General features: G+C 40.2%; 1 protein-coding gene and 1 long non-coding RNA gene across 5 annotated transcripts; both read right to left on the reverse strand.

Moving 5' to 3' along the window:
• Positions 1-58,176: 58,176 nt before the first annotated feature.
• LOC311629727 lies at positions 58,177-187,534 on the reverse strand. The gene is made up of 3 exons (XR_014796249.1): positions 187,358-187,534; positions 91,146-91,199; positions 58,177-58,235 (listed from the first exon to the last, which is right to left on the reverse strand). It is a non-coding gene; the product is annotated as an uncharacterized lncRNA (long non-coding RNA).
• Positions 187,535-232,427: 44,893 nt separating this feature from the next.
• On the reverse strand, positions 232,428-487,196 carry MLLT3 (MLLT3 super elongation complex subunit). Of its 4 annotated transcripts, none has more exons than XM_084898097.1 (11): positions 486,856-487,196; positions 485,115-485,295; positions 338,711-338,793; positions 332,656-332,799; positions 300,146-300,853; positions 252,347-252,422; positions 250,233-250,362; positions 247,110-247,209; positions 240,978-241,049; positions 239,352-239,423; positions 232,428-232,696 (listed from the first exon to the last, which is right to left on the reverse strand). In XM_084898097.1, exons 1-11 carry the CDS (start codon positions 486,865-486,867, stop codon positions 232,565-232,567), a joined length of 1,710 nt encoding a protein of 569 aa, XP_084754223.1. In that variant the 5' UTR covers positions 486,868-487,196; the 3' UTR covers positions 232,428-232,564. The 4 variants fall into 4 exon arrangements, with proteins under 4 accessions (XP_084754223.1, XP_084754224.1, XP_084754225.1 ...); XM_084898098.1 differs by lacking the exon at positions 486,856-487,196 and adding an exon at positions 486,336-486,532; XM_084898099.1 differs by lacking the exons at positions 338,711-338,793; positions 486,856-487,196 and having other exon boundaries at positions 485,115-485,276.
• Between the last annotated feature and the right edge of the window lie 391 nt (positions 487,197-487,587).

A 487,587-nucleotide genomic window follows, 5' to 3' on the forward strand; every position in this document is an offset into this window, starting at 1 on the left:
ACCAATTTTTGATAAAAACTCTCAGCAAAGTGGGAACAGGGGGATCATACCTCAACATAATAAAGACAATATATTATAAACCTACAGCCGTCATATTCAATAGGTAAAAACCTAAAACTATTTTCCCTAAGAACAAGAACAAGACAGGGATATCCACTTTCACCACTCTTATTTAAAACTGGAGGCCCAGTGCATGAATATGGGCCAGGATGGCTGCGGGGAGGGGCCAAGGGCAGTTGGCTGGCCCTGCCCCCTGGTTGAATTCCTGGTGGAACCCCCAGGTTGAGGGGACTCCTGGTTGAGGGGACAATTTGCATATTAGCCTTTTATTATATAGGATAGTACTGGATGTGCTAGCTACAGAGATCAAACAAGAAGAAAACATAAAAGGTATCCAAATAGAAAAGTAGAAAGTAAAACTCTCATTATTCACAGACGACACAGAAAACCCTAAAGACTCCACCAAAAAACTATTAGATTTAATAAATGAATTCAGCAATGTAGCAGGATACAAAATTAAAACCAACAAATTGATAGCATTTTTATACACCAATAATGAATTATCAGAAAGAGAAACTAAATAAACAATCCCTTTTATCATTGCAACAAAAATTTAAAATATTTAGGAATAAACTTAATCAAGGAGGTAAAAGACTTGTACTCAGAAAAGTACAGAATGTTGAAAAAAGACATAGAGGAAGGTATAAACAAGTGATTATGGATTGGTAGAATTAATATCATTAAAATGTCCATACTAGCCATGGCAACCTATAGATTCAATGCAATCCCTATTAAAATACCAACAGCATATTTCACAGGTCCAGAACAAAGACTCCAAAAAATTATATGGAACCAAAAAAGACCCCGAATAGCCATAGCAACCTTGAGAAAGAAGAACAAAATGGGAGATGTCACAAAATCAGATATCAAGTTATACTACAAAGCAACTGTAATCACATCAGCCTAGTACTGGCACAAGAACAGACACATAGATCAATGGAACAGAATAGAGACCCCCAGAAATTGGCCCAAGCTAATGTGCTCAATTAATATTTGACAAAGGAGGCAAGAGTATACAGTGGAGTCAGGAGAGTCTTTTCAATAAATGGTGTTGGGAAAATTGGACTGCAGCATGCAAAAAAATAGTCCACCAACTTATACCACACACAAGAATAAACTTAAATGGATAAAGGATTTAAATATAATACATGAAACCATAAAAACCCTGGAAGAAAACATGGCAGCAAAATCTCAGACATCTGTCAAAGCAATGTGTTCATGGATACATCTCTTAGGGCAAAGGAAACTAAGGAGAAAATAAACAAATGGAACTATGTCAAAATAAAAAGTTTCTGCACAACAAAAAAAAAAAAAAAAAAAAAAAAGAAAAAAGAAAAAGAAAAGGGAGTTCTCTGTATGAGAGAACATATTTGCCAATGATATATCTGATAAAAGTTTAACATTCAAAATATATAAGGAACTCATACAACTAACAAAATGAAGACATACAATACAATTAAAAAACGGGCAAAAGACTTAATTAGACACTCCTCCAAAGTGGACATACAAATGGCCAAGAGGCATATGAAAAAATGCTCAAAGTCACTGATCATCAGAGAAATGCAAATTAAAACATCCATGGGATATCACCTCACACCTGTCAGAATGGCTACCTTCAGCAAAGCAACAAATGACAAGTGCTGGAAAAGATATGAAGAAAAGGGAGCCCTAGTAGCTCACTGCTGGTGGGAATGCAGACTGGTGCAACCATTATGGAAAACAGTATGGAGTTTCCTCAAAAAATCAAATATGAACTGCCATTTGACCCAGTGATCCCACTCCTAGGAATATAATCTTAAGAAACACCAATCAGAAAGACTGTCTGCATCCTTATGTTCATAGAAGGTCACTTTACAATAGCTAAGATTTGGAAACAGCCCACTTGCCCATCAGCAGATGAGTGATAAAAAAAAAAAAAAGTGGTACATTTATATCATGGAATACTATGCAACATTAAAAAATGACCTTTTACCCTTTGAGACAGCATGGAGGGACCTGGAGAGCATTATGCTAAGCGAAATAAGTCAGTCAGAGAAAGACAGTATCACATGATATCACTCATATGTGGAATCTAATGGACAAAATAAACTGTCGAACAGAATAGATCCAGAGACATAGAAGCATGGAACAGACTGAGGGATCTCAGAGGGAAGGCTGGGGAGTGTGGGTGTGTGTGAGGAGATCAAATAACTTTTATGCATGTATGAATAACCCATTGACACAGATGATAAGGGGGGGAAGGCCTTGGGAGGGTAGGTAGAGGTGGGCTAGAAGGAGTTAATGGAGGAGGAAAGGGGACATATGTAATACTCGCAACACTAACGATTTAAAAACAAAACCAAAACAGATTTTAACTTACAGTCTAGATTTTCCTGCATGCCACCAGTACCAGTTTGCAATTAATAAGACAGTGATCATAAAACACCTCTCACAGTGCCTAGCACATAGTAAGCACTCCGTAAACTGGAGCTATTATTAGTATTTTATCACATTTTAAAAATCTCTGGAACCATTTGCAGATTCTCTTTAAAAGACAAAATAAACAGCCTCAGAATTACTTCTTTGCATGCCTCAATTAATGGCATCATTAAAAATAAGTGGGCTTTAGGCCGATGCAGGGATAGAAGAGCCTGCCGTCGATTGCTTGCAGATGAGAGGATGTAAATAGACTCATGTTTAGTGTGCCAGAATCAACCTTGGGGTGCAGGAAAATCAAGAGGAGACCCTTGATCCCACACTTTGAGTATCCCCCTACCACTGCAACAAGCAACAGCAAGGCAGTCACTTAAAAGAATCAGAGAGGAGCAAATTCCTGCCAGCTGGTATTAAATCCCAGCCCATCCCATTCCAAAGCCAAGTATTAGAAGGCCTTGGAGTCAGGTGGACTTGGGTACAATCTTCATTTCCACCTCTTGCAACATACAAGATGGAGGAACCAGTCTGTACTTCAGGCATCTCCTCTGTTAAGGGTGGTAATGGGTTAGCACAGTGGTGGGCAAACTGCGGCCCGCGAAACTCCTGCGGCTCTTTGGCCTCTTGAGTGTGGCTCTTCCACAAAATACTGTGGCCTGGGCAAGTCTGTTTTGAAGAAGTGGCGTTGGAGGAAGTTTAAGTTAAAAAAAAAATTGGCTCTCAAAAGAAATTTTAATTCGTTGTACTGTTGATATTTGGCTCTGTTGACTAATGAGTTTGCCGACCACTGGGTTAGCATTAATTGTCCAGCAGGCACTCAGCAGCATCAGAGGAACTCAATACTTTCAACCTTCCTTCCTCTCCCTTTCCTGTGAGTTGTTTTAAATTGTTAAAGGTTATTTTGTGCTCAAACATCTCGATTTCCATCTGCCTAAATCTGGGGGCCGGATGGTGCTTAAAGTCTTATTTGTCCTGCAATCCTCGCCCCTGATTAACTCCCCTGAACTCTAAATGGCTCTCCCATACCCTCCCCTCTGCTGTCCTTCACAGAAATAGCTCAAGTTCCCACCCTCACCCAACAGGGTCCATGGGGCTTACTAGAAAGTTTCCCAAAGGGCAATAAAAAGTTTATGTCAAGCTCAGGCCCACCTGCAGCATCTTCAGTACACATCCTCCTGTCCATCCTCCTCCTTTGATTCCGGGCTTTGTAAATCTTTTACCACATGTTGTCAAAAGCCTGGCAGATCTCCAAATCCTTCCCCGATAACACTCATTCTCTTTAAACAACCTGGCAGCACTTCTAAGTGAGAAAAAGCCCTAAAATAAAATGCACAGTGTTTAGTCTCTAAGGTCATTTCCTGGCTTTGTCCTGCAGTTTCTGTTTCCTCCAACTAATCACCAAGCGACAGTCCTGGATTTATTGTGGGGGCTACTTGAAAGTTTGGGTGAGCCTCTCAGCCAGACTACACATGCCCTCCATCACTCTCTCTCTCCAGGAGTTTCCCACTCACTGTGATTTAGTGTGGGGACTCTAGGTGCAAATGTAGCAGGAGCCAGCTCTTTGTCACCAAATCTCTTCAGGAGGCAAAGGGGCCAAACCAGCATGACCTGCACAGCTGAGCACCGTGGTCACTGTGGAGCCCGTGGGTCACTGCCTGGTCAGGGGGCAGCGCCTCTATGTCTCAAGCAGTCAATGGCAGGGGGAGCTGTGTATCCACCTTGGTGAACTCATCATTCATCTCCAACTTTATAATGATACTTTTACTAAGTAATTGAAAGGACAAGGCGAATTGCTGTACTTCATTTGCTATTCACACCAATCCTATGAGATTAGTACTTTTGTTATACAACTAGACGCCCAATGCACGAAATTCATGCAAGGAGCTCGGCCCTCGCAGTCATGGTGGCTTGCCTTGGTCCTCACAGCCCTGGCTTTGTCCAGAAGGTTGTCGTGCAGAGAGAGATCCAGAAGGACGTCAAGAAGGTCATTTGGCTTTCCAGTCTAATTAGCATATTACACTTTTATTATTATAGGTTTTTAGAGTTGTCCCAGCTCAGCCCTGCAAGCCAAGCCCGTGTAATTACAGAGTCCACACTCTTTTAAAAATATAGATAGTTTTATTGATTTCAGAGAGGAAGGGAGTGGGATAGAGAGGTAGAAACATCAATGATGAAAGAGAATTATTCATCTACTGCCTACTGCACACCCCCTATTGGGGATCAAGCCCATAACCCAGGCATGTGCTCTTGGCCAGAATCGAACCTGGGACTCTTCAGTCCACAGGCCAATGCTCTCTCCACTGAGCCAAACCTGCTAGGGATCCACACTCTTAACCCCATTCTTTGTTGAGCTGGGCTATCCTTAACCCATAGTGTTGATCCTACAGAGTTGAATCGTTCCTGATCACAAGGAAAATAATCATCAAATTTACTGAGCACTTATAAAATCTCAGGTAGTATTTAGAAACCTACATATATTATTGCATTTAACCCTCACAATAATCCTAGGAGTGATTACTCTTATAAGCTCCATTTTACAAATGTGGAAATGTGATTCCATCTAGAAGGGAATTTGAACCCAGACAATATGACCTTTATTTCTGATGTTGGCTAAAATTGCTAGGACGTACGTGTGTGTGTGTGTGTGTGTGTGTGTGTGTGTGTGTGTGTGTGTATGTGTGTAGTAGGGGAGTGGGCTGAAACAAGCAAACAGTGTGACAAATATAACAGGTGGCAAACACCATGTTAAAAGTTATACAAAGGGTGTTTTTGATGCATAAAAAATAGGCCTATTGTTTAGTTTGTTCTGGCTACTAGAACAAAATACTGTAGACTGGGTGGGTTATAAACAACAGAAATTTATTTCTCACAGTTCTGGATGCCAGGAAATTCAGGATCAAGGTGCTGGCAGATTCCATGTCTGGTGAGGGTCCACCTCCTGGTTCATTAGCTGCCTCCTTGATGTGTCTCCCATGGTGGAAGGGGTATCTTTTCTAAGGACATCAATCCCAGTCAAGAGGGTACCATCCTCATGATCTACTCACTTCTCAAAGGCTCCACCTCCAACTACTATCACATTGGAAGTTAGGTTTCAACATATCAAGTTGAAAAAGACAAACATTCAACCTATAGAACCTATATTAACCTGGAGGATTTTTGAATTGGCATCACAGAGTAGGTGATGTTGGAGGTGAACTTGGAAGGAGGAGAAAATTCAGCACCTTAGAATGTGCAATGGGGCTCTCTGGAGAGCACATTCCAGGCCAAGGGAAGAGCATGTGCAAAGGCATAAGGCACCTTGGGCAGGATTAAGATGAAGCACAGGTGCAGGGTGGCTGGAGGGAGGAGCATGGCACAAAGTGGCTTTAGAGTGGATCAGAGGCCAGATGAGAAAGGCCTTTTCATTCTGAAACTTATCAGGAGCTTTGAAGGGTTTGTAGGAGAGGAGTCAGGTGGTCACATGTATGTCTCAGAAAAATCATGATCTAAGGAGTAGACCCAAGAGGAAGCCGTATCTGAGGTCTGGGGAGAGGAGCAAGGAAGCAGCTGCTGCAGGGACAGCTTAGCAGTGGGAGGAGGACCTGAGCTTCCCTACACAGTCACACAGAAATGCCTTGGGCCAGCACAATAGCTTCCCTTAGACGGACTTCAAAGGCCATGTGATGAGTGGGGAGGGACCAACAGGCTGCACCCACATTGTAAGCCAGTCCTCTGGCCACTCATTGCATTTCCTATGCTCCTGTGAGATCTGAGGGCCTTACACAATGTCCTGGACAAGCCTTATTCTTTCTAGCTCCATACCTTTGCTTAGGCTGACTTCTTTGCTTATCATTGCTCATAGAGCTGTCAGTATGTGCAGGCACTGTTGTCAGAGCTCTGCAAACATCAACTCATCTAATTCTTAGAAGGTAGGTATGAGGTAGGTGTGATCATAATCACAACTGTATATAGTCAACCAAGCACTAGCAGAGGAATAGGCAGGAGAGGAGGAAGACAGGCAGCAGCAGACATATGACCTCTTAGAATGTGATGGAGTGTAGCTAAGTGACAAGTTCACCCAGTGGAAACCTACTCCCTCCTATATCCTCACTAGCACTTCTTGCCAAAGGAAACCCCTTCTGTGAGGAAAACATTTGTTAGACTGCTCCATTATTCCTCAGCCCCTACAGAAACATTATGGCTGCTGTTTTCATGCCACTGAAATGGGATGCAAAGAGCTGCCACAAGACTGCTCATAGAGCAGACTCAGTTAACGTGAGCTCTGTTCCCAGGTTCCCAGAGACACAACACCAGTTTGCAGGCCAGCCTAAAGCTGAGAAAGATTCAAGCACTTGCAGATAGATAACCTAGGACTCAGTCACAAGCAGCCTCTGCTGCTCTAGTATAACAATAAGCCTTGACAGACATTTTCTTAATGAAAAAGAAAAGGCTTTGATTTGCAGTGTGTCCAATTTCCATGGTGTAAATTCTCCCACAGTGACTGCAAGCTGGGAAAGTGATGTCAAAGAATAAAGTTGGAAACAGCATCATAAAATTGTCTCTTTTGAGCCATACAACTTGCTCCCTCGGACTCTGCCTATGTGTTCAGTTTGATGGGCTCCTGCCTGGCTCCAAGGACCTAATCGATACCTTGAACAGCCTTCTGCCAATTAACCACCTTGTCAGGTTCTTTAGTGTGTGTTACCCTGGATTGAATGAATTCTTTGAATGGATGTTGAGGCTGGAGCTGCTCTTGTCTCTTTCACATGGGTCATACTTCAATTTCAATTCCCTACCATAATTCTCCTTATTACAATGATTTCAAATCTTTTCAATGTTTAATTAAGAGAGGAGAACTTTCTTGTATATTTGGCCCAGAGCAATTAAGCCACCAGCAACGTTAACAGGGAAAGGTAGGGTGATCATTTAATTAGACATTAAATAATTAATTATTAATTATTGAATTGAGTTAGTATTCATTAATTAGTTTATAAAGTGCAATAATTACATCTTTTGTGTTCTAATCCAGAGCTGTGTTTTATAATTATCTACTAAGTCAATTATGTAGCCATTAGCAGTTTGCCCAAGGGTCAGGTTACTATTGTTTTTTTGTTCTCTGCAGACCGCCAATGACAAATACCGTAACTGAGTTCTTTCACAGAAATGGCATCCTGTTTACAGTAAAATGTTAAACAACGTGGGTCACTGAGTCAAGTAACTCAGTGCAGTTAATGGAGACAAGGGAACAGAGCATTCTGCTTGTGCTATAGAAGAAATTATGTCAATAGGGATACTTTCCTGCTGTAATGAGGTGGCGCTGGGAGCTGGTCCTGCTAGGGACCAGGAAGGGTCCAGCCAGGGGGCTGTGGGGTGAAGTGGGGTAAGGATAGGTGTCAGGATGGGGCAATACACACAATGTGAAGACTGCTTCTATTTCAAGCTTCCTTAGCCATTTTTCATTCCCAGTAGTAGATAAAAAACTGAAAAAAAAAAAAAACGACAAGACACAATTCCAGTTTTTTTTTCTTCTTTCAGAGCTGGTGTTCTTTGCCTTTCCAGGGTCAAGAACCCTTTTGAGAATTCAATGAAACATATTCTCTCAATAAAGGTAGAGAGGGCACTTGCACCAAAGATTGAATATAATTTCAGAGATCATAGACCCCAGTAGTCCATTTGTGAACCCCAATTTAATGATTCTCAAGCTTTAGTGTAAATGGGGGTTGTTTGAGGACCCATATTAAAATGCAAACTTCCAAGCCCCACATCCAGAGATCTGGATTTCCTGGATTTTGAAATCTGCATTTTAAATAAGCACTTAAGGAAATTTTGATGTGTCTGAGAAACATGACCAGTGGTTCTGCATGTTAAAACCCCCTCCTAGTGTTTCAAAAAGACCTTGAGCAGAATGTTAATAGTTAAAAAAAATAACAACAGAGCATCCAACTCAGACAGACCTGGCTCCAAAGCCAAACTTCTCCACTTAATTGCTGAGCATGTCATTTAATGTTCTTGGGCCCAATTTTTTCATCTATGAAGTGGTTATAATATCCAACTTAGCAGCAATAAATGAGAAAATGAATTGGAAAATGCTGCCATAATAAATGTTTGTGATCTCCCTCAAGCTGGATACTTGATCGAAAGCGTTTATAACGATGGAAAGAATTCTCATTTCAGAGCCTGTGAAAAACTGCATAGTTGCTGAAGACACACATGACTTTTAGTGTGTGTTGGCAGCATCTGCTGTCCGAGTAAATCATTCTCGCCTTGATACAGTAAATTATAACTATGCAGGCCAAGGAGAAATGGCATTAAGTTGGAAAAATTAGGAAACATCTTAGCACGGTAGATATTTTGCTAAACCAGACTGGAATAGTGAGAATACATTGACCAAAGGACAAAGTTACTGACATGGGAGTGCTTTTGTCAAAGATATAAATACCTCAGAAGCAATTTCAACTCTATGCCTGCAGTTTTCTATGTTTGGTTAACAACATGGTCCTTCCTTACAATTTTTTTCTTTACTATGGGAATATTGGTGAGGTTTCATAACAGAACTTGATGTAAAAGCATAAGATTTGCTCTACATGAGTTTTATTTGTGAACTACATCTCAGATGAAATCAAAGATGCCTGTATTAATCTTGGGACCACTCTTTATTTAAGGCCTTGCATTACATTTGTCTTCATCCCATTCAAAATGTTTATAAGTTGACACAACTGCTGGGAAAATGTGCTTATACCTAGGCACTTTGGCCCTTTAAGATTTAAGAACTTAGTAGATAGTGTTTAAAATGGAACTAGCATTGATCCTACAATTGTCTGTGAATGCTCAATAGGAAAAAAAAATCTCCATGTTAAGGGAACTTTATGGTGGAAATGGGTATTTAAAATTTATACTACATTTCCTCTAAGGACTATTGTACATCATGATATTTTCCAGGTGTTCTCAAATAATTCATTTTTTTTCTAGAATTTAGTTAAAATATACTCTATGAGGGGGCACGTAGCAACATGGATTTAGTGGAATACTGATGACCAGGGCTTGAATCCTCGGTCCAACTTTTCCTGACTTTGTGAAAATCATTTAAGATCTCAGAATGTTCACAATGCTAGCTATGTAAAACTTAACTCAATGTCTGGAATGACATAATTTCTGGAAAACTTTATTAAGTTAAATCTTGATGATTAAATAAGACAGTACTTGTAAAGCACCTGGAGTGCTCATTGTACCAATATTATTCATTTTGAAGTGTTGAAAATTTAATTATGATATGTAGGTTTGCTATGAATATGCTAGAGCCTATAAAAGAAGACTTGAAATGAAAAATGAAACTGCAGGAAAAACTTCTATCAAGGTATTAAAAGGGAAACCTGTCCACTTTCCAAAGGTTTAAAGCTTGATGATGGTAGGGTGTTCATCTCACCCAATTTCATGTAAAAAACATCTGCCTTTCCTTTTCCTGGAAAGGGAGTTATTAATTGCAGGACAGTTATTCCTGATCCCAAATGGCTAGGCTATATTTGGCTAGGCTATATTTGAGCTCAGATAGGATAGAGAGGGAGAAGAAAAGGGAAGGAAAGGGGAGAAATAAAATGACTTATAAAGTAATTAGAAAAGTGTCAGAGAGAAAAAGGGGCACACATCTACACAATGGAATACTATGCTACAGTAAAAAAGAAGGAATTCTTACCATTTGCAAAAGCATGGATGGAACTGGAGAGCATTATGCTAAGTGAAATAAGCCTGTTAGAGAAAGACAAATATCACATATCTCACTCATTTATGGAATATAATGAGCAACAAACTGATGAACAAAAACAGATCCAGAGACAGAGAAGCATTGATCAGACTGTCAAACTTCAGAGGGAAGGTAGGGGAGGGTGGGGGTAAAGGGAAGAGAATAGCCAAAGGACTTGTATGCATGCACATAAGCCTAACCAATGGACATAGACAACAGGGAGGTGAGAGCATGAGTGAGGGGGTTGGGAGGTAATGGGGGGATATGGACACATATGTAATACCTCAATCAATAGAGAAATTTTTTTAAAAAAAAGAACAGAAAAAGGGAAAGGATGTGGGGCCAGCAAGAGGTTGGTGAGAGCTGAGTCTCTCTGAGGTGCACAAATTGTGAAAAGCAAGAGAAATAGATGAAAACAGCTGTGCACACCATATCCCAAGTGGAAAGAACATTTTGGTTAAGCTCTGGGCAAGGACGAGTAAGGCACCAGTCCCGTACAGACCATATCCAAATCAAGTGCTCATGATTGGGGCAAGGTCTAACACAATAGTTCTCAACTGTGATGACTTTACCCCCGTCTCCAGGTGATATTTGACAATATGTGGAGACATTTTTATTATGATGATTTCATGACTGTGGGAGCAGGGAAAAGAAGGGTACGGGATGGGGTGTGTTCCTGGCCTCTAGTGGGTAGAGGCCAAGGTTGCTGCTAAACACCCCACAATAAGCCCAGCCTTTCACAACAAAGAACATCAAGAAAAAATGTCAGCAGTGGCAAGCTTAGAAGTCCTGACCAATGCAACCTCAAAATATTACTTTTGGCTTATTAATATATGTAATATCACCCAATTAAAAGACGAGGTCTCAAAATATGGAGCAAATATGACAATTCTCCATTGTCTGGTAATGTAAAGGTTGGATCCTGCAGGGTTACAGCCCTTGGGTCTCATCTTAACTCCAAAGTATGGTAAACTATTTAAAATCAAGTCTCCCCAAAGCATTCTTGTATGATTAGGGGCACTGGCTCTGGACTAGGCTTTCCAGCACTTGAATACCAGCTCTGCCTTTTACTAGCTGTCCAAATTTGGACAAGTCTCTTAAACTCTAAGACTCAACTTCGTCAGTTACATGGATTTAATGAGAAGACAGCCCTTAGGAGGTCATGAGAAAAGAACAAGCTAATCAAAGTTCTTGGCCCTATATCTAGTAGAATATAAGTGCACCTGCAATATGAGCTATGACCCTTTTCATTATAAAAGTGTCCTTGTGTCCAATACCCTGGTAAGGACTTTGTCTGTTCCTTGGTTGCTTCTAAGGCTAGAACTATGCAGGGTTGGAGGTGGAAGGCCAAGCCTGGCAGCTTGACTCTGAATGCAGAGCCCAAGGCAGTGGCCCCATGAAAAAAACAGCCCAACAATGCATGTTTCAGAAATGCTGAGTGTGGGGCACTTTCACAGTAGAATCAGTAAAGATACCAGAAAAAAAGGGCTTTTCTCCAACATAAAACCAGGAATTAAACTAAAACCACCAGTCTCCTCATTTGCATTGAAAAACTACGAATTTCACAAATAATAAGCTAAAATGAATTGTTAGATTATAGGCCTGATATTATAGGGCACGGATAACAGGAGCAAAAACCACATGGAAGCAGAGAATAATTTGTGCTGCTGAGGAGGTAGGAAAGATAAGCCAAGAAAGGTGCTAGAATGAAAGAATCAAACTGAATTTTAAAAAGTTATATAAAAATTTTTTAAAAGCAGACTCAGAATGTGTTTTTTTTAAGTACAAAAAAATGAGTGGGTCTTAAATGGAAATGGAAATTCAACATAATATAAAATGTCACAGAAATAATGGACTAAAAGAGAACAGATGTTAAAACTTAAATTAAAAAGGTGTGGGCTAGGGAGAAAATGAAAGCAAGAGGAAACTAGAGACAGAATGAGGAAAGGAAGCAGCGTGGTGTGGTGGGAAGATGCTGAACCAGAGGCTGGACCCCTGAGTCCTAGGTCTGGTGGGTGTCCCTCTGTGACCTTGACAAAATCCCTGAATTTCCTTGGCCTTTGATTCAAATGAAGGGGGACTAGATGGGTTCTGCTATGTCTAGAGATACCCTGTGCCTGTCCTGGTTAATTTCAGGAGTGTTGGTGAGATCCAGTAGGAGCTATAATCTGGAATTGGGCTAGAGTGGGGCAACTAGGGAAGGGTTGCATGAAAGGGTAGAAAAGGAAGTCCAATCTGGGGTGGAATCAGGAATATCGAGGGTGCAAGAACAACGAGGGGCACTAGGATGCAGAAGGTGCAATAACAAAGATGTTCCTACAGGTAATCCAACTTTAGAGCAGGTGAAACAGACAATTAGGGGGTTGACATTGTGGTAATTGGCAGCAAGACCCCAGTTCCTGGGTTTGGAGGCACATTTTCACTACCTAGAGGTGGGTTACTGGATCTCTGTGCTGGCAAAAACTGAGGTACTGGGTTCAGGGGAAGAAAACGGTGACCTAGCTAAAGAATGAGATAGGTACTAAGTCATAGAAATGACTATCCAACACCAGGATATGGGCAGGGCTAGAACTATAGGGAAGAAATAGCAAGGAACATGGGTGACTTACATGGGGATGTTGACAAAGTTCTGCCAAGCTGTAATATTCATCCATCCTTCACTCAGTATAGGGCAAACATAAAATATTGTGCTGACTTGCAGTCAAGTCTCATATCCTCCATGTTTCCAGCTTTGTGACATTGGGGCTAGTGATTTTACATTTCTCTCTATTTACTAGAGGCCTGGTGCACGAAATTTGTGCATGGGGGTGTGTGTCCCTCAGCCCAGCCTGCACCCTCTCAATCTGGGACATCCCTCTCATAATCCAGGACTGCTGGCTCCAATTGCTCCCCTGCCAGTCTGATTGTCCCTAACTTCCTTCCCCTGCAGGCCTGGTTACCCCAACTTCCCTCCTGTTCCAGCCAGGTCACACCTAACTGCCTTCCCCTGCAGGCTTGATGGCCCCCAACTGCCCTCCCTTGCAGGCCTGGTCCCTCCCAACTGCCCCCTCCTGCTGGCCATCTTGTGCCAGCCATCTTGTGTCCACATTGGGGCAGCCATCTTTGACCACATGAGGGCAGCCATCTTGTGTTGGAGTGATGGTCAATTTGCATATTACTCTTTTATTAGATAGGATTTATATTTTAAAAATATACTTTTATTGATTTCAGAAAGGAAGGGAAAAGGAGAAATATAGATAGATATATCAATGATGACAGGGAATCATTGTTTGATTGTTTCTTGCATGCCCCCTACAGAGAATGGAGCCAGCAACCCGGGCATGTACCCTGAACAGGAATCCAATCATGACCTCTTGGTTCATAGGTGGACACTCAACCCTGGAGCCACACTGCCAGGATTATTGAACATTTGTAACACTCAATTGTATAATATGTTGAAAGTATCTCATAAAGTTGTTTTGAAATCTCTAAATATGTGCTTGGCACAATCCCTAACACAAAGTATGTGCTTAATAAATGTAAGCTATCATCATTCATTCAGTCCAGATTTACTCAACACTTACCAGCTCATGAGTCTAAGTCAAGAGAGATGGAACAATTTTGTAGTTTTTACTTTAGAGAAATATTGATGCTATATACAATAAAAACAGGTAAATGTGAGAAGTTTTAGTGATATTTTGCTCTTGAGGAATGTGAAAAGCAGCCAGAGGAACACATGCTAATGCATACAGTACAGAATGATTCCAGGTTTAGGGTGGGAACGAGGGTGGGTTATGATGAAATAATGAGTCAAATGTTGGCTGTGCTGTTGCCAGGAGCTCAGAGCTGACAGCAAGACAATGAGAGGGCCTTGCCGGCTCCATCCCAACGTGCGTCATCCAGTTCCTTTGAACTCCCACCAAATGACGGAGGCAAAACATGCTTAAAGGACAGGAATCTGAGTTCTGTTTGGGTCAGCTTCCCCGAGTCCCACTTTCATGCTTGTTCTTTGTGGTTGCAGGAAAATATACAAAGTCCAGAGGTTCTAAGTGGTTCCAGAACTATCAAGGGATTGTCCAGTGTTCCCCGTGGCATCTACTCATCATTGAAGATGCAGGTCAAGTCAAACATCAGGACTCCTCACTATCATCCCTCCTGGCAAGCTGAGCTAGGAAAGAGAGAGGAGGACTTTATTTGAAGCCACCCGAGGTGCTTTTCGCATGCACTTGGTTGTTTCATTCTCAAAACACACCTGAGAGTTAAGTCTTTTGGCCACCGGTGGCAGGTGAAGTGTACAGGTGTAATCATTTTCTCTCGGTCAGACAGCCTATAAGATTGGGAGACAGGACTTGAGCACTAGCTTAACTGCCACGGGGGTGCTTTCATTCTCTCCCACAAAAGACATTTCTAAATTTTTAGGACACTTACATTTTTAGAAGAAACAACATCTAAAGGTGTGTGCATGTGAGCATGAGGTGTGTGTGTGTGTGTGTGTGTGTGTGTGTGTGTGTGTGTGTGAGAGAGAGAGAGAGAGATTTCTTTCATGTATACAGCAGCCCCTCCCCACTCTGTTTTACTCCAGTGCAATCTATGCACATGCGAAATAATTACTTCTTCCTGTAGGAAGTGTCAGTCCTCCAAGCAAAGAAGAAAAGACTACAGCATATGTTACCGACACATGTTTTTGCTAGTCTTGTCTCTGTTCCGCCTGCTGTGGCAATCAGCTTTTGCAAATACTGTCACTTACCAAATACAAAAAGCATGTGAATGCCCAGCCAATGGCCTGGGCTAAACACAACCAGGCTTTCTGACTTGGAACATCCACCCAGAACAGAGGCTTTGTTTCAAAAGAACAAAACCAGCCTTGTATCATCAAAACCGTTGGTGGGGAGAGAGGGGGCAGTGAGGGCAGGGGGAAGACATGGACCCAACCCAACACACTGCTTCAGGGTCAGCCTCATGCATATGAAGGAAAATGGATAGTATTTGATAGTGGGTCTGCTCAATCCAGCCAAGCCAACGATGGGTGGGGTTCAAAAACACTGCTGGAAACCTTGGTATCTGGCCAAGTGGCTAAGTAGCCAGTTGGGGGTCTGAGACGCACATGCACAGAAGGGCTTTGAGCTCTGCCTCTTGGCAAGATGCCCACCCATCAAGTTCTTCCAGGGCGAGTGCTGGCAATGGGCACTTCTAATCCCAGAAGCGCTTGACAGGTAGGCTGGCTGCCGAGAGCCCCCCCCCCCCCCCCCATTCCTCCTCAGATGCCAGACTCAGTACTTTGGCCACAGCAGCTCTGAGCATGATGCTGAGACAAAGGAGGGGTGTCTGGCACTTATTGTGAGGAGCCTGTTGTTTTGTGGTGGGGCATTTGTTTGTGCTTCCTGGCTTGGCGAGTGTGGCCCCAAGGGGTGCCCTGTCCCTGGTGGGCAGATGGTGACAGGAATTGGCTGGGGTCAAGAGGGCACAGCTCTGGGCATCTCCAACTAGTGCTCCACTAGTCCAGCATGATGATCTTCAGGGCAGCCTCTGAGCATATTTATACAGTGAACAAGGAAGAGATGGTGTAAATCTGTGGTGTCAGTGAAAGGAAAAGCTCGAGCTAATTTATGGATATGGACCCAGGAGACATCAGAACTAAGCTTGCCCCCTGCAGAGCTCTGGGAAATTGAGAAGGCATCAGAGATTCCATTTGTATAACGGACATTTGAATCTTCTGAATGCAACACTGGGGGCACTTTTGGAGCCAACTCTTAAGTTCTACAACCCCTAGAACTAAGGTCCCTGAAGAAAGAGAAGAACCAAAATTTCCTAACCCTTGGGGGCTGAGTTCTGGGTGGAGGTCTCCCTTCTTCCAGGTAGGAGGGAAATGTTGCAGACTTCCTTCTGGATCCAAGGACTCATTGAAGAGGTCTTTCAACACCCCTTACTTCAGTAATGGGCAATGTGTTAAGGACTGAATGTTTGCGTCCTCTCCTCCTCCCCATTCATACACTGAAACCTTAATCCCAAGGGGGATGGTATTAGGAGGTAGGGCCTTTGGGAGGTAAATAGGTCATGAGGGTGGAACCCCAATGAATGGTATTACTGCCCTTATAATAAGCGGTCAAGAGAGCTATCTAGCTCCCCTTCCACATGTGAGGATACAGTGAGAAGTGAGCAGGCTGCAATAAAAAAAGAGGGCCGTCCCCAGAACCCTGCCATGCTGGCCCCTGAACTTGGACTTCCAGCCTCCAGAACTTTGAGAAAGAAGTGTTTGTTATTGAAGCCACCCAGTCCATGGTGTCCTTTGTTATTTTCAGCCCAAAGTGACTAAGGCAATATGCCAAGCTTTCCCAGAAAGGTCTTTAGGGCCTAATGGGCTAAAGCCACAGAAGGGAAGCCTACCATCTCTGGCCCTGGCAGGAGCAGGACTTGTGAGAGCAGGATCCTGAGCAGCTACAGAGCTGTGGAGGGCAAGGAGCCTTGGGCTCACTTAACACTTCGAGGCAGGGTATGCTCCGGCATGCGGAGCCATCTCTTCCCCAAGCCAAATTCTGTTTGCTGGGTCCCAAGAGGCCAGTTGGTCTAGGAGAAGAAGTCTGGCCTTAAATTTTCACTGATTCTTGAGAAAGTTTTCTCCCATAAAAAAAAGATCATGAGAAAACTGATTTGGAACTACAAAGCTATACTCCAAAGAAACCCAAATTATTATTTTTTTTACTACACAATTAGAATTCTCCTGATGGTTCTGCTTTATTTGTTTGTGTACTTGCCCTCATGCCACCACACATACATCTACTAGTAACTCAGTAGGCTTTCATAATGTTCAGTGAAGCAAAAATTATCCCAACAACTCCTACTCCTATCTGGTTGTTGTTAGGACAACTTGCACACGGTGGACACACGCCTTCTACAGGCTTCATCACAGGGTGCTGCAATTTACCTGATGCATGGCTCTTTAGCTCAGACTGGGTGTTTTGAGGGCAGGAACCATCTTTTCCATCACTGTCTGTCCAGCTTCTAGCACAAAGCCTGGTATAGAGCACATGCTCAGTGCATTTTTGTTGATTAGATAAAAGTTACTGATTTAGTTGCTTTAACATGTCTATGGGTGGATCATTTACCTTATATCATTTATCTTATATTTGGCAAGAGTTTGTTAAGAACCTAGAATGTGCTAAACACTGTGCCAGGCACTGGGTATATAACGATCAAAGGGAGCTCACAGCCCAGTGGCGGAGACAGGTACACACTGAGTTCATTCAGAAACATGATTGCAAAGCAGGACAGGTTTCTCGGAAAGCGTGTAGCAAAGTGAGGTGGGAGGTTTCCTCCAGGAAGTGACACTTACCCGGGGATCCTAAGGAAGGGTGAGGACTGACATGGTTAAGGAAGACATAAAAAGGAACAATTACATGCCACCCCTACGTGCCACCCATTGTTCCGTTTGCTTTACATAATCCTCATTTCATTCTCACAGGACCCTGGGATGAAACGACTATCATTAGGCCTAATTACACAGGTGAGAAAATCAAGGTGCAAGAGGTAAAAAACTCGCCTGAGGTCACAGAGTCAGTGAGTCATGGAGTTTAAAGCTGGTAGGCTGGCCCTGGGGGCATGCTTCCCACAGGTGGAGAGAACAGCTTGTGCCAAGGGCCTGTGCCCTAGCGGGCAACATGGAACAGGTCCACTCACCTCCAGGCTAGACAGGCTCCCAGTAGCTATCATATCAAGTCTTTTCCAATATTGACAACATCCTCTCCTGAGAATAATTCTGGCATGGGCAACGGCCTCCACCTTGTTCTATCTGAAAGGCACCATTCACGGTGCTAACCAACACGGGTTTTCAGAGCCAAGGCGGTGAGGATGAATGGCCAAGAATGAAAGAGTAAAGACAAGTGCCCGCTGTGTGGAGTGGCCAGGAAGTATCTCAAAAGGAGGCTTGTTTGCATCCATCTCCATATGTCTAATCGCTTCTGGAGAAAAGAGAGGAAAGAACAGGAAAGGAAAGGGCTGACCCAGCAGGTTTCTCTGTTCCATCTGGTGCCTGTGAGCCACAGAGTAAGGAAGTACTTAGGCGGACAAAGCAGGACCTTCAGCCAGGATGGCAGCACCAAGGGCTTTTTCATGGGCACTTAAAATGGGCTGTCAACAGGCATGCAAATGGAGCCCGTCTTTGTCTGGAGCCATATGTCCTCTGGGCAGGAACATCATTTTTTCTGCTGGGAATGCTGCTCAGGATTTGCGTGGTTACAGCTGAGCAAGTCCTGGGTGGTAATTGAGGGGGGCAGTCAAGGAAAAAGAGAACACCCGAAGAGTTACAAGGGAACCTCCACAATCTTTAGAAAGAGAGAAAGGATTTGCAAGCTGAGAAGCAGCCTATGTCACCCCTGGTGAGAGAGGGGAAAGCTACTTTGCAGTAATCTCCACTCTACTTCCGTTCCCAGAGTCTCGTCTGCTATTTGACCTCACTTATTGCCTTACAATTTCTTCAAGTTTTCTCTCTTCTGAAAACAGGGTGTCTTCACAGTAAATCTCCAGGGTGTGATCCTGTCTATCTCCCTTCCGATAAAATTCGGAACTCTTTTTATTTCTTTAATTTCTCATTTCAATGTCCACACGCAACAAGCAGGGAGGTCACTTAGGAAGCCTGTACTTCTTATGGGATTGCAGTCCCTCACCACAGTTCTGTAAGTTTAGTTCTTAGCATTCAAATTCTGGAGAGGCCATGGTTAGTGAGAACCTGTCAAGCCAAAATCCAAAATAGCATCTGCCCAACCTGGGATGAGGACAGGTGGGGCTGATATCAAGGCCCCAGGGCCCAGGAAGCATGGCCCAGCACTGAGCACAGCCTCTGGAGTCAACTTGTCTGATTTCAATGCCTGGTTCTGCAGCTTTGCAGCTCTGCACACAGTTCATAGTCTCACTAAACTAGTTTATAATAATAAGTAGTAAAGGGAGGGTAATAGGACCTATTGCATAGGATTCAATGAAATAACACCTATAAAGCTCTTAGCATTGTACCTGGCAAAAGTAAAAGTTGGGTTAAATGTTAGCTATTATGCTTATTAAGATAAGGGGATTAAAGGCAGTAACTGAAACCAAGGTTTAAGTAGATAGGTTAGTTAGTAGGTAGATAATAATCAGTACTAATATAAAAATAAGGTAGATAGGTTGGTTAGGAGTTAGGTTAAAGTGGAGAATATAGGAAGAGAACATAGGTAGGAGCAGAATCATGTGGCACAAATGCTTAGCCTAACTTGATTACTTAGAGCAGGGAAAACCCATGATCTGGATATAAGACCCCAGATTATTAACAAAAACAACATGCCAGGAAGAATGATAAGTGATTTCAGTAATTCATTCAAGTATAATCTCCATCATACTGTTATATACTTGGAATGCCTAGCATAGTGCTTGGCACATAATAGAAGCTCACTAAGTATTTGTTGATTTTGAAACATTTGGCAGCATTCTTAGATTATCCCTTTTGAATTCGTGTAATTTGCTTGGCAATTCAAACACAGAAGCAATATTACAGGCATTTGCTTTTTAACCACCTGAAGCACCAGAGGACATATAAAATATACTATAATAAGATCTTTCTATATTGGTGAGAAGGCTTTTAGACATTAGCCCGGATTTAAAAAAAAAAAAAAAGGCAACACAGGCCAGTAATATGTCAAAGAGGGTATTATTTAGAGAGACCGCTTCAAGTTTTACAGTAACACAGGGCTAGACTGAAAAATGTTCTTTTTGGCAAATGAATAGCAGAATAATTAAAGGAGTCAACATTCAAAACAGGGAAGTGAAAATGTGAAATGGGCACTGAGACAAATAAAACCTGAGTGCAGCTTCGCCTGGGTAGGGAAATGCCAGTTAACAGCGCTATCCCTAAAAGAAAAAAAATGGACTGTGATTCCTCTCAGTACATTTGTCTTTAAACGGGATCTCAGTACTTCTACTGTCAGAGAATTTTATAAGGGGCAAAACAAGGTCTAACAATCCTCCCAGAATAATTTTTTTAAGTTTGGCCTTTCCCCCACCTCAGGCCTATTTTAACTATTTAATAATCTTTCATCGGCAACCCCAGGTGCCCAGTTGGAATTGATCTTCTATCCCAGTTAAATGACAGCTGTCATTGAAAAGCAAGGGCTTCCCTGGGATTATCGAGCAGTAGAAACAGTATTAGGATGAACATCAAATTCTATTTTCTTTCAGAGAATGAGGGGATAGTTCAAGCAGAAAAGGGACTGTTTTCTATTTATAATAGTTATTGTTCCAGAACCATCATATCAACCAATCAAGAACTGTATGTTTGAGCCTATGAAACTGTTCATCAATTCATGGTGTCATCCTTCACTAAATGGGGATGTTAGTAGCTTTCATTTTTTGGCAGTGCATAGGAAGTCACAGTTAAAAGTGGGTGACTCTACTTTAACTTACTCCTAAATATAATCTCTCTCTCTCTCTCTCAACACACACACACACACACACACACACACACACACACATACACACACACACACACACACCCTCTCACATGGTTTTGATCCTGGCACAATCAGGAAAACTGAAGCCACAGTATTTATAAGTACTGCGTGCTAACCAATTGCGCCACTGGAGCTCCCACAGTGAGTATTTATACAAGAGGGTGACAGGTTATAAATATGAAGGAATACTTGAGAAGTCACTTGGGTGACATGGAGACATCCAGAGATTAGCAATATGAGGAAGTTGCTGCCATTCTAAACTGGAGGAATTAAAGGAGGCTTACCAGAGACCAGAGGAGAAATCACCAAGTGGAGCTAGAAATGTACTGCATCTGTTCAGAGGCCATCTGAGCAATGGCATAGACGCCACCAGGGAAGATGGTTCCAGATGCAAAGACAGAGGGGAAAGCACTCCATCTTCTTCCTTCCTTCTGCCCACAATCTCATTGGTCTAACCTAGCAAGAAACCAGCTGACAGGGGATGCTGGGAAAGGCAGCTTTCCGTTATTAGTCACCATACAGGACAAAGCAAAGCAGGAAAGGGGCATGGGACATACCTGGTATCAACAAGCCAAGAACTGACATAAGCATATGTGTGCACATTCACACACACACACTCACACAAACACACACACACACACACACACACACACACACACACACCTTGGTTCCCATATCAGAATTCTCCCTTTTTAAATTTGAAGCTAATTGAATCAATGTAAAATAAATAAGGCCAGCCATTTACAAAGTCATTTAACTTTTCAGGTCTACTTGACTCTATGAATCCAGGGTTTTGTCTTTCACTATGATCAGGAATCAGCTTAGAAAAAAGAAAGGGGAGAATAGAAATCTAATGCTTACCATGTGTTAGAATCAGTGTTTGATGCTTTTCAAACATTATCTCACTTTACACCAACCCCATTAGTTTATTATGGAGTTGAAGATTATAATGCTACATCAACTTTATTGCATAAGTGAAGAAACTCAAGGAAGTGACTACATTGTTCAGGAAAATACAAGTAAATATTAGAGCCCATTATATATAGGTGGGTCTGACTTAAAATTTTCACTGACAACATACACCTTGAGATGCAACTGATACAAAGCTGAAACCTATTCACTTGCTTTGTATTCTGCTACTTATTGTCATGTTAAAGTGATTGAAAAGAGAAAAAGAAAACTTGAATAAAATAATAAAAGGATATATGACTTTTAAGTTAACAGAAAAATGAAAAATTTTTTTAATAATCAAAATAAGAGAAGAAAAGGTAAAGCAAATAAGTAAGATAATAAATATTAGAAGGCACAAAGTGAGATTATAGATTTAATCCCTAATCACATTAACTGTAAATGGACTAATATACCTACTAAAAGATAAAGATTATCAAAGTAGCTAAAAACACAAAACTCAGCAATATGCTGTTTATTAATAACACAGAGAAAAGATTGAAATAGTTTAAATCTGAAAGGATAGAAAAGGGTATACCATGCAAATACTAATCAAAATAATAATAATAATATTAAGCACAAGGCATTATTAAGAATAAAGAGACTACTTCATAATGATAACATTTTAATCAGTATTAGAGATCAGTCTAATTTTTTGTATACTTACCATAAACCTTCAGAATTACGTAGATGAAAGTTGACAGAAGTAAAAGAAGAAATGGACAATAATAGAAACCCTAGGACATTTATCCATCTGAATAATTGATAGGACAGACAACAAATGAGTATGGACAGGAAGATGTGAACAACATGATTCCAAAATGGAACAATATGATTAACAAACATGACATAATGGACATAGAAAGAACAGTATTGCCAACAACTGTAACACACCCATCACAGTAAAGCACACGTGAAAGCTTTACTAAAAGTTCCTCTATACTAAACCATAAATAAGACAAAGGCACTCTGATCTCTGTTACTGTGGTTTTCTGTCTTCTTTTTCTTTTTTCTCTCTCTTCTTTTTAAGAATTTTACATAACCTCCAACCAATTTTCTTGTCTGGGTCTTTGTATTGCATTTTGGAGAATTTCTGAACTGTCTGGTAATCTTTGGCATTCTGTTAAAATATGTGAGAGTGAAACACTGGAGAGCTGGTTTTAAGCTCTGAGTATGGGAGGCAGGGGACTCATCACTCACTAGGCGACCCCCCATGCTTTTTTATTTCTGGGATGATTTGGTTTCACTGAGAAGAATCCTTTAATCCCCGTTTTCTCATATGTAAACTCAGGATGTCAACTGTTCCTAGCTCACAGGGTTATGGTAAGGATTAATGAGATAATCCATATCAAGTGTTTAAAATAGTTCCTGACACATTGCAGCATTCAGTATATGCTACTATTAGCTACTATTATGTGAAGTTTTCAACTACTTTCATGGTTTCAATATTGTTGATTCACTATGTGGATGGTACCTGAAGTTATATACCAATCACCTCTTTAACATCTCCACATGGATGGATGTATCTTAGCCAACTCTTCTCTGTCTGCTCTTCTCTGTCTCAGTAAAGAATCACAGAGTTAATTATCACTGTCTCATCAGACTACCATGACAAAATATCAGACTGGTTGGCTTACACAAACAGAGGGTGACAGTCTAAGACCAGGGTGTCAGCATGGTTGGGTTCTGGTGAGAATCCTTTTCCTGGCTTGCAGATGGTCACTTTCTCATCACACTGTGTCCTCATACAGCAGAGAGAGAGTGAAGTCCAGTCTCTTCCTCTTCTTATAAGGGCACTAATTCCATCATAAAGGTCTCACCCTTATGCACTCACCTAAACCTAATTACATCTCAAAGGCTCTCCCTACAAATCCCATTCCATTGGGGAACAGGGCTTCAATATATAAATTTTTTGGAGGGTGAAGAAATAAGAACATTAAGGCCCTTATAACCAACAACTTTTGCAATGGCTCAAATCAGAATCTGAACTCGTCCTTGAATGTCCTCCTGTGTTTATTGCTTATCTCCCCAATTACGTGGAAGCTATTAGGTTATTTGAAGTATGGAAAGTTTGTCTGCACTGACTGTATCAGAACCAGTGTGTAAAATAGAGGCACTGACCTAAATAATGGCAGTTTACGACACTGCAGTTGTGAAGCTTTAGTCATTAGAGGCTGGAGATGTTTCTAACTTCTTTTGTCCCCATGTTTTCTGTTTTGTTGTTTGTTTTTCTTTGCTTTAATACACTTCCAAATAGTATCAGATGGAGCCTCACTCTCCTCCGTTTGGATTTTGCTCCTTTTCTTCTATTAACTCTCCCCTGTAACATTTGCTGCTGAGAACTCTACTTTGTTCCCACTTGTCCCGCCATGACTGCCACTTCCTGGACTCCCGGACATCGTAAAATATCCTTGGATTCTTCATGGCAGACTGTTGAATTTGGAAATGTAGACCCTCTTTCAGATATTTTTGGCTTTCTCTTTCAGGCAGCACTGTTAGGCCTTTGGGGCTTCCTACTGTTTATTCTTGCAGACTTCCTGGAGCGTCAAAAATGGCTTAAAATGATTACTATGCTGTGCATGGGCATACATGACATTCAATCTCCCTACACTGAGCTGAATTTCAATGAGATTTGTGTAAATGAATCAGAAACACATGGATTTCATCCTCCCTAACTACCTCTACTTTTTTTTTCTTCTTTTTTTTTAAGTAGGAACTCAGCATTTGAGTTTCACTGGATAGGAAATATTTGAAACTAAATGAAATATTTCAAATTAGAGTGAGGCTTTCCTATGCCTGCTAACCATTTTGTCTCTTATATCATTCTAGTTAGCGATGATGCATTTGCTACTATCTGCTCAGCTTCACTGTCCTCCTCTTGCCTTTAGATTTTCCCTTCTTTCTGTAAGACCCTACTAACCTCCCTATCTCCCCCCACCCCTCTGTCCTACAAATAGCTACCTGTTAGCCAGTGCTCTGCCCTCCCTCTGATCACACCCCAGAGAGGCAACAGAGGTATTAATAACCAAGGAACCCCAACACCTTGTGAAAGTGACACAATAGAGGAACACAAACTTAAGAGAATAGCTTTCGGGGGCATTCTGTATCCTACTACCTTTAGTTAGCTGTACTTTTCACTCTCTTCACAAAGGCACTCTCCCTTTTACTTCATTTCCTTGCCCTGGTCTCCATTTCTACTCTCTTTTCTCCCACCTGAGTTCTCAACAGCCAGCCTTGTGGGCTCTTCCTGGTTCCCCATAGTGAAAGTGCTTTATCTCCATCTGCTACTGTATATGCATGAGGGTTGCTGCTTTCCTCTCCCAGACCCTGGCCCATTGTCCTGGGTGGAATCCTCACAGTTGGAGCCTTTTGCTATTCTTAGGTGGCCTCAGTTCCATGAGGGCTCCAGAGAGCAGAGCCAGGTCCTGGTGGGGCATAGCTGAGTGATTACATTGAGATCTCCGATTGCACAGCACAGAATATGTGGCCATGAGAAGACAGGACTGATGAAATTGTATCACCGTGAGGAAGCTAAACGAAGTGCTGGATTACACAGATTCCCACAACAGATACAGTCCATAGGCAAGACAGCAACCCTGATTAATATTGCCTCCTTTCCTGACCATCATTGCATTGACTTAGTCCTCTATGTAATTTTTCTTGTACTACCTCAATGAATTCATGTCATTTTTGCTCACCCTCAGCACATTTGAAGCATTCTGCTAAAAAGTGATATTATCAATTATGAATATATATCAAGCTAGATATGAGATATTTGGGGGCTAGGACTGTTGCAGATCTGAATATGCTGATAAGTTCAGGTGCTCATCAAACTCCTTTCCATTCACCTACACATTTTCTACCTGAATCAAGCCCTTTATCATCCCATAATGAACCCTTTAAACGTCTATAGATCAAGTGTTCTATGGGAGAGTAAAAGAGAAAATGCTACTTCTGCTAAATTTCCACGATGTGATTCTCAAATAAAAATTAGGTAAAACTAAAGGAAAAAATATAGCATGAGAGGGGTAAGTTATATTTTATTGTATTTTTAACATTTTAGCTATAAATAATTAATATAGTGCTCAGCTATTTGGAGGCACTATTCTAAGCATCTTACAAACATTAATATGTGTGATTTTCATAACAACCCTTCAATGGGGTTCTGCTATCATCCATGATTTAGAAATGAGAAACCTGAGATAGGGCAAGATTAAGAGATTTGCACATAGTAACACATTTTAAGGGTTAGAAGCCAGGATTTGAACCTAGACATACCAACTACAAAATTTATGTTCTTACCACTCCACTATATACTACTATGCTATCTTGGAGAGAGCAGATATGTGAAGTATTTAAATGTTTGGAAACTGAGATGTAGTGTCCAAATTCTAAAATGAATTAGACACAATCTAGAAGGTATCTACCTCAAAACAGTCAGATGTAAAATGGGAATAGTATCCATCAAAAAGGAAATTGTGAGATTTAAATTATTTAAATATTTAGCAAGAATCCTGGCATTTGATATAGTGTCTATTTCTCTCTTCCCCCCTCCCCCCAAGAAACAAAAGGCAAACTGTACTGTATATATGCATTAATGGATGGATGAATAGCTGTCTGGCTGACTGGATAATTATATAAGCAAATAAATAAGCATTTCTTTCAGATTCAAGTGGAGGAAGGAAAATACTCAACTATCAATGAGATGAGTGTCAAGGTCACATTGTTTTACAAGAATGGGGATGGAAAATATCTGCAAAATACTATCTGCCACACAATGTGCTAGTCCCAATTTTATGAGCAGACGAACAGATGCTGGGATTAGTCACTTAAAGGTCTCCTAGTATCTGTTTATCCTTTTCTTATCAAATTAATTATGTAATAAGTAATGTGTAATTTTTTGGCTCATAGGTATCCAAAAGTTTTTTAATTTGGGACCATCCCCATTGAATATATCTAAGTGGAAATCAGCTCTTTACCCTCCACTATTAAATCTGCTGCCAATCAAAGCAAGGGCACATGATATGATTTCAGGCAATTCAAGCTTTCTTGTTTTTTTTTAAAGCTTGCTTGGGTGGCATTAAAACCTAGGGACAGAAGTGGCCATATGACTTCGTTCCTGCATGGAATGCCAGTATGCGACATGTGTCCTTGAGTAACCCTAATGAAAAAAGAAAGTATATTTTTTCTCTTTTTTCAAATAAAATGGAAACAACAAATCTTTCTCTATTATAGCATTCCATCCTTTGTAAGTCCTCTTAAATTATTTGGAGAGAGTCATTTCCCTAAGTTCTTTTTGGTGGTATTGGGAAAAATTCTCTCTCTCTAGAGCACTGATTTTCATTTATAACCTACAATGGATATTAAAGACATCATTTTAAAATAATAAGTAACTATTTGTTCACCCAACTGAACAAAACATACAAGTGTATGTATACCTATGTGTATGTATTGAACATATTTTTACAAGAAGATTCATATTTTTAGTGGATATATAAATTGCTCATGCCATTTAAAAAAATATTTTACTGATTTTTTACAGAGAGGAAGGGAGAAGGATAGAGAGTTAGAAACATCGATCAGCTGACTCCTGCACAACCCCCACTGGGGATGTGACTGCAACTAAAGTATATGCCCTTGACCGGAATTGAACCTGGGACCTTTCAGTAGGCAGGCTGACACTCTATCCACTGAGCCAAACCAGTTTCAGTGTTCATGCCATTTTTAATACTACCATTTAAAAAAAGACTAAATTTGAGAATGTGACAGTTTTTATCACTTATAAATTACTAGAGGCTCAGTGCACAAAATTCATGCACTCGGGGGGCATGGGGAAGGATATCCTTCAGACTGGCCTGCACCCTCTTGTAGTCCAGGAGCCCTCAGGGGATGTCTGACTGATGGGGAATGGGCCTAAGCCAGCAGTCAGACATCCTTAGTGCAGTCATGGAGGCAGAAGAGGCTCCCAACACTGCCGCTGTGCTAGTCAGCCATGAGCCTGGCTCAGGCCTTCTTGCTAAGTGGTGTTTTCCCTGTGGGGGGAGCACACTAGCAACCAGGGGGCAGCTCTTGAATTGAGCATCTGCCCCCTGGTGGTCAGTGCATGTCATAGTGATCAGTCATTCCACCATTCAGTCAATTTACATATTGGCCTTTTTATTATATAGGACTAGAGGCCTGGTGCATGAAATTTGTGCATGGGGGTGTGTGTCCCTCAGCCCAGTCTACACCCTCTCCAATCTGGGACCCCTTGAGGGATGTCCAACTGCCCAGTAAGATCGAGCTTAAATGGGCAGTCAGACATCCTTCTCACAATTCAGGACTGCTGGCTTTCAACTGTTCGCCTGCCTGCCTTCCTGATTGCCCCTAATCACTTCTGCCTGCCAGCCTGATCACCCCTAACCACTCCCTTGCCAGCCTGTTTGCCCCTAACTGCCCTCTCCTACAGGTCTGGTTACCCCTAACTGCCCTACCCTACAGGCCTGGTCACCCCTAACTGCCCTCTGTTGTAGGCCTGGTTCCCCCCCAACTACCCTCCCCTGCAGGCCTGGGTCCTCCCCAACTGCCCTTCCCTGCAGGCTTGGTCACCCCCAACTTGCATCATCTGTCGGCATGCTCACGCCTAACTGCCCTCTCCTGCAGGCTTGATTGCCCCCAACAGCCCTCCTTTGCAGGCCTGGTCCCTCACAACTGCCTTCCCCTAGTGACCACCTTGTGGCGGCCATATTGTGTCCACATGGGAACAGCCATCTTGTGTGTTGGAGTGATGGTCAATTTGCATATTACTCTTTTATTAGATAGGAGGATAGAGGCCTGGTGCATGGGTGGGGGCCAGCTGGTTTGCCCTGAAGGGTGTCCTGGATCAGGGTGGGGGTTCCCTTGGGGCATGTGGTGGCCTGGGCAAGGAGCCTGTGGTGGTTTGCAGGCCAGCCATCCCCCTGGCGATCCAAGTGGAGGCTCTGGTATATGGGATTTATTTATCTTCTACAATTGAAACTTTGTAGCCTGGAGTGGAGCCAAGACTCCTGCTTGCTCAGTGGCCACAGCCATTTTTGTTGGGATTCATTTATCTTCTATAACTGAAACTTTGTAGCCTTAAGTGGAGGCCTTGGTCCACCAGGTTGTGCAGAAAACTTAGCTTCTTCCATCACCGGGGAAACCCAAGCCTCCTGTTCGCTCCATGGCCACAGCCATATTGGTTGGGTTAATTTGCATACTTGCTCCTGATTGGCTGGTGGTCATGGCTTGTGAGTATAGCAGAGTGATGGGTAATTTGCATATTATTCTTTTATTAGATAGTATTATAATTATCTATAAATATTAGTGACCATATTCCTGGCCTTTGGTGTACCTGACAAAGTATTTTGTTTTACTGGCATGAACATAGCACATATGACTTATCAGTAAAGGAGTTTATTTCTTCAGTACCTCTCTTTTGTAGTAGGGGTAGACTTGTCAGATCCACACAGTCTTGGTAACCAGACACCAGTGATTTGTGAGATGGCTGGTCAGAGTTGGTGCTGTGGGAAAACAGTAGAGGGAAATCACATTTGCTCACAAGGAGATAAATGGAAATAAATGTTTGCATCTGTCCCATTGGCCCCATAATCTGGATATATGAAACCAATCATATGCTTGGATAGAGCACTTGTTCCCACAAAATACATTCTTGATTATGACAACTCAATTATGTATAACTTCGTTATTACTACTTAAGATGAGTTTGTTTTTCATTTGAAAGAAATGTTAATCCATTTATTAGTTTAGTTCATAATGCTTTTCAAAGCACGGTCTTATAACTCTCAAAACCGTCTGAGGTAAATATTATTATCCTTTTCTACAGATGAGAAAACTGACGCTCAAAGAGATTATTTGACTTCCCTCAGGGTTACATTGGTTGCAAGTATCAGAACCAGGATATGAAACCATATCATTTGACTGTACTCCAGTAGGTTATCAAAAAATATTTCTGTGTTATTTTCTATCAGACTTTTCAGTTATCCTTTAAAAGTCCTCATTTAGTGAACAAAAATGTTAGACTAAAATATAACAAGGGAGCTCTCAACATTGACCATTAAATTTACTGGTCAGAAACATCTTGGCTTACAGCTAGAGATTTCCAAATGATGGAAAGAGGGCAGTTAACATGTTGTGATGTTCTGTTTTTCAGCCATAACTTTTCTTCTAGGTTTATAGTTATGGTTTGGCTTTAGAGTACAAAGCAGTAAAACTTAATTGAATAGAAGTCAGATCAAGGTCTTTTCAAGTTGGATATAATGTGAGTAACAGAAATACAGATGAATCAACATTTTAAAAAAATTCAGTTACAAAGACCCCAAAGGAAAACATAACTCCTAATTTATAAAATCTCCTAACCATGAAACATATTTTGTGTGATATACAAGGAATAGGCACAGCTTATTATTTCTGGAAAGAAAACTATACCATAAAATTCCTATCTAGAGGCTCAACGTGTACTTCTGATAAAAACCCATGCCCTTAAAAAATAAAAATAAAAAACAGAAATATTTGCAGTTGACTCAGATCACCTCTATCTTAGAGCAAAGTAAAAACAATTCCCCCAATGTAAAACCAAGTCACATGAAGTATATTTAATTCAATAAATACATTAAGTAAAATTTTCCAGCCTAAGTTCCTCTGCCCTATAAGTTAAAGCTCCATTTTATTCTGGTGGAATAATATCCATCATTCTGACAAATTTGAAATTCTTCAAAATGCAACTTTGATGTGATGTTTTGCCCCATGCTATTGAAGTTGCATACTCTTCTCCCTATCAGTGGTGTCTTACTCTAGAGGTTGGGAGGGTGCTAACTGTAGGTAAGTAGTTAAACCAATACCATAGAGTTACAGTAATAATGGCCTTCCAAATAGATTCACTTCCTAATCCCCAGAATTTGTAAATATGTTCCCCTAAAAGGAAAAGAGGTTGCAGATGTGATTAAGTTAAGAATTCTGAGATGGGAAGATTATCATGGATTATTCAAGTGGACCCAATGTACTGTAAACCAACTAGATCTAACAAATATGTATGGAACACTTTATCCAAAAACAACAAAATGCACATTTTTCTCACATGCACATGGAATATCTTCCAGTATAGACCAGCAAGCCACAAAACAGGTTTCCACAAAATTTAAAAGATAGAAATCATACAAAATATCTTTTAAAACCACAATGGAATGAAACTAGAAAGCAAAAATGTAAGGAAAGCTGGAAATTTCACAAATATGTGAAAATTAAACAATACACGACTAAATAAGCAATGGATCAAAAAAGAAATCAAAAGGAAATTTAGAAATACTTTCAGAAGAATGAAAATGAAAACACAAATTATGGGATGCAGCAAAAGCAGTGCTCTGAGGGAAATTTATAGTTATAAAATGCTTACAATAAAAAGGAAGATTTCTCTCAAATCAATAAGCTAACTTTACACTTCAAAGAACTAGAAACAAAATAAACCCAAAGCTAGTAGAATGAAGGGACTCATAAAGCTCAGAGCAGAGATAAATGAAATAGAGAATAGGGAAAAATTTTTAAGGAAATAAAGAATAAAATACAAAGTTGGTTCTTTAAAAAGATAAACAAATTTTTAGCGAGACTGACTAGGGTAAAAAGGAGAAGATACAAATAACTAAAATCAGAAATAAAAGTGGGAGCATTATTATCTACTTACAGAAATAAAAGGGATTATAAGAGAATACTATCAATAATTGTAAGCCAACACATTTCACAATATAGATAAAATGGACAAATTCTAAAAACACAAATTACCAATGAAACAACTGAAAATCTAAACAGAATTATATTAACAAGTAGAGAGATTAAAACAGTAATCAAAAGGCATTCAACAAAAAAAGAGTTCAGGACCAGATGGCATTGCTGGTGAATTCTATAAACATTTAAAGAAGTAACCTTAATTCTTTTCAAAATCTTCCAAAAAATAAAAGCAGTGGGAATAATTCCTAACTCATTCTAAGAGGCCAGATTATGTTACCAAAGCTAGAAAAGAAACTATAAACCAATATTTCTTATAACCATATATATAAAAATCTTTAAAGTATTAGCAAACCAAATTCAGCAACATATAAAAGGAATTATAGTCTATGGCCAAGTGAAATTTATCCTAAGAATGCAAAGTTGGCTTAATATATGAAATAATTACTATAATATATCATAAATAATAAAGGACAAAACCCACACAGTGCTCCAATAGATGCAGAAAAAAACATTTCACAAAATTCAACACCCATTAATGATTAAATCTTCCAGCAAACCAGAACTATAAGGAAATTTTTTCAACTTGATAAATGACATCTATGAAAAATCTTCAGACTAAAATCTGTGTACCAAAGCAATTAAAGGCAACTAGATTTGAAAGGAAGAAATAAACTCTATATTTGCAGGTAATATATATGACCCTATATGTAGAATTCATAAGGAATAAACACACATGTGCACACATAATACTAGAACAACTGTAAGCAAGGTCTCAGATCAAATACAATATACAAAACTCATATTTCTACACACAATTCTTTAAAAACGTAAATTGAAGAAAATAATTATATTCACAAAGAAAGAAACAGGAATGCTATATTTAGCTGTAAATTTAGCAAAAGTTCAATATTGGTACAATAAAAGCAAAAATATTGCTGAAAGTAATAACATATTAATAAGTGAAGATAAATTATATGTACCTTAGAAGATTTAAGAATCTTTTGTAAAAATTGACAAGATATTACTAAAATTTATATGTATACAAAAAGACCTAGGAGAGTCAAATCAATTTTGAAAACCCCCCACAAAGTGTAATTACTATAGAGCTATAGTATCAATGATATTTGTATAAAAATGGCCCTATGGATCAATGAAATAGAATTGAGTCCAGTAATAAACCCTGGCAGTTATGGTCAATTGATTTTAACAAAGGCATCAGGACAACTCAATGAGAAAAAGATACTCTTTTCAACCAACAGTTGTACTAGCACTGTATACTAAAATTAACTCAAATGGATCATAGATATCAATGTAAGAGCTAAAGGTATAAAACATCTAATAGAAAACACAAGAGAAAATCTTCATGAACTCAATGCTTAATAATACGTCAAAGACAAATCTAATTATAAAATGAGCAAAGTGTCGTACGAATGGCTAACAAATATATTAAAAACTGTTCCCTATTAATAGTCATTGGAGAAAGTAAAACCACTTTAAATTACCATTCGATAAGCACTACAATGGCTCTAATTAAAAAGGCAGACATTATCAAATGTTCATGAGCATGTGATGAAACTGGAAAGTGGATCCTCATAAATTGTTGGTGGAAACACACACCTGCTTTGCAAAAACAGTTTGGCAGTTTCTTAAAAAGTTACATAAACTTACCAAAGGCTCAGAAATCTCATTCTTAAGAATCTACCCAAACAATGAAAACATATGCACAAAGACCTGAACATAAATGTTCATAGAATCACTACCATAATAGCCCCTAACTGGAACCAATGCAAATGTCTGTGAACCTGATGAATGGATAAGTAAAATGTGGTATAGCCGTAGAAGGGGATATTATTCAACAATCAAAATAAATTAAAGAATGCTACATACTAAAGTATGATGAACCTCAAAAACATTAGGGTAGATCAAAGAAGCCAGATCCACACGGATACATACTATGTGATTCAATTTATATGAAATGTACAAAAACACCTATTTATAGAGACAGAAAATAAATCAATAATTGTTGGGGCCAGGGTGTGTGAGTAGGGATTGACTACAAATAGGCTTGTGGAAAGTTTGGAGGGGTGATGGAAAATTTCTAAAATCAGATCATGCTGATGACTGCACAACTTTATACATTTGTTTAAAAATCACTGAATTGTACACTAATTTATGGTGTATCCCAGTAAAGATTTTAGGTTGTTAGAGGGGGGGAAATTAGCCAAGAAAAAATAATTAGGCTTAAGCTGTTTTTAAATATTTTATTTTATTTTATTGATTTTTTAGAGAGGAAGGGAGAGAGAGAGCTAGAAACGTCGATGAGAAAGAAACACGGACCAGCTGCCTCCTGCACATCCCCACCGGGAATGTGCCCGCAACCAACGTACATGCCCCTGACCGGAATTGAACCTGGGACCCTTCAGTCCGCAGACCGACGCTCTACCACTGAGCCAAACCGGTTTCGGCTTAAGCTGTTTTTAAACACATGGCCTGCTTGTTTCCTTTTATTGTAGCTCTTAATTATACTCATTTCAAATCAGCTGCCTTATTCTCCGACTTACATTCCCCACTGGAAATGTAAACAGAAGCATAATTGATTAACTTGGTAACTATTCAGCATCAGGTGGAGTGTATCTGTCTTGCCCAACTGACATCTCAAGCACCTGGCACTGAAACCAGAAGCAGAAATCAGGAAGCGCCAGGGGACCAGAGAGAACAAAGGCATGATTCCGGGAGGTGTGCTTCCAGGAACTCTCTCAAATGCACTGGCCCCTGTGAGAACCCCCTGTGGTGATTATAATGTATCTGCCCAACAGCCTTGGCCAGAGAAGGGGTACCGGCCTAGAGGAGAAAATAAAGAGAGAGGACAGGAGGAAGTGAGGAGAGCGAACAAATAACCTTGTTACCAGCCATTTCTTTTTATTCTCAAATGGCATCCAACAGATGAGGTGCTAGACAGATGTGAGGGCCATTTGTATTATCAGATAAACTGAAACACTCAGTTTATGGCCCTCAACAACGAATCCTAGAGACTTACCATCACATTTCATAGCTTTGGGGAAAACCAGAAGAGGAAGAGGGTGGGCAGGGGTTCAAAGAGGAAATGCCTCTGTCACACCAGGTTGCAGCGCTTCCTCTCTGCACAGCCCCCTGCCCAGAGTGGGGTCTGAGGCTGCCTTCCCCCTGCAGTCTCCCCATCAAAGGGTCTCATTCATGAATCATAGATAGCATCAACAGTGTGACAGGCTGCGACAGGCTCTCATCTCATCCATATTTTTCCCTGTCAAAGGCAGAGAATAAAATAAGATGCCAGCTCCACGTGTGCGCATATGGATGTGTATGTGGTTGGGCAGAGAGGAAGGAAGGGGAAAATAGGAGGTGACCCTCAGAGGAAGATAATGCCTCTAAGGGCCCACAGGACAAGCACTTTTAGGCACCTGTCTTTCATTTAGTCCTTCCAGCCACTTTTTGAGATGGATATTATCATATCTATCTTACAGATAAGAAATAGAGGCTCAAAAATCTCTCCTACTTATCAAGTAGGTAACATTACTCATTATGTACATTACAGACAGGTAAGAACTTAAGATGCAAAATCTGGAGTGACCAGTGTTACGTATTTAGTGAAAGGCAGAGCTGGGATTTTATTTTTATTTATTTTTAAAAATAATTTTATTGATTTTTTTACAGAGAGGAAGGTAGAGGGATAGAGAGTTAAAAACATCGATGAGAGAGAGACATCGATCAGCTGCCTCCTGCACAACCCCTACTGGGGATGTGCCCGCAACCAAGGTACATGCCCTTGACCAGAATCAAACCTGGGACTTTTCAGTCCGCAGGTGGACACTCTATCCACTGAGCCAAACCGGTTTCGACCAGAGCTGGGATTTTAATTCAGGTCCATGCTCTTTCTATTATACCACACTGCCCATTCAGGTTTACACAGTTTAAAAAAATGTTCAGCCTTTCAATTTAGGGCGCTCTGATTTCTTGTTTCTGGAAGATAATAAGCCTTCCTGGGAATTCTTTTCTCCCCCAGGGCTAGAAGAATAGAAAAACACCAGCTCGCCCTTGGAGCTTCAGGAACAATCACAACTCTAAAGGCCGGAGTCACTGCTGGGAGGATATTACTAACAAATGGCTTAAGGAAAACCGTCGGAGGGTTTGCAGCCACCCACACCATTTGTGAAGTCTTAGGGAAGAAACCTGACCCGGAAAATGGTTGGCAAGAAACACGGGCCAGCATCAGAAATATAAGAGGAGGATCATTGCCTTTAGGCAACTTGTGTTGTCCTGGACAGTAAACGCGTTCCGATTGATTCAACAAGAAATAACCCCCAGACAAGGCTGTTTTTAAAAAGACATGTTCTAGGACTGTGAGTTTCATTTCCTTTGCCTTTAGATCTTTCGCCTCTCATTCTGAGCAGCAGATGCTGCCGGAGAAGGAAGACCACCTGCCTGCCAGGGCATCGCTGCAACAAATAGCTCTGAGGCAGAGCAAAGAAAGATCACAGGATGAAAAGGAAAGAATCAGAAAGGGGGAAACGGGGAAATTAAGAAGTTGGCTTACTGCACACTTCTGCATTATTCAATGGCTAAGAAGCTGACAGATTTCTTTTGACACTTGACTGTCTCACTGTGTCTATATCCATATTCCACTTTTTAAGGGCCTACTTGAAGAGAATTCTGTCCATCTGCACAGCCCAGTTTTGTGACATGTTTATCTTTATTCACACAGTGGAGGCATAAAAATTTTAAAGAACATGGGTATTAATTAAATAGTGGTTTAGCCTACGGAAGTTGCTCAGCTTTAAAAAGACTCCCAGGGGTGAATCCTCTTTGTAAAAACAAAAAAAAAAAAAAAAAAAAAAAAAACTGTCTTGGAAATTAAAATTGCCCATAACTCATTCACTCCTTCCCCCCAATAAAATGACTTAGAAAGTATTTTTGAGTTCCAAAGTTTCTAAAAATGTCATAAACTCTCACTTGATGCAACAGGTGTGGCTTGAGTCACTTGAAATTATGATCTCAAAGGCTAATTGTTTGGAGAGAGCTGGTCCCCTACATGCCAAGAAAAATAAGACATTACGGAAATTATTCATATAATTCCAACCAAGTCAACACACTCACCTGAAACCCACCAGTAATAAAATAACAGGAAAACGTCTACAGTTTGGAAGTCTCAGGAAATATTTAGAAAGCTGTATTTTCCATATATTGAGGGTTTTCCTTTTATTAAATGCCCAAATTTTGTTATTTTAAATTTTCACCGGTTTTAAGATCTTTCTCAAATATACATTGCGTTGCCTTCTTAAACAGTATTTATTTAGTTATAGTTTATTCTATTAATACTTTCAAAAATATATTCAAAATATAAATTGAACTCTTTTTGATCCCAGGACCTCCATATCAAACACCAGTGACAGTATGAGGCTATAATATGGAAATACCCTTGGGAAGAAAAGCATACTTGATCCTCTTACGCTGTGGTGCTCACATGTTCTCCTGTGGTGTTTTCATTCCAATGTGTATTTTTCAGAGTTGTTCTGTCTCTTCCCTGGCTGCCAAGCAATCACTTATACACGCATACACGCGCACGCGCGCGCGCGCGCGCGCGCACACACACACACACACACACACACACACACACACAAAATTGATTTCAGAGTGAAAGAGAAAGGGAGAGAGAGCTAGAAACAATAATGATGAGAGAGGATCATTGATCAGCTACCTTCTGCACGCCTCATACTGGGGATCGAGCCTACAACCTGGGCATGTGCCCTGACTAGGAAACGAACTGTGACCTCCTGGTTCATAGGTCAGTGCTCAACCACTGAGCCATGCCAGCAGGGCAAAGCAATCACTTTCTGTTCATATTACAGGGCTATCTCCCTGAGAGTCCCCTTCCTCTTGCAGAGTAATACTTCTAACATTCCACAAGCTTGGCGACCAAATGACCCATTAGGATAAAAATGTACTAAGCCTGGGCTCAAGAGAGAATCTGTTGGCAGTAATATATAAGCACATTAGAGCTCTTCTAAAGTGTAGCCCAGGGACCAGAAAAGCACAGACAACAAAAACAGTTTGCAATAGCATTCTCTAAGAGCAGGGATGTCAGATGAATTTCAGGGTGCAGTATTTGGGACAGACTTATACTAGAAAATTATTTGTTCTTTATCTGAATTCAAATCAAACAGGACATTCACCTCCCAGAGGTGCTGCTCACCTGCTTCAGCCTAGTCCAACCACCAGGCTCTTGACTGTAATGGTTAAATACAATTAACCCCACCCACATGCCTTTTATAGAATTCTTTAACTCTAGATATTATGGCAACAAACATATTCATTGAGAAATGACTAAAATCAGACTCTCTATAGAGAACCATATGCTTTTTAAATATAGTTCATATGTACAAAACCAGGTTAATAAATAATAAAGATCATCCACCAGTCCTCAGCTTCTTTTTGTGATGTAACACTGCATCCCGCATGACTGAAGGAGGTTCTCTGGGGTAGGCTGGATCTTTGTTCTTAGATGTTGTTGATATTTTTATGACCGTGTTGTCTGTGCTTGGGTATTCTAAGAATTTGAAGCTAGTTGAAAAGTATTTTTAGTCTCTGCTAATTTATTCTATAAACACATCTTCAAGTATTGGTTTTCCTGGGATAGTTAACCTCCTGGAAACTACTCTGCAACATGACCATTAAAATTCACATTTTTAACTTGGACAGTTTGTTTTGGCCTTATTCCGAGACACTGCCAAGTTATAGGAGTTAATAGTCTAAACCCTTTGGCAAGAAGATTCTTGCACTGGCACACACTTCCTATGTAATAACATTGATAGCTCTTCCCTCCTCCGCTGCTACACACACAGTTCAGTCACAGTCACTAAACATCTGAGATACATGAATGATATAACACTGATGTTGGTGGCACATATGCCATTTTAAACTTCACTTTCATTATTGAATGTATTCCAGGTAAAATAGTTGGCTCAATAATTGAGATCTGGCTAAGATGTTTTAGCACTGGAGCAGACCAAATAAATTAGAATAATTCTCCACTTCAAAATTAAAAAAAAAACAGATGAGTTCATCACTTCTGTGGTATTTCTAAAGTGTAGAATCCAACTTCAAACATAAGGAAATAGACAAACCCAAATTGAGGGATATTCTACAGAATAATTGTTCTATACTCTAAAAATATCAAGATCAAGAAAGATAAAATCTTAAGAACTCTTTCAGACTAAAGACTTGGGAAACATGACAATAAATGCACTCTGTATGTGTAACCCTCCATTAACCTGCTCAAATAATATATATATATAGGGAATTTCATTGGGATAATTAATGAAATTTGAATGTAGATGGCAGATTAAATAATAATATTGTATCAAGTTAGACTTTGCTTGCTTTGACAACTAAACTATGGTTATTTAAGAAAATGACCACATTAAGAAATATATAGTTCAGTGTTTAGGGACAGATGGCATGATATGTAAGGAGAGAGAGAATGATAAAGCAAATTGGAGCAAAAATTAAACAACTGGTGAATCTAGATAAAGGGTATACAAGAGTTTTTTATTGTAGAGAGCAGGTATGGTGTTTGGACAGGTTCAAGCCTTAGACTAATGAGAGGGCACAGTCCTCTCATGGTCAAGGGTAAGTCCCAGCACAATTATAGCCAACAGCTTTAGTTGTAAGCTTGAACACGTGGCCCCACATGCCTAAGTGATATAGGCTGCAAGTAAACAAAACTTGATCAGGTGCATGTAGTTGAGTAGGATTGAAACCCATGAGAATGTTGTAAACATCTTGATCACACCCTTACTTTGCCCGTGGCATCTGCTGTAAAATAAAGACACGGCTTGTGGGCGCTGTCTCTATCCCCCAGAGAAGCAGCATCCCATCGAAACCCAGCTTTCCTTCTCCTGTCTCTCTTTTCTAAGACTTTCAGCCGCCCCCACTCAGGTTCACCCTTGGCCGTGCTGGTGCGGCACACTTTATACTATGCTTGAAACTTTCTTATAAGTTTAATGTTCTAACAAAATAACACAAAAAGCAAGGTACCTAACATTTATCTTACTAATAACTTAAGGGCTCTTTTAAAATGTGGAAAATAATACTGTATGCAGTTGTATTACCACAGTGAAATGTCACCTGTCCATTAAAAAAAGACATAGACTTAATGTTTCTGACATGTCCATGAAGTAAAGTCTCCATCTTAACTAGAGGCTCAACAGAAGAATCTGTTAGGAATAATACACAAGCACCTTAAACAAATCCCTTAACAAAGGAATAGGAAGAAATATCTAGGGTAGCAAAATGGGAGAAATATGATAGAGGAAAATGCATGATGACCAATTCTGTCGGCTGGTACTATAGTCCAAGTTGCTTAGAATTTGTTATTCAGAATCTAAAAAACTTAATAGATGTTGGTAAACAGTACATTAAATAACACATTGGTTTTCTTCATAATGAATGATAAACCCCAATCAAATTATAGAGATCCCTAGTTTTCTTGAAGAGTTCTTATATCTAAGTATCTTTAAAAAGGACCTGTTTGTGGACCTTCCAGTTTCCAACTCAAATAAGGATCTTGAAAGTCACCACTTCATTCTAACTAGTAAAATAATGAACAGACGAGGAAATCAGCAAGTCTTCTTGGATCCTCTACCAGTGGTAGGCAAACTCATTAGTCAACAGAGCCAAATATCAACAGTACAACGACTGAAATTTCTTTTGAGAGCCAAATTTTTTAAACTTCTTCTAACACCACCTCTTCAAAATAGACTCGCCCAGGCTGTGGTATTTTGTGGAAAAGCCACACATGGCTTGCGAGCCGCAGTTTGCCGACCACGTTTCTAGACTCTAGAGGAGACAAGGACAGACCACTGTGCCCATGACTGGGGAGACAGACAGGTGAACACAGGGAGTCACAATTTACCTGGAGTAGACTCGTGAGTGGAAATGTCTGACTGGAAACCACTGGAGCAGAACTGCTGCAGGAACAGTTCAGGGGTAGAAACATCTAAATTGTCATTGACAAATCCTGAGAGTTAGTGTGCACAGCGCAGAGAGTTAAAAGCTCGGAGAGGAGCCCTCGCCGGTTTGGCTCAGTGGATAGAGTGTCGGTCTGCGAACTGAAGGGCCCCAGGTTTGTTTGATTTTGATCGGGCGCATGTGACCGGATTGCAGGCTCCATCTCTGGTGAGGGATGGGCAGGAGGCAGCCAAACTGATTCTCTCTCATCATTGATGTTTTGATATCTCTCTTCCCCTCTCCCTTCCTCTCTGAAATAAAAACAAACAAACAAACAAACAAACAAACAAACAAACAAATAAATAAGCAAACAAACAACCCAACTCCAAGAGGAGCCAATAATTGTCCCCCCACTTTCTTTGGTTTTGTAAGATTTATCTCCAGGAGTTCAAAAAATATTCGTTGTGAAAACCAAAATCATCTATACCTACACTGTTTACTTTAACATAACTTTATTATGTCACCATGTTAATCAATATTACTCGGTTATTCCAGGAAAATCTTGCACAGGACAATAAAAGTTATAAGTAACTATTTTTTTATTTTATAATTTCTACAACAGACAGCATGAAGCGGCTGAAAACGGTTTACTCTCTATGGTAATTTGAGCACTTAGCTCTACAGCTTTGCCTTGTTGTGCTCACCAAGGCTAAACTGTTATATCACTATTGTCTCTCAAGCCTAACCAAGCTCCCACACTGAAAGACTGGCCTTAAACCAGACTCCACAACTCCATAAGTGTCCTGATTTTGCCCTCTGCCTTGGAGGGTGCACTACAATTCTGACAAGATAGCGGTTGGCAATTTCACGAGTGTTTGCTCTATAACTGCTACGTTTGGCATGGTGAGAATAAACTCTGCTTTGTCTCATGAACAGGTTGTTTTGAGGATATTTTCAGGGAGCCATCATCACACATTTGATTGAGTTTGTAAATGAACCAAAGAAACCACAGGCAGCATATTCAGTTAGAGAGTCGGTGTGCTTTGGCACTACACAGCATTCCTGCTAGCTGCTTGAGCATCCAGTACTTTGCAAAGAATAACGGAGGCAAATATTTTCACAGACATCAATTTATAAAAGCCTGGTACTTAAAGCTTTTGCTTTCTGCAAGATCATTAGGAAAGTCTAAAAATAGATCCTCAGGACAAGGCATTAATGATGCTCAGCAGTTTTCAAAGGAGTTACAAATAGACCTTCCAAACAAGACTGCTTAGCCCATACTTTATGCTTTCTAAGAAAAGGTGTACATTCAGGGTGTCTGAGAAAATAGGTTTCATGGCCAATAAGCTTTCCAATGCCTCAAGAATACTGATCTGGAGAAACTGGAGTTCTGTTCATTGGAAGAAGCATAGAAGGTCCAGAGTTTCTAACAACTGCCATGACTGTTACCATCAACGACACCTCATCCTCATCTCACTGTGATCTCAGGACAAAACAACAGTGCTGCGGCTGAGCCTTTTGGGGATCTTAGGGCGGAATGGATGTAGTTTGCTCTTGGGAGTGATGTAAAACTTTGGGGACCAGAAGATGGACCAGGAGCTTATTCTGTTTTATTGATTAGAAATCTAGGTCAGAGAACAACAAATTGAGTTACCTAGAACTATGAAACAAGCAAGTCATTGGAGGCCTGGGATCAAAATCCAGCTTTCAACAATTCTTATTTAAAGCTCTGCCCACTGAACCCGTATTTGCTCCTCAGAAAACATACAATGAGCTCAGTATTAGAATTCAAATTGATATGCTGTTGATGTCAACAATTTCCAGCAGGAACCTATAATATAACACAAGTTTTCACAAATGCTGGTGTTTCCCCTCATACCCCTAGGGAAGCTTTAATCTTCCAATACTATCAACTAAGCACTAATACTGTGCTCTCTTTGCCTTGTGTGTGTGTTTGAAAACTGACATGGCTTCATTGCTCAATGCATAATACTATTTATAAGGTTCATGCCCTTACCATTTAATCATGAAGTCCAACAATTTCTTATTCATTTCATTTAGAACCATTCATTGGTTGTGTTGGCAATCATTTTTTAGCTACAATTGGCAGTCCTGATTAAGTCATGCCTCGTGAAAATAAGAGAAAGAAAAAAGGAAGGAAGGAAAACCTTTATTTTTGGTCATTTCATTCAGAGCTTTTTCTGCTGACAGCCATAGGTCATTATAGACCAAGTTTTTATTCAATATTCTGACCCTCTAATGCCAGTAGGAAATTCATAGGATAAGAGTTTTATCTAACATTTCTTATTATAAATAATGCTCCCCCTTCTCTTTTGCCTAGTCCTGGAAATCAGAATTTCTACCATGATGGACAAAACTCTAGGATAGAAGCTAGACTTTTTGCTCCAGGTTTCCCTCTTACAAGTTATGCAATTTTGGCAAGTTATTCCAGGCCTTGGTTTTGCATCTAAGAAGTAACAGATGATTTGTGAGCTCCATGCAGCTCGAACATTCTATAATTCTCTATGGAATGAAATCCAAATGAAATTCGGTATCTTTTTCATGAAATATTATTTTGTGTCACTACTTTGGTCTTACTACTTTTAACGCTTTTTAATAGCTTGGAAACAACTCTCATGAACTATCACAGCAAAGTGGAAATGAAATTTGGAACAGAAAATAATGATAAAACTGCCATCTAATGAGTACTTAGTATGTGCTTCGCTCCCTGCTAAGTGCTTACACCTTTTATTTAATCCCCGGGACGATGCTCTGATAGGATGAGTACCTCCATTTTTCAGATGAGCACTTGGAGGCTTAGAATGAGAAGATGATTCCCCAAGGTCACATAATCAACTTAGCAGCAAAGCTCAAACAGTAGGTACTACCAACAATTTCAATCACTACTGGCCTATATTTTTGCTATTCTTCAGATGCTATTGAGTAGGGGGGTTGGGAGAGAAAACTTCTATGCCTGGCTTATGACCTAAACCTCAACTAAAATTCCAAGTAATGTAATTTCTCTCATCTAAGGGAAAATACCCTCCCCATGGTTGTAGCTTTGCTCTCTCAATCCTGATATGGAGTGTTGGGTTAATCCCAGCCTTCCCTCATCACCTTCATGACCTGAAAAATATTTTGAATTTCCAACTCTTGGCTTGATGACTTAAGTGAATTTCATGCTGCTCCATTAATCGTATGCCAGATGCATTTGGCTGTAGCACATTGTACCTTAGGCCTCTGTTTTAATTGACTCATATTTTACTTTGTGATTGTCTGACATTGATTGACAACATTCCAGGAAATAAAGACACAAACTGGACACCCTCGACCAGAGTGCCTGCTGGAGCAGGCTGCTGTACTTATTTGGGGTCACTCACCTCCTTTTAACCCCAATTTTGTGCCCACTGACTTCTCAGCGGCATGGCTGATCCAGGCCCTGAAACCTCTCTTTTTGTCCACAGGAAAGTCATATGGAAAGTCATGTTGGAGGGACCCACATGACCTTCTTATCCCAGTGAATTTGCTATCCGGGTGCCGAGCTCTGTGACTGACACCCAAACATCAGATCTGCTGTTCTGCAAACCCACCGTTCTCATCTGATCCTTGCCAGGAGCTGCAGCCTGCCATCCCAGCAGCTCGGGCTCCGGGCTCCGCCCTGCAGTGGTTCTCTCTCTGCAGGGCAGCTCCAGGGCACCAGCACCAGCTGGCTGCCTGTCAGCAGCGTAAGAAGCAAACGCCCCTGTGCTTCCAGTGGCCTTCAGCGTTTCTTGACATTTTGCTATGATCTGGAAGATGCTCTGAATTCCCCACCTCTATGCCTCATGGTGGGGCAGGGAGAGGGGGCTGCAGGCTGTCTCTTGGGTTGAAATTTTAATTCTTTCTAAAAACAAATTAAAAAATGTATGTTAGGCAGATTAGAACACAGTAAAAAGAAAAAAAAAAAATAACACCCCTTCCCCTCCCCCCCAAAAAAACAAAATTAAGAGCTGAGAGCATTCCATTATTTTCCTTCCCCAAAAGCCATCTACGGAAATATTTACCAAAGGGTGCCTCTCCCCTGCTTTGTTGTATGTCTCCATGGAGAAGCATGAGGGGGCCTGCGCCTCTCCTTGGCCTGATCCCCTGACCCCAGTGCGCTGCCGAGCTGCCAGGGGTGTAGCTGGTGCGGGTGTGGGGGTATCTGGCGTGTCCTCTACATCCCACGTGGGCAGCACGTGCTTAGACCATGCATTTGAGCTTCTCAAACCTTTGTCTCACGGTTCCAGCGGCCTTAGGGGTATTTCCTCTTCTGGATTTCATCTGCCCGCCCCTTCTGTGGAACTGCATGTTCCAGGAGCACACGGAGTCAAATGAACCCAGTGCCTGTCCAAACCGCTTATCCCGATGCACTCCGCAGCCGGGCCCCTGCTTTCTGGGACCCCGGGGAAGGCCGCCTGGTCTCCCATGTCCCCTGCCCAGCAGCTCTGCAGCGGCTCAGCCCTGACCCAGCCTCACTGGGAGGCCATGGCACACACCGCCCTTGTCCTTCTCATCCCACAGCCCAGGTCTGGGCTGGGACCCGAAAAGGGGGAAACCAGTGAGAAGTGAAGCAGACAGAGTACCCCAAACTGGATGGGGTCACAGATGGAAGCGGAGAGCATTTTTGCTCGCAGCGATGTGACCTGATCGCCGCTGTGTGAGAGATGCATTAGCCTCCGAATTGCCACTCGCTCGCGCCTGCCAGTATCTGGAAATCATTTAAAGTGCCATTTAGTAGCATTTAGATTCTTTTATGATAACGCAGTGCCCATGGAAAGGATTATTAAGCTCCTATTTGCAGTGGCCTGGGGAAAAAAAAATAATAAAATTTATCTCTTCGAAAGATGACTCCCCCAATTGCCCCTTCGGCAACGACTCCTTTAGGAGCCGCTCTGCCTCTGCTGGAGCCTCAGACAAACTGGCTCCTGCAGGCTCTGCTGTGGGTTCCTCCTTTAGCATCTCAGGCCCTCATTACCCGCCAATTGATGCGCAGGATCCTGGAGCCCATCTCCCTCGCTTCGGTGTCCCCGTTACATCGTTTGCTCTGAGCCAAAGTAATTTCCCTTCCCTCCCCTTCCCTATTCCTATTGCTCCTTTGATAATGGGTCCCCAGAGCAATATTGCAAATAATAAGCCAATGGCCAGAGCTCGTTTGCTTGCCTCCAAAAATAATACCTCATTAAGCAGCAGATCTGCGCTTTTCACTGTGGCATGGGGACGTTTTATTAAAAAAGCACCTGTGTTCCTGGCTCACAGAAGCCCATGGTTCACACGAGGAAGATAAAGGTGCGAAGTTAAACTCGGTGAGCACCGGGGTGATGAAACAGGTCAGCGGTGTGCTGGAGCTGACGTGGCCTGGGAGAGCCAGTGCTATTCATCTCCTCCCAACTCCAAGTTCACTGCCTGGATGCCAGGGTGGTAGCCTGCAATTGGCCATGGAAATTGAGAAATGCCACAAATCAGAATTTCCCCTCTCCCTCTCTTGCCTCTCTCTCCGCCTTCTCTGTTTTGAATTTGTTTGTTTGTTTGTTGTACAGAGCTGATTATTAAACATTTGCCACACCCCACCACCTCCTTGGACTCTCCAGACACAGCCGGGTAAAAACCAAGCCTTATTCCTGGCTGGAGGCTGACCATGGAAGGGAGTCGGCCTGCTTCCCGGGGAGCGCCAGCCCTGGCACCAGGCTCATTATTTCTCTGCAACTTATTCAACCCAAGGCCTACGACTTCAGCGTCTCCCATGTATCCTGGGATCATCGCTAAGAAATTCCTGCAGTGAAAGGGCCAGGAGCCTCAGGATACTTGGTTTTGAAAGGGGGAGAACAATCTTCTGTTCAATGGGTTAGTTATGCTAAAGATGGAGGGTTGGGTGCAGAGCTCAGGGTTTTGAGAGCTGGAGGAGAATGGGGAAGGAAGGCTGCTATTATTTTAGCTATTGTTTTCCTAAAACACTGAAAGCAGGACATGTGCCTACACCTGTTCTTAATTCCCACGCTTTAATTACCATTGGACCAAAATGCCATTATTGAAACTCATCATTATGTTCTAATGGAAGAGAAAAGATCTTGGTGGGGGGTTAGAGACATCGAGGAATGAGAGTTCATGAGAATGGAGTTTCCAAATAAAAATTTCCTCAGTTTGCTAGTATTTCTAGGCGTAGCCGAGACAAATAGTTTTATTCAACGGATATTTTAATTATACAAGCACATTGTTAAAAAAAAAAGATACTTAAGTAGTACAAAGGATACAAAGCGAAAAGTAAAGTTCTTTCCTTACCCACATAGCTCCCCATCGCGCTGTTTGTGGTTAATTATTGGCACAATTTTACTGTGCACCTTCCCAATTTAAAATCATATATTTGAATGCTAAGTACACTGTGTGTTCCTTATTATTGTACATGTTCATTTCACAAAAGTTAAAATTTCTCCCCAAATATGCTTTTACTCAAACAAACATCAAATAATGCTCATTCCTATTAAAAACATGGCTAGTTTGCCGCATTAATGACAAAAACCTGGGGTTTTACTGCTTTCCCTTTGGAACTGTTTTTCAACCTAACCTGAATACAGCAAAGAGAATGCTTGGGAGGTGAGAATTCAAGGCTGATTTAGCTTCCACTGGCAGGATTTCTGCCTAGAAAGACATGATGCCAGAAGAATACCCATGCCCGCCTCTCATGTCCTCCTATGTCACAGCTGGCTGGACTCAGAAAACCAAACACCACACTGCCCCTCCCCCTCAGGGTAAGGGACTCTTTGGTAGAGTCACATACATCAAATCTCACCAAAGCTCTGTATGGCTCCCCCCACCCACCCCCTTCACCTCCCCTCCAGCAATATCAGTGGCCTGGATTTCCTGGTTAGTGTCCTCAAATACTCCCCTGTCTCACTGATTGGACCACAGGCCCATATTGCCAGGGCATCTGTTTCAGGGCCTCTCACCTGGGTCTCCCAGGGCCCTGAAACTTGAGATTCATCACAATTCCCAAGGGGTCCAGCCGCCAGCCTGAACCACTCACTGCCTGGAACTTGCCTGTTTCTGACTTCTGGCTGAAGAGGAAAGGGTGGAATCCTGATCTTGTAGAGGGCCTTCTCTGCATTCACTTGCCACCACTAAGGAGAAGTGGGTGTACCCAAGTCCCTTGCTAAACGCTTTCCTGGGGCTGGGAGACCTCCCATCACAGACCTTGTTTCCATTGTTATAGCTCAGTCTTGTCTCAGCAGGAAGCACTGTTTTCTGGTTTTTAGTCTCTGCTCCTCTTTCACCCCCCCTCCTTTTTTGTGTGCCTCTCAGCCTCCTTGTGCCACACAGCTCCTAAAGCCTAAACAGTCCTAACCTATTTCAGAGGAGTATTATTTTAATCTTTTCACTCATGCCCATAATCAGCTTAACCCTAGAACCATATCATGGAACAGCTGGGAAGACACTGGCAGGGGTTGTGGTTGCTGTACGCATATGCCACATTTGCAGAATATGGCATATGCATACAGTTGATTTATAGCCTTACTCTTCCCCCCACCATTCTCCCAGTATTTGCTCTTCCCTAGAATGATGTTTCAAGGGAATGGCCACCTTCCTGAATAAAATACACCTCCAAGGGTGGCCATGCAGATTAAATTCCCCACGTGGAAAAAGGTAGCTGGACCACAGATGTCTGGCTCTTGTATGGATTTTGTGTTGATTTTTCACTGCTTTGCCTCCTCCATGTAATGCTAGTCTAAGTATCTGAACTTAGAGAGAGATCCTCTTTCATTCTGCTCCCAAATGTTGACATTCATTCACTTAATATATGTTTACTGAGCACCTACTACATGCCAGATATTGTTCTAAATGCTAGCGACCTCAAAAAATATTCCTGATCTTCAGCTTCCATATAGTACAACTAAAACAGGAATAGAATGTTTACATAAGGATGGATGTTAATAACTGGGACATAAATAAAGAGAACCCAAGAAATTGAAATTATCTGGCTTACAGGATACACTTGATCTCTGGGGCTCATATGTCAGGCCACATGTGAAATCTCGGCCTTAATATTCACTTCACCACTCAGGAAACCAGTCACATAAATCTCTTATCCTCAAAGCATGGATGCCACTGCTCAAGTCTCTAGATGGTATTTCCTCTTCCTACAGCTTGAAGTCTGTCTTGTTCTGCAGGAGGTAAAGTAGATATAAAATCCGCAAGCATTATTTGGATGCTATGTAGCCTGCCTTTCTTTGTTTTCTGCTTGATCTAAGAAAGATTTTTTAAAAAATATGTTATTTTACCACTTGTACTATTGTCCTTTCAACTTCTACTTGTATTACAATGCTTGTTTATATTTTATTTTACTGTGTAACATTTTTGATGCATAAAGGTCTAGGGAAGCAGTTCCTTCTTTGTAGAATGAAACCATGGCCATTGTCAATAACTGTTTTCTGTTTAATGAGTTCTGATGTCAAGTGCACTTGGATAATTTGATTTTTACTTCCTTTATATTTTTAGTTTTGGGGGTTTTTTTTGTTTTGTTTTGTTTTGTTTTTTAAATTATGCATCTTTTTCTTTTTACCTCAAGTTACTTTTTGTAGGTCTATCTCTTTAAAATAGTTTACAAATGAATTTTGGTTTTTGGTCTGCAAGAAATACAAACTTTGTCTCTCAAAATGTCGATTGCTCCATTATAGTCTCACGTTTACTATGACAGAGGCAACCTGATTTTTTAAAATTCCTTTGTAGAATAAAATACCTATTTTACTTGTCTAGATGCTTACAGAGCAGGAGTTTTAAAAGTGTGTTCTGGCTGAGACCAGTTTGGCTCAGTGGTAGAGTGTCAGTCTGCGGACTGAAAGGTCCCAGGTTCGATTCCGGTCAAGGGCATGTACCTTGGTTGCGCGCACATCCCCAGTAGGGGTTGTGCAAAGGCAGCTGATCGATAAATGTTTCTAACTCTCTATTCCTCTCTCTTCCTCTCTGTAAATAAATCATTAAAATATATTAAAAAAATAAAAAATAAAAGTGTGTTCTGTAGACCTAAAGGTCTCAGGACCCTCAGGGAGTCCATGAAGTGAAAACTATTTTATCGTATTATTAAGATATTATTTTCTTTTATAGTGTTAACATTTGCATTAACAGCACAAAAGCAATGATGCCTTAGGAAGAAGCAAGGTAACTGGCACTGACTTGCTCTAGGCATTGTATATCCTATTTGGTAATAAGAGGAGGCACATGTAAGGCACTTTGCCACACACCTACATACAATGACTCTCTTGAAGAAAACCACTTGGGCAATTGTTTGAGTTGTAAACTGAACTAGTCCATTGTCATGGAACACTTTTTTTTTGTCTGAAAAAGTAAGTAATAGACAAACTATGCTAAATCAAATATAGATATTTCTTAAAAATTTTCTTAAAATTGGACTGAGACCACCACCTCAAGGGAAAGAACTGACTAGATTTGTTGTCACTGGTGATATTCAAGCTTCCGGGTGAAATTATAGGTTTGGAAATCTTTTAACCACTATGTGAACTTGCTAGCTTTCCAATATTTAGACTTTTCTTTCAAAAGTATATAATGAAATGTATCCACATTTGGGTGGTCTGAATAACTCAGGAAAACAATATATTTCCAAATTACCAATTTATTATGATATTTAGGTAAAGATCCATTCAAAGTTTCAGATTGACTAATGGACTTAACTGTAACTAAGCATGAAAAGTTATATAATATGTTTTTGGTCCTCACAGTATAATTAACCTTTAAAATCTACACTTTTATAATTTTATATTATCTCATTATTTTTTTCTGTCACCATTTATCCCCCATGTACCTTTAAAAGTAACTACAATTATCCACAAAAGGTGTTAAAATACTCTCCTTTTCAACTACATCTCTGTATAATACTAGATATTTTTCACATATTTCAACCAAAATAACATATTAAAACAAATTGAATGCAGAAATAAATATTACTCCTTCTGCCTTCTAGTAAGACAGACACTGATGGATTTGTAAAAATGTAAAAACAATGTTAGTTTTTCCACATTTTTTGTTTCGGGAAATATTGAATTTTCTACCCAAAAATATGCTGTTTATGTTAATATGTAATGGTTTTAATATTTTAATGAATACATAAATATTTTCTTTAAATTCTCTATTTTAATTTCTAATGTGGTAAACATAGATAGATACAATCTATATAAACCAAGATATTTAGAGTTCTTTTTAAAGTAATTGTTAAGAGTGTAAAGGCCTTGTGATACCAAGAAGTTTATAGAGTATACAACCTTATAACAAAAGTATTTCCAGCAGGTGACCGTAAGTGAATCTTTATTGACTTTGCCCGGGTAAGCCACCTTAATCCATTTTCATATATATAGCATCGGTTATTGATTATTATCTATTTACTCTGCTTTAGAAACACCAATTATCCACATGTTAACTCTTCATTCTCTTTGTCAATCATCTCTCTCATCAGTTTTGTTTACTTTTTATTTAGTGATATCCTTGTGGCATTCTATTTCTGTTTTATAGAGGCAGTGTCTTCTTCTATATTGTTCATTCCAAATGGTTTCCTGATAGTTTCTTCTGGTTTGACAGGAAAATGTTATTTTAGAAATGTACCTTTCCTCTAAGTCTTTTTTTATTAGGGACTATTATTTCTTTGGTGTTAGCTGGATTTTCTTTTTTCCTCTTCTTTTTAAATGTTTCTTTGCTAATCTTTTAATTAGAAAATTCTTTTCAAATTTGTTTATTTTGTTGCAAGATGACATTGGCCCTGCTCACTGCCTCTAGTGTAGCAATCCCTTCTCTTTCCAAAGCTACATCTGGAAGATAGACTGACGTGCACTGAGTTCATTAGGGCTTTCATCTAGTTCAAATCTACTTTACCACGGTGATATCTTCTCTTTCCTCCACAACTTGATTCTTGTATCTGTGAACCAATATGATACATGAGAAACTATAATTCTTGGCTTACCATCATGCTCACTTGCTTTTTTTCCAGATCATAATCTTAACCTTTATCTCTGATATGTATAATCTGATAATTGGGAACTAAAAAGATTAACAGAGTGCTCAAGTTACCTCATAATCCATCATACCTTGAGGTGAATTCTAGGAAACTTGTTTTCAATACACTCAACCTGACTTATATTTATAGTCAGCAAAGATTCACTGCCAAATATTGGCAGTGGGTTGTCGACTAAATTTAGTTTTCAGTATTGATATGATTTTCTTCTTTTTTTCCTGTATCTTTGCAAATACTTTGTTTGGATGTTGGGAGACAATATAATGGAGACTAATAGACAATTGCCATTTTGAGTTCATTAGTGATATTAAACCAATTTCTAAGTTATTAGAATTTTGTGAACCCTATGGAATAGCCATATACATGCTTTCTTCTACTAAGAATACAGATTAAACTTCTTAGAGGATAAATGAGACATCTAATTCCTCTTTAAGGTGGTTGAGGCAGTCCCATGTAAATGTCAACGAAGTAGACAATTGGCAAGGTTGGGTCCAGGCTTTCACGATCTTGAAGGAACAGTCTAAAGCAGATAGCCCTGGGATATAAGTATTATTGTTCGAGGATAAACTCAAAGTTCAAGGCAAAGAAGGCTACTTTAGTCCAAGAAATATGGCTAATGACACTCATGGTTATTCACTAATATTCAGTAAGTAAACATTATACTATTATTGCTCAAGCCAAGGAAAAGCAGAAATCAAGCAGGAAGAAGGAATAAAGTGAATGGGGAAGGTCAAGAACTTCTGTGAAAATAAGACTATGATAGCCAAAACCCTTTCTTCTCAGGTGCTGGATTTCCTAATTTTAAAGAAACAGGATGAAAAGAGATATTGAGAAATATTTCAATGGCATAATACACTTCTCATGTATCTCTCCTTTCATCTCCTACTAAAGCTAAATGGGCTTGGAACAAACCCAATTTGTTCAACGAAGTTACTGGCCTTATGTTCTAAATCTAAGGAACACAGCGTTAGGTTCTACCAAAAGGCCTCTGGTTAGCTTCCCAGAGATACTGGCTCTTTGTGCCTAAAGTGGGAAGAAACCTGGAGGCACATTATATCCCTTGAATAAACATGTCAGGTTATAAGTCTGTCTGCAAGTGAGTTTTAGAGAATTTATGTTCCACTTGTGACTGTCTCTTAGCAAAAGGCAGGATGAAGGGGAAGATGCGGTTCAATCCAAGTCAAGCTCCCTTGGAGAACTCTCTCATTGCTTCTTTACTTACTCAAGGAGTAGCTCTGACTGGGCATTCTCAGAGGTGCTCCTAGCTTACTCTCTGGGTTTCCCTGCCCCGGATTTTGGACGATGCTTTCCATTTCAAGCATCGATTTCGGACATGAGCAATTTCATGAAGAGAAAGCCAAAAAGGAAGAAAAGCTCTAAAACACATCATTATGCAGATGGTAATGCATTCACTGCTTCCACTGCCAACAGAGAAAGAAATAATGGTAGATGTAGCAGCAGACAGACAAATTTAGGGTAGAGACCAGAGGAAACTAGCCATTACTAATCAAAGGATGAAAATAATGTATTGTAGGTTTCCCAAGGGAGAGTGTGTAGCTGCCCCAGTAGGTTTCTGAAAGAAATGGTTAACAGTGATATTTCTTGAAATATCCAGAGATAGGAGAAAGTACTCGTTCACCGTCCCCTACCACCAATGATTATAAATCATATAACTGTAATAATTCATTCACCTGGAAAAGGACACTTTCCTTTATTCCATCTCCCTTAAGCAATGAAATCATTACCCTTTCCAAGTTGAAATCTGCTCAAGGGTTGCTTTTTTTGTCCTGATTTTGCTGTTCATTTATCAAGCTGATGAAAATGTGTATACCCCTTAAGGCCTTTTAATTGTAATGAAACCCTAGAAATATTCCATTGAACAAATAAACAAACAAAAGAAAGAAAGGAAAAGTAGGTTTTAGCAGGATGGAATAAAGACAAACTGTTTTGTACTTGTGTTAGAGACCGGGTCCCAAAAGCTTTCCGATACTTTTCAGAATCTCTCCAGGGTCAGACCAAACATCAACCCTACATCAAACAATCAGAGGTTGGAGCCACCATCTTTTCTGTCTCCAAAGTAGATGGACAAGGTACTAGGATTCTATGATTTGTTCTATTTTATTTTCATGTAGAAAAGAGCTGTGATATATAAGGCCTTGATAATGGAGAAATGTTAACAGGATTTTTTTCCTCAAGTCCTCTCCTACCCATATCTGTCCAAATCCCAACTCTCCTGACAACTGCATAAGTCTCCTTCAGTAACCAATTACCTCTGAGCATGCCATGAAGACAGTTTGTGCTGTGCTGACTAATTGCCTTACTGTCTCAGGCAAAATTTTCCCGATGTTTCAGATTTGATTAAATACCCTTGCTACACACTCCATACCCAGTTGCTTTATTATTATTTTTTTTTTTCAAATCTTTGGTCATAAAAGCAGAGATTTGTGCAAGGTCTATTTCTCACTAGATTCAAAATTCATGAAGGTGGGAACCTTGTCCAAGTTCACTCTCTATTTCCAACATAATAACTAAAATATAGCAGGTATTCAACAAATACTTTAAGTTAGTTTATTCATTCATTAATGCATTTTAAATATACCGATGCAACTATTAATACTCAAAAAGGTTAATAATACTTCTTTTTTATTACTACATATTCAAGTTTTCAGTCTTAATGTTTTATTTAACAATTAGTATTTATCTAAAATTCCTTCTGCCCTAATCATTTTCTCTCTTCAGGGATGGTTTCTGTTTTTGATTTGTTGTTTCTTCTCTTTTTCATTCCCTTCCACTCATACTCATCCTCCTTGTGCTTTAGAAAGAAGCAACACTCTCATATACATACTCTTCCTGGAGATACTGTGGTCTCTCAAGAACCTAACTACTCAACAGGAATAGGTCTATAGAGGCGACACATTTGTGGGGTGCGGAAAACTGAGATTTCTTGGAGCCATGATCTCATTTCTGGAACTTTGAGAAAGTCCTGCATATACTTCACTTCATTCATATGCTGACAATTCCATTAGCAGGTGGGATGTTGAATTTCACAACCAGAACTCTGGCTTTGAATGTAAGTTCTTATTAGAGAAATTGAACTTCCATCCAAAAGTGTTTTAGAACTATAAAGCTGGGGCCCCTGCCAGCCCTACTGAAACCGAATCTTAATTTTAACAGGATCCTCAGATGACTTGCGTGTACATTAAAGTTTAAAAAGTGCTGGTTTAACACTTCAGTGGATATAATCAATCTGGCATCAGAATTCTAATGTCTTATTAAGAGACTATTTATTATCTGCTCCTCAGCATCCACTGAGGGATACTTCTCCATCTCTTCTATCATTATTTAAACCAAAAAGAGAATACAATTTCTAAAATGAATATGTCCTTACTTGGCAAATCTAACAACTTATGTAAAAAGTTATTGATTTTCATCTTAAAATAATTTTACATTAAAGTCAGTAGAGCATTTGGAAGGGGAAACAGAGAATAACAGTGTTTACTGAAATAATTATGAATAATAACTAGGTTCGCCTATGCCAAACAACATTAAAATAAGAAAGCACTAGGGTTATCTGGTCGAAAATCTTTATTGTATTACATATGACAATTGGTAATTGGAGCCTCATCTGTCAGCACTAAGCTATTCATATTGATTTTTCTACTTCTGCAAATCGGAAGTTTAGGATACAGAATGAAGAAATTATTGTAACCAACATCTCTCTGGGTTGAAAAAAGAGAATATTTTGTCAAGCTAAGAAAGCAATCCTCGATAATTTTGACACTTGGTTAGACCAAAAGCAAGGCAGAATCTAAGGGAAGCTTTAAGCCCTGGGAACCTGCCAGTCTGTTTAAACACTTCACACATCATCCGAGGAAAATCAGACACAGCATGTACGCAGAAAGCCTTAAAGACTTCCTTCCAGGTCAAAGAAACTTATGGGAATGCAGTGTAAGTTATTCAACCTTCTTACCGTATGAGATTACCTCACTTTACACCAGGTGTTCTTGAAAATCATTGGAAACTTTCTTATATTTAAAGGAGAAATGCTTGATTTATAACTCGGGTTTAAACCTATAATGAGGCATTCCACCCTGAGTGATCTCATGTACCCAAAGCAATAATAAGCCCAGGGTGTCAGTGGATGGGAAGCGCTGCCTTGATGGACATTCTGCAGAGTATGTGTCAGCCCTTTTCCTCCCTGCTCAGAGCTGCTGGGAAGTGTGGTCTCCGGGGCTCTGGAGAGAACTTGGCTGAGGGTGAACCATCTCATTACACTTAGTGAGGCACAGTTCCCACCCACCTCCACCTGCCACATCTTTCTTCTCTCTAGTTAATAGGGTGCAAGAAAAAGTTAGGCCTTCAACCTCCAGATGTCAAGCAACAGTCATGGGGTGAGAGACACCTGGTTAGAACCACAAAGTCACAGATAAAACAGGTAGCTCTGGATTCAAATCATGGCTCTATTATATTAGCTGCTTGGCCTATAGGGGCTTAATCACAAGGAACACCAGCCTATAATTATTGGAATCTAGAGTTTATCAGAGGTTAGCAAACTCATTAGTCCACAGAGGGGCAAACTGAGGCTCGCAAGCTGCATGTGGCTCGCAAGCTGCAATTTGCCGACCACTGGCCTTTGGCATGTCTGATAAAAACCCCAAGATCTGCTCAATCCTCAGTTTTGGGGACACAGAGCCTTCTCTTACAATTGAATAGCTCCCTGTCTTATTGCTGATGCCTCAGTATTCCAGTCACTTATAGCTCTTTGCCAGGTTTGGTCAAGAAAGCTTCTCTAGCCCAGTGGTTGGCAAACGCATTAGTCAACAGAGCCAAATATCAATAGTACAATGATTGAAATTTCTTTGGAGAGCCAAATTTTTTAAACCTAAACTTCTTCTAATGCCACCTCTTCAAAATAGACTCTTCTAGGCCGTGGTATTTTGTGGAAGAGCCACACTCAAGGGGCCAAAGAGCCACATGTGACTCGAGAGCCACAGTTTGCCGACCACTGCTCTAGCCCTTTCTCCCCCATAGTTCTAGGGAGCAAGGCAGAATAGCATTGTGGTATAGAACAGACTCTGGCTTTGCAACTTAATAGCTGAGGAAAGTGACTTAAACTCTCAGTGTCACAGTTTCCTCAATAGGGACCTAATTATTACAATTTTAAAGGGTTGTTGTGAAGCTTAAATGATTAATATATAAAAAGCTCCTGGAATAGTGCTTGTCAAATAAAAGGCTATTTATATTTACGATTATTATGTTCATTAAAAATAGGTTCCCTAGTAAATATCTCAATTTATATTATAGTAGGATTTCACTTTGTAGGTTCTTTATTGAAATCCCTAATTTTAAAAAGTTTGATTAACATTTTTACTTGATAATTATTATATATTGATTGTAAAAATTAGAAAAATATAGCACTTACCATTTTTATGTATTTGCTTTCAATTCTTATTTTCCCTGAACATGTTTTTGGTCCATTATATTAAAGACTATATATATGTTCCTTTGGATCACACATATTAAAATATATATACTTCCATATATGTGGCATACATATGCATTTATATATTATATATTTATTATTTATATTAACAGAATAGACATTATATATTGTACATACTTATGTGATATTATGACATGTATTTATAATATAACTTGAATATTGAATATGACATTAAATTATATATAAAGTGTATATTTATATTACAGTATATATAATAAATATCTCTTTACAAATTGAAATTATAAGAATAAATATACATATGCCCTTTTCAATAAATATAATATATCCCTGTGATAGTAAATATTCTTTGAAAATGTGGTTTTTCATGGTAGCACATTATGTGGACACCACCATATATATCATATGAATACCACATGGCACACATCCCATTATTTCTATTTTTGTCATGCTTTTTGCTTATTTCCAATTACTTTTCAGAAACAACAAAGTTTTGATGAGTGTTCTTGTACAGAAATTTTTACACACTGACTGCCACTTTAAGCCAGGATGGAAAAACAGAGATCAGATTTACATTCCCACATCAAAAGGCTAAAACAATAAGAGAAAATATGAAACAGTGATTTCAGATAGTGAAACAGGCAGCATAGCACAGTGATCCCTGAGAGGGGAAACAAATAAGAGAAGTCCCAAGGTTGTCCCCTGGAAAGAGGCAACAGACCATATCCCAGGAGGGGAGAACCCAGGCAGAGGTCAGAGGCTTATCCTGGTAGTAGAGATGGCTTTGGGACTTCAAGAACTCTAAGGTGGTGCCAACGAAGGGAGAACTGCCCTATTAGATGGGCTCTCAGAATATTGAGGAGGTCTGCACAGGAACTCCATCCCACTCCTTCCTGCACTAGTGTGTGAGGAAACTCTGAGGACAAAGTAACAGATGGAATGCCCATGCAGCCACACAGGGCCAGGAAGAGTCCATGTTCCCAATAAGCACCCCCACTGGAAAAACTTCATATAACCTGGGGTATCCAGAGGAGTGCTCAGAGGCAATCTCCTCAGTTGTGGGCCAAAATTAGTCATACATGCCTACTCTGGCTCCACCTAATAATGCCTCAAAGCAAAGATCACAAAAGACAAAATGTTTACCTGCATCACCTGGTAGTATTTGCTCCTTGGGAAAATCAGGGAGAAGTCCCAGAGAAATGCAGTGCATCATCACCAAAGGTCCATTCGGTACCTAAGGAGAGATGCTTGGAAGAAGACAAGCCCACTCTATAAGAGAGGAAGGGATATTCTGGTCCATTAATGTTCATTAATTATTCATTCATTCAAGTGTATAATGAGCACCTACCATGTACCAGGAGCCTCCTTGGATTTTAGCATCCATTTGTACAGTCACCTCCTGATTCACAATCCATCCATAGAGCTGGTGCTCAGCCACTGTTTGGGGAAACAGAAGAAGATGGCCAATTTCATTGCACATTCTGGCCGGCCTCTCTGGAATATGCCTGTATGATCAAAAGAAAGACAGCATCTGAAGAACACATCAAATCTAGTTTCCTAAGATATGATCAAACTGCCCTCCCTCAGAAGGCTCGAGTTGATTTGTGCTAAGCCAACTAAAGGTTCTGCTGGTCAAGACCACCCTGTCATGACACTCACTGACACTCTATGTCTGAGGCAGGGGGGAAAAAAGAGAGTTCTACTTTTTTTCCTGTTCTTGGATCACACACTCAACATGCCTGTGACATGTTGCATTTCTCCCATTTTCTTCATTCCAAAATTGGCTATTAGATGGTTTCAAATTGAGACAATTTTAAAGCAATCATTGCATCAAAGTAGAATCTAATTGGGGGAAAGTTATTTCTGGCAAAATCCTAAGCCAGGGGATTTTCTATCTCAGAAAATTATATACTGAATCTGCCAACGCAGAATGGAAAGCTTAGCAGCATTAAGCACAACTCTGCCATTGTTCATTTCTGTAGCCTGGATTTGGTGAAGAGCCACTTAGGACAAGGCAGAGCTCACTAGGATTTATTCTGCAGTTGTCTCAAAACCAAAGAATGAGATGTGTGCCATTTGAAGGACACCTAGTGATGGCGAGTTCATTTTCCCACTTTAGGAACTCAGCTCATGCCATGCCTTTGTTCAAACCGCTCCACCTTGGAATGCATGCCATTCTCGTATCTCTACATCAACCCACAATGTTCTTGAAACTCACCTTATCCAAAAGCTGTCTGCTCCAGCCCTTAAGGATTTCCCCTTTCTACATACCGGCTGGTCTTAGAACCCTTAAGCATTTAATGAGGTGTGATTCCAAAAAGAGCATTCATTGTTTTCTGAGTGTTTTAATGGAGAGTGCCACATCCATCATAGCAATTAATTCAACTCAAGGGCCATCTCCTCCCTGTGTAGCAGTCTCCAATGGGCTCTCATCAGATCCTGGGCTTACTTCTTTCTCAGCGGCTACTTCACAGGCATGTGCTCTGGTCTTTTCAATGCTCATCTCTCTCAACCACTAAATAAGAGTTCATAAAGGCCTGAGGTCATGGCTAACATGCATTAACATTTCCAAAACGTAGTACAAAGTGAAAACTCAATGGATACCTATGGAATGAGTAGAAGTGAGAGAGTGAATAAATGCACCCATAAACAAATGAATGCATTCCAGAAGTTCAGTAACTACTTGATCAATTCATTGACTCTGGGACACGAGAGCAGAAGGACTGTTTTTCTCTGTGCTGGATGAAAGCTGAAGATAATAAGTAACTTGTTCATAAGTTGTAATAAAGGGAAAAATGAGAAACAAAAGCAACCACTGTCATGTTGAGCCCTGTTAATACCCTAAATATAAGACCAGTTATGCAAGCATACCAGTCTCCGTCTTTTGAACAATAGAACACAGACTTTTTCTATTCTCATTCCCCAGGAATCTCATCTCCACCACTTTAGAAGGAAACTAGGTATCTCAATCTCATTTCACCTGTAGGTTTAGGCTAGAAATATATCTTGGCAGAGACTGTTAGCCTCACCTACAACCTACCATAATGCAGAGCCAAAGATAACACCTCCTTTCTTAGCAGCTAGGTGTTGTCAAATAACTAGGTTCCAGCCAGTGGGGTATGAGTTGAAGTGAGGCATACGACTCTGGACAATCTTTTTAAAAGTAGAAGTATGATCTCCCTTTTCCTTCTATACTTTTCCCAGAGGCTGTAACAAAAAGAAGGGCAGAATACCAGCATGGAAAGAGGCTCCATCCCTGATATTAGGCTATACGAGAGCCCTAACATGAAAGATGGATCATTTGTTATTTCAGGTCTCTTGTAACAGTGACCTATATCTTAACTAGTATTTGTTCTTTAGGTGACAAAAAGTGTCTCAGAGAGTACTGGAGAACAGATGAAGAAAGCAGACCCTTTTAAAGTGCTTACAATGCAACAGGTGCTATGCTGATGACAATCCCAGAAAATACTTACTATATTTCTCATTTTAGAAATGAGGACACTGCCCAGCCAGCGTGGTCCAGTGGTTGAGCATCAACCTATGAACCAGGAAGTCACGGTTTGATTCTTGGTCAGGGCACATGACCAGAGATTGAGGCCTCGATCCCCAATAGGGGGCATGTAGGGGGTGTGTAGGAGGCAGTGGATCGATGATTCTCTCTCATCATTGATGTTTCTATCTCTCTCCCCCTCTCCTTCATCTCTGCAATCAATAAAAATGTATTTTAAAAAAAGAAATGAGGACACTGGTATTTAGCAAAGTCAAGTAACTCACATAAGATCACATAGCTAGTAAATCAAAATCTCTATTGAACATCATGCATAAATTGCCTCATTTAATTCCCTCAACAACTTTTTGAAATAGATGCTGCTATTGTACTGATTTTGCAGAAGATGAAAGGGGGCTGAGATTTATTATAATTTTTTTCTAAAGTCATAAAACTAGTAAGAGACAGTGTTACTGTTTAAACTGTAGACTGATGAACTCTGAAGCTACAAATCCCATCCCCCTTTTTAATTATGAGTACATCTTTAGATTAAATTATTTTTCAGTTACATAAGGAATGTCCAGTGCCCAGTCTTTGCCTTAGGCTAAAGAGCATGTCTTCATTCTTAACCCAAGGATCTAACATGTATTTGGTGGCTCACATGTGGCTGATTTGACCCCATTATAGAGCTTCTGAGTTAAGAGAGGAAAAAACACACAGCCCAATTTAAAAATGGGCAAAGGACCTGAATAGACACTTATCTAAAGAGGACATACAGAAGGCCAGTAGACATAAAGAGATGCTTACTGTCACTAATTATCAGAGAAATGCAAATTAAAACTGTAATGAGCTATCACTTCAACCTATCAGAATGGCTATCATCCATAAATCAACAAACAAGTGTTAATAAGGACATGGAGAAGAGAAAACCCCAGTGCACTATTGTTGAAAATGCAGATTGGTGCAGCCATTGTGGAAAACAGTAGGGAGTATCCTCAAATAATTAAAAATGAAAATGCCTTTTGACCCAGTGATTCCTCTTCTGGGAATATATCTGAAGAACCCTAAAACACTAATTCAAAAAACCATGTGAACCCCTATACTCATTGAAGCTTTATTTACAATAGACAAGATTTGGAAGCAGCCCAATTGTCTATCAGTAAGTTGGTGGATAAAAACATCTGTGGTACATTTACACAATTTTATACTACTCGGCCATAAAAAAGAAGGAAATCTTACCTTTTGTGACAGCATGGATGGACCTGGAGAATATTATGCTAAGTGAAATAAGCCAGTCAGAGAAAGACAAATGCCATATGATTTCACTTAAATGTGGAATCTAATGAACAAAATAAATTAACAAAATAGAAACAGACACATAGATAGAGGAAAAAATACTGCCAGTTGTCAGAGAGGAGGGGGCATTGAGGGTTAGGTGAAAAGGATGAAAGATTAAGAAAAAACAATAACTCATAGACATAGACAACAAAAGGTTGATTACCAGAATGAAAGCAGGGTGAGGGAGGAAGAAGAGGGAGAAATAAATGGTGAAGAAAGGAAACTTGACTGTGGGTGGTGAACACACAATATAATATACAGATGATGTATTACAGAATTTTATACCTGAAACCTATATAATTTCATTAACCAATGTAGCCCAAATAAATTCAATTAAAATATTATCAACTCAAACTACAGAAAAAAGAGAACACTATAAAAATGCAAAGTTGGATCAACATTCAAAAATCAATAGTAAATAATTTTCCATATTGGTAAAAATCATATCAATAGCTTCATTAAAAATACTTGACAAAATTAATACCTTCATAATAAACATTTTTAGCAAACGAAGAAAAGAAGGAAACTTCCACAATGTGACAAATGGCAACTATGAAAAACGTATATCTAACATCATACTGAATAGTGTAAAAGCTTTCCCCAAAGATTGAGAATAAGACACAGATATCTGTTCTCACCTTTTCTTTGTACTGGAGTTTGTATTCTGTGCAATAAAGAAAAACAGCCCTTGACAGTTTTGCTCAATGGTTAAAGCATCAGCCCTCAGACCAGAGTAGAGAGTTCGAGATTCCTGGCTTCGGTTGGGGCATGAGCAGAGGGCAACCAATTGATGTGTGTGTCTCTCTCTCCCCTTCCTTGCCTTCCCTTTAACCCTCTCTTAAAAAGAATCATTGGGTGAGGATTAAAGAAGAAAAAAAAAAAAAAAAAGAAGAAAAAAGTCATGAAGATTACAAAGGAAGAAGTAAAACTGTCTATGCAGAGACAACATGATGCTTACCTAGAAAACCCTAAGGAATTATTTTTATTTCCTATTTCTTCTTTAACAATGACTACAAACTTAATGGCTTAAAATTACATAAATTGATTTGTACAGGTTCTGTAGGTTATAAATCCCCTATGAGTCTCACTGGGCTGAAGTGTTGGGGGGAGGGGGAGAGACTGTGTTTCTGGAGGCAACAGGGGAGAAGCTGCCTAGTGGACTGCACCACCTGCTAGAGCCCACCCACATCTCTTATCACCTGCTTCCCACGTCTTCAAAGCCAGCAATATTGCACCTCTCTGACCATTCTTCACATACAAATACTTTTTCTCAGTCTGTGCCTCAACTTTCAGTTTTTATTAGTGGTATCCTTTAAAAATAGAAGATTCGAATATTGATTAGGTCAATTTAATCATGTTTTTCATTTATGGTTAGTGCTTTTCCATGTCCTATTTAGCATCTTTGCTTAATCCAAGGCTTCATAGCTTCTAGAGGTTTTATAGTTTTAACTTTTATTTTAATCTTTGATCACTTTCAGATACATTTCAAATTACAAATTTTGCATGGTGTGTGAAAGGAGTCAAGTTGGTTATCCGATTGATCCAGATCGTTTGTAGAAAAGATGACCCTTTTCCCATTGAATTACTTTGGTATATTTATTTGTTGTTGTTGTTGCTAATCATCACCCTGAGGACATTTTTTCATTGATTTTTAGAGAAAGTGGAAGGGAGGGGAGAGACAGAGAGGGAGAAAAATGGATGTGAGAGAGACATATTGATTGGTGCCTCCCACATGCACTCTGACCAGGGCCAGGGATCAAATCTGCAACTGAGGTACAGACCCTTGTCCAGAATAGAACCCGGGACCCTTTGGTCCACAGGCTGACACTCTATCCACTGAGTCAAACCGGCCAGGGGCATTGGTACATTTCTTGTAAATCAATTGGTTGCATCTGTGTACATTTATTTTCAGACTCTATTCTATTTCCTTCATCTATTTGCCTATGACCAATATCATATTGTCTTAATTACTAAAGTTACAGAATAATTTTCAAATTAGTTAGTGTGGCTCCTTCAACTATGTTCTTTATCAATCTTTTCTCACAATGTTTGGCTATTCTAAGGTGCTTTTCGCTTTCTATACATTTTAGAATCACCTTGATACTTTCTACACACAAATCTGTTGGGATTTTAGCTGGAATTTCATTAATAGGTCAGTTTGGAAATAATTGACATGTTAGTAATATACAGTCTTCTAATTCATAAACACTGTATAGCTCTCATTTATTTATGCCTTTATTTTTTTTCAAGAAACATTATGTAGTATTCAGTGGAGAGGTCTTCTACCTTTTTGTTAGATTTACTTGATGATGTTATATATTGAGTTTTATAATTATAATGATACTATTGTGATATTCTGGTTATTGTATTTAACCTGAAAGGAGGAAAAGGGAGACTAGGCAACACAGGCATGTCATTTATACAGGAAGCTGTAATTTAACACTCTCCAAGTCTGATCCCTGCTGATTGGTGGGGAAAGAGACTAGACTAAGGCAGTTTATTTATTTATTTAAAAAAATATATTTTATTGATTTTTTATAGAGAGGAAGAGAGAGGATAGAGAGTTAGAAACATCGATGAGAGAGAATCATCAATCAGCTGCATCTTGCACACTCCCTACTGGGGATGTGCCCGCAACCAAGAATGGAACCTGGGACCTTTCAGTCCACAGGCTGATGCTCTATCCCCTGAGCCAAACAGGTTTCGGCAAGACTAAGGCAGTTTAGATGCATGCCCAATAAGGTCTGAACTATGTGGGAAGGTGCCTACTTGTCAGTCACACCTGGGAGTGAGTCAATGGCCAGAAGAGGCATGGCCACTGCAAGGGCACAAAACCTAAATATTTAAACTCCTGGACAAAGCAGCCTCTCTCTTTCTTGCACATTGGGCTCCTGTCACCCTGTGCTGGGGGTGTGCTTCTCTGCATTCGCCCACATGGACCATGGCTGAATGGATTTGAACTAGCCTGATGCTCTGCAGAACCCAGCTCCACCATGGAAAGGACGCTTCGGACACTGGCCCTGCTTCTGGCTTTGCTAAATCCACAGCTTCTCCTTTCCCAGGGCTGGGTTAAAAGTCAAGGGACTTTGAAAACTGAAGAATGTAACTCCATTCAAAGAAAGTCTTTTTTCTACACCTTGTAGGGGCTTCTGAACATGCTTATCTCAGTGGTACCCCAAGAACCACACTCCTTTGAGTGATGGAGCCATGTGGCCCACTGATTCCTCCAGCAACAATTGTCCACAGGTCAGCAAGCTTTTAAAATAGAGGCCAAAAAAGTTAAGTGTAGCTTGTGTTCAGCATGTGCTTTAACAAAGAAAGCAAAGTCATTTAATATCCCATCAGTCAATAGAGGTTGGCTGAGTATCTACAACATGCAAAAGTCTAGTTGCCTCAGGAATGCAAAGTTGATCACATACTAATCCTCTCTGGAGTTTTTGGGAGACATTATATCAGGGATTACCAGAAGTGTCCCCTTCTTCCAGCAAGTTCTTAACTCAGTGGTTCCCAACTCTGATTATACATTAGAAAGAGCTATGATATTTTATGAAAATACAGATATCCAGACTCTACCCAAAGCTATTCATAAGCCGAAATTCAAAACTTCCCTCTAAAGAAGTCATTCCAAAGTATTATTGTCAACACGTTCCTTTTGGCCCTGGTGGTGTTATTTTTTCCTTCTTAAAAAAAGACATCCAAGCCCTTTTTTTACTGTATCACTTTCATCCTTATACACCTAGAACTTTATACATAGCGCACATTAAACATAACCTCAAAGAATGGGTGGGTAATTGCCTGCTAACAAAAACAAGAGGAAAAAGGAAATCTGCTAAGACAGCATTCCCAGCAGTCTCCCGGGAGAGTGTTCACTGGGCTGAAGGCATTTCAACGAGGTGAGCTGGGGGACAAGGAAGGCTCTTAGCAGGACTGGCTATGCAATTTGGGGGCCAATACAAAATGAAAATGCAGGTGCCTTGTTCAAAAAGTACGAAGTCAAAGCAAAAAAGCACTATTTAAGCACGAGGCCCTGTGGGCTGGCACGGGTTACTTTTCCATGAAGCTGAGGACCAGAGTGCTCTCTTTACAGTCAGCACTTCTACACATTTGCTGGTAATCAGGCCCGCAGGAAAGCAGTTGATAGCATTTTCATCCCAATGGTTATATTAACACACACACACACACACACACACACACACACACACACACACACCAACATTAATTCTTTAGTTCCTAATTTTTTATTTATCTCCTCTTGACTCCTAGAGAAATCATTTGAAATGTAGTCATCCTTTCTGCTGCTCTTGTTTTGGGAAAGTATACGTATTTTTGATGTTGCAAGTTTTCTTTATTGGGCAATCCCATAAAACTTGAAAACCTGAGATGAGGACTTGAAGTTCATTCAGCTCCACTAAATGCCATTTTCTGCAGCTTTCAGCTTTTGTCTTAAATAGAAGCAACATTTTCTGAGTAACCATTACATGTGTTTTATTGATTCTCTCTTAACAAAACTGTAAGGGAAATATTTTTTCTCTGTTTCAACTGATGAATCTAAAGCTCAGAGAGGTCAAAACTTGTACAAGTAAGAGGTACAGAGAAGTAATTAAGATCATGGACTCAAAATCAGTCAGATCTAAGTTCAAATCTTATGTTTTACTTACTAGTATATACATACATAAGAGTTTGGAAAAACTACTACATGCCTGTGAATTATATTTTCTGTAATTGTACAATAGAGAGAATACCATCAACCTCATAGGATTGCCATGTGGATTGAGATAAGTAAAGTTCCAAGTTCAAGATAAACACTCAATAAATGGTGGTTATTACTATTAAAGTCACATCTGATAAGTAGTAATGTTCAGATTTTTTTTCCTCCCTCTCTGAAGATAACATTGGTAAATTTTTCATTCTCTTATTTTAGATAATACATGGATTTAAGACAAAGTAATAATCATCAATTACCTTCAGGCTGAGCTTGGAGGCTAAGAAAATAAATTATTACATGCAAATATTGGAGAAGATACAAAATACAGTGCAACTAGCCTATTGAAAATACCTTACTGGATTGTTAAAAGCGTTGGCTTTCTTCCCTATTCCTGATTATTAGGCTTAAAATACCAAGAGTATCTTTAACTCAGTGAAGAGTGTGCAGAGTTGTCTTATAGATGCACTTAAAGAAGTTAACAGCTCATTTAAGTTAATAGCTAACTTTACAATGCTTTCTGTTCACCCCTGACACAATGGTGGATGCCTGGCACATGTTATCTCCTAATATAACATTCCTCTCTATATATCTTCACTTCTCAGGGGGTAGTGAGATCAGAGCCTCAATCCTGTTATTCTTTCTACTATAACTCCGTGTTTGGCAAATACCTCTGTATATATATAGTAGGCCAGGAGATATGGTGGTTGACTATAATAGGGTAAGGGAGAAATTATTTGGACGAGAGTATTTTCAAAACAAAATCTGTGACTCTCTACTGAAAACCCGTAGAGAAAAAAGGCAGGCATGTTATTTTTTTAAATACCATTTATCAGGGTTTTATAAATTATAAAAACACTGCTTATTGCAAAAACTTTGGGTAATACAGAAAAAAAACAGAAAATTGTAGAAGAATAAAATCATCCAAGTTTCTACCCTCAGTTACATTCTAATGCCTTTTCTTTAGGTGCCTTCTTGTTACCAAGTCTCTCCATGTATCCCTCTGTCCCTTCTTTCCTCCTTGCTTTCTCCTATATCTAGTGCCTTCATGCCATGTTTTATTCATTCACCCACCCACATATCCCTCATGTTGTAGCCCAGTATTAAAATCTGACCCTATCCATCAGACTTCTCATAACCCTCTCACTCTCTATGGAGGTTTTAAATGACCAAGGTTCCATTTCCTTGGGCTTCAGTCCTCTATGCAAATTAACCTGGTAAAGCATCTGTTTATGGTTGTAACTATACTCCACAGAGCTTATTATTTTCAGAAGAGATATCAGAGGGTTAGAATTTCAGGTAGTTGAATGAAAGAGCCATTTAGTGCAGGTAAGACCATCAAATGTATTAAACAAATATTTACTGAGCACAACTGGAAGGAGCATCACAGTAAAAAAAGAAAAGAACAATCTAGGCACTTTAACACCCCCATTGACATAAACAGATATTTCAAACAAAAAATCAACAAGAAAACAGCAGCCTTAAATGTAGCATTAAACCAGATGATTCTGCCAAAATCTGTTTGGCTCAGTGGATAGAGCGTCGGCCTGTGGACTGAAAGGTCCCAAGTTCGATTCCGGTCAAGGGCATATTCCTTGGTTGTGGGCACATCCCCAGGAGGGGGTGTGCAAGAGGCAGCTGATCTATGTTTCTCTCTCATCAATGTTTCTATCTCTCTATCCTGCTCTTTCCTCTCTGTAAAAAATCAAGAAAAAAAATATATTTTTAAAACCAGATGGATCTAATTAATGTTTTTAGAGGATTTCATTCTAAAGCTGCAAAATATACATAATTTTCAAGTGGACATGAACATTTCCCTCCCAGGATATACCACATTTTAGGCCACAAAAGAACTCTCAATAAATTTAAGAAGATTGAAACCATATCAAACAAGCATCTTCTCTGACATAATTGTATGAAACTAGAAATCAACTACAAGGAAAAAACTGAAAAACACACAAATACATGAAAGTTAAATAACGTGTTAATAAACAATGAATTGGTTAACAATGTGATCAATTAGAAAATAACCAAAGAACCTGAATAGACACATCTCCAAAGAGAACATACAAGGCCAATAGACATATGAAGAGATGCTCATCACTTACCATCAGAGAAATGCAAATTAAAACCACAGTGACTTAACTATTATCTCACACCTGTCGGTATGGCTATCAGTAATAAATCAAACAACAACAAATGTCAGGGAGGATGTGGAGGAAAGGGAATCCTTGTGCAATGCTGGTGGAAATGCAAACTGGTGCATCCACTATGGAAAATATTATGAAAGGTTCCTAGAAATATAAAAACTGGAATCTACTATATGCCCCGGCAATTCCACTTCTGGGTATTTATAAAAAAAAAAAAAAAAAATCTAAAACAGTGATTCTGAAAGATGTATGCACCCCATGTTCATTGCAGCATTATTTACAACAGGCAACAAATGGAAACAACCTAAGTACCCATCAATAGACAACTGGGTCAAGAAGATGTGGTACATATATACAATGGAATACTATTCAGCCATAAAAGTGAATAAAATTTTACCCTTTACCACAGCATGGATGGACAGGGAGGGTATTATGTTAAGTGAAATAAGTCAGACAGAGAAAGACAAATGCCATATGACTTCACATATAAAGGATCTAAAGAACAAAGTAAATGAGCAAACAAAGAGAAACAGACTCATAGATATGGCAAACAGACTGAGAACTGCCAGAGGAGGTTTTGGGGAACTGGATGAAAAAGACAAATGGATTAAGAAGTACAAATTGGTAGTTACAAACTAGTCATGGGGATATAAAAGTACTACATAGGGAGTATAGTCAATAATATTGTAATTACTATGTATTATGCCAGATGGGTACTTGAAATAGAGGTATTGTGTAAAGTATATGATTATCTAATCATAATGCTGTATATCTGAAACTAATACAAAATAATACTGAATGTGACTGTAATTGAAAAACAAACTTTTAAAAAATCTAGATTTAAGTCCAACTACTCATTAGCAAGCCACCAATTTAATCTCTCTGAGCCTCAGTGAAGTGGTAAGGCCAACTTCATAAGTTTTTCATGAAGCTTTAATAAATAAGAAGCGTGAAATGCTTGGTCCATAAGAGTTTCTTTAAAGACTAATGCAAAGTGATATAAAATTTTTCAAAAAATGAATTAGACATGGTTCATGTCCTCAGAAAGTTTACTATTAGGAGAATAGATAAGACACATAAAAACAACCATAATACTGAATTTTAAAAACTCATTAAGATCCATGTACATATATCCATTTTACAGTTGAGGAGACTGAAGCCTCAGAGGAAGGGAAGTGATTTGACCAGGGTCACACAGTAGAAAATTGCAAAGCCAGCATTTGAACCCAAATGTGAAGTGCACTGTACAACATAGGCACTTGCCTTGTTAAACCTGCTTATATGACTAACCCTTGATATCAGCAAATATCCTCTTGCTAAAGCAAAACTGCGATTCCATTTTGAAATTTTGCCTAAAATTTAGATCATGACTTAATACAGGAAGAGTTTGGGGATTGGGTCAGAATATCTGGGACCTCAAATTTAAATTTTTGACCCATCCCTCCATTCAAATGAGGCCATCCATATAGTCACAGAGATACATTGTGAACATTTTAATCACATAACTTAAAACAAGTCCCATTACTAGTTCTCAAGGTTGCTTACACAGGCTGTACTGGTGGGATTTTTAAAATAAGTATTATAATTATCATGTCAAAATCATATTGCATTAAAGGGTTAAAAATGTTAATTTGTTTAATTTAAATAGTTAAAACACCCCACAATTTTTGTAACCCCATTTTTTCATTTTATTATTTTATTCTGAAAGCCTCAAAAAATGCGAAAGGCAACACTTCCCTCCACCAATTCTGTGGTGTTCATTGAGGCCCAAGCAAGCAGGGAATCCCATCATCCACGTAGGCAGGGCCTTATCGTTCATATATAGCCCACATGCTTTCTCAACAGCAATTTCCAGACCCAGAGAATTTCCACCAGAGCAGGGCTGCTGCAACTACCACGTGGCCAGGCAGTGGGTTGAGTATCCAGGGCCTTTGGGTCTGATACTGGTGGCCACGCAGGCCAATAGAGGCATTCAACAGAAATTTCTTCTTACATCATGTGAAGGTCTGACCAGTCTCACTTGATCATCAGGCAGGCCTTCCGTGATTTATTGACTTAAAACTTCCTCTTTTTAAAAAGATGGTGGGACTCCCAGTTTCTGGTCTGGCATGTGAGGAGCTTGAAAATCACAACTCATCCTAACAACAAGAAAATGCTGAAGAAATGGAAAAGGAATGACTCTTCCAAGATTCGAAAAGACGTTAGGACACAAGCTAGACTGATGCCCCCGAAACTGGGGAGACAGACAGGCAGATACTGAGAATCTCTGCTTCAGAGCAGGCATCCCTGTGGGAACCAGTGCTGGAGTAGGGAAACCAGATGATACTTGATGAATTGCTGGAGGCTCAGCCTGGACAAGTCTGAGAGCCAAAACTCTCGGGGTGCCAAGTCACTGTGTGGGAAGTGGGGATTACACTCATTTTGTGTGAGATTTACCTCCAGAAGCTCATCCAGGCTCTCAGATCAGAGAAAAAGCTCCTCTTGCTTCCCACAGCAGTTGGGAGAAGTAACCAGAGCATTCTGTTCTTCCTCATGAGGCCTGCCTTCAGGAGAAACTTCCAGGGCCTAACCTGCAGGGGTTTTATCAGAACCTAACGACCTAGGCCTCAACTCCATTAGGCTCTGACCTTTCAAAGGGAGGAAAGAATTTACCCAACTCAAGCCCAGTCTAGCCATTTGTCCCACCTAAGAGGGGACGGAGAAGCACTTGTGGATTTCACAGTCCAGAGGCACAGACTCACTAAAAGACTGAGGCCAAATCATAGGACTATGGAGTGCTTCCCTCCAACCACAGCTCATCAAGCATTCCTAAACATCTATTTACAGCAATTCCTTTTACCCAGTATATGGTTTCCTGCCATCAAGAAAAAGTTACGAGGCATACTAAAAGGCAGAAAACAACATTTGAAAAGACAGAGCAATCATCAGAACCAGACTCAGATATGGCAAGAATTTGGGTTTATCAGACTGGGAAATCAAAATGCCTATGATTAATATGCAAATGGCTCTAATGAACCAAGTAGTCATCACTACTCACTAGGTCAGTGGTCGGCAAATTCATTAGTCAACAGAGCCAAATATCAACAGTACAACGATTGAAATTTCTTTTGAGAGCCACATTTTTTAAACTTAAACTTCTTCTAATGCCACTTCTTCAAATTAAACTCACCCAGGGCATGGTATTTTGTAGAAGAGCCACACTCAAAGGGCCAAAGAGCCACATGTGGCTCGCAAGCCACAGTTTGCTAACTAGGCAATACCAAAATCCTTCCTGAAGTAATTCAACCCCTTTACACTCCTGTGGACATTGTATGAGGTTCTACATTTTTGACAACTCTTAGTATTGCATGAATCTTTGATTTTTGGCAAGATGCTGGGTAAGAAAACACATTTGTATGATTTCAATTAGTAATATGTTGAGTAGGTTCAGCATCTCTTTAGATGTTTATGGAAATAGTTGCAGTTCTTCTTCTATGAAAGTCAGATAATACATTTCACCCTTTTCACTACTAGGTTGTTCATCTTATTGGCTTGTAGAAGTTCTTTTCTAGATGCTAAAGTTTTCTCAGTTAATTGCCCCCAATCTTCCCATTTCCACTGCATTATCCACACAGTCCATCAAGGTTAACTTTCTGTAGAAACTTTCACCATGCATATCTATCTAATTGTCTCAAAATTCTTTTGAGAATTCAACGAATAAAAATTTTAAAACACATAATTGATACGATTAAGCATACTTTTTCTTTCATCCTCACCCCAAAGTTAGGAAAGTACTGGAAAAGGGTGAATCTTTAAGGATCAAAAGTTTTCAACAGTATCTTAGAAGAGGAATTTTGCCCATTCACTGTTCATTCTTGATCTCTTTGGTTTGACAGCACAATTAAACACATATGTATTTTATGTTCATGAATGTCCTCAATTCCCCTAATTATCCCAGCTCTGAATTGTAGGCAGAGGTTTTGGGGGGAGGGCAGGAGAATGTGGAGCCAGAGGCAGGGAACTTTATTGATGTTGCCTCTGTCTATAGGGTGTATCATATTTTAGGAGGAAAAAATACATTCTGAACTGGTTTCAGTTACTTACATTACAGAGGAACCATCCATGCTGAGAACAGCTTTCAAGGATTTATTTGCCAATCGACATAAATTAAAACCAGACCAAATTTCATTCTTTTTCTCTCTCTTTTTTCCCCCCTGTAGAATTTCCTTGCCTTCTCCCAATTCTCTCTACCTTACCCCAACCCCTTTCTTCTTAATGTCTCTAAAATTAACTTTGCTTTGTACACGTTTTCTGCTTTCCTGGGAAATATTTTCCCATTGCTCTAGCTCCCATTCTGCCTGAGGGAACATTTTCTCCTTCATTCCTTCCCTTTAATCCTCTCAATTATCTAGGCCCCTGTCTAAATCCCTAATAAATATTTAGAAAGAGAGAGAGGGTTTAGTCTTGTTGAGTGGTTTTGATTTTTTCTTTTCTTTGAAACCAGGAAACTTCAGTTTAAGTCTAACATCTTCTTTTAAAGAAACATCCTTTTTATATGAAGGCGGGCATTTACAATTTGGGGGTCATTTTAACAACAACTGAGGACTCTCTAAAATCGTAAAAACTTCTAAGCCCAAAAGCATGTTCAGCTCTGGGGAGGCAGTCTGCACAGATAGAAAAAAATAAAGAACATTTCCTTACTAAGATCGGGGCTCAAACCCCAGTCCCATCTCTTCCCAGGGTCAGGGCTTCCCTCTGAGCCTCAGCTTACTTCTCTGTGCAGGTATGTTACAGAGATTTTCAAGAAGCTAATGTAAGAAAACACTGCTCATTGTTCCAGTTAGAGTTCTAACTTAAGATGAAGGACATTTATTAGGAAGGTGATGGGAGCTAAGAGACGAACCGATTAGGAATCACCCATCCCCAGGGCCACTAGCCACGTGGGCTTGAAGGATGAAGCAGCAGCAACCACGGTAACACCAGGCAGAGGCATGGGAATGAATACACTGAAACCATTTTTAATCCCATGGCAGCTCCTTAACCAAAAGAGAAATGCACACCATATTAACACCCGAATCTTTCTCCCAGTCAAATAGTTAATTGCCCAAAAAGATGAGAATTTATTTAGGAAGGGGAAGAGGATACTAGATGGCCAAAAATCAACCAGTGCCCACTACACCGGTGCTTAGTGCTAATTTCAATCTTTAATCTTTTGATTTTGCTTAAAGTCCCTAAAATATAATCCCTACGCTGAGGTTCAGGGAGAAATACCTACTTCATATGAAATGTAACAGCCACTCAACTAGGACAGCCTGGTTTTTCTCTGTTTGCCCTAATCTTACCATCCTCTAAGGTTCAATGAAAACATCACCTCCTCCATGAAACTTTCTTCCTCTATCCCAAACTGAAGGGCTTTCCTCTTGCAAAACAGCCCACACTCACTCCAATACTGGACATATGCATGTTCCATTCTAGCTATTAGTGTGTGTGTGTGTGTGTGTGTGTGTGTGTGTGTGTGAGAGAGAGAGAGAGAGGGGGAGAGAGAGAGAGAGAGAGAGAGAGAGAGAGATCTTATACAACAATACTTGGCCTTAATATGTGATGCATGTTGAAATTTTAAATATTTATAGTTTTATTTTTCAATGTTGATTGATGCTAAATTAATTTTGCAATTCACTGATGAGTTGTGACAGTTTTTGAAAACATTGCCTCCTAGGCACTTGGAGGACCCAGACTGAAGACCTGGCTCTAACACTCAAATGTGTGGGCTTATAAACAAATTATTTTACTTCTCTGAGACTCAGATTCAGTGAAATAAAAATCATAGCAAACCATTTCCTCTACCTAAAGTGACTGCAAAATGATATATAAAAAGTATATAACACAGTACCAGGAATATAGTAATGCCAGTAATTTTAATATTAAATATTTAATAAGTACTTTAATGGTGAATATAATTGAAATGAAAGAATAAAGACTGTGAAATAGGAAGAAAAAGAGAGAAGTAAACCCAAAATGGTAATTTCATATAATTCTTCAAATGCACATGATCTTTTTATAAGACTCAGGTGGCTATCATTACTATTGGAAAAACCCTAGGACAGGAAAGTCAAATCCATAAATTATATAAAGTGTCTTATGTTAGCCAGATTAGCTGAGTAGTTTTTTTTTTCCTTGGGCCTGCAATTAATAAAAACATAAAGTGACCTGGGGTTTGAATTTGTCGATCAGGTTATAAGTCCCATCTCTGACCCTTCATCATGCTTACCATTCTCCCTATCCATACGGCGGGTCCTGTTTCTCTTCCTATTCTTCATTTCCACTGTTGCTATTATAATCCACATAGTTTCTCAAACTAAAAACTTGGCCTCACTCCTCGACAGCCCAGCTCCACCCCTAACAAGCAATCCCACCAATTCTACCTTCAAAATACCCTTGGAACCCATCATTTTCTCTGAATACACACTGACATTGCCTTGGTACAGGGCTTTCCTCAGCCTTCCCTTGGACTATAACATTTCTCCCAAAGGTCGTCCTGCCTGCCTCACCAACCCCAATCCACTTTCTACAGTGCTCCCTGAATATTCTTTCTAAAACACAGATTGATTTTCCTGTAACTGTTTGTGTCTCCCCACTTCTGCCACCAAACTGGGCTTATCAATGACCCATGATTCCCCATAGCCTGCAAGGTAATCTCCAAATTTCTTAGTGTAGTTTGATACTCCCTACAAATGAACTCTAGCCTGTTACCATCCTCCCCTCTTGCTATCCATGCACCCTCAGACTCTTGCCACCACTTGTCATTCAGTGGGTGAATCACACTCTCAAACGTCCATGCCCTGTGCATGCCTAGAATTCTCCTATTCCCCTTTTCTACATGGAAAACTCCTACTCATCACTCAAGTCTCAGCATGTCTATTTATTCAGCAAACATTTGAAAGGCACATAATGCTCAAAAATCCTTCTCAGCAATGGGGGTACAAAGATGAAGAGAGAGAGAGTTCTCACCCTCCAGGAGCTCTATCTAGTGGAAGAACTGTGAAGCCTGGGCAGAATTAATTACTCTCTTCTCCAGGCTGTCTATATATTTTGCACTCAGTATTTAGTGAGGTCTTCAGCACATTATAGCGTTGCTTATGCCCATGTATCTATGTTTTCCTCAGAAAGTAATTGCCTCAGAAAGAAAGAGTAGCTCTTAGATTCTTGCAATCCCAAAATGCATTCCAGGGCCTGAAACTCTATAAATAATGTCTGCTATAGGATTAAATACATAAACCATGGAAAGTGAATCCATGTGATCTCCGATTGATTTATGCAGAACCCATATCAGCAAGGTCCAGGTGAGCTGTTTAAGTCTTCATGGTGAAAGAAAGGGTGGGAAAGGCAGATGATTCGTGTGTTTTAGAGATGATTACATATTACAGCTCACATATTTTTCCTCCCCTTTGTCTGTTATTCAGTTCTTAGGATCGTGGAGGGAGTGATGGGAAGAGATGACATCTTCAAATGTGGCCAGATAAGAAAGAGACTCAGGCCTTGAGAGAAATATTAACCTAATATGCATTATTAAACCATAGGAACTATCTAGAATTTCCATTACTGTATCACTAATAATAATGTTAATATCATCTTAGAGGAGATTTTTTAGAGAGAGAAAGGGAGAGGGAGAGAGAGAGATTGATTTATGCATTCATTGGTTGCTTCTTGTATGTGCCCTGACTGGAGATATCCGAACTAGACTCTAGTTCACTGAGCTACCTGGCCAGAGCTCAACAGGAGATTTTGATCTTAAATTACAGTAAGTACAATTAATTTCACTGTTGGGCTACATTCCTCTAATATGTTAAAACCAGATTAACCAGAACAACATTCAAAGGATAGCCTAAATTTTCAAAGGTCTCTTTCTACAGCATCTCAAAATGTGTTAATAGTGTCTCCTTTTTTTTTTTGTTTGTTTGTTTAATCCTCACCTGAGGATTTTTTCCATTGGTTTTTATTTTTATTTTTATTTTTATTTTTAGAGAAAGTAGAATGGAATGAGGGAGGGGGAGAGAGAGAGACACACATCAATGTGAGAGAGACACATTGATTGGTTGCCTCCTGCACCTGCAACAACCAGAGTGGGGTTTGACCTTTATAACCAGGTACATGGGAATCAAACTTGTGACCCTTTGGTATGTAGGCAGAAGCTTTAACTACTGAGGGACACCGGCCAGACAATAGTGTCTTCTTTTAAAAATGTTAGATTTTCCATGGAATTGAGAATCCTGAAATAAATCTATACATCAATAGTCAATTGATTTTCAACAAAGGTGTAAAAACTACTCAATGGGGAAAGAATAGTCTCTTCAACAAATCATACTGAAAAAATGGGTATTCATATGCAAGAATGAAGCTTAATCCTTACCTCACACCACATAAAAAAATTATCCCAAAATGGACTAATGACACAAGTGGACCAAACTCTTTGAAAGAAAGCACAGGGATAAATCTTCTTGACTTTAGTGGCAAAAGATTCTTAGTTATGACACCAAGAGCAAAAATAGATAAAATAAATTTCATCAAAATTAAAAACTTTTGCATCAAAGTACACTATCAAGAAAATGAAGACACTCCACACAAGGAAGGACATATTTATGAATCATCTATCTGATAAAGATCTAGTATCTAAAATATAAAGAACATTAACAATTCAACAACAAAAAGGCAAACAACCAATTTTAAAAATAGGCAAATGAGCCCTGATTGGTATGGCTCAGTTGGTTGAGCATCATTCCAGCACCATAAGGTTGCTGGCTCGATTCCCATTTGGGCCATATGCCTGTGTCTTGGTAGGGGATGTGCAGGAGACAGCCAATCAATGTTTCTTTCTCTGTCTCCTTTCCTCTCTCTTTAAAAATCATTTTTTAAAATGGACAAGTGACTTGAGCAGACATTTCTTCAAAGAGGAATGAAAATACAAGTGGCTAAAAAACACATGAAGATGCTCAACACCATTGGTCTTTAGGGAAATGCAAACCGAACTAGAATGAGATGCCATTTCACTGCCACAAGGATGGCTATAATTTGGTAAAAACCCCAAGAAAACAAAAGAGTTGTAAAATAATGAGACGTTGGGCTGCTCATACACTGCTGGTGGAAATGTAGAATGGTCTAGTTGCTGTGAAAAACATTTGGCTTCTGGATAGTGTACTAGGGTTCTCTACAGAAACAGAATTAATAGAATATATATATAGAATTAATAGAATATTTATGAATAAATATGAATATATATGGATAACTTTATTATAAGGAATTGACTCACACAATTATGAAAGCTGAGAAGTCCCATGATCTGCTGCTGTCTGCTATAGCCCCTCTCTCTCCACAATATGAATAGTTATAATTGTGTCTCAGGAATACTTTATTGATTTCTTTTTAAAAAATATATATATTTTATTGATTTTTTACAGAGAGGAAGAGAGAGGGATAGAGAGTTAGAAACATCGATGAGAGAGAACCATCGATTAGCTGCCTCTTGCACACCCCCTACTGGGGATGTACCTGCAACCAAGGTACATGCCCTTGACCGGAATCGAACCTGGGATCTTTCAGTCTGCAGGCCAATGCTCTATCCACTGAGCCAAACCAGTTTTGGCTGATTTCTTAAATAATTACAAAACTCCTGCTATGTGGAAAACTCTATATTAGACACTGGAAAATCTACTCTCAAAGAACTTAAATCACAGAAAAGAGACGGACAGAAAATAAATAGGTAATTTCACAAGTGCCCAGGGTTATGAGGAAAGTAAGCCAGAGTGACCTGGTGGAGCCTGAGAGGAAGCGAAGGGAAGCTCCTTGAGCTGAGACGCTGCATCAGGAAGGAGCCGCTGGAAGAGTCTTCCAGGGAAAGGGAACAGCGTGTGCAACAGCCTAAGCCAGGAAAGGCTTTGGCTTGTTCAGAAAAGGCCCAAGTGACTGCAGACAGGAGGTGGGAAATGCAGGCATGAATCAATCCTGTAAGATCTGTAGGCTCATTGGGAAGCCATCAGAGGGTTTTAGGCAAAGGAAGCTGTCATCTGATTGGTGCTTCACAAAGACCATGCAGGCTGCTGTGTGGCGCATGCTTTGTGGGACGCAGAGTGGAGGTAGGGAGGTCAGATAGGAAACCCTTGCATTGGATTCCTCGGGAGAGGCAGTGGTGGCTCCGAGCTGTGTGGGAGCAGCAGAGGTGGAAAAGCACCCACAACTCTCCACCCCATCCCCTGCGTGCCATTTTGGAAGCTCCTGCCTTTTGGACATCATGTGCTAAACCCACCGTCAGCACCTGGCCCCAGCAGGGCTGTCCTGCCAGCCCCTTGTCATGCCGGTCCCGTTCTGATGTCCTTGCAGGGCCAGAGGGACAAAGCACATGAACAACAGGAAAATGCAAGGAAGAACAATAGCTGACATTTCTTCTATTTTCCAGAGTATGGGCTCTGTTACAAGCTTCCTTTTTATGAAGGGAGATCCTGCCGTTCAAAGCGGGGCTTGCTATAAAGGAGGCACTCTGTGGCCTGCACACATTGTGGGAGCAGGGCCTCTTGGCTTGGCCATTCTTCCCTGCAGGGGGATTCCTGAAGGTCACAGCCTAGCTTTGAGGGCAGTTTATTTATCCGGGTCTCCTCTACACCCCTCCCCTCGCCCCCCCCCCCCCCCCCCCCCCCCCCCCCCCCCCCCCCCCGCCCAGCTCATCCTTGAGGACTAGCTTGGAGTTCCAGAGGCAGAGAAAGTGGACTCGGAATCCAAAGTCAACAAATAATCTGAATGGAGGGAAAATGACACCTGTCAAGAACCGCCTTGGAAAACCAAACTCCTTTACACTCCGGATTCCTTAGGAAAGGCCTGATGTCTTAACGGAAAAACGCCGCTCACGGGATTCCCTGTTTAAAGCAAAATGCAGTTTGGTTAACAAGAAGCCAGAGGTCTAAAAAGCAAGACTCGGGAGTTTCCATGTGATGAGAGAGAGCTGGGAGCTACTGGAGGCTTTTGATTATTCTTATGACATTGGGTGTGACCAATTGCTGACTGGGGGGCTGAAAGCTGGAGAGCTACACTGGACTACAGCGAAAGCTCCGAGCTTGGCAGCTAGAGCCTGGGCCAGGGGCTCTCTGAAGCCCTTACATTGATAAGCAGGTCTCCAGACAGCATGTGTGTGGGCTCCGGTGTAGAAGCAGTCATGGAAGCGGACTGATCACACAGGTTTAGTGTCGCAATAGAATTTACTGCCAGGTTAATCTGCCATCCATCACTAAAGGAGTGCATAATTATGACTTTGGGGTAATTAGGCATAAATGGTAAATAGTTTATGTAATTAAGTGTAATTGGTGTTACTTTTATATAACTGAACACAGTTTAGCTTTTCTTTTCTCACTTTAAGCTTTCCGGTATCCACACTGCTATTAGTGTGGCTGAACTTCCCTGATCCTAACGCTGAATTATCACCACCACGAGGAAGAGCCAAACCAATTAGTGTAGGAACGTTCACAGCCTCTCCTTTCTGCCTGGTCCTAAGCTGGTAGATCACCCCAGTCTTCCAAGGAGGGTCCTCCTTGGGTAGCACAGTTATTTGGGGCTTTACCATGCAGAAGAAGAAAGAGGGAAAGAAAAGCTGGGGCATGGACTAGGGCTGAGAATTAGAGGGAAGTTTGCAGAGGGAACTGTGTGAGGGAGTCAGACAATAGACAAAAGAGGGATTCTTTTAGAAGGGTTTCTGTGATCTAGTATTGCATCAGGAAATGAAAGGAAAACCCTCAAGTTATTTTGAAGTTTCTTTTGATTGCTGGACATAATTAGACATTTTTTTTTTTACCATTATGCAGTTCTGGGACCAGCCCACATGGATTGTAGGTTATAAGTGTTTTAAACATTATCATTATCAAGCACCAATGCAAATATTTTTTAAAGGTCTCAAATCTCACTCCATAATAGTTTGAATTCCATTTTTCTGTAATTCTCATTCTCTATATCAGGCCTAAGGACCCTGGTGAACTATCCAATTCTACTCTGCCTGTCTTCATCAACCCAGGGTTCTCTCCGCACACATGTGAAAGCTCTGTGTATGTAAAAGACAATCTGCAGCTACTTGGGTCATTACCACAGCTACAGCCATAAGTATCAAAACCTAGGTTTTCTCGTTTCTTTACATTCAATTTGTAAACTGCATCATTCTATTTATAAAACTAGCATTTCTATCTCAAAAGAAAAAAAATATAACTTTTACTTTGTACTCTGCATGATTACAAATTTAACAGATTAAATCCCACTAAAGGGTACAACCGATTTACAAATTATTAAAATATCTCACCCATTTGGGGATGGTTTTTGATGTGTCCACTTGGCTGGACTACAGTCCTCAGTTAACTAACCAAACGTCAACCCAGGTGCTGCCGAGAGGGAGTTGTCAGAGGTTACTAGCCCCTTTGTTCAGCTAACCTTAAGGGAGATTTTCCTGGGTGAGCCTGGCTTAATCAGTTGAAAGATCTTAAAAGCAGGGCTGAGATTTTCCCCCTAGGGAAGAAAAGAAATTGCTCCTGTGGACAAAGCTTTCGCACATATATATGGAGTGTCAGCCTCCTTGTGATTTTCCCTTCAACAGCCTGCCTTACAAACTTCAGAGTTGCTTAGCCAACCTCCACAATTTCATAAGCCAATTTCCTTGTGATAAATCACCAATCACGTGCACACACACACACACACACACACACACACACAAACACATCTACTGGATCTGCTGCTCAGATTGAACTCTGACTCATACACTTTTCAAATTTGGTATAGCTGGTTCCCCTGCAAACTCAAATACCTGGGAGGGCAGACTACAAACCCTACAAGATAAACTTCTGTAGATTTTCTAAATGAAGTTGTAAATGTTTAAAAATCAGTTTTCTTAAATATGCAATACTGTTTAGAAAACTAATCATATTTTTTTCAAGTTAAAAACTACAATTCTAGTAATAATTAAAATCAAAAGCTAATATACCAGTTTCTCTAAGCTGTCAACTTTTCTTCGAGTTTCAAATGCCTAAAATAACAACAAAATATATTCTGACAATTATTTTAATTTTTCTCCCAAGCCAATATAATAATTATCGATTGAAGTTACTTCATTATGTCTATAACACCACTAAGTTATAACATCATTTCCCAACTCTCTAAAGGTCAGACAAGAAAAACTGAACTTGAGTCAGGGTAAGTAACTTGGTAACTTAGGCAAATATTATAGTACAGACCACTGAGCAGACACCTCAGCCAGCCGGAAATACATTTAAGAGATTTAATTTTTACAAGTGTGTCAGAGAAAGTTTTCAAGACAAATACTTATGAGGAGTATGTGAAGTTCAGTTTAATCTAATAAGGTAAATTCTACTTTAATCTTCCCTGTGTGGACAGAGGGGAAACCTGGAGGTGTCTGAAGAGAAAGGGATAGCAACGAAAGAAAACAGATACAGAAAAAAGAGGCCAGACCTTAGGGAATGGACCCAAGGATGGACAGATGCTTATCACAGCTTTCAAGAAAACGATGGCATAGACTTGAGTTGTGGGAACGGAAAGCATGAAGGACATTCAAGAAAACTTCCCGTAGGAAAACTGGCAACGCTTGGCGAGGCCGCAGGAAACTTTTAGTCTAATTGGAGGAGCAATGCTTCAGAAAAACAAATTGATTCTGTACTACCTATAACTTAACTTACAAAGAATTATATAGGATGAAAAAAAAATTAAAGCAAAACTTCTCTAGGAGAATTTTCCTTAAAAAAAAAAACAAACACAAAAAACGAAGAGTGAAAAGATAAGCAGAAAAAGAAATAGACTTCTAAGGATAAGCAAGAGAGGATGAGAGGCTGGGGGTCGTGGAGGCCAGGGAACCACAGGCTGATGGCCCCCTGGTCCTTCCTGGAGCGTGACGTCATTGGAACTCCCAGGAAGGAAACAGGTAGAGGCCTCGGGTTAAACATTGCAGTCACATTTCGCATATCGTTCAGAAAATGGGGATTTAGACATTGATAGAGATGAGAACAGCTGAGATGCAAGAAAATAAGGGAAGGAAGACAATTTTCAAGTGTTATTATATTCCCTTTGAACGTTTCAAAGGAAGCCCCGCACTACATCCTGATGCCTTTTACTTGCCGGATTGTGTGTCTAACTGCACCAACATGCTGAGTCTGGGCCATGAGGCAGCCTGGAATTAATTCAAATCACATATTTTGGGAAGTGACTCACTAAATTCTTAGAAGCAGAAATGGAGAAGAATACTTTTAGTTGCTTGCAAAAGTAGATATCAGGTGCTTTTCCAACAGAGCAATCTGCTCTACGAAGGCCATCATCTCCTTCCTTATGTCCAGGGACAAGAAATCTATCTGCCCTTTGTAGGTTGTATACATCTTAGGCACCACATTATGTTGGTTTCAAAGAAAATTTCTAATGCCGGTGGCAGTGTCCATCTATTCAACAACTCGTTCAGCAGATGTCTGTGAAGAGGCGGCCCCGTGCTCAGCACTGAGCTAGGCTGGGTTCAGGGAGGTATGACACAAACTCTTCCTTTGAGAAATTTGCAGCCTGGTGGGCAAGCCTGTGAAATGATTCGCCCGATCCTTTTGGAAATTAATTTGATAACAACTATTAAAAAGCATATAAATTTCACTCAACCCAGTAAATCTATTCTCAGAAGTTTAACCAAATGAGATATTTATTTTATTTTCAATTAATTTCAACTTAATTTATAATTTTAGTTTGTAACTGCTTTAGTCATCCTGATGTCAGCTCAAACCCTATTTCTACCACTTACTAGGCTGTTAGTCAGCTCCCTCTGGGCCGCTCTATCTGCTGTAATATGAACATAGGGGTTCTAACACAGGGGTCATTGTAGGTATTAACAGATAACATCAGTAGGATTTATCACTGTGCCTGGGACACTGGGACATGGAAGAGGCTTAATAAAGGATTATGTCTCCCCTTAAGTGATAACTATAGAGGAGGAGTTACAACCACTTAGAAGTCTGTAAACATGCAAACAAGACTGAAAAAAATAAGTGCTTAAATTAATTTTGCTAAGGTGATATGATTATTGGATTGTTTTATATTTTTAAATTTCCTATAATTTTTTGTGTGGCTGAAACTTTGAGCTACAGATTCAGAATTATATTAATATATTTCATTGCATTGGGAGCTGCAATTGTTTTTCTTTTTCCAAAGGCAAGGCACATCCTATATAATAAAGAGGTAATATGCAAATTGACTGCACAAAGATGGTGGCACCCATAGCCATAAGATGGTGGTGCCCAGTCCCCTCAGCCCCACCAGAGTCCCACAGTCCTTTCAGCTTAGCCCCCCAGCTGCCCAGGGCAGGCCTGATATGCAGGCAGGCCTCGGATGGTGGCTGCTCAGCCGTCCAGGGCCACCCGAGTTTCAGGTAAACAGGGCTATCTGAGGCTTGCACTGATGGCAGTGGCAGCAACAGAGATGTGATAGGAGTGCTGCTTTTCCCTGATCTCCGGGTCGCCTTCTGCCCCTGAGGGCTGCCGGAGTGTGAGAGTGGGCAGGCTGGGCTGAAGGCCACCGCCCCCCCTCCAGTGCATAGATTTTCATGCACTCGGCCTCTAGTTTTTAGATATAATAAGGAAAGAGCAACACTTCCTGGTTTCCATGCATAATTGGGGTTGGGTATTCAGCACCACTCCATTAGCCACTCATTTATTAGCAGCTCAATAAACATTCATTGAAGATCTACTAAGGGCTAGATACTGGGCTGGTGATTGAGCATTCAGAATGAAATGATGCGGTTCTTGTCCCCAGGGGATCTTGTATTTGCTGACAAATAAATCTATGATTACAGAGCACGTAAATCCTATCGTGGAGTTATGGCTAGTGCTACTGTGGGGACCTGGAGGAGAGGTATCTGGTCAGTAGAGAAGGCTTCCTGAAGGAAGAAGTGCCGAAACTTCGTCGTGAAGGATGATAATAGCAGCTGGATAAAAAAGCAGAGGAGTCATACTAAGCAGAAAGAAAGGCAATGCAAAGACAAAGAGACCCCACGGTAATTGTGGACAGCCAGAAACAATCGTTCTGCACTTAACATGTACATTATGTTCTCTGGATTGTTCTTCACGTGAATTTAAACCAATTTTCTCACAAGAGAAGAAAGGAAGCCTTATGCCTGGAAGAGCCCAACGTATTCACCACTCTGCTCCTTGATTGTGGCCTCTCTCCAAAGAGTACAGAGCAATGGCAGTGATTCAGAAGGGCAGGGAGACAGAGTGTCACCTGAGGCATTCATTTTCTTGGCCATGTTAGTCTGGCAGAAGATAAACTTCATTGGAGGAGCCAACAGCACTGAACCTTTATTCAAAGTGCGGCTGCACATCTTTTCCCTTAGCCTTTCCACCTCCTCTCAGGGACTTTCCAGTTGCATTAAAGGCAAGACATGGCGATGGGCAAATTGAGGATGACTGGTGAAGAGTATCTTATCAGTTTTCTGATAACTGAAATAATGCACTCTGGCCCATAGATGTTATAATAAATGGACTCAGATCTCACGCAGGGTTTGTTTCTGAGGCTTACTTAGATATGAGGCAACTCATATGGTCAAAAATAATCTGGAACATCCATAAGCCATCCACAAAGAATAACATGAGTATTATGTGTTGACAACTCTGTTCATATTGTATGTGTGTAAGTGTGCAAAGCTGCAATAATTAAAGTCTATAATAAATGACGCATATGCAAAATAAAATTTAAGTCATTTTCATGTTAATTACTTAAAAGAGCATTTGCATAGTTGAAAAAAAATCTTAAACATGTGATGGGTCTCCACTTTGTAAATTCCTATTCAATCTTTAGTGCCAGTCTAGGATCCTATGATTTTTACAGGCCTAAGGAATCATTCCAGTGGAGAGATCACTGGACTTGGAATCAGAAGACCTGGGTCAAGTCCTGCCATTCTCGCTTGCTGATTAAAGAGAACCCAAGGATTTATAAATCTCAGGGGGCACCTTTGGTGTCCAAACCTTTATAATTTTGTGCAACATGCCAGGAGAGTCTTATCTATATTTGTCTTTTGGTGTGTAAGTACCATGTACTGAATTTGGGAGGAAAGATCTCTTGGCACCCCAGCCAGAAACCTACCACTTCTATCCCTTTTCTACACTGAATGGAAACCAATCAGGGACCTTTCTATTTCCCTGGGGACCTTCATTCATTCTCGTATTCACTGCTCAATAAATGCTTAGACTGTTTTTAGAGCCATTTTTAAATTGCAACACAATTTTAAAACAGAGTTAAATACGTTTCCCCATAGCTTCGTATATGAAAAGAAAGATAGCCACAGGAATCATAATATATACAGTAAATTGATCACAGACTTTTTTCCCCCCCAGAAAATGAGTCTCATTCAGCATTGACAATGATTGAGTTTCAAAATTAGGACAGAGTGAACAGCCAAGTTGTGAGCTCATTTGCCAAAAGTAGTACCATGAGGAAGGGAAAAGAGGGAGACTGAACCAGACACGGGCCCTGAGAATCCACATTGCTCCACCAGCTACAGCCCAGAGAGTTCCTGGAAGTTAAATGTGTGATCATGACTGTCTCAGGTCCACTCATCTGTGTACTCCCTCAAAATTTAGGAAAAGCAATGAACTTTTTTTTAAATCTTAATCTCTATACTATCTCATGGAGACAGCCCTATTTATGTAATGACTAAATTTCATTTTTGAAATATGGTTGATAAACTAAGCTCCTCTTGGGATTTCTAAGGTATCATGGAACTGTTTTCCAAAGAATTCAGGCTCAATAAAACTGCCGAGTGTGCTTTGTCTTTTGATTTCTTTTTTTCAAATATGGGAAATTTAGTCCATATGTTGCTCATTCATAAAAATCTGTACAATGATGTTCAAGATTTTTTAAGAGCCACTTGTTTTCCCAGGAGGTACTAGGGCTTATCAATTCCTTTTCTATTTTAAAATCAAATCTTCAAACAGGCAGCTTTCTTTTCCTTATGGAATCTGGATTCTGAAATTAGGTAGGGTTGGAAAACAGATTCCAAACATTTTGCCTTTTTTTTGTTGTTGTTTTGTTTTGGTAAGAAAATATGCATTTGGTAAATCACAGAGGTGGAAGTCAATCCTAGAAGAAACCCATAGGAAGCAGGTGATGGAGGTAAAGGAAGGGCTCCTGGAGCTTGGGGGTGAGGAAGCTAATGATAACGTGCCCGGGGGGGACTGGGGTGGAGGAAAGGTGGAAAGTTTCCTATTCTTTTGTTTGTAGACTATTTGTTCTGAGATTAATTTCAGTGGCTACTCCATGGCAGCTATGTGTGTAAGGTAAAGTCTCTTTGAGGGGGAAAAGGACACATTTTCCAGGAACAAGTTACACACCCATCACAGGAATTAATGGAAAGATCCCAAAGCTCTTTCCTTGTGTATGTGCTATCGTATATTTTCTCAGGGAAATAAAGCTCCATTGAGAACATTTCTTTTCCAATGTTCTCATGATTCAACTCACCCCATGCAGACATGAGGGACATGTCTGTCTCGGCAAGAAGAATTCTTCGCAATAAATGTGTTCAAGTTCTAGCCTCAGAGAAGTCACTTAGCTCCCCTAGGCGAAGGCCTCACCAATGATGTAAATTCAGCCTTTTCCCCCTGCCCCCTCCTTTTTGTAAACCTTTATCTTAAAAAAAAAACAATAAAATAAAACCTGCCTCAAGAACAGCAAAGAAATCTGTTCTTACCCCCTCTTCTCCCTGCCTGACCGTCACCCTCCACTCTTGTTGTTCTGAAACCAACTATGTAAATGAATCCACATGTATATTGCTAATTGCTCTGAACGCTGAGGACTCAGAGACTGCAAATATGTCTTTGTTTTTCTTGTCATTTCAGGGTACAGCTAGTCTTTTAGCTAACTGCCTTGGGTATAAAAACTGCTACTCAAGAGGCCTGGGGGAATGCCCTCTGCCATTGGGATTAGAGGTAGGGCCTTGGAGGCAGACTATGAAAATCCCAGCACACCTCTTGCTAGCTGTGTGACTGCAGGCAAGTCACATCAATCCCCGTGTGCCTCAGTTTCCTCATCTGTAAATGAGGATGACAATGACATTTACCTAAAAAGATCATTGTGAGCATTGAATACAATTCAGGTGTTAGGACCTGGCATAATGCCAAGCATTCACAAAACATTAGCTCTTCCAGGATCTTTCCCGTCCAAATGGCCCCTTCACTCAGAGAGGAGATACCCATCAGAGAATTCCCAAACATGTGTTTCAAGAGATGCACACTCTGTGTGCTTCCACCTGCCGTGGATTGCACAGGCACCAATGGGGCTCTTGCTAGATCACAGGTTCCGGGTTGAGCACTGATATATTATTTTGTCCCCATAAAAATACAGACCCAAAGCTCCCTTTCATCAGACGGTAACAAAGAAAAACCACATGTTCTCCTCTGCCTCCACCCAGCTCCTGTCTGAATCAGCTGAGGCTGCAGAACCAGACTGTCCCAGAGGGTTCTCACACACCAGAGAACCATGAAATTACAAAGCACAGATTGTCCCGGAGAATAAGGCTGGAAAATATCAGCACTTCGTGTTAACAGTATCCACCCAGCTGACCGGGCTCCTGACCCCTTTTGTGTGGAACGAGCTCACGCTGCTGAGTGAGACGAATGAGACGGAGCGATGCGTTCCCTGCCAGGTGTCCGGGGACTGAGGCGTGCTGCTCATCAGTAGTAAATGGTAGCTATGTGTGTAAATCCCAGCACATTGAAAAGAGAATCCAACCCCAAGGAGCCATAAATCACCTGCATTGATTCTAAAACTGACTGGGATGGGGGCTGGAGGGTGGTTTGTTCAGACTTTAATTTGATCCGCCAGTCATTTGACAGCCTTTATTTGCTGTTAAATGGCTGCATGTCCAGCTACTGGGGCTGACTCAGGTGTTCCTGGCTTTTCGTCTCCCTCAGCCCCACATCTGTAGGCAAAGAGAGTGACAGACTTTCCTTTCAAAGCCTGCCTCTGCCTGTTTTGAAAAGCACTCATCAGGAGTGAAACATGCTGATTGGGTGACATGGTAGATTGTGATGCCTGCTGCAGTTGTGAGTTCACAGCTGGGCACAGCTGGATACAGCTGGATGTGGGTGAGGTTTGGCATCTCCCAAGGGTGACCTTTTCATTCCCCTATGAAGACCAAGGAACATGGAAAATACAGACCAGTGTATTTACAGCTATTGGGTACCCGCGGGCAGGCAAAAGAGAAAAATATGAGCCCCTCTTTCTGGCACTCAGTTAACCAGCCCTTTAAACCCTGACTTTTTGCTCTGCACCTCCTTGCATGTCTTCTAATATGAGCTGCTCATTGTCCCAAGCTTAGATGAGCCATCCCATAGTACTCCATCTCCAAGGGCATGGTGTTTGTCTTCTCCATCTGCAGCCTTCCCCTTCTCCCATTACCCCATCCTAAGGCAACTCCTTTCCTGCTTTTTCACCCACTCCTGCCTCAGCAGTCCATTGCTTCTGGCTACACCTTCCCTCCTGGGTTAGCTTGGGATTTGATGTCAACTATAATAAAGCAACTTCTGCTCATTCATCCCCCCCCCTTTTTTTTAAATTTATTAAATTGACTAGAGGCCCCTTGCACTGATTCATGCACCAGTGGGGTTCCTTAGCCTGGCCTGATGGGATTAGGCTGAAACTGACTCTCTGACATCCCCCGAGGAGTCCTGATCGGCTAGACCCCAGCAACAAACTAATCACCAGTCGGAGTGTCTGCTCCCTGGTGGTCAGTGCGAATCATACTGACTGTCGAACGACCGAACAGTCAGACACTTAGCATATTAGGCTTTTATTATATAGGATTGAGGTGGCATTAGTCAACATGAACATATAGCTTTCATATGAGGGTTTCTATGTTACAAGATCTGTATATTGCACCATGTGCCCACCACCCAAAGTCCAATCTTCTCCTGTCACCTTATATCAGGATCCCTTTCTCCCCCCTGCCCTCTGGCAACTTCCACACTGAGGTTTGTGTTCATAAGTTTCTGTTTAATATCCCACATTTGAGTGAAATCATATGGTTCTTAGCTTTTTTTACTTATTTCACTTGGATTAACGTTCTATTTTATTTCTAGCTACATAATTGTTCTGTTTTATTACTAGTTATTGTTGTTAATCATTTACTGTGCCTAATTTAGAAATTAAACTTTATCATAGGTATGTTTGTATAGGAAAAACATAATAGGGTTTGGTACTATCCATGGTTCCAGGCACCTAGTGAGGATCTTAGAAACATATGCCCCACTGTAATGGAGGACGACTATATTCTCAATTATTGTTATAATTGAGAATGAATACAGCATGTGATGGACCTAGCTCCATACATGTACTAGACTGCATTATGAAATCAGGTGCATTTCTTTCTTTCCTCTGCTCTTCCCCACCTATGCTCTCTACTTTATTCCCTTCACCTTTGCCAAAGACTTGATCCCACAACTGTCCTCCCTCCCTCCATGGGCCTCTCATGGTTCCCCCTTGACATGCCCTATCTTTCCTATCTTGAATAAAACCCTCTAAAAAGCTATAACTATCTTGGCTAGATCTCATGTTTTCACTTCCAAAATGATCGTTAAAAGTATTCTGCTACCTCCTGACTCTATTGTCACATCCAGCAATCTCCTTAATGAACTATAATCTAGTTTATATCCTGACATTCTATTTGAAAAAGACGTTTCTCTTGAGTCTCACCAATGGCCTGCTATACTACCAGTGAACTACCCTTCCTAAATCATTACTTAACTACTTGAATCATGAAACTTCCCTTTCTAGAAATGTCAGTGCCTTAGGGTAAAGTTCTGACTCTCCACTTTAGCATTCCCTTTCCATGATCCAAATTTTTCTACACTGAACATTGCCATAAAGCCAGTAGGACATGATCTCACTCATCTAGGGGAAATGGTGAACAACATAGACTGATGAACAAGAACAGACCCAGAGATAAGGAGCCATGGGTCAGACTTTTGGACCCCAAAGGGAGGGTGGGGATAAAAGGGAGAGATCAACAAAAGGACTTATATGCATACATATAAGCCTAACCAATAGGGGCGTGGGGGCATGAGTGGGGGTGGGTTGAGGGATTGGAATGGGGGATTGAGAAAAAATATGTGATACCTTAATTAATAAAGAATTTTTTTAAAAAAAGACAAAATTAAGTAATTTCATGATCAAATAAGCATAGAAAACTTTGTCTACTATCCCCTTCTATGGGGAGTACTACAGGAAAGAAAAGGTATGCCATAAATATTTGCCTATTGCTTAGTAATATCCATGAAATACTTTTTTATTACCATTTGACTTTTTACTGTACAAATCTTATCGCAAGTTGTCTTTAAGGTCCTATAGGCTTTGTGCTATCTATTTGTTTGTATCCTTCCAAGAACCTGTTCCAGGACCTTGACATAGTATATGCTCAATTTAATCAGGACTGCTAAAGTTGCTTTCCATAGCCAGCATAAAAGCATGTATTTTTCTTGCTTAAAAATGTAATTCATTCCACATTTGTCTAAAATAAATAGGAAAGCAATGAAATATATAATCTCTATAGCATGAATTTTGTTTTACCTTCTCAATGCCTCATTTTTCCTTATCCTCTGTGACTTGAAGAAGGAAAGGGGAATAGGCTTTTTTTCACTTACTAGAGCCAGGAGCCAGCACCTTCAAGTACATGCTCACACGTGGACTTCACAACCCTGTAAAACAGACAAGAGTGTGTACATTTTTACTGATAATAAACTGAACTTCAGTCACCCATCAAGTAAGTGGCATTATCTCTATTCAAATGCAGGTGTGCCGATTCAAAAAATCTTTGCTCTTAGGACAAAATGAAAGCCTTTACAAAAAGTGAGATGAGCCCTACCAGTTTGGCTCAGTGGATAGAGTGATAGAGTGTTGGTCTGTGGACTGATGGGTCCTGGGTTCGATTCTGGTCAAGGGCACATGCCTGGGTTACAGGCTCAAACCCCAATGGGGAGTGTGGAGCAGGCAGCCAATCAATTATTCTCTCTCGTCGTTGATGTTTCAATCTCTCTCTCCCTCTCCCTTCCTCTCTGACATCAATAAAAATATATTTTTAAATAAAGGTGAGATGAGAAGTGACACACAAATGTAGGTGTTGAAAATGGAGGGAGTCCAAGAAAAGACAACCATTGTCCAGTGGCCTGAGTGTAAAGTCTTTATTTTATTAAATCTTCATTGGAGACATATTTCTAATTATTTTTAGATAGAGAGAGTAAGGGAAAGGTAGAGGGAGAAGAAGAGAGAGAGGAGGAGGAAAGAGAGAGAGAGAGAGAGAGAGAGAGAGAGAGAGAGAGAGAGAGAGAGAGAGAGATTGAGAGAAAGAGAAAGAGAGAGAGAGAGAGGCATGTGCCCTGACTGGGAATCAAATCCACAACCTTTTAGTGGTCAGGACGATGCTCCACCCACTGAGCCACCTAGCTAGGGTGATAAAAATCTTTACTAAAAGCATTATGAGGAACTGGGACTATGGCTACCAGCTGCCAAGTCCCAGTCCTAAACCATGGAGAAAGAAGAAAAAAAAAAAAAGACTGAACAGAGAAAGAAACAAAGAAACAATAATGTGCCCAGATTGCCTGAACTGCTGCAAAGTTATTTGCCTTGGGGATAAACAGACTGAATTATAAACTGTCTTTGTTTTTGTTCTTCCTTGCCTTAGTGCTGATCACCTGATATTAAGAAATTTTAACTAGACTATACCAGGCAGGTTGTCTACTGCAGAAGATGACCAGAGAAGAAACTGTAAGCTTCCACTAGACACTGTCTTTTTAAAAATTTAATTTTTTTGTTGTTTAAAGTATTACAAATAGTAGTACATATATCTTCTTTTTTTTTCAATTGGCCTTCCCCCAGCATCCCCTACTCCCCAGCACATGTTTCCACCATGTGTGTTTCCCACTTCCTAACAATTTAACACAGGAGTATTCATTGAATGACAATTAAATGAACGAATGAGTGATTGAATGAAAATAGGTTTATGTCAGAGAACTTTAAGTTCCCTGTCACCCTTTCGCTAGTTACTGCAGCCTCAATAACTGAGAAACAAGGCATGTAGGAATAAAATTATTTCAGAATTTGCATTCTGAAAGTAAGAAATGTGTCAGCATTGCTTGTGGGTGGCTTAGTACATCAGTCATCAAAATGTCAATATTTCCACACATATGACTATAATATTTTGACGGCGCATTATCATAACACCTTGTATTCACTCGACACTGCTGTGCATTCCTGACCTCAAAAGCAAATCAAACTCGACATATCTTGATCTATGTCGAGTGCCAGTTCCACGGGCGGAAACAGGCCTTCCCTCGTCTATAAGGCACTGATAACGCTCCTGATGGGTTACATCAGGGGTCCTCAAACTTTTTAAAGTGGGGGCCAGATCACGGTCCCTCAGAGAGCTGGAGGGCCGGACCATATGAACTACTAATTCCTACTGTAACACCTCGGCTGTGCTCACTGCCCAAAAAACCTGGCGGGCCGGATCAGACTCCTCTGCGGGCCGCATGTGGCCCGCGGGCCGTAGTTTGAAGACCCCTGGGTTACATGGTCCATAGAAACAGGGCCGTGAGGGGGACATGGCTTCGTGGCAGCACTTCCCGAGACTAGAGAATGAGGTCAGAAATAAAATAAGAAACGCTTTGTTCTTGGTGCTGTTTGCAGAGGATTCTTAGACCCCTTGTGGAAACCCAATTCTGCAAGGTGCTTTTCTCCGAAATTACTGGCAGGTAGGAGATTTTCAGCTAGCACATGTCAAAGCCTCTGCCAGGAATGTAAACTGTACAATAATTTTTTTTATGTCTTTAGACACCTAGAACAGAAACCTTAAACACCCGAGTGTCAGAAGAAGACAGATAACCCAATAAATTTGCTAGCGCAGAGACAGGGAAAACAAACACGGCCTTCTGTTATACGGATGCCTGTGCGCTCTCTCTGACCACCGGCCTGAAACCTAAGCCTGCCACACATCTTTCCTGTCGGCCTGTTTATTTAGACTCCCCTGAAGCTCTCGGCACCCATTTTTAATTTTCCGTTTGCTTCTTGTCAGCTTTTTGAAAAGCATGGCGAGATTCGCTGTTTAACAAAACACATACACATCAGGGAAGGGCGAGATGGATGGTGGGAGGCGGTGGGTGCAGCAGTCTCCCGGCGAGTGTGAGAGGGACCACACTCCTGGTCCCGTTTGTTTGTGACATGGTTCAAGGATGACCCACCGAGGCTAGTCAATCATGCATGCTTGGGTTTCACTTGCTGATTATCCTCAGAGGAAGGGTTTTGCCTGATCCGGTGGGGTGTTTTTACCTTCGTTCATGAAACACCTCTGTAAATGCTGCTCCGTAGTATTGGTAAGAAAGGGAGCCTTCAGCGGCAGTTTGTCTCATCTGGTAGTTTTCTATTGCTGGTTGGAGGGCGTGAGGAGGGGGGCAAAGGATGATTTGTCCTTCTAAAGAAAGAGCTGAATTCAAAGACCATCACCAGGTAGCATTATTTTTCTTCAGTGGGGCTGATAATCCACCAAGTAGCAACTATTTATCAAGTAACAGTCACATGCAAAGTGCTATGCCTGGATTTATGGGTAGAGGGAACATATTTTTTGAACCAAAAATTGGAATTTAGGTCCCATGTGAAAGGACTGTGGCAGCTTCCCACTCCAGAGGCGGCCAGGGAGATGGAGTGTGTGTGCCTCCGGTACTGGAATTACAGTCATTCCGATGACAGGGGAACAGTGTTACAATTTAGAGGTGGGCTGCTTGCCTGCAAAAGGAAAGCTTAAGGTCTCTGTAGTTTGGGTGAATATAAAATTTTCCGATCTCTTCCCTGTCTCCAGAATCCCACCCTTATGCAACTGGAAGTAATTTCTCAGGAGCCCATATCAATTTATACTTCTTTTATAGCATTTATCAAGTTCTGTAGTGAATGGTAATTGATTCTAGAACATAGTGATTTCCTTAACATTGTAATGTTTTCAGGGGCTGTTGAACAAGAGAAGAAGAAATAGGTCCTTAGGGAAAAAAAATAAAACCACAAAGTAAATTGCACCCATGATCTCACTGTGTGTTTGTGTGTGTGCATGCATGCATGTGTGTGTGTGTGTGTGTGTGTGCGTGCGCATATGAGATCCTGCTATAACTATGGATATACAACTTGTTTTTATTATATCTTGCCAAGCCAGTACATATTGTCCTATGCATTTTTCTAATGGTTGCATAATATGCCTATAAATAAAGATACCATCTTGTATTTAATCAATCCCACAAGGGATAAACAAGTAAGTCATTGTCATATTGGTTTTTGTATTAAAAACAAGGCTGCAGTTAACATCCTTGTATGTATATTTTTACTGATTTGTATTACATTATTTTCTGAAAGATCAATTCCTAGAAATATGATGCTGATAACTGGAACTTGCCTTCAATTATTAATTTACAAAAGAAAGGATATGAAGTTGGGGGGAAGGGATCATTGGCAACAGAAGTACAGAGAGTCTGGGAGACAAACATTGGTGGGGCCCATCCAAATGTAACTGAGAGGAAGGGAAGTCTGGCACTCAGACACCTGGTATCTGGTTCAATTGGCAAGTTGTCTCTTTCAGGGGAGACTTGCCTCCAGCTCTCCTGGGTGATAATTTTAATTTTAGGTAATAATTGAATGAATTTAATGGTATCTGATTCCTATAACTCATTCATATTCTATGCTCTAAGGAACACTCTGAATACAATACAATTTCTCCAAAGGTATAAATTGAAAGTTGAGGATGGGAAACATATAGGTAGTAAGCTCTCTGCTGGTCTGAGTTTTGGGTTTGTATAAATCCACTCCTAAGACTTGGATCCTCCCAACATGCTCACAAATAGTCCTGAATCTACAGAATTACTTTTATTATTACTTCAGTCTGTCATTAACAGGATCCATACCTTGCCCCCATTAGGTATCTTCATTTCCAAGTTTGGAGAGATGGCAAGCTTCTAGTAGGCAAGAGCACTCTTGATTTGAGTTTGTCATCCCCACAGCTAGAGGATGATGACAGAGTGGGCAACTGTTACTAAGTGAATTTCTCAATGTCCTTTACACTGAGATCCCCCTGGTTCAGGCTTGCATCCCCAACATCAGTACTGCTCACAATTGACTCCACTATCTTTAGTCTCACTTTCCTTGAAAGGACACTAAAATATCGTCATCTTACTTGTAAAGTACAATCCCCTAAGGACGGGTGTTTAAGACCCAAGATCTGGGTCCATCATAAACATTGCAGTCCTGTTTCTCTCTATACCTTTCATTTCAGTCCCCAGGCCTCTACTCATCTTATTCTCTTCACCTGAAAGACCCTTCCATTCTCATTGCCCTCTCCTTGAGAATCTAGAATGTATTTGCAAGATAGAAGGTATAAATGTCTCACTAGGAGCTGAGGCTTTCCTAGTAAAGCAAAGTTGATGAGACTGGGAGACTTGGGCAGGGATGGGGAGAGTCTTAGACTCACCAGTCATGAGGGCCTATTCCCCCCTCCCAGCCCTGGCTTTTCTTTTGAGCTATGGCATTCACTAAATAATAACTTTTAAAGAAAATTATTCTTCTAAATGGTTATTGTTACTTTATATTGCCTTTTCCTTTTTAATCTTTATTGTTGAGAGTATTACAGATGTCCTCCGTCTTCCCCCAATGCCCTCCTCCTACTCTGCCCCAGGCTTTCACCACCTATCGTATGTATCCATGGTCAATGCATACACACATATAAGTTCTTTGGTTAATCTCTTCCCACACACCCCTTTCCCTCTGAAATTCATCAGTCTGTTCAATATTTCCATGCTTCTGGTTCTATTTTATTTGTCAGTTTATTTTATTTTTCCCCCATTAGAGTTCACATAGAATTAAGATCATGTGATATTTGTCTTTCTCTGACTGGCTTATTTTGCTTAGCATAATAATCTCCAGGTCCCTTACTGCTGTCTCAAATGGTAAGAGAGCCTTCCTTTCTACAGCTGCATAGGATACCATTGTGTGAATGTACTAGAGCTTTTTCATACTCATCTACTGAGGGCACTTGGGCTGTTTCCAGATATTAGCTACTAGTAGCCCTGTGCACAAATCCGTGCACCAGTAGCTCTCTGCAGGGCCCGGCTACTCTGTGTCTGCTACCCAGAGCCTCTCTGTGGCCCAGAGGCCCATCCTCGGTTGGGTGCAGAACGCTTGCCTTGTTGTCCAGGCAGCTAAGCAAGCATTCCACCAGGCCACTCACGCTGCCTGCTTTCAGCAGCCACCCTCCCTCCCCTAGGACTGGGGGACTCCTATGGGGCTGAGAGGACTGGTCGCTACCATCTTGTGGCTATGGGCGCTGCCATCTTTGTGATGGAGTGATGGTTAATTTGCAAATTATCCTTTTATTAGATAGGGTTGTAAATAACACTGCCACACACATAGGAATGCATACATTCTTTCTGATTGGTGTTTTGGGATTCTTAGGATATGTTCCTAGAAGTGGGGTCACTAGGTCAAATGGAAGTTCCATTTTTAATTTTTTGAGGAAACACCATACTGTAAGCCACAGTAACTGCATCAGTCTGCCTTCCTACCAGCAGTATACTAGGGTTCCTTTCCTTTTTTTCCACATCCTTGCCAGCACTTGTTGTTTGTGGATTTATTGATGGTAGCCAGTTGGGCAGGTACAAGGTGATACCTCACTGTCATTTTAATTTGCATCTCTCTGATAATTAGTGACATTGAACATCTTTCTCATATGTCTGTTGGCCCTTTGTATGTCCTCTTTGGAGGAGTCTTTTTGTCTTGTCCTTTTCCCATTTTTTAATTGGATTGTCTTCTTGGTGTTGAGTTGTATGAGTTCTTTATATATTTTAGAAAGTAAGCCCTTATCAGATGTATCATTGGCAAATATGTTATCCCATACAGTGGGATCCCTTTTCATTTCCATGCTGGTTTCTTTTGTTGTGCAGAAGTTGTTTAGTTTGATATAGTCTCATTTGTTTATTTTCCCCATTGTTTCTCTTACGCTAGGTGATGTATTGGTGAAAATTCTTTCTATGCAAGATGTCTGAGATTTTGCTGCCTATGTTTTCTTCTAGGATTTTTATGGTTTCAAATTTACATGTAAGTCTTTTGTCCATTTTGAGTTAATTCTTATGTATGCTGTTGGCATTATATCTCAACCTTTCTTGGGTGACATAGATGGAAAAGAAGTGCTGTGAACCTCAGAAATTAAATATGTATTTGTTGGATTGATATAATTCTGTCTCTTAATACTGAACAAAAAGAGAATTATTTGTTGAGGAAAAAAATAACTATTTCTTTCTAAAATTGACCAACATGATGTTTATATTCTTTTTGAACTTGGTTACTTACCACCACCACCAAGAAATCATTTATAAAGTTGTTTTAGAAAGTATTTGGCCAAATTCTCCATATGAATATTCATTATAAATTGAACTTTTTTTCTTGAAAAAAACAAACCCGTAAAAATTATAAAACATTGATGTTAAATGTTATTCTAACATAAGGTAATTCAAGATTTTAAGCACAGTTCTCAGAATTTTTTTTTTTACTTTATTATGATCTAGGGAACATGTATTGATAATTCCTTCCAAGTTACAAGAATAAATCTTTTACTAAAAGTTTCCTCGACTTCCTGTTTACCTTGCTGATAAAGAACAGAGAGAGACTTAACTATGAATCCACTTCCAATAAAGTATAGACGCATGTTCAGATAGCTTTGCTGCTAATCAGTGCTACCCCAAGAAAGATTATAAAAAGATCCAGAACACCTCTCTCCTTGGAATCAGATGTCCAGTTCTCTGGATACCCGGCCTGTAGCTTGGGATGTCTAGGTCTGCTAGACATATGAAAAAGGTAAAAATTTCATAAAGGACTGAAAACTATGTGGTGACATGTGAATATCATGTAATAAAGTTCTGAGACATTATAATGACTTGGCTGATTTTTAGGACTCATGATGTCTGGAAATACCTTATTTTAAAATAAATAAAAATGGGGTCAAAGGTAGAAATAAGAGGTAGTTCCAAACTTGGCAAGTGTCCAGTACAGGTATGCAATAAATATGTAATTAAAAGATTCAAGCCTTAATCTGAGTTAAGGATTTCTTTCTAAAAACAAACAAACAAACAAAAACAAACAAACACCAACTCTATCTACAAACTTTAAAGGATGGCCTATAGCCATCCTTTAAAGTTTGTAGTAGTGTTGGGGAGACAGCATCACAAAAGAGCATAATTAACCATGAACTAGATCTGATCTCCACCCAGTGATGACTTCCTAAGGCAAGTCACTCATCTTTCTGAGCTTAATTTTCTTATAGGTGAAATGTGGGTAATAACACTTGCTCTCCCTATCTCAGAGGAGGACTGAGAAAATGTATGTGAGAATACTCAACAGGGTTCCTCTCACAATATCATTTTCTATTTTAGCTCCAAATCATTTCCTGTGTTCTATATAGTCAGAGAACTAAATGGGCAGGGTAATGCTATGTCCTAGATTTTCCTACATGACCTAGATTTCAACAGTTCTGCCCCCCCGTCCTCAAGAGTACACTTATCACATCCTGTGTCCTTACTTGGATTGGAAATCACATCAACTTAGTTTTTAATGAGCTACATAAATATATGTCATGTAATTAGAAGTCTGTTGGCATTATATCAATATTTTGCACACAAACAATATTTTAATAATAATAATAATATCCTCCTGAAAGACAGCATACTCAATAGGTAGAGTCTTATAAGAAAACTGACCAAGTACAAAAGAAAGAGAATGCAACATGGAACTAACTCAGGAGAGAAGAGGGAAAAGAGCTTCCAGAGACATCTGTTTCTAAGCCAGAGAACATCTTATCTTTGGAAACTAGATAAAACCATTCCCCTTTACCCTTTACTATGGCACAGAGCCATAAGAGAGGTGCATGTGAATTATGACTAGTTTAGAAGAAAATGCCTTTCAGAGGAAGTCTTGGGCAGCCGTGGAAGCTGGATTAGGAAGGAGTTAATTTAAGTGCACAAATAAATGGAATCTATATACATAGGTATTAGGAATGTCATTTTTGACATTTAAGAAGAATAGATTTTGACCTCAGTTGGAATATGTATGTGATACGTCTCCCATCTCATTCCTGACATTGCTAACTGGTGCATTATTACTTAGTCACTACAGGAAGAGAAATGGCATTCTGTCACGGGATCAACATGTTAGTTACTTTAGAAATCCCCAGTTTTAGCACAAGGACTGTGTTGACAACGGATGGAGCATATACTCTGAAAACCTCACACAGCGCAGCTGGTAAATCACCCAGAAAGCCACTTCTATTTAAATGCTAATGAAACCTCTGGAATGAAGTCAGAAGCACTTTTAAAAATCACAGTTGAAAGTGCACAGACTTCCAAGAGGAACAAGCTAGGAAAGTTGAGGCAAACTTCAGGAGTTTTCCTCTATTTGGGGAGCCAATCTTTCCTTCCTTCCTTTCCTTTTTAAAAATTTATTTTTAACAGGAGGCAAGGAGGACAGGTTTGTATACAGGTTCACTCTAAAACATTGAGTAGGTTTATCTAACAAATCCTTAAGAAGGTGAAAGGTCCTGGTGCGGAACTCATCTGGTTTGGCTTTCAACTTCAACAGCAACATCAGATTCAGGTGAGCTCCCGATACTTGGCTTTCCTCTCTAATCACAGTCCAAGTTGGCTGTTGGGTCTCAACTCTCCTCCTGCTTCTCTCCATGGCACAGCTATAATAACCACAGTAACTGTGGACATCGACCATGAGATTTCAAACTTCTTTTGTCTGTAATCCAATGAGTTGAGTCTGAAACATCTGACAAATCATTGTTTCCCAGGTAGCCATATTGAAATGACCATGCTTTTCCTCAGGTCCACGCCAGCGATTGGCGAACATTTTCTGTTAAAAGGCCAGAGAGTAAAAGTTTCTGTTGCAACTCCTCAACTTTGCCACTGTAGCATAAAAGCAGTCATAGAGAATACATGAATAAGTATGGCTGTGTTCCAATAAAACTTTATTTATACACATACATTTGACTTTCATAAAATTTTCATGTTATACAATACTATTTTTCTTGCACATTTTGCAATTATTTAAAAATGTTGAAACGATACAAAAACAGACAATAGGAACATTTGGCCTATGAACCCAAGTTTGCTGACCACTGTCTTAGAAGCTCAGAGGGAAGAGAGTGCCACGGGACACTTTGAGGAGTCACTGTAGGAGGTTAGCTATGGGAGCAGGCCCATCCTTAAGGGTTAAAGGTCACTCAGATATGCCAGTTACTAGACACTCAGGTATGCTGTCGAGCAGCCTATCCCCTGGTCTGTACCTGGGCTCACGGTAGCATTGTCCTTTCCAACACTCTGTACTCAGTATAGCTTACTTTGGCTAAGGAGATCTGAGTAGAAATAATGTGTCTTTTCCAGGTTAAAAAAATAATGAGAAAATACATGATATACTGTATTTTCTTCTCAAGATTAGAGCAACTATGAATGAAAAAGAATCAACTATTGACCTACAGTGCGAGTAGCTGGAGCAAGAAACACGATTCTATTGTATTAAGCAACTGAGATTTTGAGGCAGTTTGTTATCACAGTGTAGCCCACCCTGTACTAGATGCAATTGGCTTGTTACATAGTATGACCCAGGGATGCCTGTGGTTCCTTAAAATAAAACATTTATACCCACCCAAGGAGACAGCCACCTTGCCAACTGAAAATCAGTTCCCAAACATATGAGGGGTTTATTGTCCTTGAGTCTCTGGACTGTAGAGAAAACGATAAAATGCCATCGATAATGTATTTAATTATTCCATTCAATGCAGATGGAAGTGCTATAAGATAGTCTCATATTCCACTGGTGGAAAAATAACCCGCTGAAACCTTTCTAGAAACTATTCTCCTATGTCCATTAAGATCTCTTACAATTTTCAAACTCTTTACTACAAATCCTACTACTAGTAGGAATCAATCCTTAACAAATTAAGAATCCAAGCAAGTATTTATGAATAATGATATACATTCTTGGTAAAATAATTTTTAAAAGCCTAGACATAATGATATCCAGCTTTATGGGAAATGCCAAAGAGTAGGGAATGAATGCCATATATCGATATTTTCATTATATGGCATTCATTAAATGCCATATAATGAAAATATTCCACAACCATTTAAAAATAAGTTTGTGAAAAATTTTAATGACAAAAATAGATTATATAATATTTATGCTACAATTAGTATAATCTAATCATTTTTATGTACATAGCATATGATTTATGTAGAGAGACAAAGACTGGAGATAGGGGGAAAGAGAGAGAAAAGCTGGCATAAAACACACTACAATGTGGTAAGATTACAAATTATTATTATTCTATTCCATTGACATTTTTATATTTCCCAATTTTTCTACAAGGAGTGTGTATTACTTTTATAATCAAAAAAGCAATAAAATGTATTTTTAAAATAGTCCCAAGCCAGCCAGCTTTAGACTCCCCTTCAGAGCACACCACGTCCTGTTCCTCTTTCCACAAACTATAAAATGCCCAAGTACCTCTTTACTGCAGAAGCCCCCCCCTTCCTAAAACTTTTACTTAGGACCTAAATTAAGTTGTCAGTGTAAAACCAGCCACCACCAACACAACACCCCCCCCCACACACACACACACACACATCATGACTTGGAATGAGCTATACCTTTTTCCTGATGCTGGCCTATATTAATTGGAACCTTATTCCTGTTTAAATTAATTTATTATCCTAATTCTTGTAAATGACTTTCTTTAGGATTTCAAAGACCTTTAAGACCTACTTTCCAGCTTACCCGCGGCCCCCCACCATAATGCTAGCTGCTATAACAACAAATCTCAGTTGCTTACAGAATAATTCACCATCTAATTAGGTAGTAGTTGGTGGGCAGTCTTCTGTCTGATGATTTTATGGGACCACTCTCTGCCGGGGCTTCCTCAGAGGACTTTGCTGGATCCTTTACATTTAGGTAGCCAAACAAGCGAAGAGAGAAACACAAGGGAAAAGGACATGCAATCACTCTACCTTCATTTCATTTCCCGGAAGACAGTAACATAACCACAGGGAACCTCAGGGAGGCTGGGAAACGCAGTCTTTCTGAATGTTCAAGAAGAGGAAATGGGGTTGGGGAGCATCTAGCATATCTCTGCCATGCTAACTACAGGTGACTGGGAGGAGCTTTTAGCTCTCAGTACTATGTATTCTGGTTCCCCTTAATCCCTTTGCTAAAAGAACTTCCCACTCAACTGCCTTTCTCCTTCCAGGTCCCTCAGCTGGCTTCCAATTTACCTCCCAGGAACTTTCTAAATGCTTCAGCCAGAATGAAGTTGTCCCTTTCTCCATGGTTCTATCACATGAATCTCTATTATAATCCTTATTCTCATAGTCTGGATTGTATTAGAGGAAATTTTTCTTCATCAGAGCGAAGGAAAGAACCTGGTGTCATCTTCATGACCTGCCACGTGTCCAACATGATGTGTTCACATAGTAGGCACTCACCAAATGTTACTTCCCTGCCTTTCAATCAACATTTGTGAGACCTAACTGAACCAAAATACACTGTTCCAGTGTTTCACATGAATATGGATGGTTTAAGCTCTCCCTCTTAGCAGGTATCATACGAAGAACAATTATAGTGAGCTCCAGAAGAACAATTCAAAAAGCATATGGGCTTTCAAACTTCTTTGGGGATTGATTTAAGGATCAAAGGATCCAGCATACGATTTCTTATTCATCTGATAATCCTGTCATATTTTATACAGGTTAGAACTCTGTGTGGATTTTCCTTTTCCTGGAAAATCTGAGTTCTTCAGTAAATTAGCTTTTTATCCCAGTGGGTATACAAACAGACTATGTAGTAAATGTGCTTCAGCTTTGCTGAGTTCTCAGGCAAATGGAAAGAAAAGCAAAGAAATAAAGTAAAAGTGAGAGGTGTGAACTTACCCCATCCATCTTAATGGAGTGCTAACCTTCCTGCCTCAAGGTGACTGTTTGAATTCTAGAACTATTAAACAATGAGCCGAAATCCAAACACTGTCCAGGAGTGAAAACTTGAGAAAGGACAGCTGTGTCCAGTGTTGACTAAGATTTGGGCTTAAGAAAGCAAACACACACCAAATAAAACTGATCTTGGCTGTCCTGTGTCAATCTCTAGCTCTAGGATCTCCTCTTTGCTCTGCTCTGAAAGGGTCACCCTGTTTATAAGGTGAATGAGGTGCAGAGAGTGGCCTTGCTTTTAGAGGTGACACCTGAGTCAGGGAATGTTAAGTCAGAGACATTACCTTTCCTAAAGGAGTGTCTGAAAACTCTTAGAATTTGGACTCTCAGAGACTGGTGTTCATCTTTTGGAGTGATTTCTCTGGAATCTGAAACAAAGTCCTACCCATTTAAATAAGGGCTCACCCTACTGGTATAGCTCAGTGGTTGAGCATCAGCCTATGAACCAGGAGGTCAGAGTTCCATTCCCCATCGGGCATATGCCCGGGTTGCAGGCTGGGTCCCCAGAATGGGGGCATGCAGGAAGCAGCTGATAAATGATTTTCTCTTGTCATTGATGTTTCTCTCTCTCTCTCTCTCCCTCTCCCTTCCTCTCTGAAATCAATACAAATATACTAAATAATAAAAAATAAATAACGGCTCAACAAATGCATATGATTGCATGGAGGGAAAAGGCACAAAGTGGTCGACAACTGACCAAAAGAGCTTCACAGGAGCCCAGGAAGAGCAAGCAAGAGCACTCATTTCCCAAGAGCTCTTCTTGGTGGCCTCCTCCTCGATAAAATAGAAGGCTGGGAACCAAAGGACCAACTGCCTGCTGGTGGAAGCGCAAGAGACTGAGGAAGGCCTGCTTTGGAATCCAATCAGACATGGGCCTCATTTCCAGCTTCAGGATTCAGCAGCTGTCTTACTTTTGGCAAATTCCTCAATTTCCCTGACCTAGGTACCTCATTTCAAAAGTGTAAATAATAGCATTGCTTCCTAATTATGTTATTTCGAGGACTAACGGACATCGCGAATACAATAAGCATTCAAAGTTGTAATTGTTCTTCCGTGATGAATAGGAGCTCAGGAGGAGTCTGACAGGCGCCCTTCCTAACTGACACAGGCCTTCAGTCTCTCCTGTTAGCTCAGTACCACCCGCAATGGCCGCAAACAGACAGAACACTCCACTGAAATCCATGCAAAGAAAAACACATTAGGAAATAAAAAATGCCAAAAGGTTAGCAACATTGTTTTAGAGTGCAGGGACTTGGATGATTTTTGTTTCTCTTTGCCTGCGTTTTCTAAATTTTCTACATAAGTGTGTATTGCTTTTACTAGTAGATTATTTCAATGTATACTTTTGACAGGAAAAAAAGAATGAACAGGCAATAAATACAGAGTGGTCGATAGACTAGTTATTAAGAAGCTCTTTGCAGGTTGCTATATATGAATCATGCAGCACAGACCCCAGATTTCATGGGAGAGTTCTAAAAGTGGATATTCTGTTCCATGTGTTACTATATATATATATATATATATATATATATATATATATATATCAAAGGCTATATCAGGTTAGAGAAAGTACACATAATCTTAACTATCTGGGAACTTAGATCCTTAGAAAGTACCATGTGTATATTAAAATATTAACAAAATCAAACTTTGTAATGCCTGAGCAGAGAATAAGCACATATTGTAAGACAGTAAGTGGGGAAGTCACATTGGGTATAGTTAGCATGGTATGTTTAGGGTCCCAGGAAGTCCTCTGGATCCTGTGAAATAGTTCATGTTGATTGGTGGAAGAGATGGCACAAAAGCGTAGAGGATCTGAGCGAGGTTTAGATGCAAATTAAAATTGGCTAAAGGCTTTTCATTAGGGATGGGAGAAATGCAGTAGAGAAGGGGTGTTGAGAGCAGGATTCTGGAATTAAAATCTTTATAAACTCACATACCCTGGGTTACAAAATAAAGAATTGGGACTACAGATGTCAACCAGGCATCAAAATTACCCATGGTACAGCTATAATCATGTGTTTGTTTTTTGCCAGTTCAACAATTTGTAATGTGAAAAATTGGATACCCTACTAAATTAAAATGAGTTTGGCTGCATATACTAGTAGTAGAATGTGTAACTGAAGTGACTTGAATAATAAAAGCCCATAGCTGGGTGGTCCCTAGTGGACTCAGCGACTCAACAACATCAAGATTCAGATGCTCCCAGATGTGTTTCTCTGCCATTCTCTGTGCTGGGGCGCCTTGCATGGCTGCAGCCATCCCCAGCATCATATTCTCATACAACCTCCAAGGTAGCAGGAAAGAATTGTGGGGGGATGGGGCAAGGAAAGCCAGAGTGGCATGGAAATTTCCCCCAAGTGTCTCTCTCTCTTGTAATCAGGGAGAAAGATATTTCCAATAAGGTCACCAACAAAGTCCCCTTTATGTTCAATGGCCACAATTGTTTCCAAAGGCCGCCCCCAACAAAGAAGGTAAGAAAGCACGGGTCTGCATTTTCAATTCCTAACATGGGCTGTTGTCTCTACCCACATCAAAACAAGACAAGACAAAACACAACAACAACAACAACAACAACAAAAAGGGGTAGAAATTAACTGTTGTGTAGAGAATCAATAATGGGCAATAAATTATTATTTTTTCAAATACATTAAAATGCCTTTCTTCAGTTATTTAGCTCACAAATTCTTTATTCCTACATAAAACTTGCTATTTCACCAAGTGATTCCATTGTATTAATTATTTTAGCAGGTATTGCTTAAAATAACAGTACTTGTACCACTTCTTATACCCACCCACTGAAAACACACACACACACACACACACACACTCACACACACACACACACACACACACACACAGCAAACGAAGCACTCCTAATACTGGCCTCTTTTTTTATTTTTTCTCTTTACATACCCAACATTGTTTGTATCTTGGTTGAAACTCCAGAACAAGATCATCTTAAAATTACAAAATATAGCATTTGCATCTCATCTTTTGGATTTTTGTGAACTTTTCTTTAAAAAAAAAATTTCTGGTGTAACTAAATGAATTGTAACGACAAAAAGCAGAAGCCAAGAATATGTGGTTTCTGCAAATGTTTAACTTTTTTTCTGTAAAGTTTGGAGGAAATGTTTTTATAAACATGTTTGAAATCAAACAGTAAAGGGTGAGCATGGCATGTCCTTAGGCATGGGAAGAAAATTAAGCAAAATAGAAGTTACACAGAAGTGCAGTGCATCATTGGAGCAGCTTCTATGAACTAATTCAGATGCACCAACATTGTAATTTAAGAAACCAAAAGGGACATATATTCATCATAGTTTCATTTTTGAACATATGAAAATTGTTTCTGAGTAGTATTTGAAATCAAAAGCTAGCTGCTTTGGATAAGTTAGAATAATTAAAAGTAAAACTAAAGATAGGTGACAAATTCTTATCTCTTTTGTTGTGCTTTCCAATAAAAAAAAAAAAAACCTAAATGCAGCACAAAATAAGGAGAGCAATTTCAAGTTGTCGTGCACTATAATAATTGTTTTGTAATTAAAGCACTTCATCTTTTATAAGAGCTCATTACCTGTATAGTGCATTCATCTGCACAAATATTCCTGAATTCCCTCAAGTAATTAGTATTATAAAATATTGCTGGATGGCATTCTCCTTCATAATTACTCCCGAGATTTCATAAAATACAAGAACTCTTACCACAATGTTATGTTCAGAAGTGTAAGTAACAGAAAATATTGGATAATATTCATGTCAAACATTGTTTGGGCAAAATTCATATAGACCTTACATATTCCTAGATGACCTAATTAGGCAAACCAAATTTATCTCACAAACCTTGATGTCACATTCCCTCTCCAGAAAAGGCCAAAGGAAGCATTTGATTTTGTGTTTGACCTCATACAGATTCCCAGGATTTCATATCATACAGTGACTTGATGAAATGAACCAGGAGAGTTCCCATCAGCTCCCTTCCAGTGAAGTCCTCATCACTCTAATCCACAAGAGCCAGTTCCACCTCCCTGCTGGGTCTTCATTGTGACAGCTTTATTACTTGTCTTCATGGAAACCATGAACCATATGAGATCTTTTATTCATCAGTTCTCCACCCAAGGCACACATGTTGCTGAATTCAGTTCTTTCCAGTAATTCATAAGCAAGGAAACTTCCTTTGTTAGACAATGACATCAGAGCTTTCTTTTCCTTTCCTGTTCATACTGAATCTTACACATGCCCTTTCACCTATCTAATGTTCCATCAATGTCTAGAGTTTTCTTTGAATTCTAATCTTGCATCTTGGCACTGTTCTCTTAGCAGTAAGTATAAGAAAGGGATTTCTACTAAAAGGTAACTATTGCCACAGTATTGTAAGATCTCCATTAACATTTTCCAAGTCAGTAACAGAAAGATTCAAGACCAAGGTGAAGAAAGGAAATGTTTCTATTCACCAGATTCAAACTTGTGATTGATTTTTCAATTAAGAGTGGTCATCATGAGAAATTATTGGTACTAAGACTAAGATGTCTACTAAAGCTATTATCACTTCTATCCAGAACAAGAGATAATAAATTTACTTTTAGAAACATTCATTATAATTTTCTTATATCACTTTACTTATTAAGCATCTACTAAATACTCACAACTTTGGTAAATAACGAGGAAAGACAGAAGAAATAAAAAATAACAAAACTTTATTAAACTGAAAAATACTTCCTATTAAGGATATTTATCACCACTTGCAGGTTCAATCCCCAGGCAGGGCACATAAAAGAAACAACTAATGAATACATAAGTAAGTAGAATAGCAATGTTTTTCTCTCTTCCTTCCTTCCACTCTCTTTTAAATCAATTAAAATATTTTAATCACAGAGAAAGAACCAACAGCCTGTGGATCAATCAGAGAACATTCTAACTATAATTGTAATATAACAAGAGTGGTCAATAAAAGTTTTGAGGAGCAGTAAAAAATCTCTTTCAAAGCATAGTCATTAAAGTAACTTCCTGTAATCTCTCCCACTAGAAATAAACACTAGAAGAGTCTGGAATCAGCAATGTCTTGGGAACACAGTATACTACCTTGCAGATGAGAAGCATCTGCCATAAATACTCTTGAACATGCATAATTTTATTTCCAGGAATTTATCCAGGGATATAAATGAGGTAATTTGTAGACATTGATAATCATGGGACTTAGATCTACTGTTAGTATAAATATCTACCTCCATGTCTACTCTTCCCTTTCTAGTTTTAGAAAGTAACTAGTATGGATCTATAATGTATTGAAATCCAAAGATGCTGAATGAAAAAAGCAAGTTGTGAAATCTAATAATATAAGCCTTGAAATTCTGGAGAAATATACACCAAACTTTCAATAGTTATCTAAAGAGGAAAATGAGTGGGGAGAATTGAAAAATGGGGAAAATTAGGGAGAACTGCCTTACTATTATTGCTTGGCAAGTGTTTTAATACTAGCAATATTTATTAGCATTTAGCATGCATTAGACATTCTTCTAAGTATACTTTTGATGCATTAACTCATGTCATCTACACCTAAACCTCAGGGGGAAGGGATTATCATTATTCCATTTTATCAATTAGGGAAACCAAGGCCAAAAGAAGTTAAACAATTTCCTCAGGTCTTTCATACCCAGTAGAACAGCTCCACTATGCTCTACCTTCAAGCATACAATATGAGACAGAAGTAAAATTATAACTTGTGAAAGGAACCTGGCATTCCCTTTAAAGAAATATCACTATCTGGGCCATATACTTCTTTAAATATACTTTTTTTTTTATTGATTTCAGAAAGGAAGGAAGAGGGAGAGAGAGATAGAAATATCAATGATGTGATACCATTGATTGGCTGGCTCCTGCACACCCCACACTGGGGATCAAGCTCTCATCACAGGCATGTACTCAACTGGGAATTGAACCACCACCTCCTGGTTCATAGATCAATGCTCAACCCCTGAACGACACTGGCTGGTGCAGAGCGTAGCCTTTCTGCCAAGAACCACCTCCTTTAATTTGGGAGCTGCTACTGTATTTCTTGACCCCCATCATTCTTGGCTGAGCCTAGGATAGGATGAAAGCTGTCCAATCAGAATTGTCCTTCCAGACATCTTTAGCTAGACATAGAGGGACATGGCAGCTCCTATCAGGTGATGGGAGCCATGGGCTGTGAGGCTCAGAAGTGCCACAGCAGCCATGTTTCCCATGCTGTGGAGGGTGCATGTGTGTGAGAAACACATCAAGAAGCAGACATAGTGAAGAGGGATAGCTGGGCAGGGAACACCTAAGTCCCTAGATGTGGGTCTCCCTGAGGCCCAGCTGCAAACCTAACCCCCCACAGCTTGCAAGCCTAACCCCCCACTGACTCACTGGATTCCCTCCATTATCCTTCCAGTCCATTTGTGTTTCTTGCTTCTGCTATTTTGACCTGTGTTTTAAATGGTTTTGCCATTTGCTAAGTGCATGTAACAAGAGCAACAAATTCATACTAAATCAATGGGAAAGAGAACTATTTTGATATTTATCTTAGGGGCCCAGAATTTCAACTTTTGATCCTGATCAGATTTTATACAGTATGCTCAGAAAACAAAGAAAAATGAAATGTGTATTCACTTTAAAGAAGTAAATATACCATTAAAAATGAGTCACTGAGTTGTATAAACTTCTATATTAAACTATTAGCATGATTACTTTGACCATATGTCTCCATAGCAAATATTAGATTAACCGGTATTACTTTTTCTATTTTTGTGAAGTGCTTTACTCTTTTCATTTACTCTCATTCTTCAAACTATAGACCAGTGGTTAAATATATGTGCAAATTTAAGTTTTACATTTTCAGATAAACTTTTAAAAATATAAAACACCTTATCTGATCATATTTCCTGGTTTCTGATTTTTTTAAATGCTCACCAAAAGCTGTGCTAGCATCGTATTTACTTGGCCTATTTTCCTGCTCACCATCTTTAGAAGGAAATATTCATTTCCTTTCTCTAAATGATCTCTCCCTGAGGAGTCACTTGGTCTTCTCTGCAGCAAGAGAACAATACCTACTCTAAAGATTCAGATCAGGGTAGTAAAGAGGTACAAATGACCCTCTTTCCTGAGGAGCGGGCGTTCAGGAAGATATGTCAACACTGGGTATATGATCTGATCCGGTCTTGAGAGGAAGTGTGTGGGTTGTTTAGCACCTACAGAATAAGACGTAAAGTTGGGGAACCAAATTCTAACTGCAGTAGCTCCAAGTCCTAAATTAATCATTTTATCTTCAGGTGGATAATTACTTAACATATATTCTGAAATATAAAGAAAAATATGCAAGACAAGAAAGCTAGCATTTATTGAGTGCCAATTATACCATATATAGTATACTATATATTATTTCAATAAATGTTCACAATAACTCTGAATAAGAAATAAGCATCCCTCCTTTGAGGGAAGCTGACTCACAGAGATATTATATAAATTGCCAAAGGAGACATACTCAGTAGGTTTACCTAACAAATCCTTAAGACATTGCTGATTCCAGAATCCATACTTTCCCCCTATTCCAAATTATCATTATGCAAGCCAGTATTCTCTTTCATCTATTTTAAGTAATTAGCCAATCATTTATAGCATCCAGTATTAATTGTAGAGTCTGGATTGAAAGATTCTGTTTATTTCTCTAAGATAAAGCTTGATTATTTTCATCCTTATTGGTAAAAAGGTTGATGATCTAAACCAGTGTTTCCCAAACTTCTCTCATGATGAGAATCACCTGGTGGAGTTGTTAAAACACAGATTCCTGAATCCCAACTAAGAAGTGCTAAACTAGAATTTTTGGGAACATATAGGTAAAATTGTATACTTAACTAGTACTCTAAGACAGATGTTATATACAGAGCACTAAGTTAGGTATGCAATTTTACCTATATGTTCTCAAAAATTCTAGTTTAGCACTTCTTAGTAGGGATTCAGGAATCTGTGTTTTAACAACTCCACCAGGTGATTCTCATCATGAGAGAAGGTTGGGAAACACTGATCTAAACTATTCATGATGAGTCCAGATCCACAAACAAAATCACATTAAGCCCATCTTGTCAAGACAAAATGTTTCCTAAAAGCCAATAAGGGTCCATTGTAAAGGTCCCCTAGTCCAATGGTAGGCAAACTCAGTCAACAGAGCCAAATATCAACAGTACAATGATTGAAATTTCTTTTGAGAGCCGAATTTTTTAAACTTAAACTTCTTCTAATGCCACTTCTTCAAAATAGACTCGCCCAGGCTGTGGTATTTTGTGGAAGAGCCACACTCAAGGGGCCAAAGAGCCGCATGTGGCTTGAGAGTCGCTGTTTGCACATCAGCTGTAACCATCCTTGGCACCTCCTATCCTTGGGTGCTAGACTGGGGTCTGCCTCTCCAGCGTAGCCCGCAGAGGGCTTTATTATTATTATTACCAGCTGAGAGCCAAGGTTGAAGGGCACATTGTCACGACAGTTTGCTCCCGCACATGTTAACCTATTCTGAAAGCTAGTGACATCTGATTTTAGCTCTTTGCTGCCTTCTGTTCCTCTGACTTTGACAGATTTTAATGAGACAAAAGCTATGGGCTTACTTAATCCATCTTCCATACCTTAACTGCTCCACCTCCCAAACTCACTTTTTTTTTTTTGCTGCTGTTCTTTGCAAAATGGCAAGCAACATGAAAAAGTGCTGATGAAGGGGTATAGACTTATTCCCAGAGGGGAAACTTAGCAGAGCTTTCCCAGCCTCACTGAATTGACCCCTGCCTCTGACTTTTCAGTACTGTTGACCAGGCCTGCTCCTGACAGTCAGGGACATGGACATCAAAGCACTCATAAGAGAGAATCCGCTGATGCTTCCATAACTCTTTTATGTAATATAAATACAAGGAGGTTGCTGGGTATGGTTCAGGTTCTCTAGCACTTTGATAAACTTAGGGTAGTTGGTAGGTGTATTCTCAATCCAAATACTTCAAAGACTACTCAAAATAGGGGCCAAATATTGAGGATCAACCATATCAGCTACTTTATATATATCTTAATTATCCTCAAAGTTGGACTAGTAATACAATACTCTGACACTTACAGGTTGGACAGACTTGCATCCAAGATTTTACCTGTAGTATTTGAAGGAGTTTCCTTCACAATTTCAAAAATTCTACATGGCAAACCTTCAAACTAGGTCAGTGGTCGGCAAACTCATTAGTCAACAGAGCCAAATATCAACAGTACGACGATTGAAATTTCTTTTGAGAGCCAAATTTTTTAAACTTAAACTTCTTCTAAGGCCACTTCTTTAAAATAGACTTGCCCAGGCCATGGTATTTTGTAGAAGAGCCACACTTAAGGGGCTAAAGAGCTGCATGTGGCTTGAGAGCCGCAGTTTGCAGACCATGGAACTAGGTGATGAGAGTCATCATGACCACCTCCATTTCTTCACCTTCTGCCAGGTTTCTAATATTTCCATTCAGAAACTCAAGGTTTGGGGGCAGAGGGGAGAAAGAGGAGACCATAGAAATCTTGAGTAGGTGGGAAAAGGCTCTCGGGCACAGGGGGTTTGTGACTTGCTCACAGATTGTCCCATGTGGCAGGGCAGTGGAATATACAACAGGTGGTGCTTGATCAGAGAACACAAGAGCCTGGGAAGCTCACTGTGCCCCAGTAAGAGAACAAAGGGGGTGCATGGCCTGGTTACAGACATGAGACCCAGAATACGATGCCATCACAACTGAAGGATTTTCAAATGTCAGCAGATGCTGCTCTGTGCCCAGAGGCCAGGTTACTCCATTTCATCACACACAGAGACTGGACAAGGACACCGAGGTCAGAGGGCCCTCCTCCTGTGGCCATGATGTTATTTCTGAAAGCTTCCCTCTGTGCACAGATGTCTTCTGGAAAAGGAGAAGAAGGAGAGTGAAGGGGAATAAGTCCTGAAATACTGCGCTTTACCTCAAAGTGAATGGATTAAGACTTAGATAATAACATTTATATTGATAGAAAAAATCATAATAAAATGGGATGGAATAGAATGTGAGCTCTAGGACTTAAGAGTAAAGCTGAATTCAAATATAGAAAAGGGAGAAAGCTACATTTTGGTACATCTGAGTTGCAGAGTGTGCTAATATTACCTGGTATACATGTTGTTCACGTTTTTATGTATTACTTAAAATTATTGAACTGGACAAAGAAGAGAGCTTGGCACACACATTTCTGAATAATTCATTTGAAGATGACATCAATTGATAAATCAATATTAATTGATTACATCGGTCAGCCAGTCACAATGCAATATATTTGCAGTTATCCATTATGCCCCAAACTTTCCATGAGGATGTCAATAAAGATTTGGCCATTGCTGGCTCAAATCGAGATGCACAATATCTATAGAGAGTATGATGTATGATATAAGAAACAAGTAGAGGCCTTGGAGTTAGAGAATCTTTTTAAATTCCACAATATGCTAGGTGAGGAAGAATATATAAATTATTTAACTTTTCCAAGAATCTGTAAAATGAGGGTCAAATTTATAAATTATTCCTGACTGAAAGACAAGATATGAAGATATATGAACCAATTGAGGTCACAAATTAATCATGACATAGATTTTTTTCTATTAATATATGGATCAGATTTACTTAAAGCTTATTATTTTAATAAGAAATTATTGGCTTAAAGTATGTCTTTGTAATAAACCTATATTGGCTCATGGCAATTTTCATATATTTTTCCAAGTACTTATAAATCATCTACATTTTAAATTTACCCCCCCAAAATTGCCAAAGACACTTTCAGAAGTCCTTTGGTCTTTCATACCCAGCAGACTGAATAAAAGGATTTTTTTTTTGGGGGGGGGGGGTACAGAGAAGGACTCCTTGGCATCTCTCCAGTTCTCCATGATGCCATGGAAATAATTAGCCCTGTTAATGCTCACATTTAAAGTTGTATTAAGTTTCCTGAGAGATTAATAGTAAGAGCCTTAAAGACTAGGACATAATTGTCATCATTTTCACTCTCAACTAACCTGTTTTCCTTTTCCTACATCCAGTGAAACACAAACCTCTCAACCATATTGGGTGGCTCCCCTCCAGTCTGAAGAAATCTTCCTGAATAGAGAAGAGACAGGCGAGAATTTAAGAGCATGGCTTTCTCTTCCCTTTCTTGTGACACACCATGATGTGCCACTGACTGAGCTCCTCCTCCCCACTTCTCTTCCTTGCCCTGAGCCAGCCTCAGACCAGGTCAGGCACTAGTCCTCCGAATACTGACACTCTTGGGAGCCATGCTTTTCCTTGGCAGCTGCCTTTGTCATGAGCCCCTCTACCACCTTCAGTACACGCTCATGTGAAATAGAAAGAGCCCTTCCCAGAAAATTGCTGGCATTTGAGAGAGCTCCAGATACCAAACCAGAGTCTGAGCTTGTGAGGGACACTGACTGACCAGGAGACCAGCAGGCCAGGAGGCAAACTACAGTGGTGCCAATTGGCAAGGCCAGTGCAGACCAAAGTGCTTCCAGCAGCACCCAGTCCCCCTGCCATGGTGTGCACATAAAGAAGGTTGGTATAAAATAAATAAATTCATTTTAGTATGTAAGTATAAAGGGAGAGAGGGGATAACTTGATTTGTTTAAGCCACAAGCTTCTGTTCTTTCTACTTGTTGGAATGTTCTGAGATTTCCTTAAGAGGCAAAAATTACTTTTAACATTGTTTTATAAAAAAAAATATATTTAATAGGCCCTAGCTGGTTTGGCTCAGTGGATAGAGCATCAGCCTTTGTCCTGAAAGGTCTTGGGTTCAATTCTGGCCAAGGGCACATGCTCAGGTTGCAGGTTCAATCCCCAGTATGGGGCATGCAGGAGGCAGCCAATCGATGATTCTCTCTCATCATTGATGTTTCTATCTCTACCTCTCCCTTTTTCTCTGAAATCAATAAAAAATATATTTTAAAAAATTAATAAGTCTAGCTGGTGTGGCTCAGTGGTTGAGCATTGACCTATGAACCAAAAGGTCACAGTTCAATTCCAGATCCAAGCACATGCCCTGGTTGAAGATTCAATTCACAGTAAGGGGTGTATAGGAGACAGCTGGTCAATTACTCTCTCATCATTGATGTTTCTCTCTCTCTCCCTCCCCCTTCCTCTCTGAAATTAATAACAACATATTTTAAAAAATACTTTAATAGTTCAGTGTTGTCTATATGATAGTGATAAGACAAAAGGCTTAAAAAAAACAAAACCTACTTTTTCTAAGTAAGTTTTAGAAACTTGCTTATAAAAATACACTTCCTGAGGAGCAGACAATATTGGACTGAAACCTAAGACCTAGATCCATTTTAGTGACTCCTTTATTTTTGTTGGGAAATTTTATTTGCAATTGAGCATGTATTGAATTCAAAAGGAATCAGCCCTAAGGTAGGTGGGGAGTGGAGAGGCTAATATAATACCTGATTCCTGACCTCAAGTGGCATTTAGCACAGCTGAGAAAAAGATTAACAGTAATATAAACAAGTGCTCCACTTTGTATTATGAATCACAAACATAAGAAAGAAGTTCAGAGACTAGGAAGATAAGTATGTCCCAAACCAGTCATGTTGTTCATTAGCATATTTAAGGTTCTGAGAAGTCTAATGTAAAGGGAGCTCTTTAACTTTGAAAAACAATAACTTCCTAAATATATTGACAATAGAAGTCTTTTTTTCAGGGAATACCTTTAATTTCTTGTAGAATTGTCCCCAACCTAGAGCTGATGTTATCAGAAACAGATTCATGCAGGAGGCGCACTTTGCGCCTTGAAGATGGGTAACTTTGGGATGAGCAGAGCATGGAGGTGGCTTCAGAGAATGGAAAGATTCAAGACATCATACTGAGGATCGAGATTGGTCAGGAGAGCTAGACACAGGCTAGAGGGAGGAGGGAAAGAGTCAAGTGGCCCCAAGTGTAAGGATTAGAAGGCTATAGAGCAAGCATGTCAAACTCGGCTTCATGCAGCCCATAACCGAATATTTTTGCAGCCCAGCCAATATAACGGTATGTAAGAAACGTTTTAATAAAAATTTTGTAACTTAATTTTTACAATATCCTGCTATACATCATTATTAGTTACGAACTACAATGTTTGCTAATGACTGATTACTATAATCGTGTTGCATTCATTTTCCTTATGCACCTTACACGCAGGTATAGCATTTCTCTCCACTTAATACTACTAGCAGCGAATATTTTGGCAGTCGATTGCCACATCATTACTCTTGTATTGACTTGTTTGCTGTGTGCAACCGGAAGTATTTTGCTTTCAGAGAACAAGGAAAATAGGTTTATTTGCGTTATGCTTATTACTTTGTACAGTTATTCAGTGTCTGGTAAGTTAATGTTCAAGAAGAAATATTAATTCTTATTCAAATGTTCTATCATTTTATGTTAACGATCACTCATTTATTTCAGCCCTTTGTATTCACCATGTCTCTATCAAAATAAACCTACATTTCTATGAAAATTGAAGCTTTTGTGTTTTTTTCATCCCACATAAACTTAAACCCTGTTTTATTTGCCCCATGTTAGACTTTGAGTTTGATATACTTATCGTAGAACAATGGCTTTCAAAATGTGAGTGTAGGACCATCTGTATCGAACTTTCCTGAGGTGTTTGTTAAAAAGTCCTCAATTCCAATGTCAATTCCACTGAAGACAGTCCGTGAAAATTGGCAATTTTAAAATTTGCAGTTTAAAACAGGTGATTCTTAAGTGCTCTAATATTTATAGAGACTGGAAACCAGTTAGGCATGGGAGAAAAATAAATTTCATGGGAAACTGAGGTTTGACTGACAGAACAGAAATCCCTACACTCAGGCATTTCTTCATCTGGTGTACATTGACCACCTGCTGCATGCCAGGCCCTGGATACACCTTTTTGTTTTGATTGGAACAACACCTGTCCCTGACCTGGAGGGCTCACATCCAATGGTTAATTAAGACACGTCTTTTTTATAGGCTATGACTGCTTGACCAGTGTTTGAAATTTGGCTTTGACTTATTCCTGAGACCCACCTCCAATAGTGTCCTATTCAGGTAAGTGGGTTTCAGCCCCAGCCCATTGATCTTTGTCTTTATCGTTTGCCGACTCCTCCCTGGACACCAGCATCATCTCTGTACTGCCTCTGAATGCTAACCATTCTAACTGGAGGATTCTTACTGGGCTCTTGCTGGCTGAATAACTGACCTCCTGATACTGGCTCACTTCTCACCATCTCCCCGACTAGAGTAACATGGATGGCCACTCCCAGATTCCCAATCACATGCCTGGACCACCTCACTACTTTTTCCTATTGAATCCATCCTTTGCCAACTATCTACTTGAACAACAAAAAGCCCATGGATCCCCTGAACTACAACCTGTTGATCCTGGTGGGGGGTTTTAAAAATAATTTACTGATTTTTAGAGAGAGAGGAAGGGAGAGGAAAGGGAGAGAGAGAGAGAGAGAGAAACACTGATGTGAGAGCACAATATGAATCAGCTGCCTCCTGCATGCCATCTACCAGGAACCAACCCAGCAATCTTTGTTGGATGGGACAACGCCCAACCAATTCAGTCACACTAGGCTAGGTGATCCTGGTGGTTTTGTAGAATTGGCTATGGGGTCAGGCAGTCCTGAATTCAAATCCTAGTTGCTACCATTTCCAGCCACATAACCTTAGAAAGTTTAGTTATTTCTCTGAGTTGTAGTTTTCTCATTTGGAAAAAAGAAAAAAGAAAAAAAAAAGGAATAACAATGCCAGTCTCACCAGATCATAAAAGATTAAATGTGGTCGTATATTTTAAACTCCTAGCAGAAAGCCTGGCACATAGGTAATAAATCAGTGAGAGGCATTTTACCCATCGTGAGGAATCTTTGCCCTTTAAGTTGTAATTTTCTTTCAGCACCTCCATCCAGGTCTGTTTCTACACCTCCATGCTGATCTTTGGGCAGACGCAGGGGTGGGGCATGGGGTTGAGTTTTGAACACGGCCCCACAATTTTTTTTTAATTAAATTATTATCTGTGTACATATTTTACCATTGCCCCCCTCCCTCCTCCCATACCCCCCCTCCCCAGAGTTTTGTGTCCATTGATTGTACTTACATGCAGTTATACAAGTCCTTCGGTTGATCTCTTATCTCCCCCAGATCTCCCTCCCCTCCCCGCTGTAATTTAACAGTCTGCTTGTTGCTTTACTGTCTCTATTTCTATCTTTTGGTTCATCAGTTTATAATGTTCTTTATTATCCATAAATGAGTGAGGTCATGTGGTGAATGACAGAAAACTTTCCCACAAATTTTAAAAGGTGACGGGCTGACTACACCATTTAGGCTGAGATAAAAAGACATGAGGGAAAGCAGGGTAAAAGGAAGAGCTTGGGACAGTGTCCTCACCAAGCAGGAAAACAGATCCTATTCCCCACCACCCCATGCCATCCATGCACCGAGGCTTATTTCCAATGTGTCAGACCTGGTTCAGCCCTGCCACCATGTAATGCAACTGAACTTGGCTGACCTCAGCTATGGCATTGCCCTGCTATGCCTCTGGGTTCTAAGTAAGGTTTGTTTTTAAAGACAAAGTTTCCTGTCACTTATTTAATTGCCCTATTATGTGCCAACCAAAACAAGGTGGACATTTCCCACAGTGGGTAGTAACAGATAATTCTCTGCCTCCATTTTCTCCTTTCCCTTAGCTTAAAAAACGTCTTCCCTTTGCTTACTTGATGAAGTCCAAACTTGTTAGCTTGGGTGCAAGGCTACAGACTCATGTTGCTACCTCAGTAGCCCTATCGTTGAGCTCTTTGCTGCTGTCATTTGGTGACGCTTGCAGTTCTAGAACTCTCTCATCTTTTCCCTTTGTACTTACTATTCCCTTTCTCCCAGTTCTTTGCCTGAAAAACTTCCATCAAACTTGTCATTTGCTCTAATCATACCTCCACTCCCCCAGCCTTGGGTAGACACACTCCTTTGTGCTCACAGTTGTGGATTTGCCAGTCAAGAGCTTATCAGACCATATCATAGTTAATCACTGATTTAGGGCCAGTCTCCCCTACCTTGCTACCTGAAGCGTGAGAAGTACAGAATGTCCAGGCCCATCTCAGACATCACAGACTCAGAATTGCCATTTTGACAAGATCCCCAGGTAATGTCTATGCTCAGGAAAGTGTTACAAGGTCTCCCTAATGGGTAGGCTTGTGGGGAGTCTCAGGCGGTAGCACTGTCATCTCTGAATCCCCATAAAATTCTGTGGTACCTAGTACATCCCATGCCTGTACCTGAACCCCACCTGGCCTCTCAGATTGGTATAGCATCTCTGCCAAGAGAGAGAGAGTTAGTGTCAGAAGCTATTTTCAAGAAAGGCCTAGTACCATGGTAGACAAACGGCAGCTCACAAGCCACATGCGGTTGTTTGGCCCCTTGAGTGTGGCTCTTCCACAAAATACCACGGCCTGGGTGAGTCTATGTTGAAGAAGTGGCATTAGAAGAAATTTAAGTATAAAAAATTTGGCTCTCAAAAAAAAAAACTTAAATCGTTGTACTGTTGATATTTGGCTCTGTTGACTAATGAGTTTGCCGACCACTGGCCTAGTAGAACTCCAGTCACTAACAATGTTATGTGAAGCCCACGTGACAGCCCAGAACCGGAGTGAGGATCACTTGCCACATCTCCCCTGTGGGAATCCAGTGATGCTGGATCATGGATCTCCTAGGAGCCTTGGAGGTCCACATTCCAGGTTCAGGCCTCACAGTTCTCATCTCAGTGCCATGGTGAAGGTTCCTCAGGTAAAGCTTTTTGAGTATCAGCAGACCTTCACCAGGGAATCTGTCCCGAGCACTTGCAATGGAGTGGCGATACTTTTAGGAACTCCAAATAACACATTAGGAATAACTGCATGTGTCAGTGGTCCTGCATAAGCAAATGGGATCAAGATAGTGGAGTAGACGGAATAATGGCCCCCCCACATATGTCTATATCCTAATTCCCCGAGTCTGTGACTCTTACATTCCATGGCAAAAGGGATTGGCAACTGTCACTAAATTAAGGATCCTGAGATAGGAGATTACCTTGCATTATCCAGGTAGGTTTGATGGGATCACGAAGATTCTTACAAGAGAAATGCTGAGGGAATTAGAGTTGGAGGAGTAAGAGATACAACAACAGAAGCAGTAGCTGGACTGATGTAAGATGAGCCATGAGCTGAGGAATGAGGAATGATTAGAAAAAGTAAGGAAACATATTCCCTTAGAGTACAGGGGTCTTCAAACTACGGCCCATGGGCCACATGTGGCCCGCAGAGGAGTCTGATCCGGCCCTCCAGGTTTTTTGGGCAGTGAGCGCAGCCGAGGTGTTACAGTAGGAATTAGTAGTTCATATAGTCCGGCCCTCCAGCTCTCTGAGGGACCTTGATCTGGCCCCCACTTTAAAAAGTTTGAGGACCCCTGCGGGCTTAGACCTTCCTGAAGAAACCAGACCTGGGGCACCTTGAATTTAGCCAATGGGACCTGTGGCAGACTCCTGTCCTACAAAACTGTGAGAAAATAAATGCACGTTGTTTTAAGCATCCGCACTTTGTGGTAATTTGTTACAGCAGCATCGGGAAAATGAGTATAAGAAGGAAATCTTAGTTATTCATATTAATGTGAATTCCCCAGTTTACACAAGCTGGGGTATGTGGTAAAGTCCAAGTTACTCAAGCTGGACTCCCACAATCCCTGGCTGCCAGAAAGTGGTTTTATTTCTAGCTGACTGGCTCTGGGGATGCTCTAGAAGGAACCATACTCCCTTGTGTAGGGGTGAGGGGATGGAGCAAGGGCGTGGTCCCGTCTCAGTTTTAAAAGACTCAGCATTCTTCAAGCAGATGTGCTACTCCACACAGTACTGCTCTCCCAGGGGCATCTTCCTCGCCTAAAACCTCCAGTAGTTCTTGAGAGCCAAAGCTGCCAGAGAACAACAATGAACTTGTCATCCTGGGTTGATGAAGTGGCTGCGAGCAGCTCTGGAGGCTTGGTGGGGAAAGCCAGCCATCACAACCATGTAGAGAAAGTCCCCGGAGCCATCAATGCAGAAAAACAGTAGCTCCTATTAATAAATCAATCCCTTCCCAGAAGAACTTTAGATTTTTTTTTTTCATTACTGTTGGTTTATGGGGAAACCTTCAAGGGAAAAAAGGCGTGGGGGGAGGCATGTCAGATCTGTCTAGAGACCATGAAATTCACCTGACATTATAATTTTTATGAACCGTTTGAGCTCTCCCCCTTGGAGAGGTGTCATTGAAAGGGGGGCTCTCGGCCACTTTGAGTTTCACAGGGCAGCAGCCTCCCTCTGGAGAGCCAACAATGATCTAGATGCCAGAGAATCCCAAATGCTGGACTGTCTCTCTGGTGTCCACAGCTAAAGCTACTCTCTCAAGATTTCTGCAAATCGCATTACTTTAGCTGTGGGTAACTGATCTTGAGCCCCTTGAAAGAGGTTTCTCTGGAGTTTTCAGCCTTAGGAACCAGAGGCAGTGACTGTCAATGCTGCCTCTGAGAGGGAAGGCCCTTCTTACATCCTCGCAGCATTCTCAGTCCCAGGGCAACTGAGAAGGGAGAGATGGGCAGCCACAGAGAGGGGGAATGACAACTTAATTCCCAGCTCACCAGGAAACTGTGGCAGGGGATCATTAAATTCTTCTCCCTGGGAGAGTGTGCCAGGTTCATAGCGGTGTGAGCCCACAATACCCCTGCATGAGGCCTCGTGAAGGAGGCAACATGAGCTTGTTGCTTATTGGCATCTCGGTTTCTCCATCTCGGGAGGTGGTAACTCACTGACTGTGCTTAGGAGGGACAGCAGTCAGGTCAGTCTTCAGGGAAACTGCCAAATAGACTAGGCTTGCTTCTGGCTGCTCAGATAACCCTTTGAGGGCCTCTTCCATCTCTCTCTCTCTCTCTCTCTCTCTCTCTGTGTGTGTGTGTGTGTGTGAGAGAGAGAGAGAGAGAGAGAGAGAGAGAAAGAGAGAAAGAGAGAGAGAGAGGGAGAGAGGGAGAGAGAAAGAGATGATTCCTGGACCCATTTTGTAGATGAGAAAAGTGAGGCTCAGAACAGGTTAAGTAACCTACCCAGCATCACATAACTAATAAGCTATGAGAAAAGCAAGAAGTTGAATCTAGTCTGTCTGATTCCAAGCCTGTGCCTTTTCTGTAATAGTTATGATCTAGAAATCTGGAATTAAAAAACAAAGCAAAACAAAAAACCTAGGTTCAAATCTTGGCTTCACTAGTTAGTAATTGCGTGATTTTGGCTAAATTATTTAATTCTTACTGCTTTTATTTTTTAAGAGGGATGATAAAAATATCTATTCTACAGGATTCATGAGAATTAAATAAGATAACGTGTAAACATTGCTTAGTACAGTACTGGGTACATTATAAGTTCTCAAAAACTACTAACTATACCTGGTAATTTTCTGTTCTCAAGGAACTTACTCTCTGATAGTAATTCCCTCACCAACATATTTAGCCTTTTCTAAAATTTTAATATTTATGAGTTGACTTTTTCAGGTTATTTTTCTAATTGAGAAAATCTCAGATTGAGTGACCTTGAGTTACTCAAGCTCATAAAATTGGCCTAATGAGGCTGTAGGCACCATGTTTTGTAGAAAACTCTTTCTTGTGACAGATTAGACCTTTGGATCTCTTATTCCCGCTCTTAATTTATAAAATATCACTGATGATCTCCTTCCTAAATATATGGTTTTTATAATTACTCTTTTAGCATGAATAAAAATATCTCAAAGAGTTTTTGTGAAAACACAATCTCAAGACCTTGACTCACTTTTTCCTATAAGATCTTGCATTCGTAAATGGTGCCTGTCCTTGCCAGCGTGGCTTATGGGGACATAGAAGAGGTACGTTATAAAAGGTGAGTGGCTAAGACCCAAAGAGAGGTACCATTTCAGGGCATATTGGTAGTATCTGGGGAAACTGAAAGAACAGATGTGCTGTGATTAGGAGTACATTCTTCAGTTCGAATTTCAGCGAAATTCTCACACAGGTCCAACAAGGGTCACTCACAAGAGTGTTCATGGCAGCCCCCTTGAGACAATAGCAAGTTGGGGAGAAACTGGCATCCATTAAGAGGGAAACAGATGAATAAATGTGGTGGAGAACGCCCCCTAAGAAATAGAGTGCAACAAGTAAAAGGAATACATTTGATTTAAATTCAGCCATGTGGATAGATCATAAATATCTAGGGTGGAAAAGAAAGAGTAAGAAGCACAAAATCATTTGTGTAATTTAAAGGCATCTACGTGCAAAAAAATTGGCTTATTTTAAAAGAATACACACATATCTATTGATACTGTTCAAACATCTTAGAGAGGCCTGGCACTGACAGTGAAGATAATGTCTATGCACAGAGTGGTTATGGTAAACTTTGCTTTCCACAGCGGGAGTCCAACCGAACCAAACAAAAGAAGAGAAAGATGCACATCCCTTGCAATTAGCTCACAGAGAAAAGCATGAGTTATCCTACTTTGAAAAGATCACAGTTTCATGGAAGTCATGGCATTCTAGCTGCTGGAGAGCAGAATGTAGGTGGGAAAGGCCTTTGGAAGCAGAGGTAGCTGTGTAAGCAAAGACATTGAAAGAAGAAGGCAGAAGTCAACTCCGAAAGGTACCCAATGTACACGTAAGAGAGGGGGTGCACTGGAATGACAAAGAAGGTCGATAAGATGTAAGAAAGCCGGGGAAGGAAGGCCTTCAAGGCCATACTAAAGATGGTGCTCTGAAGACAATGGGAAACCAATGATTTTTTAAAAAATATATGTTTTTATTGATTTTAGAGAGGAAGGGATAAATAGAAATATCAATGATGAGAGAGAATCACAATCAGCTGCCTCCCTCCAGGGATGGAGCCTGCATCTGGAGCATGTGCCCTGACTAGGAATTAAACCATGACCTCCTGGTTCATAGGTCAACACTTACCCACTGAGCATGCTGGCTGGGCAGCCAGTGGATGTTTTTAATTGGGGAAGAGATATGTATTTAAGAAAGACATTTTGAGAGCCAAGTTAAAGTAGATGGGGATAGAGGAGACTAATATCAGAAAGACCCATCTTTGTGTAAAGCAGGAATCTCTTATACCACAATCACGTGGACTTTTGTTGGGAATGCAGAGTCCTAGAATCTACTCCAATTCACTGCCTCAGACAGTATCTAGGTAGAAGCAGAATGGATTCTACATTTTTCAATTAGCCTGTGTGACCCATTGCTCATTGGGGATTGAGAACTATGTCATTTCAACCATGGCTGAATATTAGAATGAGTTGGAGAGATTTTTAAACTCCTGATACCCAGACTGCTAATCAGACCAATTCAATTCAAATCCCTGGGGGTGGGGTCTGGGCATCAGTATTGTTTAAAGCACTACAAGGAATTCAAACACTCAGCCAACACTGAGAGCCACTGCATTTCACCCAGACTTCCTAAGAAAATACAGGGGCCAGGAAGGCTTCCCCTCATCCCACCTTCATTTCATCTCCAGCTAATTTGATTCTCTGCTTAATTGGATCAAAGCCTCAGGCTCTAAATCACTTATATTAAAAACATAAATTACCCAACCTTTTATTTCAAGACCCCCTAGGCACACAGTAGAGTACTTTTCCATCCCTGGTCCTGAGCAATTGACATTTGATTATCAAAAAGGACTAAAGTTGGAATTAAATAAAAGCAGCAAGATCCCTGCTCTGGTTTGGTCCCCTGAAAAGCAACAGTGACAGGTGGTAGAACATGCCACATACGTTGCACACTAAACACACCTTGAAATCATATACATTCAAAACTCAATCATATACAGATATTGGATGCACATATCCATTAAGGTGACAAGAATAGGTTTAAAAGGTAGAAAACAATAAACTAGATATGTAAGCTCGAGCAGCACTAAGACACATGAGCTGTGACTTGAAATCCTATTATTCATTAGAGGCCCGGTGTATGAAAATTCATGCATTCAGGTGGTCCCTCAGCCCAGCCTGCGCCCTCTTGCAGTCCAGGACCCCTCGGGGACGTCCCTGTACTGGTTTAAACTAGTAGTCAGACATCCCTCTGGCAGCCAGGAGCCCTCAGGGGATGTCCTAAGCTGCAGTCAGACATCTTAACGCTGCCATGGTGGCAGGAGAGGCTCCCACCACTGCTAAATTTCCCGTTTATATACTCTGGACTCTGTTCTTCTGGCTGAGCAGCGCTCCCCCTGTGGAAGCACAATGACCGCCAGAGAGCAGCTCCTACATTGAGCGTCTGCCCCTGGTGGTCAGTGCACCTCACAGCGACCAGTCATCAGGTCTCTGCTATTAGGGTCAATTTGCATATTACCATTTATTATATAGGATTAGTCAGTGAACAGACTTATGTAAAATAGTGCCTGGCTAGAGTTTCCTGGTATATCCCCCTCAGCTGCCTACTAACATATCTATGGAAACACAGAAACACAAGAAAACTTGAAAACTCACACCACCCAAACCAAAAACTGGAGTGGACGTCTTTTACAATAGCTTAATGAACTTCTGTATTACCTGTACAAGATCTTCCCGGAAATAGAACTTCCGGACCAAAGCAGACGAGCATTTCTAAGGCCTTGATATACGTACACAGCATTGCCACATTGCTTTCCAAAGGACTAGTTGGATCAATATCTATCCCCACAACAGGAGAAAGGGCCCTTCTCACATTTGTTGTATCCAGACATGTTCGGGCCATTTCTAACATGAAGGCTTCTACAATCAGCTTAATTGTGTTGATTGGAGTCATTAGCCATATCAGTTGACACCATAATAACCTTTGTCAATCAGGGCCTAGTTTGACCATAGAACAAACACGGGCCGAATTGGTTCAAAGACCAATATCCCCTTTAAGGTCAAGGCAGCGGTTGCTCATGAGTATAACACTGGAAAATGAAACGGTACCTGCCACACAGGCCCTGACCTCACCGCCCCCCTCTGCAAATCTTCACTGGATGGAGACCAGAGGGCTAGCTCCCAAAAGACCAATTTGCCGAAGACTCCCCTGCCACTTGGCCACGTCAACAAGAGCGAAAGGGGCTTACAAAACACTCCACTTTCAAAGGCAGCTGCCTCCAGATGCGCTCGCCCCAGGTACAGGCTCCACACCAGATTTGGTCCCCCGGGAGCAGACGGGTGGGAGCGCTCCGAGCGCACAGCTGCAGATGATGAGGTCATCAGCTCAATTTGGGGAATGGATGAGTTCACAGGGGAAAGGAAGGGAAAAAAAACATGTCACTTTTCTTTTTTCTCGTTTGAAGTCACTAAGCTTCAGGGTTCGGGAGGGAATTGTTGCTCTGACTTTATTCTCTGGGAGGCGGGTGGCTGGCTGCCAGAGGCAGCTGCACATGGGGTCATTTACATTGCACGCAGCCTCTGGTTTTAGAGGGAAGCTCTTCCTTTTCTCAGATCATCTGCCTCTTTAGAGTCAGGGCCACTGCCTCACACAGATTGTATTCGCCCTTTAATCTTTCCCCCACCCCGCCCTCTCCCTGACTTACTTGGGGCAGTTTAACAAGCTTCCCAGACAGGTCCAGCGGGCTCATCCCAATAGATGTGAAAGCCAGCTGGCGGACAAAGGAGGAATTATTTCAAACGCTCATGGCTGAGTGCAGGAGAGAAACACTGTGTGGGACACATGGATCCTCTTCTCTCTCTCCCCCTTTCTCCCTCTCTCCCCCTTTCCTCCTCTCCCTCTCTCCCTCTCCCTCACCTTAGATGCTAATACCTTATAGCCCGGACCTTGGCTGATCTGACCTGAAACACAGTTCAGATTGCTGAACTTTCCACAGGCTCTGGCAAACCTGACAGGGCCCCGAGGGAGCCGTTTCCCAGAAGGAGGAGTAAATTCGCTTTTGTGTGTGGGCACATTCTTGAAGTTTCACCAAGGTGATGCCGGGCTAAAAGGGACGGGGGTCTGGCTCTCCGATGTGGGGGAAGTTGCTTTCCACTAAATGAGGCACCTTTGTTCCTTTTGGGTGATGCAAGGGAGAGAAAGCGAGGAGGAGCATGACGGAAAGTAGCCTAGGCCTGGGACAGGGACGCGTGGCCCATTTTTCAGCGGGGGGAAAGCTCTTTTCTAGCCAGATGATTGCTTATTAGCCGACAAGAATGTGGCAGGTGTCATTTTATTTTTTATCTCTCCAGTTAGAGATTATTTCAGCCATTATTTTAGAAATGACACCAAATGGAGAGTAAGTGGCCCATTTCAACTTCATCTTTAACGCTCAGCCTGAATAGAGGCTGTGCCCTATGAACCAATAAAGAGAACAGTCCGAGAGGCATAGCAGTCATGGGATGGGCACCAAATGTGCTTCCGATCCTCAGAGAATCTAGCAATCAATGAAGCAGTGAGCAGCTTAATAATATCAGATGAACTTTGCTTGTTATCAGGGCATTTGGAAGGACCAGGCTCTTATTATTAGTGTTTCTATGAAGCAACTTAAAGGATGTTTTTAATTATTAATCATTTAGAGTGAGAGCACTACTAATACCTGAAGACCAAATAACCAGAATTCTCAATATTTTCTCCAGCAACTTCCTTGCAGAATAAAGAAGAAAAAAAAAAAAAAAGAAAAAGTAGCATCGGACATTTATTTTTTAATAATATGCATTAAGGGCTACCAGAAACTCCCAAGAATCCCAATATCTGGTCTCACAATGATGGATACTAAGATGCTTCAAGTAAGAAAAAAAGTACCTTTATTTACCGACTATTTGTATTACACACCTGTTACTACTTCCACACTCCTATTTTCTTAAATCTTTATAATAACTTCACAGTATATTTATACGATTATCGTAATATTAAAGTAATATATAATAATAATTACAGAAATCTAATTTTAAATTACATTTCACAGACTAGTCTCTAGCACCACACATTTCTAAGCTTGTTTCTCCTCCTCCACTTCCCACATATTTTCGGTGCCAAGCACCAAGGGACATTTTCATGCGCCCTGCCTCTTTGTGTCCTGTTTGGAGGCAGGTCAGTGGGCTGTAGGTATGTACCTGCAAACCATTTCCATACCAAGATGACCAGAAGTAAGTCACCATCCATGGAATTGACTTTGATCCTGTTAACTCTATCTCACTAAACCCAAACCCCAAATATTTCCAACTCAGCTGCCTTGGATCACTCCAACCCCATGCCACAGGGGGGGAATACAATAGAAGGATGTTGAAATGGAGACAGCAGGCTACGCATCTGGCTTAAAATATCTTATCTTTGCAAGTTTTATAACAAAAACATAAGCCTTGCTAAGGCTCCCTCTCAGGGCCTCAGAAGGAGCCCAGAAGCTTAAGCTCTATTGGCTTCATGGTAAATTGGCCTCTGCCTAGGGATCCTGCCATTGTCCAAGCATTTGGCATTGACTTCAGAGCGTACTTCATGCGTGACTGAATAGTCTCACTGGTAGCATTAAGGGTTAATTGGACTTTTGGAAACAACCAAAGTCTCTGGGACTCAAGTGCTGTGGTTCAGGTAATTGTTCAGGCTGTGGAGTCGTGTTTTGAAGTCCGAGTGTGGGGGTTCTCTCCTGCAGCTCATTAACTGTGTCCGAGGACAATTCTCTGAAATGAGTGTTTTCCCTGCAAACCACAATACACAGCCCAGGATTTCCCCAAGAACATTCATCGGAGAAATGACAGGTCCCCGTTTGCATCTTTGAAGACCTAATGTCCACATGGGCCCCGGGCCCAGGGTCTGGCGACTTCAAGTGCACAGATTGGAACCAGGACTGGAGAGGCCCTTGCCTGTGCCCTGCTCTCATGCTCTGTCTTTGCCCAAACTTTATCCCATTGCTTCAGTTCCACTGCCTTTGTCATCTTTGGCCTCACTGAGTACAGAGAAAGAGAGGCTTCAACCAGCTTGCCAGAGAGGTAAATCCGTTTAAACTTCACCACAGATGGCCTCATGTCTCTGTGCCAGATTTTCATCAACAACTGGTGTAGCTAGTGACATGGCAAAGGACCACCGCTAAGCCTGGCTCCTGTCCACTTCTCTAATGGAGATCGAGACGGGGATGGAGAAGACGGAAACCTCCTGGCAGTTTGGGCTGAAAGAAAGGGGAAGTAAGGAATTGCGGGAGAAAAGAGAGCTAATATGTTATCAACTGGGAGGAGGATCTTAACAGAAAAGAATGGAACTTGTGAGTATTGTTTGCTTTAATTACATATTTAATATCTGCCTCATTCCACAAAGAACTGACAACCCCTTTTAGTTCCAATTTAGGGCTATCTCAAGCCAAACATTCTCATTTCCTATGTAGTCTGCCGCATACTCTCCCACTATTCTCAATTTCTTTTCTTTAAAAACATAGCAATTACAGTGAGCATGCATTTGCCATTTCTATAAGGCCACACCTCAGCGGTTCACTGAGGTGTGGCCTTATAGAAAGAGAGAGAGAGAGAGAGAGAGAGAGAGAGAGAGAGAGAGAGAGAGAGAGAGAGAGAACCACAAAAAAAAAAAAAAAAAGGAAAAAGGAAAAAGATGATTTGGCCTGTAATCTTTGGGAAGTTGCCAGAATTCTTTCCTAGCAAACCAATTTTGATCCATGGTGTGTGTGTGTGTGTGTCTGTGTGTGCATGTGCATGTGTGTAAGCCTATGTGCATGCACCACACATCTTTAAGCCTGGCTGAACACAGAACACTCAGATCTCCACAAATTGCTGAACTCTATGAGGCAGAAGAAGGGCTTCTAGCCACGGTCATGGTCCAAACGATTATCAAAGAATTGCTCTCCTGAACAGGTTTTGTGCTAAATGTGCCAGAGGAAGAAAGGAAGGGCCGATGGCTGCTTGTTTGGCATGTCTTTGTAGTCTGGGACTTTTCTTCCCCCGAGTGGTTGTTGTTGTTAACCGGGGTTGTGTGAAACCCCTTCTGTGCAGAAACTAGAGCTTCCGCTTTGAAGCCGCAGCGTCTTTGTTCTTCACCTAAGTTGGTGCCATTTTCGACAGGGGTACTTGTATTGAAGTCTGGTCAATGCCCACCGACCAGAATTCCGTGAGGCTGTTTTCCAGGTGGGAAAACACAGGGATGGTGGGGACGGAGGGAACAGTGTGGGTTTGGGGCAGAGGAGATATGGGGTGGGGGGCATTGTCTGCATATAAAAACACAGAACAAGATGCTGTAAAAGTTGGCTTGGATTGGTGAGTCAGAGTTCACAGTTCCCTCTGGGATTTGAATGCTCCAAAAAAGTGTTTGAAGGAAAGAAGAGGAGAGAAAAGCAAGTGAGATATCTTGCTAGATTGCAAATAATAATAATAATAATAATAATAATTTTAAATAAATAAATAAAATAGAAGAAGAGAAGAAAAGAAAGGGAAGGGAGAAATTTACAAAATATAATTATAATAGAACACCTTGATAACTGGCATTGAGACCAGAAATGCTCTTAGTAGATGCTCAAGCAATAATTGTCAAGGTTTCCTCAAAACACCTATTTCAGTTTCACTTTTGAAAATTATATTTACAAGTTCAATACAGAAAACACCTCAGATGTGTGAAATACTAAATTTCTAACGCACTGGAGTAAAGTAGATTTCCATCTCACCCAGAGCTTAGTTTCCCAGTTGGCAAATATCGCTTATTAGCAAAATTGGCTCCAACATCCTTAAGTCTCCCATTAATTACCCAATCTCTGAATAATCATTGTTATGCACCCTACACTTGGAGAACCACTGACCTAGAGGGAGGAATGAAAGAAGAAAGGCTGGGTTGACATGCCATTTTCTCCTAACAGCACTATTGAGTCCAGCTGTGAATGGGACCAGGGCGAGCTCTCCAGAGTGCTGGGCAAGAGGCCTTCCTTCATCCCTCTCAGCATGGACCCCCTAGTACCTCAATAATGCATATTATGATTTTGTTAATGTAACAATTAATCTAGGTAGTGTAGTTCCTTCTGATGGCAGGGAGTTACCCCTAAAGTTGACACGTGAATTTGCTCCTAATTCAACTCTACCGTATATCAAAGCATTTACTTGTTGGCACAGCCATACTGTTAATTAGCAAGCAAACTAAGGCAAGAAACTTCAGCTCTCCGCACTTGCCTCTATCTGTGTACTGATGGCTTCTAAATCACCTCGAGCACTAACAGGTCCTGCTGCTGCAATTAAAAACCTCACCTGTAGGCTGATAGCTTCACACTGTGCTTTAACTGTGTGCTATCCTTTAGGTCCGTGGCAGGGTCATTCAGGTAGGAAGAGATCACCCGCATATGGACAGCCAACTTGGCTCCATTCTGAGGCCAGAAGCTGCCCTGCCACTCTCATTAGACACCTACAATCCTGGGTTTGGGGCCCCATAAGGCTCAGGTAACAACAGGCAAATACATGATCACTAACTGGAAAGAATATACATCCCACCTCAGACTCTGGGGCAATGGTGCTTCATCATTCACGTTTGTTGAGATGGCCTGTGGAATGTACATGTTAGTAGAACCACATGTGGTACCCCTTAAATCCATATTCTTTGACTATTTATTCAACATGTATTTAGTGGGGATGAGCAGAAACCTTTTCTAGTAAGAAAAAAAAATTGTGTTCAGGAACAGATTCACTTTATTAAGTTACTCAAGTTACTCTCCTTGGCTGACTTAGACCCAATACACAAAAGAAAATTTAACAATATATATTGAGCCGAAAACTGGTTTGACTCAGTGGATAGAGCGTCAGCCTGCGGACTGAAAGGTCCCAGGTTCTATTCCTGTCAAGGGCATGTACCTTGGTTGCGGGCGCATCCCCAGTAGGGGGTGTGCAAGAGGCAGCTGATTGATAATTCTCTCTCATGGATGTTTCTAGCTCTCTATCTCTCTCTCTTCCTCTCTGTAAAAAATCAATAAAATAGACTTTTTTTTAATGAAAAAAAAATATATATATATATTGAAAAGCAAGTTTGCAGTTTAAAGATAAAGAACTTAAAATGTTTTAAACATAGGTGCAGGAAGCTCTTAAAAGCCAAAAATTATTGCTTACTCCTTTTGACTAGAAATAAAGAAGCCAAGAGGCACCTCACAAGGTAAGCCACTGAGCTGCATCGGCTGGAGACACACGCAGGGGCTGAGAGACAGCACAGCCCTAGGTAGTTCCTGGGGACCTCCTGCTGGGTGAAAAGTCAGTAAATGAATTCACAGCTCTGCCACTTTCCAACAATGCACTCACTTGTTGAGTTAACGATTTAGCTGGAAACAAAAAGACTAACCTGTTATCTCTTTTGCAGAATTGTAGTTAATTTACCTTTGAAGGGAAGCATCTATAGTCAGGGATGGCTATTTTGCTTCTATTTGTCCAATATCAGTATCAACAAGTCATTAAAGAAGATTATCTTTTATGTGGTTGCTTGGTGACAAATATGAGTGACACTAAACTATTCAGCGTTCAGTACCTTTAAAAAAAATCTATTGGAACGTCCGTGTTGACACTGTGCTGACGCACCAAACCGCTGGCATCTTGGCACAGATCATGGCGACAGTACCAGACTGAGTAGTTATTGTATTCTTCACTACCACACAGTTAGAGGAAAATCAAACACTTGTTTTACTTAAGGTCATCCTGAAGAAGCAATAAAAAGCATTACTTTTATTAAACTTGACCCTTCGGTACACATGTTTAAACTCTCTGTGACAAAGTGGTAGGTACACACAGTACTTCTGTGTATTGAAGTTCAGATCTTGGCTTACTTCTATGCGTGTCTTGATAAAAAGCATTAGTGTGATTGAATTACAAGCTAAAGTATTCACTATTTTCATGGAATGCCATTGTTACTTGAAAGAATGACTTACATAAAAACTATGACTATTTAGACTTCCATATTTGGCCGACATTTTCTAGAAGGTGCATTAAGTGAGCCTGTCCCTTTAAAGAAACAGATGGCACCCTTTGCTGCCAGTGATGAAAGTTGAACTTTCAAACAAAACTTAGAATTTTGGTAAACTTGTCAGCATGAGCTTTACAGCTTCTTAGTAGTTATACTCTTCTGATGAGGTCAGTCATGATATTAATAAATTTTACTTATGTTTACTTATGATACTTTATTGTTACACTATAGCATATTTATATTATTATTTCATGTTTTATAATGAAATATAATTATGGTTCATTCAGTGAACCAGTATTTTTCAAATGACTACTACCTGTTGTTATAAAATCATGCCCAGTTAAAAAATTCATTCAAAATGCAAGGGAGACTAATAAATATTTATGTGACAGATAGAAAAAGTTTATTAATTAATTTCAGATTTCACATTGCAACTACATTTTAAGAAACTGCCACTTGTCAAGTTTTGGTATAGTGCCAAAGAAGAATATCCATGATTATCTAAAAAGGATATTGAAATAATTCCACCCTTATCCAAGCACATAACTGTAGAGGCTGGATTTTCTTTAACCAAACAACAGATTGCAACAGATTGAATGCAGAAAACAGATATGAGAATTCCACATCTATGAAGCCAGGCATAGAGACTTGCAAAACTGTAAAACATTGGCAGTCTTTTCACTAAATTTTTGTGTGAAAAAGAAAAATAATGATGATATAGTTATTTTCATGAAAATGTGTTATTTATGTTAACATTTAATTTGTTTTTAATTTTAATTAATAAATCTTTTTTAAATTTTCTATTTTAATTTATATATACAGGTTTACAATTGTCCTTATGGAAAATAATATAATAAATAATAACACATGAATAAACTCTGTGTTTTGCATCCTCACAATTATAAACCAACTTTTGGCCCACCCTGTATATAAATAATACTCTCATTTATATATACATGTCCCCCAAAATGTATACACACTTTAACAAAGGATAGCTCAATTTTGAAAATGAAATATATTTTAATAAACATTGCCATTATAATTATTCAAAGTGTGTGTATACATTTTTAGGACACCTGTATATATATGTTACATATCTAATAAAAAGTGTGTGTATACATTTTTAGGACACACACACACACACACACACACACACACATATATATATATATATATATATATATATATATATATGTTACAAATTCTTATAAACAAGAATTTTTTTAGGATATTCAATAATATTCAGGAGAATAAAGGAAACATAAGACCAAAATGTTTGAGAAATGCTGACACTGATACACTTAACTCACTGCGTAAACAAGAATAAAATACTATACTGAGCTCCTTAAGGGTAAACACTGTACCTTTTTTGAATCTGTAACTATCCTCAAGTGCTTAATTTTTAGTAGATACTGAGTAAACAAATCAATGAAGGGATTAATGATTCAATTATTCAACTTCAGTATTTCAATTTTTTTTCTGCATTCTCCTTGGTCTCAGCACCAAGAAAAATACTAGTGATTGCAATGTCCAAGTTGTAGAGAAAAACATAAAGGAAAGAAGATACATTATTATGTATGTCTGCTAAGATCAGCCACGACTTACCCCTCTAGCCTCACCTCTACCATTCCCTAACTAATGCTTCATGTTTCAGCAGCATCAAGCAACTACTATATCACACTCTTTATCATTGTCCCTAGCACCAGAATACGCCCCCCTCTCTCTCACACACATACACACACACACACACACACACACACTTCGCAATTCTAACTCTGAACTTTAAAGATTCACAGAGGGCTAAGGAATGAGACATTTTGTTATTCTCTGAACTCCCATAATATGCTGTGCATATCTTTCTCATTGTCTTTAATTATTTATTTGTGTCTGTCTTCCTTTCTAGATCTTCAGCTCACAATTTTTATCCTCAGTACTATACATAGATACATACAGTCTGACATTTAATGGGTGCCTAATAAATATTAACTAGACTGAACTGAAATGCTTCCTATTCATGACTTTAAAGCTTACATATTGTATAAGTCATGCAAGTCCCATTCAATTTCACTCACTTTAAAAAAAAATTGAAGCAAAACTATGTGCCCATATGTCTGTGATCCCAGGAGAAGTACATTCCTTCCACAAATATTAAGAACACCTTCTATGTGGCAAAAAGACACTCGTGAGAGCCATTAATGGAAGTGTGTGCTCTCAGTAAACTCTGAGTCTTGTGAAGAAGATAGGCATTAAACCAATGTCACACAAATAAGTATGGAATTACAAAGGATGAGCAGGGTCAGGAAGTAAAAATAGTGAAAAGATACCATCTTAGGTTGGGGAGGGGAAAGGGGTCCGCAAAGGTGTTTCTGAGGCAGTGACTCCGTGTGCCTGTGGGCAGCTGTGTGGAGGGGGCTTTAACCGGAGGAGGAGTGCTGAGAAAAGCCCTGCAGCTGTGAGAAGGGTGGTAATTGGGCTGGGATAGAAGGCTTGACCAGAAAGTAGGCATTTGCCCATTTTGCCAGTAGAGAAGGCGAAGGCTGGGGGAAAGGGAGAGGGACTAACAAGGCACAGCACAGAAGATGGAAGAAGCCTAGTGCTAAGTTTGGATTCTTCGTTTTCCTCTTGTGTGATGCAGAAATGTAATTCTGGGTGGTCTGTATTCCCCTCACACAAGCCCTCACAAGATAAATGGAGCTGTTTCCTCAAGTAACTACTGCTAAGAGAAAAGTTTTCTTCACATGTATTTCTCCATCAGCACTTCCCTCAGAGGGAACCTAAAAACTTGATTTATCATAAATGTTTCACCCAGAATACGCATATAGTAATACCAATGAGGCATATTTAAATGCACTCCTCCAGGAACTTTCTGGCAGTGATCATAAACCATAAATAAAGAAAAATAGCCCAGCGATGGTTGTTTCCTGAAGGAGTAGCTAGACCCCCTATGCAGGCTACCGCTTGGACGCAGTCACGCCGCCATGCATTAGAAACACCTATCCTGGAGCTGAGACCGGCTCCTACTGAAGGGCTGACACTCATGTAGGAAGAATAATAGCAAAGCTCCAGGATGTCTTTGTTAGAGATGGGGTTGGGGCGGGAGAATTCGGGGCTGGCCAATCAGCAACGTGAGTCCAGCTGGGTAATTAAGGGTCACTGCCTAAGTTCCAACCTCTACTCAACCATCTACTAGCTCTGTGACTTGGTTAAGTTGTTTGGCCTGTTATTTGTACGTTTCTCTGTAAAATAAAGTAATAGCTATTGTATAAACTGCTGTGCGCCTTAGATGAGCTAATGTAAGCCTCCATGTTCAGCAAAACATTCATTGCATGCAGCTCCATTATCATGATCGTCCACAACCAATCAACCAATCAAGAGTGTTTCCAAGCCTCGGCCTGCCAGACCTCAAGACCAGCTTAACTGCCTGTTTTACTCCCACCTATGGCCATTCATTTGACATCTTAGGGACCCAGTTTCTGTGATGAGTCACCCTGTTTCTAGTTTTCTTGCAGATAGCACTCATTTTTTTGAAATCCTAGCCCACCAGTCATGTAAGAAAATTACCTTCTTCCCACTTCCTTATTGTTCAGAACCCTTGTATCCTGTAATACTCGAAGAAATCCCTCTCTATTAACACCTCAAACACGGTTCTAAGAGAGCCCTCTCTTCACAGAATTTCCCAGCTGCTTCCGTTCCTGCTCTGAAAGGACACTGCAGTTTTGGGAATAGCAGTTTCCCGTCCTGTCACTCACCAACAACCCTGTGGAGACCCCAAAGCCTCCATCCTCCCCCCCTCCAGCCCTGAGCACTCTCTCAAGTCCTCCCTTCACACCTTGAAACCACGCCTGCTACATCCCCCTAAGACTGGCAAAGACTGGTATTTTCCCGACCACAAGCCCCCTGAAAGTCAGGTGTGTCCGTGAGAGAAAAGTGACCCTTTCTTACCCAACCCACAGTGGGACAAGGATCAGCGGAAACCACATTAAGATTGGGCTTGATAAGAAATAAGAAAGACTTTCAAAAGTCTACATTTGATTCAAGCATGCCTGAAGTGTGAAATAACTAAAATAACACCCTTGACCTTTGCAAAGACCATCTCAATATCTCAAATGAAAAAAAGGTACTTAGAACCTTAACACACTTTTTAAAATCTGCAGACAGCTTAATTTGAGGGGCCTTGTGAGCAATGCGTCATCAGAGGTTTCTAGCAAGTGTTATTTCTTCCTGAATTCCAAGAACCCAGTGCTCTGAAGCTTACATTCACATAGGAAGACAAAAAGGCACCACAGCATGAAAAAAAGAAAGTACCGGAAGTGGTTTGCTTTGAGGGGCAGGGTTAACACCCCACACACACAGGCAGACCGAAGCTGGTAAGATGGCAGAGAGGCAGGTGGCCTCCTGAGGTTAGGGCTCACTACCATCACATGCAAAAATGCAAGGCAAGTGCTGGGAACTAGAAAAGTCGTGTGTGACAGTAAACAAGTGGCTCTTAAAAAATATGCCAGGTGATAGAAAGCAGTGACAAAAGACAAATATTCGCTATGTGGCAATAAAGATAGGAAGAAAATATGGACAAAATCTCCCTGCAGAGGGTGCTTGTGCCCCTGAAGGTTGATGCAAAGGGCATATACTAGTAAGTAACTGGAGGGGAGAACATCTGAATAAGGCTATCACCGCCCTAACATTGCTGTTGCTGGATTCTTTAATTTTCTCCTAGTCAAAACAGTCAGCACAAACCCTTTGCATCTAGAGTGTGTTCTAGAGCAGGCAGAATTTTTGGTTTTATGAAGAGAAGCTTGATTTTGGTATTAGAAAGAAAAGGGGGGGAAATCCGTGTCTTATGGCCATTAAACATAGACCTGCTTCTAAGACATCCCTCAAAAACAGCTGCTGGGGCTAAAGGCAAGAAAAACAGTGGACAGTTTTAACAAGCATTTGCTATCCTGATTGGTACTGCCAATTGCTTTTTATGTCTTCTAAAAATAATGGTTATAATAATAATACACATTAATTGCAAAATTAAGAGACTCAGCATGAGTATTGAAACCAGTTGGACATGGATGTCCATCTAAATAATTGCACTAAGATGTGGATTACCGGAAGGAAAGGGGGATCAGGGAAGGTAGGCAAGAGTGATGAAAGAAGACTTGACTTGTGGTGGTGAACACACAATACACTATATAGAAGATGTATTATAGAATTGTGCACCAGAAACATATATAATTTTATTAACCAGTGTCTCCACAAAAAATTCTAGAAATTTTTTTAAAAAATAAAATAAAAGCATTTCTATAATCCTAATCAGTGGATTTAGGTGTAAATTCTTGGGCTACATGTAGGTCATTTACAGCTGCAAGTAAGTCTGGCAAAAAGAGTTGCAGTGGGAGGCAACAAAGCTCTATGAGCTGATGTAATAAAGCAATATGAGTGGATGGAAAAAAAACTATGCATTGAAGAAATTCAAATTTAAACCTAAAAGTTAATTAATTGAGTAAATAAATAAATAATTGTACTAAATATGTTTGCAAAAGCAAGTGCCTCCATAATTATTCTTACAAGATTAGACATAAATATAAAAATTAATTCTTATAGTAATAATTAAATAAAATAAGCTAGTGCTACCCCCCCCCCCAAATTATATTTTCAAACATTGGGAAATAAGTAGGGAAGAAAGCATGAAGTTAAATTAAATATTAAATAAATATTAAATTCTTTATTTTAAATAAGGGGTTTCAAAAGATTCATGTTTGTTTTTGATGTTTATTATTTAAAAAGATACTGATCAAAGAACAATTTTTAACTTAAATATAAAATTAAAATAGAAAATAAATTTTCTAGAGCACTGTAGGAGATAAAAGTATATTACAGTCTATATGGGGAGAGAAACTGTAAATGACAAAGGAGCCTAGAGAGGATAATTAAAATATGTTAGAAGTAAAATCAAAGTAGTTATGTCAATAAATGGGTTGACTTCCCCAATTAAAATGCAAATATTTCAAAATAAATTTTCAAAATTCAATGATAGTTTATTAAAAGTGATAAATATAAATAAATAAAAAGATATAAAAATATTAAACATATCCCCCCCCCAAAAAAAATAGAGATGTCACAATACTGATATAAGAAAATTCAAGGCAAAAAGCATGAGACAAAAGTATAATTTCATGTTGATAAGTGGTTGAATTTATATCAAAGATAAAAATTAACACGTTTCTTATACCAAAAACTCATTATATGCAAATGTACAAAGGGAAAATGTTTGAAATATCAGGAGAAAGTGGCAAAAATATAATAGAATTGGTAAATGAAAAAAACCCTTTCTGTTTTAGATAGATCAATAATGTCAAAGACTCTGTGTTTATATAAAATGTGTATAAATAGATATATTTATAAATATTTATAAAAATGTTTATAAAGAGAATATATAAATGTATAGAGAGGACATAGATGTTTACAGAGAAACAGAAATTTTGTCAATCTCATGGACCATAATGCAAAAAAAACAACAATAAAAAACACACACAAAAAAAATACCCCAACCAACTTTAGTAGTTAGCTTCTTAAGAAACCTCATATTATTGGGAACTCTGTTATAAAAACAATTATTTCAATGGAAACACAATAACAAGTTACTTTCCTATAGAAAGTTTAATAATAATTTTAAATAGAAAAAAATGTGTAGGTATAACAATCAGATACACTGAGCTAATCTAGCCTCTGATTATGACATATGCCTAGGAAAGCCTTTTCCTGTATCTTCCCACACTGTCATTAGTCCAGGACTTTTTACACACACTTCCCAACCTTAGCACCTTTATCAGACCACTTTTCCTTTTTCTGTTACTATTTCCATCAGTAAGCTGATGACTTCAGCTGTCACCCTTGTATCACCCTTGCTTTTGTCTGCCAGCACCTCCTCTGAGTCTTTTCTGGTAACAGATCTGCCCTTGAGGTAGCGAGCCCATGACCCAGGCTGAGTCCCCAAGGCTGCCTCGGCCCACCCAACTCCAGCCACAGTGCCTGGCCCGAGGAAGGAGCACTAATCCAACTGGGTGGTCCTTCTCCCTGGACAGAAAGCATGCTGGTTCTTCATGCATGTTCCAGTCTTCCTGTTCAGCCATTACTTCAAGTCTCAATATTTTCCCAGTTAATCTTTTTTGTTGCTGTTGTTCAAGTTAGCCTGTAACCATTTCTGTTAATTACAGGGGAGGGTCCATTGATAGAACCACCTTTCAATGTTAAATCATAAAGCCATTCAAACAAAACAAGACTTCTTTTTTCTTTATTTTATTTTCTATTCCGTGTTAGTTTCTCATATTTAAAAAAAATGTATTTTTATTGATTTCAGAAAGGAAGGGAAAAAGAGAGAGATGGAACATCAATGATGAGAGAGAATCATTGATTGGCTGCCTCCTTCACACCCCTTACTGGGAATCAAGCCCACAACCTGGGTATGTGCCCTTAGCGGGAATCAAACCTAGGACCCTGCAGTCAGCAGGCTGACACTCAATCCACTGAGCCAAACTGCTAGGGATAGTTCCTCACGTTAATGATGTCTTGGGCATCAGTCTTCTGCAAAATGTTTCCCCTAAATAATGAATCATATTGTATCCAGTTCACCTCAGGAAAATGCTTGCTTCAAGGGAAATGTGAGCACTAGAACAGGCTGACCTGTCATAGATTAAACTTAATTTTGGTTTCTTTCTGTCCTCTCTCCCAAAGAGGAAACAGAGGAGCACCCTTAGCCTTCCTTGGAGAACAAATTTCTTCTAAGGCAAGAAGTGGTGGTGGGAATAGTATGTAAGATACTTGTGTTATACAAATCTCAGCATCAGGCATTAAATCTCTACTGTCTTTATTAGAGAAGGAAGAATTATCAAGTGTTTCTGTTAAAGCGTCAAAAAAAAAAAAAAAACCAAAAAAAAAACAACCTATTCCTTTTATATTTTATGTTGCACACAGACCATGATAATATTTGAATACACATTGTGGTAAACAGAGGTTGGTCAACCTCTTTGAAGTTGATTATGGAGTTCTCAGAAGGGAGTCCTGGTAGGAATCCTGGGTTCTAACCCTTTTTTTGACTCCTCTGGGGCAGTGGTGGCATCCAATGCCTCTTTTGTGGTAGGTTCACTAGACAGAGATCCCTCTGTTTTTTATAGTAGCATGATTGAACAGAAAACTGGCTCAACTTTTTAACAAAGGTTTCTCACAGGTTTGTACACATTTCATATTTCACTTGTAATCATGCTTCTGAGAAAAATAAATGAATATCTTGGTATGACTTATTTGAGAATAATCTATAATAATAAAAGCATAATATGCAAATTGACCAAGCGGCCGAACAGCAGAATGACTGTCCAGATGACCATACTATGACTGGTCATCCTGAGGATCTCACCAGGTTGAAATCCAGGTGTCAGTCAGAGCTGAGGTATCATCAGAGGCTCAATGGGGATTGATCTGCTTCTAAGCTCACAGGTTTTGACATTCATCTACTCGCAGTTATAGGACTAAGGCCCCCATCTTGCTGGGTTGTTCTCAACTCTGAGAAGATGCTCAATGTTCCTTGTCATGTGCTCTTGCCAAGGGTGCTCATATATAACATAATAGCCTACTTCTTCAAAGCCAACAATGAAGTGACATTTTCCTTTCTATTTTCTAGTTTTATTGAGATATAATTGATATATAATATATGCTGATTTAATATGTTGTGATATATTTGATATATTGCAGTAATCCAATATATCAAATACTTAACTCCCATTCCAACTCAAGCTTCAACATTATGGGTAGCCTTCATGGTGAAAACATCTATGATCTAATCTCTTAGCAACTCTGAAGCATTTAATATTATTATCTATAATCATACATTAGGTCCCAGAATTTTTTCATGTTGGAAGTGAAAGAAGAGACATTTTCTTTGCCAAAATAAAAATGTATAAGCTTGAGGGCCTATTAGGTTTCCTCTATCCTGCTATCAAAAGCTGGATAACCGACCATGTTGTTCCTTTTCTCTGAAAGCCAGGAAACTCAGAGCCAAATCTCTGGCTTGATCAGAGCACAGTGTTGGCTAGACCTACATGAAGGAATTTCACACTCCAAGGCACCTCCTTACAAAGAAACTGTCACTACCAAAAAACAGACCTCTGGTATCCTCCAGGCCAGGGTCTGCTTCTGGCTTTTTCATCATCTAATCTTTGAGTTATTGTTCAGTTAACTGTTTCTCCTTAGGGCTCTAAAAACCTTAGCCATGCTTCTGTAACTCTGACTTCTTGCCACCATAGATATGCTGTTTCTTCTAACACATTTATCCTGATTTGAAAAGCAGTGCTGGGGTCTATTTTTTTTATATTCATTTCATTAGTAAGCTAATACATCTTTTGTGGCAGGCAACTATAAAATTTCAATAAATAAAACTCAATATTTTAATTCTAGATACCAATAGGAGGCCAAGTAAAAACCAAGAAACAAAGTAATTTGGTAACTTTCTAAATATATCCCTCCTATCAAATCATTGCCTTCTCATTTAAAAGATTTCTTAATGTCAACTGGCCATTGAGATAAAGCAAGGCTCAACTTATCAATTGAGAATTCTCACTTTTTGAGATAAGTTAGTCCAAAGCCAGTCTCTTCCTTACTGCTGATGGGAAGATAGTCACCACTGAGCTCTTTAGCTTTTTATCCAAAATCACTAAATAGCATTATGGTGATATATAGGTCCCTCCAGAACAGGATAAAGAAGGGAAAGCATGGGGAGATAGAAAGCCAGAGCTCTTATTATGTAAATGCGTGGTGAAAAGTGGCAACAACTCTTAACCATTGACAGTTTTAGTGGAGCCAAAGTAACCCAGGATCATTTGGGACTCAAGAAAAATGATTTTGTGTATGGCAGGATCCTAATGATGATGTGCTAGTCACTTAATCCACTTTAACAAAATAAAAAGGTTAGGGAATTGAGGGAGAAAAAGAGTTCTTGACTGATATTACCTCTGGTGTTGTATATGTGTGGATTAGGGAGATAGCGAGAGAAGAAAATTTAGAGACACCTGTGTTTTCATCCAATGGGATCTGGTGGGCCCCATATATTACCATAATTGGTAGGTTTCTGGAGACATTAACATGCATGGCAGAGGGTATGGAGAAGACTGCATACACTTGCTGGTGACATGAACTGAGTCTCCTATTAGCAGGTGGATGCCTACAACATGGGATGGGTCTCCATTTAGCTATAGGACGCACACTGGAAACCTGCAGTGAAGAGGCCTGCTACCCATGTCTGTGTTGCAGCTGGACACTGACTTTAAGAGAAAAAAAAGAAGGAGGCTTTTTGAGTCAGTCACCTCGGGCTGGAAAAAAACAACACTGTTTTGTTCTTCTTGAACCTCTTTGGCACTACTCCCCCGAGGTTAGGCCAGTCTTAGATATTTTAATAAAACTTTCTGGGATGATTGAATTTGAGCATTTCGGCCAACACAAGGGCTGTGCCAAGCTCCTCACAGCTGGCAAGTTGTGCCTATGTTGAGCAATTCTTAATAGTGACTTCATTGGTGGATTATTACATTTTAGGTAAGTCAACGGTAGCTCTTCATCAAGAAGGTCAATGACCTTTGGCACAAGATAACTGCCAAGAACACTTGTATTTCCTGTTCCTGTATCTGTGTGGCCTTTGGCTACTGGCACATTTGGCAGGGCATGTGATGGGATATTGAGTTCACAAGGCTTAAAAGTTATATTACATGTGCTCCTGGGTCCAGCTGTGCCATGTGATGTTTGGCAACTAGTAACTTCATGATTTCTCTCAATCTTAACTATAAAATGGGACGTGTTGTAATAAAGAGGAATTAAGAACTCTTTATGCATCCAGCACTATACTAGATCCTGATAGGGTGAGGAGGGCAGGAGACTGTGGTGAAAGAATTATGGCTCAGTTCCTGCTTTTCAAGTGGTTTGTCCTACCTACCTCAGAGAGGTGAAAATATCAAATTATGAGGTTTATATGCTTTGAAAAAAGTGGCTCAGTGCTAGATAAATGCAGGTTATTATTACTTTTCCTAAAGAATACATGCTGGTTCCTATAGTTAAAAACAATTTGTTTTCCTGGTGACAAGCTGCTTCTATGTATTTCTCACTGATTTCCATTCCAATAAAACTCTTGGTTCTTTAAGTCTGTGACAGCATCCCATAACATCACCACCTGGGAGAAATGGGGCTCCTTCTTTCCCTTCTTGTCATGAATTCTTACCTTCTGTCTTCCTCTACAAGGGCTTGGTGGGAAAGTAATCCCTTTGTTTCACCACCATCTTTAATGCAACCCCCTCCATGCTGACTCCAAACAGCTCATGTTCACTAAAATTGAGCTTTCCCCTTATTCTCACATATTCAATCAGAGCTCCATATGGAGAAGCAGGAGATCCCAGATGGCCTGACCACTTCCTGGATCATAAAGCTTCTCAGTATATAAAATAGAAATCTCTTTGATGATCCATGTATTTGTCGGGACTTGTTACACAACACATGTTGCAGGAAAGTCTCCCGTGAATTCCAGCACCTCAATCATAAGCTCAGAAAGACAGTTGGCTGGTTTGTTTGTTTATTTAGCTTTCACTTGGGCAGGTGGTTGCAAAATTTCCTATTTCTCTTTCTTCTGCCTGTCTCACCATCTCCTCACTTAGAATGCAATCATGATGCCCTCATTTTAAAATTCACATCAATGCTAAGAGCCAGGATGGAATGCTGACTCTGAAACAGTCTCGTGTTCTTTATGTGGGATCTATTTCTCAACATTTATTTTAGTTTTCATCTCTCTTCGACCACAAATTTTAGCCCAAAAGATATGCCCAAGACTAGATAAATCTAAGATAAATTTTCCTTTAAATGTATATATTTATTTCACAAATGTGAAATGAATTATGTGTGTGATACTGTTCTGGGTACTCAGCATATAATTAACAAACAGACAAAAATCTTTATTCTTCTAAGCATCTTTATTCTTATCTAACCAGAACTTACATATTAGTGAGAAAGAGAAACAGTGGAAATATTAATAGAGGAAAAAGAAAGTTATTTATATGTGATGTTGACTGTGATAAGCACCATGGAGGAAAATGAAAGAAAGGACAAAGATGGGGATGCAATTTTAAAATTTAAATGCTAAGAATAGACTACAGAGGACAACGGAAAAGAAGAAAGATATGGTAGCTTATAGGGTAGTGACAATGAGATAAAATCAATTGGACTGGGCAATGAACAGTGAGGGTGGTGAAAAGTGATCACTTTGGGGTTTATTTTTAAAGAGGATTGTTAATGGATTGAATCTGAATGAAAGAAAGAATAGAGAGTTAACCCAAGAGAAGTTAACTTGGCATAGAAGGTGAAGGACTTGTTTTGAATGATGAAGGCAGAAGAAGTATTAGATGTTTGAAAAAAGAGGAGAAGGTATGAAAATAGTAACTTAGGAAAGAGCAGAATGAAGAGAAAAGAAGACCTAAAACTATAATAAATTGTTTTCTATAATTGAAAGAAGACACAAATCCTTGGGTTACAAGTGCATCCCCGAGTCTTGAACTGAATATGTAAAAATACATCCACATGTAGATGCATCATGATGAACCTGTAGAACATCAAGGAAAACAAGAAGACTTTCAAAGCTCTCAGCAGCCTTTTTCTTAGACAAAAAATAACAGAATGTCTTCAGGGTTGCCAGGAAATACCTGTCAATCTACAATGTATGACCAATCTTTCAACTGTATAACTTTTCACCACAAACAGACTTAGAGCCTTTGCTACCTTCAGACCCTCACAAAGGGGACTATTAAGTGATTTACTTCAATAAGAAGAAGAATAAACTGGAAGAAGAAAATAAAATAGAAAATACATTTTCATTAAATTTTAAAAGCTAGTCTTAAAATTTCTATAAAATAAAAAAGGACAAACAAATCTCAGAAATTTTTGAAGAACAAAGTGAGTAGTTTGGCCCTATCAAATATCATGATTTGTCAGAAAACTACACAATTAATACACAATACAATATACAAATGATGTATTATAGAATTGTATACCTGAAACCTATATAACTTTATTACCCAATGTCACCCCAATAAATTCAATATAAAAAAGAATAAAAGGGAGAGAAAAGGGAGTAAATAAAGCTCTTGAAATGTGCAGGAGGAGATAATACATCAATGTAGGTTGTTCTGTTGTGGTGGAAACAGAAACCATGTACATGTCAACCAATAGGAGCACACATAAAGTGTGCATGGGAAAAATAAATCCTATGTTCATAATCACCATTGGAGAGGTGGAGGGGATAAAAGGGAAGGGGAGCAGGAATTTTCACTTATATCTGAAATATTGAAGAAATATGGAAACTTGGCTTTATTAAACCTGGGAGGTGAGGCTATACACTGGATGTTTCTGATACTTTCTAAACTTACCTGTGTATTTGGAATATTTCATGGGGAAAGCAAGCAGGAGATGAGGGCCTTACTTCCTCACTCACACTGTCCCAATCACCACTACCCCTTCCCCACACACACTCCCATGGATATATATACAAGAGGGAGCAATTTGCTTCCTCCTCTCTGATAATTAAGAGTATGATATTGGTACAAGCGAATAGACAAAGAGATTAATAGGACAGAATAGAAAGACCTAAAAGTAGACATGTGTAAGTAAGAAAAGTTCACACATGATGAATACAATAGAAACTGGCACATTATAAATCCCAGGGATGAGTTATTCAATAAATAGCTATTTGTGTAGAAAATAAAACAAACATATATCCCTAATCTACAACCCACCCAAAATTAATAAATACCTAAATATAAAAACATTTTTAAATTGTTTAGAAAAAAAAAACAGAGTAAAATATCTTTATGTCTCCAAACTAGAGAAGATTTTAATAATGACTATACAAAAAAGCCTAAAAGCTAAAGGAAAATATAGTTCAATTTGACTTTTTAAAAATATAAAACTCTGCACATCAAAAGAAAACAGTCAGGTGGGTACTAGGCTTATTTCATAAGTTATGCTGTACTCCTAAAACAAATATAATATTGCATGTCCATAGTAATTGAAAATGTTTTAATTTTAAAGAAATATTAAAAATTAAAAAGACATTACAATGTCAAGTCATACACAGGGAGAAGGTATTTGCACAATATGTATATTGATATGTTGATATCCTAGAAATCAACAATAACAAAGAATAAATATAAATTGTCAAGTTACAAAAGGGAAACCTTATTGAACTATAAATATGAGTTGCTCAATTTCAGAAGTAATCAGAGGAATTCAATTTACAACAGCAATGATATATCCATTTCACAGCCATAACTTTGGTAAAAATTAAAGTCTGAAAATAATGTCAAGTATCTAACTGGAGGTGATAAAAACTAGAACCCTCATACTATTGGCAGGGAAAAATTGATGCTTTATAGAGCCGTGTAGTACCATCTACTAATTACTCCAATGTTTTTAAAACAGTGTTTTTAAAACTTTAGGTTGTGATCCATAAAAAGAGATAAAATCAATTGGACTAGGCAATGAACAGAAGGGGGGCAGGGCAAAGAGAGGAGAGGGAAGTGACAATACACTTAGATCTTTGTTCACCTAAGAATTCTGTGTGTGTGTGTGTGTGTGTGTGTGTGTGTGTGTAAATTAGAGATATAATTTTTTTTACTTTGTACATACATAGCCAATTATTCTAGCACCACTTATTGAATCATCCACTTTATCCTCACTAATTCACTAAACTAATGAAATCGATTTGGTGGGCAATGAACGAAAGGAAGGGCCAGGGGAATGGAGGGAAGAGGAGGGACACAGTGAGGGAGTTGGGGTGGGGGGGGAGAAAATATATCTGAATGTATCACTTGTTGGAAGGTGTAGTCAACGCTAGTGATGCCCTGCCCAGATCCCCTTTGTGGAGCTGGTGTGCTCACCCCAATTGCTGTATTAGTTGCGAACTGTCACAGCTGCACTCTTCCAGAGAGCTCTCACTGGCTGATCAGAGCCATTTCAACTGGAAGTGCTTGGCAGGTTGCACTCTCCTTACCACAGGCCACAACCTCTACCTCAGGTGGCGAGCCACCAATGGCTGACAAATAAAAGGTGTAAAAGCCAAGTTCTTTTTTTTAATGGCAGCATAGTATTCCATTGTGTAGATGTACCATAGTTTATTGATCCAATCATCTGCTGATGGGTACCTGGGCTGTTTCCAAATCCTAGCTATTGTAAATTGTGCTGCTATGAACATACCTGGATGGAACTGGAGAACATTGTGCTGAGTGAAATAAGCCAGTCAATGAAAGAGAAACACCACATGACCTCACTCACTTATGGATAATAAAGAACATTATAAACCGATGAACCAAAAGATAGATATAGAGACAGTAAAGCAACAAGCAGACTGTCAAATTACAGCAGGAAGGGTAGGGAGAGGTGGGGGAGATAAGAAATCAACTGAAGGACTTGTATGCATGCATATAAGGATAATCAATGGACATAAAACTCTGGGAGGGAGGGAATGTATGGGAGTGGGGAGGGGTAATGGTAACATATATACACATATAATAATTTAATAAAAAATTAAAAATAAATAAATAAACACAGAAGGTATTAAAAAAAAAAAAAGCCAAGTCCTTTGCCCTAGTGGGAAACCCTGTGGTGCCCTCCACAGCCCAGAATTCCCTAAGGGGCCAGGCTGAGACCAGCGTTCTCCAGAAAGCACACTTTGCTTAGTCGCTTCCCCTCACACTCCCCTCACTTGCTAGCAGGCCTTCTCTCGCACAAGCAGTTCTCACTGGGTCTCTCCTGCTGGGGAATCTGACCTAAGACAGAAGGGTGGGCTGTTTGTTTGTGTGTGTATTGTGGGTTATAATGTAAAATATGTTTTTTAAAGTTTGAATGTTTCTGCTCTAGGGAGACTCTTGAAAATGTGCAGGAGGCGATACATACATCAGTGTAGGTTGTTCTGTTGTGTTGGAAACAGAAACCATGTACATGTCAACCAATAGGAGCACACATAAAGTGTGCATGGGAAAAACAAATCCCATGTTCATAATCACCATTGGAGAGGTGGAGGGGATAAAAGGGAAGGGGAGTAGGCAGGAGTTTTCACTTATATCTGAAATATTGAAGAAATATGGAAACTTGGCTTTATTAAACCTAGGAGGTGAGGGTATACACTGGATGTTTCTGATACTTTCTATGCTTACTTGTTTATTTGAAATATTTCATAGGGAAAGAAAGCAAGAGAGGAGGGCCCTCCATCCTCACTCAAACTGTCCCACTGCCCTCCTCTCTCTCCTCCACCCGCCCCTGACACACAAACACACACACACACACACACACACACACACACACACACTCCCATGGATACGTATACAAGAGGGAGTGATTTGTTTCCTCCTCTCTGATAATAAAACAGGATGTAAGGTATGTTCCCCTCCTTTGGTCTTTATTCTGAGGACACTCATAGGAGAACTATGTTAGGTATGTGATGCTCGACGATAAAGAAGTTGTATTGGTTTTATGGGCCGCGTGTGCTCTTCATTGCCATGGTGCTGAGGGTAACGTGTGATTGCACTTGTTCTCGTTGACCGTCTCAAATCCTTTATGATGTGAACAAAATAATACATACACACACAGGAAGGGGAAGGGGGGAAAGGGGTGGATGGGAGAGAACAAAAGGAAAGTAAGACCATTTTAAAAGAACCCGGAAACCCCACCGTTTGTCAGTGTGGCAATGGCCATTCCTTCCCGTTCCAGTCAGAGGAAGCCTGGGTGGCTGTTACATTTTGACTGCAGGTTGTTTTCTTCCTTTCTGTTTGCTTTTTGAATGTGTAAGGACATTCAGAAAAAGTTGACTGTGTCCTTCCACACCCATTGCAGCTTCCTATGCCACAGTTCCACTGAAAATAGAGGCTGCCCATTTTTCTGTCAAAGATACTGCATGTTTTCCTCCAACTCATTTGGAATAAAGTGAAGCATATGGGGAATTTGCAGGAGATCAAGTCCATCAGCCAGGCATCAATCTGTAATGATTTGTGGCTGTGTACATATAAAGAGACCATAGTTGTCCGCTAACTGCATACATATGGCATCGGGGAACATAAACTCCCAGCCTTTGCCTTTTAAAACCACATGCTACCCAGGGAGGTAAGATCGTGGTTCACAACATGTGGGTTGTGATCCGGAGTAGTCTGCCAACATGTGGCAGGTGGGTGTCGAGAGATGAATTGTGTGCCTACTGCAATTTCCTTTCTTTGGGGCTCCCTTGGGGAGGAGGGTGTGCACACGCTCTCTGTGGGCTATGATATATACCTGACATGAGCTGAAGCAATACTGATAAAGATCTGGAACAACACACACACATATTCCTGTCTCCTCATCTAGGGGGCACATTCTTCCATCTGTCTTTATTTTAAACACATTACAGACACATGTTTATATATTGCATGGGCCTATGCAACTTTATAATCTCTATCAACCATGTGTGTGTGTCTTACAGCCCCTATGGGGAAACCTGACCATTTGCAAGTAGGTACATCTAGCCAGTGAGGTGGGCTCTGACTAATGTCAAGGAAATGATTTAGGACTTGAGTATCTGTTCTGATTTGAGTTAACAGAATGCATGGGAGTGGCAGGGGACCTGATAGTAAGGACCTAATTAAATAGCTGCCTTCCTTGCCCTTATATCAAAGCAAAATTTCCAAATCTTTTTAAATAGAGTAATGGCATTAATCATTCTACAAATCCAAAACCAGTGGTAACTGCATTTTGGCATTATTAAGAATCCCCTTTTTATTCTGAATGGCCTTGAAATGTTGCCTCTCTGCAAGTGGTCAGATTTTCATATATGCTATGACTCACAGAGTCCATTCTTTTAAAATATATATACGCTATGCTAATTTTGCTGCTGAGTTCAATCACATATTTTAAGTATACTTGCCCAGTGAAAATCTTTGGTTTGTGCTTGGTTTCTCTGTTGTGTGATGGTGTATAACCTCCCTTTCCTTCAGGCTTGGGAAGCTGTACCAACCTGGCAAAGTGGTCCATACCTATTCGCATCATCTTCCAGGAATTTTAATACCCAGTCAGCCACAAGAATAGTGAATGACAGCTTACCCATTTGAGCGGAAGGCCTCCTAGAGAACTAAAAGCATTCTCTGATGCAAGCTTACGCATTTCTAACAGAAAGCCCCAGCAGAGTGAATTAAAGGTGACTGGCGCTATGCAGCAGCTGTGGTTCTGTAACACACTGTAACAAACACAACGTCCCCTGCACTCTTCCACACACAGCTAGCAGTGTGGCCTTGGTGCATTCCAGAACAGTCTCGGCAGCCAGCTCTGTTCAATAACTACCTGAGCTCAGGCCCAAAGACTTGGTCTCTCAAAGTTGTGCCTAAAGTTCTACCCAACAGCCTCACACACATCTCCTACCAACTAACAATAATGTTCAGGGGCTGTGTGGTATGAGGTACATATATTTCTTCAGCAAAGGAAATATGGTTGCAGAGATTTCATTCCATCACCCTGACAATACCCTGTTCCAGTTTAGTTTCTTGGAGTTCAAGTCTGGACCCTTTTTCTTCCAGAATAGGAGCTTTACTTCCCTTTGCAAAATCAGAAGGCCCGATATGGTCCTTTGTCCATAAAACAGGCTGCCATTTCCTCTTGGTGGAATGAATTCCCCTCCATCTTCACCTCATGTAGCACAAGGCATGTTAGAAGTTTTGAAATCCCACAGTCCTTCACTTGCATATTCTCAGTTTACTAAACTTTCAAATATTATAAACAAAGCTTTCTTATCATATGATTTGAGAACAAATGGAATCTGGACCTACTTGGATGTATTGTAATATCTCCATAAGCAGAAGAGATTCTACACAGAGTTTTCCAAGGATCAGACCTTGGGGCTCATGGTCAAAGTTGTCATGTTTCCTCTCCTCTTCCCACGTAAGACACAGCTTTTGCCCAGGTCTTGCGGTCAGGCCCAGAGCACTGGCTCCAGCCCTGTCAGCCTTCTACAGTAAACTCCTGAATCCCCAGAGCAGAAGAGTTGATGGTGGAGCATGAATCCCCAAGTAAGGAAGTAGGCACCCAAAATTAAAAATAAAATTTAAAAAAGTCAATGGGAAACCAATCTGAGTCTAAAGAGCAGGGAGGTTAGAGTAACTCGAAGTGGAATGGAGACTGAAGTGCTAGTGCATGACGGGTTTCTCAGAAGCTCTCTCTATTGCCCTGAGAGGGAAGGAAGGGAGAACCCACATTCTCCCAGATTCAGGATAAAACAGGTGGAGCCCAGAAGAAAAGCAAAGACTATGATGACCATAAGGTGGGTACAATTCAGCCTGTCACCCAGGCCCTAACATGTTGTATCCCCCATGTCATGCGACTCCTGAAGCATGTAGAAGTGAGAAGAGCCCCAGCAGAGAAAGGAGAGATGAGGGTGATGCTGAGGCTGCTGGAGGAGGGGCACCTGACAACGGTAAAGGGATGGTGAAGCCCTGTGGTGACTACAGCAGGTGGGTTCTTCCAGAAGCTTTAAAAGCCACCAACCAGGACCAGCCACCCCTGACAACAGGGACATCTGTGGAGTTATGGAGGAAAATGCCTGCTTTAGGTCAAAGAAGGGGATTTAGCAAAGCTATAAAAGCTGGGGGCAGGTGAGAGGGGGTGATTTGTGATACAGTTGCATTATTATTCTCTTGTTCTCTTATAACCACAGGAGTGCTTATCCCTGGGGGAATGCATACTATCTATTTTCTATTTCCATTTGTTTCTCTGATTTCATCACAGTTCAGCACATATAGTCAATGCGGAGCCCATTAAATCTTGGGAAGCTGTGGAGCACAGTGATTGACTATGGGATTCTAAAGTCCGATGGTCAAAGTTCAAATCCAGACTCTACCTGTATGACCTTGATCAAATGCCTTGACTTCTTTGTGCCTTGATTTTCTTATTTACGTAATGAAGGCATAGTACTCCTGCCTACTTTAGATTTTTGAGGGACAGTGAGTAGGCTAATATACACAAAGAATTAGAACAATGACTGATCCATGCTAGGCACTCAATAGACAGTATGTACAGCTTTTATTTATTGCAATTAGAGACTTTGAGCAAAAAAAAAAGGGCCTCAGATAAGATTATTTAATTTACACAATTAATTGTCAATGTTCCAGGCATTGGGCAGGGGCCTGAGTATACAAAAAATAATAACATTACCCAGCCCATGACTTTGTCATCATCTCCTTGTAGCATCTTACTATCCTGGGTTCCTTATCAATGTCCCTTTTAGACTTTTATTTTTGCATCAAAGCATTTATCACAGTGTGCAAAATTATTTTTTTGTGATTAAAAAAACTAATATTTATCTCTTGCACCTGTCTCTAGGCTCTTCAAGCACAGGGACTGATTTCTTTATCTTGTTGTATCCCATTGCCCTACCCAACATCTCATACTAGATGCTCAATGAATATTTGTTGAGTGAATGAATGCCTGAACCAAGAGAAATAACTAGGTATCACTTTCTAAAAGCTCTCATTAAAATTCAGCACAGCAAGAGAGACAGGTGGTGAATGTTAAATAAACATCTTACCACCAGTAGTCAAGATGTGCTTTCCTAAAATAAGCCACATGCTTCCCTGTGCTGAATAAATCATTTCTCCAAGAAGAACATGGAATTTGTAATACAGTAGGTTCTTGAATAACATCATTTGTTCAAAGTCACCATGAGGAAAAAAAAAATACGAATTCCACTGTCTGTGTGGACTTGGCATGTTCTGCCCATCTCTGCAGGGGGACTCGGGTTTCCTCCCACACCCCAAATATGTGACTTTATATTGTTTCTAAATTGTCAGATCTAAACTGTCCCATTGTGAATGTGTGTGTGTGAGAGTGTGTGTGTGTGTGTGAATGAGTGTGTATGAGTGTGTGTGTGAGTGTATGTATGTGTGTGAGTGTGTGTGTGTATGTGAGAGTGTGTGTGTGTGTGTGTGTGTGTGTATGTGTGTGCGAGTGTGTATGTGAGTGTGTGTGCCTTGCAATGGAAGGGCATTCTGTCCAGGGCGGGTTTCCACCTGTGACCCTGAGCTGCTAGGACAGGCTCCAGCCACCCTCAACCCTGAACTGGAATTAACGGGTTGGAAATGATTATCTCACTTGTTTTTATTAATCTTTATTCAATGAATGTATAGCTCACATTTATTTCAATGATTAATATTAGCAGTGTTTTGGCTCTTTATTTAAAAGTTTGGTGATGTTTTTGTTACCAGAGATATGCCATAGGAATCTCTCAATTAGCCTATGATAAAAATCAATTTCCTTATGCCTTGTTTTACTTTAAGTCTCATCCATAGGTTGATTTCTCATCTGAAACAGGAAAAAATAGCAAGCAGTAGCCTCCCCTCAATTTTTTTTAATTTTTATTGATTTTTTTACAGAGAGAAAGGGAGAGGGATAGAGAGAAACACTAATGAGAGAGACACATTGATCAGCTGCCTCCTGCACACCCCCTACTTGGGATGTGCCCGCAACCAAAGTACATGCCCTTGACCAGAATCGAACCTGGGACCCTTCAGTCTGAAGGCAGATGCTCTATCCACTGAACCAAAAGGGTTAGGGCCTCTCCTCAATTTTACTAGTAAATATTTAAGATAGGGTACCTAGATACTATTTGAGTGCATATATAGAGGGAAATTTACCTGAAATAAATGTTTTCATGACACAAATTACTGTTAAATGATTTCCAAAACTCTTTCTGCCAGTGTTGGTTTTAAAGGGATCATCCTGAAAGTGAAAAGGAAGCACTCCATTTACAGAGGTGAAAGGCTGTGACTCAAGATTTTTCAAAGATAAATTTTCCTTTATATCCGACCAGAGGCCCGATGGACGAAATCCATGTAAGAGTAGGCCTTTCTTCCCGCAGCTGCCGGTACCAGCTTCCCTCCAGCACCCGGGACCCCGGCTTCATCCAGAATGATGTACAGAATAATGTCCAGTCTAATTAGCATATTACCCTTTTATTATTATAGATTCTCTGATAAAGGGCTGTCCATTTCTCTTGTCCATATTTCCTGTCACGTTTCAGACATACTGAGCAGATCAGATCTAAATAAACCAAGCCTCAGCTTTAAGGACCGACACATGCTGAATTTACAATCACGGACTCAGAGAACCCTGAAGTAACAAAAGACACCGGCATCCTGCATAACAGAAAGGCTTCTGCTTCACAAAATCAGGCCCCCCCAACTGTGGACAGAGAGCTGTTCCCACCCGCAGTGGGCAGAACCGTTTGACAGTGGCCGGCAGCAGAAAGCGTGTCGGGGCACTGCTACCAGCCAGCGGGGCGCTTGTGCTATCTGAAAGGTATGTGCCTGCGCTTTCTTAATCATGGCTGCCTACTTGTTTGGTCTTGCAGATACTCAGGTATGGTTACAGGTAAACGTGACCCAAGTCAAAGAAAAGCAGAGGCGGTGGGGACAGACAAGCAGAGTGAACCAGCAGAAGCAAGGTGTGTCTTGTCCTGTCAAGCCAAGCCAGAGACTGAATGGCAAATGCCCGAGACTCAGAGGAGCCCTCCGAGCTGGGGGCTCAGGGCAAGAGAAAAATTCCCAGGTTACGCCTTTGCCAGATTTCTGCTTTTGTGAAACTTAGTTTTTGCAAAGAGGACTTTTCAGAAAGTATCCCATTCATTGGTTGAGCAAAAAGTATAATCTCATATATACAACTGGAGGCCCGATGCACAAAATTCCTGCAAGGGTAGGCCTTCCTTCCCCCGGCTGCTAGCTTTGCAGCCTGGCTTTGTAGCCATGGCCCCACCCCCACCCCACCCACGCACTCCCGACACCTTGGCCTGGCTCTGCCCACCACCACACCCCCACTCTAGTTCCACAGAGCCGCCCAATCAATCGCTCCGCAGAGGATGGCCTGGGATCTTCCTCTGTGGGGTGATGATGGGGCGATGGCGCCCCCTCCTCCTTGCTCCTCCCCAACAATCACATCACACCCGCCTTGACTGGCCTGGCACCAGTGCGTGTCATAGTGTGGTCGTCCGGATGGTCGTTCTTCTGTTCACCATTTGCATATTACGTTTTTATTATTATAGATAAGCATCATGTGCAATAATAATAATGGCCACCACTTAACGAGCGCTTTCCAGGTGTCAGGCAGATTGTGTAATTCACTGTTAAAAGAGAAACTGGGGCTCAAAAACGTCAAGTACAATAGCTTACCTGTGATTGCATAGCCAGGAGAAGGCAGGGCGGGTGTTGGAGATGACACCAGAGTCCATGTTTTCTGGGTCACAACACATCACCTTTCTCTTGGAGCAGTTCCTGAGGATTGCTGGCAGGTGATTAGGAGTTGATTTGATGGGGGAAAGGAGCGGAGGGAGGATTTGGAAGGCGCTGTGAACTCTGACTAGAGGAGGCTGGGGAAGCGCTGAGCACATTGTTGTGCCACGTGTTGGGAATGATGTGCGTTTCTCTCCATCGTTTGCTATCTGAGAGAAAGCAGAGCATTCACCTGGCACCGGAAAGGAGTCGGGTTTTTGTTGTATAGTTCTTGATCTTAGCAGTCTCAATAACATTCGGGGCAATAATTCAGACTTCTGTTCTGATGAATGGTTTAGCCCTCTCTTGGTGGGCTGGGTCCTTCTCACCCTCCAGGCAGAGTAAATCTCACTGTTTTCATGTTACAGAGTAATTTTGAGTTGCAGACCTAGAGTTAGAAGGTTCTTAAAGGACACACCCCTGGGTTCCCTCATCCAAAATGCTCCAAAGAGCTTAAAGGTGACATCCCTGCTCCATGGCGCAGGGGCCATCTCATATTGGCTTCTCAGAAGACCAAGAGCCCCAGGCCGGACAGGTGTGGGTAGTCCCACTGACCTGGACAAAAGGAGAATGCCCAGGGCTTCTGCCTATTCAGACTCAAATGCACTTATGGGGCTTGACACCTGCCATGTACTTTGATACTTTCATGTGTTATTTCATTTCGCCCTCCCACACACCCCTGGGCATTGGGACATGTTTCACATGTTATGAGGAAAAAAGTGACCTCAGAGAAGTGAAGCATCTCAATCATGGTCAGGTACCTTATTACATAGTAAAGCCCAAAACTTTGACCTTTGCCCTGGCAGGAATGGCTTAGTTGGTGGAGCATTGTCCCATGTACCAAAAAGCTGCTAGTTCAGTTATCGGTCAGGACACATGTAGGGTTGTAGGTTTAATCCTGGTCGGGGGGGTGTTCAACCAATTGATGTTTCTCTCTCACATCAATCTTTCTCTCTTTCTCTCTCTCTCCTTTACCTCTCTCTCTAAAATCAATAAGAACATACATTTTTAAAAAATGTTTGCCCTCACATCCAGAAGATTTTTTTCTCCATTTCATAGACTGAGAAACCCATTAAGCCATCTGCTTCAACATTTAAATTTATTTGGGACTGGCAATTCTGAGTAATCTCCTTTTAGCACCTACAACCTCATCCCAGATCAAGTTGGAGGCGAGGAAAATAAAAGGGGTCATGTTCTGTGAACAAAACTGACTATAGAAATCACAAATGAAAAGTTAGCTAATTGGGAAATAAAGCAGCCGATGCTGTAAGTGGGATCTGGGAAGCAGACATCCCTAAGGGGCACAGGTGAAGGGCATCTGTCAGATCCCCTTCTCTCCCTCCTGGGGCTCCTTCTATCCCTGAAAAGGGCCTTGCTTGCCTGCCTTTGGACACCCATGTATACATGTTTGAGCTCTGTGCACATCCTACTCAAACAACTACCAGCAAGAAGCCCACCAGCTTCTGGAAGTGGGGTGGGGCCAGGATTGCCAGAAGACACATAGGATTTCCTGTTCCATTTGAATTTCAGATAAATGATGAGTAATTTTTTTTACATTAAGTAGGGTCTACGTTTTCATGCAACCCTGAACAATTGTTTGCTGTTTATCTTCAATTCAAATTGAAGTGAGCATGCTGTGTTTTCATTTGCTACATTTTTCAACCCAGCTGGAGTCATCTGGTCAGAGAGTTCCAGGGCCTGAGTATTCTGAGTGCAGTGTGGACACTGAGAAGAGTCATTTGATGTGAACCCCAAGAATGAATGTACAGTATATGCAGAGATGGAATTCCCATGGTCAACCAAAGGCCCAAATCTTATATTAAAAAAAAAAAATAAGAGTCTACTAGCCATTTGCTGGCAGGGGCCTCTCAAGTATTCAATATACAGACAACAACTTTAGCCTGAACTCTAAGGTTTCTGCTTTATACCCTCCTTGGTTACACAATCTGAATCAACCGCTGCAGGGAATTGCTGCAGCTTTTCAACCGATGGATTGAGACTTGCCCCATCCCATCAGAACCCTCATTTTCACCTATACCAATTAATTAGAACTGCCCTATAATGACCAATCAGAATTGCATGATTCAGATAAATGAGAACTATATTAATTTGTAAACCTCATTTGCAAAAAAAAGTATCAATTGGGAACCTGGGCAGGAACTTAGTAAATGGCAGCCTTTCCAGTGAAGTAACTTGCACTTTCACTGGGGCTGCCATTCTCTGTTTTAGAAGCTGTTTCACCAAAATGAAGTCTCTCCTTTTCTAAAGTCGCTCCTTTTCGGCACTTCTTTGGGAATTTTGGGTTACCATAGTCTAAACTGTAAAAGGGCAGGTAGGGGAACAGAGCCTCCTGATCACTTTAAAGCTCTGAGCCCAGGGCAGGGACCCCTCTTGCCCAGAGATTTGGAAGGGGGGACACGTGAGTAACAGAGCTTAAACTTGGGAACAAAGAGACCTGGGCTCCACCATAGGCCTTGGGCAAAGTCCCTTATTTCTCTCAGCCTTGGTTATCTGAACTATGTCTAAATTGGAGACTTATATGGACTAACATTTGCAAGAAAACTAGCCCCATGCTCAGCACTCAATAGGACTAAAAACAGCAGCAGCCTTCATTATGACCTTTAAAGAAAGAGAGATCTATGGTAGGAAAATGCTTTAAATTTTTCTGCCTTCTGTTTTCTGTTGAGTTAATCTACCTCAGCTGAGCTGGGAAAAGATGTTGATATGTTTCCATTGCCCACATCCGGGTTAGAAAAGGGTCATTCTGTTCATTGGTAGCTGCAGCGAAGCTTCAGGAGAGAGCCTGGGGCTAAATATTCCAGGAGAAGTGGGGACTTGGTACCTTCTGGCCAAGGAATCCCTCCTCTCTCTCTCCCCTTTTCTCCCGCACTGTTCTTCATGCCCATCTCTGGGGCCTGGTGTGTAGGTGGGGCCCTGTCCTCTCTAAGGAAGTAGGAAAGGAGAAGGGAAGGAGGGGGCTGAGGGGGGGTAAGCAGAGCCACCAGCTCCTCTGGCCTGAGGTGCAATGAGGTAGTTACTCTCCTCCTTCACAAGCTTGTTCTTCCTTCTTGGGAGGAGCCTTCCCTGGAGGAGAGTTTAATCCCTGTTATTGTAACTGGTGGCTGCCTGGGTGCACACAAAGGCAGCCCAGACAAGCTCGCCCCAAGCAGAGTGCTGAGTGTTGGCGGAAAGATGTAAATGAACTTGGAACCTCATGAAAGCTAAGACTCCTCTGGGTTTGTTTCATTCCTAACCACAGCCCTGTGGAATCCGGCTCGGATGGGTGTCTTTCTGCTTAAAAGTCGGGAGTGAAAGGTAGGGGGTGAGGGCGAACTGGCTCGGGATCAAGCTGAGCAGCTTCCTATTGAACTCCGGTGATTTAATGGGAGTGGAAATGTTTTTAACTCTTTAGTCGGACATTCAGGCTCCTGGCTCGCACAGATCACAGCGGGATTTGAATTGAATAGGGTCTACCGAGTTGGTAGAGGGCTTGGACTATCCCTAGGGCCAGGGTGGTTCTGCACTGAGGAGCAAACAGACGGGAGGGGGATCCCAGAAAGAGGGGTGAGTGTATTGGGGTTTTCTTCCCTCACCAGACCTGACTCCAGTTTGCAACATCTGACAAGGGAAAGAACCTCCACCTAAAGAATCCAACAAAAACATCCTGATGCTAATTAAAAACGGTTTTTTTCTGAAGCAGAAGTAAACATGGCTCCATGAGTGGCTTTGTCATTTGCCAAAACCTTATTTCTTGGTTGCCTTCCTCTCTAGTTAATTAGTCTTTCACTGTGGATCTGCTGTCATCCTAGGCAATGTATGCAAATCACATCTTTAATGCCAGCCTGTTCCCCAGCCTTTGAAAGACGGGAGGGAGGTGGTTATAACAAATCTACAAGTCAGTGCAGAATGAAAAGTTTCATTTCCGGTGCTGAAGGTGCCAAAGACCTTTCTTCAATAACCAGCAGGGTTTTATTCCTCAGCTGGTGGAATTCAAATTAGCGAAAGCTCCGCAGTTTCTTACAGCCCTCCTTGGTTACAGGGAAAGGACACTGCTCCCACCCACCACTCCCCTCCCCCCATTGAGGGTCTCACTCCCCTTTCATTGCCTGAACTTGCACTTACCTTCTTTTTTACTTTCCCTTTGCCCAATTTTCAAAAACACAAAACAAAACAAAACAAAAAACCTATATTTTCCGGCATATAAGACGACGTTTGAAACGAAAATCTGGGGCAAAAGACCAAAATTGCACAAAAATTACCTGCAGATCTTAACGGCAAAGTAAGTCTTTTCTTTGAAGTGGGGGGTAGTCTTATACAGCGAATATAGGCCTAAACCTATGTTTTAACTGTAAAATTAGGGGGTCGTCTTATACCCCAGAAAATATGGTAAATTAGCACCTTCATTCCTTCATGGTTGGTGCCTACTGCGTTTCAAGTGAGAATGCATTAAAATATCTTTCATGAGATCATCCCAATCAGAAAAGCACATGGGCAGAATGCCAACATACTGGCTCCATTTTTATGATTATATTTATGAAATATTCCATACATACACTGAGATGCATAGCATACTAAACAGTACATGATACTGTTTTGAATGCATGCATACATGACTAGTAAATATATATTTAGGCATGTTAAGAAATGATAAACATCACCTTCATTAACTGAAAAGACCATTGACCCAGGGTAATTGTACTAGCCAGGTTCCAAGCATGCTTACACACACACATGAACACGCATATTTTTTCTTAATTTTGTATGTATATGAACCAAGTATTCTGGAGTTTTATTACAAGTCTAGAGAATGTCTTAGAAGACTTTTTCTTTTTCTTTTTTAAAATATTTTTATTGATTTCAGACAGGAAGGAAGCGGTAGAGAGAGAAAGAAACATCAATGATGAGAGAGAATCATTGACTGGCTGCCTCCTGCATGCTCCTTACCTTTAAATGAAAAGGAAGGCAGCGCACAGGAGGGTTTGTTGAGGGTGGGGTGGTTAATGATGTCACTTTGGGGGGTTGACTGGCTTCCAGCAGCCCCCCTCCTGGGTTCACATGGGGCAGCTCAGAGCTGGCTCCAGGCCAGTGTGACAATCAAAGCCTGAGAGGTTTCTTCTTTCAGAGTATTTCTCAGGTTTACTCACTGAGGGGCCGGAGGAGGGACCATGAGGAAGAGGAGTGGGAAGAAGCAGACCAGGCTGGATTGCTAAACTGAAGCAGGACATCCTGCTGCTGCCCACGCTGAGGCTTCCTTTCGCCCAGGGAGTCTGGGCCGCCTTGGACCCATGCCTGCCAGAGGCTCAAACCTCCGAGGAGCGCCCCGGCTCTCACAGTCCAGCAAAGGTGGTTTAGAAGAACAATAAACTGGGGAGAAATATATAAGATTTTATTTTCTTTTTAGAAAGAAAAATAAACTACCAGGTGAAAACATGTGCTTTCAAACAGCGATGGGCCAGACAGCAAAATGAGCCCAAGTAAGCTGCCAAGGGGACAATTAAGGGAAGTGGGAGCAAGGGAAGAATCTGATGAGTTCAGCCTTGGGAACAGCAGAAAGGAGGGAGCAGCATCAGAAAGGGAGCCTGTGAGGCAGAGTGATGGATAAAGGAGATCAGATGGCCCGCAGCCCCAGGCCAGCCAGAGTGCCCTGCGCACTGCCCTCCCCAAAGTGCCCGCACAGCCCTCAGCTCCTGCCACGCTTACACCCCGCCCTCAGCGGTGCCACAGGGAGGGCACCCCCGCTGACCATCTTCGGCATTCTGCTCGGGCTCCAAATGAAAAATGATTCTGCCTTCAAAGCCAAATGGAAGCTGGGTAGAAGCATGTGCTTTCTTCTTAGGTTCAAAAGAGACATTAATATCCCCACAGTCTCTCTGTGCATTCGTACCATTTTCCTCCAAGTGAAAAGGAGAAATTATGAGGGAGGCATCCTGTAAAAGCAGGTGTTGCAGAATTACATTATTGCTTCCTACAGAAGCAAGCCTTTTCGTATTTTCTTTGAGCAGAGAGTGTGCCTTGCTTCGAAATCATTTCACACAGCACAACTTTACCTCTCTTATTAAAACATCTGTGTGTTGGTGGGGTGTCAGCAGGATTATTTGTGCCCATTTTGCTTTAAAACATTTGTTTATTTGCTAGGCAAATGTCTGAAATGATGTACATAAACCGGGGCAGGCGTTAGCACTGGGCGCAGTGATTACAGGGGACTTTCACATCCTAAGTTCCTGAGCAGATATAGAAATATATTTTGTCATAAGAATATGTTAATAGAAAAAATAATCTATTGAACTACATTCATATATTGGGCCCCCAGCCCAACACAAAAAATGAATAAGGATCCATGGTCTGTGGTTCCTGCCCTCCCACCATGGGGAAGGCAGAGGGGGGAGTAAACCAATAACTGTTTTATCACAAAGTGAGGGGCGCTATAATCCAGTTAGGGGAGGGGGTTCTGTGAGGTGTATATGCAGAGACAATGATTTCTGTAGGCTTCTCACTGGATCAAGGAAGACTGCACCTAGATGGTATTAGTGACACAAGAACAGTAAGGGAGCCCCAGAGAGAGGTCATAAAGGCAAGAGGATGAAGTCTGATATTCCCCAGAGCAGTAGAGTCCAGTGTGGCTGGAGTATGGAGACTGGAAGAGGCAAGGAATGGCCAAAGGTGAGCAAGGCATGTGGGTTTGGGGCCAGAAAGCAGTTCACCCGAGACTGGGCTTGCTGTGGGAAGGAAGGTGGACTCACAGACAATGGGGAGGGAAATAACCAGTTTAGGAAGAATACCCTGGTCTGCAGAGGTTGTGGTGAAAGAGAAAGGGGATCAAGATTTGCAGTAAGAACCACTTGGACTATGACAGTGTTAGGGTGGATGAAAACAGGGGGTGATGGAGGCAGGTGAGCTCTGGGGAAAGGAAGGGAGGTGAGCTTGACAACAAAGTTTGTTGTAAAGTTCCTAACCAGGTATTTGCTAAAACTGGAAATAATAGCTGCCATTGACTGTGAGGTGTGTGCCAGACCCGTGTCAGTCATTCCTAATGAACCCTCACCACAACCCTACAAGGAAGACACTATTATTAGACCCATTTTTACAGATAAGGAAAATGAGGCAAAGGGAAGTTTATATTCTCAGAGGTAAATGTTCTAAGGTCACAGATTAGTAAATGAGGAAGCCGTAATTCAAGAGGAGGCTGTCCAGTCTCCCTCGCAGAGAGAGATAGGATATTTTAGGGAAAGAAATGAGGTGATTTGTGTATGTAAATTTTGAAGTTGCTGCAGGCTATCAAAACAGATGTCCACTAAATAATTGGAGAAATAGACCTGGCATTTACTTAACAAATATTTTGTGATCGTTTATTGCTTATCTGACCCTGTGTCAGGCTGGAGTTAGGACATCAGCAAAATATTTACTGAGCACCCAAAGGCAAAGTATTTGTGTATCACATTTTAGTAAAGCTAATAATTTTCCTCACCTAGTTGAACACATACTCTTTAAAATAACTTGGAGATAGGTCCTTGTATAAAACAAACCACCCATTAAGTACCCATCTTTGCAATTTTGGAATCACATTGGCTTTTCTTAAAACAAAACACCCCATCAAAGAGTAAAAACTCAGTCAGGAAGAAAGAGCTCATTTGAATTTTATGACCCTCTCAGCATGTGGTGGGCTTGGGAAATAATAAAATAAATATATCTTAGTCATTTGTGTTCATGGAATTAAACAGGAAGATGGGAGTAATGAACGGTTACCTACAGGTAAACAGAATGCAGACCAGCCTCAGGAAGAGAGGGAAGAAATTCACTCACCACCAAGAACTCTGGGAGGATGGGGACATGAGCCCGGTTTGGGCCCACCTGTCTCTGAGCCTCAGTTAGACTGTGTGCACTTCCTGTCCCACTGTTCACAGACAGACCTGGTGGCCACACCCCGCTCCAGCTGCCCCCCAACACAGCTGCTGAGAGAAATCTGCTCCAGCTCCCCTTTGAAAAGGAGAGCAGCCCTGGGTCCCCATCTGTCTCCAGAGAGCATGGCTTTCTTGTTTTGTTTTTGTTTTGTTTTTTGTTGTGTGTGTGTGTGTGTGTGTGTGTGTGTGTGTGTGTGTTTGTGCCAAAAGGCCATTCTGCAGTGCGCTGCATTATCATCAAGTGAGATTCCTTTCCCAGGAAAGCAACATTTGAGACAATTTATACCTTGAACTTAAATCGCTCCTTCTGCCAAGTACCTCAGCTGACTTTATTATCTCATTAAATCTTCACAGTGTTCAATATTAAAAATATTTTTCATCAGTGGCATAAAAATCAAGGCATTTTTGTGACTATGTACCCCAGGTGAGAGCAGTTACCGACGTGTTCGCCCACCGGAGAATCAACAGATCGTTTCTTTTCAAGCCAGATGCACAGAGCGGTCCTTCTCCCTTCGGCAGCTGCAGGCCCTCACCACAAGCTCCAAGCACATCCAGTCTTACCTCCCCCACCCACCTCCAAGCTTCTCACCATCCACTGGTTCCCAGATTCACAGCCTTTTCAGGTGACTGTCCCAAAAAGCCACGGGTCACATAGCATGCAAGTCAAGAGCATGGGCTTGGAGCCAAACTCATTTCCTGCATGAACGTGGGAATGTATTCCAACCTCTGTAAGCCTCAGTCTCCTAATGTGTAAAATGGGATGACAATAGTGCCTCCCAATATGCTCATGAGAATTGAGTTTTTACACACACCATGCTTGGATGAGGCTGGCACATTGTAAGCCCTCAATAAATATGGCTTGATTAGACCCACCTGTCTGTCCACATGTGTGTAAAGCAAAGAGCACAAAAGAGGACGTCAGAAAATCTGGAGGCTTTCAGACCAACTGGGTGTGTGTTCTTGACAAACTCAACCTCTCTGAGACTCAGCTGCTGATTCCTAACATGGGATGGAATGTTCTATGCAACTGCTTTTGGGGAAGTGGCAGCCACCAGGACCAGAGTGAATGCAATGGACCCCTAGGGGCATGCCCACCAGTCTACAATGTGCATCTTATAGGCCAGCAACATTTTGTCTTGCATAACAGATGTTAGAGAAAAATCCCCATGCACCTCCCACCCTCTCCTACAAAAAAAAAAGAAAGAAAGAAAGAAAGAAAGAAAGAAAGAAAGAAAGAGCATTTCATGGCCTCTGTCTCATAAACAGAATTCTGAGAATTTACTTTCTATCTTATCAGAAATAAAATGACTACCACAGCAATCTGAGGTACAACTGCATTGCTGGCACTTTTTTCCTTAAGCACTGACATGACAAAGCTCCTGTAGGGCCTCCAAAGCTGTGTGGCTTTGGGCAAACTGATTGACCTCTCTGAACCTTGGTTGTTGTTTGTTATCAAGGGATAAAAACCTGGATAATAAAGTAACCTATTGGTCTCAAACATCCAATGAAATAGCACCTATCAGCACTCAGAATAGCGTCAGGCACATGGTGAGTGCTCAGTAAATGTTAAATGTGATCCTAATCTCTCAGTTCTGCTATTTTACAGCCATGAACTATGGACAGTTTCCTCATCTGCAATCGGGGTTCAAAGTAAATATCATATGGGCTAATTTTAAAGATTAAATGAGATAATTCATCCAAAATGTCTTCACTAGTAGTAAGCACTGAGAAAACACCTGCAGTTTTCATAATGACTGTGGTGATTAGGATGCCTAATGGGAAGTGAGGAAGGGGTGGTCACGGCATCTGAGCTGACTCCCCACACTGACTTCTCAGAATCAGGAAATAGGCCTTCCACAGACATCCATAATTTATAGAGGTTCTTCCCCCAGTTCCACAGTCCAATAAAATGAAATGTGTATGACAGGACTTCCTTAGCAACTCAGAAACTAAAACAAAGTTACACCTACAACTTGTCTTGGATAGAGGTCCACTTCCAAATTTTGCCAAATAATGAGCACCCTGCCGTAAGGATTTTGAATCAAATCAATACAAAGAACAATAGTCACACTTGTTGTGGGTGTCCCAGCCCTTGTGTGCACAGCGCCATACTTTATTCCCATAGCGGGCCTGAGATGGAGGGAGAGAAAGGGTCACTGATCCCCTCTTTCAGGCGAAGGAACTAGGAACTTGAATGATCACTCGTCCTGCCCTGTAAGATAGAAGTGGAATCAGATCTAGGTCTCAGGTAGCCTGGCCACTATTTCTTCCACATTTTCCAAAAGCAACTCTCTACCTCATTTAAGGAATTCTTCAGTCTTCTCTGCAAAATGCTTAGTGGTTGACTCCAGGTGACAATGCTCTTCTGTTGCTCATGGCAACACCAATCTGTGGCTCTTTTCTGATGAGCCCTAGAATCGTTACCAACAGCCCTTTCAGGAGCCAATCGCACTTGATCAGATCCGGCAAGTAAGGGAACTAGCCCTGACAGGATGAAAAGTCCATTCCCTCCAACAGGGACCGGGCTGGTCATGGAACTAAGTAAACAGGAGGGTCTCCTTAGCCCACGGAGAAAGAGAAGACAGTGAAAAAGGAAAGGCCCTTTTTTACCATGGCGAGGACAGCCAAGAACAGGAGCACAGCTAACCTGTGAAAGAATCTTGAAGGCTGCATTTGATCTTTCAGAACTTCCTCTCTGCTACTCCTTCTCAAACCTCTTATGCAGAATGGTATTTCCTCCCAACAGCGTTTCCCAGATTTGCCCCACCCTTTTGGGGCATCTTTTCTAGAAGGACACACATTTAGTAAAGTCTAGTGTGAATTTCCTCCTCCTCTCCAATCTTTTCTAATAAGTAAAATCATGCTACAGTGACCACCAAGGAGAAATTGACCAAATTTCTTAGCTATGGCTTTTCCAATTTGGGAGGCCATTATTTATATTTTCTTCATTAAATATTTCCATCTTTGCCAAGGCTACTGTCATTAACAATCATCACATTTATAATGGGAAAAATGGGAGATATTTTTCATAAAGAGAAAATAATAATAAAAGTAAGTGTCAAGATTTACATAGGATTTTGGTCACATTACAAGGTCTATCTGTTCAGATACCTTTGGCTGCTGCAATTTTAAAAACCTCCTCAAATTGACTCAAAAAGGAAATGTATGATATTTGTGAAAGGTTAGCATGGTGGTACCTGAGCAGCTAAACAGCATCTCAGATGCTGATTAAAGAAAGCTGAATTTATTTAAGGGAACAGGTGGGGAATAGGATATCCCAAGGGAAGGGCTGCACAGCACGGAGCCAAGGGGACACTGGGTCGATGATGGCAGCACCCAAGAGCTGGGGTTTTATCTTACAGGCAGTCACTGGTGGAAAGCTCTGGTCCTTGGTGGATGGGGGCTGAGCTGGTGGGTTTGGGATGCAGATGGAATGCAGGTGTGCAAATAGGTGCCTTTAGGACAGTCTTAAGTTCTTATATGGTCTGACTCCTGATGTCCAACAAGTGTTTCCTGTGGTGGGTACTTACAAGTGGCCGTTAAGGATTGCCCTAAAGTCCTAACATTTCCCTCCTCTTTATCTGTTAGTAATTACTCTTAGGGAATAAAAAACCACCCAGCTGGCAGCTTAGTATGTCCATTACTATAAGGGAGGGTGAAATTATCAGGACAATTCATACTGTGGTTATTAGATACTGAAAGACAATAACTAGAACATCCAATAAAAGTCAGACATTCATCACAGGAAGCTACTGTCGCAACCTTTAGAGGAAACATCCCTGCATCCTTTTCCTGGACAGTGGGTCCCAACACATAAAGGTCCCTGTATGTGACTTCCTTCCCAAAATTCATAGAATGAGTATATGATTCTGTACATAAGCAATAGGTGTCCCAACTCCTACTAGACAAGATATAAAGGTTCCTTCTGAAAGGCAAAGGTCAGAGGTGTTAAGAACATTTTTTGCTAAATACACCCAAATATGTTTAGCTCTCCCGGATGGAATTAGTTCTCCTTCAGCCAGACCACCAGTAGGCCAAAAGTGCGATTATAACAAATGCTGCCTTTGAAAGACAACCTTGAGGTGTTCCTTGGGCTTGGTCACCCATTCTTGCCCTTCTGATTCCCTCTTCACGCTGGTGTGATGGATCCAGGGCTTCATGCCAGCCAGCTTCAGAGCTGTTGGAGAGGTGAGCAGCAGTCCTAGGGTCCCGCTCATGTTGACCAGTGATTCAGTTTTCCCTGTTTTGAGTGGGATTCTGTCTCCTGCTAAGAAGGGATGTAGCAGGCCTGTGACAGAAAAATCCCTAGCACATGCCAAATCATTTATTCCAGTCAGTGTTTGATTAAGATGCTACATGTAATTCTTAATTAACATCATGATCTACATATGCATCTGTTCCTATAGCAGCCTGAAATGGTTGCCCATATATTGTTTTGTAGGGACTCAAACCAATCCACTTTGGGGAGCTACTCTAATCCTGAGCTGAGCAATTGGCAACACCCGTCCCAATTGGCAACACCCATCCCTGACAGTTTGGTTATATTCTTCATTAGGGTTTGGTTCAATTTTGAGTAACTTGGGAGGGAAAAGCTGGTCCTGAGGCCACAGTGATACTTGCCTGCTTTTCTGGGCCTGGCCATGAAATACAACTGAGGCCTAGATATTATCTTTAGGGAGGAAAGGGTCAGAGAGTCTAAACCGCCTGACCAGCGATGTGAAAGATTCAAGGTCCAAACCATCTGACCAGTGATATGCTAGAGGAGAGAAGGTTAATCTGGGGGAGGGCCATGTTTCCCCAGTTTTGCCTATTGCTGGGCATCTGGAGCTTTCTGCCCTAGTGAGTTTCTGTACCTGGCCCATCTTCCTTGCTCTGCGGTTCTGTCTAACAATCTGGCTCCAAGAATGGGTGATTCCACAGCTCATGACTCTCAATGGTTTTAGATTCTTTCTGTCTTCTCTCTGCAACTCATGATGTATTAGCTATACTACAAGGCAGCGGCTTCCTTCATGGACTGCCATTCCAAATATCATAGCCATGCACCACACAGACCAGAGGTAGAAAGGGATTCTCCTTCCTCTGTCTCCAAATTGAGAGCAAGGACATCTGGTCCAGAGCCCCCAGCAGACTCCATCACATGCTTCTGTTGCCAGAACTTGAATCACTGCTGATTCAAAGACCAGAAAATGGCAAAGAGAAACTGCTGTGAATAGTGTGGGCACATTGTTTGATAGGAAACAGGTATTGGGGAGCCAGTAACAAGAACTACAAGACACTGTGTTCACATGGTAAATAAAGGTAGACCGATGTGAACAGTGGTAAGATCAGTATAAAGGAAGAGTTCAAAGTCCACAAAAAAAGGCACTATTCAATTGAAATGGTATGTCTGGAAAGGCACATAGATTGTAATCCTAATGTTACTTGACATGTATACAGCAATCTATAGTTTGTATTGCACTTCCCCACAGCTTCTTCATTGGTGTCTCACATCTTCAGGGATAGTGCTGCAACGGTTATTTCATGTGACACAGAAGGAGGCAGTTGAGCATTTCGCCTGGTGTCTAATGACTAGCCAGAGATGGAGGGGGTCAGGATGCCAGGCCTTTGACACCTAGTTCACAGGTCTTCCTGCTGCATCAAACTACTCTCTCTAAAAACTGCCTAAAAAGGGCAGAGCACCCTGATTTTTCCCAAGTGCACACACACATGATCTCTCGTGATTCTCAGAACATCATGAGTCATCCCAAGGAGGGGCAAATAATGGAGGCTCAGGCAGGAGGACAGCAAAACAAACCTCAGGGTCAGGTGAATGAGTGGTTTTGTTGTTTTGTTTTGTTTTTACTATCAAGTGGCAGTTATTTCCTTCTTATATGCCATTAGCTACCTCTCAACAGCTAGTCCTAAGTCAGCAAGCATGTCTCCAAAAAACATGGGACCCCATTTCAAATTTCCACTCTTGACTCCATTCTCCCAGCCCTCTGTTATGCCTGACTCAGCAGCCTGTGCTTCTCTGGGATCTCCTGAAATCTCCCCTTTTATTGTTGCCTTAAAGCTCTGGGCCTTTCCTGAGACCATTAGTTAATCTTATCAGCTGATTTGGAGACTCCAGGCTCTTGGCCTTCCAGGGAAGAATAGCAATGGCATCTTAAGCAGGAGGCACCCACTTTTGTTGTCTATCGCAGAGCAGTTATCCCAGTCAGTAGTGAGCACTTCAGAGCAGGGAAGCCTTCACCCTTAGCCAGTGGGTGAGCAGGCCCACTCCTCTTGTAACTATCATAGAGGAGGGCAAAGGGCACAGTGTGACACAGTAGAAAGGGCCCTGAACTGAGGAAGACATGCCTACTGTATGACCTCCAGTCCAGCCCACTTCCCAGAGTTTTTATGGGACTTCATCAGAGTATTTGTGATTACATTTTGAGCTAACCAGATATTATTTGTTTTATTAAATAGTTGCATCTAGTTGAGTGGGTGCCTTGTAATTTTGCATTACTTGAGTAGTCATTGTTTATCTCACTTCCAAGTGTAACAGGTAGACAAAAAGGGAAAGACTAGATCCCACGGCTATTTATCGAAGGCTACATTTCCAGGGCAGGGTTCTCAACCCTGGCTCTATCTTAGGATCATCTGGAGAGGCTTATAGGCAATGCTGTTTGGACTCTATCCCAAACAATTAATTCAGAATCTAATCTCTGAGGAGCTGAGGTGCAGGCATCAGTACCTTTTAATAGCTCCTGAGGTGATTCTCTGCAGCCAGGGTTGAGAACCACTGTGCCAGGGCAATTCAGCAGGAGAGAGATTAATTGGAGTCTTTTTCCTCAATCACGCAACCACACTTGAGAGACGCAGCAACACAGTCGATTCACAAAGAGTCCAAGCATCCTCGGTGCTCTTTCTTGGCAAGTGGGTCAGCACGGGTGATGCTCCGTCATGACCCATTCTGGCATTGCAATTACTTCTCCACCTCTAGAGGTTTTACTTCAAAGGCTTTAAAAATGTGACCTGGGGCTTGAAGAGGGGACAAATGAGGAAGAAAATCATATAGAAGAGAGGGAATTTGAGATTGAAAGAGATGAAAGCAAAAGAGAGAGAGAGAGAGAGAGAGAGAGAGAGAGAGAGAGAGAGAGAGAGAGAGAGAGAGAGAAAGACAGCAGGGGGTGGGGTGCAGAGAAGCAGCAGCAGAAAATGAAAGTGCTGATAGTGGCATTCAGAATTGAGACCTGCTTTCTAACCATATGGCGGAGATATTAACTTGCCTGTAATTACTACAACATTCTCAATTGCAGAATGACTTTCATTAAACCCCGTGGATTGAGGCACTTGGAATTTGTGAATAATTTTGCTTTGAGCTCTGGCTCTATTATGCTTCTGTTAGGACTTGAGATCTTTTAGGGAGGGAGAGACTGCGCTTGTTCATCAAGCAACTATTTTGGGAATAATGCCATCGAAATCAATTTAATGAGCATTTGTTCAGCACCCATTGTGTGCCAGGCTCCGTGTTAAGAGCTGGGAAGTAGAAATAGATGAGAAGGGTTGACCCCATCGCTTGGCCACACCCATTCAATAAATATGTTCAGCAGCAACAGTATTCCAGGCACCCTGTGTGGTGCTATGGGGGTGGGATATCCTTAGAAGATTGACAGGAATACAGGCAATTAATTGTAGTAGGATCACCTGGGTACAACCTGTCAGGCATCCTTTAGGGGTAAAGGGGAGAGAATGGCAAATGCATTCATGCTTGACCCTAGGAGCCCCTGAACTAAGTCAGTAGCACTGATCACCACCTAGTGAGCCACGACAGAGGCAGAGGTGACAACTTCCAGTTTCATGATGCAGTCAGCTTCCCAGAGGCTCCTGGATAAGGGGTAGGGGGTATTACTCTCTCTCTCTTGAATGGAATGTGACCAAAAGAACTCCCCAATTCAGGGCTTAGCACATCTAATCTCAATGGCATTCTCCTCAGCCAGTCACCACTTAGACCAGAAATAACAAATGCTTTCGCTTTTCATGTCATGATTGTCTAGCTGAGAATGTTTCTGGGCTCAGGGAGGCAAAAAGTTTGGTGATCGATTACTCATGTCTACTGGGGGGGTTGCATTAAAGAGGATAGTTTCCATCCTTCCTCAGCACCACTCTTCTTTGTTCCAGTTGCTTGCTGCACAAGAAAACATTCCCCCAAAACAGTCTTTTAAACAATGGCTCAAAGCAGCAGTCCTTTATTTTCCCAATAAACTTGCAATTGGGGTAGAGTCCAGAGGATATGGCTCCTATCTGACCAACAGCATCAGCTGGGCAGCTCATCTCAGGCTGCAAGATCCACTTCTAAGATGGCTCGTTCACAGGGCTGGTAAATGGGTCCTGCCAAATGGCCAGCTGCTCAGCTGGGCTACTAACCGGAGGCCTCAGTTTCTCCCCAGGTGAGCCTCATTTGGGGCTGCTTGGGCTTCCACATAGCATGGTGGCTGGGTCCCAAGAGATGGGAAGTAGGAGCTGTTAATGTCTTCAAACCTAGTTCTTGAAACTGGCCCAACATCACTTCTGCCATAGTCTAAGGGTCAAAGTAGTCACAGAGCCAGCTCAGGTTCAAAGGAGCAAAAAGAACGTCAAAGAAGTATGGCCATCTTTCATTCACCACACTGTTGTAGTTGGTGAAGGAAGTTGAGCCCAAGCTTCCGTTGTTTTGCTAACTTTAAAATAAAGTGTGCGGGGAAAGTGAAGACCAAAGGCTTGGGGAAAGTGGTTTGGGATGCGAGACGTCTCATTGCCATCAACTCTGCTTTGCTCTGATGTGTCCTTCCCGCTAAGCCTCTGCTCTCCTGTACACGCTCAAGAGCTCCAAAGGCGACATAGTGAAGACAAAGAGTCCTGCCACGCCTTTGCCACGCATCCCAGGAGGTGGGTGTCTGGGCTTGTTCTTTATAATTTTTTATTTGTTTTATTTTCTCTCCTTTACCAATTGAGGCGTAAATTTTCTACATTATTTCTTCTGCTCAACCCCCATCTCTTGGGGTGATTGTCCCCAGGCTTTTCTTCTTCTTCACTTTTTCCACACTTACAGCTTCTGCCGTCAGCATTATAAATGCTGCGCTTTTCCAAATCCAGCTGTGCAGGAGGAGCTGGGGCTCCGATTGTCTGGAGCAATGCATTCAGGGAGGGCTCTCTGAGGACCCTGGGGATGCTTCCTCTACCTCATCCACGCAGTGGAAGCAACCTTTGGAGTTAATGACTCCAAACAAGCTTGTGGCTCTTTTTATTTTTATTTGCTTCTGCCATGTCCATTGAGCATAAAATGTCTCCCAAAGGAAGAAAGGAAGCTGAAAAGAAAAACATAATAATAAAACCCTAGCATGTGTGCACAGGCGTGTACACACACACACACACACACACACACACACACTTCCCTAAGGTGAATGAGCATACACAGCCAGTATTATTGTTCTCTTTGCCCAATAAAAAGATCCTTCTATTTGTCTTTGGTTACCAAAAGTTTAATCATTTCTGATAACCAGAGGATCCAGCACTTCTCACTAGTATCAATTAGAGGCATTCTCGGCCTGGTTTTAAAATTGGTTGTGGGTTTTCTGAGGTGTATCCTTTCAGCTTAACCCCAATGCCTAGTTCTCCCAAACCCCTTGGCCTGCCATCTACATGACCAGGCTGATTTGATCCTAATTAGAATTAGTGATAGATACATGGTAAGGTTAAAGCACTTTGTTAAGGCTTAGAGATATAGAAGCAGAGTCCAAAAATAAGAGAAACACTCACCTCACCTTTGGAAATTTTAAGCTCCTGAGATTAAAATCTACCTCTTTATAGTTGTTAGCCAAATTGAAGAGCCTGGTCTACTTTCCTCTTCTATAGCTGACTTAATCTGTACCAGTGGTTGAACTCTTCAGATATTGCCAGATGCATAATACAGCCCCTCCCTCATTTCTCTCTCTCTCTCTCTCTCTCTCTCTCTCTCTCTCTCTCTCTCTCTCTCACACACACACACACACACACACACACATACACACACTGGTGTGAGATTAGGCCCCTGACTTTAAACTAGCGACACACACACACACATACACACACTGGTGTGAGATTAGGCCCCTGACTTTAAACTAGCGATATGCCCCCAGCCTCTGGGACACCGCACATACATAAATGCCGAGAGGGAGCTGATTTTAAACCAGACCAAAAGGAATTTACATTCTAGCTCTGCCATTCCTTTAACTTGGCCAGTTTACATACATCATTGGCTTTCTTTTCTTCATCTGAAAATTGAGGGCAAAAGTACCCAATTCATCAGTGTGCTGTGACAATTAAATAAAGGAAATAACCTGGCACAGAGCAAACCCTAAGTTAATAATGGTTCTCTTCCCATGGGCCTCTTCTTTTTCAAAAATGAGTGGGACCATTGGATCTGCATCACCACGGAGAAACGATCACTGCCCACTCTGACGCTGGCCCGGGCCCTCAGATCATGGAGTCTGGGAATGAGTAATTAAGAGGAAGTCTGAGAGTCATCCAGAAAGAGCTTCAAAACCTAACTTGGAAGAGTAAGCTGCATGGTGAGGAAAAAATCAATGGTTTCCTTGCCTTAAAACACATTTGCACTATAATTTCCCTTTCCCCAACACACACACACACACACACACACACACACACACACACACACAGTGTGGTTGCACAATAATGGCCCCCCAAAGATCCAAAGATGCCCCTGTCTTAATCCCAAGAACCAGGGATTACATTATTTTACATGACAAAAGGGATTTTGCAAATGTGATTATGTTAGGGACCTTGGGATAGAAAGATTATCCTGGATTATGTGGGTGGTCTCCATGTAATCACAAGGGCTCTTAAAAGTAGAAGAGGGAGACAGAAAAGAGTCAGTGTAAATGTGACCATGAAAGACTAAATAGTGAGAGAGCTGGATGTGGCTGGCTTTACAGCTGGAGGGAGGGGGCTGAGAGCCAAGGAAGTGGGCCACCTCTGAGCACTGGAAAAGGCAAGGAAACAGATTCGCTGCTAGCGCCTGCAGAACAAATCACAGTCCTGCCAGCACTGGATGTTAGCCCAGTGACACCCATTTTAGATTTCTGACCCCTGGAACTGTAAAATAATAAATCTGTGTTATTTTAAGCCACTGAATTTGTGATAATTAGTTATAGCAGCAACAGAAGACTAAAACATGCAGATACTCTATTTTGGCAAAATAACCACTCTAGCCCCAGAGAAAATTATTTTTAATGCCATACCATAGGAGGATTAAAATTTCCTTAACCAAAATACAATGAGTGGCCAGATTATTATGACTTCTAAACACATAATAATCTGGCCACTCAGGGTATATTCCTATATAATAAAAGGCTAATATGCAAATTGTCCCCTCCACCAGGAGTTTGACCGCAGGCAGGCTGGCCAATCACCCATATCCCCTTTCCCTGACCAGGCTGGCTGGACCTCACCCATGCACAAATTCATGCACTGGGCCTCTAATACACACACACACACACACACACACACACACACACACACAAAGTGACCAGATTATTATGCATTTAGAGATCATCATAATCAGGCTACTCGGTGTATTTTAAATAGCAGTTTGATTTTAATATGTTCACAAGTACATGGGTGTTGAAGAAAAGCTTCTGGAAGCTCATCGAAAGATGAATGAATCATAGATCTACTTACTATTTGGGATGTTAGACACATTATCTGAAACTTAACCCTTTGAAGTAATTAAATAATCCCAAAGATCCCCAGTCAGTCAAAAGAAAGCTTTCTCATTGAGAGAGTTAAAGAGGAATTAACATTGTAAGATTGAGGGTCATAAGCATGAGGGACATAATTTTGTCCCACTAGAGAGCTTGGCTTCTTAGCTAAATACAATAAGATACCAATTCTCAATTTTCTTTGTAGAAACCTAGCAGATATAGGTCAGGATTAAGATACTGGCATAATTGTATTCTTTTTCAGGTGACATTTACTATTTTCTATTGGTAAGGTAAAGCCTGGTTATGATGGAAAATATAAAAAACACCAAATCACTTTTCCAAATCATCCCAACCAAAAGACAGCATTTTTCACATGACAATTCCACAGGAGGAGGAGAAATAACCCGGTAGTCTCAGTATTCTCTGACAAAGCTTGCTCAGAATCATACTGGTAAGGACATAAAACCACCTTCCCTAGAGGGAAGGGTCCTATTGGAGTCAGATGAGCATAGCTGGAATCTTGATTTAGCATTTCTTTTCGGAGTCTTGGTGCTCAATAAAGGAAAGTGGTCATTGTTGGGCCAAAAGACATTTTTCAGGAACTTATCAACGAGGGTCTTTCAGGTTTTCTGATAGCTTTTTTAGCCACCGATGCCCGAGCCACCTGCCACTCTGCTGCCTGCAAGGAAAGGGCCTGTGTTGTGCCTCCGTGCAGCCCAGAAGCCATCATCCATACCCCAAACTGCACATGTGGCTGTTTGCCTTTTCCTTTCCATGAGCTTCCAGGGGCTTTTCTTCCACACCCATGTACTTGTGAACATATTACAATCAAACTGCTCTTTAACATACTTTGGAAAGCCCTGTCATGGGCATTCTCTCATACTGCATTTGGGCAGCACCTGGTATAAAGTGGTGACCATCAAACTGAATGTGTTTAGAATCAGCCATCTGGTGCTTCACGGCTGTCCCCTTTAGTGGACTCTCTCGGCTAGAATGCTCTCACCCATCTCCCTCCCATCCCATGTCCCTTGCCCTGCCCACCTTGGTATCCAAACTGGAGTCTGTACATTCTTCTACTGTCACAGGTCTCTTTCTACTCTGCAGGGTTGGCCTGAATTTCCCCCCTAATCTTGAGAACAGGAACCGAGGTTAGGCAAGTCATTTAATCTCTATAAGCTGTCACTCCTGTAACATAGAAAGGCTGGGATCAATGGCCATCAGGGGGCTGTGGGTTCTAAAACACATAAATCTCTGAGTTCAAGATGACACATGGAGTCACCATTGTTAGAGAATGTGTCCACTTTTTGCCACTCCAGGGGTTCCAGCCTCTAACGGGGCCTAGAGTAGACAGGCATTAGATGCCCCACCCACCCAAGTTCCCCTCACACCTTGGAACTCACATTCCCGGAGCCTGGAACAGTGTCTGCCCATGGGAGGTGATCAATAAATGAATGCATTGCACTTGGCACATTGCAGAGCAACGGTCCATTTGTGGGAGAATCTTTGCTTCTCAACTGTGAACTCCTTACGGGGAGATGCAATTTCTTTTCATTTGTGTGCCCAATATCTGTAATGGGCCTGGTTCCTGGACTTAACAAATGGGTGGGTGGCTGAGTGAATGAAGTAATGACTCTGAGCTTCTTTTTGATCCTTCCTTCTGAGTGCCAAGAGATGGGACCACCCAACCCTCTCTTGATTACCTCTGAACTCCCCATCCCTCTGGGCATGCCAGCCACTCACTCCTTTTCCTCCGCCAGGGACTCTGCCTTCTGTCCCGCCTGGGAGGCAAGCCAAGCACTCCAGCCACTTTGCTTGAAGAGAAGCAGGACATGGGGATTAGAGCTCTCACACCCTGGTTCAGGCTTTACACTGCACCACCAGAGACTTTTCGGGGAAGCTGATGGGATGGGCAGAGAGGAGCTGGGGTGAGGGGAGTTACTTAACAGACAATGACTGTAGTCCTGGATCTTTCCCTGTCACACCGAGCCTTGCATAGCCCCTAAAAGATTCAGGCCCCTTCCAGGGCCTCTTTGAAGGTCTTTAGTTCAGAACTTCTCTCATCTGCCCTTTCATCACAGTAGACAGCCTCTGACCGGAATTTGGTGTTGTGTTGTGTGGTGTATGTGTGTGTGTGTGTGTGTGTGTGTGTGTGTGTGTGTGTGTGGCAGTGGCGGGGAGGGGGGGTAGATTAGAAAAAAAGGCCCCTTAGGAGAGTGCCATTCTGGGACATCTTCTCCAACAACTAGCTATCAAAATGGCACTCGATATGGCTGCTTTGTGGCTGGTAATTTTTGTTTTCTGTTATTTAATTTATTTTTTAGGTATAATTTTGCAGCTAAACATTTCAACTTTGCTGCTTTGACAATTGCAAGTTAGCCCAAAGGGGCGCTCGGGGAGGAGAGTCATTTGTTAATTTGCTGGAGGCAGGAATTCCAAGGCTCCACGTATTGAGGCTGGTAAGGAGTCAGCCAGGGAAGGGCCCAGACATCACAAAGTCACAACCATTTTGTGGCTCTCTCTTAGTGTGACTACATTTTGACCAACCTCTGGGGTAGGTTGCATAGATCAGAAAAGAGACACATCTTTGATTGGGGGAACTGAGGACATAACTACAATATCTCAGGAATGTCTCCACTATCCCATGGTTCTGGATCCAAATCCCCCTACTTCATTCCTCAGCTCATCTCCTTCTCCCACCACTGGCTCTCTCAAACTTGCTTCTCATTTTTCTGTGCTCAGGTCTTAAAAGTCCCAAAGGTGGGAAGGACACCGTGAGAAAGGCGACAGGAGAAGGGGGCAGAGTCCTGGCTGTTTCCTCTCATCCCCAGCAGCTCTGCTTCAGCTTCCTCCTCTAGGTCAGTGCTCGGCAAACTGCGTCTCTGTTGACTAATGAGTTTGCCAACCACTGGCCTAGAATCTCAATTCCAATAATTACAGGCTGTTGTTGTTCCTTGTGATTAAGCCCCTATCCCAGTGGTCAGCAAACTCATTAGTCAAAGAGTGGCAAACTGCTCTAGGTCCCTGATATCAGCTATCCCTTAACATCAGACAAGGGCAGCCCAAAGCCCATTCTACAACCAGGAGACAATACAAACTCCTCTCAAGATATCTTCAATATCTTAGAGCCCTGACCCCACATCCCCCCAGGACTTCACCACACTATTGTCTGTGTCATGGCTTATGTATGTATGCATATAAGTACTTTGATTAATCTCTTCCACCCTTGCCTTCCCTCTGAGATTCATCAGTTCAGTTTGTCCCATGCTTCTATGTCTCTGAATCTATTTTGTCCATCAGTTTATCTTGTTCATTAGTTTCTTTTTTAAAAAATATATTTTATTGATTTTGTACAGAGAGGAAGGGAGAGAGATAGAGAGTTAGAAACATCGATGAGAGAGAGTCATCAATCAGTTGCCTCTTGCACACCCGCCACCACTGGGGATATGCCCACAACAAGGTACATGCCCCTGACTGGAATCGAACCCGGGACCCTTCAGTCCCCAAGCAGACGCTCTATCCATTGAGCCAAACCGGTTTCTGCTTGTTCATTAATTTCAACATATGAGTGAGATCATGTCTTACTTGTCTTTCTCTGACTAGCTTATTTCACTTAATATGTAGAATACTCTCCAGGTCCCTCCATACTGTCTTAAAGATTATGAGATGCTTCTTCTTCTTCTTCTTCTTCTTCTTCTTCTTCTTCTTCTTCTTCTTCTTCTTCTTCTTCTTCTTCTTTACAGCTGCATACTATTCTATTTTATAAGTGTACCACAGCATTTTTATCCACTTATCTACTGATGAGCACTTGGGCTGTTTCCAGATCTTAGCTAATGTAAATTGGGCTGCATTCTTTCTGATTGGTGATTTGAACTATCTAACTATACAACTGTTGTTTTTATCTTCTTGGTATTGACACTTTCCTCTTGATACCTCCCCAATCTTACACATGGGAAGATGTGTGGACCATATTGTTACTGAAGAATTGGGGATAATGATAAGAAGTTTCCGCACAGTACCACACACCTTGTAATTGAAAAGTATTAGTCTTTACTTTTCATGACAAAACCTGTTACTCAGCCTCTCCCCTCTCTCATTGTTATCCTTCTCTCCACCATCACATTCAGTTTTATTACTTACACAAAGCCACTAGCTGTTTCTTTGTTGCCTTCTTTTCCCAGTGACTCATTGAAGTATTTTCCTAACATAAGGTTCTTTCCCTAAGAAACTTTGATATCTGCTAGGAAGGCAAAGAACCTTCTCAGCTCAACTATATACCTATTCATTCCTCCATCCATTCATCCATTTAGCAAGTATTCATTGAGTGCCTATTAGGTATAACAAACTCTAGGGATACAAGCTGAACAACAGGACAGTCCCTGACCTCATGGGCATATATCATGGAACTCCACATAAATCTCATTTGAAAAATAAAAACGTTCCAACCCAATAAAAGCCTGAAAAACTGATGTCTTAGAATGTCTTTTAAAAAGCATTTGGAGACAACCATATTGGGCTGCTACTATTCCTGCTTATTCCTCTGAAATGGAAGGGGAGCTCGAGGAAGGAACTGGTTTCTGCTCTTTAGAATCCAGTTCCCCTTTTCTTTTTCTCCTTTTTGAAAGGATCATTTCCTCCTCTGTCCCCTTAGGCTGTGCTAGCCTCCTCCTGTCTCCTGTTTAATCCTCCTTGAAGCACATAAAGCAGCACCATCTTCTTCACTCCATCCCACCCCACCTTCAAGGCTAATATTTCCAAGGGTTGTTCCTATAGAGCCACCTCAACATTCTCTTCTCACACCTACATTCATTCCCTTACCCCATTTCGAAGATGCTGTCTGTGCTGGCTGGATGTATTGCTTTGCAGATCATTAAACTGTCCCCCATGTAATTTACAGATCCCTTCAATGATGCATGCCTGACTGTAGATGTCACCAACAGATGTCTGGGGAGTTATATCCTACCCAGAATATGCTCTCCTGCAGTTTCAAGAGTGAGACTCTGTGTCTTTATTCTCCCTCTCCTCCTGGGCTAGTGGGTTTCACCAGAGAGATGCTGCTGTTTCTTTTACGGCATTTCCTTTTTTATTTCTCCTGCCCATACCCAGCAGATCGTCTGTGAAGAGTTCCTTTACAACTGGCTGAGATGATCAGCGCGCAGAAGGCCCGTCTCACAGCACTGCCAGGTGCCACAGACAAACAGAATTAGATGTGGGTCTATGAGGGCTTTTATTCCAGAAGCATCTTAGGAAAGAAAAGCTCAAGCAAGAGACTGGCACAGATGTCGCATATAAAAGAAAACTATCTACAAACAACACACACTATCCTATAAGATCCTATAAGTTTACATTATTTACTTGAACTCCATCTTATTCTTTATTTATTTTTAAATATATTTTTTGTTGATTTCAGAGAGGAAGAGAGAAGGAGAGATAGAAACATCACTGATAAGAGACAATCATTGATCGGCTGCCTCCTGCATGCCCCACACTGGGAATCGAACCATGATCTCCTGGTTCAACCACTGAGCCCTGCCAGCCCGGCTTGTTGCTGTGTGTGTGTGTGTGTGTGTGTGTGTGTGTGTGTGTGTGTGTGTGTGTTTTAAATATTTTATTGATTTTTCTACAGAGAGGAAGAGAGAGGGACAGAGTCAGAAACATCGATGAGAGCGAATCATCGATCAGCTGCCACCTGCATATCCCCCACTAGAGATATGCCCGCAACCAAGGTACATGCCCTTGACCGGAATCGAACCCGGGACCTTTTAGTCCACAAGCCAATGCTCTATCCACTGAGCCAAACCGGTTTCGGCTTGTTGCTGTTTTTTAAAGACACTATTCTGAGCACTGAGCAGATGAGAGAGAGCAAACCAAAGTCCAAAGCTTATATTGTAGTGTGTGGGTGGGAGTGGGTAGACAATGAAAAAATACAGATGGCAGTTGTTGTGGGGGCTGCTAGACCACTAGAGTGATGGGAGGGGGTAACGCTGTGCAGGAAGAGCCGAGGGAAGGGCAAGTGTAACAAGCCTGAAGCAGGAGCACACTGGGCCTGACTGAGGGCCAGCCAGGGAGCCTGTGGCTGGAGGGGAGTGAGGAGAAAGCAGCAGATGGTGAGACTAGAGAAGAAGTGTGGGGACAAGACCTTGCACAACATTCCAGGCCATATGAGGGATTTTGGTTTTGACCATATATGAATTAAGAAGCCCTCAGAGAGTTTGATGAGAAGATGGGCTTGGTTCAACTAACATTTTAATAGGATCGCTTGGTCTGCTGGGTTAAGAAACAACTTTTGAGGTACAAGAGGAACAGAGAGCAGGCCAGGTCTCTCTCCTGAGCACAACAACACTACAGTTGTAGAGTGGGAGAGTTTATAGGCAAAGGGGACCTTGGGGAGGGTCTAGTCAAAACTGTGATGAAGCTCAGAAATGTGGAGTGCCTACTACATTTCATCACCAGGGCTGAGGGGAGAACCAGGCCTCCCATGTAGGCCTGGGTATTTTCCCTGAGCCAAAGGATGTTGGGCCATGGTGATTTCATCCTTTTATACTCTTAGGGATGAAGAGACTGCCCTTGGTGGGCTTCTGTCCCACACTACAGGATGAGCAGCCTTCAGTGTGGAAACTTAGGTCACGACACTAGACACAGCAGACTCTGCTCCTGCCCCAGCCACCAGCTGTGGAAAGAGGCAGCCAGACACAGCTATGTTTTATGCTGCACAATTATCTTTTCTCAGCCCGCACCTCGGTTAGACCAGCGAGGGCAGGATCAGGGGCAGACTCCTGACTCAAGGCACAGAATCCCAAGTCCGGCCAGGAAGCTATGCTGACACAGATGAAATAGATGATGATGGTGGCCTGTCGACTTTCCCTTCTGGAACCTGAACTGAGAAGTTTTAACAGACAGAGATTCTCAGCAGTGGGCTCTGGAGCTATCAGCAAACACAGACACAGAGTTGGGTTAAGGCTTATGGCAAGCAAGTGATGAGGGAGCAGACTCGCAGAGAATGGCAAGGAGGCTCATTATCTTTGGTGTATATCATTCTATTTGGGGAAAGTACCCCAGTTGGGCTATCTATTCTACCGCTGACATGTTTTTTGGGTCGTTGTCAATTTTTATCTATTACAAAGTATGCTGCTGTAAACACTCTATATCTTTTGGCAAGCATACATATGGATTAATCTGGGAAACACAGACCTCTCTACAGTATTAAATCTTTCAGAACATAAACATAGTACATCCCTCTATTTATTTGGGTGTTTTTAAAATTTTCTCCCAATAATATTTTGTTGAATTCTGTCACATCTTTCATTAAATTTATTCCTACATGTTTTACATTTTTTATGCTATTGTAAATGGTTCAGGGACTCTGTGAGATTTTAAGGAAATTGAAAATTTTAATAATTTGAGCTTTACTGCCTCTCTAGAAAAGGATCAGAAGATTTTGGTTTATTAAAATTGTATAAGAAGGAAAATTGTTTAAATCTTCCATTCTGTTAAAGCTGACCAAAAGGAGAATAAATAGGGCCAGGGCTGCCATTAGCCAATTAGGGTGTCGGGGACAAGTTCTAGCTTCTATTTCCAACAATATCTAAAATGCCCTACGAAGCCCTTTCCCAGAAAAGTATCCCCAAACCCCCACAACACCTTGAAGGTCCATAGTTGATGTAACAGAAATGGGTTCTTCTGATCTTCGGCCAGAGTTTAGGATATGTTCTGATTTCAAAAGTTTGAAAAGGGAGACAAAATCCAACCTTCATTTTCACTCTTATGTGTCAGGTGCATTTACATAATTACCTCTTTTAATTCTCATGACAAACCCATATGCTGCTATCATTTACTCAATTTTACAGTTGAGAAATGTGAAACACAGCGAAATTAATGCCCCAAATCACACTCCTTCACTGATAGAAATGCAAATCCAGGCCTGACAGATGCCAAAGGTATTTCCTCCCCTTTTAAAAGTAACATTAGTATCTTACTATTAAAAGTCAAGATATGTTCATTATAGAGATTTTGAAAAAATGTGGAAAAGTGTAGACAAATTATTTTTCTAAAGATACATTTTCACTGTACAAACATAACTCTATCACCTGAATAGTATTTCATCAGTTTCATCTACCATAATTTTCAAAATTTTTATTTTAGAGAGAGGACTGGGAGAGAGGGAGAGATAAGAGAGCTTGTTTATGCATTCATTGGTTGCTTCTTGTATTATGCCCTGACCGGATGATATTGAACCCACAACCTTGGAGTATGAAATGACACTCTAAGCAACTGAGATACTTGTTCAGGGCTTCCACCATGATTGTTTCACCGAACACATTTTGTGTTGGACACTTAAACTATTTCTATTTTTATATAATAAATAGGTAACTCTACAAAGAATGTTGCATCTATATCAGTACAACTTGGCACACACTTATGATTACTCCTTTCTGATAAATTCCTTGAAGCATCATCCTGGGTTAGAGGGATGGAAACCTGTTTTGGCTCTTTAACGCACAGGACCAAATCCTCCTGCCCTATCTCACGCCACGTGCTCCTGAGACAGGTTACAGTCCCCGCTCCTCTTAGCACGAGAGAGCAGTCACCAGCTATGTCTCTCTCTGCCTGTACTGGGTGCTATTATTTAGAAAAATACTTTCCAGTTGAACAGGTTAAAACTATTATTGTACTTCAAACTCCTTTCAATACTAGTGGGTTTGAGCATCTACTTCTTGGTCCCCTGTATCTCTCCCTTGGACATCAGCGTTTCTCAGACTGATCTCTGGACCACCTGCATTAGACTGCTTGGGTGCGAACTAAACGTGATAACCACTGCCCTCCTCCATCTCACTCTGCCAATTCCACACCCAGAAAGAGCAAACAAACACACAGCCAGAGCTCCATTCCTTTGCAAGTCAAATCAGCAATCATCCTCACTCAAAGCTCCTGCTTCTAGATCATTTCAAATGCGCGCTCAGAGACATTCACAGCTGCAGAGACCTGGTGAGATGTGATGGTTTGAACCTGCCCATGTGAATAAGCTTAAAGCACATTTCTGGTGGCGTCAAGTCAGTGACAGCAGAGTCAGCATCTGTGTGCACTAGGATGCTAACTAGATGGCAAAGGAGAACTTTTTTAAAAGCAAGAGCTACACTTTTTCTTTCTTAAATGTATTTTTTGTTGTTGATTTCAGAGAAATCAAGTAAGAGGGGGAGAGAGAGAGAAGCACCGGCACATAGCACACTGGGAATTGATTCTGAAACCCAGGCATGTGCCCTGATTGGGAATCCAACTGAGACTTCCTGGTTCACAGGTCTATGCTCAACCACTGAGCCACACCGGCTGGGCACATTTTTTCTTTTGAAATAAAACAAAAAGTGCTATAAGCGCTAGGAAACTAAGGATACAACTAGAGAACCAAGCAAAAGAGCCTGTGACCCAGCGCCAGCACTCCACGGCCAGATGAAAGTACAACAGGGAGCGCTCCCAGCCTTGCCTCCTTCGTGTCCCTCCACGGCCCTGGGTCCCGTCACAGAGAAACAAAAGCACAGTTTTTCTCTGAGGACAGCGTGCACACATTTCTGGGCATTTGATTTCTGTTCTCAATGCCTCACAGGCAGTGTTAGGGTAAGGTGACCAGACGTCCTGCTTTTGGCGGGACAGTCCCGATTTTTAACAATTTGTCTCGTGTCCCGCAGCGTTTTAAAAAAGTCACCGTAAACATGGAATGAACCCACAGCAGTTATGTTTAAGAACCAGCTTTTTTTTTTTTTATTACTCTTTGCCAGCCAAACAATTAAAACTTAATTCCAAAGCAGTTTTAAAAATGGTATAGTACAAGGAGCTTGCTTATTACCAGCAGGCCAAAGGGCCCAGACGAGAGCCCGGAGCTGGGAGGATGGGCAGAAGGTGGCATACCATGGTCATGCATGGAGACCTTTCCCAAAGAAACAGAAGGCAGGGCAAGCAGTTTTGTTGTTGCTAACCATTATTCCTACCTGGCACAGCATGCTTTTCCTGCTACAACCAGCCTCATCGATCCTAGGCTCGATCGATGAGGTTGGCGAACTGCGGCTCGTGAGCCACATGCGGGTCTTTGGCCCCTTGAGTGTGGCTCTTCCACAAAATACCACAACCTGGGCGAGTCTATTTTGAAGAAGTGGCATTTGAAGAAGTTTAAAAAATTTGGCTCTCCAAAGAAATTTCAGTCGTTGTACTGTTGATATTTGGCTCTGTTGACTAATGAGTTTGCCGACCAATATCCTGCGGGGGGTGTGCCTGGCTCTGTATCAGTTAGGAACAGGTGGGGATGGCACCCCAGCCACCCTGGCTTGACCAAATAAAGGGTTGTTTTTCCCTCTCACAGAGAACATGCCTTCAACAGAATTGGCACTCCGTGGACGGTCATGGAAAAATGAATGAGGAAACGGCAGGAATCGAACTCTGGTCTGTTGCCTCCCAAACCCTGCCTCCTCTTTCATCATGCTGTCCCTCTGAAGGCTTGCAGCCAGCAGAGCTGCCTTTTCTGGCCAGAAACTGTGCGCTGGCTTGGCCCGCGATGGAAATATTTAATTTTCCCCCGGGCTTCTAAGAATCTAGCCTTCCTAGAAGCACTCACAGCTTCAGAATGTGAGCCCGCAGCTCCCCGCGGGTGCCATCCCACTGCGATCATAAATCAGGGCAGCATGTCCACTGCTGGAGCACTACTGCCCCGCTGAGCTCTGCCCTCTCAGCCGGCTCCCCGGGCCTCCTGCGCCCTGCACCAGCCCGGGTGTGAACTCCGAGCTTTCCCAGCCCTGCACAGCGGCCTGGCTGCTCTCTGCTGCAAACAGGGCCCAGAAATCATCTCCTTTCTAGCCATGCTGAGCGCAGCATGCAGGGGAAGGCCGAACTCTGTCAAGCACACAATGCCTAAAACCCAAATTAATACTGCGATGGACCCAATTCTCTGACAGGCGTGTTAAATGGGATTAAAGCTGCATAGCATTCTCTGCATACCCATCTGCTGCGCGGAGTTGCCCACAGCTGTTCTGATTTCCGACGGACAGCTTCTTGTCAGTTGTTTCAAATGCATCTCATCTTGCTCTTCACCGGGCCCTCCCTGCCTCGTCCCTCATCGGGCCGGCCTTGGCCAGCGCCGTCAGCAGCCGCCGATCTCCACATGCCGCTGGCTGCCGGGCTGTGGAGGCATGTGTGGGCTCTGGCTGGTGCAAAAATGTGTGATCACAGGCAAAGCTTAGCGCTTTAGCGACTGCAATGAAATCTCTTGGATGCTAAGCTGTGGTGGCACCACCACCTGCAGGCTTACGCTGGGGGTGAGAAGAAAGAACAGGAACACATTGTTTCGGATGCTACAGAGAGCTGCCCCAGAGGGTCCCCCAGCGACCAGGGAAAGAGGTGCCATAGGAATCCATTCAGAAGGCCCTGGAAGGCCTAGCACTGTGAAGCGCAGTGGGGCCAGGTGAGGCAGAGATGGAGATGAGGCTCTGTGTGCAAGGGAGGGAGCCACAGAGGACACCGTGACCTTGAGGGCAGAGGGCATGGGGAAGGCAGAGGACAGCTGATCCCAGAAGAAGATCCAGGCCCATTCAGCATGCTCATGAGAATTTTTAAAAAGCAGCCGCTTTGGGGGAGGGGTTCTGTGCGACCAGACACACCAGCTCTGGACAGAGGATAAGTTCAAAGGCAGCATAGGATGTCACCTTCGGAAGTAGGGAGGCAAGATGAGTGAGGAAGTCCCTGCCGCTCCATGATCCAAGGAGGAGCAAGGCTGGACTAAAAGTGGAAACTACAGGGAGCGTAAGAGAAGCACCAGGTGAGAAACATAAAAACAGTGTCGAGTTGGGCCCCAGGAGCTGAATCGTCTTTCTAGCTCTGGCAGTTTGCTGGCAGTTGTTGAGGCTCTTTGGCTGTGGGTGTATATGGCCAGTCTCTGCTGTGGCCCTCACATGGTGCTGCCCCTGTGTGTCTCTGCCTTCTTGGCCAGCTTCTTCTAAGGGCACCAGCCACAGAAGAAATTACTTCTACAGGACTGGTTGCTTCACGTGACCCTGGAAAGCAACACAGGTTAACTTGACCAGCCTAGGCAAGCTGCTGCTCTGCATTCTGGGTAAAACCTGGGCTGTGACTTGAAAGCTTGCAAATGTTCCCCCACCGCCCCAGTTCTTTCAGGGCTCATGAACAAGTGCTCTGTCTTAAGGTCAATGTTGAAAGCCACAATGCTGGTATTAAGAGAAAAACCTTAATGAATATACTCCATTGAGTTCTATTAATGACACATTAGAAATCACTTTATGATTTTCTTAAAGAAAAAGCATGCAATCATTGAAAAGAGAAGCTTGTCATTATACAAGGGACACTGTTTAAATCAGTCAACATTTGCTGGACAAATATTAGTTTTCAGACACAAAGAATACAAGAAAAATAAGATGCCATCCTCAGCATCAGGGAGTGCATGTTGGTGACAGCACAACACACATGGCCACGGGGCATGGGGTTCAGTACTAGGAGGTCAACCCCCAGCTCTTCCTTGCCCCAACCGAAGACCCCATTTGGACTACTCTGTTCAGATACCCGCAAAATTCCAGTGTCACTCATTCAACACTCCAATTTTAGATGGAGGGTAATATAGAATATAAATGAAAGCAAAAAGACTTATTCATACATGTATATGTACACACACATATATATATCACATATACATATGCATAATGTATATGCATTTTTAAAAAAATAAAGTGGGAATTAAAAATTAATACCACCTAAACCACTTGGCTTGGTGGATAGAGCGTCGGTTTGTGGAATGAAGAGTCAGGTTCAATTCCGGTCAAGGGCATGTACATTGGTTGTGGGCATATCTTCATTGGGGGGTGTGCAGGAGGCAGCTGGTTGATGTTTCTCTCTCATCGATGTTTCTAGCTCTCTATCCCTCTCTGTTCCTCTCTGTAAAAAATCAATAAAATACATTTTTTTTAAAAATAATACCAATCTTACCACAACTGAATCACAGTCAGTGAGAATGTGAAACGGCCCAGGAAAGTCACATTGAGAAAACAGAGGCATTTTATCTGTACTAAGAAGGATAACTTTAAAAAGAGTCCAGTGCAACATAGGAAATATAGCCAATAATTTTTAATAACTATGTATGGTGCCAGGTAGGTATGAGAAATATCTGGGGACCACTTCATAAAGTATATGATTGTCTAACCACTTTCTATACACTTGAAACTAATACAGAATAATATTGAAAGTAAACTGTAATTGAAAAATAAAAATTTAAAAATTACCATTAAAGAAAAAAGGAATATGTTTTAGTCCATTGCCTACTTTGTGCATAAAGAACAAAGGGAAATAAGTATTTTAAAGCACATGCACGCGCCCACACACACACACACACACACACACAAATAGCTGCCCTTTGAACACACACCAGTGTCTGCATTATGTTTATGTTTTTCATCATTTTTTCATTTAATGCATGTTATTTGGCCTATGTCATTTAATCCTCACCTCAATTTTGAAAAAAAAGGTATAGTTTTCTCCATTTTACCGACGAGGAAACTAAAGCTGGACGAGCACTTGACTCACTAACGGACAGAGCAAGGATTCAAATCCGGGGCTGTCCCATTCTAAAAACAAGGAAGGTTCCAGAGGGAGCCTCAAGGTCCAGGCTGGGATTCACGAGACCATGTCAGCATCACCACAGTTCCAACATTAATTCTGGTCAAGGAGAGAAACCAGACATGGAGACCAAAGTATCTGAGTCGAGGGGCCTGGTGGAGGAGGTCACAGGGTCTGAAACGTTGGGGAGGTGAGGTAAGCTGGGCCTGGGGAAGGATCTGGCACGTGGAGTGTGAGAGAGGCCAGGGTCTCAGGCTTATTCTGATTAGTCCCTCTCCAGGCGGGTGGGCCTGCCTACCTGAGGGACAGGCACAGGGGAGGCTCAGCCCCAGGGCACTTGGCCAGGTCTCTCACTGGGCCTGGTTAGAGGGAGCTGGCTCCTCCCAAGCACATTTCCCTCTGTAGCAAGGAGAGCCACTTACCCAAGACAGAGCGGGGGGGGGGGGGGGGGGGGGGGGGGGAGCCACGCGCAGAGTCCCCCACCGTGGGATCCGGCCCGTGACAGCTCAGACACTGCACAGGTAGCTGTCTGGGCGCTTCCTTGGGGAGGGTGAGCGCAGCCCAAACAATGGACAGCAGGCTCCGTGGCCTTCCCGAGGACCGAGCCTTTTTAGGTCACGGACAGCGCTGTGTTTACATTCCCAGGGATGCAACATCCTTTGCTCACCGCCCCACGTCCCACCCCCACCTCCCACCTCCCACCTCCCTCCCTTTGGTAAAGGCTTGGACTCTCAGCAATTTGTGCAGATGTGTTGTGAATCACTGTCAGTTTAAGTACACAATATTCCCCGGCTTTAACCCCCATCTGCTGGCCTGCATACCTCCCGCTCCGCGTGCTAGTGGAGGCAAACTCCACAAAGCAGCAGCTACCGACGCTCGGCGAGATCAGGCAAGGCAACCGCAGAAGTAGGTGACTAATACCCAGGATGCGCAGTGCGTGCCAGACGTGGTCCTAGAGACTTTCCATCCTGTCCATTAGAAGGTTAAGGACACAGGCTCCAGCGGGTTGATTCCCACAAACACTAAAGTGAGCGAGGCGGCTGAGATTCAAAAGACATGTTCTTTCTGAGATGCAATGTTCCATCTCAAACCATTCTGTTCCCAATTATTTTTATTAGCAGTCGTAACAGCACGGCAGCTTGTGGACTAGGTACCACGCTAAGTGCTTTGCATGTATTCAGTTATTTAATCCTTCCACAGAGCACTGAGAAGACACAGCTGTGACTTCATCTTAGAGAGGAGAGTCCGAGGCATGGCGGTTAGCAGGCATGAGAAGGTGAGGCAAAGCCAAACCCGACATTCATTTCCTTTGCCGTTCTCCTGGTGTGACTTCACATGCTTAATAGCTCAACCAAGGCCTCCTGCTGGGGGCGGGAGCATCTGAGGTGTATAGTTCTGGAGTGCCTGAGAGAGGATTTGGAGGTTGAGATGTATATATAGTATATCCCCATCAATTTTCTCCCTAACGCCATGGTGGGCAAACTTCAGCTCATGAGCCACATGCTGCTCTTTTGGCCCCTTGAGTGTGGCTCTTCCACAAAATACCACGACCTGGGTGAGTCTATTTTGAAGAAGTGGCATTAGAAGTTTGAAAAAAAAAAATTGGCTCTCAAAAAAAAATTTCATTTGTTGTACTGTTGATATTTGGCTCTGTTGACTAATGAGTTTGCTGACCACTGGCCCAAAGAAAGTGCAGAAATAAAGGGTAGGAGAAGGGATGGAGGGAGTCTTGAGTTGAAGAGTCAAGAATGGCTGAATGGGAAAGCTTGGAGGTCTCTAAAGACTCAGAGGAGAGTGGGCCGGAGCAGGCCCATCAAAGGGACAATACAAATTAGCCCGTGTACGTGGGTAGCCCTTGGTTCCAGGTCATAAAGGACCTTCATCGACATGAATGCATATTTTATTTAGGGGACTTCCAAGGTTTCCTGCATAAGGCATCATGGCCTGTGGGGGGGGGGGGGTAGCTGGGGAACAGAAAAGGACGCTGTTCTCGAGCAGGTGGGCACACACTGCAGGTGGTCCTCCAGGGGCCGGCCATGCCAGGAAGCAGATAGATGGGCTCTGGAGGGAATGCAGTGAATGCCAGAAGGGGCCACACCAGCATTAGCCATGTCCAGCCACGTTCTCATGCTCATTATAACATGATCACTTCCTTGAGCGGGGTCCAGTATCAGATGTGGACATGTCTTCATTCAGTCATCACTTTGGCCATCATTGGCCAGAAGGGGAGGCTCCTTAGGAACTCATTGACCTGCTGATTCCTGAAGACCTGAATGGTCCCCAGGGCATTGGGGAGCAATCCTCTCTCTACTTCTCACCCCCATCAGTAGGACCAAACTCAGCTTTCCCTCTCCTTCCCTGAGCTCCTAAGTGATACTAAGTGGGATTCTAATTCTGAAGACAAGGAATTTGTCGGGGGGGGGGGGGGGGGGGGGGACTTGCTCCAAGTCACAGAAACCAGTAAGGGGCAGAGCCAGGACCCAAGATGAGACCTCTTCCTCCAGGTGCACTTCCCATGTACTCACATGCCACCTCTCAGAGAAATCAGCTAACTCTGTGCTTCTATAGTAAACCTTATTCTAAGACCTCTGACTACTTCGAATTTAGAAAAAAATACTCATCAGTTGGACCAGAATCTTCTCTATAAGCTCATATTTGTTTCTAGTACTTTCTGAGAAAGAGTACAGTATTATGATACACACACACACACACACACACACACAAACACACACACACTGAGTGGCCAGATTATTATGATCTCCGAACACATAATAATCTGGCCACTCAGTGTATATCTTATATAATAAAAGGCAAATTGTCCCTTTGACCAGTTCAACCAGTAGGCAGGCTGGCCAACCGCTCATGTCCCCTCCCCCTGGCCAGGCTGGCTGGACCCCACCCATGCATGAATTCATGTACCAGGTCTCTAATATATATATTATAGATAGAGAGAGAGGATGGATAAATAGATGATAGATAGATATATGATAAAATGGATGGACTTTAAGTTGAGTTTTGTTCTTAGCTCCTCCATCAACTTTGTGCCCTTGGAAAAGGTCATTTACATAGTTTATTTTTTGTAAAATAGCCTGGTCACAGCCTCTCCCACAAGACCACTGAGAGAAACTCTAACAAAGCCTGGTAGAATCAGAGACTCAAGATTCTCCTCCGCCTTAAAATCACCTTCGCACTGTGTCCACAGCAAGGACCAGCTCAAACATCGTTTGAAACATTCCAAGCGTCTGTTTTTGACATCCAGTTGGTCCCGGGGTTTCACAGCCCGGTACCTGCAGAGTCCCACCCAAGAACATTTCGTTCAAAACAGCTTCTTGTTACCAAAACAGCCCTGGTTTTAAATGGATTCTGTCCCCTCATAAAAATGCCCCAGCCGGCTAACGCCATGCTGCTTCAGATATTTAATTAATACATTCACAGGGGTCTGGTCCCTATTAAAGACTCTCGGGGATCATGTCTTAGGGGCAACGCTTTGTTCTAGCAGCTCTACGTGTTACAGATAAAATAAAGCGCTGGAATGTGCTTTCCATTAAAGCGGGAAAGCTTGCCTGCCCGCCGCTGGAAGCCCCTTTGTCATCGGAGTGACACATTAAGGCATAATCCAAGTACAACACACAAATACAAACAGTGTAAATCCTCCCACTTAGTCAAAAGAGCCCCAGTAAAACCACAAGAAAGGTCTGGTAATTAGCCGATGGGATTAAAACTAGATGAGCATTTCCTTTACCTCATCTCCCCACTGAAGAGGCCACAGAGGCACACTATTCCCCATGGGCACAGGAGCTGACCACAGCAGCTCTCTGCTCTGCCCCTTCCGTCATCCTCCGGGCTCCTCAGCCTCGCAGAGGAGCCTTGGTCAGAGGCCCTGCCTTCCCAGAAAGCACTGAGCCTCGTGTGCTGAAGACTGGCAGCTATTTGTTTGCATTTTGTTGTTTGGGAAGTAAATTGTTTTCCTGTTTATAAAAACAAGGCAGGCTCCATCCTGAAAACTTTGCAACTCCCCCACAAAAAATATGCCAAAGGAGAGAAAGGATGAATCGGAGCCCTACCACCTAGAGGTGACGGGGATGCACCCCACTCCTCCTGTGTGCGTAACAACCCGTTACCATTGCGTACGCTTCATTTCCTGCCTCTCCGCCAACTTCTACACCCGGAGCGTTTCCCTCCACAGCCTGTTTCTAATCACCCACTGAGGGTCCTGCTGGGGGGCTAGACCGACAGGAATATAACCGATTATTTCCCACGTGATAAAACACCTCGATTTCTGAGATTGTCTCCGTTGTAGGCAGTGCAGCGAGAGCATCTTTCTACGTCAGTCTTTGTCCGCCTTTTGGACGATCTCCTTCAAATGGACTCCCCAAGAGGGAAAAACTTCTTCAAATCCATGTATGCTTGTAAAGGATTGATATGTTTTGCTAAACTGATCTCCCAAAAGGCTGCACCAGTCTAGTCCTATATCTACATGAGAAAATCTATCTTACCACTCTCTTTTTTATTCCTAAGATGTATAGATACAGCTACTTTTTTTAAGCGGAAAAACATATTTTGAGACTGCTGCCCCTTTTCATGCTACCACCTCTCTTCTTGCCTTTCCCCCTACATGAAAAGAGTCCCGGAGGAAATGGGCCCCAGGAGTCCCCCCCCCCCCCACACACACACACACAAAGGGTGCACCCCTGCTCCACCTGAATGCACTGGAAGGGAACACTGGGGGTCTTTTGCAAAATCTAACATGGTTGAGAACAGGGATTTAAACTTTGGCCTTTGTACTGCAGCCAAAATCTTCTAAGACTTTGTTTATTTTTTTTCCACTTTTCTTTTGATAATCAACCAATTTAATGCATTCATTTAAAATCCCACAAGTCTGTTCCCAGGAGCAGAATGAAGTAATCTAGTTCCCACGTTCCAACAGCAAGATTTGGGGGCCACAAAAAATGATAGTGCCCCCCTCCCCCCTCTGCCATAGAGCCCGGGGTAGTTCAAATAACTGGAAGTTGGCTAAAACAATCAAACAAAAGGACATGCGCACCAGAGCCTTGGAGCTCTTCCAGCACTTAGCTGCCCAATCATTCCCTCCTACAAGAGTTTAAGTCTTCCCCCTACCTGACTGTAGCCATATCTTAAGGTTTAATTGAGCTCTGCTTCCCTGTTTCTCCAAAAATAAGACAGTGTCTTATATTAATTTTTTCTTCCAAAGTTGCGCTAGGTCTTATTTTCAGGGGCTGTCTTATCTTTCCATGAACTAGGTCTTATTTTCAGGGAAACACGGGTATCAGAAGAACTCATCTTCTAATTAGAGACATGGGCGGGGGGTGAGGTGGGGGTGGAGAGGGCAGCCTACTTAGCACAACCTCACAGTGTCCCAGGTTTCAGCATCCCACCTGCAGCCAGTGCGGAGACAGGGGTTGGGCATCCTCTGCTTTGGGGAGTTAGATGGGGCAAAACTTAGGAAACACTTTGCCCCTTACTGTCCCTAATGACAGTGACCACACAAGAGGTGTCTCCAAGTCTACTGAGACCCTCAGCTACGTTTCCTGACATGGCTGTGCAAGTTTCAGGGTGAATATGTTCGACTTGGGTTTTATGCTGAGTGATTGGGAATCTCTGATGAAAGAGGCTAGCTTCAGTTCCACTCTGAAGGCCCGGCTTAGACTGGGTCTCCCCACTTAAGTGACAGGCACATTAACTATTCCTTTGCTGGGTACCAGCTCCCCCCCTCAGCTGGCAGCCCACCCCACTGGGAGTGTGTCCAGCAAAGACCCATAAAGCACAGAGGGAAATAGATCATCTGGCCTGAATGTCCTCTCTTTTTTGAAAGCAAAAGAAGATATTTAGGAAGACTTAATTGTGCTAAATACATTTCAAACTTGTTTTTAAGTTTTGTAAAAATACAGAGATACAGTCCTGGATGGGTAGCTCAGTTGGTTGGAAAGTCACCCTCAACACCAAATGGTTATGGGTTCAAGTTCCAGTCAGGGCACATACCCAGGTTGTGGGTTCGATCCCGTGGAAGGGGCCAATCCATGTTTCTCTCTCACACACCTCACTATATGCTTGTTCTTATAAATTAGTGACTCCTTTAAGTTTTGAATTATCCTAGGTTTTTAGGAACACAATCCTTATAAAAATGAGATGGCCCTGAATTGTCTTTATCCTTCTATTCCACAGAGGAAGAAATTAAGTTACAGAGAGAGAAAAGAAGTCTTGGGAAAATCTCAGAAAGACTGAGCAACAGAGGAAGGGTGTGGGCCCAGGTGTGATCCCAGAGTCACTGGCCACCTGTCCCAGCTCCTTACAGCTCGCCTGCGGTGACTGACAGATCTCTGTACCTATCCAGTGTCTCCCAGGCCACACAGAGCACACCCCCACCCCATGCCATGCCCCCTCAAATACCTTCCATAACTCCACACATCCTCAGCAGGAGCTCCCTGGGGCACAGAGAAGACATGCTTTTTAAAGCAAGTGCGCTCTATCAAGCAGGAAGATGCCATTTAATAGTTTCAAAAGGGTCTGTGTAGGTGAGCACCTGTCTTTGTAAAGGCTGTATGATGATAGCAACTGGCAACTAGCATTTTTAACAAGCTTTAGGCCAAGAAGTGTTAATAATAGCTATCACTTTTGGCCTTAAGCCCTTTTTCAAATGGGAGGGGAAGGGAGAGTGATCTGAATAAGCAAACAAACATAAAATGGTTATCAATGATTTTAGTATCCAGGGTGAAGCAGGAACTGTGCTAAATGTTTTACATGAATCAGCATATTTAAGCAGAGCGGGGCACAAGTAGGTGGACAGTTGTGAGTTTATTTTTACACTATTTATTATTGTTGTATCATTTTCCAAAGGAACAACTGTAAACCCACTTTTGCCCCAGCCTGTATACCGATGAATGTGCCACGCCAGCACAGCCAAGAGAAGACGCTGGGTCTGGGTGGACACTGATAGAGACAGTGAGTGCCAGAGCCTGTAAGCTGTCTGTTTAATAGCCAGATTCCACAAGGCAAAGTAAGGGTGTGGTCACAACGTTCTCTCGGGTTTCGAAGCTACTCAATTACACACACCTGAACTCTATCGAGCCCACATCACCCAGACCTGTGGGGCCAGGTGTTCGGACCATAGGTTCAAGCTGACAACTACAGCTGTTGGCTATCATTGTGCTGGAGGTCTCTGCCCTCAAAGCTGGGACTTGCCTGGCCATGAGAGGACTATGCCCTTTCATTAGTCTGAGGCTTGAACCTGTCCAAACACTGTGGCCGCTCTCCACAGATGAGGACATTGAGACTCCGGAGTATTGAGCAAACTATCCAAGGCTACGGGTGCTGGGGCTAGTTTGCTGGCGCTGCCATAACAGAGGACACAGACTGGGTGGCTTAAACAAGACATTGATTTTCTCACAGTCCTGGTGGCCACAATCTGAGGTTAAGGACTGGTTTCCTCTGAGGCCTGTCTCCTCGCTTGTAGATGGTCCTCTTCTTCCTGTGTCTTCATATGGCCATTCCCCCTGTGTGTCTGTGTCCTCGTCTCCTCTGCTTATAAACTCCCTGATCATACTGCACTAGGGACTGTCTGTTCTAAAGACCTCCTTCTCAGTTAACTGCCATGGAAAGACCCTCCCTCCAAAGGCAGTCACTCTGAGGTGCTGGGGTGGACACAGTCACCCAACAAGTGCCTGAGCCATGGCGCTGATCCCCATCTGCGGGGCTGGGATCCGGTATTGTTTCCACTCCTCTGTGTTGTCTCAGAATTCAGAAAGTTTCTTTAACTCCTTTGGCCTATTCCCACGGAATTAAAAAAGGAACAGAAAAATAGACAATATCTATTTATAATCACTAAAGCTCTTTTAGCCCTAGCAAACAAAAAATTCTGAGGTCCGAAGCACAGCGATGGATTTGTTTCTGTGGCAGGCACGGACAGGTGATGAGCCTTTACTGGTACATAGCTGCGTTATTTCCCCCGAAGGCTCCATGAGAGAAAAGGACCTGCAGACACTCACCGGCCCGTGGTCCAGATTTAGCTGCATATTCTTGGCCGGAATCACAACTCATCTCCGTGTCCTGCCTGAGGACCCCAGGGAGGGGTTGTCAGTCAGATGGAGGGCCCACAGATGGGTGGGCCAGGCCAGATGTCTGTGCCAGGTGCCTTTGTCTCCCCGGGAGTACAGGCCTCCACCCTCAAATCCCTTCACATGTTATTATCGGAGATGGACTCACCTGCACATCCTAGTTTCTACCCTCTCTGCATTCAGCCTATGCAAGTATTTACTTACTACTTCTAAAAGTTATCATCCATGCTTTATTTACATTTACCTTTAAAGGGAAGGCTATGATTGTCTTAAGTTAAAAACTTTTTGCTTTAGATTAAAGGCAACTACAAAAAAAGTACAAAAAAAAAAACAAAACAAAATAATGTTATTAAATTCTAACTACATATAGTGGCTTGCTGCCTCTCTGTGTTTAAAATGAGAGAGAGAGAGAGAGAGAGAGAGAGAGAGAGAGAGAGAGAGAGAGAGAGAGAGAGAGAAATTAGGGAATGCAAAAGAAGTGTTTGAGGCGCGCTAGCACTGAAGTGAGATTTTCTTCCAAATTATTTGGAAGGCTGAAAGAAACTTAGAGGGATTAACCCTCCCACTGGCTGATCAATGTTCTTAGGGTCTTTGTTCCACATACAGCCAATTCCAACCACGTTTGGGAAATGCTGCTTTCTCCTTTCAAAGCACTCTCACCATAACCCTTTAATTATTAGAGTCTAATAGGAGCAGAGCAGATATTTTGAACTTCTTTTCTAAATGGAGAAAATTCCAGCAAATCCCAGGCTCTGTTTGAAACTCAGAAACCTTGAGGCAAGCCTCACACTTGGAGTTTAGAGCCGGACAATTGCACTTGGGGTCCAGGAATGCAATCCAAACCCAGGGAGGAGGGGCGGGCAGGAAACACTGACTGCGAAAGAGATGGCTTTCTGTAGTTGGCTCAGCCCCCTCATTGGTCTTGAGCCAAGTGCTACACAACTGGAAACCGAACCCAGGTTCAGACACACATGCTAGGCCCGTGTTTCCGGGACTGAGCCTCTGACCAGGCTGCAGAGGGTGCTGGGATAACATCCGCTTCTGCAGGGAACGAGAGACCCCTGGCTGCTCTCTTTGCTCAGCTGGGGCAATGGCCCTTCCTTTTCTGCCTTTATTTAGCAAATAGCTAACCCAGTTCTCAAATCAGAAAACCCTCAAACCTGGCTCTTACAAGATCCGTACTCCATCCCCCACCCTCCCCAATCACCTGGGAGCTTGTTAGAAATGCAGACTCTCAACACTCCACTCTCCACATCCCCCCCAACCCCTCAGATCAATGGGCTCAGAATTCCCACAGGGACAGGCTCCGGGGGATCTGAGCGCACATCACATTTTGAGAAACACCACTTAGAAGATTGTGGCCAGAAGATCAGCCTGGACTTCAGACCAGGGTCCCTTCAGCTCTGTGGCCCCCGAGCTCAGTGCTGGGAGCTGCCACTCTGATTGTTTGCAACTGTTGTGAGCATGGTTCTCACCCGGGATTCCCTTCTCACCCAGCTGGCGCGTCTTGAGCAAGTCACTCAGCCTCTCGGAGGCCCGTGTCTGCTCACCAGTAAAACAAGGAAGACAAAACCTTCCTCCCAGCGCTCTCCCCCACAAACTCCCTTCCAAGAATGTCCTTCTTCCCATCATACCAGCCTCCTGCTGCCTGCCCCCTCCCACCCTTGCCATTGCTGTTTTCATTTTGTCCGAAACATAATCCAGGGTAATTTGCCTATTTTAAGATCAGTTAGCTCCTTAATTCCCCTTTGTGTCACCTAACATTTCCCCAGGTTCTGAGATTTCGGGTGAGGACATTCTTGGGGATGTGTTGGGGGGATTACTCGGCCTACCACAGGCAGGCTCCTGAGCAGCCACTTAGGGAAGATTTCCTGCCGCACCTGGTGAATCCCCACTGTCATCGCCACCTTCAGCCCCCACACACCCACCCAGCCAGGTGTTTCTAGTTTTCAGGGATTTAATCCAGAAGAATCATTCTGTATACTCCATGGGCTTGATTCGGTTTTTAATAAGGTGGCCAGACGTCCCGCTTTTGGCGGGACTGTCCCACCAAAAGCGGGACGTCTGGTCACCTTATTTATTTATTTATTTAATATATTTTATTGATTTTTTACAGAAAGGAAAAGAGAGAGTAATAGAGAGTTAGAAACATCGATGAGAGAGAATCATTGATTAGCTGTCTCTTGCACACGCCCTACTGGGGATGTGCCTGCAACCAACGTACATGCCCTTGACCTGAATCAAACCTGGGACCTTTCAGTCCGCAGACCGACGCTCTACCACTGAGCCAAACCGGTTTTGGCTGCTCACCTTATTTTTTAAGGAACCCTCCCACACTGAAAGCAAGAAGTTCTGAGTCCCACCCCCATTCCCCCCAAACGTTAAGACCCAGAAAAAGTTTAAATTCCATTCTGGGTGGAGCACACACCGAAAGGTTCGGTCCCAGGAGAAACACACACCGAGGACATCTCCGCGGGAGGAAGGGAGCCATGCCACCGTCTCCACGGGAACGTGCCCTCCTGTGACAGCCAGCCCAGGCCGTCCAGCCCTTTGCGGCGCGTCAGCCTCTCACTGCCTCCGAGCGGGCTGTTTGTTTGGAAGGCTGCCGGAGAGGCTGATGAAATGCATTCAGCTAGTTGCTTTGCTAATTGCATCACATACCAGCATTACCGAGGCTGGATCTGATTTCTCTAAGTGCATCCACTCTGCGCTTTCCAGGACAGCCAGAGAGATGTTCTTGAGACTTCCAGCTTCGGGGAAAAGGCTGTAACGAAGTCCGGCCACACTGTTCTGTTGGCCCGGGGTAACATAAACACAGGGCAGGGCTCTGTGTATCTGATTCTGTCTGCTGTAAACGCTTAAGGGGCCACAGGGAACCCAATGCCCCTTCCCCTCCCGCCGGCTCTCTTTAGAGAATTCTCTGCTGACAGCACAGCTGCCCCGGCTCTTTGGAGGCTCAGGAAAAATTCACATCTCTCACCTACCTCTTTCATTTCACAAAACTTGACTGAGCGTGGGCTTTTATCAAGAGCTCTGGGTGATGTGGGGAAAAGGAAGACAGATGAGACAAGCTCAGGGCAGGCCAGTATAAGGGGCAATCACACAGCCTAATTATCTGGTGCCGCTTTAAATAAATATTCTTTAACTGTTTTTGATATTTACATAGTGGGGATGAGGAGAAAATGGTTTCATAATCATTGTATGCGGAAGGAAATTCACTCACTTTATCTCGTTGGCTAAAATAAAATGTTCAAACCACGTTGCCATTTCCCAGAGGTTTTCTTTTCTTCCCAGTTTCAAATGGTGATTTGTTTCCAAACCAGACACCTTCTTAGGCAGAGGGGCAAGTAAAGAGTTTTTAATTCAGGCAATAAAATCCTTCACGCATTGCCTACCAGCACTGTGTGGTTTCTGAATCGTGGCTCCAGCTTCAGGCCTCTGCCCCTCCGTCCACTGTGGAGACATCACATGCTCATCACAAGACCTCTCAGCAGGTGAGGTGGATCCTGGACAGAGATACCTCGTGTTTTCATCCCAGGATGCTGTCAACCACAGCAGAAGAGGGACTCGCTCCCGTTTTGTCATTCGTGTGAGGAATCATAATCCTGTACCTGGGTTAACTGGTATGAGACCTGTTTCTTTTTATTTTATTTTATTCATTCAATAAATATTAATTCTGTGCCAGGACTGTCCCAAGTACTGAGCCTGCTCCAAAGAACCCAGGCAGTGACCCTGTTCATATGGAATTTGCATTTAGTTCAGGTGTGGTGCAAACTAATACACAAATAGGGAGAGGAGATAAGAGTAAGGGTCCTGGGTCTCCTAGAACTCAGTAAACGTGCTGTCTTGTGACCACAGAATGCGGAGCTGATTTCCGTTTTTATTTGTAATTGAGCGGAGATCTGATCGGTGCAAATGAGCTGCCCATACAAAGACCTTAGAGGAAAGCAGTCCCAGCAGAGGGAACAGCAAAGGGGAAAGCCCGTGTGAGCTCCTGGCAGGAGGAGCAGAGACTGGAGGGGCTGTAGTACAGCAAGCCAGGGGTGCCTAGGAAATGAAAGGCAGGAAGTGGGGAGGGGGGACCCAGACTTTACAGGCTATATTAAGGAGATTAGATTCTGTTCTAAATGTGATGGGAAACTATAAAAGGGTTTAATGAAGGGAATGACATGATCTCATTTACCCTTTTAAGAGATCATGACAGTTACTGTGTGGAGAATGGATTATTGTGGGGAATAGAGTGGAGACAGGATGAACTTAGGGCACATGGCAGGAGTCTAAGCCAAAAATAAAGGCTGCTTGGACCATGATTACAATCGTGCATCAGGCGTGGTGAGATGTAGCCTACTGGACTTGCTGATGGTCCAGGGTAAGATGTGGGAGTGAAAAGTATCAAGGACAACATCTGCACCACTGACTGACGGAGACAACCGTCAGAGGAGGGTGCTCAGCAACAGCTTTGGAGGCACAAGGAGTCAGGAGTTCTGTGTTAGACACGATGCAGATGGTGGTGTGGCCGGGTTTGTATACATCGAGCTGGCAATTGGATGCACTGGCTCAGAGGACAGGGCAGGGCAGGAGGTGTCAATGTGAGCCCACTCCCCGTAGGCAGTGTGTAAAGCCTGGCCGAGAAGAGAGTGCAGGCAGGGATGGATCCACTATGCATCCATCCTTTGTTAGATCAGTGCTTTCCCAAGCTGCTGGGCTGGTCCACTCTTGACTACAGACTAAGCTCTGAGCAGGGAGCCTTCTCCAAGGGGGCCCCCAGCCTGAAGGAAGATGGGCAGGTGGTTACAAACAGTGTGTGATGAAAAGATGGGTTGGCATTATTGGAAAACAGAGTAGAAGATGACTAATAGCTTGGGTCATGGGAAGACCTCAGGCTAACGATGGCACTTGAAAAGGGCCCTGAAGGTTAAGGTTTGTCAAATAAAAAAGGGAAAACAACACAAATAGGCATGAAGGCAGGCCATGTCGCCTAAGTTCCATGACACAAAATACATAGACATATCCCATTTCAAGAGGCTGGGTCATGTTTCATGGAAAAACATGAAAAAACATTCCCATTAAAGCCAACAAGGCAAGGACTTGCGTGTTCACCATTACCCTTTAACACTGGGCCAGAGATAAAGGATTAGAGAAGACAAGCAACTAGAGGTTAAATTATCAGCATAGGCAGATGATATGGTCACGTGCCTATGGGAAAAAAACAATAGAACTACTAGGAAAAATGTTAAAATGAATAAAAATTTTCAAAAAGGCAGTAATAAATAAAATTAGCAATAAAAAATCAATAGCCTTAAATATAGGAACAATGATCAGTTGAAAGGTATAGTGAAAGGAAAGAGCCTATTTACAGCAGTGTAAAGAATGAAATAACTAGAAACAACCTAAAATTTGCTTTCAATTAAAATCCATTACTTTTTTTCACTAAACAAACTAATTTTAAATTGTATATAGTAAACAAGAATACCTAGAAAATTGTAAGGGGGCGGGGGAAGGAAGTCTGATTCAACCAGTTGGTATTACATAAAGCAAGAGCAATCAAAACATCATGGTACTGATTTTAAAAATAAAATCCAGAAATAAGCTCGAAAAATATATAAGAATGTATAATAGGAGGAAGGCAGCATTTTATCTCAGTAGTTGTAAAACACATAATTTAGCAAATGATACTGAGACATCTAGGTAGCCATTTAGAAAAAAAAAAAATTAAACTGGATCACTAACTTTACTCATCAGACAAAAATAAAGTCTAGTTAGGGGGAAATCACTAAAAACATGTAAGAATTAATTTATAATCTTAGAAAAGGAAATATCTAAGTATGGGGGGAGATAAATTCTAGAAACTATAAAGAATAAAGGTGATAAACTCAAATGTATGAAAATTTGGGTATAATAAGCACGCATGTGCACGGACAACAAAATTTAAAGATAATGACAACATACTGAGGAAGCCATTTGTAATACATGTAACAAAGAACTAATTTTCTAAATATATACAAACATTATAAATCAATTTAAAAAATCTAAAATCACAAGAGGAAAATGGGCAAAGGACCTGCATAGACAGAACACACACACACATACACACACACACACACACAAACACCAAATGGGTTGAAAACACTTAAAAAGGTATTTAGGAGAAAGAATATAAGCTACATTTCTCATATTTCAAATTGGCAATCAGCAAACCCTTGGAAGAATTCCTCTTGGAGAGAGTGTTAGGAAACAGCCACTCACCTGTATTTTTGCAAGTGTAATAATATTGAGGCCACCTCAGGTTAGGGCAAGTTGAAGGCATATACATACATACCCTTCATCCCTGCTATTCGACTTCTGAGAATTTATCTAATGATACACCAGGATATAGCCACAAAAACATTCTCTCAGCCCTGTTTATGTTAGCAAATAACTTAGCTGATCATCAATAAAGGCCTGGTTTAACTGGTGATGGCATTTCCTTACAATGTTTCAACCGGAACCATTCAAAGAAGATTTGCACTATCCGCCGGAATGTGGAACCACTAGCAAGATAGAGTGTGAAAAGTTTTAGTACAATGTGAAAAGTAATCTGACATTTCTGTGAAAGCAAAACAATAGGATACACACATTTATGCTTGCGCCTATAAGAGGCCAGTAACAGTGCTTGTCTTGAGGGGGAGGAACAGAAAGGCTGGGATAGAGATGAGAAAGAGACTTACTTCTCACACTTCATATTCTTATGTTTTGAATCACATGCATGTATTATTTTTTAAAAATCAATTAATTAGCAGATGAAGACAATAGTCATTTTGCCTTGTGACTTGAGGTTAGAATGTACCATGTGGGAACAGAGAGGAAACTGACTAATGAAAATAATCTTGTGGAATTATGAACATTACAAAGAATGCTCTTAATACTTAGCAGAGTGCCTGGCCCATTTTAGGTGTCCAATAAATGTTGGTTATTATTACCTACAGATTACATAACAGAATCACACATCATTCAGTGAGGTGGGAGGTTTGCCTTTGCAGATTTAACTAGAGCGAATTCTCCCGTTACTTTTTTTGTGTTGCACATCCAGATGGTGGTGACTGGTGAGAGCCAGCTGAGGTCCTGAGAGCCCCAACTGTGAGGCAAGAGCCAAAGCTTGGCCTCCAGCCACATCTCCTATCCCTGCCTCAGCTAAGGGGCATCCAACCCAGAACACACCTTTCTCCCTGGGCACATGGACCATGCAGTAAACACCCGCCCATCCCTTCAGCACTACATGATTCCCCTGACCTACAGGCTTGTGCTCCCACCCCTGGAACACAGCCGATTGGATGCGGTGGGGACACTTGACACAAGCTGAGCCAATCAGGTTTTCTTCTTTGTAACTATGGGACTTGAACTAAAAGAGAAGGAAGTCAATCTCTCTATGTGGCTGGAAGTATGTCACATATGGGAACTGCAGATCAGAAGAACAATCTGTAACAGAAAGAGGAGAGAGTGAGGCACCGAGGGCTTCCAGTTTCTGGTTCCAATCCCTTCCAGAGATGCAGTCACATTAGTGTCTGTATTTTGTGGAATGTCTCTGGGTCCTTAGACTTCATGTCCTCTGCCTTTTTTTTTTTTTTTTTTTCTTTTCCAGAGGCTGGATGAATTTGGTGTCTGGAGCTTTGCAAGGAGAACAACCAAACCAATGCAGACACTGCAAACAGTGTAAATGCCTCCCCTTAATAGGAACTGAGGACCAGGGGGCAGACCAAACAACTGTCATCAGTCAGAGAGCGGCTCTCACATCTCTCCCTAAAGATAAGACTGGTTCGCCGATTCGCTCTACCCCAGGGAGCCAGGGCACAGCGTGTCTGTTCGGTGAGCAGTGGAGTTAGGGCTGCTTAAGGGTATGCAGAGCTGGAAGGAGAGCTGGAAGGAGAGCTAGACATCTGGGCTTCCCCAAGAACCTGCCCTGGCTGTCGTATTTGTTCCCCAAGGCTGTCATAACAAAGTGCTTCACACTGGGCGACTTAAAGCAGCAGAGATTGAGTGTCCCCCAATCTCGGAGGCTGGAAGTCTGAGGCCAGTGTCTGCAGAGCCATGCTGTTTTGCAGCCTGTGAGGGGGAGCCTCCCTCGCCTCTCCCTAGTTCCGGTCGGGGGCCATCGGTGCTTGGCATGCATGGCTCCCAGCTGCACCACGACAGTCTCTGCCTCTCCTTCCCGTGGTGTCTCCCCGAGGGCCTCTGTCATCACGGGGTGTGCCACGTCAGCACGGCCAAGGGTGAACCTGAGTGGGGGCAGTGAAGGATTAAGAAAAAACAGACAAGAGAATGAAAGTTGGATCTCGGTGGGACGCTGTCCTCTCCGATGGAGAGCTAGTGACAGTGCCACAGACTACAAACCACGTCTTTATTTTATAGCCAGATGCCATGAGACAAAGTAAGGGCTTGGTCAAGATGTTTACAACATTCTCATGAGTTTTGATCCTACTCAATTACGTACATGCACCTGAACACTTTCAAGCCCATATCACTCAGGCACGTGAGACCACGTGTTCGGACCATCGGTTCAAGCTGACAACTACAGCTGTTGGCTATCATTGTGCTGGGAGGGCTCTGCCCTCCAAGCTGGGACTTGCACGTGGCCATGAGGGGACTGTGCCCTCTCATTAGTCCCAGGCTTGAACCTGTCCAAACACTGTGGCCGCTCTCCACAATGGGTGTTCCCCTGGTGTGTCTGTGTCCACAATTCCCTCTTCTTATAAAGACACCAGTCATTGGGTTAGGGCCCACCTAATCCCCTTATCTTAACTTGATTACACCCACAAAGATCCCATTTCCAAAGCAGATCACAGTCACAGGTATGGGGTGGGGCATTAGGACATCAAAATATCTTTTGGGGAACATGGTTGAACCCATAGTAGCTGTCTCCGGATGAGAACTACTGCCATTCATTGTGTTGCTTACTGTCCATTCATTGAGGGAAACAAACCCCTCTGAGAGTTAAAACAGAGGGGATTCGGTGGTGACGCAGGTTATAGAAAAGGCTGAGATGCCAAGCAGGCACCTTCGAACAGCCTAGAGATTAGCAAAAGCAGAAAGCTATGAAAAGTGGAGGGGCAGAGTGATTGCTCTCTAAGTGGAAGCCAAAGCCAAGGCAGCTCCGCCCTGAGGCAGCTAGAGCTGGGGAGGATGCGGGAGGAGGGGAGAAATAGCTGGGCCTCCTCCTGCTCCATCCTCTAAGGGACCAAGGCCTCCTCTGTCCAGGGATGTAGCTGAGCCAGAGCCTGCAGGGGAGGCTCCCTGCCACCCAGAGAGAGCAGGAAAGGAAAGTGCATGGCATGAGGACCAGCCAACTCAGGTTGGGGCTCTTGCTGGGCACCAGCCTCAGGACAACCTGGAGGCAGGGCTTACTGCCCTAACTTTTCACATGGGGGAGCTGATACTCGGAATTTCCTGTAAGTAGCTCCTTGCATCCAGATCACCAGTTCCAGCCCCATTTTTCTGGGCTTGCACACGGGGCTGTTACGGGATTGAAGTTACTTCCCCTCAGTAACTGGTTCCACACCAGTTCCTTCTCTCCTCTATCTGTACTGCCCCCAGCAGACACCCCCTTTACAAAGCAACCAACTTGAGGGGAAGCCATCCTATAAGACTCAACCACCACTGGGTCACCACTGCTATTTCCTGTCTCTCCTCCTGCCCTTGAGCATTTTCTTCTCCAACCAGCCTGCTCACTCCCTCTGCTCACTCCTCCCTCTGCTCACTCCTCCCTCTGCTCACTCCTCCCTCTGCTCACTCCCTCTGCTCACTCCTCCCTCTGCTCACTCCTCCCTCTGCTCACTCCCTCTGCTCACTCCTCCCTCTGCTCACTCCTCCCTCTGCTCACTCCCTCTGCTCACTCCTCCCTCTGCTCACTCCTCCCTCTGCTCACTCCCTCTGCTCACTCCTCCCTCTGCTCACTCCCTCTGCTCACTCCCTCTTGCTCTGCACCCAACTTCCCCTGGCGAACTCCTCTTTTATCCTTGAAATCTCATCCCAGTCATGACTTCCTGAGGAGGCCTTCTCCCTCAGACCAGCCTTCCTGTTTCCTGCCTGGGGATATACTTTCATTAGCCTCGTGCAGTTTGAGCATGGGGCAGGGGGAGCGGGGAGAGGGGGGAGCAGCAGAGGAGAGGCTGAGGGTGGGTAGCAATGGAACTATTCACTTATGGGTGATCTTCCTTTATTTTTTCATTTCTTCATTGGACCAGGTTCCAGGCTTTCTATTCCTTTGCTGTGGGGACTTTTCCAAAGGAAAATAGAAGGAGATGATGCGCTGGTCCTCATGGAAACTCTAAGGGAGGGCCGGACCTCCGGGCGGGGAGAGGGTGGCTCTTGGAGGCCATGAGGGTGGGTGGCTGCGGGCAGATGCGAAGCTTGGTGGACCCTGGACAGAAGGGCAGCCATGTGCAGTAGGTTAGTTGCCCCAAGCACATTTTCCAAAAATTCAGGCTTTTCAACAAGTTTAAGTTCTATCTTGACATGGCTTCTTTTAAAAACATAAAAAGATGTTAGAGGGGAGAGTATAAAATACGCCAAAAATTGGACAGGAGCCCTCAGCCCATGTCCTGCTGACCTCCCCCGCCCCTTGCAGGGCAGACCCTGTCTGTGTCTCAGAGTGCAGCCCGCGTGTGGCAGCACCCGGGAGCTGGGGAAGACCTGGGAGGGGTGCCCAGGGGTGCAGCTGGGAAGCTGTCACCTGGTCGTGGTCACCCCAGCTCTGGTAAAGACTTGTGGTGTGGAGAGGCCTCCTTGCCACCTAAGGCCTCAGGCAAAGCAGGGGCGCCAGCAGCAGCTACACTGGACTAGAAGCAAGAGGCCCTGTGTTTTCCGAATCCACGTGAAAGTCCTGGGCTTCCAGTGCAGACCCAGGAGTTGGAATTTCCTGCTGCCCTGGCAGGATGAGAGCTTAGAGTCCACTTCGAGTTCAAGAAAATAAACGCAAGTGTGTATTTTTACATCATGGGCTGAGGTCATGCCCACTCGATTTGTTTCATGTCTGACTTCCCTAAGTCCCCGACAGCCAAGGCTGGCTGCCTTACCTCGCGGCCCAACACGTGGAAGCGCGCCCACAACACCAGCCGAATCGGTGAAGCGGCAGTTTGGAAGTTGTCTTGGAAGAGCATTTCCCTGCTTCCTGCAGCCGTGCCCTGCATGCCCCAGCTCCTGCAGGCATCGGTCCTGGCTGCCCCCATGCCCTGCTGGCACAGGGGCAGACGCTGCCAACCGCGGGCGGTTTCTGCCCAGGCAGGCACTCCCTCTGCGGTGAGGATACCTCTGAAGCCGAGCATCTGCGGCTCTTTGCCCATCTTTTGAATTTTCAAGTGCCCCGAGCTATTGTGAGTGCATTCTGTGTTTATATTCCAAGCGGCTTGAAGCTGTGCCTTGCAAAAGTGCAAGTTGGAAAGTTAATTCATTCCTTTATGTCAAGGTAATTGCAATTTCACCCTAATCTGCTCTTGTCAAAGACATTTCCACAATGCAGGGAGTTATCTTTTACAAGAGACACTCAAGGTGATTTAATAACAACACTTGCCGTGAGTCACATTTTCCCTGTAGTCATCTACTCTCCAGTATGGGAGAATAGGGTTTCAAGTACAGCAGAGAGGAGGCATTTGGCAAGGCTCACAGCCCACTTACACACTCTCGGCCAAATGCACACCTTCAGGAAGAAAGAAAGCTCTAATGAGCACTTGTGATAACCGGGGTGCTAAATGGGTCTTTCAAAGCAATGCCGTTTTTCTTTGTTCACTTTAGGGCAACCTATATTCATTCGGTGCTTTGAAGCTTCTTAAGACACTTATGAATTTGACAACTGTGGACAAAGAGAAAATTTTATATTGAGATTAATTATTAATTTGAGCCACGCACTGATTAGGGATTTGGATATTACAGCTCACAGGCTTGTCTGCTAGCTGCTCTCACCAAGCTTAGAGTCTATCAGAGTGACAAAGGGCTCTCTATCACAGTCTGTGTCTGTGTGTCTGTGTGTGTGTGTGTGTCTACATCTGTGTGTGTGTGTGTATGTATGTGTGTCTGTGTCTATGTGTCTGTGTCTGTGTGTATGGCTGTGTTTGTGTTTGTGTGTCTGTGGCTGTGCCTGTGCCTGTGTCTGTATCTATCTCTATCTCTGTCTGCATATTAAAGGAAGTGGGAGCAGATTTTTTCCACCTCACTGCATAATGGGAAGAAGTTTGGACATGCTTCATGGTTTCTAGTTCTCATCTCACACTGGATCAGAAGGCAGAGAGAACTGGCTGAACTGTGGCTAAGCTTCAGAAGATTTTGTTGGAAGCCAGCAGTTGGTTCATTCTTGAAGACTGTTCAGCTCCAGAGGGGTGAAGTCTTCTCCCAGCAGCTAAAACACCATCAAATGTTAGCCTCAATCCAAGAGGAAATCGAGGTGTTGAAGAGAAGGCTCCGGGGAAACTGTCTTTGAAAAGCTCACCATAATGTCTCTCCCCCCAAAATATATACACAGGATACATTTTTTAATCGAGACTAGACAATTAGGACAAGAGGACAACTTTGCCAAGTGCCACTTACTCCCACCTCCAGTTGGAATTTTCTGAGCATGCCAGCACTGGCGCTACTTGCTGTAGGCAGATTCCCTACCCATACTTATAAAAACTCATACTGGCTACTCCTAATGGAGTTCTTAGCATGTCTCTTTCAACTGGATTTCTAAAACAAGGAACAATGTAATTGGCAGGTAGCAACAGGTTAACAGGATTGTCTTAACAGATACTTGTGCATTTTCAGTTCAGACTTTCTCCAGCTAAGATGTTCCATATAGAAGAAAACCGACATGTTGAGCCAAGCAAAGAGACGCTGAAACTCTGGATCCAGAGGTGTAACCCAAAATGAGCCAGGCCTGCACCTTAATTAGAATAAAAAAAAAAAAAATTGCTCCTCTCAAAAATATGTGATCTCATATTTTAAATATGGTCATTTAAAGCTTAAATTTACTTTAGAGTTTAGGCACCCTGGATTCTTTGTGAAATTAAATGGGGTAGAAGTGATTTAAATGGAGATTTTAACTGTCTGGGCTACACTTATGAAAGTTAGAGAAACAGAGAGCAGCAGTAGCTGTCTTCGTGTTGACAATCGCTTCTTCCAGCCATTGGCTCTTCTTGGCTGAACGGAATCCTTTGCCTTCACAGAGAATCTGAACTGCCAGCAGAGGACCCTCATGTCTGGGAGAGATTCCTCTGAAAACAGAGAACGTTGGGACTTGGAATCCCACCCCAGTCTTCTGTGACTCTTGAGTGTCTGAGGCTCCCTGCAAGGGGTCTGTGCAGTCACCTGAGTCACCTTTGCCCTCCAGGAGTTGGGTAACCCCCCTCCCTGATGACCTTTGTGTGAGCTAATGATCCCACCTGAAATGCATAAACACTCCTCATGTGATTTCAAGACAGAGGCAAAGGTCTAAGCTGAGGAGATCTCATAGTGTGGATTCCAGGCATGAGTGCAGCCAATGCTGAGAACTACTGGCTTAGCTTAAAACAGTTGCTTTTCTTGAGCATAATATGTGGATAAATAATGTAGCCTTTCTTCCAGATGAACAATGCACATGAGTGCTCTGACAAGGTGCTGTGTCCCCGAGGTTGGTGGCAAGACAGCTAGACGATGATGGCTCTGGAGTGGAGATCTAGTACTGCCAGGGGCAGATGTGTGGATCCCAAAGCGTATGTCATAGCCCACATGGAATGGGAAATCCAAAGCTATATCAGTACTACGAGATACAGATGTGGGACCCAAGAAGCCACGTGTGTGTGTGTGTGTGTGTGTGTGTGTGTGTGTGTGTGTGTGTGTAAATGGGGACACAGAGCTGGGATATCAGAAGGGAAGGTGGCAATGGTTTATATGTCAGAAATAAGCCAGTTCCCACATTGCACACCCAGGGGGACTCATAGAGATGGATCTTCATCTCAGGGGTGTCCCTGCCTCTGCTCATTGGATAGTTATGGTCTTCAGTGGCTGGAGTTTGGTGCTGTGTATGAAAGGCAATTTGGAGGGGGTAGTGGCCATCAGTTCAGATCAACAAGTTTGAATGTACATTTACTGGGCATTAAGTGCTGGGATTTCAAAACACTGAACATTGATGCAAAACAGTGATTATGGAGCCACTATCTAAGCCACTCTAGATAAGCCAGGATGGTCACTGAACTAGACATAGATATATATCTCCTATTGGAAAACACTGACTAGTTTTTATATATATACAGACATTATGAGGAGATTTATTCAGGGATATTGGCTAACATGGTTATGAAGACTGAGGTTTGTTGTGTTCAAGCTGGAGAACCAGGAAAGCCCATGGTTTACTTAGGTCTGAGTCCAAAGGCCTGAGACCCAGGAGCTCCAATGTCCAATGTCCAAGGACAGGAGAAGATGGAAGCCCTAGCTCAATAAGGGAGAATTTGGCCTTCTTCTGACTTTATGTTCTCTTCTGGGCCTCCGTGGATCAAGTGATGCATTGGTAACGGTAGACCTCTTTATTCAGTCTACTAATACAAATGCCAATCTCTTCCGAAAGCACTCGCACAGATGTACCCAGAAATAATGTTTTACCAGCTAACTGGGCGTCACTTAGTCCAGTCACGTGGACTCATTAAATGAAGCATCACAGTCACTGTACTTACGTCCCATAGAGAGGGACTTGAATGATCAAAGCCATGGGCTCAAAGTCTTTGCTCATGCTAATGCTTCTCTCTCATGCCCTCTCGTAGGAACTAGTTCTGCCATATTCTAGAGATTTCATGTGTTAGGTTTTCAAATGCAGGAGATGTGATACTTGGCTTCACTTGGTAAACATCTCTTTCACTGGGGCTTTCTCTCCAAATCTCCTTTCCACTCTTGTCAAATGTCTTTCTGTGAGGAAAGCAGCTTTGGATTTTCAAACAGAAACTAAGAAAGGCCTAATGTAACAGTGGATGATCACACCCACTACTCTTCAGCATCCCACTCGGATTCTCAGCAAAAGCACCCTGTTTGCTCTAACCCAACCATACTGGCCAAAGGATGATTGATGACATTTGGGGACCTTGCTCTAACAAAATTAGAGTAACCCAATCCCGTTGTTTTGCTTTTTTTTTCTACCCTGAGTAACATTTACAACTTATTATCACCTTAATAAATCATGTATCTCAGTGACTGGGCCACATAGTCTCTCCATGTCCAAGTTTAGCAACCGCCCTAGAGCTGTGGTGTTCGGTCCCAGTTGCATATTAGAATCAACTGAGATGTTTTAAAAATTGCTGGTGCCTTGTGGCTCACCACTCAAGATTCTGATTTAATTGTGCTGGGGTGGGGTGGTGGTGGTGGTATTTAAAAATATATATTTGCTAGGCTTCTTAATATTTCAGCTAATTACTGCTTATTGTTTTAGAGATAAGCATTTATAACCAACTCCCAACCTAATTATATGCAGCACCTATATTCCCACCTTGACACACTTAATAATTTGCCATCCCTAGTGTCCTAAATGGAAATTTGAAAATTTGTCAAATGGAAGCCTGGCACTTTTTAAAAATATATTTTATTGACTTTATACAGATAGGAAGGGAGAGAGATAGAAACATCGATGAGAGAGAGTCATCGATCAGCTGCCTCTTGCACACCCCCCACTGGGGATAGGTACATGCCCTTGACCGGAATCGAACCCAGGACCCTTCAGTCCGCAGGCCGACACTCTATCCACTGAGCTAAACCGGTTTCGGTGAAGCCTGGTATTTTTAATGAAACTAAAACATACCAGCTATTCTTCATGAAATTATTTTGAGAGGCTTCCAAGAATTTTCCTTAACATTGAAAGTTAATGGCTTCAAGTTCCTTCCCAAAAGGGGAAGGTGTGTCCAACTATGGGATACAGTTGTCCTTGCCATGTTCCAAATATTACCTACTATTTTTATATTTAATGGCCTTAAAATATTAACTCATATAAGCAATCTGAATTGTCTAACCCAACTCTAATGCTAGTACAGCCTTGTTCATCAGCAATGTTTTTCCACTTCAAAAATCCACTCCCAGGTTTGCCATGTTCTCATTCTCCCCATTGAACAAATAAGAAACAAGCTGTTAATTGTCTGGCCCACTTGGATCTTTTTACCATATTTCAAGGAATTTTTTTAAATGCTTATGTGGGAGAAAAAAAGGTCAGGATTGTATTCATTTCAGGCCCTTTCTAGTTTCTCAATGAACTTTGAATGTATACCATCTCTTATACTTACAGTTCATCCTGATTACGAAAGGGGCAAGAGGGAAGCCTCCATCATTCAGAAATAGCTCAAGGCTCTTTTAACCCAGAGTAAAAATACCAGGTCCTCGTTCTGAGATACTTGCCAGACTGATGTATGCCTCTTAGGTTTTCAATACCTTTTGTCTAGATCTGAACACGTTTCATTATTCATTTTCATTAGCTGGGCTTGTTTCCTCTCTCCCTCCCATGAGGCCCTTCAGGGCTGGGGCTGCATCTTTTCTTCTAAAAGTATCCAATCCGACACAGAGTAGGTACTCAAATGCGTTGCAGCAAATGAATGAACAAATGAGTGAAGAATGGATTCCCCCCCAAATGAGCTGAAAGTAGTGTAGTCAGAGGCAAGAGGGAGGGCAGGGCCAAGAGTGCCCTGAGCAGGGGCTGGCCTGCAGAGATTCATTGCTAAGGCTCCTGCTTGTGCCTCCATTTGTCCACTGTTGTTTGGCCAGTCGATATCCATAGTTGTTGAATAACATTCATTTCTACATTATTTAGTAGGTGCAATCCGTCACAGTCCCTGTGATTGTGGCCCAGTGTTTTAAACTTGCCTCTTATCTGTAAACACATTTCCTGAGCAGCTCTATCTTTTCATCTTGTCGAGGTGATCTATGGCAATATCCCACAACCTGCCTATTTTCTTTTTAATCCCCTGATGGATTATAAATAGTCCGCTCTAAACCTCCCAAAGCTTGGGGGGCACATTCCTGCCTTCGACATAACTATCCACCTCTTGTCCCACACTCAGACCCCGTCAGGAGGCCATCTTGCTCCCCCCCACCCCGGTGGGGGGGGAGGGCAGACACACAAGCCTTGTCCTCCTCTCTGCTGAAGTAACGCTATGGCAACAAGCAGCGTGTGGACTGATCGCTGACTGTACACACATCACTCACGGCCTCGCACACTTCGTAGAGGTGATTAAGGAAGAGAAATCTGGCACAATAGGGTGGCAGGGGGAGAGCCACTGAAAGAGAACATGTGACAGGGGGGAAAGGAGGCGTGAGGGGAAGCTGCAGGAGTGTGGACAGGACAGGAGACATGAAGAACGGGTGACAGATAGTGTGCCTGGCTGGCTTACTTCAACTTTCAGACACTACACATCTGCTGAAACACCCAGGTTTGTCCGACCACCGCCGAAGTAAAGGCTGTTATAGGAAGCCAAATGGCCTGGAAAGAACTTGGCTCTCTGATGCCTTGTGGATCGTTTTATTGTCCACACAGAGAAGAGGAGCCCCATTGCCCGACTTCCCAGGATTCACACAAACTCCTGCATCAAGGCACGCACGGGGTCCTGGGGCCAAGGTTTTCGAGGCCTCCCTTTCAGAGCACCTCTGGGTGTTCACTCTCAGAGGAGTGAGTTTCCCAGCCTTACTTCTCCTCTGCCTGTAAAATCCACTAACACTGCAAACCAGAGCTCTCCCCTCCCCAGCTCCCAGTGGCTCCTTTCAGGCCAGAGGTGAGCGGCGAGGTTGCCCTTCTCTGGGCTCAATTCTTTCTAAGCATTCATTTTCAATTTCCAGTTATAGCCTAATCCACTAAAAAGCACTTATTCTCAGCAAACCTCTCGAGCAAGCTCTAATTTGCTATTTCTCAGTACATACTCATTTTTACATTCTGGTTCTGTGTTGACACTAAATTAGGCAGAGTATTCATCCCTCCCGTCATCGCGGCCCTGTCTGCCTCTCTCTGCTTCAGCCTCAGGTTGGCTTTCTCATGCTTCCATGCCATTGGAATCAGCGTGGCTTTTCCGGATGTCTATGGGGTTAGAAGATGGGTGGCAGGTAATAAATCCAGTCTCTACAAAGCCGTTAGCAAAAATACACATGGGACAACCTCAGTCTTCTGTGGGTGTGCTCTGAGCAAAGGCATCCTTAAACACAACTATCATTTTGAGCCTCTAAACTCTTGACAGCTAAGTCTTCTCTACCATGAATGCCCCTGTCTACACCCTGAGGGGGCAAACCCCACTGGTATGGAGGGGACATCCTTTAGAAAAATCCCAGTTTCTTAGGCCCTAAAACCATTCATCTGGATGACACAGAACTTTGTAAGTATGTTCCCAAAGTCTTGATGCTTAGTGATCAGAGTCCTCTTTTTCCTGGAAATAATACTTATGGTTTGTTATTGTTTTAATCCTCACCTGAGTATATATTTATTGATTTTAGAGAGAGATCATCCATTAGTTGCCTCCCATACTGGCCCCAACTGGGGATCAAAATGGAAACCTTTTGGTATATGGGACGATGCTCCAACCAACTGAGTCACCTGGTCGGGGCCACATATTATTTCCCCCGTGTTACAGGCATTGTGCTGATTTTCTTGCATTAATTCACTTAATCCACCCCAAACTCCAGAAGAATAGTTAAAACAGCAGTCAGATGATGACACTTATCTGAATCAAAAGAAAGCCATGTCTTGCTACAAGCTATAGTGGGGCCCCTCTGATCTGCTCATGTTTCCTGCATAGCTTCCCCTCAGTTTCTCCTCTCCAGCTGTGTTGGTCAGAGTGCTGATCCTCCCCATGTGATGCTCCCTCCCTCCCCTGACAGTCACACCACTTGTCCCCTTAACTCTCCCTGGGCCCTTCTCATTGGGATCTTCCTCACCATGCAATATACCCAGCATCCCACCTCCACCGATCTTTCCTGCTCTGCTTACATCTTCTCCTATTCACCTTAACCCCAACCTCCTACATGCTTAGTGGCCCCCCAACTAGAATGTAGCTGCTCAGGGGCAGGGCTTCATTTTGTTCACTTCTGAATTCCCACCATCTAGAACAGTGATCCCAATAAAACATTCTTGAATAAAGAAATGAATTAAGGTATTCTTCTCACCCCCATGTTACAGTTGAGAAACTGGCTTAGGGAGGCTAATCAATTTATCTAAGGTCATAGAGCTGATAAGTGACGGAATTATATAAATAGTACTGAGGGCTCATAACACTCCTCTCCAAGCTCAAACTGCCTTTGTGGGCAACGTTTTCACTAGTCTCATCCAAAAAGGGAAGAAGAGATGGAAGATGAAGAATAAGAAGCCAGTGGGGAGGCTGGGTCTGGAACCTATTGTGTACTCTTATACTTCCTCCGAACTCACTTACTGGTAGGTTCTCTTCTCCTTGCACTTGGCATGGACCTAATTCAGTTCAGTCCTTCCTTAACTATATACCATAATTTTAAAGTAAAGTGAAGAGGAGATCACATACATTTTTCAACATTTTGAGAAACAGTTTGTTGTTCGTATTGTTGTTACCTGTAAATATTTTGAAACCATTTACTAGATGGCACTTTTGTGAAAGGGCAAGGTTATATTACATGAGACTGGCCAACCTCAAAATATTCTAGAGTCTATAAGCTCCTACAAGGCTGACACTGTGGTTTATTCTCCCAGACTAACACTGAAATTGACATTCAATAGGCATTCAATAGATGTTTAATAAATAAATAAATAAATAAATCTGGAAAAAAATGTTAGTTTAATCTAGGAGCAGATGTGGATACTGGCCACCTTGTTTGGACCAGCCAATTACATACACATCCATGCAAAGACTGGCATCATCTTGGAAATGTGGGTGAGGCTTGGGAGTCAATCACATTGGAGAGACAGTCATCATCCCAATGGAACAGTTGAAAAAACAAAACATAGAACTAGTGGAATGGAATACCCTCAACTGCAAGAGAGAAACCCGGAGGAGAGCCTGCCCTGTTAGTGCTGCACAGGAATTAACTGGGGTGGGATCTGTGATCCAAAACCAAGTCAGAGGTGGTTGCTTTCCAACCACTAAAAACTTCCCATAGGGAAAGACAAATGGCCATGATTTACAAACCAGAAAGTTGAATTGGTCAAGCATAAACAGGCAGCCTACAGAAATCCAAGCTGACTCTTTCTAACATATATCAACTCTTTCTCCTCTCCCCAGATGTGGGCCTTGGAACGCTGCCACATTTCCCTTTAGGGGAGGAGGATGCATCCCAGCCAAGGAACAAAATTCCTTCTCTTGCCTCCTTGAGTCTGCTCTAAGATCTGAGATATCAGGAAGTGCCTCCAAGAAACACTATTGCTTCTTATCCAACCACCAAGCTCCATCTGAGAGGAAGGCTGGCCCTCCAACTGAGGAATCACCCAGTGGCATGTCCAGATTCCTACTGTTGACTTGATAGGAGAGGTTACCTCTTCTTAAGTCTTGGCTGGACCTAGTGACTTGCTTCTAATGAATAGAATATGGAAAAAAAAGTCACCACCATGATTAGATTATGAAAGACCAGTGGCTTCCATCTTGCTAGCTGAGCCTATCTTGCTGCCTTTAATAAATAAGCTGCCAGTTGGAAAAGCCTATGTGGCAACAAACAAATGGTGTCTTTCAGCTAAAACCAGCAAGGAGGCTTCAATCCAACAGCCCATGAGGAATTGACTCCTCAAAGCAACTACCAAATGAACTTGGAAGCACTTGAGTACAGCCTTGTGAAAGACTCTGAGCAGAAGTCTAAGAGCTAAGCCCTGCCTATGTGCCACAGAAACTGTGAGACAATAAATATGTTGTTTTAAGTTGCTAACTATTGGGTGATTTGTTACACAGCAGTAGGTAACTGATACAAGGATAATGAGAATACTGTGAGATACATGTAACTGAGGTTCATGCTAAAAGTGTCATGAGAGCACAACAGCTTGGAGTCGGAGGGCACTTACAGTGTACACCTTGTGGAGGGGAGGAGTATGGGACCCTACTTAAGAATGTAAAGTTGTTCATGCTACTCTCATTTACTATGCTGACCATTTATCCAGTAGATAAAGCCCACATTTCTAAGTCTGACGACAATGACTACCATCACCTGGACTTAGCTAACTTCTCTAGTTTTAACCCCCTGCGTCCCCCCTATCTGCATTCTATCTTTGAGTTATACCAAACTCAATGATGTAGTTGACTGAGATGCTCTATATTTCCCCTTTGTTCTTACTGTTTCCTTTTCTTAGAATGCCTTCCTGTACAGGCTTGGTTACATGCTTTCTTGGTGCTCTGTGGTACTCCACTTAGACCCCTATGCCTTCTCCAGTGACTCTCACACCACACATATCGTGCTCTGCAATTCTTCTTGTCTAGTACCTCCTCTCATTCTAAGCTCTTTATAAGGCCTCTTCTTCAAATTGCATCCCCAGCCAAGTTGGTTGCTTTTAGTGATTGGAAAGCAACTATACCTTGGCTTTGGAGCACAGATCTCACCCCAGTGAATTCCTGCTCATTCACAGTCTGGAAAATCACTTCAGTCAACAACTAATGAAAGAATAACCATGGGATGGGCCTGCCAGGAGAATAAACAGTTATTTATTGGTTTAACTGTAATGTATAGCATGCTATTGAAATAATAGGCAGCTTACAATGAAAAGACCTGTATTTAGGAAGGTCAGTGGCACACAAAATCAAAAGCCACACAGAAGGATGGAAAAGCAGCACCTACACACTACAGGTAAATTTGTCACAACAGAAGATTATGTTTCACTCTATGTTTGCCCATAGACAAACAAGAAAAGCCCAAGAACTATTAATTTGCCTACACCTTCCACTTTAGTTCAGGTTAAAAAAAAAAAAATCTCCCTTAAAGCAAGAGAATGGCTTTCACAAGATTTGTCACATTATTTAGGTTTCAATCCTACATATCAGTTATATTCACCAATAATCAAATCAACTGAAAGGGGAGTGGATAAAAAAAATCAATATCTAATTTTTATGTCCTTCAGGAAATCAGCCTTCCTCTTCATTTGCTACCAACTGAAACTGACAGGCTGACGGAGAATTAAATCAACGTAGGAATCACTCAAGGGGTGGAATGCTCAGGGAGGAAGGTAGTGATTACACTCTTAGAGAAAATGTCTTTTTTATGCGTTGTAACCCTCAGGTGGAGATATTTGACGATCCTTTTAATTTACCTCTGAATCAGCTGCACCTTCACACAGATGACATATCTTGAAAGGAGAAAATATTAGATGAGTTAGACAACTTATCAAAAATTTGTTGCCATATAACAGGCCTATTGTCATGAGGGATTTCAATGCAAGATCAATAATGAGTCTTGGAGAAAAGGCTTTGCATCCTATGAACATTAAATGACATAAAAAATTATATTCCTGCTTAGTCGATTTACTGGAAATAACCATCATTTTTGGCCTATTGAAGAAAATACATCCAAAACCTAAAGGGAAATCTCTGCAATCAATCAAGACTGTGGAGATTCCTTACAGGGCAAATCATATTGAGTTTTCCTAAATTGGTTAGGTGTGAGGACATGATCAGTGGATTGATGATTTGATTATGTAAATATGCTGGAAAATTGCCTTTAAGGAGGGCTTGGATGATTGTTCAAAAATTCAGGCTAACAAAGCTACTATGTGCCACCACACAAGAAGGCCACATAGTTTCAGGGAAACAAATTTTGACCTTGGTTACAGGGTATAGACATGAGAAAAGAATGCATTCATTGAAAAGCAAAACTAAAACAGTAAGAATAAACTGTTATTTTCTGTACCAGAATTGCTAACAAATTTGATTATGTAAAAGAAACCTCAAAAATGTATACTTGGTATGGGATTGTGGAATCAGAACAGACAAAAGCTTTCACTGCCGACATGTTGTCTCCATCACAGAAAATTTGATTGGTGCATTCATAAGTGCTTCTCATTTATTTTATTCAGGTGGATTTGCATATGATTTTCGTCTTCCCTATGCACAGTGCTTTACAACAAACCTCCCCTTTCTTATTGATAACCTATCAGATGACCTAACAGATCAACACATCACTTTCCAGGTGGCCATCAACACCCACAAAGTCTGAATAGAAATACTCAGGGACAGAAGTATTCCATGCCACTAGCATGATACCTAGTTCAGCTTCCTTACACGTGTCCTTCAGACACCATGAACCCACTCCCAGGAATACTGGCCAAATGCCTGGACCGGCAGAGGATTCGTGGGCTAGATTGCTCTACGTAAGTCAAGGCCCAACCGTAAGCACTTCGCATCAGGATCCTCATTAGCCATCAGGGCTCCCTCAATTCCCTGGTAAGAACCCAGAGCTCATGTTAAACCTGCGTCTCTCTGGACACCGTCCCTGTCAGGAAGCCCGGGATAAAGGTGGACCCCATGAATCTGTATTGGTAATAACTTCCTAGCTACCGTGTTTCCCCGAAAATAAGACATCCTCCGAAAATAAGACCTAGCGCATGGAAAGATAAGACATCCCCTGAAAATAAGACCTAGCGCAACTTTGGGAGAAAAAATTAATATAAGACACTGTCTTATTTTTGGGGAAACAGGGTAGCATCAGGGACCCCTGAAAAACAGAACCCTAATAGCTGAAAGCTTGTTGCTAGGACAGCAGCCCCCCAAACCTGGCTGCCCATTAGAACACCTGAGGAACTTAAACAATTGGGATTGGTACCCCAGCGCTAGGCTTACTGAATCAAAATCTCTGGCAGTGGGACCAGGACTTTATTTTTCATATCCCACCCCAGCTTCACATTAGAATAATCAGGGGAGCACTTGAAAATAGCAATATCCCAGGCCCCTGCAGAAGAATTGACTCAGCACCTCTGGAAGAGCAGCTTGTAAAAGCCCCCTAGGTCAGTAGTCGGCAAACTCATTAGTCAACAGAGCCAAATATCAACAGTACAATGATTGAAATTTGAGAGCCGAAAACCGACTTCTGCACATGGGCCACGAAGTTTCCATCGCACTGTATGTGCGTGTCCGCACATGGTATTTTGTGGAAGAGCCACACTCAAGGGGTCAAAGAGCCACATGTGGCTCATGAGCCACAGTTTGCCGACCACTATCCTAGGTGATTGGGCTGAGCCCAGACCTCCAGCTGAGCACACGGGAACGACTGAGTCAGATGGTATCCAATGAAGCTGAGGTCACGGGTTTCTCATCTTTTTCAACAAACGCACACAGCAAGAAGCAACGCTGTACAGACTCTGTGGCAGACCCTGCAGGGTGGGTCCTTTGTTCAGTCGGTGCCCTAGACTGCTCCCTGTGCATGGCTTTAAGTTGAACTATTTATTCAGAGCAAACCTTTAAAATGCTCGTGTCTCGAGTCAAATTAAGAAAGTTTGCCTTCAGCAGGGGAATAAGAGGGCCGGGAGCCCAGAACCTGCCAGGGAAGGACTCCCAGATAACTTCAAAGCTCCAACTACCCGAAGACATCGCTGCTCAGGAGGGAAGAGTCTCCATCCCATCCAAATGGAAAGGAAATTCCGCAGCCACAGCTGTTGCATTTTCACAGGCTCCTTAGGGGCGTGGCTGGTACGTGGTGGGCACTCAATAAATATCTGGTGGCTGATTGAATTTCCGTCACCACAGCTAAAGCCTTAATTAACCTTTTAAGATGGCTCACTGTGAATGTTTCTCCAACTTCTGTAGACATTACCACCACAGTCATCATCAGTAAGTAGGATACCATGAACAATTGGAACCAGTAGCAAAATTGCTTTTGTTTTCAATGTGGGGCAAATAAGTTCCACTCAGATATTAAACAGACTTACATAAACTTCCAGAAGGATGGTGGGCATCTTCACAAAGAATCTCCCCACCTGTGGCAGGCACAATAATGGCCCCCGAAAGGTGGTCACATCCTAATCCCTCAAACCTGTGACTATTACCGTACAGGGCAAAGGGGCAGATAGGATTATGACTAAAGATGTTGGCATGGGGAAATTATCCTGCAGTATCTGGGTGATCCTGAGATAATTACAGAAGTCCATAAAAGATGGAAGAGAGAGGCAGAGAGAGAGAGAGATTTTTAAGAAGCTATGCTGCCAACTTTGAAGATGGAGGGAAGGGGCCATAAGCCAATGAGTGTGGGAAGTCACCCGAAGCTGGACATGGCAAGGAAAGGGATTCTCCCCTGCAGCTTCTGGAAGGAGCACAGCCCTGCTGACACTTTGATTTTAGCCCAGTGAGACTATTTCAGACTTCTGACCTCCAGAACTGGAAGACACATTTGTGTTGTTTTAAGCCACTAAGTTCGTGGTGATTTGTTATAGTGGCCTTAGGAGACTAATACATCACATAATATTTAAGGGGAAAAAGGATACAGAGAATAGTGACTAAAGGGGCATTTCTCTGCATTTCATATAGTGAAAGATCTATATGGTTAAAGCAGGGTCCTCTACAAAGTGATGTGGCCAATAACATCCCATCAAAATTATGCTGTAGCCCTGGCCTGGTAGCTCAGTTGGTGGGAGAATTATCCTGATATGCCAAGGTTGCAGGTTCGATTCCCCAATCAGGGGACCTACAAGAATAAACTCAACCAATGAATGCAAAATCAGTGGAATAACAAATCAATGTTTCTCTTTCTCTAAACAAAACAAGACAAAAACCATGGTGTGGTTTTTAAGAGTACAATGCTGAAATGAGTTACTGAAATGTTTGCTTTGTAAGATACAATGGCCATTTCTACATGATATATACATGTCTGTCTTTAAAAAAAAAATGCATACTACCATTCTAAGATTTATACGGTGAGTAGAACATCGGGCTAACCCGGGTCACAACCTGGGCTTAATCAGGTGGTATGGCCAACATTCTCAAGAGGATGGCCTCCTCCCTAAAACCCCTCACCAACATGGTCAGCCACAGATGTGTAAAGATGACAATGATGATCACACTGGATAACCACCACCCCCAGATACCATAAAGTCAAGTCTGAAAGGGCGTGCTCTTCCCCTGCCCTTCTCTGACCCAGGACAGTCACTGTAGGGTTATATAGAATTAGGAAGTGTGTAGCCATGTAAGGGGATAAACCAAGGAACTCGCAGGGGTCTTGAATCTATGACCTGAGCTTCACCAACATTCCTTCCAGCAACTGTGCTCATCCAATGAAAGTGTGTTCTGAGACCAGAGCAAGACCTGAAAACTCTGATGTTTACTTCTGGCTCCCTTTCCTTACCTTTCCATGGGCGGAAACTAGTTCAAAGGCAGCAGTTACGTAGCTGATGGCTGCCTTGCAAAGACATGCCTGTGAGGTCAGCCAGGGATCATGGCTGTTAGTGTGTTGGGCACATCACCACAGGCAGACAACTGAGGCTGAACGAGAGACTACATACTAAAAAAGTCAAGTCACTACATTTATCGAGTTCCTTACTACAGAGCAGGCACAGTGTGCTAAGTGCTCTATAAACATCTCCCTTCCACAACACCTTTAAAACAGAGGTGCATGCTAATCCCGTCTCACAGGGAAGAAAACCAGGGGCTTCCGGTTCCCCTGCTAGGAGTGGCAGAGCTGGGATTCAAAACCAGGCCTTTCTGACGGCAGTATCCATTCTGCCTTTGATACAACAGCAGAAGAAGAGACAAAGTTTGAGAGAAAGAGACAGTCGAGAATGACATCCATGTAGCAATGCATTTGTAAGCCAAGAGGTTTATTTACAGCCATTCACTCAACATTTTTTGAATGTTTGTTTTGTGCTAAGAATTGCGCCTGCGCAACTTGGAAGCACCAAAATATTAAAGGGTATCAGGTAGCAGGTCCTGGAGACAGAGGAAGGGCAGCGGAATTCCAGAGCATGCTCCAACAGCGAGAGAGCCTGCTGAGTGGGCAGCTCCAGCAGCAGGCAGAGTGGCTTCGCAGGTGACAAGGAAGAGGTAGCTTCTCCAGCAAAGGTGTCAGGTGTCCTGTGTGGGAAACCACCCAACCTCAACATGCCGTAGGCTCTGGGAGCAGGGCAGGGACCAGGGACCCAATATAAGGAGTGGGTCCTCCTTGCATATATCGTAGAAAAACTGATCGCCTATACTGGCCTATTCATTACTCAAATGATAGGCTAACATGGCACAGGGGTAGGGAAGGGAGGGAAGGTCCAGGGACATCAACCATGAAGGAACTTCAGCAACACTGAAAACGTCCTGTATACCCTCGGTCCTAGGGGCCTGCTCCTACCTGTCACCATAAAGAGCACCATCAGACTCCTTTTATGTGCACATGCCTAAGTGACAGAGAAATCTGAGGTTGTATTTCCTGTTCAGCATTCCCAATATGTGTGCCTTGGAAATGGGTGACCTCGGATCTGGTCTGCCAAAGACAACTTTGGTTTACTTATGTTGTCCTTGAATAGTTTAAATAGTGTCCCATTTCATTCTGAAAAGTGTCCTCATTTGGACAATAATGATCACCTAACCAAGAAAACTGTTTCCGGGCATACGAATAGCTATGTAGCCCTCCTCTGAACCTGTAGCATCCCAACTTATGTTGCAAACCTTGAAGAATGAAATCTACTATTTTGATCAAGGAACTTAAAAGCAAAATATCCATTATCATCTTGTGTAACTACCGTTGTGTTATACACAACTTGGAAAATATTGCATTAAGTAAAGTTAAACAAGTTTGGTTGTTGTCAGAACACATGGTCTCACAGAGATTTAACGCAGGAGCATGTCATGAATTTCCAAGAGGGTCATATACTAGGCAGTTTTCCCAAACATATTTAAACATAAAATCGTTTTTAATGAAATGTCAAAAGAGATCAGCGTTCCACAAAATGCTCCCACATTTTTGTTGGACAAACGTGGGTGTTCTAGATCCTGGGGAGTTAGCAGCGAATAAGACAGAGTCCGCGTCCTCAAGGGCTTTTACTCTGGTGAGGCAGACAGGCAATAAACCTGTAAACAGGCCAATAAAATGTGGAAAGCGGTGATCTATCCCCCAAGCAAATGACAGGCAAAATAAAACCTGCAATTCTGAGGAATATTCATGAAGCAGCAACCCATCTTTAAGACAAAAGTTGGCAATGATTCACGTCTGTCACAAGCCATCCATGGGCCTCACGTCTCCCGAGCGAGCAGGAGACATTCCCGCAACAAACCTCCCCTCCTTGAACTGGCTGGACTTCACTGAGCATCCTGGGTAGTATGCTTGTGTCTTTGGGGGGAGTCCGTCTCCCTCTGCCTTTTGTTTGTGGACTATATTCCTCATTTGTGCTTTTAGGAGGTTTTCCTGTTGTACCTAGACTATGGTGTCATTGAAAACAACATCTCTTTCAAAGAGATGTTTATAGTGCCTAGCATCCAGGGAGTAAAGGAGAACAAATGGAGAGTTATTACATCTTATGCCATACATCCCACCCCCTAGGGCTGGGATGAGGGACAAGGAGGTGATTTGGAAAAACAAAACAAAACACATGCCTGCCCATGCACGCATACACACACACACACACACACACACACACAAACACACACACACACACATACTCACGCACACAAACTCCTACCCTTTGGATTGATTCTGTGCAGAATAGAGACTCATATCTAAATGAATAAGCCACGTTAAAACTTTCCCTCCTGGAACAAAAGGAAAGCCTCTTTATGTCGCAGGGGCCTTCGATGCCGCCGCTGAGCCTGCCCCAAAGCTCCCCTCCGCGGCTCAGAGACTAAGCCATCTTGCTGCATTTAGCACTTCTCACCAGACCACCCACCCAGAGGCGGATACACAAACCACATGTGTGAGGAATGCTGTGCCGCTAGGAAATCAGTATCAGCATTTCAACCTTATTACTTGCACAGACGGCCTTTTTTAGTGAGACTCATTTGTTTTATCTTTTCAATAGCTTTGATTATTTTCTTTTAATGGCCTGGACTTATCCTTTTCGACTCTTTTGAAACCTCAGAACTCTGTGGTGGGGGGCTGCCTGTGGTGGGAAACATGATTACCAGGGGAAAATGAGCAAATAGCTGCGCCTTTACTCACCATCTCTCTCCCCACCTCCGGCGGCCACCTATTCTGGGTAGCTGGCTGAGGGCCGCGAGTGAGCACACGGTGGCCTCCAGGAGCCTCCCATTCAGCTGGTAGGTGATTTTTGTTGTTATTTAACAGCCATTGAGCCAGTCCTAATTACTGGGCTGGCTTTTAGTTTGTGCCATGTACTGCCCTTCCTAGCCCTCAAGTACCATATAGGTTCCCCTTCTTTAATGAAGGGGAAATTAAGACCAAGAGGCTGACAGCCCAGGGCAAGTTAATGGCCTCTGGGAAAGTCTGGCATGGACTCTAACGAAGGGGCCCGCATAAACAGGAAGGTGTGGGTACTGTCCCCTGGCAGAGGAAGCCGAGCCTGGAAATGCACTCAGGGTTTTTCATCTGGGTGGTATCCTGGGTGAGGAAACCAATAAAATATGCGGATAGTTGCTCCACTAGTCAGAACAAACAAGACCATTGCTTTTGGACGTGGTGTCCCTGAATTACCAAGCCCACAGGTCTGAGTGTCAGGACCCAGGGAAGCTGCCATTTTCCTTCAGGGCCCACTGCCTACCCAAGTGGGAACACAGTCCCAAGAGGCAGAGGGACCAGTGTATTGGGAGAGACTGTGGCCCACAACATCCTGAGTTCACAGGTCCCAGATGCCCATCTTGAGTTTCTACAGGCCGGAGAAGATGCAAAGAAACAAAAGAACACAAGGGGAGAGAGGCTTCAACTTCAAGCCTGGCCAGTAGCAAGCCTAACTGTCAGCCAAGCCCACCTGGGACTGAGGCGTCCACACCTAAGATCAGGTGCTAAGTGATAAGAGACAGGGCAGTCCACTCTTATCTTCTCCATGGCTGTCAGCCTGAAGATAACAGTTTCTCAAATTTGATGTCTCTTTCTTATAAAAAAAAAGAGCCTTACACCCAATTCCCTGGTTATCTCCCAAACTCAATGTATTCTATTCTCTTTGTGGAAGTATAGCTTTTCTCCTTCCTGTCTAGTGAAGGCAGCGTTTCTTGCTGCTAAAGTCAACGCAGGGCCTTTTGTCTGACTCTGTCCAGCAACAGCAGGTTGTTTTGTTTATGAACAAAACCTTCCAGATAAATAAGGGAAAAGAAAAAAATATCATGCACAAGGAACATGATTTATTCCGAGAATGGGTGCCACCACTTTTTGCCCAGCGCTGTGGCCCTTAAACAACGTACTGGTTTTAGGACACAGAACTTGGTGCTCAGACACGGGGATTCGAGCACTGGCAGTCCCTGACTGGTCTGGTCTCTGCATCCCTTCTTCCAGCATCTTTCTTGAGACAGGGTAGAGGCTCATTTTTCTGTATGCAAAGCAAAACCAAACTTTGGACAAATGTCTCTTCACAGATCACTAAGACTATACATTCTAAAGAAAATGGAGCCAGAATAGATATGAATTTAAGTAAAACACCCATTTCTGTCCATCTGTATATACATTTCACCATGGGTTTTAGCAATGGGAAATACATCTTATGAATGCCTTGGGGTTCACATAACAGAATCTACACACACATACACAGGGTATCTTTCAACATTACTACACATACATACTCTATTAAAAAAGATACTGACAGATTTATAAAATGTATTGGCCTTGCACTATTAATCACAAGAATCCATTTTTACTTAATTTATTTTTGCCCTGCATGGTAGCTCTAGCCACCGTTAGGGACCTGTCAGCATTTCCATCATAACTGTATTTTCAGAATATTGGAATAGAAGTGCCAACATACATATTTACAGTTTACAGACAGCGGTGGCTTTGTCTTCCTTTGAAATTGACTTCTTCGATGCATCTTTATAAGGAATATTCAGGGATGGCAGTGCCCACATGATAAAAAGCATCATATAAAACAAGAGGTCAAAAGATGCAGACTTCCAGCTCAAGGCTAAACTGTGGGGATTGACTCTTGTACATTCATTGCAGCTGCAGTAGACTCTAGATCACAGTCATAGTTTTAGGGCAACAGTTCACAGCAAGTTTGTAACATGCATGTGCGTCTGTGGGTGTATGCAGTACAGCACATGAATACACACAATGCTAAGGGAGGACAGTAATGAGCATACAGAAAACCACTCCAGAGCTGATCACATCCACAGGGAGAAAAGTGAACACCAGCCACCAACACAAATACTGACCATTTCCAACACTGAACATCCAACTCCGTTACCTAGGCAGAGTTAAAACATTAAAGAATAAAGTCTCTCTTAAACACGTATATGTTACCTCGTTAACAAGTATAAGGCTTGGAATGTTATGCAGGTCCGAACTGTCCTTTATGAAGGTTAGCTGAGTCTGTCGAAGGAATTTGCAGAAACATTTCTGGTGGAAGAAAACCAAATGGATTGGCTCTTTCTACAAAAAGATGTATAATTATTCTGATGAGATTTGCTCAGCAATTTTACAATGTTTAGGACACTCTTTTATAATTTTTTTTCTTCTAGTGTCCCGATACTACGTTTTCATGCTCTTCCCTACTTTGACACAATATGCAAGCACATATAGGCATACCTAGCTGTCTATATAGAGAGGTGGATTACGGTAAAGAAAAGTCACTGCAAACATTGTTGTAGCTGTCATGACGGCCATATGCCAAGACAGAAGCACCACTCTCTTACATAGTTTGCTACAAAATCAGAGGCAAAAGCTAATTTTTAGGGGAAAAGTCCTGTACATACACTTCTCCCCCACCTCAAGTTACTGGGGGGAAATTTAAAGTTTATCATATTCTGTATGGCTCAAACCACATTCACACTCACCCAATTAATTTTATTTGAAACATCTATTTATATATATGTACTATATATACACTAAAGAAAGTAAGCCCTGCCATTTTTCTTTTGTGCTTAAGAAACCAACGCCACTGTTAGGATACACGTATGCCAAAAGCATGTTTAATAGGTTTCAAAGGCACGTGTACATACATGTGGCAGCACTGAGTGGGTTACTTGAAGAGAAGTATAAGTATCTGAAAGAATTGAAAAGGGATTTATTATTTCTGCATTTATAAATCAGATGGAGCAAGAATCTAAAAAATTAACAATCTAACTCTTACATTACTGGGATTTCGTGGGAAACTCATTTTGCTGTCTCCATGAGTTGTAGATGGTGGGTAAGTTTTTCCAACTTTTGTTATCAGTTATAAACTTACATCTCGATGATGTTCACTTTATTATCTAAACTTTATATCTCAATTTTATTATTGTAATGCTGTCTCTTCTTAACTTTGTGTGTTTGGTCACTTATGTTGCCTGTTGTATTGGTTAGTAACCTAAAGAACAAAAATATATTTGCATTGCCAAATCATCGTTTTTGCCACACAATTTAGTTACAAAAATTAAAAAATGGCCCAAACTACATATGTACATTCCTGGTTAGACTACACAGATACTTTAGTTAAACCACATACATCTCTGGCCTAATTAGAATATGTGGACTAGCAGTTAGAAGCTTTAAAAAGAGTTTTAAATTTTGCAAATAATTTTTTATAAGCATTGTCCTCCCCTTTTACCTGTGAGGTTCAAAACAAAACAAAACACAACTAAAACCACTGAGTTGGTCAGTCACCTAATGTCTGAGACAACTCAAAGTTTCTCCTAAACACTGAGGAGTGGACTAGACAGCAAATGCTTTGAGGACGGCTCACGCCAAACATCAAAAATCACAGCGTTGTTGAAAATGTACACTGTGCCCAGGGAGGACGCCTCAGGGAAGTCACTGCCAAGAAGCATGGCTGTATTACTTTTTAAAAGGAAAAAAGAGTGTCTTTGGATAGAAAGAAACATTTAAAAATTCCCCTTTTAAAATGCAGAAATAACCCCATTATCCAATCTGCATTTACATGACTGTCCAAAAGAATGGGTCTGGACAGACCATTTTCTGTACAGACACTAGTTAATCTCTGGATGAAAGGACAGCATCTGGCATGGGAATAAACAAGGGAGACACTGGTCTTGAGCACATAGGGACGTCCTTAAGGCTGAGCCAGGGAGGGAACCTTTGGATCCAGAAGTATTTCTTCATTTCTTTTCTTTCCAGTTGAGTTTCTAGAAAGATGAGTTGTTTCTCACTTTGCATTTCTCCACTTATGGAGAGGATGGAATAATGACACCAAAAGTACTTTTTTTTTTTCTTTAAAAATAATTTGCTTTCTTTTGCATGCCACAGGACAGATTTCTAGTTTCAAAACAGGGTACATCAAGAACAAAAATATCCCCCCTCCCCAACCGTCTTTATTCTCACCAATACAAGAAATCCTTCTGGAAACATAAGCAAGTGACTAAACAGGTATCAAAACACTGAATCTACAAGTTCATACATAATCTGTTATGGCAGAATAACCAAGAATTTCCCCCAAAGGAAGATTTTAATTTTCCAAATACAAAAGAGTCTAAGGGGAATCACAGGAGAACAAACAAAAAGTCTCTTATTCCAGGTTTTGTGGTAAAGATGAAGAACACACTGGCAGCTGAAGAAAGCCGAAACTCTTACTAATAAATAGATCCAAATTAAGAATTTCTACAACATTTCTTTAGAAAACAGAACCAGAGTTCCTCTTTTAAAAATGATGAACCTGTGGAATGCCTGTACTTCCATATCCCTCTAATATCATGACAGTAAAACAGACACACAAAATGTTGATATGACAGCTCAACAAGGCTGGATGCAGGACGTTTACATGTACACTTTTGTTTAAAAGTCCTACAGGTTTATTGACTAAGGCTAGACAGCAAGTCATGATCCTATTTGGTGCTTTTTCTACCATGGTCCAAGATCATTGTGTGGATACAGTCAAGGACTGGGCCCCAACTTTCAGGAAAAAGACCGCAAAGAAGAAAATCAGGGTGGCTATTTGGTCCCCACCACCCCCAGTTGATCGTTTGTGTCCTGGAACTGGAAAGACAAAAGGTGAAAAATACAGACTGCAACGAGTTAAAGGAGTTGGAAAAAGTTGCTGGAAAGTGGCACGGTATACGAGTAAGGTCACTGGGCTTGGGATGGCAAGGGCGCTGCATTGAAAGAGCATCCACGGGACCAAGTACTTGTAATGTCTTGTGGTGTCATTCCCTCAACGGCTTTAGGATATCTGTATGCGATAATAAATAGATCAGTTATATAATAAGGCAGTGTGTTGAATATGCATTCGTCCTGTGGGATGAACCGCCACAGAGAGAGATACATGATACCATACACATTCTTTAAGTTTTCTTGTGTTGTGTTTGATTTGTTTGTTTTCAAGGCTATCCAGGCAAACTCTTCCCGGGCATGTCCTTGGAGAGAAGAGTGGTCCGCTGAGGCTGGTTTGCTTAACCTCTCCTTTATCAAGAGATGATGACTGGCTTTAAAGAAAAATAAAGCTGAAAGTTGTTTGATTTTTATTTTTTCCCTTTTGGTTGCATCATTCTGAGTGTTTTCTTATAAACAACAACAAAAAAATATCACAACCAAAAAAAAAAGCAAAAAAAAAAACAAGTTTTTGATGCATCCAGTTGTTGTATCCTCAGGATGTTCCAGATGTTTCCAGGTAACTCTGTAGTTTACGAACTGTGGTTTTGTCCAGCGAGCAAAGGTCAAAATCAAATGTTGTGTTTGTGATGTGAAAGTGTCCAGTTTCTTCTATAAGGTTCACAATCTAGAGGAATAAAGAAGAAAAGTTTGGGCAATAAGAAATGGACATTAAAAGGCAGAGAGAGAGAGAGGTGGAGGGGGTCAATATCTAACATTTAACAAATACAGAAAGAAGGTCCTATACTGTTAATGGCACCAAAGTGTCTCTTAGCCAATTTGTAAGCCAAAGGAATATTAACCCCTTGAAATTCTGAGAGCATATTAACAGTTTTCATCACTCATGTCCTTTAAATTGATTCATACTTTCAAGTAATCAGCAGACTAGGAATAGGAGTGGGTTGTGAGGGGGGAGAACGAATTTAAAGGCCCTCTAAAAATTAGTAACTGATTCAATGTACAGTGATTGTACTACTAGATGTATGGAAAGTCCAGCCTAGAAATAACAAAACTCCTTTTTATTAAAAAAAAAAAAAAAAAAAGTATATAGCCTTGGCCTGTGCGGCTCAGTTGTTTGGAGCATTATCCCGAACACCAAAAGGTCTAGGGTTCTATTTTTGGTCAGTGCACATACCCAGGTTGTGGGTTTGATCCTTGGTTGGGAGACAACCCATATCTATCTCTCTCTCTCTCTCTCTCTCTCTCCTCTCTCTCTCTTTCTAAAATCAATAAAAATAAAATAAAAACTATACACACATATATACAATGAACATTTTTGTTTCTGATATTACATTACTGCTGAACTTAAAAAAGATTACAAGAACCCACAAAGAAAAAAATTGAAGCCATCTACAATTCTTCTCCTGAAGATCAGGGGTATGGAGTGACTGGAAGGAGGCTTACGGAGCCTTCTGGGACTGTTTTGTTGATTGGTTTGGGTGCTGGTTATAAAACATGCACTCACTTTGTTAAAATTCACATGGCTGTACATTTTGTTATATTTCAACAAAAATGAATAAAAGTCTATATTTATTACTTATAGCCATGCTCATTGATTCACTTGAATTGGGGGGGGAGGGAGCGGTGATCAGTATTAACGGAAGAAAGAAAGGATGCCTTTGTCTCCCGTTTGGAATAGTTATACCTCATTTCTCATTGCATTGGCTCAACCTTCAGAAAGACCTATCGAGCCTCCGCCAATTGCTACACAACTCCAGACCTGGCTGTGATTGCCTTATTCAAGCTCTGAAACTATTTTTACAGATATAACTATTGGCTTAATAATAAAACAAGTTTCTCCCATTGCAAACCCATGACGTACACAGCAAACTGCCCACCGATTCCCTTCTTTACTTACAGAAGCTTGATTTCCTGGGAGTGGCGACACACCCAGCTACAACACCTGCTATCTCTCTTCCCCATTCACGTGTCCCGTCCCCCCCCCCCCCCCCCCCCCCCCACACACACACACACAGGCACTTGGCAGATACTGCTATTTAAATGTTGTTCAGAAATCACCGGGCTTTCAGGAAATTGTCAGTAAAGAGTATGGCCTCTGCCCTCTGCCTGTCGAATGAAGATGCGATCCTGGAAGTGCAGTGGCTCTGTTCCCTCAAGAGGAGGAATGCAAGATGTGAAGGATGTCTGAGCAGGATGGCAAGGAGCCCGTATCCTCAGTGGCATCTTTTAAGCCACCACATTGACCATAAATTACTTACTTCCAGGGCTGCTATTATGGGATTGAGGTGCAGAGGGAGCCTTACTTGCTTAAACCACTGGTTCTATTACATGCATCAAGAGATAATTAAAAGGGGTATTCCCAATTATGGTTAAACTACTATATTCACATAAGAATTTATCAAGCAAAATCTTATTACACTAGAAGATCAAAAAAAAAAAAAAAAACACCCATCATTTTTGCAATAGTTATAGAACTTTGGATAAGTCACACACATACACATCTATAACAAACATAGACACACACCCAGCTATGTCCACACACACCTTTCAAGGCAATCAAATACTTAGTATATATTTAACATGGATTGGTTTAAGAGTACCTTCCCGAGCAGATTATCCATTATGCTCCATTGTGTTGGTGAAAATGTGTAAACTTCCATAGAAACAAATTGCCTTTCAATGGAGGCAAATGACAATGATTCCAGAGTGTGACTCATCTCCCCACCTAGCAGGCCAGTAGGTAAGCACAAAGCATTCAGAATAGTGAGTCCTGATTTTGGAATATTTGGAATAAAGTTCTGGCTTTGCTCACTACTTAAATGGCAATGGACGGGGCATTATCACCTCTGAGCCTCAGTTTCCTCACCTGTAAAATGAGGACAATGCCAGCGGACCTACCATCACAAAGGGTTGTGCAGAGGATCAAATGAGATATGATAAGTGAAGCTTCTGTATGAAGTGTAAATTGCTACACAGACCAGGGCAGCATGATTACGACTACCATATAAATATAAACTTTTCCTTAATTATCTGGAAGTCACTACATGGCACATGAATCACCAGACCCAGTGCTTTGTTTTGCTTTTCCGATTCTTCTCATTGACTGTTAGCCATCCCATTAGCACTAAAAAAAGATGAGGCAGGGAAAATGCGAAAAGCTAAAACTCAGAGAACACATACTTAGATTTTTAAAAAATACAAGAAAACTTTGCAGGGAAAGGGAAGAAAGCAGGGAGAATGGAAAGTGAAGGAAATTAGCTGAATGACAAGCTAAAAGGAAGTCCCTTGAAAATGACAAGAACCTTAAAAAACTAATTTTAAGAAAATAGCTTTCCCCTGGCTGGTGTGGCCCAGTTGGTTGCGTATCCTTCCATGCATTCCGAGGTCCCTGGTTCAATTCCAAGTCAGGGCACATGCCCGGTTGTGGCCTTGATCCCCAGTAGGGGGCTTGCAGGAGGCAGCCAATCGATGCTTCTTTCTTCCTCTCTGTCTCCAAAATAAATTTAAAATTTTTTAAAAATAAAATAGTTCTCTGTGACTCAATATAGCTGTTTACTAATTACTTCATAAATAGAAAACAGAGAAAAATATCTTTTAGAAAAATTCACTTGATTTTAAAGCAACTAAACAATTTTGCCCACTAGAAACTCAACTTAGTAATCTCACAGGTATTGGAATATCTCAAAAGTTTCCATGGCTTCCATCACCGTCCTTCTACATCCTCCAGAACCAGCACATCCCACCCGCCTGCAGCCATAAACACACAAAGATATGAAGGGGAACTGATCACTCTCACTAAAGGAGCCCACATTTTTATGGGAGCCTAGAAGAAAAATACATCAAGGCAGATGCAGAGATGGCCTAAAAGCAGAAGGAGTGGTGGCAGTTGGAGTGTCGGAACTATTTGACAAAGGGAATGGCATTAATGATCTGGATTATTAGAGCACGTACCCACATCCTCAATTAAGTAAAGATTTCATATGCAAAATATACCTGTGGGCTCCTTTCCCGAAATCCTGATAGTTAGAACACCAGAAACACGGCATCCACCCGTGTTACTCCAATGACACGATCCACAAGCCTCACAACACCCTGGTCATCCCCGAGGGTACCCCTCTGCCTTCCCATCAGAATGCCCTGCTCTGCTGGTGCAGGTGGCCACCTTGGTGTCAGTGCCCTGCATCACACCTCAATAATAAATGTCTCTCCAAATAATGATAATAAAAAGAGAAAGAGAGACCACTGATAAGAAAGCAGGCCAAGGCACGGGGTATGCGTGGGAAGTGGATGCGTATGTAAACTGCTTAACTCATTCTTCAGATGACAGTTGTTGTGAAAACACTGGTGATGGATTATTTCCTGCCATGTCAGCCTTTAGGGGGTACCACACTGGCTGTTTTTTTTTGTTGTTGTTGTTGTTGTTGTTGTGTTTTGTTTGTTTTTTAATCAGGGAAGATCCACTTGTTAAATTGGTGACTCCTTTCCCCAAACCCTGGTTCTTCATTATAAAAAAGGTAGAGGCATTATGCTTCGTCTGATTCTATTTTTTTTTTTTTTTTAAAGCGAAGTTCTTTCTACCCAAAGCAGCCTCTTGACTGGGAAGAAGTAAACAGACTTGGCTTTACCTGACTCTGCCTTGAGTGGGGTCCTACCTTGGGCCCCTAAGAGGCAGGCCACCAGCCTCCAATCTGCGGGGGTCCTTCAGGCGATTCCCCAGGGGAGAGAGGGATCCTTTCCAGCAGAGCTTTCCCAGCGAGGGCTCTCCGCTGCCCCGCTCATTCCCATACCCCGGAAGTTATTCCTCAAAGTGCAATAGCTGTTATCTGAACTGTCTTCTAAGGAAGCCCTGGCTTTCCTCGGAGCTTTACTCCTGCCTTGTGGGACGCAAATCCAGGCTCAGAGCTGAGCTGCTGAGGAGTTTGGAAGTGCTCAGTCTCCATTCCAAATAAACGCCGAGCGCGTGGTGTAAGGAAGAACCCAATTATCGGTCAGGGCTGTCTCTGACATCTCTGGGTTTCACCCTGTCCTGGTCTTGCACCTCATGGGAAAGCGGCTTAGGGACAGAGCCCTCTTGACGCACAGCTTTCTGTTCCTTAAACCGGCTGTTGAGCACCAGCCCTGCTTGCCCTTGGACTAAGACAATGACATTAATCACCGCCTGGGGGCCAAACAGAAGTGACCGCGTGGACTCGATGCGTTTAGTAGGAAAGTCGTAGGATGAGACCTGGGCGCCTTGGACACGTCCCCCAGCGTGAGCGGCTCTCAAGGTGGAGAGCAGCGTGGTCCTCCGTGCCCTCGGTTTCACAATAGGAATTAATTAAGCAGTAAACCGTGACAGGACATGCATCACGGTATCATAATCACAAGCCTCAGCTGCACTGCAAGGCAAAAGGCCAGAGGCGGCGGGCTTCCAGGAAGCCTGGGAATGCAATTAGGGTGAAACGCTGGGCGCCCCCGAGTGCCTTTCCGCCAGGTTTAAAATTCATAGAGATCGCTCGCCCTCTCTCCGGAACACTAAAGTCACCCACTTCGAGGCAAGTCTCACACAAGCCGTCTTCCCTCAGAATTCTCTCAAAGGTCAAAGTAAAGGACAATGTGAAAGTGGGAAGGCCAACGACACCCCAAGGTGAGACTGTGCCCAACGGCCTGGCATCCTCCACGCGTGGCTGGGCTTCCTTTGTAAAGGTGGCCCAGCGCTGTCCAGCATCTGTCTCCCTCTCCCGAGAGACCCACCGTCGGGGCCTCGCTGGCACATTAATAACTTTATTGGACAACTGCCGTGCAGTGGTTCAGAGCTGGCACTTGGGAGGGGACAAGGAAATCAGTTAATAGAGTTGCCATCACCATTCAGTCAATTAGCCCCAAATAACCGGTAAATAGCAGGCTGAACAATTGTCCGCTCTACAGAAGAGAGCCGGAGAAAAATATTAGCCAAGTCTCAGGGTAAGCCATTGAACTCTTGCTCCGCTACCCACACTCACTGAAATGGAAATGCAACTTAGACCCAATTAAGAATCCTAGGATCTGTAGTCTTTTGTTCAAATCTGAAACTCTAGAAAGGTTAAAAGCTTATCAGACCAATCAGGGGACTTGGCAAGTCTGAGAGTATTTATAGATTTAAGCAAAAACGTACACAGAATATAAATGTTACCATCAGCCATTTGACGTTTTAAAAAAACACACACACCAACACGCACAGCTGGGGTAGATTAAGTACTAACTTCAAGTCATTTGAAAAGTGGTAAGAAAAAAAAAAAATTAAACAGTGAAATAATCTAAAACCCACCCTGGAATTCAGAACACCACTCTCCCTTTGGGTGTTAAAGAAAAAAATACTTTATCAACAGCCACTGTTTGTGCAAGGGACACACGTAACTGCAAGAAAACCGAAAACACATCTTCTCAACACATCAAATTGTACTAATAGAAGTTTCCTCACGCTACAAGTATCCCACAGCTGAGTTCATAACCATAGAATGTATTGTTGTACAAGATAAGAGAAATGAGGGAAATATTTATTTTCCTTAGAACAGTATTAGCAAAAGGTTATTAAATTGAATCACCAATGTTTACAACACTTGACTGAAGTCCTTATCACTGTTTTCGCATGAAACCAGAAGCCTGGCCTCACAGGTTTCTGCATCCCTCCTCTCCTCTCCGTCAGCCCACAGCACAGCATCAGCCTGCTGAGGGGTCAGTGCACGCCAGCCACAGCCCCTCTACACATGCCCTGTCCTCACTGCCCACAGCACCAGGGAGGGGAGAGCATCACTGCAAAGCTCCAAAGCAGACATCCGGGTGGCCTCCGAAGTGAGTGCCCTCCCAAAATACAGTTGACCCTTGAACAGTGCAGGGGCCAGAGGTACCCCCCGACACACAGTTGAATATCCACATATAACATGTGTCTCCCCCAAAGCTTAACCAGTCCATTAGTATCTTGCAGGAATTTGGATCCAGTAATTCCTGTGGACACCCAAATCCTCAGGTGCTCAAGTCCCTCCTATAAAATAGGGTAGAACCCTGCATCCAATCAGCCCTCCGCATATGCAGATTCCCAACTGCAGATCGAAAATGCGGTCTTTGATCTACAGCTGGAGGATCAGAAGGGCTGACTGTATATTCATGGAAAAATATCCCCATGTGAGTGAAGCGGTGCAGCTCAAACTGGGGTTGCTCAAGGGTCAACTGTACTTCTGCAGGCGGCACCGGCCCGGTTCTGAGAGCATGGGGGCCGGTCTGGCCTCCGGATGCCATTGCAATGAGCCAGGGCAAACCAGGCCTGGAGACTTCCGGAAAGGGTTGTGCCAAAAAGCAGTTCTCACCTGCTGCAAAATGTGTCTTTCCCTCAACGTCATTAACCTTCTGTGAAGCTCTACCAGCTCATCGAGGTATGCCTGCAAAAGAAGAGGACCCCCAAAGAACACGCATGTTAGGAAGCAGTTCAAAAAGGAGAGAGCAGATCAGTAAGAACAGACTGGAGGTTCCCAGTCCGCCACCGCACAGGCTGTATGGACTCCGTACTCAAGGCCTTTGCAGACCAAGTCTTTCCTTCTTGGCCAACTATTGTTTTTAAACCAGCTCTTTTAAAAGGAAGAATTCTTGCACTTGTATTCTCTCAATGAGATTCAGTGAACAGGTCCTCGGGTTACGTCAAAGATCCGTTCCTACAACGCGATGTAAACACGATTTTCCCTGTAAGTCGGAATCCACATAAGCACCTATGTCACTCACATGGAGCACATACACAGCGGTAATGAAGTGACACAGTAAGAAAAAATTAAAAGAAAGATAGCAATTCCTGGCCTTTACTTGTGGTAAATAAATAATAAAAAAAACATAAAGCACATATGTATATACGTTGAAATGATGGAAGTTTTTTTTTTTTTTTACATAAATAAATGGGAGATGGCAACATAACCATGAAATGATGTACGTCGAGTCCGACGTAACCCAAGGACTGCCTGTATTCACTGCAATGCCTCTACAGAGAGAAGGGGAACTCATTGATACGTTGCGAGTTATCAGTCCACTTTCAATTTAAAAAAAAAAACCAAACAAACACTGTTATCTTAGAAGCTTCTTAACTAAGAGAAAAAGTCTAAGTCTGAACATGGAAGGACCCATGCACATTACCATTTATGTCAGGGCAAATCCTTAAATTAACAATATAAAAAAGCCTGCCCAGTTATATCCAACACTGCTAGTGAATAGCAAGTGAAAGCATAGAAGAATGTCTATGAAAAATAGAGATCACTATCCAATGAGCATGTGGATTGTCCAGAGCTCCCTGGAAAAGCAGAGGTGACCTCTCCTTCCAGATGCTCAGATCCATCGTCTCTGTTGGCATAGCTGCATTGGGTGTTCCTACCACTGTTTGCAATGGAGGTGAAGGAAAGGTCTGGGAAGCATCAGCCAGGCCTGCTGTGACCCTGCAGAGCACGTTAGGACCCTGCCCACAATGGGAGACCAGCCCCAGCAGGTCCTGCAGTCAGATTTCAGATGTGTGATGTGCACTTGGGGAAAGCACACCGCACACTGCACGAGGCTCAGAGGTCCTCTCACCCACTACTGAGCTTTTTTCACCTTCTACCTCCGCCACAGGTCTCCTACCTCCCAGTCCAATGGGCCTGGAACCCCCAGACAATGTAGGATCAGGGCAAAAGGAAGCCCAAGGCCAACCTTAACACTGGAGATAGCAGGAAGATTTGGAAAGAAGCTACTCTCAAGGGGGAGGAGGGGCTGGGTGGGAAATAGTGTCAACAATAAAAAAATTAAGTTAAGAAAATAATTGAAATAAACTTAAAAAATAAAATTTTTAAACAGTGAACTACTCTAGGGCACTTCTGATGAAGGCAATGAGAGGCGGACCAGCAGGGAAGATCCAGGGAAACACAAAGTACCAGGACGTGCCAGAGCTGTGGCCCTCGGAGAACGCGCTGGAAACCTACCTTGTCACATTCGCCGTTCTTTATTTGCTTATCTGATTTGCTTTGCTTTATTGGACTTTTCACTTCAAGAATCTAGGGATCCAAGAGAACACTGTTAAATGTGATTTCAAGCACTTCTTAGTTAACCAGCCACCCGAACAAAGGCACTTATGGATGAAATGTCACAGGATAACATCATTTCCCAAATAGCATTTCTCCTCTATACATTTCTTTCTTCTCTTCTAATATTACTTTTTCTTGGAAAATGAATTATTTACATCTAAAATGCTGAGTCAGGGCAATAGAGGGTTGTTTTTAAGTTGACAATAAGGAAATTGATCTAAGCTTCCAAGGCCGCTGCTCTGTGACAGCACACACACATGTACAGCAGCTGAGTCCTACTGGATTATAGTTCCCTCGGGCAAGGAGTTTTTTTTTTTATTATTCATTCTGCAGCTTCAGCATGACTACCTACCAGTGCTCCATACGCTAGAGATGATAAAACAAAATTTCAAATGCCCTTTTTAGTACCTGACTTTCATATTCTAAATATTATTCATATTGCCTTGGCTGGGGGCTCGGTTGGTTGGAGTATTGTCCTAGACATCAAAAGGTTGAAGGTTCAATTCCCAGTCAGGGCATATACCAGGGTGTGGGTTCGATCCCTGGTCAGGGCATGTATGGGAGGCAGGCAACTGATAGATGTCTCTCTTCTCTTCTCTTCTCTTCTCTTCTCTTCTCTTCTCTTCTCTTCTCTTCTCTTCTCTCTCTCAAACTAAATACTCTTTGGTGAGGATTTTAAAAAAATTACTCATATTCACTAACTTGATGCAGCTTTGGAAATAAAGAAGGTCATCAGTGACACTGGCGTGTTTCCAACTTGGGATCCTCCAACTCAAGAAATAAAAAGCCAGAACTAGCTTCTGTGTTTTAAGAAACGATGTCTTTACCCACGATAAAATACCAGGTGCCTCTCCTTTCACGTGAACCAATTATAGCTTACACTATGAACAGTAGTTTTGCATAGTGTCCATAAGCTTTCCTGGAAAGCTAGGTTTCCAATTAAGAAAAACCAAAATATTATTAAATACAGTTGATTTCTTAGAATCTACAAAATTGATGATTATGAAGAAAATATTTTTAAATTGCTATTGCTTAAAATGGCTAAAACTCACTAAATTTATTGTTGAATGTTAACAAATGCATCCTATATAATAAAAGTCTAATATGCAAATTGGCCGAACGGTGGGACGACCGATCGCTATGAGGCACACTGACCACCAGGGGACAGATGTTCAACACAGGAGCTGCCCCCTGGAGGTGAGTGTACTCCCACAGGGGGAGCACTGCTCAGCCAGAAGCTGGGCTCATGGCTGGCGAGCGCAGCAGCAGGAGTCTCTCCTACCTCTACAGAAGCACTAAGGATGTCCAAACTGCCAGCTTAGGCCCATTCCCTGGGGAGTGGGCCTAAGCCGGCAGTTGGACATCCCCTGAGGTCTTCTGGACTGTGAGAGGGTGCAGGCCGGGCTGACCCCCCGCCAAGTGCACAAATCTGTGCACTGGGCATCTAGTATAAACATAAAAAGCAAAGTAATTTTTCTTTTTCATTAGGACCTCATTATTAAGTGAGTTGTTGTAATATAAAACTAATATTAAGGAAGAAAATACCAAATAAAGCATATTTAAGAAATTTCATATTTCTGTTGCTCTTTATTCTCTGCTTACTCACACACACCCCCACACACACACACATATACCACAGTTCCATTCAAAGGTCTTTCATACTCCATAACACAAAGAAAATTTTAAAATAAGTCCACTTTTAATTTGTAGTGGAAAGAGCCCTGATTGAGCTCAGAAACCTAAGTTCAGGTCCTAGTCCTTTCATTTAACATTTTGGGGCCTCAAAAAAAAGTATTCTAGGAAAGACCAAATACTTATAGAAGGGTATATATATCCTTTGAATTTAGAATAATGCATAGGTAAGAAGTGAGCCTCTCTCTAGCAGAGTATTTCCTAAGAATTACCTTCATTCGTTTTTAACATTAAGATAGGCAGATGACCAGGCTACCTTAAAATATAGTCCTGGTGGCAAATACAAGGAAATTCCTTAGTAGCAGAAGCATGGGGATCTTTTTATTTTTATTTATTTATTTTTTAAACATGGTCCACTGTAAAGGAAACCAAACACTCCACTACATTTAGATTTTCCTTCTCTCTATTGTTGTTGGAAATGAGACCTCACGGGAAAACTCCAGCTCAGAGACCTAGGAGTAAGTAGGTCAGTAGATGGCACTCCTCGCCAACTCAGATACAGGGCTGGGCAAAGCCGATTTCAGGCAAGAGAAAGAAACAGTGCCTGCCTACCTGCCCGCCTTGTGCATTTTAAAACTAAGTTTTGTTCCCATATCCCACCCTGCCCGCTCCCCCTCCATCCCCAGCTTACAGCACCCAGGGGTCAAAGGGACTGAGAAAGTCAGTATTGGCAAGGGAACTTTGCTCACTAGGCCTAGAGAGTTCTACCACCTCCTCTTCAAAGCAGAAAACACACAGGACATTGTGAGGCCCCTAGGTCCCACCCTGCACATTCCGTAAGTGCGACGGCACAGAAGGCCAAACTACATTGAAATCCTAGTTTCTTTCTTCTGAGGCTGCAGTGGCAGGAACAAAAGCTCCGGGTGTCAGCGATCCGCCTCAAGTTACAGAGCGGCTGCCCGGAGAGGCCTCCGTTAATCTTCCTCCTTTGATCTCTCCCTGCTCCAAAATAAACAGCTTTGTCAAAACCGTTCGGAGAGAGCTGAGCCGTGCTGCAGACAATTGTTTTATTTATGATCATTTCTTATCTTTGAGGAAATGACTCCAGAATATAAAAGTACAGCACCTTGTCTTCCAAGGGGCTTATTTCAAACCAGTTTGACTGGATAGACTCTTTAATTTCATTCAGCCTGCCTCGCAGGCGCGTAGGTGATTTATGATATTCTGAATATTAACTCAGGTCCCATGGATCACTTCCTTCCTTCAAGGCCCCTCTCTCCTCCTGCCCATGCGTACTCTCAGCCAAAAAGGATCTAGGATTTTGATGTTGCTTTAAATTCACATCAGGAAGGTTGAAGTAAAAAGCAAGCAAACAAACAAAACCACACACACACACACACACACACACACACACACACACACACACACAGACACCCATCTCTGGTTCGAATAGCACAGCCTTCACTAAGATTCCCTATGGTTGTACTGAGGGAAACAGCCACCCAGACTAGGAAGAGCATCATATATACACACAGGGCCGTGTCTGAAAAATAGAACTCTGGTGAGTTGCACTTCTATCCTTAATCTGAGGATACGGGTTCAGAATTAAAATTTTGGGATTATTATTTTTTTCTGTATCCCTTTGTGAGGATTGACAACTCAATTATTCAGCAGATGGATTCTCTGCTGATAGGGCATTCATGTTAATGATCTCTGGTTGCTCCTAACAATACTCGGGTTAATTACTTGCTTTGTTGACATGTGGCTGTCTCTCTGTCCACTTTTTTCTCCCCCAATAGTTAGAAAATGTTTGACTCAATTAGCATTTTCCTTCTTCCTGTGGCCCTGGGAGACTTTGAGGAAAGGTAAGGAAGCTCAGGGTTGCCTGGTAACTAACAGAAACCCGAGAGGTCATTATCAATGTGCAGAGAACAGCAAAGGGGCATGAAAGAAGAAAACTGAGTCTTCCTATTTCCGTTAGGCCTTCCCAGCACGTTTCTGTTTGTTTTATTTGATGTGAAACCTTGGTTAATCACTCCCCCACACTCAAATATAGGGCTGGAAAGACATTCCAGGTGAAATTTATAGACTTTTCAATTTTTAAGAACTGTTTACTATTTCACTTCTGAGGCCTGAGGAATTAAGGGAGACGAGTAAGAAGACTACAAGGTTTTTAGGAAGTTCTAGAACACTGATTAAAAGGGATAGCATCACACCTGGCCCACTGCAGGTGATTTGAGGGGTTAAGAAACAGTATTACATCGAGTTTTAAAAAGCTTTTCTTGCTCTCAGCTCCAAGAGATAGCTCCAAGGAGGGACGCGCTCTTGTGGTATGTGTATTTGCTAGCCCCTACTGGCAAAAAGTGAAAGCATATGGACTTTCTTATTATGCTTATAAGCCCATGGAGAAAGTGACATATAACTGAGTATTCCTGACAGATTGATGATTCACATGTGTGAAGCTACATTTGTTGAATAAACATATGCCAAGGAGCCAATGCTATGCTGTTTAATCGGATAAGGTAATTTTTACCCTCTCTAGATAAATGATTCTATTCATTTTTGTTCTTGTTTTGCTAGACAGGATGCAAAAAAAAGAAAAAAAAGAAAAAAAAAAAAAAAAAGGGCAGGAGTCTGATGAAGAATTCAGACTTTTCCCTGAAGCCAGGCTCAGCTCAAGGTTGCCCATCCAGGTAGGGTGTATGGGCAGCTATTAGATTTGAAAGGCAAGAGAGGGGTTTGTTGGGGCTGCACTTACTTAGCAAGCACAGACTTAACCCTCACGGGGAAAGATGCTGGAGGGGCCTCCTGAGGGCAGGAGAGCAACCTGAACGCTTTTCTTCGCTCCTGGCGCTGCCTCCGCTGCCATGAAGCAGCCTAAATCTACTCCTATACCACACAAGGGAGCTAGGGAAGGTTATATTGCATATAAAAATATATTTGGCGTTCAAATTCTGTTTTGTCAGCTCACGCTGAAGCACAAATTTACAAATTTACAAAAGAATTCCAAGTTTCCCAGTTAGCCAATTGGTAGGTGATGAAGGCTATACTTGTGGTGCTGGGCAGCCAAGTCAGAGGCAAAAGCTGGCTGGGCCCTGGGCATTGCTGGCACTGGAGATGGGGTAATGCGTGAACTATAGGGAGTTAGGATACAAATCAGAAGTGCTAACTCCTTGATAGTCAGTCTGTAACTGATAGTATTCCTACTTAATCACAAGGGCTTTAACATGTAGAGAAACATTATAAATGAGGAATTTTACATTTTAGGAACTCTTTGCTTATGCTTCACACAAAAGTGAAAAAGGTAAAGTCTTCAGCTAGAAAATGACATTTTTTCCTAACAAAAAAAGAAATCCAAATTCAAGGGCAAGGCCATTTAAAATGGTAGGACACCCGTGAAACAGAATAATCTCAGGAAAATGCAGCTCTTTCATTTCAAATTAATAATATTCACACGGTAACTTGAATTAAGCAATTATTGGAGAGGTCACTGAGAATATAAACAAAGAGACAAGGATAAGTTTTGGTAATGAGAGTTATCAACTCAGTGCACAATGAGGCTTTTACAATATTCATGATTTTTTGAAAATACTTTATATTAGCAAGCACCTAAAATATCCCAATCCTCATCACTTAAGAAAAGCTCTTTACCATGGCTTTCAAAAGTCCTGCCTAGACCGTATCCAAACAGCTATATTCTGAGTAAATTATCAAATTAATAAGCTTTCCTTCAGCTTGATTGTAATGAGGCTAATGGCCACTATTTACTGTGCCCTTTATTAACAATCCCCTACATGCCCAAGTGAGGGTCCTCTTCCCCTGGATAAGCACAGAGAGGCAGAGCACCTAGAGTGACAAGCTCTGCCATCAAACTGAGTGCCAGGGAGTCATGGGTTCTACCTCGTGCTCTTCACATGTATTACTTCTCATCCTCCTAATAAGCAGCATGGTACATGAACAACCCCATGTACAGATAAGAAAACCAAGGACCTGCAGTTAAAGTTAATTTCCCACCCATAAATTACTGTCAGCACAAGAACCAGGCTTTCCATTAGTCCTACGGGTCCTAGCTTCCTAATTCATTAAGTCGCTTATACTTACTGTTAAGGGGGAAAAATACACAGAAATCAAGAGCATATAGAAATCAAGAGTAAATGGGCAACATGTTTGTCACCACTCCTTTCCTTCTTGAATCTAATTAACCCATTGAATGGAACATGCTTTTCAGGACAACGGAAGTTTATAGGAACCCTAACTGCATGCTTATTTCCAAGGTTGTACATGACCAGTTATTGGAGACCAAGAGGAACTCTGTTCACAATGAAGGGGTAAAACGTTTCGTGTGCTTTGTACAACAGTCACATGTTAGCCTTGAACAGTGCAAGCCCGGCGATTTACCTGGTTGTTGTTGGTTTTTAATAAGGGCGGCGGGGGTTCGTGATGCAGGGGCGAAGAAGCAGAACTGCTTTCACTATCGCTGCCATCGCTTAAGCTAACTCTGAAAAGAAACAGAGGAGGCATAGGCATCATTAAAGACGAAGATCTGTGGAAACGGTGCAGAGAGTGAAGCAGGTAGACACTCTGTGCCTTGAAAATGTGCTTTAGTTTCTACAACCACTACCCGTACCGACGTTTATTTTGTATCCGGAACTGTGTTGTGTGTTAACCTGCTATTTTTCATGTAATGATCCCTATTTCACAGATGAGAAAGCTGAGACTAGGAGAGACCAGGTCACTCCCCTAGGGTCGCAGAAGTGAAGTGGTTCCTTTAGGACTCAATCCCAAGCAATGTAGCCCAAAGCCGGTGCCCTGCCACTAAATTGAGCAGCCTCCTTTATTTATTTATTTAGCTCCTTGCTCTAGCTCCACCCACCTACTACCGTCAAGCATGTCACCCAAGCTTGCAGAAGGTTAACTAAATTACAGAGTTTGTAAGTTACTACCTTTTAGTCCCCTTTCCCCCTGCCTCTTTGCTGCGGGTGAAAATTTTACAAATATAGCTAAAATAGACATTTCAGGAGTGGAAGCAACTGCTAAAAAGAATGTGGACAACAGCCTTGCATGGCTGACAGCTCTCAGGAGACATCTGAGGATGGGATGTGTGAAGCTTCTCATGCTAGAACCATGGCCATTCATTTCTGTTGTCTGTAGGTCTGACTACTGAAACAAGTCATTGGGAATACTCTAGAGCAGTGTATAGAATGTGGAATTATAAGTTATATGAATTACCATCTGATAACCATGTGGAATTATGCTTTAGAAAAATACAATGGTATCTTTCAACAACTAAAGGCAATGAAAGTGTCACCCACTTCCCTATTTTTTCTTTTCAGAACACAACGGAATTCTCTTCTAGCCAAAGCAGGAGGCATTTCTTTATTCTACTCTGCTGGCTGCATGCCCTCCTTCAGAAATGCCCTTCCGTGTTTGCTCCCTCTCTTCCACGATGCGGGAACCTAATGCAATGTTCTTCTCAGAAACACAAAACGCTTTAGAAATCTGGATGGTTCTCCTCTCCCTCTGAATAGGCAATCACATTCTAGCTCTGTAATAAATTCAGACAGACAAGATACAAGATAGGAAATGAAAAGGATACGGGGATGCTCTGTTAGCAAAAAAAACGAATAGGACTTGTTTTTCTTAACTAAATTACACTAATGAAGTGTTCAGTTGAAGCGCTGCTTTAAAATGCTCCTTGACTGAAGTGGAAGGCTGAGTAGTTAAACTGATTATGCAGTTGAGACTTCACAAGTGCAGGGAAGATCAAATGTTACGCTGGTGCTGCTGTGCTAAGGGCACGCGTCAGGCGGGGAGAAAAGGAGAGCGCCTCCAGCCATGTGCCTGGCATCGGGCAGCTCACAAGCATGTCCGATCTCACCCACACTGACGCTGGGGATGGGATGCCGAGCGGGTGGGCAACAGCTAATCAGAGTATCGAGATCTTCTCAATGACAATAACTTGGGTAATTGCCTAAATAGGCCAAGCATTTTTCATCAGCTAAAACTGAGAGCAGCCAGTGGTCAGGATTTTGACTGTTATAAATACACTCCTCACCTCCAAGTCTCAGTCCATTTTTAGACCTTTTTGTCCTAGCAGTTGTCCTTTGTGTCAAATTAAAGACTTTCTGAAGGGAAATGATATAAGGCCATGGCCATACGGTTCCTTGTTTTCTCTTGTTTAAAATGAACACAGCCCTAGATGGTATGGCTCAGTGAATAGAGTGTTGGCCTGCCAACTGAAGGGCTTAATTCTGGTCAAGGTCACATGCTGGGTTATGGCTTCGATCCTCAGTAGGGAGCCTGCACGAGGCAGCCAATCAATGATTCTCTTCATAGATGTTTCTATCTCTCCCTCTCTCTCCCTCTCTGAAATCAATAAAAATATATATATCCAAAAATAAAATGAATACAGACAGGTGAATTTGGGAAACAAGGTAGGGAGAGAAGTGTTGAGGGATCTGAGAGGAATACACACTGAGGAGCCTCTTCTAAAAGGACACCCAGAAATTACCATTTGGGAAACATGGTCTGTCCGGTTTGGGCTCAGATCACATTACTTTTAGCAATTTTAGAGCCTTCTATATCGCAATGAATAATGGGGAAAGATTTACTGCAATATATTAAAAATGTAATTGGATTTTAAGTTCAAGTACATTCATTTTTTTTCCTACTCAAAACACATTAAAGTAAGCATGCCTATTTGTTTTCTTCATGATAAAGAAATAAAATCCTCAAGGCAATTTCAAGCTGACTATTAATTATAAGTGACATGAATTACCATCTTATAATGTGGAATTATACCTCACAGCATTAAAGCTACTTAAGGAACCTAATTGTCAGCACACTTAAAAGGAATTTATTTTCTGGAAAACACACAGGTGATCCTCATTTTAATTAGGTCACACACATAAGTCACTGACACCAATTATGTATTTCTAACTACAAATGGCAAACACATTTCCTCAAATTCTGAGACTACCTACGGATCTATACAAACTCTTCAAATGAAAACAGAGTTTAGTTCAGCAATCAGGCCTGCCATCTTGGCATATACTTTCAAGAACAAGGACTTCTAGTCTGGCCAGTGTTGCTCAGTGGTTTAGTGTTGACCTACGAACCAGGAGGTCATGGTGCAATTCCAGGCCGGGCACATGCCCTGGTTGCCGCCTCGATCACCAGTGGAGGCATGCAGGAGGCAGCCAATCAATGATTCTCTCTCATCATTGATGTGTCCATCTCTCTCTCCCCTTCTCTTCTCCTCTGAAATACATATATATATATTTAAAAGGACATTTTCCCTATAAAATTTTTAAAGGAAAAACCTCTCCCTTCTGATAAAAGGGATAAACGGTTCCCTGTAGAGGTGAGTGCAAGCCTGCGAAAGTGCCCCAAGTTAAAACAACTGTGACCATTTACTGCCACTGTTTTGGTGTTTCACACCTTGGCTGTGGTTTCACTACTCGGTGTAGTAAAAAGGTCTGATTCTACTACAGGAAACCTGTTTCCTTTCAAGACACTCACCTGCGACTTCGGCTGCCTCCTCTATTTACAGGCCTCTCCATTTCGGAGTCATTGTCATTATCCTCTGCCTCATCTGATTCCTCCTCATTGTCATCGGAATGCAGATCTTTCATTATAGACCTTAAAGGACCTGAGTAATGATAGAGAACCCCAGGCAATCAAACATACTACTTCAAACACATTTAGCCATATTAAACACACCAGCACTGAACACTGGTTAAAAAGAACCTTCATATATATATATCTGTACAATTTACAAGACAAATTTAGTAGTTTCTGGAATGAAACCCCTGCCAAAACACGACTGTTTTCATAATAGATGCCCTACATGTTCACTAGAAAAACTCTATTTCCTATGAATGTTTTTCTATGTATTTTCCTTCCCTAAAAAAAAAAAAAAAAAAAAAAAAAAAAAAAAAAAAAAAATCCCCTTAAAAGAAACAGAAAGATCTATTAGTAAATTAAATGTTTTGTTAGGTTAATCCATGTATTGAAAAGTTGAGACTAATAAATCACCGTGGTTGTAACTTGTTCTTGGCAATGCTGCCTTTGTGTGGTAGTTTTTGATCTATTAAGGTTTAGCTGTTCCTTTTATTTCAAGGTCAATTTCAGGTCAAGCAAGCATTTCAGTCAAGTTCAGATTATAAAGTATTTCAATTCCAGGGTGTAATGTCCTATCTCTGATCTTCATATTGATCTTGGACACAAGGTCTAGTTACAACAATTTTGTGCAGCCAATTTCTAATCTAACTTTTAAAGAAATTCCTGGCAAAATACCAGCATATATTTACATAAATAAAACTATGTAATAAATCAGGTGCCTAGAAAATTCAAGAGAGCATCTAGTATTAGACTGAAGAAAAAAAAATCAAGTCATAACTCATTTTATTCTAGAATAGAACAAACCAAAAACAAAACCAAAAAAAGAAGCCCACAGAAAAACTCATTAGTGTGGCTTATTTTCACTTTACTTCCCTACATGTAAAGAACACAGGATAGATACTTTTAATCTTAACTGAAGAAATTGTAAAGAGAGGCACTTCCATTCTGGATTAGGTAAATCCTAAAGCCTAATCAAATACAAATATCTGAGCCACCACTAACTCAGTTCTAAAATAAGTCCTGATTCCACAATCTCACATTCTTCAAAGCCCACAGTTCTCTGCTTTTGTGCTACTTTTTTGGAAGTCAGTGGAACAAGAAGTCTGAATAGGCCCAGTGACCAGTGTCTTTTACTTTTTCCTGGAAGCTTAGCCTTAGCCCAAACACATACGACAATTTAATCCCTTTCAAAACACACAAGGCCATCAGGAATTCAGTGTGGTCAATGGCAAAGGCAATGTCCAATACGATGCTTAAAAACAAATGATTCCTCGATATGACTTCCCTTTTCATGTTTAAATTTTTTTAAAAAAATAACCCCATACACAAAAGTGAAAAATGTATGCAATGTTCTGTTTTAAATTTCTTTTAAAAATGTCTTAACATTTAAATTTCTGAATTTGAATAGCAAAACTTTATGAAGGGTGTCCCAAAAAATGTACACACACTTTGAATAATTGTAAAGGCAGTGTTTATTTAAATACATTTCATTTTTAAAATGTAATAGAATTTATAGACATAGTGTGTATATATTTTGGGGGACACTGTGTATGTGTGTGTATGTGTGTGTGTGTGTGTGTGTGTGTGTGTGTGTGTTACTCAACAAATTAGCACTTGCCAAAGGAAAAAGGTTTATTAATCTGTAGAAAAATAAACAAGTAAAATGAAAGATGTCCAGGAGGGAGAGTGAAAACCGCTTTCTCTATGTCAAAGCCTTCAAGTCCAGCTTCTGCTAACATTTCCACTGGGGAAACCCCCTGGAATGGGCCGTGTCTATAATCCTTTTGTGAAATGGGATTCTGATGGCAGGGACTGGAGAAAGGGGAATTTCTGGAGGCTGGCCTCATACATCAGAACAATACTCACGTGCATTCCAAGGGGAAATGAATATTACGACATAAAAGCCAAGTTATCATTCAAATAATAAAACAGTAGAAAATAGGCCATAAATCAACTCATTAAGATGTTTTATGAGAAAAGTGTCTCCTTGTTCGCCTGGGAGATGCTGATACCTTGTTGCCTCGTCTGGGACGGCGTGAAGCTGGAGCTGGAACTGGAGCTGGAACTGGCAGGACTGGGCTGTTCAGACTTCAAAGAAGAGAAAGGCATCATCAATATATTTGTGGGACACTACATAGCTAGTATTGAAAATAATATTGTTGCTCAAAAATATTGTGCTCTGCAAAAACAGCCCGACGCTGCACAAGGAAAGTGACAGCACACTGCATTGTATGTCAAATACACTAACCCAGGAGAATCAGGTGCCCTTCCATTTTGACCACATATTTTACCAGATGCAGCAACAAGAATAAAAACTCCAGCACAAAGAGATAAACACCTGGACGTTACATGACGAAAGAATCTGGCTTTGATTTCACTCCTATGTTTACTACTATCCAGATCTCTTTCTAAAAGATACCATGACTACCCTTTCCGCAATGTTTGATTGACTCATCTGGTTAAAACATAGTGGTAATGAGGCCAAGGTCATTAGTTCAATCACATTATGAGCCAGTTAATTTCACTCTGGTCCAAGGCCATGACCCAAGCCTAACCCCATTCATCCACAGTTCACAAACGGAGGCCAACGTTCACAAGCAGACCTGGCCAAGTCCCACCAATGCGTTGGGGGGGAAATGTTGCCACTACGTAAGAAAAGCAAACAGCCCTTTAATTGCACACAGCCTGTTGGTGCAGGGAAAGCACATCAAACACAAACCTCATTCTTTCCCTCTTAGAGAATTCTCCTCATCCTCTAATATCAGAACGAGGGCCACAGACTCCTTGATCCACCCAATTAACTCTGAGTTCTCCTCCTTCCCTACCCCCACTGGAAATACGGACCATTTCTGTGCTCATCAGATATGCTGCAGTATTATGCTATTTCTGATGTGTGTCATTTCTCTCCAGGAGATTGCCAGCACTTGAAAAATGAGGAGTAGGGGCTTTTGTCCTGTGCTTCTTCCTAACCCCTCATACTCAGCATACTGTACTGCATACAGCAAGCACTCTGTACCTGTGACTGAAGGCAGCATATGCCAGTGAGGATGGGAAGAGCAAATACATGTTCAGAATTATGCAGAGAAACTGATCATACCATCAACACATTTAAAGCCAAATTTAAGGCCAAATTTATTCTAGAATAACCTAATAAGGTTGATAAATTTGGTCGTGCAGGCTATTTGTATCCTATGTCTAACGTTCTCACAGTCTCAACCTCATACTCAGGTTATTTAAGAAATATTGGAGGTCTTCTCATGTACAAGAGGCATCTTTTTACTTTGCTCAATAGGTGCCCAAGTTTATCAATGCCACGTGGAAGACAAATTTAAGAGCACAATCAGAAGCCATTAAATGAGGCTGAAAACCTCAGTTCTGTTTAGATGGCAATGTCTCACCACGGATTTTCCTCATCTCCCCTCCTCCCGGCACTGGACCCCCACCCCCTCCGCTCCAAGCAACACCACGCTCACAGGCTGGGACACAAGGAAGCACTTTCAGGCATTCCTGTCGCACACTTCACATCCTCGGGCTGGATGGGAAAACAGGTGTCAGCAATCTACCACTCACTCTGCAGGAAAAGAGCCAGACAGGACCTCTAATGAGCAGCAGGCGGCCCACCAGCCCTTCACCACGGCAAGATGTGCTTGATATTTGCAGGACCGTGTTTTGCACGTTGCCGTCTGCGGCCCGCAGAGAAGCGCTGGTTTACAAGCACACAGGCCCGTGCGAGGCCTCGCCCCTCGTTTCTGTCGAGTGGCTCTTCCACTGCGAGGCATCACGGAGGGTTACACAACTGAAAGGGCGTCCAGTCAGCGTTTATGCGCAGTGGCCAGATGCAAACCTTTTCTCCCTCGGTTTGCCCTCACTCCCTTGCCTCGCCAAGCTGCTCTCTCCAGCCATGAAAAGTGTCTGCAAACTGTATTAATTTTTTGTTATAGCTCTGGAAACCATCTGGGTGCCAAGAAAGGGGTTTCCTTCGAGTGAGGGGAAAGAGCTGACTCCCCATCCTGTCTGAACAGCACACGTTGGCGCTGGACTTAAAGGAGCCGTTCTACCAGAGCTGTGTGCTAGGAGTGACACTAATGAGCATAGCAAGAGAGGGTGGTGGCCATCTCTGCAACTGCCCCACGCTAAACCTGAACCATCTGTCTCCAGCATCGTGGCCATGGCAGAACCAAACTGGCAGGCAGCCTTCTTTAGCTTCTTAACCATCCACAAGGTTAATCATTTCACAGTTGCTAACCATTAGAAAACTGACAAAGAGTAAAAAACATAATACGACGGGGGGGGGGGCGGGGGGGTGGGGAGGAAGGCTTTTTAAATTCAACCTTTTCCATTAACACTCTGCCTCATCCACAAAGCATTGGAGGAGGTTTATAGCAGAAGACGCATGCTAAACAATGAGACTGTTAAAGTAGAAAGCTTAATACCACAGAAGTAGGTAGAGAAGGATAAACTGTTGACTGGTAAACAGCAAACGTCCTAGAAGCTTTCTGAAACCAGGATAAGGACTCGTGAAATGTTGGAGCTGAGGAGCCCTGAATTGTCTTCCAGATGAATAGTGCTATCTCTGGATAAAGGAGGGATTCTCTTCCATGGGCACTGAATCATCTGCCAGACCTGTTAGCCCACCAAACCCCACCCCAGAGCTTCATTTAGAAGTCTGAGATGGGGGTGAGAACCCAGAGTTCTTACAAATTCCCAGGTGATGCTGCTGCTGCTGCTGTTTTATGGACCAACCATACTTGAGAGACTACTGATCAAGGACCTAGGGCAGTGGTCAGCAAACTCATTAGTCAACAGAGCCAAATATCGACAGTACAATGATTGAAATTTCTTTTGAGAGACAATTTTTTTAAACTTAAATTTCTCCTAACGCCACCACTTCAAAATTTACTCACCCTGGCCCTGGTATTTTGTGGAAGAGCCACACTCAAGGGGCCAAAGAGCCACATGTGGCTCACGAGCCGCAGTTTGCCGACCATGGACCTAGAGATTCATAGCCATGAATATGAATCAGATGGAGGGATTTTGTACATCAAGAGAGTCTGATTCAATAGGTTTGGTGTGGGGGTCCAGGCATGTTTATATTTTAAAAGCTTAAAAATAATATGAAAAATCCACATTGAACACCATTCATACTAGGTTAATCACACATTTTTTTCTAAAGGCAAAACAAAATGTTTTTTAGTATATCTTCAACTTAACATGGCATAAAAGAAAAAAGCACCATGAGAAAAATTGGGAACATTGATTTATCCAGAGATAGCATCCCTGCATACTCTTCAAAGCGTTTTTACAAAAAAAGCACCTTGACAGAATATAGCTAACACTCAACAAAACGTTTATAAAGCATGTACAAGCATGTCCTGGTGGATAGACTTCAAACTAGCCTGAGAGACCAGGAGAGAATTCAACAAGATGTTAACTGCTCAAAAAAGCCATTCTGCTACTAGATGAGGCTGACAGTCTTACATTTGATCAATCCAACAAAACAGAGCTGTAGCTCACTTACATCTGTATTTTATTTTGTAAAAATCAGATTTACCCTCCAAAAACACAAATTCAGGATGATTATATAAAGTAGGAAAGATTATTGGCTTTACAAAATCCTATATAATAAAAGCCTAATATACAAATTATCCCCTAGTTCAACCATTCGCTATGATGTGCACTGACCACCAGGGGGCAGTGCGGAACATATTGGGCATCAGTGACACTGTGCTGGCAGCAGGCAGCAGTGGAGGTGCTGCTGGACCCAGTGGGCCCCAACGAGAGCTGAACCATGGTGGGATGGTGGAGCTGGTAATTGGTGGTGCCAGGCCAAGGCAGGTGCCAGCGAGGCCCAATTGCCCCACTGATCACCCTGCAGATGGTGACCAGCAGTGGCATCAAGGGTGGGGCCACTGCCTGGCTCCCAGACGCTGAGGGAATCAGGTGGGGGACCCAATGACTCAGATGGACAGGGGCACATGAGGACCCAGGGACCCAGGTGCTGCCTAGGGCCCAGAGGTCAACTGGGACCTGCCCTTTCATACCAGATGATCGCTGGCCAGGCCTAGGGGCTGCACCTGTGCAAAATTTTGTACACAGGGCCTCTAGTATTCACACAAACAGGGCTACCATATTTTCTGGCGTATAAGACGACCCCCTAATTTTACAGTTAAAACATAGGTTTAGGCCTATATTCGCTGTATAAGACTACCCCCCACTTCCGAGGCAACACCAGTTCTTTTTTTAATAGACCGCCTCTCTGACTCTGGCCAATCTGAGCAGGCTTTTTACTAGAACATAGTTGTTCTAGTGTTAGAAGAAGTTTAAAAATCTTGGCTCTCAAAAGAAATTTCAATCGTTGTACTGTTGATATTTGGCTCTGTTGACTAATGAGTTTGCCGACCACTGCCCTATGAAGGTATGTGCCAAAACCGAAGTGTGGGGAATTTCAACGAGGTTCTGATTTTTCCCCTAATTTGATACATGCTTTTGGAATATCAAAATTGTCCCCACTAAAAAAAAAAAAAAAATGTTTTGTGTCTTCTTGCTGATGCCCTAAAGCAGTGGTCGGCAAATTCATTAGTCAACAGAGCCAAATATCAATAGTACAATGACTGAAATTTCTTTTGAGAGCCAATTTTTTTAAACCTCTTCTACCATCACTTCTTCAAAATAGACTCACCCAGGCCGTGGTATTTTGTGGAAGAGCCACACTCAAGGGGCCAAAGAGCCACATGTGGCTCGTAAGCCGAAGTTTGCCGACCACGGCCCTAAAGCACATGCACAGCTGACCTTCTGAGTAATCAAACACTAGGCATGAAGTTTCTGGAGTGGGTGCCCAAGTGATAAAAGTATAGGCTTAAGGATTTCAAATTCTATAGCTTGCTGGTATGTTTTTGGGAAGACTGCTCATATAGAAGTGTCACATTGGTATTATAAAATCAAACTCCTAGCCCATTGCTATTATAATAGCTAATCAACCTTTGCTTGCTACAATAGATCCAACTCCTCTGTGGCCTAAACCAAGATAAATCTTTACTACCAAAACAATGGACTTACCAAGATTTGCAATGCAATCTTCAACATTAAGTGGCTATGCAAAATCATTTTGTAATGGATTTTCTATGGAGGATTACTTTTGTCCAAGACAAGTAAGAAAAACCACATGTTTACAACTCCTAAAAGTTAAGTGCTTCAAAGAGAACACCTGTCAAGGTAGGTCACACGAGAAGGCTTGTAAAAAGCATGTTCCCAACACTGGGAGCAGACTTCCTCCTTAGGCAATCAGAAGATAAAAGTTGTTTCATCTTGTCTAATAAGCAACTATATTTATAAACACAATTCCAACTTGATCTTTAAACCAATCAAAATTAAAAAGGGGAAGGGGAGAGAATAATATACACCTTTCCTCAGGAAAAAGGGGAGACTATAGTATAATAAGTAAAACAGAAATTATTTTAGACACATTGCTCCATTTCTTTCATAAAATGTATATCTAGTTTAGGGAAAAATACAATAAAGATTATCTTTTATTTGCACAGATATCCAGAGAGACTGTGTTAAGAGTACTACTCAAAGAAGAAAAGACCAATATGGTACACTTTATTTACTTTTCTGTTCAATTTTCATGAGTGACTGAAATACTAGGTTTTGTCAGTTTAGTCTTTCCTTCATTAAAACTTATAATCGGACACTTTGTTTTTGCCTGGCATAAAAAAACACCACTGGTAATGGAGGGATAAGGACACATATGTAATACCTTAATCAATAAAGAAATTAAAAAAAAAAAAAAAAAAACTACTGATGCAGCCACTATAGATAACAGTATGAAGTTTCTTAAAAAAAATAAAAATAAAAATGGAACTTCCATTTGACCCAGGAATCCCACTTCTAGGAATTATGCCAAGAAATCAGAAACTGCAATCAGAAAGGATATATGCACTCCTGTGTTCTTAGCAGCACAATTCACCATAGTTAAGATTTGGAAACAGCCTAAGTGGCCATTAGCAGATGAGTGGATTAAAAAACTACACAATGGAATACTAAGCTGAGGTTAAAAAGAAGCAACTTTTACCATTTGCAACAGCATGGATAAAGAGCATTATGCTAGGTGAAATAAGCCAGAGAAAGATAAATATCACATGAAGTCACTCATTTGTGGAATATAATGAACAACATAAACTGATGAACAAAAACAGATCCAGAGACGTGGAAGCATCCAACAGACAGTCTAACCACAGAGGGAAGCCACGGTGGGAGGTGATGGGAGGAGAGAGACATGTAAGATATCAAACCACAGAACTTGTATGCATGTATATAAGCATAACCAATGGACACAGATAGTAGGGGGGTGAGGGCATATGCTGGGGGGTGGAAATGGCCTGGGGGAGGTCAATGGGGGGGAAAGGAGACATATGTAATACTTTAAACAATAAAGAATTTAAATTTTAAAAAAGACACTTTAAGGACTAATAGATGTTAACTAAACTTATTGTGGCAATCATTTCACAACATACACATGTATCAAATCACTGTTATAACCTTAACGAATATATGTCAATTATATCTCAATAAAAGTGAAAAAAGGCTACCTCATTTAATTTCTCTTCTATAAAAAACTTTTATAACCCAACTCAATTTTAAAATATACAATTAATTGTAAAGAAAAAGGACATATAACATACATTCTAAGCAACTGTGGGAAATGTTCTTCATATTAATACATTCTGCTTAACGATTTCCATTAATAGGTAATGTATTGTGAGAACTATGTCAATAAAAGGTTAAGGTCAAAGTTAAGCAAACAAACAAGTATTGAAAAGTTATAAAATAGCTCTTAGGTTAAATTAATCTGAAACGATTGACGCAAGAGTGAATTGTCAAAAGGCTGGAAAGAAGAGAACTTTTATTTCCATTTGGTTCTATGTTAATTGCTTCAAAATAGATATGCTAAAAGCACAAAACTTTATTATATATAAAGGTGTATGAAAAAAAAGATTGGACAGCCGAAACTGGTTTGGCTCAATGGATAGAGCATTGGCCCGCGGACTGAAAGGTCCCAGATTTGATTCCGGTCAAGGGCATGTACCTTGGTTGCAGGCACATCCACAGTAGTGGGTGTGCAAGAGGCAGCTGATCAATGATTCTCTCATCGATATTTCTAACTCTCTATCCCTCTCTCTTCCTCTTCGTGAAAAATCAATATATTTTTTTAAAGAAAAAAAGATTGGACAAACATCTGTCTACAACTATCAACTATAACCTCCTAATGTATTTTTGTGTAGCTCTATCATATCCATTATTTCATTTGTTCTACCATGAGCAAGGAAAAGTGTTATGGACTGAAGGTGTCCTTCCAAAATTCATATTTTGAAGTCTTTACCTCTGGGTGATGGTATTTGGAGTTGGGCCTTTGGAAGGTAATTAGGTTTATATGAGGTCATGCAGGTAGGGCTATCAGGAGGGGATTCGTGCCCTTACTTAGAAGAGACGCCAGAGAGCTTGCTCCCTCTCTTGCCCTTCCCATATGAAGACACAGTGAAAAGGCACCTAGCTGTAACCCAAAAAAGAGAGTCCTCACAGGGGAACCAAACCAGCCAGCACCCTGATTTAGACTTCCCAGCTTCAGCAATAAAAGAAATGAACCCTGTTGTTTATGCAACCCAGTCCATGGTGTTTTTTATAGCAGCCAAAGCTGACTAAGACAGCAGGATACACTTTTTTTCTCCCCATTCTATTGATGACGAAACTGAAGTACAAAAAGATAAAGTGATCAGTGGGTAATATTTAGGCAGATTAGAACCAAGTGTTCTATCTTTTAATCCAGTGGTTTCCCCCCCCCCCCATGACAGCTATTAACTTTGAAAAAGTGCAGTTAATTTAAAGCAGTTCTGAACACACTAACAGTTATTTACAACATAGGGAACAAAGCTTTCTATGTGACTGTGAAAGATGTACTGAATATCCCACATCCATAATGGACATCTGAGCAAACCCGTAGTAAAACAAACCTCTCATCTTTAGGTCTGAATGTGTCTGTATCAAATGCTCCTGAACATTTGTTCAACCGATACTACAGTGATCCTGGCTGCTGACCTCACTACTTTGATAGCTTTGCTTATAAAAGCAAGAAAGTTTCTCCTCTGAACTGTCCTAAGCCTCTTAACTTTATTGGCACTGATCAAGAGGACTGACAACCCCATCAGGAACACACCACAATCATCTATTTTATTTGCCTTCAAAGGCAATCTACTCTCTCTTTTCCCAGGAACAAATAACGCTTTCAATAACCTGACAACAGCTCTTTCTTTGGAAGCAAGGTGAAACTGGAATATGGACAATGGAATAGGAGATGGCAATCTTTATTTCTAGACAGTACTTTAATCTGTGACCACAGGGAAGACCCTTCCTCCTTTGGCAAACCCTCTCCATTTGTAAGTATTATGGCAAGTTGGATGAATTTGATGTTACATTACAATTCTATTTAAGCCTCTTGGGTCCTTAAATTACTAAAAGCTATTTTTATGAGCATCCTTTTCTGCTAACAGACTAAGATCTTAAGAATTACCCTTCTCTACCGTTAGCAAAACAGGAAAGGTCCTTATTTCTGTTATATTTTCAACTTACAGACAAAAATCATCCTGGATGCTGGAGATAGTTGGCTTTATATTGAGGTGCCTCTGTTTTTACAAATTCATTTGCTTTGCTATTGTTGTCATCATCATCATCATCATTATTATTATTATTATTATTATTATTATTATTAAATGTTGTCATCATTTGTACCCATCATCCCGTCTGAGAACATAAAATCCCATTAGGAAATGAAATGGCCTTTGGGAATAAGGACCTTGAAATCTTTCCCTAAGACCTTGTTCCACACTTAGGGATGGCTGTAATTTTCTGTTAGCTTCCTCTATTTTAACAGGAGAGCCTTAGTCTTTTATCTCTCATCACCAGTTGTACTTTGAAGGCTGCTACTGACTATTGTGGTCAGGACATGTGATCGGTCAAAATACCCAGTTGTTGCAAGATAGTGTATGTGGTGCCAGATGTATTCTAAAATCGCTCTCTTGTTAAGAACTTTAGGAATGAGAAATCGTCTGAAAACAGACCATTTACAGCTGTACACCTATAAGCATGTTACTGTTCCTTGAACAAAAAGACTGTGCGCGTAAAAGTTGAGCTTCACAACTGGTCATTAATGTGTATTAAAGGTGGTGTGTAGAGAAGGTGAAAAGTTACAAGTGAAAAGGTCTCTCAAGCTATAATGCTACATGAAAGAGAAATTGGGGAGGGGGGGGAGTTTCCTGCAGAATTTCTTCATAATTAACTGTTATTGAAACAGATCCATGAACATCAAAACACCTCATCAGTTAACTGTAAGGTCCTGAAATCACTGACAGAACAACTACGTATTCAGTTACTCATGAAATAACCCACCTGTGCAGACTACAGAAAGCCGGAAAGAATGGAAAAGTATTGTGTATTCTCTCTATATAGGGTGTCCCCCAAAGTATACACACTTTACAACTAATAGCTCACTTGATGTTTCTTTCTTTTCATATTTAACCTATTAAAATTAATAATTATTCTAATTATTCTAAGTATGTATACATTTTGGGGGTCACTGTATAAGGGCAGTGACCCCCAAATCCTAAAAAATATATTACTTGTGTTTATGCTCTGTTTTGGATTATAAAATTTTAAGTATTAAAGTACCTTAAATAGAACAAACTAAAGGTGTCATAAAGGTGCTAATTAATTAAAATGAACTAAAGCATAGGTACACCTAAAAAGATCATCTTGACAAAATATTTAACTGCATTTCTTTATTAACTTTAGACCTTTTTAAAAAATGACTCACTTTAAAATGGTGATAGGACATTTGATTGACACCAATAGTATCTTTGTAGGCTTACACAAATGTCAAGAAGCTTTATTAACTTTAATCATTTGACAATCTCAGAGAATTTCCCCATTAAATGTGAAGCTTAGATTTACTGTCACAGCAGGAGCAAGAGTTCTCCCTCTCCCTCTCCCTCTCCCTCTCCCTCTCCCTCTCCCTCTCTCTCTTTTTTTCCCTCTTCCTCTCCCTTTCCCTCTCCTCCCTCTCTCTCTTTCTCTCCCTCTCCCTCTCTCTTTCTCTTTTTGTTGTTAAGACCTTATTTTCCTGGTACTCTGACTTCCAAAATGACCAAAGGAAAAAAATGTTGATTTAAAACTGTCCAATCATCACCAGGTTCAAAAATGTAACATTTCTCATTATCAGTCTATAACATAAAGACTGTCAATAGCTGCAAGGATATTTCTTTATAAGCCTTCTATCTTACTAATTAGAATAACAGTCCATTTTCCAGACAACATACTTGAAGCTTTTCTTCTCGATCAGGCCATTCAAAGTTCCTTGGCTGTGGGCATACAACAGCAATGTTCAACATTTTTCATGTCGTGACACACATAAACTAATTACTAAAATTCTGTAGCACAGCAAAAATATATACCTTTTGCTGATCTGACAAAAATCGGTAAAATTTTTAAATATATATATGTATTTATTGATTTCAAGAGAGGAAGAAAGAGGGAGAGAGAGAAACAACAATTATCAACCGCCTCCTGCATGCCCCCATAGAGGGATAGAGTTTATAACCTGGGCATCTGCCTTGACTGGTTCATAAGTCGATCCTCAACCACCAAAAACACAGGGTTGGCTAGATTTAATTTTGATTCATTCACACTGGACAGCTTTTGTTGTGTTGGCTGTTGTTTTCTTTTTATTTGACAATAAGGGAAAAGAGGTCAGTGCCCCTGACTATATAGTCCGTTATTGCATATTTTAAAAATTCTTGCAGCATACCCATTGAAAATCACTGGTGTACACATGGATGTATATATGATAATCCACAGAAGTAAAAGAAAACAATAGAAACTTTATTCATACTTATTATTTTTTCCTTTTAAATTTTAAAATTGTTATATATGCTTTCTTGTTCATAATGTTAGTATAGCTATTACTACAATTTCAAAATATACGTTTATTGGAGGTATATATTTTCTAAGAGAGATAAGTTTTTATACTGACTCTATAGACAATTATCAGTTTTAGTTCTACAATTTACCTTTAGTTCTATAACATAGATTTCAAATTCAGGAGTGATATGGGCTAAGTGTGCAAGGCAGTATTACTATAATTTACTTTGAGGCTATCCAATGTTTGTATATTTATAATATTTTATGCTCAAAATTGACACAGAGATTAAAATTTTAATTTTTAAGTTAAACGGAAATGCTATAATATAGTTCCTTGTTAAATATAAGCTTATTTAAAATATTTTATAGTGTGCATAAATGTGAACATAAGAAATGCAAAATACTTTATATATATGACCTGCCCTCCCTCCCTGAAATTTGAAATCATCCTCATTGTGGGCATCCTTTGAGACTCCAATTTTATAGTGTGTGCTGAAATTATATAGTATCAAGAGAAACCAAAATTTTTTATGAACAGCTTAACATCTAAATAGGCTACACTTACATTCACTTTTATTTAAAATGTCAAGTACTAACCAAAAGTTTTAAGTCCCTTTCTTATGAAAATAAACTTAAATAGCAAAAAAAAAAAAAAAAAAAAAAAAAAAGGTGCAGCACATTTAAGAGACTGTTCTCCTGTGAAAACATTAGGAGGTAGATTTTTTTGTTTTGTTTTGTTCTCAGTGTACCCCTTTTTAAAATGTGGTATTTAAAACCAACACATTCCCTATTAGCAATATTAGATTCTTGTCAAGAATGGGATGAATGCTACTGCTTATTGGGCCTAAAAAAACCTACATCCCCATGCACACATCTTATATAAGCCTAACAGTTGCTTTTCTTCATAAATCAATCTATTGTTGTACTTCATAATGAGAAGGCAGATTTACTGCCTTTTATCGCCTTTTCTCACCATCAGAAAGATGCCTATTTGGGTAACAGAACGTTTCTCTTCTTCAAGGGTGTTTGGGATTAGGGAGGCAGGGGCGAGAACCTTTAACATCTGCCCCCTTCAAGTGAATGACACCTCCAGTTCTCACAGCCAGGGTGCTGAGAAGCAAATACTTCTAAGTTGATACAATTCTCTAACTTCAGGAAGCACAACACTTTAAATACATTGAACACGCATCTCAAAAACACACATTTGGAGGTTATACTGTAAAACTGTAGAATTTATCATTTTGAAGGCTAACACTGTCATTCAAATGCCACAAAATCATCACCACCGAACAATAGGAGTTTAGAATAAAGACCTCCAATTCCATCATCTTGAATTTTCTCTAAGCCTGAAAACAAATTTAAAGTACTGGCTGGTAAGACTTTAGTCATCTGTTATATCAATATTGAGCATTAATAACAAAATAGTTTGTAATGTAAGGTTTACATTCTTCTGTTTTTACTTAATTTATTTTTCCCTTAGGGAGAAGTATTTAAGGATTGTGAACTTTAGACTTTAACTTAAAAATAAGAGAAAGACACTTGTCAGTATCTAATTCCTAACCATATGCCTTTTAAAAATACACACACATGCTCACCCACTCACTCTAGTTAGGCTAGACATTCCTAGCAAGTAAGGAGATCTTGATGGATCTAAACAGACATTTCAGTAATCACAGTTCTACTTTTGGAAACACAGCTATCTTTAAACAGGCTTCATGATTCCTACTGGAAAATGTAATCAACCATAAATTAAAACCAAATAGACACCATCCAAAACAAAACAAATAAAGTAGAGCAGGTACTAGGTTCAAGAACTTATATTTCTGAGGAAAACTAAATTATGTCTCCTGTCCATGAATATGGAGTATGGCCTAGTGAGTGCATACTTTTTGTTATTCTGGGCTATCTTTTGTCACTTAAGCAATGCTTTCTGACAGTTTTACAGGCTGTTATCCCAAGGACTTCAGTATTTATGACCTTTATTCACTTGGGCTTTCTTGCTCTTATCCACTGGTTACTAATCACTAAATAGATTTTTTTTTTTTTAATGGGACTGAAATTAGCTCAAAGGATGTCCTTCAACAATGGCAGCTTAGGACAGCACCAGCTAAAGGTCTTCTCCTCGGCCCCTTCCTTGCTCTCCTCACTTTTCCTCCCAGACAAGTTAATGAGGGTTCAGATCCACGCTGTTCAATTAGAGCAACGGCACAGATGATTTACAGCATTCTCAGTGGATGGCTTCGAACCGTTTCAGAATTGATCCTCAGAAACCCATTCGATTTCAATATTTCAAGAGTGATTTAAAAGCCCACACTTGTTTTTAATCTTCATGGAACATGAGCGTTTTCTAGTCATAAAATCATTATATAGGAACAACTCAATTCTATACACCTTGCTCTTCACACACGTGTGTAAGTGTTTCAAATATATACATTATATTTAAAAATTTTTGGAACATTTTCTACATAGCCAAGGTTACTACACTTAAAAGACCATGTGCTGAAAAGCAAGGAGAAAACACAGACCCTTCTTTCTACTAGATCACATTTGACTTAAACACCTCCTAAGAGATTGGTTCTTATCTCATGAACAATGTGAAATGTGTGATCGATCATGCCCTCGTTACCAGCTGGCTGCCAGAAACCTGAAAGTCAAATTAGTCTGGAAAGTGGCATTTTCTCATAAACTAAAAATCTGAAGGAAAACTAGAAATACTGACATTGTTATTCTCATAAGTTTCGTGGTGAACTGGGCAAATTGCACTATTCCCTGAGTGTGTGGGCTAAGCAATGGAGGAGGAGGAAGAGGGGAAGCTAGTTCTGAAAGAGCACTAAGCTGCCACCATCATGCTAGAGACTAGAATTTTCTAACTTTGACTCTTCCCAGGATGAATGGGATTTGTTATGACCAGCTTCTGTTTTCTCTGAAATTATGCTGGAATGAAAACATTTAAAAAAGAAATGTAGTGCAAAACAAAGTTTCTTACGCCTTTAGATATTTCCATGTCTGGATAAAAACAATTATGTTCTGCCCCATGAGAAAAACAAATTTATCATTTCGTATTTACATGAAATTACTTTGTATATGTATACATAACTAACTATTTGGACATCAAGTGATTGCATTTAATTTATAGAGACCCATATGATAAATGTTCCTGGAATATAGTTCCAAGAGACTTTATTCTTGCTAATGAATGTGCATGCTGTGATATTCCAAATATAAGACTACATAACTCTCATATTTCTCTAGGGAAAAAATGATAGACCTTATTGCCCTGTGTAAAATTCACCTAATTTTGAATGAATGCTGTTATTTAAATTATCTTGGTTTATATTTGTCATATGTATTAATCTATAAGCCAAATTCTATTAAAACAGGCAATAGTATAAATATTAAATAAGTTAAAATTTAAATACATGTAAGAATTTACATACTAGTAATATTTTTTTAGAAAATAAGATAGTCTCTCAAGGAAACAACATTTCCTTGTGTAATTAAGTGATAACTAATTTTTATCACATACTCTAGTGATTAGATGACAGGGGGTGTGGGTTTTTTTTGTTTGTTTGTTTGTTTTTGGAAGTTAAATTTTACACTGTGCTATATTTGCACATGTGAATGGGAAAAGAAAAAACATTTTGGTTATATGGCTTTTCAAAATATAAGCTATATAATTATGGCAAAATGGAACAGTATGATTCAAAGATTCATTTCAGATCAGTTAGATATTTAGAAGTCTAATCCTTAGAGTTTCTTAGAAAATAAAAGGTAGTGTAAATACAAGTCATGAATAGAAAAAAAACCTCCAATTTCTTTAATATGCATTTCAATAATCCCTAGGTAGATAAAATCCATCTAAATACTTAGAAGTCAGAAGAAAAAGTTATTTTTTTCCTACTTTACATGAGTCTTGTAGGGGGGAGGGTGCACTAGGACTCATTATAAAATGAAATATTAAAAACCATACCTCCTCTTTTAAAAGATTTTTTCTAATTTTTTAATGATAGGTTAAAGCATGTTATACGAACATCAGTGATCTAACATGGATAAAGTTTTCCTGAATTCTTCTAGGTCTTTTCCTGAAACCCTCTGTGGCTTTTTTTCACTCATCTCATCACTCTCACCTTCCCACCTTTCACTACCTTATGTTAACATCCTAGAAGCCATCTTTCCTACGAGGGTCCTGTTTACGGCAAATAAACTTTACATTCTCCTGGCCTTTGAAAATCAGAAACACAGCAAGCAAAGAAGTCCTCCTCACCTTATTTAAAAGAAAACAGAGCAGCCCCTCGGGAAAACAGAAGTGCCCCAAAGTTCACGTTTGTCGGCAGGGAGTTGAGAGCTGTTAAGAAGGATCCTCTTGAAAAGAAAGAAGTCTCCTTAGGCACCCACATGTATATTTAGATTAGACTGGCAGTTTAAATGACAGCAAACACATGGTCATGACTTCCCAATTGCTCATTCATCCAATACACACACACACACACACACACACACACACACACACACACACACACACACACAGGCTAATCAGAAGCAAACACACCCCCCCAAACTGTTTCAGAAACTAGCTTCTTCCATCTGATATGACCATATGTGTGCTAAGCATACATTCTGTTACCAAGATCAGATGTCAAATACTTAGCTGTCTCTTTAGGATTCTCAGATCACATTGCTTCAGTATTCCAGGACATTTCCCTAAAGCCAGACTCATCCCTTAAATGTCAGTTGAGTCAACTCCCTGCTCCAGCCTACAGAGTTTTACAAAGCACCTAGTTAAGAAATGACCATATAAAGCCTCCAGGATCAGTTTGTTTTAAGAGTATTCTAACTCTGAGACCTGCCCATCCCATCAGGAATAGCGCACCTCTTCCATGAACAGGGTCAAGTCACCACTGAGGATCACGTTGCCCTGTGCAAATAAAGAGCGGCCGAATTAGAAGACAGAGATACCAAGCATGAATGTTAACCTATTTATTACTGGGGGCTCCAGTAACATTTTAGTAAACATAATATGTATATATTAAGATGTGTTAGTGAGATGCAGAAAGCCAAATGTTCTACGGTAGAAGGACAGGTTATAAAAAAAATATATGGCAAAAAAGATTTAAAAATATATTTTACTTTTGACATGAATTTTGTACTCAAACCTAAATATAAAATACTTTGAAAACTCAATATGAGAGTAAAGGTGGAAATAATGGAACAACAAAATTATTCGGACTCAGGTTCTGGAAATACCAGGCCTAGTTTGAATCCTGATTCTAGTTCTGTGACCTTAGCCAAGTAACATCATGTCTCCTTTCTTTACTTCTCAAGTGGGAAAATGCTGATGACACCTCAGCATACCAGCAGACAGCAGCTGCGGACCAAACCAGAGACAGGTGGACCTGCATTACCGCCATTTGTCCACCAACCAGATCTGAAATATCATGGCTGGCATGTACACATAAGGAACTATCTGGCTTTGAAATTGGGACGCAAAAGAACTGTTGGCTCAGAAAGGAACTCACTACAGACTGATACATTTGCATAACCATTATGGCTTGTTGCAGTTTAGGTTCTTACAAGGGTATTTCTTGGATCACATGATCTCACATATCTAGAGGAAATAATGAACAACAAACAGACCCAGAGAAAGAGAACCAGCGATCAGACTCTCAAACCTCAGAGGGAAAGTAAGGGGGGATGGGGGTAAGGGGAAGAGATCAACCAAAGGACTTGTGTGCATACATATGGGCCTAGCCAGTGGCCATGGACAACGGGGGGGGGGGGGGGGGGGAGACACGACATATCTAGGGAGGGGTTTGGGATGGGAATGGGGGAATAAGAACAATTATGTGAGACCATAATCAATAAAATAAAAAAAGAAATTAATACCAGTGATAACTCATATAGTTACTATGGAAATATAGATAATGTGAGTAAAGCATGTAGGACAGAGCATGGAATAAATGATAACTAAATAGCTACCATTATCATCAATAAGAAAACTGTGAAAATCTGAAGTAAGAAGAGTCAGGTCTGAGACCATTTGGCTTGTTTATCCTCTCCCTCTATGATTGTCTTCCCTAAAATAGATTTGACACTTCAAAAAATAAGGCTGATTCAAAATTTATTTTCGCTCAAACTAATCTTAAAGGAGGAAGCTGACAAAATGCCTTGTTTTAATACCAGATAGATGCATAAGACATTCTACAAAGGACTTCTTGCAAAAAGAATAAATAAAGAAAAGAATGAAAAAGTGGTAATCTAAGTATAAATCGCCTGGTCAAGTACTAATTAAAATTCACAGGAAAAAAAAGAAAGCGAAACTCACTCACTGAGACTCAGAAGCCTTTCCTCCTAAAAAAAATGTGGGCCCCAAGAGTTTCAAGAAAAAGATCCATTTAAAGAACACAGTAATACCATTATACTGTTCTTGATATTTCATCTCAATGTTACAGACATATATACTTCTGTCATATGTTAACTTGTCTTAGAAGTAAAAAAGACAAAAACCAGATGGATTCTGATGGCTTAATGGCAGAAGTATTTGTCCTGTGGTTTATGATACTTTATAAAAGTATTACAAAGGGACACGGAAGTGGGGTAAAACCTCAAACTTAATTGAAACTTCTTTATGTTGTCTGACAAATTAAGATTGTAAGTAGCCTTTATTATGTAACATCTGTGCATGTGGTATCATCAATGTCAAGTTATTTCCCTTTTTTCTTTAAAAACCACAATTACGACATGCAGTTCCTGCACTCCTTGTAAGAGGCTTTGTTGTACAGTAAGTCCTCACTTAATATGGTCAATAGGTTCTGCAACCTATGTATAATGAAACCAATGTTACTATAGGCTAATTGATATAAACAAGAGTTAAGTTCTTATAGCATCTCATCAACATTTTAACAAAATAATGTTGAACAGAAGGACCTTATTGGAGGACCTGCTATGTATCCTAAAGTGAGCAAATTTGATATACTTAAGAAAAAAAATGACTATTTCTGATGTCAATGCTACCCAAAAACTTGTTTTAATGTTTGCTTCCACCTCTCATTAAAATTTAATATAACCTAACACAATTATCATCAATCAGATGCAGGTGTTTGATAATTATGTTAGTATCAACATTACAGGCAAATTAAGATTTTTCTTCCCATGTGATGGAGCTCTGATAAATATCAATTCCTTGGGTTTACTAAATCCTGAAGATCAAAAGGCCCTGCATATGGCACTAATAAATCAAAGAGAGTCATCAAATCTCTAGTCTGTTTTCTTTGGCTAAGACTGCAAAGTTTTACTCACAGAGCCTTATTTACTCCTAAAAATTCTCTGCCAAACCAAATTTAGCTCACCAAGAGGACAGAAAGTATAGCACTCCCCAGCTGCACCCTCCTGGGGCTTTTGAAGTTCAGAGATACTATTGTGTGGTGGTCTAGAATATTTGGTCTTTTCCTCTCCATTGCTTTTTCAGATCTCATTATCAACTAAAAATTCAGCCGGAAAGTGAAAAGTAATCTCTAGATTCAGAGTGGAAAGTTACAAAATACATTTATCTCTTAGTGAAACCTATCACTCTGAAAGGTACTAAATAAAAACCTCTAAGTTATTCACAAATACACAACAGAAATATTTTTTTTTTAAATCTCACAAAAATTTTCCTCATACTACTTAAAGATTCATAAGATTTCCTGATTGATGGTGGGAATTGTATTCAGATATTTATAGTCTAAATAATAACTTTCTGGTAAAATGACCTAAACTTTGTGGGATGGCAATGTCATTTGAAAGACAAGGGCTTGGAAAAGATAATATAAGCAGATGAAAGCCCAGGAAAAAGTCCACTATCTTTCAGTTGGTTTCCCTAAAGAGGATATTCTGATGGTTTAACCATTCTGTTCTCTGGTATTTCCAATCTTGAAAGAAATGTTCAAGTGAATGCTGGGATGATGTGTTTTACTTTTTTCTTTATAAAAACCACTGGAGGCCCTGTGCATGAAAATTCATGCACTAGAGGGGGGGGGGTCCCTCAGACCAGCCTGTCCCCTCTCACAGTCCAGGAGCCCCCAGGGGCAGGAGGTGACCCATTGATCAGGGGAAGGCAATGCCCCTATCACACTGCTACTGCTGCCACTGCCGGCAGTGCAAGCCTTCGCAGGCCCTGGTTACCTGAGCCTTGGGTGGCCTGGGTGAATGGGCAGCTGACATCTGTGGCTTGCCTGCGCCTCGGGCCGGCCCTGGGCAGCTGGGGGGCTGAGAGTGGGTCCAGCCTCACAGCACCCCTGCCATCCCCCCTGCATGGGGGAGGGGGGCTGAAAGGACTGGGGGACTCCAACAGGGCTGAGGGGACTGGGCACCCCTATCTTGTGACTATGGGCAACGTCATCTTTGTAATGGTGTGATGGTCAATTTGCATATTCCTTCTTTATTAGATAGGATTCTTACTTTTCAAAAATGTTTACATAATTATATTGGAAATATATAAAAACAAAAATAACAAAATATATTTTCTTGGCTCAATTGAGACCTCCTAAAGCAGAAAGAAATACTCACCTTTTATTTCCAAAAGGCATTCAGATAGGTTTAATAATTTGCCCTAATAAGAAAAAGCTCACCTAAGAATTTTTGCTCAATAGTCAATTTCTCAACCGTGGCACTGCTGACATTTTGGGCTGGAAAATTATTTGTTGAGGGCTTTCCTGTGCATTGTAGGTTGTTCAGCAGCATTCCTGGCATTTACTCATTAGATGCTAATAGTAGCACCCCACACACATAAACATGCCCAAGTCATGACAATTACAAATGTCCAGACATTGCCAAATATCCCAGGGGGCCGAGGGAGGCGGGAGAGAGGACAGATTGAAGACCACTAATTTAGGCTACTATTTTCTTTAAAAGTCACTCATAGGAGTTTCGTATAATCAGGTACCATTAATTGGTACAACATCCATTTGAATAAACTTCTAATTCTGAGACCACCATGAAATGACATTTTGATCTGTCAAGATACATTTTGATGTTCCCTCTCTGGTATTAATGAAAAGATGGATTTTGGAGGAAACCAGAATTTCTTCCTTCTGATATATTTGTATCCAATCTCTCCCTTTAGTGATCTGGCCTGTCACTCCACTATAGTTCTGGTAGGATACCGCTGCTGCCCTTAGGTTGAAACCAAATTCCCACTTCCAGTTGGCACTGCCATTTCTGTATTCCATACAGAGAACAAGTGCAGATGCATGCCATTTGGTGAACAGGGTCCAAAAAGCACCACATGAAGACATACTTCACATAATATTATAAAAAACAAGAAGGTTGGCAGTTAGAATAAGAGTGGGGAGATGGGTTATTCAAATAACTCTCTGGTCAGTAGTCCCATGACTACTCCCTCGGAAGCCAGTAAGTTTTCTTACAAGTTGGCCTCTGCACTTGGTGCGGTTTTCTTCTTCTTAGCTATTGCTTTGCTAAAGAAGGAGCTGGTCTGGTTCCTGTCATCAAGATTTGTTTAGAAGCCCAATCACTAGAGTAATGAACCTTGCAGAAGTGGACAGAGCCTATTAATAGAAGCTTCCAGCTGCCACAGGCATCACTGGAGGTGACAGACCCCATTCCATGGATGCCCCAAAGCTCTATCTAAAAATGTGCTCTAAGGAGACGGCTAAGGGGATATATAACCTCACCAAATATTCCAGACCTCAGAGAAATCCCAGTAAGCAATGCCAACTGCTTTTTATGGCTGTTAACATTGGCCACTCTCCTCCTCAGGTAACAGCCACAACATTTTCTGGACACATATGAAATTCCAAACGGTGCTGAACTGAATCTAGATAATTATTTCATGCCAACAAGTATTGTTTTATCCTGATAGCCATTACTCTCCAACATACAAATTCTGCTTCTAATGGTCTTAATACATTAAGATGTTTCTTACATGCTCTTTATCACTGACAATTCTACTATTCTATTTTCTTTTGCTTTGTGTCTGAGTTATATAAATATAATTTGTTAGCCACCTCCCCCTACAATCCCACTAGATAAAGATGAGGTTGAGGAGATAAAGTACAATTACTTTAGACTCTCTATGTAGGAATTGGCAACCTTTTACTGTAAAGGGCCCAATGGTAAGCTTTAGACTTCATAAGCTATACAGTCTCTGTCATAGCTATGGCCCTTTAGTGTGAAAGCAGCCACAGACAATATGTAAAATGGTCATGGCTGTGCTTCAATAAAACTTTATATACAAAAGCTAGCAGAGCACTGGATTTGGTCCAAGGTCTATAGTTTGCTGATCCAACTCTATTGGTACTTGGTACAATGTCATGCTTATAATGGGTTAAGCTGAATTTCTCTCATCTAATTTACTACATTATTTCTCTCGGCCTATATTTATATGTGCAACATACTTTAATTTTTTTGCAAAAAAAAAATGCTTAATGACCTCACTCACTAGCTATGTGGTTTTCAGTTCCTTTAAGACATCTGTCCTATGGCAACTAAACAGTTTTATCCCATGAAAGAGTAATGTTCTGACCTTGTTGTCCAAGTTTCTCAGAGTTACTGTGGAAGACATAACTGTGATATATTAGCCTGAAAGCTGAGTTTCCATGCCAATTATATTTGTGAATGTGTACAAATAAAGTCTCATCAATAAAATAAATTACTCTTTATCAGATAAACAGCTAGTTCCTCTAATATAGCAACATCCTGGAAAAGGCAGTTGGAAAAAGTTATAAACTTAGAATTCCAAAGCCACTGCAAACCCCACAGGAAGGCTATCCAAAGGTCATTCATTCAGGACGAGCCAATTCATTAACTGTTTCAGAAGTTCAAGTATTAAAACAGGTAAATTTTACATAGATGTATAAACATACAATAGTATTACATTTTTTGGAAATAAGCACACATGACCATGTATATATTTAATGTACATAAGCATGACTAAAACAACAAAAATAACAAAATAGAAAACCCAATAGTAAATTAGGCAAAAGATTCAACAGACATAATAACCTACCTTGTTTTTTGTACTAAGGATACCTAAATGATAGACCAAATCAGAGAAAAATAACCCATCTCCTAGAACTTCTATCAAAATTATCTAAACTCTCTCAAGATGCTCAGAGTTAAGGAGAAACAGAAATATTACACCAAAAACAATGTCAGGGATTGAATAATGATAAAGGATCTAAAGGCAGTATTTAATCAATAACACTGCCTTTACATTATGTAAAACTAGCATTATTCACAATAGCCCAAACTGAAAGCAATCCAAATCTCCATCAACTGATGAAAAGATAAGCAAAATGTGGTATATCCACACAATGAAGTATTATTTAGCCATAAAAAGAAATGAAGTCCTGGTACATAATACAATATAAAACAGATGAGCCTTGAAAATATCATGCTAAGCGAAAAAAGCCTATCAAAAAAGACCTTGCATTTTGTGATTTTATTCATTTGAATTGTCTAGGATAGGCAAATCTGTAGAGATAGAAAGTAGCTTAGTGGATGACTGGGCTAGAGAAGATAAGGAAATTGAAAGATAATAACTATTAGTAAATAGTATGAGGTTTATTTTAAAGGCACTAAAATTGATTGTGGTTGCACAACAGTGAATATACTAAAAAACACTGAATTACACACTTTAAATGAGTGAACTATAGGTGTGTGAATTGTATTTCAATAAAGTTGTTTTTAGAAAACTATAGTGAATATATACTGACAATTGCTCATTCAATGTTTCTTCCTTTTCTTACTCCATCCATAAAGCAATTTGATTCAATACCTATATTTTTAAAGATCAAAATGTAATTAAGGCCTGTATGCTTTGGGACATTTAGACCATCAAATTATTATGGAAGTTACTAAAATGGAAATGTTATGGAAATCAATCAAGAGAATTTAATAATGAATTTGATAGTAACCTTTTCAATGAACTACAGATAAAATGTAAAACATTATCCAAATGAAATAGTAGTAGATTTGATAGAGTTACATTAAGAATCATATAAATTAGCCGAAGCTGGTTTGGCTCAGTGGTAGAGCGTCGGTCTGCGGACTGAAGGGTCCCAGGTTCGATTCCAGTCAAGGGCATGTACACTGGTTGCAGGCACATCCCCGGTAGGGGGTGTACAAGAGGCAGCTGGTCGATGTTTCTCTCTCATCGACGTTTCTAGCTCTCTGTCTCTCTCCTTTCCTCTCTTTAATATTTAATAAAATATATTTAAAAAAAAGAATCATATAAATTAGTAAAATATAATTTGCAGGTAAAAAGTGGTAGGTTTAAAGAGAACTGAAAAGGAGGACATTAATTTTTCTCCAAGGTTATAACTATAAATGGGGCTTCCAAAATAACTTAATACCTTGTTACAAAGACTAAGATCAGCAAACTGAAAAAGAAAAAGTAATAGTGGAGTAAAATGCAAGTGGAGCCAAAACCGGTTTGGCTCAGTGGATAGAGTGTTGGCCTGCGGACTGAAGGCAGCTGATCGATGTTTCTCTCTCATAGATGTTTCTAACTCTCTATCCCTCTCTTCCTCTCTGTAAAAAAAAATCAATAAAATATATTTTTTAAAAATGCAAGTAGAGATATAAGTATGCACATATCAGATCAAAATACTGATCGCCAATCATAAATCAATTCCTTTGTGTAAAACATATCAGCAAATTTTGTACATACAAAAGTGTACCTTTTATTGGCTTGTTCTTACATGTCTACTATGTGTCTGGAAATATGGTAGGACCCTGGGGAAATAGTTCTGAGCAACCTAGATATGATCCCTGACTTTACAGTTTAGCTTATGGTTTAATATTTTGCTTCAATAATTCACTTTTACAAAGAACTCTAGCAAACTTGCTGCTATTCAAATATTTAAAATCAGAGTTAGAAGTACGAATTAGCAGTTGAAGAAGTAATTTCCTTCCTATATTAGTGAGACAGATTTGATATTTCATAGACAAAAATCTAGGTGTATCGTTCAACTAATTGTTATATAAGTACACCCCCAAGTAACTACCACCAGGTCAAGATATTGATTAGTTCCCCTGATAATGACTTTGGACAATGGTTTGCTAAGCACTGATACTGAATTGCTTCCCTGATCCTAGGGAATTGGGTAGAAGATTTTGTAAGAGACAAACCAATTGATACTGGTTAATCATTTTGTAGGAAAAAAATCACATCTAGATGATTAATTGTCTTTGCATGGAAAATACTAACACATTTCTAAGAAAGAGAAAAGTAGTGGGGAAAGAAAAGGAAGTAGATATGACCAATGTAAGTGATAAACAAGAGACTGACTTTATGTGGAAAGGATTGTATAGATTCTCCCCATATTTATTTTGCAGGGAAGTGGATAGTTTTGAGAGAATTGTTACTATAAAGCATGGGACCAAGAACATCAGACTAGATCAAAGGAGCAGCATAAACTGAGCCTCAGAGGACCAAAGAGAGGCCTAAAACACATGGAATAATTGTTCCATCCCATCTATCCATCCATCCATTTATTTATTTAACATTTCATGGGAAAATATGCCAGCCTATAAAAAAGATCCTATGTTTATGCCCCTGATCCACTTTCCATATCCACCTCTTTTAAATATAATCATAAGCATTATTTCTATAAGCTACAATATTTTTCCTAAAACAAGGCAGGGTGAAAATATAAAATTCTTTATCACTATCAAATGTAGACTTCTAACTTTGAAGTTAATCAAAGGAAGATAAGTGATAGGTGTCTAACAACTAGAAATTATGCAAGTTTGTAAAAGTGAAGATTTTAGTATATATTTATTCTTTTGTTTCTCCCATTTCCAAGGCTAAATATTCATATTGCTCACTGTAACACTGTCGTTGATGGTAGTATTATAATATCTTCAGTGGACTTATTACAAAGAGTCCCCCTCATTTTGTTTTTTTGCTTTGTTAATCCTCACCTGAGGATATTTTTTCCATTAATTTTTTTAAAATTTCTTTATTAAGGTATTTCATGTGTGTCCTTATCCCCCCATTGATTTTTTTAAAGTGTAAAAGAGAGAGAGAGAGAGAGAGAGAGAGAGAGAGAGAGAGAGAGAGAGAGAGAGAATCGATCAGTATGCAAAAGACACATTGATTGGTTGCCTTCTGTACATGCCCCGACCAGGGCCAGTGACTGAACCTGCAAACAAAGTATGTGCCCTTGACTGGAAATTGAACCCGTGACCCTTCAGTGCTCAGGCCAACACTCTAACCACTTAGCCGTGCCAGCCAAGGCTCCCCCTCACTTTTAAAATGATTCAATGATATAATTAAACAGAGGTCTGTCTGAATGCTTTATGTTATTTTCTATGAAAAGGCCAATGACTGAAGATGATAAATATATGTGCCCCCTTTCTTTATACCAACATTTATACCTGAAGTAATTACTATAATTTCCTGGCAAAGGTAATACTAATTGAATGATTAAGAAAGTCATTACTGGTCCTATGTAATAATCAGTCAGGCTTTTTTCTTTTAAGTACCAATCTCTTAATAGGAACAGGTAAATATACTTTGAAACCACAGAAAATTAGAGTAACAGGTAAAAGTGAAAACTCTAACTTGAGGTATACTGAATAACTGACATTATCGATGTTTCAACATATAACAAATTGGTTTCTGATTATTTGACACTTTACTTGAAAGCATTCTATCATTGATTAACAAGAGTTATCATTCCTGCAAAGTTTCACATCTAAAAAAGATTTATAGCCATTATAATTTTCCTTGACAACAACTCTGTCAAATCATTCACTGCCATCATCCCTCTTCTTTCCAGATGAGGGAAATGACATACACAGTTTGTAGGATTCTCACCAGTACAACACAGCACAGAGCTAGCTGGATTCCCACATAGGCTTCTAGCTGGAGGCAGAGAGACCAAATACAGAAGATGTGTCCCCTAGTCCCTGCCAAAAGGGGGAGGTGGGCTGAGGAAGGTACCGCTTCCAGAATTCAATCGAGGTTCCATGTATTTCCCACATGTGGAGGGAAGGAAACAGAGTTCTTCCCAACACAAAATACAATGCCAGCCGTGTAAAACAAGAAGATGGTGGGCAGTTTTATGGAATCCAGCTATGGTTCCTCTTACCTAGACCCTGAGCCTATTGGTATCCTGGGTCCTGAGTTCCAAAATTAACAGGTCAAGGCCCTGAGATGTTGTGGGGGGAGGGAGGAAAGTGCAGGAAAATTGAATGGTGATAATTTAACTCAATACTCCTAACAGGCAAATTTGGGGTCCACAAAGAGAATGTCAGCTCCGTGTCTAGATATGTAACTCCACCATCTGAAGGAAAGAACTATTATACTCTACTGATATATGGAACCAGTTGTAAATTCTCTTTGCCACTGTGAGATAACGCCTTGGCTGGGGGTTGTCTTTACTCATTCACCAAATGCCAGACACTGGCGGTAAAAGGTACTTATAATAAATATGAAAAGTGCTTTTAAATTTCTTCCTCGTAAAAGACAAGAAAACAGGAAATAAAATGTTAGGAAAAGAGTTTGAAGAAATAAGAGAAAAACAGAGCGAAACCGGTTTGGCTCAGTGGATAAAGTGTCAGCCTGCAGACTGAAAGGTCCCAGGTTCGATTCTGGTCAAGGGCATGTACCTTGGTTGCGGGCACTTCCCCAGTAGGGAGTGTGCAAGAGGCAGCTGATCGATGATTCTCTCTCATTGATGTTTCTAACTCTCTATCCCTCCTCTCTTCCTCTCTGTAAAAAATCAAAAAAATATATTTTTAAAAAAGAGAAAAATAGAGACAAAGTCGTGGCCTATTTTGATCTTTTTTTTTTTTTTAATGGGCCTATTAAAAGAAAGAAAGAAAGAAAGAAAGAAAGAAAGAAAGAAAGAAAGAAAGAAAGAAAGAAAGAAAGAAGGAAGGAAGGAAGGAAGGAAGGAAGGAAGGAAGGAAGGAAGGAAGGAAAGAAAGAAAGAAAGAAAGAAAGAAAGAAAGAAAGAAAGAAAGAAAGAAAGAAAGAAAGACAGAAAGAAAGAAAGAAAGGAGAGAAAGAGAGAAAGAAAGAAGAAAGAAAGAAAGCTGTGTTCTAATTTTTTCCAGGGGAGGGGGATTTCAGTCCAAGGTGACCTGTGTGAGAGAAGGGCAGGTGGAATAAAGTTCCCACAAGAGTTATGAAAGGCTATAATCTCCCCAAGAGTTCACTGGTCACCACCTGTGAAGCTAATAGTTGGAGGAACCAACCCACAGGGTCTCCCAAGGCAACAGATGGATCCAATGAATGAGTCAGTCCCCTTCCCAGGATGCTGGGCATAAAACGCTTTGGAGGGAAGGTGGTCAGGCAGTGCATCCTGCCGAAACAAACCTGACATCTGTTTAATCTTCTCCCTCCGACTCCAACACCACACTGGATATTTCAAATGGATAACAATGAGAAAGCTCTTTGCTATTGTTTCAAATGCTAAATGTTATCTACTTAAGGATCTTACCTTGGCTCCATGCCCTGGCAGAAGGCAAGATTTTTCTGCTAATAAGAGCCTGGAGGCTTTACAAGACCATGGGAGTTTTCAAAAATATTCCTACATATTCATAATGGTCAAATTAATAGATGTGATGCCAGACTGAAAGTGGCATTTTATGGGTACTTTAAAGAGATACTGGGGTAACGTTTAAAGCTACTTTAAGGCATGTACCTATGAATCTAATGCAAAACCCTGCTGGCTTTTGATTTTGGCTGTGTGTACACTGTTCTGAAATGACCCAGCCAGAAAAAAAAGCTTGGCATTTTTCTCCCCTGAAAAGATATTTGGCACTCAGTAAAGAAATTTAGGTTAAACACTTTTTAACTGTACTCTGTAACAATTAAAATCTTTTCCTCTGACTTACTGACACGGTTCACAGCCACACACAATGAAAGCAAAATAAATCTCTGCGTGGTACATGAAGTGCAGTTAGATTGATTAAAAATGCTAGCCAGCTCTGTGTTTTTATAGGCTTTTGGCTGCTAAAAGCCAGCAAAAGCAGTGACAGCTGAGCAGCAGGTAAACAAAGTGTAAGCAGACCTCAATGATACTGCGGGTTCAGTTCCAAACCACTGTAATAAAGTACCACAAAAAAGGGAGTTATAATATTTTTTTTGCTGGTGGAGGTCTCGCCTTTAATTTGTGAAGAATGCAACATCTATGAAGTGCAATAAAGTGAGAGCAGTAAAGCAAGGTATATCTGTGAGGAAAGACCACTGCTCACTGCACTTCAGGACCTTCTGACCTGGTGGTTGGGACAGACATGGGCTTGTTCTCTGAGAAAGCAGAATCCTCACCTTCAAAACCCACAGTCCTAACCAAGGGATAAAATGAAGCATCCTGGCCTAGCGTCAGCTAGCACATCTGAACAAAGCAACAACCATCATGGCAACTTCACATCGAAGCAGAATTAAATGTACCAACTAGAAAAATAAAATGCTTACTATATGAATTATGTTTTCAGTATATTTTTTTAGATAAAGCCACCTCTTTAACATCTTTTGAGCAGTATTTAAAAAATTTGGGAAGTCCTTTACACATATAATCCCAACCATCTGAGTGGTGAGCATTATCAAGAAGATCCCAATTTTATTAAAAAATATGTGTGTGTGTGGCGGGGTTGGGGGGGAGGGGGAGCTGTGCTAGAAATATTCAGATTTTACTAGCATTTACAGGCTACCAACTATGTGTCAGGTACAGTTTGCTACTCATTTGAGCCACACAATTTTATTATTCACACTTCAGATATTATAAAATTAAGACACAAAGCGGGTGAATATTTGTCCCAGGTCACAAAGTCAACACAGCTATCAGACCTGGAGACTTTCCAAGGTCTCAAGATTCTTTCTGGGACACCTTTTTCACTTGGTTCATAAAAAATACATGGTCTGTGTGCCACACCAAAATATCAATACTGAAATAGGCTTTCCTCGGTCCAAGCACATTCCTGTGTCCAGAGTAGATTCATACATGAGCATTCTACTGCTCAAGAGAAATAATGGTGGGTGTGGATGCTCTCTAAGCTAACTGAACCTGCAAACTCATCCAGAAAACACTGCAAGCGGTGAGATATAAGCTGGACAGCCATTGATAAAACGAGTAATGGGGAAAAGGACAGACTATTCCCAAAGTCATTCTAACTCAGGGATCGAGGGGGGAAAGCATCAGAATCATGGGTGATGGGCAGTCAAGATTTTTGGCTAGTGAAGCATTTGTCAGGTAGAAGAATCTAGAATACACACACACACACACACACACACACACACACACACACACACCTTAAGACATTTTACTTGAAAGTTTATAAATATACATTAATCAACCAATCTTTTGATGTAGGGCGAAGGATTTTCATTTGACTGAAGTCGGAAAAGTCTTTGACATAAACCACAATGCATTATCTAGAGTCGTCATCTACAAGCAAAAACCCAGACTAGCATGGCTGTTGGGATTCAGGGTCCTCCAAGGTTCTTACAATGTTTTCCCTTGGCATTTTGCACCTCGCTGGAGAACAAATTCTCTCCAGGGACTCCCCTTCAGGTTGCAACTTAATTTGCAATTACAATTTGTATATATTATTGGTTTATATAACATGTCATTAATTAATGTAACTATAAGTGGAACTGACACACGTTTGGGAACAACTGCATTGATTCTTGGTGGCTGTACCGGTCAACCTATGGAAGCAGAAGGGCCCGGGATGAGAGCACCCACCAGTAATGGGCAACAGCGAGTATTTTTCACCAGGAAATGGAGAGCAGTTACCAGCACAGGCTGATAAGTTGCTTTTCTTTTGGCTGCAGGCTGTGGAGGGTCTCAGAAGGCTGGGCAGAAGGGCAGCTGTTCAGGACCTACCAGCGTGCAAATTCCAATCAGGGAATCCCCAGGCAGACGGGGAGGAACCCATCAACTTATAAGTTTTTTGATACTTTAATAAGGTTTTAAAGCACATGTGTTGGAGTGGTATTTTTCCGTAAGATAAGAAAAGATCGTTGTGATAACAATTTTCTGTCCAAAATGATGGCTGCTGTCTTCAGTTCATTTTTTCTCTGAATAGATCAGTCTCCAACAGAGATAAATTATACTTGGTTGTAATTTTAGTTTTATAGTGTAATCATGATTCTTTTAAAATTACTCTTAGAAATGCTAGCAGCCTCCAATGAATATAATTGAATATACATCTGAGTAAAATTAAATATATACTTGAAAACTGACTAATCTGATAATTCTTTAGGGGAACTAAATGCATTCCCCTACATCTCGTTTCTCTCAATATAAGTGAGATTGTTCAGTATAACTCTTTTTTATAATGCTTGTCCCTTGTGGTCAGAAACTTAAATCTTTTGACTATTTTTTCATTCCTTCTTTCACATATAAAATAAGCATTTTATTGCATGGTTGCAGATACTCCAATGTGAAGGCTTAATAAATACTTAACAAGCAAATTAAAGTTATTAATGTAAAACTAACCTGTTCTGATAACTATGAGGAAACCGAAGAGGGAAAATAGTTCCTTTTACACAATATGCAAGTGGTATTTTACCAGTTCCAATAATTTCCAGAGCACATATAAACATTGGAGGAAACTTAATCATATTTCATGATCACCGACAGCAAAAACAAGGTGGTCGTATAACTTTTATGTTATCATGCCTCTGCACAGTCCCTATAGGAAACAGGGAGGCAGAAATTTCTTTCACTTCAACATCCTGTTATTGAAATTTCTCTGAAAACTATTTGCTTTTTTAAAATACAGAAGCAAATGTTTGGGATTTTAGACTCTCACATCCCTCTGCTGTCTCAATAAAAGATTAATTTGTGGTCCTTGCCTCCCCTTTGTTACTTTTGTGGTTTAATACTCTACATAGTACAATAAGTTTTTTTAAAAAAAATCTTGGGTTGTTTTGTGGGAGTTTTCGATGGCTCTACACTCCTTGCCTAGCGTACATGGTCTAACATAAAAGCAAGGGCTACAAAGGCAAGCTAAGGGCAATCCGATGTGTATAGCTGGATTCCTTTGGCTGCCAATTTACTCCAAAGTTTTGCACTATGAACTTATCAGTACAAGGGTGCTTGTCCCCTGTACTGTATGCCTCTGAGAGAGCCAAAACTTGTCTTGTTCATATGGTGAACTCTCCCACTTCTTGTGCCCTGTCTACTCCAGTGAGGGGCCAGAAATCATATTTCCAGGTCATTCAGATGTATTTATAGTTGAGGCTTTTTGGGACACAGAGGCCCCACAACTATAAAAACATGCATTAGTGAAGAGGAGTCTTAAGTATAAATACATATATATAACTATAACTATATCTTTGCACTGTTTAAACATTTGTTGAACACCAACTGAGTGCCAGGCATTGTGCAAAAAGCTGATAAATCACATTGTTAAGAGACCATATCTGACGTGAAAGTACCCCACTGATCAGAAGGAAAAACTTTAATACGAGAGAATAACAACTATATTCAAAGTATACATAAACTGCTAATGGAGGGAGCACAAAGGAAGGGTGGGGTTAATTTACCTGGGGCAAATTATGTAGAAAAGCTTCAAAGAAAAGGTGATCTTTGACCAGGACATAAAAGACTGAGTGTATTTCACTAGGGCATAAAATATGATTGAATGGTCAAGAAACCAAATATTGCTAGCATTTAAGGATCAGTAACGTATAGGGAGGGTAAAGACAGAGGAAAGTGGAAAGGGAATAGAGAACCCAGAAATCGATCCAAACCACTATGCTTAATTAATAGTTGATACAGAAGGCAAGAACATACAATGGAGTCAAGACAGTCTCTTCAATAAATGATGTGGGGGAAATTGGATAGAAACATGAAAAAAAAATGAAACCATACCACCAACTTACACCATACACAAAAATAAACTCAAAATGGATAAAGGACTAAAACATAAGATGGGAAACAATAAAAATATTAGAGGAATCCACAGGCAGCAAAATCTCAGACATATGCTGAAGCAATATCTTCACCAATACAGATTCTAGGGCAATGGGAACTAAAGAGAAAATAAACAAATGGGACTACATCAAAATAAAAAGCTTCTGCACAGCAAAAGAAACCATCTACAAAACAACAAGAAAGTCCACTGCATGGGAGAACATATTTGCCAATGTTACCACCGATGAGGGTTTAATCTCCAACATTTACAGGGAACTCCTACAATTTAACAAAAGGAAGATAACTAACCAATCAAAAACTGGGCAACAGACTGAAATAGATTTTTTTCAAAATAGGACATAAGGAAGGCCAAGAGACATATGAAAACATGTTCAAAGTCACTAATCATCCAAGAGATGCAAATCAAAACAACAATGCGGTACCATCTCACACCTGTCAGAATGGATATCATCAACAAATGACAAGTGCTGGCGAGGATGCAGAGAAAAAGGAACCCTGGTGCACTGCTGGTGGGAATGCAGACTGGTGCAGCCACTGTGGAGAACAGTATGGAGTTTCCTCAGAAAACTAAAAATGGAACTCCCATTTGACCCAGTGATCTCACTTCTAGGAATATATTCCAAGAAACTAGAAACACCAATCAGAAAGGATATACGTATGCACCCCTATGTTCATAATAGCACAATTTACCATAGCTAAGATTTGGAAACTGCCTAAGTGCACATCAGTAGATAAGTGGATTAAAAAACTGTTGTACATCTACACAGTGGAATACTATGCTGTAGTAAAAAAAAAAAAAAAAAAGACAGAATTTCTACCAGTTGCAACAACATGAATAGAACTAGAGAGTATTATGCTAAGTGAAATAAGCCAGCTAGAGAAAGATAAATATCACATGATCTCACTCACTTGTGAAATATAATAAACAACATAAACTGATGAACAGAAACAGAGACAGAGAAGCATTGATCAGATCATCAAACCTCAGAGGGAAGGTAAGGGAGGGTGGTAATAAGTGGGAGAGATCAACCAAAGGACTTGTATTGATGCATATAAGCCTAACCAATGGACACAGACAACAGGGGGTGAGGGCATGAGTGGGTGGGCGGGCAATGGTGGGAATAAGGACACATATGTAATATCTTAATCAATAAAGAAAACAATAAAACAAAAAAATAAAGAAGTCATAAAACAATGCTTAAAAAATATCAGCAGCCATTGTTAAAGGATGCTAGGGAACCAAACTCATTCTGAAAACTGATAAAAAATAAATAAAATAAAAAAGCCGGGTGGTATTAAATATCATGTTTTGTTTTTCCCTTATATAAACTGTATTACTGGTTAAATAAAAAACAGAGGAGAAAAAGTTTCACTTCATAGGTGAATTCTGGCTGACAAATGAAGAAAAAGTGATGAAATAAAATACCGCCAATCTATAATCTCTAATGATTGTGTGCATAGAAGCTCTAAGCATCAGTGGGTGCTAACCTCACACGCACAAAAAAAGAAAATAACCTCACCTTACCTGCCTTTTGATGAAAGAACACAACTCTACCCATGAAATAGTCTTGCCCAAAACTTATCTAAAAACCAAAACCTAGCCCAAATCCAGCCACACCTCTAATTTACAGTAAATACACAACAAAGATACTAGCAGCAAAAACCGAAAACTGAGAAATTCTATAAAAAATCTAGATGTTTTTCTTTACACTTTTATGTGAAAGAATGAGAGACTCTATAATACACAAATTTATAAGACAGTTTTACAATTGCAAGATGTGGACCTAATTTGGATCCTTATTCAAATGAACTGCAAAAACAAAAAGAAAAATTTGATTCTATTAGAAATTTGTCTAGAAATCTGATATTAAAAATTATTAATTTGTTCAGATATGATAATAATACGTTAGTTCTATTTTTTTAAAAATCCTTTATCTTTTAGAGATTCATATTGAAATATCTATGTGTGAAAAAATATGACACCTTGGACTATTAAAAATTATAATGGGAAAAGAATAGATGGTGCTATAATTGAAACAAAATTGGCCATCTTACTAATAAAAGCCTAGTTGGCCCTCACGCCATCACAAAATGGCTGTGTGCAGAGCAGAGGCAGGGTTCCCAAGGCCCTGTGTGCCTGCTGTGAAGGTAGAACCCTGGCTCCAGCCTATCTCTTTGGGGCAATCCATCGAGAGCCCTGGATGGGTGGATGGGGCCTACCTTTTTGGGGTGATTAATCGCAGGGCTCCTGCACTGTGAGAGGGCATAGGCCAAGCTGGGGGGAACCCCCTCCCCCGAGTGCACAAATTTCGTGCACCAGGCCTCTAGTCAATTAATAATTGTTGAAACTGAGTGATGGATAAATGGGGGCTCATTACACTATTCTGCATAATTTGTGTATATTTGAAATTCTCCATAATAAAGTATTACAAAAAGAAAAAAAATGAAGGCAAAAGAGAATTTGGTGTTTAGCCTATATGCCACCTGAATATTTCCTTCCAGAATTTCTGTTTTAGACAGTTATATAGAGTAGGGCCTGGAAAAAGGAAAAGACAGGTTATAGGTGATTGTCCAGGAGAAGATTATATATTAATAAATAAGGAGGAGACTGGCAATGGCCAATGTATAGATGGTGGAAAGGAAATCAGCTGGCAAGGGAGACTGGCCAAGAGTTGTTGGGAGATAAGGGTAGAGCCAAAGAATAGAACAGAAAAGCAAACCAAAGGTATCAGCCAGGTAAAATCTAATGCTTAGAAAATGGTCTCTACATTTATAATCTGGAAGGCACTGGTGACCTTTTCCACTGGTAGCTTTAAGTATAGTTGCCAAGCCCTGGCTGAGTAGCTCAGCTGATTAGAACACCATCCCAATACTCCAAGGTTGTGGTCAGGGCACATACAAGAATCAACCAATGAATGCATAAATAAGTGGAACAACAAACTGATGTCTCTGTCTCCGACTCTCTCCCCCTTCTACTCTCCCTCCCTCTCTCTCTCTCTCTCTCTCATCAATTAAAAATAAAAATAAAAAGAATAGTTTCTAAGAGCAAAAGTGGATTGAAGAATAAGACACTTTTTTAATATCTCTCAGTAAAAGGAAAGGAAATGAAGCAACTAGAGTCTGAAGAACATCAGGGTTATAAGTCAGAGGTGGGGGTGTATGTGAGCAGCTAGCTGTTTGGCATGAAGGATGCCTTAGTATATGTGTAGTGCCAGTAAGGGGAATAAATCAGGACTCAGAGGCAGATACTGAAGATACTGGAGGGTAAGAAGGAATGGGATTTAGATTTCACCTGTTAAAAAATACCAACTTGTCCAAGTAAAGGCTTCATTTATAATAGAGATTTTTGAAGCTCTTTCTGTATTTTTATTATTATTTTAAAAATATATTTTATTGATTTTTTACAGAGAGGGATAGAGAGTTAGAAACATCGATGAGAGAGAATCATCAATCAGCTGCCTCTTGCACACCCCCCACCGGAATCGAACACAGGACCTTTCAGTCCCCAGGCTGATGCTCTAACCACTGAGCCAAACCGGTTTCGGCTGTATTTTTATTATTAAGCACTATTAAAACTTTTGATTGGTCAGATACCTAAGTGTGTCACTTTCTGTTTTGCCTAATGATTCCACAACCCCTTCCAAAATATTTCAAGCTATAATTATTCTCCTTGGTAATTTCCCAGAGAAAATCAAGGAGGACCAGGGCACAATGGTTCAAATTTTTCACCAATCAATCTCTATGATATCCACTGAGACTTCCACCCCACCCTCACTTAAGACATGCCATGAGGCTTTCAGGTGCGATTCTGCTGAGAATATGAAATGTAAGGTTTATTCACTCAACAAAGGGGTGCAGACTAAGAAGCAGGGCCAAGTCATATGTTTAATGGGCATAAGCAACTCATTAGGAGCCACTTTAAATGTTCAAGTGGAAGAGAATTTGGGAAGGGAATAAAGGACATGTGAAGGATTGTAAACTGTTCCAACTGGAAACAGTAATGACATACCCATAGGGGACCTACATCGTAGGGCCTTTTGGGGGGTCAGTGAAAGCTCTGTGATGGTGAACAAACTGTAAACCTTGCTCTCAAAATTTCCTCTGCAAAATGCAAATTGTTAAAGGAAGTTTCTGAAGTCTTTCTGTTTTAAAAATCCCATGATTTTCTCAGTCATGAAGTAAATGCTGCATTAAAGACAGTTGCTCATAGTTTCTAAACTTGGTCTTTAATCTTTAAAAGAGTATAGTTTAAGCCTTGAAGCGTTTTCTAAAAATGAAGAGAGACAACTGAATTGTCAATATGATAAGGATAAGGAGAATGGCAACATGGGAGACACCACCTCTTTCCTTCAAACCTTACTTTTGGGGAGCAAACTCTGAGACTCATTGGTTTTATTATACAAAACAAGGAGGAAGATGCATGGGTTACCTTTAAAGGGGGATGAGGGGGATAGGACTTGCAAGTTGTCCCTCTGGATGCTGCTAGACAAAGAAGGTAGGTTTGATAAGCAAGAGAAGGGAGACTCTGACCTAAGCTAGCACTTTCAAATATCCCATCATAAGATCAGCAATATATTCCATGTTCACCTCTAATTAGAGTAATCCTAGACAATAATGAGAAAGAGGGGAAAACTTGAAAATATGGTGAGTACTTTAAAATACCAAAAATGTAGCCGATCATCACTAAGTAGAATTTGTCAGATATAAACATTTTAAACTAGGGTGGACTTTCAGCAAGACTCGACTTTGACTCCCAGTTTGATATAAGGCTAGGCCAAATGAAAAATGAAATTTTAGAAACATGTGCAGGAATAAAAAAGATACTGTGGCCATGGAGTATAAATCACTAAATTCCTAGACAGCAGTTTTGCCTCTCAATCTTCATAAGAATACCTACCAACTTCAGGTCTTCACAGAATATAGTTTGTGAATTACCAAACCAAAGGCAAGTCTTTGTCTATGGCATGATTAATATTGTTAGTTGAACTAATGCTCAAGTGGCAGTTTACATCTATAATCTCATCATTAGCATTAAAATCCAGATTTTACAGTCCATGACTAGTAAGCTGAACCTGTCTAGTCTTTTGATTCCAAATCTATGCTCTTGGACTATGACTCCAGGACCACCCCTCCGAGGCCCAGGCAGATAATTTATTGGCCAGGTATAGCTGTGTACCAGGACAAGGAAGGTCCACCTTCCTTCCTTATAGCCCTCATGAATACAACCTTTAGATAATATAATACGATAGATAGAAGTTCTTACAGTAACACTGACCATGTCTTTGACCCTAGTATAAGGTCTATGACATTCCCTAATAAGATCATAAATGTTGAGCAAGTGTCATTAGATGGACTCTAAAGTACTTCAGCTTTTTAATACACTCTGCAATTCTGCTTCCCAGAAAATGGTCCTGAGCCATATGAAGCATGAGTTGATCACATTTTGGACATCATAGCCGGGACTCCTTGCACCCATAATTCATTAGCCAAGTATCCAAGCTTTAGGGGCTACATCTTATTTCTTATTCTCCTCCTTTCACTGAACTGTGATACCATTACAGAGTTGCTAATTAGATTTTTCTTGAAAAGGTGTAATCATTACCACAGTGGTTTTAATTTGTTGTGATCTCTCTCTCAAGGAGGTTTAATTAAGTGGTATGGTTCTAAAAAAGCAAGGGCTTTTGGCATTAGACAGATCTAGATTCAAATTCTGGTTCTGCCACTTCCATGTCTGTTAAGATGAAAACAAGCCAAAACCGGTTTGGCTCAGTGGTAGAGCGTCGGTCTGTGGACTGAAAGGTCCCGGGTTCGATTCCGGTCAAGGGCATGTACCTTGGTTGCAGGCACATCCCCAGTAGGGGGTGTGCAAGAGGCAGCTGGTCCATGTTTCTCTCTCATCGACGTTTCTAGCTCTCTATCTCTCTCCCTTCCTCTCTGTAAAAAATCAATAAAATATATTTTAAAAAAAAGATGATGAAAACAAAAACTATCTTACACATCATACTGATTATGTAAGAGAATATAACATGAAAGGGTCCAGAACCATCCCAGCATTGAGTTGAGTTCAGTAAGGTTTCCTTCATTCCCAAGAAAGAATTTGATAAATTAACCGAAGGACTTCATTTTTAGATCTCTCTTCATTTTCAGTAAGGACAGTATAGACTTGTCTACATTTGCCATCAGTTCTTTTGCTTCCAAGTTGTTTCCCCCAATCAAGAATCCCTACTCCTGTCCACCCAGTCTTTATCTACCCTAAGTCACACCTTCCTTTTTTCAAAGCTCAGCTTAATTTTGTACCATCTGTACTACCTAATACAGTGTTTATATATAGGAATACCTACCACATAAATATTTTCAAATGTTACTGAACATCATTAAAGTGATCAAAGAATATTGAAAATAAACACGTTTAGAAAGAAGCATTTGTAGTTGCTCAAAGTGAAATAATGGTTTATCATATGTAAAACAAATAAACAAAAAGAAAATAGAAGGACCACAAAATAAAGCAAGTTTAATTAAAAAAAAAAATACCCACAATACTATTATTCTAAACACTGAGCTTCAAACGAGGACACTCTAGTAATTATTTCACTTACTTATTTAAAGTAACATCTGAAGAATTCATACATACATTTTTTCCCCATGATAAAGACAAGAAAATTTCCTTTTCTCTGTCACCAGCTTTAAATATTTTTCCCCATGTGGGCAACCCCTCTCCCCATCCTTTATGTCTTCTAAATTCAAAGGCAAAGTCTGTTGTCACCAAACACTTTAGTAAATGCTTTCCATTTTCTCCTCCTAATAGAAGGATCTTTGACTTTATCTGGGAACATCTCACTGTGCAGTCACCTTTGGTGACCCAAAGAAGCCTCTTAGGGGTGATTTTTCTTTATGGACCTTGACACTGCCTTGAAAGTTTACAGTCATAAATTGTTACCCACTGAGAACAATTTCTCAAACTTGGTTAAATAATTACATAGACACCAAAAGAAAATCACCCTCGACCTATATCATTGTATTATCTTGTCTCCTAGGTCAAAGAAAGCACAGCCTACATTTTGAATACCCCAGAGAGATTAGAAAATAAAATTACAAAATGTAACTTAGAAGATTAAAAAACAAGGAATCTTCAAACTGGAGGACACCATTTGTTATTTGGTGGCACCTTCTGGGAAAGCTCGATATTGCAGCTCAGCTCTGTTAAACACAGATTCCCATGCAAGACCCAGTGGGGAAACTCTGGGAGCAGGGACACAGTGCTCGAGACCTAGTGGAGCAATGTGAAATCCAGACCCGGGAGGGTCTGTTTAATTTTAAGCAAGAATGTATGAGAGAAGTGAGAGACTCCTGGATGTTTCGCAGCTCTTCCCGCAATCCCGGCTGTGGATGCCAAATCCACTAATACCTCTTGAGTGAAGCCTGTAGGTAAAGCCTAAACCAATAGGTAGGTCAGAGCAATCTGAGTTACAAATGGAACAAAAACATATCAAAGGCTTTCTCAGCTGTGATGCCAATTGCAAGATGAAGTTACGGTAAAATAAAATGAGTTTCAACCCAAAACCCCTCTTGAGGGCATTCCCTACATTTAAACATGGCAACCATGGGCATGTTGCTTACCTTTTGAATGGGGATAATCATATTACCTATAAAACAGGGATTATAATATTACCTATTTTCAGAGTTGTTCTGAGGGTTAAATGAGTTATTATAAAACAAATCAAGTGCTTAGAATGGTGACGAGCTCAGGAAAAGCACTCAAGGCCAGTTTAGCTACAGCTGTAAGGTACCCTGTGGCATGGTAAAGCTTGTTGTGCAAAATCATGTTGAGTCACATCTTTCACTTTGTTTCCACAGATGACGGATGGAACGATTACATAAAGATCATGGGCTCTAGATTAAGAAACAACAATAGAGTGAATAGGCAATGCAGCGCTTGTGAAGGAGGCTCATGGAATTTATTGAGAAACAATTCAATACAAGTAACGTGAAAATACCAGGTTTGGGCAATTATTGATGGGAACCAACTGTCATGATAGGGCCCCCTGTCTATTTATTCATTACTCACAGCTACCTAAGGCTTCCAAGGAATTGTTTGATTTAAAAACAGAAACCATTTGGGCTTAGTATGATAGCCAAACAGGGAAGAGAAAAACGCTCTATTTTTTTTTAAATCTCCCTTTTAACTGTTTCAAATCTTTTTTTTTTTTTAATCAGCCAGAAATGTGGGTGAAAAAATGAACAGCTGACTGGCTTAACGACACCTCCTTCTTCTGATTACATCTAACACAAAACTCACAAAAACAGTAAGGTCAGGTGGAATTTCTCCATGCAACCAACAAAAGTAACTTTCTTCCCGTCGTTTTACTTCATGTTGCACACTGGAGGTGAACGGACCAAGGGGAGAATTGCAACTCTTCAGGTATTTTTACCTCCAGTTATAAAACACAAAGAGCTGGGGTCCAGAATGAGAGCCCCCCTTGGAGAGCCCGGCAGCCTTTTAATGAATGGCCTCTCCAGCTGCTCACTCACCATCCTCACAGACTTTACAGCTCCTGCATGTGCTGGAATTACAAGTCATTAAAAAGCCACTTTGAAAACACAATAAAGACCTTCTTCTCTGGCTGCGACAACCTCCCATCATATAAAAACCTGAGGCCAATGCTTCGACAGCAGGACATTTACTGCCCGCTCCAGACAGTTCAAGCAGGGCCAGAAACAGGGTGGAGAGGGAGGAAATGAGGCACAACAAAAGGAGGGAAGTTTCTTTTTCCTTCTCCTTCCTTTTTTTTTTTTCTTTTCAAAAGAAAACTTCTGCCAAGGTGGTTTGAAGTCTTTATCCTGTATCTGAACTATACCAGCTACCCTTGGGAAAAATGCTCCCATCGGATGAGATTTCATCTTTCTCCCTCAAGATTTTACCCACGGAAGCACTTTGGTAAGCCAAAAAAATGATCAAAAGACATGATTGAAATCTCATTCCTCATTCTTCAGACTGAAGTAGGAAACATTTTGCCAAACATAATCTGTCCATTTTCAAGGAAAGATAATTAAAACTTTTAACGTGTGCAATTTTAAATTATGATTACATTTTTTAACAAAGCAGGAAATTACTACCATAAACAAATCCAAACATAAATGGTTACTTCCATTTTCTTTTACTGTCTTTTCCCTCCTTCTCTGCTATGAATACCAAACTTCCCTGTATCACAAAACCAAACCAACTCAATAGAGAAGCATGTGAAGGAAAAAAAAAACAAACAACAACAAAAATGTAGGAAATTACAGGAGGAGTAAAAATTATTGGGGTTCTTGTTATTGTCAATTAAAGTTTAAACAGGTTAATACTAAATACAATTACAAACTTTTGGTTGATGTTGATCCACTCAGATCCCTACCCTTTTCTAGCTCCTAGTTGATGTTGTCTCTACTAACAGCAGTCACATTCCATAAATGACCAGTATGGCCACAAAAAGGTAAATTTGTAAAGCAAGAACAGCTTTATTCTAATTGGAATTATCCAGGTTCCAAAATGCAAAATATTCTTAATGTTAACATTGACATACATAACTAAAACAAGTTTTGTTTTGTTTTTAATGTTTTCTGTTTTTGCTAAATGCTCACCCACTATAAAAAAGTCTTTCAGTTTCCCTACATGCCCCACCACACACAGACCTCCCAAATTCTGTAAGGGAAAATTACGTACTAATGGACTTTCAGTGACAATATTAGATTTCTTTATAAATTGAGAAACGCTTCAGGAATTACAAAATATATTTTAACATGACTCTTTCAGTCATATTAGTAGTAATCCAAAGATAAATAATTCCTTTAGTATATCTTCTTTTGATAGTTAACAGCAATGAAAACTAAATAAACTACCAAGTACCTATTCAATGCAGTGACAGGTATGATTTTTGTCCTTTATCTCATTTAATTAGAAAACTAAAAGAAGCTTCTAAGCATTGCCTTAACTTTTAATTTAAAACTTGGAATTTTTGCAAGAAACAAGTGTTGACGAAGATCTGGACAAAAGGGAACCCTTGCGCACTGTTGTTGCAATTGTAAATTGGTGCAGCCACTATGGAAAACAGTATGATATTCTGCATAAAATTAAAAATACAACTACCAGCCCAGCCTGTGAGGCTTAGTGTTTGAACGTAGAACTATGAAACAGGAGGTCTCAGTTCAATTCCTGGACAGGGCACATGTCTAGGTTGCAGGCTCAATTCAAGTGGGGGACCTGCAGGAGACAGCCAATCAATGATTCTCTCATCATTGGTGTTTCTATCTCTCTCTCCCTCTCTCCTCTTCTTTGAAATCAATAAAAATATATTTTTAAAAATTTTAATACACTACCATACAATTTAGCAATTTCAGTTTGGAGCATTTATCTAAAGAAAATGAAAACACTCATTCCAAAGATATACATAATCCTATGTTCACTGAAGCATTATTTCCAAATAGCCATGATATGGAAGCCACCTAGGTGTCTAACAATAGATGAATTAATTATGAAGATATGATATATATATACATATATGTACATACACACACACTGTAATATTATTCAGACACAGAAAAGAATGAAATTGAAAAAAACAAATATAATCAATAAAAGCTATAGGAACTGTCAACAAGGAAATAACGTTTATGACATAAAATCCCCTCCACTGAATTTATGGCTGAAAACTGGCAGAGACCAGTTCGGTCCAACATTGTGACTAGGTAACCCTTAGCCTCATTATATGCTCATTGCATATTAAATGACACACCCCACACCACCATGATCAAAACCAGTAGGACACCAAATGGCCAATGGAACTCCTCTGAGAAATCTAAACCTTTTTCCAGGGAAAACCTAAATATCCCTCCCACTTATTGAATAACCTACACTCTACCCCACCCTTGATTAAATGAACCTCAATAAAAGAAGCAAATTCTGCTAAAGGGGGCTGCTCTGCCTGTAAAGTATCCTACTCCCTGCCTCATCACTTCATTAATAAACTGACCTTCACTTTTAACTCTATGTTGGCTTGCATTTGAATTCTTTTCCACACAAAGCCAAGAACCCACAATGGGTGGTGAACCCTTGGGTCCCCAGGCTCCCAGAATGCTTGCATCAAAAATCTTGCCATTTATAACAGCATGGATGGACTGAGAGGGTATTATGCTAAGTGAAATAAGTCAAAGAAAGTCAAAGACTGTGTCATTTCTCTTATATGTGAAATCTAACAAAACTAAACAAATAAAAAACAGACTCATAGATAAAGAGAACTGATAATTGTCAGAAGCTTGGATGGTGGGGGGTGGGCAAAAAGGTGAAGGAGATTACAAGGTATAAAGTTATATTTATAAGTCATGGGGATGTAATGTACAGCATTGGAAATTCAGTCAATAATATTGCAATAACTTTATATGGTGATAGATGGTTACTAGCATTCTCATGGTGATCACTTCATAAGGTATATAAATGTCAAATCACTGCTGTACACCTGAAACTAATATAATATTGTGTGTCAACGAGTCTTTAATTAAAAAGAGCTTTAGCTCTGACCAGGTTGGAGTGTCATCCCCACACCAAAAAGGTGGCAGGTTCCATTCTGGTCAAGGCACATGACCTGGGTTGCCCCAGTCAGACGTAGTAGGGCAGCAGCCTCTCTCTCTCCATCTATCTAAAAATCAATTAAAAAAATATACCCTCGGTAAGGATTTAAAATTTAGAGCAACATGACATCCATTCTAAGTACCCTTTCCCCTCTTAAACATATAAACCACACACTTAATAAAGGACAGGAGAATTCTGCAGTGTTATTGAATATCAAAAATATCTTTCAATTCTTTAGGTTATAAAGGTTTCCAGAAGCCAAATCATGCATAACAATGGCTAACTTACATTTTTATTTTGCATAATATTATTATTATTATTATTATTATTATTATTATTATTTAATCCTCACCCAAGGATATTTTTTTCATTGATTTTAGAGAGAGTGGAAGAGAGAGGGAAAAACAGAGAGAAACATCAGGTGTAAGAGAAACACATCGATTGGTTGCCTCTTGCGCATACCCTGACCAGGGCCCAGGTTGGGGAGGAGCCTGCAAATGAGGAATGTGCCTTTGACTGAAATCAAACTGGGGACCCTTCGGTCCACAGGCTGACCCTCCATCCACTGAGCCAAAACAGCACTCAGATTTTTAGGTTACTAAATACTTTACCCAGATTGACTATTTTCACAATAATTTTACAAAGTAAATACTATTATAATCTCAATTTCACACACAGAAAACACACATACACAAATCAAAGAAAAACCCTAAGAAATAGAGCAGATTAAATCATCTGCCCAAGATCACAGTTACAAGTAGAATTCAAAGTACTGACAGCTTGTCTGACACCACAATGCAGACTCATAAATGCTGGATTACTTGACTCCCTTTCTGCCTACCTACCTACCTAAATATTTATCTTCAAATATTTAAAATATAAAAAATCTGCAGGCATACAAACTACAGGCATACAAACTAAATCAAAATAATTGATTTAGGCTTGCCTCTTATCATTTATAAAGTATATAAAAATCTTAATCAAAAACAAAAAAAATCAGCAATCTAAGCTTCCAAATCTATCTCAATAGCACTGATTTTGATTTTTATATAAAACTTGAATCTAACTTATTTTTTAAACTTCTTAAAAAAGCTATTCCTTTTCATTGTAGCTAACTTATAGCAAGGCAAAGTGTGTGTGTGTTTTTTTGTTAAATAATCTTTTTACTCCAGCCCTTCTAAATTCTTCATACTCTTCCAATTATTTTTTTTGTCTTCCTTCTTTTTCCAATGTTCATGATTTCCACCTGCTATGTCTAAAATTATCTACCACCCCATACCTCATAAATGAATATAAATCTGGCTCACATTTAAATAATGAAGCTGGAAAGGACTTCTTAGACAAATGTTTTTATTGATTTTTAGAGACAGAGGAAGGGAGCAGGATGGAGAGATGGAACATCGATAAGAGGATCATCATCTATCTGCTGTCTCCTGCACGCCCCCTACTTGGGATTGAGCCCACAACCCGAGCATGTGCCCTGACCAGGAATTGAACAGGGGACTTCTTGGTTCCTGCGGAGCTATACCAGCTGGGCTGGAAAGGACTTTAGAGAGATGAGGTCATCTGATCACACTTACTCAGATACAGACATGCTCACCAACAGGACAATGTGAACGTTGCTCCCTGAAGTTGCGTCTACCCCAAGCCACCACCAAAGTAGTTACAGGTCAAGGGAGGTTTAGGGCTGCTAAGGGTTCTCCATTACAATTGCCTCCTGTTCGTTCCTTCCATCATCTTGCCCACAGGAAGAACACGAGGTAGTAGTAGAAAGGCCAAATAAAAGTTTATCTTTACTATTGAATAAAGGAAATTTCAGCCCTCTTTTAGTCTCCTTTGCTCACAGAATGGTCTTTTGGGCCCTGGCTTACTTGGAACCACCATTGTCAATTCTCTTCTGTTACAACACCTACATTTAGAGAATTAAAGAATAGCAGCGACAAGAGAAGCATCACTATTATCAGAAAAACTGATAAGAGAAGTACAGTTGTTTGATTTGACATCCAAATAAAACCTGAAAATCTCTGCAAGGATGTCAAATTCTTGCAGGCTTTCTCAGTAACGATATGTACCTTACAAAAACTCCTGTTATGATCACTGGATATGTGGCTCTATTATATCATGAATCATGGATTATTTTTTAAAATTTGCTACCTCCTGTAAGGAATTATAATTCTAACTCTTCATTCCAGAAGATTTTTAAAGTTACTGCTTTGAATAAATATACCAAGTTGGACATAAAGTCCATGAAAAGCATAGCCATATCTCATAGGTCATATAAAAGGGAAGGAGCAAGAGGCAAACTAAAACATGATCACACAAAATTACCTAAAGAGAAAGATAACCCATGATACTTTCATGTAGAAAGAGCATTCAATACTGCTTTATGAATGGCATTGGTCTTCTTACAAACCAGCAAACATTCAAAAAAGATGTCTTTTAAAAACTTGACCATGACCTACTATAAAAAATAACACACCCTCTGAAATAAAAAATTCAGGAACCATTATTTACCCATACTAATACAATATATTCTAACTTTTAAAAAATACTGGTGATGATATGCTAAATTGATGTCATGGCTTATCAGTGAATCACAACCCATAATTTAAAAATCCCTCTTCTAAAAGAATCGCAACATGCCAAAACAAAGTTGCTAAACTTGACCATCTTGATAGACTAATCACAACCCAACTGCATCAGTGAACATTTCAGGTTGATTTGAAATAAAAAATTAAACATACAAAAGAAGTTCCAAGTGGCATCTACCTTAAGAACAAGTTTTGATTTAAAAGGAGGGGTAAAAAGCAATGGAGGAAAAATAAATGCTTGAAATATTGGAACAAACCCATTAGTTCTCATCTCCAATTCACAAACTATAGTATTACACCTTTCCCAAGCACTGGAATGAATTACTCAATCTCCAGGATTTTTTATGTTATTCTGCTCCAGGATTTTTTATGTTATTCTGCTCCTAATAATGAACTTCTATTTAAATTTCAAGATTAGCTCCAGAGAGTAGGAGGGATGGAAGTGGTCTCTGGATGACGTGAGATGGGTATGGATGTCACGTCCTATTTCTGGCTGGTTTTCAATCCAAAACTGTGCAAACACAGGAGAGATAATCAACTACTAAGATCCCCTAAAGCTTGCCAGCATTTGAACTAATTGTGAAGTGATCCCTGGGAACAGAAAGAGAAGTAGTATTCTCAAATCGCCAGCAATTTTTAGCCAGACATTTTCCTTGTCCATTGTCTGGAAATGTTGACAAGCTAATAATGTGGAGATTATTAGGACTGACCATGACTGATAAGTAATGGTAGAAGGCCAAAATTAGAGAAAAAGGAAATGTGCGGAAGAGATGATCTCATAGTAAATAATGTTTCTAGCGGGCTCTCTAGAAACAGAATTGAATATCTTTTGAATTACTAACAGTCCTGTCTCTACAGTGTAAGATTTCTTACACTGATAGGTTAGGACAGATAACCTGAAAATCCCTTAAACTCTGGCATTTGTAATTATAAGTTTAAATCTCAACATCAGGTAACTTTGGGGGGGGGGATTCTAGAGGACCTTTTGGGCACCCACAAAAGTTAGTCCCATTTTTTCAGGGAAAAAAATTTGCAATGAAGATCACAATAAAAGTATTACTGCTACAAGAAAACTAATAAGGAAAGTACAGGTGTACCTTTAAATCATTCTGCAACATCTACAAAAACAAAACAGTGGCTATACCATGAAAATAAATGAAATATTTTGTTTTCAAAATACTGTCACCTGATTTCCCAGGCACATATATATGTTAAAATTTATCAAATTATATATGTATAGCGTATTGCTACACCGATTTTGCTAGATAAAACTGTTTAAAAATACTATCACCAGCTTTCCATTTATGTAAGCACATTATTTCATTCCACTGATAAAACAGATCAACATTATCGCTCAACCCTAATATTTTCTAAGTTTCTCTTTTAAATTTACTATCCTTTGTATTCAACTTTTATTGCCTTATTACTTTCCTAACTTGGCAATCACTGAAAAGCATCGTACCTAAGCTCTAATGACCATCTAAGTTTTTCTGCTACTATTCAAATAACCGTTCCACTACTGAATATATCTTTCCTTTAACAACTTAAAGCACAGCCTAAAAAAACCACAGATTTCCTAATGATTTCATTTCCTCCTTTCCATTAGTTAAAGAAATTGGTTTCTAGGCGCTCCCATATCGCCATGCTATGGTGCAGCTGTCATTTTCTCCCCTCATTCTTTACCTTGAATCTATTTGAAATAAAATGTGAAAGCTCAAAAGGGGAAGGAGGGAAGCGAACAAGACTACTCACATCGGATTTAGAGGACATATTCTCCTCCGCATCAGAATCATTGGGGTCCACGATATCATCAAACGGAGGCAAAGTTGACTTCTTCTTCTCTGACGTCTCACTCTCAATTTTGACTTTTCCCATCTTGACGTGAGATTTGTCTTTTATCTGTTTTTTGTCAGCTGAACAAGTGAGTATCAGCGGTGGCGCGCTAGAAAAACTTTTAAATAGAGCCTCTGAGCTACTCTTTTTCCTTTTTTTGGCTGAGAGTTCTTCGGAATCTGAAATGGGGGGCCTTTTACTAGGAGCCTTCTTATCTTGCTGTCCACTGGTGATAGTGAGTAAGTTACTGTCTGGTTTTGGCTCTTTCGACATGGGTTTGGGTTCCTTGAAGGCCATCTTAGGAACAATTTTTTCTTCTTTCAGTGGTTTGTTTTCTTTGGGTTTCTTAGAGGATTCTTTGGAAGATTTGTTATGATCCCTGGAAGGTTCTTTGAAGGCACTTTTATGTTCTCTGGAGTCCTTAGAAGGTTTTTCCTTGTGCTCCTTCATTAATTTGTGAGGCTTTGAAAAACTGGTGCTGCTGCTGCTGCTGCTGCTGCTACTGCTGCTGCTGCTACTGCTGCTGCTGCTGCTGCTACAGCTGCTGCTGCTGCTGCTGCTACTGCTGCTGCTGCTACAGCTGCTGCTGCTGCTGCTGCTGCTGGTATGAACACTCCTGTTAGGGTCCTGCAACAAGGAGAAGAAATGAAACTCAAAGCCAACATGCGACACAGAGCCAAAAGCTGCTTTCCTTGCATCCCATCTGCACAGAATGATCCCTCTTTGACTGCTCTCAAAGACATTTTAATGGAAACCAACGACAGTATAAGAGGTGGAAATAGGGAGTGTGAGAAACACGGTGAATGAGGGATACTATGGATCAAGGAATTGAACAAGGCAAGCTATTTTCTTAATCATGAGAAGCATGGCATCCTAAACATTCCAATTCAACAAATGTTTACTAAATGCTTCTTCTGAAAGATATAAAGATGGTTTAACACATGACTTTTTAAAACATTTTTTTAAATTTTTCAATTACAGTTGTACCATATTATATTAGTGTTGGGTGTACAACCCAGTGATCAGACATTTATATAACTTAACAAAGTGATCACCCTGATAAATATAAGATCCATCTGACACCATATATAGTTATCAGAATATTAGAGGCCCGGTGCACGAAGTGTGTGTACGTGTAAGGTCCCTAGGCCTGGCCCACAATCAGGGCCAACTGGGGCCTTCCAGCTGCCAGCTAGGGCTTTCCTTCATTCTGCATTGCCCCCTTGTAATAAGCACACATCATAGCAAGGGATCGAACTCAAGGTCTCGCGGTTGAACTCTCAAGGGGACACTTTGCATATTAGACTTTTATATATATATATATATATATATATATATATATATATATATATATATATATTTGACTATATTGCTTGTGCTGTACATCTACATAGCAATTTGTAACTACCAATTTATACTTCTTAATCCCTTCACCTTTTTCTCCCATCACCCAATAACCCTCCCCTCTAGCAAGCATCAAAAGGTTCTCTATATCTATGAGTCTGTTTCTATTGTGCTTGTTCATTTGTTTGTTTTCTCGATTCCACATATAAGTGAAATCACATGGCATTTGTTTTTCTCTGCCTGGCTTATTGCACTTAGCACAATACCCTCTACGTCCATCCATGTTTTTGCAGATGGCAAGATTTCCATATGCCCCACTCTTAATAATTGTGAGATATCTATGATTCATAGTTGCTAGAAAGGCCATCTATATAGTGCTATGACAACAAATCAGAAGATAGGTAATTCTGTTGGAGGTATTGGGGAAAAAATAATTCAGAAATTTATTGAGAATTACTAAATTAAGTCCTCAAAGATAAGCAGTTAACACTAAAAAGAGAAGGATGAAAAAGTACTTGAAGGAGAGCTCAAAAAATGGCAGCCAAATAGACAGATCCATCATGCACCTCCTTCCAGGGCCAGACTGGAAATACAACTAAATTGGAGAATATTCACTTGGAATTACCAACTGAGGTCCAGCTGAGGAGGAGACTTATACTAAGGAAAAACAGAAAACACTTGTCTGCACTGACATATTCCTTCCCCACTCCTCTTTTTTGCTTTGTTTTGTTTTTATTGGGGGGCGGGTCTGTTTGGTTGTTTTGTTCTTTTTCTCTTCATTTTTTTCTATCATTCCTACTCTCTAGTCTCTTTTCTAATTTTCTGTTCTCTGTACTTGCTGTAAGGGTCTTGTGTAAGTTATAGGTTTGTTTCTTATGTTTTATAATATTTTGTTGTGTTTTATTTTGTTCTATTCTGTCAGCATTCCCATAACAGTTCACATGACATGGTTGGGGACAAGCCACATAGTCAGCCAACCTGAGAGGAGATTCTAACCACAAACAGGACAATAACATTCAAGACCCAACTAGAATAGGAAAACCCAAATAACTCAAGAAGGGGGCTTTCCTCGAACACCCAGCCCAGGAGATCTAAGAAACTGCACCACTGGGTCCCATAAAATATCTACTACATAAGACCACCCCACAAACCTGGGAGGCATAGAAGTTTGATCTAATACATAAAAACAAATACAAAGGAGCAGCCATAACAGGGAGACAAAGAAACAACCCCCAAATTAAAGAAAAGCTGGAATAATCAGGAAAGGAACTAAATGAAACGGAGGCAAGCAGGTAAAGAATTTAGAGTAATGGTAATTTGTCAGGTAAAGAATTTAGAGTAATGGTAATAAGGGTTTTCAAACAATTTAGTGAGAGCTAAAAGAAACTTAATGAGAATTATAAGAAACTTAATGAGAATTATGAGGGACTTAAGAATAGCTACACTGACATGAAAATAGAGGTTGAAACAATGAATAAGGATATATTGGAAATGAGGAAGGTCATAGCTGAAATAAAGCACACTCAGAAGGATTCTACATTAGGCTAGAAGAAGCTTAGGACTGTATCAGTGAAATAGAAGACAAGGTAGGAAAAAACACCCATTCGGAACAATAAATAAGAAAATATTTAAAAGGCAGAAGGACAGATTAAGGAGATAACATGAAAATAACAGCATCCACATCATAGGAGGACTAGAAGGAGAAAAATACAAGCAAGGAATAGAGAATCTGTTTGCTGAAATAATGGTAGAAAAGTTCCCTAATCTGATGAAGGAAAATACCATTAAGTTCAGGAAACACAGAGGGTCCCAGCCAAGATGAACCCCAAAATACCCACACATTAGTTAATCATTATTAAAATGGCAAATATTAAAGACAAAGAAATAATCTTAAAGGCTGAGAGAGAGAGAGAGAGAGAGAGAGAGAGAGAGAGAGAGAGAAAGTTACCTGGAAGGGACCCAGTAGACTCAATAGAAACACTTCAGGCCAGAAGGGAGTGGCAAGAAGTATACAAAGTAATGAAAATCAAGGGAATGACTCCAAGACTACTCTATCCAACAAGGGTATCATTCAAAATCAAAGGTTAAATAAAGAGCTTTGCAGACAAAAAAAAAAAAAAAAAAATGGCTAAAAAAATTTATTACCACCAAACCAGCACTGCAAGAAATGCTAAAGGAACTGGTGTACAAAGAAGAAATAGAAAGAGAAGAACACAGGCATAAAGAGTAAGAATGGCAACAAGTAAATACCTATTAATAATAACTTTATATGTAAATGACTTAATGCTCCAATTAAAAGACAGAGTAGCAGAATGGATAAGAAAACATGACCCACAGACTGTATATGCTGTCTACAAGAAAATTGCCTCAGAACAAATGACTCACACAGAATGAAAGTGGAGGGATGGAAAAATTTTTTCCAGACAAATGGAAATGAAGAAAAAAGAAAAAAAAAGCTGAGGAGCAACACTCATATCTCACAAAATAGACTTCAAAGTAAAAGCCATTAATAAGAGACAATGAAGGCCATTTCATAATACTAAAGGGATCAATCCAATATGAGGATATGACCCTGATAAATGTATATGCACACAATATAAGAAGATCCAAATATATTTTATAACTTCTGAAGAATTTTAAGGGAGAGATAGACAGCAATACAAGCATAGTATGGAACTTTAACATTCCACTGATATCACTAGACAGATTTTCTAGACACACACAAAAAAAAAATCAACCAGGAAACAACGCTCCTAAATGACATAATAAATCAGATGGAATTGACATTTACAGAATATTTCACCCCAAAGCTACAGAATATACATTCTTCGCGAGTGCACATGGGACATTTTCAAAGATAGACCTCATATTAGAACAAAAACTAAGTCTCTACAAGTTCAAGAAGATTGAAATCTTATCAAGCATCTTCTCAGTTCACAATGGCATGAAATTAGGAATCAACTACAATAAAAACACTCAGGCCAGGGGGCATCACTCAGTGGAGGAGGTAGCCAATCAAAGACTACCTCTCATCACTGATGTTTGTCTCTTTCTTCCTGTCTTGAAATCAATAAAAAATAAATATTAAGAAAAAAAGAGAAGATTTATTAAAAAAAAAAAAAAAGACCCATTCAGAAACATTCAAATGCATGGAGTCTAAATAGCATGCTATTAAATAATGAATGGGTTACCATTCATTAAAAAAAGATTCACTCAGAAACATTCAAATGCATGGAGTCTAAAAAGCATGCTATTATATAATGAAAGTGAAGAGAGAACCCTCTGCATGGGAAAACATATTTGTCAATAGTATATCTGATAAAGGGTTAATATACAAAATATATAAAGAACTCATACAACTTAAGAAAAGGAAGACAAGCAATCTAATAAAAACTGGGCATACATACTAAATAGACACTTCTCCAAACTGGACATAGAGAAAACCAAGAGACATATGAAAAAATGCTCAAAGTCATTAATCATCCAAGAGATGTAAGTTAAAACAGCAATGAGGTATCACCCCTCACCTGTCAAAATGGCTATCATCAACAAATCAACAAATGACAAGTGTTGGTGAGGATGTGGAGAAAAGAGAACTTTAGTACACTGCTGGTGGGAATGCAGACTAGTGTAGCCACTGTGGTAAACAGTATGGAGTTTTCTCAAAAAATTAAATTCCCATTTGACCCAGTGATCCACTTCTAGGAATATATCCTAAGAAATCTGAAACACTCATCAGAAATAATATACACTCCTATGTTCATAGCAGCATAATTTAAAATAGCTAAGATTTAGAAATAGCCCAAGTGGCCATCAGCAGATGCGTGGATAAAAAAAAAAAAGCTGTGGGACTGTCAAACTATATCAGGAAGGCAAGGGAGGTTGGGGCGGGGGGCTGTAAGAGATCAACCAAAGAACTTATATGCATGCATATAAACATAACCAATGGATACAAGACATGGGGGGAGGGGGCAAGGTGAAGGTATATGGGGTGGGGGGAAGGTTAGGGGAGGCTGAGGAGAGGTCAAGGAGAAAAAAAGGAGACATATGTACTACTATTTATAATCCTTCAAACAATAAAAAAATAAAATTTTTAAATATACAGTAGGAGCAGTCATCATGCTACTGAGAAATCTTAGCATTAAATGGAGTGTTTTGTAATGTTACTAGATTTATTATCACAAGATTGTGACCTACATAATCAAAGCTAAAATATTAAACAGGATCTGGGGAAGGAGAGGTTGTTCTGATTCCAAGAATTGCTTTGACCCCGTCTGACACTGGCCTCCCATTTAATTAATTCGAGGACAGTTTCCTGTGATGCTAGCATTTGTGATGACTATTAATAAATCACAAGGACAAACTCTAGACAGAGTAGGGATATTCCTATCTGAATCCATTTTGCACATGGTCAGTTATATATTGCTTTCTCTCAAGTTTGAAGAGTGTGTGATATTAAAGTTAAAGTTGTAAATACTTTATCCCAAGGGAAATTAGTCGAGCATCTGAAAGTGTTTTCACTCTTAATGTGGTATACAAGGAGATATTAGAATAAGTTTAATCAATTTATCAGTCATTGTTAGTATCAATGTTGTTTTTATATCATGTTTTTGTTGTTTTTATATCATGTCTTCGTTGTTGTTATATCATGTTGTTATATATATATATATTATTTTCATATACAAAAAAATCTGTGGTATATTTACACAATGGAATACTACACAGTGGTAAAAAATGAACTCTTACTATTTGCAACAGCATTGATGGATTTAGAGATTATTATGCTAAGCCAAATAAGCCAGTCAGAGAAAGATATGAATTACATGATCTCACTCATATGTGGAATCAATGAACAAAATAAACTGATGAACAAAATAGATCTAGAGACAAAGAACCATGGAAAATACTGATGAATTTCAGAGGGGAGGCAGGAGTAGGGAAGGTAGGGTGGGAGTGATTAATTGGGAATTTATATGTATATATGTATAGTCCATGGACATAGACAATAGTGTGGAGAAGGCTTGGGAGGAGCAGGGTAGTGGGGGTCAATGGGAAAAAGATAACAAAAAAAAGGGGGGGAACATCTGTAATACTTTCAACAATAAAGATAGATAGATGATAGATAGATAGATAGATAGATAGATAGATAGATAAAATAAATGAAATAAATAAATAAGTACTCAGAGACCAGAGACTAGAATGAACAAAAATAATGAGGGATCAAAGCACAGGTTTTATTTGGGGAGCAACATCCAGCTTTGACAAAGAGATGGATAAATAGCCCAAGGTCACATAGGGAGGCCAGTTATTAAAATTTTATTTATAAAGAATCACAAGACCCCCTTCAAATAAAATTATTCTCAAATTGAGATAAAAAGCAATTCTGTTTTTGTTATCCAATCTTTAGCACTTAAGGAATATGTCTCCCATCTACTAACTAAAATAAATAAGTAAATAAGCAAACAAACAAACAAACAAGAAGAAGAAGAGGAAGAGGAGGAGGAGGAGGAAGGGGAAAAAGGAAGAAAGAAGGAAGGAAGGAGGAAAGAGGAAAGGAAAGGAAAAGGAAAAGGAAAGTAAACCTAAAAGAAAAAAGATTTCACTCAACAGTCATCAAAAGGATGGAAAGATTTTTACCAATTACTGTTGTGTGGTTATAAGGAAAGAGCTAATTGTCATCTATTTTGTTTTAAATGTGTTGCCAATTTTTTTTCACAAAAATACCTCAGAATATAAAACCTTTCTATCTATGCACAAAATGTAAGCCCACATTTAGAAATTTGTGAATCTCTATCATTAACAGTAAGAATAAGAAATAGAAGTAAATCCTGGATGTGCAAAAACCCAAAACAATACTAAAAGATGGGCTATTTCTTGCTTACTTCCACCTCCTAATGTAACAAAAGACAAATAAATGTCCAAATTTCAACTGGAATTTATATCTTCAGGCTTGCTTATTATGTTTCACCTCTAACTCACCCAATTAAGGTTAATCATATGTGAACCAGTCCTCTATTCCTTAAACATCTAACATGACACAAAAAGAATAAGTAGACAGAGCTTTTCAATAACATGAACAATCAACTTACTGGATCTATGTGGGAAGTGGGGGGAGCATGTATATGAGTATTAGAAAGTAATACCCAAAATGAAAAATTGTTGTTCTGTGTTAATAGGATTATGTATTTTTTATTTTTACACTTTTTTTTCTTACTTACTCGACAGCAACAAAATGACACACATCAACTATTCCATTTTTTTTTTCTCAAGTGAACATTTGGTTTTGAAATTATAAAATGGATAAAGTTACAAAGCAAAGACAAGCTTTTATGGATCAAACTAGATAATTCCTTACAAAACATTTTAATCTGAGTCTTAAAAGCAAAATTCTAAAGATAGTATTCATATTACTGAAACTACATTATTTCATAAATTCTATTACAAGACATTTCCTGGCATGTTAAGCAATACATGAATAATTAAAATGAAGTATAATGGGCAAACTAAATTAAGGAAGAACATTTTGAAATCTAATATCCTTGAGTTTTCTTTTTTGTTGTTGTTAACTGGTTTGTTGACTCACTGAATTTTGGCAATTTGCAATCAGTATTCTCATTGTGGCTCCCAAACACTCAAAGTTTGCTATTCAATACTCAACTTTATGGATATTTTTATAAACGTGACTTATAAAACACATAAATTTTAACCTACCAACATATATTCTAATGTTAAGCATTAAAAAATAGTAACATTTCAGCACCAACAAAAATAAAGGAACTTCTATATAGGGGTTCTTCCATGATTTATTTTTTTAAATCCTTTTGTAGTACAAACTGGAATTCTTAACCCAAAGTACATAGTGGTATAAGGCACAGAGTCTTGTGTCATAGAAAGTTCAAGTTCTCTACTTAATTACATACATGTGATGTTAAGTACAAAACTCCAAATTATATAAATTCTTACTCCCCGTGTTTGTCTAAGTTTTTAAGCCTACCATCGCCTTTTCACCTACCCAACAAATCTTGGTACAAATGACCCAACCAACCTTGTTCCTTCCATGTTACCAAAAAGCTTTCTATACCAGTAAACTAAGACAACTCAGAGCTAAGAAAGGAAACATATTCAATAACAACACCTCAGACAAATAAAAACTTAAAAAATAAGATGAGAGAATGGTTTCTGTTTCATGGGTTTATGTTTTCTGTGATCAATGGCAAAGTACAAATGTATGTCACCTAACTCCATATTCCTACATGTCATAAATGCAAAGACTTCTATACAAAGTTAGGAATTAAAAGTGTTACTGAAACAGAATGAAAGATTTCACTGAATTGTAGCCCATCTATCCTTTATCTATTGGGAATCAAGTGACTGGCTTTTAATTTTTTTCACTGAACTATAAATCTCAACATGAAGTGCCACTCAGCAGCAGAGACTAATTACCATTCAATGTGAAGTTTACACATGTTGTATAATTCAAATCTCTTTGCCCGAAGCTGATTAAGACAAACTGAATATCAATATTAGGGGGACCATGTGTGCATAATTCAAATCTCAAATATTTAAGGCAAATGACTGTTTAAATATAAATATACATGTATTCGTACTAACTTTACAACCGATGAATATAGGTTACAGTATTTTTTTTTTCATCTACTCAGATTCTATTGAATACTTCCTTGTTTTAGTTTTCTGGAACAGAATGGGCCTCTTTAATGTATAGTCTCTTTTAATACTACTCATCGGCAACCCCAAGCTTAAGAGAAGGTCAGAATAAGGTTTCCTGACTATATATGATTTTTAACTCCCATGTTATCACCATGTCTTCTTCCTCGTACCATTAATAACTCAACAATTATTTTCTAGCTCTTGTTTCTTCTTCTATCCTCTTAATTTTGGCCTCTATCCTACTTTAAGTGGCTTCTGAATTGTGCAAGATTTTCAGTTCATTCATATCTTATCCAGTATAATTTGCACATAGACAAATAAACTTGCCTAGAAGATGTTTATTTATCCCAAACCAACAAACTTCGCTAGAAGAGTTTATTTGCCCAAGGTACACCTTAAAAGGACACTTCCTAGAAACTGTAGTATAGTGCAAGAGGTTAAGCATAGAAAGAGGTTGGGAAAACTATGATAATCAAAAATCTGTCATTCAAAACAGAAATCTCTTCTGTACTGTCATTAAACACTTGACAAGTGGCCAAGGAGGATGAAATAGAATCCAAGGCTATGAATCAAGTACAAACATTCAGAATTCTGGAGAAAATAGTGAACTTTGAATTTCCCTTGCTTTCTCCCACTTAAATCCCAAATCCAACCCAGTCACCTCTCTTGAACAAGTCAGCTCTGGGAACCAGTGGAATTATAGTCATTTTCCAAGAGGACTGGTGCAGGATTGCTCTGCTCTGGGCTCCGAACAAGGCCCAGAGGAGTTCCGCATGTTGGTAACGGCACCAGTGTGGCAGCCATCCTGGCCGGAAAGGCACTCAGGAGACACTCCGTAGAAGGGAGATTACAGTCTATTCCTGAGGCTAGGAATATACAGGATTTTCTATATCTTAAGTAAAGCTTACAATTTTTTACGTGCCCATGGAACACTGAGAAAAATAGATCATAAAATGAACTTCAAAATACTCTTTTCAAAATGTTTGAATAGACTACACAGTTGATTATAGTCTAATAAAATTAGAAAAGTAAAGACAAAGAAATAAGTAAAAAGGAAATAATAAAAAGAGCATTTGAAATTGAAAACAAAGAGCATAGCAAAACATATGTGCAAAGGAAAATGCAACGTCTTTATTGCATTCATTTCCAAAAGGAGAAAAGGGGGACAAAAGACACACTGAGTACTCATTCTGAGAAATTAGAAATATCCACAAATAGGAAAACAGTATAATATAACATGTAATGGAGACAGTAAAAGAAACAAATTTCACCAACACATACGCTTTAAAATAAAGGCCTTAAATGTATATTTTGGGTTCAAATTCAAAGGTGAAATTTATCAAGTTAAATGGTTTTAATAAGAAAAGATAACAGTAAACATCTTAGTTGTAAATATTTTAACTAGTCATAGCTATAAATAATGTTTACCAACTATCAACTTTTAGAAATTAATCTACTCAGCTTGACTATTTGCTAAGGTACTTAAATTTCCTCGGCCTGAGAACTAGTTGCTAATGAGGATTGACAAGTAGTATTTACTCACAGAAAACAGTCAATCTCCAGTGTACACTACTACAGCACAGTAGTTGAAAGGATAAGATGGAAAACAGTGCCTGACACAGAAAAAATTCAATATATCTATTCCATAAATAAAAACAACAGAATTAAAATGACAAATATCTAATGAAAGACTCAGAAAAATATAGAATATAAGTAACAACAGAGCTGAGAATTTTCCAAAATGATAAATTCATGAATCCACGGAAAGAGTAAGTACAATATAAAATATATAATATATTAAAAAGGAATTTACTCCTAGACTGTGCTAAAAATGAAAAACTCTAAACACAAAAAGGAGTAAGAAACAAGAAAATACCTATTGAAAAAGGAATACCTAGTAAATAAGTGGTATGCTATAGCAGCTAGCTAAATAAGCTTACAAGAGTCAACTGTTAGATTTTTAAGAATTCTATGAGCCTGTTTTTAGACAATGCTATTATTAAAAGTTAAATTATAGCCCAGCTGATGTGGCTCAGTGGTTGAGCATCAACCTATGAATCAGGAGGTCACGGTTCGATTCCCAGTCAGGGCACATGCCCAGGTTGCAGGCTCAATCCTTAGTGTGCTTGCAAGGAGGCAGCCAATCAATGATTCCCTCTCATCATTGATGTTTCTATCTCTCTCTCTCTCTCCCTCTCCCTTTCTCTCTGAAATCAACTTTTAAATTTTTTAAAAGTTAAATTATATAAATGTACAAGTAGAAAAATATTAAAAGCAGAGGTAATAGATGAAACTCACCACTAATATCTGTGCTCTAGGTAATTATATTATAGAATGATGAAAATACTTCATAATTGTGTGCTACTTCATATCTCTTCCCAACTTCACAATAACTGACATAACATTAAAAATTTATTTATATCATGGAAATAAGTTAAAAATCAGGAATTTCCATCCTTTCAGAAGTAGTTGCTAAACATCTACTACCATAACCCCAAATCAGAATTCACCAAAACAACAATACTGTAAAAACACACTTCTAAACAATTTGTAGGCAAAAGAAATTATAATGGAAAATTTTTAATTCATTGTATTAAATAGAAGAAATATTACACATTAATTTATGGAAGGTAGTTAAAATGGAACTTAAGGAAAATTTGTCTTTAATGCTTACATTTGAACAAAACAACTGACAATTAGGAAGTTCTGGAAAACAATGGAATAACAAACTGGAAAGATTGTAAAGACTTTTTTAAACCTAATAAAAAATTCAAAGAAATCCTATGGAAAGAACAAATAAACAATCGGAAATAAAAAGAGAAATATGCCTGTAAGTATAACAGAGATTAAACAGATAAGAATGCTATAAATAATTTCCCAACAAATTTGGAAGTAAATTCTTAGGCAGATATAATTTATTAAAACTGACAAAAAAAATCAAGAATAATCCTTTATTAAAGCCAAGTAAGTAATTTAAAATCATCTTACTTAAAATAAAAAAGGTACATAGGGCTTTACAAGAAAGTTCTAGGAAAAAATTTCAATCTCAAAAAAACTTTTCTAAAAGATGGAAAAGAGAAAAACATTTCTCACTTTGTGTGGTAAATAATATCAAAGCAACAAAACTTATCTCCCCCCCACCCCACCAAAAAAAAACCCTAAAAGAAATAAAACTATAGACCAACGTCACTCAAGAATGTGGATGCAAAATTTCTGAATAAAACATTATCACAATTAATTCAATTATGACTGGGAGGCCTAATAGAGCAAGATCAAATTAATTTTATCCCAAACATTCAAGAGTAGTTCAGAATGACAAATATGCTTGTCAAAAATTAACACATTAAAGGAGAAGAAGACTGCTCTTTTCAAGAAATGCAAAAAAAAAAAAGTACATGGTAAAATAAAAATCTATGCATGATTTAGAAAAAACTGTTAACAACACAAGACTAGGAGATTAACTTGTGTTACTTAACTTGACAAACAGCTACTAAAATCCCATGCAAACATTTTAAATGGTGAATTACTAGAATTATTCCCTGTAAAATCAGGAAATTTTATACTTAATATTTCACTGGTGGTTATACTGACAGAATCACAGAAGGCAGGGGGGAGGGAGATAAAGATATTAAAAATAAGAAAAATATATAAAAGGTGAAAGGATTAAGAAATATAAATTGGCAGTTACAAAATAGTCACAGGGATGTAAAGTACAACATTAGGAATATAGTTAATAATATTGTAATTATTATGTATGGTGTCGAGTGGGTACTAGAGTTATTGGGAGAATCAATTCATAAGTTATGCAAATGTCTAACCATTATGCTGTACATATAATATTATATATATATATATATATATATATATATATATATATATGGTGTATGAAACTAATATAATATTGAATTTCAACTGTATTTTAAAATTGCTTTGAAGAAAGATATATGTCACTATTCATATATGTATGATTACCCACATAGAAAAACAAAAGAACCTATACAGAAAAAAATTGCTGTAATTAGTAAGTTTAGTAAGATAGAAGCAGTATCAATATACAAAGGTAAACTTCATATTACACATCAGCAATGAACAGAAAACATTTAATGTTCTATTTTTAACAGCAATAAACATATAAAACACCTAGGAATAAACAGAGCATAAAACTAGCTAGACTTTCATGAAAAGCATTAACAGCTTAACAAGTTTAAAGATAGCCTAAATGAACTAACAGGTTAGGTTCGTACATAAGAACACCCATTATCCACAGATTCAATGTAATTTCAATCAAAACCCTAATAAGAGGTTTTCAAAGCACTTAAACTAATTCTAAAATTTATAGGAAGAAGAAAGAATTAGGTAATAGAATTTGTCACGCCATATAGGAGTCACGTGATAAAACTACAGCCATTACAACACCTTGACACTGCTGCAGAGTTCAACAAACTGACCAAAGGGACAGAAATGAACCACATCTCCCCAACCGATTCATAAATATATGAAAGTCTGACCTTTGACAAGGTAAGCACTGTAGATCTCTGAGGAAAACATAGACAACTCAATAAAATACGCCTGGACTGATTTTCTATATAGGAAAAAATTTAAATTAGACTCTTACCTCATACCATACATAAAATGAATTCCAGATGTTTGAAAATATTTAAATGGTAGACAAGACTTCTCAAACGTGTTGGGGGAAAATACAGGAGATTATCTATATTGAACTAGGGATAGAGAAGAACATATTAAATGGGACTCAAAAAGAACTAGCCATAAAATGTTTGACCACATTAAAATTTAAAACTAGCCATAAAAGTTTGACCACGTTAAGAATTTCTGCTAGTGTGTGTGTGTGTGTGTGTGCGTGTGTAACATAAAGCAAGTAAAAATACTACTAAATGGACAAACTAGGAAAAGCTACCTGTGGGATAACCAACAATAGAATCATATCTCCAGAATATAAAAAGACCCCCAACAAATAAATAGAAAAATAAGCAAAACACATGAAAACAAACATTTCAAGAAGAAACAAGAAAGGCCACTGAGGTGTGTGCTCAGCCTCTTTACTACTAATCAATGAAATGAAAAATAAGATAATGATAAGATACAGTTTTATGCCTACTCAAAGGCACAGAAGACTAAATGAACTAATAGATTAGGTTCGTACATAAGAACACGCATTATCCACAGATTCAATGTAATTTCAATCAAAATCCTAATAAAAGTTTTTCAAAGCACTTAAACTAATACTAAAATTTATAGGAAGAAAAAAGAATTATGTAATAGAATTTGTCACATCATATAGGAACCACATTATAAAACTACAGCCATTGCTACATTGACTAGAAAGACAGCAATGAGATTTCTTTCCACATTGCTGATCTAGGAATCTAAAGTGTCACAGCCACTATATAAAATAATAAAAAAGCTAAATATTGGAATGCCCTATGAGCCAGCAATTCTGTTTATAGATATATACCCGAAAGCTGGATTGCTCTCAATATGGTCAGCTGTATTGTTCTAAATGTGGTCAGGGGACCAGCAACACTGGTATTATCTGAATGCTTGTTAGGAATTCAGGTTTTTGAGCTCCATCCCAGACCTCCAGAATAAGAATCTGTGCAATGGGGCCCAGATTGAGAATTCTCACTCTAAAACTGAATGGCAGGTTTGGGGTGTTTATTTTATAATCCATATATATATAATACATATAATTCTATAGATAGATAACATAATAACATTTTTATTTTTAAGAAAAATGAAAATTCCTGATGTCAGAACATTATTGTTCAGTAAGAGAAATGCACATTGTGCTTCAATGAACACATTTATTAGCTGCTTTGAACCAAGCATACACATCATCTCCTTTAATTCTTTAAGAATTCTGTGAGGTAGGTTCTTAGCAAAGAATAGGCAATCAAAAATGTGTTGAGTGATTTGAGTATTTGAATAATTTTATAATGCAAGAGAGAAAGTGTGGTTATATGCTATGTACTGTGAGTTAAATGAACTAACATAGATGAGTCACTCTGCTAATAGAAAGGAGATTATGATCTATTCTGTTTCTATATCCTTATTACTTATTATCTAAAGTATAATGAAAAAAATCACTTTTTTCCCTCTGGAAGTATTTCTGGTCACTGGTGTAGAAACGAACAAATTACAGGTGGAGTTAACTAAGATAACATTTCTATATTATCAGAATTTGCATCTGTGTTTTAGAAAAGCAGAGTTAGCTATATGCAAGACACCAGTGACCTTCAGCCTGGGAGAAAAGCAGAGCTAGAGTAATAGGAGAAATTTCCTAGGCTAAAAAAAAATTTGCAACACATTAAGTCTGCACACTCTAATAAGAACTACAGTTTTAAAAGTGCAAAGTCAGAACTTTTCCCATTGAATAGATATTAATGTAAAGAATCCCACTTGCGGAAATGGCTGCCTTACACAATTATTCCCATCCTTCACAAAGAACTATTTCTCCTCACAGGGCTCCTACTAATGTATATTTTTTCTTGTTTTTTTTTTTTATATTAGGTTCACTTTGTGTCCTCCTAGCATCCAGAATAATGATCAACTCCAAAAAGATACATTCTAAGTATTTGTCTTTGAGTGAATGTATACCCTTATTGAATGTGTGTGTGTGTGTGTGTGTGTGTGTGGGTGTGTGTGTGTGTGTATGAGCCCAGCAACTGGAACAGCAGAACAATCAGAATGACCAGCGGCTATGATGGCTATGATGTACACAGCAGCAGCCAACCAGCCTGATCCAGGCCCTGATTGCCCCCTCCCCCCACAGCTGGCCTGCCTCCCCAATCGGCTCCCAATATCCCTATTAGGGGCAGGGATGGCTTCCAACTTCCCACAGCCCCTTCCCTCCACTGGCCCTGCCCCCGATTGGCTTCCAACACCACAATGGGGGGTGGAGCTGGCCAGCCAACCGCCCATGTTCCACCAGCCCTGCTGCCCAGCCCAACAGGCCCCCACATTGGGGCAGGCTGTCTGGACCTCACCTGTACACGATTTTGTGCACTGGGCCTCTAGTTTATTTGTATAGCAGGCACTTGGAGATGCCAGATAAAGTGTTATAGTCCCCATCCACACAATGCTAATGTAACTGATTAAATCAAAACAAAATGTGCCCTCTCTCTTCCTGAACAATTTGGAACAAAAGCTCTTAGGATGGAGCCAAGCGAAGTAGGCAAATGGAGCAGAGGAGAGAGTGGTGATATGAGGAAAAGCATCCATGCTGAGGCTCAGAGCCACAAAATGTGGCTGCTCAGTGAAGAAATGGCTGCATCGAGGGTTGGGATAAGGAAAGTACAAAGAATGCAAAGACTGACCAGAGCTTGTCAAGAAACTAGATTGAAGGGTTTCCCACTGGCCAAATCAGGACAATTTAAACATGAAAATAAATAACAATAGTAAGAGATTATAATCCATTGAAAAAATATATAGCCATTATATCTATGATGACATAATAAATACAAGAATAAACTTAAGTTTGAGTAGGAATCAGATCTGTACATTTTCTCAATGCACCGCCTGATAAAATACTTATTATTTGCAAAGTGAGTTACAGCGGAGAAGCCTGGCGGACAAGTGACCAGAGTAACATCAGGGTAGTAATGAAATGGTACCATGAAAATCATGACCACGTGAATGGGTGCAATAAGAGCAGCCCAGCATCACTTCTGTAATATTCCTGCCAGAGACCCATAATCAGAATCTAGTCCTGAGGAAATATCGCACAAACCCAAATTCAGGGCCATCTACTAAATAATTGGCTTGAAATCATCAGAAATGTCAAGTTCATTAAAGCAAGGAAAGATCAAGAAACACTTCCCAGTTGGAGGAGATTAGAGAGACATGACAACCAAGTGTTACATACAATTCTAGACTGGATCCTTTTGTACACAAATAAAGGAGTTCAGTGGAACGATCTTCAAAATCTAAATAGGACAAAGGAGTAGAGCTGTGGTCATGTCCCAATGCTGATTCATGACTTTAATGGTTGTATCAGGTTATATATATGTAAGCAAATATCCTTGCTTGCAAGAAATAAACAGTAAGTATTCAAGGATGATGGAGCATCATGTTGGCAATTTCATCTCAAATGGTTTAGGTAAGAAAAACTCTTTGTACATATCACAACTTCTATACATATTTGAGATTACAAATTTTTTTTAGAAATTATAAAGTAAATAAGAGAATTTTGAAGAGACCCATGTATCAATCTATGCATAACAAACTAAAGAAAGGCATCAAAATCAAGAAGAATCTGCAGTCTGTTCAATTCACTCCACTTGCTTCTCTCTCCATGAACCATATCACATTGAGCAAACATAAACTGCACCATATTCTTTTAAGAGGAGTCTACACACCGTCCCAAAGGGAGCCAAGGCTCTCTTACACAAATTTAGATTTTTCAGCTAAATCATCACTTTCTAATGGAAGGAAAAAGAATGGTTTGCTTTCAAAAGTGCCAAACGAAGTTGCCATTCTATACCACACACAAAAACAAAACAAAACACACATAACCTGAAATCCTAGTCCATCTCCTCCCAATTAAAACCAGTTATGTTAAAAATATAGACTATAAAGTTGTAATATAAATTCAAAGTTGTATCTGCAAATAAACTAAATCTGCCCCACTGGGTCGGGTCTGTTACAGAAACAAGACAGGTTTGACCATCTGACAGATTTACACAAATAACCAGCTTTCTAAAAGAGAGAGAGAGAGAGAGAGAGAGAGAGAGAGAGAGAGAGAGAGAGAGAGAGAGAGAGAGAGAAAATACACACACACACACACACACACACACACATATATAAAATTTTATTTATTTATTTATTTATTTATTGCCATTCCTGGACTTAGAAGCCTTCAGAGGCTGCTTGGCATGAGATAGGATTGGGGCCCAATAATAAAGTTTGTTTCACCTCCTCCCCTCCCCCGTCCCCCAAGAGATCAGGATGCCTTCATGTGCTGCAGCTTTTTCTCCTAAAAGCACACCAGGGCAGCCCAGACTGCAGCTAAAAATGTCTTTGTTTTATTTTCTTTCTATTTCTTTTAGGAAACGAACCTGGGTTGTTTTAGACCTCTCAGAAGATGACAATGTATAAATTAATTAGCTTCTGAAGTTGATGAGGGTAGAGTTTGGTTAGAAAGGGGGCGGGGGAAACAAACACACAAAAGAAAGACCATATAGAAGGAAATTTTTATTTTTGTTTTACTAAACATCTAGAGCTTTCTGGGCAGGATGTGGGAGGAATACAGGCTGGTACATGAAAACTAGAAATAGGACAAGACTTAGGAAGGTCTTCTCACACTGGATTTTCAGAATCAGGAGACATCAGTTTTGTTCAGGGAATTTCAATCTATGAAGCAAAAAACAAAAGGATAAAAATCTTCTGCCAGAAGTCTTAGAAGGACTTGAAAAGCATCTTGGATTTTCTGAGCCTTCTTACCTGTCCTAGATTAAAATACTCGGAACCAGTTTTAGTCATGTATCCTGATTTGGGGGAGAGTGGGAGATTTGAAGAGAAAGAGAGAGAGGGAGAGAGAAAGAGAGGGAGAGGCAGAGGTGGGAAGGAGGGAGGGAGGGGGAGGAAGAAAGGGGGGAGAGTGAAATGAGGGAGAGAGAGAGGGTGGGGAAGAAAGAGAGGAGAGAGGGAGAGAGGGAGAGAGGGAGAGAGGGAGAGAGGGAGAGAGGGAGAGGGAGAGGGAGAGAGAGAGAGAGAGAGAGAGAGAGAGAATTAATCAAAGTAGCTTCTTCAAAGAAGAGGTGGCAAGCCAGCTTCAGTAAGCTGATTCTAATAAAATGTATTACCATCCAACTTTCCAACCCTGAGGAGAAAGCCTTTTAATATCTAAGCACTAAAAGAATCACTGCTACCCATGATTTATTTGCATTTCTACTTTCAAAACCTGGTAGATTACAAAGTTATTTGTTGGCTTTATTACAGTCTTTTGCATATGCTGTTAATGCCAAGAAAAACCACTTCTAAAGTCATGTATACCCTTGCTATTCTGATGGGGGAGGGAAATGACTACAAAAAGTATGCTGGCCTCTAATTTACAGAAAACAAAAATGCAACCAATCCCCACAGATAGGTTGATACTGGCTTAAGAAAGTTTAGGTGGTGAGGGAGTGGGTTCTTAATTATCATTTTCTCCACATAAGTTGGATTCTCAGAAGCAAGAGAAATACAGAGACCGTCAGTCTATGAAGCAAAAAAACAAAAGGATAAAGGATGCTGCCAACAACAAGCAAGCTGCTCCACTCAACCATTTGTCCAGCTGTCTTCAGGAAGGGGACTCCTGCAAGATTACCTTAGTGTTTGGTCCTAAGACAACCAGGAGAAATGACCCTGAGGGGTTGTTTTATTTCTAACTCCCTGCCCCTTTTAATTGCATTTTCAAAAGAACACTGATGTTACTCTGTGTTACTACGTTATTGCAAAAAGAATATGCAAGCCCTGACCAATTTGGCTCAGGGCATAGAGCCTGAAGGGTCCCAGGTTCGATTCCAGTCAGGGACATGCACCTTGGTTGCTGGCACATCCCCAGGGGATGGTGTGCGGGAGGCAACTGATTGATGTTTCTCTCTTATCAATATTTCTGACTCTCTCTCCATTTCCCTTCCTCTCTGTAAAAACATCAATAAAATATATTTAAAAAAAAAAAAGAATATGCAAGAACACTGAAAACCCTGACTTATGATCCCTTGCTTTACTAATCATTTCAGTATTTGATGCCTTAGTTTGCTCATCTGTAGAATGGGGTGCTTGGACTATTATTTCAAAGATTCCCTTCAGCTATAAAAGTGTATGTATATGTGTGTCTTATTTATTTTATAAATGAGGAAACAATCAATAGAGATGAATCATTTGTCCAAAGTTACACAGCTACCAAGTGCCAATGTCAGCCCGGGGGGGGGGGGGGGGGGGGGGGGCGGGTAGAGAAAGGTCTGTTTCATAACAGAGTCTGTCCTTTTAACTGCTGTGCTACATTTGTCCTCTTCACAAAAAGGAGTCAGGATAGGTATTCAGAATATCAAGCAGAGAGAAAGTTCCTACATATCTCAACAATTCACAGAGGTTTGATTACTACCTTCAAGGCTAATTAGTCAAGTGCAGCTTTATTTCTGTGCACGTATTGCTCTGCAGTGCAGAGGCACAAACTTCCCTAACCTCAATGCATTTTTCTTTTCTTTTTTTCTTTTTTAAAAAAAAGTACATCAGAATAAAGATTTTAGTATAACATTTTTAATCAAGAAGAAAAAGAACTGAAGGAAAAATTGGGAGTATGTGCACAAACCACAAAAACCCCTTAGGGCGAAGAATAAAAAAGCAGCAAGAATGGGGTCAGATAGGATGATCACAAGGTATCATGTGGATGAAGGAGAGAAAGTCAAGAAATATGACCCTGGGGGAGGAGCATAATGATCAGAAGAAACAAATGATTGTCTAACCACTACGCTGTACTACTGAAACTAATTCAAAATAATACTGAATGTAAGTTGTAATTGGGGGGGGGGGGGAGTATAAATAAATAAAAATAATTAAATAAAAAGGAAGGAAAAAGAGAGTAGAAACAACTCTAGGAAGAAAGACTATAGACGGGACATTAAAGAAATAAGACTCAACAAAATCAAGTTCCAAACCTAACTCTGGGACCTCTGTGAAGAGTCAAAGCAGATAAAGTGCATCTTTGCAGGAAGCCAATTCCAGCATTGTCACAATTCCAAGAGTTTCATCAAAAGGTTGATGGAATTTGAGGGCTCAACAAGGTTGAGTCACATATGCTATCACCAGTTGGGAATGGCTGAAGGCATTTCCCCAAACCTGAAAAGGGTGATTGTTTGCTGCCAGACAGCTCAGGGCATCTTAATCTAAATGTTATTGCCTCCTATTGGCCAAACACCTGAACAGCAGAAGGCAATTCCCGAATCTGACAATGCTTTTGTATGAAACCCTACCCTTTGAAGTGTATATCTCCACCTTGCCTTAGGACAGTGTTTCCCAAACTTTTGGCATATGTGTACCCCTTCTATAATTTTCGTAACACTGAGTACCCCTGGTACTCATGAGATCGAAGAATTAGGCGCAGCTAAGCACGGTGCAGTGCATACCCCCACCAAACTCTTCCCGTACCCCTGGGGGTATGCATACCACACTTTGGGAAACACTGCCTTAGGGCAATTTGTGTTAATAAAAAACAAGGAGTCCTGAGTTAAGGAGAACCTGGTTTCTTCAGCTAGGCTCCTCTGCCTTCCCCAATATGCCTTTCAAAATTATGTTTCATCTCTGGACTTTTACTTAAGTTACACACGGACTTTCTCCAGATTGCTGAACCCTTCTTAATGCCGGAATAAAAACCCCAGCAGATCATAAGACTGGAAATAGTTAAAGCCATTTTTATTCATGGTGACTGTTAAGATCTAGAATATTCCTGATCTGGAGTTCATTGATGCACTCTTTACCAGAACAGGCAGAGCTCAAAATTATCAGAAAGGAAAATTACATTTTAGTTTACTTAAAAAAATAGTAAGTCACCACTCATCGTGTAGTGATTTATTATTTATTCCCAATAGCAAGGGCTACATTATTCAACTGGCCTTCCAGTTTCTGTGACCTTGTCCTTCCTAAGGGTTAGTCTGGTCTCATAGTCACTGGCATTTGAAGCACAACCTCTTGCTCCCTGTGCTTAAACCAGACCTTTATAGATATCTATGGATGTCAGATAATCCTATATAATAAAGATGTAATATGCAAATGGTCGTTATGCCATGAAGCGTAATGACCGACGACATAACAACCAGATCATGGATCAGCAGGAGGGTGGGGCAGAGAGCTCCCTCTGATGTAGAAAATAACTATCTTTCCCCCTCCCTCATAGCTCCTGTGGGAGGGGGCAGGGCAGCAAGCTATGAGGGGGGTAAGGGGGAAGATGGAGCTACAGGAGGACAGGGCAGCAGGCAGAGAGCTACAGGGGGGTGGCAGCAAGGTACTGGCTACAAGCAGGAGGCTGAGAGCTACAGGAGGGGGCAGGGCAGCAAGCTATGGGGAGGGTGGGGAGGCCATGGAAGGAGGGTGGGGAAGAGGGGGGAGCTACAGGAGGGCAGCAGCAAGCTACTGGCGCCCGGATTCATACACAGGGCTACTAGTAGTGTCATAAGCCAAAAACACAAAGCAGAGTGGCATAACAAGAGGCCAGTCTAGCCCTTAGAAGGGACAAGGCTGTTTCAAACTGACACAATCTGTGAACAAATTTTCAGGAAATTTTTACTCATCATTTTTCCGGGTTACTCCTGCCTAGACTCTCTCAGACAAGATAGTTACTTTCTACATCAAAATCTCCTTTTTTTCTAAACCTATAATCAGAGCCACTATTGTACATGGTTTCCCAGAATGTACCCTGCACAAGGTGCTTGGTCAACGGGACGAGAAAAAGCTGAAACCCAGCAGTGCACTCTGGCCATGCTGTGTTCCCTGGGCTGAGCTTCACAAGGCAAGGAAAAATGAAGGCACTCATTTCTAATTTTTCCAAAGACAAAATAGACACTATATGTGTAGAGTTCTGCCAACAGAATCCAACCAAAATCTATCCCTGAGTCACTAAGAGCTTGCATTACGACTGAAACTCGTGAAGTTAACTAGATTTTTATTATACCTACACTTTTTCTCTAACTGTGGTTGAGTGGACTAGTTTGTTTTATGGATAGGGCATTCTTATTTTACTCAATATTTCCATTAATGAAGCCTTTTTATATTTAACCATTTCACACTACCCACAGGCCTCCAATCTACCCTATAAGGGGAGGGAAGGTGAGAATGACATTTGCAAAATTTATAAGATCTATAAAAACAAGTTACAAAAAGAAGAATGTAAGTTACAAAATCTACCCCACAATGATCTATATTAAAATATAAATTTTTCCAAATAATAGATCTAATAAGGCCCATACAGTCACACAAACAGGGATAAAAACTAGACCATCATATTTCTGTATTCATAACCATTAAGAAATAATCTCAAATTTTCCATTTACAGTCTTTAGGCCTTAAGCCAGTAAGTTTAATTTTGAAAAGCTGGGAGCCATAAGGTGAAAAGAATATCACCACCACCACTAACAACAAAAATAAAATAAAATAAAATACCACTTGTAACTTTCTAACTACCAAAATTTTGACATCAATACTCTGAAGTGTGAGTTTTTGAAGAACAAAAATAAAGGAACCCACAGAGTTTAAAACCCATTAATTTATGTCTAATATACTGTATTAAATGATAATATAAACATTTCATGGGATCTTATCTGTATAAACAATACAATGTAAAATATAGTGATTACATATTATTTGCTATGTACCAACATTTTACTTAATAATCTCAAGTTGGGGGAGGGGGAGATGTTATGCTTCTTTTAGATTTACACTAACCTAAAGCCCCGGGTGAATTAGTAGCAGATCCAAGAACTGAATCAATGCCTTCAGTTTTCTAATCAAACCTTCTTTTTATCACACAATGGCTACATCCCTTGTGGGGTTCATTAGATTAAATCACCTACCATTTATCCTCATTCCTCAAAAATTAAACACAAATATCTATTTCAAGAGACTCAGACATTTATTTTTAAACTGTAACCTTCAGATCCTTATCACTGGCATGTTTTCTTACAATGTGTAGAATAAAATTTCAGAAAATAAAATGGTATTCATAGTTTCCCTCTTCTTCCCTACCCACTCCCGCAAATTGTTTTTACTCAATGTTATAGAGTATGAACCCACCAAAGTATCCAATGGGGATAGTCAAAATAGATGGCTGTTCTTCTTTACATCCTAGGGTAAGGGAACAGACTCAGGTTAGACAGACTTCAGATGCAGCTTTGAAACAAGTATAGAATGAGCCCAGAAGGGGCAAGGAATCTGAACCCCTGGTTTTCCATTCTAGGAACACTGACCTGCCTCGTTTTTTTGTTTGTTTGTTTGTTTGTTTGTTTTCCTTCAGCCTTAGCTCAATTGACGCAGTAAGGGTATTTGAGCTTTGCACTGGGTGAAGAGGGTGCTCCTGTAATCCTCCTTCTTACCAAAAAGCAACTACCGGTAGGTAGCTGAGAAGGCAGGAAAACTGTCCTATAACACACACAGAGTTTGGTGCAGGTTTTCAAAAGTCTGTAACTATCCCGAGATCCCCTTATGTGACTGACTTTCAGAAGACATTAAACCATAGCATGCTGAGTGACATAAATAACCTTCTACTCCCATGACCAGGCTTTCCCTAAAAATGCATGAGGTCAATGTCACATTTGGAGTTAAAGCTCACAAAGCTGACAACCTATTTATCATGTCTATGTACATTTTACTGTCATGACTTAATTTTGGGAGAGAACCAAAGATACAGAAAGGAGAGAAAAAACAAGTATGACAGAAAATGAACCTCAACCCTGAGAAAACACCAAGTAAATGAGGCGGCCTGCTTGATCTTGAGATTATTCAAATTAATCACCTTTTATTATAAGTGCCGGTGAAAAACAGAAGCATCCTTTCATTTGTTTGAGGCAGAAGATCACAAGATGACAGCTTTCAGAAAATAATGAAAAAGCATACATGTTCCAAAACAAATATCCAAAAATTTGATGAAAGCTGTCCAGTAACAGCCACTAAAAGAATATTTTATTATTTTTGAGTCATTTTAAAAATAAACAGCCTGTAGAGATGAGGTTGCCACAAAAGCCACTTATATTTTTAGGAGCCAAAGACTTGACCAATCAGTTCCTAAGAAAATAATTTGTTACACGTTGAAGAAAGCCAGAAAACCCCGATCTTGGTTGAAGAGGCTTCCGTATCTTTTTGTAACCTCTCCAAGTGGAAGTATGTGGGAAGACTACCCATAAATTTAAGTTGAAACTGAAACACTTAGAATAGTTCCAACTTCACATACATTAAAACGTGGTCTTTGACAGGAAATTAAAATGGCTTTTAAACATATGAAAAGATGCTCATTGTTAACTCATAAATGAAAAATGAATTAAAAAATGAGATATCATTTTCACTCATCAGATTGGGGGAAATTTTTTCATAGGAACACCGTGTGGAGTAGATATTCTCTCACATTGTTGTTGCAAGCGCAGAGTAGTATAACTCCTTTGGCAGACAATTTGTAAATGTCTATCAAAATTTAAATTCCACTTCGCCTTGGAGTCGTGAATTTACTCCTAGGATTGTATCCTACGAATACAATCATCCATGTACACAAAGAACTATGTAAAAAGGTTATACGATATAGCTTCTTTGGTGGCCTGAAGGAAGACTCAACTCAGTATATGTTATTTTGTATTGTGTGTGTAGCTATTCAAAAACATTCAAGTTTTAGGGGGAGAAACTGTGATCTGTACCGTTTATAAATTAGCAGGGTTCAAAACTTCCTTGTAAAAGGAAATAGTAAACAACACTACACAAAATGCATTCCAGAACCCTGTGATAAAATGCTATGTCCAGATGGCTTGACACAGTGGTATTAGTGAAAGCTCCTTATCAGAAGATGCCTTTGGCCCTTTAATAACCAAAGCACCTTGTTGGAAGGCCACAGTGGACTTGAATTCCTCTTTACAATAAGCAGAGTTTCGAAAAAAAATTCCAATTTATTCCTTGCAAAAACATACTACATATAAATGCAACTGTCACTCTGAAAAACAGGACTGCATTATGCTGCAGACTTCACACACACTGTAAGCACACTCCCATGTCATCTCCAACAAATCGTGCCAAATGGGCGTCTGAGATGTCCTATTGAAACAGGTGGTGTCTGAACGGAATTGGATTTCTGCCTATAAAAACCCTAGTTTTAACAACTGCTGTGGTTATAGTTTTAATTTTCAGTCCTCAAAATTAACTGCTTGCCAGTGATTGAGAAATAGACTGAACAACATGTTTAGACTTTGCCTTGTTTAATTGAGGGAGGGGAAAAGAAAGAAAGAAAGTAGCGGGGAGGCACCAACACCCTATCACTATTCCATAAAGAAAAACAGAACCAAAGCAGACCCCTTGATTTTCAGGCCAAAAAATGGAGCAGCTGTAAAATAAACTCAGTTCTCCCAAGATGCTTGTCCCCTTTGTGCCATATTTTTTTTCTTTTTTTTTAAATTGATTTCAGAGAAGAAGGGAGAGAGAGATAGAAACATCAATGATGAGAATCATTAATTGGCTGCATACCCTTTCCTAGGGATCAAGCCCGCAACAGCCCTTGACCGGAATAGAACTTGGGACCCTTCAGTCCGCAGTCTGACACTCTATCCACTGAGCCAAACCCATAAGGGCCCCCATTTATACTTTTTTGTTTTTATAGAAAAACAACTTTGCTGAACATTCTACTTCTTCTAATGGCTTTAAGAAGCTTTTAATTTGTTAGTAATTTAGAATAAGAAAGACACCATAGGCTTGTATGTGTGTATGTGTGTGTGATTTTTTTTTTTTGAGAGAGAGAGAGAAAAAGAGAGAGAGAGAGAGAGAGAGGAGAGAGAGAGAGAGAGAGAGAGAGAGAGAGAGAGAGAGAGAGAGGCATCGATTTGGTGTTCCACCTATTCATGCATGCATTAGTTGATTCTTGTATGTACCCTGACCTTGGATTGAACAGTCTAAGCAACTGAGCACCATGCCCTAGTCTTTATACCTAAAATAGATCCATTGAAGTGCTGGTCACACTAACTGGTGGTAACCATGTTTTCCTGTGAATATTTCTACAGTAGCTTACACTAAAGAATGAACCCTTTTCACTGTACCTTTACTTTGTGATATAAAAGTGGTTAAAGATCGGGTGATTGTCCAAACCAGTAATCAAAGGAAAAGGAGCTAAGGAACAGGGTATCTACCACGTGCCACACACCGTGGTTATACATCCCCAACAAGGAAAAGACTGTCTCCTTCATTTCACAAATGATAAACTGAGATCTAAAAAGACCTACTCATTTCCTTCACCTAGAAATCGATTAAAAAAAAAATAGCTTTTTACTCATCTACTGACTTTAAAACTTTTCCAATTTTATCACACTCCCTGCCAACAGGAAACCCAGGGAGGTTAAGTCAGTATAAGGTTTAGTTAGATGATATACACTTATCTTTATCTTTACTTTGCCAACACCTGCCCCTCCCCCAAAGAAACTCATCCTCTTTCAGTGGAATGTAACAGTCCTCGAACTCTTCTGCAGTGTTTCAGTAGAACTGAGTTTCGGTTCCAACAAGACAGGTGGTGGGGAGGATCTATTGTGACCATCAGACCTTTCTGAACAATCCTGATATCCTGAGGAATATATTTGAAAATCACTCAAAAAGCATTCTCCGTTCATCTTTTAAAAAACAAGCAGAAACCTCTCAGTGGCATTGAGAGGTGCTCCACTTGATCCTTCCGGTTAAAATTCTGGAACAGATTGTATCCAGTCTTGCCCTCAGAAGCGTGTGGCTCCCTGTCGCCTACCCCTCCTACCAACCAAAAAATAGGATCTCAAAATAAAGGCAGTCTCCCCTCAGCAGCTCTCAGGTGGTTCTTTTCCTGACCCCTACTTCCTATCTTTTTCTTGCTTTAGACTTAAGCGGAACTCGGTCCTAAGCCAAATCTAAACCTTCCCTGGCAAGCTCCAATAAGGTCTCTCCTAGAGAGAGGCTACCTTCAGGGTTTTGTAAATGAAATCATTCTGCATTTCAATATTCTCAGAAAATAGTGCTTAACTCCAAATGTGCCCTTCCGACAGACATTTTTCTTTTCAAGCAATGATAGCCTTAATTTAGGGAGTTGTTCAATAGAAGAAAATAGGATACATTTTTTCCATGGAAGAAGTACACCAAGATTTCTCTGAAACTCTTTAGAAAAAGTTGCAACATTTTTTAAAAATTCAGTGAAAAGAAGGTAATGTTATTGACACACCCCCCCCAAAAGGTTATCATTTACCTACAGGTTTATAGATTATCAACTAGAAAAAAAAAACGAAAAAAAAACTGCAATTTTTCAAGATTCTTCTAACAAAAAGTTCTTTGGAATATTTTTTTTTTCTAAGAGCTGAACATTTTTCTAAGATGATGCCAGCTCTATAAACAACCTTCCTGATCTCTTGAAAAGCCAACATTTAATAGTGCTCTTTATTTTTGGTTTATAAGAACAAGGTGCAAGAGAAAAGGCCATAAACAAAAGAGTAAGTTTACTGTATATATGCCTCAAGCTGTACATAATAATTTCACAAAATTCATAAGGATTAATTTTTCCATTAAAGGTAGAATATATACAGATCAATGTCATAGATTCAATGGTTAGGTATAAGAAACACAGCCCACCCTCCACTTTCTCACCCCAAAACCCAGTGGGGAAAAAGGCTCTTTCTGAAGAGACACAGCCATGAAGCAAGATTTCTGATAGACACCAAAATCAAAGGCAGAAAAAGCAAAAACAAAACCTGAGAACTACACCAAACTAAAAAGCTCTGTACAGCAAAGGAAATCAACAAAATGGAAAGGCAAACTATGAAATGAGATAAAATATTTGCAAGTCAAATATCTGATTAGAGATTAATATCCAAAATATATGAAGAATTCATGTAACTCAACAACAAAAAAGTCCACAACCCAATCTGATTTTAAAATGAACAGAGGAACTGAATAGACATTTTTTTTGAAAGAAAGCATACAGATGGCCTACAGGTACGTCAACATTACTAATGATCAGAGAAAGGCAAATCAAAACCACAATAAGATATCACCTCACACCTGTTAGAATGGCTGTTATCAAAAAGACAGTGAGTGGTCCTGAGGATGTGGAGAAAAGGGAACCCTTGGATATTGTTGGTGGGGTTGTATATTGGTGCATGACACTATGGAAAACAATATGGAAACAATTTTCCTAAAAAAAAAAAAAAATTAAATAAAGCTACAATATGACCCAGCAATCCCACCTCTGGGTATATAGCCAAAGGAAATAAAAGCAGGACATCAAAGAGATATTTGCCTCAGTGTTCACTGCAGTATTGTTTACCCAAGATATGGAAATAACCTAAATATCCATCAGCAGATGAACAGATAAAGATGTGTGTGGGGGTGGTGAGTGAATATAAATAATTAAATGTTATTCAGCCATGAGAAAAAGGACATCCGGCTATTTGAGACAACATAGATATCACTTATATTTGGAATTGTGTTTTTTTTGTTGTTGTTTTTTTAAAAACTGAACTCATAGAAACAGAGACTAGATTGGTAGTTACCAAGGGTTGGAGGAAAAGAAGGGGGGTGGTGTACAGTTTTAGATAATTAAGTTCTGGGAATCTAATGTACTACATGGAGATTATAATTTATACTACTGAATTACATACTTGAACTTTGCAAAGAGAGTATATCTTAAATATTCTCACCACAAAAAAGAAATGGAAATTATGTGACATGATGGAGATGTTAGCTAATACTATGGTGGTAATGATTTTGTAATATATTAACTGTATCAAATCAACACACTATATACCTTAAACTTACACAATGTTATACATCAATTATCCTATATAATAAAGAGCTAATATGCTAATTAGACTGGATGGCAGAATGACCTTCCAGAATGACTGGGGCGGGGGCGGGAGGGGAGGAGGTGGAGGTAGGGGCACGAGACAGCTGGGGCTGTGAGGGCCTACAGTATTTTCCGGCGTATAAGACGACCCCCTAATTTTACAGTTAAAACATAGGTTTAGGCCTATATTCGCTGAATAAGACTACACCCCACTTCCGAGGCAACAACAGTTCTTTTTTTAATGTTCTGTACCCGAAGCTACAATGTGTTCTGGTAAAAAGCCTGGTCAGATTGGCCAGAATCAGAGAGGCGGTCTATTAAAAAAAGAACTGATGTTGCCTCGGAAGTGGGGGGTAGTCTTATACAGCGAATATAGGCCTAAACCTATGTTTTAACTGTAAAATTAGGGGGGTCGTCTTATACGCCAGAAAATACGGTACTCTTGCACGAATTTCATGCATTGAGCCTCTAGTACCTTAATAAATCTGAAAAATATTTCTAATAGAATCAAAAACGGTTCATAAGTCAGTGACACAATGATAGGCTTCATTAATACTAAGACAATGATAACCGTTTAAATATCTGATAAAAATAATACAAATTAGCCAAAAATCTAGGTAAGACCAAAAAAAATGTTTGTCTCACATTTCCCTAAAAGACTAAATAAAATAATAAAAATCTATGAAATTACTTCCATTTCAAATGATTTTTTAATTTAAATTTTACCATAAAATTCACTGGGATCAGTCCCTTAAAAAAATTTGCCAAATAACTGGTGTGCTTGAATATGTCACATATCAGCTTATTATGCTATAGTTGTCAAGACTAATGGGAAAAAACCCTGCAGGCTTCAAATAGCACTTAAAGAAACACAAAGAAGGAAAGTTGGAAGTCAGGGAAGATAATTCTGAGATAAAGGCTGAGTCGAGTAAAAGACAGAAATCTACTGGAGACCTTATCAGGAGGCAGTGCTACACTCCACTGCATTATCAATGACCTGTAACCTCTTCTCCAGCTCACAAGCAACCCTTGAGTACCCTGGGTCTAAGTGGTTGTTTTAAAAAGTTCTCATGTCATATTTACTTTTTCCTACGACCCTTATCAGAAGCATGATGTACTCAAGCTCCATAATTCACATGCTCCAATTACCTATCTAACTGCATACCCAAGAGGAATTATCAGAAGCATAAAATGCCACCCCATAAAAGGAAAAATGAGAACTAGGATTTAAAAATGAACCAGTTCATTTTTAAGGGCATAGACATAGATAAATAGCATCAACACTGTGCTCTTGGTAACTATAAAAAGAATATAATAGAGTTGCTATTTTTATTTTTTTTAAAGCACCATTTCCTTAATAAATATATAAGTTCTTAACTTTAGAATATGTTGTCTCCTATCCAAGTAATAACTGGGCCAACCATGCTTACCTTCTGAAGTCAGATGAGACTGGGTATGTACATGGGGGGCGGGGGTCAAAAATATAGTGACGGAAGATTTGACTATGGGTGATGGGTACACAATGCAATATATGGATGATATGTCATAGAATTACACACTAGAAACCTATACAATCTTATTAACCAATGTAACCACAATAAATTTAATTTTAAAAAAATAAAAATTAAATGGATTGTATTACCAAAGCCCATTTCTTCGTGGAGATGCATTTCCACATAAAATACTATAGGCAGTGATTCATTTCCAAAGCTACTAACATAGTATAGTGCTCACTGAATTGTGGTAAAAGTAATTGCAATGCCTCAAATGCTTATTTAATTAGTAGTTCAAGTGAAAGTATAGGAGCTTGGCAAAACAGAACTCCAAAAAATGGATGTCAGGGATTCCATATAATCCAAAATGTTCACACAAATATATTTATGGGTGATTTTCTTAAGAGAGGGTCTACAGCTTGCCTGAAGCTCTCAAAGTGGTTGTCCATAACTTCATAAAGGGAAGGAACTTCAGTGCTGTATAAAACACAGCTCTTTCAAACAAAGACCTCCGGTAGATTTTACCAGTGAAATGAGGCATCTTGAGGAGTTACGGTCTACACATGCTCACATACAATGGTAATTTCATGGTGCAAAACCATCAAAAACTTTCCAGAAAAACAAAGTGGATTAAATCCTAGAGTAAAGAACACATTTCAACATTTTATGGGATCTAAACTGCCAACATAAGATGACACAGGAAGTTCATCTGAACTAGAGGCTGATGAGCCCAATAGTACGCATTGTAAAGTAGATTTTGACCAGTCAATAAATAGTGTTTGTCTGTCAGCTGACTTAACCGCAAGCAAATATGTCATAATGTTTATATTTGTAAGAAGTCACTTTAAAAAAAGACAAATCATGCAGACAAAAATTTACCACACTTTAGTTACTATTTTCTTTAAAAGGAAAATCCATCTTTTACCTATATGTAAGTCAAGCAAATAACAGTGTGTACTTAAATAAACCAAATATGTAATACAAACAAGTATACCTTTTTGATTAATGTGATTCATGAATTTTTGAACAATAATTCCTTTTTATATAACTTTTAATGTGAATTTCAACTTTACCCAAAAGTTTCTATAAATATAACAAAAGCCAGATACTGTTCTTTTCTCAACTGAGGATAGTTTATTGGTTTGGACGTTTTGTTTCAATAAATTTGAATTGCACACATGATAAGGCTATTCTAATCAACAATGTAAATTCATAGTCATACCTACTTAAAATGTTATTGTTTGCTTACCTTTTTATCTCAAACCATGAGTCTACAGCTAAGCCATGTCACTTTTTATCTCTTTTACCTCTCTCAAAGCATGATTATACTTCTTAACAAGCTAGCTACTACAATTTCATTGGAAAGCTTTTCACAAGACAATGCCACTCACCCCTCCTGCCTTCAGCAACTTTCTTCTAAAGTCCTCTGTGGGGTTGTTGAAAGTTAACTTTTCACAGCGGAGGTGATTCACTGGTGGATGGCCTTCAAGATGCAGGAATAGGTCATAATCAAAGCGGACTTTCTTAGGTTCCTCCTAGAGATTCAAAAAATTTAAGAAAGAAAAAGAAAAAGTTAGACATAAATAGCAATTTAGAAAGCACAGATTAACTCACTGTAAGAAACAGAAAAGATGTCTAACAGCTATAATGTCAAAGAAATATGGGAGGGGAAAATTACCATGAAATTATCAACAGAGCAAAAGAGAAATATCTAATAAATCAGTTTCTTATGTTAGGGGAAAACCAAAAAGAATTAACTCATCATCTTTCCTATAAGCTTTCAAGTGGTCTGACACCACCAACACAGCCACCCACCTTGAAAAACTAAGACACCCTTGAAGCCACAACTTCCCATTCCCACTCCACCTCTCCATGCCCACCATCACCCCCCACCGTTGTCTCTCCCAAATATTTTTTGAATAAGCCCTCTACACCATATCATGTGGACCTTGAGAAAGAAGATACTTACTAAGAAGGGCTCCTGGTGGCTAACGGGGCTCAAATTTAAAAAAAAAACAAACAACCTCGTAGCCATTTCTACACAGGGGCCTCTCACACAAATTGCACTTCAAGGAGAAGCCTGCACTGAGCTGCCTGCCTCCTGCACTGAACTGCCTGCCTGCACTGTGTTTCTGCCATCTGAGCCAGCCCTTATAAAGGAGTTCCTGGAATCCTATTTCAACCAATAGGACTGAAGCTTTCCCCATCACATTGGAGATGCACAGCTATAGCCCCATCAACATCTTCCCTAACCAATCAGAGCTGTTCTATTCTGACCCATCAGGAAAGTGCCTTTTGGGTCAATTGAACTACAAGGACTTAAGAGTTCTCACTTGCATGAAGACAGATCAATCAGGGACCAACTGGGACTTCTGTCTATATAAGTCAGGTCCCTATGACTATGTGAATGTCCATTTCCTTTCCACCAAAGATTGAAGCCTGTGTTTCCCTGGCTGAGCTAAACACCGAAGACGTCTCATGGGAGCAAAGTGGAGGAGACCAGCACAGGCCAGGGTGGACTGCTACAGAAAGGAGCAGGCCAGAGCAGTGCAAAGCAGACCAGCAGGGAGCAGAGCATAGCTGTCCAAGGGGAGATGGTCCTGGCCCCCCCGCCCCCCCCCCCATGTGGGCTGCCTCACAGTCATGCTGTTTGCACAGCTGTGCTGTATCACTATTGAGCTGTTTTGCACTGAATACAGTTTCCTTCTTCACTGCACCACAAATTAGGGATATCTGTTGGTATTGAATTGGTGCCAATAAGCATCAGTTGATACTGTCAATCTCTAGTACTCATTGCCCTAACTACTACTGCAAACTCCTTTCTCTAGCAGGTCTTGGTACTTTAGGATTATTTTCAATTTGTCCTTCATTCAGACCTCAACAGTATCTACAGGGTGGGGGTAAAGTAGGTTTAAAGATGTTCATAAATTTCTATGATCAACTATAAACCTACTTTTGCCACACCTTATATATTAAACAAATCTTATCCATTTTTACTATTTGATTAAAATTTCAACAGCTTCCAATTGCCATTAGCACAAAAATTTAACCTCACATGAATGTCATATAAGGGCTTTCATAATCTGGCTGTTGGGTCCATTTTCCTGAACTAGAAGAACAAAATAGCATCATATCAAAGACAACATAATAATGAGAATTTCATGATACTGAAGTTCAATTCTTGAGCCATTACTTTAGTCAGCTAAACATTTAAACCTCTCTACAAACTGATTCTTTAGCATCCATGGGGAAATAAAGACTGCGGAAACCAATAACAGTAACTAATATAAACTTTAACATTTATTTCATTTGGACCAGTGGTGAGTTGCTTTCCAGATTAAGAAATTAAAGCACTTAGAATTTGTTATATTAATTTACATGAAAATTACTTGTACGTTACAGATATTAACCATCCCATGAAATGTTACAATTTTTTTCATTTGCCAACAGCTTTGCCATTATGTACTTTTTACAGCAACTGTTTTTTAATAATAGCTTTACTGAGAATAATTCACAAACCATAAAATTCACCCTTCTAAAGTGTACAGTTTAGTGGGATTTAATACATACATAGAGTTATGAAACTATCACCACCATCTAATTTCAGAACATTTTCCTCCAGAAATAAACTTAAAACACTTTAGTAGTCATTCTCCATTACCCCAGGCACCACTAATCTACTTCCCTTTTTATGGAGTTGTCTATTGTGGACATTTCATATAAATACATGAACATACATAAAATATACACACAATATATAATTTTTTTGTGACTGGCTTCTTGCACTTAGCATGATGTTTTTCAGAGCTCACCTATGTTGTGACGTGTAACATGTGCTTAGTTCCTCTAATGGCTAACTGATATCCAGTTGAATGGTACACCAGTTTCTTATCCAAGGACTGTTTCCACTTTTGGATGGCCATGAATGATGCTGTAGTGAGCATTTGTGTGCAAGTCTTTATGTGAACCTGTGTTTCCATTTATTTTGAGTGTACTCCCAGAAGTGAAATTTCTGGGTCACTCTCTTACTTGGTAACTCTATGTTTAGCATCTCCAGGAACTGCCTTACTGTTTTCTAGAGTGGTTGCACCATTTTAAAATCTCACCAGCAATGCGTCTGGTGTTGGTGGTGTTTTCATACATTAAAATATTCCACAGTCAAACAAAGCAATGTTTCTCTTTACCCGAGTTTGTTATACTACTAACACGTGATGAGACAAAGTGATTCAAACCCAGTTCTTTTGACTCAAAAGTCTGAGCACTTGAAATGGTCAGAATATACCTACAAATCCAATATTTCCACTTCCTCACCCAAACTTCCCCAGACCATAGTCTCCACTCATTAGCTCATGACCACTTCACTTCTACTACCAATCCGCATGAAACCTGCTCACCTCTTTCATCAGGATGCCATTCTTTCCTAAGAGCTCACACTTAGTATCATTCCTTCTCAGCCTTCCTTGCATTTCCCTTCCTTCTTCATTGACCCACACATAGCCTTCAACTTCTGGCAAAGTTCCCCAGGGAGATGACACCCATTCATAAGGAGTCGGTTCCAACAAGGTGACAGTGACCCTACCCTCATCCGTATCCCTAGTCCGGCTCTTAGGTTGGCCACGTGCATGTGTTCCACAGTCTATTCCCATCTCCTCTAGGCTGACCCGCAGCAACATCAAATCCATGCAATTCTTTTAAACTGCAGCTACATCCATCTGCTCTTTCTCCTGTACTCTATTCCTAGGCAAACAAAAATCCTAATTGCTTGCCAAGGTTAAAATACATAAAACCCATCCACTTCCCTAGTCTTCCTTCTCGCTCACTTATCACCATCAAATTCTCCCAGCTTCTATTTAGTACTCCTTCTCAGGAACTCTCAGATCTACCCCCTTTTCTCCAGTTACCATAACCAGTGCCTTCGTTTAGACCTTCACCATTCCTCACCTGATCGCTTCCCTGTTTTTGAACTTACCCTATTCTACTTCCCCCAGTGACAAGAGAGTGGTCTTTCTAATACAAAAATTAGATTACATCTTTTCATTGATATAAAAGCCATTAATGAAGTATCCTTTTCTACAGGATAAAACGCCACTTCCTTAGAATAACCACCATAGTTATATAATACCTCTCCTGCACTTATTTCCTTTGTTCTCTTACTGCACCCTCTCCTGCTGTAACTCTGCAGTTCCTCATTAATGTGCATCACCTCATTCCTTCAGCCTTTCACATACAGTGTTCCCCATGCCTCAAATGCCTTCCCTCCCAGGATACCTCCCTCCCTTGCCCACCTAATGCAAGCTCATTCTCAAGACGCAGCGAAAGCATGGAATCCTCTGAAAAGTCCGCTTAACTCTCCAAAGAAGACATCTCTTCTATAGCATTGCTTTATTGGTGTAATTATCACATTGAATTATGATCACTGTTCATTTTCCTGTTTTCCTCTAAATTGTAAAACAGTCCATACATCCTTAGAATTTGTTTTAAAGGGGTGGAGGGGGGCTTTTTCCTGCCTTATAAATTGGAGTACAAAGTCTTTTGGAAAGACATTTGTGCAATATCAATCAACATACTACATGCATATGATACCCTGACCCAGTAATTCTCTTTAGAAGTTCTATTCCCTTGACTTCATTTAATCATTCTTAACTATTTGATATAGCCTCTCCATAGATAAAATTTATGTCAGTGTAGATAGAGATTAGCAGGCACATAATATATCATACTTTAATATTTTTCTGTGACTTGCCTTTAATTCACTTAGCAATATGCCTTTTCAAGCCAGTATTTTAAAATATCTGAGTTGTATTTCTTTGTAATGATAAGTTTTTTTTACTATTATAAACAATGCTACCACGAACATTGCTGTATATATATATATATACACTTATTGAGTAAACTCTAAGGATGAATAAAATAATATCCAAGCCATGCAATATTTCAATGACTCAGTTTCCTTCCTTCAAACTAGGGATATTACTTATGTCTCAGAAGTTCTTATAAACCTACTAAATGATGCAATATATTTAATGGCTCAGAGGCTGCCAAGGACAAAGTAAGCATTCAAATACTTAACTACACAGAAATAGATTACTGTCAAACATGCTCCCAAAATATAAATTAAAAACAAAACAAATAAAACAATAATTAATGGGGGTATGGGTAGCAGGTCTGTAGGGAGGTGGTGTACCAGGAATGTAGTCCATGAGGAGATGGGTGCAAAAGAAACAAAAAATATGAAAAACAAAACTTATCCCATCATCCACACATTCCTGTTTGTCAGGATAGTTTTCTTATAGCTTAATTAAAAGTGAATTATCCCTTAATCATATTAAGAGATGTTTGCTGGGCCTTCAACCCACTGAAAAAGCCAGTGGGAGACACTGTTGCAGTGGGAAGTACTGAGCGTGAGAGAGGGGCTCATCAGTGGTTCTCCTACTCCACTGTGCATGAGAATCACCTAGAAGTTTAGCAGATATGAGACTCCTAGGACCAGGAAATTCTGCTTCAGAAGATTTAGGATACAGCCTGAGCATCTCACTTCTAGCCTGCTCTTCTTGGGTGATGCTGATGTTGCTGATACAAGGATCACACTGTATGGAGCACTGGCTTGGTTAATATGACATCCTATTAGCTTGGTCCCTTAAAAAAAAAAAAAAAAAAAAAAAAAGAGTGGAGAGGTGGGGGTGAATTATCTCACTTTTGGGCAAGTTTTAGAAACTATGATTACTTTGGAATAAATGGAGGGAACAGTGTCCTTAAACATAACATAGCATTTACTAAGTGCTTACATATATTTGAAGTGTTATTCTAAACACCCAGCTTTATGGTATCTAAAGGACTTACAGTATTTATAGGATCTAGCCAACCTTATAGGGTAGATATTCTTAAACTATCTCCATTTTATAAATTTGAAAAGTGATCTCCACAGAGATTGAGAAATTTGTCCAATATTTTATAGTCTGTCTGTTTTGCCACATTTGTTAACTGTTGGGTGCTTTTAAATCCAGCAGAATCCATAATATCTCAAGTTGATATAATTGTAGTATGCCTATCATGTGTGAGTATAGCAGCTAAAGATGACATATTATTCTTTGTAAGTCTAAAAATTCTAGAAATATGAAAATGAGGAAAGGTGTATTTCACTGAAAAAAACATAATTACTCTTTTTGATTTTAAAAACATATTAATCTTTTTCAATAGAAATTACTCTTCTCTTAAAAAGAACATTTAACAATTTCATATAATTTGACTTCATATAATTGAAATTAGCTTTTTCTAGTTACTTCCTCTGTAATTAAGGGGAACAATAGTTAAAATTCCTAGAAGACAAATGTAACTTATTTTTAAATCATCTAGAGATAGAAGGGCTTATGAATCAAAATTATTTTAAATATCATTTGGTTAATGAAGGATCTTTACTGAAAAATTAATGGGTAAGGATTTACATACCTTGTTTTTAAAATAAACCTCAATTGGCAAAATGAAACCAGCATACCCAGATTCTTCTACTTTGTAAGGTGGATCTTTGCACACTGAAACATTAAAAAGAGAAAGCAGGTGAGAGGAGAATAATAGACCAAGAGATAGTTTACTTCCTTTAAGAAAAAAAAACCAAAACATTCTACCATCTAGATCATACTCAATTTTCACAGCCTTTTGCCAGGCCCCTGTCTGCATCTCTGATCTACCCTTTATTTCTTCTCTAAAATCTATAATAATTTTTCCATGTAAAGAAAATGTGCAAATTACTTATTCAAATATGTAAATTATTTATTCAAATCTTATCACAGTCAACCATGGTCATTAATGGCTTTATTTTCCTTGTTATCACTCTGCCCTGCTTTAGGGAAACTGAGGAAAACTTCTCCTGGCCCAAAGCATGAAAGTTTGCTAGTGCAAGTACTACCGTGTTTCCCCGAAAATAAGACATCCCCTGAAAATAAGACCTAGAGCAACTTTGGGAGAAAAAATTAATATAAGACATTGTGTTATTTTCGGGGAAACAGGGTACTTATGTCAGGTCTTTGATGTGAATCACTCCACCCTTAAACTCTTTGCTTCTCTGAGACATCCTGATTTCTGTGCCTAAAAGTGGCAGGACCCCCTCCTTCCTTCAAAAATCCCAAATCCGCAGTCTCCTAATGTTACTGGTGCCCATTAAGTCACTATTTCCGACTTCCCCAAATATGAATGCTTATTGAAATACTGGTATACACACAAACACTTAAAATCTATTCACATCATACAAATAATATGAGAAACAATACGGCTTTTGTGTTTCTTATGAAGGAAGGCTCTTAGACAAGACTATTTAGGTAAGCTCTTGGGAAATGAGAGACTAAATATAGTTTCATCCCACTAAAATTTCCACCAAGTCAAAGTCAGTGACAAGCCAACTGGAATCATTCTAGTTAAGGCTGCATTTGGCAATATTACAAAAAAAAGTAAAAACGTAATGCTGAACATCAAGGCCACACACCCTGGAAGCCCAAGCTCCCTGCAACGGGGCTCTGGTCTGTCAGCCTTCTTCCTTTACTCACCCACCAAACCCCTCCTGTGTTCATCCAAATGCATCAGTTCCCCTCAAATATGCCCAGCATTTCCCAACTGTGCCCTGTCCTCCTGTTATTCCTTCCATCACACCTTGAAGCTATTCTTAGCATCCTCTGCTAGTTCCAATCCCAATTTCTTCACAAGGCCTTTCCTGACCGCAAAATACTGTCATCTCTTCTCCTTTTACCCTCCCAAAGCATTAACTGTCTGAACCACTGGTTTGATACCCAACTGAGTTCCTTATTACTATATATATTCAGGAATTTCATCTGTGATTTCCTTTCATTCCTCAGAGACCGAAATATTTACCTCAGGAACATAAAGAGGGTTACGGGCTCAGGCCTGGGTGGCCATCCAGGATCCACCTCGGACTAGCCAGGCCAAGCTTTACAAAATGACTCAAATTCTCTGAACTCCACATTTCTCTTCTGGACAGTGTAAGGATTAAATAGGATGATATGTGGAAAAGACACAGCCCAGATCCTGAACACACAGTTTTCAGTAGTGACTGAAGTGAGGCAGGAAATCTAACATGTAACATTTTTGGCTAAAAAGAGAAAGGAGGCAGCAAGTAGAAAGCCCTGGATTTGGGTTAGAAGACTCCGGTCCACAGCCCTGGACTAAGAATTTTCCAGACAACTTCCATTTCCTTTCACTTTAAAAGAGAATATAACATCTACGCATCTCTAAGCATGGCCATCAAAATGCAAGAAAACCATATATATGTAGGAAAATGTAAGGGTGAGGCATTTTTATTACAGACGACCATGATGATGTGCATGAAAAGAGGTTAGACATCCCGCAAGTACAAATGTGGTTGCAAAGAGGTTTGCTGAAGATAGGATTTTAACATTTGACTTTCTCCTTTAGTCCACCTTAGAACCAATTCTCCAAACTGACATCAAAGTTAATCAGTAATGAGGGATCTCACCTGACCTTACACGTTTCTCTAATAAAATAAGAAAAAGCACAAGAGTGACTTGGTCCCTTCACCCACTGACCACCTGCCAACCTATCATGAATATTCAAATACCCTGAGCACTGAGGATGGGAGTAATGCTACTGAATGCACTGAGCATCCGCAACCGCACCCCAGCTCGAAGGCTAGCATTATACCCCAACCTTTCCGGGCTGCAGAGCCCCTTTTTAGAACAGCAATTTCAGTGTCCAGGTTGTTGGGATTAATCATGCCAATGTCGTTTGAAGGAAGTTTATTCTGCGGGTTGCTGTACGTGCCAGAAGTTATAGCTGTTCCTCTATACACCCTTTTGTATAATTCATTTTCTCTATTCTGCATGCAAATTGCTCCTATTATAGGAAACAGCTGTTAGTGAGCATATCTCACAGTTGAAAGTCTTAGATTTTTCTACCCTCTAAAGGAAATGATGTTATGTATTAATATTCCAGAGAAGTCTGGTATTATAAGAAACTGTTTACCAACACGTACCTCAATTATTTTTTAAATGAAATACTTTCATAAATAACAATGAACAATGTCTGAGTTCTTCATTAGAAGCAAACAATATTTTATACACAAGAAACATGCCAGAAAGTCGTTAGCAATACAAAAACAAACTTGCAGTTCTGACTGAAGAAAGTCAAATTAGGGGAAATACTTTGCTTGTTTATTTGTTTGTGTATCTTATAACCAGAATCATTAATGAGACTTTCTAACCCAGTTTTTAAGAATAAACAGGAGTTAAAATTAAGAAATATTTTAGCCAGCAGGGATAGTACATTAGACATAAAGGATTATTTTTAAACTAGTAGAACCATATTTGGGATCTCCTTCTGTCACTCAACAACATTTCTTCATTAAGAATCCCTTAGCACAACGGTGAAATCATAGACAATTGGGTTTATCTGAGACACGATTATTGTTCATTGAGAATCCCTTTCCTTGGTCACTGCCCACTCTGTTACCTTTGTAAGATCTAAGCATCTAAAACCCTTCAACTCATCCTTCCTCTCAGCTGTTCAAGAATTAGGTAATCCTTAAGAGCTATGTAATAAAAGGCCAGGTTTCAGAAGTTGTTGAAGGGATACTCATCTTTGGAAAGCCATCAAATTTATTTAAAAAATAAAATGGGAAGGTTAATATTCAATCTTTAAACTGTGAAGACTGATTCAGTAGAAATCACTGAAAACTCTTCTTCCTGTCAAAATCCGCCCCAAATCGTCCAAGCTTCTCATGTTGCCCTTAGGCTGGTGGGTAACATTCATTCACCTGTAAGACTCCTCCACTAGGCAGAGCCCCTTGAGGTTAGCCACCCCATCGTATTCACATCTGTAATTCCAGGTACTAACATTGAATCAAGCAATAGGTACTAGACAAATGTTTGATGAATTGAATTTTTTCAAGATTCATGCCACCCTTCACTAATTTACCATGGCTAAATAAGTTGCTTGCCGGAAGCTGCCAAGAGTTGATATGAGCCCTGAAATTAATTGACCATTAATGTATTTAATTGTTTTAAGTTGATATGAGCCCTAATGATTCTGGTTATAAGATACACAAACAAATAAACAAGCAAAGTATTTCCTCTATTTTGACTTTCTTCAGTCAGAACTGTAAATTTGCTTTTATATTGCTAACAACTTTCTGGCATGTTTCTTGTGTATAAAATATTGTTTGCTTCTAATGAAGAACTCAGACATTGTTCATTGTTATTTATGGAAGTATTTCATTTAAAAAAAATTGAGGTATGTGTTGGTAATGATTATCTAATTCTTGAACAGCTGAGAGTTATAAACTCTCTACAATCACTATAAGCCTTAAAACATTGGTGCAGGCAACAGAAAGTGTTGCCACAGATGAGTCTTGTCTTGAAAGCTGAATACCCAATGCTAACTGGTTCTAATTCTGATGATACCAAATTTTAGGAAAGTGAGTTAACAGCTTGGGCCTGAAGATCACCAATGTCATGTTGAAACTAACATTCTATAGCCATAAATAACATGTCTCTTCTCCTCTCCTTCCACACCAGTGTACCCCAAGGCTCTAACTAGGAGACATTTTCAAAACTCTCTGTCCAAGAAACCACAGGTACCATGTAGCTATGACAACACACAACACCCCAAATGCATGCCTGAGAGGAACAGACCAAAGTTTTTGTACATAATGAGTCATTTTCCCTAAAATAGCCTTTCAAAAATAATAGGCACAATTTAGGCCCATATGGATAATATGCAGTATGATGCTAAATATTGCATTGACCATTAATGTATTTAATTGTTTTAAGTTGAGCAGGAAAAGTGCACAAAATTAAAACACATAAAACAGGGGAGGTGTCATGACTAAATTAATCTAGAATAAGTCAAATCCTTACTTACTACCTGAGATTTTTTAATATTCTTCCTTTAGGAGAAAAAAGTTTCAAAAAAAAAAATAGCTGTGCGTAATACAGAAAAATAAGTGTCTCTTAGATGAATAAATAAACTTATGCTTATATAATAATCACATGTAAAATAAATTAATTTAATTCATTAAGAGGTCCCACATAGTACAGTTTACAATAGCTAAAATTTGGAAACACCCTAAGTGGCCATCAGCAGATGAGTGGATGAGTGGAAAACTGGTACATCTACACAATGCAATGCTACGCTGCTGTTGCTATAAAAAGGAAGGAACTCCTACCATTTGCAACAGCGTGGATGGAACTGGAGAGCATTATGCTAAGTGAAATAAGTCAATCAGAGAAAGATAAATACCAGATGATCTCACTCATTTGTGGAATATAATGAACAACATAAACTGCTGAACAAAAACAGATCCAGAGACAGAGAAGCATTGATCAGAATATCAAACCTCAGAGGGAAGGCAGGGGAGGGTGGGGGAAAGGTGGAGAGATCAACTAAAGGATTTGTTTGCATGTAAGCATAACCAATGGACACAGACACTACGCGCGGGGGGTGGGAGGTTTGGGGGGATAAGGACACATATGTAATGTCTTAATCAATAAAGAAAAAAGAAAAGAGATATCCCATTTTTTAGCACTAGATAAGAAAGAGGAAAATATGAAACTCTTCTAGACCCATAAGACGCTCATTTAAGTTTTAAGCTTTACTATGGTGTGTTTGCTTAGACACTATGATTTATATCCATCTGAATACTTTTGTTAAGGCTTTGGCCCAGTTGTCCATTGATAATTATTGGTTTTACTTTTATTTGCTGTGCAGGACTCTTCAGAAAGGAAACACCAAACTCTCTTTATACATAGACTGGTTATTACCTCTGCCTTAGGACAAATGTCCCTTCCAGCTTGAGCATTTTGGACACCTTCTGTCCTGCTCTGGTGCCACCACACCAGCCCCCATGAATAGTGAAAGAGGGTGCTGCATGGTCCATGTCTCTGCCCCCAACTGTTCAATGTGAGCATTTGGAAGTCCAGTGCAAGTACCCAGCTATATGAGGACTGCCTTGTCACTGAAAATGGATGGCCAAGCCTGTACACTTGTGACATGAAAAGAACAAAAATCAACACTTGGGTTTTGTTTTTGTTTTTATGAGCACGTGCTCATAAACACTCTCTCTCTCTCTCCTCTCTCTCTCTCTCTCTCTCTCTCTCTCTCTCTCTCTCTCTCTCTCTCTCTCTCTCTCTCTATTGTTGATTCTATTTAGCCCATTTCTAAACAAAACAAACACAAAAAGGTTTTTTCCCTTGTGTCACTTCCTCATTTCCCTGGAAAAGGATTAAAGATAACATCAAGCAACTTTTGAGTCCTATTATTGTTTTTACCTTGTTGGTATGGAAAATAGCACACTAATTAATAAATAATAATATAAGAATAAACCCTATGTTTCACATTCTCACAGCTGTAAACCAACTTTAGTCCCATCCTTTACCTATGTTATTAAGCCCATCCTCAATTTAATTCTGTGCTTTCCAAGGGCTGAGGCTGTGTCTCAAGCCTCTTTTCACCACTGAACCCAGCTCCCATTTGTGAATTTGAATTAATGAAACATAACTTTAGTATGAGCTTCAAAGGAAGAGACAGAACAAGCCTGGCAGTTGAGAAGAAAGGTTTGGATGTCAAGGAAAAAGTATGAAGGCACTGGGAAGTAAAGCAGCATAATGGATTAGTCAGCATCAGCCAAGACAACAGAAAATAATGAAGAAGAAAAAAACATGTAATATGGATGAACTTTATACTTATACAGAGACCCTCCTACTACAGCTACTCAAGGAGTCCAGGTGGGTAAAAATGGATTACACATATAAAAGAGGGATTACTGACTTTGAAATGGTACAGAAAACTAGAATAGGAATAAGAGCTAAAGATTCCACATTGGTCATACTGAAAAATCTTAATGATGACACATAAAAATGACTTCATTTGTCAGTAACTTGGAATTTTTAACTAACAGACTCAGAATATCCCTAGCCTCTCTCTGCAGAGGGGAAAAAATGGGAACATATTTTTAAAATATGTGAACATTTTCACTTTTCTGAGGAGTTACATCATTAGAGTTAAGCAAAGCCCATATAGCTGAGGTTAAATCAATACATTTCATCTTGAGGGAATATAGCTGAAATATTAAATTAAGACCATCATCACAATCATTTCTTCAAGGAACATATAACAAATGAGCAAACAACATGCAGAAATTGCCCAAAACTATTATACATAATATGAGCTGTTAGGAATATTAAGTATAAATCCTCAAGCTTACATCTTTCACTAAAATTGATAACACACCAACTTACCCTAAATTCCCTCGATATAACTCAATATATAGCATTTCTTCAAGTGATCGGCCTAGTGGAAATATACTTCCAGACTAATGTTATGGGAAAGGAAAATAAAATCTATATTTTCACAGAAAGTTCCAGCTAGAGACAGATTTGGTTCTTTTCTTGAGAATTATTCAAATGGAGAAATCTTGAGATTTCTATCTCAAGGAAGATCACCATTTCTTTTTAAAAGTTAAACCTTGGGCAAAATATTTTTTTAGAATACCATATTTCAGAAAGCCCATCTGGAAAAGCACTATTAGCTACATGGAAAGGATCTTGTATTTGGGAGGGGCATCTTTATGCCTGTGTCTGTTACTACAGCAAAGAGCCACTTCACCGGGGGCAGCGAACACAAAACACAATATACAGATGATGTATTATAAAATTGTACGCCTGGAACCTTTATAATTTTATTGACCTATGTCACCCCCAATAAATTTAATTTTTAAAAAAAAGAAATTAAGAAAAGGAAAAATAAAAGCTGAGCATGGGTGACAAAAGAGTTCCTCTTTATGGCTTTTATTATTTATCAGCTATAAAAAGTCATTCAGAAACCTCACTTCCTAAAGCAATCGCCTCGTGATGTCCGGAGGTAGGAGAAGTAAATGATCCTTGGGGCAGCCCTCAAGCATGGAAGTTTTACCCCAAGTTTGACCCTTGGCCCAGCTATGACTAAGACCCATGCTGCTTTTTATTTCGAAGGAGGGAAATATCATCTTCATTTATAAATTTAACCTATCTTCTCATTCATATATTAATTCATTCCCCCCTCACCCACCTCGGGTAGTAGCCTAATTCACTCAACCCAACAGGCACTGTATAATTATGGGGCTACAAAGGCAAGATGGAGTGAGTCCCGATCTCAAGCAGATGACCGTCTAGCTGGAGATATTGTCACTAAGAGCAGATTCCATTGTAGGGACTAGAGACAGAGCAGTAAACACGGCCGACCTGGTACCTGCACTTGTTAAACTTATGTCCACTGTTGGGAGATAGGGAAGGGAAGGAGGAGAGAAGAAAGAGAACACACATGCCAGAAAATATGGAGAAAGGAAGTATTGAGTAATTAGTGCTGCAATGAGAATAAAGCAGTACTGAACAAGAACTGCCCTGGTGAACATAAAGCAGGCTGATGTGAGGAGACTGGGGAACTCCGTCTTTGTTTAAGTTAATGCTCCCTTTCTGCGGAGGTGACATTTAAGCTGAGATCTGAGAGAGAAAAGGCCAGGCAGGGGGAAAGCACTATTTATTTTGCTTACAGAGGAAGATGTGTGAACAGCCTAAAGAAAACCTGTCCTTATATTTGCCTCCAGGGCTGCTCAGCCCCTTACCTGGCTTTTCCTCTCTAATTGAGGTGAATGCCACTTCCTCCCTCCTGAACGTTTCCTCCTTATACTTCTCTTCCATCGTAAATCCACCTTTCGACACCCACATAGGTTTGGCTGTTATGATTTCACAATCTTACTTTTCAAACCATAAATTCTCCCCAATGCTACAAACTCCCAAGAAAGCAATACATCTACTTATAAAATCTTCATTACAATTCTTAATTTTGAAGGGGTGTTTGTTTTTTTTTTAAATATAATTCTTGGGAATTGTACAACCTAATTTTATTTGAATATATTTTTATTGATTTTTTTTTTCCAGAGAGGAAGGGAGAGGGAGAGAGAGATAGAAACATCAATGATGAGAAAGAATCATTGATTGGCTGCCTCCTGCATGCCCCACACTGGGGGCCAAACCCACAACCCAGGCATGTGCCCTGCGTGGGAATGGAACCATGATCTCCTGGTTCATAGGCCAATGCTCAACCACTGAGCCATGCCAGCTGGGCTGTGCAACCTAATTTTAAATGACATACTTTTATTTTTTATTTTTATGCCCATTGACATTTTAGAGCTCCTGAGCACAATACAAACAGAAGGAGGAGTGTGGACTAAGAAGCACCAACCACACACACACACAAAAAAAAAGCAGTGGCTTTAGGGGAGATTTGAGAAAAAGAAAGATCACAAGTGCAAAGCTATATGCTCAAGGGGAGGGAAAGAGAGCTGTGAGGGGAAAAATCACATGGCTCAGTAGGGAAAGGAAGAGAAGAGCGATGAACTTCAAAATATCAGAATACAGAAACTACAATTTTCTCAAACACATACTCATATTAAAGGGCTATTTTTTAACCGACATAATTTTTTTCGTTTAATAAGACCACAGTATAGAAGAGCCACTTTTAAATGTTTCTTCCATAGCTCACAATTCCATTTTTAATACTTGCCCTTTAAGCGGAGGACAATGAAATGGTTTTATACACAAGAGAGATAGCGACTGCATTAGGATGATACAAGTGCTGGTGCCTTGTAAAATAATCAAATATAATAAGTCAAAGATCAGACCCATTTCTTTTTTCTTTTTTTTCGATACATCAACTTGAGATCGCCACAACCTAACTTCATAAAAAACACCAAAAGATAATGATCCAAAGGAAGTCAAGGGTCCATTTTTTTTTTTTCTCTTCTCAAATTTGTGCTTTATTCCATTTTCAGTAGGAAAAGCAAATGCTTCCAGGGAAGTAATCAAACTGTTCTAACTTTAGAGGAACGATTAGAACAAGCTTTCTTTCCAGCAACGTTTGAACTCTGCTTTATTTTTCTGTTTAGCACTTGGCACAGAGATAGGCTATCCTGTCTCCTGATTGATTTAAGCTCCATTAGATGTTACAAATGAAGGCAGAATGAGGGTGACACTCATATGAGGGCAACTGTTTACACATAGTCGTACAGGAATGTGGTTCCTGTTTAGCCTGACAATCTCTCAATCTTCTCAAATAAACCAGAGAAAATCCTGTATCCCCACCCTTCTAAAGCATGGGTCTTCAAACTGGGTTTCAGGAAAACCTATCCCCTTGCAGTGTGTGTGAGCCATGGAGGCAGTTTGTATTGCTTTTATCAAAGCAGTAGTGTGTTTGCCCCCAAACAATGAATTAAGGTCCCTTAGCATTATGTGGGGAAATAAAGTAAGCCACCGCTCAAATAAAATCTGAAACCACTGTTCACAAGGATGTTATAAAATTTTACCTATATCATTAAAGTAAATCTACTTTTACACAGTGTAATTTTTTGCTTGCTCCTGCTAAATATAGTAATGATCTGTTTCCTCCTTGTCCTGTCCATAAAAGTGAGTTACATCTATTTCTCAGATTTGCAGCTCTTGGCATGCAGCTTCTGGTGAAATAGAGACAGAGGTCAATTTTTACAAAATACCTTCTGATTACCAAATGCAGTGCTAATTTCATGGCACTTCTCAGGAACTCTGAATTCCAGGAATTACTTGGTAGTGGGGGAAGCAGTACAAATATAAATGAAAGCAAAATCAAAGCAAATGCAAAACCTGTCATCGTCACCACTGTAGGTGGGAACTCACAAATTGGAAAGCTTAGGGAACAAAACCTGGTAGAAGCAAAGAAGGACCGTCATTAGGTTTAATTTTACTTTGTTTACAGAAAGCAGGTATGACGCTGCCCAAAGGAGAAAGTGGGGGGAGAAAGTAATGAGTGGTAATGATTCCAGAAAGAGCTTAGGAGAAGATTATGGTATAGGCTGGCATATACGAGAAACATTCTACTGATGCTACTGATGGGTAATGGAATTAGATATTTCTTTATGAAATACTAAGGAAACAGATTTTATAAGAGGAAGAAAAAAATAGGACATCAGTAAAGAATTTAAGTGCCAAGACCAGTAGTTTTATACTTATTTGGGGCTAATAGAGAATTGCTCTGGTGAAAATAAAAACAAAGGTAGCCAAACAATGCCTAGGCACATTGACTGCTGCTCCACATGAACCGAGGAGAATGGGGAGTGCAGAAATGTTGAGACAGGATATGAAGAAAGAGGAGGAAAAAGGAGGTTAAAGGTTAAGAGGTTACCATGAATTGTTACTGTACCCAAAGTATAAGCATTGAGGATTCCCCAGTATACTGCTGAAGTATAGTGTAAGAATTGGAACAGGTTTTGCTCACTTAAATCAAGGGACTTGCTGAAAACTTTCATTTAGTAACAAGCAGCATTTTGTGACAGAGGAAGCTGTGTGATGTGGGGCAGAAGAGCTAGAGGCCCAGAGCCAGAACTCTGGAGAAGACTCCCCCGCACAGTTCAGATCCCTGCCTTGGACACTCGCATATATACTCTGTTCTTTATTCTAAAATGGAGATAATGCTATTACGTACAGCATACCACTCCGTGAAGCTTTAAGAGATCATCCATGCTAAAGGCATAAATGTCTAGACAATCCCTATAAAGCTTTAAAAAGCTTTCTAGAAAGTAGAAATCATCCAGTTATCTAACAAGTAGTCAAATAAACATCACAGAATTTACTGTGTACTGTCCCAACTATCTTTTAAAAAGAACATTTTAATCCCAAATATTTACAATCCGTTCCATTAAAGATTCTTAGATTTTATTTTGGGACATACATATTTTTTCTTCTTTTTAATTTATTTATTGAATTTTAGAGAGAGACTGCTTTGTTGTTCCATTTATCCATTTACTCATTGGTTGCTTCTTGCCATGTGCCCTGACCAGGGATCAAACCCCATACTCTGGCATACGGGGAGGCTGCTCTGACTGAGCTATGAACAGGACTTGGCCTTACAGATTCCTGGCAGGGATGTGTGAAAAAATAAAATATTCTTCACTTGGAGGAATTCTTTTGCCTCAATCCATCACTAGCAGTACTACCAGCTGGTCCACACTCTCAGCCTACCTTCGGACTCATAAAGCCCAAATTAGAATATATTATGCAAAGCAAGCAAATAAAGGTTATGTATTACAAAGCAATAACACTGAAATGCTGCAATAAAACAAACAAGTGGAAAATAGAAATGTAGTCTGAATCTGAGTCCTGCGGTGCAGCAACTGAAAAATTATCAAGGAATCAAGAGACATGGCTCTGGCTCCATTTCTACCACAAAAGCACCATCTGACCTTCCGGAGTCCCTCTAACCACTCACCCCAGACCTCCTCTGTCATAGGATGAGCCAGCCTCTGTTTCAGAGGCTGCCTCAAATCTAACATTCTGTCATCCCAAACACAAATCTTACGTGCTACTGCTCACTTGAAGACAAATGCATTTTGCTTTTTATATCTTCATTTAGGCATAAAACATCTATCAGCCAAATGCCATATCTACTACACACAACCAGGAAACTGGGACAAAACAAACAAAAGCAAAACAGAAACAAAGATTCTGAATCACAGCTGAATTTTTTAAATGTTTCCTGATAAAGGCTTTTTTCTTATTAGAGAATTTCATTTTTATTAGATCAGTAAATAAATGAATACTAAAGTTCATTCATAGAGGCTGCCCCGTACAAAGAGAATTCTATAAATTAGATTTTTATTTTCTTATTTTCATTCTGATTATGAAGTCTGATTAAATCTACTGAATAAGACCCTCTATTATATGTATAAATCAAACTAGAAATTTGATTCCTCAGAAACTTGATATAATTTAGTTATAGTAGCATATCAACTCAAGTATTAAGGAATAAAACATCAGAACATACTGCCAGCACTTATGAGAAGCACCATGCTTTTTAAAAGCTAATGTAAAATATTAAGTCAACTGTTTGCACATTAGACAGAGCACATTATGTAAAAAGCCCTGAGTGTTATGATTTTACTATACATTGCACTTGTAACACTCTTGTTCTTAATCACATTGAAACATATTACATTGCTTTTTAAATAGAATGCACCCTGCCACAATGCACTCAATCTTAATAGTATTCCAGAATAGCATGCCCATGTGAAAGGTAGGCTGATGAATAGTTTTATGCCCTATTCAAGAAGATGAAACAGCTCAATAGGAAGATTAAATAAGGCTCCTGCCAGTGGCTGAATCTTAAAGTCAAAGAGAACACAACTCAAACCAAATGTTACAGGCAAAGGTCAAACAAGAGAATAATTAAGACCCTAACTTGAGGAGCTAGCTAATGCTCACTCATTCCGTGTAACTCAGAAGAAAAATTTCTCCTCTTAAAGTATGACCATAGTAACTTTCACTAAATCAGTTCCCAAAGATAAATTATAAAATTGAATGAAGGTGAGTTAATTCTCAAAATAACGTTTACAGGGATCCACTCCTATTATGAAACTATTGGGCCTTAAGTGTAAAAATTACACATTAAAATCCTATTCTTATACCATATTTAAAAATTAGTCCTAGATTTATTAAATATCAAATATTAATATAAGTATAAATTTTGCTGAGCCTTTCAGTTAATATTTTATAGAATTCTACTGTAACCCAATTCATTTCTATAAAAAGAAAAAGCTTGGAAGGAATAACCAGTAATTTATGCATCCAGAGCACCTTTTTGTCTGTTAACTTGAATTTCCAGTCATCAGTCCCACACCATTCTAATGGAGGATTTAAATAAATGGATGAACATATTTCTCTCTGTGTACACGTACCGCCTACAGAATGGAAATACAAACTCAGCTATAAGAAAATTTGAGAAGTATAAAACAGTGCTAAAGTAATAGGAAAAAGAAAATTTGTTTATCATGAGAGTAAATATTTTGGAGGCATTGTAACCCCATCTGGAGAAAGCTTGGTTTATTTAAATTTATTGTAGAATGCCCTGGCCAGGTGGCTCAGTTGGTTGGAGCATCATCCCATTCCCTAAAGGTTGTGGGCTTGATTCCCCATAGGGGCACATACCCAGGTAGTGGGTTCAATCCCTGGTCAGGGTACCCCATTACTGGAGGCAACCAATTGATGCTTCTCTCTCAAATCAATGTTTTTTCTCTCTCTTTCTCCCTTCTTCTCTCTTAAACATATCCTTGGGTAAGGATTTTTTAAAAAATTATTGGAGGACAACAGATAACATTTGTGTTTTATAAGAATATAGAGGCCCAGTGCACAAATTTGTTCACAGGTGGGGTCCCTCAGCCTGGCCGGGGATTCGAGCCGTTCAGGGACATCTCCCACCCTGATCGGGGTCATCGGGGCAGGCTGGTGTGCACAAGGGGACTGCGGGAGGTTGGCTGGCCAGGGTGAGGGGAGGGACCAGCCAGCCAGGGGGGGGCAGAAAGAGGGATTGTCAGAGGTTGGCCAGCCCCAGCAGATTGGCTCTGAGAAACAGTTGTTTTGTCACTTAGGCTTTTATATATATATATATATATATATATATATATATATATATATATATATATATATATATGGATTCTCCTCTTGTGCTATCATAGCCTATGTTGAAACCCACTATCTAATTTCGTTTCTCTTCCAAATAGTCACATTTTTTGGACAATGACACTGATATCACCTAATGAACTAACTAAAGCACATGAATTAATACACTCATGCACACACCAATTACCCAGGTAGACTACCAAGAAATCAAATAAGTTTTTTCTACTTATTAATTCCTTTTAGTTGTTAATTCTATTTTCCTGAAGAAATCCTGGTAGATAAATTCTAAATTCACCTGACTGTAATTTTGGGTCATGGAGGGTAGAAACTATACAACAGAACTTAAAATACCACAGGAAGAAGTTTTTAATATTTTATAATGATGATTTATTTATATAAACAAATGCATTTACTCTCAAATACACTCCCGCCCCCAAATAAACACATACCATACATTGCAAATAAATCATTTTTTCCTCTTTATGACAAAGAGCAGTAAAATTTCTAAAGATGGCAAATTTCAAATAATTTCTTCCTCATAGATAATAGGTATGATTTATTTAATACCTTTCACCAAGTCCCTGAAAGACTGCTGATGTCACATAAATCCATAATATAAGGAAATAAGTAGCTTGAGAGAGCCTTGCCAGCTATCCCTTTTTACAGATGGGATATGACAACTTAAGCAATTTACTGAGAGGTCAGGGAGCTAATTCCTGGCATTCAATCAATAGATGTTTATTAATGGTTTCTATGCCCAGCTCTCTGTGTTGGATACTTGAATAAAAAGCATTTTCTCCTTTTTGCTTATTGGTATCTTCTCATTATTTTACAAAACAAAAGTTATTACTTGTATACTAAAAGAAAAATGCTTAAAACAATAATGTGATCCTGAATGAATTCAAGAACACAGTAAGGTTTCTAAAATTTAAAATAGTTGTAAAGTCAAGGAGAAATGAGATATAAAGGTCTCACACCCATGTGTGCCTTCCACTCTATACCTTTGCATATATATTCAACTACTAATGAATTGTGTAATATATATGTGTGCCTTCCACTCTATACCTTTACATATATATATTCAACTACTAATGTATTGTAAAATATATATATATTATACGATACATTAGTAGTTGAGTTTTACAGAGAGCCAGATTTAGAACCAGCAATCTGTGTTCACTGCCCAGCTCTGACAAGTTACATAATTCCTTTCTACCTCAGGTTCTTCAGTCCATAAAATAACTAAAAGCATCACTGGGCAGATCCAACGTAATATAATATATCAGGTATGTTATGAGAAAATCATTTTGTAACTGCTAAATTCCTACCAAACATTAATCTTGTCACTTGACAATTTTGCCAACTGTTATGCATACTCCACTAAATGGGGTCAAAGAGAAGGTGCCATCCAGCCAAAACTTTTGACTATCCAAGAGTTGGGTGTTAAGAGATATTCAAACGCAGTCTCTGTCCTTAAGAACAGTTCCCAGTGCTCTTCCCCCTGGAAGCATGCCCCCGCCTTTGCCTTTCCCTTACCCTATCCCCTCCATGCACACACCCACCCCATTAGCTTCTTCACTCCTCAGCTCCAAGGGCCCATCTTTACCTCTATAAATACCTCTGTGATTTTATAAATAAATAAATGTTTCTTATAGATTGGGTCTTGGCTCTGAATTCTTTTCTAGCCAGAACTCAAAAAAGATGAGAGAGAGAGAGAGAGAGAGAGAGAGAGAGAGAGAGAGAGAGAGAGGGAGGGAGGGAGGGAGGGAGGGAGGGAGGGAGGGAGGGAGGGAGGGGGAGGGAGGGGGGGAGGGAGGGGGGAGGGAGGGAGGGAGGGAGGGGGGAGGGAGGGAGGGAGGGAGGGAGGGAGGGAGGGAGGGAGGGAGGGAGGAACTAAACACAGTTCCCACCACTTTATGGGTCTGGGACTCTAAAAGGATGTGGATATTATGCCCCCACCACAAATGTAGCAAAGGAAAGTGAATACACCTTAAAAAAAAATAAGGTTAGGATAACATGATTCTGCTAAGCCATTAAGATAAAATTAATAAATTTGGGCATTTAATACTTTTACTTCAACGTCACATTTTTATCAGTCTGATGCTTCTGTTCCCTCTCTTTGCTCTAGTCCTGGTTTCATTTAGATAATGTGTTGTGGCTTTCAATATATGTGTTTCTAGAAATTTGTTTTGCTAGTAAAAACCCCAATATTATTTAATTCTATTAAGGCTTTTTGTTTGCCTTAAATTTATTGAGAAAACAAGAAACAAGTATATTAATAAGCTGATTATGCACATTTTTCAAGTCACCAGTGGATTTCTTGGGGCAGGTTAATTTTCTGGAATGGTGCCCACCATCACCACTTACTACCCAATTGTTTCCAACAAGTGTGTTGCTGGTTATTTATTTACTCCTTTCACAAGCACTGCACACTTATTACACACCAGGACTAAGAATGCAAGCATGAATAACATAGGGACTTGTCTTTAAAAAAAAAAAATCATAGGTATTTTCTACCCAAGCACTTTAGATCCCAATCGAGAATTTCCGGTAAACCATTCCCCATCCCTAGATTGCAGCATTAAATGAAGTACCAAGTCTCTACTAGCAATAATTAAACATTCTGGATAAAACAAACTTCAGAATGGTTTAAACCAACCATACACATAAGCACATGAAAGTTTTTAATACAGATGTTCTTGTTTTTAACAAAAAAGGGGGGAGGGCTTTTATAAGCTATAAACTATAATACAAACTCCAAGTAAACCAAATTTAGAAATAAACTGTTCCCAAACCCTATCATTTCCTTGATCATATTAGTTCAGCAATTAAATTACAATTCAATCCTCTCCTAGTCAATCAAGAGTCAGTAACCCTCACTAACAAATTTCAATTCTTCCCCTTTTCTGCAGTTGCTAATACTATACTTAGAAAAAAAAATGTTAGGTAAGATCCCATTGGTTCCATTACACTTAGAGGACTCTAGATCACAAGATCAGCATCACCTGAGAAACTTATGAGAAAGGACAATTCTCAGTCTTCACCCAGACCTCCTGAATCAGAAACTTTAGAGTAAGCCCCTGATATCAGTAGTCCCAAGACTTCCAGAAGGTTCTAACGCCTGCCCAAGGGAGAGAGCCACCGCTCTGGCAAAGCAGAGAGGTGCTCTCTGTGAATCACTTTTTCTCACTTACTCAGTTACACAGCTGTTTTTTCCTCCACCACTGAGGGAAGTTACTTCCTTTACCCCATAAATCATACCACTTTCTAAAACATCACTATTTTTTAAATTGACTGTGTACAGTCATCCTCTAAAATTTCCTTCTCTGTCTTCTAACACTATTTAATAATCCAAAAATTGTTACAACATTCATTTTTACCAACTGTAACTTTAAAAAAAAAAAACAGAAAGAATAACCAAATGCTCCAGAGTATGTCAACTTTTGATTCTTAACGTGAAAATAACACAAGAGGTATGTCTATTTTACTGCTCATGGTCACAGAAGAAACATTCTAAACATCAGAGGCTAAACAACAGCCTATTCCTTACTAACCGGTGCTTTTCATCGGTTAGTAAGGAGTAGGACTGGGTCCAAAATTCAAGCCTAATCCACCAGATAATACACAACGTTTCCCATAAGTAATGTCAAGAGCCGAATAATCTCATAATGTCACTGCTACAAAAACAATAATCCTAAAAGGAAAAGGCAAAAGACGTCAAAAATCCTAATTGGACTAATAAACTCAAAGAGCAAAGTAGCTGCAGGCTGTTTAACAGTAACAGGCTCAAAGCCTGGCCCACGTACAACAATGAAGCACAGTACATAAATAATTATTGTGCAACTTGCAGATTACTACTGTACTTTCTAGTCATTGCACAAATAGAACTTATTATACCACGCTCTTGTTGGGTGTCTGTTCCTAGAAGGCTAGAGATGATGCCCAATAGAAGTGTCAAAAGCCTAGAGCCGTGGAATAAGGCTGACTCCCTTTACTGATGATAAAACAGCCAGCTCCTTGACATATGGGGGATTGTGACCTTGCTACAGCTGCTTCTCATTTGCAAGTGTCGGCTGAGAGTATCTTTTTCTGTCTCTAGGCTCCTGAAATTTCGATATATTATTTCTATAACCCTTTAATTGTTGGGCTGATTTGTAACGAAAGATTCTTCAGTCACCAGTTTAAAAACATACAGAAACCTTTATAGTAACCTACTGAAATAAATAGATGAGTTGAGTATATTAGAGGATGGGGTTTAGAGTAGTTGTAAGGAGTTTGCATTTGTTATCATCTAAATGCCAGCTACATTTAGAAGACTAGTCCACCCTGGAAATTAAGTTGGGGTAGAAATAAATGCCCAAATGCAGCTGTGAGTACTTTCCTTTTCAATGACTAGCTGACCCATAATCAATATTCATTATACTAAAGGTAATTACTTTCAGGGTATTGTTTATAAATAGACCTATCCTATCTTGTCAGTCTGCTCCTATTCATGAATCCCCTCATCCATATCCTACAAGCCTTAGTCTACCCCCAACAGCCTCTGCCTTCATTCAGTTGAGAACTTAAACACATCTTAGTTTCAATCCTACCCTAATTCTATTACATGCCACATATAGCCCCCCTCTCTGATCTAGCTGTTAGCTCAAAGATATAGTGCCCTACATGCAGTTAGACTAAAGAGGAGTGGGGGAAAGGCAAGAAATGTCCTATGATTATAATTTAATAACAGCTATTTTCTCCCGTAGCTTGTAACCAATTTCTGAAGGCAATATCCAGGAAATAAACATATTTAGTTGCAAGAATATGCTCTAAATATTTCTATTCAAAATCTCTTCAGGACTTTTTGCATATTTTGAAATGGTTGATTGGTGAAAAAAGACAGTGTTCTAACTCAACGAAGGGCTTTATTGTCATAAGTCAATATTCAACACTCATGGCTGAACTAGACTAAATTAATTCTCATTATTCACCAAAGGACTATGAGGCTATTATAATGGCCACTCATCAAGCCAAAGCTCTGAGGCCACTTGACATTATAAAGCAATAGCAAGAGAAAAGAACAAGAAATAATGGAAAATCTATTGTCTTAAAAGTTGATTCATGCATTTTAAAGGTCTGCATAATTTATACAACCTTAAGGCTCAAGGTGAAGTTTTTGTGGAGCTGATGGGAACACAGAAATTTTCTAAACACAGCAGAAATGCCAACCACTTGATTGTTAATTGCTATGCTTTCTACAGTGGATTTTTTTAATGTAAAAGAGAGCAGCTAAGCAGATATCCTTCAACAATTTAACTGAAGAAGGCACATCATTGCATACCCCTAAGTCTTAACAGGTTTTCACATCAAATCTCCCTTCCTTGAAGCCATCCTGAATTTTATTAACTTTATGGCATAATTTCAAAGTCTGATCTGTTGCATTAAAAATAAGGCCCAAATCAAGTAGTTTCATACAACTTGCTATTATTAGGCTACTGTATTGAAAAGAGTCATGCTTAAATTAAGGACGGGATCAGAAGTCTATCATTTTTAACTGATTAAAAATGGTGCTCGGCTAATTGGTTAAAAAAAAAAAAAAATACTGGCCCAGGTCCTTGGGTCAGGAATGAAACCCCCGATTTTTACATTTGTTTTATGGAAAAATCACATTTGACTTGCGTTATTTTGATAGACATTACCAACCTTTTCCAGGAATTCGCCATACTCTAAACATGGGGACAACTGCCCTACCAAAGTTGAGTCATCCTCCAGAATACAGATATTTTATTTTAATGGGTTGAGGATGGCATACAGTAAAGCTGTCAGTCAGGATGTTATTTCAGTTAGCAACAAAACTGTCCTACTAAAACAAATTACACATTTGATTAATGCATATTTTTCTAAATATGAAATATGAGAATGCTACCTAAAAATTTTCCCAATTATCCCAAGTCTATTTGATCTAAAAACAGAAAATGACTGTCCTAATATTAATGCTTTCATTTGGGAAGGCTTATCTGGATAAGATGCCTTATGAAAAATTAAGCTTACAAAACAGAGTGTTTGATTTGGTGCCATCATCTCTACAAGTGCATCTACTAAAGAGGCAAGTCAGTGAGTTTGTTTTCTAAACAAACTAGAGAGTCCCAAATCAGAGAAATACTGTCAAACACAGCCCCTGAGACAGCAACTTAATTTTTGTTTCTAAATATTTCCCAGAGTCAAATAAGTCATCTAGCAAAGGTTCTGAGTAGACTTCAGAATGCCTCACCTACATGTACCTAATTTATTATATTACACAAATATTAGTTACAGCAGTCACTTGTGAAATAGCACAGAATTGATATCCTTAAAACAAAGAAGTAATGGTACCTTAATTCAAAACTCGTAAGAGGAATAGATGTCATAGTAAGTGGTAGTATATAATTATACACCAAAAATTAAATAAAAAGTATACTGGAAACTTTATTAATCATATCATAACTGGTTGAAATTCCTTGGAAAAGCTCATGAAGCTCAGTCTTCTAGGCATTTAAAATAAAAAACATTTTACATTCTAAGACAATATCTTATCTGGAGGCCCCTCTGTATCCATCTATGTGTAAATGGCATCTCCATCCTAAAGACTGACATTTCACTGATTTCTTAACATTAAACATAAATTTTCAATAAGATAGTAAAAGCCATCAATTGGCTAAAATATCATGGATTCAACTCTCAATTACTGTAGAGTATTATTAAGGAATCTTCTGAAGGCAATATCCAGGAAATAAACATGTTTAGTTGTAAGAATGTGCTCTAAATATTTCTATTCAAAATCAAAAGTCTTTACTATGTGTGAATAAAGGCCAGGCTTCAAAACCTATAGTCTTTTGTTTTTCTGTTATGCTATAAACATGCTATAAATAGTTTGACAGACAGCTTCACCTTTAAGTGAACTAACTCTGACTAGAACAGGGATATGGACTTTTGTCTTCTCCCTTCCCTAGGCCCCAGTGGGATAAATGCCGGAGGGATTCCACACAAGCTTTAGATGTCTTGGACTTAGACCCTATTTGTCTTGGAACCATGGGTTCCTTTCTTATTAAATTCTTCTATTTGCCAGGAGAAAACTGGAACAAAAATGAAAAAGTCTAATGTGTTGACTTCAAGATTTGTTTCAACAGTCATGATAGGAAATTACAAGGGACTTTTTTTTTTCTTTTAAAAGCAATAAACTCAACAAGTTGCTTATGCTCTTTTTTCTTTTTCTTTTTCTTTTTTCTTTTTCAGTATTTTATGTATGTATATGTGTATATTTTTTATTTATTAATTTGTTCCTTTTTTAGCGGAAAACAGTGAGTCTCTGGTTTATAATGGCATTTGGCTAGTAAACCCTGATGCAGCCTCACTCACATTCCCCATGAAAAATCTCTTAAAGCAGATCCCCAAAAGTGAAAGAAACTTTGCCACTCAAAACTAAAACTGCCCAGCAGTGTGGCTCAGTGATCAAACATCAACGCATGAATCTAAAGGTCCCTGGATCAATTCCCCATCAGGGCACATGCCCATGATTCAAGATCAATCCTCAGTAGGGGGTGTGCAGGAGGCAGCCAATCGAAGTTTGTCTTGCATCAATGTTTCTATCTATTCTTCTCTCGTCCTCTCTCTCTAAAATCAATAAAAACATATTTTAAAAAAAAAACAAAAAAAAAAAACACTAACCATGAACCTATCACCTTTACGTGAGCACATTTTTCTGTGACCAGAAGGATGATAATAATGAACAGAAAAATAATCTCAATAACTCTCCTCCCCAACCTGCTCTGGGATTCATGAGGCCTGGATCTAGGCCCAGGTTGTGTCACCTAACTTCTCCCTCAGACTCTTGTTTCTTCTATAAAATGGGTGGAGCCAGGGTCCATTCAAATTGCATGGACACTGAGCTTAACTATCCTAATGGTATGAGTTGTTTGCACACTCACTTCCACTAAATTTCCCTAAAATGAGATGATCACAGAATATAAAAGCAACAAAGAAAATCCTAAAGAGAAAGGGATATTTTCTGTAACTGTATATTTCACAGATTACTAACCAGTAAAACATTTAAGTATTTAGGATTCCTTTCAGGGAGGGGAGATGCGGAGAAGTGCTGTCCCAGCCTTTGCCAACTTCATCCCCTATTTATAACGGCCAACAAAAGTAGTACAATCAAGCTCTGGGCCAGAGCAAGAAAAACACAGCCTCCTTCACATGGGAGATGCCCTAGGCCCGGCCCCAGAGCCAAGGGTAGCCTGGTTCCAGCACGATGAGGGATGAGGTCCTATGCAGCGGGCCCATCAAGGATCTCAGATTCTTGTAGTACTGGTGATGGTTGTGCTGGGGAGCAGCATCTTGTTCCCCCATCTCCACAGTCTCCTCTCTGATATGTGCACTTTGAAGTTAACATGATATAGATAGAGTTCTATAAGCAGCACTGCTCTCACTGAACAGGAGCACAGAAAAGAGGGGATGTCCGTTATGTGAAAAGAATTGTTCTGTCCTGATTGGTGTGACTCAGTGGATAGAGCATCGTCCTTCGGACTGAAGGGTCCTGGGTTCGATTCCAGTCAAGGGCATGTGCCTTGGTTGCAGGCACATCCCCAGGAGGTGTGCAGCAGGAGGCAGCTGATCAGTGTTTCTCTCTCTATCCTTCTCCCTTCCTCTCTATAAAAAATTATTAAGATATATATATTTTTTAAAAAGAGTTGTTCTGTTTTATCCGGCACTGTACCTCGGTGCCAAGCATAATACCTAGCACAGGACAAGTGCACAATAACCATATACTGACTGACTGCTGTGCCTCTTGTAAGTAAGCCAGAAATGTAACCCAGAGTTACGGCTGGTGAACGGCAGAGTGGGCAGTGTACCCTGCCAAGGGAGAGCGCAAACTACTGATCATGGTCTTATTAAAACCCTAGACTCTAGGTTCAAAGATGACCTCAAACATCTTCTCTTCCTCTGCAAATGATCACTGCAGCGAAACCGGGCAGACACAGCTACGGCAAGGTGAAAAGAGCACAGGACTGGGAATACGATGACCTGGTTTCAAATTAAATCCACCACTTAATAGCTATGACCTGGGGCGAGTCATTTTAACCTCTCAGCTCTCCTCATGTGTAACAAGGGAATACTCCTTACTTCACAGTCTAGTTGTATTTAGAAATGAGGCCATGGCGGTGAAGGCACCTGGAGGGAAGGAGGAGCGGAGAGGGAGGAGGAGAGAGGGAGGAGGGGCTGGCTTCGGCAGAGGTGAAGTTCCCTCTCCAGGAACTCAGAACAGAGTGCTCCTTAGAGGGCTTGGAGTAGAACAGCAGCTGTGGGGATGAACTCGAGAGACTGTGAAGAGAGAGATTGATAGGACCCAGTGACAGCTGGGATTGGCAAGCTCTCAATTAAAGAGATCCTGGTCTGCCCTCATCTGGCAGGGCCTGAATTCATTGCCTCCTGTTATTCCTAACATGAGCCCTTTCGTTACTGAGGGGGATGGATAATTCGAAGGAACTTCTTAAAACAGTTTCCTTTATAAGTTTAATGTTCTAATATGATATAATGCTGCTGGCTGTATTACTTTTTTGGGGGGGGGAGGGGGGCAGAGAATGTTGCTGACCCTTTTAGGTTTCTAATGAAAGTTTTTAACTTTGTACTTGTGCCCCAAGTCAATTACTGTGAAAGTTGCCTTGTAAGCACTAGAAGTATATCTCTAATTCATTTGCTTTTTATGTTGTTACTGCTGTTGGCCTCTCTTTACAACCAGAGCAGACTATCTTTTTTTTTTTTTTTTTTTCCTATAGCTTATTTCTTTTTACAAGATGGGTAATAGGTGATTCTCTGTCCCAACCCCAAACAAATCCAAACCTTTTTCAAATTAGTCACCAGTTCTAAGCTGAGACCTTCCTGTGGTAAAAGCGAACCTATTTGACTCAAAGCAAACAGTTCAGAGAGGAGAAAAGAATCTCTGGAGAAGTCAGAGATTATGGCATAGAGTTCTGGGTCATCACTAACTGAGTAACCACTGTATTTCAGGTTAGTCACAATTTCACTGTGACTCAGTTTCCTTAATTAGACATGGGTGGTAGTATCTGTCCTAGCTTTCTTCCTTGGGATGCTATGAATAACATTCTTCAAAAAAAAAGTAAAAGTGCTCTAGAAATAAAAGGTATACAAGTCAGCTTTTGAAATGTCACACAGATCACAATATTCATTTGTGGATATAATCATATTTGAATAAAAACCATGAAAATTCTTCAGAGAAATAATGCATCAATTTTCGTAACTTATAACAGCGCTGCTGTCAGTACATCTATATATATAAAAGTCTAATATGCAAATTGTCCCCTCAGGAGTTTGGCCTGGAGACTGGGAGTTCTATCTCTCGCTGACATGCAATGACCCCAAGGGGCAGCGCATAATGAAGGAAGGGAGGCCCTGGCTGATCAACCCTGATTGCGGCTAGGCCTAGGGACCATACCCCTGCACAAATTTGATGCACAAGGCCTCTAGGATGATATAAATAGGCTAAGTTACACACAAGTTTGATTAGAAATTACCTAAAGCACATGCTGACCCATTGCAACACAGTGCTTCCAAAGTGCCAAGTTAATAAGCTCCTGGTGTAAAATGTAAAAATATCACAGTTTATAACAAGGTATAATATTTTCCACAAATACTACAGGCCCAGTGCACAAAATCTGTGCACTGGTTGGGTCCCTAGCATCTGCCAGCTGCTGGCTAGCTACTCCCTATCTTCCCCAGACTGGCCCCACCCCTTGGTCAAACTCCTGGATAAATTCTCAGTTGAGGGGACAATTTGCATACTATGCTTTTATTATATAGGACAAGAGTTATTTTATCTATTCTCTTCCTTTGCCAGACCCATATCCTTTCTTCCAATGATGTAGTGTTTAAAAAGCATGTTTCAGGTAATGAAATAAGCAAAATGTAGATGTATAATATAAGAACTAAAATGAAATAAAATATTAGTTCATTCCTGCTGCTGTTATTAAATATGTTGGATATACCCAATGGTCTTTCTATTTCAATTCTTCCTCCTTCTTTAAAGGAAGCGGCCTAGAAACAAGCATGTGAAATAGCTCCTCCACTGGCCTCTAGGCCAAGGCCTCCACTGCTTTCATTCCTGGTTCCTTGCCCTTCATAAGCATGCTTCTGGTTCTGAAAGTTTCCTTTCATGCAAACAGATCCACTTGAGTAATTCCTAGGCTGTGTTGAGCAAAGACAAATTTCCATATGGAAACTCAACAATGATGAACTGACAACTTCAGCAGGAGCCAGCCTGCTGCTGGCCTATTTTAAAGCTATCTGTGCAAAAGGGGGTAAGAACTCCTTTTCAACCACATGTTGAAGAAACAGCCTCACTCTTCTTGGCTGGGCATTTCAAAACAATTTTGCTCTTTAAGATACAGGTATGTTTCTGTATAGCCCAATAATAACCATTTAATTCATGGAGTACTCATGTACTGACTCACTGAAGAAGTCTTCTACTCTTTTGGAAATGAAAAAGGGCTATCCACTAAAAAGTCACTTATTTTAAGATCTCAGAGTGCCTCATGTAATAATAACAGGTACATAGCAAATGCCAGATTAGTTGCTTACTGACAACCTGGTAAGTACTAGGTGCTGGAAATACAAAAACAGCTAGAGGTAAGAGACCCTGTTCCAAGGAAAACAAAAGGCAAAACTATCCCATATAATAAAAAGCTAATATGCAAATTGACCAAAAGGTGGAATGACTGGTTGCTGCCCCCTGGTGGTCAGTGCACAAGAAGCCAGGCTTATGATTGGCGAGCACAATGGCAGTGGCAGGAGCCACTCTCACCCGTGCTGCAGCATTAAAGATGTCCAATTGTTGGCCTCCCCTCCATGTAGGGAGCAGGCCTAAGCTGTCAGTAGGACATCCCCTGAGGGCTCCTGGACTGTAAGAGGGCACAGGCTGGACGGAGGAATGCCCTGCCCCGAATGCATGAATTTTGTGCACAGGGCCTCTAGTAATTATTATAACACTAGTGTCCCATTGCACGGATTCATGTACATTGAAAGGAAATTAATTAGAAGAAATATTTTAATATCACTATTCACATCATGCTAATGAAAAGAAAATAGGATTCTACCGAGTTTCCTATCTACCTACTCCAGAACTTCTGTGAGGATCAAATGAGATGAGGCACAGGAAAATGCTTCAGAAACATTTGGTTAAACTGTAAAAAGTTGCACCTGACTATAAAGTAAGTCGGGTCCCTGGACTGAAGAAACTCCAAGGATGCTAGTCGCTAGGAAGAGGAAGCCAGGCGTTGCTATGTGACGTCATTACCCACCACCCACAGCAACTGTTTCAAGGGCTGGGCTGGGCTGGGCTGGGCTGTGGGCATGGGGTCTGACAGCATTGCTACAATTTGATGGGCTGCCGCTTCAGGGTGGTAGCGGGGCCTGAGTCCCTCTTGGGGGATGCCAAGTATTGGTTTGTCAGTGCCAAACCCATGGTATTATTTGTTTTTAAATGGCCAGTGCACTTCATGGCAGCTCCTGTGTTGGGCATCTGCCTCTTGGTCGTCAGTGCACATCATAGCTATCGGTCGGACAGATGGCTACTTTACCTTTTATATACAGAGATGAGAACTGCACCGTTGGAAGTAATGGCAAGGTGTAGTGGTAGAACAAAAAAGGAAAGGGTCAGGGTGAGTTTCAAAGAAAGTATTTGAGAGATATTCCTAAAGCTAGTCCTTGAAAAATAAGTATTATTGGTAAAAACAAAACAAAAAAAAAAACACAACAACAACACACACACACACAAATTACTCATGATTCAAGAATAGGAAGTTAAGAGAGAATGAGAATGAGCAAACTATTGCCATTCATCCTACCCAAGCCAAGCTTTCCTTGATGAATTCTCTAGTAGAAGTAATTTTGGGAAAGTGGAATATTAATATGCTTTATCTAATGATGAACCTACCTATTTCAATCAGTTAACTAAGAGTTATTAAATCTTCTATTAAGATTCTTGGCCAGTTCTTGATTTAATCCCCTAATTGGGTGTCATATGAGCCAACATTTAGCTATTTTCCTCAGGAATTTGAAGGCCTTCATACCTAGAACAATTTAACTTAAGAGACACCTAAGGGATAGCCTCAAGTTCCATAATTATTTGATTTTTGTCACCCCTGATGTCACTGGGAGTTAGAAAACAAATTGTTCTTTACACACACCCCAACACTCTCCCCACCCCAAATGTAGATCCTTATTCAATAATATATGATCAGTTAAAAATCTCTTCTACTTCTTAGGCATGGAGCTCTGGAGAAAATTCAGTTATTCGCATATACTTGGAAGAGGTTATAAGCTACTTATCAAAGTCAAGACTGTATATGAAAAGCTAAAACAACATTTTTTTAAAATAAAAGAAAAAGAAAAATGTCTTCCTTAGAACTAAAACAAAAGCCTGATCACTGATTTTGGCCAAGGTCACACTCATGGTCACCCAAGTAGTGACAATTTCAGAGAATCAAGTCTTAACTTCTTCCTGTCACTACAAGGGGGGGGGGGGGGGATAATTTTCTACTCAGTCAGAGCACATAAATACAAAAGTAAATGATTACAAGGGTCCATTTCCCACATGAGGACATGATTTTTTTTAAGTGATTATGGATACTACAGAGCAAATGAAATGGGGAAAGAGCTGGCCGTCCGTTAAAATAACTGTGGCGGGCCAAATCCTCACTACATGTTATTTCAACCACAGCCTCATCTGTTTAACTTTCCTAGGATTTCACCACTAGACTCAAACTGGCAAACTGTCTTTCGAAAGAGTATTACATTCTCGGGCCAGATGGAACAAGGAGATCATTTAAAACACCTCTTTCTAATTCAAGATGACCACACCTTAAAGCCATCCCAAATAAATAAAAAAAACTTAATGGCTTCTTAAAATTATGTAGAGGAGGCATTTTTAAATGTCTAACTCAACTGGTATTCATTTATAACATTGAGTATTTGAAGAAATAGTTATTTACTTCTAACCTTGCTTCTGCTGTAACTTCTCATTTTTTATTTCATCATTTCAAGCTATATATTCTAAAATTTTAAAATACTTAATGTATTGCGCGCTCTTATCACCTCCAGATCTAGGAACCCTATTTCAATTTTCCCTATAATTTTTGGCAATATACAACTTGCTATTATTTTAGATATATTTTTCTAAGAAATGTAAATACTGATTTAGAATTAGACAAATCCCAACTATTAGTTCACTTTATTATGAAAATGAGTAACCAACTTTCTTAATTCATTCAGAGAAGACACTGTTCAATGAGGAAGATATCTGTAAACTGTGCCTTTTGAAATTTCATCTTATAATTTTTGGCATGCCACATCCATGAGCGTCTCCCAACTCTACCATCTAGAGTAGACTACTCCCCATTTCTTCTAGAGCTAAAGCCTCTAACACCCAGAGAGCTTTGTGTGTAGCTTCTTGCTAAATAAATGTCTACACAGTCTCAGCACATACTTCATCTACATCTGAAATCTCCACCCTACACATGTTGAAGAAATGTGCTCCAAACTCAGTCTTCTCTTATCCTAATCTGACCATTATTATGGGTTCCTCTAGACATCTAGACATTACCTCCCAATCCAAGAAAGTTTGCCAACAACTACACTCTGTCATCACATCATCTATTTCTGTCTTTAGTCACTCCTGAATTTAAATGGTGATTATATCATAATCCACCTATTACTGATCAGGAGGTTGAATAATAGTTTATCATAAAAACACAGAATTCTAATAAATTCTAAAGAAGAGAATGCATATTGACTAAAATAATTAGTATAAGAGGCATTAAAGGTCTGGTTTCTTTTTTTTTTTTAATCCAAAGAAGAATTTGAATGAGTATATATTTATTTCTCTGGTAATAAACACTTCTCATGATAGGGGACTCCCACACAACTGTCCTTCCCATTACATACCCTTGTTGTTGTTTTTCTTACACAAATCAGTAATTTAACACATTATCCCAGGATCTATTGGGTGACTGTTTATATCCTAAAAGTAGGTCTTCCACCCTCTGCACTCACCCTATCTCCCATTGTCTTTACTGCACTTAGAATTATTCTTGAATATTCAGATGCCAAGACTTGGAATTGACAAAAAGTAAACCTGGCCTCTTCAGGTATGAAAAAGAAAAAGAGAAATTGTGAGAAATTTCAGACCCCTAAATGTAAAATGGCAATCCCATATCCATTAACTCATATTAAGGCAATTGATCAGAAATGCTCAAAGACACACCATGAGGATACTCATCACATCACTAAAAATAATTACAATTTTTAAAGTATAAGCATGTGATTTTTTTTAATGACAGATCAACAAAATGTTAACACCATATTTCCAGTGTAAGATGCCACTAACTGTAAGCAGATTCAACACTATGCTATACTCAGAAGAAAATTCAACCATGGAAACTCTAACTTAATATGGGTCAGTAGGCAAACCCCACTTTCAGAGATGTTAAAATTTATGAAATACAGTAATGATATAATTACGGTTGGTTAATTATTTGTTGGCATGTAAACATATAATAAGAGATTTGGCTAAAGATGGTATGCACAAAGGGGCAATCTAGCAAAGCTGATCAGGAAGTGAAATCTTATCAAGTACATTTTCTCTGTGGTGACATTCTATTTTCAATTTACTCAAAATTTTGACGAAAGATGTATTATGAGAGAATTCAAATAAATACTCCGCCACACTCTCCAGGTTATTCTTTTAACCCTTTGCTCTTCTTTTCTAACACAGATGGCCATTCTACTGCTGAGCTCAGGGAATTCGCCCATTGTTTAAGAAATCTTCAATCAACAAACTCAACTGCCTTCAGTTTCTAGGACAATAAAAATGACTATCCTTTTGACCTTTATGCCCTCAGCATTATGATAGGCTACTATCCACCTGCTTGGAAGAAACCTTTTCATCTTTCAAAGTCAACCTAAAAATCACTCCTCTTCCTTCCCCTCACCATTAAGATTTTTTTGGTATCACCCCCTTAAGTCCTTCCCCTTTTCCCTAGTTATAATTTCTCTGGAATACTCAATATTCTATATATAAGGAATGTCTTATTGCACTTGAAATTTTCTTCTCCATGCCCCCTACTAGTCTGTAACCTGTAAAATCTGTAAAAAAACAAAAAAACAAAAAACAAAAACTTTTTTTTTCTTCTTTCTTTTAATTTGCTTGGCATTACCAGTGCCTACTAGGGTGCTTAACCCAAAATATTCAAAACATTTGATGAAATACTGAAAATAAATTGGGAACACAACACTACAACACAAAAATAAGAATTATATAATCACACCCACATTTTGAATGCAGTTAAATATTTTCAAAAGATAGGGAGTATGGCAATGGTCTTTGAAAATAAGTCCCCTGCTGAAAAAAATCTATAGTTATTTTTCTTAATCATATTTTTAAAGCAAGAGCATATTTAAGACTCGGTTAATGGGTCAATTTTACATATTAAATATATGTTGTATTTAAATTTATTTTGACTGGTGAAATTCTCTTAGGGAAATATAAATCATACACAATTTTAAGGCAGTTTTTAGCTAAATGGCTCACAGAAAAATATACATATGGAAACTTCAACAATTTATCTTATTTTCAAGTAAGTCATTTACTGTGATATATGTCCACTTGTTTATTTCTCATACGCTCTAAACATAAAAAGCTATAAAATATCAGCACCATAATATAGTGCAGAACACTAAGCCAAGACATTTAAAATCACATTAATCACTAGAAAGAGATGTATATTTTATTGCTAAGTGTAGAAAAGTCACTATACTTTCTGCTTTAAATTATCCCATATTTGTTACATACACACACACACACACACACACACACACACACGTATATGTGTGTGCAGAAAAGACTGAAGGTTACAAAACAAATTTAATAGCGATTTTCCCCTTGGAGTTCGATTGGAGAATAAAAAGAGCTTTTTAGAGTTTTAAAATGGTAAATATATCAGTGTCATTAATTGTAATAGGGCTGAGCAAATAGATTTCACTTGATCTAAAATTTGCACTATATGGCACTTCTTGACCAACTGTCGAAATAATGATAAAATGGATATTTGCACCCAGATGAACATATCATATTGTTTTCAGCAATAATGTAACACTTCTGTCACATGCAAGTCATGGTCAAGTCATACATTTCCTGAAATGCATTTCTGTCTGTCATCAGTTATATTCAAGTGCTGAGCTCTGCTTCTTTTGTGTTTGCCAAAATGTTATCATTGAACATTTATATGTTGTCAACAAGAATAACCAGTAATACCACTATCATTCAAACTTGTTTTGAAAATCTTAGTGAATATAATAAAGTCTTTTTAAAGCCATACATATTTACTTGTAGAAGATTACTATCTACCAGAAAAACAAAGAAAGTCTATTGAAAAAGTATTAAAACCAAAAGGATTTCCAGAAATAAGGTAATATACAAAATTATATACTTTCTTCCATGGCAACAATAACTACTTCCTAGAATAATTACTTCCGAAATATAATGGAACAAAGGGCTCCATTTATAAAAGCAACAAAAAACTTAATGAACTCAAGAAGCACAGATTACCTATAAATAAAGCCATATAACTTTACTGAGAGATATATAAAATAAAACCTGAAGAAATGAAAAGATATACTAGGCTCTTAGATTGGAAAGATGAAATACCACAAAAAGGTTAATTTCCCATAAATCAATCCATACCTTTAACAGAATTCCAATAAACATCCAGTCCCCTATAAGCCAACATGACCATAAAGTGGTCTTGACAATTACTGAGAGAAATGGGAAAAGCATATTCACTGGCAACCCTCCAAAGAAAATATATGAAAAGGATATTCCAACTCTCCTAGTAAAATATATGAAAAGATATTCCAACCCTCTGGTATCAAAAAATGCAAAAGACAAGTTTTCTAAAAGGTTGGCAAAGAATTTAAAATAAGGCCACACTTGCCCTGGCCAGATGGCTCAGTTGGTTGGAGCGTCATCCAGTGTACCAAAGGTTTGCAAGTTCAATTCCCCGATAGGCACATACCTAAGTTGTGGATTCAATCTCAGGTTGAGGTATATATGGGAGGTAACCGATCTATGTTTCTCTTTCATGTTGAGATATCTCTCTCTCTCTCTCTCTCTCTCTCTCTCTCTCTCTCTCTCTCTCTCTCTCTCTCTCTCTCTCAAAAAAAAAAAAAAATCAATGAAAACATTTCCTTGGGTGAGGATTAATTTTAAAAAATAAAATAAAAAGATAAGGTCACACTCATACAATGTAAATTGGTATCAGACACATGGAAATAAATCCTACTTATTCTTCAAGGGCCAGCTCAGGCCTCACCTTTATAAAACTGAAGTGTAGGGCAGAGCCACTCCCCCAGCACTGCCACAGCCCTGCACCCTCACTCCTTCACTGGATGTCTAAGAGCCTCCATTAGTTGGTTTATTCCACAAAGGCAAGGACACAAGTTTATCTATCTTTGTATCAGCGTTTGTTGATTAATAGAAAACTGTAATAGAGAGAAATCTGGGAGGGAAATAAGAACCCACTTAATTATCCAAGGCATTTAGCAGCATGAACAAAAAACTACCTCCAATTGTTGTGTGTCAAGATTCCAAAATAAAATTACATAACCAAACCATGAAAATACAAATTATATGTATGCTTGTCTATGTTTATCACCTAAAATGATGGCAGAAAGGGCATTAGCTAAAAAGGTTCTAAACTGGGTACATAAAAGTTACAAGGCACAACCAATTAACACTAAAATGTTCATGTCATCACTTCCTATTCCATTTGTTCTTCTGGTTTACTAGGTATAAGGAGAGAAGGGTAAAAAAGTGCTTCTCATGAAACCATTGTCTCTATTTATCTTTCATTATGACTATCCAAGGCTAGAACCTTACAACCATTTAGCAAAATCATAGGACCTTAACAACTAGAATGAAATTCTATTTATGCCCAACACATCACTCGATTGTTTACAAAATAAACGAAGGCGCTTACAGCCACTCCTGAGAAGACATGCTAACCTGTTTCCAACTCAAGCATGCTTCCCCATGCCAAACACCAGAAAGTTGTTTTATATTCCCTAGTCAGTACTACTCAGGAAACCTGCCACCGCCCCACAAAGAGAAAGAGTACCATATACCTCCATTCTAGGAAAAGTCAGTCTGTACCAATAAATCAGTTTTCAGGCAAAGAAGCTACAACCCAACTGGTATAATTTGTGAACATCTCACTCTTATCAAACTAATTTCAAAACAATCTTGTGGTATGTGAGATACATCTATGCCAAAAATCAAGACACTAGCTGTCTAAGAAAACAAAGAATTATCCCTACTGAATTCTAATAGCCATGGGCTAAACATTCACAAGTATAAAATAGCTTGTCGTCATGCTAAGCGAAATAAGCCAGTCAGAGAAAGATAAATATCACATGATCTCACTCATTTATGGACTATAATGAAAAACATAAACTGATAAACAAAAACGGATCCAGAAACAGAGAAGCATTGATCAGACTGTCAAACCTCAGAGGGAAGGTATGGGAGAGTGTGGGTAAGGGGGAGAGATCAACCAAAGGATTTGTAGGCATGCATATAATGCATATAAGCATAACCAATGGACACAGACAACAGGGGACTGAGGGCATGGGTGGGGAGGATTGGGAGGTAAAGGGGTGATAAGAACATATATGCAATACCTTAATCAATAAAGAGAAAAAAAAATTTTAAAAGGAAATTTTAAAAAAATAGCTTGTCCTTGTATAGGAAGCTGCCACCACAGACCTTTTGTCATTGGAGCACAAATTTTGTATTGCTTTGCTCTGTGCTTTTTTTTTTTTTTTAAGGATTTGTTGGTCTTTTATGTATTTGTTGCCAAGTGTTTTGGAACTTGTACTTGAAGACAGGGACAGCATATTGTTGATAGTTGGGTGTAAATTGGGAACACTCATTGTCCTTTCAGAGTGGCATCCTTAATCGCTGAATCTATGACCACAGACACTGTTGGCAAGGTGATAATCACCTTGGATGTTCCTCTCATTATTTTGGGATATTATCCTAATCAAACAAATCTAAGTCTCCCTTTATTGATTTTTTTTTTATTTTTATATTTTATTGACTTTTTATAGAGAGGAGGGAGATGGATAGAAAGCTAGAAACACTGATGAGAGAGAAACATCGGTCAGCTGCTTCCTGTACACCTCCCAATGGAGATGTGCCCACAACCAATGAACGTGTTCTTGACTGGAATCGAACCTGGGACCTTTCAGTCCGCAGATTTTATCCACTTAGCCAAACGGGTTTCAGCTCTTTATTGATTTTGTTAGATGTATTGAGACCTGCCAAGAAAGAAGAGTATAAATTTTTATTTTTAAGATGCCTAGGTCTTTGAAAAGTGGGAAAAAGGATAAGAGGAAACTAAATGTTGTAATCAATCTTTCCAAGGAGGTACCAGAGATATGAAATAAAACTACACTACTTTTACTGATTCAAAGAAAATGAATAAAATCAAGAGAGAAATTTAAAATATATGTTATATGTTTTATTTAACATATAACATATATTTTTATATGTTAAATAAAAATATAGCAAACTGTAAGGTCCTACGGATACCCAAAAAAAAAGTAAGAAACAGTGCCAACATAGAAGAAACATACAACTTACTCTGTGCTCCTCAAGTAAAGATGTAATTTCTTTCACCACTGGAAGTCACCTTGAAGACTACTCCATACCACTATTTTTGAGCAGCATGACAGGCAGAATTCTAAAGCTACCCTCCTACCCCCACCCCAAGAGTCCTGTCTTCTGGGTAGTCAATCAAAAGCTAATATAGGTATGGCTGTGAAAAGATTTTGCAGATGTATTTAAGGTTACTAATCAACTGACCACATGCTACAGATATTTATCTTATGTTATCCAGATGGTCCCAAGCTAACCACATGAAACCATAAAGCAAAGGACTTCCTCCCGCTGTAATCAGAGAGATGTGGAACAAGAGGAAGAGAATAGAGGCAGCAGAAGAGAGGCAGAGGGTTTTCCCAGGCTCAGAAGCCTTTGTGGATCTCTCATGGGTTCTGAAATGGAGAAAAGCCAGCTAAGGGCTGGCCCAGCTGACAGTTCACAAACAGAGACCTCAATCCTACAACAACACGAACATAATGGGATTCTGCCAACCACCTGAATGAGCCTGGGAGCAGATTCTCCCTTGAGCCTCCCAGTAACAGCCCTGCGGACCAACACTAGATTTCGGGCTCACGAAACCTAGAGCAGAGAAACCAGGTGCGCCATACCACTATTTAGAAGCCAAGCCCAGCTTCTGTCCTACAGAACCATGAGGTAATTAACTGGTATTGTTTTAAGCCACTAAATTTGTGTTAATTTGTTATGGCCGCAATAGAAAATTAATGCAAGCACTTACATGTGCCTGAATATAACAACTCATTTAATTCTCACAAAAACATTGAAAAGTTATCACTTTCCATTTTACAGATGAGAAAACTAAGAAATAGAGAAATTAAATAATTTGCTTGAAAATATATGCTTAGGAATTAGTAATGACTTATATTCAAGAAAGCGAACTGGCCCATAACATTGATAACATAAGCTTAAAAGTTCAGTTTGAAGATAACTAAATGTCACTCAACAAGGAAGTGATTTATTTTTAAAGAAACTTTCAATAAAATAATTTTAAATGAAAGGATCTTTAAGTCAAAGGAGTACATTTTTCTTATTGTCCTTATGCTATTTGGTGCTTAAGCTACACTAAAATTTGCACGTACCTAATTGATGTTTTATGTAAGACTAATGTACCCACACAGTTTTAGGTTCAGTAATAAGAGATTTTTAAAATAGCCTATTTAGAAAAATAAATATCTAGTCTAAGAAATTTAAAAGAAAAAGTTAAATCTAGCTGTAGTCAACATTTTCAATACTAACATTCTATTTATAAAACTTCCTAAGTCTGTGTCATTATGAATTATATATATGCATTGATATCAATCATTAATTAGCAGGTGTTCCTAATGGAATAGCTGTTTAGATCTTTTCCAATGGCTAGAAGCATTCTAATTTAGAGAAACAGACACAACTATAAGCTCTGCAAAACTGAGCAGACTAGTAAAGGAGCTCAAAAATAGTTTGGTCATATTCTATCTAGTTCTTAAATTGGATGGTAGCTTCATGGATGTTCATTTTTACTTTGCTTTGTAACATACACATTTCATATATTTGCCTATATGTACCAACTGTTACACAGTTTAAAAATGAACTAAACAGGTGATATAATTTCTTCAAAATATAGGTACACATATAAAAATAAAATGATGAAAATAGCATTATATGGATATATATGTTAATAATTTTTATTTAATGGAAAAAAAAAACTTTCTTTGTAGATATTTTAACTATATAGAAAAGCACAAAATCCAGAGAAACTATAGCCCACTTGAAAACTAATATTGCTAAACTAAACTAAGAACATTAATATAATTTACATGGAATACACACCTTAAAGATCTGGTCTTGAAGACCTTTTGTTCTGACTACAAATCTATTGCTAGAAGACTCTAGTGCAACTAAAATGTTGTAGGCTAATTAGAAGTTGGCGGGGGGGAAGGTAACTTTATGGAGCAACTAAATGAAATTATGACCTACCCATGCAATTGGTTGTCTTATTTCTAATAATGGAATATTATGCAGCTAAGGATGAATATTACAAATCAGTGTATAGTCTGAATTGTGAGCTGCTTTCTATTTTTTTTCTAGTGGAAGTTTTATTCTCACTTCTAATTTCTTTTTCTATTTGCTTAATGAATCACAACTACTTAAATACTGTTGCCTTAAATAAGTCCAGAGGGTTAGAAGTTAAACATTATAAACTTATTCTTATTAGAAACTTTACCTGCAAGTGTCCTGCTCTTGTTTACTAGAAAAATATATTTAAAAGGCATTTACCATGCAAACAATTCGCTTCTTTAGAAAGCATTTCACTTATAAAAACTTTTCAAAGGTCAAGTTCAAGCCTTCTTTTTCCTCCTTTTCAACAGGTGGTAAAAATAGGTGTCAAAGATTTTGTTAAAAGGAAGGAAAAAAACCATAAGGGAGAGGAAAAAAAGAGCCACCTTAATCTGACCTGTCCACGTCTAGCTCAGCTTCTAATACCTTGTCATAACATTCTTATTTTTTAACATTCAGGAAGGGTTAGTATTTCTTTGTAAACAGTCCCTTAAAAAAAGGTTTCCTATAAGAATGTGAATTTTAGTTCTGGCAATAGGACTTAAGGGGAAAATTCTGATCAAAGAAAAGCTTTATACACAGATGCTTAATATAATATTATTTACCTTAGAAAAATACACAAGTACATTTAAATGCCTGATAAGAAGCAATGGTTACCATTTACCTAAATGGTTACCATTATTTTTGTAAATGTAATATTATGCAGCTACCAAAAATAATGTTCACTGAAAAAAAATATGTAATTACATGGGAAACAGCTTATGTTACAAAAAGTGTGAAAAGAACAATTACAATATTTTTAAAAATAGAAAGTACACTATTGTTGTTTTAAGTTTTATTGTCTTTTCCTAACTGGTACATGTATATCTATTTTTTTTTTCTGTAACACCACATTTTCCTACTCCTCAGACTTTAAAAGATGCTGCTATCATTTTAACATTCTACCCCAAAAAGCACATACCTCCTTCCTATTTTTCTGGAATGCATACTTCCAACCCTCTTAATCCTCCAGAACACATACAAAATTATTTCAGAAAGAAACAGCCTCAATCTTTTAGAAAATGTTCTGGGAAAGTGCACATTTATGATGTGGATGGCAAAGTCAAGCTAAAGATTATTAAAGTATCATAGTTAAAAATAACGGGGCTAGCAATCATCATTACAGTAGACAAACATAATCTGGCCTCCAAGATCCCTGGGAATTCTTTTTCCCACCTGGATCAGGATCCCAAGAAACATTCACTATTGCTAAATGATTTCTGTAGTCCATCATATCACTCCACTGAGACATTACCATTTGGTTATAATACAATTTTTCTCATTCTTCAGGTGTCAGAAATCCTACAAAGTCTATGTAATCCAAAAAAGTTTCAGAGATGTTCATTATGTTTAAACTAGAGGCCCAGTGCACAAATTTGTGCATGGGTGTGGCCCCTCAGCCTAGCTGGCGATCTAGGCCAGTGGGAAGGGACCATGGAAGGTTAGCCAGCCATGAGAGGTTGGCTGTGGAAGCGTAGAAGCACAATGACCTCGAGGGGGCAGCTCCTGCATTGAACACTTGCCCCCCTGGTGGTCAGTGAGAGTCATAGCGATCAGTGTATCAATCATTCAGTCAGCTGGTCACTTAGGCTTTTATATATATATCAATTATACTATAAAGGTTCAACTTAAAAATCTTAAAAAGAAAAAACTGGGTTTTTCTTTAAGAAATAGGCAAATAACTCCTTGAAATATTTTTTATCTCCTTCTGAACACTTGGTTCTAACTTCATATTTCAATGATATTTTCCAGATAAATCCAATTGCCTGAAGTTCTCTTTGAAAATGTACAAAACCAACAGATGTTAATACTTGGTACAATTTTACCAACATTTTCAGGCTGCCCATCTTACAAAGTAAACACAGACACACACACACACACACACACACACACACACACACACAAGCACGCACGCGCATGCACACTAAATAACAAATGTTGACAGTAAAAAGTATTTTCAAATTAGTCCCAATTTCAGCCTTCAAACACACAAGTTCGAACTGTTCTTCAAATAGAGCCAACCATGTTGCTCCTGAGTTTAATACCCACAGAAGACTCACTTAATTTTCTATATATTGAAATTCAAAGAAACAATTATTTTATGTCTATAAATACCAAAGGGAACTTTCCAGGGAAAAGAAGTAAATCCATATTCCCCTCATACATAATTTTTCTCTTTCTAGGATAATTAGCATATCCATGAGAAGCTGGCTTTTAAACTGGTCCACTCCCATTAATTTCTAAAAATGTACAGTAATGTGTTTGCAGCCAGCTGGATGGGAAAATGCCTGTACCTCATTCCTGCCAAACTATTAGCAAGCTACGTAATGGGCACCTGCCACTATCTTTTTGTCCTCGAGTCAAAACAATCTTTGTGAAAACAATCTTTTATTCTGTTTCCACTACATTTGCTGTAAAATGTTGAATACTGTGAACAACCACATCAAAAAATTACATTCAGAAAAGCCCATACTCCCTGGCTTATCAGAATGTGGTCCCCAAATCAGTCAGCATCACCTGGGAACTTGTTAGAACTAAAAATCTCAGACCTCTGCCCAGACTATTGATTCACAATCTGCATTTACCAAGATGCCCAGGTCGTTTGCAGGTTGACATTTGAAAAGCACTCAGTCCTGAGGTCGAGGTAGAAAGTAGCATGATGAACTTTCTCCCGCTTGCTGTGGAAAGCTGCAGAAAATCTGCAGTCTGCAATGAATAAATATTGCTAATCTAATTACGTAACCAAGTTTTTCCACAAAGATTAAAAAAAAAACACACAATGTGTGTGGCTGATGCTTTGTGCCTATTGACAGGATTTTCAGCATGCTAGAACTGGATATTTTTTTAAAAATATATTTTATTGATTTTTTTACAGAGAGGAAGAGAGAGGGATAGAGAGTTAGAAACATCGATAAGAGAGAATCATCAATCAACTGCCTCTTGCACACCCCCTACTGGGGATGTGCCTGCAACTAAGGTACGTACATGCCCTTGACCGGAATCGAACTTGGGACCTTTCAGTCCACAAGCCAACGCTCTAACCACTGAGCAAAACCTGTTTCAGCAGAACTGGATATTTTTAAAAACATGCTAAAAACAGGTACATCTGTTCTCCATTCTCTATTAAGAAAGGATTCTTGCTGAAGAATTTTACTCTCTTTTTCAAACCTAAGGTAGGTCTTGTGGATGAAATCTATTTTTAATTGTTCCCTGTTAGAAATGAAATAAAGAATCTTAATATAAGAATCCTAACTGGCCGATTTAATCCACCTTACAAAGAACTAAGCATGCGTGTTTGAGACCAATATACAGCCCCTGGTCCCACAGCAATCACTCACTATGTCATACCTGTAACAAAGGGGCCTCACACTCGTGAGAATTTTTGCAAGAAAATATAAAATGGCAGGCTACTGGGAATTCGTAATGCGATTTGACTCACAAAAGTTTAATTTATTCAACTTTCCAGAGGTGTGTCCAACATGTAACATAGTACACCTGCACTGACCTGTCCGATTAGTCTACAGATTTTTGAACAAGATGCTTCTATCAGGACTCCTACGATAGCCTACCACAAAAAGTGCTCTGGGAGTAACCATCCCTCTACAATCAGAGCCTTGTTCTAAACAGAGCCCTTAAGTAAATTAAATCTTTAGAAAAACACACTTTTGTGTTTGTAAAGAAAGAAACATTTCCTGAATGCCAGAGAATGTTTCCTTGAGAAACTGTTTATGTTACTGAGTTGAAAAGGTGTTTATGTTGCTATAAACACCTTCCTTACAAGAGGGATGCAGAGTCTCCCCCTTGTTTATACTGTAATCAGCCCTGATTCAAAAGATCTACCTTTATCCTTCATGCCTGGACTGACTCTCACTCCATCCTGTCCCAATTAGATCACTCCCAAAGATATTCTGTATTTGTTTAGCATAATCAACCCAACTCGTGAGAACAAGAGGAGCTTAGGTTCATAATTAGTACTTACAATGACCACCCTCATTAACTAGCAAGTTGAGGTGGTTTGGGCTGTGGCAACGTGGTTAAGCAGGAAGGACATTGCCTGTCATCTTCTTCCTGTATGGTTGGGGCTTCAGGTTGAATTGTGCCCAGATTTGAAAGTATCTGCATGGATATGGAAGCCATTACTCTCTGGAAGGCTGTCATAATTGGTATAGTGACTAGACATGGCTCTATGGGTGGTTTCAAGCTTGTCTTTGCTCTTCTAAGATCCCTGTCCAATTTCTCAAGGTGCCCGATGGGTCAACAGCAACTGTAGGCCCACCACAGACCCACAGAGACTGTAACTACAGAGGCACAGCCTCCCATAGATCTTCCTCCATGAGCACTGTCTCATGTTTGACTTCTCAAACTGTCTAGTAAGGGACCCCATTGATCCTCCAACTTGCCTCCAGGACCTTCACTGCCCAAGCTCCTACCATAAATGTCTACAGTTTAGGTCTCCACATCTTTAATGAATAGATCCCAACTGATTTCAAAGGCTTGGTTTACTTGTTAGCTCTAGATTTAAATGTCTCTTGCCATTGATGACATGGCATATTCAACAGTAATCAAGGTATTGGCACGGCTATGCTCTCTCTAAAGTTCTTGGAAGAGTCTTTCCTTGACTCTTGTAGGTTATGGTGGTTGCCAGCAAGCTTTGGCATTCCTCAGCTATGACAGCATAATTCCAATATCTGCCTCTGTCTTCTCATAGCCTTCTTCCCTATGTGTCTCTGGGCCTCTGGATCTTCACATCGCTTCCTTATAAAAAACACCAGTCCTTGGACTCGGGCCCTCATTATTTCACTATGATCTCAATTTTGATTACATTTGGGGAAAGACTCTATTTCCAAATAAGGTCACATTCACAGGTACCTGGGGTTAGAAGATCATATCTTTCGGGTGGACACTATTGATCGACAGCAGGCACTCAGATTTTAATATTAAAAAGAACATGCTGAATAATAAATCAGTCAACATGAGTTCTGGCCTCTCGGCCTGACAGTCTGGTTTTGCCTCCCTTGCTGTTCCCATAGAGCAGGGGTGGGAAACGTCCAGCTCACGGGCCCTCTATAAGGCCAGTGAAATCGTTTGGTCTGGCCCTGCCAAGGCATTAGGGGTGAGCTAATTAAATGTTCCCCTCCCCTGCCACAGAGATATCCACAAGCTCATTTGCAGAATTTCTTATATATGTTCTTACTTCCCCAAAACAGAAGGGTTCCTCACAATATAATAAACTTAGTTTAAGATCTACCCTTGGCTAGTCTCTCTTTACCAACTATTGGTTAAAGGTATATGAAGAGGAAACAAAATTATCACAGGATTATCTCTTTTAAAACCTATACTCCCCCCACCCCACCCCACACTAGGGTATATAAAAGCTTAAAGGAACAAGGTTAGCACAGTGACAATTCTAAATCTGCACCAAGAGATGCTTCTAATTCCAGCCCTACCTTCCTTCAATACCACCTAGAAGCAAACAGAAAATGCTTCTCCAAAGAAACATGTGCTAATTATCAACTGCTACATAATAAACCACACTAAGCTTGGTTTAAAACAACAGCCATTTTACTACCACGGTTTCTGGTTTGGGAACTCAGGAAAGCCTTGCTGGGCAGTGCTGGCCCAGGGTTTCTCATTTGGCTGCCGTCAGATGGTAGCTGGGGTTGGAGCAGCAGGCAGCCTGGCGGCAGAGGGTTGGCTGGGCATCTCAGGCCTCTCAGAGCTGTTCCATGTGGTCGATGGCCTCGGGCAGCTGGGCTGCTTACCCGGGGGCTGCAGGCTTCACAAACCAGCACTGCGTCCCAAGAAGCAGAGAGGAGGCTGCATCGCCTTTTCAGATGCAGCTTCAGAAATCACAGGGCGCCATCTACACAGGATCCATAGGCTGGAAGTCACAAAAGCCCACCAGCTTCAAGGGGAGGGAACATCAATCCTGCCTCTTGATAGGAGGTTCAAAATAAAATTGTTAAAAAAAAAAAAAACTAAAAAGTAGAATGTAAGATAATGTCACGGATATCTTAGAAAAATACAATTTGCCCCAGAACATAACCTACATTTTCCCGGGTCTGTGAGAATAGTGGACTGTCCTGTTCAAATGAAAAGCCACGAACAAGTGATATATTCAAATTGCTAGGACTCAATTTTTTTTCCCCCATTCATGTTTCTGCCAATACTATTTCCTATCTTGAAAATGTGTCCTGTGTTATAAGAAGTAGATGCAGAGAAACTGCTCTGGGTCAGACAGAGAAATTGAGGGCAACCACTGGACTCTCCAGTGCAACATTGATAGCTCCTACCACGCCAACCTCCTCCCCTGTGACCCAGGTCCAAAAGCCTGGGCTCCACTCTAGCCCTGCCTATTGCTACTGACTGTTTCTAACTCACAAACTCGAACCACTTCTTCATTGGTTTGAAGTTAATTTCTCATTATGTCGTGTGAGTGTACACACACAGATCCAAACATGAATGTCTTTTGGATTATTTATCAATAATGGTTCCTGGTATCTACTGACTAGTTTGAGTGCCAAGGAATTACAATATTTCCCTTTCTTCTTCCATAAATCATGATAAATCCCAAATCATCATTCAAACACATCATTTTTAGGCACCTCGTTTACTTTAAGATTCCCTCATTCTCTATAAAATGCAATGGAAAATAAATTAAATTCCCTACAATAAATATTTATGGAGCACTGACGACGGGCCAGGCCTTCTGCTGGATGCTGGGTCACAGAGATGAGTAAGGCACGGCTTCCTTTCCCGTGCACAGCTAAGCGTCTAACCAGAAAGACGAACGTGCCAACAACCACAACACACTTCACCACAGGAAAGCCATCTTTAAGGCTTAGGAGACTCAGCTAAAACCATACACACACACACAAAAAAAAATATATTACTTTTCAGGAAAAGTAGGTAAGTATTTTCTAAGAAGAAAATGAAGGGCACACATAAGCAAAGGGAGAGTGTAAGCAAAACACACACACACACACACACACAAGCTTCAGTGTAGAGAGAACGCATGGCTTAATAAGGAACTACAAATGAACTTGAAGCATGGTCCCAGGTACTTGGCTGTTTGTGATCAACCACGAGGCTATCAAGGTAAGCAAGTGCCAGTCTGAGCTGCTCCTTACACTGTACTGTAAGGCATTGAATTCTATAGGCAATAGACTAGCCATCAGTTTTAAATGGTAGAAAACCTTGAGGAGACCCGTGTTTTCAGAATGGTAATCGGCTACAGTGTGGAAAATGATTTCAGGGAAGTGAGTCTGGAAGCAGGAAAAACTACATTCAGGTGAAAGAAAAGGAGGTCCCAGGAATGGAATGAACATGACAGACACAGAACATCAAATCTGGTGACTGGTACCTTGAACCGGGGCGGGGAGGGCAGAGCAGGGAGGGAGGAGAAGGGGGAAATCAAAGCATTCTGTCAGAATGAGAATCCACAGAAGCTGCTGAGAAGCATGTGTCAAAGCCGACTAGATCAAAGGCTAAGTGAGGAAGTAAACCAAGATGACAATGATTTTAAACTTACTTTCTGCAGGAAGCTTGGTTAATCATTGGACAACATCCATAAGTGGCATACTAGGTGACAGAATATGAGCTAAGTACATAATCGCAAACTCAAGGGGTGTCCCTTTTCATCCTGGTGATCATCTTATTCGCCTTATAAACTGTTTGTCTCTCCCTTGACAGAGGTAGAAACCAGGGGACCTGAGATGTCGGGGAGCAAGAAACTTTATAAACAAAGTCATAAAGAGGAATAAGAGAATCTGTACAAACTACACGCATATAACAGCAAAAATAACAACTGGCAGAGGGTACGAATTTGGAGAGGTTAGCCTGTAAGCTCTGAAATAAAAGCTTTCCTGTCATGGTAATTCCTGGCTCTTACCTCTCCTTACCTGCTCTTCTCAGCACTTCTTCTGTGCCTCACCTGCAAATGTGTGAACAGGCATGGAAACATGCATTTCAATTATTACAAACAAGAAAAGAGCTTGTTTGTACCAACTGTAGGTTGGATTATTTCCCCCATTCCTTTTGCTTCTATATCCTCACCTTGGGAGGCTTACCTTACAAATTAGCAGTAGGCCTGGCAAGTAACTTTAGAGTATCTCCAAGCATTAATTGTTCGTATTAGCTCCTAAAATTAGATACCACCTATGTCTAGCCCCACCTTGACCACTTTTCAGCTCTTCTTATGTGGCCTGAATGTCCCTCTTCACATTCCTACACACAAGGAAAACAAGCATTTCTCTCCTGCCATCTCTGAAAAATTAGGGGCAGTGGTCGTGTCCCAAAGTCACCTGCCCTGCTCGTCCAGGAAAAGAGGCTGATGAGCATCCTGGGGCCACTGGCTGGGCTGCCGGCTCTCCCTAGCCTCTGCAGCCTCTCCATCCTGAACGTACTTTCCAAAGCCAGAGCCATTGAGTAAATACTTGGTTGGTGTTTTTTTTTTTTTTTTAACCTTTTAAATATTAAACAACCATACAAAGCCAGTCTTCAGTGAAACATGTTGTTGGTTTAAGGATACAGATTTCTGGCTTTGAATCGCTTCCAGTTATTATGCATTCCAAATCACATGCCAAAATTTTAATGAACTTTCAAATTTACATTTATGAAAACAGACCTTGGCACACATAAATGGGTTATTTTTCCATATCACTTTTCAAAAGGTTCCTCAGAGCTAAAATGATCCTGAGCTGTCTTCTGTCATTCAAGATGAACTCTACAAAAGAACTAAGTGTTCTTACTTTCAAACTAATTTATTCTACATTGGTTTTTACTCAGCATATGGTAAGCATATGGGACAGAGAATTGTATCTGGAAGCTGTTAGAACTGCATGTAATCAAAATCTACCAGAAGAAACCTAATTTGATTAATTGAAAATTAAAGTAGTAGTTAATCACTTGCTATTTAAGAGAGGGGAGGAATATCACTTAAAAATGAGTCCTTCTCAAACACATGAACTTAATTCTCTTTGTTCCAAAACAACACTCAATTGGTAGTAGCAAGAGTGCAAGGAACCCCTAAAATCTTCAATAGGTAGGCCCTGGCTTACTGCTAATGTGAGTAGTACATTTTAAAGACAACATCTACTTTTGGCAAAGAATCTTGTTCCTGAAAACATCACTTTAGCAGCTTAATTGATCTTTAAAAAGGGGGGAAGGAGGCAAGCTGAATCCAGGTCAAGTTTTCCATCCATATCTAACTCTGAGTTATAATGTTTACATGCAATCTATAAGTTCACAGAAATCTGTTAATTGAACATCTTCAGCAGTCTACTTTACAAGGTACCAAAAGAGCATAAGCAACTGATGGAAAGCTGAGAGAATGTTTCATAAACCAAAATTGCCTACCCTAAGTGACCATGGCTTATGCTCAAAAGTTCTATCATTTGTTTAAAAAAAAAAAATGACACTGGTATCGCTCCAAAAAGATATGTTCAGTAAGATTAAACTTTATATAACCTTTCTAAAGCTTGCCTTAGATACCAGGCCCTCACGAGTTTCCTCCTTCCCTCTCAGACTTCTGTATAACACTGTAATCAAAACCAAAATTAATCTCATGTTCAAAGCTAGCAGATGATTTCTCAAGATTACCCAATTTCCTCCTGCCCATGCAAGTAAGATTGTGCTCACTATCTATATCAAGTTCATTGTCTCTTTCAAAGTTCAGAGCAGCAATAGTAAAAGAAAATTAACCCAATCACATAATGCCACAGAGTATACTCCCAAAATGAAAGGGGGGGGGGGGGGCAGAAACTGGACACAAGCCAAGACAATAGATGAGTCAACAGGCTCAACACATTAAATGCTATCATCATCCTATATAATATAACCCTAATATGCAAATCAACCAAATGGTGGAACAACTGGTCACTATGATGCACACTTACCACCAGGGGGCAGATGCTCAATGCAGGAGCTGCCCCCTGGTGGTCAGTATGCTCCCACAGGGGCAGCGCTGCTCTGCCAGAAGCTGGGCTCATCGCTGGTGAGTGCAGTGGTGGTGGCAGGAGTATCTCCTGCCTCTGCGGTAGCGCTAAGAAGCAGTAAACTGAGTGGCAAGGAGCAGCGAGCATGGGGGGCAGTAAGGAGCAAGGGATCCCCTGCAAAAGGAATTCCAGACTGCAAGAGGGTACAGGCCAGGCTGAGGGACCCCCCACTCCCCCAGTGCATGAATTTTGTGCACCAGTCCTCTAGTCTATATATGAAAAAGCCTAAGCGACCGTTTGACTGGTAGCACTGACCACCAGGGAGCACACGCTCAAGGTGCAGGCATGGAAACATGGAACAGACTGATGAATCTCAGAAGGAAGGGGGGAGGGGAGGGCAGGAAGAGATTAACCAAGGATCTTATATGCATACTAGAGGCCCAGTGCATGAGGTCCCTCTAACTGGCCTGCGGGGATCAGGCCAAATCTGTGCATTGGGCCTCTAACATTCCCCAATAGGTCCCGGATTGCGAGAGGGTGCAAGCCATGCTGAAAGATTTCACCAGAGCACGAATCGGTCCATCAGGCCTCTAGTAGTAAAATAAAATCAAAAGGAAAAGTACATTTTATGAAACGAATATATCATCAATCCAAATGAAGTGTGCCTAACAGCTAGGCTAAAGCATTACAATAGAACACATAAATGAAGACTAAACAAAAGCACCCTACCTAGGGGGAGAAGCAAGCATACTGAATATTAGTTGGTAACATTAAGATATCCAAATTTACATTCCCTGCTGCTCGATACAGAGAGAGAGGTTCAATTTCGATGTATCACAATAACACAGATTAGGGCCTACTACTGATCAGAACTGCAGTACCATGCCTTCTGAAATTGCTCTAAATGTAAAATATTTGCAACTTCCCCGTCATAAAATACCAATCCTGCTGGTCTCACAAAATCTCAGGTAAATGAAAAACCCATACAATGCTTGAAATGTTGAAGTAATGATGACAAGGCATCTATTCCCTTACCTTTCCCCCACATTCCACCCTTCCTCTTTTATAAAGGACAATGTTTTCAGTCTTACCAGTTTCCTTTCACAAACACTCTGCATCATGTATCCTCAGGAGGCAGCCACTAAAGGCAGAATGAAAGTGTTTACAGATGGGAGAGAGAGATGGGGGAGGACACTACCCCAGAGCCCACACTATCCGCCCAAGATCTAGAGACCTAAAGAGAAGAAATTCTAGTCAACAAAACCCCAGTCATAGCTTTAGTGAGGAACTGAAAGTAAATCTTGGAGGTAAAGAATGACAGAGACAAAAGATGGTTAAAGATTCAGGTTAGAAGAAAGGATTAGACAGATAAGCATAAACTACTGCTTTTCAAAGTCAGACTCCATACAATTCAAGTTTATAGAGACTAGCCTCTTGAGTTAAAAAGAAATAAAACAAAAAGTGATACATTTTTAAAATGTTTTAAACCCAGAGGGCAAACCATATTGGCATGTTCACTAAAATAAACATGAAATAAGTTTAAAGACCCAATAGGCCCACCTGAAAAGAATAGGTAGGACTAGGGATCTCAATTTTACTGTACTCAAACCATTTTATGGCATCGTTAATTTATACAGCTGTCATCTCTATAGTCTCAAGGAACTAGTAACCACTAGTAACCAAAAGAACATGGTGTGACTTCATTTTAAATAGCTTTGTTTTAAAAGTCAGCTGAGCCTGGCCAGCTTGGCTCAGTGGTTGAGCATCAACCTATGAATCAGGAGGTCAAGGTTCCATTCCCTGTCAGGACACATGCCCAGGTTGTGAGTTTGGTCCCCAGTTGGGGGTGTGCAGGAGGCAGCTGATCAACAATTCTCTCTCATCATTGATGTTTCTATCTCTCTCTCCCTTCCTCTCTGAAATCAATAAAAATATATTTTAAAAATAATAAAACTCATGCCAAAACCAGTTTGGCTCAGTGAATAGAGCGTCGGCCTGCGGACTGAAAGGTCCCAGGTTTGATTCCGGTCAAGGGCATGTACCTTGGTTGCGGGCACATCCCCAGTAGGGGGTGTGCAAGAGGAAGCTGATCATTGTTTCTCTCTCATCGATGTTTCTAACTCTCCCTCTCTCTTCCTCTCTGTAAGAAATCAATAAAATATATTTTTAAATAAATTAATTTAAAATAATAATAATAATAATAATAATAATAATAATAATAAAAGTCAGGTGATTTTGTGTTGTGAGAGGGGGCGCTGAATACATGATAAGGAATTACAGGCCAGAATAAACCAATGGAAATTAAAAGAACTAGGGCTCTGGTCTTTTCCTGCAAGAGAAAATATCTGTTGTCTTAGGCTCCACATTTTCCCAAGTGTTAGGGGCAAAAATAGAATACTGGAGACTAACTATGGGTGTGGGAAATATTAATCATGCTCTGCTATCCATGATTGCCTTGTTCTGGTTAAATAAAGGACGCTCTAACCTGGCTGGAAGTTGTATGCCCCTTGGATCCAGGAGTCAACCTTGGAATGCAGTCCATTCTCCCTGCCTATCATCATTGAAAGATTAACCACTTTGTTGCCCAAGCAGTGGAGTCCCACCCCAGCCTACATAGCCTACTACCACATGCCTATAATCCCTACTTCCCCACAGAATCTTTGTTCCACCCTATATAAGCAGCTGGCTTATGGGCAGTTGCAAAGCCGATTTTTGTGGATGACCTGCTGCTCTCCCATACTGCCCGAAGTCTTGGAATAAACGTCATGTGTGATTCAACTCTGTCTCTGTTTAATTGGCTCCAATAGTGACCAGAAGCACGGGCCCGTTGGTTGTTCAGTTACACAAGTATGCACGATGGCCACAACAGCTCACATTTTATGAGCATCCTCAATAAACAGCAGGTCTGCTTTGGCTCTTCCAACTCCCTCCATTTAGAGTCCGGCGGAACCCGCTGGAGCATCTGTTCAGCACAACCACTGAAGCCTTCCGAGCTGTTGTTTGAGTGTGTTCTCTATGAGAAGTATACTTATTAAAATTTGTGCTAAAAGGAAATTTTCACTCTTTTTTGAACTTAAGATAAATGTAATGGGAAGAAGCGTTTGGTGTATTGTTTGAAATTCTTCTTTATCTCCAGATAAAAAGTAGTTATCACACTCTAATAGTGCCTGGTCTGAGTCATTAAGACACCCTGTTACTGTCCTGGCAGCGTAACTCAGTTGGTTGGCATGTCTTCTTGATATGTCAAGGTTGTGGGTTTGATCCCCAATCAGGGCACAGATAAAAATCAACCAACAAATGCATAAATAACTGGAACAGCAAATTGATATCTGTCTGTCTCCCTCCTGCCCCCCCCCCACTTCCTCTCTCTCTCTTTCTCTGAAATTAATAAAAATTTAAATTAAAAAAAAAAAACACACCCTGTTAGAGAGTGGTTTCTCTTCTTCCTTGATTTTTCTCCTAAGACATTCATTAATATTTACACTGGAGGTTTGGGGTTGTTCCTAAGCATAAGTAATTACAATACTGTGTGATGCCATGGTAAAAACAGCTCACCATAGCAAGACTGTGGTTATACCACAGTGCCAATCATTTCTACACCCTTCACTAACAGAGTAATTCATATCTTTTATCACATTCATCTTTGAAACCAGCTTACTATTTCATTTCACTAATACCAGGTATTTGTATTTATATTCTGCTAAGTGACTTAAGTCACTTTTATTGTAAAAGTATATATATATATCAAGGGCTGGAGTACAGAACTTTAAAAACTTATTTGAGTCTGGTGTGCACCACTTACAAACTTTGACAAGCCAGTTGGCTTCTTCAAAGATCAAGGTCCTTAACTAAAGATGAGAACATTATTTCCTATTTACCTCAGGATCAAATGAGAAAATGTTTTGTATACCCTAAAATCCTATAGAAAACCATCCAAGAAAGGACTGACAGATTGTATTACATGAACAATAAATATGTCTGCATGGCAAAAGAAAAAGGCACCACTCTCCAATAATAAACTAGAAGAAAATATTTGCAACACGTTGCCAAAGAATTAATATCTCCAAATAACTTTAACAATTTGAGAAGTGAAAGAACCCAAGAAAAAAAAAATGAGCAAGGAATAAAAGAAATGCAAATGAATAAATAAAAAACCTAGAGAAAGATGCTCAACCTCACCTGTAGGCAGAGAAATAAAAAATAAAAGATCAATTTTGCCAAAATTTGTGATAGTTAATATTCAAAGTTATCAGCACTGTGAGAAATTAGGCATTTTCATACGCTGCTTTTTGGGAGTACACAGGGAGAGGTATATATGTCTACACAATCTTCTGGAAACACATATGGTAAAATGTTATTTATACTTTAAGTCATACATCCTTCTATCAAAGAATCCCCCAGTTTAGTACTTATCCAACTGAACTAAAAGCACCAGTATTTAAAGATACTCAGGGATATTTTCCCATACTGTTTAGAACAAAAACTGGAAATGTGGTTGCCATCAATTGCATAAAGGCTGAATAAATCACAGTTGATCTTTATAGAATATTATTTAGCCATTGAAAATAATAAATTCTATAACTGCACTTTATTATTTCAAAATATGTCCAAGATACATATAACTGAAAAATTCAAGACTCAAAATTATGTGAACTGTATTATCATATGAATGGTATCACCCCTAGTAAAAATGTATCTACAGCTCTGGCCAGTATTTTCAGTGGTTAGAGTGTCAGCCCATGCGAAGGGTCTCAGGTTCAATTCCTAGTCAAGAGCACTTACCTCTGTAGGCTTGATCCCCAGCCACAGTCCAGAGGCAACAAATCGATGTTTCTCTCTCATATCAATGTCTCTCTCCCTCCCCACTCTCAGTCTTTCTTCCTCTCTCTCTCTTAAAAAGTCAATGAAAAATATATCCTTGGGCCCTGGCTGGTTTGGCTCAGTAAATAGAATGTAGGCCTGCGGGCTGAAAGGTCCCAGGTTCAATTCAGGTCAAGGGCATGTACCTCAGTTGTAGGCACATCCCCAGTAGGGGTGTGCAGGAGGCAGCTGATCGATGTTTCTCTCTCATCGATGTTTCTAACTCTCTATCCCTCTCCCTTCCTCTATGTAAAAAATCAATAAAATGTACTTTAAATAAAATAGTTAAAAAATATATATTTTTAAAAATATATCCTGGGTGAGGGTTTAAAAAAAACCTCTGTGTATTTATAATAATAAAAGCATAATATGCAAATTTGACCAGACAACCGAAGGACCTCCTGGAGGAAGCCGGGGCTGTGAGGGCCTAGGCAGCTGCCATAGTTGTGAGGGCCAATCCCCTTGCATGAATTTCATGTATCAGGCCTCTAGTATATACTACCATCCATACATCCAACTATATATCCATCCAGCCATACGTCCAACTATACATCCAAGGGCTGGAGTACAGAACTTTAAGTGACCAACCATCCATACGTCCAACTATACATCCATCCAGCCAGTACATATGACATGCACTGGCAATTTAAAAATAAACTTTGACTTGAACATGCGCAATACATAAAGGTTTCTATCAACTTCCTTAATAGTATTACTACTTCAGGAATGCTGTATCATAAATTAAAATTGAAAGTAGGTGCAATCATTGATACTGAGAAATCTTAGTGGTAAATGGAGTCTTTGTAATGGTACTAGATTTATTATCACAAGATTGCGACCTAACATAATCAAAGCTGAAGTATTAACAGGTTCTGCGGAACAAGAGAGAAGCTGTTCTGATTCCAAAAGTTTATTTGTCCCCATCTAACGTTGGCCTCCGATTTAAATTAATTTGAAGACAGTTTCCCGTGATGCCAGCATTTGCGATGACTATTTATAAATCACAAGGACAAACTCTAGACAGAGTAGGAATATTCCCACCTGACCCTGTTTTTGGACATGGTCAAGTTATATGTTGCTTTCTCTCGCGTTTGAAGAGCACGTGACGTTAAAGTTAAAGTTGTAAATACTTCATCACAAGGGAAATTAGTCAAGGACTATGAAAGTGTTTTTACTCTTAATGTGGTATACAGGGAGATATTAGAATAAGTTTAATCAATTTATCAACCAATGTTTTCATCAATGTTGTTTTATATCATGTTTTCATTGTTTTTATATCATGTCTTTGTTGTTGTTATATCATGTTGTTATTAATTATTAATCAATTTATATACTATTTTCATATACATTTTACTAATTTCTTTCATCTCTGACACTTCTATTTTAGAGAAGGGATGAATAGCAATATTAAAATATTTCTTCTAATTAATTTCCTTTCCATGTGCACAAATCCATGTACCAGGCTACTAGTATATATATACATGTATATGTATCAATATATATGTTTACATGTGTCAATATATATGTGTCAATATATATGTTTACACACACACATCCTATATAATAAAGAGGTAATATGCAAATATTCAAATTGACCCTCACTCCATCACAAGATGATGGCGCACACAGCGGGGGCTGGGTTCCCGTAACACAAAATGGCTGCGCCCACAGCGAAGGCGGGATTCCCATAACGAACAATCAGCAGAGATCTAAGGCTGTGTGGTGCCAACCCAGGGTGGGGGATCTGAGGCTATGCTCCCTGCCTGCCCAGCAGGGCTTGACCGGGAACCTCAAGGCACACACCCCTGCCCAGCGGGGCTTGACAGAGGGCCTCAAGGTGCAGCCCCCACCCCACCCAGTGGACCTCAGGCTGTGCCACCCCACCCCAGCACTGGGCTGGGAGACCTGAGGCTGTGCCCCCCACCCGGCAGGGCTTGATGGGGGACCTGAAGCTGTGCCCCCTGTCCAGCATTGGGCCAGGGAACTGAGCTTCCCCTCAACACCTGTCAGGGCTTGACAGGGGTGAGGCCATCCAGGTCTGGGTCTCGTGCAATTTCAAGGTGCACGCAGGTGGGTGGGGACTTGACTCTGGGTCCCACGGCGCACCCCAGACTCCAACAGGAGGGAGATTTTCATATACATTTTACTAATTTCTTTCATCTCTGACACTTCTATTATAGAGAAAAGGCAAATAGCAATATTAAAATATTTCCTCTAATTAATTCCATTTTAATGTGCACAAATTTCGTGCACTGGGCCACTGGTTTTTGTGTGTGTGTGTGTGTGTGTGTGTGTGTGTGTTTATTTATTTTTTAAAAATTTAATGTGTATACATTATCGACCATATGAGAAAGATGTCAATAATATTAACAATGGTCACTACAAAAAAATTGATACTAGAGGGGTTATGTGTGTTTTTATTAGCACACATGCCTTATATGTAGGAATGTTTATTTCTGGATGACTGGATTGTAAAAATTAAATGCATTATTTTTATAATTTAAAAAAAAACTCAAGAAAAAATAAGTAATTACGACCAAATGAAACAGATCATACCCAGTATTTGAAAGAATATATGCAAATATATAATGTAATACAAAAAAATAGGGTGGCAATGCCATATTTTTTATTTCAACTAGGAAAAAAATACATCTACCAAGAAAGTTACAGTATAATACAATGAGTTCAATGTTGGATGCTTTCCAATACACTATGTCACAATTAATTCTTTGTCCCAATCTATTACCAGAAGTAAAAGTCAAAAAGGGGTTCAGCTATGAAACCTCACTAAATGCATCACTTAGAGACATGTAGCTATCACAGGTGCTTACGCACACATACACACTCGTACACATACCCTATCTACTGAAGGAGAAGGAGGGGGAAAAGTTAGGAGAAAGGTACCTTAGTGCTCAGTTGAGGGCAGGGGATGGCAACAGTAGCCTTGGCAGACAATAATAATCAATTACCACACTGGTCTCTAAGGAGCTGAGGGCACCCCAGAGTTCCACTACCCACCTCAGAACTGGAAAGAAGGAGAAACCTGTCTGCCTTCCCTGGCTCAGGAGCTTAGCTGACCTTGCTGGAGGGAAGAAACATACAAGTCTGAGTGATGGTGAGAGGCACACCTCTCCTTACCCTTCCTTACCCGAGCACTTCAAGGCAAGCTTTCAAAAGCGCTCATTCAGTAAATATTAGCAAAATAGTCTTAATCTGCCTCCAAGAAAGGCTACAGTGGTCTAGTTTCAGAGACTTTGGAACAATAGATGTTTCCGTATCTGGCAACTGATCTCAAATGCCATTAACGTGTACACATTTTTCATTCCCTAATAGATTTTTCTTAGAAGTTTGAATATGGCACAAGCATACCAGCCTGAACTGGTACTGTCAGATCTCCTTGTCCTTTTGATAAGTCGGTGTGCTCTTTTTACCTTACACCAGCGGTTATCAAACTATGACCTCAAGACTAGCAGCATCAACGCCACCTGGGAACTTGTTAGAAATGCAAATTCTCAGGCCTCACAGCAAAATAAAGGAATTTGAAACTTTGGGGGAGGAGTCCAGCTCCTTGTGTTTTGTGTTTTGTTTTTTTAACAAGCTTTCCTGCTTGTGCTGATTCTGGTGCCCACTAAAGTTTCAGGACCACTGTCTCAAAATATGTATGCAAAAAAGGGCAGCTATGTGGAGACCTGTTTTTATCCTGCACACCTGCAAAATTTGGCAGTAACCATCAGCATAGCATGTAACCCCGCTAGTAAACTTCATTTGTTGTTTTGTTTACTTAACGAAGCTGAACTGATTTGGTTTTCAAGAAACTTTGTTCCTGGAAGTCAGTAACTAAAATAGCTATCCCCCATCACCAAAACTGCTTCTAACTGCACTGCCAGAAACAAAGCATAATACATATGGGACCAAATCTCTCCCCACACTAACCACGTAGTTTGCAGAGCCGGCATGTTAGCTAGAACCCCTGCTGTTTATGGTGCTTGCCCTTTTGCACAACCCAGTTGTAAAATGACTTCCTTGTACATACTTACTCCACTGTCTACGGCAACTCAGCAAACACAAGTGCTCTAACAGCTACTAAGACAGAAGACATCATGTTAGGAACAGCAAAGTGAGGCCCTGGCTTCAACAATTGTACAAACTAGCTGGAGAACAACCTGCAGAATGTGGCGGATTCCTCGCTCTCCAGCAAACCTGCTCCTCCCCTCTTCCCTGCTGCACAGTACTTCCCAGCTTCCTTTGCCATAGCATGGTCATATGAATAATTCCCGCCGATAGAATGTAAGATTGTAGACATGTTAAAACTTCAGACATCAGATAGGCATCTCCTTTCTGTCCTGTCCCCTTCACCCTGGACTTAATGGCCAAAGAACCTCAATCATGCAAATGACGACAACGTGTCAGGGGATGGGGCAAAAGGACTTGGGGGGAACCTGGGTCTCTGCATGTCTACAAATCCTGCCGCCTGGAGCACGCCCATCAGGACTTACATAAATGAGGAAAGCATCTTGGCTATGTAAGCCTTTGGATGCTTGGGTCTCAGTGATAGCAACGTGGCCCAGTCTGACTCACCGATTATATACTAGTGAACCCTTACACCCTCCGTGGCACACAATACATCAGGGGAGACAGAGAGGGGCTCCCCTCTATGTGGGGAACTGGAGGGAAAACAAAAGTTGCAGGAGCACCGTAGTGGAAAAGATCGGAGTCCTCCCCGCTCCCGTTCCCACCAAGGACAGTAGAGGGGAGACTTTAGAAAGGCTGTGGTAAGAAACTTTCTGGGAAACGGGTTGCAGTGCCTGTTATTGTGAATCACGGTGCCATTCACAAGTGGCCCCGGGTATAGCTGTGTCTCCATGAGACTGCAGGGACACTGAACCATTTCTAAAGCCCTGATGAGACCTTCCGACCACCCGCCCAAAAACACAAGTGCAGAACATGTTCTCACACATAAAAATTCCCATACTGCTCCACATGGCTTGTGGCCTCCCCCGAAGTTTATGCACAGACCTCCTGACATAAAGGAGAAGAAACTGGGGTGCACTCTGCTCCAAAAACAACATTATTGTGTGACCCTTTCACACCGGAAAATGATGCATAAATTGTCACTAGATAATGTTACATCACGGACCATGGGCCCATACAATACACAGGGACAAGGAAATACAAAATGGAAGCAAAGACATGAAGAGATCCATTCCTGAGGTGTCAGCCATATCCCTAGACCCAGCTGCAGGTCTTCACAGCGGTGAACGCGGGGCCTGCCTCGGACCTCTTCCTCTCATTCCCATGAGGCTCCTTCTCCATGCGGGACCCATCTCCAAGGCGTGGGAGCCCATGTTGACACCACTTAGTTCTTCTGATCACAACCAGTAAAAAAGACATTGCAACTTCTTTTAAACGGAGAGATAACTGACTAATATAACGTTTTATTAGTTTCAGATGTACAACAAAATGATTCAATATCTGTAAATATTATGAAATATTCACCACAGCAAGTCTGGTCCGCATCGCAACCTTTTTTTTTCAAAATCATGCTTAATCCAATCTGATAGGTAGCCTTACAAAAGTACATATAAAAACAGAGAACTCACTCTGTATGCACACCCAAATGCTTTAAAGTACAGTTCATCAGGGAGTTTCAACCGTCTAACTGGGCTCACTCCCTGGCTCGCCTCCAAAGCTTTCATTACCTGTCAGGTTCCCCCAGTCATGGCTCACTTTCTGTGTCTCAGGAATGTTGTTTTATTAAATAATTGTCATGCCATAAATATAGTACTATAAAAGTTTATCTGCTAGGCTAAGCAGAAACATCTATTTCTTTTTTTTCCCTTCAAACCTTATTATAATGCTCTATTGCCCAAAGAGTATGTAGAATCATTTCCAGATACATTTGAACCAAAAGACGATCTGTATTTCTCCTAACAGGGTACCAAGTAGTTGCATTAATGTAGAAAGATTATGTGAGAATCCTGAATTGGTAACAGATTTCACCTGAATTCTGTTTCCAAATATTTTTTTTAAGCAGGTTCAGTAACAAAGCAAAAAGGTTAAAAAAAAAAATCTTTGCCAAGACAATTTTATCATTTTTACAATAGTATGAAATAATTAAAAATGTATTCTAATAAATTCAATTCACATGTTTTAAGCACCTACTAAATTTTGGGTCATATACTAGAAATTACTTTACTAACCAGATTAGGGATACATGTTCCACATTAGCTATAAGAAATAATTATAGCTAAAGAAAATTACCTATAAGAAATAATTACACTTACACGGTATTTGTAATTTTTTAAACTAGCCTAGTTCAATTGGTTAATAAAAATTTATTGTCCATGTGCTAAAGTCTTTAATTTTAGACTTTTTAGACTTTAATTTATAGCCCGGTGTTATATAATGCTTATTGGACATTATAATGTTAGTAGAATTTTGGACAAATTCCCCTAATGACCCAGAATGGGGGAAAACTTAGAAATACGTTATATATTGGCCAGTAGTCACTAGCTACTGTAGGAGGTTATAAAACCAACACCCAAAAGAATCTTACACATATATCACAGCTCTATCCATTGAGAAGAACTAAAGCAGTGGCAACCTAGTAACAATAATAAAAAAAAAAAAATTAAAAAAAAAACAAACACCCAGATTTTGGGTTCTGAATACTATTTTCCAATAAGGGGAAATAGAGCTCTTTGGGAAATTGGTTGAACCATGGTTGGGACAATGAAAATATAAGATGTGCTTGGATGATATCATGGGGTAAGAAAATCCTATATAATAAAAGCCTAATATGCAAATGGGCAGAGGGAGGGGACGGCAATTGGGGTGGCAGCAGGGCCATGGGGGGCAGGGCTGGCTGCTCACCTGCCAGAGCTGACCCCATCACCTACAGGTCACCTCCCACAGAGAGAGACCAGACTGTCAGACATCCCCTGAGGGCACAGGTTGGGCGAGGGACACCGCCTCCCCGAGTGTATGAATTTTCATGCACTGGGCCTCTAGTAAAGAAATAAAGAAGAAGAAAAAATTTTAAAATATGTCAAAAGACACAGGAGGCAACCTGCAAGAATTCCCATGGCCGCAAGTTGGAACAACTTCACTAACAAATGCATAGCATCAGCATAACCCAAAGAATAAATATCCGTGCGGCATATTAGTATATAAATAACTAAATGAATAAACAAACAGAAAGAAGAGACAACTTTTCCTTATAGAAGAACTCCAATGAGTGAATGAGAAGAAAAAAAGGAAATGGAAAATCGCCATTAGAACATCACAGGGGTAACTGCTGCAGACAAAACCCATAGATAGATGCTAAAATTAGTGGGCAAAAGTTTAAGCAGAAACAAAATCTCATGCAGTCTCTAAGTATTGCTCCTAAAATATTTATTCATGAAGAGACAAATAGTAACTTTGTAGTGGAAAACCCCAGCAGACGTGACCTTAACCAAGTGAACAAGGTTAGCACACCAGTGATACATACAGGCTTATGGACTCCCTGACATGGTGCCAAGAAGGGCTCTTCAAGCGAGTGCTATCCATCCCAATAATATATAGGCACAACCTAATCATAAGGAAAAAAAATCAAACAAACCCCCAAATGAGGGACATTCTACAAAATACCTAGGCAGTACTCTGCAAAAATAGCAAGGTCATCAAAGACAAGGAAATACTGAAAAACTGTCACCGATTACAGACTAAAGGAACATGATAACTAAGTGGAATTTAGGATCCTAGAATGAATCCTAGAACAGAAAAAAGGACACTAGTGATGAACTGGTGAAATCTGATTAAATTCTTTATTGCACCATAATTGTTCTCTGCTTATTTAAAATGTTAACATAAACAGAAGCTGGGCAAAATATGCATAGGTATTCTTTTTTCCTGTTTTTTAAAATCTTCATTAAGTCTAAAGTTATCTCAAAATAAAAGTTTGAAAAAATGACACCAATTACACCACAACACAAAATTACTATATATCAACCTGACAAAAGCTGCAATATAACTATGGAGAACATTATACAATTTTATAGGACACAAAAAGAAACAGGTTTAAAGGAGAAGTACACTAAATTTACAGAGTAAAAGATACTAACAATTCCCAATAAAGGTTAAGACCAATGACTACTTTTAATTTAATAGGGAGAGGGATATTTTTATTTTGCTGACCCTGTAATACTCTTTAAATTAACAAATGGTCCAGTTAATTAAAAGTGAATTCAATCTTCCTTCATGAAAAAGAGATAAAGAAAAAAATTAAATATTTTTAATTAAATAAGGATAAATGTTAGATACACTTATTAACCAGAATAAATTTAAATTTAAATTAGTAAGTTTAAATTAGACTTTTAAAGTAAGTATCTTCTAAAGACAATGTGTTGTCCTAGACTGGATCTGAAACACCAAAAATAAATCAGTGGAAACAAAATATTTATAAAATCTGACTAAAGTCTGGAGTTTAGTTAACAGTGACTTGGCAACATTAGCTTCATAGTTTTTACAAGCATACCATGGTAATATAAGACTTAAACAACAGGCGAAACTGGGTGAGAGGTACCCAGAGACTCTCCATACTACCTTTGTAACTTTTCTGTAAATCTAAATTTATTCCAAAATAAAGTTTATTAAGCATCTATGTCTTATCACTTTTAGTCATATAAATGCTTCCTTATGGGAGCATGTCATTAAATTAAGCCAGACTGGGTTATTTGATTCAGTGCTTTCTGTTCTTTAAATCTGTATTGAATATATTAAATCCATACACCAGTGGGGTCCCTTGGCCTGACCTGCAGGATCAAGCCCAAACCAACTCTCTGACATCCCCCAAGGGGTCCCAGATAGTGAGAGGGCGCTGGCCAGGCTGAGGGACCCCATGGGTGCACAATTTTGGCCAGAGTGGGATGCGAGAGGTTGGCTAACAGGGGAGAGACTGCAGGATGGCTCCAAGGCATGTCCGGCCTGTCTCTCGCTCAGTCCTGATAAGCCAGACCCCAGCAGCAAGCTAACCTACTGATCAGAGGTCAGTACAAGTCATAGTGACTGGTCAGCCAGTTGACTGTCTGCCCCTGGTGGTCAGTGCATGTCATAGCAAGCGATTGAGCAACCTTACCATACCATTAGCATATTATACTTTGATTGGTTGAATGGACAACCGGACAACTGGACACTTAGCATATTATGCTTTTATTATTATATAGGATATATCTCCTGATACACATGGTACAACAAAGAATATCACTAAGTGTCAACTGGAATAACTGAGCTCAGTCACATATTTGGCTCACAAATACTATTCGACTATTAATTTAAAAAGTACTTATTTTGAGTTCACCATCCTAAGTGCTGTAAATTCCAATTTCTTTTTTTTAAAAAATATATTTTATTAATTTTTTTACAGAGAGGAAGAGAGAGGGATAGAGAGTTAGAAACATCGATGAGAGAGAATCATCGATCACCTGCCTCTTGCACACCTCCTACTGGGGACGTGCCCGCAACCAAGGTACATGCCCTTGACCGGAATCAAACCTGGGACCCCTCAGTCCACAGGCTGACGCTCTATCCACTGAGCCAAACTGGTTTCGGCAAAATTCCAATTTCTTTCATGTGACATAATCTAGTAAAATAGAAAGGCATAAAGATAATTAGAGAATAATGGGAAGACTAACACAAGAAAATAGTTAGAGATTAATGTAAAGAATACCCAACTCTTCATTCCAGACTTAATTCAACCATCACCCTCTCTAAAAACAGTTCCTGATAGTCATCCCTTCTTTCTGTATGCCTAACCCTTGTGTCTATTGTAGTATATTTGTGACCAACAGCTATACAAAAAGCCAGATACATAAACAGCTACACTGATAAATAGATAGATAGATAGATAGATAGATAGATAGATAGATAGATAGATAGATGGAAAATAGAAGACAATAAATATGAAATGAGTTCAAATTCCCGAGATGACAGAAAAAGGAATAATTTAATTGTAACTTACATCCAAATCTCTATTGAGACTTTTGATTTAATACCACATTACAGTAACTCCACCATAAAAGGAAGGTTTAAATTGACAAAGAATTTTAATTGTAGATAAAGTAGAAAAATGTGTTCTCAAGTAATGTACAAAAAAGACGACTAGGTGCTTTCTGTTCTTTAAATCAGCATTGAACCTGGACTTAATGAAGATAAATCCCTTATTGTTAATGATGTCATAAGTAATTAAACCCAGCTAGAACTCATTAATTACTGAAAAAATAGCCATAACATTATTATTCTGTGTATCCAATGCAGCTTGATATTCAGGGTTAAAAGCAATTTAAAAGAAGAGATAAAAGGAAAATTGAAATAGAAGAAATACAAATAAACTAAAGGAAGAAAGATACCATTTGGTATTAAAAGGGAAAATTATAAATTAATTCTGATCATCACGAGTTTTTTAACACTCTGAAATCATGCTGTGGGAAGTCTTCTCATTAAACCAAATATAAAAATGTAAACATTTATCTCTAGAACTCAGAGTCAAATTAAGATTAAAAGAAATATTCTTTTATAAAGAAAGACCCCTCTACTATGATACCACCACTAAATTTTCCATGTTTTTAAAGTATCATTGAACTAGAGGAACAAGTTCCATATAGAAACTTCTTTGATAATTCACACTTCAAATGAGACTGCCAAAGTCATCTTTCAGCTTTGAAACCCACCAAAAGGAGCATTAATTTTAAAAAGTAGGACGTAGCTGGATAGCTCAGTTGGTTAAAGCATTATCCCAATGTACCAAGGTTTCGGTTTGATCTCCAGTCAAGAAGCAACTAATGAATGCATAGATACAGGTAACAACAAATTTATATTTCTCTCCCTCTTCCACTTCCTCTCACTCTCATGCTTTCTCATACCAATAATTTTTTTTAATTTTAAATAAAATAAACCTGTACTGTACTTAAGAACAAATTGGACATTAAAGTTCAAACATTATTTGGAAGAAAGCAATGGCATAGTTTAAAAGTTGCTTTTCATCTCCAAAATATAGATATAACTCTTCTGTACCACACTATTTCAGTCATTACTCCCTAGAAGATACAATTATTGCCTGCTAATTTTACTTTTTAATACTCGAAGATGGCTCCGTTTTTTGTGAGGTTTTTTTTTATAACCAGGGAAGTTCATGCCCAGCATGTGCCTCTGAGGGAATCAGTAATCTTCAATGCGGCATATGAATAAGGAAGAGAACAAAAGTAAATAAAATGAAGTGCTTCACCTCTTAAAATACAATTTGCATCAAGACCCAAAATTAATATTTTCCTCATCCTGGTTCTTATAGGACAATCTTGATGAAAATAGTGATAAAACTGCTCCACAGCACAATGGAAGAATGAAATAGTTCTGCCAGGTGGGATTTACTATATGAAATTAAAATTGTCTTTCATACCTTTTAAAGCCGAGGAAAAGAATTACTGTGACTAAGTAGAAATAATGTTTTTAAATAAAAATATTAAAGAAAAGGATAGTGGTGCAGGGTAGCTGCCACGAATGATCCACCACAAGCTTTTACCAATGGTCTCAAGTATGATTACCACTCGTACCTGCTTCCCCTCCCATTCAACCGTGTCCTGCAAAGTCTGAATGAGGACCCTGCCAGGCACTCCTTTGGACTGAAGGCTCCTCAACTCCAAAGCTCTTCCTCACCTGCTTAGTTTTTCAAATGGATTCTCAAAGGGAGACAAGAAATTAAAACTTTTCCTGCCAAAAGGATTCCTGTGAGCTGCTTAGGCAGAAGGGAAAAGGACCCCCTCGGGCTAAGTCAGAAGGGCAAGAGGAGAGGGAAGTGGTGGGAGAGGAGAGAGAGAAGGAAAGGGGAGAAAGGGAAGAGGACATGAACAAGAGAGTAAAGAAGAGAGACTAGACCAAAAGGAGCAGTGAAAAAAGTACCTAGCTCGTTAACATTTTTAAGTCCCACTAACAGAAAGACAAATTCAATTCTTAAGATGGGGTTTGTGTGGGTTTTTTTTTTTTAAGAACTGAGGTTTTAAATGAAATGTAAAACTCTTGTTTTCATTCCTCCTATCAAATGTAACAATATCCCCACTACACATGCTTCTTATTTCATTCATCTGCAAACCATTCCTGTCAACTCTCAAAGGCAGGTCTAGTCAATCTCAAGGTCACTGGGCACACATGCTTCTCCAGTTAATAGGTTTGGGATACAACCTCGTTGCTGTAAGATTTTTTTTTTTTTAGCTCTTTTAATGTGTCAGTCCAGGCTTTTAATACCTTTCATCAAACTATTACTCATAACTGGTCTCACAAGACCCATAGTAGTTTAGCTTGAAGCCTGACCCTCTAAATTTACATGTTGTGACATTCTTTGAAGACATTTACTGAAAATCATGGCAAGGACACTTGTGCTGAAACCAAATAAGCAATATCGTCTGTAATTTGGTCCATGGCTAAGAAAGGCTTGTAACTTGACAAGGTGGGGCTGGGAGGTGGGTAGTTGGTGTGGAAAAATATGTGTGTTTAATATCAGAAAGCTCTATAATATTTCATGTGAAAATTTTCATAAAGTACAAAGGGTAAAAACAAAACAAAACAAAAAAAAACAAGTAAAACCAACAATTGAGTACCCATGGGCTTCCAAGTACTTTGCAGACAATGATGAACTTCCTGTAAAGTCAATGTATTGAAGTTTAGTGTACATACAAACAGGAAGTGCACCAAATTATAACTATACAGCTTGATAAAATTTCACCTCATCAACAAGCCTGAATAATCACCACCAAGTTAAAAAAAAAATGGTACATTACAGACACATACATTAAATTTTTAAATGTCAGACTCAAAACCAAAAAACTCCGAGAAGAAAGCATAGGTGTAAGCTCTTTGACATGGCTCCTAATAATATATTTTTGGATATATCTCCTCTGGCAAGGGAAACAAAATAAAAAAATAAGCAAATGAGACTATATCAAACTAAACGGTTTCTGCACAGCAAAGAAAATCATCAACAAACTGAAAAGACAACCTACCGAATGGACAAAGATATTTGCCAATGATGTATCTGACAAGGTGTTAATATCCAAAATATATAAGGACCTCACCCAACTTTACATTAAAAAAAAACAAAAACTAAACAATCCAATTAAAAAATGGGCAAAAGGAACTGAATAGACATTTCTCCAAAGCATACAAATGGCAAATAGACATATGAAGAGATGCTCAATATCACTAATCATCAGGAAAATGCAAATTAAACCCACAATGAGACATCACCTCACAATTGTCAGAATGGCTGTCATTACTAAATCAACAAACAAGTATTGGTGAGAATGTGGAAATAAGGGAACCCTGGGATTATAAACTGATGCAGCTACAATGGAAAACAATATGATACAACTACCATAATGCTCAGCGATTATACTTCTGGGTATTGATCCAAAGATATCCAAACACTAATTTGAAAAGATATATGCACCCCTATGTTCTTGGCAGCATTATTTATAAGAACCAACATATGGAAGCAACCTAAGTGTCCATTAATAGACAAACACACACACACACACGCACACACACACACACACACACAATGAAATATTACTCAGCCATAAAAAAAAAATTTGCCATTTGCAACAACATGGATGGGCCTAAAAGATTCTTATGCTAAGTGAAATAAGTCATACAAAAAAAGACAAATACTATATTATTTCATTTATATGTGTAATCTAAAGTGAACAAATAAAACAGAAACAAACTGAAAGATACAGAGAACAAACTGATGATTGCCAGGCTGGAGGGGATGTGGGGGAAATGGGTATAAAAAAGAAACAGGGAAGGGATTAAGATGTACAAATTGGCAATTATAAAAACAGTACATTCCTAACAGCAGACTGTGAGAGTTTCATTGTGATAAGTGTGTATGATGTCACATGGGTGCTAGACTTATAGGGTGATCATTTTGTAAATTAGATAAATGTCTAACCACTATGTTGTACACCTAAATCTAATGCAATATTGGATGTCAACTAGAATTGAAAAATAAAAAAAATTTTTAAAGAAATGAAACATTATAAGCATCTCAGAAGACTGCCCCAGTGCCCCCTACAGACAATATACTCCTCCAAATTCAGTTTGCCAAAGATAGAATGACCTTTTATTGGAATTTATATTAATGGAACCGTATAATGCACATTTCTTTGTGCCTGGCTTCTTACACTAATGCTGTTTAACATGTCCTGTACATGTACCCACACATACCTATGCATATTGCTAGAAGCAGAACCGCTGGATCGCTGGGTCTAAGTTTTACTTTATTTACAGTTTTCCAAAGTGCTTGCACCAATTTACATTCCTACAGGCAGAGTGTGAGAGTTTTGATTGATCCAAAGATATCCTGTCAACATTCCTGTCAACACTTCATTGTCTTTCTTAATTTTAGCCATTCTAGTTGGTGTGCAGAGGAATCACACTGTGTTGTAATTTTTCCTTTCCCTAAGGACTAATGAAGTTAGTCAACTTTCAGGCAATTGAACATTTTCAACACTCTCATGAAGTGTCCGTTGAAGTCTCTTGTCCACTTTTTCTGTTGTGTTGGCAGTTTTTTCTGTATTGTTTTGACAAAGTCCTTTATATATTTTGGTTAGAAGTATGTGGGCAGTTTTTTTCTTTTATTAGGTACTAATGTATTTTATACAAATGGAAATGACAGAGAATGGTGTTAGATCAAAGGTTAAGATTATGGTATCAGCTATAAATGGTCAAGATATTATCGATCTAAGGCGGCTGTAGACTGAGGCTACATAGGGAAAAGAGAATTTGAGGTAGACCATCAGAAAATTAATAAATTTACGTAAGTAATACAAGATGGAAGGAACCATAGCAGGAGCATTAAAAACTATGAGCAGCAAAATTCAAGTCAGAATGAGCCTTATTCGTGTCAGTTTTTTCCCTAAGAATCAAGTCTTCACGGGGCATCAAATAGGCTGGATAAAAATAAAGGCAGATAAAGGTGACTATGAGGGTTTGGTCAGGGCTTTATTAAGACTTTAAATACATTTCCCTGTTTAATCAGCCCAAGCTGAAATATGGGTATTATCCCCCATTTGCCAATGAAGACACTAATTAAACAGCTTACCTAGTATCATAACTAATCAGCAGACCTAGACTAAGAATCAAGGTCTGCCTAGTCTAAATCCTATGATTTTTTTCTCTAAAGAGTCTACATCTCATTAAGCAAAGTTATTATAAGATTTAGTTTCTACCGTGGTAGCTCCTGGGAGCGAAAGCCAAAAACAGTAATTAAATTAGAACATTAAAGGCTTCTGAAGTTCTGAGTACTGCTTGCCTTCTAGCATTTCAGAAAAAAAAAAAAAAGTGCTCAAATTGAATATCCAAACCTCAATTCTAAAAAGTCAAACCACAGACCAGGTGAAGTGCCACAATTCTAAAGCACCTTTATTTCAGAACAACATCACTCATCCTGCAACACCTTTGGTCTAGGGAAAAAGACACTAATGGAACACATTTATTGTAAGATATACCCTGATTTCAGAAATGAGGAAAGTGGTACACCTAAGAATCAAAGAAGCACAGTAAATGCTTTAAGAGATGATCTATTCCCAGTGCAATGGAAGTTTGGTACACCTAAGAATCAAAGAAGCACAGTAAATGCTTTAAGAGATGATCTATTCCCAGTGCAATGGAAGTTTATTAAAATCTCTAATTATCTCTCATGTCTTTAGAAACAACCTTCAACAAAATAGCACCAGCATTTTGTACACGTTCATTAATTGTGTTATTTTGCTTCATCATTAAATACAGCTTAAAACTAATGAGCATCAAATTGAGGTTAAAGACCCATCTTAATGATTTCCATCTTTATTTCAATCATATTATGACTCTAGGCTACACCACTGTGTGTATAAACATATACACATGCGTGTTTACACATACATAGAACCTTTCTCTAACTTCAACTTATTTTTATAAAACAGGGCAATGCAATAAAACATTAACGCTATTACACAAATACATTCTGCTATGTAGACAGGGACAGCATGCCACCAAAACCCAGTGGCTAGAAGGCAGCTGTATTGCTTTCTCATGGCTGCTGCAACAAACTACCTCACACTTGGTGGCTTAAACAACGGGATCTTATTCTCTCGCAGTTCTGGAGGCCACGCATCTGAAATCCGTGTCACTGAGCAGCAATGAGGCTCTAAGGGAGAATTCTGTTCCTTGCCTCTTACAGCTTTTTGGTGGCTGCAGGCATTCCTTGACTTGTGGCCACATGACTCCAATCCATGCCTCTATCTTCCCACTGTCTTCTTTGGGCACCTGTGACATCTCCACATGGATACGTAGAATAGCATGATATGGATACGTAGAAAAGCATTCAGCAGGGGTGGGGAACATGAGGCCTGAGGGCCATAGAAGGCCCACAAATTCATTTGGTCTGGCCCTGCCAAGACTTTAGAGATGAGTTAATTAAATGTCTGACCAAGTATAGCAGGCTAATTGTTAAGTTGGTAATTTTGTAAGGCCTGACAATGATGTTATAAATATCCAAATGGCCCTTGGCAGAAAAAAAACGGTTCCCTACCCCTGATTAGGGGGAAATCAGGAGAGGGATGATCTCTTATCTTAAGAATCTTAATTTAATCATATTTGCAAAATACTTCTTCTTCCCCAAAAAATACAATAAAAGGTAACATTCATATATTCTAGGGATGAGCATACCTTGGGCCACCATTTAGTCCACGACAGCAGCCGACTGTAGGGCTGTTCAAAGAACTCATCAGTTAATATATCAAAGCCCCAGGAGTGGGAAAGGGAATTTCAATCTGCACTATATGAAAGTTGCAGGTACACGTAAGTCCAAGGTCTAGAGAAATCAAAGATGGCCAGTGTCATACTACAGATGTTCATTAGTAATAAGCATCTGGCACAGAGTTATCAACCCTGGCTAAACATTAAATCACCTGGAAACATTTTACAGCTCCTGATGCGAGGGCCCCCCGGGAGACCACTAAAATTAGAGTCTGGGTGAGCAGCCAAGATTTGGGGTTCTTTTTCCTTTGCTTGTTTTTTTAAACTCAGGTGATTCAAATGTGTGCAACCAAGGTTTGAAAATTACCGTCTCTAGCAGAAAAAGTAAAAATTGTTGGATGGAGGCCTTAATCTCACAGAGGAAGCCTTTGTTTGTTTGTTTTGTTTTTTTAACCAATTCAATGCAGCCACTTCTTCTCCTTAGGGAGGAAGGATCCCTTCAATGATCATGTTCTTAATTTGAAAATATGTTAAGATCATGAGCTCTGAAAACTTACCCTATAATGCCTTTAGTTAAATCAAAACATGGGAGGAGAATGGCCAACCAAAAAATAATACAAAGCAAAGGTCTATTTACAAGGAATCTCAAGTTGGTTTATTTGGTTAACACTGCTCTAACGGTATCAAACAATGCCTGCCTAAAACACGTAGTTCACAGAAATATCCATGTTACATTAAAATTGTTTTATAATTATGCTTACTAGTACTGTTTCATGGTTTTATTTTTTAATCCTCACCCGAGGATATTTTTTCGATTGATTTTTAAAGAGAGTGGAAGGAAAAGAGGAGGGGGAAAGGGAGAGAAAGAGAGAGAAACAGCAAAGAGAGAGAAACATCAAACACATGGATTGGCTGTCTCCCAGACACACCCCAGCAGTGCAAGGATTGAACCTGCAACCGAGGTACATGCCCTTAACCAGGAATTAATCCCACTACCCTTCGGTCCATAGGCTGATGCTCTAACCACTGAGAAAAACCAGCCGGCAATTTTATTTTTATACTGAGTACCACTAGTAAGGAATAGGAAGGGAGTGTAAAGATTCAAAGATGGTAAGTCCAGTTCTTTTTCATCACCCAAAGCTAATTATCCAAACTGAGCGTTTTATTTTCATGTCTGATTCCTCTCCCTTCTTTCTGCAGCTGCTCTTTCACTCATCTACCTGGGGTTTTTAACCACTTCACTTACCGAGAAGATAAAGGAAACTCAAAATTCAGTCAATTCTATTTCTAAAGGTATATTTTTTTAAGTGCTTCTGATTAGACAGAAGGAAGCCTATATATGTCTAAGGTTGGGTATATAATATTAATGTTAACTTCGTTTATCCTGTTTTATTTTGTTGATAAATTACTGCAAAGGTGACAATATCTCCACATACTGATTTCACAAACAGAAGAGGATCAAATCAAGAAGTAATATAAAGGTTGGCACTCCATTGTTACCATTACTTCTCATTACGTGGATAAAAAATTACCAAAACTAGAATACATTTCCATATAAAAACTGCAAGTCAAAGAAAGGGACCTCTGAAATACGTTCAACAATAAAGATTTTTTTTTTTAAGCTGTAAAACTCACTCAACTTTTTATTTGAGATACGCATTTTATTTTTATATAATGAAAGGCAAAATGTACGCCCAGTGGAAAAAGCATTTCAAAGTCCCTTAGGTGTTCACCTATCAAATTTTTCAGAGCTCAAATAGGCCACGATACAGAGGTTAAGGTGTCAGTTCCTGGATGACATAAATGGGAATTTATCCAACAACTTTCTTTCAACATCTGAAAAATGTCCTTCAGAAAAATCACATGCATTTTTATGTCCTGCTCTCTGGTAAATATATTCACATAAACAATTACTGAATATAAACCAGTAGCTAGGCAGCCACAACCCAAAAGTCCTTTGTAAACTGCTTTCACATTTTCACTGAATGATTTATTTACATCGTACTCCATTTTACCAAAATTTATTTTAATACATCTACTTATATTCTTAGATACCACTTGCTCCCCCTCCCCCACCCCCCAAAAAAGCAAGATCCAAGAATAATTTAGTTCTGCTGCCGGGACCAGTTTGGCTCAATGGATAGAGCGTCGGCTTGGGGACTGAAGGGTCCCGGGTTCGATTCCGGTCAAGGGCATGTACCTTGGTTGCGGGCATATCCCCAGTAGGGGGTGTGCAAGAGGCAGCTGATTGATGGCTCTCTCTCATCGATGTTTCTAACTCTCTATCTCTCTCCCTTCCTCTCTGTATAAAATCAATAAAATATATTTTTTTTAAAAAAGAATAATTTAGTTCTGCTTATAGCTTCCTTCATGATGCACTATCCCTTATTTTTCCCCTTTATCCATTACACCAGCGATTTTCAACCGGTGAGCCATAAAAAATGTTAAGACGTGCAATACCTGACCATTTAATCGAGGGTACTAACCTCTTTTCCCTTAGACTGCCAAATAGAAAAAAAATGACAACAGCCAACACAACAACAGCCATCTAGTGTAAATGAATCAAAATTATACCTATTTTTTAATCACATAGGCAAAGTATATATTTTTGATGTGCCACAGAATTTTAGTAATTAGTGTATGTGTGCCATGAGATGAAAAAAACTTAAAATCACTGCATTACACGATTGCTTTTTCAAACACATTTTTCATTCAACTTTGTATTCATCTGTTTTCTTTTTATCTTTTCTAAAGAACTGCTTATTTTAATGCTTTGTCAAGTACTTAATTGGGATTTCATCCTGCTGGCAGGCACTCCAATTCAATAGCCTCCTCATTGGGGGACAAGTTTCACTTCTCATTTATCTTCCCCTAAACATATCCTTTTTCTCACTTTCATTAGCAATATTAATTTCAACCAATTTTTAAGGAAGTATACCAAAAATGTTTAGTTGCATTTTACATCAGACTAAGAAATTATTGATTCCCTATCATTTTCAAAATACAAAATATACAAAACAGTAATGAAAAACAAATTTTTCAGGAGAATGTTTTTATGTCTCCTTTCATATTCCCACTAAGGCCTCAGAAACTTCTGTTTAACAACCTGTGTAAACTACTGACTCACAGAAAAGGTAGAAAAATATACATATAGTTTATACTAAATAACTAAAATATTTACAAAACATCCACTATTTGTGATAGGCAGCACCATTCAAAATCCCACAAAAATGACCAAATTAAATTAATCTCAAAGCTGTTTTCACAGCTGCATTCAATTTGTGTATTGGCCCCTAAATGTCATGACTTCAAGCAAAAGACTAAACTTTACCAGCCATCATTTCATTTGTAAAATGAAGGCATTCAAGTATATGATAATATGTATATGATAGTCTTTGAAATAATCTAGAAACTACTGTTCCGCCCTTTAAAAGATTCACCAGCAGCCATACAAAGAGTGCTATTACTGTTGTTTTATAAATACAGCATGGAATAACTAGACAGTGCAGAAATATATTTTAAAATCAAAATCACTCATAAACCTACCACGTACAACATTTTGGTGACTTCTGTTGTAACATTTATTCAACAGAAGACACCAAAATGTTCCATGTTCATAAACATGAAAAATTAGGACCGTTGCAATATTTGGTTCATAATTTGGGCCAATTTTTTTGAACTTCTTTCATGAACTCTGTCTAATGTCATTGGAATAACTAAATGGCTGTATTCAACAGCTACCCAGCAAAGTGTAGATTTTCAAAGGAGAAATATTTAGCAAGTGTATTTGTGAAAATTTTGTGAGATGCATCTTTGGAAAGCTGCTACTATGGAACAATTGCTCCAACATTTATAAAGGAAATACAGCAAGTGACAATGGCCATGCTTGGGAGGGGGGAGAACAATCTTCATTATAGATCCACCTTCACTTGGAAAACGTTCTGGAAAGGTCCACCTGAAATAGTGGTCCTGTGTTTCAGCTTCAGTTCTAGACATAAGCTATAAACAGATAATTTCAAGTAAAATTAGTTACGAATTGAGAGAAGTACCTGAGAAGTTCTGAGCGTTAGTAGCATTTTCCTTCACTTTCACCCTACTCTGTCCTACCTGATAAACAGAAAATGAGAATTTGAATTTAAAACAGAATTTTCTGAAGAGCCCTCTCAATAAGCATATTAAACCTGCAAGCACTCACAAAACTGGGGGAGGGGGGGGGGGAGAAAAGAAACCAGGCACTAATCATGGTCCGCACAAATAAGAATGTACATTCTGAAATGCAAATGTTACATCCCTCACAGCCACACAGTCACTGGGAAAGGACCTCAGCAACAGCAGAGTTAATCAGGTCGAGCCCCAAAAGTCTGGTGCCAAAGAGGCCAGGGGCTGTGATGGTTTTGGAGACAACGTATTTTTAATAGAAACCAAGAGGAAGGGAGGAAGGAAATGCACATCCAAAAAAAAAAAAATCAATCACCCAATATCTGAGTAATGAGAGAAAAGCGTTATGTTACTGAAAGGAAACTTCATTCATTCACTCCCCAGGAACAGACTCGGCAAAAAGCACATTTAAGAACGCAATAGGTCTGGAGGGTGCTGAGGCAGCAGGGTCCAGCAGGGTCCAGCAGAGATGCTCCCGAAAAATGAAGTGCAGCCAGGAGACCTGAGGGGCTGATCATCTAATTCTTACATGCTCTGCATCCTCAAAGACACCACCAGGTGCTCAAAAACGGTTTTGATACTGAAAAATGTTTTAAAAAAAAAAAGAAAAAGACAGGAGAAGTGGGAGGATGCCCGTCCATTTCTCAGCTAGAAGCAGCTAAGCATGAATTAGGCCCAATGAGGTGGCCTTTGCATCCATCAAGAGGCAGACGGGGCTATGTGATCCTATTACCAATCAGGGGGTTGTGGTAGTGAGGGGAGAATGCCTCAAACTTCTAAGGACCTTCTGCACTTATTAAATATAAAACAGCTTTTAAAAGTCCCATCACAGGTATATTTCTGAGTGTCATTTTTAAAGGGGATTTTTTTTTTTTTTCTTAATGTAGTCAAGCAGGCAAAGAGCCAGTCAATCCATTAGAAAAAAAAATCAAAGAGACAGAAATCTATGCTTTGTCATTAATTCAGCCATGTGAAGAGCAATGCTACTAGCATTTTTTTTTTTTTTTTTTTTTTTTTTTTACTGAACAGCAGTGAATAAATGCATAGCAGAACAGATAGTGGAAAATGCCTTTGTAGTATCCATTCTATAACTGGGGCAGAGCTCATACTTCTAGCTCATGTCACGTCCCTGGGAATGAGCAAGTGTCCTGGGGTTTGGCAGCATATGCAATGATAAAAGAAGAAAGCATTTCGTCGTGAAAGGACATTTCTCACTCTAGATTTTGATGGCTACCATTTGGGCAGAAATCCAACCCTTTCTCCCAAACCCCTTACCCATGAGAATTTCATTTAAAAAAAAAAAAAAAACCACTATGCTAGGTGGTAAGTTTCAAATGCTATCTCCCTGTGGTTCTTTTGAAACAGTCAACTGAGCCAACTGGAGCCAGGACATGGAAGAAAAAGTTGAGTGAAGGGCAGGGTAATACCAAGAGGCAGGACAGAAAAACCCCACTTCCTGCTTGCACAACATTTTAATCAAAGTCCCTCCAATTCATATTTGCTCTTGAATGCTAATGAGTCTTTCTAAAGGGTACTCTTCTGTAGATGAACCTGTTTAGTTTTGTTTCAATGAAACCTATTGTGTGCTTTTATTTTTTTTTTTTTTTAAGTTACAAGAGTATTGCAAACTATCCAGACAAGGCTATTTCTTCTTGGCTCCAGTATGTGACTCCTCCTGCAGGTAGTAGCTGTTTAACTAGAAAAACAAAAACAGTGCCAACAGGCACATACTGTGCAGAAATATAAGCCCAAGATTTACAGACAGGAGCAGCTTTGTAGAACATCTAAGATCCGCAGCCCCAGTGAAGAACAACCATTTGGTTCTTCACTTACAAGCCAGGGTTCCAGCCACACAAACATCCAGCAGCAGGAGACCTAGATGCCTGGCCTTGCTAGCTGTAAAGCTGTAGAGTGGAGGCCACTAAATAGCCAATTATTTAAGGCCATATTTGAGATGTGCTGCATATGCATTCACGTACCCTGCCTTTCACTTAATTCCAGATATTAAAAATATTACACATTCCAAAATGTTTTTCGATAAAAACAGAGAAGCACTCAATGTTATTACAGCTGGGCAAGAAACTGCTAAGATTCAATGTACACCACCACAGAAGACTGGGTGCTGTACACAGGTGTGTCTCCCTTCGTGTCAGAGATGCACGCTACAGGAGTGAAAATGTTCCATTTGTCTGGAGTAAGGGGTGGGGTGATTTTTAATATATTAGAGAAGCATAAAACGTAGAGGAAAATGTGTGTTACATTTTATTTTATTTTTTTTTTGTACAAGAAAATGTATTTTAGAAAAGCTTTCTTATCTGAAGAATGCTTTTACTCCCCTAGAGATATCAACTCATCATTCACAAACTTCTTTAATCGTAAGCTCTAAGGCATGATATTTCCTAATTAAAGAAACAAAAACACTTGAGGTTTTGTATTCATTTACAGCTTTAAATGAAAGTGAGGTGAGGAAGTCCTGCCACTTCATACACATCTCAAAAAAAAATCCTAGGTTCCAGTGTGAATTTCATGTTTATTTTTAAACGTTGGAATAATTCACATACAAAGCAACACAAGTTATAAAAGTTAAATGTAATTAAAGCATGAAGAAAATGAAATTTAAAGCACTATCATCAAATTTAAAAACTTCTGAACCTTCAGAGCATTTACTGCAATGGGAAAATAAAGTCTAAGTTGCAAAATTTATTTGACAGTAATGGCATATTATGAGCACTCCAATATCAAAGTGTCACCATGGTTTATGCTGTTCAAATATATTAATCTTCGCCTTACTCTAAGTTTTATACATACATTTTAAAAAACCAATTACAAGCCAGAAGAAAAATGATACACTACATGGCAACATTTGTAATATCCCTTAATATAAATGCAATGTTCATATAATCATTAAAAGATTTGGAAACTTCACTGACCCAAGAATGTATAATCTCCTATTACACCATCTGGGTGTTGAGAGTTCTTAAACACAGAAATAATGTGTGCCCTGTTTGTTCATTATTTCTAGTGGAACAAGGAAAGGTTGGCCTTCTCAGAACCCAAGAATCTAGTCAGTGGTCTAGTTTTAACTTTTAATATTGGAAGTAATAAACATACACACTTATATAGCACTTAATATGTGCCAGGCACTGTTTTTAATTTGCTTATCCCTCAGAACATTCCTGTAAGGTAGCTTCTAATATTAACTTCATTTAACAGATGAGGAAACTAAAACAGAGAGGTCAAATTACTGGCCTCAAATTTATAGCTAAACTAGAGGCCCGATGCATGAAATTCATGCATGGCTGGGGTCCCTAGGCCTGGCCAGCAATCAGGGCCAATCAGGTTTCTAGCCTCCTGCCTCCCCCTCTCCTCCCTCCCTCACCTTCTGCATCTGCCGCCACCCAACCTTGGTTCACCATCCCAGCCTGGGGACTGGCCCCAGTTAGGTGACCGGGGCCTGATGACCAGGGGGAGGGACTGGGAGATTGGCCAACAGGCCACATCGATGATCGGGCCTGTGGGCTGAGGGCAGCCCCTGCCTGGAGCATCAGTGTGCATCATAAAGAACTGGTTGCTCTGGTAATCCCAGTCATTCCGGTCATTCCCTTGTAATGGTCACTTGGGCTTTTATATATATAGATAAGTGATACAACTGAGATTCAAACTCAGGCAACCTGGCTCCAGAGACTGAACCCCATTTCTAAAGCTCTGTTAAATAATTTCAACCTCCCTCCCTGCCTTCCCACCAATATTTGAATATCAGGAATACTTGAGAGGCAAACATTCCTCATTAAATTCACATTCCCTTTGAATAAGTAGATTCACATACTTAAGTTGTTCCAAACTTGCTTGAAAAGAAATTCCCTTACACTTCTGAGAAAGCTATTCTATATAATAAAAGGCTAATAAGCAAATTGTTCCCTTGAACAAGAGTTCAACCGGGAGTTTGAGCAGGGGGTGGGCTAGCCGACCAATCACCCATGGCACCTCCCCCTGGTCGGCCCCACCCCCAATCAACCCCCACACCAATCAGGGGCAGGGCCAGCCAGCCAACCACCCACAGCCCCTCCCCCGATTGGCCCCAATAGCGGTGGGCCGGCCAGACCTCACTGTGCACAAATTGGTGCACCTGGCCTCTAGTTAGATATAAAAATGCAAAAAGTTATAAATAATTGTAAACAAACCTAGTCATACCCTTAAAAACTTGAGTAAAACCAATAATTTTTAAAAACTGGTACAACTGGGAAATTAAAATTGTTTCGTACAGGCTTAAAGACAGACGTATAAATCAATGGAACAAAACAGAACCCAGAAATAAACTCTCAGGTATATGGTCAAATGATCTTTGACATGGGTGTCAACACCACACAATAGGGAAAGGAAAGTCTCTTCAACAAATGGTCCTGGAAAACTAGATATCCACTGTAAAAGGAAGAAGTTGGACCCTTATCTTATACCAAATCCAAAAATTAACTCAATAGATTAAAGACCTGTTTCAAACTCCTAGAAGAAAACATAGGCAAAAGGCTTCAGGATGTTGAATTTGGCAAAGCTTTTTTGATACTACATCAAAAGCACAGACAACAAAACTAAAAATGGACATGGGACATCAATTTTCAAGCTTCCTTATAACAGAGAAAAAAATTAATGGAATGAAAAGACAAGCAACAGAATGGGAAAACAATATTTGCAAATCATACCTGATGAGGATAATATCCAGAACACATTTAAAAACTCCTACAACTCAATCATAACAACAAAAATAAAAACAAATAACCTGATTAAAAATGGGTAAAGGATTTGAAAGGGCATTTCTCCAAAGAAGATATATACAAATAGTCTACAAATATATAAAAAGATGTTCAAGATCTCTAATCGTCAGGAAAATGTAAGTCAAAACCACAATAAGACTATCAGAAAAAAAGAAAATAGCAAATGTTGACAAGGATATGGAGAAACTAGAGCCTTTGTGTACTGTTAGTGGAAAATGTAAAATGGTGCCACCACTATAGAGAACAGTATAAAAAACAGTTCCTTCACAGTTTTAAGAGAGCCAAGATGGAAGCATAGGTGAATGCCAGTACTCACAGCCTCCCACAACCACATCAAAATTAGAACTAAAATACAGAACAACCATCCTTCAGAATTGCCTGAAATCTTGCTGAATGGAAGTCCTACAACTAGAGAAGTAAAGAAGAAAGGTAAGAGGGGTGGAGGTACCGAACGGGCTGGTATGACACCCATGTGTGGCGTGTTTTTTTAATCGCGAAGGATAGCTCCAAGGCCTTCCATGAGAAGCAGGGTGTCCCAGTTCCACACCAGATCCCCAGTCCAGAGTTCCAGTGCTGGGAAGAGAAGTAATTTTGGGCTGTAAACAAGGGAATTTTGGCTGAGTGACATGGACGCTGCTGGAGTCCCAAGTATTCCTCTTAAAGCATCCGTGCACAAACTTTCATCATCCAGCTTCCTCTGAGATCTAGCATCAGGCAGTGGCTTTGGGGGAATCATATGGGGAGGATCTGGACTATCTGGCACGGGGAAGGAACTTGAGGGCAGCTTTCTCTCAGATAGGGGTGCTCCTGTGCTGGGACCTCCCTCATCACAGAACTGACTGGCAGCCATACTGAGTCTCCATCACTGTATGCTCTGCCTTATCGATTCCCTGAGACTCCACCCCATCCAATTAGCAGCCCCACCCAAACTATTTGCAGAGGCATCTGATAGTTCTCCTCTCTCTCTCTTTCTCTCTCTCTCTCTCCCTCCCTCCCTCCCTCCCTCCCTCCCTCCCTCCCTCCTTTCTTCTCTCTCAAATCAATGAAAAACAAACATATCCTCAGGTGAGGATAAAAGAAAAGCTTCCAAAGACAAAGATTTTGGGAAAACAGCCTTACATGCTTCCCAATAGTAACAAATCACAAGCTACACATATAATTTTAGGTTTTCTTATTGACATATTTTTTTAAAAAAAGAAACTGGTGAAATTCACATTCATATTATATCTTATTCAGCCTAATCTAAAATATTATTTCCACCGTAATTTAAAAATTGAGATATTTTTATTTGGACTAAGTCCTTAGAATCTAACTGCATATTTTACACCTATAGAGCAACTCAGTTAAGATAGTTGACAAGTATCAGATTTCAAAATATTCACATACTTATAATTTTCTAATAATTGAATCAAGTTTGAGTTGAATTTAAATGTAATTAAAATTACATAAATTTAAAATCAGTTCTTGAGTCTAGCCACATTTCAAGTGCTCAATATTCACATGTGGATGTGTGATTACCATGTTGGACAGCAAATATATATATATAACAGGAACAAGAAAAGGCATCTATCTATCTCATCTGTTTTCACTTTCCTCTAGTTCTACATTCATTTTTGATTGCTCTTATGACACCCAACTGGTACAGCCCAAGATTAGCCAACAGTTCCTTCTTCCCAAGGAAAATGCGTGTGGAGGTGGTGGTTTTTCTTTCTAGAAAGCCATCAGCATTTGAAACTTAAAAAATAGTATATCTTAAAAGAAGTATAAATCATTTAGGAGGGTGCTAAATGAAGATTAGATGTGAGGTTCCATTGGTTCACTTACAGTAAATGAGTTTTAATTGTAATAATGAACTGTCAGAAAAACAAAAGTCACAATATGCTTGCCCTAATTATGTGAAATTGCCCTGACACCCACTTGGAATGATCCTATCAAGATTAAGATTCACACAAAGTTGTCCCCTGTCCCAGGTGTAACTTTCCTGAGAGCTCTAAGCAGCAGGCTGATAAAGGGTAGAAAGAGGTGGAAAGGAGGTCAACTATTCACATGAATGTCTTTGAAAGTTACTCATGGCCAATGTTACCATGCTGGGGACTTCAGTCTGCTAAACTGACCAACATGCTCATTTTACTCAAAGACATTAACAAAAAATTAAATTAAATTAAACAAGGTGTTATGAATATTATTGATTGCCTTTTTTAGACAAGGCATAAACCCCTCAAACCACTGATAAATTATGTGAGGCTCCTTGGAAACTTTGGGAAAGGAAAAAGGCAAGTAGCTATGATGTGTGTGGACCAAAACACTGGACTCAGAGTCAAAACCAGCATCATCTCTGTTACCAACCCAATATGGTTTGCAATAGCAACAATGACAAACGCTTAAAGAGCCCCTCATGATTAAGAGTAGTAATAATAACAATAGCTAACATGTGTGCCGCTCACTCTATGCCAGGCATTTATTCTAAGTATTACATATATTTTACATATATTGTTTAATCTGTACAAGAACCCTACAAATATCAATACATTATGCTCCCCATTTTGAAGATGAGGAAAGTAAGGAAAGAACAGTTAATAAACAGAGGTCACACAGGGGGATCGGTAGAACATCTGGCTCCATACGACATGCTCTTAGCCACTACAATGTGCAGCCAAGCCTATCAAATTCACCGGAGCTGGTTTGAGAACTGAAAGACGGCTCACTACTTGGACCTGCAAATCCCATTCAAAGAGAAACATAAGTAGATGGGAGCCTCTTCTCAGCCCTGGTCACCAAAGAGGCCTGGGGACCTCTCCACTGTGACCTCGTCTCTCCTTCTAGCACATGCACATGGGAAATCTCACTCCCCAACATTGTCAGTACAGCCAAGTGAAGGAGCCCCATCTCCAGGGATCTCAGACATCCTAGTGTTGATCCCAACAAAATCCCATGGCTTACTCCTGATCTACTGGAGTGTTAACCAGGGACTGGATCCCAATATCACAAACTCCAGAAGACTCTACGGGTGCATAGAGCATGTATTGAAATCTCACCTTTCATTCAAAAACTCGCAATTCCACGTTAGATCATAATTCCGTGTGTCAGGGCTGATAATGAATTGCCAACTATTTCAAGTTTTATTACCCTCATGTGCCCACAAAAGCTCAAAGCACTTTAAGAGTGAGGTAGCTTACAAATATTGAGGCACCCAAGTGGAAAAAAGAGAGGTAGCTTACAAATATTGAGGCACCCAAGTGGAAAAAAGAGAAAAAAAGGTCCTATGTATATAGCTTTTCCAACATCAAGGATGTGTATTTAACCACAGCTTTCCACCTGCTGGTTCTTCTTGTTACATAATTCCTTCTTTTTCTCCACTTAGATTTCTTCCTTGGTGCCATTGGTTTAATCACAGATACTTTTATACAGGAATGGGCAAAAGTAGGTTTACAGTTATGAATACTCTTGTATTTTTTAATTATTGTTATTATTCAGTATTTATTAATTATTTATTTGTATTACAACTGTTAGCCCACTTTTGCCCACCCACATACATAGGTTATGTAATATGTTCAAGTTTGCTTAATATGTTTAAAGTATCCTCTAAATGACTAATTCTGTTAAGGAAAAATATATTCATTATGAAAATTTAGTAGGTAAAGAAACATAAACCAACATCTTAGCTAAAATTTCCAAATGGCTTTGGCAGCTAGCAGACATGAGGGTAAAGGGGCACATTCCTAGTCGCTGAGTTTATTTTTAAGCTCCCCACACACACACAAAAAAACAACATATACACACACACCTGGTCTAATTTCTAAGGTACTCCCACGCTTGATAACTAACTGAGATGCTTTTTGTGGTCAATGCAACTCTTTAAGCAAATGCATTCTACAAAGCAAAGATTCCTTTAAAGCACTCTGCTCACCCCCCTACCTCCTACCCCCACCCCATCAGCATCCTACCCTCAAAGTGATGTTTCTGTTCTTCAGTTCTCTTTTGGTAAATTATTACATGGCACTTTATTCCCTGGGAAAAGTCCAGAAGAAATATATTCTAATTGCAGCCCAATTTGAGTCCTATAAATTCTCTCAAATGGTCATGAATTTAACAACCAGCCTGTCCTGTGACATTTCAATTCAAAAACAAACACAAAAGCAACCTTCAAAGCCGAAAATGCTAAAACTCCAGAATCAGACAGGAAAAGAACTTGCTTAGTGACCAAGATGACACATTCTGATTTTAGTATTCAGCACATGTTACTTACACTAAAATCAACTTTCATAGACTCCCAGGATAATACAAATTATTTACCTAGGGGCCCCAAAGCATAAATCTATGAAAGGAGGCAAACTGTATTTGTTTATTACAACCTGTGTTATGACAGAATTTTTTTTTTCATTGAGCATTGATACCACACCCTATAGAAATGGTGATATTGCCTCGGATTGATGTAGCAGTAGACTTGGCAACCTTCTGAAGCTGTTCATTGTTAAGTCTACATTCGATCCCCACCCCCTATGTGCACACACAGGCACACATACCTACCTGCTCTGATAAAATCAACAATTACACTTGCTTTCCTCTCCCAGCTGCCAAGTCACCAGATCCACCCACCAAGATCCCCTTATGACTATAAAGTTTATGGATTACTTATTTCTCATGGGTTTTGTTTTTTCCTGACACACTGTAATCACTTTCCTTTTATAGAACTCTGATCTACTCTCCGAAGCCTACTGGGGGAGGACAGTAAGAAACAAAAGCAAAGGTGTTTTAAGACTTTTCTTTATGACCTGAACTCTTGTTCGCAAAGAACTTTACGGTCATATCGGAGCCTTCTCGCCACCCTCTAGACAAGAACCATTTTTAATCCCACTTAACACAGGAAAAATAAGGTTAAGCAAGTTGCAGAAGCCCACCCAGGAGATCCAAGGCAGAGTTCATATGCCAGGTAGCAAAGCGCAGCCTTTTTATAAATTATCCTTTTAATTTTCTACCCTATTGAACTCCAAAAAAGAGGTTGTTTGTTTGTTTATTGTTTTAATTAAGGCCAATATCACTCACATGAAGCAGGTTATCCTTGATATTGCAACGACCTCATTAGCTCCAGCCCATCACTGTAGCAGACACCTCCACTCCAGTTCTTATGGGAGTTCAAAAGAGGGAAATTGAGGATTTGACAGTGAAAGTGATGATAACAGAACCAATAAGCCCAGTAACTGGTACAACATTCAAACTAAGCTTTGAGTTTCTGATACGCTTGTTAAAGACCCAAGACAGTCCACCCTGGCACTCTTCAGAAGTCCTTTATTCATGTATCTATTGAGGGACAGTGAGGTTATTATCCAAATACACCTTAGATTTATTTGAAAAACAGTTTCAATAGAAAGGTTAAGAAGTCAGCCGAAGCCGGTTTGGCTCAGTGGTAGAGCGTCAGCCTGCGGACTGAAAGGTCTCAGGTTTGATTCCGGTCAAGGGCATGTACCTTGGTTGTGGGCACATCCCCAGTAGGGGGTATGCAAGAGGCAGCTGGTCGATGTTTCTCTCTCATCGACGTTTCTAGCTCTCTATCTCTCTCCTTTTCTCTCTGTTAAAAATCAATAAAATATATTTAAAAAAGAAAGAAAGGTTAAGAAGTCAAATGCAAGATTGCATAAAGATAAAAATCCCACATTGGGGGGTGGGGAGAGAGCCCCATACAAAATGTACCTCTTCTCTCCTGGCAAGGTCCCAAAGACAAAACCAGTTTCTGTAATGAGCCATATACAAGTACATCCTAAATGTTATTATAGGTTTATTAAAAAGCTGCAAGCTGGAAAATAAAGTTTAAAAAACAAAACAAAACTGAAAAACACACGCAAAAATATTTTGTCTCATAAAGACTTCCTTTGTGCTGAGCCAGAAAGTACCAGAGAAAATCTGAGAATCTGACCTTTTATTATGAGTAATGGGTGTTTTTTCTCCACCACCAGAGGTCAGAATCCAGAAGTCAGTGCTGGTTTTATGGTCACACTTTTATACTTTAACCTCATGAATCTCAGAGCAGTTTTAAATGCCACTTTAAAAGCCCTCAACTCTCAACACTAAGTGTAGGAGCTTCATAAAGAAAAGAAAAAGAAGCCTGTCGCTGTCTGTTTCTTCCTCCAAAATACTTAGAAGAGTTTATATTCACACCCACAAGGAGATGGCAGTCCTTGTGCTTGAAGGCGCCTCATTCACCACAAAGAATGGCTGAGCACCATATGCCAGGCATAGGTGCCTGAAAAATAGCAGGAGTCAGAGAATCTCTCTATTCATGGGGCTCACCAACCCAGTTGACCTCAATTCATGCACAACACTCTCTCAACAGCACATATCAAGTCCTACAAGGACCAGCCACTATGCTTAGCATGAACTACGCCTACAGGATTCTGCCCATTTCCTGGACTCCCTATTGAAGTGATGTTTAAACCTTACATGTGATCAAGAATTCAACTCCAAATAGTAGTCATGCTAGCATTCACGGGAACTTTCTAGATGAAGCTGGTCAAATTACTTGACCTTTTAAACACTCTTATCTTACAGATCTAGAAGACAGGAAACAAACAGGAGCTTGAATACGTAATTAAGTTTTCAGAGCTACGTTAGATGCTTTCCTGACTTCTATAAGGCAGAAGAAAAAAGAAAAAAAGCAGTATTTTTTAAGCTCATAACACACAAATATAGACATTCACAACATGCTGGCAAAAGAAAATGTCCCCAGAATACTGAGTACTAATTTGTGGAAAATTTTACAAATTTTCACCAATCTCTGAGTCAAGCATTTCTCTTTAGAGGAAAGCAAATCAATTATAATGGAGCAGCAGCTTCCCATAACCCTTGAGAATGACAACTAATTTCTTCCACATAAAAATGTTCCTTTTCCTCTCTCTTCAGTTCCAAATAGTGTCTGTTCAAACAAAAGAAATTTCATATTCATGATTTTCAACTGGCATTACACTTTCTGCTTAACATTAAAGAGACATTAATGATTTCAATCAGACACAATTTCACTTCCTTACCCCAAAATTTAATTTCCTGCACATTACTGCTTTCATTTCACCTTTGAAAAAATTCTAAGTTCACAATTTTTAAAGACCTCTGTTCCTTATTACTTAATAAAATTCATATCCTGGCAAAATATAAACCAATACAGGTTGTTACAAGTTCTGTTACTAGTTTCTGACAGAGCAAAGCTTCCAGTACAGTCATAAAAACCAAGTTCCACTTTCAAGCAATTGTCCCTCCTTAACATATAGAGCACCAAAAAAAAAGGGTGGTATGAATAAAATACACTCACCAGGCATGATATGCAATAGGCAATATTACATACAATAGGAAAGAAAAACCAATGAGAGAAAAGATTCTTATATATTGGACAAACTCTCAATAAAGCAGACTTTAGCAAAGCAAAGCTAACATACATATTATAACCTTTTGCTTTCATATACTTTTTTAAGACTTTTTTAAGAGAAAAGGGGAGGGAGGGAGAGGGTGAGAGAGTGAGGGGAAGATTGCTGTGAGAGCACCTCAATCCATGCCCCCTACCAGGGATCAAGTGCACAACCCTGGCATATGCCCCACCAGGGAATCAAACTGGCAACCTTTCAGTGCATGGGACAACATCCAACCAACTGAACCACTTAAAACCTCACTGGTACACTACATTGCTATAGCAATGGTCTTCCAACGGAATTATGAATACCCTTAGGGTACGTGAAAATGGACCTAAAAGAAAGAAACTTCTCCATCTTCAGCTTCCTGTGCCTGCTCTCCTATCCATGATATGCCTGAGAATGTCATCCTTTTTCTCACTTCCTCAAGTGAATATGCTTCTCTGCTACACCCACAGCTCACTGGGGCATCAAACCTCCACCAAAAGGAGAGCCACTGGTTCCAAACTGTCTTTCTGCAAAGAAATGTCTAAGAAATAAAGGCGCCTAAAAGTAGGAGAACAAATGCTTCTGCAAGTCAGATTGCTTTAAACAGAATTAGAGGATCCAATCGTGGAGCCATCAGCCAATCATTAAAAATCACTTTTGATGGTGGATCACTGAATTTTGCCATGTAGTTTCAGAAAGCATCCAAAGAATTATGCCATTGCTATAACCCTCTTTCCGTTTTCATCTTTGCGAAACAATTTTCCAGTGTCTGTATATAAAAGAAAGAAAAATAGAAAATGCAAGTGATGTTAAATCTTTTATCGTCTATTTAAAATAAATATGGGAAGGGGGAAAAAGCACCCATGTGCTTGCATAAGAGAAATTTTTTTTAAATGAAGCATTTTTACTTTTTGTTAATCATTTCTCAGAATCTGTAATATAATCATGTTCTTTTGTTTTTGTTTTAAATATGTCTTTATTGATTCCAGAGAGAAAGGAAGACAGAGAAGGAGATGGAAACATCAATGATGAGAGAGAATCATTGATCAGCTTGCCTCCTGCACGTCCCACACTGAGGATAGAGCCCACACCCCGGACCATGTGCGCTGGCAGGGCATGGATCATGACCTCCCGCTCCATAGGTCAACACTCCACTGAGCCACACCAGCGGGCTAATCATGTTCTTTTGACCAGCTCTGTTCTAGTAATAATTGAAATGTTTAAAACAATAACTTCTTATCTCCACCAAACCAGCAATGCAAGAAATGCTAAAGGGTCTACTGTAAAAATAAAGAAATAAGAAGTGAAGAAGGAACACGGGTATAGAATAAAAATGGCGTCAAATGAGTACCTATCAATAATAACCTTAAATGTAAATGGATTAAATGCTCCAATCAAAAGACATAGGGTAACAGATTGGATAAGAAAACACGACCCATACATCTGTTGTCTACAAGAAACCCACCTCAGAAAAAGAGATGCACACAGACTGAGGGTGAAGGGATGGAAAAAAGTTTTCCAGGCAAATGGAAATGAAAAAAAAGCTGGGGTAGCAATACTTATATCTGACAAATTAGATCTCAGAGTGAAGGACATAACAAGAGATAATGAAGGTCACTTCATAATACTAAAGGGAACAATCCAACAAGAAGAAATAACCCTGGTAAATATATATGCACCCAATACAGGAGCAACCAAATACATTAAAAAACTGCTAGAGGACATTAAGGGAGAGATTAATAGCAATACAATCATAGTAGGAGATTTTAATACCCCACTGTCACCCTTCGACAAATCATCTAAACAAAAAATCAGCAAAGAAATATCAATCCTAAATGACTCACTAGACCAGATGGAATTAATTGACATCTTCAGGACACTCCACCCCAAAGCCACAGAATATACATTCTTCTCAAGTGCACATGGGACATTCTCAAAGATAGACCACATTTTGGGACATAGGCAAAGTCTCTTCAAATTCAAGAAGATAGAAATCATATCAAGTATCTTCTCAGACCATAATGGCATAAAACTGGAAATTAACTACAATAAAAATAATCCAAAGAAATCAAACACATGGAGACTAAACAGCTTGCTATTAAACAAGGACTGGGTTACCAGAGAAATCAAGGAAGAAATTAAAAATATCCTGGAAACAAATGACAATGAAAGCACAACAATCCAAAATCTTTGGGACACAGCAAAAGCAGTTTTGAGAGGGAAGTTCATATCCTTACAAGCCTATTGCAAAAAACTAGAAAAAATAGTAACAGATGATCTAACTCTACAACTCAAAGAGTTAGAAAAGGAGCAACAAGAAAAACCCAGTGTAAGCAGAAGGAAGGAAATAACAAAAATCAGAGCAGAGATAAACGACATAGAGACCAAAAAAACAATACATAAGATCAACAAAACCAAGAGCTGGTTCTTTGAAAGAATAAACAAGATAGATGGACCTCTAGCCAGGCTAACCAAGAAACAAAGAGAGAGGACCCAAATAAACAAAATCAGAAATGAAAGAGGTGAAATAACAACAGACCCCACCGAAATACAACGGATTGTTACAAAATACTATGAACAACTCTATTCCAACAAACTGAACAACCTGGAGGAAATGGACATATTCCTAGAAAAATACAAACTTCCAAAACTCAATCAGGAAGAATCTAAAAATCTCAATAGACCAGTGACTTGGGAAGAAATTGAAACAGTCATCAAAAAGCTTCCAGCAAACAAAAGCCCAGGGCCAGATGGCTTCACAGGAGAGTTTTACCAAACATTCAAGGAAGAACTAAAACCTATCCTCCTCAGACTATTCCAAAAAATTCAAGAGGAAGGAACACTTCCAAACTCCTTCTATGAAGCCAGCATCACCCTAATACCAAAACCCGATAAAGACAACTCAATGAAAGAGAATTACAGGCCAATATCCCTCATGAACATAGATGCCAAAATCCTCAACAAAATTCTAGCAAATCGGCTCCAGCAGAGCATCACAAAGATCATACACCATGACCAAGTAGGATTTATACCAGGAATGCAAGGTTGGTACAATATCCGCAAATCAATAAACGTGATACATCACATAAACAAGTTGAAAGATAAAAATCATATAGTCATATCAATTGATGCAGAAAAAGCATTTGATAAAATCCAACACCCTTTCCTGATAAAAACTCTTAACAAGGTGGGAGTACAAGGATCATACCTCAACGTAATAAAAGCTATATATGATAAACCCACAGCAAACATCATACTCAATGGGCAAAAACTAAAACCATTCCCTCTAAGAACAGGAACAAGACAGGGATGCCCACTATCGCCACTCCTCTTTGACATAGTACTGGAAGTACTAGCCATTGCAATTAGACAAGAGGAGGAAATAAAAGGCATCCAAATTGGAAAAGAAGAAGTAAAGTTATCCTTATTTGCAGACGACATGATATTGTATATAAAAAACCCAAAAGACTCCATTAAAAAACTAATTGGCTTAATAAATGAATTTGGCAATGTAGCAGGATACAAAATTAACACCAAGAAATCTATGGCATTTCTATACACCAACAGTGAGTTTATAGAAACAGAGACTAAAAAAGCAATTCCATTTACGATCGCACCAAAAAAATTAAGATACCTAGGAATAAACTTAACTAAGGAAGTAAAGGACCTATTTGCGGAAAACTACACGACACTGAAAAAAGAAATAGAGGAAGATGTAAACAGATGGAAGAACATACCATGTTCATGGATTGGTAGAATCAACATCATCAAAATGTCCATACTTCCTAAAGCAATCTATAAGTTCAATGCACTCCCCATTAAAATACCAACGGCATATTTCACTGACCTAGAAAGAACTCTCCAAAAGTTCATTTGGAACAATAAAAGACCCCGAATAGCCACAGCAATCCTGAGAAAGAAGAGTAAAGTAGGAGGTATCTCAATACCAGACTTCAAACTGTATTACAAAGCCACTGTTCTCAAAACAGCCTGGTACTGGCACAAAAACAGACATATAGATCAATGGAATCGAATCGAGAACCCAGATATCAACCCAAATCACTATGCTCAATTAATATTTGACAAAGGAGGCACTAATATACAATGGAGTGAAGACAGTCTCTTCAATAAATGGTGTTGGGAAAATTGGACAGATACATGCAAAAGAATGAAACTAGATCACCAACTTACACCATACACAAAAATAAACTCAAAATGGATACAGGACTTAAACATCAGACGGGAAACCATAAAAATACTTGAAGCATCCACAGGCAACAAAATCTCAGACGTATGCCAAAAAAACTTCTTCACTGATACTACCCCTAGTGCAATGGAAGCTAAAGAGAAAATAAACAAATGGGACTTCATCAAAATAAAAAGCTTTTTTACAGCAAAAGAAACCATCAACAAAACAACAAGAAAGTCCACTGTGTGGGAGAACATATTTGCAAATGTTACCACTGATAAAGGTTTAATCTCCAACATCTACAAACAGCTTATACAACTAAATAAAAGGAAGATGAATGATCCAATTAAAAAATGGGCAATGGACCTAAATAGAATATTTTCAAAAGAAGACAGAAGGAAGGCCAAAAAGCACATGAAAACATGCTCAAAGTCACTAATTATCCGAGAGATGCAAATCAAAACAACAATGCGGTACCATCTCACACCTGTCAGAATGGCCAACATCAACAAATCAACAAACGACAAGTGTTGGCGAGGTTGCAGAGAAAAAGGAACCCTCGTGCACTGCTGGTGGGAATGTAGACTGGTGCAACCACTGTGGAGAACAGTGTGGAGTTTCCTCAAAAAACTGAAAATGGAACTCCCATTTGACCCAGTAATCCCACTTCTAGGAATATATCCCAAGAAACTTGAAACACCAATCAGAAAGGATATATGCACCCCTATGTTCATAGCAGCACAATCTACAATAGCCAGAATTTGGAAACAGCCTAAGTGTCCGTCAGCAGATGATTGGATCCAAAAACTATGGTACATCTACACAATGGAATACTATGCTGCCATAAAAAAGAAGGATTTCTCATCATTTGCAGCATCCTGGATAGAATTGGAGAACATCATGCTGAGTGAAATAAGCCAATCAATGAAAGAGAAACACCACATGACCTCACTCATTTGTGGATAATAAAGAACATTATAATCTGGTGAACCATAAGATAGATATAGAGACAGTATATCAACAAGTAGACTGTCAAGTTACAGCGGGGACGGGAGGAAGATCTGGGGGAGATAATAGATCAACCGAAGGACTTGTATACATGCATATAAGTGCAACCAATGGACACAAAACTCTGGGGAGGGAAGGGTTGTGTGGGAGGGAGGGAGGGGGTAAAAAAAATCAATAAAATATATTAAAAAAAAAAAAAAAAAAAAAAACAATAACTTCTAGAGTGAGTAATCCTTGCAGGCACAGACACTTTTTACTATAAGTTTTTATACTATAAATATTACATAATAATCAACAAAAAATTAAAACAAGAATATGTATTAGAATAAAAATTGGGGGACAGGAGGAATAAAAACGAGTTCAAGATTAACAGAGGAAAAAAATAAGCTTTGAATTAAAGTACTTGTTCACTTTACTTTTTAATGAGTGATGGTTGGTATGAAAATCAACTTTATTTAAGGGTATCATGAAAAAGACATATTTAAATGTGAATTTTTACAACATGCCTGACATTGTACTTTTTGAAATAATCTAAACTTACGATGAAATGTTTAGAGCTCAGCACATGATCTGAAGCCACTGAGGACACGGGCAGCATCTGTCTGCAGCCAGTGACTCAGTCGGAGGAACCCCCAGCTCCCTTTCCAGCCTTTCACTAGCAACCGGTCATGAGTCCATACCTGCAGTTGGAGTCTTGGGAACATCATTTCCTCCAGTCTTTGCACTTCCCCACCTCCTGGCCCAAGTTCATCCTGCCAGGCAGACAGACCCAGCCCTGCTGCAAATTTCACCATTCTCCCTCAGAAGACCAGCTCTTGGTCAGGAGCTTTGAACAGTTTAATTTGGTGAGAGGACAGAATAATATAGTGGAGTCGGCTGCATGATATTTAGAGATATATTGGCTGGTTTCAAATTCTGGGTCCTTCACTTACTAACTTAAGCCAGTTACTTAATCTCTCTGTGGTCCAGTTTCCTCATCTATAAAATATAAATTATAATCACCATTACCTATTGGAGTTCTGTAAAAAAAAAAAAAAAAAAAAAAAAAAAAAAAGAATTGGTTAATGCATTCAAAACCCTTAAAACCCCACTTGACCCAGTTTTTGCTACATCATCATTGGTACTAGAACCACCACAATGATTACTAAACTATAACTTACTATACTCTCACCCTGGTATGAATATTTATAGAATAAGCTCAAGCCCACATCTTTATAAATAGATGCTTCCCATTACCTGGTCAGGCTACTACTTCTTTGGAAGAAACAGACAAAAACATCTATTTATCACCTTTGTCCACTCATAAAGAAGGCTAGTGAAAACACCAAGGACTACATAAGTTAACGTGTTAAGAGAAAGACAAGCAAGGATATCAGAGACAAAAAAATAAAAATAAAAAATCTAGTAGCAAGAAATATATACAGAGAGTAAACCCTGAGAAGAAAGTGAGGGGAGAAGTCACACTTTCCTTCTTCAGGGCTTCTTGCATTTCTTATCTCGCATCAAGAGATAATATATGGAAAATCATTGGTAAAGAGATCATCTGTATTGATGGCTAAGGAAAACCAAAGAGAACTCAGTGGATTCCATTTTTTAAGTAAAAAGACTGATATGGAGACCACAGCCTGTTCCTCTCCAATCACTCAGGCAAAGAAGCCAAAGACAGGACTGGCGCAGTTGCCCTGGAGAACCTGGCCTGGCAGGTATAGGCTGCACAATGGCTGACTTCACTGATGACTACAAAACCGGCCCGTCTATCCCACCCCAATCACGTTTTTAGGACAGAAACTATATATGTATATATTTCAGAGAGGAAGGGAGAGGGAGAGAGTTAAAACATTAATGATGAGAGGGAATCATTGATTGGCTGCCTCCTGCACACCCCCCTACTGGGGATTGAGCCTGCAACCTGGGCATGTGCTCTTGACCAGAATTGAACCTGGGACCCTTCAGTCCACAGGCCGGCGCTCTATTCACTGAGCCAAACCAGCTAGGGCGGAAAGAAACTATTTTTAAGAAATAATTTGCCATAACAAATAATTTGTCATAACATGACGCTGTATTTGGCCCTTAGAAAGCACCTGTCTAAACCTAACTACAAATAAACCTATTTTTCAATTGCAATAAACCTAAAATTTAACTTGCACCTAATCCAAACCAACATCCTCAGCCACCAGGTGAAGAATAGTCTCTCATCAATTCAGGAGTCTTAGAATCGTCTGGGATGTTTATTTGGAAATACAGAGATTCCTGGATGCCCAGCGAGTCTGGCTCCATCCAGGGTAGGCCTCAAGAATCTATACTTTTTTAAAATGTATCTTAAGTGTTGAAAGTATTATAGATGTCTCCTCCCCCCCCCCCCCAAATAATACCTCTTCATCCCACACCTGCCCCCTTCCCCCAAGAATCTGCACTTTTAAACAAACTCCCAGGGGATTCTTGACTACACTGTATTTTCACAACCCCTGCCTGAAGGACATGATGGACTATCGCTCGGCAAGTGTAATTCACATTCACTCTGCCCACTCTGCAAAACTTAGACATGTTGGCGTCGTTGGCCTCAGTCTCCACAAGGCTGGATCCATGACTGCAAACTGCTTTGGGTGGGAAGCTTCATAGCCTTGCAAGGAGAGAGGAAGGGAAGAGCACCTTTCTCGTTGCTTTGGGTGGCACAACCCTGGCGAAGAGTCCGAATCGGCCTGGCTTGGATAACATGGCCACTGCTGGTCTTCCTGCTAAGAGGCTGAGGGCTGAGGGCAGGTGGAGGCACCGAGCCCACCGTGATGGCCCGGGTCCCTGTGGCTTCGCCCCAAGGTGTCCCCTGGAGAATCCTTCTTGATTGAAAAGTGTCCCTAACTCATGTCTATTTTAAATAATTTTACACGTAATATAAATAAGTTCTTATACTTTATTTATGACTCCATTTCAAAGCACTGCCATAACTTCTGGAATACTTGTGTTCCTAAAACAAGTGCGTCAAGAATGCTGGCTCCTACTCCTTGAAAAAGTTATGTGTGAGAACTTTAAAAAAACAGGGGACCCTTTTAACTTCTGTTACTAAAAAGCAACATAAAATAACCCAAGCTCTGGTCAACCAGGAGGCGTCTGTGGCGTTCCAGCGGACATTCCAGCTTCCGAGCTGTTTTTATGAAAGATGCCTACGGCGGGTTTCGGCATCAGGGCAGACGCCAAGGAAGCCTCCGCAGGGGGACATCGTCTTTATAGTGGCATTCCACCTTAACTCATCTGACTTTCCTCGCCAAACAAGTTGCAAGGTTTATTTGATGGGGGACATTTGTTTGAAAACTCAGCACCTCTTACAGGAGTGGCCCACTGGCAGGGCGACAGGCCAGGCCAGAGAAACCTTACTGTTACGAAGCCTTTTGCCAAATCACTTGGCACTTTGGAAGCACATTACACTCCATTCTGCACTTTGAGTGTCTCCTCCAGCTGATTTATGTAAGATAAAGCACTCTGTACTATCAAACGCTGGATATGTTATTGCCACTGCCTGAGGGAACATAAGATACATATTCATGGGTAAGTCATTCATGAATGTCTGAAGTGCAGGAACATCCTAAAGGAGTTTGGGGGGAAACACAGAAGCTTGTTTTCTGCCAAATACAAAGGTTTTGTAGCAGAAAGAATACTATTTTGGAGTCAAATGACTGGGTTCTTAACCCTAACCGATTTAGCTAGTCATTTTACTCCGGACAAAGCCAGGTAAACTACCTGTGCCCTTTTATCAGCTGGGAAACAAGGGAGAGTTAGAGGGCATGGTTTCTAAGAGCTCTCACTCTAGGATCCTGTATTTTCTTTTTCAAGAAAGTCTTGTTCTCTGTGCCAACGAAGACGAAACATATTGTTAGGTTTATGGAGAAATTCATTACTGTCTGCTTGTTCCTGCTGTGGGTTCTGGGATTACAAGCCTGGGAAATAGCAAAATAATAGTTGTCATGCACAGGCTGAAGGAATAACAAAACAAAACAGAAAACCAGTAACATCTGGATACCCAGGCACCAGATCTTCTGGAATACGTGCAAGCAGAAGATATGTAGTCTTTTAAAAAAAAAAAAAAAAAGCCACAACTGCAATTTTGGAAGATGCTCTTTATGAAAATTAGCAAAAGAGGAAAAGCTATATTTACACATACTAAGTAAGCATGATTTATACCAACTATACTGTCACTTATTCAACAAATATTTACTGAGCACACATCATGCGCCAAGAGCTAGGAATAGACCAAAACACAAGACGGAAAAACTTCCTAGTTTTCAGAGCCAGATAAACAGCAGGAGAGCGAGGTTGACCAAAATTTAAAAATTCCCTATTATAAAGGTGGTGACTGTGGCACCAGAGACACGTATAAGGGGTGTGCCCAGAACACGCAGCAGTGTAAGAACCTGTTTCTCGTGGTCCCGGAGGCTTTCTTTAGGAATAACAATGTATCCTACATGAGAAAGATTGTAGGGTTACTGCATGCTCGCAGGAGAGAACGTGGGAAACAGAGGAGATAACCTTAGAATCTATCCAATTTTACATCAACATGGCCCAGTCCCAGTCCCTGCTCTGCCCTCCAGATTTACCCCACCTATAAGGACTACTTCATTTAAAAAAAAAAAAAGGAATACGTCCCAAAATGGAGTTAGTTGAGATGATTTGGATACACTGTTAAATAAATTTAATAATTGGAAAACAAAGGGACCAGGGAATCCGCCTCTCCTTTCGATAAACCGAGTACTACATTAAAAATTACACCCATTGGGACCGGCAGGGCAAAGCACATACATAGATAGAGTCATTGCAAAACAAGCAGGAGCCCAGCTGGGTTGGCTCAGTGGTTGAACCGGAAGGTTACGGTTCGATTCCCAGTCAGGGCACATGCCCAGTTTATGGGCTTGATCCCCAGTGGGGGCTGTGGAGGAGGCAGCTAATCAATGGTTCTCTCTGATCATTGATGTGTCTATCTCTCCCTCTTTCTTCTTCTCTAAAATCAATTTTAAAATGTGTTTTGTTTTTTAAGGAGGAAATCACTGGCACACTGATATCCTTCTATTCTTTAAAAAATAGCAATCAAGAAACTCAAACTCTTAATTCTGAAGACTATCCCCAAAACAATTAATCTCAAAATAAATTAGTATAATTAAAAGTTTTCTGATTAAGATAAACCTTAAGTCCTTTCCAGAGACCACCTGGGCAGCCTCTGAACTATTAGTCTTCTATGATAATTATTCCTGGTTTTAATCATCGTCTTTATAAAATACTCACATATGCATGCATGCATGTATGCGTGTATGTGCACTCATGAGCGGACACACACACACACACACACACAAATAATCATTGCATTCCAGTTGACAATTTGCATTCCAAGTTTCCTTTCCAAAATCATCTTTTCTAAGTCCAAGGCAAATAAAAACCACGATACATAGTTGCTTACAGAACTGACAAGGGATTCTTGAATCCAACAGACCTGGTTGGCATCAAGGATTCAGGCACATTATGAAAATCTCCACACGACTCAAAATTTTTTTAAGTACAGAACTGAAGTTTACATCCACAAATCTGTTTGATCTCTGCAGTTGCAAAACCATATGGCACACAGAGAGAAACAAATTATCTCTGCTTATGAAATAAGAACCTTCTGTAGGCTTTGGGACAGACCAACAGCTAAGACTGTCCTGGTTGCTGCATATCACTATAATTAACTCTCTCTTATCCTTTTGAAGACTTTGGACTTTTGTTTTGCGTTTGTTTGGGTGGTTTTTTGTTTTGGGGGGAGGCGGTATATGGGAATTAGAGACAAGAAGTAAGGAGGGGTTTGGGTGGTTTTTTGTTTTGGGGGGAGGCGGTATATGGGAATTAGAGACAAGAAGTAAGGAGGGTCACCAATGACAGATGGGGAGAATCCTAAGAATAACCTCAGACACAAGAATTTGCAGTATACTCTTTCTATGAGTATTTTATATAGGATACTTTTTTTACTTTATTTAATCACATTTATCGAGGAGGAGATGTACAAAGCTGTGCCTCTCAATATTTACAATGTCGTGCAGAGCTGTGAAAAGGGACGTGTCCTGATTCTACATGACTGTCACTTCCGGAATAAAACCAGTTTCATAATCAGTGTAATATCCCACTCAGTGACGACGACGAAGAACCAAAAGCAAAAATATGCCATAGCAAATGACATTAAGTAACTTAAAATGTCACTGAGCAGTTCTGTTCCTGCTTCTATTCCTGTCCCTATCCATCCCTGACCCCATCATTCATTAAGTTCCCAACCAAAAAGAAAAGTAGTTCAAAAACAACGCACACTTCCAAAAGCAAAAGGCAATAAGGTAGTAAGGAAGGGGATCAGAATTGTTAGTGTGGCACTAACAAGATTTGAGAAAATACATCACCACCAACCAACGGGCTCTCTTAGTGCCGTGTGGTCATTTCAGAGGCCATGGGGTCACACAGATCCAGAAGTGCAACAAACAAAAGTACAAATAAAGAGTGAGCCGGAAAAGGGGAGTGAATATTGCTAAAAGGTAGCAGGATCACTTCCTGGATACACAGCGATTTTATGCAGAAAGTGCATTTAGGGGCGACTGGGTAGACAGCGTCTATAATTTGGCTTCCCTAAGAGAAGACGCTGGCCTGGAGAGCCCCACCATGCTTCCCACAGGCGGGACTAGGGTGAGGAAAGAATTTCCCCAACACTTGATGTGATACAGCAGGTGGCACAGAGGTTCATCTCGGAAGGACTGGCTTCGAGTCATAAAGAATGAGAGATGTAAGGGGGGGGGGGGGGTCTCAAAAAACACTGGGTCCCAGAAGCATTCTTTGCATTCTGTCATTCTTTTACTTCTACTGCACCCAACCCAACGCCTTCCGGTGACACTCTATCCCACCTCCACCCAATCCCAGCACGGGCTCCAGGCCCAGGAGCACGGCAGCCAAACATCTCCAAGGTGCCAACTAGGCAGGGCTCAAGGGAGAAACTTCATCTCTTTGGCTATGATCACTTCCAAATTTAAATGCCTTTAAAACATACCGGTATGCATGACAAGTGCAGTCCTGGGAAAATGGGTGACATGTCACCGGGGAACAGCATTAATGTTTACCTGGAATCCGATCTGCTTATTTTTAAACGTGCTTATATTTCTTTTTTTCTTTTTTTTTTTTTTTAAGATCACTTCCCCATGTAGAGGTGAGCTACAATGGAGAATACCTGTCATTCATTCACTATCTAATCTTGCTGTTCCTGAGCTAGGTCCCTACTGAGGTGGGGGTGGCGTCCCATATTGGGCAGCCGATAGCTGAAGGCAGCCTTTCCCTTTCCTTCCCCTTTGGGTAGACAGTGTGTTCAGGTAAGCCATCCAAATTACATGTCTGTGTGTTTTTCTGTGTGGAGCAGGGAGAAATGGCCCCCAAAAACGCCCACAGGGACTCCGGAATACGCAACGTCTCCACCGCTCAGGGGCAATCACTGCTTGTCTGCCTGCCCGATGGCACTTTTAATTCTTCCCACAGCCTCAGGCTTCTCAGGTGGATTACAAAGCCCATCGTTTTCTTCATTTTCCCTTTTAGTGGCGGCCTTGTCTACACCTCTTGACTACAGAGAGAGAGAAAACAACGGGTAGTCAGACCCACAGGTTTCTGTTCTTGACCTTCTTTACAGGGTAAAGATGTCGGTGCCCAATACCGCAACCAGAAAAGGGAATGTGAGTTGCATGAGTGACAACCAGAACCTACAAAGGGAGAAAAAGAATCAGCCAGAAGTTCTCATTACCCAACTTCGGATATAAAAAAAAAAAAAAAATGACTTGAAATAAATAAGTAAATAAGGACTTCAGCCAGGGAAGAAATTGATTCAGCAAGGAAAATCCATCCCTATACAGCACAGCACTTTTACAGTACCGTGTTGGAGTTTTCGTGTTTTGAAAAATGAGACGCTGACTGATACACTTAGCCAAATATTCTGATCTGTCATCATTCCAAATATATGGGCCCATCTTTCAACAAACAAATTAGCAGGTAATACATCATCACCCAGTGCTCACCCTTTGCTGGGAGCTCTATAAATACAGAGCGATCGTGACTGGCAGTTGCTGAGCTTAAAACGTAAAACACTGCTAACTTCACCGGGGCCACACTTGCAACCGTCCACGATGTCAATGAGGAGCAGGGTGTCAGAAAAAAAGCTTCATGCGCTGAAATTATTTTAGGGAGGGAAGATAAGGAGACAGAAAATAGATTACACATATAACCCTGTTAGCTGATCACGGAGAAAAGATGAATGCACCTTGGGAGATGCATGATTCCCAATATTTTTTAAGTGTGTCTAGGGTGGGATTAGCAGCCCTGAATTTGGGAGAATTGTAAATGGAAAGAAAAAACACCCTTCCCCCCCCCCCCCAATTCCTCCTACTAAGCAATGCAAAGCACATAAGTTCCCCAATACAGTAAAGAGCTGCAAAGCTAGCTCTCCAGTCTCCGGTCCTCAGAAATGACTCATGCAGCCTCCAAGATCCTGATTTAAACAACAACCACTTTCTGAGGGCAAAGGGGGAGTCAAGTTCTTAAATCATTTAATTCTGCCAATTAGTTCCGCAACTATGGCATAAAAGAACTATGGATATTTATCCACTGGAAGTGGATCAAAAAGTGGGCTCTCTTAATGCCTATTAAATAGTGCTGATTTTCAAGCATCACTGACCAAGGTCAAATTTGAACCAATGTGAAAGCCTCCACTTCCCCATCACTAATCCCTTGAGCCATCCATTCTTCCAAAAGGCAAAATGGTTTGTAGAAAGGGGAAGAAATGCCACACAGTATGCATAGCACTTCACATGATGGCTTCCTACACTACACTGAGCTTACATACCTCCCGTTTACCTATGAAAGGTTAAAGAAATGAAAACACCCAGGAAACTTCCAGACATGATATCACTACAGTATTGACACCTCCAGAAAAATCAAAGAATTAAGTGCTTTATCCCACATCAATCTCTGGTTGATTGTCCCATCATGTGTGTGGGTTTGTTGTTGTTTTTTCTTGATATTTCGTTTTCTACCATCAAGTGGAGGAATGAAAGGATACTGCCCTAAGCATACTTTCCAATTGACAGGGTTGTCTTGTGTAAATGTGATGCTGGGAAAACTGCATGATGATCAAACTTAGGTTCCACTGGATTAGAAAGAACACTTAGAGCAGAAACCGGTTTGGCTCAGTGGATAGAGCATCAGTCTGCGGACTGAAAGGTCCCAGGTTCGATTCCGGTCAAGGGCATGTACATTGGCTGTGGGCACATCCCCGGCAGGGGGTGTGCAAGAGGCAGCTGATCAATGTTTCTCTCTCATTGATGTTTCTAGCTCTCTATCTCTCTCCCTTCCTCTCTGTAAAAAATCAATAAAATATACTTTTAAAAAAATAGTTTTAAAAAAAAAAGTACAGTTAAGAGAAGTTTGGGCTCAGGAGCTCCAAGGGATGGAGAAACATAAAACAAACACAGTGAGCTGTAATGCAACGGTGCGCTTGGTGGGGTGCAATGAACTTAACCAATTCATGACCCAAAAAGAAAAGCTTCCAGGGTGCCCAAGAACCTCACTGTCCACTTTCCTTATAAACACCATAAGTACCACCCCCACCCTCACAATCTAATACATACTGCTAGGCAGACTTCAACTAAATATAATATTCTTATTGAAATGACGTTAATCTTAGTCCATTTCTACAGTTCACTAAGAATCATGAGTTGTAAAAATTTACCTGGGTGCGCTAGAAACCAATCACAAAGTATGGCACTTTTTCAAAAATATTAAATACTAGAGGCCCAGTGCACAAATTTGTGCACAGGCCCCTTTGGGTGGACTGCAGGGATTGGGCCGAAACCCGCAGTCCAACGCCGCTTGCAGCTCCTACCTGCTGCTCCCGCTCATCCTGGCCCCACTATGCCTGTCGCGGGATTGCTCCCAATCAGTACCAATTGGGAGAGGCTCATGCTGTCACAGCAGCACTCACCAGCCATAAACCCTGCAGCTGGCACTCTCCCAGTCCTGTGGGATTGGGCTGAAACTGGCTCTCTGACATCCCTTGAGGGGTCCCAGATTTCGAGAGGGTGCAGGCCAGGCTGGCCGGGGAGGGACCACGGGAGGGCTTCAGAGCGTGTCCAGCCCATCTCACTCAGACCCCAGCAGCAAGCTAACCTACCAGGCGGAGCATCTGCCCCCTGGTGGTCAGTACACATCATAGCGAGCGTATGCATATCATTTGTATATTACGCTTTGATTGGTTGACCGAATGACCAGATGACCGGACACTTAGCATATTAGGCTTTTATTATAGAGGATATTTAAGCAAATATATTCCAAGTCCCAAGAGAAAATACGATTGCCTGCTACTTCTCTACTCCCCAGGGAAGAAAAGCTGTGGTGCCCAGAGAGCTGGTATAAGCTGGTCACTATTAACACTCTGAGCAAAACAAGCTGCTCTGTCAGTCTTAGGCACATTCTAGTTCCTCTGCATGAAAAGACTTCCACCTCTGCCCTCCCACCCCCAAGTTTCCCCCATTACCCAGGGGGAAATACTCTTTGAGAAAGTGTTTTCCTCTGCGCCCCAGGGAACTAACCACTTTCCCACTGTATTTTTATATGTTTCTTGCATCTATCACAATGCATCTGCACTGTGTTTTAATTGCGTGAACAATACATGCTTATAAAAAGATCAAATAGTATCTAGACAGATACAATCAAAGCAGGGTCTTCTCTTTCCTCCCTCCAATCCTGTAAATAATCATTTGGCATGTATCCTTCCAGCCCAGTTTTTATACTGAAACATGACATGATAATCAGTTTGCATAATTGTCACATCTATTAGACTATGCACTCCATCAGAGCCAGAACTTACTTACTTCTGTATCTGACACCTGGCGCACTGCTGGTACAAATAGGTGTTCAATAAACATTTAATCAATCAATGATCAAAGTGTTAAAGCAACAGAGGAGCAGGTATCTACAGGAGTCCTCACAGATATCAATATCCTTACATAGGCCTGTGTCCATACCCATGTGAGATGTGGAAGGGAAAAGAGAAGCAGACAGCATCTGAATCTACAGTCCCAAGTGGCACACCAAACGACTGATGGTTAAGCCAACACAGGGATACCGGGCACATCAGCACATTCCTATCTCATGAAAAATGCCCAAAGCAATTGGCCTAAGAAACAGATCCATGCAGGATTCTGGGAGGCTGCTCTGTCCCTGATCTCAAGGGCAGTCCTAACATCTAAAAGGCGCCTCCTAGGCACTGCGTAGGGCATTCAAGGCACCAACCTCTCCTAGGAAAAGGACATTCAAACTGTGCCTGAACAGAATTTGAAAATGTGTGAACTCTTCTTAGAAAAAAAAGGCAAGAATTTCAGGATGGCTACAGAAACACTTGGCTTCTGGCTCTGAAAACTAACAGTCCTTCATTCTGTTGGAAGGAAGGAAAAGAGGGAGGGATGGAGGGAGGAAGGAAAGGAGGGGGGAGGGAGAAGGGGAGGGAGGGAAGAAGGGAAAGAGAGGGAGGTGGAAAGGAAGGAGAGGGGAGGAGAGAGGAGGGATGATATTTTAAGACCTCTTCCCACACACCTCTCAACCCCACCTACAGAATCCCCTATGTCCAGCTCCCACCCAGACCTGCCCTCAGAGATTAATAAGATGTAGACTTGAAATTCCACTTCCATGGCTATTCAACAATTCCAAATTAATGAAAATTAATGAACAGAACCCCAAAGCTAAGAAGAATTTTAAAAAGTATAAGGGGAGGGCCTAAGAACAGTGATGGATGACATTTTAAAGCCCACGTCACTGAGATAGTGAGAAGATATCTAAGACTGACTTCACAATAAGTTCAGTTGGAGACGGGGAAAGGAGGCCTGGGTGATACTATTAATAGCACAAGAATGTCTGTGTACTTTAAACAATAAAGAATTCAAATTTTTTTTTAAAAAAAAGAATGTGAGTTAATAATTATTGAGCAGTGTATACGTGTTTATTATACTAATTTTTCTGCCTTTCTGAGCATCTTTCAAGTTCCATAATAAAAAATTAAAAAAAAAAAAAAAAAAACAGGAGGGAGGGGAAATATAAGTATATACAGTAGAATGCCAGCACTAGCAACCCCTTGGAGGAGGGATTCTAGGTAATCTTATTTTCTCCTGTGACTTTCCCATAAAAGTAATACCACTTTTGCGTTCAGAAAGTATATAGTTACTATTCACATGAAGATGACGACTGCTAAAACATTTCTGGTGAGAAACGATACTCTGGCCTTGAAAAGCCATTCCTGTCTCCATAAACCAAGTTGAGGCAAGAGCCAAATGTAAGTGAAAACGACTGTGCCCCTAGGCGAACACACCCAGAAACACACACAACAACGTTTCACAGGAGGATGTAACAAGTGTAGAATGAAAAGAATTTTTTTAAAAAAAAATCCCAGTTGAAAGGTAAAGCAAATTAATTCCTTTTCCTGAAGGGCAATATCATCTGTTTTAAAAAGGTTTATTCTCCTGTTAGCGAGAGTTGAGTGAGCCCTTGCGATGTACAAATAACTTGGCTGTATTCTCACCTAATCCTCGTAATAACCCTGAAAGGAAGTGCAAGCCTTATCCCCGTCTCAGAAATAAAGATACTGAGATCCAAAGAGTTTACATAGAGCAGGGTGGGGGTGAGCATTCCAAGGAAGAATGAAAAAATAAAAAAGAATGTAAGAATCACATCTTTGTCCTCAGGATGTCTGAGAGAAAAACAGGAAAGGAAATGCCCAAGTAGAAGGAGAAAAATTCATCTACTTCAAAAGATTCCCTAAGTACACGGAGCTTGGGATTCCAACATAACCCCGTGCGTGCTAGAGTAACATTTATATTCCTCCTGTCCCGCCTCAAGACGCAGGGGAGAGAAATGATTGTAAAAGGCATACATCGAGGAGAATCAAAAGGCCCACAGACAGCGCAGAATAACCACGGCCGCTAGCATTTGCGGAGTGCTTATGTGCCTAGTGCTGTGCTCCTCAAAAGCCCCCTAAAGGACTATTGTCATTCCCATTTTACAAACAGTGAATCTTAGAGAAGCTAAGTAGCTTTCTCAAGACACCTGCTAATAAACAACAACAACAAAAAAAAAAAAACCAAAAAACCAAAAAAACCTGTTTTTGAGACCCAAAAATCCCCCACAGGCGACTGCACACAGCACAACACAAGGTTGCTCCTGGAAAAATAGGTTCACTCCCCACATAAATCCCCCCGAGTGGCAAGCATCTGCATTCCCAAATTATCAGCACCTGATCCAAACAGTCACCAAGATAACCCTACACGTCCCAAAGTCTGAGAGGGGTAAGGGAGAGTATACCAGTCCCTACAACACGTTTCACACTGTGCGTGGTGCAGATACGCACGCCGATGGTTACCACCTATCATGGAACTTCAGCACAGGAGCGCGATGGCAGCGGCAGTGGTGTCCTCAGAATTTGGGAGAGGCGGGTTTGAAAAGAGAGGTGGAGTCAAGAAACTGTTTCAAACCCCAGTTTCTCTACCTGTGAGCATCATGACCTCAAGCACTTCATCATCTAGCCACTTGGGATTTCACTTCTGCTCCGTTAGTGGATCTAACAAAACCCATTTGTAAGTGAAGCACTTAATCCAGGGCTCGGCTCAAACCCCGACGCAGAAGCTTGCTGGCCAAAGGCTTCCTCCCCACGTAATGCTCTGTGGTCTGTACCCATCGGCAAGCTTCCTCCTTCAGGACCCCCAAGGGGGAAATGAACCCTCAGCTCCCCCACGTGTGGATCAAAGTAATGTCCCCCCGCACCCTCACTCCCACCCCCCACTGGCCCAAACTGCCTCCCCTCCCCTAGCAGAACACAATAACATCTTTATAGTAAAGATCCTCAAATTGTGGGGATTTAGTTCAGTAACGCTCCTCTTTTGCAATACTGTAATTTTACTTTATTGGACTTTCACATGGGCTCTGCATGGCCTTTGATTATTTCAGAGCCAACTTCCCACTTAAAAATGCTAGACCTTGGCTTTGATAATAGAATATGAAAAAATGCCAGGACATTATATCTGTCCAAGGGGCAAAAACTCCGTGAGCAGCCAGAGATTGTTTTATTTGTTTACACAGTGACAACAGACAGAATTCCAGAGAATCAAGTCATAGGATCTTAGCTTTCCTCCATCGGCCCTACCAGCTCGGTAGTAATAAAAAGCAGCCAAGGACTCCCAGTATTCCTTTTTTCAATTTGCCTTTTGTTTTTCACTAATGTGCAATGTAAAGAAAACTAAAATTAATAAGCCTAAATACTCTATTAAAAAACACACACACACACACACAGGAAAACTATTTCTCTTACATCTATTACTGTTTTAACACTTTTTCAAACTATTTTATTTAAATAAGATTTTTGGAATGCCTATGCCAACAAAACAGCTTGAGATGTATGTATATTTATGACATGAGGGGGGGAGAAGAGATTTAAACCCTTACGCATCTTTTAGTTTGTTGTTTTTGTCAGTGCGATACAAAAATCAAACATTTAAACAAAAATTAAAATTCACAATCCCACTTGAAAGAACAACACGGTTCAAAGAGATTAAGTCTAAAATTTGAGGGCAATTCCGGGAATTCTTATCAATACTGGTTCTTCTCCTTTAAAAAGCAGCCCCTTCAAACAAAGACCAATGGTGTGGATTCAGACCCAACAAATTCCATATTTTTTACTCCTTTTGACTCTCACTTCCCACTTAGGAAAGTCAGAGTTAAGAACTAAATTGACCCTGACCTTTAAGTGTAACTTGAAAAAGCCACAGCCTGAGGATGAGTCATACACAGACTTTGTAAACCAACTACACAATTGTTAGACAGTATTTCATACAAAGAAGCCAGGAGTAAACTACTGGCTGAAAATAGAAGCCATGTCTTCGAGTATAGAAACACACAGTTGCTCAGTCACACAAACAAAGCAAGGACTGCCATTCAAACATACATTCACATCATCCTTAGCAGACAAAGATGTATTTTCAAATAAGCTACTTAACTTGTAAAAAAGAAATAAATACTTTAAGTCTTTTGAACACAGGTACCCTTACAACTTCGATTTCTCATTGCACTTATTAGTTTCAGGAGCGAAGAAAATTTCTAACTTACTCTTTTATTATTTGAATCAAAATTAAAATAGGAATACCTCTTCCAGCTCAGTTTTCTCTATCCATACATATCTCCTTTTAAAAATTATACACTAGCATACAGACAAAAGTACTTGCAGCCTCCTGCCTAAACGGACGTGATGAAACTTTGGTTGTTTTCCTGTTTATCTTTTCACATGGCCACCAAGTTTGAAAACTAGTTCAAAGTAAAGCTATCACAACGTAAGAAGGATATTTTTTAAAATACACAGGATACAGCCCTGGCCGGGTGGCTCAGTAGGTTGGAGTGTTGTCCCGTGCACCAAAAGGTTGTGGGTTTGATTGTCGGTCAGAGCACATACCTAGATTGCAGGTCAATCCCCCGTCAGGTTGCAGATGGGAGTCAGTCAGTTGATATTTCTCTCTCTTTCTTCCTACCCCTACGCTCCCACTCTCTCTAAAATCAATCAGGTCAGTATTAAAATACACACACACACACACACACACACACTACAAATACCACTAAAATGGAAATAAATGAAAAAAGTGATAGAAAAGTAGTTAAAGGAAATTTAAATAAAGTTAATTTAATGGATAAAAAATAAAACTATAATAAGCGAAATGCTACCTGAAAACCAAGCAGTGTATGTATGTCCATCTTAAGTCTTCACCTGATAAATGAAATCAAGTTCTTACCTCCAAAAATGTTTTTGAAAAAATGGGACATAAAATAATATTAATACTAATTGACCATCGAACTGTGCTGTGCACATGATGCTAATCATCTATCTCATTTAAACCTCACCAAAAGTATAAGTTTTCCAATTCTATAGGTGAGAAACTAAGATACATACAAGTAACGTTACTTGCCCAAGGACAAATTTTTGTTGACCTTTTTTTAGAGTAGGATAGGAAGAATTGGTGGCTGGTAATCCCTTTAAAGGAGAATATTGAATCATTTCCTGTCGATGTTCTTAAACCTGAAAATCAAAATCACCTAGAGGCTTTGCTGAAACACAGACAATGGATTCCTATTGAATCAGAGAACCTGGGGGTCCAAGGTGGGCCCAAGAATTTGCATTTTTAACCAATTCTCAGGTGATGATGGTGGTGCTTGGGACCTATTTAGAGACCCACTGCTTCTCACTAATTAAAATGAGATACTCTAAACATTCTTTTATTAAAAATGACAAGTTGGGTTCAAGTGATCCTGACTGCAGTGTCTACATTTTCAAATTACTGGATATACCCATATTATGAAAAACAACAGCTCTGTGAAAAGTCACCATGGTAAAAGTCTTTATTAATTTCAACTGGAATTCATTCTGTAGCATTGCCTGATGTCTAATTACCTTGACCCACAATAGTCCCAAGAGTCGTGAGAAACAGTGATCGGCTGTCTCCTGCACCCCCCACACTGGGGGTCAAGCTGCAACCCGAGCCCTGACCAGGAATCTAACTGGTTCACAGGTCCACGCTCAACCACTAAAGCCATGCCGACCAGGCCCCTCCCTCGTATTTTAAAAGCCCTGAATGTTCGGCCGCACAAACGCCTCATAAAGTAGGCTAGACACTAACCCAAATACTTAAGCAACACTGATAGATTTGGGTAGCGTTGAACTCGCAGAGCTTTCCAAATATGTAATAATCGAGTTTGATCCAGAAGTATGACCATTCACTCTTATCTTTCCAGAAGACACTGGCCTGGAGAAACACTCAAGAGAAGAAAACCCCACTTTCAGGGCACCTGTTTCTCTCAGCTCAAACACCTTCTCAGCATCCCTATGAAATTATCGCAAGACCAACCGGCCCAGGTTCATCTGAGAGTCACCTCGGCCCATCTCTGACTTCCACACCAATAGGCTGACCACTTGGCTTGGGCGGCTACTGTAGGCTTGTTCACCAAATACATCCCAACCCCTTATTGCACAACAGAGGACAGCAGAAGACCACACTGCCAGAGTTCCAATGGACACAGCCAGGACAGCTCTGAAAGACAGAAGTAACACTGCAAGGTGGACAGTACTCCAGGAGGCTTCCAAGGTGGGCAGTCAACACCCAACACCCACACCATTTTGCCAGCAAGGCTGTCATGTCCTGAACCGGCTGCTGTGACAATGGGAGGCTGCCTTGCCTGGCTGCTCAGCTTTCCTGCTTACAGGACAGGTAGCCGCTTCCTTGGTGAGCCAGCTCTACAATATTCGTCTGAGAGCCATTCCTAGAAATTCAACCCAGAGCCTGCGCTTTCAGCTCCTCCACAATATAGGAAGGACCTAGTTTCCTATATCAAGCTCCTCCCTGAGACACTGGCAGGAGTGGTCTATTTTCTCCAGGTGAATCCAGACCTACCTGCCACCAACCAGAAACGGACTCCTTTTAGGTCCTTATCACTAATGAAAGGAAATACTTCACAGCAAGAGGGGTTATTAGAATTTAGCATAATAGGAGACAGACAACAAATTGGAAGATTTGGTTTCTATTCTCTTCCACTGACCTTCACTAGGTAAGAATTTAAGAATGGCTGAATGAGTTAAAAATAAATCTACTTAAGTCATCTCTTCCCTGGTCATCTTTGGCACAATTTGACCAGATGTGTTCAATTTTTTTTTTTTTTTTTTTTTTTGCATCACTCAGAATGAAGGTCTATTCTAAATAGTACAACAGCAAAATGAAAAAAAAAAATGAGATTAGTAACCTGGGCCTCAGTTCATCACTGTGTGAAAATGGGAAACCTACCAAAGACAGAATGACAGATAAGAGCTCTGTGCTGCCCACCACAGCAGCCAACAGCCACACACGGCCACGAGCACCTGAAACTCAGCTTGCTCAACTAAGAAAATGCATTATTATTTTAATTAATTAATTTCATTGACTAAGTTTTTTTTTTAATATAACTTATCAACTACCAGAAAACAAATACATTTGGAACAATTCAAATATATGAATCTACTTTTTTCAACTGTATAGTTTTCAATATATGTAATATATATATTTTATATATATATACACACACACACACACACACCAGATTTTGAAGACAAGGTACTAAAAAATTATAAAATACCTTAGTAATTGTTTATAGTGGTTACAAATTGAATGATAACATTTTGGATAATTAGGTTAAACAGATTATATTATTAACTTTACCTGTTTCTTTTTACTCTTTAAATATACCTGCTAGGAAATTATAACCAATTAATTCCTTTTCTTCCTATTGGACAGTGCTACCCTCGGGGATATAAAACATTTAACCATTTTTGAAAGCAGGGTTAAGAATAAGATACATCAAATTGGCATCACAGAGAAACAACAGGAAACATGCTTGTATAAAGAGCCCTGAGACACTTCAAAAACATGTCTCCAAATAAGAGAGATGCTTTCTAAGTACCCAGATAATCTGCTCACAACAACAATTCTGACCTATTACTGAACAAACATACTTTTTAAAAAAATCTTCACCCAAGGATATGTTATTTAACTGATTTTAGAGAGAGGAGAGAGGAGAAAGAGGAGAGAGGAGAGAGAGGAGGGAGAGAGGGAGAAATGGGGCGGGAGAGAGAGAGAGAGAGAGAGAGAGAGAGAGAGAGAGAGAGAGAGAGAGAGAGAGAGAGAGAGAGAGAGAGAGAGAGAGAGAGAGAGAGAAAACACATCAATGTGGGAAGGAAACATTGATGGGCTGCACCCTGTACCCCTGACCGGGGATGGACTCTGATACCTTTTGGTTTACAGTATGATGCTCCAACCAACTGAGCCCAGCCAGGGCAATATATTTTTTTGAAAAAATAAATTTAGCAAGAACCTGATGAGAGACATTCTAAGAGCATACACCAAGTTATTTCCTATGAAGAAGCTGGTATGGAAGGTATGAGGAAGTGCCCTTTCACCTAACGGGACCCTTTCACTCAATACTGAATTCAAAATCAAATCAGGGTCACAGAGGAGAACCAGACAGGCATGGTAAGAGCATGAATGTGGGGCAGGCCACCGGCCAGGTGGCCCAGAGGGTCAGTGTGGAAAGGAAGAGCCAGCTGTTTTGTTTTCCTTAGGGGAGGGGCAGGTAGCAGGTGAATTCCGCCCTTACATGTGGGCCCCAGGTAGCTTTTTGTAAGTACAACTAATTAAATCTCACCAGACTTGTGTGAGGTAAACAGGGAGGGAGGCGGTCCTGTCCCCGTTATACTAATGAGGCCCAAATAAAGAAAGCCCTCGCTTGTTGTCACCTTAGCAAGTTCCCAAGAGCCCTGGCTTCGCTCCCACTGTCCTCACAGAATAAATAGTGACTACCCATTCTAGTCACCAACACGCACACAACTCCGTCCCCTGCTGGTGGTCATAAAGACACTTACTTCTGTGCTCCTTTTCTTCCTGTGAGCATTTAATAACTCCTTCAAACAAACAAAAAGGTCAAATCCCCTCTCTCCCTTCATGAACATGAATGAAAGCAGATCCACTGCTGTAACTAGACAGCGACAAGAGGTACATCTAACACCTTGCCTTTAGTTAACATGACTTTGCTATTGTTTTTTTTAAGCTCAAGTGGGAGCTTAGGACAAATCTCTTGATCAATACTCTGCCACAGACATGCTCCCACACTTCCTGGTCCTGCATTCACATCAGGACCCACCACTGGGGAGCAGGGAACCTTCGCACAACAAGCCAGCGGCTCTCTAGGACCGCTCTTTAATCCAGGGGCTTTGAGCAGCTTTATCCAGAACACACTCTATAGAATGGCTGTTCCCGGAATGCACTGCTAGGAGGCTGCTAACCAAAAAAGCAATCTGGGGGGACATTTCAGATCTTGCTCCCCTGCATTATGTCCTCAGCGGGGCTCAAATAAACTCTTATTAAAAAGTACAAATTGGTAGTTACAGAAAAGTCACCGATATCTAAATTACAGCACAAGGAATACAGTTCAATAATATGGTAATAACCATGTCTGGGGCCAGGGGGAAATCACTCTGTCGAGTACATGACTGTCTAACCACTATGCTGTACATCTGAAACTAATACAGAACAGCAATTAATGTAAACTATAATTGAAAATTAATTGGCAAATGCAGAATTTGTGAATACGGATAAATGTTAGTATACTCGAACGGAACCTGAAGGAAGAGAACCTGCTGCTATACCACTCGAGGGAGAATGATTCAGATTTAAGTCCCAATGTTTTCCCTTTTAAATCTCACAAAAATGATTTGTCCTGTGCTTTTTGTGGCATTCATCTGTTCATTTTCCTTAGGGCTTCCATGTGCCTTTCCTTCATCTTTCTGAATAAAGATCATTTGCCATTTTCGACCTTAAAAAATTATCTTTAAAAAAAATAAATAACGCGATCAGATGTGGGTGAATTGAAATATAAAGTGGTTTCCTTGCAAATAAGCAAGGCTTCCCCATGTTTCGTTACGCACCTCCTCCCAAACACACCCAGGCGAGGCCTGGGAATAAAGCCGTCCGCATTCACTTTTACTAAAATAGTGACTTATTAGGTACAGCGCTCTAATCATATCAGAGCACAGCTAAGGAAAGACCATACTCCACCCTCCAGTCCGAGGGACTGGACTGGAACTACAGTTTACACAGGGCTAAACCTGCCTAACCATCTGGACAGAAGGCTTCTGTCAACAGATTTTATTTTAATCAGACGTCGTATTCCAAACATGCGATGCAAGCTAAGTCACATTGCAGTTTTTTGATTCAGAGAGAAGGATATTGCCGAATTCCAATTCCGGATATCCCATGGAAACACCTTTTTTTTTGGGGGGGGGGGTACATCTTTAAATTTAAATTCATGTTATCAATGGATTCATTTATGGTGCAGAATTTATGAACGAACCCTTCGAGAACAAGTTTCATTTTAGAAGATAGATGAATTCAATCTTTGACTTCAATGCAGGAAACCTCAACAATTCGGACACTGCAGATTTTCAGGTTCTTTGATACCCAAGTGAAAGGGGCAGGTTAATGTTTACCTCAGCATTATCAACACGAAGTGGGAGTGTGTGGTGTGTATGTGTGGGTGTGGTGGTGGCGGGGTGGGGGCAATGACTTTTAAGCAAAGGAATTACATAAACAAAATTAAAGAGGTGTTAGACCCATTCTCTTCCCTCCCTTTAGAAGTTCCATTTACATACTGACAATGTAAACAGCATAGCCACAGTGGTGCTTTGATCTGCTAATTACAAAACATTTTTATCTTTTCATTAAATCAGGAGTCCTAAGAGGCCGCTTTAATGATTAAAAGGGCAGCCTACTCTAACTCACACCAGAAATTGACTTGAAATATTTTAACCAAAAAAAAAAAAAAAAAAAAAAAAAAAAGCTATGCAATTCACCTTTAACTCTTGGGGTGGTGGCTCCTACTCTGGCAGGCAGATCTCAATGCGGGATCAGGAGCACCTTAAAACACTATAGCTGTTGGGCCCGTGGCAGCCAAGGAGAGATGGTGAAGAGGACACCCACCTCAGCTGAGGAAGCACCCTCAACGGATTTCCCACACGTTCAGTGACGAGGAAACGCTACGTTGTGCTCTCAGGGACCCGGAAAACACTGCACATTCATTCATTTCTTCACAGATCTAAGCCTCCAATTGGGTAAGAGAAATACCATCACCTCTGGCTATTTCTCTAAATGGTCAGCAACACACAGGCATTGGGGAGTCTATGTTAGTATGTGCGGAGAAATACCCCTCCTTCTTTGAAGACACATCCATTTTTCTCTTTTATTTTTTTAAAACGACAAAACAAAGTCCTGCTTTTCACGTCCAATCCAACTACAATAATTTTTTTTAATTTTTAAATTATCTTAATTCCAGTTCCTTCCCTATAGAACAAAGGTGAACTCCAAATACCCTTTTAATATTAAGAAACTATTTCTTAGAGTAGTTTTAGGTGTACAGGGGGGGAAAGGAGCAGAAAGAAGAGCGTTCTCATAGATCCCCTCCCTCTATCTCACTTCGTCCCACACTATCCTCCGTTTCCCTATGAGTAGCTTCTTGCATTGGTGTGATACATTTATTACCACCGATGCGCCAATATAGACAGATTATTATTAACTAAAGGCCGTACTTTAGGTCTCGCTCTTTGTGTTACATAATTCTACAAATTTTGACAAATGCATAATGTCTTATAATATCTTCTGTTACCGCATCCTACAGAATAGTCTCACTGCCTTAAAAGTCCTCACCACCTAGTCATCCTTCCCTCCCCACAATCCCCCTGATAACCACTGACCTTTCTATATCCCTTAGTTTTGCCTTTTCTAGATGTCATATAGTTGACATTACACATGTGAGGCTTTACAGACTGGCTTCGCCCCCTTAGCAATATGCATATAAAGGTTTTCCCACATCTTTTTATTTTTTCCTATCTCTTTTTATCACTGAATAGTATTCCACTGTATACATGTAACCACAGCTTGTTTATCCACTCACCTATGGAAGGATATCTTGGTTGCTTTCAATTTTTGGCAATTAAGATTTGCAAGAAAATGCCAAGCTCTCTTACAAAGTGGCTGTATCATTTACTAGTAGTACCAGCAATGAATGAGAGTTCCTGCTTGATGTATTTTTTGAAATATATTTTATTGATTTTTTTTTTACAAAGAGGAAGGGTGAGGGATAGAGTTAGAAACATCGATCAGCTGCCTTCTGCACACCTCCTACCAAGGATGTGCCTGCAACCAAGGTGCATGCCCTTGACGGGAATCGAACCTGTGACCTTTCAGTCCCCAGGCTGATGCTCTAGCCACTGAGCCAAACCAGTTAGGGCCCTGCCAGGAGTATTTCTTGTTGTTAGTAGTGTTTTAGATCTTAGCCATTCTAATGGGTGTGTGTGTGTGTGTGTGTGTGTGTTAGTAACTCTTGTTATTTAAATTTGCAATTCCCTAATGGCATATGATGTTGAGCAACTTTTCATATGCTTATTTGCCATCTGTATATTCTCTTTGGTGTGTTGTCTGCAAAATACTTTTCACAATTCTAAAAGTATGATTGCCAGTGTGTGATCTGATGGCTACCTTGGAGTGGGATCACCTGAGCTGCCTCTTAGAAATTCGAAAGTCTGGACCTCGTTGAGTATTAGATCTCTCTGATGCACTAAAGACTGAGAAACATTAAATGGACAAATATATCACTGGAAAAGGGAGGGCCACTGGCTGAGAATCACCAATTGTCATCCTTCCTCTTACTGGATTGATTGGTCAGATAATCTGCATGCATTACCTTTTCCTCGCTGGCTGCTGCCTTTTAAATCACAGTCTTTTAGAAGGAATAAATATAAATGGATGGGTACTGCCATGATCCAGAAGTCAAGGCTACTCAGCAATAGGGGGGGGAAAGAGATTGAGAATTGAGATGTTTAATCCCAATCCCCTTGGAAAACCACTGGGGGTGGGGGAGGAGGGATGACCGGTTCTACCCCTTAGAAATAAGCTAGCCTAACCTGCGAGAGAGGAGAGGCAGAAGTTGGGCATGCAGCTGGGAAGCTGAGATAAGCAAAATACCATGGAAGCAAATTATTCAAACTATGACAGGTCACAAATCAAACTCAAATTTAAAGCCCCTAATAAGCCTCAAAGGGAAAAAAAAAAAAAAACACTTTTTTTTTTTTTTACTTATTTCTGTCCAAAGAAGAAGGAAGGGAGGAAAGGTTGTGAAGCAGTGGGACTTCACGGTGAGGACAGGGGTGGACAGTTGTCCATTCCTCTAAGAGGTTGTGGTTGGGAATAGAAAAAAAAGAGCAAATATAAAACACAATAGGAAAGAACTATTCCTAGTATAACGCTCTTTTTTCTTATCTACCTGCAACATCCCTAATTTTTATTTTTAAGTTAAGTGTGAATAAAACCTCCAATGTGTTTTTAAACCAAAAGCATGATTCTCCCCTGCGTAGTAAAACTGATATATAAAAAGCATGATTCTGCAGTTTACGATGATGTTAATTTCTCTTAGATCTTTTTAAACAAAAGCTGATATTTTAAGTATTGCATATTTCCAACAGATAGCAAAGTCGAGGAAATGACTTCCCAATAAATTCATATCTGCAAAGAGAACTTTAAAAAACAAAACAAAGACTCAAAACAGGTAAAAATGATTTTCCTCCATGGCCAAAATGTTAATACTCAGCTGTAAACCAGACTATTTACTCAAAACTTAATTCTCTTGGTAATGGCAGAAAGTAATAACTTTTTAAATCACTGATTTATTTGTAATTTATCATTTAAAACACATTCTCATAGATAATTTCCTTTGACTCAATCCTAATATCACCATCCTGAGTAAAGTGGGGAAAGATCATCTCTCTATCATCATTTTACAGATAAGAAAACAGAGTCTCTTGGGGGAAACTCTCCCACTATTCCTTTTAGCGCACAGCAGAGCCAGCAGTCAAACCCAGGCTCTATCTCCGGGAGCTCAGTTGGTTAGACTATCGTCCTGCCAGGCCAAGGCTGTGGGTGTGATCGCCAGTCAGGGCACATACAGGAGTCAACCAATGAGTGAATAAGTAAGTGGAACAGCAAATCAATCAATCAATCAATCAATCTCTCTCTCTCTCTCTCTCTCTCTCTCTCTCTCTCTCTCTCTCTCTCCCTCCCTCTCCCTCTCCCTCTCCCTCTCCCTCTCCCTCTCCCTTTCTCTTTCTCCTCTTCTTCTCTTTCTCTTTCTCTTTCCCTCTCCAAAATCAATTTTTCAAAAAAAAAAAAAAAAAAAAGTCATCTTCTGATGCTTGAGCTTTCAAAGAAAACAATCGCAATGTGATTTTGGAGCCCGCTGGGAAACCGTTCTTAACAGGGGAGCCTTAGAGCTGATGGTGCATAAGCTGGGCATCCATGGCGCCACTGGTGTCCAGCCCACGGTGCTAACTGGGGATTCCTAGGCAGCCCTGCGATGCAGTTACCTGCCGGGACCAGCAGACACTGGCAGATCACGCATGGCCCCTTTACAAAGTTATCTATGCCAGCTGTTTGCAACTGGAAAGCCTCCTTCTCCCTTCCCTTCACCAAGCACCCTCACTTAATAAGCCTCCACAGCTCAGCGGAAACCCAGGTCCAAGGGCAGCAGCTCCCCACAAGCTCGCACACATCCAGGGGCCGAGGAAAACGGCAGCCGTGCCCGGTAGGAAGTGCCGGTCCTCGGTTACGTTAGTGCTAAGGAGGGTCCCCGCGATGTTTGCCATCCTGACATTTTTAAAAAGAACACGAGGTACGTTTCATCACATCAGTTCCCCTAGAAATAGATCTATTCCAGGGTAACAGCATCAGCATTTTGAAAGCTCAAGTATCAGACGGTTTTTAAAGCTTTGGTTTCTGAATCCACGTTACTTCCAAATAAACGTTAGCGTGTTAGGAAATGTAGTGGCATTTTTTAGCTTGTGGGGCGTGTGTCTTAAATCTAGCTTATTGTTCTTGGGGATTTATTCAGTGTGCTTTCTAATTTACTATGGGCTGGGGCACAAGGGGAGGTGAGTTAAGGAGCTGCCCCAACAGCACAGATGCTCTGACAGAATCACCAGGGAGCCCGTTTTAAATGCAGATTCCCTGCTCTAACCGGTTTTGCTCAGTGGATAGAGCATCAGCCTCTGGAATGAAGGGCCCCAGGATCAGTTCTGGTCAAGGGCACATACCTCTGTTGCAGGCTCTGAGCCCTGGTAGAGGGCATGTAGAAGGCAACCAATTGAGGTGTCTCCCTCACCTTCCTGTTTCTCTCTGTCTCTCCCTCTCCCTTCCATCTCTCTAAAAAATCAATGGAAAATTACCCTCAGGTGAGGAAATAAATAAATAAATAAATAAACAAATAAATAAATAAATAAAATGCAGATTCCCTAAAGAAGGAAATCATGTTTATCACACAAAAACATAAAAATTAAAATAAAATGTAGGTTCCCTGATTTCATTTTCAAAAAAGGTTTTCTGAATCAACAGGACAGGGTCCCGGAAGCAGCAGACTGACCATGGTTCTGTGTCGGATGGAGGTCTGACAGGCGTGTGCAGCAAACGCTACCACAGAAGGACTCACCCTGGCCCACAGGACAAACTCACAAGCAGACATTTAAAAATAAGTGGAGAGGACCTAATATAGGGTGACAGGTGATGACCCGGCTTTGGAAGGTGGGCACACAGTGCAAAATACAGATCTTGTATCACAGAAATGTACATCTGAAACCTATAGGCGCCTGGTCACCAATGTTGCCCCAATACACTTAGCAAAATTTATTTAAAAGAAAAAGAAAACAACAACACAAACAAGCTGTGAGTGCTGAAGGCCATACAAGGGAACTGACTACAGGTGAGGGAACAAGAGTCTTCGAAGACTGAGAGGGACAACGTACACAGTGGCATGGAATCGTGACATGATTGGGGGAAAGGGATCCTCTGAAAATGAGCCTACGTCCAACCTGTGAATGTACCCTTTGGAGCGTATCTTACATGTGAAATGCTTCACAGAAAACTCATCTTAAAACAAAAGTGTTTGACATGGAAGCGAGTGACTGGACCAGTATTAAATGTGCAGTGCCACACCTCAGAGATTTTGTATGGTCTTTTGTCTTTATGTCTGAGTCCTAACCTCCTCCTCTATAAGGACATCAGTCATTAGATTAAGGTCCATCCCAATTACTTCATTTACTTTTTTTTTTTTTTTGAGACATAAATAGAAAGAGAGATAGTGAGAGAAGGAGAGAAGAGAGAGAAGAGAGATATAAACATTGTTAGGCTGCCTTCTTCATGCACCCTCAAGTGAGGATTGAACCCGAAACCTGGACACGAGCCCTGATCGGGAATTAAACTGGCGACCTTTTGGTGAACTGAGCCACACTGGCCAGGGCTACCTAATGTAACCTTAATTACCTCTTTAAATACTCTATTTTCAAATACAGTCATATTCGGAGGTGTTGGGAATTAGGATTTCAATATTAGAATTCGATGGTGGAGGAGGGAGACATAATTTAGCCCATGACACTACAGCTACCTGTATTTTTTAAATTTAAAGTAACCATTGCTTCAAAAAATTTGAAACTTCCTTAATAAACACTCATCAAGAAAAGGGGGAAAACCCACTATAGTTAAGAGTAGCCAGGCCCCGCCTTGAATCCATGTTCATTTCAGCCAGAGGATTACCAGGAGGTCTGGTCCATCATGCCAAGATCAAGGATCGCTCTGAAACTATCCTGGGAATTTTAAGTCACTCCCTAAGGGCAACAAAATTTCAGACGAGCTGCTTTCACACCCATTCTTGGTGATAAAACCAAAGAAGCAATGAAAGAGCAGGCAAAGGAAAAAGAAAAAGTTTATACAGTTACATTCCAATACTTGCTTCCAAAGCTGTTAAGTATATGATGGCATTCTTGATGTCCATGCCCAGAACTGAATAAAAGCTCCCCAGCTGAACTGCTAGCTAACTCTGCACAAGCAGAAATGTCTTCCGAAACAGCATCTCTTCAGAAGTCATACGCATATTTAAAATGAAGGAATAAGGGCTTCAATGCTATAAGTTAAAATGGCCATAAACATTTGACTAGAATCAGTTTCCGCCCCCTAGAACTACCTTCCCGTCAGACCTCAATGCTTAAAAAATTCTTAGAGAAACAAGATTATATACAGAATGTAGGTTATCGCATATTTAATTAACTAAATTAAACCATAAGATCAGACACAGAAACCATTTGTCATCACATAAACTTGTCCAAAAAAATGTTAATTGTCAAAAATGGAGCCGAAACCGGTTTGGCTCAGTGGATAGAGCGTTGGTCTGCGGTTCGATTCTGGTCAAGGGCACGTACATTGGTTGTGAGCACATCCCCAGTGGAAGGGGGGGGAGGGGCGGGGGTGCAGGAGGCAGCTGGTTGATGATTCTCTCTCATCGATGTTTTTGGCTCTCTAACCCTCTCCCTTCCTCTCTGTAAAAAGTCAATAAAGTATTTTTTTTTAAATGGAGGAGGAAAATAGAATAGACCCTATATCTATCCTCTTAATAAGTGCTGCCGAACTAGGAAAATCCCCCTTGTGCAATAACCAGCGAAAATAGCTAATTCAGGTTCATCCACAAAGCATCATCAGTAGATGCTAAAACCATTACATGAAAGAACACTGTGGACTATGGCATTTGAAAGACACAAAGTATCATCACACTGGATCCTTTGTAATTACAAGGAGGGAACTGTAACTTTTCCGCTGCTTTTGTCACTTCCACCAAGTGTAGATTATCCCAATGTCAGTGCTACTGAGTTTTACCACTTGGTGGAATACAACCTGACGTGAAATACAAGAAGTACCTATGAATGTTTCTTCCTAAAATCACTTCACCTAAATCGAACAAAGCTTACAGATCTAACTCCAATTCACAAGAAATACAGGGGAAAGAGAATTCAAGTGTGAAATGACTCCAGACAAATCCACATTATAGGAGGGTCTGTAAGACAACTGACCTAACCTTGTAAAAGATGTCAATGTATTTATGGAAGTGGGGGAAATGTCCTAGATTAAAGGATACAAAAGAGACACATGCCTAAATGCTAATAAATGATAAGCCGTAGGTGTGATCAGTAGTTTGTGGTTTGTAGGAGAATATCATGGTTCTTAGGAGACACAGTTATGCATTTAAGGGTGAGAGGCCATGACATCTGCAACTTCCTCTGAAGCAACCGGGAAATATAAATTATTATAAGCAAAGAGATAAAGCATATGAAGCAAATAATAGTAACAATTCATGAATTTAGGCATTCCTTGTACTATTTTTTCAACTTTACTGTTGGTCTGAATGCCTTCCAAATAAAGTGGAGGGTGTTGTCATTTCAGGAAAATAAACAAGAGGTGTGGATACTGTTCAAGACTAAAGACTTGCATAAAACTTGACAAGATCCTCGTCTGGGGGGAAAAAAAGAAGCAAAAGAGGTGTGTGAGAGACAACTGGATGTTTTAAAAGGCTTAGCATTAATAGTATACGATATTGGGGACAAATCGATCATTTCTCTCTTGTGTGATAATGGCAATATTGTTATACTGTATAGGACAACATCCTGGCTCTTAGGGGATGCATGCCCTGAGTACTCAGGGGTCAAACTTAGCATAAAATACTCAGGTCTGTTTCCATAGGTCTTTATTTCCTTATGAGGACTCCCAGATCATGTAAAACGTATTTTATGCTTTTCTCCTAGTTAAAAAAAAAAAAAAGTAACATATAATTTTATATAAGAAGCCTCATCAGATCATTTTCCTCTACTTTCCATTCCCTACAAAAGTGCATATATCATCTTTCTTCCTCTTCGGGGGGAGAGGAGTCTGCTAAACTATATTTATCCCATATCACTGGGGGGAAATCTTTTTTTTTCCATCACCATTTATTTCCTTTTACATTCTTCTATCTCCCCTCATCCTCCTTTCCCTCTGGTAATCACCATACTGCTGTTGTCTATGAGGTGTGTGTGTGTGTGTGTGTGTGTGTGTGTGTGTGTGTGTTTGCTGAGTCCTTTTACCTTTGTCACCTAGCCTCCCAACCCCTCTCCCTTCTGAAAGCTGTCACTGTTCTCTGTCTCTATGAATCTGTTTCTATTTTGTTTGTTGGTTTCTTTTGTTCATTCGATTCCACATAGAAGTGAGATTATATGGTACTTGTCTTTCCCTGGCTGGCTTATTTCACTTAGTCTGATACTCTCCAGGTCCATCCACGCCATGGAAAAGGGAACGATCTCCGGTCTTTACAATTGAGCAGTACTCCACTGTGTAAATGTACCACAGCTTTTTTTATCCACCATCTATTTATGGATACTGGGGCTGCTTATACCATCTTAGTTCCCCTACAAGAAGAAGTCCTAAGGATATGTTATCATTTCTCTAGTCCATTTCTGTCTAAAATGGTAGATACTAGCTACATGCAACTTTACTTGAAATGTCACTAGTAACTGGGGAACTAACTCTTTAATTTTATTTAATTCCAACTAATTTGCATGTAAATTTAAATAGCCACATGTGTCTAGTGGCTATTGTTTTTGGACAGTGCAGCTGTAGCGTGTATACAAAAACTGAGACATGAAAGGCTTAATTTACAAGCTTAAATTAAGGACAGGCTTCAGGGAAAACTATTTCACAAGCTTTTATAACATCTAATTCTAGATCAGAAATGACCTCCTTTGGGTTTTCTTACGGCACTTTTTCTTTACTCCAAAAAAATAGGTCTTCAATAAAGGTTTGCAGAGTGAAACTAACACAGCTTAAACCTACCCCAAATAAACAGAATTACCAGAGAAATCGCTGCATTCAATCAAATATATAGGAGTGTCCTGATTTAAGATGTCACAATTGTCAAGACTGATAAAAGGGAACTGACTTATTTGCCGTTTTCACTTGAAATAATAGGCTCCTTTAGAAAAACTAAAAATATGGTTTCACTTATAAGAAGTCATTTTGGACACACACTGCAGAAGCATCTGTCGTGTAAGGGAAAAGCTACCTGGCCCGGGATTCTACAAAGCATCGCTGCCCCCTGTGACCAGGCTCCGTCGCTTACCTTCTTGGCTTTGGCTAAGTCACGTAACCCCGACCTCAGCCTCCCATCTTTAATCTCAAGGTTATTACACTTACTTTATGGGTTTCTTGTGAGATTTACTGAATAGCATTAATTATAATGTAGAAGAGTACCTATATGCATAACCATTTAACGACTATTAGTTGTTATTATTTCCTATCAACTAGGAGCTTATATTTTCTATAAGCTTAACCTTAGAACAGGCTTCAGAGAAAACTATCTCATGAGTTTTTATAACAGTTAATTCTAGATCAGAAATACCCAAAAGTTGCATAGGGTAAAATTACAAAAGCAGCTAGGTATATATTGATGTGCGTTTTTTAAAGGAAAGCAAGTTTTTTATTATTGACTTGAGAGAGAGAGAGAGAGAGAGAGAGAGAGAGAGAGAGGCATCGATTAGAAACATTGATTAGTTGCCTCCTGCATGCACCCAAACTGAGGATCAAGCCTACAACTTGGGTACATGCCGGGACCAGGAATCAAACCTGCCACCTTTTAGTGCTTGGGACAACACTCCAACCAACTGAGCTACACCAGCCAATGCTAGTTATATTTTTTAAATTAGGTCTTGCTCAACCTAGGAAACAATGCTCCTTTAATAAATCATATTGGGGCAAATAAAACCCTGTAATGTAGACATGTGCCTTCTATCAGAGAAAAGACATGCCATCAAGGTTTAATTTCTTTCCCAAATGTCTACATCTGAACATACTGCTTTGTGTCAACATTTTTATATAAAGGAGTTAGGTCATTTTTTTAATAACAGACTTATTAAGATATTTACCTACCATATATTCATCTATTTAATGGGGTTTAGTACATTCAGATATGCGCTATGCTACCATCATCAAGGTTAATTCTAGAATATTTTATAATCTCAAAAAAAAAGAAGAAATCTCTTAACTATTACCTGTTCTGTCCCAAAAAAAACTTCCAGCCCTAAGCAACCACTAATCTACTTTCTGTCTTTATACATTTCCCTATTCTGGGAATTTAACATAAATATAATCATTTAATATGTGGTATGTGACTGGCTTTTTTTTCACTTAACACAGTGTTTTCAAGGTTCACCCATGTTGTAGCTTACATCAATATTTCAGTCCTTTTTATGGCCAAGTAATGTTCCATTGCATAAATATACCACATGTTGTTTACCCATTCATTTTTTGATAAATATATGGGTTATACCCACCTTTGGGCTTCTATGAAAGATGCTGCTATAAACATTTATGTGCAAGCTTTCGTGTAGACATGTTTCCATTTTCTCTTAAGTAGGTACCAAAGAGTAGAAATTCTGTGTCTTTATGAAACAGCCAAACCGTTTTTTCTAAAGTGGATGCACCACTGTACCTTCCCTCCAGCAGTGTATGAGGGGGGTTCTGATATCTCCACACCCTCGCCTTTGTTATTTGTTTCTTATCAGAGCCATTCTACTTGACATAATGTGGTATTTCACTGTGGTTTAGATTTACATCTCTTTGATGACTACCAGCGTTGGGCATCTTTTCACATACTTATAGACCATGTGTTTCCCTTATTTGAAGAAATTTCTTTTTAGATCTTTTTAGATCTTTTTGCTCACTTAAAATGGGTTATTTGTCATACTACCGGTATGTCTATGTATATTCTAGATCACATGTGTCAAACACAAGGCCCGCGGACCAAATCCAGCCCGCCAGGCCTTGCAATGTGGCCCGCACCGCGCTGTCATCACTGCACTCTGCTGTCAGTTTATGACATTGTCAGTTTATGACTGTTCAGTAAACCATTCGGCCCGCGATTTAGGCTGGATTTCAGATTCTGGCCCCTTCTCTGATAGAGTTCGACACCCCTATTCTAGATACAAGCCATTATCAGACATACCATTTAAAAATATCTTCTCCCATATTGTGTGCTGTCTTTATCAGTACACTTCTTGAAAGTCATTTGAGTCAAAAAAGTTTTCCATTTTTATAAAATCCAATTTGTCTATTTTTTTTCCTCTGTTGCTCATATTTTTGGTGGCATATCTAAAAGTCCACTGTCTAACAAATCCAAGGTCATGAAGATTAATCCCTTTGCTTTCTTGTAAGTGTTTTCTAGATATAGTTCTTATAACTTAGGTCTTTGATCCATTTTGTATTACATTTTGTATATGGTGTGAGATAAGGGTCCAACTTCATTCTTTTTTTTTTTTTTTTTTTTTTTTTTAATGTGGACATCCAGGTCTCTGAGCACCATTGATTAAAATAACTATTCTTTCCCTGCTGAATGGTCTTGGCATCCTTGTTGATCAGAGACACGTAGGTTTATTGCTGAATTCTCAATTCTATCCCAGTGATCTACCTGTCTATTGTCATATCAGCACCTTACTGTCTTCATTAATGTTGCTTTGTACTAAGTTTTGAAATTGAGAAGCTTGAGTTCGTCAACTTTTTTATTCTTTCTCCAAATTGTTTTGCCTATCCTGGATCCCTTGCAATTCCACATGAATTTTAAATCAGTTTGTCAATTTCTACAAAGACACCATGGGATGAACATGGGCTACTTTTCCATCTGTCTAGGTATTAATTTCTTTCAATAATGTTTTGTAGTTTCAGAGCATAAGTTTTACACTTCCTTTGTTAAATGCATTCTTGCGTATTTTATCCTTTTGATGGTACTATAAATGAAAGTGTTTTCTTAATTTCTTTCTCGGATTGTTTATCGCAAGTGTATAGAATACTACTGATTTTTGTCTATTGATCTTGTATCCTGCAAATTTGATGAACTTGTACACTATGAGAGTAGTATTGATTGTACTCCAATTCATAGGGACCATTAGACTAATTAGGCAATTACTGCACAGTCCGCAGCCTGGCACATAGTTGGTGTTAAATACCGGTGATTACTACTAAAGAACTTTTATACATCAAGTGCTTTGCAAAGGCATTTTTACCATAAAATATTTATTCAACACCTCCTATGTGCAAAACTGTGAGTGATTTTTATTTAAATCCTATAATAAGAAACAAGTGGTCTTAGAGCCAAAATAGATCCTACTTGCCCCTCAAGTGATCTGTATAGATATGTCAGATTTTAAAAATCTGAGTAAGCTTCCTTTGGCAACAAGTTTGCCTTCGTACACTCTTCAGTTAAGAGCCTCAGAAAATCATCTATTTTGGAGCCGTGAAAATGAGGTTCAGTCCTCCTTACAATTGTTTGTAACGTTTGTTACCAGACTCTACCATACTTCTAACCATGGGGACTGCTGCAGAGCAGCGCTTCAGCACTGAACCTGACCAAGGAGACAGTAGAGTTTTAATCTTGTTATTACTACCGTGTTTCCCCGAAAATAAGACATCCTCTGAAAATAAGACCTAGCGCATGGAATAAGACATCCCCTGAAAATAAGACCTAGCGCAACTTTGGGAGAAAAAATTAATATAAGACAGTGTCTTATTTTCAGGGAAACAGGGTATCTTTGATTTTTCTTTCTCTGAAATCCATTGCATGCTTCTGAATGTTCAGGGAAGGGAAATAAAGAGAAATATGTATATGGGGGGAGTAGGGGATTGCAACAGGTAAAGTTCCTGAAGGACTGAAGTCTGCAACCCTACTACTCCACAAAAGCATACTAATATTTTTTAATAGAAACAATTTCATTCCAAACAGCCCTTTAAACTTAGACATCTGCTTACTGTTCTAAAGCACCATTTAAAAAATCAAGCAGGTCCACTTTTGTCTCCACAACATTTGATTTACTTCTACATAATTTTTAAATTGCACTTGTTAGAACAATAACAGCCGTAACCTACACACCACAGTTTGTGCCACAGCGTCCAATCTCAGCCCAGATCTATTTTCGGCTTCACAATAGCTTGAGCTAAAGACGAATTTCATTGTATTGTTCCAAAATAAATAAATAAAGCAAAACACCATAAAATGCTGTATAAACCAAAAATGGTACAAAACATGAAAAAGAGATTCAGGTTTTAACATCTGCTACATAAATGGAAACATAACTGTGCTCATCTTCAATATCAGCTTCCCCTTTTATGTTCCCACAAAACATTCTTACAATTACATTTTTTTTTAATAATCATGTGCTTTTTAATGTTTTATTGACTTTAGAGAGAGGGGGAGAGAAAGAAAGATCGATGTGAGAAGGAAATATCAATCTGCTGCCTCCTGCACTCCCACCCCCACCCCCCACCACCACCCCTGGGAATCGACCTCACAACATGGGCAGGTGCCCTGACTGGGAATTGAGCCTGCAACCTTTTGGTGCATGGGATGATGTTCAACCAACTGAGCCACACTAGCCAGGGCACATCAATTGTATTTAAGTAAGTTGCTCTGAAATATATTTGCTTACAAGTCCGTTTCCCTTTCCCCCTACAAGTCTCTGAGCTTTCTCAAGGGGAGAGAAGTCACGTGGATGAACAGATTGTATAAATTTGGGTGAAAAATAGGATGACCAAAAGGAGACATTTCCGTCCCACCCGAACATCACCTAACCCAGATCTTTAAAACGGCTTTATTTTACTTCAGCCTCTCGGGTCGATTCAAAAGCTAACCGATCACTGCCATCAGTCCTTCTCGGAGTGAAGAAGACTACAGCCTCAGGGACGCACTGCTCGGATCACGAGTGACACATCATTTCAGAGAGATGACAGACAGCAAACCAGAGTTCTCTGACCACCAGAACCGACTCTGAGTAAATTAAGTTTACGTTAAGTTTTAACTAACCTATCTGATACACAGTACACCTCTAAAACGGCACCTTCCTCAAGCGTTGAGCCATTTAATGGCAGCAATTAAAAATAAAAAATAAATAAATAAAAACTTAGTTCAAATTCTGATACCTGGGCAGAACTAATCACTCAGAACTTTGTTTCCCCAGCTTTGCTTTTCATAGCTTCATCAAAGCACTCGTCTCCTTGCTTTATGACTTTTCTTTCTTTCTTTTTTTTTTTACATGCATGATGCCAGACTAACCCCTCCTGGAAGACAAGAGCCACTCCTGTCCATGGTGTTCTCCTCAATGCTTAGAGCAGTTCCGGGCACCCAGGAGGGCTCCATGTTGGCTGAATTAATGATCACTATTTTAGAAATAAAACCTTCCATTCCTCAGCCCTAATCCTGCTGTAGACGTTTAACCCACAGAGCTGGTCTGCAACCGCCTCTTGGCCCGAGTGCGTTCTCACACTTGCGATAAGTCCCAGCAACCCAGAAGGCTTCCTCTCCGCAGAGTGCTTTCGCTCGTTCTCAACGGGGAAATCCATCTTGAAATACAATTAGGTTTTAAATAATTCCCATTTTCAAATCTTTATTCACACACTTCCCACTCTTCACACACCGTATTAAACTCTAAGTCTTTATCCACAGAAAGGCAGAAATGGCTGTCTTTATCTCCACCGGTTTCCACTTCTTTTCTCCTACTCCCAGTGATCTCTCCTCAGCCAATCAGTAGCACCTCCCGCTTCTCTCCCCCCCACCCCACCCCAAAAATAAGGTCCACATGACAAAGACCACTCAAATTATGGAGGATCAGAATCCAATGAAGTAAAAACACATTAAAAAAAAAAAAAAAAAGCCAAAGCACAGTAGCACAGTCTCTGTTGGGCAGCACTGAAATGCCCTCAATGGTAAAATGGTATCAAATTGTGAAGAAGCCCCTGAGGTCCCTCAGGCATGTCTAGGGTTTCTTAAAAAAAAAAAAAAAAAAAGAGTCAATCATAGACATGTTTACTTTTTCTCTGCACTGCTGCCCCAGACTCAGACTGCTCTGGGGCTAGGGGTTTCAAGGAAAAAAACAATGAAGCATTTGACAACCTCAGGAGGTCTGAATAACATTCTGGAAACATTCAACCTTCACTTCGGGCTGCCCATTGGATGTACAGACAAACCATGATGCACCGCTCACCTGGACCTTGGAGCAGACTCTAGGTGAGATTCGAGGTGAGAGTAACCACGGAGGCACTTTGTATTCAGAAAGACCTCTCTCCAGCTGAAAGATTAGGAGCAGTAGTGAAAAATCTCTTCTTCCTGTTTCCTAAAAGCCATGAAAATTTACCTGGCAAATCAGCCACTGCCACGGTAAATGACCTGTGACTGCTTGTTGAAAATATAACTTTTATTTGGAAAGAAAAACGTCTGGTATAGCAACAGCAGATGGTTCTTATCCCAAGCTGAATAACAATAGTAAGATGAAATTTTAAAGGTCTATTAAGAGAGCATTGGAAACTCTGTGATTTTTACTGTCCCTTCTCTGGAGAGTTTCTTCTGCTCCACACACACACACACACACACAAAAAAAAAAAAATAATAATAATAATAATAATAATAATTTTAATCAGATGGGAATCAGGGGAGAAAAAAAGTGCAAACAGAAAGAAATGTAGTTTCAGTGTGAGTGTAAAGCATGAAATGTCCTGAAAGCAGACAGATCCTCCATAATGTAGCTTCCATAAAAACTTCCTAAATCCTTTCCTTTTTTTTTTTCTTTTTCTTTTTTTGTTCCTTTGAGAAAATGGTGAAGCAATTTGCATTTACAGCTTAGTTCCTGTTTCCAAAATACGCCTTTAACTTGTTCTTTTCTCCTTTTTTTTATGGTACGTATAAATAGTGCCAAATTGTCAAATCGCAGCGATGGTGTGTGCTACCTATACAAATAGGTCTGATTTCGGGCCAGCCATAAAACAATCACTGCCCGGAGGATTCCTCCGGCTCTTTGATATCCAGCTTGTCCACACGGCTTCAAAGCTAGCCTCCAGGACTCTTCTAGGGGCACTGCTGAGAAACAGCCTCCCCAGAAACGCAGGAGACAGAATGCCCCCGCTCCTATAAACACACAAACACACAACTACAGAAGCAAGGCAACTCGGCAGCCGGCGGGGGCGCCTCTCCCCAGCACCCCAGGATAACGTAAGATGGCCCAGTGGTCCAACTGTTTTTTAGTGATGCTGGCCAACTAGAATTTCTTCTCTCTCGTGCATATGGCTGGGTTTCCCATGTTTAAGCCTCCAAACATTAAGAATTACTTTGCTTCCACAGAGATGTGTCTGATGGACTAGAATAACTTAACGCAAGGGAACTTACTGGGATGGAACGAGAGTTCAGCCTCTTGCGCACGTAAACGACGATACAGCACAGTATTGTGACTCAATGTTGCAAAACTCATTCAGGCTAGCAGCTTTGCATAATGTTAAATTTGGTTACAATATCAAACAGAGGAAATGTAGGTGTGGGTGATTGTATGTTTTGAGGAAAGATTAACAGGACTTACTTTTCACATGGTTTATAAAAAAAAAAAAAAAAAGTCTCTGTATTATAGGTGGGACGGCATATACACAAATACCTAGCAGATACAGCACACACATGTGCCTGCAGTCCTAGTCAGGCTATTTTCCTATGAAGCTAGAGGAAGAGCAAGAGACCTATTCCAAGGAAATAAACGCTCAGTCCCTTAGAGAAACTTAAGGTTTGGCACCTTAAAGGAATGGCAAATGTGACATGACTATAAAACCTCCTGTCATCCAGGTTCTTGCAATAAAATTTTTATTAAGGTGGATAGACACACAGATACACATGGTCCTAATACCTGTATCTATGTATCTGAACCTAAAAGAGAGAAAATTGTTATTTTTTTTTAAACACTTCCCACCAATGGTATCATGCTAAATCAGTTTTTCCTTAACCTAATATTTTGGCAGCTTTGTCATTCTGTGCCAGTTACATGGAAAAAGTATTTCACAAAGTGAGTAGCTGGCAAACATGTGATTCTGAATTAAAAGTACAGATGTTAGACTCCCTCTATGCATGAAAGATCATTTCAAATACCACGCATAAAAGGTGAAGACTACCTTTGAAGCCAAAACCCGCCTCTTATTTCTCTTTCTCTTACTTCCCTTTCAAAACCATGACCCAGATCTGACTTTAGCACTCTGCTATGATCGTATCCACGGATCCACTTGTACACATTTATCCGAAGACTCAGAGCCACATTTTTGTTTTTTTGTGTTTTTTAACCTATACAATAAACCAACTCTTAGAAGTCCATAGATGAATCCTCTCATTACAACCCGAAAACTTACCACTCAAAATTGGAGCCACCTGTTCACAGCTCTGATCTCCAGTACTCGGCTTTTATCTCTTAGGTCAAATCTGGCACCTCACATGGGTACCAACTTTCCTCATAGCCCTGTGATTACGTAATCTCTCCGATTTAATTATATTTCTTCTCTGGATTTCTTTTCTTTTTTTTTTTTTTTAACCAAGGCCAAAGGCATTAACATGCAACAAAAATTCTCAACGTGAGTGATAAAATGCATTAAAAAGTAACCTTTAATCCGCGCTATTAACTGATTTTTATTCTATTTTGGCACGTTTGAAGTAACTCATCTGAGGATTAGTTAGGCTTTTCTACACTCCTTTTTATCGGGGCTCCACCATTCTTGATGTAGTTTTGAGAGAAAAGGGTTTTGCAAAAACTGTAATAATCTCCCAGCTGGAGGTGGCTGGAAAGTCTGTTAGTGCTCATTGTGCCCGTAATGTGCAAGAAGCCTTTGTGCTCCTCCGCTCCTCGTTGTACACGCGGAGCCGTGCTCGCTGATAAAATACTTATAGGCCAGTTATTCTGGATTAATGGAAAGCCCAATAAAATTTTATTTCAAATGCTGAAATGTATCTTCAGCCTTGACGGCAGGAAACTCTGAGCCCTGGTGAGTTGCCTCAATCGTTGTCATGTGAGTGGGCAAAGGCGGTCCTGAAATGTTTAAGATGATTGTCAAACAGAGAATGAGTCCAAAAATTCGAGACTATGCACTGGGCCGGAATGGCTGAAGCCTCGGGACAAACACACTGATTTGATCACATAGCGGTAGGCTGCTGGATCTTGCCCACTCAACCTTTACAGTGAAGTTTTCCCCCTGCCCTTTAAGCCGATGGGGATAACTCAGACACATGACACAAAAGGAAACCGACGTCACCGGATTTTTAACATTATAACATCAATTTCGGGGGTAGAGGGCATTGTTCTAATTCTACATTTAGCCAAAAAATGGGAATTTAAAGTCAAAGACTTAGCACTTCCTCTGAATTTCAAGCCCCTGAGAAGGACATTTAAATATTCAATTATCATGGGTTATAGTTCAAACTCAATTTTCACACTTTTCCACAATTTTCACAATTCCCAAAAGGTCGTTAAAGTGCAAAAAGCAAAGTCTAACTTTATAGAGTTCAAGTTTTAAAATCTGTCTAAACAGAAGCAAAAAGTTGCAATATGTCATGGTCTGAGACACAAAATGGTATTGCAGGAGAGTGCTAAAATTACTCATTTTCTGCTGCACGCCCTTCCTGTAAATCAGAAGTTCACATCATAGAGATCCGTATCTAACACAGCAAGCATAGCTGCAAAGGAGAAATGATAGTGTCTGAAACCAAGAGGGTTAAACAACGTTTTTTGTGAGACCACTGGCAGCATCTACAGCAGCTGTCTAACTTTGCCTGTAATGATCATAGCAAAAGCCCAAGGAAGGGATCCAATCCAGTGCTTGGTCTTTAGTAACCAGATCGTTTCTATTTCATTTTCAGTCAAGGGAATGGAAAATGAAAACAGAATTATTCCTCAGTCAGTAAGTTTGCTTGACAAGCTAATTTTTACCAACCTTTAACTTTTATGCACATGTATATCCATAAGAGCTGTTTCTCTTTTTGTGTAAGAGAGCATTAATAATTTTTAAATACTGGCTACACACAAGATAAACTTCAGATGGCTATCACTTCTTTAAACCCGCTTATTAAAAAAAAAAGTGCTCAAGGACTAGCTAAAATAGCAAAAAAAAAAAAAAAAAGAAAAGACAGTCACTGCTGTAAACCTGAGCCGCAGATCTTTGATTCCATCAGTGAAGAAAACTGCAGATTTCATACTACTTTCTACAACCTGAAACAACTGTAATCATTTTTATACAAGAACCAAATTCAGTTCCTCAAAGATTATAATTTTCCACCTAAAACTACTTGCATTGTTTAAAATAAACAAAAGCTCGCTCATTATAAATCGTCATCCAGTTATTACTAACATTTCTGAGATACCTACTCCTAAATTCTTCTTTACCTAGCCTCTGAAAAACAGGTATTCCAGGCATCTAACTAATCAGAACTTACAAATATTTATTTTAAACAGAAGTCTAACATTCCTCAGAAAAATTACTTTCTGAAGAACCTAAGAGAAAGAAAGTAATCAAATCAATGAACCTGGGTAATAACAACAGGTTCATACTCTAAAATAATTTTAAATTATGTATATATAGTCAAGACTGCAATGTTCCTCGTTTCAATATTTACAATGAGTAAGTAAATACAATATTTTATTCAAGTAAATTTGCCTAAAAAACACTTTTATTTTTTATTACAAAGGGCATTCCTACCCCAGTACTTAATTTGTAATTTCAATCCTATTTACTTCCACAAAAGTCTGGCCCTACACAATTTTAGTAAATTTCAAGCCAACATGCATTTATGCTACATGTCACAGGTAAGAGACACTAATTATAAGCATATCTGACATACTTTTTTATTATAACAAATCCTGCATTTTACACCATCTCAACAAGAAGAAATATGTCTATTTAACATTTCAACATGATGACTAGGTGTTGATTTCTAAAGGAGAAAAATTAAAAGAGACAAAAAACACCTATGAATTAAAATACATTGCAAATAGGTATTCATGAACTGACATATATGTATATGAATGGGTTACTTGTTTTAAAAAGTAAACCTCAAATACTGGGTTAATGTATGATCTTTGTAGGGATTTAAACCATAAATTCTTCAAATTAAATAAATTGGTTTGCAAGTAATTGATGATGGAACTTCAAGAATGGAAAACTATCTCTATATATTCTCTATGGCTCGGGAATTTAACTGGTTATGTTCAACATAATGCTTGGAGCCCATGGCCTGTAAAATCTCCCATGGAGATTCAGGACCACCCATTGAAAATAGCACAACATTATTGCCTCAAGCAAGAAGCTGGTACATAAGACTGGTTATTCAAGTCTTTTAAATACTATTTTATTGAGGGATTGTGGGAAGTGAGGGAGGGGGAGCAGGGGGATTCATGAGTAGTGGGGAAGGAAAACTCAGACAGAAAAAAAGCACACACAGTAATTTCTAAAGCAGAGGTTCCTGTAGTACCCCCAAACTCCTCATCACACCCCCCTTTTTAAACAGCTACATAAACAAAGTAGTAAGTGCTCGATTTCAGAGAGAATTACATTATACTCCATTTGAACAGCCTACAAAGTACTTTTATTTGAAAAGCTGCTTCTCCCCTGTTATATACAATTTTACTCAGCCCCGATTTCAGACAAGAGAAGATGGCTTAGAGGGATGGGAGGTGGGGTTAGGAAAAACTCGCTCAGTGTCTTTCAATGGCTAAAACAGTTGATCCAATAAAGATCCTTTAGAGAAAACTTGAAGTCTATTTTTTTTTTCTCCTCCAAGTAAGCAAATCATACAGGAGGGCTTTTCTTTTCTAGGGTACTGCCTGCACCCTGTCTCTTTAAATTCCAGGCCTGCCCCATTTCCCACGCATTCAATGAAAGCAACACGTTTGCTGGCCTCTGGCCCACAATGTCAAGTAGTTTTCTTGCTATTGAATTTCAAGATTATTCTTTTGGATCATTTGCCCTTTAGTTTTAAGCACGCCAAAGCAAAAATAATGTCTTTCTACAATAACATAAAGAAAACTCTGAGGTCTTTACAAGACTACAAGCAGAGAACACCTTGTCCCTGCGTTCCCCTTTCACTGCAAAATATGCTCCCGCTCTGTAACTCTAAATAAGGGCCATTTACACATTATCTTGGGCTCCTTTAGCTCTGTCTGTCCTAGAATAAAATTCTATGAGTATATTTATTTACTTTAATACCAAGTGTGGAATCTCTAACAACCTGCAATATTCAAACCAAGTGTCCATATTACTCAAAATCTCAGCTCTTCATTTGGCCCCTCAAGTATTTCGTGAGAACGGGTTTTAAAGCAATTACTTAATTTTCTCTAATTGCGGTTAAGACATCTACATGAGTTAATTTAATAACAAAAACAGCAAGCCAGCATCGTGATCTGTAGTCACAGTGCCAGTTTATTTATCTCATTCCCATACACACCTTAATCCTAAAGAAAGGAATCAGGCTACTAGGAACCCCATTTAGAATTCGCTCTAAAGGAAGAGAAAAAAAGTTAAAAACATATCAGAACTAAATTAAGCTCATGGAAAATAATGTTATCCCAAATGTTAGCAAACAGAACTTAAAAGAGCAATTTTATTCACATAGTTGATAAAGAAATGCTCAGATCACAAATATCAATTTTTATTATTTTTATTCTAAAGTGGAGTTTAATCTGGCTAATTATAACTTATGAATTTTATAAATGCATCTAATACAGATTTATTTTTTTGGCATATAGTTTTGCTATGTATTTGAGCAAGTATACTTTTAATGGCTATTTTTTTAAAAATATTAAAAAGGTAAAAGACGGTTCCCACAGACTGAAATATCATGGACTAAATCCTATAAATTTTAGATAATAAATTTAAAGATTACACCTTTTAAGTTAACTAAAATTACATCCCTCGTTTTGCAGAAATCATTATTTTTAGTTGAAAGCTTATTTTAAACATGTTCATTTGTACAAGGAATATTCATATCAATATATCTGCACAATAGTATACTAATAGTATTAAAACTGTTTCAGTACTAAAATATTGTTTGTGCAATTATGCATCAACTCCCCATCCAAGAAAGACCATTTCTCTCCCTACCCTAGACATAATTATTTTTGCATTGGTTTTGGTAATAGTTTTAAGTAATTTTTCCTTCTCATAATTTAGTTCTCAATGTTTAACTTCTCAAATATATACAAAAACGCAAACTAGAAATAGGTCTTTTTTTCCAACTACAGATTCCTAACTCCATCATCATATACTAAACATGATGAGCGTCCTTTTATTTGTAGTCAATTTTTAAAGTCAGATTTAGTCTCTGAAAAATTTTGTAAAGCTACATATCAAGATAAACATATTAACAAAGTTGTACTTATCAAAGTTCCACAGAAAAAAACTCAAAACTCTTCCAAACATTCCTAAGTATTCCAAAAATTTATACTGTACTGAAATATTAAATATGGTTGTGTTTGTTACAACGAATATCTTATATGAATATGTACTTATAAATCCTGTTAATCTGGTTAATTTTACAACTGTCATACAACAACAAAAATTAAGAAATTTAAAGACATTATTTACATAAATCTTATAATCAACTTATGAAACATTAAGTATATATTCATTTTTATATTTTTAAAAACTCAAATGACAAGGTGGTTAAAACTTTAAATAACAAAATATAAAAATGTTCCTTGGGGAAGACATTCCTGTATATGTTCCAAATGACATAACTTAAAACCAAACCAAGGGATCAGAAAAGAAAGCTTATTTTAAACATGTTCACTTGTACATTTAGATATCCATAAAATGTGTCATGAAAATCCAACTAATTTTGCTGATGGAGGAATTTTCTGATAGCTCACCTCCCAGAGATAACTTCTCTTGGCATTTTGCTATAGTATTTTCTTCCCATCTTCTCATTTATGTATTTTTATCTATCACAATTCTCAAAACGTGGGTAACAATGAACAATTCTGGTATGAAGAAAATGGACTGAACTAAGTACTAAAATCAATGATGATAAGCCCAAAAAAAGAATCTCCACAGAAAGACACTATTTCAAATAGCATTTAACTACAAGTTACTCTGTAGCCACCTTTAAAACATCAGAATGCGCTCACGTATTTGCTGCTTTCTTTAAAAATGTCTGCATTTATGTGCTTTTATATAAATTAAAGCCACGGCTCCAGTGAGTCATTAGACAAGCTGAAATAATAACTAGAATTCCTTTTCTTTGACCTACAAGTTATGCAGGCTGTTGCAAGTAAAGAGTAGAAGGGCACTTGCTTTTCAAGACAACTTCAACAAAACATAAGTAGTTATCTGAAACATGATACTTCATAAAAGCAAACTGAGTGACACAATTTCAAGATCTGGGCTATATTATATGAAATACAAAAAAAATAAATAAGTAAGTCGGTCAACTTCCATGAAAAACTCAATGATCTAACGACCTGGTCAAGAACTATACTTGAAAGAAGTAGTTTCAAATAAACACAGGATGTCTCGAGTTCTTGGAATGTTCCAGCCTACAAGAAGCTGGTGGTTGGTGTAAATGGCACCAGAATAATCAGAAAGTTACTTTTCATAACCAAAACTTCATCACCTACTACATGAAATGCCTCGGTTATCTTCTACCTCCCCATCACAGCAAGCCTTTTACCCATTTCACTGTTCACTCACCATTAAAAACAGTTCAATTCCAATATATGAAAGTTCATATCAACATTATTCAAACTACACTTATGAAAAGTGAGAAATTAAATATAGCGGCACATACCTATTGTCTCGCATGACAACTAACCAACATACAGACGATAGCCAATAAACGCTTGTTGTTTCATCATTATAAAAACACTGCATCAGTCATACACTCAGAATGTATCCTTTTTTAAAAAACTAAGGAAAAATGGTATTTCAGGGCTAGAAAAGCCCACAGAGTTTATTTAGTCCAAACACATTCCTTCTACCTCCCAGGCCTAGGCCTTTCCTGCTGCATTGCTAAATACTGCTCCTACCAGTTACTGGAATACATCTGACTCCTTTTTTTAAAGCTAAAAGGCTAGTTTTATTTCCTGGATTAAGTAGTAAAAAAAGAGATAGACCTGGCCAACTCTCTCAAATTTGTGTGTGGCTTTTTTAAAAGCAGCCAAAGGAGGTGAAGGAAGAATAAGGGAGAACAATTCATTTCACCTATAACATAAGCTAGAAACACATTCTAGATGGATTCTCGGCCAACACAACGTTTCCTGCTAAATTCAAGTGGTGGTTCTGTTTGCACCAAGTCAATTGTTAGAGGTATGGAAGAAGTGAGCTTTAGAACAGTGTGTAATAATTTACCACTTTGGAGGGTGGACCCTAAAGTCTGAGTTCTAACACTCTTTTTCTGACTCCCAATATCTACCTTCATGTTATATTGTTGTCAAAACTTCCAATGTCTAGACTGCATTGATCAGAGGTATGAGTGCAACCTACAGTGACAACACAGGTCCCATCTCATCTGATGTGTACCCCTACTGCGACGCAGGAGAAACCACGGGTTCGCACTGAAGGAAAGGTGAGTGCTGGGCTGACAGAAGCGTGTAACACGTGCTGGAGCCAGACGGTCCATATGAGGAGGAAGGCAGCTTTCCACGGCTCCTGCTAGTTTTGTGCACAGGTAGGAAAAGTCCGACAACAAACAACTCTGATACGACAAACGTCATTCATCATTTTGAACAATTCATCCCACTAAAAGCAACCAAATCCCAACAAACTAAACTCTCTAATTTTCACTGAGTCACTACAAAACAGCTGCTTATAATACCGGAACACAGAAAGAAATCAAACAAAGGAAACTATTTTGTAAAATAGAGAATTTTTTTATTTAATACAAAGGAAGTTTTTATTATTCAGCAATTCATAATAATGTGGTATTTTGGATAAAAGGTGTGGATGACATGAAGTCTACCATGAGCCTTGTTTTTAAACATTCAAAATGTCATACATGATTATTAAAATAAATAGATACCTTGAATAATCTGACAGTAAACTCTCCCAACACCACCCAGAGAGGAAGGAGGAAGAAAGAGGCACAAAACCTATTTGTAAAAATTAAAGGCGTCATGCAGACTAAATGTATATGCAGACTTATCAAGAGGCAAGTAAATCTGGCTACTCTCTAGGCCACTGCTATGGTTATTAATATTTTATAAAATTGTTAATGTATATTTTGCTTTTTTTAAATCAATACCACTACACAGCATTTGGCATGGCACTGATGGGAAAATAACTGACTAATGATTTCTGCTGGAGAGGAACCAAAAAAAAAAAAAAATCTACATTTGGTAAAATCGAATATTTTAAAATGTATTTGGCTCTGAGAATATCAATGTTCTAACATAGGTAATAGCTCTAATTCAGTTCAACTGATCATCTTTATGATCACTTGGGAGCATTCACTTAAATAAAAGGACCTCAGAACCCATTTCAAAATAAGCCATAAGTTTCCTTAATAAAATAATGATGGTGCATTGATTCTATCCAAAAAAGTTAATTGTTAACTACAACAGACCTACTAGCCCATGCCCAACTGCTTAGCCTTGTCATTTTAGAAATCCAATGGTCATAACTTTCTTCAGGCCTCCACCACTGCAAACTTACCACACTTAAAAGAATTAGGTCATACAGCGTTATTTGGTAAAACCATGTTTTGCATCCTTCATGGAATTACAATACCGTGGGGGAGGGGGAGGCTAAAGGGGATGGGAATATTAGAGGGTACCTTCCATTCAGTAAAAATTTTTCCTAATGATTTAATCTCAAAAGAAAACTTCAAATTCATAAAAGGAATTTAATGCTGCCTGAAAGTAGCTACAGAGCTTCTTCCTTTAAACAATATCTGCCATGGTTACCACCACTTAATTAAATCCTAGATCGTGTCTACAAAAGCAGTTACTGGCGAACATTAGTCTGCTAATATAAGTGAATAATTACTCAATATTTTAAAAGTAAACATTTGCTGCCATTTATTATGGTTATCTTTGCACCAGCACACTTGTGACTCATTGTGTCTACATGCAAAATCACTTCACATTTCCAGGCTGCCGACTGAAAGCAAAACGAGAGGGCAAGGATGAAGAATCTCAAGTGTCCTTTCCAGCTCTAAAAGACACAAGCACGCTAACATCCCGACCCCCCCAATCCTTTCACTGTATCCTGCCCATACCAAGTCTACTGGTTAAGCACATTACCATGACCACAAATTATATTCTTACACAAAACCCCAAAACCAAACAGGGAAAGCAAAACAAAATATATCATTTTGACACAATTGAAAACTTGTATATGACCAAAAACTAGCATACATTAGGCTACAAGAGAAAGAGACAAAAATAGGAAAAGATCTTTTCAACACAAATAGCAAAGGATTAACACCCTACAGATAAAAACAAAAAACAACAACAACAACAAAAAAAACCTAGCATCTCAACATCTTTTGCTTAAAACAAAAGATATAAAAAGTCAATAAAGAGGAAACCCAAATGGTCAGAAACATATAGAAAAGGCTTAACCAAATAGAAACCAGAGAAATGCAAATGAAAACAAAAAGATACCATATTAAAACTAAATATCAAAAATAAGAAACCTTGAAATATCCAACGTTGGCAAAGATGTAGAAAAAAATAGTATGCATTCCCTGACAAGACATAAACTGTCACAACTACTTTGTAGAACAATCTAACAATGTTTGGTACAAATGAAAAAGTACCCTCAACTCAAATTCTAGGTTTATGTCCAAAATCTTATTCATTTGTACAAGGTAAAACCTACAAAGATGTTCAGAATGGAAAATGACCTATGTAGTCCTTAACAGAGAAACAGAAAAGTAAGCATAAGCATATCCCTACAATGAAATACTAGGCAGAAGAACTTAAAGGAGATGAATTGGCTCTCAATAAATGAAATACCAAAAGGTTCAAAAACAGCCGTAGTCAATTTGGCTCAGAGAATAGAGCATCAGCCCTCAGACTGGAGAGTCTCGGGTTCGATTCCTGGTCAAGGGCACACACCTGGGCTGCGGTTAGCTCCCTGGTCCCAGTGGAGGTGCATGAGGGAGGCAATCAGTTAATGTGTCTCTCTCACATTGATGTTTCTGTCTCTGTCTCTCCCCCCTCCCTTCCACTCTCTCTAAAAATCAATGGGGAAAAAAATATACTCAGGTGAGGATTAACAACAACAACAGAAAGTTCAAAAACGTCTTGGGGGTAGGAGGAAAGCAAGATACAAAATTATTCACTCATGAAAATGTTCTGGAATTAAGTCATGGCAATTGTTGCACAAGCCTGTGAATATACTGAAACCTACTAAATGTTCCACTTCGAAGGGGTGAGTGTGATGGTATGTGAATTATATCTCAATTGAAGAAATGATTCTCCCAGTATGACAATCTTTATGAATATTTTAAGACACAATATCCTATGACTTACAGTAATATAAATGTACATAAATAAGACGGAAGAAAGGCTGAAGAGCTGGAAGAAAAGGTTGAGTAGCATTTAAAAATTTTAGTTGAATCTACAATACTTTAAATCCCTAAAATCAAAACAAGGAAGCAAATATGATAAAATGTAAACACTTTCATTCTTGGCAGTGGGGATTTGAATGTTTGTTATCATTCTTTCCTAAACTTTTTTTTTTTTTAGGACTATCAAAAAGGCACAAAACAGGCATATCACAAATGACAAAATGGTAAATACGAAGTACATACATAAGATACCTGTCGTTACTAATCAACTAAGTGCAAATAAAAATGGGGTATTATTTCATCCAGTAGATTGGCAAAGATTAAAAAAACAAAAACTGGGGGGCAGAGAGGTCAACCAAAAACGTGTATCCATGCAAATGAGCATGGCCAGTGGACACAGACAACAGGGGGGAGGGGGCATGTGCTAGGGGCCAGGAGCAGGTGGGGAGAAGTCAATGGGGGGAAAAGGAGACATATGTAAAACTTTCAACAATAAAGAATTTTTTAAAAAACTGCCTGGCCAATGTGGCTCAGTGGTTGAGCCACAAGCTATGAACTTGGAGGTCACAGTGCGATTCCCAGTCAGGATATGGGTTGTGGGCTCAATCCCAGTGTGGGGTGTGCAAAAGGCAGCAGATCAATGATTCTCTCTCATCACTGATGCTTCTATCTCTCTCTCCCTCTCCCTTCCTCCCTGAGATCAATAAAAATATCTTTAAAAATAAATAAATAAAAACTATAATTCCCAGTACTGGCAACCATGTGGGGAAATAGGCAGTATAAACTGGTGCAATCTTTTTGAAGGAAAGTTGGTGATGCATATCAAAATTTAAAATCTACATACCTTGACTCACCTACCTCCCATCTGGAAAGTTAACATTAAAAATTATTGAAGAGCCTTAGGAATAAATGTCAAGGCCTCAGCTAGGTGACTCGGTTGGTCAGAGTATCATCTGGTACATCAAAAGGTTGCTGGTTCAATCCCCAGTTGGGGCAGATGCTGGAGGTAAATCAATGTATGTTTCTCTCTCTCTCTGTCTCTGTCTCTCTCTCTCTCTCTCTCTCTCTCTCTCTCTCTCTCTCTCTTTCTCTCTCTCTCTCTCATGCTCTCGCTCTCGCTCTCGCTCTCTTTTTCTCTCTTTCTCTCCTCTCCTCCCCCTTCTTCTGACTCTAAAAATCAATGAAACATGTGCTCAAGTGAGGATTTAAATGAATGTCAAGGATGTTCACATAGCATTATTCATATCAAATTCAAACTGAGAACAATCTATATGTCCAAATAATGTTGACAAATCTATATTCAATGTAACACCATAAAATTCAGCTCTAAAAAGATGAAATTCCATCTGTGCAGGGTAAGAATATCTATCTATGCTTTAGTGCTTTATCCCCAGCTCTGTACAATTGTGCAATGTAATTTCTATGATATTTATAACAAAAGCTCTTTTAAAAAAAAAAAAACACTTATGAACTACCTGTATTATCCTCAATGGGCAAGTAATATTTATCCAAAGACACTTTTCAGACAAGTTGTAGTCCCAAAAATGGTTATAGCACTACAAGCAAGAATAAGGAGAACCACAAAGTATAAGAGAATAAAATTTAAAGCATTACAATATATGTTATTAGGAAGAGAATGAACTATAGAGATCCTGGCCACATGCACACAAAACAAATGTTTTAAGAGGGTATGATTTTGTATCACTGAACAAGAGAATTTTTCTTTCTACATGTCAGCTTCTTCTCTGAGGAGTAAAAGCATAAACTAAAAGTATAAAAGCCAAAGGAACAAAATATAGAAATCTATATGATTTCTATTAGGGCAATGTGAAACATTATGTTTCAAAGATCAAAAATATTCTACATTCTGGCCAAATAAATTAAAGTTTAATAAAGTTCAGTAATATGTTGAGTCCTTGCTTAATTTTGTAATTGGTATAATTGTATTTAACATCTTCCCCCTGCAAGTTCTCTTTTTTGAAAACGTAAGTCACTAAGAGATTTTTTTTAAAAATTCCTCACCGTAGAACTATAAAAGCTGTGTTAAGTAGTGGGAGTCATGTGTAATAAATTTAAAAAATTTAAAAATTTAAAGAAGAGCTGAAGGGCTAAGGTTGGTCCATGGGAGATCACTGGGAAAAAAAAACTTCAAAGAACCAAGAGAAGGAACAAAGATCTTTAAAAGTAAAATTATGAAACCCACTGATACTCCTTACCCTGTCTACCTCATGGAGGTAATGCTATAGAGGGTCCCCTAAAATAACAGATGTAAAAGGCTTGTACAGAACACAGATAACACGGGATAAAATGGACATTAAGTATACAATATATCCAGTAAAACCAAAGTTTGGGATTTCCTTTTCTGAAAAAATATTGTTAGATAATTGTTACACTGGAATTTAACCAGGCAAATGCCTTGGAAGATTTATCTTTTCTCTTTCCACTAAATGAATGTTTTACCAGCAACAAGAATGTTTTTTAAAAATCAGCTTCCACATATGAAGAGGGCAGTTTATATGTGCCAGGTTGTATGCTGAATACTTCATACTAGAGTTTCTCCAAGTGTAACCCGGGGACCCCGGGATCCCCAAGACCTTTTCCAGGAATTGGCAAAGTTAAAATTATTTTCAAAACAACCCTAAGACATTAACTGCCTTTTTTCACTCCCACTCCCTCCTGAGTGTACAGCAGAGATTCCCAGAAACTACGGTGACATGCGATAACACAACAGACTGAACATAGAAGCACATAACAGGATCCAGTTGTCCTCTATTTAACAAAACATTAAAGAGACACAAAAAAATAAAACAATGTCACTCTTTTTTCCTCTTCTTTTGTTTTAGAATTTGTTTAAAATGTCTCTGTTTTAATATCTAATCCAGTAAATGTTAACAGATAAAACGTGCACAGAAAAAGCTCTTCGGAGTCCTCAACTTTTAAATGTAAAGGGGTCTGAAGACCAATAAATTTGAGAACACCTGATTCCTATTCAGTCAACTTCTGAGGTACTGGTTCTGTTCAATCGTCATTCCCTACAAAGGAGGACACAAACGAGAAAAAGACACAGAAGTGACTTGCTCAAGATCACACCGGACACCAGACATCTCTTAAGTCAGCATTTGAATACAAGTCCTAACCTTAGCTCCTTACTACTGAGCAATTCAAGATAGTTCAAGATCACTTTTAGGTAGCTACAAGTTAACCCCTGTTTAAAAGGCAATGTTCTATCCTGGGTCTTTACTCTTTGACTTTCAGTCTTAAAAAGTGATGACTGCTCATTGGAGTGCTTTAACTATATAGAATTAACTTTTTTTTTTTTAATCAAACACTGCAAAAATAACCCCCATCTCCACCAGCACCTTCAGCACTCTCTGAGAAAACTATTGATGAGAGTTTTTACTTATATACATACACACATAAATATTTTTATCTACTAAGCACATTTTTTAATTGATCACACTGATTTAGTAACCAGCCTTATTTCACTTAATGTATCTTGAAGATCTTCCTGCACCTACAAGTAGATTTGCCTCTTTTTGTATAGATTACCATCATTCACTCCTACTCAATTGAGAAAAGTTCCCTTATGGCTTACTATTAAGAAACAGTCACAAGAACGATGATCTGCCTTTGTATAGTTGTGAAGCCATATCTGTTTAAAAAAAAAAAAATTCCTAGAAGTAAAATTCTGGGTCAAAGGGTATAAACGTTTACAATCTTATTAGATTTTGCCAAATGCCCTCCAACATGTCTGTGCCCAATTTACATTCTCACTAACACCACATAAGAGTTCCTCCAGCAACTGAGTTTTTGGGGGCCTTAGACAATTATGCTTATGCTGCTTCAAACTGCCTAGTAGTAAAACTGTTCTCACTGGTCATCTTAATTCCATACAGAATTCTACACAAATCTTATTAACACACACTGAGTGTATCAGTATAGTTTTCCACCTTTATTTTTCCTTACACCTTTTAAATACTTCAAAAGAGAAAATACACCAGGTGCATACAATATCTGCAACTAGTAAACCCTGATAAAAAGTTATTCAAATTATTTCAGAACACAAATCAGTAAAGCTGGGTCAAACACTTAAATCAAAGGAAAGTTATATATGTGGATTTATTAGGCTTTATCTGCCCACTCAAAGGACTAAGGCTACAAATAAAAAGCTATCCATTCATACCACTGGCCAAATTAGCTTACATAAAATAATAAGCAACAGATTTCATATCATAAATGCCAGTGGAACAGATTGTAATAGTAAGGATAGCTGTAATTGAAAAGAAAGTTCATTAAAATTCACATCATACTGTAAATGAAAACATTAATATTTTAAATGAAATGTTTTGAATGTAACTATTCATTTTAGTCATATCAGACTATTATAAATCTTTGGTACTAATAAACAAGATATGGTCTTTTTTTCCTAGTAGATGGTTTTAAAATGCATTATACTCTGACCTGCCTATTCTGTAACATCTAATGGATATTCTAGGCTTCAACAAAATTCCCTCTCTCTCTCTCCCTCCCTCTCTCTCCCTCCCTCTCTCCCTCTCTCTCTCTCTCTCTCTCTCTCTCTTTCGTTTAGAACTTTGAAATTTGTGTTAGCAGTTTTAAATTTAAAATCTCCAATACATCTTTGGGACAGAGTAAAAACTCATTCAATCAAGTTCAATTAGCTCAATCCTGAAATGGCATATGTAATTCTCATTAGGCAACAAGTTGATGATACTATAATTTCTTCCTCTACAAGTTCTCTTAATATTACTGTGAAATAAAAGGAAATCAACCTGAAAATTAATTCACTTTTTCAAACCAAAGATTTATGAAACTAAGGAAGGACTCATCCATCTTTGTGGCTAAGGGATTCATCCTCAGTGCTAAGGTCCACTTCTGTTGATCTGCTACTGTGTACAGTGAAAGTGACTTAACTTCTTAATAGCCATTCAGAGTTTAGAATATGTGCATTCCCTTGAAGTATTTTGTGACTCGGATTTTTTTTTTCACAAAGCCATTTTTGCATTTTCAACCCTCACACTTACAGATCTATAATATCGCAAATATAGCACCTTAACAGGTATAGAAGTTGACTTAGAAATGCCTGGCATTTTTATTCTGTGCCTATTCTTATCAGTTCGAAAGACATTACAGGCCAAAAAAATGAGTCCCAGGATTAAATGGCACGTTTGGTGTTAAATGAACTTACAACTATCCCCAATGAACAGAGAACCCTTCCCTCGCAATCTGAATCATGTGTAATTACAGTATGACAAGGTCTCTCCTGGGCTATGTAAGCTGGCATTTTTCCCAGGACTTGTCACATCATGGGAAGCACACATACAAATAAAAACCCAAAAATAAACATTTTAAAACAATGGCTTATAGACGACATAAAGAAACTCCGCAGTTGAGGATAAAAACTAAAGAGCCCAGGGGACAAGCTGACATCTCAGCAGAGACATTGGGAGGCACAGTGTTATGGAATGGCAACAGCTCCCAGGTGTGGGCTGTGAGGGCAGCACCCTCCCATCCCCTCAGGCCGGACAGAAAACCATTAGGGATGGGGAACACTGGGGAACATCACCACACACGCACACACACGCACACACACACCCACAGAGGCAGAGAATGGTGGTGAAATAGGGGGAGGCTGATCATCTTTAATTTCATAATGCCCATTTGTAGAAGGTCAAGACACCTAAACAAAGTTATCTTAAGAGCAACATCCTTAAGAGCCAACTGACTTTGTTTCCCTGATTCAATACACGTTGCTTTTTTTGTAGTTGTTGTTGTTAAATGTATTTCACCTCGAAGCGAATAGCAGCCAAACGGTCCTAAGAGTGTGCACCAAGGATCTCAGAAGATGCTTTCTTTTGTTTAAACTCCTCTGCAGTGGCTCTGAGGGCACATGGAAAAGGGAGCGGGAGATTCCAAGAGGCATCACACCCAACCTCTTAGTGGGACAGAAACTTGACAATAACTCATCCTTATCCCAGTGTTGAGGAAATGTGAATATAATATCCCTAGTTATATCTTGGTAGAAAACGCCAGCAAAATCTAAATGCCTTTCCCTACAGGCCATGCATCTATTCCTGCCCATCTATTTATTAACCATCCAGCAGAGCCCATCAAATCCAACCATTCAAGTTTTCAAAAGGAACCCTAAAACAGACCACTGAAGGCAAAACATGCATCCTACATCGCAGTGCACAGCTCTGGAAACAAAAATAAGCATAAAGGACGACCCTCCCCCCCTCCAAGGCGCACAGCATTTCTTTATCCCGCCCCCTGGACGCTCAATCATGTCCACCTAGCTCCAAGCAGAATGGATTTATTACGATGTGACCCTAAGAGGCTGCAGGAGTTCTAGATGCCAATAAAGATTACGGATCAAATGGAAGATAACTACTAACCATTGTGTCCACTTAGATAAATAAACCTGCTCACGAACAAAGCCCCGGATTGTATTTATATTGTTGCCTCCACTAATCCAACTAAAACAACCAGACAAGCTTTCCAGAGGCGGTGGGGGAACAGGAATCAGGATTTCTTAAAACTCTCTCCATTGCTTTTAAAATAACACCCGGTTTCTGTTCTTCAAAACTGTCTTATCCTTTCTGGAAAAAATGTTTGGGCACCCAAGGCTCAGCAGGATTATACAAACTAGAGACCAAGGCTAGAAAAAAAAAAAAAAAAAAAAAAAAAAAAAAAAACAAGGTGGGGAAGGACTGAAAAAAAAAAAAAAAAAAAAAAACAGGACAAAACATCGTTCCTCTGAAACTTAAGGCTAGACCTGCTTCCCCTGCCAGATCACATCGGGGCAGACATTTCATTTCCGAAGGTTGCTCAAAACGCAATGAGCGAGCGGTTAAGCGCCATTGGGGACTATGGATGAGTAACCGCCCCCCCAACTAAACATAAAATCTTGACCGTGTGGGCTGGGGATGGCTAATCCACAAAAGGAAAAGTCCCTGACAACTGGGTTCTCCATGCCTCTGCAGGGAGGAAGGCAGAGAAGACCCCCAAGAGAGGCGACTTCTCTCTCCAGAAGGAACAATAACTACATCCCATACATTCTCTGCCAATAGCGCAGGTAAGTCTCCAAGTCTCCATTTCTTTTTTCTTTTCTTTCTTTTCTTTTCTTTTCTTTTTTTTTTGGGGGGGGGGGGCGGGGAGGGAGGGAAGCTCATGCTGTTTATTCCCTCCAGCCCCACACCCCACAACTAATTGCACCTTTCCCACAGAAGCCGCCGCAGCTAGCCCCAGAGGACCGGGAGCGCGGGCTGGGGATGAATAAACACTCGACACCTGACGGTGCTTTCTCTCCGGTGACTTTCCCGCAGCCCAAGCCGCCTGCACGGGCGGCCGGGAGCCCGGACCTCGCCAGCGCGGCGCCGCGCACCCGGGTCCCCGGGCTCCGCGGGGCGAGCGCGCCTGGGGATGGGGATGGGGATGGGGGGCGGGGGGGGGGGGACCGGGGAGAGGGGAGGAGGGGGAGAGGGGGCCGCGGGCCGCCGGGCGCAGCAGCGATTGTTCGCTCCTCCTCCGCCGGCAAAGACATTTTTTATCCGGCTCCTTTTGTACTCGCGCCCTTACCCCTTTTCGGCCTGGGGAAGCTCTCGTGCAAGTGGAAGACGACTTTCTCCACGAAGTGCTGGATGTTGCTGTGCTCCGGGCCGCGCACGAACACCATCCAGTCGTGGGTGAAGCCCTCCACGGTGGGTTTCTTCCGCACCTGGGCGCGGTGCCCCAGCTCCAGCTTCACCTGCACGGCACACTGCGGGCGGCGGGGGAGAGGCGGCCGTGAGCCACAGCGGGGCGACCCGTCCCACCCTGCCCATCGCGCCGCCTGACATTATTTTTATTTTTTATTCTTTTTTTGATCCTCCTTGAAACGCACATAAAAGGCCACGGCGGTGCCCTCTGCATCCACGTTCCACGCGCGTGGGCGCGCACACTCCACACACACACACACACACAACCAAAGACACCCCACCGGTCCAGCCCGGGGTCCCCCACTTGGCGCCCCGGGCCCAGCATCCACACGGGCCCGAATTGTAACGGAATGTTACCCCCATTGGGAAGGGGGTCCGGGGGGAAAAAGAGGGAAAGCACGCTCAGCCACTACCACCAAGCGCGACCACAAATGCATCGGAAACAAACGAGAAGACTCCTCGGAGCCGGTGCCGCCGGGGCGGGCGGGCGGGCGGGCGGGCGGCTTCCCGGCGTGGGAGGGGAGGCAGCCGGGACCCCGAAGGGGGTTCGGGCGAGCCCCCAGCCTGGAAGTCCCCCGGCGACAGGCACACGCCGAGCGAGTCTTTGTGTGTCCGCGTGTGTGTGTGTGCGTGCGTGTGCAGCGCGGTGCCAGGCTGCATGGAAACTACGGGCAGCCGCCGCCGATGGGCACCGACTCCCGTGCTCCTGACCCCGGGGTCCGTGCACGACAAACAACAAAAAAATGAGAGACCCCGGTCACACATACACACAGACACAGACCCACGCCCGCGGGGACACGCCGAGGCGGCATCCATAACTTAAGGCGCACACCCCGCACCCTCCGGCGAGAAGCCCCCCATGCGATCGGCGAGGCCATCCTCGCGGAGCCCCCCGCAACACACTTCCAAGAGCCAAAGTGGCCCCAAAGTACCTCCCACCTTCCCCCTCACCCCCCAAAGAAAATGAAATTCGGAAAGGCAAGGGCGGCGGGCGGACAGCCGCGGAGCCCGGGCGGCGCGCAGCCCCTCGCGGGGGCCAAGTTGGGGCCCCGCCGCTGTCAGCCCGCAGCCGCCGCGCCCGCACGCGCCGCGGACAACGCACCATCGTGGCGGCCGCCCCGGCTGCCCGCCGCGTCCCGGACCGTGCCCGCCCGCGGCTCCCGGCGGCTCCGGCGGCGGCGGCTGGAATATGGCTGAGTTATTATTCGCCTCCTTCCACCGAGTGTGTGTGTGTGTGTGTGTGTGTGTGTGTGTGTGAGGGCGCGCGTGTGAGCGAGAGTGCGCTTCTTGCGATTGCAAAGAGAGGCGAGGAGGGAGGAGGCGCGGGGGGGAGAGAGAGAGAGAGAGAGAGAGAGAGAGAGAGAGAGAGAGAGAGAGAGAATGTGCGCGCGCGCGCGCGCCGTGGGGGGGGGGGGGAGTGGAGGGAGGGGAGCCGAGGCTGAGGGAGAGGCGGCAGCTCCCTGCAAACCGTACCCACATTTTCTAATTGAAACCGCTGAGCGCTGGCGCTGGCTTTGGCGGCGCAGGGCGAGGGAGGGAAGGCGGGGGAGTGGGTGGGGGATCTTTTATTATTATTATTATTAATTATTATTATTATTATATTTATTTTTGCATGTACTTACCGAGCTAGCCATGCCTGGGGGCTCGGAGGTGTGCTGGGGTGCTGTGAGGTCCCCCCTCCCCGCCCCCCCCCCTCAGCTGTAATTCATGAAGAGGCTGCTATGCATGAGAGCGCGCCCGGGAGCAGAGGGTAGATGGCGGGCATGCTCTGCCTTTTTTCCCCCTCCTGCGTTCGCTCTCTCTCGCTCGCTCGCTCGCTCGCCGGGTTATTAAACTCAGCCCCAAAAGCAAAAGCAGCAGCAGCGGCGGCGGCGGCGGCGGCGGCGGCAGCAGCTCCGGGGCCGGAGGAGGAGATTCCGGAGCATGCGCCGTGGCGCCTGGCACCCGGGCGCCCGGCCTCTGCGGGCGGAGGGGGGCGGAGCGCGCGGGGAGGCCGAGCGGGCGGCCAGGGGGAGCTCGAAGGAGCCAATCGCGGGCCGCCGCCCGCCGCCAGGAGGCGGGCCGCGCCGCGCCGGAACGCCCCGCTTAAAGTAACAGGTTCCTGCTGAGGGGGAAGGGGGGCGGCACAGGGGGGCGGGGCGGGGAGGGAGGGGGCGTTGGAGCGGGGAAGAGAGGCCAGCTGGGGAGCCACCCCTGCCCGTGTGTACACTCGCGTCGCCCCACAATAAAAAACGGATTAACACTGCTGGAATGTAGCCACTGCCCGGAGCCCCCAGACGCCGGAGAAGGGGTGTTAGATGGAGTGTTTGGCGTTAGTTAGCACGCTGGAGAGGAGAGGGAGGGCGGGAGGGGCT

Source organism: Pipistrellus hanaki (genome assembly GCF_964339955.1).
Source record: "Pipistrellus hanaki genome assembly, chromosome: 11".
In the NCBI taxonomy this organism is placed as follows: Eukaryota; Metazoa; Chordata; class Mammalia; order Chiroptera; family Vespertilionidae; genus Pipistrellus; species Pipistrellus hanaki.

What these genes read in the sequence shown, in the direction of transcription:
- MLLT3 (XM_084898097.1), bottom strand. An exon ending in CTTCCCCAGGCCGAAAAGGG is followed by an intron (nt 338,794 to 485,114) that starts GTAAGGGCGCGA and finishes TTAATGTTTCAG; the next exon opens with TGTGCAAAGATCCACCTTAC. An exon ending in AAAGACACATTTTGCAGCAG is followed by an intron (nt 232,697 to 239,351) that starts GTGAGAACTGCT and finishes TTATTCCTCTAG; the next exon opens with ATTGTGAACCTTATAGAAGA.